Below are 576,716 nucleotides of genomic sequence, written 5' to 3' on the forward strand. Positions count from 1 at the left end.
TCGAGCCTCCTCCCATCTTTCCTCATCTAAACCTATCAGCATAACTCTCTATTCCCTTCTCCCTCACATGCTTGCCTAGCCTTCCTTTAAATGCATCCACGCTATCCGCTTCAACCACTCCCTGTGGTAGTCAGTTCCACATTCTCACCACTCTTTGGGTAAGGAGTTTTCTTCTGAATTCCCTGTTGGATTTCTTGGTGATTATCTTTTATTGATGGCCTCTAGTTATCTTCTTCCCTGTTCTGAGAAGGAGACTCTTCTAATATCTTGCTCAAACCCCGACACAGGATAAAAGAGAAAACTGGTCATTCGATAGGTGACTCATTTCTCAGGATATTGTATATGCTGACTATGGGTGTACTGTATGTGTAGTCACTGTGAGATTGTATAAGATGGAGACTTGTTTACCTGATGTACCATCAATAAGGTTCACAACGTGCACATACATGCTGGCACCACAAGAGGGTGCAACTTGTGGAGACCAGGGGTTTCCAGCCCGACTGGCAGGGCCCTGTATAAAAGGCTGCACACCATGCTTGCATAGCACTCTGGAGTTTGGAATAAAGGAACAAGGTCACTACAGTTTGAGTACAACACATTGCCTCATGGAGTCATTCATAAGTACATTATAGACATAACAACTGGCGATGAGAATAAGGACTTCCACGCGATCATGGCTACCTTTGGCACACTAAAAGACTTTGCAGAGGGTGATGATTGGGATGCCTTCACTGAAAGGCTCGAGCAATATGTTGTGTATCTGTAAAGCATGCACTCCCATGTTCCGCCACCAGGGAGCGCATCCCCTGAAGTCCCAAGGGATCCCAGCATCCCTTGGGAGCACTGTATATAAGCTGGCCCCCAAGGCCTGTTCCTCACTATGGAGTGTCTTATTAAAGACTGAGGTTACTGTTACTTTAACCTCCCTGTGGGCAGTCTCATCTGTGTTAGGAACACAATAACTGCCGACGAGTATACGAATCCAACGCAAAGATGCAGCAAACTGTGGGCATCTTGGAGAAGTTCTCGGAGGGTGTGGACTGGGAAGCCTATGTCGAACGGCTAGACCAGTACTTTGTAGCCAATGAGCTGGATGGAGAAGGAAGCGCTGCAAAAAGGAGAGTGGTCCTTCTCACAGTCTGCGGGGCACCGACCTACAGCCTCATGAAGAATCTTCTGGATCCAGTGAAACCCACAGATAAGTCGTATGAGGAGCTGTGTACACTGGTACGGGAGCACCTTAACCCAAGGGAGAGCGTGCTGATGGCGAGGTATCAGTTCTACATGTGTCAGCAATTTGAAGGTCAGGAAGTGGCGAGCTACGTCGCCGAGCTAAGGCGACTTTCAGGACAATGTGAGTTTGATAGCGACCTGGAGCAAATGTTCAGAGACTTTTTTGTACTGGGCATTGGCCACGAGACCATCCGACGAAAACTTTTGACTGCAGAGACACCGACACTCAGTAAGGCCTTTGCGATAGCACATGCGTTTATGTCCACCAGTGATAACACAAAACAAATCTCTCAGCACATAATTGCTAGCAATGTTCATAAATTAACTGGAACTATGTTTGCGAGCAGAAATGTACAGGGCAGAAACCACGAGTCTGTGACTGCCAGCAGGCCTCAGGGGACCCAGATGACTCAGAGTCCCCAACAAAGGATGAATGCAAGGTAATTCACACCTTGTTGGCGTTGTGGAGGCTTCCATTCAGCCTATTCATGCCGCTTCAAAGGTTATGTTTGCAAGAGCTGTGGAACAATGGGGCACCTCCAACGAGCTTGCAGACGAGCTGCAAGCTCTGCAAAACCTGTTAACCACCACGTGGCAGAGGAAGATCGGTTCATGGTGGATCAAAGCAATTTCGAGCCTCAGAGAGAAGAGGCAGATGCTGAAGTACACGGGGTGCACACATTTTTGACGAAATGTCCTATAATGCTAAATGTAAAATTGAATGGCTTACCCGTAGCCATGGAACTGGACACTGGCGCGAGCCAATCCATCATGAGTAAAAAGATCTTTGAGAGACTGTGGTGCAACATGACACTCAGACCAGCCCTAAGTCCCATCCACACGAAACTGAGAATGTACACCAAAGAGCTTATCACTGTCCTGGGCAGCGCCATGGTCAAGGTCACCTACGAGGGCACGGTGCTTGAACTGCCACCCTGAATTGTCCCGGGCGATGGCCCCACACTGCTTGGAAGGAGCTGGCCGGGCAAAATCCGCTGGAACTGGGATGACATCCGAGCGCTATCACATGTCGATGAGGCCTCAGGTACCCAGGTTTTGAACAAATTTCCTTCTCTTTTTGAACCAGGCATTGGAAATTTTTCCGGGGCGAAGGTGCGGATCCACTTAGTCCCAGAGGCACGACCCATTCACCACAAGACGCGAGCGCTACCTCACATGATGAGGGAGAGAGTGGAAATCGAGCTGGACAGGCTGTAACACGAGGGCATCATCTCTCCAGTGGAATTCAGCGAGTGGGCCAGCCCGATTGTTCAAATACTCAAAAGTGATGGCACGGTCAGGATTTGAGGCGATTATAAAGTAACTATTTATCGTTTCTCGCTACAGGACCAATACCCGCTACCTAAGGCAGATGACCTATTTGCGATGCTGGCAGGAGGCAAGACGTTCACCAAGCTCAACCTGACTTCGGCCTACATGACGCAAGAGCTGGAGGAGTCTTCGAAGGGCCTCACCTGCATCAACACGCACAAGGGACTGTTCATCTACAACAGATGCCCATTTGGAATTCACTCGGCTGCAGCGATCTTCAAGAGAAACATGGAGAGCCTACTCAAGTCGATACCATGCACGGTGATTTTTCAGGACGACATTATTAGTCACAGGTCGGGATACCGTCGAGCACCTACAAAACCTGGAGGAGGTCCTCCAGCGACTGGATCACGTAGAGCTGCGGCTGAAGAGGTCAAAAATACGTCTTCATGGCAACAGAAGTGGAGTTTTTGGGGAGAACCATCGCGGCGGATGGCATTCGGCCCACAGACGCCAAGACAGAGGCTATCAGGAACGCGCCCATGCCACAGAACGTCTCGGAGCTGCGGTCGTTCCTGGGATTCCGCAACTATTTTGGTAACTTCCTACCGGAGTTAAGCACCCTCTTAGAGCCCCTACATGTGTTATTGCGTAAAGGTGAGAACTGGGGATGGGGAAAAAACCAAGTAATTACTTTTGAGAAAGCCAGAAATATTTTATGCTCCAACAAGCTGCTTGTATTTTATAACCCGTGTAAAAGACTTGTGCTAGCATGTGATGCATCGTAGTACGGAGTCGGGTGTGTATTACAACAAGGTAACGTTGCGGGGAAGTTGCAATCTGTCGCCTATGCCTCCAGGAGCTTGTCTAAGGCCGAGAGGGCTTACAGCATGATCGAGAAAGAGGCATTAGCGTGTGTGTTCGGGCTAAAGAAAATGCATCAGTACCTGTTTGGCCTCAAATTTGAGCTGGAAACCAATCACAAGCCCCTCATATCCCTGTTCGCTGAAAACAAGGGGATACATACTAATGCCTCAGTCCGCATACAAAGGTGGGCACTCGCGCTATCAACGTATAACTATACCATCCGCCACAGGCCAGGCACCGAGAACTGTGCGGATGCTCTCAGTCGGCTACCATTGCTCACCACGTGGGTGGAAATGGCACAGCCTGCAAACCTGTTGATGGTGGCGCAGCCCGCAGACTTGTTGATGGTCATGGAAGCATTTGAAAATGATAAATCACCTGTCACGGCCCGCCAGATTAGGATTTGGACCAGCCAAGATCCTCTGCTGTCCCTAGTAAAAAACTGTGTACTGCATGGGAGCTGGGCCAGCATCCCCATTGAAATGCAAGAGCTAATCAATCCGTTCCAGTGGCGAAAGGACGAGTTGTCCATTAAGGCAGGTGCCTGTTGTGGGGTAACTGCGTAGTGCTACCCAAAAAGGCCAGGGAGACGTTCATCTCGGATTTCCACAGCACACACCCTGGTATAGTAATGATGAAAGCGATAGCCAGATCCCACGTGTGGTGGCCCAGTATCGACTCTGACTTAAGAGTTCTGTGTACGGCAATGCCACGTGTGTGCTCAGTTGAGCAACGCGCCCAGAGAGGCAACACTAAGTTTGTGGTCCTGGCCCTCCAGACCATGGTTGAGGATCCATGTCGACGATGCGGGCCCGTTTCTCGGTAAAATGTTCCTGGTGGTGGTGGATGCTTTTTCAAAATTGATTGAATGTGAAATAATGTTGGGAGCACCGCCACCGCCACCATTGAAAGCCTGAGGGCCATGTTTGCCACCCACGGCCTGCCTGACATACTGGTCAGTGACAACGGGCCATGTTTCACCAGTGCTGGATTTAAAGAATTCATGACGCGCATTGGGATCAAACATGTCACCTCGTCCCATTTAAACCAGCCTCCAATGGGCAGGCAGAGTGGGCAGTACAAACCATCAAACAGAGCCTTAAACGAGTCACAGAAGGCTCACCCCAAACCCGCCTATCCTGAGTACTGCTCAGCTCCCGCACGAGACCCCACTCGCTCACAGGGTTGCCCCCGGCTGATCTACTCATGAAAAGGACACTTAGAACCAGACTCTCACTGGTTGACCCCAACCTGCATGATCAGGTAGAGAGCAGCAGCAGCAACAATGATGGTCACGCTACTGTGTCATGGGAAATTGATCTGAATGACCCTGTGTATGTGCTGAACTATGGACATGGTCCCAAGTGGATCGCGGGCATGGTGATAGCTAAAGAAGGGAATAGGGTGTTTTTAGTCAAACTAGACAATGGACAAATTTGCAGAAAGCACCTGGACCAAACGAGGCTGCGGTTCACAGACTGTCCTGAACAACCCACAGCAGACACCACCTTTTTCGAGCCCACAACACACACCCAAAGGATCAATGACACCACCCCGGACCAGGAAATCGAATCCATCACGTCCAACAGCCCAGCAAGGCCAGGCTCACCCAGCAGCCCTGCAGGGCCAACAACACGTCAGCCCAGCGAGGGCACAGCCAATACACCAGAACAGAAATTTGTACTGAGGCGGTCTATTGTGTTCCTAACACAGATTAGGCTGCACACAGGGAGGTTAAAGTAACAGTGACCTCAGTCTTTAATAAGACATTCCAGAGCGAGGAACAGGCCTTTGGGGCCGGCTTATATGCACTGCTCCCAAGGGATGCTGGGATCCCTTGGGACTTCAGGGGATGAGCTCCCTGGTGGCAGAACATGGGAGTGCATGCTTTACAGATAGACAACACGGTCCACCAGGGAAAGAAAGGCTCCCGACCGCCTCATCTTGTAAGTATTTTTCACTTTGACTTTGGGGGGGTGTGATGTTGTGTATCTATAAACCATGTACTCCCATGTTCCGCCACCAGGGAGTGCATCCCCTGAAGTCCCAAGTGATCCCAGCATCCCTTGGGAGCACTGTATATAAGCCGGCCCCTAAGGCCTGTTCCTCACTCTTGTGTGTCTTAATAAAGACTGAGGTCACTGTTACTTTAACCTCCCTGTGTGCAGTCTCATCTGTGTTAGGAACACAATACAATATTTTATGGCAAACGACCTGGCAGGGGAAACCGACACATTGGCGGAGAAGTGCAAGGCTATACTGCTGACCAGTTGTGGGTCCGAGGTCTACCGCCTCATCAGCGACTTGCTGACACCCACGAAGGCCAAGGATAAGACCTACGATGAGCTGACTGAACTAATTCGCGACCAACTTAAACCAAAGGAGAGCATCCTCACGGCCAGGCACAGATTCTATATGCAATGCCAGGAGATTGCAAAATATGCTGCCGACCTCAGGAGACTTGCGGCACCGTGTGATATTGGCACACACCTCAACGAATCATTGTGACACATCTTCATTATAGGAATTGGCTATGAGGGCCTCCTTCACAAGCTACTATCTGCCGACTCCACAGTCAACCTGCAGAAAGCCATCAGCATCAGTCAGGCATTCATGACCTCGACCTGCAGTACCAAGCAAATTATTCAGCCTGTGGACTCAAACCTGGCAAGTACTCTACACAGAATGGTGCCTTTCACAGGCAAGATTGTAGAACGTGGCTCTGCCCAGGGCAGAGAGTACAGAGCTCAGGGTTCCAGAACTCAGAGTCCATCAAGGGGTTCTAATCGAGTAGCACCATGCTGGCGTTGAGGAGGAAGCTATAGGGCTCACCAGTGTTGGTTTACGGAGTATGTATACAAAGCCTGTAACATGAAGGGCTACCTCCAGCGCATGTGAAAAGAAACACGACTCACCATCTAGCAAAGGAGTCAGCAGATGACTTTGAATCCAGCGGGGAGCATGATGATTTTTTGCCAGAGAGGCAGCTCAGCCCCAAGAAGAAGTGTATGAAGTGTATACCTGCACCACCGATGGTCTTCCAGTGAAGATGGAAGTCGAGATAAACAGCGTTCCAGTCTTCATGGAAGTGGACATGGGAGCGTGCCAGTTAATGATTTGGATGAAGGAATTGAGTGTAATATCTCCAAGTTTGCAGATGTCACTAAACTGGGTGGCGGTGTGAGCTGTGAGGAGGATGCTAAGAGGCTGCAGGGTGATTTGGACAGGTTAGGTGAGTGGGCAAATGCATGGCAGATGCAGTATAATGTGGATAAATGTGAGGTTATCCACGTTGGTGGCAAAAACACGAAGGCAGAATATTATCTGAATGGTGGCAGATTAGGAAAAGGGAGGTGCAAAGAGACCTGGGTGTCATGGTTCATCAGTCATTGAAAGTTGGCATGCAGGTACAGCAGGCGGTGAGAAAGGCAAATGGTATGTTGGCCTTCATAGCTAGGGGATTTGAGTATAGGAGCAGGGAGGTCTAACTGCAATTGTACAGGGCCTCACCTGGAATACTGTGCCCAGTTTTGGTCTCCTAATCTGAGGAAGGACGTTCTTGCTATTGAGGGAGTGCAGCGAAGGTTCAGGGATGGGATGGCTGGACTGACATATGAGGAGAGACTGGATCAACTGGGCCTTTATACACTGGAGTTCAGAAGGATGAGAGGGGATCTCATAGAAACGTATAAGATTCTGATGGGACGGGAAGAATGTTCCCGATTTTGGGGAAGTCCAGAACCAGGGGACACAGTCTTAGGATAAGGGTTAGGCCATTTAGGACTGAGATGAGGAGAAACTTCTTCACTCAGAGAGTTGTTAACCTGTGGAATTCCCTGCCGCAGAGAGTTGTTGATGCTAGTTCATTGGATATATTCAAGAGGGAGTTAGATATGGCCCTCACGGCTAAAGGGATCAAGGGGTATGGAGAGAAAGCGGGAAAGGGGTACTGAGGTGAATGATCAGCCATGATCATATTGAATGGTGGTGCAGGCTCGAAGAGCCGAATGGCCTACTCCTGCGCCTATTTTCTATGTTTCTATGTTTCTATGAGCCAGGATGCTTTCGAGAGGCTGTGGAACGAAAAACGACCCGAGCTGGTTCCAGTACAGGAAAATTTGCGCACCTACACCAAGGAGACGATCCCAGTCATTGGTAGTGCGGATGTAAGTGTAATCAAAATGGCGTGGTGCATAAGTTACCTCTGTGGATTGTTGCAGGTGATGGTCCAATGCTACTCGGAAGAAGGTGGATGGGGAAGATCCAGTGGAAATGGGAAGACCTCTTCACTCCAGCAATCGATGTCCCCTGTGCTCAGAGGCAGAGCAAAACCTCAACTTAACTTGGGCCAGGCACCAGAGAACAGATCAGCGCAGCACCTTAGGCACAGACTGCCCATCACGACTGCATGGTAATGATCCAACTTGAACGATCTAAAAAATACCTTCCCGGCCCCAGTGGCAGGACTCCTGGGGAGGAAGATCAAAATCACAGGTACCCTTCCAGCATTTGTGGCAGAATCGCGGGAGAGAAGAATCAAGGCAGTTGACCTCAAGGACCGAGGCAAGGTGGCGCTCCTGTTGAGGCGAGGAGCAGCGCAGCTGAAAAGAAAGATGGCCATGGCAACATCGCGAGGTGCAACGCTGAGGAACCAACACGTGGGGTCCAACAAAGGATCTGATTGGGGTAAAGCCAGCAGGGTTCTGTTAAAGGAAACCTGCAACCAACTGAACTTAAAGAGACATTGTATGCATGGCAATCAATGTAACGAACCAATTAAGATTGTGAACAGAATGTTGTGCATGATGTCGGCACTGTAAAGAACAGAATGTTGTTGCGAGATGTCGGTACCAGTCCTAATACAAAGAACCAAATGTTGTTGCGAGATGTCGGGAATAGAGTGTCCCCTAGAGCAGCAAGCAAGCGAATTCGGGAGGGTAAAGGCGTGGAGCCTGATACCCTACCCCAGGTCTATCCCACGCTGCAGGCACCCGATGGCACCTGGAAATGAAAACGGCACCAATACGCACAGTCAGCCGCCATTGTCCACCACCTGGGTGGAGACGGTACAGCCCCCAGACCCAGTCGCTACCTCGGCCATGTCCGGGAGCGAAAGGTCAAAACCAACGAGTTCCCCAAACGGGACCTGGAACAGCCAGGTTCCCAACACCGTGAGAGCGCAGGCAGAAGATTCTGCAGCCCTCAAAGGAGGACAGGGAGGCCACACACATCTGTGGCTCTGTCCACCACTGGGCAACGGCAAAGGCCCTGAGTCCTGGCTCAGTGAGTGAACCAAGCCCACCCCGCTAGCAGGGGCGCAGCGCTGCCATCAGACGACTAGGACCCAGTCCGGTTGCTCTGGAACTAGCTTCCTCAGTACTGACCATGACTAAAGCATGAATGCAATCTACCCAATCCTGGCGCACGACCGTAAAACATAACAAATTTAAGTCACGGAACCTAGATGCCACGATACAAACTGAAAATTTTTTTTTTTCTTCTTTTCTTTGTACTTGCACGGTGTCTGGTCCTGTATGTTAATGTAATGGGCCAGCTGCATGATCTCGCTGTGGGGCCAGGCGGGGGGGGGGGGGGGGGGGAAATGGATGTATGTAGCCATGGACACACACATGGATCATACCCAGAACCCACTGGAGCCTACACCGCATCATCGAACCATCCAATCTGATAACCACTACCCAACGTTGTGGCAAAAGGACTTGGGGGTTAACAAGGAGAGGGCCAGGCCAAAGCACAGCCAAGGTGCAAGGGCTATTGGCGCTTAATTCTGGGGAGAGCTAAGCCAGAGCACATATTCCATAGGTAATTGGCACAAAGGACTTGGGGGAGAGTGATGTTGTATATGCTGACTATGGATGTACTCTATGTGTAGTCACTGTGAGATTGTATAAGATGGAGACTTGTTTACTTGATGTACCATCAATAAGGTTCACACCGTGTACATACATGCTGGCACCACTAGAGGGTGCAACTGTTGGGGACTGGGGGTTTCCTGCCCTGGTGGCAGGGCCTTGTATAAAAGGCTGCATACCATGCTTACACAGCACTCTGGAGTTTGGAATAAAGGACCAAGGTCACTACAGTTTGAGTACAACACATTGCCTCGTGGAGTCATTCATAAGTACATTATAGACATAACAATTCCCTTCTCCCTCATATGCTTGTCTAGCCTCCCTTTAAATGCATTTATACTATCCGCTTCAACCATTCCCTGTGATAGTGAGTTCCACATTCTCACCACTCTTTGGGTAAAGAGTTTTCTTCTGAATTCCCTGTTGGATTTCTTGGTGACTATCTTATATTGATGACCTCTAGTTATGCTCTTCTCTGTTGTGAGAAGGAGGCTCTTCTAACATCTTGCTCACACCCCTACACAGGATACAAGAGAAAACTGGTCACTCGATAGGTGACTCATTTCTCACCTCTAGCCTCCAATCTCCCTGTCACAGCCTTCTCTCTGCCACTCTATCAATATTACTGTGGTCAGTGCTCTTCTGATATTTTCCTCTCTTGTTCCTTCTAAGCTATTCTACGTACTTCTTTCCTCCCTGCTTCCTGGCTTGTTGAAATTGAGTCTCATCCACAGGATGATGCCAGGGAGGTGAAACTTATGGTTCTGAGGAGAGTCTTGAGATTTAAAATAATAAATAGGGCGAATAAGAAAACAATTTCTTTTGTTGGAGAATCATTGCTGTGGGAGCATCAATTTAAAATTGTTGCTGGGACTGAGGAGAAAGGTGCAGTTCAACCTTCCTATTGGAAGACATTTCTTTACACAGAGTTAGAGCAGGGAATAGTTGAGACAGAATATTGCATCTATCAAGGGGAAATTGGATGAATATTTGAAGTAGAGAAAGATATAGGACCATTGGGAGGGCATGGGGAGTGCAATCAGTTTTGGATTGTGCCAGCAAAGATCTGGCACAGACCTGATGGGCCAAATAGCCATATTGTATGCTGTAAACTTCTCAGGTTCTCTTATTCTAACTCATTCTTTGCCAGGACCCCAGAACTGTGAAACACGTATCTTCCATTTGCTGTTCGTACAATTTACAGACTTTTAAAATTGAAGCTTGGCATCACCAAATTCTTACTTCCTGATTTGCCTTGTCTCTCCTACACTTTTTAACTTTGGTGATGTTCTGCACTATGGGACTTGTCCTTTTAATTAGTTTCTTAATAAAAATGCCCTCTGATGTATTTTATTCTTAAGATTTGTTGAGGGTGTTCGCTGCTGTTTGAGAGTGAACTTATGAGTCTCATTCACACTCTGTAAAGCATGAGAATATATGGAATGAGAAACGGCCATTCAGTCCATCATACCCAATCCTTCCTTCCGTAGGCTGTGTATAATCTACTCTATCATGGACTCTACTCGAATTTAACCTCTGTGGGGAAAGTTTTGCAAAATTTCTCCCTGTCTCTCAAAGGTAATCAAGCAAAACTCCAGAGTATCTGTGCAATTCTCCATCTCTAGCAACTGCGAGGCGTTAAAGGAGTATTTCTTTTGTGAAGGTTGAAAGACTGCACTCTCAGATATCAGAAAACTCATTAAAGGTTATAAAATATTTACAAATTAATACTTAAAAAAGGGGAATCTTTTACCTTCCTTATTTCAGTGTTTAAAACATTATCCTGCCTGTCACCATTCTAAAAATAGATCAGTCATAAACTTGAGACAGTGTATGAGTTACTAAGCAACAGTGACCAATGATATAAGTATTCATGCTGCATATTTCTTCTTTGACGTTGTCACTCCAAAACATGTCTCAGTGATTTCAGACCTTCTGATATCAGTGAATCGATACGTTAGTTTGTCAGGTGTGACTGAAGGATAAGAAAGCTGTGCACTGTGTCCAAGATTAAGAGCAACAGTCGCGGCCCTGAGCATGTGAAGTAGGTATTATCCGTGTAAGAAGATGAACAGGGAAGCTGGCGTCTAGTTGTATAAATGTGGACCAAGCAGCCCTTTATTTACAATTGTTATCTACTTCAGGATAGTCCTTCTCAATCTGGTTTCAGTGGCAAAATGTGGTCACTAAATTTGATTAAAAAAGCAAGATTAATGATTTGCTAATTTTGTCCATGTAAGGCATGTAGTAGACTTTGTAACCTGTTTTGCAAGATAGTTAAAGGGGCCTGCAATGCTCTGCTAACACTTGCCTTATAGCTCTCATGAGCTACTTATGTTGGAAACATTTTATGTATTGTTAAATCATAGCAAAGTTGCAGTTTTCATAAAGCTGTTTCTCTCCTTCAGAGAACAGGAGTTGAAGCTAAAACTTTGCACTGGTATTACTTTGCTGTAAAGGTGGTCATATTTTTTGCAGTGGAGACTAATTTCAAGAGTGCACGGTTTCTGTAGTGATGTTCCTGGCCTTTGGTCTTTGCTCTTGAATTCCAGTCAACCACAGACCAGAACCAGAGGATGAACAGTGAATACTGAAATCAAGCATTTCTAAAATTGACCACTACATTGAAAGCCTGAAATCTTCCTCAGAGATGGTGCTGGAAAAAATTATTTCAGGGGCAGAGTGGGTAAGAATTTTGTTTTATTCATTCTCGGGATCTGGGCGTTGCTGGTAAGGCCGGCATTTAATTGCCTAATTGCCCTTGAGAAGGTGGTGGTGAGCCGCCTTCTTGAACTGTTGCAGTCCATGTAGTGAAGGTACTCCCACAGTGCGGTTAGGTAAGGAGTTCCAGGATTTTGACCCAGTGATAATGAAAGAATGGTGATATATTTCCAAATCAAGATGCTGTGTGTCTTGGAGGAAATGATGGTGTTCCCATGCACCTGCTGCCCTGGTGCATCTAGGTGGTGGAGCTTGCAGGTTTGGGATGTGAGGTCACCAACAATTATTATTCTCCAGTGTTGGTGTTATTCAAAGTGCAAAGTTCATTCTCTTGGGTTAACTCCTGCAAAGTAGTTGGAACAGACTCAAATCATTTTGGGGCAGGGAGTGAATCAGAGTCTGGGCAAATGACAAGGAAATAATAGAGAAGAGAAATTGAGTCTGAGTGAGACTGAATAAGGAGACGGGAAACCAGAGAGAGAGCGATAGGAAAGAGAGGTGAGAATAGGAGAAAGGGACTGAAAGACTGAGAGGCAGGGAAATGGAAGGGCGAGTACAGGAATAAGGGTGAGTGACACACCTATTGGAAAGAACGTGAAGGTGAGAAAAATCCAGTGACTTAAAGTAATATGAGTGAGCTCTCGTTAAACAACCCTGTGAAACGTTTTCTTTTTGCTGTGGGAAACATTTTAAAACAACCAATAAAAGGAAGGAAAGTCGGAGTCTTTGCATTGCTTGCCCAGGGCCAGTGATTCGTGTGGGTCGGAATAAATTACCAGGGGAATGGATGCTAGAGACAGCAGCTGACTCCCAACACTGAGCGGCTGCAGCAGGCAGGGAGTGGGGCGAAGGGCAGCGAGCGAGGCGGCGCACTGGCAGCACAGGGCATCCACTGCCCTTCAGTCACACGGTGAGAGTAAGTGAGCTCGGCGGTACCCTTCGCTTCATTATTCTGTCACCTCTCTGTCCCTGTCTCTCACTCTTCGAAGGGCAGGGCCGCGTGCCACGAGCCTGAATTCCCCACTCTTTGCGCAATTGTATTCGCCTGTCTTTTACCAAACCTGGAGACACTCTGTTATCCACCGAACACTCATTTCTACGAGTATTAAAAAAAAGGCTTCCTGAGGAACAGCTTTTAAAGCTATCCTCAAGGTACAGGAGTGCAGATTTTTTTAATGTGTTGACTAACACGTGTAAAGCACAGTTAATTCTACTGCAATTCCTGAATTCCAATTTTTCAGGTAAGTACGAGAAAGTCACCGTTCGTGTAACTATCACCTTCCGCTGTCAAACGTGAATCTGAGCAGCTTTAGGTTATTTTACGTAGAAGAAAAACGAGAGGACGCTACCTTGTGATATGCTTTGATCCACAGTGATCCACAGAGGAAATTAGATGCTGCCCCATGACTGACAACTAGTGCAGCTACTAATCGGAGTTATTATCTCATGATTCCATTTCTTAGCACTAAATTCTCTTTGTTGTTATATTTCAATTTATTGGACACTTCTATTTTTTTTAAACACACAAAAAAATCCGGGGGGGCGGATTTTGCGAGTTGTGATGATCTGGAATGCATTGCCTGAAAAATTGGTGGAAGCAAATTCAATAGTAACGTTCAAATGGGAATTGGATAAATATTTGAAAAGGAGAAATGTACAGGGCTGTGGGCAAAGAGCTGAGGCAGTGGGACAAATTGAACAGCTCTTTGGAAGAACCGACACAGGCACGATGGGCCGAATAGCCTGCTTTTGTGTTGTATGCTATTCTATGAAATTGTCAGGAGTAAACTGTAATCCGATTAAGGGATTGGGATAATGTCATAAAATACAGAATTTGAATTATGTATTATCAGCAGAACCCCTTAAACCCAGACCAGATCCGAAATACAAGATTTAGAGGATAATGATTTTTGTTCATATTTATGGCAAACAAAGCTGATGGTCTGTTTAATTCACTGGGGGTCTTTACACAAGTAGTGCCACACGATGAAGCACCTTTCGGGAATAGTTGTCGATCTCAAAGGATGGAGGGGGGTGGGTATACAATTTCCACTGTGCACTGCCATTAGTGAATTGGTTCACTTTAAACTCCCGTTGCTGCTCTTTTAATCCCATTGTTCATCTGATTATGTTAATTGCATTAATATCTGTTTAAAAATTGAGCAGACAAGAATATAATGCAAAGAATGGATAGAAAATATTGTATTTCTAAATGAATTAATTCAAGCATTATACAAAATTTATTATCAGTGATTGTTATTTCAACTGGTATATCTCCAGGTTTATAACAAGGAATACATGTTGGATAGTTAGAATCTAACAGCTGAGAAGGTGGCCATCCAATTCTTGGATAGATTTATCCAATAATGAGACCCAACTAAATAATGTACAAGTGATGAAGTTCTGTATATAGATAAAATATCATAGCCAGCAGAGTAAACAGCAACACAAGCAAGAGAGAGCCAATAACTTGTTAGGGACGAGGCCATCCAGGAGTGGCCAAGCTCAGTTTCATGAGCCTTTGTTGTATACTTTCAGTGGGAAAGAAAACTAAATGTTTGAGTTCCGTTGCCTTATGGCAGGTTTACTGACTTGTAGTAAAGGATGGTTTGTGTTTGTGAAAATGATTTGAATTGAGTGCCATTGTAACATTTGAGTGGCAGTGACATTGGGTTTTATTTCACTCTATGCTGTAGGCAGTGGTCATCAAAAGGTAAAAAATATTTACCTTTAATACAATATTTTGATGTTCAAAATCATGATCCCTAATACCATTCCCTTCCATTTTAGTTCAGATTTTTAGTGCTCCAACCAAATTCAATGGGAATAAAACAAATATTTAAATGATTAGTGATACAGTGCCTGACCTGTAATAAGTGAGCTTTTAAATAAACCATTGATTTCAGTATTTTTTTTAAAGGTGATTACTTTTTCTTGAATCTTTTTCCCCTTGTAGGTGTCCCCGTTCAATACAGCGTACCCTGGCTGAGGGCACAATCAGAGAGGACCTACTTCTGAGTCACTGCCAGTTTTGTCCTGAAAGTGGCCACCAAGAGGTGTATGAGAGCAACTCAGGTGGGCTTGTCCTAGATTTTCTCTGCCTCCCCGTGCGGATATAGCATAGATTGGGAACTTGTCCCGCCGCTCCGTGCCATAGCAACAAATAATTGCCTTTTTTTTGTTTTTTAAAAGCAAAAGCATGTTTCCTTAGTCATCATGACGGCACAGTGCATTGCGATCCCATGCGCTGCGTGGACTGGTAGGATGTGACTTTGCGCCTATGGTTTATTGTGTAGTTTGTTTTCATATAACAGTGGTCCTTTTGTGAGAAATTGCCAAGCAGAAGTCAGGTGCTTTCCCACAAGAAGGAAAACAAAATCAGGATTAGCAGAAACAAAGTAATATTATAGGGAAAAATGGGATTTTAGTCTTTACTATTTTCATGCCAAGCATGCAGTTCTGACAGTTATCCACATTGCACAGACAGGAGTCCATGCATCTCTTTGTACCCTACGTGAATTCTGCCATTGGTAGGATTCTCTATTGCTTCAGTCATCCTTGAAATTGGAGCATCAATAACCAGTGTTAATCTTTTGCACCTCTTAGCCCTCTTAACAGAGTGCCATTAGCAGAGGTCTGGGAATAAGTGCAAGGCCTTTCCTCTTGATTAAAGAAGCTGTACAATGTGGAGAGATTTTAGGGGGAAAATAAATCAAAAATAACTTGCATGTTAAAGTAAATAATGAACAGGAAGTATTCATTGCAATCAAACTGTTTTGCTTTTGCATCATAAATCTAATTTGCAAAACAAACTGAGAAAAAAAATTGTTATCATTAAATCATTGTAGCATCCAACTCATCCAAACCTCTGCTGCCCGTGTCCTAACTCACACCCATCACCCCTGAGCCCGATGACCTACATTGGCTCCCGGTCCAGCAATGTGTGAATTAAAAATTCTCAGCCTTGTTTTCAAATCCCTATATGGCCTCGCCCTCCGATCTCTGTAACCACCTCCAGCTCTACAACCTTGTGAGAACTCTGCGTTGCTCTAATTCTGGCCTCTTGTACATCCTCTGATTTCCTTCACCCCCCAACATTGACAGCCGTGCCTTCAGCTGTCTAGGCCCAATACTATGGAATTCCCTCCCTAAATCTCTCTGCCTCTTTCTCCTCCTTTAAAACACTTCTTAAAACCTACCTCTTTGACCAAGCTGTCCTAATATCTCTTTATGTGGCTCGGTATCAAATCTTGTCTAATTATGCTCCTGTGAAGTGCGTTGGGACCTTTTTAAACGTTAAAAGAGCTGTATAAATGCAAGTTGTTGTTACTGTTGTTCATTTTACAGACTTTTCCTCAATTACTACAAAAAAGTAATTGTAGCAATAATTATATGGCTACAGAATTATGTAACCATAAAATTCCCCAGAACAATTAATGCTACAAACTGGAATGTATCTGTCAGACATTGAGGATACCTAGTCTGAATCTGTGTGGTTGGCAATATTGGCCCTGAAATTCCGATATCCCGGGTCCGCACGGAGTTTCTATAGCCCCGGGAAGGGATTGGAAAAGCCAGGTTTCAGTGCGCAATGCACATGCACTGAAAAACGGCTTTTCCGATCTGTCAAGTTTCTGGCTTGACAGATCTCGTGCATATCGGGAGCGAGGACACTTGCAGGGCAAGATTTCTGATATTTTCGAATATCTTGCCCTGCAAATGTCCTTTAAAATCTTGCACCTGAAAAAGCAGGCATATAGCCTACTTTTACAGGCACAAGTGTTTAAAAATACACAGAAACATTTAAAAATGAAGTTATAAAAACACATTTTATTTTTAAAAACCCTCCCCACTACGGTAAGTTTATTCTAAGGCTTAATTAAAAACATTTTTTTTAAAAGTCGGTAAAATATTTTTTTTATAAGAACTTTAATTTAAATGAATGTTAAATATGTAGTTTATTTTCTATTTTTTATTGTGTTTTGGGTGTTCTCATTCATTGTAATAGGAGTTCCGGACTTATGGAACTCCTATTACTATGAATGAGAAAATATAATAACCTGATTGGTCGCTGTCTCCAGCTCTTGGCCTGCGCACGTCCCCACGTGCAGGCACTGCGATGCGCAGTCATGAGAAGTCTCAGGCTCGGAAGTTCGAACGGGCGCAGTAGCATCTTTTTTCCCTATTTCACTCATTTGCCCATGGGAAGACCTCAATCAGAATTTCAGACCCATAATGTCTCATGGTCATTGATTGCTGATAGTAAGTTAAATCAATAAATGAAAATATTTTCAAAATAATTTCAAACAGCTTAACTAGTTAGAAATTGACCCTTGTAAGTTATTCCATGGCAATAGCTCTGTAATAACATTGTGCTTAATGGTATCTTTAACTGAGAAAACAAGGAAGCCATGTTTTTTAGAGCAGAAGTTCAGACGTACTATGGAGGAGCGTTAAAGAGACAGGTATCCATCTTTGGAATCATTATGAATTGATCAAACCTCAAAGCCTGCAGCTATAGGCAAAGGTGTGGTAAAGCAGTTCAGTGAAGTGCAGTACACTGCTAAAAGTAAGATTGCATTTGAGCATGAGGCTTGCAAAGGCTGTGGAGATGGACTTCACCATCTGAGACCCTTCATTCCTGTGAAGGAGATAGCGTTGGAACTTGGAACTTACTTCCATGGAGCATTAATTGAAAGGAGATGCAGATTATGAGATAGATGGTGGCGATTCCAGTAAGTGATTTTTATTTTTTGTTTGTGAGATCTGAGGTCATCAACGTGAGGCTCGTTAGATTTGTGGAATGGAGTTCTCTGCTTCCCTGAAACACATTCACATCAGTCCCAGGTTAGTTACGGTACAGTTAGATGCAGAATAAAGATCATGTGATCTGCCCAGCAATGAGCCTCAGTTCTGGTAGGGAACACTCTGCTCTACTGGTGTAAATTCTTTTTCAATTCCCACACCAATCATTCTCTGCCTTCTCTGCATAAGATGCCGTTTTAATGTCAATTAATGCTGAATTTCGGACTGCTGTGGGCCCACAGGTAATTGGACTGAGAACGTTCCAATTATTTTTATTTAGAACGCTTACAGCCAGCAAATATAGAAAATTCCATTTCATCAGTCTGAGTTATATTTGAACACAGATTGATGAGGTAAAAATGGCAGTATCTAACTTACTGCATTAGCCAGCTCCCCCTGGTAAGTTATTTCCAACCACAAAGTCACGTTTCATTCACTGTTTAGGATGTCAACCATATGTAATTTATTTATACTGATATATAACATTAGTCAATCTCCTGTGGCGTTGCCCATCGGAAATAAGTGTAAACTTCAGGTGAAGCAGGGGATAATTGGGCCATTGAACAGATGCAATTCAATCTCTATTTTATAGTTATACATCCTGTCCTTATTTTTGATTATAATATTTAAATTTTATATTATTATGTATAGTTAAACAGCAAAACTTACAGAAATTTGTGAAGCAGAGAAGTAGAGTTGACTTTGAACATATGAATATTTCTGTAGTATAGGTTGAGGAGCTGAAAGGTGGAAAACCAAGCTGCTACCGTGCTGCCACTAGTGTAAGGTGTAATAAAAGTGCAATAATTTTACATAGACAGTTAACATTATAGGCCAAAAATCACGGTCTCTACGGGCACGTACGATGTGCGCACACGCCCGTAGAGGCTCCGCAACTGCCGGTTCTCTGCGCGTGATGCGCTTGCACCGGAATCCAACACTTGCGAACTGTCAAAAAATTTCTTTTGACAGTTCCAACACATCTCTGGGAGAAGTGCCTTTGTGGGTGGAGATTTGGGCTATTTGCCCAACTCCTGCCCAGCGAATGTATTATGTCTGTAATATACTTATGAATAACTCCACGAGGCAATGTGTTGTACTCAAACTGTAGTGACCTTGGTCCTTTATTCCAAACTCCAGAGTGAGGCAGCTGCATGGTAGCTCCCTTTTTATACAGCCCCTGCCACCAGGACAGGAAACCCTGGTTTCCACCAGTTGCACCCTCTAGTGGTGCCAGCATGTATGTACACAGTGTAAACCTTATTGATAGTACATCAAGTAAACAAGTCTCCATCTTATGCAACTATACAGTGACTACACAGAGAGTATATCTATAGTCTGCATATATAACAGAATGTTCTTCAAACTCTTATACTGGTAAAAGCAAGCCTTACACCTGCTTTTACCAGGCATAAGAGTTTCAATAGATAGAAAAATAAATGTTATTACTTATATTTATATTAAAAACCCTGTTTATGAAGATAAGTTTATTTTTAACACTATTAAACCATTTTTTTAATTTCAAAAAACTAAATTTTTCTCAAACATTTAATTTAATGTAATTTCTATTAATTTAAAAAAAGTGCATTTTTTTAAATTTATGTTTGTGTTTTATTTAATTTTAGGGGTATTCTCATTGATAGTAATGGGAGCTCGGAGCTCGCATTACTATGAATGGGAATACTACATTGTGATTGGTGGTCCAGACTCACGTGATCCCACAATACGCATACGTTCCTGGAATACGTGGGCCCCTATGCTGGACTGCGCAGCTAGGCCTCGGAGCACAAGTATATGTTCCTCCGGGACCACCAGATATTTTTGTTAAAACTTTTTTGGTCGGAGGCATCCACCTGCAGGAAGCCTTCGAGTGCAATTTTTGGCCTTATAAATGCAGACATTGACACAGGAAGTCCTCACTGACATACATTACCTTATAGATGGATGTCAGTAATGTATTATATACAAGGTCTAATTTTACAAAATTGCACTCCCAGCCAGGACTCTCACCCATTGGGATGACAATTTTAAAATTCCCCCAATAGCAACAGCCGAATTTTGCAGTAAAAATTAGGGCAAGACTATCAGCGCTCACCATTACTAAACAGTAAATCAGACAGCAACTTCCAGCTGCAGCGTGTGGGCAGTTAAACACGGAAATCAGAAAGTTGCTGAGGTTTTAATTATTATTAGAGATTTAAAAAAATTGAAATATTAAAAATAAATATTTTAGTTTACTTTTCCTTTGTCTCTATTATCTATCTATCTCTCTCTCTCTCTTAATCCCATCTTTCTGTCCCTCTCTTTATTTCACTTTCTGTACATGATTTGGCTTTGAATTCATTATTCTAACCTACACTTCCTGGTTCAGACTCTGCTGCCTTGATCTTAATGAGGAGGCGAGGGAGGGAGTGGGGGGGAGGGGTGTGTGTGGGGGATGGGCAGTTTTGTGGCCAGGAAACCAGGAAGAACGGATTTCCCTCAGGTCCTACCGAATTTAATGTCCGGACCTGATTACCATTTTTTGGAATCTGTTTCCTGGCCACAGCCAGCCAGATTGAGGGGCCATTGATGGGGTGGGGGCGGAGAGTTCGGAGAGGAGGGAAGAAGATCATGGAAGGGGTCGGAGAGGAGGGTAGGGAAGAAGATCGTTGGGAGGGCGGGGGGGGGGTTTGGAGAGGTCGGGGGACGAGGGGTGAAGGTCACGGGAAGGGTCGGATAGGTCAGGGGAGGAGGGATGAAGATTGCAGGTGGCTGCTGAGATTTGGGTGGAGGGGAGAAGATCGCAGGGGGGCCATGGAGGACATTAGGAGGGCATCGGATCGCGGGGGTGTGTTGGGGTTCAATTGATGTGGAGGTTGATATGTTTGCTTGCATGAGGGGGGCGTACCCCTGCTACTTCTGGTCCACAATCAGTGCTGGAAAAGCGCTTGCCTGTTCTATGCAGCAGTCCCCCCCCTCCTCCCTTTAGCTGTCGGGTTTCCTGAGGCCCAGCTGGAAGAGAGAAAAAATCTGAGGCACACAGCCTCATTAAAATATTTAAATGAGCGACCCACCTCCTGGGAGAGGGCTGGTTGCCTGTCCCCGTCCCATCTCAAGAAGTTGGCAGGTTGTGTTTGGATTTTTTAGCTTCCCACCAAGACCCACCAGTTTTGGGGGTTAACTTTCCCACCTGCGCATCTCAGTAAGGATTTTCCAATCTGATTGGTTAAGGAGACACACCATTGCTTGCCCTGTGCACCCAGCACCCAGGTCCCAGATCCCCTGTAGAGGGCACCACGACATTTTGGCTCTCTAATAACTGCAAGCTCCAATGCAGAAGCCCATAGAAAGTCTCTAGCCAAGTGTAAGTGTAATGAACGGCTAGCGCTGTTTGTTCACCGTTGACCGCAAAATCCAGTCTTTTTTAAATCTTTATTTCATAGTTTATTTGCAAGTAGATATAATTTAACTCAGCAGTCCTATTATTAAAAACTACCCTTCAGATGATCTTGAGTCTAGAGTCAGAAATTTAGAAATGGCATATTCATATATCTATAGAGATGATTCATTCATAACCCAAACCATGGCTGAATTCTCAGGAGCCGGTGCTATTGCCTTGTCTAATTTGATGAAGACAAAGTAGAAGAAATGGAAGAAGTTTCGGGATGGATACACTGACACTGTAGAATGCCTTCCAATAGACAAGGGGCGTAATATAGTGGGCAGCAGAGAAAGCCAGGAGAATAGCACCTCAGTATAATTAGGGGGATAGATACTGTCCTCTGCAGCGGAGAGCACGAGTCCTGAAGCCTGTGTTGCCTGCCCGGTGCCAGGGTTAAGGACATGTTCTCTGGGCTGGAGAGGAACTTGGACTGGGAGGGGGAAGATCCAGTTGTTGTGATCCACGTGGATACTAACAACATAGTTAGGACAAAGAAAAAGGTTCTGCTGAGGAAGCATGAGCAACTAAGGACTAAATTAAAAAGCAGAATCACAAATGTAATAATCTCTGGATTACTACCTGAGCCATGAGCAAATTGGCATAGGGCAAATAAGATCAGAGAGATTAATGTGTGGCGCAAAGATTGGTGTGGGAGAAATGGGTTTCGATTCATGGGGCACTGGCACCAGTACTGGGGAAAGAGGGAGCTGCTCCATTGTGATGGGCTTCACTTGAACCATGTGTCCTGGTGAATCGAATAACTAGGGCTGTAGATAGGACTTTAAACTAAATAGTGGGGGATAGGGTTCAGGTGAGGGAAAATTTAAAAAGTCAAAGAGAAAGGAGAAAGCAATAGTGCAGGGTAGCAATAGAGGTAATGATAACCAGAGTGTGACAGGAAGGGACAGAGCGTATAAAGATAAGAATGCACCAGTAAGTAGAGTCAGAGTAGGGAAAAATGGAAAAAGACAAAACTAAAAATTCTTTATCTGAATGCACACAACATTCGTAACAAGATCGATGAGTTGATGGCACAAATAGAAATAAATGGGTATGATCTGATAGCCATTACAGAGACGAGGTTGCAAGGTGACCAAGGCTGGGGACTGAATATTCAGGGGTATTTGACATTTTGGAAGGATAGGCAGAAAGGAAAAGGAGGTGGGCTAGCACTGTTAATAAAGGATGAGATCAGTGCAGTAGTGAGAAATTATATTGGCTGAGAAGATCAAGATGTAGACTCAGATTGGGTTGAGATAAGAAATAATAAGGGAAAGAAGTCACTGGTGGGAGTAGTCTCTAGGTCCCCTAATAGTAGCTACATTGTAGGACAGAGTATAAATCAAGAAATAATAGAGGCTTGTAAGAAAGGTACGGCAATAATCATGGGCGATTTTAATCTTCATATGGATTGGACAAATCAAATTGGCAAAGGTAGCCTTGAGGAGGAGTTCATAGAGTGTATTCGAGATGGTTTCTTAAAACAATACTTTGTGCAACCAACCAGGGAGTAGGCTATTTTAGATTAAGGAAGTTAAGGATGGTATATAATTGAAAACAAAGGCATACAATGTTGCGAAGAATAGTGATAGGCCAGAGAATTGGGAAATTTTTAGAAACCGGCAAAGGACAACTAAAAAAATAATAGATAGAAGATAGATTGAGAGTAAACTAGCAAGAAATATAAAAACAGATAGTAAGAGCTTCTACAGGTATATAAAAAGGAAGAGAATGGTGAAAGTAAACGTTGGTCCCTTCGCGGATGAGACTGGGGAATTAATAATGAGAAAAAGGGAAATGGCAAATATTTTGTATCAGTCTTCACAATGGAAGACACTAAAAGCATCCCAATAATAATAGATAATCAAGGGGCTATAGGGAAGGAGGAACTTAAAACAATCACTATCACTAGGGAAAAAGTACTAGGCAAACTAGTGGGATTAAAGGTGGACAAGCTCCCTGGACCTGATGGCATGCATCCTCGGGCCTTAAAAGAAGTGGCTGCAGACTTTGGTTGTAATCTGCCAAAATTCCCTGGATTCTGGAGAGGTCCCAGCTGATTGGAAAACCGCAAATGTAATGCTCCTATTCAAGAAAGGAGGGAGACAGAAAGCAGGAAACTACAGACCAAGTCTAACATCTGTAATTAGGAAAATGCTGGAGTCCTTTATTGGGGAAGTAATAGCAGGATATTTTGAAAATCACAATACAATCAAGCAGAGTCAGCATAGTTTTATGAAAGAGAAATCATGTTTGACAAAGTTGCTAGAATTCTTTGAGGATGTAATGAGCAGGGTGGATAAAGGGGAACCAGTAGATGTAGTGTATTTGAATTTCCAGAAGGCATTTGATAAGGTGCCACATAAAAGGTTACTGCATAAGATAAGAAGGTCATGGGGTTGGTGGTAATATATTAGTATGGATAGAGGATTGGTTAACTAACAATCCTCAATGGGTCATTTTCAGGTTGGCAAACTAACTGGTGGAGTGCCACAGGGATTAGTGCTGGGGCCTCAAGTATTTACAATCTGTATTAATGACTTGGATGAAGAGACTGATTGTAATGTAACCACATTTTCTGATGATACAAAGATAGGTGCGAAAGCAAGTTGTGAAGAAGACACAAAGAATCTGCAAAGGGCTATGGATAGATTAAGTGAGTAGGCAAAAATTTGGAAGATGGAATATAATGCGGGAAAATGTGAGGTTATCCATTTTGGTAGGAAGAATAAAAAAGCAAATTATTATTTAAATGGAGAGAGACGACAAAATGTTGCAGTACAGGGGGATCTGGGGGTTCTTGTACATAAAACACAAAGTCAGTATGCAGGTACAGTAAGTAATTAGGAAGACAAATGGAATGTTGGTCTTTATTGCAAGGGGGATGGAGTATAAAAGCAGGGAAGTCCTGCTACAACTGTACAGGGTATTAGAGAGGCCACATCTGGAGTACTGCGTACAGTTTTGGTTTCCTTATTTAAAGAGCGATATACTTGCATTGGAGGCAGTTCAGAGAAGGTTCACGAGGTTAATTCCTGAGATGAAGGGGTTGTCTTATGAAGAAAGGTCGAGCAGGTTGGACCTATACTCATTGGAGTTTAGAAGAATGAGAGGTGAATTTATTGAAACATATACGATTCTGAAGGGGCTGGACAGGGTAGATGGAGAGAGGATGTTTCCTCTCGTTTGGGAATCTAGAACTAGGGGGCATAGTTTCAGAATAAGGGGTCACCCATTTAAAACGGAGATGAGGAGGAATTTCTTCTCTCAGAAGGTTGTGAATCTTTGAAATTCTCTACCCCAGAGAGCTGTGGAGGCTGGGTCATTGAATATATTTAAGGTAGCGATAGACAGATTTTTGAATGATAAGGAAGTCAAGGGTTACGGAGAGCGGGCAGGAAAGTGGAGCTGAGGCCAAGATCAGATCAGCCATGATCTTATTGAATGGCGGAGCAGGCTCAAGGGGCCAAATGGCCTTCTCGGCTTCTAGTTCTTATGTTCTAATGTTCCACGATCATCCACAAGGTCACCTCATAAAAGAAAGAGGTCATGCACCTGGAAAATATGACTGGCCACTTCTGCTAGGGGGTTGGGACAGAAATTGCTTTCCATCACTACATAGGGACGTCACATCCTTACATTACAAATTGGCTGAGAATAGTTATCTCAGTGGGTGGACAGTCTTATCAAACTGCTGAATACATTTGTCCACCACCAGTCACTCTCCAACATGCAGCCCAGGCATGTTGTCAGTCAAAACTCCTTAGGATCCTTGGATGCCCAGCTTAGCAAGTTACAAATACATTGCAATATGTTTAAAGGTGATATCAGCTTGTGATTTTCAAATTTATGGCGTCATCTGCACCCTTTAGTGTGTTCCATCCTTGTAGTGCCTGTGTGTTCTTGATATGTTGCAGCCTTGTAACATGCTCCTAAATATATATTATCCTATAATGTTAATTAACAATGATATTGTGCCAACAGCTCATATTTCAGTTTGTGCTTTTGGAGCAAAGGGGTTCTTTGTTCATATACACTGGAGCTTCAGCTGATGATTATTTTATGTTGTAGCCTGATGATCAACTGATTTCACACCTGAAAAGGAAACCTTATATAGGTCTCATTACACCATCTATTTATAAAGAAATATGTGGTTTTAAACATCTCCATCACTCCAGTCTCAACTTCTGCAATTCTGCTGACCTTTCTAGCTCCATTCCCGTATAAAGTCCAATTCTCCCAAAGCTCTGCTGTTTGCACCTTATTCCATCCAAAGCCCAGCTGACCTTATACATCTATCCTCGCTGAACTCCATTTGCACCCCGCTCTCCAACCTCTTGTTTATAAATCCCCCCATGACATTGCCTTACTTTACCTACATAACCACCTCCAGCCCTATGTGCCAGTGTGTGCCCGCTACTCTTTTGACTCTGATCTCCTGTGCATCCCCTCCCCACCCAACCCCACCATCAGTGGCAGAGCCTTTAGACCATGCCCCACAAGGTCATGCTGCCTCTCTCCCAACCTGCAGAGGTCTCCTCAAAATTAACCTCTACGACTATGCCCTCAGTCACTTCCTTGGGATGTCTTGCAGTGTTCACTATGTTAAAGACACTATATAAATACAAGTTGTTGTAATGTGATAGCTGTAATGCACAGTGTGCAAACAACTGACTGAAATATGTGGTGTATGTGGAAATTGTGTTTATTAGCATTTCTGAAAGGTGGTTTTACTTGCTCATTATTGCTTTTTACGTGTAATGCTACACTAACCATTCAAATGCATTAGTTTGAACTGATATCTGATGTACAAACATTAACCTGATCTAATGTGGCCTGGAACTTTTTCTTAATCTAAGGTGTTTTGTTTTGCTTTATTTCAAGGTTACAAATTTTCCTCCCAAGTCAGAAAAGTTAATTTTTTGCTTCAGTAACTGCTGCCTTCAGTTGCCGTAGTGAGGTCTAAACTGAGGTAGCAGACAAACAAGCTGACGGGCTCCGTGTTTCACACAATTTGACTGTGGGACCTTATGGAGAAGACAAAATCTTGATGGTCCACGCTAAGCTCAGTGACTGTGAATGAAAGTGACTGCAGACATTTCTAGCATCATTATTATGATTGTTATTATTATTAAAGGCCATGGCCACAGCATCAAGAGGAGTTCCCCCGCAGCCACCGGCAGCTAAGAGTGTGATAGTTTACCGAAATGGGGATCCGTTCTTCACTGGCAGAAGGTTTCTCATCAACAAACAAGTCTCCACCTTTGACACTTTCCTTAACCAGGTCACCAAGGGCATTAACGCACCCTTTGGGGCAGTCAGGAACATCTACACCCCGAAGGAGGGACACAGAATCTTTGATCTGGATGATCTGGAGAACGGAGCCAGCTATGTAGCGGCAGGAGTGGAGAAGTTTAAAACCCTGGAGTGAGTATTACATTATAACATTGGTACCCTTGTGGTGTAGCAAGATATGTAGCAGTGCCAAGCTTAGTTGGTTTAATATAAGCTTGATGGTCCTAATTCTATCAGTGTGTTTGATAAACTGATCATCGGCAAGCATATTGAGCAGTTTCTGTCCATTTTTTAAAACCTATTTCTAGAACTTTTTGATGCATTAATAGATTATTTGCAAATGTACTGACATTTCTGTAAACTACCTGTTAGGTAATATGATCAGTTCATTGAGAGAGAACCAAAGTGCACTTGATTAAGAACTTATTACTAAGTTCATAAACAAATATATTGACAAATTCTGTTGATTAATAAGGCGATAGCAATTTGTTAATCGCAAAAATCACTACATTTACAATTTAAATGGTAACAACCAATACATTTACCCCTACATTACCAGGATTATAGAGACAGCACAAACCACCACTACATAGACAGCATCGTAAGCCTCAATTATAACCCTGCCTGCCCAGTGGGAATGGCGTGTGTGGCAGATTAAAATGGTTGGGTGCTACCCGTTGCGTTCCTGACACGTTTACGCCCACAGACATTTTATCGTCACTGATTCAGGTTGCGGAGTAAGGTGCTGCCATCAATATTTAAATATCGGGATCCAATAGTGTGTTCCGGACCCCGACGTGATTTTAACTCCTAATTGTGGCTGCGACCTCCAGTGCTGGAGCTGCCGGTGAAACATCCAGCGGCAGTGGAACTGGTCAGAGCATGAACAGCGCACACTCTAACCAGTTCCAATCTAAAATAGCAACAGGGGCCCTAGGACCCTGATTCGCATATGAAAAGGAGCCTACTATCTGAAACAGGCAGGCTCAGCGGCCCCTTTCAAAATGGCACCAGCTGCATCGATGGCCTTAATAGGCATTTAGGCTACCAAATGCCACTTTGAGTCTGTTACTGCCCCATTAATGTCAAGCAAGTTAAAATCACTTTGATGCGTTTTTATGGTACATTTTTGGTTTTAAATTCGATTTGCCAATCGTCTCCACTAGTTGATATGTGTAATGACAGACTGGCGCTTTTGGCAAGTTGCGAGCAACATTTTAAGAACTTAAGAACATAAGAAAAAGGAGCAGTAGCAGGCCTTATGGTCCCTTGAGCCTGCTCCACCATTCAATAAGATCATGGCTGAACGTCTGTGTCAACTCCACTTTCCCGCCCTAGCTGTTGAAACAACACTGATTTTATTGGAACTTAAACTGCAAATATCTCCCCTTCCCAATAATGTAAATTCAGTGTTTTATGATGAGAACTTGAATTATGAAACCATTTTCCCTAAAACTTCAGGAAAGAGACAGAAAAAGGATTTCTGCCCTTTTATGGTATCAGTACCTTTCCTTTCATTCCAATTACCCCACAAATAAAAATACTTTCGAAGTATTTAACATATTTACAGCCCCAAGTAAGTTTGTAAAACCATAATTATGACACAGAAGTGTTTGCAACTGATTGAGTGGACAGAGTTGTATTTTCTAAGTTCAATCATCATCATCATAGTTGTTGAGGGAAGGGGTGGGTGGGACAAGTTTGCCGCACGCTCTTTCCGCTGCCTGCGCTTGATTTCTGCATGCTCTCGGCGATGAGACTCGAGGTGCTCAGCACCCTCCTGGATGCACTTCCTCCACTTAGGGCGGTCTTTGGCCAGGGACTCCCAGGTGTCAGTGGGGATGTTGCGCTTTATCAGGGAGGCTTTGAGGGTGTCCTTGTAACATTTCCTCTGCCCACCTTTGGCTCGTTTGCCGTGAAGGAGTTCTGAGTAGAGCGCCTGCTTTGGGAGTCTACTTACTTACAACAGAAATGTCTGTGGAAAATCACTTATGCTCACTCTCCTGACCTTGTATATTCAAATACACATTATGGGGTAGAATTTCCAATGTGGACGCAATTGGCAATCTGGGTGCAAATTGGGCTCAAAATTGCGCTAGTTTTCTGAATTTAATTTTCTGTTCAAGTTTTTGCTCAAACTCATTTGCATATCCCAGAACGTAAAATCTTTCATGAACCAGCACAATCGGGCAGCGTTTTGAACATAAAGTTTTTAAAATTTGTTTTTGCTTTAAAACGTATTCCTTGATATATTTAAGAGTGGTAACCTGGTACAGTTTTATTAATACAGCCAAAAAGGGGTTTATCACAACAAATAAGCCTTTTTAATCAGTTTCTAGTCCTCCACCAATGAGTAACATGATTTTAAATAAGTGAAAATAACTTAAAAAAAATTATACAGAACCATTTACTGGTTTCATAGGTGCACAGTAATCTGCTTTTTAGTAAATTAAATCTTTTTTTAATATTTAAAAGCTTTTAAAAGGTATTATTACTGCCCTTGCGTCTAATAAAGGATGCGTTTATTTATACTAACTGAATTGCAGCTGTTTCTCTGATTGGCTCTCCAATATAACTTGACCTATTGCTGATTGGTCCCCTTGGAGGATAAGCCAGACCCTGAAGTTTCTTTGGAATGTGTAAATGGAACCAGCCAGCCCAACTTTGCATGTTGTAACATGCTCCATTTGGACTTCAGAAGTCAGAAAGGACACATCCCTTCCCCAGTCGAAGTCCCTCCTTAAGAACCGAAGAAATAGGAGGAGGAGTAGACCATTTGGCCCCTCGAGCCTGCTCCGCCATTTAATAAGATCATGGCTGATCTGATCATGGACTCAGCTCCACTTCCCCGCCCACTCCCCATGACCCTTTACTCCCTTATCGCTCAAAAATCTGTCTATCTCTGCCTTAAATATATTCAATGACCCAATCTCCACAGCTCTCTGGGGCAGAGAATTCCGTAGATTTACAACCCTCTGAGAAGAAATTCCTCCTCATCTCAGTTTTAAATGGGCGGCCCCTTATTCTGAGACCATGTCCCCTCGTTTTATTTTCCCCTATGAGTGGAAACATCCTCTCTGCATCCACCTTGTTGAACCCCCTCATCATCTTATAAATTTCAATAAGATCACCTCTCATTCTTCTGAACTCCAATGTGTATAGGCCCAACCGACTCAACCTTTCCTCATAAGTCAACCCGCTAATCTCCAGAATCAACTTAGTGAACCTTCTCTGAACAGCCTCCAGTGCAAGTATATCCTTCCTTAAATACGGAGACCAAACTGTACGCAGTACTCCAGGTGTGGCCTCACCAATACCCTATACAGTTGTAGCAGGATTTCTCTGCTTTTATACTCCATTCCCCTTGCAATAAAGGCCAACATTGCATTTGCCTTCCTGATTACTTGCTGTACCTGCATTCTATCTCTTTGTGTTTCATGTGTCCCTCTATACTACAACACTTTGCAGTTTTTCTCCACTTAAATTATATTTTGCTTTTCCATTATTTCTGCCAAAGTGGATTACTTTACATTTACCCCAGCACAAGTGCATCCGTCCCCCAGCCAAAGTCCCTTACCCCAGTGCAAGTGCACATGATCTTACCGCCCCCCCCCCCCCCCCCAAACTCCACACCATAGATCAGGCATTGTGTGCGGATTGTTGACAGGTTTATTGGGCATGAAGTGTATAGTGACAGTGTTGTGACTTCTGGATTTCATCCACTCCAATGATGTCCCTGACGTACCGAGCTTTCCGAGAATTCGGGAGTGGGTGTAAAGGGGATTGGAAGAACGTGATCTGTCTTCCCTGAGTTCCCTCTCTTTTCCCCCTGCTCCCCCCAATAACCAGTCTCTCTCCCCCGCCACCCCCCGCCCCGCCCGCCCAACAATCAGGCTCTCTCCCAACAACCAGGTTCTCTCTTCCCCCCCCCCACCCAACCCCCCGCCCCAACTACCAGGCTCTCTCTCCACCCTCAACAACCTGGCTCTTTCTTCCTTCTGCCCCCCACCCCACCCCAACCTCCAACAAACAGGCTCACTCTCCTCCTCCCCAACAACCACGCTCTCTATTCCTTCAGCTCCCAACAACCAGCTCTCTCTTCACCGCCCCCCCCGCAACAACCAGGCTTGCTCTCCACCCCCCCATCTCCCACAAACAGGCTCTCTCTCCCCCTTCCCCCAACATCCAGGCTTGCTTTCTCACACTGCCCCCTGCTAAAAGCAGGTTCTCTTCCCCCCCCCCACCCCCAACAACCAGGCTCTCTGTCTCCCCCCTGCAACAACCAGGCTCTATATTACCGCTGCCCCCCCCCACCCCCACCGCCAATAACTAGGCTCGCTCTCTCAACTCTCCCCTAACAACTAGGCTCTCTCTCCCTCCCCCCCCAACAACCAGGCTCCTTCCCCCTCAACAATCAGGCTTCCCCCCCCCCCAACATCCAGTTCCCTCTCTCTTCCTCCCCCCCCTGCCCCCCAACACCCAGGCTCCCTCCCCCCCCCCAACAACCAGGCTCTCTCTCTTTCTCCCCCCCCCAACAACCAGTTCCCCCTCTCTCCCCCCCCAACAACCTGTTCCCCTCTCACCCCCCAACAACCAGTTCCCCCCCTCTCTCCTCCCCAACAACCAGGCTCTGCCCCCCCCCCCCAACAACCATTCCCCCTCTCTCCTCCCACCCCCTCAACAACCAGGCTCCCTCCCCCGCTCAACAACCAGATTCTCATCCCCCCCCCCCACCAACTAGGCTCTCTTTCACCCCACCCCCATCAACACGGCTCTCTCCCTCCCGCACCACTACCCCCTCGCCCTCCACAAACCTGACCCTCTCTCTACCCCTCCCCAATCCAGGCTCTCCCTGCCCCCCACCAAACTAGGCTCTCTTACTCTCCCCCGGTTGTTCGCCGGCTCTCTCTCCCTGCCGCTCTCCCGCCAGCTCTGGGCTCAGGGCTCATCGACTTGCAGCTCAGTCAGAAACGTGGCCAATTGCAGGGCCCCACATCCGGTTCCACTTCCGGGTGGGGGGCAGAAGGTCAAGAAAATCGTTATTACAAATAGTCACATCGTCTAAAAAATAGCTTAATTCTTACAGCCTCCTCAAAGGCCTGCAAATGGGTGCAATTATTTGCAATTCCCAATGGGGATTAGTTTGATCTGGGGGCGTGGCCAGCATTGTGGGCGTGGCCAGCTTCTAGTGCGATGTTTTTTAAACCAGCGCAAAAGATCACGGAAGCTCGATTTGCGCTGAACGTAATTTGTGCTTGGAATTCCTCAATCTTTTCCGCTGATTTTGGGCAAATTGCACTGAAAATACCAGAGCAATCTAACGGAAGCTGTACCCCTATATCTTATTGGATCAGGTAAATTACATTCTACTATACTACTGAAATATTGCTTTGTTCCACCAACTTTAAAACAAATAAATTCATAACTCTATTATATCAACACAATTCTTATTAAGGTCGGACCCCTGCCAAATAAACAACCTATTTCTCTTTGCACAGAAAAGGAATTGTTATGTTGATCTTCTGCTTGAAGTATGATGAATCAGGGTTTCGGGAAGGAGGTTTAAGGGAAATGTTTTTGTTTTATTTATTCGTGTACAGGATTTGGGCATCACTGGCAAGGCCAGCATTTATTGCCTAACCCTAATTACCCTTGAGAACCGCTGCAGTCTGTGTGGTGAAGGTACTCCCACAGTGCTGATTCTTTCACAGCGGTTTGTTACAACTGAGTGACTTACTCGGCCATTTCAGAGGGCAGTAAGAGTCAATCACATTGTTGTGGGTCTGGAGTCACATATAGGCCAGACCGGGTAAGGATGGCAGATTTCCTTCCCTAAAGGACAGCTTGGGTTTTTACAACAATCATGGTCGCCATCACTGACACTAGCTTTTTAATTCCAGATTAAACTCAAATTAAATTTGTCAGCTGTCGTAGTGGGATTTTGAACTCACATCTCCAGATTATTACCCTAGGTCTTTGGATTACTAGTCCAGTAACATAACTGCCATGCTATCTTGTTCTGTTTGTCAAAAACGAATCTATTGGTGTGCTTGTATTGGATAGAATTCTTTGGTAATGCATTGTCAAGTTTGTCTGGTTATGTGAATGTAACGAGCATGATAAAAAGGGACAGAAATGGAAGTAATTGGGAAAATGAAATAATTAAAGAGGAAATTAATGCAATAGTAAGGAGGGACATTAGCCTGGATGGTGTGGAATCTGTATGGGTGGAGCTGCGGAATACCAAAGGGCAGAAAATGCCAGTGGGAGTTGTGTACAGACCACCAAACAGTAGTAGTAAGGTTGGGGACAGCAGCAATCAAGAAATTAGGGATGCATGCAATAAAGGACAGCAGTTATCATGGGCGACTTTAATCTACATATAGATTGGGCTAACCAAACTGGTAGCAATACGGTGGAGGAGGATTTCCTGGAGTGTATTAGGGATGGTTTTCTAGACCAATATGTCGAGGAACCAACTAGAGAGCTGGCCATCCTAGACTGGATGATGTGTAATGAGAAAGGACAAATTAGCAATCTTGTTGTGCGAGGCCCCTTGGGGAAGAGTGACCATAACATGGTAGAATTCTTTATTAAGGTGGAGAGTGACACAGTTAATTCAGAGACTAGGGTCCTGAACTTAAGGAAAGGTAACTTCGATGGTATGAGATGTGAATTGGTTAGAATAGACTGGCGAATGATACTTAAAGTGCTGACGGTGGATAGGCAATGTCAGACATTTATAGATCACATGGATGAACTTCAACAATTGTACATCCCTGTCTGGAGTAAAAATAAAACTGGGAAGGTGGCTCAACCATGGCTAACAAGGGAAATTAAAAATAGTGTTAAATCCAAGGAAGAGGCATATAAATTGGCCAGAAAAAGCAGCAAACCTGAGGACTGGAAGAAATTTAGGATTCAGCAGAGGAGGACAAAGGGTTTAATTAGGAGGGGGAAATTAGAGTATGAGAGGAAGCTTGCCGGGAACATAAAAACTGACTGCAAAAGCTTCGATAGATATGTGAAGAGAAAAAGATTAGTGAAGACAAACGTAGATCCCTTGCGGTCAGAGTCAAATGATTTTATAGTGGGGAACAAAGAAATGGCAGATCAGTTGAATAAGGACTTTGATTCTGTCTTCACGAAGGAAGACACAAATAACCTTCTGGAAATACTAGGGGACTGAGGGTCGAATGAGAAGGAGGAACTGAAGGAAATCCTTATTAGGCAGGAAATTGTGTTAGGGAAATTGATGGGATTGAAGGCAGATAAATCCCTGGGGCCTGATAGTCTGCATCCCAGAGTACTTAAGGAAGTGGCCCTAGAAATAGTGGATGCATTGGTGATCATTTTCCAACAGTCTATCGACTCTGGATCAGTTCCTATGGACTGGAGGGTAGCTAATGTAACACCACTTTTGAAAAAGGGAAGGTGAGAGAAAACGGGTAATTATAGACAGGTTAGCCTGACATCAGTGGTGGGGAAAATGTTGGAATCAATTATTAAAAATGAAATAGCAGCACATTTGGAAAGCAGTGACAGGATCAGACCAAGTCAGCATGGATTTATGAAAGGGAAATCATGCTTGACAAATCTTCTGGAATTTTTTGAGGATGTAACTAGCAGAGTGGACAAGGGAGAACCAGTGGATGTGGTGTATTTGGACTTTCAAAAGGCTTTTGACAAGGTCCCACACAAGAGATTGGTGTGCATAATTAAAGCACATGATATTGGGGGTAATTTACTGACGTGGATAGAGAACTGGTTGGCAGACAGGAAGCAGCGAGTCGAGTTAAACGGGTCCTTTTCAGAATGGCAGGCAGTGACTAGTAGGGTGCCGCAGGGCTCAGTGCTGGGACCCCAGCTCTTTACAATATACATTAATGATTTAGATGAAGGAATTGAATGTAATATCTCCAAGTTTGCAGATGACACTAAGCTGGATGGCGGTGTGAACTGTGAGGAGGACGCTTAGAGGTTGCAGGGTGACTTGGACAGGTTAGGTGAGTGGGCAAATGCATGGCAGATGCAGTATAATGTGGATAAATGTGAGGTTATCCACTTTGGGGGCAAAAACACGAAGGCAGATTATTATCTGAATGGCGGCAGATTAGGAAAAGGGAAGGTGCAACGAGACCTGGGTGTCATTGTACATCAGTCATTGAAAGTTGGCATGGAGGTACAGCAGGCGGTGAAGAAGGGAAATGGTATGTTGGCCTTCATAGCTAGTTGATTTGAGTATAAGAGCAGGGAGGTCTTACTGCAGTTGTACAGGGCCTTGGTGAGGCCTCACCTGGAATATTGTGTTCAGTTTTGATCTCCTAATCTGAGGAAGGATGTTCTTGCTATTGAGGGAGTGCAGCGAAGGTTCACCAGACTGATTCCCGGGATGGCAGGACTGACATATGAGGAGAGACTGGATCGACTGGGCCTGTATTCACTGGAGTTTAGAAGGATGAGAGGGGATCTCAAAGAAACATATAAAATTCTGATGGGACTGGACAGATTAGATGCAGGAAGAATGTTCCCGATGTTGGTGAAGTCCAGATTCAGGAGACACAGTCTAAGGATAAGGGGTAAGCCATTTAGGACTGAGATGACGAGAAACTTCTTCACTCAGAGTTGTTAACCTGTGGAATTCCCCACCGCTGAGAGTTGTTGATGCTAGTTCATTGGATATATTCAAGAGGGAATTAGATATGGTCCTTACGGCTAAAGGGATCAAGGGGTATGGAGAGAAAGCGGGAAAGGGGTACTGAGGTGAATGATCAGCCATGATCTTATTGAATGGTGGTGCAGGCTCGAAGGGCCGAATGGCCTACTCCTGCACCTATTTTCTATGTTTCTATGATTCTATGTTATCATTTACATGTTTAGGGGTAGAAATGTTAGAAGCAAAAATCACCAGCAAATAGTATTGAAAGGATAAAGATCTTTTCCACAATAATGCTGAAAAATAAGCAATGCATGCAAAATACCTTCAGTACTGCTGTTGGTTTAAAACTTGATTTAATCTGCCATGCTGTTTTATCTTATAAAATGTCATTTATTTTTCCTCAGTTATTTGCAGATTACAACAAAGAAACCACAAAAAAAGATAAATGAAATGGTGAGTTTCTGCACATGTGGGGTTTATTGGTTATAGCTTCTTCTACTTTGGTTGTTATTATTTACTATCTTCTAATCCTGTAGTTGCAAGCCTTCTATTAACAATGTGCCACCTTGGCACTAGCGCACGGGCAAAGACATTTAGTGTTGATGCAAAATGACTCTTAACTTCACATTGATGAAAACTACATAGTGTAGCCTGGGTGTGAACTCATTGAATCAGATTAATACTGGTAGTGTGTGAGGACACCACCAGTAGTCAGAATCACACTGCTTCAACTTGACACTCACTGCGATAGAACCACAACTGATTTAAAGGGGTGGATTTGCATCTTTACTGCCTGGCGGCAAAGCATTGCCTGGATAGCACGCGTAGATGAAGAACGGGCAGGAAGGAATGCATGCCGATAGCAGCGCCCACCTGGTTTTTCTTCCATTAAAAATGAAAATCTACCCCAAACATGGCTTGGAAACTTCATTTTTAATCCTTTGTCTATGAGCTGTATAGTTGATTGTCCTGCGGGCCATTTTCTAATGTTAAAATCAATAAAAGAAAGACTTGCATTTATACAGTGTCTTTCACATCCTCAGGGCATCGCAAAATGCTTTGTATCCAATGAATAACTTTTTTGAAATGTAGTCACTGTTGTAACATAGGAAACGCAGCAGCCAATTTGCGCATAGCAAGGTCCCACATCAGCAATGCGATAATGGCCAGATAATCGGTTTTAGTGACATTGGTTTGAGGGATAAATATCGTTCAGGACATTGGGGAGAACTTCCTGCTCTTCTTCGAATTAGTGTCATGGGATCTTTTACATCCACCTAAGAGGCCAGTTGGGGCCTTGGTTTAATGCCTTATCTGACCATTCAAGCAAACATAGCTGACGCTCATTTCGATGTTGGCGACTAGAGTTCTGAAAATGTATGTTACTCTCTCCCCACCCGGTTGTTCCTAAGAGTTTGGCCCCCATCTTCTCTCCCTTATATCCAAGGGGCACAGACATGAATGTATATGGTATACAACTGTTTTTGCCATTTATCGCCAGATCTGGCTGGACCACATCAAGCACTATCGAGCCTTGCTCTCCTCTGCCAAACTGCTTATTATTCTAGCATCATCCTGGAATGCAAAGTAAACCCCTGGTTTCTTTTCTCCTTTACCAACCATCTCCTTATGCCCCTCTCCCTCGTCACTCTACCCTCACTTCCAACAACAACTTGCGTGAGGAGCTCATGGATTTCTTTGTTGCTATGATTGAGACCATCCATTCAACTGCTTATGACGCATCCCCCTTTCTGCTTATCCACTGGGCCAAAATTTCCCCGAGGTTTTTCCCTGCCCTACCCCTAAAACCCACGTCTTTCTCTAGTTTCTCTTCTATCTCCTCTCATGCCCTCTCTGATCTCATCTTGTCCATGAGATCCACCTCCTGCACTCTCGAATTTATTCCCACTAAACTGCTGATGAGCAAACTTCGCTTACTGGCCCCCATGCTGGCTGATGTTGTAAATGGTTTCATCTTCTCGGGTACTTTCCCCTCTTACTTTCAAAATTGCCGACATCATCCTCTCTTCAAAAGATCCACCCTCAACCTTCTACCCTTTCCAACTAATGTCTCACCTCCAATCTCCTTTTCCTCACATAGAAACATACAAACATAGAAAATAGGTGCAGGAGTAGGCCATTCGGCCCTTCGAGCCTGCACCACCATTCGATAAGATCATGGCTGATCATTCCCTCAGTACCCCTTTCCTGCTTTCTCTCCATACCCCTTGATGCCTTCAGCCGTAAGGGCCATATCTAACTCCCTCTTGAATATATCCAATGATCTGGCACCAACAACTCTCTGCGGCAGGGAATTCCACAGGTTAACAACTCTCTGAGTGAAGAAGTTTCTCCTCATCTCAATCCTAACTGGTCTACCCCTTATTCTAAGACTATGTCCCCTGGTTCTGGACTTCCCCAAATCTTGTATGTTTCTATGAGATTCCCTCTCATCCTTCTAAACTACAATGTATAAAGGCCCAGTTGATCCAGTCTTTCCTCATATGTCAGTCCGGCCATCCCGGGAATCAGTCTGGTGAACCTTCGCTGCACTCCCTCAATAGCAAGAACATCCTTCCTCAGATTAGGAGACCAAAATTGAACACAATATTCCAGGTGAGGCCTCACCAAGGCTCTGCACAACTGCAGTAAGACCTCCTTGCTCCTATACTGAAATCCACTAGCTATGAAGGCCAATATACCATTTGCCGCCTTTACCACCTGCTGCACCTGTATGCCAACTTTCAATGACTGATGAACCATGACACCCAGGTCATGTTGCACCTCCCCTTTTCCTAATCTGCCACCATTTAGATAATATTTTGTTTTCGCGTTTTTGCCCCCAAAGTGGATAACCTCACAATTATCCACATTTTATTGCATCTGCCATGCATTTGCCCACTCACCTAACCTGTCCAAGTCACCCTGCAGCCTCTTAGTGTCTCCCTCACAGCTCACACCGCCACCTAGTTTAATGTCATCTGCAAACTTGGAGATATTACACTCAATTCCTTCATCCAAATCATTGATGTATATTGTAAAGAGCTGGGCTCCCAGCACTGAGCCCTGCGGCACTCCACTAGTCACTGCCTGCCATTCAGAAAAGGACCCGTTTATCCCGACTCTCTGCTTCCTGTCTGCCAACCAGTTCTCTATCCACATCAGTATATTACCCCCAATACCATGTGCTTTGATTTTGCACACCAATCTCTTGTGTGGGACCTTGTCAAAAGCCTTTTGAAATTCCAAATGCAGCACATCCACTGGTTCTCCCTTGTCCACTCTACTAGTTACATCCTCAAAAAATTCCAGAAGATTTGTCAAGCATGATTCCCTTTCATAAATCCATGCTGACTTGGACCGATCCTGTCACTGCTTTCCAAATGCTATTTCATCCTTAATAATTGATTCCAACATTTTCCCTACCACTGTTATTAGGCTAACCGGTCTATAATTATGAGCTTTCTCTCTCCCTCCCTTTTTAGCTACCCTCCAGTCCATAGGAACTGATCCCGAGTCGATAGACTGTTGGAAAATGATCACCAATGCAGCCACTATTTCTAGGGCTACTTCCTTAAGTACTCTGGGATGCAGACTATCAGGCCCCGGGATTTATCGGCCTTCAATCCCATCAATTTCCCTAACACAATTTCCCGCCTAATAAGGATATCATTCAGTTCCTCCTTCTCACTAGACCCTCGGTCCCCGAGTACTTTCGGAAGGTTATTTGTGTCTTCCTTTGTGAAGACAGAACCAAAGTATTTGTTCAATTGGTCTGCCATTTCTTTGTTCCCCATTATAAATTCACCTGAATCTGACTGCAAGGGACCTACGTTTGTCTTCACTAATCTTTTTCTCTTCACATATCTATAGAAGTTTTTGCAATCAGTTTTTATGTTCCCGGCAAGCTTCTTCTCGTACTCCATTTTCCCCCTCTTAATTAAACCCTTTGTCCTCCTCTGCTGAATTCTAAATTTCTCCCAGTCCTCAGGTTTGCTGCTTTTTCTGGCCAATTTATATGCCTCTTCCTTGGATTTAACACTATCCTTAATTTCCCTTGTTCGCCACGTTTTATTTTTACTCCAGACAGGGATGTACAATTGTTGAAGTTCATCCATGTGATCTTTAAATGTTTGTCATTGCCGATCCACCGTCAACCCTTTAAGTATCATTTGCCGGTCTATTCTAGCCAATTCACGCCTCAAACCATCGACGTTACCTTTCCTTAAGTTCAGGACCCTAGTTTCTGAATTAACTGTGTCACTCTCCATTCTCATAAAGAATTCTTCCATGTTATGGTCACTCTTCCCCAAGGGGTCTCGCACAACAAGATTGCTAATTAGTCCTTTCTCATTACACATCACCCAGTTTAGGATGGCCAGCTCCCTGGTTCCTCGACATATTGGTCGAGAAAACCATCCCTAATACACTCCAGGAAATCCTCCTCCACCGCATTGCTATCAGTTTGGTTAGCCCACTCAATATGTAGATTAAAGTCACCCATGGTAACTGCTGTACCTTTATTGCATGCATCCCTTATTTCTTGTTTGATGCTGTCCCCAACATTACTACTATGTTTGGTGGTCTGTACACAACTCCCACTGGCGTTTTCTACCTTTTGGTATTCTGCAGCTCCACCCATACCAATTCCACATCATCCACGCTAATGTCCTTTCTTACTATTGCATTAATTTCCTCTTTAACCAACAATGCCACCCCGCCTCCTTTTCCTTTCTGTCTGTCCTTCCTAAATGTTGACTACATCTGGATGTTGAATTCCCAGCCTTGGCTATCCTGGAGCCATGTCTCCGTGATGCCAATTACATCATAACCGTTAACTGCTTTCTACAGTTAATTCATCCACCTTATTCTGAATACTCCTCACCTTGAGGCACAGAGCCTTCAGGCTTGTCTTTCCAACACACTTTGTCCCTTTAGAATTTTGCTTTTATGTGGCCCTTTTTGCTTTTTGCCTTAGGTTTCTCTGCCCTCCACTTCTACTTTTCTTCTTTCTGTCTTTTGCTTCTGTCCCCATTCTACTTCTCTCTGTCTCCCTGCATAGGTTCCCACCCCACCTGCCGTATTAGTTTAACTCCTCCTCAACAGCACTAGCAAACACTACCCCTAGGACATTGGTTCCGGTCTTGCCCAGGTGCAGACCGTCCGGTTTGTACTGGTCCCACCTCCCCCAGAACCGGTTCCAATGTCCCAGGAATTTGAATCCCTCCCTGCTGCACCCCTCCTCAAGCCACGTATTCATCTGAGCTATCCTGCGATTCCTACTGTGACTAACACGTGGCACTGGTAGCAATCCTGAGATTACTACTTTTGAGGTCCTACTTTTTAATTTAGCTCCTAGCTCCCTAAATTTGTTTTATAGGACCTCATCCCTTTTTTTCCTTTATCGTTGGTACCTATATGCACCACGACAACTGGCTATTCACCCTCCCTTTTCAGAATGCCCTGCACCCGCTCTGAGAAATCCTTGACCCTTGCACTAGGGAGCCTACATACTATCCTGGAGTCTCGGTTGCGGCCGCAGAAACGTCTTATCTATTCCCCTTACAATTGAATCCCTTATCACTATAGCTCTCCCACTCTTTTTCCTGGCCTCCTGCGCAGCAGAGGCACCCACAGTGCCATGAACTTGGCTGCTGCTGCCCTCCCCTGGTGCATCATCCCCCTCAACAGTACCCAAAGCAGTGTATCTGTTTTGCAGGGGAATGACCGCAGGGGACCCCTGCACTACCTTCCTTCCACTGCTCTTCTTGTTGGTCATCCATTCCCTGTCTGCTTGAGTAACCTTTTCCTGCGGAAAGACCAACTCACTAACCATGCTATTCACGTCATTCTCAGGAGTTCCCCAAGGCTTTATCCTTGGCCCCATCCTCTTTCTCATCTACATGTTGTCCCTCACCAAAGTCCTCACCACTGATTCCCACCCCTCTCCGCCAGTATTAGGCTGAACCCAACTATTCACAATCGTGTCCATGTTTTTCGCAACTTCATGTTTGAACCTCTACAATCGGTTTTCTGCTCCTGTAACAGTACTGAACTGCTGTTCATATATGTGGAATCTGATGCCATGTCTTTGGATGATATCACTGAGGGACAACATGTAGATGAGAAAGAGGATGGGGCCAAGGATAAAGCTTTGGGAACTCCTGATGAAATGGTGTGGGGGGTGGGGAGAGAAGCCGTTGCAGGAAAATCTCTTACAACAATTGAACAAGTAAGAGTGGAACCAAGAGAGAGCAGGTCCCACTCAGCTTGTCAATGGAAGAGAGACTTTGGAGGAGGATGGTTCTCCTCAGAGTCACGATTTACATCCTCTGTGACTGTCACCATGTTGCACTATCACTCCTCATCCTTCTCAACCTCACTGCAGCCTTTGACACAGTCAACAGCACCATCCTCCTCCAAAGTCTCTCTTCTATTGACAAGCTGAGTGGGACCTGCTCTCTCTTGGTTCTACTCTTACTTGCTCAATTGTTGAAAGAGATTTTCCTGCAATGGTTTCTCTCTCCAACCCCCACACCATTTCATCAGGAGTTCCCCAAGGCTTTATCCTTGGCCCCATCCTCTTTCCTCATCTACATGTTGTCCCTCAGTGATATCATCCAAAGACATGGCATCAGATTCCACATATATGCTGCCGACACCCTCTTCAACCTCTCTCGACCCCTCCACTGACTTTGTGTTGTCAGACTGCTACTATTCCAACATTCAATCCTGGATGAATTGCAATTTCCTCCAATTGAACATCGGGAAGGCTGAAGCCATTGGGGTAGAACTTACCTAAGCCTCATTTACATCTTCAGGCCCTCACCACTAATTCCCACCCCTCTCTGCCAGTCTTAGGCTGAACCCAACTATTCACAATCGTGACCATGAGCTGAGCTTCCTACATGATATTCTGTCCATCACCAAAACCACCTACTTCTACCTCTGTACCTTTGCCCACCTCCACCTCTGCCTCAGTCCATTTGCTGCTGAAGCCCTCAGCCATACTTTTCTAACCACCAGACCTGACTATTCCAATGTTCTCCTGGCCAGCCTCCCATCCTCCATGAACTTGAGCTCATTCAAAACTCTGCTGCCTGTATCCTAACTCGCACCAAGTCCTGCTTATCCATCGTCCCTATGCTTGCTGACCTACATTGGCTCCCGGCCCATCCAACATCTCAAAATTAGAATTCTCATGCTCATATTCAATTCTCTTCATAGAAACATAGAAACATAGAAAATAGGTGCAGGAGTAGGCCATTCGGCCCTCCAAGCCTGCACCGCCATTCAATGAGTTCATGGCTGAACATGCAACTTCAGTACCCCATTCCTGCTTTCTCGCCATACCCCTTGATCCCCCTAATAGTAAGGACTACATCTAACTCCTTTTTGAATATATTTAGTGAATTGGCCTCAACAACTTTCTGTGGTAGAGAATTCCACAGGTTCACCACTCTCTGGGTGAAGAAGTTTCTCCTCATCTCGGTCCTAAATGGCTTACCCCTTATCCTTAGACTGTGACCCCTGGTTCTGGACTTCCCCAACATTGGGAACATTCTTCCTGCATCTAACCTGTTTAAACCCATCAGAATTTTAAACGTTTCTATGAGATCCCCTCTCATTCTTCTGAACTTCAGTGAATACAAGCCCAGTTGATCCGGTCTTTCTTGATAGGTCAGTCCTGCCATCCCGGGAATCAGTCTGGTGAACCTTCGCTGCACTCCCTCAATAGCAAGAATGTCCTTCCTCAAGTTAGGAGACCAAAACTGAACACAATACTCCAGGTGTGGCCTCACCAAGGCCCTGTACAACTGTAGTAACACCTCCCTCCCCCTCTACTCAAATCCCCTCGCTATGAAGGCCAACATGCCATTTGCCTTCTTAACCGCCTGCTGTACCTGCATGCCAACCTTCAATGACTGATGTACCATGACACCCAGGTCTCGTTGCACCTCCCCTTTTCCTAATCTGTCACCATTCAGATAATAGTCTCTCTCTCTGTTTTTACCACCAAAGTGGATAACCTCACATTTATCCACATTATACTTCATCTGCCATGCTTTTGCCCACTCACCTAACCTATCCAAGTAACTCTGCAGCCTCATAGCATCCTCCTCGCAGCTCACACTGCCACCCAACTTAGTGTCATCCGCAAATTTGGAGATACTACATTTAATCCCCTCATCTAAATCATTTAATGTAAAATGTAAACAGCTGGGGCCCCAGCACAGAACCATTCGGTACCCCACTAGTCACTGCCTGCCATTCTGAAAAGTACCCATTTACTCCTACTCATTGCTTCCTGTCTGACAACCAGTTCTCAATCCACGTCAGCACACTACCCCCAATCCCATGTGCTTTAACTTTGCACATTAATCTCTTGTGTGGGACCTTGTCGAAAGCCTTCTGAAAGTCCAAATACACCACATCAACTGTTTCTCCCTTGCCCACTCTACTGGAAACATCCTCAAAAAATTCCAGAAGATTTGTCAAGCATGAATTCCCTTTCACAAATCCATGCTGACTAGGACCTATCATGTCACCTCTTTCCAAATGCGCTGCTATGATATCCTTAATAATTGATTCCATCATTTTACCCACTACCGATGTCAGGCTGACCGGTCTATAATTCCCTGTTTTCTCTCTCTCTCCTTTTTTAAAAAGTGGGGTTACATTGGCTACCCTCCACTCCATAGGAACTGATCCAGAGTCTATGGAATGTTGGAAAATGACTGTCAATGCATCCGCTATTTCCAAGGCCACCTCCTTAAGTACTCTGGGATGCAGTCCATCATGCCCTGGGGATTTATCGGCCTTCAATCCCATCAATTTCCTCAACACAATTTCCCGACTAATAAAGATTTCCCTCAGTTCCTCCTTCTTACTAGGCCCTCTGGCCCCTTTTATATCCGGAAGGTTGTTTGTATCCTCCTTAGTGAATACCGAACCAAAGTACTTGTTCAATTGGTCTGCCATTTCTTTGTTCCCCGTTATGACTTCCCCTGATTCTGACTGCAGGGGACCTATGTTTGTCTTTACTAACCTTTTTCTCTTTACATATCTATAGAAGCTTTTGCAGTCCATCTTAATGTTCCCTGCAAGCTTCCTCTCATACTCTATTTTCCCTGCCCTAATCAAACCCCTTGTCCTCCTCTGCTGATTTCTAAGTTTCTCCAAGTCCCCGGGTTCGCTACTATTTCTGGCCAATTTGTATGCCACTTCCTTGGCTTTAATACTATCCCTGTTTTCCCTTGATAGCCACGGTTGAGCCATCTTCCCTTTTTTATTTTTATGCCAGACAGTGATGTACAATTGTTGTAGTTCATCCATGCGGTCTCTAAATGTCTGCCATTGCCCATCCACTGTCTACCCCTTAAGTATCATTCGCCAATCTATCCTAGCCAATTCACGCCTCATACCTTCAAAGTTACCCTTCTTTAAGTTCTGGACCATGGTCTCTGAATTAACTGTTTCATTCTCCATCCTAATGTAGAATTCCACCATATTATGGTCACTCTTCCCCAAGGGGCCTTGCACAACGAGATTGCTAATTAATCCTCTCTCATTACACAACATCCAGTCTAAGATGGCCTCCCCCCTAGTTGGTTTCTCGACATATTGGTCTAGAGAACCATCCCTTATGCACTCCAGGAAATCCTCCACCGTATTGCTTCCAGTTTGGTTAGCCCAATCTATATGCATATTAAAGTCACCCATGATAACTGCTGCACCTTTATTGCATTCACCCCTAATTTCCTGTTTGATGCCTCCCCAACATCACTACTACTGTTTGGTGGTCTGTACACAACCTCCACCAACATTTTTTGCCCTTTGGTGTTCTGCAGCTCTACCCATATAGATTTCACATCATTCAAGCTAATGTCCTTCCTAACTATTGCATTAATCTCCTCTTTAACCAGCAATGCTACCCCACCTCCTTTTCCTTTTATTCTATCCTTCCTGAATAGCCTCGCTCCTCCCTATCTCTGTAACCTCCAGCTCTATAATCCTCCGAAAACATTGCATTCCTCCAACTCTAGTCTCTTACACACTCCCTTCGCCCCACCATTGGCTGCGGTGCCTTCAGCTGCCGAGGCCCTAAGCTTTCGAATTCCCTCCCTAAACCTCTCTGCCTCTTTACCTCTCTCACCTCCTTTACACTTACCTCTTTCACCAAGCATTTAATTATACCTCCTAATAAGGCCTTCATTGGCTCAGTGTTAAAGGTTTGTATGATTACACTTCTGTGAAGTACCTTGGGCCGTTTTCCTACATTAAAAGTGCTAAATAAATGCAAGTTGTTGTTGTGTAAGTCGACCATATAATTTAGGTTTGCAAGCTCTATGTGGCTCCAAACAGGTAATGAATAATCTGAAACTGGTACTTGCAGTAGAACAAACACCATTCATAAACAAGGCAAGTGATTTGTTGTGATTAGCAATTTGTTATTGCTCAGATATGCTCAAAAACTTGCGTTTTCTCTGCCGTCAGCCCTTTTATGTAAAATTGTTGGCCTTCAGCAGCAAATCGTATAATAAGCAGCAAAAGTGGAAAGCATCAGAATCATAGAATGATACAGCACAAAAGAAGTCCATTCGGCCCATTGTACCTGTGCTGGCTCTTTGAAAGAGCTATCCCATTAGACCCACTCCCCAGTTTTTTCCTCATAGCCCTGTAATTTTTTCTTTCAAGTGTATATTCAATTCCCTTTTGAAAGTTATTATTGAATCTGTTTCCGTCACCCTTTCAAGCAGTGCATTTCAGATCATAACAACTCGCTGCGTTAACAAAATTCTCCTCATCTCCCCTTGGTTCTTTTGCCAATTACCTTAACTCTGTGTCCTCTGGTTACTGACCCTCCTGCCAGTGGAAACAGCTTCTCCTTATTTACTCTATCAAAACTCGTCATAACAGCTCCATCAAATCTCCCCTTAACCCTGGGAGCTTCATGCCATACCAAATCATTTGCCCTACCAATAAACCACCAGAACATGGGGAAGGTCTGCAGCTTCACAGTTCCTGAGTGTGCTAAACTCTACCAGTATAGGTGTGATTCCCACCTAGTGACTTTCTGATCTTGACTATTTGTCATTAGTGGGTGCTGAGCAATGATCCCTTTAAGGTGTGCGGCTGCACGCTCTGGAACTCCCGCGCAGCCATCTCACCAGCTTTTAAATGGGAAAAAGCGTGCATGCACGATATCTTGAATGGGCCGCACAACCTCTTAAAGGATCCGTGCACCCCTCAAAAAATTAAAGGTAACATTGATTATTAGCTCTTGTCCCAAAGGAAAATCAGTTGCCAAGTCGTGTTAGAAGGGGTTTGGGAGCAGATTACCTAACCACTTTTTTTTGGCTGGAGAATGATATATTACTTGAGGGAGATATTTTAATAAGAAACTGGAGAAAACTAAAGAAAAAGCAATACATTACAGCTGGAGTAGAAAGCATTGTTGCTGGGGCAGATAAGACTTCCAGAAAGCCCAGGAGAAAGTCAATTTGAGGCACATAGATGTTATCACAATAATGTGTCAGTAACTAATAATGAGCTAGTTAAACAGAATGCAATGGAAGTTTTATTTTAGGACAAATTTGTGGTGTTTGCCAATGCTAGAGGCTGTGTGAAGTAAACAGAACGTGAAAATGTGAAACAAAGTATCAAAGTGCCCTTGATCCTATTGACCCCTTTGGCAGTGTGCCACCCTGCCGGGGCTTTGGGAAACTGGTGCTCAAGCAAGAGAGATGGGATCCTGAAATTCATTGGGGGCTCTACCCGCCTCCCACTATAATTTTGGTGGGAGATGGATGCAGATCCCAGGCAAATAGCTTAAATTTCCATTTTTCCCAGCATTTTGCTGGGAGTGCCACCTCCCCGAGTTACAGTGGGAGGCTAGGACAACCCCACCTGTTGGAATTTCAGGGCCATAACAACATCAGTTCGAGGAGCAAGCGTAGGCCATTCAGTCCCTCAAACCAGCTCCGCCATTCAATAAGATCATGGCTGATCTTTTACCTCAACCCAACTTTCCTGCTCTATTCCCATATCCTTTGATTTCCTTAATATTGGGAGCCCCGGTGTCTTACTTGCCAGTCGCGCTAAACATTTTTGGTTAAGGCGGTTTTGGCTTCACATTGCTGAAAACGGTATGGCATAGTTGGATGTGAGCGCATTTTCACTGCCCCTTGACTCCGATCTCCAACAATCTCCTTTTTTTTTTTAACTGCACTCATGTGCTTCTAGTCCCTGTCCAAAGAAGTGCTTTGTTTCCATATCTCTGAACCCCGTTCTGGGGACCAACAAAAGGTTAAATCCTCGGTGCTGTTAAAAGTGTAGCGGTCAGCCCAGTTACATTACCACGCGCAGTCGATAGTGGGATTATTGTTCACTTGCCACCAGTGGCAGACTGACAATATACAAAAGGCTTTTTATAATGTCTGTAAAGACTTGGAGGTCAGGATGTTGACCCAATATATATACTTGCAATGCATGGTTACTCTGCACCATGCCTGTGTAAATCAGTCAGTGTGTTTTAGTTTCCTTTTGAAAGTGTTTTTTTGTGTTCTGACCATATCCATTTATAGTCTACAATTGCACTGTCTAGAGCTGGATTAGTGTTTAGGTTCAGTTTCCATCACTGTTTCAAGGCTTAGATTATTATTCACTTTGAGGCAAGCCTTCAGCACAGAGAGGTGAATTGTGCTTAACAACCCAATTATCTTGATAAAATGTGCTGAGTAACAGGACTCAAAAGTCATTATATTATCTCCACAAACTGGGAAGAAAAAAATCTAACAATAAATTCAAATACTTCAACCTCACATGGTTTGTGTTACCGTTCTTGGTGAGTGAATTCATTTAATTTAATTCATTCTGTCTCAGATTGTTACATGTTATCTTTTACTTTAATCTTTTGCTGCAAATGGAAACATTAATAATTGATTCTGCTCCACTGCTATCTCATTTAATCACTTTCATACCTAAAAGTTACCATGTATTGATCGCGGTGTAATCATTAGCTGGCACTGGCCAGAGAATAACAGGCACAATTATTCAGGACTTTCAGTGGCTAGTTTTAAAAGTGGTAGCTCATCGCTGTAAAAGCTGCTTCTCCTCATGTTTATTTTGAATAGTTATTTTAATAAGGTACTTCATCTGTGCTTTGATATCAGTGACCATTCACTGACAGTTTAATTACATTGTGAATCTAGTTCAGTGTCATGATAGAAACCCTATACATGACATTAGCACCTGGCTCCAGGGAGAGAGTTCCAGAATTGGGGCCAGTATGGCTGAAGCTATTATTAAAGGTGAAGCAGAGAGAGGGAAGAATGTAAAGGAAACCAGAATAAGTAGAGCAGAGGTGACACATTGGCGAATAGGGAGGGGCCCCTCCCACGGAGGGGTTTTGTAAATTAGGACATGGATTTAAAATTCAGTGCATTGGGCACTGGGGAACCAGTGGAGATTGAGAAGGGCAAAGGTGACAAGTGAAGTGGGACTTAGTGTGGGACAGGATGTGGGGAGCTTGTGTGGGATGAAACTTGTGAGGCTGCTGAGGGTAGTATTGGAGAAGTTGGGTCTGGAGATGATGAAGGCATGGATGAACATTTCAGTGGTGGTGGTGGTGGTACAGTTATGCTCTACTCCAGTCTCCTCCCACCTTTCCCAATCGAGCTCTATCAGCATTGTATTTCCATCTCCCTCATATGCTTATCTAGCCTTCTCTTAAATGTGCATATACTATTTGCTTCCTGTGGTAGCAATTTCCACATTCTCACCACTTTCTGGGTGAAGAAGTTTCTTCTGAATTCTCTATTTGATTTCTTAGTGACCATCTTATATTGATGGCCTCTAGTTTTACTCTTCCCCACAAGTGGAAACACTCTCTCTGTATCTACTCTATCAAAACCTTTCATAATTTTAAAGACCTCTATTAGGTAACCCCTCAGCCTTCATTTTTCAAGAGAAAAGAGACCCAGCCTGTTCATCCTTTCCTGATAGATATACCCTCACATTTATGCACTTGTAATTCTTCTCTGCACCCTCTCCAGTGCCTCTATATCCTTTTTATAATATGGCAACCAGAATAATCCCAGCAGAACATGTTTTCCAATTAGAATATTGTTAATATATCTTCTTATGGACGATTTGGAAGATTTTTTTGTGGTTCTGCATGTTCAATTTAAACTCAGCAGTAGAATAAGCTGGAAAGCTAAAGTTTCTTCATAGCTCATGTTACAGGCCACTACAGAATCAAAGGGGTAAAAATTGGCTATGGCCTGTTTTCAAGCTCATATCCAGCGATGCGCCTTCAGTGTGCTCCCAAACCCTTTGGGTGGACTGTTGGCACCTGCTGCACCTCTACAGGCAGCACGCCCATTTTAAATAGAATAATGTCGGGTCACTTGCCTCACTGGCAGTGGCCCTAAGGTAAGCGGCAATGGGAGAGGGGCCGATCACGAGTACTGTGGAGTCAGGGGAGCACTCCTATTCCTCCTGGTTACACAGCAATATATATTTTTAAAGGTTTCATAAAACAAATTACCTGGCAGTCGTTAAAATCCGGTTTCTGCAAGGGGACATAAAACAGCCCTTTGGCCCCTCATTTACTTATAAGTGGCCAAATGCTTGTTTTAGGCATCCGCCAGGAATGACTGACAAATGGCCTGACCCAATATCCGGTCTGACATCTTTCTGGCGTCTTGCAGCGCAGGATGTCCGACCCTATATTGGCCCTCATTATGCCGGTTTTACAACAACAACAGGTATTTATATAACACCTGAAACATAGAAACATAGAAAATAGGTGCAGGAGTAGGCCATTTGGCCCTTCGAGCCTGCACCACCATTCAATAAGATCATGGCTGATCATTCCCTCAGTACACCTTTCCTGCTTTCTCTCCATACCCCTTGATCCCCTTAGCCATAAGGGCCATATCTAACTCCCTCTTGAATCTATCCAATGAACTGGCATCAACAACTCTCTGCGGCAGGGAATTCCACAGGTTAACAACTCCCTGAGTGAAGAAATTTCTCCTCATCTCAGTCCTAAATGGCCTACCCCTTATCCTAAGACAGTGTCCCTGGTTCTGGACTTCCCCAACATTGGGAACATTCTACCCGCATCTAACTTATCCCGTCCCATCAGAATCTTGTATGTTTCTATGAGATCCCCTCTCATCCTTCTAAACTCCAGTGTATAAAGGCCCAGTTAATCCAGTCTCTCCTCATATGTCAGTCCGGCCATCTCGGGAATCAGTCTGGTGAACCTTCGCTGCACTCCCTCAATAGCAAGAACGTCCTTCCTCAGATTAGGAGATCAAAGCTTAACACAATATTCCAGGTGAGGCCTCACCAAGGCCCTGTACAACTGCAGTAAGACCTCCCTGCTCCTATACTCAAATCCCCTAGCTATGAAGGCCAACATGCCATTTGCCTTCTTCACTGCCCTCTGTATGCCAACTTTCAATGACTGATGAACCATGACACCCAGGTCTCGTTGCACCTCCCCTTTTCCTAATCTGCTGCCATTCAGATAATATTCTGTCTTTGTGTTTTTGCCCCCAAAATGGATAACCTCACATTTATCCACATTATACTGCATCTGCCATGCATTTGCCCACTCACCTAACCTGTCTAAGTTGCCCTGCAGCCTCTTAGCATCCCCCTCACAGCTCACACTGCCACCCAGTTTAGTGTCATCTGCAAACTTGGAGATATTACACTCAATTCCTTCACCTAAATCATTGATGTATGTTGTAAAGAGCTGGAGTCCCAGCACTGAGCCCTGCGGCACTCCACTAGTCACTGCCTGTCATTCTGAAAAGGACCCATTTATTCCGACTCTCTGCTTCCTGTCTGCCAATCAGTTCTCTATTCACATCAGTATATTACCCCCAATACGATGTGCTTTGATTTTGCACACCAATCTCTTGTGTGGGACCTTGTCAAAAGCTTTTTGAAAGTCCAAATACACCACATCCACTGGTTCTCCCTTGTCCACTCTACTAGTTACATCCTCAAAAAATTCCAGATTTGTCAAGCATGATTTCCCCTTCATAAATCCATGCTGACTTGGACCGATCCTGTCACTGCTTTCCAAATGCGTTGCTATTTCTTCCTTAATAATTGATTCCAACATTTTCCAAAATGTCCCAAGGCATTTCACAGGAGTACGATGAGACAAACAATTTGATACTGAGCCACATAAGGAGAAATTAGGGCAGGTGACCAAATGCTTGGTCAAATAGCTAGGTTTTAAGGAGCGTCCTGAAGGTGGAAAAAGAGGTAGAGAGATAGAGAGGCGGAGAGGTTTAGGCATGGAATTCCAGAGCTTAGGGCTTAGGCAACAGAACGCACGGCCACCAATGGTTGAGCGATTATAATCAGGGATGCTCAAGAGGACAGAATTAGAGGAGCGCAGATATCTCGAGGGGTTGTGGGGCTGGAGGAAATTACAGAGATAGGGAGGGGCGCGATCATGGAGGGATTTGAAAACAAGGATGAGAATTTTGAAATCGTGGCTTTGCTTAACCGGGAGCCATTGTAGGTCAGCGAGCATGATGGGTGAGTGGGACTTGGTGTGAGTTAGGACACGGGCAGCCAAATTTTGGATCACCTCCAGTTTAGATAGAGTAGAATGTGGGAGGCCAGCCAGGAGAACATAAGTCGAGAGGTAACAAAGGAGGGCTTCACCAGCGAATGATCTGAGGCAAGGGCGGAGACAGGCGAGGTGGAAATAGAGTCTTAGTTAAGCTGCGGATATGTGGTCGAAAGTTCATTTCAGGGTCAAATATGACACTAAGTTTGCCAACAGTCTGGTTCAGCCTCAGACAGAAGTTGGGGCGAAGGGTGGAATCAGTTTCTAGGGAACGGAATTGGTGGCAGGGACTGAAAACCATGACTTTGGCCTTCCCAGTATTCAATTGGAGAAAATTTCTACTCATCCAGAACTGGATGTTGGACAAGCAGTCTGCCAACTTAGAGACCGTGGAGGGGTCAAGAGAAGTGGTAGTGAGGTAGAGCTGGGTATCATCAGCATACATGTGGAAACTGACACTGTATTTTCAGATGTTGTCGCCAAGGGGCAACATGTAGATGGGAAATAGGAGGGGGCCAAGGATAGATCCTTGGGGGACACCAGAGGTCACGATGCGGGGGTGGGAAGAGAAGCCGTTGCAGATGATTCTCTGGCTACGAATAGATAGATAAGAATGGAACCAGGCGAGTGCAGTCCCACCCAGCTGGACGATGGTGGAGAGGCGTTGGAGAAGGATAGAGTGGTCAACCATGTCAAAGGCTGCAGACAGTTCAAGAAGGGTACCCGTAAAATTGGTGCAACAAATCTAATTTCTACTCCAAAGTGTTTCTCAGTTCTACCTGGAATGGATGCATGATTGCTGTAGAAGTAGAAGAAAGGTTACAGAATGATTCATGTTCTTCTGCAATGGAAATTGACTGCAGGGTACCCAATCCTATCCTAGCTTGATCCCTGGGATAGGAAGGTTGTCCTATGAGGAGAGATTGAGTAGAATGGGCCTGATACTTTCTGGAGTTTAGAAGAATGAGAAGTGTCATGTATTTAACTGTCATTGTAACCCATGTATAAACTGACTAGTTGTACACTGTGAGAACATTGACCACTAGGTGGTGAACTTGTGGGAGACACTCCTAACCTGGTCTTTCAGGTATAAAAGGGGAAGCTCCACCCACCTTCATCACTTCAGTGCTGGAATAAAAGTTGCTGGTCACAGAGTGACCTTCTCTCAAGCATGGGCCTCGTGTGCATTTGTACTGTATAGTAAGGACATATCATTGGCGACGAGAAACTGGGATTTAAACCACGTGAGCATGGCCACTAGCAGCACAGACGAAAGGTACTGTGTTGGTGATGATTGGGATGACTTTATTGAGAGATGACAGCAAAGCTTTGTCACTAAGGAATGGCTGGGACAGGATTCGGCCGACAAACGCAGGGCTCATCTCCTGATGGTTTGTGGGTGAAGGACCTTCTAGTGCCAGAGAAGCCGGCGGACAAGACTTTTGAAGAGCTCAGTAAGTTGATCGGGGAACACTTTAAACCGGCGAGCAGCATGCACATGGCGAGACACCGGTTTTATACGCATCGGCGGCGAGAAGGGCAAAACGTTCCAGACTTCGTGGCAGACCTCCGGCGACTGGCGAACCTATGTAAGTTCCCAGATGCATGCAGAGCGGAGATGCTGCGAGACCTTTTTATTGAGGGCATCGGGCACCCTGGGGTTTTCAGGAAACTGATTGAGACCAAAGACTTGACCCTGGAAACAGCGGCTTTAATGGCCCAGACATTTATCTCAGGGGAGGAAGAGACCAGAATGATGTTTGACAAAAATCTTGGTTTAAATGCAGCAAATGGACAGGGAGTCAACATTGTTAACGCAGCACACACTTCCCCAGTCAGACAGTGGCAATCGGACATGCCCGAGCATGTAGTCGAATCCAAAGGGGGAATTCAACGGAGACAATGGCTAGCTGAACGGCGATTCACGCCATCGCAAGGGACAATGCGGCCAGTAATGGGGCCATCAACACCTGTTAATGGTGTGCTTACAAACAGTTACAGAGACAGTCAGAGACGATCGACTGGTAATGGGCCTTTTGTTTCCAACAGCGGCTCATGTTGGAGGTGTGGAGGCAAACACACAGCCAGGGCTTGCAGGTATCAGCAATACACCTGCAGAAATTGCAATGTCAGCGGTCACTTGGCACGTATGTGCAGGGAGCCTGCAGTCAGGTTGATGTACGAGGAGGACGGGGACGATGTAAGCCCTACGGGGCCAAATGGACACTGGGGGAAATTGCTGGAAGCTGAAGTTCAGCGAGTTCATGTGGAGCACATATACAGTTCATACACCAGGACGCCACCGATAATGATGAAAGTGCTCCTCAATGGCATCCCAGTATCAATGGAGCTAGACACAGGGGCCAGCCAGTCCCTGATGAGTATCAAACAGTTCGACAAGTTGTGGGCGTCCAAGGCCAGGAGGACAAAATTATTGCCGATTGACGCACAGCTACGGACATATACAAAGGAGATAATTCCGGTGCTAGGCAGCGCCACGTTAGTCATGACCCACAAAGATTCGGAGAACAGGTTGCCACTCTGGATTGTTCTGAGGGATGGTCCCGCACTACTGGGGAGGAATTGGCTGGCTGTCATGAACTGGAAATGTGGCGATGTCAATGCAATTTCTTCTGTGGGGCGAATATCATGCTCACAGGTCCTGGACAAATTTAACTCACTATTTCAGCCCGGCATTGGCACTTTCATGGGGACCAAGGTAGTGATTCACAGAAACCCGGATGCCAGGCCAGTACACCACAAGGCCAGAGCGGTGCCGTATGTGATGCGGGAAAAGATAGAAGGCGAATTGGACCGCCTGCTGAGGGAGGGCATCATCTCGCCAGTCGAATTCAGTGATTGGGCGAGCCCGATCGTGCCGGTGCTCAAGGCGGATGGGTCGGTCAGGATATGTGGTGATTACAAGGCCACCATCAATCGGGTGTCACTCCAAGACCAGTACCCGCTACCGAGAGCGGAGGACCTCTTCGCGACGCTATCCGGTGGCAAACTTTTTTCATAATTGGAGCTAACCTCAGCTTACATGATGCAGGAGCTGGCGAGTGAGTCGAAGAAGCTGACCGCCATCATGACACACAAGGGGTTGTTTGAGTACAACAGATATCTGTTTGGGATTCGCTCGGCCGCCGCGAACTTTCAATGCAATATGGAAAGCCTCCTCAAGTCGATTCCAGACAGTGGTTTTTCAAGACGACATCCTCATCACGGGTTGTGATATTGAAGAACTCCTCTGTAACCTGGAGGAGGTGCTACGCAGACTGGACCGGGTAGGTCTGCGACTGAAAAAGGCGAAGTGCATCTTCCTAGCTCCAAAGGTAGAATTCCTGGGGATGAGGGTAGCAGCAGACGGGATCAGACCTACTGCGTCCAACACAGGAACGATCCAGAGAGCACCCAGACCCTGTAACACGACGGAGCTGCGTTCGTTCCTCGGGCTCCTGAACTATTTTGGTAACTTTCTTCCCAAATTGAGCACGCTGTTAGAGCCGCTACACATGCTCCTACGCAAAGGTCGTGAATGGGTCTGGGGGGACAGCCAGGAAAGGGTTTTTGATAGAGCACGAAATTTGTTATGCTCCAACAATCTGTTAACGCTATATGACCCATGTAAGAAACTTGTTTTAACGTGCAACGCGTCGTCCTATGGTGTCGGGTGTGTGTTGCAGCATGTTAATGCCCAGGGTCAGTTACAGCCGGTAGCTTATGCCTTCAGAAGTCTGTCCCAGGCAGAAAGGGGCTACGGGATGGTAGAAAAGGAAGCGCTTGCGTGTGTATATGCTGTAAAAAAAAATGCACCAGTACCTATTCGGCAGGAAATTTGAGCTGGAGACAGATCACAAACCCCTAACGTCCCTTTTGGCCGACAACAAGGCTATAAATGCAAATGCATCGGCCCGCATACAGAGATAATCACTCACGTTAGCCACCTATGACTATACAATTCGGCACAGACCGGGCACTGAAGAGTGCGCTGATGCACTCAGCAGGCTCCCACTAGCCACCCCCGAGGGGGCAACCGAGCTTACTGCTGAGATGGTCATGGCTGTGAAGCGAAAGTGAAGGCTCACCCATGACAGCCCGTCAGATCAAAGTCTGGACAAATAGAGACCCGCTACTGTCTTTAGTCAAGAAATCTATCCTTAATGGGTCTGGGCAGCCACATATGGGGCATACCCTGAGGAATTCAAACCATTTCACAGGCTCAAGAATGAAGTCTCGATTCAGGCCGATTGCCTGCTATGGGGAAACCGAGTAGTCATGCCCCAGATGGGCAGAGAGATGTTTGTCAGAGAACTCTACAATGAGCACCCGGGCATTGTCATGATGAAGGCAATTACCAGGTCACACGTTTGGTGGCCAGGGATAGATGCAGACCTGGAACTTTGTGTTCGCAGGTGCAATACGTGCGCCCAGTTGGGCAATGCACCCAGGGAAGCCCCCCATAGCCCTGTTCCTGGCCTGCCAAACCATGGTCACGCATCCATGTGGACTACGCAGGTCCTTTCATGGGAAAATTTTTTTTGGTTGTTGTAGACGCCTACTCCAAATGGATCAAGTGTGACACTCTCAATTCAAGCACATCCTCTGCCACGGTAGAAAGTCTACGGGCAATGTTCGCTGCCCATGGTCTACCTGACATCTTGGTCAGTGACAATGGCCTGTGCTTTACAAGCATTGTATTCCAGGACTTCATGGCAGGAAATGGTATCAACCATGTCAGAACGGCACCGTTCAAGCTGGCCTCAAATGGCCAGGCGGAACGAGCAGTGCAGATAATCAAACAGGGGATGCTCAGAATCCAAGGGGGTTCCCTACAAAGCCGCTTATCACGCCTCCTGTTGGCCAATAGATCCCGACCACACTCGCTCACAGGGGTCCCACCCGCAGATCTGCTAATGAAAAGAACGCTCAAAACCAGGTTATCCCTTATACACCCCACCATGAAAGAAATTGTTGAGAGCAGGCTCCGGTCACAATGTGACTACCATGACGGGAATGCGAGGGCGCGATGTATTGATGTCAATGACCCTATCTTTGTTCTCAACTACGCTGCAGGGCCTAAATGGCTTGCAGGCACTGTGATTGCCAAAGAGGGGTATAGGATTCTGGTAGTTCAACTTACCAGTGGACAAATCTGCCGCAAACACGTGGATCAAACAAAAAGGAGGTTCGGCAACCCCATAGAAGAAGCAGAGGAAGAACACAATGTAGAGTTCACTCCACCACAGGTGGCCGAACACCAGAACCAAGTGGAGAAGAGCCCAGTCACTGTGGGCAGTACGGACAGGTCTGAGGCACTGCAAACAGTAGACACTCAGGCCAGCGCCCAACAACCGGAGCCCCAACTCAGGCACTCTACAAGAGAGTGTAAACCACCAGAGAGATTTAACCTGTGATCCCAATAAGACTTTGGTGGGGGAGGTGATGTCATGTATTTAACTGTCATTGTATAAACTGACTAGTTGTACACTGAGAACATTAACCACTAGGTGGTGAACTTGTGGGAGACACTTCTAACCTGGTCTTTCAGGTATAAAAGAGGAAGCTCCACCCACCTTCATCATTTCAGTGCTGGAATAAAAGTTGCTGGTCACAGCGTGACCTTCTCTCAAGCATGGGCCTCGTGTGCATTTGTACTGTATAGTAAGGACATATCAAGAGGTGATTGCATTGAAACATATAAGATACTGAGAGGGATTGACAGGGTAGATGCTGAGAGGTTGTTTCCCCTGGCTGGAGTACCTAGAACTAGTGGCATAGTCTCAGGATAAGGGGTTGGCTATTTAAGACAGAGATGAGGAGGAATTTCTTCATTCAGAGGGTTGTGAATCTTTGGAATTTTCTACCCAAAAGGGCTGTGGATGCTGAATCATTGAGTATATTCAAGGCTGAGATAGATAGCCTTTTTGGACTCTAGGGGAATCAAGGGATATGGGGATCAGGCGGGAATGTGGAGTTGAGGTCGAAGATCAGCCATGATCTTATTGAATGGTGGAGCAGGCTTGAAGGACCATTTTGCCTACTAATTCTTACTTTTTTACGTTCTTATGTTCTTATGTACTCTGTCCATGATCAGCAATTGTGAAGGCAGGTGGCTCCTGGAGATGCTAGTCCTGCTCTTGTGTTCCACAAAACATTTTTTGTGTGGTTTACCCCTGTCACAGGAGATATTTCATGAAAATCCTATTATAGAGTGGCTGAACTACACTCCATAATTTTAGTATAGAATAAATTTGGTGATGCTTCTCTAGCTAGACACATCCAGGTAGGTAGTGTAATACTGTATGTAGTAGGGCTATTGTGTAACAGTTGTAGCTGATGTGATTCACCAGAAGCCAATGGAAATCATGATGTCCTAATGTCATTTAATATACTTACAGATCTGAGTCTCATTTCTCTTCTCCTCAGACAGCTAGAAATGTGCTGACAAATAGAATAAGCCTGTGTGCCTCAGTGAAAATGGCTACACACACAAGGTGTTCCAATTTGCTGTAAAATTCAGTGCCCTACAAGGCACTTGTTGGCAATGCATTGCAAAATATAATGCAATACGTATATGCCTGGATAATAGCTTCAGGAACGATGTCCTGGATGGTATGACTGAGGTGACATTGCTTAATATGCCTTACTTCCATTCCTCTTTCCCTTACGTATAACAGTAATATGAGCTTGTTGTTGTATATCAGTTTAGATGAATGCTATTCCCCTTTAGAAAATACATAGCAAAACTTTATCATTACTTAAAGTTGTTGGAGGTATTAGTTTTGCTACATTAGCTGTTGAACAACCCCAGCTAATAATTCACATGCCAGTAAGTTCACTGTTTAAAGTTGGTGGGTTGAGTTCTTATTATTATCCAATTCACCATCTTTCAGAAGGCTTGTGCACATTTTGCAAACTCTAGGAATTAATTAGATCCACTGTACGAAAGGAATAATGAACAATGCAGTGAATGAACAATCATTCCAGGACTATCCAGAATATACTGAGAACGACTCAAGATGGTGAAGCCTCTATTGCAGTGGAATATTTTCTTTTTGGGAAAAGTCATAGGAGAACTTGTCCAACCAGTTTGAATTGGAGCGCTAATGAACTCAGTACATGACACATGTCTTGTTTAATATTTTAGATGGCACTATTAATTTTGGCAGTTTCTGCCCATGCACCAAAATGTTGATGAGATATAGAGCTACTTTCCTGGACCAAAACATTTCTTTCTGTATTTGTGAAACTTCATCTAGTAGCAAATTAAGCTCTGCTGCTATAAAACATGCTATCCCTTTCCTGGCATACTCCAGACGTTATTACAAGTCAAATCAACCATATATTTATTTGCTAAAGTAAAGCAATTGTAAAAAGAAGTTTTCTTGAATGGTCAGATAAGACGCTAAACCGAGGCCCCGTCTGCCCTCTCGGGTGAATGTAAAAGATCCCATGACACTATTTTGAAGAGCAGGGGAGTTCTCCTGAGTGCCCTGGACAACAGTTATCCTTCAACCAAGATCACTAAAACAGATTATCTGGTCATTATCTCATTACTGTTTGTGAGAGCTTGCTGTACATAAATTGGCTGCTGCATTTCCCACATTACAACAGTGACTACACTTCAAAAGTACTTCATTGGCTTGAAAGCATTTTGGAACATCCTAAGATTGTGAATGGCACTATATAAATGCAAGTGCTTTATTTTCTTTCTTTAACCAGTACAACTTACTTTAACAGTTACACAAACCATCTTTCTTTTTAGGACATGTGGTATGCTGCTGAGTGAATTAATTAATCTTTTGTTGAATCGTCAAAGAGGATGTCAGACAACAAGATCATAAAATAACATTTCTTTATTAATACATTTATGATAAGTTGATTGACATCATCTTAATACTAACACATGCAAGGTAATTAAGCAGATATAATTAATTGACATAATAGGTAACCCTATGGTGTGGGTTTGCTGTTGTTCCTTAGCACTAGGAAACTCTTTCCACATTCAATACAATATATAGTTTATCTCCATTTCTTAGTTGTTGCTGACAGATCTAGTGAGACCAAGAAACATAGAAACTATGGGCCCAAGTTTCCACATGATTCGCGCCTGATTTTTAGGAGCAACTGGTGGAGAACGGACTATTTTAGAAATCGCAATTCTGCACATTTTTTTTTCTGCAGTTCTAGTCAGGTAGAACAGTTCTAGTTTAGAACAGAATTTTTTCTTCAAAAGGGGGCGTGTCCGGCCACTGACGCCTGATTTGAAAGTTTCCACAGTGAAAATGTACTCCAAACTAAAGTAGAATGGAGCCAGTGAAGATTTTTGTAGAACTGAAAAAACCTGTTCTACACATTAAAAAATCAGGCGCAGGTTACAAATTAGGCGTCCAGAACGAGGTGGGGGGAAGGGAACTCATTAAATTCGACAATAAATCCTTATTTATACTTCTACAAATATTATACAAATAAATCCAACCTGAATAAACATTTATGAGCCAAGAAAAGATTAAATAAACCATCTTCCTACCTGTGTGAAAGTGCTTCAGCCAGGGAGAATTCTGCAGCCGTTCGTGCCGCTGGGCGGGAGGGGGAGAGAGAGAGAGAGAGAGGGGGGGGGAGGGAGGGAGAGAGAGGGGGGGAGGGAGAGAGAGAGAGAGAGGGAGAGAGGGAGGGAGAGAGAGAGAGAGAGAGGGAGAGAGGGGGGGAGAGAGAGGGGGAGGGAGGGAGAGAGAGGGGGAGGGAGGGAGGGAGAGAGAAGGGGGAGGGAGGGAGGGAGAGAGAGGGGGAGGGAGGGAGAGAGGGGGTGAGGAGGGAGAGGGGGGGAGGGGGGAGAGGGGGAGAGAGGGGGGAGGGAGAGAGAGGGGAAGGGAGGGAGGGAGGAGGTGGGGGGGAAGAGAGAGGGGGGGAGAGAGAGGGGGGCGTCGGGTCGGGGAACAGGAGCGCGGGTCGGCGGGTCGGGTCAGTTGGGGGGGGGAGGAGCGGGTGTCGGGTCTTGGGTCGGGGCGGGGCGGAGCGGGGAGGGGGGGAGCGGGTGTCGGGTCGGGGGAGCGGGTCTCGGGTCGGGGCGGGGGGGAGCGGGTGTCGGGTCGGAGCGGGGGGAGCGGGTGTAGGGTCTCGGGTCGGGTCGGGGGGTGGGGGGAGGTCTCAGGTCTCAGGTCGGGTCGGGGCGGGGGGGGGGAGCGGGTGTCGGGTCGGGGCGGGGGGGGGGAGCGGGTCTCGGGTCTCGGGTCGGGGCGGGGGGCGGGGAGGGAGCGGGTCTCGAGTCGGGGCGGGGGGGTGAGCGGGTGTCGGGTCGGGTCTGGTCGGCGGAGGGGGGGGGGAAAGCGAGTGTCGGGTCTCGTCGGGCGGGGAGCAGGAGCTGGCCGTGGGAGGGCCCTCATTCACGCAGCCCCAGTGAGGCCATTCAGCCAGGGCTAGGGGCTGCGTGCTTCGGGCCCCTCCCACACAGTTCGGCGCCTGGAGCTACTGCACTTGCGTGCCGACTGTAGCGCGCATGTGCAGAGGTCCCGGCACTGTTTTCAGCGCCGGGACCTGGCTCCGCCCCCCCACAGCTCGTGCTGGCTGCGCCGAGGGCCAGAGGACCTGTAAGTAGGTGGAGAATACCGAGGATTTTTTTAGGCGCCGTTTTAGGCGTGAAAAACGGGCGCCCAGCTCGGAGGGGCGCCCGTTTTTTTTCTTGTGGAAACTTGGGCCCATAGACATAGAAAATAGGTGCAGGAGTAGGCCTTTCGGCCCCTCGAGCTTGCACCGCCATTCAATGAGTTCATGGCTGAACATGCAATTTCAGTACCCCATTCCTGCTTTCTCGCCATACCCCTTGATCCCACGAGTAGTAAAGACTACATCTAACTCCTTTTTGAATATATTTAATGAATTGGCCTCAACAACTTTCTGTGGTAAAGAATTCCACAGGTTCACCACTCTCTGGGTGAAGAAGTTTCTCCTCATCTCGAGTTACATCCCATTTTGGTTAACGGTTTTGGAAAGTGCGAATTGCAGTTCAGATATGGAAAATAGGTCAGTCTCAGTCTAAGAGCCTTTTTGCTAGGAATGTAGTCAGTTTCAATCAGTTAGGCATACATTTATTGTAAGCTGAAAGACTTATCTCGGCCACTTGTTCGGCTCCTGCCCTCAAAGGCTCCAGTTCCTGTCAGATTGTTCTGGAATCTCCTACGCAGCTTTGTACCAAAAATGAAACCCATAGGAACTGATTCCAAACCTTATACTAGGCTGTTAGCATTCTGCCTGGTGAATAAACTCTTATAAATGGCATGATATTTTCCAACCTTGATTTTGTATCAAGCAAGCAATCATAATACTTATTAAGCAGACCACAAGAAAAACTTAACTGACTGCCACTTCCAATAGAATTAGTTTTGGGGCAAGCATGCATCCAGATGACAGATACCATACTAAGATGACTTTCTGTTTATATGCTGTTAATGTTGAAATAGCTGAGCTAATTGTAAGCCCAGCAAGAATATTTAGTTAATTTGTCTCTCCTACATTAGTGTTAACACCTTCCTGTGATAGCCTATTTGCCACTTCTGGAGCTTATTTTATTATGGCGAGCAGCCTGTGACTTGGATGTGTCAGCTATGGCTCAGTGGGTAGCACTCTTGCCTCTGAGTCAGAAGGTTGTGGGTTCAAGTCCCACTCCAGGGACTTGAGCACAATAAAATCTAGGCTGACACTCCAGCGCTGAGGTAGTGCTGCACTGCCGGGGGTGCCAGCTTTTGGATGAAATGTTAAACCGAGGCCCCGTCTGCTCTCTCAAAGATCCCATGGCACTATTTCGAAGAAGAGCAGGGGAGTTATCCCCATGTCCTGGCCAATATTTATCCCTCAATCAACATAATAAAAAAACAGATTATCTGGTCATTATCACATTGCTGTTTCTGGGAGCTTGTCGGGCGCAAATTGGCTGTCATGTTGCCTACATTACAACAGCGACTACACGTCAAAAGTACTTCATTGGCTGTAAAGCGCTTTGAGAAGTCCGGTGGTTGTGAAAGGCGCTATATAAATGCAAGTCTTCCTTTCTTGTACCCCAGACTTGTTGAAGATGCATCTGCTGCATCAATGTCACGTCTCACGTGTTTGCATGACTCTCTATTTGTGTGTTTTGTTTTATGTTGCTGAAGCAAATTCTACAATACCTCTAGTCAAATCTCTGACTGTTCATTTTTAAATCATTAAGGGGACAAACCTATCAGATTTCAAATTGGACCTAATTTGAAGGTTATATTTGGATGGTATCAATGTTCAAAATACTGCTCTCGTGCCTTGGCAGTAAAATCTTCTGATTTAATATCAAAAAACAGTAGTGAGATAAAATGGTCCATATCAAAGTTCTCTGCATTAATGCTTGGGTGGCAAATTAATTTATCTCCAGAATGATTCTTTAATGCCTGCACGTCGGGACATCAGCTGCCTTTGTTTTGCTACTGCTGGCTTTGACATGAGCATTGTATCACGAGATAAGAGGATTTTTTTTGAACAAGACCAAAGGTTTACTGGATATCGTGTAGTCTTTTTGTGTGACAGGGAGAGAGTTTTGGGATGAAAGTGAATACATTCTCTTTTACTGGGACCAATTTATAATATTCTTGTATCTGCAGTGCTTTGGGGGGCACTTGGAATAAATTTGAAAGAAATCAAATCAACTGCTAGAGCTTTACACCAGTGAACATATTAATACTGTTTGCTCGAGTTGGACACTATAAAGCTCATTAACATTCTGTTTTGTTTTTCAGATTCGACCAGTTGTTCACAGCCGAATTATTGTTTCTGCACGTTGGAGAAAGTACAACTATGAACCATGTACTATCAAGTCAGTATACTTTTTGGGGGGAATATTTACCCTTTTGTATACAAAGTCAAGGGTTCTTGGTGAGGCACTGGTAATTTAAGTATAGGTAGGTTTTCTCGCAGATTGCAGGATCGATTAACATCATCATCATCATAGGCAGTCCCTCGAAATGAGGATGACTTGCTTCCACGCCAATAAAGGATGAGTTCTGTAAAGTCCTGACCCTGCAGACTTACACGAGGCACATGCTGAAGTCAAGGTCACTCTGGACCTGCACCTTTATTTTACAGCTCTTGATTGCGACACTTGCCTGAGACCTTCCTTTATATACCTGTGTGGAACAGGTATGCAGTGTCTCCTGCAAGTGCACCCCTGGTGGTAAAGTATGCTTGTGGTTACAGGTCATATCTAATTACAGTCATGTATAGCATGGTAAGATACAGTTATATACAGTAATGTGAGATACATGACATCACCCTCCCCCAAGGTTTATTGTCTTTATAGATTCAGTCTCTCAGGTGGTCTACGCTCTCACGTGGAGCATCTTAGTTGTGGTTCAGTTGTTTGCCTTGGTGCCTGTTTTTCTTTCGGTGTGATTGCTGGTATCTCTCCTGGGCTGGCTGTTTCGTTCAGTATGATTGCTGGTATCTCGCCTGGGCTGTCTGTTGAGACTGCCCTTTCCTCAGGTTGTTCCCTCTGTCTGTCCACCAGGTGTGGTGAGTTCCACATTGTAGTCTGCCTCTGGTTCTGCAGTGTTGTTGGTGAATCTACTTTTTACTTGGTCTACATGCCTCCGGCAGGTTTGGCCATTGTCCATTTGTACAACCAGTAGCCTGTTTCCCTCTTTGTCTGTTACTGTCCCTGCAAGCCATTTGGGACCCCTGCCATAGTTTAGCACAAACACTTTGTCCCCTATCTCATTCTACCTCCCCCTCGAATTTCAGTCATGGTACTCAGTTAGCTTCCGGCGCTTTGCCTCAACAATTTCATGCATGTCTGGGAGGATTAATGAGAGCTTAGTCTTTAAGGTCTGTTTCATCAATAGTTGCACGGAGGGATCCCCAGTCAACGAATGCGGATGAGATCTGTATGCCAGCAGCAGTCGCGACAGGCAGCTCTGTAGTGTGGGACCTTGGATTTTTAGCATGTCTTGTTTAACGATTTGCACTGCTCGCTCCGCCTGTCCATTGGAGGCTGGCTTGAACGGTGCCTTCTTAACATGATTTATGCCGTGGTCAACTATAAAATCTTGAAATTCTGTGCTGGTGAAGCACGGACCATTATCACTGACCAATATGTCAGGAATTCCGTGCGTTGCAAACATGGTTCTATGGCTTTCCACAGTGGTGGAGGTGGTGCTCGAGTTTAAAATGGTGCACACGATTCACTTTGAAAATGCATCGACGACGACGAGGAACATTTTGCCCATGAATGGGTCTGCATAGTCTACATGCACCCACGACCACAGTTTGGTGGGCCAGGGCCAGGGGCTTAGGGGGGCCTCCCTGGGGACATTACTGAGTTGGGCACAAATGGTGCACCGCCGGACGCAGAGCTCCAAGTCCGCATCAATGCCAGGCCACCAGACGTGGGATCTGGTTATGGCCTTCATAAGGACAATCCCCGGGTGCTCGCGGTGGAGCTCCCGGACAAACGCCTCTCTGCCTCGCAAGGGCATAACTACTCGGTTGCCCCACATCAGGCAGTCTGCCTGTAGTGATAGTTCATGCATGCGCCTATGGAAAGGTTTGATCTCCTCGGGGCAGGCATCACGAGCCTCTGCCCAGTCACCAGTTAAAACACATCTTTTGACTAAGGATAACGTGGGGTCGCTGGTTGTCCAGGCTCTGATTTGGCAAGCCGTCATGGGCGAACCTGTGGATTCAAAGGCATTGATTGCCATGACCATCTCACAGTCCTGTTCGTCGGACCCTTCCGTGGTCGCCAGGGGTAGCCTGCTAAGTGCGTCGGCACAGTTGTCTGTGCCTGGTCTGTGCCTTATTGTGTAGTCGGAAGATGCCAGCATGAGTGCCCACCGTTGAATTCGCGCTGAGGCGTTGGCGTTGATTGCCTTGCACTTGGATAGTAGGGACGTGAGGGATTTATGGTCGGTTTCTAATGCGAACTTGGCCCCGAAAAGGTATTGGTGCATCTTTTTGACACCGTACACGCACGCGAGCGCCTCCTTCTCAACCATACCGTACCCGCGCTCTGTCCGCGAAAGTGACCTGGAGGCATAAGCAATGGGTTGTAATTTACCCGCATCATTGACATGCTGAAAACGCACCCGACCCCGTACGCTGACGCATCACATGGAAGAACTTGCTTTTTACCTGGGTCAGAAAAGGCTAAAACACTGTTGGAACATAGAAGGTTGCGTGTCTTATTGAAGGCGCGTTCTTGTGTGTCCCCCCAAAACCAATTGCACCCCTTTCTGAGTAGCACGTGGAGAGGCTTCAGTAGCGTGCTAAAGTTCTGCATAAAGTTCCCAAAGTAATTGAGTAGCTCGAGAAAGGCGCACAGTTCCGAGACATTCCAGGGCCTGGGTGCCAAACGAATTGCTTTGGTTTTGGATTCTGTTGGGCCGATTCCATCAGTAGCAATCCTTCTGCCCAAAAATTCAACCTTGGGCACGAGAAACAGATACTTGGATTTCTTAACTCTTAGGCCGACCCGATCAAATCGTCTTAGTACTTCCTCCAAATTGCGGATATGGGAGTCAGTGTCCCTGCCCGTGATGAGTATGTCATCTTGAAACACAACCGTCCCCAGGATGGACTTGAGCAGACTCTCCATGTTGCGCTGGAATATAGCAGCTGCCGACTTGATGCCGAATGGGCATCGATTGTACATAAAAAGGCCTCGATGTGTGTTGATGGTGGTGAGTAGCTTAGACTTTGGTCAGTTCTTGCGACATATATGCAGATGTGAGATCTAGTTTTGAGAAAAGTTTTCCTGCAGCCAATGTGGCAAATAGGTCCTCTGCTCTGGGCAGAGGGTATTAGTTCTGTAGGGAGACTCTGTTTATGGTAGACGTGTAATCCCCACAGATTCGTACGGATCCATCAGGCTTCATGATGGGGATGATGGGACTTGCCCAGTCGCTAAATTCCACGGGTGAGAAGCCGGTCTAGTTCGTGTTCAATCTTTTCCCTCATCACATAAGGCACAGCTCTAGCCTTGTGATGGACCGGTCTGGCATTCTGTGTGATGTAGATTTTAACTTTAGCCCCTTTGAAGGTGCTCACACTTGGCTGAAAGAGATGTTCAAAACGGCTTAGAACTGTTGAGCAGGAGGTCCGTTCCTCTGACGACATGGCATGAACATCATCCCATTTCCAATTTAGTTTTGCCAGCCAGCTTCTCCCCAACAGTGCTGGGAGATCTCCGGGGACAATCCACAGGGGAAGTCGGTTCACCGTCCCTTTGTGTGTGACTGAGAGCATGGTGCTGCCAAGGACTGGGATGATTTCTTTGGTATAGGTCCTTAGTTTGGTGTCGATCCTTGTGAGTTTTGGTCTGTTGCTTTTGTGCGGCCATAGGTGTTCAAATTGTTGGACGCTCATGAGAGATTGACTAGCTCCTGTGTCCAGTTCCATGTTGACGGGTATCCCATTGAGTTGGACTCTCATCATTATTGGAGGCGTCTTGTTGTAAGAACAGTCAACATTGATCGTGTTGACCCGCTCTACCTCGGTGTCCTGGGCACTGTCCCCACCGTCTTCTCGTCCGCTTTCCGACCCTTCCGATTCGTATACCAGCCGAGCTGCTGTTTTTCTGCACATGCGAGCTGGATGTCCTGTATAGTTTCAGTTTCTGCAAACAGCATGCTGAAATCGACACCCCCTTGTTGAGTACCTTCCCCCACATCTCCAGCACAGACCGCTTCCATTGTTTCCGAAGGATGAGCTGCATCTGGCTGATCTCTCTTGAGCTTCTCTCAGTTTGTAGTTGATTGTTCGCATTGTGGGTTGATGAGGTGTGAACGGCCGTTCATGTGGCCCTTGATGGCTTCTGGCACCACTGCCTGCTGTTGAAGGCCTGCTCTCCTGCCTTTGTCTGTGTGTGGGGGTAGCGGCTTGTTTCACGCTGTGAACCCCTTGTTCCGATGTTTCGTTAGTTGTCGTACCCGCAGTATAGATCAACCTCGTTTCTTCTTCTCCTGCCAAGAATGTCTGTGCAACCAGTGCTGCTGCCTCTAGGGTCAAGTTCTTGGTCTCTATAAGCTTTTGGAATATGCCTACATGGCCTATTCCTTCAATAAAAAAGTCTCTCAGTACTTCTCTCCTTAGTTCATCAGAGAACTCACATAAACTAGCCAGCCTCCGAAGTTCCGCCACAAAGTCGGGTATGCTCTGGCCCACACAGCGTCTGTAGTTGTAGAACCTGAGTCTGGCCATGTGTAGGCTGCTCGCTGGCTTCAGGTGGTATCTCACCAGTGTGCTCAACTCCTCCACCGACTTGCTTGCTGGTTTCTCGGGTGCCAGCAGGTCCTCATTAAGGCGTATGTTTTCGAGCCACAGCTGGTCAAGAGATGGGCTCTTCTCTTGTCTGTCTTATTGTCTCCCAACCAGTCTTTGGTACAAAGCTTTGCTGGAGCCTTTCTATAAAGTCCTCCCAATTGTCTCCAGCATTGTATTTCTCATCTGAGCCGTTGGTAGCCATTCTGTGGATTCTGTGATCCCGTAACACGTCGCCACTGTAAAGTCCTGACCCTGCAGTACAGACTTACACAAGGCACATGCTGAAGTCAATCACTCTGGATCTGCACCTTTATTTCACAGCTTTTGAGTGCCACACTTGCCTGAGACCTGCCTTTATATACCTGTGTGGAACAGGTATGCAGTGTCTCCTGCAAGTGCACTCCTGGTGGTAAAGTATGCTTGTGGTTACAGGTCATATCTAGTTACAGTCATGTATAGCCTGGTAAGATACAGTTATATACAGTAGTGTGAGATACATAACAAGTTCACAGGTGTTTCAATGAAGGACCTAATATTCCAGGCCCTGAACTACATAGTGTAGGGTGGAAGATGCCTGTGTGTGGATTTTTTTAACGTGTGTTGACCATTGCACACCAGCCACCACACGGGCTTGACAGAGCTAGGTCTTGGTCCAGTGGCAAGGATTAACCAGGACAACTGGAGACCTGCTCTGCTGCACGGACCTAGTGCGCACACATATCGCAGTGTGGGCTGGCCCGTGCTGCCCCATGGGACCTCGCCTCTTCTGGGCTCTGAACTCGCGCCTCTTCTGAACCCCGATCATGTCCCTCTATAATCTCTCGCCACTCCTTTGGCCCGACCTCGCCGCTCCTGCTGTACCTGCCCACGCTCCAATCACCGACCTGGAGCTTGATGATGTCCCTCTTCGCTGCCATCGCCCTCCTGTACCAGCTCGCACTGTATCTTGCAGTGGCATGCCTCCAAGCTGCTCCAAGGCTGCTCGCCGCTCCTTTTATGGCCCCGACCTGCTGCTGATCATCTCTCGCCCTTTGATCGAAAGGAGAGATGACAGACGTGGTGTGTGGCATCTTAGACCTAGACACTATTGTCAATACTCAGCGGTTTGAATTCATAAATATTTTAATGGTGCAACATCAAAGAAAAACGGCAGCAGTGTTTTACTGAAATAAGTGATTTCGTGTTTATGAAGCCACTTAATGGATCCAATTTATTTTAATACGTGTTCTGCCTGCAATTTCCATTGTTTTGCTTGACTGATTTAAAAAATATATAGATGGATATATTCCTCCTTGGTGTAAACCAAATTAATTATGAAATCTATTTCATCATAGATATGTTAGACATTAATTGTTATAGTTTATGATTAAATCTCCAGTGCCCTGTGAATTTTATAATGCACAAGACACCCCGGGCCAGAAATTCCGTAGCGTCCCATTTGGGGCGATAAATTTTGAAATCTCAGTAAAGTAGTGCCGGGCGAAAATGATTTACCGCTCCCAGGAAATTCAGCTTTAGTGCTCCAAGAGGGAAGTGAAGCACGAAATCAAGCACTAACCACTTCTCTTAGGGCGCTAAAGTGCGAGAGCAGGGCAGTAGTGGCAGAGCGTTGAACAGCATGGACTGTAATGATACCGGCATCAGAGGCTGCTTCCCTCGCTTAAAGGGAAGGGCCAATGATGGTGCACAACCTACTTCTCGTCAGTTCTCTGCTGCAAAGCGACTTGCGCGACTGCCATTACAGCCTCAAATATTCTCACAAAGTGGAGGGCTTGGACATCTCGCAGCAGTGAAGCAATAAAGATTTTCAGCAGGCAACAGACTGTTGCAAAGAATAAAGTTTGGCCTACCTGAAAACCACTGCCTTTAATTAACGCTCCCAAGCATCCAGCCGAGGTGACAACGCCTCCTCTTCTTGCCATTGTTGACGTCTGTCGATACAGCAGGGGGCAGTAAAGGGGCGCTGCATACTTTATGACGTCACGATCTGCGAGGCGCTAGAGGCCGAGGCGGTAAATGTTAGCGCCAATCCGGTACTGAAGTTCGTGGATGTCACTGAATTCGCCGTACCCGGTCGCTAACCCCTTAGTGCCCCATTACCGCCCCCCCAGCGCTAACGGGAAGCACAAAGCAGTAGCATTTCTCCCCCACCATATCTTATGGTACTACAGTCTAGAGTCAGTACAAAAGTCTGTGAATGCAGATTAACTTCATTTATAAATGTATGCAGTATTCACAAAAACATCAGGCAGTGGGGGTGTAAAATGGGTGATATCAGATCAGTTGGGCAACTAATATTTGCACCACACAAGTGCCAGGCAATGACTGTCTCCAACAAGAGAGAGTCTAACCACCGTCCCTTGACATTCAACGGCATTACCATCATCGAATACCCCACCATCAACATCCTGGAGGGTCACCATTGACCAGAAACTGAACTGGACCAGCCACATAAATACTGTAGCAACAAGAGCGGGTCAGAGGCTGGGTATTCTGTGGCAAGTGTCTCACCTCCTTACTCCCCAAAGCCTTTCCACCATCTACAAGGCACAAGTCAGGAGTGTGATGAAATATTCTCCACTTGCCTGGATGAGTGCAGCACCAACAACACTTAAGAAGCTTGACACCATCCAGGACAAAGCAGCCCGCTTGATTAGCATGCCATCCACCACCTTAAACATTCACTCCCTCCATCACCGACGTACCATGGCAGCAGTGTACCATCTACAAGATGCACTGCTGCAACTCGCCAAGGCTTCTTCGACAGCACCTCCCAAAACCATGAACTCTTCCATCTAGAAGAACAAGGGCAGCAGACGCATGGGAACACCATCACCTGCAAGTTCCCCTCCAAGTCACGCACCATCCTGACTTGGAAATATATTGCCGTTCCTTCATTGTCGCTGGGTCAAAATCCTGGAACTCCCTCCCTAACAGCACTGTGGGAGTACCTTCACCACACGGACTGCAGCAGTTCAAGAAGATAGCCCACCACCACCTTCTCAAGGGAAAATAGGGATAGGCAATAAATACTGGCCTTGCAAGCAACGCCCACATCCGATGAATGAATAAAAAATTACATGTCTCTTGATTTTCCAAATTAGAACCAGGAGAGATGTATAACGGTCGGCTGATTCAATATCAGTCATTTTACACTATCGCCCACAGACAAAATTACCTCCACTGTGTGCAGATGCACAGAACATTTTTTTACTCAATTGAAAAGTGGACAGAACATATGGGGGCCGAAATTGCCTCTTCCTTTAAGGCCTGATACCACCAGAAAATGGCGACCATGCTGCAGAGTGCAATGGTGGCCGGCTTTTCGTGTAATGGCCACCATTATCAAAATTCCGCTCCTGTTTTATCCCGGTGGTGACCTGATTCCCCCCATACTGTTCCACTGCTGCCGATCCGTGTTAAGTGTGTCATCACAATGCGCACCGCTGATCTACCCCACCGACGGCGAAATTCTGCCATGAAAATCTTCCTCCCGCCCGGCGGTGACAAAACCCGTTTTTTCCCGGTGGTCCAGTGAGGCTGAGGCCTTCTGCAATGGCGGTGCGGCTTCCCTTAAAGGGGAGGATGCACTGTTTCTGCCACTATCTTTTTTTTTGTCGCCCGACTGCCATGTCAGCCTGACAATTATGCCCCCGGGTTTGGCCGGGCCGCCAAGAAGCAGCCTGGCGCCCCCTCTTGGCCGAGGGGGGGGAGGGGAGAGGAGGCGCCCGTTCTTTCCCGCAGGGGGGGGGAGGAGGCGCCCGTTCTTTCCCGCAGAGGGGGGGGGGGGAGGCGCCCCTTCTTTCCCGCGGGGGGGGGGAGGCGCCCGTTCTGCCCGCGGGGGGGGGGGGAGGGGAGAGGAGGCGCCCGTTCTTTCCCGCAGGGGGGGGGGAGGAGGTGCCCGTTCTTTCCCGCAGGGGGGGGGGAGGAGGCGCCCGTTCTGCCCGCGGGGGGGGGGGGGAGGGGAGAGGAGGCGCCCGTTCTGCCCGCGGGGGGGGGGGGAGGCGCCCGTTCTGCCCGCGGGGGGGGGGAGGCGCCCGTTCTGCCCGCGGGGGGGGGGAGGGGAGAGGAGGCGCCCGTTCTGCCCGCGGGGGGGGGGAGGCGCCCGTTCTTTCCCGCGGGGGGGGAGGCGCCCGTTCTGCCCGCGGGGGGGGGGGAGGGGAGAGGAGGCGCCCGTTCTGCCCGCGGGGGGGGGGGAGGCGCCCGTTCTGCCCGCGGGGGGGGGGAGGGGAGAGGAGGCGCCCGTTCTGCCCGCGGGGGGGGGGGAGGCGCCCGTTCTGCCCGCGGGGGGGGGGAGGGGAGAGGAGGCGCCCGTTCTGCCCGCGGGGGGGGGGGAGGCGCCCGTTCTGCCCGCGGGGGGGGGGAGGGGAGAGGAGGCGCCCGTTCTGCCCGCGGGGGGGGGGGAGGCGCCCGTTCTGCCCGCGGGGGGGGGGAGGGGAGAGGAGGCGCCCGTTCTGCCCGCGGGGGGGGGGAGGCGCCCGTTCTTTCCCGCGGGGGGGGGAGGCGCCCGTTCTGCCCGCGGGGGGGGGGGAGGGGAGAGGAGGCGCCCGTTCTGCCCGCGGGGGGGGGGAGGCGCCCGTTCTTTCCCGCGGGGGGGGGAGGCGCCCGTTCTGCCCGCGGGGGGGGGGGGAGGGGAGAGGAGGCGCCCGTTCTGCCCGCGGGGGGGGGGGGAGGGGAGAGGAGGAGCCCGTTCTTCCCGCAGGGGGGTAGGAGGCGCCCATTCTTCCCGCGGGGGGGTTAGGAGGCACCCATTCTTCACGCAGGGGGAGGTAGGAAGCGCCCGGTCTTCCCGCGGGGGGGTGGGGGGAAGGAGACAGTGAGAAGGCTGCAAGTGCTGATGTGCTGATGGCAATGTGCTTTTATTAAAAAAAAATTCAAAAATTAAACAGCTACAAAGAACTACAAAAATGGCCGAGTGCCAATGTTTTTTTCACACTGAGCATGCGCGAACGCTCCAACGCGCACGCGCAGTGTTGCCGGCAGGAAAAAAACTAATTTAAATAGTACCCGCCCCCTCCCACTTACAAAATCGGCGCAAGTGTAGACTCCGCCCCCCTGGGCGCCGCGCCAAACAGACAAGGAGCTGCAGGGCGCTCCAGAATCGCGATTTTTTTTTTAGGCGCCGTTTTAGGCGCGAAAAACGGGCGCCCAGCTCGGAGGGGCGCCCGCTTTTTATCGTGTGGAAACTTGGGCCCCATATATCTGTCTTTTTGCTGAAGTCTTCAGTTTGTTAAGCCACACTTTCGTGATCTCTTGCCAATTATTGCTGCAGCACCTCAGAAAACTGAGCTGTGGCTATAGTGCTGCTCGAATTAGATAAGGGGGAGAAAATCTTCAAGCAGTGTGCTCACTGCTGTCAATACCTAAGGACCCATATTTACAGACCATGCTACTTCAACCTGGGGCATGTCAGAGGAAACCTGTCTTCATCACCTCCAGTCCACTACGGAGGCAGTGGCCGAGTAATACCATCTGCTGTGCGTTTATTAATCAAGGATTCGGACAGCTCTTCCCATAGGTCACCAATGCTGGGTTTTGCTTGTTACTGCCTTGCTAAGGTCATTAGTGGAGGATAATTGAAAAGCAAATAAGTGGAGCTGAGTCCACGGCCAGATCAGCCATGATCTTATTGAATGGCGGAGCAGGCTCGAGGGGCTAGATGGCCGACTCCTGTTCCTAATTCTTATGTTCTTATGTTCTTATTTACCGCAGGTATGATCTATGATTAACACTCATGCCACCCGATGGCACCGTACTATCCTACAACACATTCCACAGTAATAGCACCCCAACCTAAGCTTCTATGCAACAGGATCCTTGCAGACCACCCAGGATACATCTGCCAGATAAGGCATGTTGCCGTCATATCTGGATAAAGTAAGTGATTGACACCATGTTTGCCAGGGGAAATACCTTTGTCACTTTCCCAATGGAAAGGAGGCAATGGGAGAGGGGACATAACCATTTACCCCCTGGCAGGCTTTGCAAGAATCCAGGGCATTATTAGATGGAACTGGTGGCCGCCAGAGCTCCACATGCCAACTCAAATGCAGATACTAACAGGAAGATGTACCACTCTATAAATGAACAGGTTGTTTCAGATGATGGAAATCTCACCCTGCACCTTTATGCCTGATATATGGGGAGCAATCATGGTGCTTTTATTCTGCAGAAGTTTATGGTGCTTGCATTATCTGATGGTCACGAGAGAATAAATGGATCAGTATTCAACGGCCCCGACTACCCTTCGAAGCCAATTAGGACCCCTCCACACAGCAGAAAGTACGCATACAATGTGACCTATGTGACCAGCCAAATCACTGTCAAACCCACTACAGGGACGCTGAAGCAATCATTCAATTGTTTGGACTGCTCCAATGGGGTGCTGCTCTTCGGTCCAGTCAAAGTCACCTTCTGCTGCATACGGCATAATTTTCCAATCCAACGAGGAGTGAACACGCAGCAGGATGAGGAAAGAATTCCATTGGACTGCAGGTCCACAGAAAGAGGATGAGGAAGAGGACAATAACATGGAGCGAGATGATGTGAATGCGAAAATATTGGTACAAAATTGTATAATTTAGAACTACTTTCAGTAATGGACACATTCTGCCAATGACTCACTAACAGACTGCTCATCCATATTTTGTACACCTTTCAGGATTCCCCTGCTTCCAGAATAGAGCATTAGTGAAAGGTTAGGAATAAGGCTTGTTTTTGCTTGTTATGGCCTTGCTAAAGTGGAGGATAATTGAGAAGTAAGCATTTTGCTGTAGGTTAGATCTATAGTTAGTGAGTTTAACATTCATACCACCATACAGCACAGTACAATCACACCACCCTATGGCCCAATACTATCATATCAGGGGTATGGTGGGGTAAGTGGCCTGGACTAATAATCCAGAGAATGTGAGGTCAACTCCCAGCATAGCAGCTTGAGAATTTGGATTCTCAAAGCTGTCAGATTGTTGCAAAATCTCAACTGGTTTACTTATGACCTTCAGGGAAGGAAACCTGCCCTCCTTACCCTAGTCTGGGGTGTATCAACATGATTGACTCTTTATTGTGCTCTGAGGTGGCCTAGCAAATCACTCAGTTGTATCAAGTCGCAACAATGCAGCGATTCAAGAAGAGAACCTTAGTGGCAGCTAGGGTTGGCCAATAAATACCGGCATTGCCAGGGATGCTCATATCCTATAAATTAATTTAAAAAAATACAATGCACAGTTCTATCATATAACCTATGGCATAGTACAATCACACAACCCCATGGCGTAGTACTATCATACTATCCCATGGCATACTACTATCATATCCCCCTAAGGCACGGTACTATACAACAATTACCACTGTACTATCATACAAACTATGGCATAGCACTATTATATCACCTCATGGTACAGTGCCCACATATCATCCCATGGTACAGTGCTCACATATCATCCCATGTTACAGTGCTCACATATCACCCCATGGTACAATGCTCACATATCACCCCATGTTACAATGCTCACATATCATCCCATGATACAGTGCTCACATATCATCCCATGGTACAGTGCTGACATATCACCCCATGGTACAGTGCTCACATATCACTCCATGTTACAATGCTCACATATCATCCCATGGTACAGTGCTCACATATCACCCCATAGTACAGTGCTCACATATCACCCTATGCTACAGTGCTCACATATCATCTCATGGTACAGTGCTCACATATCACCCATGGAATCATGCTCACATATCACCCCATGGTACAGTGCTCACATATCATTCCATGGTACAGTGCTCACATATCACCCCTCGATACAGTGCTCATATATCAGCCCATGGAACAGTGCTCACATATCATCCCATGGTACAGTGCTCACATATCACCTCATGGTACAGTGCTCACATATCATCCCATGGTACAGTGCTCACATATCACCCCATGGTACAGTGCTCACATATCACTCCATGTTACAATGCTCACATATCATCCCATAGTACAGTGCTCACATATACTCCCATGGTACAGTGCTCACATATTATCCCATGGTATAGTGCTCACATATCACCCCATGGAATAGTGCTCACATATCACCCCATGGAATAGTGCTCACATATACTCCCATGGTACAGTGCTCACATATCATCCCATGGTACAGTGCTCACATATACTCCCATGGTACAGTGCTCACATATCATCCCATGGTACAGTGCTCACATATCACCCCATAGTACAGTGCTCACATATCACCCTATGGTACAGTGCTCACATATCATCTCATGGTACAGTGCTCACATATCACCCCATGGAATAGTGCTCACATATCACTTCATGTTACAATGCTCACATATCATCCCATGGTACAGTGCTCACATATACTCCCATGGTACAGTGCTCACATATCATCCCATGGTACAGTGCTCACATATCACCCCATAGTACAGTGCTCACATATCACCCTATGGTACAGTGCTCACATATCATTTCATGGTACAGTGCTCACATATCACCCCATGGTACAGTGCTCACATATACTCCCATGGTACAGTGCTCACATATTACCCCATGGTACAGTGCTCACATATCACCCCATGGAATAGTGCTCACATATACTCCCATGGTACAGTGCTCACATATACTTCCATGGTACAGTGCTCACATATACTTCCATGGTACAGTGCTCACATATCATCCCATGGTACAGTGCTCACATATACTCCCATGGTACAGTGCTCACATATCACCCCATGGTACAGTGCTCACATATACTCCCATGGTACAGTGCTCACATATCATCCCATGGTACAGTGCTCACATATCATCCCATGGTACAGTGCTCACATATACTCCCATGGTACAGTGCTCACATATTACCCCATGGTACAGTGCTCACATATCACCCCATGGAATAGTGCTCACATATACTCCCATGGTACAGTGCTCACATATACTTCCATGGTACAGTGCTCACATATACTTCCATGGTACAGTGCTCACATATCATCCCATGGTACAGTGCTCACATATACTCCCATGGTACAGTGCTCACATATCACCCCATGGTACAGTGCTCACATATCACCCCATGGAATAGTGCTCACATATCACTCCATGTTACAATGCTCACATATCATCCCATGGTACAGTGCTCACATATACTCCCATGGTACAGTGCTCACATATCATCCCATGGTACAGTGCTCACATATACTCCCATGGTACAGTGCTCACATATCATCCCATGGTACAGTGCTCACATATCACCCCATAGTACAGTGCTCACATATCACCCTATGGTACAGTGCTCACATATCATCTCATGGTACAGTGCTCACATATCACCCTATGGTACAGTGCTCACATATAACCTCATGGTACAGTGCTCACATATCACCTCATGGTACAGTGCTCACATATCATCCAATGGTACAGTGCTCACATATCATCCCATGGTATAGTGCTCACATATCACCCCATGGTACAGTGCTCACATATCACCCCATGGTACAGTGCTCACATATCACCCATGGAATAGTGCTCACATATCACCCATGGTACAGTGCTCACATATCACCCCTCGATACAGTGCTCATATATTAGCCCATGGAACAGTGCTCACATATCATCCCATGGTACAGTGCTCACATATCATCCCATGGTACAGTGCTCACATATCACCTCATGGTACAGTGCTCACATATCATCCCATGGTACAGTGCTCACATATCACCCCATGGTACAGTGCTCACATATCACTCCATGTTACAATGCTCACATATCATCCCATAGTACAGTGCTCACATATCACCCCATGGTACAGTGCTCACATATTACCCCATGGTACAGTGCTCACATATCACCCCATGGAATAGTGCTCATATATCACTCCATGTTACAATGCTCACATATCATCCCATGGTATAGTGCTCACATATCACCCCATGGTACAGTGCTCACATATCACCCCATAGTACAGTGCTCACATATCACCCCATGGTACAGTGCTCACATATCACGCCATGGTACAGTGCTCACATATCATCCCATGGTACAGTGCTCACATATCGCCTCATGGTACAGTGCTCACATATCACCTCATGGTACAGTGCTCACATATCATCCCATGGTACAGTGCTCACATATCATCCCATGGTACAGTGCTCACATATCGCCTCATGGTACAGTGCTCACATATCGCCTCATGGTATAATGCTCACATATCATCCCATGGTACAGTGCTCACATATCACCTCATGGTATCGTGCTCACATATCACCCCATGGTACTGTACTGTCAAATAACCCATCATCACCCTAGCCTTTATCAACACTGATATCATTAAGAAATGTGGCAGATTTTATTACTTTGTTGTACGAAATTGAAGGACTAAATGTTCTCATTTCTTAAATGTGTTTTATAGGTTTTAAGTCATTGAATTGCGATAGCAATGTCATCACAGCTATCAAATGGACCAGAGTGAAAAGTTATTACTGATTGTTGCTAAAGAAATTAGTCTTGTTGATTGTGTGTCAGATAGAATTAGATATAAATTATGTCCGACAATATTCTGTTTGTTCAAATAGTGATAGGCTTTGGTTAAAGGGAGAGTGTCGTAATTGAGCAAGGATTTAACTCTTTGAGGGTTAAGGGATTTATTTACTTGTAATTTTTCTCCCCTTCACTGAATCCCACTGGAATACAATGCCATAAAGCAATCTTTTTCTGTTTAAACTTAGATGGTGAATGTTGGCAATCTATTTTAACTGTGAATGGAATGCAATACAACGTAGCCTGAGCATGTCCTCACCTGATATCCACTTTTCCACCAGGGATTATTGGTTAATGATCAAGAGTGGCAATCTGGCCGATTTCCCCCCTCTCTACCCAGTGGTACTGAGGCCAACTGTTATACCTCTATTGCTGTCTTGGTTGAGATCAGCTAATTCGCACTTCTTTGATCTGTGTGGCTAGTGTGCGTGCATAATTCGGCCAGGCAGAGTCAGCATGGATTTATGCATGTGGTGCATTTGGACTTCTGGAAGGCATTTGACAAGGTGCCACATAAAAGGTTACTGCACAAGATAAACGTTCATGGGGTTGGGGGTAATATATTAGCATGGATAGAGGATTGGCTAACTAACAGAAAACAGAGAGTCAGGATAAATGGTTCATTCTCGGGTTGGCAATCAGTAAGTAGTGGGGTACCGCAGGGATCAGTGCTGGGACCTCAACTATTTACAATCTTATATTAACGACTTGGAAGAAAGGACTGAGTGTAATGTAGCCAAATTTGCTGACGATACAAAGATGGGAGGAAAAGCAATGTGTGAGGAGGACACAAAAAATCTTCAAAAGGACATAGACAGGCTGAGTGAGTGGGCAAAAATTTGGCAGATGGAGTATAATGTTGGAAAGTGTGAGGTCATGCACTTTGGCATAAAAAAATCAAAAAACAAGTTATTATTTAAATGGAGAAAAATTGCAAAGTGTCGCAGTACAGCGGGACCTGGGGGTACTTGTGCATGAAACACAAAAGGTTAGTATGCAGGTACAGCAAGTGATCAGGAAGGTCAATGGAATTTTGGGCTTTATTGCAAAGGGGATGGAGTATAAAAGCAGGGAAGTCTTGCTACAGTTATACAGGGTATTGGTGAGGCCACACCTGGAATACTGCGTACAGTTTTGGTTTCCATATTTACGAAAGGATATACTTGCTTTCGAGGCAGTTCAGAGAAGGTTCACTCGGTTGATTTTGGAGATGAGGGGGTTGACTTATGAGGAAAGGTTGAGTGGGTTGGGCCTCTACTCATTCGAATTCAGAAGAATGAGAGGTGATCTTATCGAAATGTATAAGATTATGAGTGGACTTGACAAGGTGGAGGCAGAGAGGATGTTTCCACTGATAGGGGAGACTAGAACTAGGATACGTAATCTTAGAATAAGGGGCCGCCCATTTAACACTGAGATGAGGAAGAATTTCTTCTCTCAGAGGGTTGTAAATCTGTGGAATTCGCTGCCTCAGAGAGCTGTGGAAGCCGGGACATTAAATAAATTTAAGACAGAAATAAACAGTTTCTTAACCGATAAGGGAATAAGGGGTTATGGGAAGCGGGCAAGGAAGTAGACTTGAGTCCATGATCAGATCAGCCATGATCGTATTAAATGGGGGAGCAGGCTCGAGGGCCGTATGGCCTAATCCTACTCCTATTTCTTATGTTCTTATGTTTACCCACTGAGCCATTTTAAGTATTTGAGAACATCTTTATAAAATAATTGTAATCATGTGTGAGATATTAAAAAAAACATGCAATGATAGTAACAACATTTCTGTCTGTACTTATAAGCTGATTTTAAAAAAAATCAAATCTTGTGGTTTTTTTGGGGAAAATCACATAAGTAAGATCAGAGTTTTCAAAGGTTTTATGGTGAATCTTGTTTGGCAAAACAAATCCACTAGGTGGCGCCAGTGATCTGCTTATTGTGAGGTTTAAAATGAAGCTCAGGAGCATAACCTGAACGAAGATGTATTGCAATGCCCTCTCGCCCAGCCAATGCTATCTGAAACACAGGAACGGCCTGTACAGTGTATTGGAGTCCTGGGCATACAATGGCACCAAATTGGTTTCCGCGGATGAGCCGTTGAATCCAGCTCCCATCTACCTGTTCTGCCGGTTCAGGTGGACATTAATACTGTTCTAATTACCATGTGTGTGAAGAATTTCCACCTCATTCTTTTAGTGATAAGCCTGAACCACTGGAAACAATCTTTCACTTTCCCTCTCTAAATCTTAATGTTGAAAACCCACATTCGATTCCCCACTAACTTGCTCCATTCCAGTGAAGGAAGTCCCATATTTTTTCTAAAATCTCACATCCCCTGTAACATTCTGCATCCTTTCCATCACTCCAGTATTCTTGTTATAATGCACACAATACTCCTGCTGTGTCCCAACTAATGACTTGCCTGAATTCAACATCGTAACCTTGCTTTTATATCCCATGCGTCAAATCCGGAATCCTGACTGCAAGACACTCCTTCAAAGGATACTTACATGGCAGTAGACATTGCGTCATGTTGTGCTTGAGTGCATACCTGTGTGAGAGGGAATGTGTATGAGTACTTGGAGAAAGAATAACAGGAAAGGGGTTGTACTCGTCCTGAGCCTGAGGGAGGGCTTCACTTTAACCCTGCCCCCACTTTCTGTGGCCTATCCCTGTGATTTGGAGAGTTCCCTCTTCAAAGGCCTGAAATAGCCTTCCTTCATTTGAGGTTTCTTCGTTTTATGTGCCACCTTGTCCTGCAAGCAGAAAAGTAGTGTTGAGGTATTGGAAATTTCAAGAGCATATACAATGAGACCCAAGTGCCCATCCTGCATCCCAGTGTATGTGTGAATAGATGAATCTGCATCATGCACCTAGGTTTTGTTTTGAAGAATGCTTTCTGGACCTACTTTTAAAGATGCAAGTGTGACAATAGTTCTAATTTGAAGTTGCATCAAGAAAGTGTACCCTGTTGGGCATGGGCTTTGAAGAGCTGTAAGACTGTCAGAATGCTGTACATATGGTTGCAGTTAAGGGGGTGCAGATTGTGAGGAAACACTTTGTATCATGCATACTTTGCCTATCTACTTGGTATAAGAAAATTGTGGATAGCCTTACCCTGGCATATTTTCTCAGATGAACTTCCATCTGATGCCCACTCAGCTTCTCTGGCTGTTGGACACAAGTTATGCCACCGTCTGCACTCCCCTCCCACACTGTTTTGCACTGCTGTCTTTTGTGGATGATATCCCGGAGTTCCATATTTCCTATCAACACTTCCTGAAGCTACACAGTTGCATCTGTAAAATGTGTGGTTCTTGGCTGCCGCTGCTTCATTGTTTAACGATATTTCCAAGCTCCGGTGAATTTTTGCGTGTTACAAATAAACCTGCCCCTTTAATAGAAAGAAAGACTTGCATTTATGTCACACCCTTCACGATATTCCAAAGTGCTTTACAGCCAATGAAATACTTTCGAAGTGTAGACACTGTTGAAATGTTGGAAATGTGGCAATCAATTACGTACAGCAAGCTCCCACAAACAGCAATATGATAATGACAAGATCATCTGTTTTTTTGTTATGTTGATTGAAGGATAAATATTGGCCAGGACACAGGGGATAGCTCCCCTGTTCTTCTTTGAAATAGTGCCATTGCATCTTTTATGTTCACCTGAGAGCAGACGGGGCCTCGGTTTAACATCTCATCCGAAAGACAGCACCTCTGACGGTGCAGCACTCCCTCAGTACTGCACTTGAGGGTCAGCCTAGATTTTTGTACCCAAGTCTCTGGAGTGGGACTTGAACTCACAACCTTCTGACTCAGAGGCGAGTGTGCTACACGTTGAGTCACAGCTGACACTAACGCTGGTTGCAGGCCCTTTAAGTGGTGCAGCAGCACCAGAAACTCTGCTTCTCCCCAGTCAGCTCAGAACATGCACATGTAAAGGTTATTGTCAGTTTAAAAAAAATGGCAGCAATGGAATGGTTAACCTATTGAGACTTAAGTGAAATTTCGAAATGTTGATAATCCAACTGCTGTATCAGTACAGACTAGGAAAAATAAGCCTCCCAGTAACAAAGCACTACATTGATATAGCCCTGAATTACACCACCAGATGTCACTGTAGATTCTGGAATATAATGTAAGAATGATAACCCAAATTGTAACTTGATTTTAAGATGTTAGCACACATAATGCTTTTACTTGTGGTATTAAAGTACCTCACATGAATAAATGCTACATGAAAGCTCAGTTTTGTTCAGTTACGAGGCAACAACTTATCTTCAAGAGGAGCTGGTCTTGTAGCAAAACTCAATCCTGATGGAGTCTAATAAACAAAGTCAGTAAGAGGCTAGGTGTCTGGTTCCACGATACAGCTGCTTCCATTAATGAGTTCCTTCATCACAGTGCAATCCTCAGACCGGCTGTGGGTGCACATTTTAATGAGTATTTTATGAAGTGTCCTTGTGGATCAGACTGTGTAAAATTAATTAGGATGTGTGAGTAAACAAAGTGGGGAAATAAGCCAATCAGACCCTATTGAAACATTCCCAAGACAAAGAACTGGAGGTTCAGTTTGGACACAGCTCCACCAATTGGGCTTCAGGATCAGATAGAGGATAGTGCACAGAGTGAGCGGGATTAACGCCAACTCAGGAGCACTGAAGGGTCACCCTGCTTGCTGCTGGATGCTCAGAAAAGGCAGACTGCTGTGTTCCACATGATCGGCAGTGTAAAGGCCATGAATTCTAGGGATTACAGGAGTGGAAAAGGCTTCTTCCGAGATTCAGGCCGTGATTTGGGCTGCACTGCTGAAATTGGCAGAAGAGCCGCAGCAGCTGTTTGCATCTGCCAGAGTATTTGGAGGTAATTGGAAACTCAGTGCATCCTGGATGCTATTGAAAGATGTCAATGAAAATTGACTGTTGACAAGGTATTGCAGATTGCATTGACAGTACTCTCGCAACAGTAGTTTTCTCCTTTAAGGGGGAAGTGACTTTCTGAAGAACTGTTTGCCAAACTATTTTTTCTGTGTTTGTCAAGTGCTGGAATAGTGCCTACAGAACAACAATCACTGCACTTCAAAGTAATTAATTGGATGTGAAGCCCTTGGAACAGTTTCTGTGAGACATGATAAAATGCGATATAAATTCACGTCTTTCTTTCTTCGAAACACGCTGAAGTAAGTCACATGTGATATAGTTGTAAACAAAACAATTTGTAGCAGTTCAGCTGCTTTACCTCCCAGACCATAAAGAGGAGTGTGTCTCAAACTTTTCTTTCTTTTTTGGGGCAGAAGTCAGGTGTCCATGGAGCCTCAGGACTGGAAACTTGGATGTGAAACTGGGAACAATCCCACCTTGAGTGTAACTGGGTGATAGCGAGGCAGCAGCCCACCATACATCCCTCCTGATTGTTATTCCCATTGCCATTGATCTATCCCCTTGAAAGCTGATGCATGTCCTGTATCTATCTTTTATTTCTTTGATTTCTCTCATTATGCCTCCTTTTGTCTCCTGCTAATATCACTGCAGTTGAATCATCTGTGCCACCCAAGCACTTCATGTGTCATTCTATTTCTTTTCCTCTGTATTTTTTTTCTTTTTCCCTTCTCCCTTTCCCTTGTTTTGTTCACCTAGAACATCTCCTGGTCCTGAGGAAGGGTCTTAAGGCCTTAAATGTTGACCAACTCCTCTTTTTCCACAGATGCTGCCTGACTATTTGCCTGTCCTTCTGATATTCTCCTGACTTGTAATGAGTTTTTTTTGGTTGTAAGATTTGCTTTTAGAGAAAAATAGGGGAAAATAATTTTATGAACTAACAAAAGTTTACATCTATTTCTAACCATCAGCATCTTTACCAATGGAGACCTGCTGATTCCCCCTGTGAGATTACTTCTACCAAAATATACTGTCCAAGACTGGAATCGTGTCCTTGCCTTGATAACAGAGAAAGTCCACTTACGCACTGGAGCTGTTCAGAGGTAGACTTTTATTCTCATTACTCAGTCAAGCTATGACAATGTGACATACCACTTGTGTTTCTGATATCGCTGGAGTTGTGTGTCATTGTTGGAGTTTCTTAAAAAGTATCAATGGATAAGAAATACAGATGTAATTGGCATGTCATCTCACACAGTTCATGAGCTATGCAGTGTCATTCGGGAATAAGGAGTGTGAAATTGCGTACCGCCGCAGTTGCGGGGGTGGGGGCGGTAACAGCTGCGAGGCAGGACTTCCCGCGCTCTACTTTCTCTCGGAGGCGGGACCGAGACGCTAACCACCGTGAATGTTCTAGCACTATAACGAGAGGAGGGTAGCGCTGGCGGGAACACAGAGCCCTCCCCTTCTTTTAAAGGGGAGGTCACACTGCGGACTCTGCATTAGGGAGAACAGGCCACCACTAGACTACTGGGGAGTGGGGTGCCCTGGCAGCAGCCTAGCACAGAAATGGAGTGCCAGGCTGCAACATCGTGGCACAGACCCCGAGATATGACGTTGAGAAGGCCATTAAAAAAAAAATTCAGTGCCACACCTCCCCTTTAATTTTCGCTCTGTAAGCGACCTAAAGCCGATACACGCCCCGCGAAGCTGTCGCAGGCATCACCCGCAGCAGCCTCATGGGGCACGACTGAATCAGTGGCACAGCAGCCCGAGCCGCAACTGGCAGGAGTGGGGCACTACTGGTTAGTGCCGCCATTAAACTCGCGTGGAATTTCGCGGGAGTCGGTAGTGGTGTCACGCCTGGACGAAAAACCATTTGCGCCCCGGGCGCTAATGACCTGAATGTTTTCCCCGTGGTCTCTCCCATCAAAGTAATGAACATAGTGTGAGGAAAATAGTATGGTTTATGTTGGCTAAAACCAGAAGGATTAGTTGTTGTCCAAAATTATTTCATTATTTTCAATTGAACTAAACATAGGAATAAATTTCTTATGAAGGCTAAAACCAAAATTAGACATGAATAGGATAAAGAGATTACTGTTAACGTTAATATTATTTGTCGGACTGGGATTAGACTGGCAATCTGCAATTTTCAGGTCAGATGGAAATTGAAACGGGCGAATAAAATCATTTAACCCTCGGTATATTATGTCTTAACCTTATGAGTTGTTTGAGAAGTGAAACAGTTATGATATTTTTTGAAGCATTAATTTCAGAGAGAACAAACCTAAACCGGAATACAGCCCCCTCCACTTCTAATGTCCATGTTTAAAACAGGGCAGTTGCTTCTATCGGCCAAAAATGATAACCATTCCCCATTTGCATTAATGTTAATTTTTCAACATTGCAACTTAAGTGCTTTGTTTATTTTGGGCAGAAACAGCTGTTTGTATAATTACATAAAGGTATATAGTAACTTACTATATATTGTAAATAGTATAAGAACATAAGAACATAAGAAATAAGAGCAGGAGTAGACCATACGGCCCCTCAAGCCTGCTCTGCCATTTAATACAATTATGACTGATCTGATCACAGACTCAGGTCCACTTCCCTGCCTGCTCTTCATAACCCCTTAATCCCTTATCGATTAAGAAACTGTCTATCTCTGTCTTAAATTTATTTAATGTCCCAGCTTCCACAGCTCTCTGAGGCAGCAAATTCCACAGATTTACAACACTCTGAGAGAAGAAATTCCTCCTCATCTCAGTTTTAAATAGGTGACCCCTTATTCTAAGATTATGCCCCCTAGTTCTAGTCTCTCCATCAGTGGAAATATCCTCTCTGCATCTACCTTGTCAAGCCCACTCATAATCTTACACGTTTCGATAAGATCACTTCTCATTCTTCTGAATTCCAATGAGTAGAGGCCCACCTACTCAACCTTTCCTCAGAAGTCAACCCAATCATCTCCGGGATCAACCTAGTGAATCTTCTCTGAACTGCCTCCACAGCAAGTATATCCTTTCGTAAATATGGAAACCAAAACTGTGCGCAGTATTCCAGGTGTGGCCTCATCAATACCCTGTGTAACTGTAGCAAGACTTCCCTGCTTTTATACTGCATCCCCTTTGCAATAAAGACCAAGATTCCATTAGCCTTCCTGATCACTTGCTGTACCTGCATACTAACCTTTTGTGTTTCATGCACAAGTACCCCCAGGTCCTGCTGTATTGCAGTACTTTGCAATTTTTCTCCATTAAAATAATAACTTGCTCTTTGATTTTTTTTCTGCCTGTGCATCTCCTCTCACTTTCCAACATTGTACTCCATCTGCCAAATTTTTGCCCACTCACATAGCCTGTCTATGTCCTTTTGCAAATTTTTTGTGTCCTCCTCACACACTGCTTTTCCTCCCATCTTTGTATCATCAGCAAACTCGATCCTTTCTTCCAATTCGTTAATATAGATTGTAAATAGTTGGTGTCCCAGCACCAATCCCTGTGGCACCCCACTAGTTACTGATTGCCAACCCGAGAATGAACCATTTATACCGACTTTCTGTTTTCTGTTAGTTAGCCAATCCTCTATCCATGCTAATATATTACCCCCAAACCTGTGAACTTTTATCTTGTGCAGTAACCTTTTATGTGGCACCTTGTCAAATGTCTTCTGGAAGTCCAAATACACCACATCCACTGGTTCCCCTTTATCTACCCTATCCATTACATCCTCAAAGAATTCCAGCAAATTTGTCAAACATGACTTCCCTTTCATAAATCCATGCTGACTCTGCCTGACCGAATTATGCTTTTCCGAATGTCCTGCTACTGCTTCTTTAATAATGAATTCCAACATTTTCCCAACCACAGATGTTAGGCTAACTTGTCTATAGTTTCCTGCTTTTTGTCTGCCTCCTTTTTTAAATAGGGACGTTACATTTGCAGTTTTCCAATCTGCTGGGACCCCCCCAGAATCCAGGGAATTTTGGTAAATTACAACCAATGCATCCACTACCCCTGCCGCTACTTCTCTTAAGACCCCAGGATACAAGCCATCAGGTCCAGGAGATTTATCCGTCTTTAGTCCCATTATCTTACTGAGTACCACCTCCTTCGTGATTGTGATTGTGTTAAGTTCCTCCCCCCCCCCCGCCCCCCCCCATAGCCCCTTGACTATCCACTGTTGGAATATTGTTTGTGTCCTCTACCGTAAAGACTGATATAAAATATTTGTTCAGAGTTTCTGCCATCTCCATGTTCCCCATTACTAATTCCCCGGTCTTATCCTCTAAGGAGCCAACTTTTACTTTAGCCACTCTTTTCCTTTTTATATTCCTATAGAAACTCTTGCTATCTGTTTTTATATTTTGTGCTAATTTACTTTCATAGGACTCAATTTTCCCCAGTGCTTGCACCATTTTTTTTGGAGCATGCTACTTTTTCTGGCCTTACTTAAAAATCTCCAGTTTCCCCAATCAATTTGCACCAGCGTAACTCAGTTAGTTATGTTTTTTTTAGGTAAGTTTTTTTTCCTCAAAATGGGACATAACCTATGCCAATTCTGGCCATTTAGGGAACTTTGGCCAGCTGATAGTTACTCCATTTCTACTTAGGCCAGCGTATGTGGCCTCTCGAGAAAACCCTTGCGGAGAGTTAAAGAAATCGGCGCAGGTAAATAAATCGGAGGCCAGGAGGCTTTAGTGTAGTAAAACTGTAGCCCCAAGCTGCATTTTAAGATCCAATAGATTGTCTAGAAACTTAGAAAACTTTGCATGGAATATTTTTAAGGCTGTAACAAAGCAGACAGATTGTCTGTGCTTTCCTAACATGAAAAAGCATCGTCTAGGGAGTAGAGTTCTGTGCATGTGTCCACGGGTGGTCTGCTAAAGCCGTATTGCACCCCACACACTGATTTGAAGCCAAGGACTGCCATGTAACTGAGGGAATTGACTTCATGGAGTTACTGAGTTCTGTGAAGCAGCCAAAGTAACATCAGGAGAAATTAATCCAGGTACTTCAGCAAATTTGACATTTAAGTTGAGTGTGTTAAAGGGCAATGTTTTCTTGTATATTGTCTTCCCAGGCATTTTTAAAAAGCTCATTGCTTTGCGGACAAACTATCTCCTCCAGCTGCCAGGGGGATCAGTGAGTCATCAATGAGATCAGCAGCACTTCCTGGTTTAATTTGTAATTTTATTAAAATTGCCGCATTAAAACGGCCATGGCATATTGTGGACAAATCGTGTGGGCATGAATATTCTGCTATAAATGGTGGGGACTGTACCTCTGATTGACCTGCTGAACCGTACCAGCACTTGCTGCTTTTATTTCCAGCATTCAGATTTATTTCCTTTTAGACAGTTAATATAGTCTTCCACCTATGAGTGTGAATACCATTGAAGGTTGTTAATTGGAATGCCATATTGGAAATTAAATTGTCTCTTTTATCACATTGTTCCCATTAAGTAAAATTCTTTCTCTTGAGCTAAATACACTGCAATTAGGAGGCTGAGAAAATCCCCTTGTCTCTTTGCCAGCACAATCTCATTAACTATCTGACAATCCATTTTGGCAGACTATAAAAGTTAGAAGGCAAAATGCTCATTTAAATGGAGGTTTGCTGACCTCCATTGAAATCTGTTACAAAATCAAACTGCTCGTTTACTCATTAACTACCAATATTTATTTTAGGATTGTCCTAATTTTCACATCCAATTTTACCGCTCTGATATCCTGATTTCTCTCAGTTCACAAAAGCCATAGACTTTTAGAGCACAGAATGGGGCCTTTCGGCCTATCATGTCTGTGCCACCTCTGTGAAAGGGCCCTCCAATTAGTCTCATTACCTTGCCCTTTCCCCATAGCTTTTAAATGTTTTATTTTTTAAAAAAAGAACAAATGAGTAAAATTGTGGGAGTAATTGAGTCTCCAGTCTCTGATGGTGCTTCTAAATGAATGGAGCTTCACTCTAGTGATCTATGGCATTGTTAGTATGTGACCGCATGCCTTGTAATTCAGGGGCAGCCATCCGTTGTCCGCTAAGTATTCAACACCCGTCACCTAACAATTACATGCATGCAATCTGCAATATCCTCACGTAAAATGTAAGCAGACAATCTTGGAGCAATACAACATGTTATTCATTATCTGAAGAGAAAGACAGGTTTGAATTTCAGAGGGATTCTTCAGCAGAACTGATTCTTCAAAACGAGGCTCTTTTCAGATACCGATCAAAACAAAGAGGGATTGGGAAAACAACAGTTGGCGGTCAAGAATACAGAAATCTTAATTAACAATTTAAGCTATTCCTTCATTGCAGCACAGAGTTATATTGTCAATGCCGCCTTCAAGATGAGACATTGAACAGGATGGAAGAATTATTTGAGGGAACAAGAGAAGTTATCAAGCTCAACTGGTCCGATACTTTACCATAGATCACTGCCTTCTCCCCTTACCCCTCAATAACTTCTATTTCCAGAAACACATCTAGCAGTGACCTGCAGTGTTTTTGTGGAGCCAAGAGGAGCATCCCTGTTCATCCTGGCCCCACAAAAATAAAACTTGGGAAAAGTATTAGGCCAGCATCAGGTCACATGGGCGGACTGTGCATGGTATGTGGTGCGCGCTCCATCCATGTGTCTCTTAAAATTTTAATCAGGGTCCAAATTACATCATGGGATCCCGATTTGCATAAGAAAGAGGCCTACCACCTGAAACAGGTATGTGCTCTGGTCGCCCATGAGATGGCCCCTTTAAAAATGGCGGAAGCCAGATTGTTGGTAAATCTACCAATCACAACTGGGGCCTCAACCGCCTCATTAACACCAATTTTGGTTAGTTAAAAGCAGCTCCCACAGTTCAGTAATTTTTTTTGTGAAGCTACTTAAAATTTTGGAGAACCTTCACTGGCTGTCAGAGTAAGGTGCTACACTGTCAGAGTAAGGTGCTACACTATTAGGAACTGAAGCAGGAATGCATCTGTCAAATTTCAGGATCTTTTGTCCATTTTTCTACTGAAAGCATTTGGAAACAGTGTTGCTTTTAATGTTGTATTTTAAAAAGATAGTGTATTACTACAAGTAACAAAAAGGAGTCTATGATGGTGTTTAAGTTGCTAATGAACTAGCCTAGGTTTCCTTATAGACCATCAATAGTAAATAATAGCAATTTGGTTAAAAGTCGGAAATAAAGAATGCTGGCTGCCTGTAGCTGAGGCAGAAAGGCATCAGAAGAGGCAGGCTCAAAAAGGCAGAATGCGGGGGAGTTTACAGAAAGAAAGAAAGACTTGCATTTATATAGCGCCTTTCATGACCACCGGCGTCTCAAAGCGCTTTACAGACAATGAAGTACTTTTGGAGTGTAGTCAATGTAATGTGGGAAATGCGACAGCCAATTTGTGCACAGCAAGGCCCCACATACAGCAATGTAATGATGACCAGATAATCTGTTTTTGTTATGTTGATTAACATATGAACCTAAGAAATAGGAACAGGTGTAGGCCGTACGGCCCCTTGAGCCTGCTCCGCCATTTGATATGATCATGGACTCAGGTTCACTTCCCCGCTCACTCCCCATAACCCCTTATTCCCTTATCGGTTAAGAAACTGTCTATCTCTGTCTTAAATCCACTCAATGTCCCAGCTTCCACAGCTCTCTGAGGCAGCAAATTCCACAGATTTACAATCCTCTGAGAGAAGAAATTCTTCCTCATCTCAGTGTTAAATGGGCGGCCCCTTATTCTAATATTATTCTCCCTAGTTCTAGTCTCTCCTATCAGTGGAAACATCCTCTCTGCATCCATCTTGTCAAGCCCGCTCATAATCTTATGCATTTTGATACGATCACCTCTCATTTTTCTGAATTCCAATGAGTAGAGACCCAACCTACTCAACTTTTCCTCATAAGTCAACCCCCTTATCCCCAGAATCAACCTAGTGAACCTTCACTGAACTGCCTCCAAAGCAAGTACATCCTTTCTTAAATATGGAAACCAAAACTGTGCGCAGTATTCCAGGTGTGGCTTCACCAATACCCTGTATAACTGTAGCAAGACTTCCCTGCTTTTATACTCCATCCCCTTTGCAATAAAGGCCAGGATTCCATTGGCCTTCCTGATCACTTGCTGTACCTGCATACTAACCTTTTGTGTTTCATGCACAAGCACCCCCAGGTCCTGCTGTACTGCAGCACTTTGCAATTATTCTCCATTTAAGTAATAACTTACTCTTTGATTTTTTTTCTGCCAAAGTGCATGACCTCACACTTTCCAACATTATACTCCACCTGCCAAATTTTTACCCACTCACTTAGCCTGTCAATGTCCTTTTGCAGATTTTTTGTGTCCTCCTCACACATTGCTTTTCCTCCCGTCTTTGTATCATCAGCAAATTTGGCTACAATACACTCGGTCCCTTCTTCCAAGTCATTAATATAGATTGTAAATAGTTGGGGTCCCAGCACTGATCCCTGCGGCACCCCACTAGTTACTGATTGCCAACCCGAGAATGAACCATTTATCCTGATTCTCTGTTTTCTGTTAGTTAGCCAATCTTCTATTCATGCTAATATATTACCTCCAGCCCCGTGAACTTTTATCTTGTGCAGTGACCTTTTATGTGGCACCTTGTCAAATGCCTTCTAGAAGTCCAAATACACCACATCTACTGATTCCCCTTTTTCCACCCTGTTCGTTACATCCTCAAAGAATTCCAGCAAATTTGTCAAACATGACTTCCCCTTCATAAATCCATGCTGACTCTGCCTGACTGAATTATGTTTTTCCAAATGTCCCGCTACTGCTTTTTTAATAATAGACTCCAACATTTTCCCAACCACAGATGTTGGGCTAACTGGTTTCCTGCTTTTTGTCTGCCTCCTTTTTTAAATAGGTACATTACATTTGCGGTTTGCCAATCTGCTGGGACTTCCCCAGAATCCAGGGAATGTTGGTAAATTACAACCAATGCATCCACTATCCCTGCCGTTACTTCTCTTAAGACCCTAGGATGCAAGCCATCAGGTCCAGCGGATTTATCCGCCTTTGTCCCATTATCTTACTGAGTACCATCTCCTTCGTGATTGTGATTGTGTTAAGTTTCTCACCCCTCTTGAGCCTCTTGACTATCCACTGTTGGGATTTGGTTTTGTTTTTTTTTAAACGGAGAACTCCGTGATACAGTTGCACAGCACCTCGTGTCAACTGGACTCTGCTGAGGACTTCCGTTCCAGTGAATGTAGCAGAAACCTGTCTGCAAACTTTGCTGACAGTGGGATTGGTTTCCTCTACCGTAAAGACTGATACAAAATATTTGTTCAGGAATAACTATTGGACAGGACAAGTAAATGACCTATTGACACAGTTGACCGCTGTTGTTGTTTGGCGAACCAACTTCTACCTTGCAGAGGCTAATCACCAACTCTCTGACACCTCCTCTTAGCACCCCCGGACCATGACCCCCCCCCTAGCGAACATCAAGCCATCATTTCCAAGACTGTCACTGACCCCATCTCCTCTGGAGATCTTCCCTCCACAGCCACCAACCTCATAGTTCCCCAACCCCGCACAGCCCCCTTCTACCTCCTTCCCAAGGTCCACAAACAGGACTGCCCTAGTAGACCCATTGTTTCAGCCTGTTCTTGCCCCACAGAACTGATTTCTTCCTATCTTGACTCTACGTTTTCTCGCCTTGTCCAGTCTCTTCCTACCTACATCTGTGACTCTTCCGATGCCCTCCACCACTTTAACAGTTTCCAGTTTCCTGGCCTCAACCATCTCCTTTTCACTATGGATGTCCAATACCTCTACCCCTCCATCCCCCACCAGAATGGCCTGAAGGCGCTCCGCTTCTTCCTTGAACAGAAGCCCAACTAAGCCCCATCCACCACCAACCTCCTCCACCTGGCTGCACTTGTTCTCACATTGAACAACAACTCCTTTAACTCCACTCACTTCCTCCAAATTAAAGGTGTTCCTATGGGAACCCGTATGGGTTCTAGCTATGCCTGCCTTTTTGTGGGAGACATGAAACATTCTCGGGTCCCCTCCCTCATCTCTTTTTCCGGTACATTGGTGCTGTTTCCTGCTCTCACCCTGAATTAGAAAATTTCTTTCACTTTGCATCCAATTTCCACCCTTCCCTCACCTTCACATGGTCCACCTTCAACTCTTCCCTTCCCTGCCTCCATTTCTGGGGATAGTGGATTGACTAACATTCACTATAAGCCGGCAGCAACCCGGGCGACACTTCCTCCCACCCTGCATCCTGTAAGGACTCCATTCCATTCTCCCAGCTTCTCCATCTCTGTCGTAACTGTTCTGACGACACCACCTTCCACAGTAGTGCCTCTGATATGTCTTCCTTTTTCCTCAACCGAGAATTCCCCTCAACCGTGGTGAACTTGGTCCTCGACCGTGTCCATTCTATTTCCCGCACTTCTGCTCTCACCCCTTTCCCTCCCTCCCAGAACCACGACAGGGTTCCCCTTGTCCTCACCCCTACCACCCCACCAGCCTCCACGTTCAACGGATCATCCTCCGCCATTTCCACCGCATTCAGCGTGATCCCACCACCAATCACACCTTCCCCTTCACTTCCCTCGCAGCATTCCGCAGGGACCACTCCCTCCGCATTCCCTCCGCATTCCCTCCGCACTCCCGCCACACGCCCTCCGCACTCCCTCCGCACTCCCTCCGCACTCCCTCCACACTCCCTCCGCAATCACCCCCAGCACCCCCTCACAGTCCCACAGCATCTCCCCATGCAAGCGCAGGAGATGCAACACTTCCCTTTTACCTCCTCTCTTCACACTGTCCAGGGCCCCAAACACTCCTTCCAGATGAAACAGCAATTTACATTGTACTTTCAATTTAGTATCTACTTCTTCTTAGGCAGTCCCCCGGAGTCGAGGATGACTTGCTTCCACACTAAAATGAATTCTATGGCGACCGATGAGACCAATGCGGGACCTATTGTCTCTGTCACATGTGGGGCAGACAGTGGTTGGAGGGATGGGTGAATGGGATGCTTGGGTTGAAATTTGCTCCTTCCGCTTTTTGTGCTTGGTTTCCGCATGTCCCCGGTGAAGAGACTCGAAGTGTTTGGTGCCTTCTCGGATGCTCCTCCTCCACTTTGAGCGGTGTTGGGCCAGGGATTCCCAAGAGTTGGTGGGGATGTAGCATTTTTTCAAGGAGGCTTTGAGGGTGTCCTTGAAGCGTTTTCTCTGCCCTCCTGGGACTTGCTTGCGTGACATAGCTCGGAATAGAGTGCTTGTTTCGGGAGTCTAGCATTGGGCATGCGGATAATGTGGCCCGCCCATTGGAGCTGGTCGAGCGTGGTCAATGCCTCGATGCCTGAGAGTGAACGCTGACGTTGGCGCGCCCATTCTGCCAATTAATTTGCAGGATTTTGCGGAGGCGGCGTTGGTGGTACTTCTCCAGTGCTTTGAGGTGCCTACTCCATGTCTCTGAAGCATATAGGAGGGCGAGTATCGCTACTGCTCAGTAGACCATGAGCTTGGTGTCAGGTTTGAGATCCTGGTCTTCGAACATTCTTTTCCTCAGATGGCCAAAGGCTGCACTGGCGCTGTTGGACTTTGTCATCGATGTCTGCCCTTGCCCCCGAGGTATGGGAAATGTTCCACATTGTCCAAGGTCTAATTGTGGATCTTGTTCATCGGGGAGCAGTACTGTGTGGTGGGGGCTGGTTGGTAGAGAACCTTTGTCTTACTGATGTTTAATGTGAGGCCCAGACTCTCGTATGCTTCAGTGAAGGTGTCAATGATGGTTTGGAGTTCAGACTCTGAGTGTGCACAAACACAAGCAATTCAATGACAGAGGTTGGAGCAACCTTGGATCTGGACTGGAGGCGTCGGTGGTTGAACATTTTCCCACTTGTCCTGTAGATTAACTCCACTCCAGCGGGGAGCTTGTTACGGGTGAGGAAGATTGAGAAGAGTGTTGGTGCAATGACACAGTCTTGCTTGACCTCAGTCTGCACTTGTATTGGGTCTGTGGTGAATCCATTTTTAAGAATCACGGCTTGCATGAAGCAGGTGGAGGATGGTGACCAATTTTTGAGGACAGCCGAATTTGAGAAGGGCATTCCATAATCCCTCGCGTTTGACAGAGTCGAAGGCCTTTGTGAAATCGAAGAAAGCCTTGTATAGAGGTTGATGCTGCTCCCTACATTTTGGATTTGTCACACGGTGAAGACCATGACCTTAGTGGGCGGAATCCACACTGCGACTCTGGGAGGAGCACTTCAGCCACTGGGAGAAGACGATTGAGGACGATTCTTGCGATGATTTTCTCTGTGGCAGACAGCAGGGAAACTCCTCTGTAATTACCGCAATCGGACTTGTCACCTTTCTTGAAGATGGCCATGATTATGGCATCTCTGAGATCCCCTGGCATACTCTCCTCCTTCCAGATAAGACAGATGAGCTCATGGATTCGCGCCCAGAGTACTTCTCCACCATGCTTCAGTACGTCGGCGGGGATTCCATCTGCTCTTGAGGCCTTATTGTTTTTCAATTGTTGGATGGCCTTTTCAACCTTATGCCGGGCTGGGATTATGCCGAGGTGGTGACGGGTAGCATGGTGTGGGATGGCGTCAAGGACATATAAAGACAGGGTCTTGGCTGAGAAGATCCTCAAAATGCTCCTTCCAGCGGGCACTGACGGTCTCTCTGTCCTTGCCGAGCACCTCTCCGTTCTTGGTTCTCAGTGGTACAGGACCTTGAGTGCTTGGGCCGTAGGTTTGTTGACTGCGCTCCGAAATCCACGCACATCGTGATTGTCGGCTAGATGCTGGATCTCCTGCGCTTTTTCCACCCACCATTTGTTCTTTAGGTCTCGAGATTTTCATTGGACCTCAGCCTTCAGTTGTCTGTAGGCCTGTAGTCTCCTCTACATTGGGGAGACCAAACGCTGATTGGGTGACCGCTTTGCAGAGCACCTTCGTTCAGTCCGTAAGCGTGACCCCGAGCTTCTGGTCGCCTGTCACTTTAATTCTCCGCTCCACTCCCACTCTGCTCTCTCTCTCCTCGGTCTCCTACACTGTTCCAATAGCTCGACACAAACTCGAGGAACAGCAGCTCATCTTTCATTTAGGCACTTTACAGCCTTCTGGACTCAACATGGAGTTCAACAATTTCAGACCATAACCTCTGCCCATATTTTCTTTTCCTTTCCTCCCTTCTTTTTTACAAATCCCCCTTTTTTTTCTCTCTTCCACAGCAGCTGATGTTCATTCCGCCATTCACACCCCATATAGACTCATTTTTTGTTTCCTAACTTGTGCCATTGCCATCTCATTTTTGCCCATCATCCCTTTTGCCTCTTAAATCACTCCTGTCACATACCTTCCCTTTTGTTCTTTCCTCCCCTCTCCCGTTCAGTGCCCCTGCACTTCCTTAAAAATCTGTTATACCTCAAACTTTTCCACTTCTGACGAGGGGTCACAGACCCAAAACATTAACTCTGTTTCTCTCGACAGATGCTGCCTGACCTGCTGAGATTTCCAGCTTTTTCTGTTTTTATTAACTATCCTATTGAAGTCGGATCGCATGATTGTTACGTAATTACATAAAGATATATTTTACTGGTTCAATCTGATCATAGTTGTAACACTGTACATTTATCTCACTGTGGAATGAAACAGCTTAGATAGTGGGGTGCTGCAAGGATCAATGTTTGAGCCCCAGCTATTCACAATCTATATCAATGATTTGGATGAGGGGACCAAATGTAATATATCCAAGTTTGCTGATGATACAAAGCTAGGTGGGAATGTAAGTTGTGAGGAGGATGGAAAGAGGCTTTAAGGGGATATAGACAGGCTAAGTGAATGGGAAAGAACATGGCAAATGGAATATAATGTGGAGAAATGTGAAGTTATCACTTTGGGACCTGGGTGTCCTTGTACACGAATCACTGAACGTTAACATGCAGGTCCAGCAAGCAATTAAGAAAGCAAATGGTTTGTTGGTCTTTATTAGAAGAGGATTTGAGTATAAGAGTAACGACATCTTATAGCAATTATATAGGACCCTGGTGAGACCGCACCTGATATGTTGAGTACAGTTTGGTCTCCTTACCTAAGGAAGGATATACTTGCAATAGAGGGAGTGCAACGAAGGTTCACCAGACTGATTCCTGGGATGGGGGGATTGTCTTATGAGGAGAGATTGAGTAGACTAGGCCTATATTATCTCGAGTTTAGAAGAACGAGAGGTGATACAGGGCTTGACAGGGTAATTGCAGGGAGGATGCTTCCTCTGGCTGGGGAGTCTAGAACCGGAGGTCACAGTCTCAGAAAAAAGGGTCGGCCATTTAGGACTGAGATGAGGAGAAACTTCTTCTCAGAGTGTGGTGAATCTTTGGAATTCTCTACCCCAGAGGGCAGTAGAGGCTCAGTCTTTGAGTATGTTCAAGACGAAGAATGCTAGATTTTTGAATATTAAGGGGATCAAGGGATATGGGGACAGTGCAGGAAAATGGTGTTTGAGGTCGAAGATGAGCCGTGATCTCATTGAATGGCGTAGTAGGCTCGAGGGGCCGAATGGCCTTCTCCTGCTCCTAATTCCTATGTTATGTTAACACTTCGAGCAAGGCTGGCCTCACTTGGTGTTAACTTGGTCTGGGTTCAATGGGATTGACAAAATAAATAAGTGAAAAATATGGACATCTGGTTATTTCACGGGGTTAGGCTTGTTACACCCGTGACCCACTATTGTACTTGTCTATATATGGGGAAGTGTGAGCCAATCTCATAAAAGGAAGATGCTCAGACCGCTTATGGGAGCAACCAACAGCATCGAAAATATCTACAGCAGACCCAAATTTTTAACGGTGTCCATTTTTGGAAATGTCTCAATATTGGCATTTAATTAATATGAGCAGACTTCTGATTGCATTCCTCACTTGACTGACTTACCCAATTAGTATCTTTTACCTTTTTAAAAAAAGTCTGAGTTCCGAGCTTACAACCAGGAAGTTTGATACATAATAACATTAGAATTAGGAGCAGGAATAGGCCACATGGAACCTTGAGCCTGCTCCGCCATGAGATCATGGCTGACCATAAACCTCAACTCCACTTTCCCACCCGATCTCCATGTTCCTTGATTCTCCAAGAGTCCAAAAATCTATCTATATCAGCCTTGAATATACTCAGAGACTCAGCATCCACAGCCCTCTGGGACAGGGAATTCCAAAGATTTACAATCCTCTGAGTGAAGAAATTCCGCCTCACCTTAGTCTTAAATGGCCGCCCCCTTATCCTGAGACTATGGGGGAGAAATTGTGCAGTGTTACTTTCGGGCCGATAACTTTTGCGGCAGCGGAAAAGTATCACCAGGCGCTACACGATGGACTCCGACGCGAACTTCCGGTTCAGCACTCCACGACGGAAGTGGAGCACTAAATCAAGTGCTACCACTTCCCTTGGAGCGCTAAAGCCGGCAAGAGGAGCGCTAGTGGTGCAGTGCTGCCCAATGTCGAGGGCAGCGCTGCTGGGAATGGAGGCTCCTTCCTTCCCTTAAAAGGAAGGGCCAACGCTGCAGGAAAGACGATCCCTCATCACTGACGACAACTGCGATCTGCAATGATCAGCCCCAAGCACTCTCGCACAGTGCAGGGCTGATTGATTGTGGCTGGAGAAAACGCTGAAAAATTGAAGTAACGGATTCAGAAACATAAAAAATTAATGCATCCCTTTTAAATGGCGCCCCCCAGGTGCCCGGTCTCCCTAATGATGCCTCCTGCAGCTGTCCGTGTTGTCGCCCGGCGACACGACAGGGGGCGGAACTGATGTTCGGGTCCGGTGCGCCATCAGAGCGATGCGCAGCACGATGGCGTCGCAATCTCCTGGCGCAGGAGATCGTGGCGCTAGGGGGTACCGCCGCTGCAAAGCTCTAAGGGAATTTTGCGGGCATCGGTACTCTCGCCACGCCTGGTCACAAAGCTGGTAGCGCCCCGTTATTGGCCCCCGGAGCGTTAACGAAAGGCGCAAAGGAGGGCAATTTCTAGGCCTATGCCCCCTCGTTCTAGACTCTCCAGCCAGGGAAAACAACTTCTCAGCATCTACCCTGTCAATTCACCTCAGAATCATATATGTTTCAAAGAAATCACCTCTCATTGGGCCCAAGGTTCCCCAGGAGTTGCTCCATTTTTTTTGGAGCAACTAGATTTTTTTGGAATATCTTAAAAATCGCAATTTTGCCATTTCATTTGCTCCAATGTAAGTGAGTTAGTTAGGTTTTCTTTTAGTTTAGCTTTTTTTTCAAAAGGAGGCTTTACTAGCCACTTATGCCTATTTTGGCCATTTAAGTAAGTTTAGACAGCTAAAAGTTACTCCAAACTAACTTAGGCCAGCGAATTTGGCCACTTGTGTCCGCACAGAAAAACCTTGTGCTGAGTTAAAAATCAGCGCAGATAGCCAGAGATTGCGGGGGAGCAAGGGAAGTGAGAGGACCTTGCAAAGCACTAAACACCTTCACAACAACATTAAAGAAGCATAAGTACTTTTAAAGCACCAAGCACTAAACAAAGCACAAAAATAAGCATTCAATAACAAATACAAAATACAAGGAAGCTGAGAGGACCTGCACCTAGCACCAAGACTTACAAAGCACTAAACAACTAGATTAAAAATGGATTGGTAAACTAGCAAATACTTTATAGCAAGTCCTGTAAATAAGAGTTTTCCGAAGGACATTTTGATGAGCAGGGTTATTCTATCCACTGAAGCACAGTGAGTTTTATTTCCTTGCAGAATGTTTTTATATGGTATTCTTGTACCAACAAAGGCACCTTTATCAAAAGGTTACAAAAATGTTTTGTATGACATTTAAACTATTTATTTTTTTAGAATTTTATACTCTAAATCTCTGTGTTTGTTGTTTGTCTTGTTTGGTCTTTAGTTCCAGTCTGACAGACTATGTTGTTGGATTTTGCTTACACTATCTCTCCCAAGATCTAATAATAAAGCTTTGTTTTTTTTAAATATTTGCTGTATATGAACGGTTGCAGCTTCTGGTTTGTAATGTTAAAAAAAATTTTCATGGGGAGGGGAATTTAATTTATCCAGAGCAATGTAACTTTTCTTCTTAAATGTGAAGCCGTTGAGATAGATTTACATATTTATGATCTAGATTAGTTTTATTCCAATTCCATTTTTAACTCATCAATTATCTGAAAATAATATAACCCAACATTATGACTTGCTTGATTTTGGGGTTTTATTTTGGATTGACCATTTATGTTAGACAAAATTATGCACATTCAAGTACTAAGTACCCTAGCAACTGTTCCAGAGGATTTCTGCCAGCATGCTGATAAAGCACCTTAATGGCCCAACCCTCAAGCACTTTGCAATATGTCAACATAATTTCAATTTTACTTACAAATACAGATATTCCGGTAGCTAGTCTGGCCGCCGATGAGGGAGCCCATTCGGCCAGGGCTAGGGACGGCGTGCTTCGGGCCCTCCCACACAGCCTGCAGAGCACACGCAGAGATTGTGGGGGCGAGGAGCTACTGCACATGCGCACACACTCTAGCGTCCATGTGCAGAGGTCCTAGCACTGTATTCAGCGCCGGGACCTGGCTCCCCCACTGCTTCTGCTGCGCCACGCCAAGGCCTGCTACGTTCAAGGAGCGGGGAGAGTCCCTAGGTAAGTTTTCGGCGCCGTTTTTAATGTAGAAAGTCGGCGCACCTCACGGAGGTGTGCCGTTTTAACCGAGTGGGGGGCAAACTTGGGCCCCTTTGTTCTAAACCCCAGAGAGTATAGGCCCTATCTACTCAATATCTCCTTGAAGGACAACTCTCTCATCCCAGGAATCAATAAAATCATAGAATGGTTACATAACGGAAGATTGCCATTCAGCCCGTCGAGCCTGTGCTGACTCTCAGCTAGTCCCACTCCCCTGCTCTTTCTCCATAGCCCTGCAATTCTTTTTCCTTCAGATACTTATCCAACTCCCTTTTGAAAGATAAGATTGAGTCTGTCTCTACCACCCTTTCAGGCACGGCATTCCAGACCCCAACCACTCGCTGCATAAAAAAGTTTTTTCTTGCTTCACCTTTGTTTCTTCTTCCAATCATCTTAAATCTGTGTCCTATCAACCAAGCCTGAGGAGGGAAATATTATTCCCGAGATTTCACGCACAAAAAAGATAGCTCTGTGAATAAGTTTATTGATTTTTGTTGTGAATTATTTAACTTTTTATGTGTTTATTATGTTAAAATTTTACTTTTAACATTATATCCTCAGGCTACTGAGAAACCACGAAAGCGCTTTAAAACAATATTTTGAACAATTTTACTGGTTGATATTCTTCTGCTCACTAGTCATTTATTGATAGCTTTTCACTGCTGGCTTTCTTGCTTGTTGTAATTGGTGCTGACTGGTGGTTCATTGCCCCATAGCAATATTAGAGGCATCTGATTGTTTTAGTAAATAAATAGTTGGCATGGTTTGTGCATTTTTGTGACTATTATACTTGAGGCAATCAGGATTTCAAGTGTGATACTTTTGAAGTTTCCTATTTCTTATGCTAGATTTTTAATGATGGAGGTTTTTTCAAAACTTTACAATCTTAATAAGTCGAAGGGGGAAATTCAAACTAGCCTTGTGACAACCCAGTAAAATATTTTTACAACTGTACACACAGAAGCTGCAGAGATTAAAGGACTGTCTAATAATAAAGTCTACAGTCTCCACATCCATGATAAATTATTCAAATATCGGAAATTGAGAAACAGCCTAAATGAATCACGTACATTGAACTTTCATATTGTGATGTTACACTCTATGGGGTGCAATTTTCCCCAGTGATCTGAAGCGTTTTTTTTTGGCCTAAATTAAAATATCCAAATTTCCTCAAAGATTGTGCGCCAGCGTAACTCAGTTAGTTATGATTTTTTTAGGTACGTTGTTTTTTGCATCATTGGGGGCGTAACCTGATTTCTGAGCAAGTTATTCACATTCATGCAAGTTTGGCCAACTTCCATTTTTCCGAAGACAGTGTATGTGACCACTCTCAAAAAACCTTCTGGGCACTTAAGAAAAAGCAGTGCACATTAAAAAATCGGCGCAGAAAGACGCCATTATTTTTAGGCAAAGTTTTGGAGGGAGTCAAGAACACATTAAATATGCATCATGAAGCTTTATTTTTTCAAACTTAAAACACAGAAAATGGAAGTTTAATGCAATTCTTTAATTTTGGATTTTTTTTCAAAGTGCCACGCCACCACTGAACATCTTCAAACTGGGCTCGCGAGTTGGAGCGTCGGCCGGCAGAATCAGTCCCTCGCCCGGACATTGGCTTGGGGCTCGGCTTCAAAAGAAGCCCGGTGGGTCGTGGGGGATGGGGGCGGTGTGGAAGCCGAACTGAAGGGATGAGAACCGTTACACTATGCAGCGGCATCAAAAGAAGCCCGGGTGGGCGGGGGTGGGGGTGTTTGCCGAGCCCATGTGTCTGGGCGAGGAAGTGATTCTGCCAGCCGACCATTGAGCCCGGTGAGGAGACGTTCAGTTGTGGTGGGGTGGTACTTTGAAAAAAATCTAAAACTAAAGAATTGCATTAGACTTTGTTACCCCAAATGTCCTCATTTGAATGCCTAGCTTCCCATTCTAAGCAAGCCTATTGTGCACACACAGTCCTGTGTGTGGTCCATACTAGGGCGTCAACCTTGGGGAGAGAGAGAACAAAGAAGCTTGTCCTGCTGTTTTGAGCTTCTTGCAAATTAATCATGGGGGCCAATACTGACAATGCTATACCTTGTGCAAGCCTTCTGCATGATGATGCTGCAGAGGAGATGATTGATTCGACATCATTGCATGAGGAACCTCAGAGCACATAGGATGATGGGCAGGAGGCCTTACCCACGTCAGGTATATTGAGACAGGCATTCATACCTGCATCTGAGTGATGTAGACTGTGTGAGAAGGCTGCGTTTCCGCAAAGAAGTTGTAACTGAGATCTGTGAGTTAGTAAATACAGACCTGCAACCTAGTAGCATCAGGAGGACTGCTTTGTCAGTTGGAGTGAAGGTTACAGCTGCACTTTCATTCTATGCATCTGGATCATTCCAGGCCACAACTGGGGATGTGTGCACCATTTCTCAACATGCAACACATATCTGCATTTGGCAGGTGACTGCTGCACTATATGTCCAGAGGAATGACTACATAAAGTTCTCCATGACCACCCAGGCAATGCGTGAAAGGGCTGTGGGCTTCTCCAGGATTGCTGGCTTCCCAAAGGTACAGGGCTGCATTGATTGTACCCACATCGCCTTGCGAGCACCTTTGGAGGATTCTGAGATGTGCAGGAACAGAAAAGGCTTCCACTCCATTAATGTGCAGCTCGTGTGTGACAACATGCTTTGCATCATGTGAGGTAATGCGAAATACCCTGGGAGCATCCATGATGTGTTCATCCTACAAGAGAGCGCTATATCTGCCATGTTTCAGCAGCAGCCAAAAGGGCAGAGCTGGCTGCGGGGAGACAAAGGGTACAGCCTTGCTACCTGACTCATGATGCCCCTATGTGCAACCCGGATGGAAGCTGATCGGGAATACATGTTGTACATTGCGACGTGCAGCATAATAGAGTGGACCATTTGCATCTTGAAACAGTGTTTCCGTTGCCTGGACCGTTCCAGAAGCTATTTGCAATACTCCCCTGAGATTTACAGTTTACTGTTGTGTGCTCCATGCTGCACAACTTAGCCATCATGAGGCAGCAGCAGCTGGTAGTAGAAGACCCACCTGAGGTGAGAGTGGCTGATGATGAGGAGGATGATGCAGATGATGAGGAGGAGGAGGACGAGGAAGACATGCAACTACCTGAACCCGGAGCACGACGGCGGAGGAGGGCGGGCCATCGTGTCCCTTTAACAATTGCTTGAGCCTTGCGCCAGCAGCTCATCCATGAATGCTTTGCTGCCTGAAGGCTCAGCGGCAACTATTCCACATGGACCAGTTCCATAATGTGTTGTGTTAATGGAAAAAATAATGAAAATGAGTCAGTTATAATTTAAATATATTTTATTAAAAAGTTTAACAACACTTGTTTGTACTTAACTTAACTTTAATAAAAATATTCTTGTATCAAACTTTAAAGTTTTCAGTTAAGATCGCTTACAAACTTTAAGATCACTTAAAAACTTTAAGATCACATTACAAACTTTTAAACTTGTAAATTTACATAACTTACAAAAAACTTTTAATTTGAGAACAGTTATAACAATAATAATAACAACAACAACAGCAGCAAAGAAAGGCTGCACCCATCTCTCCTCCACCTTATTCTAAGACCGCCGCCGCACTTGTTCTTGGTGACTCCACTACCCCTGCCCGCAGACGGTGGCGCAGTGTTTCTCGAGCTGGTACAAGCTTATTCTTTCAAACACCTCGGATAATGTGCACATCTTAATGGGGGGGTGGCAGGCGGTAATGTGGAAGGCCCGGCTTGGGCCTCTTCAGAGGCTGGTCTGAGGATTGGAGTTGGAGTGGAAGTTGATTCTGTCAATGGCCGCGGGGTCTGGGCGTGTTCCCTTATTGCAGCAGCTAACTCCGACAGTCTCTCCCTCATGTGCCCTGACAGTATGTCGACTACCTGCAACATTCCATCCCTCATGTTCACCAACAGCGCATCAGCTACCTGCGACATTCCCTCCCTCATGTGCACTGACATTGTATCAGCTACCTGCGACATTCCCTCCCTCATGTTCCCAGACAGTGTTCCCATTTCTCATGAAAGTATTGTTACTTCTCTCGACAGTCCCGATACCTCATCACCCACCCAACTGATGGTGTCCAGGAGTGATCGTGTAAGGTCAATACTCTCTGCACTCATTTCCATCATCTGAACCACATCTGTTAGATCCTGCACCTCAGGAGAGCGCTGTCTAGCTCTCCTTCCCCTCCTCACCCTGGGTGTGGCTCGCTGCATCCCACTGGGACCCGCAGCCTCGGACGGTTGGGTCGTGGGTGTGTTTCGCTGCACCCGACTGGAATCCCTAACCTCGGACTGTGAGAAACCACGGAATGTCCTATCAACACTCGTACCACTCAGGAAAAGGCCTGGCATCTCAATGGGCGGCACTTGCACCTCCTCTAGAGTGAGTACAACAGTGGGAGCTTCATCCATCCCCTCCCCTTCCCCTTCACCCCCATGCTCTTGGTCTGCAAGGTGGAATTGGAAGATGTTCTCTTCAGGCTCGTCCCCGTCTGAATCATCTTCTACATCGGCTTCAGCCTCGTCTGGGTTGGCCTCAATTTCTGCAAAATATAACAGAACAGACAAATGGTTAACAGCAGAGGAGGGGGCAGGGTGGGTGGCATGAGTAGGCACACACAGCACAGGCAGCAGGCTGATTTGAAGGAACATAATGAATGACATTGCATCAACCGAAACGTAGCTGACAGAGACATCCCCATGAACTGAAACATGGTTAGCCTGCGCAGTACTTAACATTTAGCAAAGCCAGACTGTGGAATTTGCAGGACGTACCCTCTCCCTCGAGTGTGGGCCCAGCTTGTGCAGTGGTGGTTGCTTTTCTCCAGGCAGGACCCATCAAAGCAGCGACCCTCTCTTCCAAGGGTGTCAGTGGATGCATATTTGCTGGGCCTCCTCCTGTTCGAGTTCTTTCCCTTTTGTTGTGTGCCATCTTCCTCTGCAAAGATGAAAATGTAACTTTTTAGAGAGGGTGTCTTTCTGCTGGGTGGGCCACATACAGATGGTCACATTTACAATTGCAATTCTATTGAATAAATGAAAATATTACTTACACTAACTACTTGACCAAGGGCCTGCCACTTCTTTTTGCACTGGCCTCCAGACCATGGGGGTGGTCACCACTGCGCAGTAATCTTCTGCAAGTTGGTTCCAGCGTTTCTTCATTTCTTTTGGTGAAGCTTTATGTGACCTCTGCTGGTGTCCAGCTCATGCCATCTGGCCTCAATTACAGTAACTAGTGTCTCCACTTCCTCTTGTGAGAAATTCTTGGTCCTTGAACCACCTTGCATTTTTTATTGCAGTTCTGATTTTTTCCAATGAGAATTAAAGTTCTCACACACTCTTTAAAAATGGCCAAATGCAGACCGGGAGCTGTACTGGGCATGCGCGCCCATAGCAATCACGTCAAGCATGCGCAGAAGGGGGGACATCGTTTTTTTGGCGCAGGCAATAGGCTCCATTCCCTGAAGCTAAAGGACAGGCTGTGCAGTGCCAAATTCAAAAAATAGAACGGGGAAACTTGCTAGTTATTTTTTGGGAGTAGTCAGGGCCAAAAAAAAGGGCACAAATTTGGCAATACACCAAAAAAAGCATTGGGGAAAATTGAGCCCTATAGCTGTACAATAAAAATGTCCCCATAGTGTTTGGGGTTGAAATCATGTTTTGTGATACAAACAACCAATATGTTAATCTGTTTATGTGAAATGTATCTGTGCACTATTTAACGAGGCATCAACCCTTTAAAAAGAAGTTAAAGCTTTCATGAAAAAAGCATATAAATGAATTTTGTATCAATATGTTAATGTGTTTACTATTACTGTTACACAGCATTAATTGAATTCTTAATTTATCAAGGCATAATAAATATTTGGTTGATTTATGATCTAAAATGCACTCTACATGGGCACATGTTCGCTTCCTGAATGAATACTTCCCAAACACAAAGGAGAAGAAATTGTGTTTTCTGATGGTGAATAATGTTTTTTTTTAATGCTAGATTGGCGAACACAGTAACATGCTAGAGATATTTATTTCTGAGTAAACTGTTACAGTTTACAAGCGCCTTCCCTTCTAAATGATGGAATGGTTTACTGATGCAGACTGTGTTTCCTGTGCCTATGTGTTGTGAGATAGAATAGAAAAATGCTGGAAATACTCAGCAGGTCAGGCAGCATCTGTGGAGAGAGGAATATGTTGCTCTCTCCATAGATGTTGCCTGGTCCACTGCAAGTGTTTCCAGCAATGTTCTGTTTCTATTTCAGATTTCCAGCATCTGCAGTTTTGTTGCTTTTGTTTCTGTGTGTTGTGAGGTCTTTTAATTAAACTGTGACACGTGAAGTAATGAGCATGTGATTTTTAATGATGCAAAGAGAAGAATGTCATACTCCCTGTGCAGCGCCATGCTTGTCTGCTCTGAATTCCCTGCTATTTGGAAGAGGCAGCCACTCTGCTTTCTGGTGAATTGGAATTAGCACAATGTATTAGCTTGGATGAATAACCTTACAATCCAGCAGCAGAGGAGGGATTGAAGTAAGGCCTAATATCAAGAGACTTTCCATGATGGGGCAATACCTGCTAAGATATTTGCTAATGATCTTATTTGATTGGGAAATCATTTTAATGTTTCGGTGTACCATATATCATGAAGTTTGGCAGTAAAATGTCAGCTAGCTCCCAGAGGCGTGAGCCTGACAAATTCTTTGAGAGCTTTGCCCCTTTTGGGATGTCCCGTTAGTTTTTGCAGCACATAATACAGGGACGAGAAATACACAGCAGGTTAATTAGCACCTGAAACAGCAAAGTAAGTTACTATTTTGGCTGTAACCCTTCATCATAAACTGCTAAAGGAGTCTGCTGATGGGCCCCATCTGATATATTAACCTGTCTGTTTCTTTTTCAGATGCTTAGAACCTGCTGTGCATTTTTTCTTTGGCATTTTCTAGTATTTATTTCAATTTCTAATGAACCTGGTTTTATTTTACCTCATTGCACTACAACAGCCCAAGTACATTTCACATGGGGCCACTACAACCCGTCAGCATCTCTGAAGATAGAAAGTAAAAATGGAGGCTGTGATTAGTTTTACAGGAAATGGAAGTACCACCATGATACAGCAGGAGGTGCTGTTCCAAAACTGGTATTAAGATGCATTGTTGGATCAATGGGGCCAAAATCCCTGTGCAGTACACGTAGGGAATGCACAATTTCAGGCGCAAAGGAGAGGAAATAGGAACGGAGACCCATGACACTGTGTCTTCACCTCCTTTATGTTGTCCGTGGATTGCCAGGGTTTGTCTTGAGGGGAATGGAAAATCAGATGCGCTCTGCCTGAATGGTGTTCAGGCGCAGAAGGGGTAACAGGAAAATCGGTCACAAGATAGCATCTATTCTACGTTAAGTCTGACTTGAGAGTACTTGATCTTGAGAGTAGGCTTGGAATTTATGCAGGGGCGCTCTGGCGGAACCCTGAAAAAATGGCATAAACAGCTAACGAAGTAACAGCGGGCGATTGGGAGGATCGTGGAAATTCTCTGACAAAATATATTTTTTTGATTCTCCATCTCCTCGACTTAACCCCTTTTTCGATGTACAAAATCACCCAAAAAGAAACTTTAAAAATTTGGTCAAAATAAAGATAGTAAGGCTCTCCTTTTTTTGCATATTTACAGACTCTGCACGCTAGATGGGAGGCCCTTGCTGGGTGCAGCTGAATTAGAAAACAACCAGTATTATGTGGCTGTGGGATCAGAGAAATTCAAGAAGCTGCCCTATTATCAAGTCCTGTCAAAGAAAATTACAGTTCGAGAGACTCAAGGGTAAGTTCTAAACATTGCACCGTTAGTTCTGTGATGTCTGAGGATATAAGTGTGAGTTTAAAATTTTGTTAAGTCAGTAGAGTATTATTAAATGCATAAATTATATTGTGTAATGTGAAATTGAGTGCTGCTCATAGGTTGAGTATAAGGAGCTTTAAGATTCCTCAGGAGTTCAGATATTGGTCTTTAATATTTATAAAGTAAATGCCAGATCTTCAAGATCAAAACTGTTGACTGGAACTGCTGAGCATGCTCTGAAAATAATATTTTATCATTTATTTTTTGCCACAGGCAATACAACAAAACCTCAGTGTGATGAAATAGTGATCTCATTGCAGCCACAGTATGTTGCACTGCAATCCTCTGGTGTAAAGAAAACAACAAGATTTGTATAATATAGGGGGTATTAACAGTATGGGGCTATTTTACACTTGCTTCGCCTGGTGTTAATGAGACATTAATTACTTCAAAATGGGGCTGGTAGCCATACCACCCATTAACCCTGACAATGTGGCCATTTTGAAAGGTGTCTGCTGCCGGGAGTCCAAAGTGTCTGCCTGTTTCAGGCAGTAGCACCTGTTACTATGTAAATCAGGCACCCATGATGTAAGTAGGACCCGGAATGCCATTTTAGGTTGGAACTTGTCAGAGCCTGCGCTCTGTAGTCTCTGATCTATGGAGCCGAAGAGGCCCAGCAAAGTTAAGCTTGGAACTTATTTTTGTGGAGCCAGGAAGAGCAGAAATGATCCTCCGAGCCACGCAAAACTAATTTACACTGTTGTGGCCCTGGAGACCCCACCCTCCCTCCCACCCCGCACTCTGTGATCGCGACCTCCGGCGGCTGGGACAGTTTGATATTGGTAGGCCTCGATCCGGTGAGTTGCTTTAAGGAGCCCATTTGTTGCCCGCAGCTCGCTCATGTAAATGAGGTCGGGGCGTCAGTGCTTTGAGGCTGGTCAGTCGCCTAAAGGTTAAAATCTACCCTGTCAATTGCAGCAGATTCAAGCTGCATTTACTTTGCCTGAGGTAGATTGTCCAGCTTTCCCCATGGACGTTAACATGCTCTTGTCTTATCTCAGCAAAAAAAAACATCAGGAAATGCTCAACTTCAAACTTTGCTGCGATTAGGAAGTGCAGGTGTCACTTTAAGAAGCTATAACAGCACGTTTCTGCTCCAGCCCAGGAAATCCTGACCTCTGCACTAGCGGAGCCTGACTTAAATCGAACTGGGAGCACAGGAGCTGCGTTTAAATGAGGGGACAGTGGTAAACCTGGGAGCTCCTTCTGTTTTACAGCAGTCCAAGACTTACCAGGCAAAAATGCACCGGTTTTGCAGTACACCAGGAGCAGAATTTCAGCCCCCTTTAGTTCCTTCAGCCAGGTGACAGGGTGAGTGCAGAAGGAGCAGGAAATGGGGATGGTGGAAAGATGTAGGATGGGATCCCTTAGTCTGGGAACAGGTATCTGCAGACGGCATTAGGAGAAGAGACATGGATACGCATTGGGTGGGCCTGAGCACTTAGATTGAGAACTTGGTGCTGGTTGAATCCCAGTCAGTTCCATTCTACTGAACTGGAATCAGTTCCTTGTGGATCAGTATTGAAATGTTATTACATTGGCGACAAACACTGCCGGCCATTCATACTGTAGACCACCTGTGGGCCGAATTCAAAGGTGGGCGAGATAGTTGGCATCCCATTATCTACATTGAATAAAAAGCCTGAAGTGCCATTATATCCGTATGTAAACAAGTAGACTGAATAGACTTTAAACAGTGTCACGTGAATAGTTGCGCTGGGTGACCTCTTCACAATACTCCAGCCCCGAGTGAGGCTACATTATTGATGTGAATTTTCTCCTTTAATATTAACATGGGGGAGTAGGTTGGTGTGCAACTCTCCATTAATGCTGTTCTAGGATCAGTGACAAACATTCTCACAAAAAGTCCTGGGGTGACTTTCCCTCTGGTTTTCCATCAGCACCTCCTCATACGATGGCAAGGATTGAGTACCCAGAAGAAGAGTTAGAGCGGGGTCGCGGAGAGAAACAGTTTCAGATTGCGTATTACCATGCATCATGCCTTGTAGGTTTCTATGTTATTTTCTCAACGAGACACAAATGCCTCCCTTGCAAAGATGATATTACTGTTAACTTTATAGGCTTTGTGTCATTTGATCTCCTGCCACTTTTGAAATTATTCCATCTCTCAACCTCGGGCTTGTTTAATCTAATATCTCTCTCTAAGGAAAGGAAAAACTGACATTACCCATTCCTTTCAATATCACAGTTCTATTTCCTGACTGTCATGAAGTGACATCAGGGCCTGCTATGGTGGACATGTGGTCTGGATGCCTCATTCTGATGGCTGAAGGTAAAAGAAGATGATGTCTCATACTGTGCGAGAAATAAATTAGACTGAACATGATGATCTGTCTGTCTGTCTGTCTAATCAAGTTTAAATTCTGCCAATCTACCACTGGTCTCCTGCCATGCGTTTGGTGTAAGCCTGGCGGAAATCCCAGAGAAACAGTGGTGTTATGTATGCAAACCTCACCAATGTGCAAAACTTGCCATTAGGGGGCATACCTATGGGAGACCTAAGGATCACCTGTGCAGGTATAAAAGGCAATCCACCATGCTGCTTCCTTACTTTGGAGTTACATTAAATAGACCAAGGTCACAATGGTTTGAGCTTACAACACAGTCTTGTAGAGTTATTCTGAACATATTAATTGGCGACGAGTTACAGATCACGAACTTTCACGCGGTAATGGCTGCCATTGGTATTCTTGAGAGATTTGTTGAGGGTGATTGGGAAGCCTTTGTTGAGCATCTTGACCAGTACTTCGTGGCCAACGAGCTGGACACGGCTGAGACGGAGGTCAAGTGCAGGGCGATTCTCGTCACCGTATGTGGGTCTTCGATATATGGCCTTGTCAAAAATCTGCTGGCACCAGTCAAACCAATAGACAAGACTTACACAGAGCTGTGCATGCTGGTTTGGGAACACCTCAAGCCGAAGGAGAGAATCCTGATGGCCAGGTATCGCTTTTACACGCGCCATCGCTCTGAGGGCCAGAACTAGATGAGCTTTGTTGCCGGCCTAAGACGCCATGTGGGACAGTACGAATTTGCTGAACCTTTGGGGGAAATGTTGCGGGACTTTTTCATGCTTGGAATCGGCCACGAGATCATTCTTCGCAAACTGCTGCAATCACTAGATCTGAGCAAGGCCATCATGCTAACCCAGGCTTTCATATCCATGAGCGACAATATGAAACAGATATCTTCACAGCATCGAAGCTCACCAGCAAGTATTGTGCATAAAATAATGCCTTCAGCAGGCAGAACTGTACATGGCAAGGCCTACACAACTGCAGAGGCCAGGCCTCGGGTGACTCAGAGGCCGCTATGGGGTGTGAATGCATATCGATTAATACCATGTTGATGCTGCGGGGGCAGTCATAGAGCCCAGCAATGTCGATTCAAGTACTATGTGTGCAATGGCTGTGGAACAATGAAGCATCTCCAGCGAATGTGTAAATGACCTCTGACTCACTACGTGGTAGAGTCAGCAGAGGACGACCGATCCAGCGCGGATCAGGAGAGCAGGAGAGGCAACTCAACCTGAGGATGAAGAGGAAGTGTATGTGGTATACACCTTCACCACCAAAAGCCCTCCGATAATGTTAAAAGCTAAACTTAATGGCATTCCAGTCTCCATGGAATTGGACATGGGGGCGAGTCAATCAGTCATGAGCCAGAAGCCTTTTGAGAAACTGTGGGGAAACAAGGCACAGAGGCCAAAACTGAGCCCGATTCACACAACGCTGTGCACTTACACCAAAGAACTCATTCCTGTTATCGGCACTGCGGCAGTGAAAATATCGTACGATGGAATGGTGCATGATTTATCACTATGGATTGTACCAGGCGATGGCCCAATGCTGTTCGGCAGAAGCTGATTAGGAAAGATCCGATGGAACTGGGACGATATCAAAGCACTGTCTTTGGTGGATGACACCTCGTGCGCCCAGGTGCTAAAAAATTTGCGCCGTTATTTTAGCCAGGCATCGGCAACTTCACAGGCGCAAAGGTGCAGATTCATCTTGTTCTTGGGGCATGGCCCGTTCATTACAAGGCCCAAGCAGTCCCATATATGATGCAAGAGAAAGTCGAGATCGAGCTGGACAGACTTCAACGAGAGGGGATCATATCGCCAGTTGAGTTCAACGAGTGGGCCAGTCCAATTGTGCTGGTGTTGAAGAGCGACGGGACAGTCAGAATCTGCAGGGACTACAAGGCAACGATCAACTGAGTCTCGTTACAGGACCAGTACCCAGTACCTAAAGTGGAGGACCTATTCGCAACGCTAGCAGGGGGAAAGTCGTTCACAAAGCTAGACCTAACCTCTGCTTACATTACACAGGAGCTGGCTAAACCATCAAAGAAGTTGACGTGCATCAACATGCATAAAGGACTGTTCATATACCACAGATGCCCCTTTGGGATTCGCTCAGCTGTGGCCAACTTCCAGAGGAACATGGGGAGTCTGCTGAAATAGGTTCCATGCACCGTGGTGTTCCAAGACGAGATCTTGATCACTGGTCGCAACACCACCGAACACTTGCCAACCTGGAAGAGGTTCTAAAGCGACTGGACAGAGTGGGACTCAGGCTGAAACGCTCCAAGTGTGTTTTCCTGGCGCCAGAGGTCGAATTTCTGGGGAGAAGGATTGCGGCAGACGGCATCAGACCCACGGACTCCAAGACAGAGGCCATCAAGAATGCACCCAGAACACAGAATTTGACAGAGCTGCGTTCGTTCCTATTACTCCTCAACTATTTTGGTAACTTTCTACCGGGGTTGAACACTTTGCTGGAACCCTTGCATTTATTGCTACACAAGGGTGACGACTGGGCTTGGGGTAAATCCCAAGAGACAGCCTTTAATAAGGCCAGAAACCTGCTATGCTCTAACAAGTTACTTGTGTTGTATGACCCATACAAACGTTTAGTACTAGCTTGTGATGCGTCATTGTACGGGGTCGGTTATGTGTTACAGCAAGCAAATGTGTCAGGCAAACTGCAACCGGTTGCATATGCCTCCAGAAGTTTATCCAAGGCTGAAAGAGCCTACAGTATGGTTGGAAAAGAAGCGTTAGCATGTGTATACGGGGTTAAGAAAATGCACCAATACCTATTCGATCTCCAGTTCGAGCTCGAAACCGACCACAAACAGCTTACTTCACTGCTCTCAGAAAGCAAAGGTATTAATACCAATGCTTCATTCCACATCCAAAGATGGGCACTAACATTGTCTGCATATGGCTATGTAATCTGCCACAGACCAGGCACTGAGAACTGCGCTGACACCCTCAGTCGGCTTCCATTGCCCACCACCGGGGTGGAAATGGCGCAACCCGCAGACTTGCTTCTAGTAATGGATGCTTCTGAGAGTGAGGGGTCACCCATCACAGCTCGCCAGATCAGGACTAGCCAAGACCCTGTGCTATCACTAGTAAAAAGCTGCATCCTTATGGGTACTGGTCGGCGGTTCCCGGGGAAATGCAAGATGAAATTAAGCCGTTCCACCGACGTAAGGATGAATTGTCTATCCAATTGGATTGTCTCCGATGGGGGAATCGAGTGGTTTTGCCAAAAAAAAGGGAGGGAAACATTTATACGCGACCTACACATACCCACCCAGGCATAGTCACGATGAAGGCTATCGCCAGGTCGCACGTTTGGTGGCCCGGCATTGACTCAGAATTGGAGCCATGCGTACACCAATGTAACACTTGCTCACAGTTGAACAATGCACTCAGGGAGGCCCCACTGAGCCTGTGGTTATGGCCCTCCAAACCGTGGTCCAGGGTCCACGTAGATTTCGCTGGCCCTTTTCTAGGAAAGATGTTTCTAGTATCAGTGGGCGCTTACTCTAAATGGATTGAATGTATAATAATGTCATCATGTACGTCCGCTGCCACCATTGAAAGCCTCAGGGCCGTGTTCGCCACCCTTGGTTTGCCCGTCGTCCTTATTACTGACAATGGACTCTGTTTCACCAGCTCGGAATTCAATGAGTTTATGACCCACAATGGCATTAAGCATGTCAGGTCTGCCCCATTTAAGCCCATGTCCAATGGTCAAGTGGAACGGGCAGTCCAAACCATCAAGCAGAGCTTGAAATGCATAACGGACGGCTCTTTGCAGATCCGGTTATCTTGGGTCCTGCTCAGCTACCGGACATGACCCCACTCGCTCACCGGGGCTCCCCCTGCAGAATTGTTAATGAAGAGAGCACTCAAAACCAGGCTCTCCTTAGTCCACCCGGATCTCAATGATCATGTAGAAACCCGGCGGCACCGGCATAACGTGTACCACGATCGCGCGGCTGTATCGCATGACATTGTGGTTAATGATCCTGTGTTCTCAATTATGGTTATGGTCCCAAATGGATTGCTGGCACTGTTTTAGTCAAGGAGGGGAATAGAGTGTTGTTAAATTGTTGAATGGGCAAACGTGCAGAAAGCACTTGAATCAGACCAAACTGCGATTCATGCACAACCAAGAACAGTTTGAAGAAGACTTTACCATCTATGATCCGCCAACACACGCCCAACCAGCAATCGACTTCGATGTCAACTATGAGGATGAACCCACCATGCCCGACAGTCGGATCAGACCAACTCACCAATGCCAGGACTTCATCTCAGGCATTCGACCTGGGAACGCAGAGTACCAGATCGCCTCAACTTGTACATAAGACCTTGGAGGAGAGTGATGTTATGTATGCAAACCTCACCAATGTGTAAGACTTGCCACTAGGGGGCACACCTGTGGGAGACCTAAGGGTCACCTGTGCACCCCGGGCAAGCAGGTATAAAAGGCAATCCACCATGCTGCTTCCTCTTTGGAGTTACATTAAAGAGACCAAGGTCACAATAGTTTGAGCTTACAACGCAGTCTCGTGGAGTTATTCGGAACATAATACAGTGTAAATGGCTGCAAATGACCACTTATTCTGTTTCTCTGGGGTTTCTGCTGTCTCTTGCCAAAGTTGCAGCAGGAGACTGGTGATAATCTTGGGCCGTTTCTAGGATGGTAAGTCTCGTATACATTTCATAGTTACATAAAATCTACAGCACAGAAACAGGCCATTCATCCCAACTGGTCTATGCCAGCATTTATGCTCCACATCAGCCTCTTCCCACGTCTCTTCATCAAACCCTCTCAGCATATCCTTCTATTCCTTTCTCCCTGATGCACTTATTTAGCTTTCCCTTAAATGTATCTATGCTAATTGCCTCAATTACTCTTTGTGGTAGCAAGTTCCACATTCTTACCACTCTTAGGGAATTCAGAAGAAATTTCTTTACCCAATCACATTTCTTCATAATACTTGAAGTGACACACTCAAATTTCTGTGTCACACTTCAAAAAAAGTACAAGAAATGTAGGCAGTCAATAGACAAAGGAGCCAGAATATCTGTAACTTTGAAATGATTTTACAAATCATGTTTTAATAAAAGCAAGTCTCAAGAGCAATTAAACTCTGACTTCAGTCAGTGTTTACTTAGTAACAGTTAGACTTTATGGCCTTAAGGGGAATAGATAGGCGTTTCTGTGGCCGCAACCGAGACTCCAGGATGGTATGTTGCCTCCCTGGTGCAAGGATCAAGGATGTCTTGGAGTGGGTGCAGGACATTCTGAAAAGGGAGGGAGAACAGCCAGTTGTCATGGTGCACATTGGTACCAATGACAAAGGTAAAAAAAGGGATGAGGTCCAACGAGATGAATTTAAGGAGCTAGGAACTAAATTAAAAAGTAGGACCTCAAAAGTAGTAATCTCGGGATTGCTACCAGTGCCACGTGCTACTCAGAGTAGGAATCGCAGGATATCTCAGATGAATACGTGGCTTGAGCAGTGGTGCAGCAGGGAGGGATTCAAATTCCTGGGGCATTGGAACCGGTTCTGGGGGAGGTGGGACCAGTACCAACCGGATGGTCTGCACCTGGGCAGGACTGGAACCAATGTCCTAGGGGGAGTGTTTGCTAGTGCTGTTGGGGAGCAGTTAAACTAATATGGCAAGGGGATGGGAACCAATGCAGGGAGACAGAGAGAAACAAAATGGAGACAGAAGCAAAAGACAGAAAGGAGATGAGTAAAAGTGGAGGGCAGAGAAACCCAAGGCAAAAAACAAAAAGGGCCACTGTACAGCAAAATTCTAAAGGGTCAAAGTGTAATAAAAAGGCAAGCCTGAAAGCTCGGTGCCTCAATGCGAGGAGTATTCGGAACCCAGGAGAGGGCTCTGAGCTAGTTAGAGTGGGTGAGAGCTCAGATGAACAGGACCCCAAGAAAGAATGCAAAAGGCAGGAGGCAACAGAGCAGAGTAGCACTGGGGTAAGTGTAAACCACAAGGTGATAGGAAGGGACAATATGTATGAATATAAAGGGGCTGCAGGAGGGGTCAAAACTAAAAATCATGGTTTAAAAACTAGTATTAAAACACTCTACTTAAATGCACGCAGCATTCGAAATAAAGTAAATGAGTTGACGGCACAAATCATTACAAATGGGTATGATTTGGTGGCCATTACAGAAACGTGGTTGCAGGGTGGCCAAGACTGGGAATTAAACATACAGGGGTATCTGACAATTCGGAAGGAAAGACAAGAAGGAAAAGGAGGTGGGGTAGCTCTGTTAATAAAGGATGATATCAGGGCAGTTGTGAGAGATCATATTGGCTCTGATGAGCAAAATGTTGAATCATTGTGGGTGGAGATTAGAGATAGTAAGGGGAAAAAGTCACTGGTGGGCGTAGTTAATAGGCCCTCAAATAATAACTTCACAGTGGTACGGACAATAATCAAGGGAATAATAGAGACATGTGAAAAAGGAATGGCAGTAATCATGGGGGATTTTAACCTACATATCGATTGGTCAAATCAAATCGCACGGGGTAGCCTGGAGGAGGAATTCATAGAATGCATATGGGATTGTTTCTCAGAACAGTATGTTACAGAACCTACAAGGGAGCAAGCTATCTTAGATCTGGTCCTGTGTAATGAGACAGGAATAATAAACGATCTCCTAGTAAAAGATCTTCTCGGAATGAGTGATCACAGTATGGTTGAATTTGTAATACAGATTGAGGGTGAGGAAGTTGTGTCTGAAACGAGCGTACTATGCTTAAACAAAGGGGACTACAGTGGGATGAGGGCAGAGTTAGCTAAAGTAGACTGGGAACACAGACTAAACGGTGGCACAATTGAGGAATGGTGGAGGACTTTTAAGGAGCTCTTTCATAGTGCTCAACAAAAATATATTCCAGTGAAAAAGAAGGGCGGGAAGAGAAGGGATACCAGCCGTGGATAACCAAGGAAATAAAGGAGAGTATCAAATTAAAAACCAATGCATATAAGGTGGCCAAGGTTAGTGGGAAACTAGAAGGTTAGGAAAATTTTAAACGACAGCAAAGAATGACTAAGAAAGCAATAAAGAAAGGAAAGATAGATTACGAAAGTAAACTTGCGCAAAACATAAAAACAGATGGTAAAAGCTTTTACCGATATATAAAACGGAAAAGAGTGACTAAAGTAAATGTTGGTCCCTTAGAAGATGAGAAGGGGGATTTAATAATGGGAAATGTGGAAATGGCTGAGACCTTAAACAATTATTTTGCTTCGGTCTTCACAGTGGAAGACACAAAAACCATGCCAAAAATTGCTGGTCACGGGAATGTGGGAAGGGAGGACCTTGAGACAATCACTATCACTAGGGAGGTAGTGCTGGACAGGCTAATGGGACTCAAGGTAGACAAGTCCCCTGGTCCTAATGAAATGCATGCCAGGGTATTAAAAGAGATGGCGGAAGTTATAGCAGATGCATTCGTTATAATCTACTAAAATTCTCTGGACTCTGGGGAGGTACCAGCGAATTGGAAAGCAGCTAATGTGACGCCTCTGTTTAAAAAAGGGGGCAGTCAAAAGGCAGGTAACTATAGGCCGGTTAGTTTAACATCTGTAGTGGAAAAAATGCTTGAAGCTATCATTAAGGAAGAAATAGCGGAACATCTAGATAGGAATAGTGCAATCAAGCAGCCGCAACATGGATTCATGAAGGGGAAATCATGTTTAACTAATTTACTGGAATTCTTTGAGGATATAATGAGCATGGTGGATAGAGCTGTACTGATGGATGTGGTGTATTTAGATTTTCAAAAGGCATTCGATAAGGTGCCACAAAAAAGGTTACTGCAGAAGATAAAGGTACGTGGAGTCAGAGGAAATGTATTAGCATGGATCGAGAATTGGCTGGCTAACAGAAAGCAGAAAGTTGGGATAAATGGGTCCTTTTCGGGTTGGAAATCGGTGGTTAGTGGTGTGCCACAGGGATCGGTGCTGGGACCACAACTGTTTACAATATACATCGATGACCTGGAAGAGGGGACAGAGTGCAGTGTAACAAAATTTGCAGATGACACAAAGATTAGTGGGAAAGCGGGTTGTGTAGAGGACACAGAGAGGCTGCAAAGAGATTTAGATAGGTTAAGCGAATGGGCTAAGGTTTGGCAGATGGAATACAATGTCGGAAAATGTGAGGTCATCCAGCTTGGGAAAAAAAACAGTAAAAGGGAATATTATTTGAATGGGGAGAAATTACAACATGCGGCGGTGCAGAGGGACCTGGGGGTCCTTGTGCATGAAACTCTTTTAGAGTCTTCCTTGTGCATGAATCCCCAAAAAGTTAGTTTGCAGGTGCAGCAGGTAATCAGGAAGGTGAATGGAATGTTTGCCTTCATTGCGAGAGGGATAGAGTACAAAAGCAGGGAGGTCCTGCTGCAACTGTACAGGGTATTGGTGAGGCCACACCTGGAGTACTGCATGCAATTTTGGTCACCTTACTTAAGGAAGGATATACTAGCCTTGGAGGGGGTACAGAGACGATTCACTAGGCTGATTCCGGAGATGAGGGGGTTACCTTATGATGATAGATTGAGTAGACTGGATCTTTACTCGTTGGAGTTCAGAAGGATGAGGGGTGATCTTATAGAAACATTTAAAATAATGAAAGGGATAGACAAGATAGAGGCAGAGAGGTTGTTTCCGCTGGTCGGGGAGACTAGAACTAGGGGGCACAGCCTCAAAATATGGGGGAGCCAAATTAAAACCGAGTTGAGAAGGAATTTCTTCTCCCAGAGGGTTGTGAATCTGTGGAATTCTCTGCCCAAGGAAGCAGTTAAGGCTAGCTCATTGAATGTATTCAAATCACAGATCGATAGATTTTTAACCAATAAGGGAATTAAGCGTTATGGGGAGCGGGCGGGTCAGTGGAGCTGAGTCCACGGCCAGATCAGCCATGATTTTTTTGAATGGCGGAGCATGCTCGAGGGGTCAGATGGCCTACTCCTGTTCCTAATTCTTATGTTTTTATATTCTTATATTAAAGGGACACAGCTTCACCTGAGCAGCAGAATTATGCATTCTGCAGTATGTAGTGTAAAATGGATCTGTAAAACAATGTGTTATCTGATTTACTAGGGGATTATCCACTTTGGGGGCAAAAACATGAAGGCAGAATATTATCTGAATGGTGGCAGATTAGGAAAAGGTGAGGTGCAACGAGACTTGGGTGTCATGGTTCATCAGTCATTGAAAGTTGGCATGCAGGTACAGCAGGCGGTAAAGAAGACAAATGGTATGTTGGCCTTCATAGCTAGGGGATTTGGGTATAGCAGCAGGAAGGTCTTACTGCAGTTGTACAGGGCCTTGGTGAGACCTCACGTGGAATATTGTGTTCAGTTTTGGTCTCCTAATCTGAGGAAGGACGTTCTTGCTATTGAGGGAGTGCAGCGAAGGTTCACCAGACTGATTCCTGGGCATGGCTGGACTGACATATGAGGAGAGACTGGATCGATTGGGCCTTTATACACTGGATTTTAGAAGGATGAGAGGGGATCTCATAGAAACGTAAAAGATTCTGACGGGACTGGACTGGATGCGGGAAGAATATTCCCGATGTTGGGGAAGTCCAGAACCAGGGGACACAGTCTTAGGATAAGGGATAGCCCATTTAGGACTGAGATGAGGAGAAACTTCTTCACTCAGAGAGTTGTTCACCTGTGGAATTCCCTGACGCAGAGAGTTGTTGATGCCAGTTCATTGGATATATTGAAGAGGGAGTTCGATATGGTCCTTACAGCTGAAGGGATCAAGGGGTATGGAGAGAAAGCAGGAAAGGGGTACTGAGGGAATGATCAGCCATGATCTTATGGAATGGTGGTGCAGGCTCGAAGGGCCAAATGGCCTACTCCTGCACCTATTTTCTATGTTTCTATGTTTCTATGAAAGAACGTTGGTGTTATTTACAAGGCTGACACACTGCTGGGTGTGTAGGTCATACATCAATGGTGGGCATCACCTTGGTGACAGTTAAAGTTTAAGTTGATTGAAGTTAAGTGTCATTATACCCTTTGATGTTAAAGAATCACCAGCGTGTAATGGTGCAGTTATCTGAGCCAATGTGCTGCAAGGTTTTGTTAAATAAAAAACATTTAAACCGAACATTAGCCTAAAATCATCAGTATTTCTGTACAAAGCGACCCTTTCCCCCCGCGTCCCCGTTCCCCCCCCCACCCCGCTTCTCCTCCCCACCTCCACCCCTTCCCCTTCCCCTCCTGGCCGAGGAGGTCCTCAGGCGATGCTTCATTGGGTGCTGGTGGGGGGGAGCGGTGCGGGGGGGTGAGGGTGTTGGCCGAAGCGCTGCTTGGATGGATACGGGAAAGGACGGTCCCGAGGTGGGAGCGTGCTCCGAGCCATAAGCAAGATGTTGCTGCTGGCTCTCATGTATAGTTGGCAATGGGGATGCATCACCTTGGGGTGCAGTGCGGTGCTCCGGGACCACTGGGAGCCCTCTGCCACCAGTGTTCCTGGCTACCAGCTCCAGGGCCTCCTCCATCCCTTCCATGTTATATCTTATTTGTTGGACAAAAACCCTGTGCCAACTTTATTCTTGGTGCTTAGTAGGCTTTTTGCTGCTGGTGAATCTCCTTCGTGCCTCCCACAACAGCCAGACAGGCACACACCACAGCCACACACGCTTTCAGTGCCTTGAGCTCCCTCTCTCTCTGTCTCCTGTTCTGCACATGTCATGGTGACCCTTGACTTCCAGAATTGTGGGAATGGAGCGTTGCCTTGCCGTTGCTAAGGACGGCCACACTTTACAGCAGAAGGTCAGAAAAATTTAACACTACCGCCCATTTGATATTGCTCGCGGTAACGCCCATTTTTAAAAATGTAAACTAGGTGTTTTCAGAATGGGTGAGAAGCCCGCGATCTGAGAACCCTTTTTTAACCCCCACGCCAGAAATAACGCACATTTTTGGGCGCGAAGCTCAAAAATGGAAGTTGTAGTCCTATATTTGTTCCCTTCTCACTCCCTCCCAAATAGGTATGCAGACAATCACACAAACATCATACATAATATCTCATAATTCGAGCTCTGTTAAAAGGTGCATCTTGGAGTCAGCATTCAAATATCTTTATATATTAACTTTGGCATGCAGCTACGAGTTTCATTGAAAACCTTCATGTAAATCTCGTTGTAGGGAAACCCCATTATAGTACTTCCTAATTAGATGAGTAGGTGGCGCTGTGATAGGAATTTTCAATGTCAAAGCATATCACACATTCCTTGTCACAGATGTGTCCAACCTGATGTTCCACATAGCAGCTGCTATTTGTAAAGATATATATGTAGGATTGCCAACTCTAGTTGGATTTAGTCCAGGAGGTTTCATCACATGACCTCTTTCCTCAATTGCCCTGCCCAGTCATACAACCATTTTTGCTCCATCTTCAGTATTTATATTTATTATATATTATATACTCTGCTGCCCATATCTTAACTCACTCTAAATCTCGTTCACCTATTGCTGCTGTGCTTGCTGATCTTCACTGGCTCCTGGTCCGACAATGTCTCAATTTTAAAATCTCATCCTTGTTTAGAAACCCCTCCATAGCCTTGTGCCTCTCTTTCTCTGTAATCTCCTCCAGCCCTACAAGCCTCTGAGATTTCTGTGCTCTTTTGGCCTCTTGCGCATCCCCGGTTTTATCGCTCCACCATTGGTGGCCATACTTTCAGCTGTCTGGGCCCGAAGCTCTGGAATTCCCTCCCCAAGCCTCTTCACCTCACTACCTCCCTCTTTTTTAAGATGCTCCGTAAAACATACCTCTTTGATCAAGCTTTTGGTCATCTGTCCTGATATCTCCTTCTGTGGCTCGATGTCAAAAATGTTTTTTTTTTAATTGATATCGCTCCTGTGAAGCGCCTTAAGACATTTTACTATGTTAAATGTGCTGTATAACTCTAAGTCGTTGTTGTATCACAAATAAATGAAACGTGTTTAGAGAAAATGAAATGTTTGCAGTTGCTGGGAGGATACCATTGTGTTTTTGGCACCATGATGTTTTCTTATGGCTGCTTCCATACTCCCCCTTCAATTGCACGGAATAAGGAACACGTTGAATCCTTTCAATTTGTGTGGTTTCAGTACTTGCGTGTAAAGTTTTGGATTATCTTCATTCCTGTGTTTATTTGTAGAAATGTAAAATCTAAAAAAAATAGTTATTTGCCGATGCAAACTTATTGCAAAGAAGCATTTTTCTTATTTTTGTCCTGCTTTTCTTGGCCTATTTGTCAACTGAGTCATGCTTGGATTATGGAGGTGAGCTGGGCAGGCTGGGTGAATGAAGGGTTCATTTTAGCACTGAACGATGTTTGCAGGCTGTGGTGCAATCCTGCTTTGCCTATAGACTACATTTGCTCTTGACTCTGTGTACAATGCCATGAGAGATCGACTAGGTTTCAAAGAAAAAAGAAAAATGTCTACAAATGCTGGCAAACGGAAACAAAACCAGAAAATGCAGAAAACACGGCGGGTCAGTCAGCTTATGTGGTCAATGTTTCAGGTCAATCCCTTCTTCAGAACAAGTTGGGCCCTTCTTCAAATAGTTGTTCTTTTCTGTCATTGTAGGTTTGGAACCAGAGCCTGCACAGGATAAGATGTTAGCTCACAACACCTTACATATTAACATTTCCAGGCACTGCACAGCTACATACACAGCAGAGGATACAGTTATTGAGGTTGAAGAGGTAGCAACGGATGAGTGACAGTCCATTGAGAAGGATGAGGAAGTTGTGGTGGCAGATATACTGGTGCCGGGATGGCCACATAGCAGCTATCAATAATCCCTTTACTTTGGGAAATACAGCAGTGCAATGATAGTCGGCAGCTGTGTCACGCTTCTGTTGCTATTCAGTGGGAAGAGAGATGAAAGTGTTAGCCATGCTGACCAATGCATCAGTCACCCGTTCCTTACATGTGCAACCAACACCTTGGTCAATACTTCGGATGATCCATATCCTAGCCTGTAAGTGACTGAGGCAGAAATGTTGAAGACAGTGGTTAACCTTCTTGTCGTGGCAATCCCATTCCCATGCTGGTTGGCTATTAGATGTCCTTGCAGCTGCTGGTACAATGCTGCCACTTGCTTAGTCCTGACCCAGTGCCTATGGAACGAGTTGTCCTTTGCCATTACCAGGGGTGTCAGGGCCTACAGATATGATTGGTGTTGCTGGTGCTTGCTGATCTCCCTGGCATGCTTTCTTTCTGCAACTGGGTGCTTTCAAAGCATCTCCCTTCATTATTTTGAAATTGTCCTGCCAACCAGCATGGGACTCAGTAGTACGTATTAGATAGTTGTCACACCCTAAGCGTAATGTGCATTTGTATTCTTATGAAGCATTTTCATGCTTGCTCTCCAACCAGTTTCCTGTTCTGCTGAACTCTCGTCAGTTCTTCAATCACAGTGGGTTTCCGAAGGATTTGCCTCCTGAATATGCCTCCTGAATTAGAAATATTCCAATGCTAAAAAATGAGCACAAATCAGACGAGTTAAAAAAACAAACAAGAAAAAATAAAATAAAAGTTTAAAAAAAAACCCCACTATGATCATAGAACAAACTATTTGCATCTTGAAACAGTGCTTCAGACGTCTGGGCAGATGATGCATGTCTTACACTGCAGGCCCTACCAGGGTTTCCAAGATCATCATGGTCTACGTTATACGCCGCTGTTTTGCTTACAAACAGGGCAAAGAAGATCCATCTGCAATCAACACCAAATTGGCAGCTCTCTCAGAGGTGCGCCATTCTAATCCTCAACTGAAACTTGGGCCCAATATCTCCTTCTGCTGGGTCATGAAATGGTTTTCCAAAGTCTGCTGCTCCAGAAGTTGGTTAATCCTGAATGTTTTCTGGCACAGCTAGTGTAATTTGTGATAAAAGGACTAGACAACCTGAATGTGGCATTTGCCTGAGAGATAGCAGTCTCCTCCACAGTTATTGACATACCTTTCAGGGTGCTTTGATAGCCTTAAGATTATCGTGCTCTGATAGCAACCATCTTTTATTTGAATGCCCCATAAAGCCTGAATCCCTTGGCTTTGAAGCTGAGGAAAGAGTCTAGCTGGACATTTGTCAGCAGGTTTTTGCTTCTTCACTGCTACCTTTACTTGCTGTTCTTCACCTTGTTTTGGTTTGCTTCCTGAGGCCTCAACATTTCTCAATTTGGTGTCAGCACCTATGGATGCTGAAGACTGCTCTTACACATTGTGTCGCCTCCTGCCAGACATTGTGGACTGTTGTGGGGAGGGTTCCTTTGCGTGCCAAACAGGGTCAACTTGCATTCTCCTGCTTCTTACCTGAACCGCTACATCTCCAAACATGGGGGTCCTTCCTTGGCACCATTGCGTAATAGCAGTATCAAAGTAGGACAACTTTTCTAATTGTTTTGGCTTCCAGAAAAAGCCCCTTCATTTAAAAATCTGCTGTAGCCCTTTGATTGCCTGTGTCAGAGTTGGATATCCCACCCTGAACCTGCAAGCGCCCAGCAATGTGCAAGCACCCAGTAAATACATGAGGCAGCCAATGCCAGCACACTATAAGCTTGCGCTGATTATCTAATTGGGAACGGACTTTGGAACATTGCTCAGTTTTGACCCTGGCTAGGTCAGGTAGGTGCAAAGCCTAACCCCGATGTTCCAGCTGCATTCATAGATATCATGGAACATCTTTCTCCAGTTATATTTTTTACTTTTTTGGTTCCTCTAAACCTTTTCTCAAGATATATTTTGTTTAGGCAAAGGGATATTCTCCACTAAAATAAAAAAGGAACGTCCATTTATATAGTGCTTTATCACATGTTCCAGGAGGTTCATTCAATGAATCATTTTGAAGTACAGTCATTGTTGCTATGTAGGTGAACATGGCAGCCATTTTGTGCACAGCAAGATGCCACAAGCAGAATTACGATAACTAACCAGTTAATTTATTCTTTCATAGTATTGTTTGAGGGCAGAAGGAGCAGGACACTGAAAGAATTATCTGCTCATCTTGGAATAGAATCTTTATTAATCACCTTACAAGTAACCACAACCTTGATTTAACATCTGATCCACAGGACTGACCTCCAACAGTGCAGCACTCCCTCAGTACTGCCCCTCCGACAGTGCAGCACTCCCTCAGTACTGCTGCTCCGATTGTGCAGCGCTCCCTCAGTACTGCCCCTCTGACAGTGCAGTGCTCCCTCAGCACTGCCCCTTCAACAGTGCAGCGCTCCCTCAGCACTGCCCCTCCGACAGTGCAATGCTACCTCAGTACTGACCCTCTGACTCTGCAGCACTCCCTCAATACTGTCCCTCTGACAGTGCAGCACTTCCTCAGTACTGCCCCTCCAACAGTGCAGCACTCCCTCAGTACTGCCCCTCCAACAATGCAGCTCTCCCTCAGTACTGCCCCTCCGACAGTGCAGCACTCCCTCAGTACTGCCCCAACGACAGTGCAGCGCTCCCTCAGCATTGCTGCTCCGACAGTGTAGCGCTTCCTCAGTACTGCCCCTCTGACAATGCAACGCTCCCTCAGTACTGCCCCTCTGACAGTGCAGCACTCCCTCAATACTGTCCCTCCGACAGCGCAGCGCTCCCTCAGTACTGCCCCTCCGACAGTGCTGCATTCCCTCAGTACTGCCCCTCCGACAGTGCAGCTCTCCCTTAGTACTGCCCCTCCGACAGTGCAGCGCTCCCTTAGTACTGCACTGAAGTGTCAGCCTACATTATGTGCTACAAATAAGGCTTGAACTTACAACCACCTGACTCAGAAATTAAAGTGCCACCAATTGAACCAAGCTGACGAACAGCACCTAAATGGATCACTGATACAGCCCTGTGGTATCCATCGTGAATGTGTAAAAGATGTTTAACTCTATTTGAAAGACTTTGTTGTTGAAGGGCATGTAACACTTGTGACTTGAGGCACCCAATGTCAGCATCAATCCAGGTCAAGTGTATAGTTAAAATCAAACTAAAGTTCCCTTTACTCTGCACCAATAATGTTCCTCAGTCCAACCTCAGAAAAGTTCCACCAACGTCACTCCACCAATGTGAGGTGGATATCGCGATCAGTAACTCGTAGACAGCGAATGATCCAGATGACTTATAGGAAGGCTGAATTAAGTTTTGGTAGCTTGCTCATTTTTATTGCTAAGTTATATTTCTAGCTATTAAATGATCATGTAATTTAAATCAATAAAACATTTGCAAGCAATTGTGTGATAATGTGATCATCCATTACGATGGGAAAATTCTCAAACTTGTATTACATTGCATTATTGACTGCACTGTCATGGATTATAAAGATACTTGGAGGTGAATTGCAATTATGAAAGAACCGGTAATTAATGATATAATTAATTCAACATTAACAGACATTCCTAAATAGAAACATAGAAACATAGAAAATAGGTGCAGGAGTAGGCCATTCAGCCCTTCGAGCCTGCACCACCATTCAATATGATCATGGCTGATCATGCAACTTCAGTACCCCATTCCTGTTTTCTCTCCATACTCCTTGATCCCTTTAGCCGTAAGGGCCACATCTAACTCCATTTTGAATATATCTAATCAACTGGCCTCAACAACTTTCTGTGGTAGAGAATTCCACAGGTTCACAATTCTCTGAGTGAAGAAGTTTCTCCTCATCTCGGTTCTAAATGGCTTACCCCTTATCCTTAGACTGTGACCCCTGGTTCTGGATTTCCCTAACATCGGGAACATTCTTCCTGCATCTAACCTGTCCAATCTCATCAGAATTTTATATGTTTCTATGAGATCCCCTCTCATTCTTCTAAATTCCAGTGAATATAAGCCTAGTCGATCCAGTTTTTCTTCATATGTCAGTTCTGCCATCCCGGGAATCAATCTGGTGAACCTTTGCTGCACTCCCTCAATAGCAAGAATGTCCTTCCTCAGATTATGAGAACAAAACTGCGCACAATATTAAAGGTGTGGCCTCACCAAGGCCCTGTACAACTGCAGTAAGACCTCCCTGCTCCTATACTCAAATCCCCTCGCTATGAAGGCCAAATTGCCATTTGCCTTCTTCACCGCCTGCTGTACCTGCATGCCAACTTTCAATGACTGATGTACCATGACACCCAGGTCTCGTTGCACCTCCCCTTTTCCTAATCTGTCACCATTCAGATAACATTCTGCCTTCCAGTTTTTGCCATCAAAGTGGATAACCTCACATTTATCTACATTATACTGCATCTGCCATGCATTTGCCCACTCACCTAACCTGTCCAGTCACCCTGCAGCCTCTTAGCATCCTCCTCACAGCTCACACCGCCACCCAGCTTAGTGTCATCTGCAAACTTGGAGATATTACATTCAATTCCTTCGTCTAAATCATTAATGTATATTGCAAATAGCTGGGGTCCCAGCACTGAACCTTGTGGTATCCCACTAGTCACTGCCTGCCATTCTGAAAAGGACCTGTTTATTCCTACTCTTTGCATCCTGTCTGCCAACCAGTTCTCGATCCATGTCAATACATTACCCCTAATACCATGTGCTTTAATTTTACACACCAATCTCTTGTGTGGGACCTTGTCAAAAGCCTTTTGAAAGTCTAAATACACTACATCCACTGGTTCTCCCTTGGCTATTCTACTAGTTACATCCTCTAGAAGATTTGTCAAGCAGGATTTCCCTTTCATAAATCCATGCTGACTTGGACTGATCCTGTCACTGCTTTCCAAATGCGCTGCTATTACATCTTTAAGAATTGATTCCAACATTTTTCCCCTCTACCGATGTCAGACTAACCGGTCTATAATTCCCTGTTTTCTCTCTTCCACCTTTTTTAAAAAGTGGGGTTACATTAGCTACCCTCCAATCCATAGAAACTGATCCAGAGTCTGTAGAATTTTGGAAAATGACCACTAATGCATCCACTATTTCTAGGGCCACTTCCTTACGTACTCTGGGATGCAGACTATCAGGCCTAGGGGATTTATCAGCCTTCAATCCCATCAATTTCCCTAACACAATTTCCTGACTAATAAGGATTTCTTTCAGTTCCTCCTTCTCGCTAGACCCTCAGTCCCGTAGTATGTCTAGAAAGTTATTTGTGTCTTCCTTAGTGAAGACAGAACCAAAGTATTTGTTTAATTGGTCTGCATTTCTTTGTTCCCCATTATAAATTCACCTGATTCTGACTGTAAGGGACCTACATTTGTCTTCACTAATCTTTTTCTCTTCACATATCTATAGAAGCTTTTGCAGTCAGTTTTTATGTTCCCGGCAAGCTTACTCTCATACTCTATTTTCCCCTCCTAATTAAACTCTTTGTCCTCCTCTGCTGAATTCTAAATTTCTCCCAATCCTCAGGTTTGCTGCTTTTTCTGGCCAATTTTTATGCCTCTTCCTTGGATTTAACATTATCCCTAATTTCCCTTGTTAGCCATGGTTGAACCCCCTTCCCCATTTTTTTTTAATGCCAGACAGGGATGTACAATTGTTGAAGTTCATCCATATGATCTTTAAATGTCTTCCATTGCCTATCCACCGTCAACCCTTTAAGTATCATTCGCCAGTCTATCCTAGCCAATTCATGTTTCATACATCGAAGTTACCTTTCTTTAAGTTCAGGACCCTAGTCTCTGAATTAACTGTGTCACTCTCCATCTTAATTAAGAATTCTACCATATTATGGTCACTCTTCCCCAAGGGGCCTCGCACAACAAGATTGTTAATTAATCCTCTCTCATTACACAATACCCAGTCTAGGATGGCCAGCTCTCTAGTTGGTTCCTCGACATATTGGTCTCGAAAACCACCCTTTATATACTCCAGGAAATCCTCCTCCACCGTATTGCTACCAGAAGCATTTATTTTGTTCCTTATCAAAATATGTGGGCGTGTTTATATATTCCAGATAAATGTGAACTCACGAGGCTACATTATGTTTGTTCTGTTGGAAGTGGCTTTTATTAAATTGAAACAGAAAAGAACAATCCTACAGTTGTGCTCCTCTACTTTGATTGTTGATAATCCATCTGATGCAATGCCCAGTGCAAATTTATTAGAAACAAGATTTTCACAAATGCTTTGCTTGCAATATCATCTGTCGTATCTTCGGTGAGAGAGCTGAGGAAACCCCCAATATTATATCCAACTCTACCAACAGTAACAATGGTACAATTTACTCGTTGAAAGCAGTTTTCTCTCAAAAATCTGGTCAACATCACCTTTTGTCAGCAGCTAATCATTTCTTTGTGCTTCACCTTTCTGACCCACCAGTTGATGGACTCCTTGAGCTAGAAATTTGTTACAGCCAAGGAATGGCCGGTGTCAGTCGAAAAGATGGAGAGTTAGCGACAGGGGCTAAATTTGTGATCACTGCTGAAAAAAAGGATTGGAGCCTGAATTCAAGTTTTAAAACCCAAGCTCAAAGGGTGAACCAATATCAGATGCAGTCTAATCGCAACACAGGCTTATTTCAGTACTTAAGGGGAAGGTTTATTGATGCTGCAGAACCTCATTCTCAGCATTGCTGGCTGTGTAGGAGCAGGGGCGGGGGCGGGAGCGGGAGCAGGTTTGAAGCAGCTGTACTCATGGCAGCTCCACACCCCAGGTAGAGTGATCGCAGAATCTGCAGGCTGTCATTGGAGCATTGGTTTTGCAGTAGAGAGACGGAGGGCGGTGCTCTACCCGACAAGTGTCGGGGGCCCTCGCCGCAAGTCTTCCACACTATGTTGAGGGAGATAGTGCAGCATGTCTCTGGCAGTGCTGTGGTCCCCAGGGTCCGCACACAGTGCAGGAAGAAATGTAACGACCTGACTCGGGTGGTCAGGGTGAGACAGTGCTTCAACAAATGCTACAGAGCACCATCTGAACCACAGACTTCACACACTGCCCAAAGCATCACACCTCCAGCACTCACCCACCAACAATCCCTACCTACCAACACTCACACCCACATCTCACACCTTGCACACAATGACAGCTATTCAACTATGGGAGGCACATCACCCAAACACTTTGCTACACACTCACTCACACACTTTCCTTTCTCTTTCAGGTCAAGGTGGCTCACAACAGGAGGGAGCAGGAGCGTGCAGGTGAGGGACAAGCCGACACCCAACCACTGTCTGTGCTGGAGAATCGAGTGCTGCAGATTATTGGGCACCAGGTGGTGGGTGCCATGGCCACCGGTGACATTGACCTCCTTGGGGACAACAATGGTATGTTCATCCCTACTCCTTCTCACATCCCACTTCCCCCTCACCCCACAAGCGTTTCACACGTTCCAGCTAATCAAGCTGCATTTCTCCCTTCCTGCCCCCCTCCCCTCATCTTAGCATGAATCTTGTACCTTTATGCTTTCAGATAATGAGTAAGCACCTGAGCAGTCTGTCCCTGAGGACAGCATAGTAGCGAAGGGAGAGAGGAGGAGGAGGAAGAACACACGGCGTCACTGCATCTCTCACCCGCAGACACCAGCTCAGATACTGGTATGATGTAATTGGGATTACGGAGACATGGCTCCAGGGTGACCAAGGCTGGGAACTCAACATACAGGGGTATTCAATATTCAGGAAGGATAGACAGAAAGGAAAAGGAGGTGGGGTAGCGTTACTGGTTAAGGAGGAGATTAATGCAATTGTAAGGAGGGACATTAGCGTGGATGATGTGGAATCTATATGGGTAGAGCTGCGAAACAATAGAGGGCAGAAAGCGTTAGTAGGATTTGTGTACAGACCACCAAACAGTGGTAGTGAGGTTGGGGATGGCATCAAACAGGAAATTAGGGATGCTTGCAATAAAGGTACCGCAGTTATCATGGGTGACATTAATCTACATATAGATTGGGCTAACCAAATTGGTAGCAATATTGTGGAGGAGGATTTCCTGGAGTGTACAAGGGATGGTTTTCTAGACAATATGTCGAGGAACCAACTAGAGAGCAGGCCATCCGAGACTGAGTCTTATGTAATGAGAGAAGATTAATTAGCAATCTTGTCGTGCGAGGCCCCTTGGGGAAGAGTGACCATAATACGGTAGAATTCTTCATTAAGCTGGAGAGTGACACAGTTAATTCAGAGACTAGGGTCCTGAAATTAAAGAAAGGTAACTTCGATGATATGAGATGTGAATTGGCTAGGATAGACTGGCGAGTGATACTTAAAGGGTTGACGGTAGACAATGGCAAACATTTAAAGATCACATGGATGAATTTCAACAATTGTACACCCCTGTCTGGCATAAAAATAAAATGGGGAAGGTGGCTCAACCATGGCTAACAAGGGAAATTAGGGATAGTGTTAAAGCCAAGGAAGAGGCATATAAATTGGCCAGAAAAAGCAGCAAACCTGAGGACTGGGAGAAATTTAGAATTCAGCAGAGGAGGACAAAGGGTTTAATTAAGAGGGGGAAAATAGAGTACAAGAGGAAGCTTGCGGGGAACATAAAAACTGACTGCAAAAGCGTCTATAGATATGTGAAGAGAAAAAGATTAGTGAAGACTAATGTAGGTCCCTTGCAGTCAGAATCAGGTGAATTTATAATGGGGAACAAAGAAATGGCAGACCAATTGAACATAGAAACATAGAAACATAGAAAATAGGTGCAGGAGTAGGCCATTCGGCCCTTCTAGCCTGCACCGCCATTCAATGAGTTCATGGCTGAACATGCACTTCAGTACTTTGGTTCTGTCTTCACTAAGGAAGACACGAATAACCTCCCGAAAATGCTAGGGGATCAAGGATCTAGTGAGAAGAAGGAACTGAAGGAAATCCTTATTAGTCAGGAAATTGTGTTAGGGAAATTGATGGGATTGAAGGCTGACAAATCCACAGGGTCTGATAGTCTGCATCCCAGAGTACTTAAGAAAGTGGCCCTAGAAATAGTAGATGCATTGCTGGTCATTTTCCAACATTCCATGGACTCTGCATCAGTTCCTATGGATTGGAGGGTAGCTAATGTAACCCCACTTTTTAAAAAAGGAGGGAGAGAGAAAACAGGGAATTATAGACCGGTTAGCCTGACATCGGTCGTGTGGAAAATGTTGGAATCAATTATTAAAGATAAAATAGCAGCGCATTTGGAAAGCACTGACAGGATCAGTCCAAGTCTGCATGGATTAATGAAAGCGAAATCATGCTTGACAAATCTTCTCGAATTTTTTGAGGATGTAACTAGTAGAGTTACAATGGATGTGATGTATTTGGACTTTCAAAAGACTTTTGACAAGGTCCCACACAAGGGAATAGTGTGCAAAATTAAGGCACATGGGATTGGGGATAATATATTGACCTGAATAGAGAACTGGTTGGCAGACAGGAAGCAAAGAGTGGGAATAAACAAGTCATTTTCAGAATGGTAGGCAGTGACTAGTGGGGTACCGCAAGGTTCAGTGCTGGGATCCCAGCTATTTACAATATATATTATTGATTTAAATGAAGTAATTGAATATAATATCTCCAAGTTTGCAGATGACAGTAAGCTGGGTGGCAGTGTGAGCTGTGAGGAGGATGCTAAGAGGCTGCAGGGTAACTTGAACAGGTTAGGTGAATTGGCAAATGCATGGCAGATGCAGTATAATGTGGATAAGTGTGAGGTTTTCCACTTTGGTGGCAAAAACAGGAAGGCAGATTATTATTTGAATGGTGACAGATTAGTAAAAGGGGAGATGCAATGAGACCTGGGTGTCATAATACATCAGTCATTGAAAGTAGGCATGCAGGTACAGCAGGCGGTAAAGAAAGCAAATGGTATGTTGGCCTTCATAGCAAGAGGATTTGAGTATTGGAGCAGGGAGGTCGTGCTGCAGTTGTACAGGGCTTTGGTGGGGCCACACCTTGAGTATTGTGTGAAATTTTGGTCTCCTAATCTGAGGAAGGACATTCTTCCTATTGAAGGAGTGCAGCGAAGGTTCACCAGGGATGGCAGGACTGACATATGAAGAAAGACTTGGATTGACTAGGCTTATATTCACTGGAATTTAGAAGAATGAGAGGGGATCTCACAGAAGCATATAAAATTCTGACGGGATTGGACAGGTTAGATGCAAGAAGAATGTTCCCGATGTTGGGGAAGTCCATAACCAGGGGTCACAGTCTAAGGATAAGGGGTAAGCGATATAGGACCTAGAGGAGGCGGGAGTCCGGGGCAGCGTCCGAGGCCTATAAAAAGGCCCAGCGTTCGTTGAGGAAGCAGTCGAGGAGGCCCAGCCGGTGCAGCTGCAGCAGGGTGAGAAGGCAAAAAAGAAGCAGAAAGAAATCGAAAGGTGACTTCACAGCCAAGGGGGTAAGTGATTGGCTGGTAATTGGTAAGTAGTTTTTCTTTTTCTTTTATATCAGTAAGTAACCTTTTAGCCTTGTTGTTGCCAAATTAAGTTTATCTAGGGGTTAAGTCATGGCAGGACAGCTCAGACACGTGTTATGCTCCTCCTGTACGACGTGGGAATTCAGGGACACTTCCGGTGTCCCTGACGACCATGTGTGCAGGAAGTGTATCCGGCTGCAGCTCCTGACGGACTGCATTGCGGCACTGGAGCTGCGGGTGGATTCACTCTGGAGCATGCACGATGCTGAGAATGACGTGAATAGCACGTTTAGTGAGTTGGTCTTACCGCAGGAAAAGGTTACTCAGGCAGATAGGGAATGGATGACCAACAGGAAGAGCAGTGGAAGGAAGGTAGTGCAGGGGTCCCCTGCGGCCATCTCCCTGCAAAACAGATACACCGCTTTGGGTCCTGTTGAGGGAGATGACTTACCGGGGAGGGCAGCAGCAGCCAAGTTCATGGCACTGTGGGTGGCTCTGCTGCACAGGAGGGCAGGAAAAAGAGTGGGAGAGCTATACTGGTAGGGGATTCAATTGTAAGGGGAATAGATAAGACGTTTCTGCGGCCGCAACCGAGATTCCAGGATGGTATGTTTCCTCCCTGGTGCAAGCGTCAAGGATGTCTCGGAGCGGGTGCAGGACATTCTGAAAAGTGAGGGTGAACAGTCAGTTGTCGTGGTGCATTTAGGTACCAACGATAAAGGAAAAAAAGGGATGAGGTCCTACAAGACGAATATAGGGAGCTAGGAGCTAAATTAAAAAGTAGGACCTCAAAAGTAGTAATCTCAGGATTGCTACCAGTGCCATGTGCTAGTCAGAGTAGGAATCGCAGGATAACTCAGATGAATACCTGGCTTGAGGAGTGGTGCAGAAGGGAGGGATTCAAATTCCTGGGACATTGGAACCGGTTCTGGGGGAGGTGGGACGAGTACAAACCGGACGGTCTGCACCTGGGCAGGACTGGAACCAATGTCCTAGGGGGAGTGTTTGCTAGTGCTGTTGGGGAGGAGTTAAACTAATATGGCAGGGGGATGGGAACCTATGCAGGGAGACAGAGGGAAGTAGAATGGGGGCAGAAGCAAAAGATAGAAAGAAGAAAAGTAAAAGTGGAGGGCAGAGAAACCTAAGGCAAAAAGCAAAAAGGGCCACACTACGCCAAAATTCTAAAGGGGCAAAATGTGTTAGAAAGACAAGCCTGATGGCTCTGTGCCTCAATGCGAGGAGTATTCAGAATAAGGTGGACGACTTAATTGCGCAGATAGCAGTTAACGGGTATGATGTAATTGGTATCACGGAGACATGGCTCCAGGGTGACCAAGGCTGGGAACTCAACATCCAGGGGTAGTCAACATTTAGGAAGGATAGACAGAAAGGAACAGGAGGCGGGGTGTCATTGCTGCTGAAAGAGGAAATTAATGCAATAGTAAGAAAGGACATTAGCTTGGATGATGTGGAAAAGGTATGGGTGGAGCTGCGGAATACCAAGGGGTAGAAAACGCTAGTGGGAGTTGTGTACAGACTACCAAACAGTGGTAGTAAGGTTGGGGACAGCATCAAACAAGAAATAAGGGATACATGCAATAAAGGTACAGCAGTTATCATGGGTGACTTTAATCTACATTTTGATTGAGCTAACCAAACTGCTAGCAATGCGGTGGAGGAGGATTTCCTGGAGTGTATTAGGGATGGTTTTCTAAACCAATATGTCGAGGAACCAACCAGGGAACTGGCCATCCTAGACTGGGTGATGTGTAATGAGAAAGGACTAATTAGCAATCTTGTTGTGCGAGACCCCTTGGGGAAGAGTGACCATAACATGGTAGACTTTATTAGGATGGAGAGTGACACAGTTAATTCAGAAACTAGGGTCCTGAACTTAAGGAAAGGTAACTTTGATGGTTTGAAGCGTGAATTGGCTAGAGTAGACTGGCAAATGATACTTAAAGGGTTGATGGTGGATAGGCAATGGCAAACATTTAAAGATCACATGGATGAACTTCAGCAATTATACATCCCTGTCTGGAGTAAAAATAAAATGGGGAAGGTGGCTCAACTGTGGCTAACAAGGGAACTTAAGGATAGTGTGAAATCCAAGGAAGAGCCATATAAATTGGCCAGAAAAAGCACCAAACCTGAGAACTGGGAGAAATTTAGAATTCAGCAGAGGAGGACAAAGGGTTTAATTAAGAGGGGGAAAATAGAGTACAAGAGGAAGCTTGCAGGGAACATAAAAACTGACTGCAAAAGCTTCTATGGATATATGAAGAGAAAAAGATTAGTGAAGACAAACGCAGTTGGATTCAGGTGAATTTATAATGGGGAACAAAGAAATGGCAGACCAATTGAACAAATACTTTGGTTCTGTCTTCACGAAGGAAGACACAAATAACCTTCCAAAAGTACGAGGGGACCGAGGGTCTAGTGAGAACGAGGAACTGAAGGATATTCTTATTCGGCGGGTAATTGTGTTAGGGAAATTGATGGGATTGAAGGCCGATAAATCCCCGGGGCCTAATAGTCTGCATCTCAGAGTACTTAAGGAAATGGCCCTAGAAATAGTGGATGCATTGGTCTAATGTAACACCACCTTTTAAAAAGGGAGGGATAGAGAAAGCGGATAATTATAGACCGGTTAGCCTGACATTAGTGGTGGGGAAAATGTTGGGATCAATTATTAAGGATGAAATAGCAGTGCATTTGGAAAGCTGTGATAGGATCGGTCCAAGTCAGCATAGATTTATGAAAGGGAAATCATGCTTGACGAATATTCTGGTATTTTCTGAGGCTGTAACTAGTAGAGTGGACAAGGGAGAACCAGTAGATGTGGTGTATTTGGACTTTCAAAAGGCTTTTGACAAGGTCCTACTCAAGAGATTGGTGTGCAAAATCAAAGTATATGATATTGGGGGTAATATACTGACGTGGATAGAGAACTGGTTGGCAGACAGGAAGCAGAGAGTTGGGATAAACGGGTACTTTTCAGAATGGCAGGCAGTGATGAGTGGAGTGCCGCAGGGCTCAGTGCTGGGACCCCAGCTCTTTATAATATACATCAATGATTTGGATGAAGGAATTGAGTGTAATATCTCCATGTTTGCAGATGACACTAAACTGGGTGGCGGTGTGAGCTGTGAGGGGGACGCTAAGAGGCTACAGCATGAATTAGACAGGTTAGGTGAGTGGGCAAATGCATGGCAGATGCAGTATAATGTGGATAAATGTGAGATTATCCACTTTGGGGGCAAAAACGCAAAGACAGAATATTATCTGAATGGTGGCAGATTAGGAAAAGGGGAGGTGCAACGAGACCTGAGTGTCATGGTTCATCAGTCATTGAAAGTTTACATACAGATGCAGCAGGTGGTAAAAAAGGCAAATGGTTTGATGGCCTTCATAGCTAGAGGTTTTGAGTATAGAAGCAGGGAGGTCTTACTGCAGTTGTACAGGGCCTTGGTGAAGCCTCACCTGGAATATTGTGTTCAATTTTTGTCTCCTAATCTGAGGAAGGATGTTCTTGCTATTGAGGGAGTGCAGCGAAGGTTCACCAGACTGATTCCCGGATGGCAGGACTGACATATGAGGAGAGACTGGATTAACTGGGCCTTTATACATTGGAATTTAGAAGGATGAGAGAGGATCTCATAAAAACATGCAAGATTCTGACGGGACGGGACAGGTTAGATGCGGGAAGAATGTTCCCGATGTTGAGGAAGTCCAGAACCAAGGATTTAGGACTGAGATGAGGAGAAACTTCTTCACTCAGAGAGTTGTTAACCTGTGGAATTCCCTGCCGCAGAGAGTTGTTGATGCCAGTTCATTGGATATATTCAAGAGGGAATTAGATATGGCCCTTACAGCTAAAGGGATCAAAGGTATGGAGAGAAAGCAGGAAAGGGGTACTGAGGGAATGATCCGCTATGATCTTATTGAATGGTGGTGCAGGCTCGAAGAGCCGAATGGCCTACTCCTGCACCTATTTTCTATGTTTCTATGTTTCTAGCTGAGGAGGAACTTTTTCACCCTGAGAATTGTGAACCTATGGAATTCTCTACCACAGAAAGTTGTTGAGTTCAGTTCGTTGGATATATTCAAAAGGGAGTTAGATGTGGCCCTTACGGCTCAAGGGATAAGGGGGTATGGAGAGAAGGCAGGTGTGGGGTACTGAAGTTGCATGATCAGCCATGATCATATTGAATGGTGGTGCAGGCACGAAGGGCCGAATGGCCTTATTCTGCACCTATTTTCTGTGTTTATATGTTTCTGTGTTTCTAGAGGCTAATATAGTAGTGGGATCTGCACAGGGTGAGGCACTGGAGACGTGTGGGCAACAAGGCCAGGGGGAAAGGGTAGCTCAGGGGCAAGCTCCCCAGATGGTGAGTTCGCACGCATGTTCTGCTGCACAGGACTCAGAAGAGGACCTCGATGGGGAAGCATTTAGATGAAGGGTGATGAGTATGCACAACGAGATGATAGGTGCAATCGCAAAGGTGCCCCAGAGCCTCTCGGCAATGGTAAAGAGCATGGAGGAGTCTGCCTCCAACATTGCACAAGGCACTGCGCACACCATGGAGCTCATCATTTCCAGTCTGCAAAGGATGGTGGACTCCCAGAGAGACCGTGGCGACCCAGACTTGATGCCGCATGTGATGGGCGATCTGGCAGCTTCCATTGCAGCACAGGCGGACGCAAAGCAACATCTTAGTGCTGTAATGCAGTCTCAGCTTGGTGGCATCCAATCTCAGAACGCTCTCATGCAGTCTCAGCTTGATGCCACACAAGCTTTGACTGCTGCCATCGTGGCTGGGTCTACCACACTTGATCGGGGCTTTCATGGTGTCACAGCGGGCCAGCAATCTGTGCTCCAACAGATTGCTAGGGATGCTGAGGTGCTGCCCTGGGGGAGTGGCATTGGGTCAGTAGAGCAGGAACCCGCTGTCCTCTCTCAGGATGACAGCATTTCTGCTTCCACCATGGCCATTCTGCCATTGCCCTTGTCGCTGCCTGTCATCCAGCCAGCCCAAACTGCTGCCTCCCCCCATGCTGACGTGATGCAGTTTACAGCCAGGCCTTACAGGCCCAGAGCTGGTTGAGGGCATCCTGCAAGTCCATCTGAAGTCTCCCACACCGACACTCAGCAGCCTTCCACCAGCCCTGCTGCAACCACTGGGCCAACACTTCGTAGAGTAGGCAAAGGCACAAGTAACAAGAGGCACTAAGGGATTGCACAAGGGTGAATGGTTAATATTTTTGGGATAAATATGTGTTCACTGATTTTTGATAAATTTATTAATTCACTTATCATTCTTTTGTGGTGACTATCATTTCAGCTTTGCGGTCTGATATGGGCTGCGAGAGGGGTGGACTGATGGGAATGTAGTGATCAAAGGGGACCTGGGCTTTAAGTCGTTCTGGCGTGAGACTGGAGGTCTGTTTGGAGGAGGTTGCAGAGTTCTGTGACCATTTCCTTGGTAAGGCGGAGCTGTCTAATTCACTGCTCCTCGCTTAATTGAAGGTAGGAGAGGTGCTCTCGGAATACCTTTAGAGGGTAAGGCCTCCTGGTGTGAGTCCTGATGTTCCTCCTCATCTCTCTGCACATGTTCTCGTCTTTCTCGCTGCCTGAGCTCCCTCCGCTGTACAGCCTCGAGGTGCCATGCCAGTGCAGCTCCCATTAATGTTACCAAGTGTAGCAGTTTGATTCTTTGAAGAATAAATGTAGCTACTTTTTAGTTGCCATAACATTCCTGATACAAAAGAACCTTGAAATTATGAATGAAACTGTCGCAGTGGGTGAAACTGACAAGAAAGCACTGAATGCATAACCTGACAGTTGCAGGTCCTTTAAATAACGTCCCTGGAGCCGGTTTTCTGGTGCTTCACGCCAGCTCTCCTTGTCGGTGTTTACTCCAGGCACTAAGTTAAGTGGTGAGAATCAATTTAGCATTGCACAATCACTGATGTCACAATCCACCTAGCATTGGCGTTGCTGGCAATACCACTTACCGGTGGCACGATGGTGGAGCGGGATTTGGCGTGTGGCACGGGACTTGCCTCACCCCAGCAATACTGCTCTAGTGCCCCATTAGCGCTCTCTGCTGGCACTAATGGGCAACACTAAGGGGACACATTTTCCCCCTTGTTCCTTAGTCAGAATGTTGAGGTTTTTGTTGTGTATCTGTAAAGCATGCACTTCCATGTTCCGCCACCAGGGATCTCATCCCCTGAAGTCCCAAGGGCTCCCAGCATCCCTTGGGAGCACTGTACATAAGCCGGCCCCTAAGACCTGTTCCTCACTCTGGAGTGTCTTATTAAAGACTGAGGTCACTGTTACTTTAACCTCCCTGTGTGCAGCCTCATCTGTGTTAGGAACACAATAACTGGCAACGAGAATACGAATCCAACACAAAGATGCTGCAAACTGTGGGCATCCTGGAGTTCTCGGAGGGTGAGGACTGGGAAGCCTATGTCGAACGGCTAGACCAGTACTTTGTAGCCAACAAGCTGGACGGAGAAGGAAGTGCTGCAAAAAGGAGAGCGGTCCTCCTCACAGTCTGCGGGGCACCATGAAGAATCTTCTGGCTCCAGTGAAACCCACAGATAAGTCGTAAGAGGAGCTGTGTACACTGGTTCGGGAGCATCTTAACCCGAGCGAGAGCGTGCTGATGGTGAAGTATCGGTTCTACACGTGCCAGCGATCTGAAGGTCAGGAAGTGGCGAGCTACGTCGCCGAGCTAAGGCGACTTGCAGGAGAATGTGAGTTTGATGGCTACCTGGAGCAAATGCTCAGAGACTTTTTTGTACTGGGCATTGGCCACGAGACCATCCTACGAAAACCTTTGACTGTAGAGACACCGACCCTCAGTAAGGCCATTGCGAAAGCACAGGCGTTTATGTCCATCAGTGATAACACCAAACAAATCTCTCAGCACACAAGTGCTAGCAATGTTCACAAATTAACTGGAACTGTGTTTGCGAGCAGAAATGTACAGGGCAGAACCCACGAGTCTGTGACTGCCAGCAGGCCTCAGGTGACCCAGATGATTCAGAGTCCCCAACAAAGGATGAATGCAAGGCAATTCACACCTTGTTGGCGTTGTGGAGGCTTCCATTCAGCCTATTCATGACGCTTCAAAGGGTATGTTTGCAAGAGCTGTGGAACAATGGGGCACCTCCAACGAGCTTGCAAACGAGCTGCAAGCTCTGCAAAACCTGCTAACCACCACTTGGCAGAGGAAGATCGGTCAATGGTGGATCAAAGCAATTTTGAGCCTCAGAGAGAGGAGGCAGATGCTGAAGTACATGGGGTGCACACATTTTCGATGAAATGTCCACCTATAATGCTAAATGTAAAATTGAATGACTTATCTGTAGATGTTTTAGAGACTGGTGCAACAAGGCATTCAGACCAGCCCTGAGCCCCATTCACACGAAACTGAGAATGTACACCAAAGAGCTTATCACTGTCCTGGGCAGCACCATGGTCAAGGTCACCTACGAGGGCATAGTGCATGAACTGTCACTCTGGATTGTCCCGGGCGATAGCCCCACACTGCTTGGAAAGAGCTGGCTGGGCAAAATCCGCTGGAACTGGGATGACATCCGAGCACTATCACATGTCGATGAGGCCTCATGTACCCAGGTTCTTTATAAATTTCCTTCCCTTTTTGAGCCAGGAATTGGAAACTTTTCCGGGGCGAAGGTGCGGATCCACTTGGTCCCAGAGGCATGACCCATTCACCACAAGGCGCGAGCGGTACCTCACATGATGAGGGAGAGAGTGGAAATCGAGCTGGACAGGTTGCAACGCGAGGGCATCATCTCCCCAGTGGAATTCAACAAATGGGCCAGCCCGATTGTTCCAGTACTCAAAAGTGATGGCACGGTCAGGATTTGCGGCGATTATAAAGTAACTATTAATTGTTTCTCGCTACAGGACCAATACCCGCTACCTAAGGCAGACGACCTAATTGCGACGCTGGCAGGAGGCAAGATGTTCACCAAGCTCGACTTGACTTCGGCCTACGTGATGCAGGAGCTGGAGGAGTCTTTGAAGGGCCTCACCTGCATCAACACGCACAAGGGACTGTTCATCTACAACAGATGCCCGTTTTGAATTCGGTCGGCTGCAGCGATCTTCCAGAGAAGCATGGAGAGCCTACTCAAGTCGGTACCACACATGGTGGTTTTTCAGGACGACATATTAGTCACGGGTCGGGACACCGTTGAGCATCTACAAAACCTGGAGGAGGTCCTCCAGCGACTGGATCGCGTAGGGCTGTGGCTGAAGAGGTCGAAATGCATCTTCATGGCAACAGAAGTGGAGTTTTTGAGGCGAAACATCGTGGCGGATGGCATTCGGCCCACAGACGCCAAGGCAGAGGCTATCAGGAACGCGCCCAGGCCACAAAACGTCACGGTGCTGCGGTCGTTCCTGGGACTCCTCAACTATTTTGGTAACTTCCTACCGGGGTGAAGCACCCTTTTAGAGCCCCTACATGTGTTATTGCGCAAAGGTGAGAACTGGGTATGGGGAAAAAAAACAAGTAATTGCTTTTGAGAAAGCCAGAAACATTTTCTGCTCCAGCAAGCTGCTTGTATTGCATAACCAGTGTAAAAGACTTGTGTGAGCATGTGACGTGTCATCGTACGGAGTCGGGTGTGTATTGCAACAAGCTAACGTTGCGGTGAAGTTGCAACCTGTCGCCTATGCTTCCAGGAGCTTGTCTAAGGCTGAGAGGACCTACAGCATGATTGCGAAAGAGGCATTAGCGTGTGTGTTCGGGGTAAAGAAAATGCATCAGTACCTGTTTGACCTCAAATTTGAGCTGGAAACCGATCACAAGCCCCTCACATCCCTGTTCGTTGAAAACAAGGGGATAAATACGAATGCCTCAGCCCGCATACAAAGGTGGGCACTCGCGCTAGCAGCCTATAACTATACCATCTGCCGCAGGCCAGGCACTGAGAACTGTGCCAGATGGCTACCATTGCCCACCACGGGGGTGGAAATGGCGCAGCCTGCAAACTTGTTGATGGTGGCGCAACCCGCAGACTTGTTGATGGTCATGGAAGCGTTTGAAAATGATAAATCACCTGTCACGGCCCACCAGATTAGGACTTGGACCAGCCAAGATCTTCTGCTATCCCTAGTAAAAAACTGTGTACTGCATGAGAGCTGGGCCAGCATCCCCGTTGAAATGCAAGCGCCAGTCAAGCCGTTCCAGCGGCGAAAGGACGAGCTGTGCATTCAGGCAGACTGCCTGTTGTGGGGTAACCGCGTAGTGCTACCAGAAAAAGGCAGGGAGACGTTCATCTCGGATCTCCACAGCACATGCCCGGGTATAGTAATGATGAAAGCGATAGCCAGATCCCACGTGTGGTGGCCCGGTATCGACTCTGACTAAGAGTCCAGTGTACGGAAATGCAGCGTCTGTGCTCAGTTGAGCAACATGCCCAGAGAGGCACCACTAAGTTTGTGGTCCTGGCTCTCCAGACCGTGGTCGAGGATCCATGTCGATTATGCCGGCCCATTTCTCGGTAAAATGTTCCCAGTGGTGGTGGATGCTTTTTCAAAATGGATTGAATGTGAAATAATGTCGGGAAGCACCGCCACCGCCACCATTGAAAGCCTGAGGGCCATGTTTGCCACCCATGGCCTGCCTGACATACTGGTCAGTGACAATGGGCCATGTTTCACCAGTGCCGAATTTAAAGAATTCATGACCCGCAATGGGATCAAACATGTCACCTCGGCCCCGTTTAAACCAGCCTCCAATGGGCAGGCAGAGCGGGCAGTACAAACCATCAAACAGAGCCTTAAACGAGTCACAGAAGGCTCACTCCAAACCCGCCTGTCCCGAGTACTGCTCAGCTACCGCACGAGACCTCACTTGCTCACAGGGTTGCCGCCCGCTGAGCTACTATTGAAAAGGACACTTAAAACCAGACTCTCGCTGGTTCACCCTATTGTGTTCCAATCACAGATGAGGCTGCACACAGGGAGGTTAAAATAACAATGATCTCAGTCTTTAATAAGACACTCCAGAGTGAGGAACAAGCCTTCGGGGCCGGCTTATATACAGTGCTCCCAAGGGATGCTGGGAGCCCTTGGGATTTCAGGGGATGAGATCCCTGGTGGCAGAACATGGGAGTGCATGCTTTACAGATACACCACATCAGTCCCCGCCCAAAGACAAAGTGAAAACTATTTACAAGGTGAGGCCGTCGGGAGCCTTTCTTTCCATGGTGGACCGCCTCGGTACAAATGTCTGTTCTGGTGTGTTGGCTGTGTCCTCGGTGGGCTGGCATGTTGTTGGTCCTGCAGGGCTGCAAGGTGAGCCTGGCCTTGTTGGGCTGTTGGGCGTGATGGGTCGATTTCCTGGTCCGGCGTGGTGTCGTTGATCCTTTGGATGTGTGTTGTGGGCTCGAAAAAGGTGGTGTCTGCTGTGGGTTGTTCAGGGTAGTCTGACCGCAGCCTCGTTTGGTCCAGGTGCTTTCTGCAAATTTGTCCATTGTCTAGTTTGACTACAAACACCCTATTCCTTTCTTTAGCTATCACCGTGCCAACGATCCACTTGGGACCATGTCCATAGTTTAGCACATACACAGGGTCATTCAGATCAATTTCCCATGACGCAGTGGCGCGACCATCATTTACATTTTGTTGCTGCCGCCTGCTCTCTACCAGCGAGAGTCTGGTTTTAAGTGTCCTTTTCATGAGTAGCTCAGCCGGGGGCACCCCTGTGAGCGAGTGGGGTCTCGTGCGGTAGCTGAGCAGTACTCAGGACAGGCGGCTTTGGAGTGACTCATTTAATGTTCTGTTTGATGGTTTGTACTGCCCACTCTGCCTGCCGATTGGAGGTTGGTTTAAACGGGGCCGAGGTGACATGTTTGATCCCATTGCGGGTCATGAATTCTTTAAATTCGGCACTGGTGAAACATAACCCGTTGTCACTGACCAGTATGTCAGGCAGGCCATGGGTGGCAAACATGGCCCTCAGGCTTTCAATGGTGGCGGTGGCAGTCCTTCCCATTTTGAAAAAGCATCCACCACCACCAGGAACATTTTACCGAGAAACGGGCCCGCATAGTCGACATGGATCCTCGACCACGGTCTGGAGGGCCAGGACCACAAACTTAGTGGTGCCTCTCTGGGCGCGTTGCTCAACTGAGCACATACACTGCATTGCCGTACACAGGAGTCTAAGTCAGAATCGATACCGGGCCACCACACGTGGGATCTAGCTATCGCTTTCATCATACTATACTTGGGTGTGTGCTGTGGAGATCCGAGGTGAACGTCTCCCTGCCCTTTTTGGGTAGCACTACGCGGTTACCCCATAACAGGCAGTCTGCCTGAATGGACAGCTTGTCTTTTCGCTGGTGGAATGGCTTGATTGGCTCTTGCATTTCAATGGGGATGCTGGCCCAGCTCCCATGCAGTACACAGTTTTTTACTAGGGACAGCAGAGGATCTTGGCTGGTCCAAGTCCTAATCTGGCGGGCCGTGACAGGTGATTTATCATTCTCAAACGCTTCCATGACCATCAACAAGTCTGTGGGTTGCGCCACCATCAACAAGTTTGCAGGCTGCGCCATTTCCATCCCCGTGGTGGGCAATGGTAGCCGACTGAGAGCATCCGCATAGTTCTCGGTGCCTGGCCTGTGGCGGATGGTATAGTTATATGCTGATAGCGCGAGTGCCCACCTTTGTATGCGGGCTGAGGCATTCGTATTTATCCCCTTGTTTTCAACGAACAGGGATGTGAGGGGCTTGTGATCGGTTTCCAGCTCAAATTTGAGGCCAAACAGGTACTGATGCATAAAACGTTTCTGGCTTTCTCAAAAGCAATTTCTTGGTTTTTTTCCCCATACCCAGTTCTTACCTTTGCACAATAACACATGTAGGGGCTCTAAGAGGGTGCTTAACCCCGGTAAGAAGTTACGAAAATAGTTGAGGAGTCCCAGGAACGACCGTAGCTCCATGACGTTTTGTGGCCTGGGTGCGTTCCTGATAGCCTCTGTCTTGGCGTCTGTGGGCCCAGTGCCATCCGCCGCGATGTTTCTCCCCAAAAACTCCACTTCTGTTGCCATGAAGATGTATTTCGACCTCTTCATCCACAGCCCTACGCGATCCAGTCGCTGGAGAACCTCGTCCATATTTTGTTGGTGCTCGACGGTGTCCCGATCCGTGACCAATATGTCGTCCTGAAAAACCACCATGTGTGGTACCGACTTGAGTAGGCTCTCCATGTTTCTCTGGAAGATCGCTGCAGCCAACCGAATTCCAAACGGGCATCTGTTATAGATGAACAGTCCCTTGTGCGTGTTGATGCAGGTAAGGCTCTTCAAAGACTCCTCCAGCTCCTACATCATGTAGGCCGAAGTCAGGTCGAGCTTGGTGAACATCTTGCCTCCTGCCAGCGTCGCAAATAGGTCATCTGCCTTAGGTAGCGGGTATTGGTCCTGTAGCGAGAAATGATTAATAGTTACTTTATAATCGCCGCATATCCTGACCGTGCCATCACTTTTGAGTGCTGGCCCACTCGCTAAATTCCACTAGGGAGATGATGCCCTCGTGTTGCAGCCTGTCCAGCTCAATTTCCACTCTCTCCCTCATCATGTGAGGTACAGCTCGCGCCTTGTGGTGAATGGGTCGTGCCTCTGGGACCAAGTGGATCCACACCTTCGCCCCGGAAAAATTTCCAATGCCTGGCTCAAAAAGGGAAGGAAATTTGTTCAGAACCTGGGTACATGAGGCCTCATTGACATGTGATAGCGGTCGGATGTCATCCCAGTTCCAGCGGATTTTGCCCAGCCAAGCAGTGTGGGGCCATCACCTGGGACAATCCAGAGTGGCCCTCTTAGGTGACCTTGACCATGGCGCTTCCCAGGACAGTGATGAGCTCGTTGGTGTGCATTCTCAGTTTCGTGTGAATGGGGCTCAGGGCTGGTCTGAATGCCTTGTTGCACCACAGACTCTGAAACATATTTTTAGTCATGCTGGATTGGCTAGCGCCAGTGTCCAGTTCCATGGCTACAGGTAAGCCATTCAATTTTACGTTTTGCATTATAGGTGGACATTTCATCGAAAATGTGTGCACCCCGTGTACTTCAGCATCTGCCTCCTCTCTCTGAGGCTCAAAATTGCTTTGATCCACCATAGACCAATCTTCCTCTGCCACATGGTGGTTAGCAGGTTTTGCAGAGCTTGCAGCTCGTTTTCAAGCTCGTAAGAGGTGCCCCATTGTTTCACAGCTCTTGCAAACATACCCTTTGAAGTGGTATGAATAGGCTGAATGGAAGCCTCCACAACGCCAACAAGATGTGAATTGCCTTGCATTCATCCTTTGTTGGGGATTCTGAGTCATCTGGGTCACCTGAGGCCTGCTGGCAGTTGCAGACTTGTGGGTACTGCCCTGTACATTTCTGCTCACAAAGACAGTACCAGTTAATTATGAACACTGCTGGCACTTGTGTGCTGAGAGATTTGTTTGGTGTTATCATTGGTGGACATAAACGCCTGTGCTATTGCAGTGGCCTTACTGAGGGTCGGTGTCTCTACAGTCAGAAGTTTTTGTAAGATGGTCTCGTGGCCAATGCCCAGTACAAAAAAGTCTCTGAGCATTTGCTCCAGGTCGCTATCAAACTCACATTGTCCTGCAAGTCGCCTTAGCTCGGCGACGTAGCTCGCCACTTCCTGACCTTCAGCTCGCTGGCATGTGTAGAACCGATACCTCGCCATCAGCACGCTCTCCCTCGGGTTAAGGTGCTCCCGTACCAGTGTACAGAGCTCCTCATACGACTTATCTGTGGGTTTCATTGGAGCCAGAAAATTCTTGAGGCTGTAGGTCGGTGCCCTGCAGACCATGAGGAGGACCGCTCTCCTTTTTGCAGCGCTTCCTTCTCCGTCCAGCTCGTTGGCTACAAAGTACTGGTCTAGCCGTTCGACATAGGCTTCCCAGTCCTCACCCTCCGAGAACTTCTCCAGGATGCCCACGGTTTGCTGCATCTTTGCGTTGGATTCATATTCTCGTCGCTAGTTATTGTGTTCCAAACACATATGAGGCTGCACACAGGGAGGTTAAAGTAACAGTGACCTCAGTCTTTAATAAGACACTCCAGAGTGAGGAACAGGCTTTAGGGGCTGGCTTATATACAGTGCTCCCAAGGGATGCTGGGATCCCTTGGGACGTCAGGGGATGAGCTCCCTGGTGGCGGAACATGGGAGTGCATGCTTTACAGGTACACAACACACCCCAACCTGCATGATCAGGTAGAGAACAGGTGGCAGCAACAAAATTAAACGATGGTCGCGCCACTGTGTCACGGGAAATTGATCTGAATGATCCTGTGTATGTGCTAAACTATGGATATGGTCCCAAGTGGATCGCGGGCACGGTGATATCTAAAGAAGGGAATAGGGTGTTTGTAGCCAATCCAGACAATGGAGAAATTTGCAGAAAGCACCTGGACCAAACGAGGCTGTGGTTCACAGACTGCCCTGAACAACCCACAGCAGACACCACCTTTCTCGAGCCCACAACACACACCCAAAGGATCAACGACACCACGCCGGACCAGGAAATCGAACCCATCACGCCCAACAGCGCTGCAAGGCCAGGCTCACCCAGCAGCCCTGCAGGGCCAACAACACGCCAGCCCAGCAAGGGCACAGCCAATACACCAGAACAGACATTTGTACCGAGGCAGTCCACCAGGGAAAGAAAGGCTCCCGACCGTCTCACCTTGTAAATAGTTTACACTTTGACTTTGGGGGCGGAGTGATGTTGTGTATTTGTAAAGCATGCACTCCCATGTTCCGCCACCAGGAAGCTCATCCCCTGAAGTCCCAAGTCTCCCAGCATCCCTTGGGAGCACTGTATATAAGCCGGCCCCTAAGGCCTGTTCCTCACTCTGGAGTGTCTTATTAAAGACTGAGGTCACTGTTACTTTAACTTCCCTGTGTGCAGTCTCATCTGTGTTAGGAACACAATAGTTTCAAGCTCCACCCAAGGATTTGGGCACATTATCTAGTCCGCTGCCCCAGTGCAGTACTGAGGTGAGCTGCATTGCCAGACATGTCATCCCTTTGTATGAGACATTAAATTGATGCAGCCCCTGCCTGTTCCTTTAGTTCCTGTGGATGTTTACGATCCTATCCTACTATTCACAGAAATGGAGAGACTCCTGCTGATATCCTGGAAACATTCCTCCCTCAATCAACACCACCAAGAAAATCATTACTATTTAATTATCTCATTGCTATTTGTGGAATCTTGCTGTGTGCAAAATGCATAACAGTCAGTCCATTTCAAAGTAATTTACAGACACATAGGAATTTAGAGCACAAGAAAAGACCTTCTGGCCTGTCGCAGGCACTTAAAATCATGGCTGTTCCAGCAGACCATTGTCATAACTTTGGCGGGAGTAAGTCGGAAGCTAAGCTGGGTCTCGGATTGGCCAAGTTCTCGCCTTGGGCCCTGATTTCCAAGACGGCCTTGTGTGGGAGGAGCATCTACCCGCCTCTTACAAGGCCATCGGCGTAAAGTGGGCAGGGATTCTGAGCATGGAGTTCTTGGGCCCTGGGCCTTCGTAGGGAATCAGTATATGGTTGGTGGAGGTATGCTTGGTCAGGGCAGGAATATCGGCTGACATATCGACAGTTGTGGGGCCCAACTGGGCATGGACTCCTGAATATCTGGCAACATTTTAAAACTTTAAAAAAAAGTGTCCTATTGCTAAGGAAGCTGTGGAAGTTTCTGTGGGTCAACATTCTTCTTGGCCTAAGCAGCTATGCTGGGTTCTTTCTAGCTTCTTTCATATGCCTCAGTTGTGTCCCTAGTAGAATGGGCCTCTGCCATTTGCAGGCTAATTAGGGAACCTTCTGGGATGGAAGTACCTGGGGGTGCGATCATGGTGTAAGTGCTGGAATGGCTGACCCGTAGACTTTTGAAACCCCGATGACAAATAATTCATTCCTTTTGCAACATTTTGGAATCTTTCCAAGAGATTTATTTTTCGTTCCTCAACTTGAGTGAGGTTGGCACATTCTCCTGCCAAGTGAGTTTTGCTGAACACACAGATATGTAAAACAAACTATTTAGATTGCTCTTCAATAATCCAGCAATCTTTGTGACAAATGCTATCGTGCTACAGAGGGGTGACCGTGGCCTCTTAGACTTTTCAATGCTCAACTGAAAGCCCTGAGTTATTCTCTAGCATTAACACTTTCACCTTCCTTTGGGAGAGGTTATCAACTCCAGCTCATTGAGGATAGTAGGGAAATACAGCTGAAATTAGATTGTTTCTGCTAAGCAAACCTCCTAGCTATGGATAGAGACAATGACTGACAGCATTTTTTTTTAAAAGTGTTCTTGTTACAGGATGTGGGCGTTGCTGGTATGGCTGACATTTATTGGTCATCCCTAATTGCCCTTGAGAAAGTGGTGGTGATCCGCCCTTCTTGAACTGCAGCAGCCTGTGTGGTGAAGTTACTCCCACAGTGCTGACTTTGTCGCAACGGTTTTTGTTACAACTGAGTGGCTTGCTGGGCCCTTTCAGAGGGCAGTTAAGAGTCAACCACATTGCCGTGGGTCTGGAGTCACATATAGGCCAGACTAGGTAAGGACGGCAGATTTCCTTCCCTAAAGGACTTTAGTAAGCCAGATTCGTTTTTACGACAATCCGGTGGTTTCATGACTGATACTAGCTTTATAATTAACTGAATTTAAATCTGCTGGTTGGATTACCCTGTACTACTGATGGTATGATCAGGAGGGGGGATCAATGAAAAAAAAGCAGAAGAGTCCAAGCAGTTTAATAAACGGTTCCAATATAGCGATTAGGATTTCAAGGGCCAGAGTTTGTGTTACTCTAATGCATCTATCTCAGTTAGGTGAGGCAAGGGCCTATACACATTGGCGTTTAGAAGGATGAGAAGTGATCTTGTTGAAATGTATAAGATTCTGAGGGGGCTCAACCAATGCAGAGAGGATGTTTCCCCTCATGGGGGAATCTAGAACTAGGGGGTATAGTTTCAGAATAAGGCGTCGCCCATTTAAAATGGAAATGAGGAGGAATTTCTTCTCTGATGGTCGTGAATCCTTGGAATTCTCTACCCCAGAGAGCAATGGAGGCTGGGTCATTGAATATATTTAAGGTGAAGATAGACAGATTTTTGAATGATAAAGAAGTCGAGGGTTATGTGGAATTGAGGCCAAGATCAAATTAACTATGATCTTATTGAATGGCGGAGCCGGCCTCCATAAGCCAAATGGACTACTCCTGCTCCTATTTCTTATGTTTTTTGTTCAATCTCACAAGTTACTATCATTGATGCTCAAAGAACTGCGTTATTCTCCAGTATTAACATTCGCAGCTTCCTTTGGGAGAGTTTACCAGCTTCAGATGATTGAGGATGCTCAGTAATTGTGGTTCGGATTGAATTGTTTCTACAAAGCAAACCTCCTAGCTGGTGGACCCAAGACAATCACCGACAGCATTTGTGGCCTGACTGAGACAAGTAAAAATCACAGCTGGCACATCAGGCTCATGCTTGTATTCATCAGGTTGGGAGAAGATCGCTGAGAAGATTTCCTGACAGGAGTGCAGTCAGGGCTACTGATATATGATCGGATCTCTTGACGCAGTTGAAGCTGGGGTCATTCATACAACAAACATTCCTGCCAGAAGCAGATCCAGGAGCTTTAATACATTACTGCTGCTCACTAGAAGAACTGAGGCGCAACAAGGCTTTTTTATTCAGAGCAGTGATACAAGGACTCTCGACAGGACTGCAGCCAAAGCATGATCCATGACTAGCTCGTGTGCCAGGACCACCAATATAATGACCTGGCCTCTTAGAAGGAGTGCAGCCAAGAGCACAGGTTCTTTGTAAGGTCTGTTGCCAGGACTGGAGTCAGCCAGTGTCACGAATACCTGATGAGTTCCTGTCAGAAGTGATGCCAAGAGTACTGATACATGACGAGGCCTCCTGTTCGGACAAGAACCAGGAGCACTGATGCACGATTAGGCCTCTTGCCAGGAGTAGATTTGGAAACACTGACACATGACAAGGTCTTTTGCTATAAATGGATTGAGCCAGAGCATTGATACATGACAAGGCCTCCTTGCCAGGAATAGATTGAGTCAAGAGCACTGATGTATAATTAGGCCTCCTGTCAAGATTGGAGCCAGGAGTGCACGCGTGTGACAGTTTTGTCAGAAACAGATTGAATCTTATGCACTTGTACGTGATGATGCCTTTTGCTAGGACGTGATTGTGCCAGAGGGACTGATACATGATGATCCCAACAGATGTACAGCAAGGACCACTGATGCAGGAAGGCCAGGAAACTGATAAGTGAAAAGGCCTCCGAACAAACACATTATCAGGAGCACTGATACACAAATTTAAGAGGGAGATTAGAAAAAGTGTCTGTACACAGCAAGTGATTAGAATGTGGAATTCTCTGCCGCAAATCATTATTGAAGTACAACTCATAAGTACTTTAATAAGGACAAAAGTAAAATACTGCGGATGCTGGAAAACTGAAATAAAAATAGAAAATGCTGGAAATGCTCAGCAGGTCAGGCAGCATCCATGGAGAGAGAAATAAAGTTAACGTTTCAGGTTGGTGACCTTTCATCAGAACTGGAAAAGATTAGAGATGTAACAGGTTTTAAGCAAGTACGGAGGCAGGAAAGGGGTGGGGGGAGGGGAGTAAAGAACAAAAGGGAAAGTCTGTGAAAGGGTAGAAGGCAGGAGAGATTAAATGACAAAAGGGATGATGACGCAAGGCAAAAGTGGATGGTAATGGGGCAAGTAAAGTAACAAAAGATGGGTTTAGAGGAGGTGTAAATAGGAACAGCAGAATCATTACCAACAGCTGTTGTCCAAAAAAATGGGAGCAGTGATTATGATTTAGGAATATAAGAACATAAAAACATAAGAAATAGGAACAGGAGTAGGCCATACAACCTCTTGAACCTGCTCCACGATTCAATAAGATCATGGCTGATCTGATCATGGACTCAGCTCCACTTCCCTGCCCGCTCCCCATAACCCCTTAACTCCTTATCATTTAAGAAACTGTCTATTTCTGCCTTAAATTTATTCAATGTCCCAGCTTCCACAGCTCTCTGAGGCAGCAAATTCCACAGATTTACAACCCTCTGAGAGAAGAAATTTCTCCTCATCTCTGTTTTAAATTATTCTAAGATCGTGCCCTCTAGTTCAAGTCTCCCCATCAGTGGAAACATCCTGTGCATCCACCTTGTCAAGCCCCCTCATAATCTTATACGTTTCGATAAGATCACCTCTCATTCTTCTGAATTCCAATAAGTAGAGGCCCAACCTACTCAACTTTTTCTCATACGTCAAGCCCCTCATCCCCGAAATCAACCTAGTGAACCTTCTCTGAACTGCCTCCAAAGCAAGTTTATCCTTTTGTAAATATAGAAACCAAAACTGCACGCAGTATTCCAGGTGTGGCCTCACCAATACCTTCTATAGCTGTCGCAAGATTTCCCTGCTTTTATACTCCATCCCCTTTGCAATAAAGGCCAAGTTACCATTGGCCTTCCTGATCACTTGCTGTACCTGCATACCATCCTTTTGTGTTTCATGCACAAGTACCCCCAGGTCCCGCTGTACTGCGGTACTTTGCAATCTTTCTCCATTTAAATAATAACTTGCTCTTTGATTCTTTCTGCCAAAGTGCATGACCTCACACTTTCCAACATTAGACTCCATCTGCCAAATTTTTGCCTACTCACTTAGCCTGTCTATGCTTTTGCAGATTTTTTGTGTCCTCCTCACACATTGCTTTTCCTCCCATCTTTTTATCGTCAGCAAACTTGGCTATGTTACACTCAGTCTCTTCTTCCGTCATTAATATAGATTGTAAATAGTTGGGGTCCCAGCACTGATCCCTGTGGCACCCCACTAGTTACTGGTTGCCAACCAGAGAATGAACCATTTATCCCAACTCTCTGTTCTCTGGTAGTTAGCCAATCCTCTATCCATGCTGATATATTACCCCCAACCCCGTGAACTTTTATCTTGTGCTGTAACCTTTTATGTGGCACCTTGTCAAATGCCTTCTGAACTATTTGAAATATTTGAAGTCAATGTTCAGTTTTTCGAATCTCACCTCTTGTTAAGTTTTCACTATTGCCTCTGATCTTCCTCTCTCTGGCAACTGAAGTCCTCAGCAAAAGCTTCAGCTTCATTCTCTTATTCCCCCACCTCGATGAGTTTCAAGCTCGGCACGATGCTGAGCTCTTCTCCAGTCACCCTCACCTCCGGGCCCACTTTTTTTGCCAGGAATCTTTCCCCTGCACAGTATCACCCTATCTCCAGTCTCCTTGTTCCACCTGGACTCCACCCACTGGCTCTTACTCTTTCTAAATCTTTTAATTGGGAACTGCCGACATGACATCGGCCATCTCAATTTCTCTGCTCCCCTCACCCACTCTAACCTACCTCCCTCTGAACTTGCAGCACTCTGTTCTCTCCGGTTCAACTCTCACATTGTCATCAAACCTGCTGACAAGGCAGTGCTGCTGTTGTTTGGCAAACCAAACTCTATCTTGCTGAGGCTGAACGCCAACTCTCTGAGACCTCCTTCTAACTTCCCTGCACCATCACCCCACTACTGAACTTCAGGCCGTCATTTCCCAGACTGTCACTGACTTTATCTCCTCTGGAGTTCTTCCCTCTTTGACCTCCAACCTCATAGACCGCAACCCCGCTCAGCCGCTTCTACCTCCTTCCCAAGATCCTCAAACAGGATTGCCCTGGTAGACCCATCATTTCAGCCTGTTCTTGCCCCACGGAACTGATTTCTTCCCATCGCAATTCTTTTTGCTCTCTTTGTCCAGTCTCTTCCCACCTACATTTATGACTCTTCTGACGCCCTCTGCAACTTTAACAGTTTCCAATTTCCTGGCCCTAAATGTCTCCGTTTCACCATGGACATCCAATCCCTCTGCACCTCCATCCCCCACCAGGGTGGCCTGAGGGTGCCCCTCTTCTTCATTGAACGGATGCCCAACCAGTCCCCATCCACCTCTGCCCTTGTCCACCTGGCTGACCTTGTTCTTACATTGAACAACTTCTCCTTTGACTCTACTCAGTTCCTCCAAATAAAAGGTGTTACTATGGGAACCCATATGAATCCTAACTATGCCTGCCTTTTCGTGGGATATGTGCAACGTTCTTTGTTACAGTCCAACATTACAGACGGCTCAAGGCTCAGGTCCAACAAAAAACCCGGGACCTAATGAACAGGTGGTGGATGGAGAAAACACAGGAGATACAACAACTGGCCGTCAGCCACGATATGCAAGGATTCTTCAGTCAAGGCCACCTACGGTCCAAACTCCCAAGGCCCTACCCCACTCCTGGCCAAGAACGGGAAAACACTCATCAAGGACACCGAGGCTGTCAGAGCCCAATGGAAGGAGCACTCTGAAGATCTCCTCAATCGTGACTCTGCCTTTGACTCGAGTGTTCTCGACTCCATCCCGCAGCATGCGACCGCCACCAACTCAGTGAAACTCCAACGTTGCACGAGGTAGGCAAAGCCATAAAACAACTGAAGAATAACAAGGCTATGGGTGCGGATGGAATCCCTGCTGAAGCGCTAAAGTATGGCAGAGAGGCAATGTTGGTGCGGATACATGACCTCATCTCTCTCATCTGGAGGGAGGAGAGCATGCCGGGAGATCTCAGAGATGCAGTGATTGTGACCATTTTTTAAAAAGGGGAATCTCCCTGCTATCAGCCACTGGGAAAGTTGTCGCTAGAGTTCTCCTCAATCGACTTCTCCCCGTGGCCGAGAAGCTCCTCCCGGAATCACAATGCGGATTTCGTCCCCTACGGGGCACAACAGACATGATCTTTGCAGCATGACAGCTGCAGGAAAAATCCAGGGAGCAGCACCAGCCCTTATACATGGCCTTTTTCGATCTTACAAAAGTCTTTGACACTGTCAACCATGAGGATCTATGGAGCGTCCTCCTCCGTTTCGGATGCCCCCAAAAGTTTGTCAACATCCCTCGCCTGCTTCACGATGACATGCAGGCCATGATCCTTACCAACGGATACATTACAGACCCAATCCATGTCCAGACCGGGGTCAAACAGGGCTGTGACATCACTCCCAACCCTCTTCTCAATCTTCCTCGCCGCCATGCTCCACCTCACAATCAACAAGCTCCCCGCTGGAGTGGAACTAAACTACAGAACCAGTGGGAAGCTGTTTAACTTATGACGCCTCCAGCCCAGGTCCAAGATCACCCCAACCTCTGTCGTTGAGCTGCAGTATGTGGACGACGCCTGCGTCTGTACACATTCAGAGGTTGAACTCCAGGATATAGTCAATGTATTCACTGAGGCATATGAAAGCATAGGCCTTATGCTTAACATCCGTAAGGCAAAGGTCCTCCACCAGCCTGTCACCGCCGCACAGCACTGCCCTCCAATCATCAAGATCCACGGCGCAGCCCTCGACAACGTGGACCATTTCCCATATTTCGGGAGCCTCTTATCAACAAAGGCAGACATTGATGCAGAGATTCAACATCGCCTCCAGTGTGCCAGTGCAGCCTTTGGCCATCTGAGGAAAATAGTGTTTGAAGACCAGGCCCTCAAATCCACCACCAAGCTCATGGTCTGCAGGGCTGTAGTAATACCTGCCCACCTGTATGGATCTGAGGCATGGACGATGTATAGAAGGCACCTCAAGTCACTGGAGAGATATCACCAATGATGTCTCCGCAAGATCCTGCAAATCCCCTGGGAGGACAGGCGAACCAACATCAGTGTCCTCGACCAGGCTAACATCCCCAATATTGAAGCACTGACCACACTCGATCAGCTCCGCTGGGCAGGCCACATAGTTCGCATGCCAGATACGAGACTCCCTTAGCAAATGCTTTATGCGGAGCTCCTTCATGGTAAACGAGCCAAAGGAGGACAGCGGAAACATTATAAGGACACCCTCCAAGCCTCCCTGGTAAAGTGCGACATCACCACTGACACCTGGGAGACCCTGGCTGAAGGCTGCCCGAGGTGGAGAAAGTGCATCCGGGAGGGCGTTGAGCTCTTCGAGTCTCAACACAAAGAGCGTGAAGAGGTCAAGCGTAGGCAGCGGAAGGAGCACGTGGCAAACCAGCCCCACTGATCCCTTCCCTCGGCGAATGTCTGTCCCACCTGTAACAGGGTCTGTGGCTCTCATATCGGACTGTTCAGCCATCAAAGAACTCACTTTGGGAGTGGAAGCAAGTCTTCCTCGATTCCAAAGGACTGCCTATGATGATGACTCGGGTACCCTTCCGCACCTCTTTTCTGGTATATTGATGACTGTATCGGTGCCATTTCCTGCTCTCGTCCTGAACTCTCAAATGTCATCAACATTACTTCCAATTTCCACTCTTCCCTTGTCATCACGTGGTCCATCTCCGACTCTTCCCTTCCTTTCCTCGACTTCTTTATCCCAATTTCTGGGAATAGGTAGTCAACCAATATCTATTATAAGCATTTTCTGTTTTTATTTCTATTATAAGCCCACTGACTCCCACAGCTATCTTGACTACATTTCCTGTAAGGACTCTATTCCTTTCTCCCAGGTTCTCCGATCTGCTATTCTAATTTACGCCTCCTCTAGACCCTTCTTTTGTTTCTTTACTTGTTCCATTACCATTTCCTTTTGTCTTGCAACATCATCCCTTTTGTCATTCAATCTCTCCTGCCTACCATCCTATCAGACTTTCCCTTTTGTTCATTCCTCCCCTCCCCCTTTCCCTGCCTCTATACTTGTTTAAAACCTGCCTACACACTCCCTGGAGCTGTCGGTGGCATCGCCCAGTGCAGCTCCCGAATTTTCGCTCTGGGGTGACTCGCTGCGCACGCTACCGGTTACCGCCACTGCTAAACTCCCGCGGAATTTAGCGAGAGTCGTTAGCGGCGCCACGCCCAGGCGAAAAGTCATTTGCACTGAATGGGAGGCGCAAATGACCCGAATTTCTTCCCCTTAGATAGTTGGTTGAAAAAGAAGAATATTAAAGGGGATTGTGAGTGAGGAGGAGCATAGGATTAGGCTAGATGTCTCATGGTGAAAAACACCAGTGCAGACTTGATGGGTAAAATGGCCTGTTCTGTGCTGTAATGTTCTAAGATTTCATGTCAAGATTTTATGACAGGAATACTAATACCTGATAAGGCAAGGCTAGACAAACCGAGCCAGCTCCAGCAATGGGAGCAGAGCAAGAAGCACTAATGTATGACAGGATTCACTTCTAAAGAATCAGATTATGTATGTTTTGATTAGAGAGTCTTTGAATGAATGTAAAATGGAGAAAGTTCAGCTGACAGTTTCCTGACTGTAACCGGCAGTTAGTACCTGTAATATTGAATCAGTTGGTCCCTGATGTAGGAAAACCCCTCATAAATAAAATGCGGGAAACAATATGTAAGAGGTTTAGCAGTGTTGCTAAAAGTTCAAGACAGAAAACTGAAGCTGTGAAATTATCAAATTTTGACAAAATATTTATGTTCTTATTAATAAATTGATCAAAAGTGTCATTGAACCTAGAACCTTACAGATCAGTATGGTTCAGGACCATAGCACTTGGTGCATTTGCTCAGGAAGAACTGGGATTTGCAATCTTATTAATACATACCGCTCAATTTTAGCTGATCAATCTTGATTGGTGAATGTATTATGATTAGCAGTAAATCACACAGCTCAGAAAGGTCCCAAGTTTGATCCCTGATCTGTACTTAGTTAGGTGATTTTAGCCAGGACAGCAATGGAGGTGCTAGCATTTGTTTCATTTCCCCTGTGCCTTCTCCAGTTTGGAGGATGATAACTAATGTACTTCACACTTTTTGGTCTGTTCAGCAGCTGATTCTTTCTCTGCTTCGGCAATCTACCCAAGTAAACACTTTTGTCCATTTGCTGTGTTTCCATGTTGTTCATTCTAAGGTCAATTTTTAGGATGACCTCTTTGTTTGTGATTACTGCTGATTTGGCTTCTTAGTATTTATTTTCAATTCATCTGCTAGGATCCAGCCTTGTCCCAACACCCCTTGTGCGAACACATTCCATAAACAGACTACTTTCCTCACAATCCGATCCTTACTTCTTTTATTCTCTATTGCACAGCATTACCATACCCTGGATCTACCAATTAACGTTGATCCCCACATGTTGTTTGCTGGGTTTCTCACAGAATGCCCAATACGATTTCTGTGAATCCGAAAGATGGAAAATAACAAATGTTAGACTAATTCCACACAGCCTAAAATGAGGTATCAAATTTATTTGCAATCAGATAATTTAGAGAAACAATGGCCCGATATCGGCTGGGGCGGGTTACATAAGCGAGGGGTGGAGGAGGTTTGGTAGGGAAACATGAAAGTTCAAGATTTCCCGCAGGCTGTGGAGGTTTTTACTCCACAGGGTGCGTCTTTTTTTCCCAACAGGTTCCCTGCCCAGAAGCCACCCTGACTGACAGGCTTGGCTCCATGGTGGGTGGGAAACGCTTTGGAGGAGGCTGCAGGAGCAGGAACAGGTAAGGAACCTGCTGCTACATCAGTGGGAGCGCGTGGGTGGGGATGGTGGTTCGATCCTGGGGGGGGGGGGGTTGGATTTCAAGTGTTGGATTTCAGGGGGGGCCCAGACTGATCCCCGATCACGGGATTGTCTTTGGATGGAGGGCGGGGGGAAGGTTCTGTGGCAGGGGGACAGGGGGAAGCACCTCCTGGCCCACAAGCAGAGCTGTGAGGGCACTTACCTTTTCCGCAATGCTGGCCTCGCCTTCCATGAGCTGCCAGGTTTCCCAAGGCCAGGGCAACCTGCAAAGTGGGTTAAATTATAAAATTATAATATTTAAATGGACAACCCACCTCCTGGGAGCAGGTTCGCTGTCCACCCCCTGTTCCACCTCCGTTAAACCCAGAAGTTGGCGGATTGGAGGTGGGTTAGGGTCTGGTTTGAGAATTTTTACATTTCATCAGGCACCAACCCACCCTTTTTTGGGAGTTAAAATTGCCCCCATGACATAGACAGAGCACAGAACATATACACTACATAGAACTGTTTAAAAGACTCTGTTATTTCCCAGGTCCTTCCGACAAACTCTTGAAGCGACCGCCTTTTATTGTAATGCTTACAAATTTCTGTACCCCCCCAAACATATATCAGTCAAATTCCAAAACTGCCAACTGAAGGATTCTTCAGGATACTTTCCTTTAGAAATGAAAAGCAGTTTAAAAAAAAAACTGTCTTTAGCAGCAAACGTACGTAGTAATGAACTGAACTTCACCTAAATGACAATGTGGTTGATGTGTTAACATGTAGCCGCAACACTCCCAGGAAAATCAAACATGCAGCTATGTTTTTTGGGAGCTCAGATACAACAGATACCAGATACAACAGTTGTAAACAATAATATTTTCAAATCTTAACAAGTTTCCTTCAATAAGCTGCTGGCTGTGACAGGATGCAGAGTTCCACACTACTGAGTATAATTTGTTAACTTTCAAAGAGAAAGGATTGCTAATAATTAGAATGTATAGGCTTGTTTGAGGTATGAGAAGCCTGTATGCCTAATGCTGCTGGAGTATTAAAATCAACCACGACAGATCTCCCAACTGGTAACACGATGGAGCTGATAACGCGATGCGTGCCACCTGTAGTGCTGCTGTTCCTCGGGTGCAGGCAATCTGTCTCATCAGGTATTGAAGCCTGGTGTGTGCCAACTATGCCTAGTGTGGTGTGATGCAGTAGGGACACACCTATGCTGCTGAGTGCCTGTGGACAGGTGTGCATTAGGTTCATTAAGGCCGTAAAAACACGCCAATGACGTCCTGATTCTATAATCCAGTTTCAATACCTCTTGATACTCAGCGGCAATATAAAAGGGGCTCTGGATGTTTGGCCCCTTCATCCATGTTGGTACCTGTTCCTTAAAGAGGAGACTGCTTGAGAGTTGTGCTAAGTTAACGCAGGTGAGTGCAACAATTTCATTATTTAATTCACAGTGTCCTTGGGTTTTACGACTACAGCTGATCACAACCTCTTAAAATCCCACATCATTTGCCATCTGTGACTGTTTGCCAAGGGAACTGCAACTGAGCTTTACCTGATCCATAGGTCCAAATATTCTGAGCTTTCCCCACCCATTTGTGGTTCATTTCTAAGTGCGGGAAATATAGCGATGAGTCACATTGCCGGATTCCTGGCCTCCGCGGCCACTTCCAGGATTTCCCCTTCGAAGGGACGGCAAGTGCATTCAAATTAAATATTAATGTTAGATTGACGCCTTAGGATGGTGAGTAACTGGTTGGGCCATTTAAATGGGAAAAAAAAATTCTCCCTTAAGCCAAGATTGCTAGTACCGCAGTAATTTCCCTCCCCCATAACTCCCAAAGCACAGCAAGCAGCTGCACATGTGCCCAATACCCTTGATAAATAAAACATTGCTTCAATTCGTTCCAGCTGTACATCAAAACCCATGGATACAACTGAATTGCTTTCCAACAACAATAAACTACCTCATACAAAAAGAACTGTCAGGGCAGATTACAGTTATTTTGACTTTTATAACTCTTAGTGTTTCTTTCTCCTTAGTGAGAGTGTCTGGTGTGAGTCTTCTTTCTCATTGCATGCTCTATCTGACTGTTTCCTCAGCTGGAGGTAAAAGAGTCTGCTGGATATCACCGTCTTTCTCTATGGGTGGAGGTGGTCCACTGCCTCCTTGTGCTGGGTATTGATGTGGTGGCTGCATGGACACGTGTGTTGTAAACCACATCTGTAGTCACTTGAAAAGGGCGACTGGATGAAGCGAATGTGGCTTTGCTTGCAGAGGCAACAGTTTGACCCATGCAAGATCTTGCCATTCCGTGCTGCTGGGCATGACCAGAGATCTGCAGGAGTGTAGACCTCTGAACAGCTATGAGGATGCATTATTGGGACCCCTAACATAATGACTGCAGAGACGACAGACTGTTGTAGATTGGAACCCCAGGTCTCTGGTGCCTCAGTCATAGCATTTGTTAAGGAAGCTATAGCTGAGTTTAGGACCTCAACCAAGAAGGGGCGGGGGTTCGTTGTGCTTCAGATAACACATTCTCCATAGTGGTCTGTAGCTTGGACACACTCCCTCATGACTGCACAAACTGATGCTACTGAGCTGTGAGCAGGTCCTGTGAGTTCTGAAGCCCTGGTTTCAGCAGCTGCTGGAGCCCTTCCACTTGCATTTGCTCTGCCTCCCTTGTGCTTTATGCTTCACCAAGTTCTCCCTCCCACTACTCTCTAAATGACCCTTCCCTTGGATGGTGCTTGCCACTGTCAGAGTTGGTGATGCCTGGTTCTGTGAAATGTGTGGTTCAGGCTCTATATTGGACTCTGTCATCTCCACTGCTTGGGAGCCTGAAGGTGCAGAAGAGGAACAGAGTTTATAATGTTGGGAGTAAGACATCTCTTGAAGCAGTGCTTGTATAACAAAATATTCCAGTGTGGCAAACTGCAGTTCTGTAGTGTATGTCTAGTGTATGAGGGAATAAATGAATGATTGAGTAAAGATCACAAAGAATGAAAAACAAAAGATGATACGGACCATGGACTTGGTGAAGGCCTCTGATCTTGCCTTCCCACTCTTGCTACTGCCTCCATGTCCAGACTCTCCAAGGTGGGGTGGGAGGGGCCCAGTTTCAAGTTAAGAGTGTCAAAAGAAAAATAACCAAATTTGGTAACTTCTTTTGAGCACGAAGGAGCTAGAATTATGGTGCAGATTTCCAGCAAGGGTGTTGGAACAGAACGCTACGCCATGTTATAAAACAGGTCTTAGATTCCTTTTTGGAAAGCTGCCTAGTTAAGAAACAGAAGGGAAGTTTGGATTGGAGGTGAAATAGACTGATACACTTCTCCTGCCCAACAGATTAACATGTTACTATGAACAATTTGCCAGAGTGCTGTACATATATCCCTTCTGTGCTGCTGCTTCTGGTTTAAACTGAAATGCTTCTCAGGTGCTTTGACAGACAACATTATCAAATTAAGCAGATTATGAGCAGGACTTACCTTGGAAATCTTTGCAGTCATTACTGTGTCATTGGGTACCTTAGGTTGGTTATCAATTTCCATTCACATTGATCCCAAGTTCTAGGTCATCCAGATTGTCTCTAAAAGTGAATTCAGAATATATGTTTAAAAGATTGGTTGGGTTAGGAAGGGGAAAAATTGGCCCTAGTGCCTTACGATCCCTGCTGAAATGTCTGAAGACAGCATCAAGCTTTGCCCCTTAACAGTTGAATAACCTCCCAACGTTCAATACCTAAGGTCACATGGGAACAACAGTTTCTTGGGAAAGGTGTGATGCTGATACAAGTGAGAGCATAGACAAGCATGTGTGGCCACAGACTTGAGCACGATATCTAGGCTGATACTCTAATGCAGAGTTGAGAGAGTGCTGCAGTGTCGGAGGTGCCGTCTTTTGGATGAGACATTAAACCGAGGCCCTGTCTGACCCCTCAGGTGGATGTAAAAGATTCCATGGCACAATTTTGAAAAAGAGCAGGGAGTTCTCTCCCATGTTCTGGCCAATATTTATTCCTCAACCAACATCACTAAAAGAGATTGGTTGGGAAATTCGATAAGGCCCGAAAACGGATGCGGGATCGCGAGGCGAGATTTGCTTGCGCCCATTTAGAAAGAGCAGGCAGGACATCAGTTTGATGCAGCCTGCTAATTTAGTGAATTTAGCGCACAGCCTAGTGACTGTCGCACAGCTGACAGGCTGTGTGCTCAGCAGGAGGCCCAAGGTTGCATCACTGGAGCGACACTGCATTTCCTTAAAGCAAGGCTGCTAGTTTTCAAGGCAGTCTCTAGCCCTAAAAGCTGAACTGCCATCTACAAAAAAAAAATTCATTCCAAAATAGGCAGTCTGCAGCTCTTAAAGCTGAATTGCCTTCTGCAGATTAAAAAAATGGTAAAAGTGCTTCAGCACTAACACAAATGGCTCAATAGGTTTGGGGAAGGGGCACCCAGTGTCTCGGACGCAGCACTCGAGCTTTGTGCAGGGGGTCAACACTGGAAGAGAGGTCCTCTACCCACAGGGGACCAGGAGGCCCTCCAGAACTGAGGATCTAGGACCTCAGTGTCAGCCCCAGGACCTGGTTCCAATGCCCAAAGAAGTTTCATGACCTCAGATGTGCAGTTAAGGTCAGTGAATACATCTTCAAAAGCTGTCTTCCACTAACTGCACCACTAGCCTCACATGCTGCTCAATGCACAACTTTTCCTCCATCACTCACCTATCAAAAATCTACACCAAACACGAGGCACACCTTACAATCCTTGCTTCACCTCACCCCCTTGGCACAGGCATGGCTGAGCCCTTGGTCAGCAGCAGGGCTGAAAGAATACAAGATGCCGGTATCCTCATATGTTATCCTCCTTCTCACATCCCACTTCCCCCTCATTCCATAATCTCTTCTGATGTACATGGTGGCATGCACCTCTTGCTTTGCCCCCTCCCATCACCACAACCCTCCACTTGTGCCTTCCTCATTTCAGACACCCAGGAAATGCAGCCTGCCCAGCCAAGAAGAGGGAGAGGAGAGTGAAGAAGAAACACCGTCACTCGATTTCACCCCCCCAGCCACCAGTTCCTCGAGGTCATCCTGCAAGGCCATCTGCAGTGTCCCCCACTGAAAGTCAGCAGCTTTCCACCAGCCATGCTGCAGCCACTGGGGTAGCACTGTGTGATATCAGTAGGATAGGCAAAGGCAGATGCAAGAGACTCACTAAGGGAATGCACGAGGGTGATTAATTGATTTTTTGATGTAATATTGGATGCATATATGGATAAAGTTGGATTGGAAAGTTTGCTTTGTGGTAACTTTTATTTCAGCATTGTGGCCAAGAAGACGCTGTGATGGTCAGTAACAGAGGGAAGGTAAGGTGTGGGACTAATGTTGAAAGGGGAATTGGGGTTGTGTTCACTGGTACTGCAGGCGGATGATTCAATCCCGGATATCCCGGCTAGAAAGGGCTGTCTGAGTTGCCTCCTTCCTTCCGCTTCCTCCTCTTTTCTTTTTCCTCTTCTGTTTCCTCTTCCCTCTGCGAGCAGCTTGACCCTTTGCTTCATCTCCATGTGATGTTGCAGCCCAATGGGAGTGTTCTCAGAGACCTTCCTTTAACATCCAAAGCCTTGCAAGCATCCAGTAGAATGTCCTGCACGCTTTAAGAACATTTTAAATGTATTGCACCAAGGCACTACTAAAATAAAATGTGAAAAAAAAGTGCAAAAGCTAAAATCGAATCTTAGTTGAAGATATACATGTCCCTTTAAGAAGCACTGGCAGCGTCTCTGTAGTACTGCTGCATGCATGTTCTTCCATGCGGGTTTTGGAGAGGGTGGTATGCTGAGCGGCCATGTCCAAAATCGCAGTTGTGCATTAATCCAGGTATTGCATGCCGATTGTTGTCACGATCTGCATATTTTCATGTAAGAGGCAACACAGGTAATGGCGGCGCTAATGACCTCTCCAAAATGGCAGCTGTTGTTCTGCACGCTGGAAGCAAGGCGGCTGCCATTTTTTCAGCAAAACCGGCATTAACAGTCGGCACTACTCCCCCGAATTTTACAACCATTATCTAGTCATTATTACATTGCTGTGTGTGAACCCTTGCTGTGTGCAAATTGTTGCGTTTCCAGCATTATAACAGTGACTACACTTCAAAAGTACATCATTGGCTCTAACGTGCTTTGAGACGTCCTGAGGTCATAAAAGGCACTATATAAATCTAAGTCTTTGTTTGGGTGAGATGACGTAAAGGGAGCGCATTAAGAAATGTAGCTTTCATTCCGTATTATTTTGAGAACCAAAATAAATGAAACTCTGATATCTTGGCCAATTTTCTGTTTAAAAAAAAATTGATTATCACAAGAATTCAATTCCACTATGTATCTGTATAATTTGATATATATGCACATTTATATATAGTTTAGGTTAATTTTATATGCTATATATAAAATATGTACTTGAATACATTTCTGTCCTATCAATTGGCTCGCTTCAAAGTTATGGTTAGTGCTGGTAAGTAGAGAGTGAAAATCAGAGATGTGTAAAATTTTTATAGAAAGTCATAATCAATTGTAACCACAGTTAGATTCAGTTTAGTGCATTTCATGAAGTGTGTTTGATAGAAATTATTAACATTAAAATGAATAACAAACTGTCTTTAAGCTATATTATCTTTCATCTTTAATGTAGGAAAACTTGTTCATGTCGGGAAGAAAAATCAATTCACCCTTTCTCCAAAATTAACTATTGATTTTGTCCTCTGAGTGTGAATGACAATTTCACTGCCCAGTGATATGACAATTTAACGATGTTAATTATCATTTAAGAGTCCAATTACACTGTGCAGTTAAAATATAAAAGTGAATCATCATCATCTTAGGCAGTCCCTTGGAATCGAGGAAGACTTGCTTCCACTCTTAGCATGAGTTCTCAGGTGGCTGTACAGTCCAATACAAGAACCATAGTCACTGTTACAGGTGGGACAGACAGTGGTTGGAGAAAAGGGTGGGCGGGAAGTCTGGTTTGCTGCACGCTCCTTCTGCTGCCTGCGCTTGATTTCTGCATGCTCTCGGCGATGAGACTCGAGGTGCTCAGCGCTCTCTCGGATGCACTTTCTCCACTTAGGGCGGTCTTTGGCCAGGGACTCCCAGGTGTCAGTGGGGATGTCGCACTTTATCAAGGAGGCTTTGAGGGTGTCCTTGTAATGTTTCCTCTGCCCACCTTTGGCTCGTTTGCCGTGGACGAGTTCTGAGTAGAGCGCTTGCTTTGGGAGTCTCATGTCTGGCATGCGAACTATGTGGCCTGCCCAGCGGAGCTGATCAATCACCTGTGAAATAAATACACGACTAAAAGGCATAGTCTATAGGCTCCCTAACAGTAGTTACACTGTTGGACAGTGTATAAATCAAGAAATAATGGAGGCTTTTAAAAAAGAAACGGCAATAATCATGGGCAATTTTAACCTTCATATTGATTGGACAAAGCAAATTGGCCAGGTAGCCTTGAGGAAGAGTTCATAGAGTGTATCCGGGATAGTTTCCTTGAATAGTACAATGTGGAACCAACCAGGGAGCAGGCTATCTTAGATCTGGTACTGTGTAATGAGACAGGATTAATAAGCAATCTCCTAGTAAAGGATCCTCCAGGAATGAGTGAGCATAACATGGTTGAATTTCAACCACGAAGGGTGAAGAAAAGAGGGTGAGAAAGTTGGATCTCTAACCAGTGTCCTAAGCTTAAATAAAGAAGACTACAGAGGTATGAAGGCAGAGTTGGCTAAAGTGGACTGGGAAAATAGATTAAAGAGTGGGACGGTTGATGAGCAGTGGCAGACATTTAAGGAGATATTTCATAACTTTCAACAAACATATATCCCAATGAGAAGGAAATACTGTAAGAGAAGGGATAACCATCTGCGGCTAACTAAGGAAATAATGGACGATATCAAATTGAAAACAATGTGGTCAAGACTAGTGGTCAAGACAGAGGATTGGGAAACTTTTAAAAGCCAACAAAGAAAGAGTAAAAAAATAATAAAGAGAGGGAAGATAGATGTATGAAAGTAAACTAGCATGAAATATAAAAACAGTTAGTAAGAGTTTCTACAGGTACATAAAAAAGAAGAGTGGCTAAAGTAAATGTTGATCCCCTAGAGGATGAGACTGGGGAATTAATAATGGGGAACATGGAAATGGCAGAGACTTTGAACAAATATTTTGTATCGGTCTTCACAGTAGAAGACACTAAAACCATCCCAGTAGGGGATAATCAAGGGACTATAGGGAGGAAGGAACTTAATACAATCACTATCACTAATGAAGTAGTACTCCGTAAAATAATGGGACTAAAGGTGGACAAGTCCCCCGACCTGATGGCTTGCATCCTCGGGTCCTAAAAGAAGTGGCTGCAGAGATAGTTGGTTGTAATCTACCAAAATTCCCAGGATTCTGGGGCGGTCCCAGCAGATTGGAAAACCGCAAATGTAATGCCCCTATTTAAAAAAGGAGGCAGACAGAAAGTAGGAAACTATAGACTAGTTAGCCTACCATCTATCATTGGGAAAATGCTATTAAGGAAGCAGTAGCAGGCCATTTGGAAAAGCAACATTCAGTCAAGCAGAGTCAGCATGGTTTTGTGAAAGGGAAATCATGTTAGCTAAATTTGCTGGAGTTCTTTGAGGATGTAATAGGCAGGGTGGATAAGGGGGAACCAGTGGATGTGGTCTATTTGGATTTCCAGAAGGCATTCGATAAGGTGCCACATAAAAGGTTACTGCACAAAATACATGTTCACGGGATTGGGTGTAATATATTAGCATGGATTGAGGATTGGCTAACTAACAGAAAACAGAGTCGGGATAAATGGGTCATTTTACGGTTGGCAAACAGTAACTGGTGGGGTGCCACAGGGATCGATGCTGGGACCTCAATTTTTACCATCTATATTAATGACTTGGATGAAGGGACCGAGTGTAGTGTAACTAAGTTTCCTGATAATACCAAGATGGGTGGGAAAGCAAATTGTGAGGAGGACACAAAAGATCTGCAAAGGGATATAGACAGGCTAAGTGAATAGGCAAAAATTTGGCAGTTGAAATATAATGTAGGAAAATGTGAGGTTATCCACTTTAGCTGAAAAAATAAAAAAGCAGATTAAAATGTAAATGGAGAAAAATTGCAAACTACTTCAGTACAGAGGGACCTGGGGGTCCTTGTGCATGAAACACAAAAAGTTAGTATGTAGGTGCAGCAAGTAATCAGGAAGGCAAATGGAATGTTGGCCTTTATTGCAAGGGGGATGGAGTATAAAAGCAGAGAAGTCCTGCTACAACTGTACAGGGTATTGGTGAGGCCACAACTGGAGAACTGCATGCAGTTTTGGTCTCCGTATTTAAGGAAGGATATACTTGCATTGGCGGCTGTTCAGAGAAGGCTCACTAGGTTGATTCCGGAGATGAGGGGGTTGATTTATGAAGACAGGTTGAGTAGGTTGGGCCTATACTCATTGAGTTCAGAAGAATGAGGGTTGATCTTATCGAAATATATGAGATAATAGGACTGGACGAGATGAATGCAGAGAGGATATTTCCACTCATAGGGGAAACTAAAACTAAGGGGCATAGACTCAGAATAAGGGGCCACCCATTTAAAACAGAAATGAGGAATTTCTTCTCTCAGAGGGGTGTAAATCTGTGGAATACTCTGTCCCAGCGAGCTGTGGAGGCTGGGTCATTGAATATATTTAAGGCGGAGATAGACCGACTTTTGAGCGATAAGGGAATAAAGAGTTATGGGGAGCGGGCAGGGAAGTGGAACTGAGTCCATGATCAGATCAGCCATGATCTTATTAAATGGCGGAGCAGGCTCGAGGGGTCAAATGGCCTACTCCTGCTCCTATTTCTTGTGTTCTTGTGTTCTTGTAAAAGATATGAAAGCATCATTGCTGGTACATTACTTTATATGACTGTCGCCTACAGTACAGCGCTTTGTAATGTAGCAAAAATAACTGATCTCAAACTCAATTTGAGTTAACAGTATCCCGAGTGGGGAAGGATTAAGAGTTTTTCTCTGGTGGCTGCATATTAGTGACATTATCAGCGTGGATTTGTGTATCGACCTGGTAACAGCTGTGAAGCCGGACTTCCTGCGCCAGGCGCAGAATTCCCGCCCCATGAGCTAAATTGGGCTCACCGCTCCTATTCCTTTCGGGTATGGGACCGGGGCGCTAACCACACAAATGTTCCAGCACTATGCGGAGAAGTGCATACCGCTGGTGGGAAGACAGGGCCCTCCCCTTCCATTAAAGGGGAGAGCCAAGCTGCCAACTCTGCAGGAGGGTAAACGGGCCACCACTAGAGCACCAGGGAGTGGGGTGCCATGGCAGCAGCCTGGCACACAAGCGGAGTGCCAGCCTGCAACATTGCCGTAACTGTGAAGTCGGCCATTTAAAAAATTTGCAGCGCTGTACCTCCCCTTTAATTATGGCACCACGAGCAGTCTACAGTCTGGTACACACCCTGCGAAGCCTCATGGGGTGCTACCGACTTTTCGCTCTGGGGTGAAAACGGGTCGCTGTGCATGGTGATGACGGCATTGTTGGTGCAGTGGTCCAGGGCTGTACTGGTAGGAGCAGGGCGCTACCGGTTAGTGCCGCTGCTGAACTCCTGCAGAATTTCACGGGACTTGGTAGCGTCGTGCGCCAGGCAAAAAGTCGTTTACGCCCCATTACGCGTCCTCTAACGGGAGGTGCAAACTGTTGTGTAAGGAGAAAGAGTCATACTGAACACTGTGAGCTCAAAGTAAAGTGTGACCTTAGTCTTTTATTGCAGGTCTCCAGAGTGCCTCTCCAACCTGTGAAGCCTCCTTAAATACCTGTGCTCCCAAGGGGTTATGGGATCCCTTGGGACTCCAGGGGAAGAGCACTCTGGTGGCTGTATAGAGTGAATACAAGTATACATATATAACAACACTCCCCCCCCCCCAAAGTCAATAGTGTAACTATTTACAATGTGAGTCGATCTGGGGCCCTTCTTGCCCTGGTTGATCGTCTCTATATGAAAGCTGGTGTTGTTGAATCATTTGTTGGGCCCTCGCTGGGCTGCTGTGCAGCTGGCCTTGCTGGTCTACCTAGTGTGTTCAGCCCTGCTGGGCTGCTGTGGATGATGGGTTCTGCTTTGTGGTCAACCGTGGTGCCGGTTGCCACTGGTGTGTATGTTGGGGGATCAAAAAAGGTAGGGTCCAAGGTGGTTGCTCAGGATAGTCCGTGAATCTGAGTTTGATTTGGTCCAAGTGTTTCCAGTGAATGAGTCCATTTGAAAGTTTGACCCGAAACACCCTGCTCCCCTCTTTCGCAATGACAGTGCTGGGAAGCCACTTGGGACCTTGTCCATAATTTAATACAAATACAGGATCATTGATTTCAATCTTGCGTGGCACATTTGCGCTATCATGGTATGCACTTAGTTGAAGCCGCCTGCTCTCTACCTGTTCATGTAGATCAGGGTGAACTAACGAGAGCCTTGTGTTAAGTGCTCTTTTCATGAGCAGTTCAGCAGGCGGGATCCCAGTGAGTGAGTGTGGTCTCGTGCGGTAGCTAAGCAGGACTCGGGATAGGCGAGTCTGCAGTGAGCCTTCAATTACCCTCTTCAAGCCTTGCTTGATGGTTTGCACTGCTCTCTCTGCCTGACCATTGGACATTGGTTTAAACGGGGCAGATGTGACATGTTTGATCTTGTTACGGGTCATGAATTCTTTGAACTCAGCACTGGTAAAACATGGCCCATTGTCGCTCACCAGGACATCAGGTAAGCCGTGTGTGGCAAACATGGCCCGTAGGCTTTCAGTAGTGGCAGCGGACGTGCTAGCCGACATTATCTCACATTCAATCCACTTGGAGTACGTGTCTACAACCACAAGGAACATTTTACCCAAGAACGGGCCTGCATAGTCAACGTGTACCCTAGACCACGGTTTGGAGGGCCTAGACCATAAACTTAGCGGCGCCTCCTTGGGTACTTTGCTTAACTGCGAGCATGTTTACATCTGTGAATGCAGGACTCTAAGTCCACATCGATACCGGGCCACCACTCGTGGGATCTGGCTATCACTTTCATCATTACGATGCCTGGGTGGGTACTGTGGAGGTCATTGATGAAGGTATCTCTGGCCGCCTTGGGGACCACTACTCGATTGCCCCACAGAAGGCAGTCTGCCTGTATAGACATTTCACCTTTGCGCCGCTGGAACGGCTTTATCTCTTCCTGCATTTCCACTGGGACACTGGACCAGCTCCCATGAAGCACACAGCTTTTGACTAGAGATAATAAGGGGTCCTGGCTTGTCCAGGTTTTGATCTGCCGGGCAGTGACAAGTGATTGCTCACTCTCAAATGCTTTCATAACCATGGCTAGATCTGCGGGCTGCGCCATTTCCACCCCCGTGGTGGGCAATGGCAGCCTGCTGAGAGCATCGGCGCAGTTTTCTGTGCCTGGCCTGTGGCGGATGTCGTAGTTGTATGCGGACAACGTGAGCGCCCATCTCTGGATGCGGGCCGATGTGTTGGTATTTATCCCTTTACTCTCGGAGAAAAGGGACATAAGTGGCTTATGGTCAGTTTCCAATTCGAATTTTAGCCCAAACAGGTATTGATGCATTTTCTTTACCCCATAGACACATGCTAACGCTCCTTTCTCAATGATGTAGGCTCTCTCAACCTTAGACAGACTCCTGGATGCATAAGCAACCGGTTGCAGTTTCCCGAAATCATTAGCTTGTTGCAATACACACTCGACGCCATATGATGACGCATTACATGTTAGTACCAAACGCTTACATGGATCATACAACACAAGCAATTTGTTTGAGCATAACAATTTTCTCGCTTTTAGAAAGGCATTTTCTTGGCTTTTGCCCCAAACCCATTCATCCCCTTTTCGTAGTAAGACATGCAGTGGTTCTAACAGTGTGCTGAGACCCGGTAAGAAGTTACCAAAATAGTTCAGGAGTCCCAGAAACGAACGCAGCTCCATCACGTTCTGTGGCCTCGGTGTGTTCTCGATTGCCTCCGTCTTCGCGCTGGTGGACCTGATGCCGTCCACTGCAATCCTCCTTCCCAGGAACTCGACTTCAGGCACCAGGAAAACGCACTTCGCGCATTTTAATCAGAGCCCCATGCGGTTGAGTCGAGTAAGAACCTCCTCCAGGTACTGCAGATGCTTGACTGTGTTCCGATCTTTGACCAAGATGTCGTCCTGGAAGACCACGGTGTGCGGGACTGACTTCATTAAGCTTTCCATGTTTCTCTGGAATATCGCCACCGCCGATTGGATTCAAACGGGCATCTGTTATAAACAAAAAAACCTTTGTGCGTGTTGATGCAGGCGAGGCCCTTCGATGAATCCTCCAGTTCCTGCGTCATGTAGGCTGAAGTTAGTTTCAGCTTTGTGAACGTCTTTCCTCCCGCTTTAAAAAAATGGTTATTCTCAGTGTATGGCTATCACCGGCAAGGCCAGAATTTATTGCCCAGCCCTAGTTGCCCGAAAAAAGTGGTGACGGGCATCCTTGTTAAACGGCCACAGTCCCTTTGGTGAGGTGTTCCCACCATGATGTCAGGTCAGGGGTTGTAGGATTTTGAGCCAGCGCGATGAAGGAATGGTAACATATGTCCAAGTCAGAACCGAGTGTGACTTGGAGGGGAACTTGGAGGTGATGGTGGCTCCGTGCACCTGCTGTTCTTTTCCTTCGAGGTGGTGGGGGTCCTGGTTCTGGGAGGGGTTACGCTGAAGATGCTGTGGTGAGTTGTTGTAGTGCAACCTGTAGATAATACACACTATAGCCATGGTACACTGGTGGTGGAGGAAGTGAATGTTTAAGCTTGTGGATGGGCTGCTGATCAAGCAGACTGTTTGTCCTGGAGGGTGTGGAGTTTCTTGAGTGTTGTTGGAGTTGCACTCATCCAGGCAAGTGGTGAGTAATCCATCACACTCCTGACTTGTGCCTTGTAGGTGATAGAGAGACTTTAGTGAGTCAGGAGGTAAGACACTCACTGCAGAATACCCAACCTCTGACCTGCTCCAGTAGCCACATCATTTATGTGGCTGCTCCAGGTGAACTTCTTGTCAATGATGACCCCCAGGATGTTGATGGTGGAGCATTCGATGATGGTAATGCCATTGAATGTCAAGGGGAGGTGGAATGTTTTTGTGGAGATAATCATTTCCGATGACTTGTGCAGCTCAAATGTTACTCGCTACTTATCATCCCAAGCCTGGATATTGTCCAGGTCTTGTTGCATGTGGGCATGGGCCACTTTATTGTCTGAGGAACTTAACATTGTGCAATCTCCAGGAACGTCCCCACTTTTGAGCTTATGATGGAAGGAAGGCAGTTGATGAAGCAACTGAAGATGGTTGGGCCTAGGACACTACCCTGAGGAACTCCTGCAGCGATGTGCTCGGGATGAGATGATTGGCCTCCAACAACCTTGGAGATGGCTGATGGTCACCATTGCATATATTGTTTTGTCTACTACCATGGAAAGCAAGGGCGAAATTGGGTCTCGTCACACCCATTGTTTGGCAAAAAATTTCCTTGGGGGCTGGCTAGGGGTGGCGGGGGTCGGGGGGGGCTAGTGGCGGGGGGGGGGGGTGAACCAATTTCAGGTGGCAATCCAATAAAAAAGAAGAGAGCTATAAAACGGGCTGCCGATTTGCTATCATCCGTTTTACACTGTCGCAAAAAGTCAAAATCCACCCCAGTGTGTTATGTACAGGAAAATTGACACCATGTGTTCAAGATGCTAATATATATGGTGAGCAGAATAATTCTTCCTCAAGGTAGACAAGTCCCCTGGTCCTGATGAAATGCATCCCAGGGTATTAAAAGAGATGGTGGAAGTTATAGCAGATGCATTCGTTATAATCTATCAAAATTCTCTGGACTCTGGGGAGGTGCCATCAGATTGGAAAGCAGCTAATGTAACACCTCTGTTTAAAAAAAGGGGCAGACAAAAGGCAGGTAACTATAAGCTGGTTAGTTTAACATCTGTAAAATGCTTGAAGCTATCATTCAGGAAGAAATAGCGGGACATCTAGATAGGAATAGTGCAATCAAGCAGACGCAACATGGATTCATAAAGGGGAAATCATGTGTAACTAATTTACTGAAATTCTTTGAGGATATAACGAGCATGGTGGATAGAGGTGTACTGATGGATTTCCAAAAGGCATTCGATAAGGTGCCATACAAAAGGTTACTGCAGAAGATAAAGGTACGCGGAGTCAGAGGAAATGTATTAGCATGGATCGAGAATTGGCTGGCTAACAGAAAGCAGAGAGTCGGGATAAATGGGTCCTTTTCGGGTTGGAAATCGGTGGTTAGTGGTGTGCCACAGGGATCGGTGCTGGGACCACAACTGTTTACAATATACATAGATGACCTGGAAGAGGGGACAGAGTGCAGTGTAACAAAATTTGCAGATGACACAAAGATTAGTGGGAAAGCGGGTTGTGTAGAGGACACCGAGAGGCTGCAAAGAGATTTAGATAGGTTAAGCGAATGGGCTAAGGTTTGGCAGATGGAATACAATGTCGGAAAGTGTGAGGTCATCCACCTTAGGAAAAAAAACAGTAAAAGGGAATATTATTTGAATGGGGAGAAATTACAACATGCTGCGGTGCAGAGGGACCTGGGGGTCCTTGTGCATGAATCCCAAAAAGTTAGTTTGCAGGTGCAGCAGGTAATCAGGAAGGCGAATGGAATGTTGGCCTTCATTGCGAGAGGGATGGAGTACAAAAGCAGGGAGGTCCTGCTGCAACTATACAGGGTATTGGTGAGGTCGCACCTGGAGTACTGCATGCAGATTTGGTCGCCTTACTTAAGGAAGGATATACTGGCTTTGGAGGGGGCGCAGAGACGATTCACTAGGCTGATTCCGAAGATGAGGGGGTTGCCTTATGATGATTGAGTAGACTGGGTCTTTACTCGTTGGAGTTCAGAAGGATGAGGGGTGATCTTATAGAAACATTTAAAATAATGAAGGGGATAGACAGGATAGAGGCAGAAAGGTGGGGCACAGCCTCAAAATACGGGGGAGTCAATTTAAAACCGAGTTGAGAAGGAATTTCTTCTCCAAGAGGGTTGTGAATCTGTGGAATTCTCTGCCCAAGGAAGCACTTGAGGCTAGCTCATTAAATATTTTACAAATCACAGATAGATAGATTTTTAACCAATAAGGGAATTAAGGGTTATGGGGAGCGGGCGGGTAAGTGGAGCTGAGTCCACGGCCAGATCAGCCATGATTTTGTTGAATGGCGGAGCAGGCTCGAAGGGCTAGATGGTCTACTCCTGTTCCTAATTCTTATGTTCTTATGTTCTTATTATATCACTGTGCTAGCGTCCTTAAAAGTAAGTCTGCATTGGAATGTGTAACTATTTCAGATCCTGCTCCTCCAACTACACGGCCTCTAAATTTGCAGGATCAATATAAATTACTGTAACATTTTCCCCGTGCATGGACAGAGTCCACCATACAGAAATTCTCGGACCTCATGGCAGGTGCACAACATAACAACTTTCTTTTTAAAGCACCTTTAGCGTCGAGAAATGTGCCAACGTGGGTCACAGAGGAAAAAGGGACAGAAGCTGAGCGTTTGTGGGAGAGTTAGGAGAGGTGATTGAGAGCTTGGTTGGCTACAAAGTGAATGAGAGAAAACTTTGATCCAAGCCACAGTGATTCCTCTTCACTTCATGTAAATGGTTAAAGCTACTTGTAAATTTATTCATTGCTTGCTTTTGGTTACACACAGTTATCACTTGATTACCCTCCTAGGAAATCCGTGTTAATTTATTTGATATTTTTACATGCGGATAAGGGACCTTATTGTTCTTGTAAAGCATTTATAATGTTAGTTACACAAAGCTGCCATTTTGTTAGTTCTCTTCAATTTATTTTGACCAGTATGGCATTTATATGTTGCCTGTTGATATTTATCAAATTTAATGACTTTCGAAATGTTATAGAGCAGAGGGGAAGAACTTGAAATGGTTCCCAGATTAATAAATGAGCTGGCTACTGAACATGGGAATAAAATAAGTGGCAAGACAATGGATGCCGACCTCGGGTTTATTGTGGTGGTTATAGATACGTGTGCATTTTGTTACAGATTTCACTCCGATCTGCTTCCACCAATCAGAAGAGGTCGAAAGGTCAGGGAAAAGGTATGGTTTTACTTTTTTTCCCCCTGTTCTATTATGATTGAATTCATTATACACTTAGGCTGGAGCCTGCTGCAATAACTCAATCACATAAATCTATCATCTCTACGGCATTTTAAAGTGAGATAGGTCAGAAGAGTTAACATAGTCATACATCCTTCAAATATTTCACAATTGATGAATAACAGATTCTCTACTGATTTTTTAAACTCTCTTAGACATTCGCAAGTTGTTGATGATGTTTAAAATGTAAAACTAGTGAGTTTTGAAATGTAGTAAAATTTGAAATGTGGAAAGGTCAAGTAGTATGCTTCTTTTAAGGTATAACTGACTAACTCTTTACTGCTTGAGTAATGAATTTGGGTTGGACGCTGTTTATTTAAAACGATCTAACTGAGAGCTGCGAAAGTAAAACAAATTAAGTGCACTCCAGATTGAACTTTCCTCAAATTATGTATTCTGAAAGTACAATGAGGTCTAGCTGAGAAGTGTGAAAGAAAATAAATAAAGTATGTTCTAAATTGAGTATTCACTAAACTATTATGAAAATATGGTAAGATGTTAATCAGTCTGACCGAGAAGTATGAAAAGAGTGCATTTCTGACTGCCTTTATTTTGCAGTTCCTTTAAATCATGGATTTTGCATGGCCCCCTGACAGGCATGAATTGAATAGAGTATATTGTATATCCAGAGCACGCTCTCAAAAATGATAACCTAAAATACAGCAACACTTTAATCATACAGTTAATTGCAAGTTTTATGCAGTGTACATGTATGCATTCTTAATATACCTTCAGATCTATCCTTAGGATTTCTGGGAGCCACAGCTAGTCATGGCAGGACCTTGCCTAGCTTGTTCCCTTCAGGAGTCTCCCACTGTACCACTCAGGTCCTTGATGGCACCGTATACAGGATCAAAGCTGATTTATGTATCAAAACTATGTACGTCGTGGTTGAGAACACATTGGAGGCAATTTTGACTTTGGCCGATAGCATAAACCGGGCAATAATGAATCAGTCGCCTGTTGTACATCTTTCACAATTTTTATTTCTGTTGGCTTCTATAGAAATGAAAATCAGGACAGATGTCTAATGGGTGGCTGATCCGCTATCATCCATTTTACACTATTGCACAAAGTCAAAGTAAACCCAGTGTGTTAAATACAAATACTTAATTATATAGAATTACATCGAACAGCGCAGAAACAGGCCATTTGGCCCGACAGTTCTATGCCGTTGTTTGTGCTCCACACGAGCCTACTCCCACCTTACTTCATCTCATCCTATCAGCATATTCTTCTATTCTTTTCTCCTTCATACTTATTTATCTTTCCCTTAAATGCATCTATACTATTCACCTCAACCACTCCATGCAGTGTGCCACATTCTCACCACTCTCTGAGCAAAGAAATTTCTCCTGAATTGTTATTGGATTTATGAGTGACTATCTTATATTTATCCCCCTAGTTTTGGACTCCGCATAAGTGGAAACATCTTCTCTATGTCTACCCTTTCGAATACCTTCATAATTATAAAGACCTCTATCAGGTCACCTCTCAGTCTTCTCTTTTCTGGAGAAAAATGTTCCAGCTGTTCAGTCTCTCCTGATAGTTGTACCCTCTTAGTTCTGGTATCAACCTTATAAATCTTTTTTGCATTTTCTCCAGTGCTTCTATATCCTTTTTGTAATATGGAGATTAAAAAAACCTACATGTTAACAGGGTCAATACAAAATATTCTTGCCACTTGCTAACACCATATACATGAATTTAATGAAGGATTAGAAAACTGCTTATTATATATATATATATATGGAAGTTTGTTCTGCAATAACAGAAAAATAAAACACTCCCTCCTAAATGTGCAGATCACCCACAGTTCACACATTAAATACAATAATTGAATAGTTGAAGGAATACGGAAGCATTGCCAAACAATGAACCTCAGCAAATTAGCTGGCACATTAGCAGGCTATCATATCTTTAATATGTAGAGAAAATGAGGGGGAATATCCGCCGGGGTTCTTCTGCTGTCATTTAAGAGGAAGAGCTGCGGAAATTGCGGAAAAATGGTGTTCTGCCAAAGTGGAGGCAGACGAGCTGGCAATTCAATGTCAATGCGACACAAAGTAGCCATTTTATTCCATTATACTAATTAACTCTCTTTATTAAATGCAGGTCTGAATTCTTTATTTAAATCAGCAGCTCCCCTACGTACAACACAGCAGCATTAAGTGCCTTCCAGATCAACAGTTATAATGACGGCTGCGAGGTGAGGGGGCCCTGTTGGGGCTTTGGGTTCCAGCACCAACACTGATACCCCTCTAGCCATGGCCTAGCTCCACAGGGGGTGGTGCTTTTGAAAGCCATCAAACCGCCCACATCTGAATGCAGTTTTACTTTTTTCACAAAGGCCCGACTGCATTAAGGCTGCTTTCGTGTACAACATTTGCCATTAGGGTGCCTGAAGCTGACTGGGCATGACTAGGATCACAGGATCTATTCTCACAGTATCCTGGGGATGTAGTTGCACCTGAGTTAGTAACTGGCAGTAACACAGATAAACAAGCACAATAATGCAATCAACTATTTTGCTATGAGTAAAGCTAGGGAAATGTTAAGTATGGTATGTGTTAAGATTAGGCAGGCATATATGAACTACAAACATAGAAACATAGAAACATAGAAAATAGATGCAGGAGTAGGCCATTCGGCCGTTCGAGCCTGCACCGCCATTCAACAAGATCATGGCACCTCCCCCTCCCACGCCCCCTCTACATCCCCCCGACCCCCCCCCAGCCGCAAGGACCACATCCAACTCCCTCCCGAACACGTCCAATGAAGTGGCATCAACAACTCTCCGCGGCAGGGAACCCCACAGGCCAACAACTCCCCGAGTGAAGAAGTCTCTCCCCATCCCAGCCCCAAACAGCCCACCCCCCATCCCAAGAGCTCACCCCTCCACCCCGGCTCCGGACCCACCCAACACCGGGAACACCGCCCCCCCCCCCCCCCCCCGCCGCACCCAACTCGCCCCGTCCCGTCAGAATCCTTCCCAAATGCCGAACACCCCCGGATATCGAGCCCCCAGCCCCAGCCACCCCGGAGCCACGCCCCCGCGACGCCAACCACACCACATCCACCAACCGCCATCTGCGCAGTCAACCCATCCACCCCACTCTGAACACTCCCCGCACCGAGGCACAGAGCCCCCAGGCCCGCCCCTCCAACACACTTCGCCCCCCCCAGACCTCCGCTGCAATGTGGCCCCTCCTGTCCCCCGCCCTGGGTTTCTCCGCCTCCCACCTCCACCACTCTCCCCTCCATCCCCCGCCCCCGTCTCCCCTCATCTTCCCTCTGCCTCCCCGCACAAGTTCCCATCTTGGGGGCGGTAACCTTCTGGGGCCGGGAATTTTAGCCCCCAGCGTGGAAGTCCTGCTCCCGCCGCAGAATTGGCCTTACCGCCCCTCAATGGAAGCGGAGTGCAATTTCCCACACTCCACTTCCTTTGGGGGCAGTTACCGGGGCACGACTGGATGCTCCTATAAGAACATAAGAATTAGGAACATGAGTAGGCCATCTAGCTCCTCAAGCCTGCTCCGCCATTCAATAAGATCATGGCTGATCTGGCCGTGGACTCAGCTCCACTTACCCGCCCTCTCCCCTTAACCCTTAATTCCCTTATTGGTTAAAAATCTATCTATCTGTGACTTGAACACATTCAATGAGCTAGCCTCAACTGCTTCCTTGGGCAGAGAATTCCACAGATTCATCTTTTCCTCCTTAGGACGACAAATTAACTGTCGAAGTGCACCAGCTGATTGCTTGCCTCCTAGCTGGGCTTTAACCTTTTGCATCATCATGATATGCGGGAATTCTTGGTTTTGCCATAGTTTTTGCCAGATCAGGAATTCCTGCCTGCATAATAGGCAGTTCCTTCCCCGAGTTGGAGCTGGAGATCTGACTGGCAGTTAGATGTGTTTGAGAGAGTGGAGAGTAGATTTGTGAAAGGGGGGGAGAGTGAGTCAATGAAGGGAAGAGGGTGATTTTGTGAAGGAGGGAGCAGAGTGCACTGTGACAGGAGGCAAAGTGCTTCTGAAAGGTGGGAGAGTCACTGAATATCTTTTGTCATTTATTTTTTCTAAGGGAGCATTTTAATCCCATACGCCTGGCAGGAGCAATGTGGGGGGTTATGAAGGTGGGGGGAGGTTACGCCATGTTCCCATGGCCCCCATACCACCACCATTTTGAATATCCTGAAATCAGGCACGACAAGGCCGCCCGCCACAGAAAAGTGGGGGCCTAATTTACATGGCCAAGCCGCGTCCCAATGATGTAATTGGAAGGAGCTCAGTATTTTAACCGTGGGCTGGACTATTGGCTGCATGGCTTTAAGCCTGCAGGTACCATCCAGGCCAAATGCTTTTAAAAAACTTTTTAAAGTGCTCTGTCTGACACAACAAGGATACCTGTGACCTCCCCTCACCCTCTGACCAGGGACTTTCCCAATTCTGTAACTTTAGTTGGCAAATATGCTATTTCAATGAGATTGAAAGATGGTCATTTTTACTTTTAGTGTCCTGTCAGGCTGGTCCAATGGTAAGACTCTTGCCTTTGAGTCAGAAGGTTGTGGGATCAAGTTCCACTGCAGGAACTTGAGTACTTGAGGTCATGCTGCTTTGTCGGAGACGCTGTCTTTTGGAACAGATGTTAAACTGAGGGCCCATCTAGGTGGGTGTAAAAGATTCATGGCACGATTTAAAGAAGAGCAGGGGAATTCTTCTGGTATCCTGGCTAACAGTTATTCCTCAATTGGCACTTCCACAAACCAGTTAAATTGGCCATTTCCTTCACTACTGTTTGCAGTATTTTGCTGTGCACAGATTGGCTGCCGCATTTGCCTACAAAATAACAGTTACCACAGTTCAAAAGTAACTTATTCAAAAGCTCTGGGACATCCTGAGGACGTAAAAGGTGCTATATGAATGCAGGTCCTTTGTTTCTACACCCAGTGCAGTGTGGAATGTTTTTACTCACTGGCAAGGATGGACTAGATATTGGAAAATTGGAAAGTTCCAAATGGGGATGGGTAATTGGAAGGAGACGAGGTAGGGGAGTTATGCTGTTTGTGTGCCAAAAGTATGGGGGAATTTGCATATTATGCCGCATACATGCCGCTATTGCGCTAAATATAAATTTCCTTGATCTTTTTAATTGTGCGAATCTTCTGCCTGTCAAAACCCCTCAGGCTCTCATTTGCATTGCTGCACTGTTCAAGTACATGGAAGTTTCCTTGGTTTACGCCACTCTTGCAAATGGTGTGACTTTACGCCCCTCTCCTGCAAAAAAACAATGGTCTAATAGCTCCCTTTATGTGTAAATGAGGAGTTGGTGACGTGAAGAGGGGTCCAATTTCACTTACTAATTACAGGCTTCTGATTAAATGTTTTTAACCCCTTCCTTTACATTTTTAAATCACTGGCACCTGCACTTCATTTCAAAGCAGTGCTTTCCTTTCTCCTAGGAATACATTTTGGAACTACTGACTTTCCCCACCCCCCAAACCCACAATCAGACCGAATCATCATGGGTGTACCACTCTATGCCATGATAATGTAGGAAGGATTTCATCAGTAGCATGTTGAGCTCAGAAGAAACCTTCTGAGATGCTTCTGCAAAGGAGAGATAACAGTCACACCTACTAATTGTTACACATCCTGCGAGATTATTCTGATGTTCCTCAACATTCTTCTTTCTGTCGTCATTGGTAGCTTTCTTCTCCACCTTCACGAGGAAGATGGCACGTTCTCACCCACCTCCCACTCCTCTAGATCACCCATGCTCAGTAGCTCACTTGGTGCCAATTCCCCATTCATTATCTAAATCCCCTTAGGTGAAAGTCCCTGAGCTGGTGTCTGTGAGAACAGAAGCCAATGTCAATGTCATCTGTGGGAATGCTTTGGGCCAGAGGCAGATGGGCTGAAATGGCTTGGCTCTTCTTGTTGCCAGGATTTCTTGTCCTCCTTCCTGCGGCCCCCGTGACTGTGGTGGATGTGCAGGAAAAAATGGCCGATTTTGAGAAGGAATGAGCTTGAGCCCCTCGGGATGAAGTAGACACAGGGATGGATGATTGTATGTGCGTGTGTGCAGCTAGAGCTGGTCGGATGACATTAGAGGTGCTGAGTTACTCACCTGGACCTGGTGCGATGACCCTGACTGCCAGCCCTTGCGCAGTTGTGATGGAGTGTATCCTCATGAGGCCCATGGCCTTTTTCTCATGGGGAGTGGGGTGGGGGCGGTGAGTGGGTGCAGTGTTGGGATGTTGGCCATCTCCCTCCTGTGGCCTGCCTCTGCCTCGAGTTGTGCACCAGTTTCTCCTGCAAAAACATAAGTAAATGAGGGGAGGGCTGGCAGCGGAGGAGTATGCGGTGAATGTAATGGGAGAGGTGAAATGAAAGATGTGGGGTGGGGGTGCGGGGGGTGTGAAGATGTTAGAGTGTTTGTGTGGTGTGGAGGTGTGTAGTATAGAGCAGGCTAGGGAGTTAGACTGTTGGTACTGTTACTGTTTAAGAGGGCGAAGAGTGTGATAGTGCCCAGATTGGCACTGTGAGTGCCTTACCTTCCCAGACCTGGTGATTTTTTACCTGCACTGCTCTATACTGTCCTGGAAATAAGGGAGTTATCACTTCTCCCCAAGCTTGATGTACTCGGGGACCGAGGGTCTAGTGAGAAGGAGGAACTGAAGGATATCCTTATTAGTCGGGAAATTGTGTTGGGGAAATTGACGGGATTGAAGGCCGATAAATCCCCAGGGCCTGATTGTCTGCATCCCAGAGTACTTAAGGAGGTGGCCCTAGAAATAGTGAATGCATTGGTAATCATTTTCCAACAGTCTTATCGACTCTGGATCAGTTCCTATGGACTGGAGGGTAGCTAATGTAACACCACTTTTTTAAAAAGGAGGGAGAGAGAAAACGGATAATTATAGACCGGTTAGCCTGAAGTCAGTAGTGGGGAAAATGTTGGAATCTATTATTAAGGATGAAATAGCAGCGCATTTGGAAAGCGGTGACAGGATCAGTCCAAGTCAGCATGGATTTATGAAAGGGAAATCATGCTTGACCAATCTTCTGGAATTTTTTGAGGATGTAACTAGTAGAGTGGACAAGGGAGAACCAGTGAATGTGGTGTATTTGGACTTTCAAAAGGCCTTTGACAAGGTACCTACATAAGAGATTGGTGTACAAGATCAAGGCACATGGTATTGGGGGTAATGTACTGGCGTGGATAGAGAATTGGTTGGCAGGCAGGAAACAGAGAATCGGGATAAACGGGTCCCTTTCGGAATGGGAGGCAGTAACTAGTGGAGTACCGCATGGCTCAGTGCTGGGACCCCTGCTCTTCACAATATACATTAATGATTTGGATGAAGGAACTGAGGGTAATATCTCCAAGTTTGCAGATGACACTAAACTGGGTGGCAGTGTGAGCTGTGAGGAGGATGCTAAGAGGCTGCAGGGTGATTTAGACAGGTTAGGAGAGTGGACAAATGCATGGCAGGTGCAGTATAATGTGGATAAATGTGAGGTTATCCACTTTGGTAGCAAAAACACGAAGGCAGAATATTATCTGAATGGCAGCAGATTAGGAAAAGGGGAGGTGCAATGAGACCTGGGTGTCATGGTTCATCAGTCATTGAAAGTTGCCATGCAGGTACAGCAGGTGGTGAAGAAGGCAAATGGCATGTTGGCCTTCATAGCTAGGGGATTTGAGTATAGCAACAGGGAGATCTTACTGCAATTGTACAGGGCCTTGGTGAGGCCTCACCTGGAATATTGTGTTCAGTTTTGGTCTCCTATTCTGAGGAAGGACGTTCTTGCTATTGAGGGAGTGCAGCGCAGGTTCACCTGACTGATTCCAGGGATGGCTGGACTGACATATGAGGAGAGTCTGGATCAACTGGGCCTTTATTCACTGGAGTTTAGAAGGATGAGAGGGGATCTCATAGAAATGTATAAGTTTCTGACAGGACGGGACAGATTAGATGCGGGAAGAATGTTCCCAATGTTGGGGAAGTCCAGAACCAGGGGACACAGTTTTAGGATAAGGGGTAGGCCATTTAGGACTGAGATGAGGAGAAACTTCTTCACTCAGAGAGTTGTTAAGCTGTGGAATTCCCTGCCGCAGAGAGTCGTTGATGCCAGTTCATTGGATATATTCAAGATATTTTAGATGTGGCCCTTACGGCTAAAGGGATCAAGGGGTATGGAGAGAAAGCGGGAAGGGGGTACTGAGGTAAATGATCAGCCATGATCATGTTGAATGGTGGTGCAGGCTCGAAGGGCCGAATGGCCTACTCCTGCACCTATTTTCTATGTTTCTATGTTACACGAGCGTAATGCCAGCAGTCTGTGTCTCTTCTTCACCTCTTGCAAGAGGACAACAAGGTTCTCCTTAGAAAGGTTCACAATTCTCCTCCTATCTCTTTGGCATTGTTACCCACTGAGCATGATGATGCTGATAGTTGCCAGCTGCAATGCCCCACTGGTGTGAACATAGAATAAAGATACAGCTCATAGAGATGCCGTGGAGAGATTTGAGCCGCACTGAGAGAGAACACACTTGCTTTAAGTATACCTGTCAGTCTCCCAGGGTTGTGCTGAAGACCGAAGTCTGTAGAGTGCTGTTAAACAGTTACACTGTCATTACACTCGAGTTTCCTGCGAGTTCAGCTGTTGCATTTATTTTATGAGTGTATTGGGGTTATTCCCTGTGTGCCCATATTTGGGCACGCTCAAATTTCTAGGCCACGGTGTCAACTTCCACATGTACATTAACAATATCCAGCTTTATATTTTCATCACCTCTCTTGACCCCTCTGCCACTTCTGTTTTGTCAGACTGCTTGTATGACATTCAATTTTGCATGCGGTGCAATTTCTTCCAGTTAAACTTTGGGAAGATCGAAGTCATCGTTTTTGGTTTCTGCTAGAAACTCCGTATTCTTGCTGCTGATTCAGAGACCAAAACTGTGCACAATACTCCAGGTGTGATCTCACCAAGGTCCTGTACAATTGTAGCAAGACTTCGTTACTCTTATACTCCAACCCCTTGTAATAAAGGGCAACATGCCATTTGCCTTCTTTATTGCTTGCTGTACAAGTTGAATGTCCCTTATCCAGAACTCCCTTATCCGGAACCACCCCTCATCCAGAACCATTCCCGGCCACCGAGTGATTGCATGCGCAGAACTCCGACGTTAACAAATTGAACAAATTGAAGTCCTACCTCGCTGCCGATGCTCGCAGTCGCTGGCCTGACCCCGCAATCCACTGCCCTCCGAAACCGCCCCCCCCCCCCCCCCCCCAACACCGTGATCGCTCTGCCACATTCCCAGCTCCAAGCCAGTCAACCCTGATATCCCTTGCTCAGTACCTGTACCATCCAATTTAACGCGACGACCCCTCATCCAGAAAAATCCCTTATCCAGAACAGGCCAGGTCCCGAGGGTTCCGGATAAGGGAGGTTCAACCTGTACCTGCATGCTAGCTTTCCATGTTACATGCACAAGAACAGCCAAATCTCTCTGTACACCAACATTTAAAAGTTTCTCACCATTTAAAAAATATTTTGTTTTTCTATTCTTCCTTCCTACCAAAGTCAATAACCTCACATTTCCTTACATTATACTTGATCTGCCACCTTATTGCCCACTCACTTAGTCTATCTATATCCCTTTGAAGACACTTTGTATTCTCCTCGCGGCTTACTGTCCTACCTAGCTTTGTATCATCAGCAAACTTGGAAACATTACACTCGGTCCCTTCATGTAGGTCATTACTATAGATTGTAAATGGCTGAGGTCCCAGCACTGTTCCTTGCTACACCCCACTAGTTACAGCCTGCCAACCTGAAAAAGACCCATTTATCCCTACTCTTTGTTTTCTGTCCGTTAAGCAATCCTCTATCCATGCTAATACATTACCTTTAATCCCATGATCCTTTATCTTGTGTAATAACTTTATATAAGGCACCTTATCAAACGCCTTTTGGAAATCCAAATATACTTCATCCATTGGTTCCTCTTTATCTACCCTGCTAGTTACATCCTCAAAAAATTCTAATAAATTTATCAAACACAATTTTCCTTTCAGAAAACCATGTTGATTCTGCTTAATCATGTTTGATTTTCTAAGTGCCTGATACCACTTCCTTAACAATGGATTCCAGCATTTTCTCGAAGACTGATATTAGGCAAACTGGCCTATAGTTCCCTGTTTTCTCTCTCCCTCCTTTCTTGAATAGTGGTGTTACATTTGCTACCTTCCAATCTGCTGAGACTGTTCTAGAATCTAGGAAATTTTGAAAGATGAAAATCAATGCATCCATTATCTCTGTAGCCACCTCTTTTAGAACTCTAGGGTGTAGGCCGTCAGGTCGAGTGGATTTGTTGGCTCCAGTTTCTCTAGTACTTTTTCTCTACTTATATTAATTACATTGGCCCAGAAATTCCTCTGAGGGTCTTCCCACAGGCAATTGCCTCCTTGCTGGATATTTTTTACGAATTTACCTGGTGGTATAGGAGGCGCCCCGATTTCCAATGGGGAGGCCTTCTCCTCCCGCGCTGTGAAGCGTGCTCCCGTGCAGAAGATGCAGTCATGTATGACTGCTCAGCCAATCAGGTAAGTATTTCATAGGTTCCCATTAATAGCACTGAGACTCGCATATCTACGAGTTCTCAGTACTAGTAATGGGAACAAAAGCAATCACACAAAATAATAAAAAATAAAAAACAGACCACACATATTTAAAATTAATTGACATTAAAGTTATTATGTCTTATAAAAATAAAATATTTTCCCGATTTTTAAAATATTTTTTTAAATTATGGTTAAAAATAAACTTACCATGGTAGGGAGGGTTTTTAAGAATAAAATGTGTTTTTCTAACTTTATTTTATAATGGTTTTGTGAATTTTTAAACACTTGAGCCTGTAAAAGTAGGCTATATGCCTGCTTTTTCAGGCGCAAGATTTTTGAGGACATTTGCTGGGCAAGATATCCGTAAATATCGGAAATCTTGCCCTGCAAGTGTCCTCGCTCCCGATCTGCGGATGATCTGTCAAGCTAGAAATTTGACAGATCGGAAAAGCCGGTTTTCAGCGCATGCACATTGCGTGCCGAAAACCGGCTTTTCCAATGCCTTCCCGGGTCCGTAGAAATTTCGTACGGACCCGGGACATCGGAATCCCAGCACCATTAAGTTTCTCACCCTCATTAGACCCTTGGTTCCCCACCATCTTATGTATGCTTTTTGCATCTTCTACTGTGAAGACAGATACAAAATATTTATTTAATGTTTCTGCCATTTCCTTATTCCTCATAATAATTTCTTTTTTATCAGCCTCTAAGGGACCAATGTTTACTTTTGCTACTCTCTTCCTTTTTACATATTTGTAGAAGCTCATACAATCTATTTTTATATTTCTTGCTAGTTTTCTCTTGTAGTCTATTTTTCCCTTTTGATCAATTTTGTGGTCATCCTTTTCTGGTTTCTGAAACTCTCCCAATCCTCAGGCTTACTATTATTCTTTGCAACATTATATGCTTCTTCTTTCTAGCTAATGCTATCGTTAACTTCTTTAGCCATGGATAGATCACTTTTCCTGTGTAGTTTTATTTCTCAATGGAATGTATTTTTATTGAGAATTTTGAAATATTTATTTAATTGCTAGCCACTGCTTATCAACTGCCATACATTGTAAACTCTTTTTCCAATCTACCTGAGCCAACTTGCCCCTCATACCTATGTTAATGGCTTGATTTAAAGTTAAGACTGTAGTTTCAGATTTAGGCAAATCACTCTCAAACATAATGTGAAATGCTATCGTACTGTGCCCCAGAGGATCCTTTACTATAAGATTGCTAATTAACCCTGTCTCATTACACAATACAAGATCTAAAATAGCTTGTTCCCTGGTTGGTTTCATGACATATTGTTCTAGGAAACAGTCCCGAATGCATTCCATGAAATCGTTCTCCAGACTACCTTTGGCAATTTGATGTCCAGCATATATGAAGATTAAAGTCCCCCATGATTATTGCATTACCTTTGTTACAAGCTCGTACTACTTCTTGATTAATATTCTGTCCAATGGCATAGCTGCTGTTAGGGGCCTGTATACTACTCCCACCAGTGGTTTCTGCCCCTTGTTATTCCTTATCTCCACCCATACTGATTCTACTTCCTGATCTTCTGAGCCAAGATCCTTTCTCACTACTGTCCTTATGTCACCCTTTGTTATCAGGGCTACCACCCCTTCCTTTACCATTCAGCCTGTCTTTTCGAAATGTCAAGTACCCTGGAACATTTAGTTCCCAACCTTGGTCACCTTGTAACCACGTCTCTATAATGGCTACTAGATCAAACCCATTTATCTTGATTTGTGCCACTAGTTCATCTATCTTGTTACAAATGCTTCATGCATTCGATAAAGAGCCTTTGATTTAATTTGTTTTACCATTATTCCCTGCTTTGATCTTATTCTCTGCTGCACTGCTACCATTAAACTCTCTGTCCCTTCCTGTCATACTCTGCTTGTTCTTACTCATATCACTACACTTGTCTATTTCATTGATCTAAATTTCCCCTCACCTGACCCTTCTTTGAAGAGGTAACAGAGAGAGGAGACAAGGGTAATACAGTAGATGTAATCTATCTAGATTTAGAAAAGACCTTTGATAAGGTACCACATAAAAAACTAATGAAAAAATCAGATCATGTGGAGTCAGGGGACAAGTAGCAGAATGGATAGTAAGCAAGATAGAAAGCATAGAGATGGGATAAGGAGTACGTATTTAGAGTGGCAGAAGGTGGGGAGGAGACCCCACAAGGATCAGTCCTGGGACCACTGTTGTTCACAATTTATATTACTGATTTAGACTGTGGAATCAAAGACACAATTTCTAAATTTGCAGGCGATACCAAATTTTGGTGGGTAGCCAATATGGAGAAGGACTGAAACAAATTACAAAACATTAATAAACTTGCAGAATGGGCATATAATGGCACATGAAGTTCAGTATAGATAAGTGTGAGGTATTGCATTTTGGTAGGAAGAATAGGGAGGTCACATATTACTTGGAAAATAAGAATGTAACTGGGGTGAAAGAGCAAAGTGATCTTGAATTAAAAATACACAAATTACTAAAAGTAGCAATGCAGGTTAATAAGATGATTAAAAAAAGCAAACCAAGCACTCAGGTTTAGTTCTAGAAGGTTAGAATTGAAAAATAGAGAAGCTATGCTAAACTTGTATTCAGCCTTGGTTGGACCACGCTTGAAGAACTGTGTACAGTTCTGGTCGCCATATTATAAAAAGGATATAGAGGCACTGGAGAGGGTGCAAAAAAGATTTACAAGAATTATACCAGAACTGCGAGGTTATACCTATCAGGAAAGGATGAACAGGCTGGGTCTCTTTTCTCGTGAAAAGAGAAGGCTGAGGGGTGATCTAATAGAGGTTTTTATGATTATGAAAAGTTTCGACAGAGTAGATATAGAGAGAGTGTTTCCACTTGTGGGGAAGAACAAAATTAGAGGCCGCCAATATAAGATAGTCACCAAGAAATCAAATAGGGAATTCAGAAGAAACTTCTTTACCCAGAGAGTGGTGAGAATTGGTACTTACTACCACAGGGAGTAATTGAGGCAAATAGTATAGATGCATTTAAGGGGAAGCTAGATAAGCATATGAGGGAGAAGGGAATAGAGGGTTATGCTGATAGAGTCTGATGAGGAAGGATGGGAGGAGGCTCAAATGGAGCATAAATGTCGGCATGGACGAGTTTGGCCGAATGGCCTGTTTCGGTGCTGTATATTTATGTAATTCCATGTGATCACATCCATATTAAGTAAGCACATGGCAAAGATGGTGGAAAAGTTCATATTAGAATGGATATTCTCAAAAAGCTTGGGTTTTATCTGTCACTATCAGCAGCTTTAGTTTTCTATGGAGCCTTCACTTTCTCAGTGACTTTGTATCATTCACCTGTTTGGCAAACTACGATTCTTGTTCCTGGACTTGGGGGAGGTAACTGCAGGCATAGTCAGAAGTTAAGTTTTCAGGAAGCTTTGAAATGGTGAGAAGTAGCGAAGCAGAGAGAGAGAGTTCTAGAAATGTGGGACCAAGGTGGCTGAAGAGTTTTGGATAAATTGGAGTTTATGCAGCATGGAACTCGGAAAGCTGGTGAGAAGAGCATTGAAGAAGTCGACCCTGGAGGTGATGAAGGAGTGGATCTGGATTTCAGCAGGGATAGGGGTGAGGGAAGTGCAGAGATGGGTGACATTGGGAAGTTGGAAATACATAGTCTTCGTGGTGGATTGGACATGTGGCTTGAAGTTCAGCTCAGGATCACGTAGGACATTGAGATTGTGCACTATCAAAAAGTTGGCATTAATACTAACTGAGATTCATTCACTTTTTCTCATGTCTCTGCCAGACTTTGGCTGGGTGGAACTTCAAGTAGAGTAAGTCATCAGTTGCTGCTCCAGGGTTGTTGGTGCATGCATGAGGTTATGAGAAATCTCTTAATTATCAGCACTATTCCTTTACTTTTGCTGTGCTCCCAGGTTCAGCTGGTTTAAATTTGTAGAACACCACTTACACAGGAGTTACTCAGGGAATTATGTTTGGTCCTACACGATTTCTTGTTTTCATCAGAGTTAGTTGATATCACCAAAGTGATAGCCTCATGACAGTTGCCTCCAGCTGGTCACTGCTGTTAATCCACCCTTACTATAACAATAACTTATTACTTGGATTCAAACAAGAAATAGGTCAAATAAAATTTTTTAATTTTCTGTTGACATTTGACGAATTGCACTTTGATAAATATGGCGATATAACAGATATTAGAAAAGCGCATGTTCAGTAATAATACAAACACATTTTATTGTAAGGTTCTTAACTTTTAGTAAGTTATGATATTTCTTTTACTGGGAATCTATCCAGTTACTTCAATTTTACTAAGTTATTCTGCAAGCAGAAAGAAAATCAAAGCCAGAAACTACCAAATGATGGATATGCCATGGCATTTCATAATTGCCATTGTTTCCCACTAAACTTAATTGATGTTGCAGATAGCCAATATTTCACAATCGATGCTAAAAAGTCATATCATCAATCAACAACAGCAAGGAAATATGTCACACTTTAAACATTATACCTTTCTTTCCACCTTAATAAATGATTAGATCAGACTTGTGTAGAATAATCAAGTATGTAGAGTCTCTTCGGAGAGAATATGGTAGCGGTCATTTTTTTTTTACAAGGAGATGAATTGACTTTGGACTAAACTTCAACAGTGTATAATTCAATAACTGTGTATAGATTGGCCACACACTTTGTGGAATCACGTACAATGATATTAACTCTCTGCCACAATGCAATTTCACACATGGCCTAATCCCTGCTTCGCACTAACTATACAAATGTAACAGGATTCTAGAGACAAGTTGATACAATTCATTGGTTCACTTTCACTTCTGAGATTTGGGTTTAACTTCAGCCCAGAATAAAAATCTCATGGAGCTATTGGCTGTAAAGATACTGACCTGAATTACTTTGGTGGGTGGGGGCTCGGAAGCGGTCGGGAAACTCGGGAGAATGGGTTTCCCACAGGCCCTGCCGAATTTAATGGCAGGGCCTGATTTACATTGGAACCCTCTGATTCCCACCCGCAGGGGTGGGAAGGAACAGGGGGAGCGCCGGGAGCTCATCAGGATCATCATCAGAGGAGGAGGAGTGGGGGTGGTGGGGGCGGAGGAGCATTGGTGGTCTCCGATCACAGAGATGGGTTAGGCAGGGATGCTGGGTCCAGGAAGTAAGTGTAAAGACACTCACCTCCTGGATCCAGAAGTCTTTGCCTTGCATTAGCTGGCAGTTTTCACGAGGCCTTCAAAACCTAACCAACCACTGTTAAATTTAAAATGGTAGTTAAATTTGATGCATGCCTGCCTCATTATAATATTTAAATGGATAGTACACCTCCTGGGATGGGTTGGCTGCCTGCCATCATCTTGCCAATGATAAAACCGGAGGTAGGCGGGTTCTGGTCGAGATTCAGATTTTTAACACTTCAACTTTCCACACGCCTCCCCCCCCAACCCGCCTGTTTTTTGGGGTTAAAATCCCCCCCCCCCCAACTATGTGAAATAGTTTTTAGAGTAGTTTCAACCCAGTTCACAACATAAAAACTGCATTTAATGTGACACTGATTGATACCAAATAGCCATGAATAGCTGGTGTGGGAAATGCCACACTGGTTCAGCAGTGAGTGTTCTTCGCGAGTCAGTTGTAAAGCGTATTGTCAGGTCAGATTAACGAGAGCTTTCTTCTGCAACTGCTGCCCTATACCTGATGCCGACAGTAGATGCCCGAAATGGAAAAGTTCTCCATTCCCTCACGTTAATATCCCTCACCTTAATGTGCAAACCATTTAACATTACAATTAAAATAAGTTTCAACATTTTAAATCTGAACAAGTAATAATTAAACCAAAGCCTCTCTATTGATAAGGGTGGGCATTAATGCTTTCACGGCACTATTTGAAGAAGAGCAGGAGTTCCTCGCAGTGTCCTGGCGAACATTCTTCCCTCAACCCAACCACAAAAAATGATTGGTTGGTCATTCATTTTGTGGGATCTTGAAGTATGCAAAATAGCTGCTGTACATGCTTACATAACAGTGACTGCATGCCAAAGTAATTAATTGTATGTGGCGATTTTTGGGATGTCTTGAAGATATGATAAAGTGCTATATAAATACCAGTGTTTTCTTTCTTCTTTCTTAACAATGTTTCCATATCAGGGTAACATTTTGCCTAGATATGTTCTTCATGCGTTTTCTCCAGGAATTTTGACAGCTATTTTCAAATAGTTCCTTCTAAACAAGGTACTTTGCAGGCAATGTCGACTATAGCAAGCCTTGGTCTTTTTGACTATTCGCTGAAGCACCAAAGAAAGGAAAGCTGAATAAAAGCACACAAAAGAGAGCTAGCCAAAATGAAAGATAAACTTTTGAGAGAGAAAGACTAGACAGACAGAAGTAGACAACAGGAAGAAAAGAAAGGCTTGCATTTATATAGCGGCTTTCACAACCACCGGACGTCTCAAAGCGCTTTACAGCCAATTAAGTATTTTTAGAGTGTAGTCACTGTTGTAATGTAGGAAACACAGCAACCAATTAACACCTAGCAAGCTCCCACAAACAATGATGTGATAATAACCAGTTAATCTGTTTTAGTGATGTTGATTGAGGGATAAATATTGGCCAGGACACCGGGGTTAGCTCCCCTCTCTTCAAAATATTTTCATGGGATCTTTTAAGTCCACCTGAGAGCACTCGGTTTAATGTCTCATCCAAAAGACAGTACTTCTAACAATGCAACACTCCCTCAGCACTGCACTGGAGTGTCAGCCTATCTTTTTGTGCTCAATTCCAAGGAGTGGGACTTGAACCCACAACCTTCTGACTCTGAGGCAAGAGTACTACCCACTGAGCCACGGTTGATGAGCAAGAGAGTGGCTGATTGGATTCAAGGCAGCATTTATAAAAAGCAGGGCAATATCTAGCCCAGACAGCACCAGCTAGAAGAGGTGTGAAAGTTGGAGGCAGGAGGAGGAAATAATAAAGGAACTGTGTTTTATGTTATCCTCAGGGATAAAGATATGTTAATATTTTCATTATTGCCATGATACTTTAACTGATTTCAGTATGTATTTGTGTGTATATGGAAACAAATGACAAAACAGGAAGAATGTGGAAAAAAAACAGTAATACACAGCATGCAGAAAACATCTGCTCATGATCTAGGAGAACTGGCAGTAACCGTGCAGTCCTATACTATCATACCTGGTTATAAAAACAAAAAATAACATTTACACAGGTTCAAAAGTACAGCCAAAGATCCCAAATCTGAAACAATAATTGAGTTCTCAGGCTCTATTGCAATCTCAATATTATCCATTTTGAAAAAAGGAAGACGTCCTTCCTATCTGACTCATCCTTTATTTCTCCTTATGATCCGTTATAACTCCTAATGCATTTCCACTTTAAACAATTGCAATCAGATGTTTTCTTATTCAATATATATTTGTTTGTTCCGTTGTTCTGCTTTTCAAAAATTATCATAAGGAAATGAGGTAATAATAACATAAAATCATGCATCCACATAATAGCATCATTGTTAATGAGGGTGAGCTGGCCTTACCAGCTCAAGTGGAAGCAATCAGTGCGGAGAAGCAGTGTGAGCATTTACCACAGAGATGCTTCAAGAGATCCAAACAAACTACATGAGAGATCTCTGGGCAGCTTGAGAATAATATCTGACAGCAAAGTATTTTTTTAAACTATAGTTGCTAATTATGCAAAGGTTTGCCATGCTTAAATAGTCCATAACAAAAGCTGTCACTTGCTGCCACTTTGTGGAATTGTACCAACAGATCATTATTTGCTATTGTTTAATAGCATGAAGACAAAGACAAAGATGAAACAGATTTCACAACACTAATTTTTTGTAGATCAATTAAAGGACCTGGGTGACCTGTTCTTAAAGTTGAGTTAAATTTTACTTGGATTAAAAGTGAAACCTGGATGGGTGTTACAATGGTGAAGTACAAGCTGCCCAGTAAACTGCTGTACAACGAAATGAGAAAAGAATTATTGGCTTTTTACTGTTTGAATTTTTATAGATGAGATGGTCCAAATCTTGGAAGATCTTAAATTAAACATCAACAACTTGTATTTGTATAGCACCTTTAACATAGTAAGACATCCCAAGATGCTTATATCTTTTGGAGGGGAGGGGGGAAACAATGGGATTTTAAAAAAGCTTTGGGACTGGATTTTCGGCTTTTGTGATCGCGGGGCGGTAATGGCGATGGGGCGGTCCTGATACTGCCTGGAATAGGTTTGCGCCCTCGTCTGCAAATTTCTCCAAAAAATGAGGTTCCATGATCGGGGGCAAAAAATCAGGCATTACACAAGAAAGTTTTTGTGTGCCAGTCGAAAATCACGGAGTTATAAAAGTTTGATATTTCATGTATGGGCAGGCGGGTTTCAGTTTTCCCAGGCGCAGTCCGTATTTTAGGGCGCGGCAGTTTCCTTCGCGCATGCGCAGATGACCTGGCGCACTTCTGAGACTTTGGGAGAGATGGCGCAGCAAGAGGGCAGGAAGCATGCTAGGCAATTCTCTACAGCGGCTGCTGAGGCCTTAATGCAGGTCATTGAGAGGAAATGGCCTGCACTCCATCTGGTTGGAGGAAAGAGGCCGGTGCCCAGCATATTTAAAAGAATCTGGAGGGAGATTGCACAGGAGGTATCAGCGGCAGACACGGTGGACAGAACTGGCATCCAATGCCACAAGAAGTTCAACGACCTCACGAGGGTCGTCAGGGTGAGTACCCTTCACATTTATGTAGGCCTGCCATGCTTGAAGATCAATATCTCACAGAATGTTAAGTCTTTGATGGAGCTGCCCCTTCTCTATGTGTTACAGGCCATGATGTGGGTTGTTGAATCCAGCAGAAAGCTGGAGGCTCACTTCTCCAGCCATTCAAGATGACCCACCCTCTTGTACCCTAATCATTGTCAAGCCTCCCCATACTCCCCTCCCACTGTTGGTGTGCATTTTCCAAACATCACCCTGAGTCGCTATCCTACCTGGCTCTCACCTCCTCCCACTCTTGGAAAAACCTCAGTCACCAGCCACACAGATTGAACTGAAGGCATTTGCACATCCACACAGTGGCAGCTATAGAACTATGGAAGATACATGTGGCACAACAGGAGATGGACCCTTCTTCTTGCTCTTATTGCAGGCCAAGCTCTCCCACAACAGACGGGAGCAACGATGTACAGGCGGGGGACAGTCGGAGCTCACTGATGTGGAACAGCGAGTCTCGGCCCTTATGGGCACCACAGTGGCCGGGGGCGATGCTGAGCCCCCTTCGGGTAGTGAGGGTATGTGAATGGAACTTGCGACTGATGTGACTTCCTTGACCCCTAATATGAAGTGGCCTAGCCCCTTTACATATACATGTCCAATGCCTCCTTCCTGCTATCACCATGCCCCCTCTCCTGCTGCTAACCACATGTCTGTTGTTTTCTGCTTACAGATGACCAGCCAGAAGTGCGCCGACCTTCCCGTGAGCCATCTACATTTGGCCACGGGGGAGATGATGAGGGAGGGTTTGAGAGTCTGCTGCCTGAACGTCACAGCCCACCAGTCGAACTGTGTGGGGACACAATATCTGGGGACGAAGGCGATTTCCTGGGTTTGAGGACTCTGAGGATCCTGGCCCCAGTGGCCTACAGCAATGCCCAGTGGGAGAGGAAGCTTGGAGGCCAGTTACCCGGAGGGTGAGTCGGCACAGTGGTCCCGCTCAAGAACAGGCAGATGTGGACCTGGAATTGGTGGCAACGTTCAGGGAGAACACAGAGATGCACCGCCAGCTCATGGATGCATTGGGTAGGATCCCCCAGAGCATGGACAAACTTGCTGTGAGTTTTGCGGAGGCCGCCTCACACATTGTCCATGCATCTGAGGACTCTAATGAGCCTATCCTTGCCCGCTCACAGAAGCAGGTGGCCTCCAGCAGCGACAGTGGCATTCCAGAGTGTGTGGCGTGTGCCATGGGTGACATTGCAGAAGCGATCGCGTCGCAGGCACAAGCTATACTACAGCTTGGTGATGTCAGCGGTGGCTGACTGGTGCCATCCTCTCTGTGTTCCTCACTGTCCACTGGGGAAGTGACGGTGCCGAAGCAGGCCAGCAAGTTGTGGTGACACACCATGCTCCAGGTGCTGAGGCCCAGCCCCGTGCGAGTGTTATTGGTTCCCATGAAATGGATCACAGCATTCCGGCTCCCACCATTGGAATGCTTCTACCACTGACACTCCCACCATGCACCTTACGCAGTCCACACCCTAGCCATCAGAGACTGCTTCCACCGATGCTGAGGTGCGGCAGTCCATGGCTGGGCCTTCCAGGCCCAGAGCTGGTTCAGGGTGACCTCCTAGGCCGAGTGCACTGACTGGTCCACCAACACAAGCAGTCCTCAAGCAGCCTTACTGTAGGCACTAAGACCTCATTAAGAAAGAGCAGCAGGCATGGGAGGGGGATGCAGGGAAGGGGGAGAGGTGGGGGGAAGCTCAGGGCAAGTCCCATTAAGGGGTGGAAGAAAATTGTGTAGATGCCCTGATGTTTTGTGAGGACGCATGTCAATAGTTGATTTTCATTAATCCAATTCATTGTTGTTGAGCTATTTGCAGTAGAACGCTATTCATTGTTTGGTTTTGTTTTGGGTGGGGCATTGATTGTCTGTTACTTTGTTGAATAAGAATTTCACTTTGACCCTTTGCGATTGGTGTTGTGTATGTCATTCGGAAGTTCACAGGAGATGTGCCTTTATGGTGGCACATGGTGTGGCCAGTATTAGCTGCATCCCTCCATTCAAGCAAATCGGTCCATTATGAGGTGGCGACATGCAGTTCTTGGTCCAGCAGCATCTCCACGCGGCATTCCCCGCGAATGGGGTGGCTGTCCAATCGGTGCCTTGCCAGGCTCCTCGTCGTCATCCTCCCCCTCCTGAGGTGGCCCTGCAATCCCCATTGACAATGCCTGGCCCCTCATGATGGCCAAGTTGTGGAGCATGCGGCACACCATAATGAATTCGGAGACCGGTTGCGGGGTGTATTGAAGGCTGCCTCCAGAGCGGTCCAGACATCAGGAGCGCTGCTTGAGCACCACAATTGTCTGTTCGATGATGTTGCAGGTGGCTGCATGGCTCTCATTGTAGCACTGTTCGACTTCTGTGGTGGGGTTGTGGAGGAGGGTCATGAGCCAGGTCCCTGACCAGCCAGCCCTGCCCTTATCTTCATCGCTGAAACATTCGTGAGACACTGCTCTCAAGCAAGAGGAAAGCATCATGTGCGCTCCCTGGATAGGGGGCATTCACTGCGAGGATGCGCTGCGTGTGGTCGCACACCAGCTGGATGTTTAGGGAGTGGTATCCCTTTTGGTTTCTGAATACCTCTGCGTTGTGTTATGGTGCTCGCAAGGCCACGTGTGTACAGTCAATGGCTCCTTGAACCCTCGGGAAGCCCGCAATCCTGCCAAACCCAATGCCCTCTCATTCTGGCTCTCCCTGCTCATTGGGAACTTTATAAAGTCCATTCTACAGATGTACAGAGCCTTTGTGACATGGTGAATGCCCCCTGCTGTTGCCTGGAAGGAGCCGGAGGCATAGAGGCCAGATGGCCAGCGCTGCCGTATTGATGCTTTAAGACTATATGCATATCTCTGTCAGCACTTCCTTTCGGATGCGCAGCCTTCTCACACACTGCTCCTCAGAGAGCTGGAGGTATGAGTGTTGGTGTCTGTAAACCTGTGGGAGGTAAGCCCTCCTCCCCAGACATCTTCGACCTCTTCTCATAGAATCATAGAAATTTACAGCACAGAAGAAGGCCATTTCGGCCCATCATATCCGCGCCGGCCGACCAAGAGCTATCCAGTCTAATCCCACTTTCCAGCTCTTGGTCCGTAGCCCTGTAGGTCACGGCGCTTTAAGTGCACATCCAAGTATCTTTTAAATGTGGTGAGGGTTTCTGCCTCTATCACCCTTTCAGGCAGTGAGTTCCAGACCCCCACTACCCTCTGGGTGAAGACATTTCCCCTCATAGCTCCTCTGAACCTCGCCCCAATTACTTTAAATCTATGTCCCCTGGTTGTTGACCACTTTGCCAATGGAAACAGGTCCTTCCTATCCACTCTTGCCAGGCCCCTCATAATTTTGTGCACCTCAATCAGATCTCCCCCCAGCCTCCTCTGTTCCAAAGAAAACAGACCTAGCATCTCTAATCTTTCCTAATAGCCAAAATTCTCCAGTCCAGGCAACATTCTTGTAAATCTTGTAAATCTTGTAAGGGGTAGGCCATTTAGGACTGAGATGAGGAGAAACTTCTTCACTCAGAGAGTTGTTAACCTATGGAATTCCCTGCCGCAGAGAGTTGTTGATGCCAGTTCATTGGATATATTCAAGAGGGAGTTAGATATGGCCCTTACGGCTAAAGGGATCAAGGGGTATGGAGAGAAAGCAGGAAAGGGGTACTGAGGGAATGATCAGCCATGATCTTATTGAATGGCGGTGTAGGCTCGAAGGGCTGAATGGCCTACTCCTGCACCTATGTTCTATGTTTCTATGTTTCTAAACCTCCTCTGCACCTTTTCCAGTGCAGTCACATCTTTCCAGCAAAGTGGTGACCAGAACTGCACATAGTATTCCAGCTGTGGCCGAACCAGTGTTTTATACAGTTCAAGCATAAACTCCTTTCTCTTGTATTCCATGCTTCGACTAATAAAGGCAAGTATTCCATATGCCTTCTCAGCCATCTTATCTACTTAGCCTGCTACCTTCAGGGATCTGTGGACCTGCACTCCAAAGTCCCTTTGTTCCTTTACACTTTTCAGTGTCATACCATTTAATATGTACTCCCTTGCCTTGTTAAACCTCCCCAAATGCATTACCTCACACTTATCCGGATTAAATTCCATTTGCCACTGTTCTGCCCACCTGACCAGTACATTGATATTTTCCTGCAGTCCGCAGCTTTCTTCCTCATTATCAACCACACAGCCTATTTGAGTGTCATCTGCAAACTTCTTAATCATACCCCCAACATTTAAGTCCAAGTCATTGATATATACCACAAAAAGCAAGGGACCCAGCATTGAGCCCTGCGGAACCCCACAGGATACAGCCTTCCAGTCACAAAAACATCCATCAACCATTACCCTTTGCTTCCTGCCTCCAAGCCAAGTTTGGAACCAAGTTGCCACTTCGCCCTGGTTCCCATGGGCTTTTACTTTCTTGACCAGTCTGCTATGTGGGATCTTATCAAAAGCTTTGCTAAAATCCATATACACTACATTATGCGCAATGCCCTCATCGACTCTCCTGGTTACCTCCTCAAAAAATTCAATCAAGTTAGTCAGACACAAGCTTCCCTTAACAAATCCATGCTGATTGTCCTTGATTAATCCATATCTTTCCAAATTAAGATTTATCCTGCTCTTCAAGATTTTTTAAAATAATTTCCCACCACCGAGTTAGGCTGACTGGCCTGTAATTATTCGGTCTATCTCTTTCTCTCTTTTAAAACAAAGGTACAACATTATCAGTCCTCCAGTCCTCTGGCAGCACACCTATAGCCTGTAGCCAGAAAGGATTGGAAAATGATGGTCAGAGCCTCTGCTATTTCCTCTTTTGCTTCTCTTAACAGCCTGAGATACATTTCATCCGAGCCTTCCTAGTAAGGCAGACTTGTCTCCTTTCAGTATTATTAGAGGCAAGTCCTGAAATTGAGCTGTATATTTCACCGGTACGGTGATACGACCTGCCACAGGAATTTTCTCTCCCGAGTAGCCTCGCAGCTCTATCTTGGATTTCTCCAGTTGGAAATCACGCAATCACGAGGTACAGCAACTCCAGTACTACACTCACGGATGCACCCGTGCCAATTTCCATTGGTATCTTGAATCCCGCAACATCGATGTGGATTTTGATGCTTTCCGAATCGCTGTCCGTTAACCTCGTGCTCCTGATGACGTGTAACTCTAACATTTCCTCGTCCTGTTGTTCTTCTTCTTTTCTATGTAGTCTCTTGGGATTTCTACTCATGGATTTGAATGCTGGCCTCATAGCTTTAAAAACTGGTTTACCCTTCAGTCGGCATGCCTTCGCGAGATGCCCAGTCTTTCTGCAGAAGAAACACTCTGCCTTCATGTATGGACAACTTTGAGCAATGTGTTGTCCCAGGAACCTATAGAATGACTTCGACGCTCTGTTGGAATTTCCAGTTTCTGAGACTTTGGGCCCCCACCGTCTTTTACCTTGAACCTGCAGGCGATTTACCTCGGTTGACTGACGACCGTAATTATTATTTAATTCTTGGGAATATTGTTTGGCCATGCCCATCGACCTCGCTGTCTGACAAGCAATCTCAAAAGTCAAGTCATCCATTGTCAATAACTTCCTTCTGATCGCATCATTGTTCACCCCACAAACAAAACGATCCTGTAATGCGCGATTTTGAAAGTTTCCAAAATTACAGTGCATCCATAGCTTTTTAATGCTACGATGTAATCACTGATACATTAATCAGCCTTTTGATTCTGAATCCCGAAACGATAGCTTTCAGCAATTTCTAACGGTCTGGGGTTATAGTGCTGCTCCAGCTTCATTAAAATCTCTTTAAGCGTTGTGTCCTTTGGCTCGTCAGGCACAAGCAGATTTACAAGAGTATCATATAATGCCGGACCTGTCTCCGATTAGAAGATCGCTCTCTTACGTTCCAACACAGCCCGGTTCTGGACTGCATTGTCTGGAACTTCGATTATGTTACTTGCAGTGAAATACATTTCTAGCCGATCCACATACGCTTTAAAAAGTTCCCAGTCGTGTCTATATTCCCCCAAATGTTCGATTACACCTGCCATTTTAATCTCTAGCTGTTCACCCAGTGTGTTGTATTTTACCTTGGATTTTGTAGCTTTTTTTCCAAAGACAGAAACTTCCAAAGTCTCTCAGTCGGCTGGCTGAATCCTTCACCAACAAAATTTAAGCTTTAAATCATCCTAAAAATCCCATCTCAATCGCCAAATGTGATATATTCACAGAGCACAGCACACACAGCTCCTAACATGGCAGGCAGCTCTGTCAGAAGCCTCCGGAAATCTGCCTGGTTCTGTTTAATTATTAACTGTGCAATTGCAGTACACAATACGTCCACATCCATAGTGTGGAGCTACAAACATTACAAGCTTACAGACATTACAGGTAGAAGGTAAACAAAGAAGCAAAAAGAAATCGAAGTGTGATGTCACAGCCAAGAGGGTAAGTGATTGGCTGGTGGATTGGTGAGTATTTAATCTTTTTCTTTTTCTTTTCTGATCAGTAAGAAACCTTTGGTGTTGTTATCAATTAGGTTAATTTAAGGGTTAAGCCTTGGCAGGAGAGCCCAGACCCATGTCATGCTCCTCCTGTGCTATGTGGGAAGTCAGGGATGCTTCCAATGTCCCTGACTAATATGTGTGCGGGAAGTGTATCCAGCTGCAGCTCCTGACAGACCACATTGTGGCATTGGAGCTACACATGGATTCACTCTGGAGCATCCGTGATGCTGAGGATGTCGTAAATAGCACATTTAGTGAGTTGGTCACACCGCAGGTAAAGGTTACACAGCCACCTAAGGAATGGGTGACCATCAAGCAGAGCAGTGGAAGGAAGGTAGTGCATGGGTCCCCTGCAGTAATCTCCCTCCAAAACAGATACACCACCTTGGGTACTGTTGGGGGAGATGGCTCATCAGGGGAAGGCAGCAGCAGCTAAGTCCATGACACCAGGGGTGGCTCTGCTGCACAGGAGGGCAGATAAAAGTGTGTGAGAGCTATAGTAATAGGAGATTCTATTGTAACGTGAATAGATAGGCGTTTCTGCGGCTGCAAACGAGACTCCAGGATGGTATGTTGCCTCCCTGGTGCAAGGGTCAAGGATGTCTTGGAGCGGCTGCAGTGCATTCTGGAGGGGGAGGGTGAACCAACGATATAGGTAAAAAATGGGATGAGGTCCTAAAAGCTGAATTTAGGGAGCTAGGAGTTAAATTAAAAAGTAGGACTTCAAAGTTAGTAATCTCAGGATTGCTACCAGTGCCACGTGCTAGTCAGAGTAGGAATTGCAGGATAGCTCAGATGAATACGTGGCTTGAGGAATGGAGCAAGGGGGAAGGATTCAAATTCCTGGGACATTGGAACTGGTTCTGGAGGAGGTGGGACCAGTACAAACCGGATGGTCTGCATCTGGGCAGGACTGGAACCGATGTCATAGGTGGAGTGTTTGCTAGTGCTGTTGGGAAGGGTTTAAACTAAAAAGGCAGGGGGATGGAAATCTATGCAGGGAGACAGAGGGAAGTAAAAAGGGGACAGAAGCAAAAGGTAGGAAGCAGAAAAGCAAGAGTGGAGGGCTGAGAAATCAAAGGCAAAAATCAAAAAGGGTCACATTACCACATAATTCTAAAAGGACAAAGTGTTAAAAAAACAAGCCTGAAGGCTCTGAGTCTCATAGCGAGGAGCATTCATAATAAGGTGGATGAATTAACTGTGCAGATAGCTGTTAACGGATATGATGTAATTGGGATTACGGAGACATGGCTCCAAGGTAACCAAGGCTGGGAATTCAATAGCCAGGGGTATTCAATATTCAGGAAGGAAAGAAGGAAAAAGAGGTGGGGTAGCGTTACTGGTTAAAGAGGAGATTAACACAATAGTAAGGAAGGACATTAGCGTGGGTGATGTAGAATCTATGGGCCCAAGTTTTGGGCCGTGCCTAAAACGGCACAGCCCGAACCTGGACACCCGTTTTTCGCTCCTCAAAGTGCGCCTAAAAAAAACTCACCTATTCTCCGGCTCCCTGCAGGCCCTCTGGAGCTGGGCGTGGCGCAGCACAAACTGGGGGGGGGCGGAGCCAGGTCCCTGCGCGCATGTGCAGTAGCTCCAGGCACCCAAAACTGTGGGAGGGGCCCGAAGCACGCACCCGAGCCCTGGCCGAATGGCCTCACTGGGGCGGCGTGGATAAGGCTCATCTCCCACCCGACCGAACCTGACCCGACTTGACTCCCGCTCCCCCCCGCCCTGGCGACCCGACTTCCGCTCCCCCCCCGACCTCCGCGACTCACCCCCACCCCAACCTCCGTGACTCTCCCTGCCCGACCTCCGCGACTCTCCCCCCCCGACCTCTGCGACTCTCCCCCCCCACGTCCGCAACTCTCCCCCCTCCCCCAAACTCCGCGACTCTCTCCCCTCCCCCAACCTCCGCGACTCACCCCCCCGACCTCCACGACTCTTCCCCCCCCCAACACCCGCGACTCACCCCCCCGACCTCCACGACCACCCCTACCTCCGCGACTCTCCCCCTCCCCCAACCTCCGCGACTCACCCCCCCGACCTCCGCGACTCTCCCCTCCCAACCTCCGCGACTCTCCCCTCCCAACCTCCGCGACTCTCCCCCGCAACCTCCGTCACTCTTCCCCCCCCTTCCAACCTCCGCGACTCATCCCCCCGACCTCCGCGACCCCCCCGACCTTCGTGACTCTCCCCCCTCCCCCAACCTCCACGACTCACCCATCCCCGACATCCGCGACTCTCCCCCCCACCTCCAACCTCCACGACTCACCCCCCGACCTCCGCGACCCCCCCCGAACTCCGCGACTCTCCCCCCAACCTCTGCGACTCTCCCCCACCCACGACCTCCGCGACCCCCCGACCTCTGCGACTCTCCCCCCCTCCCCCCGACCTCCGCGACTCTCCCCTCACCCCCCCCAACCCGACCTCCGCGACCCCCCCCCACCCCCCCGGACCCGGGACCCGAGACCCGACGCAACCTACCTGTAAATCCAGCCCGAAGTCTTGAGCCCGGCCGTTCAGCCTCCTTCTCTCCCTCCCCTCCCTCCCCTCTCCTTCCTCCCTCCCCTCTCCTTCCTCCCTCCCTCCCCTCCCCTCCCCTCTCCTTCCCACCCTCCTCTCTCCTTCCCTCTCTCCCTCCCTCCCTTCTCTCTCCTTCCCTCCCTCCCTCCCTCCTTTCTCCTACCCTCCCTCCCTCCCTCCTCTCTCCTTCCCTCCTCTCTACCACCTTCCTCTCTCATTCCCTCCCTCCCTCTCTCTCCTTCCCTCCCTCCCTCCTCCTCCCCTCCCCCCCTTCTCCTCCCCCCCTTCTCCTCCTCCTCCCCCCTCCCCCTCCCCTCTCCCCCTCCTCCCACCCTCCACCCCCCTCTACCTCCCTCCTCCTTCCTCCCCCTCACCCCCCACCCCCCCTTCTCCCCCTCCCCCACCCCCTCCCCTCGTTGTCAGAAACACACACACAGACGGACAGAGAGATAGAGACACTGACAGAGACACACGGGGGGGGGCATCCCAGCATGCTGTTGGAGGACTCCCAGTGCTGCAGTCAGTAAGTAGAAAATGTTTTATTTATTGATTTTTTAATTTTTTTTATTTTTTATTAATTTTTTTTGATTGATTTATTGGTTGATTTATTGATGTATTTATCATTTATTATTGATGATGGCTCTTTATTTGTAAAACTGAAGTGTTTAATGTTTGTAAACTTCCCTTTAAACCCCCCCTCCCCATTCCCTACGCCTGATTTGTAACCTACGCCTGATTTTCTAAGTGTAGACAGGGTTTTTCTGAGTGTACAAAAATCTACACTTACTCCATTCTAAGTTAGTTTGGAGTAAGTTTTCACTGCCTAAACTTTCAAAACGGGCCTAAGTGGCCGGACACGCCCCCTTTTGAAAAAAAAAATCTGTTCCAAACTGAAACTGTTCTAACTGACTAGAACTGGAGCAAACTAAATGCCGAGAATTGCAATTTCTAAGATACTCCATTCTAAACCAGTTGCTCCAAAAAAACAGGAGCAACTCAGGCCGAAACTTGGCCCCTATATGGGTAGAGCTGCGGAACACCAAAGGGCAGAAAACATTAGTGGGAGTTGTGTACAGACCACCAAACAGTAGTAGGGAGGTTGGGGATGGCATCAAACAGGAAATTAGGACACGTGCAATAAGGGTACAGCAGTTATCATGGGTGACTTTAATCTACATATTGATTGGGCTAAACAAATTGGTAGCAATACGTGGAGGAGGATTTCTTGGAGTTTATAAGGGATGGTTTTCTAGACCAATATGTCGAGGAACCAACTCGAGAGCAGGCCATCCTAAACTGGGTCTTGTGTAACGAGAGAGGATTAATTAGCAATCTGGTCGTGCCTTGGGGAAGAATGCCCATAACATGGTAGAATTCTTCATTAAAGTGGAGAGTGACGCAGTTAATTCAGAGACTAGGGTCCTGAACTTAAAGAAAGGAAACTTCAACGGTATGAGAGGTGAATTGGCTAGGATAGACTGGAGAATTATATTTCAAGGGTTGACGCTGGATAGGAAATGGCAGACATTTTAAATATCACATGGATGAACTACAACAATTGTGCATCCCTGTGTGGCGTAAGAATAATAAAGGGATGGTGGCTCAACCGTGGCTAACAAGGGAAATTAGGGAAAGTGTTAAATCCAAGGAAGAGGCATACAAATTGGCCAGAAAAAGCAGCAAACCTGAGGACTGGGAGAAATTTAGAATTCAGCAGAGGAGGACTAAGGATTTAATTAGGAGGGGGAAAATAGAGTATGAGAGTAAGCTTGCAGGGAACATAACAACTGAGTGCAAAAGCTTCTATAGATATGTGAAGAGAAAAAGACTAGTGAAGACTAATGTAGGTAATATAGTCAGAATCAGGGGAATTCATAATGGGGAACAAGGAACAAGGAAATGGCAGACCAATTGAACAAATACTTTGGTTCTGCCTTCACTAAGGAAGACACGAATAACCTCCCAAAAATACTAGGGAACCGAGGGTCTAGTGAGAATTGGGAACTGAGGGAAATCCTTATTAGTCAGGAAATTGTGTTAGGGAAATTGAAGGGACTGAAGGCCGATAAATCCCCAGGGCCTGATAGTCTGCGTCCCAGAGTACGTAAGGAAGTGGCCCTAGAAATAATAGATGCGTTGGTGATCATTTTCCAACATTCTATGGTCTCTGTTTCAGTTCCTATGGATTGGAGGGTATTTAATGTAACCCCACTTTTTAAAAAAGGAGGGAGAGAGAAAAAGGGCAATTATAGACCGGTTAGCCTGACATCGGTGGTGGGGAAAATGCTGGAATCAATTATTAAACATGTAATAGCAGCGCATTTGGAAAGCAGTGACAGGATTGGTCCAAGTCAGCATGGATTTTTGAAAGGGAAATCATGCTTGACAAATCTTCTGGAGTTTTTTGAGGATGTGACTAGTAGAGTGGACAAGGGAGAACCGGTGGATGTGGTATATTTGGACTTTCAAAAGCAATTGACAAGGTCCCACACAAGAGATTGGTGTGCAAAATTAAGGCACATGGTATTGAAGTGGATAGAGAACTGGTTGGCAGACAGTAAGCAAAGAGTGGGAATAAACGGGTCCTTTTCAGAATGGCAGGCAGTGACTAGTAGGGTGCCGCAGGGTTCAGTGCTGGGACCCCAGCTATTTACAATATACATTAATGATTTAGATGAAGGAATTGAATGTAATGTCTCCAAGTTTGCAGATGACACTGAGCTGGGTGTCAGTGTGAACTGTGAGGAAGATGCTAAGAGGCTCCATGGGGACTTGGACAGGTTAGGTGAGTGGGCAAATGCATGGCAGATGCAGTATAATGTGAATAAGTGTGACGTTATCCACTTTGGTGGCAAAAACAGGAAGGCAGATTATTATCTGAATGGTGACAGATTAGTAAAAGGGGAGGTGCAATGAGACCTGGGTGTCATGGTACATCAGTCATTGAAGGTAGGCATGCAGGTACAGCAGGCAGTAAAAAAAAGCAAATGGCATGCTTGCCTTCATAGCGAGGGGATTTGAGTATAGGAGCAGGGAGGTCTTACTGCAGTTGTACAGGGCCTTGGTGAGACCACACCTTGAGTAGCGTGTGCAGTTTTGGTCTCCTAATCTGAGGAAGGACATTCTTCCTATTGAGAGAGTGCAGCGAAGGTTCACCAGACTGATTCCCGGGATGGCAGGACTGACACATGAAGAAAGTATGGATTGACTAGGTTTATATTCACTGGAATTTAGAAGAATGAGAGGGGATCTCATAGAAACATATAAAATTCTGACAGGATTGGACAGGTTAGATGCAGGAAGAATGTTCCCGATGTTGGGGAAGTCCAGAACCAGGGGTCACAGTCTAAGGATAAGGGGTAAACCATTTAGGACCAAGATGAGGAGAAACTTCTCCACTTAGAGAATTGTGAACCTGTGGAATTCTCTACCACAGAGAGTTGTTGAGGCCAGTTCGTTAGATATATTCAAAAGGGAGTTACGGCTAAAGGGATCAAGGGGAATCGAGAAAAAGCAGAAATTGGGTATTGAAGTTGCATGATCAGCCATGGTGGTGCAGGCTCGAAGGGCCGAATGGCCTGCTCCTGCACCCACTTTCTATGTTTCTATGTTTCAGGCATTTCCTGGGGCGGGCATATAATGAGGTATTTGGGCCTAGTTTTGCACCCGAGCGCTAGCGCAGCGTTGCACGATGATCTCAGTGAAACTAGAAGGGCGGGGGGCGGGGGGGGGGGCGGTAAGTTTTTGCACCGCCGCAAACCATGAGCCAAGTTTGCCGACCGGGCGATGAAAGCTGGACACCAGCTGTAATGCCTAGAAACACCCTTTACCGCCCTTCCGGCACGCCAACAGTGGCATAAAAGAGCGGAAAATCTAGTCCAAGGATTTTGAATGGTCCTTTGGAAGCTCCATACTCTAAAAGCATAAGCAATGAAACAAACATTCAAACAGTAGGATAACACCCAGCAAAAGAGATTTGGGAACCAGCTGGTGAATCAAGAGCCTTCTTCAGATTGATTCCTTTTGCTGCAGTCACACAATTTTAGGGATGAAGGGAAATTGGATGGTTTTGCCATGGTGAAGATGAAAAGAAGGCACAAAAAGTGAAAGTTTCTGTGTAACATGCCCGGTGCATGACATTGACTTGATTAATATAAACAGGAGCTGCTAACAGACCATCCTCAACATTAAAAAATTCTCTTTTCTCCCCTCATCTTCAAAAGATATATGGTGGTATATAGTCCGAGGAGAGTAGAAACCATTCATCGTCAAACTGTTTTGTCACAACTATACGAGAACAGATCAGGTTTCCAATGATTATATTATATAAAAAATATGTATTAATATTGGAATATACAGGACCTGCAGAGCCCATTATGATTCATCTGTTGATTCTAAAGTGCGATAGTGCGTACACTACTGTATATCTCCGACCCCCAATCTCCCCTCATGAAATTTTGGACACTTTCTGCCTCCAAAGTCTTTCTGGATGGTTGATTCCACATATTCACTACCCTCTGTGCAAAGTAGTTGAATCTAAACTATCTGTTTACCTTCCCTTTTCTGCTCTTGAGTTTGTGTCCCCTTGTAGAATTTGTAATTATGTCAAATATCTTATTTGGGTTCACTTTATCTGTACCCCTTGGAATTTTGAATTGCTCAATAAGATTTCCCTTCAGCCGTCTTTTTTCCAGTGTAAACATTCTGGCCGGAATTTTCCTTTCCTCAGCGGGTCCAGTGTGGCCGGTGTCCATTGTGGGCCCCGACCCCGCTGCTGGCGCTCTGCCGCTGTACAAAATGAACTTACCTTCATGGGGCCTATTAAGCCTGCCCAGCGAGTTACCCGGTCAAATTAGATGGAGTGGGTGTGGTGATGTCATTCACAAAGCGTTTTAAACTGGGATCCTTAAAGGGACCCGAGCACATTAAATTTTAAGTTTAATCTAACATAGTTGAATCTTTGCTGTACAATAATATAATAAAAGTTACACATGAGTGACAAAGAAATATTTAAATAAAATTATCATTGATTAATATGACTCCATCTACAAATACAATCAAGAACATAATTTAAAAAGTACATTAATTGTGAAGTTCTTGGTGCTTTAGTCACAAATCTATAGACTGTTGTATCAGTAACTGCTACAAATAAAAGATGTATATTTTTAGGTAATACATAAAATTAAGCAGATTTTAAATGTAATTGTAAAGGGGTGGATTTACAATCTTATGCAAGTTCAAATTCCGCTGCGGAATCCCTGACAAACAATGTCAGTGTTGCTTACAATGTGTTTCTGGAATTTCTGCATATCTTCCATTGAAGTTAATAATGGACAAGTGAGAGAATCTCTGCAGAAATTCACCCTAAAGTCTCAGACTGAAAAATTAAATTAGTCATATTCAGGGGCTGAAAGCAAATTGAACCAGTGAAGTGAGTGAATCGCATGAATCCCGTGATGAGAATGAAATTGTTGCGGTTAATGACTTGACTTAATGTGTAACTGAACAATCACAGTATACTGTGAGACAAACCTGACCAGAAACAACACAAAAATGTATTTAAATGGTATGTATAATTGTTTATAGTGCAGATCAATTCACTGCAATTACTGTTCAGTTGGAAGGCAACAGCCGAGAATGTCCAGTGAAAAATTAACATTTACCTGTAGCTTTTCAAGTAGAACAGAATCACCATCAATCTGTTAGCTGATGTAATCAATTTGTTTTTATTTTGGTTTGTTTTCCATCATGTCAAGGAATCAGCTGGAGCAATGGCCATGGAACTCACGCCTCAGGCTGACAAACGTGCTTCCCGAGCTGCGTGAATCCTGTGGCCATGCAGGGAAATTTAAAAAGAAGGTGGAAAAAGGCTCTTGAGTGCCTGTAATGTACCTCATATTGATTTCAGTTGGGTTCCCTGCCACTGCCGGTTGGGTTGGCTCCACACTGATAGATTTTTTTCCCGACCCGTTGCCAGAAAAAACAACTTTACCACCCTACCCGCCACTGATTGCACCCGCTAGCACCATGGAAAATTCAGCACTCAATTCCAGTAGCGTCGCCTCATGTGATGGAAATAGAATAAGGAACTAGGGAAGGGAGTTCCTGTTGGGAGATTAACAGAATGGCTTCATTCCTGTGAATGTTAAGATGGAGAAAATTCTGCCTCATCCACAACTTGATATAAGCCTTTAGTTTTGCTCTTCTCCATTAAAAGCCCTCTCTGGCCGCGATCTCGCCAACCATGGTGAGACTAGGGCGGCTGTGGTGGGTGGTGAAGCCGCCCCTGGTTCCAGCCTGCACTGTGTGAAGAATCTTCCATTGGTGGGGCTTGTTAAATGCGCCCTGCGAGGTTCCTGGCCAATTGAAGGATGCAGGTCTGATGACGTTATTTGATGATGCGTCATCAGCTGGTTTCCTTCCAGGGACCTTGGCCACATTGATTTTGACAGTTATGCTGTCAGTGTTCTGCAACATTGACAAGCCCTGCATAAAGGTGCACGACTGCACGCAGGCTCTCCCATGACTCCTTCCAGATGCTTATGGAGGGAGACACAGCACGCATGGAGATCCTCTTCCCTTCCAATGGGTGGAAGAGACCTCCCCAGCACACCAACACAGCCTGGTTGCACATTGCACAGAAGGGCACAAGCAGGGATGTTGTCAGGAGGAGCTGGATGCAGTGGTGCAAACATTTCAGTGATCTCAGTAGATCACGAAACATTTACTGCAAAGTCACACTCAACTTCATCCTGCTGTGCCACTCATCACATCCCCATCACTCTTCCCTACCCTACTCTTGCACATCCTTACTCACACCAACTTATCTTGCACCTCCATCCATCCCTCTCTATCTACATTATCACATCCCCATCACACTAGCCACATCACACATTCACCATCCTTATCCAATCATACCAACTAACAACACACAAGGGTAGGCATTTGGGTCTTTTATCCAGTGTTCATGTAGAGTTTCTGCTAATGTGTTGTCAAACATTAAGATCTTTATTTTGAACATTGCGTTCTTGGACAGATTTGTGTGAACCTTTGGAAGTGGCTTAATGAGTTGTAATGAATGGTGAGACATAATGGTACCCCCCGCAATGGCGATGAATGTGAAAGGAATGGCTTGGTCATTGCAGGAATCATAGAATCATGGAAGATTACAGCACGGAAGGAGACCATTTCAGCCCATCGTGTCCGCACCAGCAAGCAAGAGGCTATCCAGCCTAATCCCACTTTCCAGCTCTAGGTCCGTAACCCTGCAGGTCACGGCACTTCAAGTGCACATCCAAGTACTTTTTAAATGTAGTGACGGTTTCTGCCTCTACCACCCGTTCAGGCAGTGAGTTCCAGAGCCCCACAATCCTCTGCGCAAAGAAATTTCCCTTCAAATCCCCTCTAAACCTTCTACCAATCACTTAAATTTATGCCCCCTGGTTGCTGACCCTTCTGCTAAGGAAAATAGACCCTTACTATCCACTATATATCTAGGCCCCTCATAATTTTATACACCTCAATGAAGTCTCCCCTCAGCCTCCTCTGTTCCAATCTGTCCTCGTAGCTAGGCTTCACCACTCCTGGCAACATCCTCGTAAATCTCCTCTGTACCCTCTCCAGTGCAATCACATCCTTCCTGTAATGTGGTGACCAGAACTGCACGCAGTCCTCTAACTGTGGCCTAACCAGTGTTTTATACAGTTCAAGCATAACCTACCTGCTCTTATATTCTATGTCTCGGCTAATAAAGGCTAGCATTCTGTATGCCTTCTTAACCACCTTATCCACCTGGCCTGCTACATTCAGGGAGCTGTGGACATGCACTCCCAGGTCCCTTTGTTCCTCTACACTTTTCAATGTCCGACCATTTAATGGGCTAGAACCTCCACTTCTGTGCTTATCGCCCAGAAATGGGGATTATTTCTGGCGTGGGTGTTAAAAAAGGGTTTTCTGATCGCCGGCTTCTCACCCATTCTCAAAAAACCTAGTTTCCATTTTTGAAAATGGGTGTTACCGTGAGCGGTATCAAATAGGCGGTAGCATAAAATGTTTTTGACCTTCTGCCGTAAAGTGTGGCCGTGCTCGACAAAGCTCGATTCCCGCGAGTCAGGAGGTCAAGGGTCATCATGACATGCACAGAAGAGGAGACAAAGAGAGAGGGAGCTCAGAGGAATTGAAAGCGTGTGTGGCTGTGGTGTGTGCTTGTCTGGCTGTTGTGGGAGGCACGAGGGAGATCCACCAGTAGCAAAAAGCCTACTAAGCACCAAGAACATAGTTGGCACCGAGTTTTTGTCCAACAAATAAGATATAACATGGAAGGGATGGAGGAGGCCCTGGAGCTAGTAGCTAGGAACACTGGTTGGCAGAGGGCTGCCAGTGGTCCCGAAACGTGGCACTGCACCCCAAGGTGCCGCACCCCCATTGCCAACCACACGAGAGCCAGCAGCAACATCTTGCTTCTGGCTCAGAGCACGTTCCCACCTTGGGACTGTCCTCTCCCGTATCCATCCAAGCAGCGCTTTGGCTGTCAACCCCCCCCCCCCCCACAATGAAGCATCGCCTGAGGACCTCCTCGGCCAACCAGCTTAGAATCAGGAGGGGAAGAGGAAGGGATAGAGGTGGGGAGGAGAAGCGGGAGGATGGGAGGGGTGGGGGGAAAGGGTTGGTTTATATAGAAATACTGATGATTTCAGACTAATGTTTGGCTTAAATGTTTTTTATTTAACAAAAACTTGTAGCACATTGGCTCAGTTGGCTGCACCTTTACACGCTGGTGAATCCTTAACATCAAAGGGTATAATCACAATTAATCAACTTAAACTTTAACTGTCACCAAGGTGATGCCCACCTTTGATGTATGATCTGCACACCCAGCAGTGTGTCAGCCTTGTAAATAACACCAACGTTTTTTCAGGCAAAGTGATCATTGATGAGCTCCTGACGTAAGGCTCTTGCAGCTATCATGGCACCATGGGCCCTTTCATGCGGTCTACAGGGGGGCAGCGGCATGGCTTCAGCATCAGCCTGATTGTCTGGGCCGAAGTCAGCATCCACCTCCTCGTCCTCCTCTTCCTCTGGTGAGGTGGACTGTCAGACTCATCAGGCAATTCTTGTACCCTCCTAATAGCCAAGTTGTGTAGCATGGAGCAGACCACCACGAATTGAGCTATCTGCTCAGGGTGGTATTGGAGCTCGCCTCCTGAGTGGTCCAGCATCTGAAGCGCTGCTTCAGCACTCCAATGGTTTTCTCCACAATATTCGAGTTGCTCTATGGCTCTCATTGTATCGCCTCTTGGCCTCGGTGTGGGTGTCACGCAGGGAGGTCATCAGCCAGGTGGCGAGGCCATATCCTTTGTCACCAAGCATCCAGCATTGACCTTGTGGCTCATTGTTAAACAAATCAGATGCAGTGCTCTCACGCAGGATGTGAGCATCATGGATGCGGCCCGGAAATTGAGCATTCACTGCCAGTATAATTTGCTGGTGGTCGACAACCAGTTGGACATTCAGGGAGTGGAATCCCTTACGGTTCCTGAAAACCTCAGCGCCCTGAAAAGGTGCCCGCATCGCGATGTGCGTACAGTCTATTACTCCCTGCACTTTGGAGAAGTTTGCAATTCTGGAGAATCCTAGAGCCCTCTCACTCTGAGCCTCCCTCGTTATAGGGAAGCTGACCAAGTCCCTCCTGCATGCGTACAGGGCTTCAGTGACATGTCTAATGCAGCGATGTGTGGCATGCTGAGAAAGTCTGCAAATGTTGCCAGCTGTGGTCTGAAAAGAACCCGATGCATAGAACGACAGTGCCGTGGTGACTGTGACCTCGATGGACAGTGCAGTACTGATGGTGCTGGCAGGTTCAGATCTGCCCTTATCAGCTGACATACCTCAGTGATAACCTCTTTGTGGAAGTGCAGTCTCCGAAGACAGGTGGTGTCGGGCAAGTCGAGGTAAGAATGCTTCTCCCTGTACTTGCGTGGGGTGTAACGTTTGGGTCTCCTCATCTGTCTGTCACTTCTTCCATTGGGCTCATAATGCAGTGGAGCGTTCCTTCGGCGATGTCGAGTCTGCTGCATGTATTTGGTCACCAAGAGATGGTGAGAAAGGACAGGCCCCATTGCAGTAGCTCTCTGTTTTCCACTGATTGCTCACAAACAAGGAATGTCCCGACAACACACCTCTTTAATTCCAGTCGGTCACAGTTTGGTTCAAGATGTTTTTACAGATGTTCACATCAACTCCAACGACCTGCAGAGTACATCCAAACTCCGCCGAGGTTGAAGCACAGCAGCCTTTTAAAGGATGCAACATGGGATTGATAACATGGCGTCCATAACGCTGTGATTCATTCCGGTCAGTTCCATTTTTTGTGGGCGTTATTTTGGGCAAGCGATATTATGGGCGATATGTGTGCGAGGTGGTGAAATTGACGATGGGCGATCTCCATAGCCGCTAGTTTGGGTAAATATGCTCTTTACGACAAAGAACAGTGGGCGGGCGTTAATATTGAATCTCGGCGTTAATTCCGTGCAGAAAGTAACGCTGGCCGATATTATGGGCGTTGAATTCGCCCATTCTGCTGATTCCGTCCAAAAAAAGTGGGCGGGCAGTAATATTTTTTCTCGCCATTAAGCACATGGGGAAAGTAAAGCTCGGCGATAAGTTTCTGAAAAATGCCCGTCAGTTTTCATTTTGTGCCAAAATGGGTGATATATGGGCGTTATACGTCACTTCAGCAGTAAAATGGGCGTTAAGTGGGTGTTAAACATGCAAAAAATGTGGAGGTTCTAGCCCAATGTGTATTCCCTTTCCTTGTTAGCCCTCCCCAAATGCATTACCTCACACTTGTCTGGATTAAATTCAATTTGGCACTGTTCTGCCCACCTGACCAGTTGATTGATATCTTCCTGCAGTCCGCAGCTTTCTTCTTCATTATCAACCACACAGCCGATTTTTGTATCATTTGCAAACTTCTTAATCATACCCGCTATATTCAAGTCTAGATCATTAATGTACAGCATAAAAAGCAAGGGACCTAGTACTGAGCCCTGCGGAACCCCACTGGAAACATCCTCCCAGTCACAAAAACAACCGTCAACCATTACCTTTATGGTGCCTTATGGTGCTGGTGTGGGGTTGTACCAACCTGGTGCATCATGTGGCAGCCAGGGTGTACAGCATCAAGTGAAGTAAATTTGGCCATAGTGAGGCCATCCCTGGCATTCCGGGCAGCAATGTGGTTGGGTGCAGATGCCCTGTGTACTGTGCAGCATCAGGTGATTGTGAAGAAGGTTGGTGTTGTTGTTGGTGATGCTGGTGTGTTTCGTGATGTTGGTGCTGGGGCTGATCGTGTTAGGATTCTGAGGACCAAGGTGAGATTTTTCCTGGGCTGCTGGAATAGATGGCAGCTGAAGTTGAGATGATAGAAGTGATCTGTGAATGGTGAGAGTGGTTGCTCCAAGGAGGTGACACTGGATAGGGAGTTCACTGCAGACATTTCCAAACTGCATACAGCTCAAAAGTGTTTTACAGATCCTGAAGCCTTTAGCCTCTGAGATTGGAAAGTGAACAGCTGTGAAATGGTATATTTTATACCACTTCTGCAGCTGTCAACTAGTCAAAGCAAAGGAGAGTCACTGAGAACCCAACACACTTATCTGACGTGACGCGCATGCGAAGGGAAGCTGCTGAAAAAGTTGGCAAAATTACCTGGTGAAATTATTTTTAAATACCTCCACATTACCTCTTAATGATGTTAATTGGCTGGCCCGTCGCTTGGTGTCAGGTCTGTGAACAGCAGCCAGACCCGGCACTTTGGAAACTAACAAGGAGACGAGTTCAGAGTGGGATCCCAGCCCTGCTGTCAATCTCTGCCATTTTGACAGTGGGCAGGTCTCCAAACCCGCAGTCGCAGGGCTGGTAAGATTCCAGCCTTTGTGTCTACTCTATCAAAACTGTCATGATTTTAAAGACCTCTATTAGGTCACCCCTCAGCCTTCTCTTTTCAAGAGAAAAGAGACTCAGCCTATTCATCCTTTCCTGATAGATTCACCCTTGCATTTATGTTATAACATGGACTTAATGCACATTAAAGCTCTTGCTATTCTGCATCAACTTTGTGTCACAACCCTGACCCTCAGAAGAGAACCAGGATGATATTTCCATTTCCCCTAATCCTCATGGCTTCTCTGAGCAAAACTAATATTTAATTCGAATTAATGTTGAGGTTTGGTTAGCTTTGTGTTGTGAACTTGCACCTACTTGCTCATTTAGCAATCTTACTGCTAACAGGCAATGGAGATTTTCATCCAATTTAGAACTGGAGATTCCAAACTCAGTGGTCATTTTTGCTCTGACAACTTAAAAAGCATGATTCCTTCAAGGGATGTGTATGTCTATAGAATTTTCTACAATAAAGGAAACCTTTGAATGGTTAGCTTATTAATAAGCAGTGGCGTTACTTAAGATTTTAATATTTGGCTATCACTAGATGTGTTAAACATTTCCTTTTTTTTGGGACAACTATTAACATTTACTGTTGTGTGCTAAGGGAAGATCTTCCTCAAAAGGAGAAAGGTGATTGAGGAGTTTTTTCTCTTAATTGTCTGGAAAGGTTTACCTTGAATTTGGTTAATTTATTCTGAGAAAGGAGCACTGAGCAATTTGTCTGACTACAGGTGAAGTCTGCTATGTTGTATCGGAGGCTGAACCTACTATAAATAACTTTATTTAGTAACACTGGCAGTCGGTTTGTAAGCAGCAGTACTAAGCATGTGAAGTACAATATGATGGTAAATAGCTGTAGACAGATACTGGAACAAAAGACAGATGTGCAAGATTCTCCTCTTTGGGGTGGGGTAACGGCAGAGTGTGATTTACGCCCACCTCTCTGACTATGCCCAAATCCTGTCCCCTTTCCCTGGGTCGGGGGGGGGTGAAGGTCACTGGATATGTACAGTGGGCTCCTGGCAGAATTCCCACTGCCAAGATGGAGCCTGTCTGTGCCTGGCCACACATTCCCCAGTGGTGCTGCAGTGGGCTCACAAGTGTGGCACCAGAAAAGGCGTCTGGGCATTTAAAGGGTCTGATGGTCCCCCAATTACACGCTTCGTGTAGCCTTCCCAGGGCCATCCCAGGAAACAACAGTTACTGGAGCAGGTGGGAGAGAAATGGACTGGGGATCTGGGCCCGCCGGCATTTACATGTCATGTGTGTGGAATGGAGGGGGTGGTATTCCCTTTGGGGCTGGGGGGAAGGAGGGAGGTTGAGATTGGGGCAGTGAGGTGGTGAGGTGTTGGTATACCTCACTGCCTGATTTTGCCTCATTCGCTGCCACTATCCTGCCCCATTTCAGCTGGGAATGCAGAGTGGAATCTAACTTAATGTGTACATGCATTTTTTTTGCCTGTAAGACCTTTTATAAAAATCAAGAAACCCGCAATATGTACTGACAGCTTAAGCTGAATAACATAAATAAAGCTCCTGTTTGAGCACCAGAGGCTCTGGAGAGACTTGCCTCTTGTTACGCGTGGTATCTTCTAGCGTAGACATTATTTGTTCTGCGAGGTATCTTCTAGCGTAGACATTATTTGTGGATTGCGTGCATTTTGTTCGAAAAGGTATCGTAACACATCCACTTTAAGCACGCCAGAATATTCAGTTTCTGGATCTTTTCATACTGGATAGCATTTTAAGAAAAAACAGCTGGGTTCTTGATTCTTAATTGAAAGCAGTCCATATTGATGTATGGATGAGAAATGTCACTTGACTATGCTTTAACAATAACAGCAAACATGTTTAATTTGACTGGGTGATTTAGCTATTGGCTACCTTGACAATGCAACTCTAATAGCTGATGTAAAGAAGCCTCATGGCTTTGCAGGTCCCTTAAAGATTTCCTGTTCCTGTGTTAACAGTGTCTGCAACCCCTCCTTGTGACCTGTACACTTTGGGATTATTTCACCAGTTGTGCAAGGGATAGTTTAAGTTAAGTCTCTGTTTCATATTTTGTCACTGTTTTGGGGTATAAGTTAATCTAGAAAACCACATGTAATGACACTACATTAAATTTTGAAGATGCAAATAACTTTACTGCATTATATGTTCAACAGAGGAAGAGAACATTGCTAATGATTTTAAAGGGATAATATTGGGCCTTTAGTCCTTGCTTCTGAATAGAAACAAAGTATATCTATGAGATTCTGTAGCCTATGGAAATCAGCGATGTCCCTTTTAGTTTTGGAATAATGCAATAATTTTAATTTTCTGCTTTGTCCTTTAGGACTTGCATGTTCCCTGTCCCAAAGTTTAGGCCTGTAACGCCGCTAGATTGCCATTAATTTGAATTTTTGTTTTCTCAGTTTGAGCTACATCACATATCCCATGGAGGATCAAGTGATTCTGGATTGTTGTCCTCTCCCCAACAGGTAAACTGGTTGTTGCCCACCAGTGGATTCGTTTGGAAAACTACAGTCCCACTTTTAGCCCTCATTATATAAGTACTGTACGAACATTGTACATTTATGGGATAGAAGGTGCTGTGTGCTAGAAGTCTGGGATTGAAACATTTGCCAGTAGCGTAAAATGAGTCGCCAAACCCTTTTACACCCCATCCAATTTTATTTTTCATTAAAGTCAATGATGTAGACCAATTTCACTACCTTAATGTATTCGCTACATTAATGACTCTTTCTAATCTGACACACTTTCATTTTGATTATTGATTATTGTTTGGCATTGACTCATTGACATTATCTTCATGGACAAGCTTGAGATGATGAAAATGTTGGCAATTCCTTAAAAAAAATGTTTTCTTTCTACAATTCCTTTCAAATACCTCTTAATTTTTCTGCTAACATGTGGAGCCTTACAGGGTGAAATTCGACAAATGCTGAATGTGTTTGTATAAAATTTCTTCCTCTGCTACTTTACTGGAGTCATGAATGGGTCAGACAACAGAATGTCACACAAAATGTTAAGCATTTGCACGCTAATGCCACACAGCATGATTTTGTTCACTTTGATGCAGAACCAACAGTCCAGAATAAGTTGGGTAAAGATTCAAATTTGTGCGGGGGGGTGGGGGGTGGGGGGGAAATTGGTCTGCGGCAGTAGTGTGAAATGGGCTCACAACGAGCCAGCAGCCCATTTTAAACAGTGCCAGATTTTATTTTCTATTGACTTCAATGGAAGTGTGTATGGAAGAATTTAAAACAGGCTCCAATCCACCCGGAGCCAGATTCGTGCTACTGATGCCAACCAACTTCACTCCGAAAGAGACACAGGCAGGAATCTTATAATTCCCTTCATGTAAAATGTTGTTTTCCTTTAGTCAGTGACAGATCAAGTTGGTTCGACTTTGAAGAAGCATTAATTAAACCAATTGTTGTTCATGGTAAATTTGTTTAGGGACTGTGATATCTTCTGTACGACCTCACAAACACACAGGCTTTAAGATGGCTGATAACTTCAGGAACCTGTCAGGTGACCTGTTCCCTCTTTATTGTTGTAAACAGCAATGGCTGCATTACCACAGTTGTCCACTGGATGGCGGTATATATATTACACTTCTCCTTCCTTAATGAAGAAGTAATTATTACAAACAACCATCATACATAACTTGCATGGTTATACATAACAAAGGATATGGACTTATTTTGCCATATTTACAAATCAAATGTAACCACTTATTTTCTGTTTTAAAGAGAATACCTTCACTCTCAAACAGAACTTCCCAAACATGGTGTCGAACTTAGACTCATGCTAGGGGGGTCCTGAGGAAAGTTTTCCTCCAAGGGATGATGCCCTTGATTTACATTTGAACTCTCTACAACTTCAGACTGTTTGTCTGCCTGACTCGGACTCCGACTTAAATTCTGACTTTCTCTTGGACTTGTTTCTAGTACATTTGATGTAGATATGCTACTGGTACTCTACTTGTAATAAGTCAGAAATAATCAAATCATTCCAACTTTCAACTCCTTCCACATCTGTAGGTAAAATATGATCAATGTGAACAAATCTAACCGTTCCATGATCAAACATATTGACCAAATATGTGCGAGGACCACATATCTTCACCACACTTCCTGTAACCACTTTAACCATTTATGGTGAAGGTTCTTCACTCTCACCTTCTGATTTAATTTCACACTTCTCTCTTTTACTCTACCTCTATCGATTCTCTTTCGGTCTTAATTGTTTCTTTTCTACTGACTGCCAAGTTTGGATTTAACGACGAGGATCTGGTTCATGGCTGTCGTTTGAGAAACAACTCTGCTGGTGTTCAACCAATAGTTGTATGAGGAGTATTACAATACATAATTAGAAAATTAGCCAATTTGTGGTCCAATGACAACTGTCGTTTCTTTGGATTTAGATCCAACATCTGTTTGATGAGGACTTGTTTTACAATTTGTATTGTGTGCTCTGCTGAACCATTTGAAGCAGGGTGTTACAGTGGAATCTTGGTATGTTTCACACCATTTTTGCTTGTAAACTGTGCAAATTAATCTGAACAAAATTGTGGTCCATTATCAGACACAATTTCTTCTGGGAGGCCATATGAAGAAATAATCTTTGCAAAATATCTATTGTTTTACTTATTATTTTCCGCATTGGAAACACCTCTACCCACTTCGAATGGCTATCAATCACAATGAACAATTGCTGTCCTTCGAGCTCAACAAAATCGATATGTAACCTTTGCCACACCCTGGGCGGCCATTTCCATGGCTGTAATGGTAGCTGATGGTGGCTTCTTGCTTACCGATTGACATGTTGTACACTGACTGACAAGGCTGACAAGGTACTATATATCTTTATCTAGACCTGGCCACCATAAGTAACTGCGTGAAAAACTCTTGGTCAAGTATATTCCCAGGTGTTGGTCATGAAGATCTCCTAATAATTTGGACCTGATTTTATTTGGTATAAACACTCTGCACCCCACATGATACAATCTCTATCAACTGATAATTCATTCGTAAGAATGAAGAATGGACAAATATCTTTCTCTGTTACCTGGTTTGGCCATTTGTGATGTAATCATACACCTTTGACATAACTGGGTCATGTTTGGTTGCTCTACCAATCTCTTCAGCTATGACTGGCAGTTCATCAATGTATAAAAAATAGAACACTTTTTCACTATTGGGTGTAACTTGTGATGGGAAGGCAATCTAGACATAGCATCAGCATTACTGTGATCAGCTGATTGTCTGTATTTAATATTATATGTATATGTTGATAAAATCAAAGCCCATCTCTGCATTCAGGCAGCAGCTAATGTTGGAACTGGGGACTTTGGATGGAGGATTGCTGTCAGGGGCTTATGGTCTGTAACAATGGTAAATTTATGACCATACAAGTATTTGTGGAACTTCTTGACCCCAAAAATTAATGCCAAAGCTTCCCTTTCAATTTGCGCATAATTACTCTCACTGGCACTGTGAGTGCGTGAAGCAAAAACAATTGGTCTCTCCTCCCCACTATGTAGTACATGAGAGATCACTGCCCCAACTCCATAAGGAGAGGTGTTAAATGCTAGCTTGACCTCCTTCGATACGCCATAATGAACTAACATGCTGCTCTCTACCAATTGGCTTTTACACTCCTTGAATGCTGCGTCACATTCTTCTAACCACTTCCAATGGACCTGTTTTTTCAACAGTTCATACTGCAGCCAAATTTGGTAGGATCTTCCCATAATAGTTCAAAAGACCCCAAAATGATCTAAGTTCAATGATGTTCTTGGGAGTGGGTGCATTTCTAACTGCATCCAGCTTTCGCTTGGTTGGATTTAAACCATCTTTGTCTACTCTGCCCCAAGAACTCCACTGAGTTTTGAAATAGCTCACACTTGCGAGCAGACACTCGTACTCTGTGCTTCAATAGACATTTGAGGAATTCATTCAATATGTTATGGATTTGCCTATTTGTTGTTGAAATTAGTATGTCATCAAATAACACACTACCCCTTCAATGCCTTGCAAAATCTGGTTCATCATCCCTTGAAATATGACAGGGTACGGAAGACACTCCAAATGGTAGCCTATTGATTTAGGCCAAGATGAGTATTTATAGTTCAGCATGACTTGGACTCCTCATCTAGTTCAAGTTGTAAGTAGGCATTTGTAAGATCCAACTTTGGGAAGATCTGACCACCTTTCAGTGTTGTGAACAAATCTTCTACATTTGGCAATTGGGGAGATTACCCTGTAGAGCCTGGTTTATGGTTACTTTATAATCTCCACACAACCTTACCTTACCTTACCATCGGACTTATGGGTGTCGCCCAATTACATCGATCTATCTTCGAGATAATGTTCTCAGTCTCTAGTCCTTTGAATTCTTGCTCAACTTTCACCTTGAGTGCATATGGTACGTGATGTGGCTTGCAGTAAACTGGTCGAGCATCCTGCTGTACTCTGACACTCACCTTGAAGCCTTGGATCGGACTGCCTGTTTGGCAGAACACCTTTGGATACTTCTTGATGACATCATCCTTCAGTGCAAATCTTGTTTCAACATGAAAAATCTCACTCCAATTCAGCTTCAGTAATCCCAACCAATTATTCCTAGTAAGGCAGGCTTGTCTCCTGCCACTACTAAGAGAGGCAAGCTCTGAAATTGATCCTTGTATTTCACCGGTGTGGTGATACGACCTACCACAGGAATGTTCTCTCCTGAATAGCCTCGCAGCTCTACCTTGGATTTCTCCAATGGGAAATCATGCAATTTGTCGAGATATAGTGATTCCAGTACTACGCTCCGAATGCAGCGCATTTGGAAAGAGGTGACATGATAGGTCCAAGTCAGCATGGATTTGTGAAAGGGAAATTATGCTTGACAAATCTTCTGGAATTTTTTGAGGATGTTTCCAGTAGAGTGGACAAGGGAGAACCAGTTGATGTGGTGTATTTGGACTTTCAGAAGGCTTTCGACAAGGTCCCACACAAGAGATTAATGTGCAAAGTTAAAGCACATGGGATTGGGGGTAGTGTGCTGACGTGGATTGAGAACTGGTTGTCAGACAAGAAGCAAAGAGTAGGAGTAAATGGGTACTTTTCAGAATGGCAGGCAGTGACTAGTGGGGTACCGCAAGGTTCTGTGCTGGGGCCCAGCTGTTTACATTGTACATTAATGATTTAGACGAGGGGATTAAATGTAGTATTTCCAAATTTGCAGATGACACTAAGTTGGGTGGCAGTGTGAGCTGCGAGGAGGATGCTATGAGGCTGCAGAGTGACTTGGATAGGTTAGGTGAGTGGGCAAATGCATGGCAGATGAAGTATAATGTGGATAAATGTGAGGTTATCCACTTTGGTGGTAAAAACAGAGAGACAGACTATTATCTGAATGGTGACAGATTAGGAAAAGGGGAGGTGCAACGAGACCTGGGTGTCATGGTACATCAGTCATTGAAGGTTGGCATGCAGGTTACAGCAGGCGGTTAAGAAAGCAAATGGCATGTTGGTCTTCATAGTGAGGGGATTTGAGTACAGGGGCAGGGAGGTGTTACTACAGTTGTACAGGGCCTTGGTGAGGCCACACCTGGAGTATTGTGTACAGTTTTGGTCTCCTAACTTGAGGAAGGACATTCTTGCTATTGAGGGGGTGCAGCGAAGGTTCACCAGACTGATTCCTGGGATGGCGGGACTGACATATCAAGAAAGACTGGATCAACTGGGCTTGTATTCACTGGAGTTCAGAAGAATGAGAGGCGATCTCATTGAAATGTTTAAAATTCTGACGGGTTTAGACAGGTTAGATGCAGGAAGAATGTTCTCAATGTTGGGGAAGTCCAGAACCAGGGGTCACAGTCTAAGGATAAGGGGTAAGCCATTTAGGACTGAGATGAGGAGAAACTTCTTCACCCAGAGAGTGGTGAACCTGTGGAATTTTCTACCACAGAAAGTTGTTGAGGCTAATTCACTAAATATATTCAAAAAGGAATTAGATGAAGTCCTTACTACTAGGGGGATCAAGGTGTATGGCGAGAAAGCAGGAATGAGGTACTGAAGTTGCATGTTCAGCCATGAACTCATTGAATGGCGGTGCAGGCTCGAAGGGCCGAATAGCCTACTCCTGCACCTATTTTCTATGTTTCTATGTTTCTATGCACGTGTCGATTTCCATGGGCACCTTGGTTCTTGCAACATCTACTTGGATGATAATAACTTTTCGAATAACTGTTAGATACCCTCGTACTCTTGATGATGTGTATCTCTTCATCCTGTTGCGTTTCTTCCATGCTATGCAGTCTCTGGGGATTTCTACTTATAGCCTTGATTTATTCTTCAGTCAGTGTGCCTTCACAAGCTGCCCAGTTTTCACACAGAGGAAATACTCTGCCTTCACAAATGGACAACTTTGAGCAATGTGTTGTCCCAGGCACTTATAGCATGACGTCAATGCTCTGTTACCATTGCCAGTTTCTAAGGCCTTGGGGCCCAACTGCCTTTTACTTTTAACCTATAGGCGATTCACCTCGGTTGTCTGACGACTCGAAATGGTATGAAATTCTCAGGAATATTGGTCGACCACATCCATCGACATAGCTGTCTGACAAGCTAAAATAAGAGTCAAGTTAGGAGTTGTCAACAACTTTCTTCTAATCGTTTCATTTTCCATCCCACAAACAAAGCGGTCACGCAATGCTCGGTCCTGAAAGTTTCCGAAATGACAGTGAATAGATAGCTTTTGTAATGCTGCAATGTACTCACTGATACTTTCGTCGGTTAACTGATCTCATATTCCAAATCAATAATTTACAGGGGACAACTGTAGTCCTGTTCTAACTTAGTTAGAATCTGGTTAAGTGATGTGTCCTTTGGCTTGATAGGCACAAGCAAAATTTTCAAGGTTTCGTACACACCAGGGCCTGCTTCAGTTAAGAACATAGCCCGTTTTCTTTCCAACACCACCCGGTTACAGTTTTCATCATCGGAGACTTCAATGATACTATTCGCAGTGAAAAACATTTCTAGCTGCTCCACATACACTCTGAAAGTTTCATGGTGACATTGAAACTCATCCAAGCACCCTATTATTCCCATAGGCGCAGCCATCTGCACTCTTCAGCTTGTAATTTTAACTTGGATTTTTAACTGTTAATCAAAACAAAGAAGCCCTCAAAGTCTCTCTGTCAGTTGGCTGAATCATCCACCAACTATAAGTTTGGCTAGGTTATCCAGAAATCCTATCCTTCATCGCCAAATGTTATTTCTTCTGTACGACCTCACAATACACAGGCTTTAAGGTGGCTGATAACTTCAGAAACCTGCCAGGTGACCTGTTCCCTCTTTATTGTTGTAAACAGCAATGGCTGCATTACCACAGTAGCCCACTGGGTGGAGCTATATATATATATATATATTACAGAAACTAACAGCTAGATTGACTTAGGTTATCACACTGTTCTTTCTCTTTGGGATCAGAGTTTGAATCCAGCTCAGACTGATGGAACAAATGTTTCCCCTCTGGTAGCTGTAAGGTGAATTGCGACATTCTCATCCCAGTTTCTCATTGGTGAGTTCACATCCCAAAATAGGCATAATTTATTAATTTCATTCAGCGAAGCCATACAGTGGCTTGTGTGGGACATGGAAAAATTTGCATTAGTGCAGGAGGGAGTACTGATTTGATATTGGTGTTTTGATACATTTTGAGGCTGTATGGAGACAGTTTTACTGTGCATCTGATCCATATATCAAAGCTAAAATGTTTCGAGCTGACACTGAGTACTGTTTCACTCTACGATACTGACATCTATCGTTGCCTTTTTTTAATTGCTGGAGTCTTACTTTTAATTCAGTCAAGGCAGATGAGCTGAAAGTGCCCTCTTTGTTAGATGTAAGGGAACTGAGCTCAGGAGATCTCATCCCTGTTCCTAAGGATCATGAGGATGGCTTGTGTGGACGATACAAAACTCACACTGATATGGTTCAAGTGCACTTTGGAGATGGGTGTAAGACTTGTTGGGGCTGAAAGATGCAACTTTTTCACTTCTCTGATTACACCTCTGTGAAGCACCTTGGGCATTTTTCTAATTTAAAGGTGCTATATAAATGCAAATTCTTGTTCTTGTTTACTCTACACTTGACTGATATCACAGATTTGGCTACTAATGATGCCTAAAATGGAAAAGCATTCCATTTCACAGTGCTGACAGACCCTCATGTTGCTGAGCACAAAAAAGGGCTGAAAGTAGCAATATTTTCTCGGTGAATTGATGAGAGGAATTTATATTTTGAGAAGAGGTATGTAATCTTTGTGAACCCTTTGACATCCAGAGAAACAACTTTTTAAAAAGTCATAGGAGGGTAACTATTCCCAGGCAACATAGAACACAACTCAAGCAATGTTATTGTTCTGAACTGGACTGTACTCGAAGTCTGTACCCCAGTCCCTCTTCCCATCTCAGAATCAGTCATTGGGATTATTTTGTATAAATGGGGGAATGAAGAAATTAAAGTGATAATTTTTTGCTAAGATTACTTTACAGCTTTGGTACTGTGGCACAAGAGTCCCGTGTGCTCCCACATGTAGTGAAGAGTTTTTGCAAATGCTACACTGCCATGATCAGTCAGTAAATCATGAGGTTGTCCAGCTCTATGATTGATAGACTGTTCGGTGAGACAGTACAGAAATTAAGGGAAAATCGATGACCAACTGTTCCCGTGAGCCCTATGTGCCATTAAAAAAGGATTAATGAAAAGTGAATACGCAGTGCATACTAATTATGCAAGCTATTTTATCTGTTTTATGTACAGAAATAAAAACAATTTTAAGAACATGGAAAATGTTTCTCTCCCTCATTCCTAGTCTGAAGGTGATAGCTCCCACTCTACAACAGATGGACAAGTGCTTGTGGGACCTCCGGAAACCGTCCAAGGGCAATCAAAAGATCTGGAAGCAAAGCCATCCAGGGAGAAAAACTCTATTTTCCGTGCAAAGCCCATGAAGGTCAAACACCACAAACATTCAACTAGTCCTTTGGCAGAATATGGTAAGTTGCGGCAAGTCACTTGAAAACAAAATTAAGCACATTAAAGTGTTTTGTTTTCCTATAACATTATTTCAGAAACACCGTTCCCTCACTGCTCCGTGGCTGAATATAAAAGGAAAAAAACACACACAATTTGTCTTGGCTTGCCCTTTGCAGTAATTTCATATGGTGCTCTAAGTAATCTTGCCAAGGCTGCAATTTTATACCATTTTTAATGATACTAAGCCCAGAAATTCTGATACTAATTTTATGCTTGTGCCAGCAGTGGGGAGGACTGGCCACATCAAAAATTAAAAGGTTTTTCTCTTCCCATTAATTGTAAAATGGACACTGGCAGTTAAGCACAACAATCCATTATACTGTGGGAAAGACTGATGAAGGAATTAAGGAAGCATGCAAAAATGGCAAACTGCACATGAAAATAACCTAAAGCAGGCAGCAATATGCAACAAAATCCCTATGCATCCCCCAAGACAAACATAACCTTTTAATGTACTTTCAGAACAGAAAGGCAGCTGTAGGAATCAAATGGCAGCAGGACAGGCTACTGATTTACTATTTTGCCCATTTTCTATGGGGGCAGGAACTTGTCCAACCAGTGTGGGACCTCATTAATGTAAATCCTTCTCTGCAAGAAGGCTGATGCTGATTGGCAGGGCAGTTCTCTATGTTCCTGTTTGTACTGCACTCTAACTCTTTTTGGAGTTCACCTGCAAAACATAAAACATTAAACTGTGCCACCCGACCTGGGTGACACTCCAGACATTTACAAGGCCCTTTTTTGTACTGCACTCTAATCAGGGGAAGCAAAGGTCCATGTACGTGCCTTAATTGCACCGATAGAGCCTGCTCGTCGGCCTATAACAGCTGGTAACTTTTTTAAGTTAGAGAAGAATTGTCTGCCATTTTCAAACTTTCAACTTTAAGTTGAAGGCAGTTTAGAAGATAGCCTGAATTCTTTAGAGGTTTTAGCCATGACTTTAACACCCGGGCAGGAAGGTGTCAAAGTGAGCAGTGTGCCCGTCTGGGAGCACCAGCAGGCAGGCTTGGCTGATTTTAATGGCTGGGCCTCATTAGCATGCCACTTGTCGACTTACTAAGCATAATGACTGGGAATTTGACCAGGATGAAGCTACACAGTTGTTAAAATCATAGCCCGGGGAGGGGGGGAATGGAAACCTGGGGCAGGGGAGGCCCAGAGCTTCCTTATAGATATCGAAGGAGCACTCCTATACTTCCTGGCCCACAAGGAACCAAATAAAATTTTAATATTTTAAATTGAAAAAGACAACCACTGCTGGACAATGACTATTGAAGAGGGGTTGGGGGTGGGGGCAGTCAAGTAACCAGCCAACAGTTATTGTCAAGTTTTACACTTGAATAATGGCCAGTTGAACACTGTACCCATTGATCCATACACCAGCCAGGAGTCAACATTGTCAGAAGAGGAGGGGAAGGTGGAAGTATAGACAAAAAAGTAGACATGCTTTTGACAGCAGCCTTCTCCATGACCACTGTCAATGCCATATTCATTACAGGTTATCAGGTGTGGCTCAAACAAAGTGAGACAACAAATGGTAATTAGTCATATGCTCCAGAGGTGAAATGCCACAGTGGCTCTTTAACTCAAAGCCTCAGATAAATTTGATCAGACTCGGCCATTTGAGACTAGGAAGTGATCAGAAATCATTGGGTTCCTATCATTACTTGGTTGAAATCAAATGTTCAATGACATTGGTCTGAAGTTCTTGAATCTTTTTCTGCAAAAAAGTACTCACCCAAATTATGCTGGGGTGAAGCAAGGTGAGGAAATGCAGGGACAACATTTTTTGTATCTTTGTGGTGTCTTGATTATAATTACATCAGCATCAAAAATATCTATAACCCCATGAATTCAAAGAACAAAGGGGAAGAATTTCCCATTCCTGCAGCTGGGAATATTGATCACTTAGGCACAGTGAATACAGGAAAATCAAGTTGAGAGGAGCGCAAACCCTTAATGGACAGAAGCTGTGGCAGTCTCCTCTCGGAACATGGGATCCTCCCTGCCTGATTTTCCTGTATGAGGTGATCTAGGAGCTCCAGGTACAGCAACTGTAAATTCAGCCCCAGAGTCTGAGTTTAAACAAATATTTGTTCCTGAGATATGCGTCGCTGGCAAGGCCAGCACTTATTGCCCAAGGTACTCACTGAAGCAAACTGTGAACTTTCTGGAAATAACTGATGCCCTGTAAATCAAACTCTTAGTCTAACACATTGTGTAAATTTTGGAGCATGGAATGCAAGCCTACATTGCTCACAGTTAAGCTACAACATACTTAATGACGATTTACCAGCATAGTAATCTAATCGATCATTTAAATTTCCATTATGATATAGAGGATGATGCTTTCTTCAGTAGAATTTATCCCATAATTGTGGAATCTGATCTTGTTGGAACATTTTACCAAGGAATTCAAGCCAAGAACTATGGGGATGAGATTCATATTGTTGATGATACAGGAAGAGTTGGTGCGAGTACAGAAACTGTGACCATTTTTTTGTAAAATTACTTACAGAACGTGTTTCACTTTCATGGTCTACATTTCAAGGGACAGTGATTTTCCAGGCTTATTTGACATTCACATAGTAAATGGTATACTTTCACTGACAGCATGATTACTACATGTAAAGGTGGCATGCTTACATCTGTGTATGTGTAACAAGATGAATATTATGTCTATTTGGTTTAGAAGGCAATGGTGTGTTTAAAGCTCAAGACACTCGGAAAGAAACCCAAGGTGCTGCTGAGGTGAGAGAAGATGCAGATATGAGAGTGGATCTACCTATTGATCAGGTTAGAATGTGTGAAATACTGTAATTTTTGTCAATCTTTGACATGCACAGAGGTCTTTTTTCTAGTCTGTCCATTTTGTAGATGCATAATATGATTTTGCAAAATGCATAAAAAGCATACATAATTCCATATGTTTCACCAGATGGTGCTGGTAACTATCAACAAGCTATTTCTAAGCATTTTAATGAATTTTAAAAATCTGCTTTCTCTAAAGTCTTTGCATACATTTATTTGACTGTCCATTTAACTAAATTACTTTTTCAAGTTAGACTGTTTGGAATCTACATCCTCGTTCCCTGGTGATTTATTGATTATTCCTTCTGAGATGCCAGACAATCCAATGTATTAGAATAGCCTAATGTTCTAATAGGGTCAGAGCATGTGTTCCTAGTGTTCTAAGAAGGCTCACTCATTTACCTCTGCTCTGACTAGTCCTTAAAGCTGATCATATTGGGCTAAAAATGCAGGTGTGCCCCGTTTGAGGGCGGTAACACTTGCTGGAGTGTATTTGCTTCAGGGTTCGTTGGCTAAGAATTCACAGCTACACACTTGCTGTAAAGAACTAATTGGTTTATTAGCAAAGGTTAAACAATCAAACTGAACACTACCACTCTTTTGGAGTAAAACATAATTAACATTAAATCAAGTGCCCTCTAATCTGGCGGACACTCCAGCCACTTTTCAACTGCCCTTTTTTTGGGGGGGGGTTTTTGTGATTTTTTTGGGGGCATTAAAATCATAAATTTTACAAGTGCCCCCTATAAAAGGGGAGGGGACTGAACACTACCAGTTCATCCATCAGGTTCACAACTGCACACCTCATTGTGAAAAACCTGAACTCAATTAACTGGGGATTTATTGAATCTTGTGACCATCATGTGATTGGCTAAGCCACTCACAGTGCAATCGCTTCACAAGTCTGTGAGCATGCTCATAGGTGCATACATTACACTTGTGAGGCATGAGACTTTGCGTCAGGCGCAGAAGTCTCACCTCTCGCAAGAAATTGGGGTTACCGCCCCAGAAAGGAAGTGGAGAGCTAAGTCAAGCGCTCCACTTCCTTTCTGGGGCGGTAGTGGGGCGGACACCTCTGGAGCAGGGCACACGGCTCAGCAGTGCTACGCGCCGGGCTGCGTAGGAGGGGCTCTTCCCTGAATTAAAGGGAAGGGCCCAAGCTGCATATTCTGCATTAATGAAAGGGTCCTACCTGGCCACGATCAGCTCGGCACTCAAGCAGAGTGCCGGGCTGACTAATCGCGGCACGGACCCTGCATCCAAAGCGGTAACGGGACGCACAAGAAAAGCGGGCATATTTTTTAAGAACAGCCGATCACCTCCCCTTTAACTTGCGCCTTACTCACGGTTGGCTGCCCAGCATGCGCCCCTTGAAGCTGTCGCTGTCATTGCCCAGCGCAGCTTCACAGGGCAATACTTAATTTAGGGTCCGTGGTGCTAACGGGGTGCTGCGCACGATGCTGACATCAGCATCGCCATGGACCATCACCTCCCCTTGACATTCAATAGCATTATCATCGCCTAATCCCCCACCATTAACATCCTGGGTGGGGGGGGTGGTAACCATTAACAAGAAACTTAACTGGACCAGCCACATAAATATTGTGGCTACTAGAGCAGGTCAGAGGCTGGGTATCATACAGCGAGTGTCATCATATCTGGGTCAGAATTATGGCACTCTCTACCTAACAGTGTGGTGGGAGTACCTTCACCACACAGACTGTAGCGGTTCAAGAAAGACCACCATCATCTTCTCAAGGACAACAAGGGATGGCCAGTAAATGCCGGCCTTGCCAGTAATGCCCACATTGCAAGAATTAATCGTTAAAAATAAAGTCCTGATTATGAAGGGATTCACTGAATTGAAAATGCAATTTTAGTGCCTGGTTTATATTCATGCCTCTCTGTAACTTTGAACATAGTGAAATAAATTGCATAAATCTGACATTTCTCCAGAGTTCACACATTACCAGCTGCCCATTAGCCAACTCTCCTCTTAAATTTTCAGTTAATTTATGTTGTGTGAATGTGTGAGCTTTGCTTTTCCCCAAAATTCACATGTATGTAGCCCACAGTTGGGCTGATTACATAGAGAATATGTTACAGAGGCAGTAAATAATGATTTTACTTCCGCAAATAAGTTATGATCTGTGTCTTTAATGTGGATTAAAATTCATATTTTATTGCATTTCACAGCACATGCTGATGATAACACTTTTGTGTTTGTTTGTAGTTGACTCATTTTAGTATAATATTTTATTGACTATTACAACAGCAGATGATCTGTTATGACATGTGAGCTGTCTCTCACTTTTCTCTCGAGGTGTGATTGAGCAATCATCTCAAATTTCCTCTTATAACTAGTACTAATTCAAGGTGCTAACTTGGCTCCAACTTCATTAATGAGGTTTGAACTTAATGTAAATTTAGGATTTAATATACAGTAACATGTATATTTCCCAACTTATCAACCAATGTACAGCAAGACAGAAACTCTTACCACTTCAGTTATATACATAAGTCAGATCCTACTGCCATAAAAGATCTCAAGTGGATAGAATAATGTTCAAGCAAACCTTCAGTTCCTGAACCAGCATCTGACGAGAAAATATTGTTGATGTATTGGCTCTTGCATGAAATGTGGAAATACAACTTCTATTTCCATAGTATCCAGGCAGTAGAAGTGTCTGAAATACATCGGAAAAGATTTGCAAGCCCTCCTTTTTTCCATTTGATCCATGTATTTTACTGGAAAATATTTATTTATTTTAGACCAGGACAAAATGCCCTTCAGTTTGCTGCACAGGCAAAATAATTTATCTGTCCTGTTCCTTTGATGAAGTAGTCTGGGATAACCGTGATTGTAAATGGCTTTCTGCACTCTATCATCTAACTTGGCATTGACTGTGATGGATGTGAAACATATACCATGGTCTAATAATGAATTCACATTGAAGTCATGTGCAAATTTAATTGAATTTTTATGTGCATCAAATTGATAGGGTAGCTATTAGAAGTTATGTGTCTCTCAAGAGTTACACGGAACCTTATGAAGCAATTTTTAAATTGTAAGCACAGCACTAATTTTCTTAAGAAGCACCATGTGAAAATACATTTTTTAACATTGTTATTTTGTAATGTCATATTTTGTTGATATAAAAGATTATTATGTAATGTATGATTTCACAAACAAGATAGTGCAAACAATAAATTGCCTAACAAATCTGAAAGTACTATAGGTATAAAGAAAATACACATTGGGTGGCATTGACTAAAGAGATTTTTTTCCCCTATTGCTTACAAATAGTGAACTGACTTTCTGGCTGAATGAATATCAAATCAATCCACAAGAAAAGGCCTCTGGTAGTTATTAAAGACATTTAGTTGGACAGCCTAGGCCCATAGTTCTGGACATTAGAAATAGGAGCAGGAGTAGGCCATTTGGCACCTCGAGCCTGCTCCGCCATTCAATAAGATCATGGCTGATCTGATCTTGGCTTCAACTTGACTTCCCTACCCGCTCCCCATAATGCTTAACTCCCTTATCACTCAGAAATCTGTCTATTTCCACCTTAAAGATATTCAATGACCAACCTCCACAGCTCTCTGGGGTAGAGAATTCCAAAGATTCACGACCCTCTGAGAGACAAAATTCCTCATCATTTCCATTTTAAATGGGCGACCCCTTATTTTGAAACTATGCCCCCTAGTTCTAGATTCGCCCACGAGGGGAAACATCCTCTCTGCATCTACCCTGTTGAGCCCCTTCAGAATCTTATATATTTCAATAAAATCCCCTCTCATTCTTCTAAACGCCAATGAGTTTAGACCCAACCTGCTCAACCTTTCTTCATAAGACAACCCCATCATCTCAGGAATCAACCTCATAAACCTTTTCTGAACTAGACACTCATGTGTCTAGTCCCAGGTGCACTTGGATTTCCCCTACTGGGTCATTTCAGCCTCAGTGCAGGCCTGCCCTCTGGCAGGGGTTCGAGCTGGCAGGAATGTCAGGAACAGCTGTAATCCTCTCAGGCACACTGCTGTCTCTCAGACCTCGAAGATTGGGACCAATGGAAGTTCGCAGCCACGAGGTCCCAGCTGTCCATAAAAATTCTTGGGAGAGGAGTTAAGAAAAATATAATGCAGCGCTCACCAGCAGACCTTCAGCCTGCTCCTGGCAGTCCTGAGGAGGTCAGGGGAAAACTAGAGTGTCAGCTCTTTCTGGGCGCTCCTGTGTTCGGGCAATGCCCAGCAAGCGGCACATCCAGCAATAGAGTTGGAAGGCTGGGAGCACACCTCTTTGCTTCATCAGTTTTGCTCTGTCTGAACTGTGCCTCCTACAGGTGCAGGCCAGGTTCTGTTCCCATAGAAAAGCCCTGACAATAGATTTGAGGTCCTGGTTAATGAATGAGTTTGAGTACGAGACAGTGCGAAATGCTTTGACTTCAACACGATAGGGGTAATTCCTCAATCCTGCGCTCTCAGCAAATATTCTGCTCACCTGGGTCATAGAATCGGGGTTCTAAAGCTGTAGCCCCAACTCCGATAGGTGCTTTCTGTGAGCACAGTTCCACTCTGTTAGCGTGGGATCGTGATATTACCCCCAGTAAGAATGCAGGAGGGAGGAAGGGCTTAGAAGGAACAAGAGAGAAAAGTTTAGAGGAGCAGTGACCATAGTACCATTGATCTAATCGTGAAAAGAAGAAAGATTGTAATGGAGAGTAAGGCTGCAGAATAGAAGTGAGAGAGAGAAATTGCCTATTGTATTCTAAACTTTCTTTTGTTTCCTGCTCAGTTGCAACCCAGTAGGTACATTGATGGAGCACTTGGTGCCCAACACTTACTCAATTAGAAAACTGTAAAGCTCTCCATTTGGAGATTATGACAATAGAAATGCAATTTCTAGCCTAGCAAACACAAATGTATTTTATTTTACAGGTCCCTGCTGAAATAGTTTATGAGGAAGACATACCACCTTATGACAATGTTACAGCTGCAACTAACCATAAAGAAGATGTGCATCATGGAGTGGACGATTACGAGAATGGAAGAGAGCAGTGGAATGATCCAAATGGGTGGACAGGAGATGAGGATGGACTAGTTGAAAATGTACAAGAATACAGTAAAACTAAAGAGGATATCCTGTTCAATAATGTTGATCGTGATACTAGAATACTAGGAAATTCAGATGCACTACCTTCAGCAACAGATGGACCTTATAGTGAACAGGAGGATCCAAGGAAAGAAGGCTCTAGCTCAGCCCATGATGATTACATTGCAGGTGTGGCTTCAGAACAAAAGAGCTTACAATCTGCTCAGAAAAATCCAGTGTCACATGAATCTGAAACATGGCACGAGCCAACAGAGAAACAAGAGCACGTTGATGAAGTCTCAGAGTTGGAAAAGGTTAGCAATGAAAAGTCATTTAATGAGCTGCAATTGTTGTGGGGAGCCTGCATTAAGAATGTACGGTTGGTGCTTTTTTTTATTGTTCATACAGTTGAGTCAAACAAATTGTGCTAAGCCTCAAAACGCAAAACCCAAGTAATGCAGCAATATTGTGTAACCCATCATAACTTTATGAGAATTAAAGAATACAATTTGGCAGGTTTGTTACTTATTAGTCGCTTCATCTTGGGTGTAGACTGAGAGAGGAATAGTTTAGTAATGCAAAATTGAAGATGAAACAGGTTGTGGCACAACAAAGAGGGGCTCAAACCTTGAATGGGACCAGGAATTGGAATGTTGAAAGGGACAGGTTTTATTCTGTTGTTCCTAAGTTATGGGATGCAGTAAGAAAATAATAACCCTAAGCATTATAAACAGTACAGGACCAAGTATTACCACTACAAGTGGGACTTTATTTATTCTGTACATATCAAACTGACTGACTCATTTTACAATTCGTGACTCCTAATGTTACATTATAGCTTTAGATTTAAACATTCTTTTACATTTTTATGTCACTTTTGACCTTCTTGCAATATACTCTGTGAATATGCCACGTATACAGTACGAATCACGGTTTGGATTAGTAAAAGGCTGTTGATTGGGAATCTATTGATTTTAGTTATCAAGGAAAGCTAAATCTTTGTGGGGGGGTGGGGGGATTTTAAGTCTACTCGCCTGGCAGTAACAGGGCAGGCCAAAAATTAAACTGCCTGCCCCGCTCATCGCTGACAAATTTCTCTTGCTCCTCTCAGCTCCGCAGTCAGGCAAGTATTTTTACATTTATCTTTTCTTTAAAACGAACCTTTTTTATAGTGACCTCCAGTGGCCCCTTTATGGACCATTGGTCGGGCCAAACATATACTTGGTTATTCTGAACGTAGCTGTCCCGGACTGTCAGGCTGTTTCAGGCACAGGGCCTGGATGCCTCTACTTCAGCCTTTACCAATATGGATACTTGGGCGTCAGGTGTGGCACCAATCAATTTCTAGGGCCAAGTGTTTGGGAAAGAAGCTGAAACCTAAGAGAAGAATATAGGGCTGGATTTTCCTCTGGCGTGGTCTAACCACTGGAACTGGGTCAGGGCGGGACTTCTGCCTACTGCCCTGACCTATTTTACCGGTTTGCGTCTTATTAAATAGGGTGTGCTCCTGGCAGTATCTCTGCTCTATGGAAGGAGCCGCCAATGTTAGCTGGGGAAATGTCGTGGTGCTGCAGTGGGGAATGTGCTGCAGCTCCCCAATGTTGGAAGAGAAGAATTACAGGGGACCAAAGCCCCTGAAGACTGTACTGAAATTTTGTGAAATGGTTTTTAGGAGCCCACATCAAGGATCCTGCCATGAGGGAGGCAGACTAGTGAGCAATGTGGGCATAATCTACTCTTTTTCCTTGATGCTGTCAGGGATTTTCCCATAACTGCTCCAGCAAGTACCACTACTTTTCTTCTGGTCTCACTTGGGGTTAGTGGCACAGTGGGAGGGAAATTGGGGAAGCTGGGGAAATACCCTAGCTCCTACCATGAATTAAATGTGACAGAGCAGTCAAGTTTTGAGTGGCTAAGATCCCTTTTGCAGGAAAGGGGGAAGAAAAAATGGAATTGTCATATTCAGGGGTGGGAATCCAGTGTAGGCCTCCCTGATCCATTTTCTCCACTCCATCAATTCTATAGCATCAGAGTGTAGCAGGGGAAAATCTAGCCCTTCATATCTGGCATATACAGATGGTCTCTTGCCTTGTTAAAGCATTCGAGTGATTGTGCCTGCATTGAGCTGTCTGGAAGAGCGCTACTCTACAGCAACTGGTGGACACGTTTTAACGAAGGGCCCACAGAATAAAATTCTGCAGAATTCTCAACGAGCCCTGGCTTTTCCTAGTCTGAAGATTTTTTTATTGCCAGCTGGATTTCAATGGCTCACCTTGGGGAGTGAGGCTACTGAATCTTTTCCTGGGAGAATTCAGTTGAAGACAGGGATGGAGAGGTGGTCGGTGGGGGAGGTGGGAGGGAGTTGGTGGTGATGTGGTGTGGAAGGGTGAGGGAGGAAAAGTTTGAAAAAGTATTGTGTAGGTTCTTGACCTATATTTTGTTTTCAAATTTAAAAAAATCTGGCTTAACTTCTATTATTGGTTTTTGCAAACTTCTTTGCTAGATGCAGATTGTACTTCCAGCCCATCGAATATCTAGTGTATTTTCAGCTTGTTCTTTGCATATTCTATTCGATAATATTTAACATTGTTGTCTGTCATGTTAACAGTCATAAAAATTATTAGAATTAAAAACATGTTTGCAGATGACACAAAACTTGCAAATGTAGTAAACAGTGAAGAGGATAGTAACAGACTTCAGGAGGACATAGACAGACTGGTGATATGGGCAGACACATGGCAGATGAAATTTAATGCAGAGAAGTGTGAAGTGATACATTTTGGAACGATGAATGAGGAAAGGCAATATAAACAAAATGGTACAATTTTAACGGGGGTACAGGAACAAAGAGATGTGGGGGTATACATACTCAATTCTTTGAAGGTAGCAAGACAAGTTGAGATGATAGAGTACAAATGCAGAAAAATTATGATTAACCTTTATAAAACACTAGTTAGGCCTCAGCTAGAGTATTGTGTCCACCACAATTCAGGAAGGATGTCAAAACCTTGGAGAGGGCACAGAGGAGATTTACCAGAATGGTTCCAGGGTTGAGGGACTTCCGTTATATGGGGCCCAAGTTTCCGCCCCCTGTAAAAACAGCTCACCTCCATGAGGTGCGCCGACTTTCTAGAATAAAAAGGGCGGCGAAAAGCTACCTTCTAATTCTCCCTGCTCCTCAGGGCGTCTTTGGCCTCGGCACAGCACAGCACAAAGGGTGGGGGGCGGAGCAAGATTCCAGCACTGAAAACAATGCCGGGACCTCTGCACATAGTGCACATGTGCAGTAGCTTCTCGCAGCCCGAATCTCTGCGACGCTCTGCAGGCTGCGTGGGAGGGACCCGAGCATGCCGCCCCTAGCCCTAGCCGAATGGGCTCCCCGGACATTGAAGATGTGCTTAAATAGTTATCGGGACTTGGGCCCACACCAATTATCGCTGGGATGATCCGATTAACTGGGAGCCCAGAAAACAACGTCTGCCTGAGATGTCTGGGAGGGAAATCGCTGGTTTCATTCACAGACCGACGTGACAAATCACCTGATGCGAAGTAAGTTGGAGGGAGAGCCCACTCACTTGCTGTGGTCGGGAGTTACATAAGCCCGTGTTCGGAGTCAGTGTGTGCTCTGTTCAGAAGATGTATGCTCCGGCCACGGATGCTTTAACAGTGACCAAAGATCAATAACAGGGCAGAAAACCCGCACACAACTCCTGTTGACAGACACAGCTTGCCCCATTTAACAAGACTATGTTCTAGCTGTGAGAAAACACTCCAGGTAAGTGGCTGATATGGACTCGTGACTGAAAAGCTCAGATGTGGGACCTGCCCGATATTGACGACTCTGAGCTGGACTCGGGATCCACATCTTTGAACATTATCTGACAACCACAGATTTCAGCAAAGTAAGGAGATGACACTTCAAGACCAACCTGTGCATCCGCGGGGAGCGTGCCTAGACTTGAGGAGAAACGCCGAGCTTTTATTCTGGATTGGTTGGAATTCTAAAAGTGGAATCTTGCAATCTGGAAGCACCAAATTAATAAACACCTAAATTAATAAGCATCTAGGTACAAAATATGCCAATTCTGGTGCGTGCTCCAGTCGGCAAGGTAGGACTTCTAATTTTTATTACTTGATGTTCATTTATTGTTATTTAAAAATTATGATGGTTTCTATGCATCTTTATGGTTAAAAGTGAAGTGTTTAATGCTTTGTAAAATCCCGTAACTTCCCTCTAACCTCCCTTCCCCCCCATCTCTCGCTGCCTGCGCCTAATTTATAAAGTGTAGGCAAGGTTTTTCTGAGCGTACAAAAGTCGACACTTACTCCATTCTAAGTTAATTTGGAGTAAGTTTTCGCTGCCTAAACTTGCAAAGCAGGCGTAAGTGGCTGGTAATGCCCCCTTTTGAAAGAAAAACTGTACTAAAACGAAACTATTCTAACCAACTAGAACTAAAGCAAAACTAAATGCCGAGAATTGCGATTTCTAAGATACTCCATACTAAACCAGTTGCTCCAAAAAATTAGGAGCAACTCGAGCCAAAACTTGGGCCCATGGAGAGGCTACAGAAGCGGGGCTTGTTCTACTTAGAGCAGAGAAGGTTAAGGGGAGTTTTGATAAGGTGTTCAAAATCATGAAGGGTTTTGATGAAGTAGATGGGGAGAAACTGTTTCCACTGGCAGGAGGGTTGGTATCCAAAGGACACAGATTTAAGAAAATTGGCAAAATTTCAAGGGGGAAATTAGGAGATTTTTTTTACACTGCTTGAAAAGGTGGCGGAACAAGCTTCAATAGTAACTTTCAAAAGAAAATTGGATATATACTTGAAAAGGAAACATTTGTAGGGTTATGGAGAAATAGCGTGGGAGTGGGACTTTAAAAAAATATTCGTTCCGGGATGTGGGCGTCGCTGGCAAGGCCAGCATTTATTGCCCATCCCTGATTGCCCTTGAGAAGGTGCTGGTGAGCCGCCTTCTTGAGTCGCTGCAGTCCTTGTGGTGAAGAAACTGTCACAATGCTGATAGGGAGGGAGTTTCAGGATTTTGACCCAGCGACAATGAAGGAACAGTAATATACTTCAAAGTCAGGATGGTATGTAACTTGGAGGGGTACTTACAGGTGGTAGTATTCCCATGTGCCTGCTGTTCTTGTCCTTCTAGGTGGTAGAGGTGCTAATTGGATAGCATGTTCAAAGAGCAGGCACAGACATGATGAGCTGAATGGCCTCCTTCTAGGGCTGTATGATTCTACAATTCTTTTTAATAATAGGCAGGCCACCCTGATAAACTGATGGAAAAGAAACTATTACAGATTGTTCTAATTAGGTATTTGCACCCTGCCATCACTTCAAATTCACTTTGATTGTACTTTGTATTGGATACCTCTAATTACTTCCAATAATTCAGTCTTTGTGATAAACGTTAAAATCTAACTTAACTGGAGCAAGGTTGGCTACAGATAATAACTATGAGTTTTTGTACTGTACTAAAGCCCTGCAGCAGCTTCTAGCTAGAAGGGACGGTTTTGGATTTCGTTTTGGGAAATGAAGCTGGGCAGGTTGAAGGGGTATTAGTGGGAGAGCACTTGGGAGCCAGTGACCATAATTCAGTCAGATTCAAGTTGGTTATGGATAAGGACAAGGATAGGCCTGGAATAAAAGTCCCGAATTCGGGAAAAGCTAATTTTGCTAAGTTAAAGAGTGATTTGGCCATAGTGGACTGGGTAAATCAACGTCGGAACAGTGGGAGGCATTCAAGGAAGAGATCTGGAAGGCTCAGACCAAACATGTGCCCTTAAAGAAAAAGGGTGCGAATAATAATTCTAGAGCCCCCTGGATTTCTAGGTACTTACAGGGGAGGATAAAGAAAAAAAGGGACGCTTATGTTATATACCAATGGCTAAATACTATAAAATCTTTAGAGGAATATAAAAAGTTAAGAGGCAAAATTAAAAAGGATATTAGAAATGCTAAGAGAGAGCACAAAAGATTCTTGGCTAGTAAAATTAAGGAAAACCCTAAGATGTTCAACAAATACATTAAGAGTAAGAGGGTAACTAAAGAAAAGTTAGGGCCTATTAGAAATCATGAGGTTAATCTTTGTGTGGGGGTGGAAGATGTTGGGAAGGTTCTTAACCAATACTTTGCATCTGTTTTCACAAAGGAAAGGGGTAATGCAGATACTGCTATCGAGGAGGAGTGTGATATCTGGATGAAATAAATATAGTGAGAGAGGAAGTACTAAGGGGTTTAGCAGCTTTGAAAGTAGATAAGTCCCCAGGCCCGGATGAAATGCATCCCAGGCTGTTGTGCGAAGTAAAAGAGGAAATAGCAGAGGCCTTGACCATCATTATCCAGTCCTCTTTGAATTTGGGCATGGTGCCGGAGGATTGGAGGACTACTAATGTAATACCCTTGTTTAAGAAGGGGAAAAGGGAGAGGCTGAGTAATTACAGGCCTGTCAGCCTAACCTCAGTGGTAGGAAAATTATTGGAAAAAACCCTGAAAGACAGGATAAATCTACATTTGGAAAGGGAAGGATTAATTAGGAACAGTCAGCATGGATTTAAGGGAAGATCGCGATTGACTAACCTGATTGAATTTTTTGAGGGGGTAACCAAGAGGGTCGGTGAGGGTAGAGCTAACGATGTAGTGTATAGGGACTTTAGAAAGTTTTTGATAAGGTCCCTCATGGTAGACTGGTCACGAAGGTTAAAGCCCATGGGATCCAGGGCGAAGTGGCAAGTTGGATCCAAAATTGGCTTGGAGGTAGGAAACTAAGGGTAATGGTTGATGGATGTTTTTGTGACTGGAAGGATGTTTCCAGTGGAGTTGCGCAGGGCTCAGTACTGGGTCCCTTACTTTTTGTGGTATATATCAATGATTTAGATTTGAATATCGGGAGTATGATTAAGAAGTTTGCAGACGACACTAAAATTGCTGTGTGGTTGATAATGAAGAGGAAAGTCATGGGCTGCAGGAGAATATCAATCTATTGGTCAGGTGGGCAGAGCAGTGGCAAATGGAATTTAATTCAGAGAGGTGTGAGGTAATGCAATTTGGGAGGGCTAATAAGGAAAGGGTATATACATTAAGCGGTAGACCACTTAATAGTGCAGATGAACAAAAGGATCTGAAAGTTGCAGGCCAGGTGGGTAAGGTGGTTAAGAAGACATACGGAATGCTTGCCTTTATTGGCTGAGGCATAGAATATAAGAGCAGGGAGGTTATGCTTAAATTGTATAATACTTTGATTAGGCCACAGCTGGAGTACTGCGTGCAGTTCTGGTCGCCTTATTATAGGAAGGACGTGATTGCACTAGAGAGGGTGCAGAGGAGATTTACTAGGACGCTGTCTGGAATGGAGAATCTTAGTTATGAGAACATAGAAACATAGAAAATAGGTGCAGGAGTAGGCCATTCGGCCCTTCGAGCCTGCACCACCATTCAATGAGTTCATGGCTGAACATGCAACTTCAGTACCCCATTCCTGCTTTCTCACCATACCCCTTGATCCCCCTAGTAGTAAGGACTACACCTAACTCCTTTTTGAATATGTTTAGTGAATTGGCCTCAACAACTTCCTGTGGTAGAGAATTGCACAGGTTCACCACTCTCTGGGTGAAGAAGTTTCTCCTCATCTCGGTCCTAAATGGCTTACCCCTTATCCTTAGACTGTGACCCCTGGTTCTGGACTTCCCCAACATTGGGAACATTCTTCCTGCACCTAACCTGTCTAAACCCGTCAGAATTTTAAACATTTCTATGAGATCTCCTCTCATTCTTCTGAACTCCAGTGAATACAAGCCCAGTTGATCCAGTCTTTCTTGATATGTCAGTCCTGCCATCCTGGGAATCAGTCTGATGAACCTTTGCTGCACTCCCTCAATAGCAAGAATGTCCTTCCTCAAGTTAGGAGACCAAAACTGTTTACAATACTCCAGGTGTGGCCTCACTAAGGCCCTGTACAACTGTAGCAACACCTCCCTGCCCCTGTACTCAAATCCCTTCGCTATGAAGGCCAACATTCCATTTGCTTTCTTAACCGCCTGCTGTACCTGCATGCCAACCTTCAATGACTGATGTACCATGACACCCAGGTCTCGTTGCACCTCCCCTTTTCCTAATCTGTCACCATTCAGATAATAGTCTGTCTCTCTGTTTTTACAACCAAAGTGGATAACCTCACATTTATCCACATTATACTTCATCTGCCATGCATTTGCTCACTCACCTAACCTATCCAAGTCACTCTGCAGCCTCATAGCATCCTCCTCGCAGCTCACACTGCCACCCAACTTAGTGTCGTCTGCAAATTTGAAGATACTACATTTAATCCCCTCGTCTAAATCATTAATGATGATTACAATGTAAACAGCTGGGGCCCCAGCACAGAACCTTGCAGTACCCCACTAGTCACTGCCTGCCATTCTGAAAAGTACCCATTTACTCCTACTCTTTGCTTCCTGTCTGCCAACCAGTTCTCAATCCACGTCAGCACACTACCCCCAATCCCATGTGCTTTAACTTTGCACATTAATCTCTTATGTGGGACCTTGTCAAAAGCCTTCTGAAAGTCCAAATACACTACATCAACTGGTTCTCCCTTGTCCCCTCTACTGGAAACATCCTCAAAAAATTCCAGAAGATTTGTCAAGCATGACTTCCCTTTCACAAATCCATGCTGACTTGGACCTATCATGTCACCTCTTTCCAAATGCACTGCTATGACATCCTTAATAATTGATTCCATCATTTTACCCACTACCGATGTCAGGCTGACATCCTGTTTTCTCTCTCCCTCCTTTTTTAAAAAGTGAGGTTACATTGGCTACCCTCCACTCCATAGGAACTGATCTAGAGTCTATGGAATGTTGGAAAATGCTGTCAAGGCATCCGCTATTTCCAAGGCCACCTCCTTAAGTACTCTGGGATGCAGATCATCAGGCCCTGGGGATTTATCGGCCTTCAATCCCATCAATTTCCCCAACACAATTTCCTGACTAACAAGGATTTCCCTCAGTTCCTCCTTTTTAATAGACCCTCTGATCCCTTTTATATCCGGAAGGTTGTTTGTGTCCTCCTTAGTGAATACCGAACCAAAGTACTTGTTCAATTGGTCTGCCATTTCTTTGTTCCCAGTTATGACTTCCCCTGATTCTGACTGCAGAGGACCTACGTTTGTCTTCGCTAACCTTTTTCTCTTTACATATCTGTAGAAGCTTTTGCAGTCCATTTTAATGTTCCCTGCAAGCTTCCTCTCGTACTCTATTTTCCCTGCCCTAATCAAACCCTTTGTCCTCCTCTGCTGACTTCTAAATTTCTCCCAGTCCCCGGTTTCGCTGCTATTTCTGGCCAATTTGTATGCCACTTCCTTGGCTTTAATACTATCCCTGATTTCCCTTGATAACCACGATTGAGCCACCTTCCCTTTTTTATTTTTACAGATTGGATAGGCTGGGTTTGTTCTCATTGGAACAGAGGAGGCCTCATTGAGATGTACAAAATATTGAGGTGCCTGAACATAGTGGATAGTAAGGGTCTATTTCCATTGGTGAAGGGGTCTAATATGAGGGGGCATAGTTTTAAGGAGGTTGGTGGAAAGTTTAGAGGGGATTTGAGGGGGGCTTCTTTATGCAGAGGGTTGTGGGGATATAGAACTCACTGCTTAGAAGAGTTGTGGTTGCAGAAACCCTCACCACTTTTAAGAGATGGTTGGATGGGCACTGAAAGTGCCGTAACCTGCAGAGTTACGGACCTAGAGCTGGTAATTGCGATTAGACTGGATAACCTTTTGTTGGCCTGCGCAGATATAATGGTAAGTACTGCAGGGAATTGAATACAGCCAGGGTGATCTCAAGGACTAGATTCGATCGCCTGGATGGGTCGGAGAGGAATTTTCCCAGATTTATTTCTCCCTAAATTGGCCTGGGATTTTATCTGGTTTTTGCCTCTCCCAGGAGATCACATGGCTCTGTTGGGGTGGAGTGTAAAAGGTTTCAGTATAAGAGGTGTCGCAGTTGTGTGAGGCGGATTGGTTGGGCTGGGTGCTCTTTGCCTTTCTCCCATTGTTCATTGTTCGTCGGTTAATATGTAACTTTCAGCGCTGCTGACCGAGGGTCACGATGGACCGAAATGGCCTCCTTCTGCGCCGTAAATTTCTATGCTTGTATGTTTCTAATATTTTGGTGGTTAGCAACATTTTGCTTTTTGTTCGTCATTGTAACCTTATTTACTATTTGATCAGTTAAAGAGACAAGAAATCCTTTCTTTAATAGAGTTTGCATAAACTGATCATGTATTTTATTTTTTGCTTTGCTTAATATGCCTTAATATCCTGGAGATTGTAAACTTGTGTCATAATTATTAAGCAACCCTTTTTGTCACTCTTAGGTTCTGGTTGCATTCTTCCATATTCACCTCCCCTCTCACTGCCACACCATTCTTTCTGAGTTATGGGGGACTATAATTGATTGAATTTTGAGAAGCTTGAAGCTCTTAAAAAAAATTATCAACTGTGGAGCTCCATAATCGTAGACCTATAGCGTAACTAAAGCTTAATTGAGACTAAGATTTGCAATTGGAAAAAGACACCAGGCAGACATTAATGCCCAAGCAGGAGAAAAGAAGGTAAATGGATGGGATTAGCCATTGTAGGACGCCTCATATTTCTTTCTGTAAAATGTAGTTTTACTTTGAACAAGCAGTACCCTCCCTAGATTTACCTTCCCCTTCAATTTTAATTTCTATAAATTTAAATTAAGTAATTAAAGAACAGTATTGCCTTCTTCCCCCATATATTTGACCATGATTCAGAATGAATAATATCTATAGGAGTTTATGTTAGAATAGCAGTCCTTGCTTTCATAAGAACATAAAAACATAAGAAATAGGAGCTGGAGTAGGCTATACGGCCCCTTGAGCCTGCTTTGCCATTTAATACGATCATGGCTGATCCGATCATGGACTCAGGTCCACTTCCCTGCCTGTTTCCCATAATCCCTTATTCTCTTACCAGCACATATAGTGCGAGTAGCTTTCCTGGTCAGATTTTCCAAATTAGGCCTTGGCCCTTTATTAGAATGGGATTTACGTGTGTAAAAAACATACACAGCGAGTGTTGGTTGTCTGCCAATGGGATAATTGGGTGAATCAGCAGCTCTTAAAGGGCTGCAGCTAGCCAGTAAAGAGGAGACACTTTGGTTAAGTGCAGCACACTATTTGGAATTGAAGAGAAGATAACCATGGGGAAGATGTCAGCATTCAGCACTAAAGCTTTGGAGATGCTGATGCAGGAGATGTGACAACGGAGGGTTTCAATCTTCAGGGCAGGAGGCCCCACAGAAAAGCAAAGCTTGACGTTGGGAAGAAGTTATGTCTCAGGTCAAGCAGATCTACACACAACTGCAGAAGACAGTGGCGTCAGAAGAAGTGCTAAGGTACGTGTATTCATTGAAGTGTAAATGCATACTCATGCATCATGCAAGATGTAGTCAAAAAGCAACGATGTGGGGTTGTAGCTGTAAGGGTTCCACATTGTATTGTGCCCTTGGCACTACATACTTTCATTCTATAGAAGCTGCCACCACCAAAAGAAAACTGGCTGGAAAGGCAGCCTTCAGGTTGCTGGGAGATGTTTGGGAGGGGAGGTAAGTGCTTAAGACACAAGGGTCCCGCTTCCATTGATCATGCACAAACTAACGTGCTCATCAATATGCTCTGTTTCCAGGTCTCGGCTACCCACAACCTTACAGAGTGAATGAGAACAGATGGGCCAGTCTGACTAAAACAGCTGACAACTTTGGAGTCGATGTGGCACCACTCAGCAAGTATCCGCCATTTGTTATGATCCTTTATTTTGTCTCTGCCTTACGCAGTCCTCACAGCAGGGCCAGAACGTGCTACTCAGTTGCATGAAGCACTCAATGTTCATCGCCTTACCTGTCTTGGAAGCCATTGTCTGGGGGATGCATTGAACACTATATTGGCGTTTTTCCTGTGGCTTCTTCCATGATGAGGAAGGAGTGGTGTCACCAGCACAAGAATGTTGCGACAAGCATTCCACCTGCCCCTAGCACCAACACAGATACTAGAAGCCTGGAAACTATAGTTAATGAGTTGGATGAAGGGGCACGTGGTGAAGTACAATGTACAGATAAGGAGGAGCATGTGACGGTGGCAGGAAAGGAAGATGAACCAGTTGGCCAGTCTATCAGCCTATACTATCTGCCAGCAACATGGGCAAGGGATTGAAATGCAACAGGTCCTGCTTTCAGAAGCTAATGCAGCAGCAGAAGGCTTTCAGAACATCCTTTGAGCATATTATCAGCAGCCTGCAGCTGTCAAAGAATGTACAAGATTGTACCTCTGACATTGTTAGTTTTATAGAAGGGGTTTATTGAAATGCAGAGTACTATGGAGTAAGCGGCATCTTCATGGCCATCTGTAAGGGAACCTCAAAACAGTGAGGGACCATGCATGGCACAGACTTCTCTCAATGCTGTGGCTGAGATCTTAGGCACCCAGTCACAGGAGTGTGGCATTGCTGAATTTGTCGGATTACATCATTGTGCAGAATGAACGCTGTTAGGCCTTCAACCGCATTGGAGACTGCTCTCTTGCAAATACTGGAGCATCCAGCTCGGTGGCTCTGTCCCAAATGCATAGCAAGGAGAGGGCCCCATGTAGTGGTCTCCTCTTAAGTAGACCACGGAAGATCCCTCTCCAGCCAGGCTTCTCAGTAGCTGTCAGGAGGCAAGCAGGTTCTTGAAGCCTCAGCATGAGTGCATGTAGCTGAAGCTGTTGTGGGGACATTGCATCACCCTTCACCCAGAGGATCCAGGCCAAGGGTGCAGGTCCCCACACCAATCTACCACCACATTTGCTCCTCCCACTTGGGAGTACTTCATCACAATCTAAGGTCAAGGAATAGGATAACCATATTGTATGATAAAATCAAGGGGAAACATGGGTGTTGAGATTAGAGAACACAGGAGTATGTGGAGAGACAAAAATAAATGCATATAATACTGTGGCAACAACAGAGGCTGGGTATTTATAGTGAGTGTCTCACCTCCTGACTCCCCAACATCTTTCCACCAAGGCATGATGTATATAGGCAGTGTTCTTTTTGGGGTGTGGAATTGAAAAGTTCTTACTGATAATATGGTATAGAACCAGGGAAGATCAATTTGAGTGCTTGGAAGGTGTATAATTTCATTGTCGATCCACAGCTGCACAGTACCAAGCACTGTCCTTCACTGACAGCAGTTGGCAATCAGTGGACATACTTTTGACTTTGGGCGATAATGTAAAACTGATGATGTCAGATCAACTGCCCGGGGAGAGACGTATAACCTGTGACTGATCCGATATCCCCCATTTTATACTATCGCCCAAAGTCAGAATTACCTCCAGTGAGTCTCGGTCTACTTGTTTCCTCGAAATAGGCAACCTCCTCCTCCTCCTCTTTGTCCCAGAGAGGGTGAAATCGGGTCTCTGGTCAGCCTCTGCTACCTGTATCCCGACACCTCTTTAGATTGCACAATTGTGAAGCACACAGCAGATGATGCTGACCTTGCTCACATTGGCTGGACTGTACAGCAGCATCCCAAATGGTAGAACTGTTGTTTCAGCATGCTGACGGTATGCTCTACACGAACTGGTGGTGGTATGAGCCTCATTGTATTACCGTTTTGTTGCTCTGTGTGTGTGTTGGAGGTGGGGGTGTGGGTGGAGTTCCAGATTAGTATTATTGGTTAAAACTGTAAAGGGTAGCACTGGTTTCAAAAAAAAGGCAACTAGTCATTCAGTGGAGCCCCTTAAAATGTTTCAGCCTGGTGGACTGACGTGGAGTGAATGAGTCAGCGCTGCTGCCTGGGAACTGGGCATTTTTATGCAAGGTTATATTTCTGTGGTCACAAATCACTTTAGATGGCACTTACGAAGTGAAAGATCTTCCTGTTCATGAAAACCTTGGGGTTCTCATGTGGACGCCTGATGGCCACATGGGTTCCATCAATAACACATGAGGAAACTCTGCCGGTTTGAAGAAGTTCTGAGCCCTTTTGAAGTGTTGGGTTCTTTTCCCTTGTAAAATGATACAGGTATTACTCCTGGCACACATGATATCTGCCACTGATGCATCTGTGTGCAGCTAATCCGTCTGATTTGGCTGCAATTCCTTTGCGTGACCTGGAAGGATCCCATAGTATAAAAAGGAATCTATCACCTTCACGGCTCTGCATGTACTATTGCATTCTTGGGGATCGTTGGCATATCAGTCTGCAGTTGGTGGCATAAGTCAGTCACTGCCTCTGTGTCGAAGAGGAGATGATAAAGGCAGGTCTCCTCACACATCCCCAGGTTAAACTACTTGTGCCAGAAAATGAAGCAGTCCATGTCCGAATGCAGCAAGACCTGGACGACATTAAGGTTTAGGCTGATAAGTGGCAATGTTACATTAGCGCCACATAAGTGGCATGCAATGACTATCTCCAACAAGTGAGAGTCTAACCACATCCCCTTGATGTTCAACAGCATTACCATCGCCGAATCCCCCACCATCAACATTCTGGGGGTCACCATTGACGAGAAACTTAACCGGACCAGCCACATAATTACTGTGGCAACAAGAGCAGGTCAGAGGCTGGGTATTCTGTGGCTTACCTCCTGACTTCCCAAGCCTTTTCACCATCTACAAAGCACAAGTCAGGAGTGTGATGGAATACTCTCCACTTGCCTGGATGAGTACAGCTCCAACAACACTCAAGAAGCTTGACACCATCCAGGACAAAGCAGTTCGCTTGTTTGGCACCCCATCCACCACCTTCAACATTCACTCCCTCCACCACCGGCGCACCGTGGCTGCAGTGTGTACCATCTATAAGATGCACTGCAGCAACTCCCCAAGGCTTCTTCGGCAGCACCTCCCAAACCCGCGACTTGTACCACCTCGAAGGACAAGGGCAGCAGGCGCATGGGAGCACCATCACCTGCAAGTTTCCTTCCAAGTCACACACCATCCTGACTTGAAAATATATCATTGTCACTGGGTCAAAATCCTGGAACTTCCTGCTTATCAGCACTGTGGGAGTACCTTCACCACAAGAACTGTAGCGGTTCAAGAAGGCGGCTCACCACCACCTTAAGGGCAGTAAATGCCGGCCTTGCCAACAACGCCCACATCCCAGAACGAATAAGAAAAAAAGTTCTTGGGGTACCAGTGAGAGTGAATGCAGTCTCTGAGGCGCCTTTCCCCTTGAGGATGGTGGGCACTCATCAATTACTCTTCATCCAGGTCATGGAGTGCAACTGAAATCCCCAAAGTGATCCCTGTACCCCTACCTTGCTTGGCCGCACTTGAGACAGCAGCAGTAACAAGCAGGATTGCAGATTTGTCTCTCTTGCTAAAATGAACAAAAATGGAGCCTTCGCGAATGTGCAAGATGTCAGTGCAGTTAGGCTAAAAGGATCAGCTAGATATATCGGTACAATTTAAACTGCAGCAAGCTGGCATTAAGACAAAGCAGGCCAAGACATTTTCAAAGTGATGTGACCAACTTATATGGGCGAGCATCTCATTGCGGGTGGAGCTCATCTATAGTCAAAAATCTAGTGTGGAACTAGACTTATATTATTTTACTATATAAGTGATGGTTTGACACATGTTCCGAAAGGCAGTTTTTACGTTGAAAAGGGGCATTCGAAAATTGGATGTGGGATGAATGCTGCATGCAACATGAAAGACCTGATTTTTCAACCCATGCAGATGGCCACCACCCTGTGTGGAGCCTTGGGAATTTACCTCAATACATTTAGTTGGTGGGAAGGACATTTGGGGAGAAATTGGACCCCAAAGACTGAGGGCAAGAAGCACTAAAAGGCAAGTATTTTCTGTCAAAATTACCGTCATATGGAACTAGCGAGAGTTGGAGCGCTCCTCCAGTTCTACAGCACAACTGTGGGTTGCTCTGGCCTGCGCTACACCCCCTTCCATTCTCCACCGCCCCCCCCCACCCCAGGACTTACTTGAAGGTTACTATCGGCGAGGCAGCTGGCTCAAATTGGTCCACTTCAAACCGGCGAGCTCCCTCTGGATGCCCAATTGGCAATTGCAGCTCACTGAAAATATGCTATCGAGCCTTCTGGTTACTGGCTCGTGTTTTCAGCGTGCACACGATATGCAAAATGTATTAAAATTATATATTTATCTTCTCCAATATGATCTCTTTCATATTTATAATATTAGCATGGAAATTGTGTGATATTGTATGAATGCTTCACGCTCTTGTCAAATTCCTCTGTCTTCTATTTTAATAGAACCATTGATCTATTAAAAATAAAATATTAGTGCCTCAGTTAAAGTAACATGGAGGGGTGTTTGATACAAGTGCTTTAAGGGTTTGTACAATAATATTGCACAACATAATTTCCAGGTTATTATATTCTCAATTGATACATGTGGTTAAGTTCAAAACTACCTGAACAGGAATGCAAACCTTCAACATTTTTTTTTTGTATAACGTTAGGACAGAAAGTTGGTCAGCTCATATTTATATGAATGGAATACTGTTTCCCATTAAAAACATTGTTATCCTTTTTCTTCCAACAGTTGTATGATTTCAAAATCTGTGCTCTGGACTTACTGCTCAATGAACAACAGTTAGCAGTATCCAATTATTATGAAAACATTTAGCTCCTATCACACTTCAGACTTTACCTCAAGCATGTGAATAATAACAACAATATCAATGTGCACTTATGTAGTGCCTTTGATGTAATGAATTGTTACAAAGTGCTTTACAAAGAGGAGCCGGACACTGAGTAGGAGTTTGCGAGGGGATTAGGGGAGGTGACTGATGGTTCAGTTGAGGAAGTCGCCTTTGAGGAGGCTTATAAAAGTGGGGAGAGATGTGGTAATGTGGTGGGCTTTGGGAAGGGAGGTTACGATTGTTTGGGTATGATGACTGAGGCACTGCTACCCATGGTGAAGCGGAGGGAGGAATGTGCACACAATAAGCTAGAATCAGAAGAGTGCAAGGTACGAACTTGGACATGGACTGGAGAAGTAGGGTGGCAATAGGATATTGCAGGGATTTATAGATCAGGATGAGAATTTTGAAATCAATTCACTGGAGGCTGGGGAACTAGTTGAGGGCTGTGAGGATAGGAACGATAAGTGAGCATGACTCAATAGGAAAAAGGCTGTAGATGGTAGAGTTCAGTTGGGCTTTGTGTGGGGGAATTTATGAGGACAATTATTAAACAATCAGAAAAGGCAATCCTGGAGTCAACACAATTGTGGATGAGGATTTCAGCAGAAGGTCAAGTGACCAATGCTGCAAAGGTGATAGTAAGTGTTCTTGGCGATAGACCAGATCTGAGGTTTGAAGCTCATACCAGAGTCAAACAGGAATGAAAGTTATCCACAATTGGGTTCAGTCTGAGTGTGCATTTTGGAAGGAGGAAGGAACTGAGCACTAAGGTGTAAAATATATGGTAAGAATCAAAAGATGCTGTGTTGGAGCAAGCTCTGGTTCATCCACAACATGATGTCCAACAGCCAGTCAGACAGTACAGCAAAAATTGTGGAGTCAAGCGTTGTGGCAGAGAGGCAAAGCTCGGCATTTTTAGTGTACATCTGGAAGCTGAAACCATCCTTGTCGTTGATATTGCCAAGAGTAGGCACGCATATGATGAAGAAGATGAGGCCAAGCCTGAACAATGTTGGGCCACATTGTACAGGCTTTGGAGAAGAAGTCCATTGCAAGAGATGTGCTGAATAAGCTAGGCTAAGAATCAGTATCATAGAGGAGAAGATAGAGTGGTTGATGGTGTTGAAAGCTGCTGAGGGCCCCATGATAACATTGGTATCTTGATCAAGGTGCTGTGGCCTAGGTAGGAATCAGTATGGTGAATCTTCGCTGCACTCCCTCAATAGCAAGAACGTCCTTCCTCAGATTAGGAGACCAAAACTGAACACAATATTCCGGGTGAGGCCTCACCAAGGCCCTGTACAACTGCAGTAAGAACTCCCTGCTCCTATACTCAAAACCTCTAGCTATGAAGGCCAACATACCATTTGCCTTCTTCACCGCCTGCTGTACCTGCATGCCAACTTTCAATGACTGATGTACCATGACACCCAGGTCTCATTGCACCTCCCCTTTTCCTAATCTGCCGCCATTCAGATAATATTCTGCCTTCGTGTTTTTGCCCCAATTTATCCACATTATACTGCATCTGCCATGCATTTGCCCATTCACTTAACCTGTCCAAGTCACCCTGCAGCCTCTTAGTATCCTCCTCACAGCTCATACCGCTACCCAGTTTAGTGTCATCTGCTAACTTGAAGATAATACACTCAATTTCTTCATCTAAATCATTGATGTATATTGTACAGTCCCAGCACTGAGCCCTGCGGCACTCCGCTAGTCACTGCCTGCTATTCTGAAAAGGACCTGTTTATCCCGACTCTCTGCTTCCTGTCTGCCAACCAGTTCTCTATCCACGTCAATACATTACCCCCAATACCATGTGCTTTAATTTTGCACACTAATCTCTTGTATGGGATCTTGTCAAAAGCCTTTTGAAAGTCCAAATACACTACATCCACTGGTTCTCCCTTGTCCACTCTACGAGTTACATCCTCAAAAAATTCCAGAAGATTTGTCAAGCATGATTTCCCTTTCATAATCCACGTTGACTTGGACCGATCCTGCCACTGCTTTCCAAATGCACTGTTATTTTATCTTTAATAATTGATTCCAACATTTTCCCCATTACTGATGTCAGGCTAACCAGTCTATAATTACCTGTTTTCTCTCCCTCTTTTAAAAAGTGGTGTTACATTAGCTACCCTCCCGTCCATAGGAAATGATCCAGAGTCGATAGACTGTTGGAAAATGATCACCAATGCATCCACTATTTCTAGGGCCACTTGTTTAAGTACTCTGGGATGCAGACTATCAGGCCCTGGCGATTTATCGGCCTCCAATCCCATCAATTTCCCTAACACAATTTCTCGCCTAGTAAGGATATCCTTCAGTTTCTCCTTCTCTCTAGACCCTCGGTCCCCGAGTACTTCCGGAAGTTTATTTGTGTCTTCCTTCGTGAAGACAGAACCAAAGTATTTGTTCAACTGGTCTACCATTTCTTTGTTCCCCATTATAAATTCACCTGAGTCTGTCTGCAAGGGACCTACGTTTGTCTTCACTAATCTTTTTCTCTTCACATATCTATAGAAGCTTTTGCAGTCAGTTTTTATGTTCCAAGCAAGCTTCCTCTTGTACTCTATTTCCCCTTTCTTAATTAAACCCTTTGTCCTCCTCTGCTGAATTCTAAATTTCTCCCAGGTTTGCTGCTTTTGCTGGCCAATTTATAAGCCTCTTCCATGGATTTAACATATCCTTAATTTCCCTTGTTAGCCACGGTTGAGCCACCTTCTCCATTTTATTTTTACTCCAGACAGGGATGTACAATTGTTGAAGTTCATCCATGTGATCTTTAAATGTTTGCCATTGCCTATCCACCGTCAACCCTCTAAGTATCATTTGCCAGTCTATTCTCGCCAATTCACGTCTCATACCATCGAAGTTACCTTTCCTTAAGTTCAGGACCCCAGTCTCTGAATTAACTGTGTCACTCTCCATCTTAATAAGGAATTCTACCATATTATGGTCACTCTTCCCCAAGAGGCCTCGCACAACAAGATTGCTAATTAGTCCTTTCTTATTGCACATCACCCAGTCTAGGATGGCCAGCCCTCGAGTTGGTTCCTCGACATGTTGGTCCAGAAAACCATCCCTAATACACTCCAGGAAATCCTCCTCCATCGTATTGCTACCAGTTTGGTTAGCCCAATCTATATGTAGATTAAAGTCGCCCATGATAACTGCTGTACCTTTATTGCACACATCCCTAATTTCTTGTTTGATGCTGTCCCCAACCTCACTACTACTGTTTGGTGGTCTGTACACAACTCCCACTAGCGTTTTCTGCCCTTTGGTATTCTGCAGCTCCACCCATACAAATTCCATGCCATCCAAACTAATGTCCTTCCTTACTATTGTGTTAATTTCCTCTTTAACCAGCAATGCTACCTCACCTTCTTTTCCTTTCTGTCTATCCTTCCTGAATGTTGAATACCCTGGACGTTGAGTTCCCAGCCTTGTTAACCCTGGAGCCATGACTCCGTGATGCCAATTATATCATATTCATTAATTGCTGCTTGTGCAGTTAATTTGTCCACCTTATTACAAATACTCCTTGCATTGAGGCACAGAGTTTTCAGGCTTGTCTTTTTAATGCACTTTGCCCTTTTAGAATTTTGCTGCAATGTGGCCCTTTTTGATTTTTGCCTTGGGCGAGAGCGGCAAGGGAGATGAGGGAAAAGCTACAAAGTATTGTGGGGCTGGGGTGTAGGGCTGAAGCAGGGAGGTACAGGGTATGTTTAGGAGGAAGCAGTGGAGCAAGCAAAGGCTGAAACAGTTGAGCAGATAGTCTTAATTTTGGGAATAAGGAAATCCATGAACTCGTCACGCTTGGCATCAGAGGTAAGGATGGAGCATGCTTCGATGGGAAGTTGAAAGAGGTCACTGTTTATTTATACAGGATTTTCAAAGTAAATTTTGGCCACCCACGGCCATTTATGAGTAGCATGGTTGTTGCAATTCGGTTCTGAGTCAACTTTTCCTTACTATGCATATTTCCATATTTTACAAAATTCATTACAGAATTTTGTTATGAGGCAAGGAATAGTGAATTCCTTTAATTCCGAGCACTTTTAAGCCTGTGGGATTAATCCCTTAGAAAGTCAATGTTATTTGCGTGAGAACGATTTTCAAAAAGAATACCCGTGACCAAACTAAAAGTGCTTGGTGGCTTTCTGCAACAAATTCCCATCACTAGTTCCAATTGGACAAATTTTACTCAGGCCTGTCTATGTAATATTAATGTAGTTCTTGGTTGGGCTTCAAGATAGAGATCTTGGTGATAGTGGAGTACCCCATCTTTAGGGTGTGGGGAAGCAAGAGAAATTGTCAGTGGTCCAATCCTGTACTGTTAAATCTGGCCTTACCTATCTCACCTTCACCTTCATGTCTAAAGGAGAATGTGAGGAATCTGCAGTTGGGATGTAAGAGCACAGAACTGACATAATTTTCAGTTGATATTCATAACAATAGCTAACGTAACATGCTAATGATCTCCTTTCTTTCAGTGTGTTATTTAATCAAACAATCATATTTTGCTCTTACGGAGAAGATAATCATATGACTAAGCAATGTGAATGTAAAGTATGTATCCCTATATGTGACCACATAATACCTTTCCCGACTTAGAAATGTCTTTGTTGAAATGATCACAATTTGAAGGTTCCACCATGGAGTCGTCCATTTGTTGAATCAAACAATCTCCTTTTTCCTCTGCTCGCCTGAAAATGCTGAATTGTGTTTGGCTGCAGGTCCAATATCATGACCCAAGTGGCCAATGTACATGCGTGATTCCTTACATTGAGAGCTGGTAAACAATTCAACCACAGGGGAAATGCGAGCCAAGCCCGATTCTGCTCCCATCTGATCTCCACACAAGTGTACTTTCCAGATGGAAAATGATCAAGAGCAGGAGCCTTGGCTGATTTTTTTTCTCCACTCTAGGCCGGAGCACATTTCTCCACCGTGATCCCATTTCTATCCCAGCTGAGTACAGCACACCCCAGAGACTGAACCTGAGATGCATCTGCTTCTGTTTGTTGGTATCTTTTTTGTTATTCACTCTCGGGATGTGAAAGCCAGCATTTATTGCCCATCCCTAATTGCTCTTGAGAAGGTGGTGGTGAGCCGTCTTCTTGACAACTGACTGGCTTCAGAGGGCAGTTAACAGTCAACTATATTGCTGAGGGTCTGGAGTCACATATAGGCCAGACTGGGTAAGGATGGGAGAAAGAAAAGTAATTAATTACCCATATTAGTTCTGTGATATGTCCCCCCTTTTTCTTGAAGCCAAAAACTACATCTTAGTTGCTGTCCTACATATCAGATACAAAATTTGCCAAAGAAAAAAATCTTCTGAAGGTTATTTTCTCCCAGCTTTTTTCTCCGAAAAGCTTTGCAAGCAGAAAACTGAAAAACAATGTTGCTGGAGCTGGCTGCTAATTGCCTGGGTTCAGAATGCTCCAGAGGTGACCCTTTGAAGAGGGATAATGCCTGTGTTTAGTTTTGGTTGGCAGAACATTCATGTTGAGTGGTTGGGCCAGTTAATAGTAGCTGTAGTTGTGCTATAGGTTAAGGAAATTAGAAGAACTGGCTGAAAGAACGCGGTTTACATTCCAGGCACCAAGGGGACAGGAGAAATTCAGAAAACTGTTTGGATTTCATTTCAGGAGGTCAGCAAAGTCCAAGGGTAGGTCTTTCAGGTGCACAGACTTGGTAAGATTTAGTCATTTCTAAAAACAAGGTGGCAGTTTATTTAGATTTCAGTAGAGATTCAGCAAATAAAATACAGACATACAAAAATAATCCCTTATTCTGTAAAACATGCTATTGATTTGAATTAGTTTATAGACCTCAATGATGCATATTAATCTGCTTAAAATGTACTCTCAATAACCCATGAAATTAGTTCTAAATGAAAAAATTGTACTTGAGTATTCATACACAAAGTCTAATTCAGCACACGGACTGGATTAACAAGCTTGAAATTAAACAATATAATTCACTTTAGGCAAGTGCGTCAGTTATTTAGTGCTGCATTTCTGCTGTGCTTTATTCTTCCTTAGATTTTATATGGCAATAAATGAACAAATAACACAAAGCTTACACAGATAAGTTATCCAGATCGATTAAAATGATTCTTCTTCTATTTTATAAACATCTCGCCACCACTGCTTCTTTGGTAACAGCATCAGATTTTGGTCCACCATTAATCACATTAGTAGAAATTAGCGTTCGTTTGTTTATGCTGAATTAAGAATTTCATTGCATTAGGCTCTCACTAGAAAAAGATGAATTCACTAATTGCAAAATACATGTATTAATCCACGTCATGTTTTTTCAAGCATGTTTATTAAAATGACTCTGTTCTCTTATGTCATTTCCAGATGGTTATAAAGATAACAAATGAGGACAGTGTCCCCTGTTCCAGACCCTAGATGAAGCATGTGGTGAGTTTGGATGATCTTCCATAACTTTAAATTAAAAATTCAGAAGTAACATAGGGTGCTTTAATTATTTAAGTTTAGGATGCAGCAGCTGAGCCACTTTCAGCTCTCCAGGTTTGAAGCAGAGGTGCTGATCACTGGCAGGAACGAAGCCAGCATCTGTGGAGGTAAAGGGGAAATGAACTGCTGCTTTGATGGCACGGATCATTTTGTGTGTGATGTATAAGCCAAAATGATGAGCCTAACAACCTATATATTCCCCAGCAGCACGCAGGCAGTAGACCAAACACATTGAGGATCCGTTATCTCATGAGCAAATGTAATTGAATAATATACAAAAGAGTTTGTTACATGCTCACTGTCAGGTGCACCTGTTAGATAAATAGCACAACTAATGGGACAATCCCACTTTTTCTAAATCCAGGAAACTTAGCTGCAGGTTGGCAAAGCTCAGGCTTAAAGGCTCCCAAGTGTTGCTGGGGTGCTACTGGAGTTTAATTAGCTAAAATTATGAAGCGTACCATTAAACACTTGTCTAGCTAGGCCCAGTCTACCCATTGAGGCTGGGGTGTTAAACCCAATTTACATGGTATGTTTCCACTGATAGGGGAGACTAGAACTAGAGGGCATAATCTTAGAATAAGGGGCTGCCCATTTAGAACTGAGATGAGGAGAAATTTCTTCTCTCAGAGGGTTGTGAATCTGTGGAATTTGCTGCCTCAGAGAGCTGTGGAAGCTGGGTCATTAAATAAATTTGACAGAAATAGACAGTTTCTTAAATGATAAGGGGTTATGGGGAGCGGGCAGGGAAGTGGAGCTGAATCCATGATGAGATCAGCCATGATCTTATTGAATGGTGGAGCAGGCTCGAGGGGCCGTATGGTCTACTCCTGCTCCTATTTCTTATGTTCTTATGTTTTTATGTTCTCTCTCGACACCACTTCCACGCACTATATTGCTGCTGTGGTTGCTGCTCCCAGCTCTGCAGGAAAGGCTGAACCCTTTGCCAACACTACACCATTCCCCAGCCTCCCACTCTCCCCCTGCCTGAGCCCAATCTCCTGACCCCAGTCACAGTCTCCCACTCTCCCCCTGCCCGAGCCCCAATCTCCTGACCCCCCAGTTACAGTCTCCCACTCTCCCCCTGCCCGAGCCCCAATCTCCCGACCCCCCAGTCACAGTCTCCCACTCTCCCCCTGCCCGAGCCCCAATCTCCCGACCCCCCAGTCACAGTCTCCCACTCTCCCCCTGCTCGAGCCCCAATCTCCCGACCCCCCAGTCACAGTCTCACACTCTCCCCCTGCCCGAGCCCCAATCTTTCGATCCCCAGTCACAGTCTCCCAGTCTCCCACTCTCCCTCTGCCCGAGTCCAATCTCCGAATCTCCTAATCCCTTGTTTCTAGTCTCCCTCTCACCCTTGAGTCCCCAATCTCACAACTCCCAGTCCCAGTCTCCTACTCTTCCCCCGCCCACGCCCCAATCTCCCAATCCCCATTTTCTAATCTCTCATTCTCTGCCCCCCCTCCCTCTCGCCTGAGCCCCAATTTCCCTACACCTCAGTCCCAATTTCCCGACATCCCTGACCCGAATCTCTCGACACCCCAGTCCCAATCTCCCCATTCCCCGCTTCCAATCTCCCGAACCCCCATTGGCAATCTCCCGACCTCCCTAATCCCCAATCTCCCGACCCCCCCAGTCCCCAATCTCCAGATGCCCCCCAGTCCCCAATCTCCTGATCCCCCCCAATCCCCAATCTCCTGACCCCCGGAGTCCCCAATCTCCCGACGCCTCCAGTCCCCAATCTCCCAATCCCCCCCCCCCCCAGTCCCCAATCTCCCAACCCTCCCCCCCAGTCCCCAATCTCCCAACCACCCCCCCCAGTCCCCAATCTCCCAACCCCCCCCCAGTCCCCAATCTCCCAACTACCCCCCCCCCCCAGTCCACAATCTCTCGACCCTCCAGCCCCCAATCTCCCAAAACCCCCAGTCATAATCTCCCGACCCTCTTATCTGGAGTCACAGTCTCCTGGCCCCTCGTCTCTGGTCACCCCCTTCCAGCTCACTCATGCTCCTCTTCCTGTTCCGTCTCTGCCACTCACCTCCACCAGCCAGTTCCATTTCTGATCAATCCTAATCAAGTGTTGGGGAGGAGGGCGGGTGGGGGGGTGGTGCGGGTGCAGAGGGATACTGTTGTGCTAATTTTAAAAGATGCAGCTAAGTGGCTTTCTGCCTTTTGCCAGGCATTCAGTTGAGGCATGCCATGAATACATAATGACTCCCGACCCAGTAACCTGGGTCTGGGACTTAGTGGGGGTGGAATGTTGGCAGAACTGTCACACTGATCTTGTAGAAGTGGCTTAATGAAAGTCCTTAATAATAAGTCAATGGGGTAGAAAGTTCTTTTAGCATGTACTTGTGTTCAGAACAGGCCCCACTGTTGGAGTGTACCCAATCACGTGGCTGCAAAGAAAGCCCCAAACTCGCTCCCCTCATCATTTAAATACAATAGGAGGTCTGCCTATTTACTACTTGTGCTGTTCATTGGCAGCTCACCTTATCGGGAGCATCAATTTCACGCGTTGTTGATGTCCTTTAAAGACAGCCTGCACCTCTTTAATGGGAGGTGCACTTTGGCTGCAGGCAACTGTCCATAAGATTAAGGACAATGGCAGCCATAGTGAAAGCTGCAAGGTGACCTCGGCTTTCTGATGCTGCTTTGGGGGTTTTGGTGGAGGAGATCGGCAGGAGGTGGGATATATTCTAACCACCAGGCATCAGAAAGATTTCCAGGCATACTGCTCTGAGTGGGCAGAGGTGGCAGAACCCATCAGTGGCAGAAGTGTCACCCCAGGACATGGCTGTAATGCAAGAAGTTTAGTGACCTGAAGAAGATGGCTTAGGGAAGCCTCCTATCGTAGATCTCTCTGCGTAACCTTGCACTACCTGTTACCCCAGCATTCACTACCCTTCCCGATTACCAACATTCTCCTCCAATCACTGCAGCACACTTCACTGCTCCTATTGCTGCACTCTACTTCCCTCACCTCCTCACACCACTGCCATCTTTCACACACTATTCTACCCTGACATGCACATTCTCAGAACTTATTTCTGTTCTAACACTGATGCAATTTATTCTTTCTTGCAGGGCAAGCCAACACGTAATAATGGGGAACAGGCAGCCACAGGAGGAGGGCCATGCTTCATCCATGTGCTGTCCCCACTTGGAGAACGGGTGATTAACATCATGGCCTATAGCGTGGTGTCTGGCGAGGCTGGAGGACAAATCCTGCAGGGTTTTAAATCATCTTCCCCTTCTTCCCTTCTCACATAAATCCTACCCATACACGTGACATGATAAAATTGCTGCTGCTTTCAGAAGCCACTCATCTGTCCCTGCTTACCCATGTCACCAAAGGCTAACTCTTGTCCCTTTAATTTCAGATCTATGAAGTTACACTCAGTCCCCAGGGAACAGAAGAAGAAGAGGGCAGCACTGTCAGAGGAGCTGTCACTTCACCTTACAATTGCAGACACCAACTCAGAGACCGATACCGAGCTTTGTACCGAGAGCAGGCTTGAGGGGTCTGCACATAGCAATGCACTGAGCAGGAGTGCACAGGAGTAAGGGGATAACATGACCCAGGAAGCAGCTCCCCTGAGGGAGAGCTTACACCCTTGTCCTGCTGCACAAGGCACAGATGAAGACATTGAGGCCCCACCATACATAAGAAATATGAATGCAATCCACATAGACCTTCTAACCGCACTGAGCTGCCTGCTTACATGCAATATCAGAGCATGGAGGAATCCAGCTTCAACTTGTGTGGTATCTTTGCGCATGGCATGGAGACCATGCAGTCAACCATGGGGTGAATTGTCAGCTCTATGAGCACTGCAGGTGATTCACAGTGATGGAGCCTTTGGTGACAGCTCAGACAGCTTCGATAGGTGCTCACATTGCTGCCATCTTGGCTCTGGGGCCCAGCATCTCCTCTGGCTTTCAGAGCCTGAAGGAAAGCTTGAATCATGGCTTTGAGAGCCTCCCAGCATCGCTGAATTCTATTCTAGCACAGAGCATTGTGTGTACTGAGGCCCTCTGAGACCTGCATTGGTTCCATGGTAGAGGCTCATGTTGTCCTTTCTCAGGATGACAACACGCCTGCCCCCTGCCAGCCGCTCAAACCAGTGCCCTATAGACAGCCAGCTGGGCCAGACTGCACCATCTGAAGCTGAATCCTATTAGTCTGCAGCCAGATCCTCAACGGCCAGAGATCCTCGAGGCTGTCCACTACGGTCATCTCAAGTACCCTCAGCAGAAGTTCACCAGCCTTTAACCTCCCAAGCTGTAGCCACTGGGGAATTAACTTGTAGCTTCGACATGGCAAGTGTGCCCCAGGTGGGCAGAGGAAATGCTTCAAGGACACCCTCAAAGTCTTCTTGATAAAAGTGCAACATCCCCACTGACACCTGGGAATCCCTGGCCCACGACCGCCAAAGTGGAGGAAGAGCATCCGGGAGGGTGCTGAGCACCTCGAGTCCCAACGGCGAGAACAAGCAGAAACCAAGTGTAGACTGCAGAAGGAGTGTGCGTCAACCCAAGCTCCCCACCCACCCTTCATCCACTGTCTGCCCCACCTGTGACAGAGACTGTAGGTCCCGCATTGGAATCTTCAGTCACCTGAGAACTCACTTTTAGAGTGGAAGCAAGTCTTCCTCGACTCCGAGAGACTGCCTATGATGATGATGATGATGACCTGGTAGGAACATGGAAATAGGTAAACGATCGCACAAGACAAGCACTAATATGTGAAACTTAGTCTGTGTGCCTTTTCGGGCCAAGACTTGGTGCTGTGGAGGCAGTGCCTGAAGTAAAGGGCTCGAGGATCGAAAGAAATTGGTCGTCGGTCCACAGCTCATTAATTGGGGCAATCTGCCTATACTGGTCGGGCCTCCACAGGCAGCTTGCCCGAAGGAAGACTTCGATTTCGGTCTGCACCCCCCAGGTAAGTCCCGGGAGATGTGTATTCTATTATGTTCTGCACCCCAACACCACCTGCTCATCTGCTACTTTATGAAGTGTTATATGAGTTAGGTTAGGAAGCTCCTCCTACCTCCCCTGAAACTTCATCAAGCAGATAATCACCAAATAATCTGTTATTCTCTGGATGAATGCTGGCTAGGACACAGCATTTTCCTGCTTACATTTTGCTAGTTTTAGGGCTTCGGTGTTTGGATTCTGTAGTGAGGAATTTCTTGATTGGAAAACAGAAATTGTTTTTGGTAATTAGTGTGCATGGAGAGAGAAAAGCAATTAATAATGCTGGAGATAGTGATCGATACACTGAGTCCATCATAAATTCAGTCTGAACAGAGGGAACTTCAGATAAGTGTATTAATGAAGAATCCATGTTAGTGGAAATCCAGAAGAACATTTAGGTGATAGGTGGCTGGTGAGATACAATCATAAATACTCAGTAACCTTAAAACAAAAATTATTTGTCACATTGGTGTGGGCAATATTACAGTGATACATGTTGCACCTCCAGATTTTCAGATTCTGAAAACCTGTCCAAACGTATAACTGGAAAACTGGAATTCATAGAAGCACTGGTTTGATTTTTTAAAAATATGTTCATAGGCATGGAAATCATGGCCTCCTAAGTTTCCAATATGACAGGCAGGAACTGCACTCTCAGTACTAGCTGGAAGTGTGCTGCCCGCCATATTGGTAAAGGGCAAAAATTCGTGGTGCAGTGCCACACCTTAAGCATCCATTAGGTCCTGTGCATATGTAAATACTTGTTCTAACACCTGCTTGAGGCCCCCACTACAAGGTTGGTTTGCCCTGAGTCAGCCGGTGCCACCCAACATCCAAAAAATGCGAGCCGCTCTGTGTCCCACTAGGGTTGCCAACTCTGGTTGGGGGCATTCCTGGAGGTTTGATCAGATGACATTCTGACCAGATGGCATTTGACCATGTAATGCTTGATCACGTGAAATTTGCTGATGTTATTGCATTTATCTTATAAAGGTAGGCTCCCCTATAGTTGAGTATTTTTTTTTCCGCAGTTTCGCACCAGCAGCTGTTGGGCGACAAGTTCCAAGAACCAGGCGACTGCCTGTGAGCAGGGGACGAGGGGAAACGGAGGGCGGGGAAGAGGGGAAACTGAGGGCGGGGAAGGGGGAAAATGGAGGGTGGGGAAGGGGGGAAACCGTGGGTGGGAAAAGGGGGAAACTGTGGGCAGGAAAGGGTGGTAATTGAGGGCGGGGAAACGTAGGGCGGGGAAGAGGGGAACCGGAGGAACCTCCCCATTCCAGAAATGTGCCCCGCCCCCATTTCAGAGCCCAGAGTGACATCAAGGGCATATCAGAATATTGCAGGGAGAACCACCAGGATGATACATCAAGATTTGACCTTGTTGGTGACTGATTTACATTTTAGACAGTTCCAGGCAGTGCTTGAATGTCCGGTCCAAAAACTGACAGTTGCCAACCTGAGCCGATAGGAGAGCCTGATGTCCAAATCTCAGTGATTTAATCTACACATGGCAGCCTGCTTGTGCTCTTTCCTCTAATCACAGATCTATAATAATAACATTGCTTGGCTCAGTTGGTAGCACTCTCACCTCTGAGTCAGGAGGTTGTGGGTTCATAGTCCCACTCCAGAGACTTGAGCACAGAAATCTAGGCTGACACTCCAGTGCATTGCTGAGGGAGTGCTGCACTGTCGGAGGTGCTGTCTTTCTGATGAGATGTTAAATCGAGGTCCCGTCTGCTCTCTCGGGTGGATATAAATGATCCCATGGCACTATTTAGAAGATGAACAGGGGACATATCACTGGTGTCCTGCCAATATTTATCCCTCAACCAACATCACGAAAACCGACTATCTGGTCATTAACATCTTACTATTGGTGGGAGCCTGCTAAGATCAAACTGGCTGCTGCGTTTCCTACATTACAACAGTAACAACACGTCACAAATACTTCATTGGCTGTAAAGTGCTTTAGGAAGTGCTGAGGTTGTGAAAGACACTATATAAATTCAAGTTTTTCTTTTTTTCTTTTACAAGTTCTATACACACAAGTGAGTTCACAATGTGAGTCACACTGGGACTCCCTGATTGCTGAGACGAGATTGTTGACACCCACAATTCCCAAGCCCTCCCAATTCCTGATTTCCAATTCTGCGCACTCCTCTTGACTGCTATCCGCTCCCTTTGGGTGACATCACAGAGCAGAATAAGTGCACTGCAGCAGGAAATTCAAATCTCTGGTCTCTCGGGCTGTTGGAGGAAGCCCCAATTTTGGCAAACTCCTTGTCATTCCGGAAGAGGTGGGAAACCCTGCCCCTCGCCCAATGTCAGCATAACTTTCCCATCCATCACCGAGCGCCGCTGTTCGGCACAAACTCCTGAACTGATCACTCCCCTCTTTATGGTCCCCCTCATTTCCTTGCTAACCCGAGGGTGTCTAGAGGCCTGATCATCAATCGCGCTTTACCCCCGAGCTACCCGATGTAAATGAGACCCAAGTCCCAATATAGGGTCACCTCATGCTTCAACTTTCAGGCACAGGGACCGATTCCTGAGCCCCGCCCACCCTTCTCCTTCAACCCCGTGCCCCCATAAACTGCATGCCGAATTTCTAGATCTTAGTTACAAGCCTTAGGCCGAGAAATTCCATTGCGTCCCGTTTGGGGGCGGTAACATCAGAGAGGAGGGACTTTTTGTGCCAGGCGCGGAAGTCTCGCCCGCTCTCGATATTGGGGTTACAAAAACTTGCTCCACTTCCTCTCTGGCGCACTAATGGGGTGGGCGGGTCGCGAGTGGGGTGAAACACTATGCACTGGGCTGCATAACCTGCTGCGTAGGAGGAGCTCTCCCCTTCATTAAAGGGGAGGGCCCATGCTGCCAACTCTGCAGGGCTTTACCTGGACCACCGGGGAACGGGGTGCTGTGCCACCAGCCTGGCACTCAAGCGAAGAGCCGGGCTGACAGATTGCGGCACGGACCTCGCATTCAAAACGCCAACAGGCCGTGACAAGTATGTCGGCACATTTTTATTGACCCGCCCCCCCACCTCCCCTTTAACTTGTGCCCCGCGAGCCTCCTGCCGCCCCGTTCACGTCCCCTGAAGCTGTCGCTGTCATTGTCCAGCGCAACTTCAGGGGGCGCGGGCCATTATTTGTTCCGCGGTGCAAACGACTCCAATTTCTCCTCCTTGGTTTCTTACTAAAGCATCATGGTAAATTTAAACATTTGTTTAAAAGACATCCTCCATTTCAAAAAAATGGGAGAGTGCGGGGGTAACTTTGACTTTGATGGTACAAAACGGGTGCTATCAGATCAACCGCCCGTTTCTATCTTGCCCGATTGAAGTCAATGGAAACGATAATCGGACCTGCAGTATATTGGGCGGCTAATTCAATATCGCCCATTTTACACCACCGTCCAAAGTTTAAATGACACCCAGAATTTGAACTGGAAACGGAGAAATGAGTTGTGATCCCTGTAGATGGGTGATTCGCCTTTTAGCTTTTAAACTGAGTAGATGTAAGTTTCAGTGTATTAATTTTACTACATTGGCAAGGCAGGAAATATTACACTGCTACAATGATGTGATCACTGAAATGTCATCTACCATATATCCAGATTGTCTGGTGGAAATCTATATGGTACCAGGAATGTACACCATTACTGGAGCAGTCCAGGATATCAAGGATCTAATTACTTTCACTGGCACAAGTTATCCAGCAACAAACTTGCAGTGTTACATGGATTAAGAACATAAGAAACATAAGAACATAAGAAATAGGAGCAGGAGTAGGCCATTTGGCCCCTCGAGCCTGCTCCACCATTTAATAAGATCAAGGCTGATCTGATGATGGGCTCAGCTCCACTTCCCTTTATTCCTTTATCGCTCAAAAATTTGTCTATCTCTGCTTTATATATTTTCAATGACCCAGCCTCCACAGCTCTCTTGCGCAGAGAATGCCACAGATTTACAACCCTCTGAAAGAAGAACTTCCATCTCATCTCAATTTTAAATGGGTGACCCCTTATTCTGAAACTATGCCCCCTAGTTGAAGTTTCCCCTATGAGTGGAAATATCCTCTCTGCATCTACCTTGTCGAGCCCCCTCATTATCTTATATGTTTCAATAAGATCGCCTCTCATTCTTCTGAACTCCAATGAGGACAGATCCAACCTGCTCAACCTTTCTTCATAAGTCAACCCCTTCATCTCAGGAATCAACCAAGTGAACCTTCTCTGAACTGCCTCCAATGCAAGTATATACCTCCTTAAATAAGGAGACCAAAACTGTAAGCAGTACTCTAGGTGTGGCCTCACCAATACCCTGTACAGTTGTAGCAGGATTTCTCTGATTTTATACTCCACCCCCCTTGCAATAAAGGCCGACATTCCATTTACCTTCCTGATTACTTGCTGTATCTGCATACTCACTTTTTGTGTTTCATGCATAAGAACCCCCAGATCCCTCTGTACTGTAGCATTTTGTAATTTTTCTCCATTTAAATAATAATTTACTTTTTTATTTTTTCTGACAAAGTGGATAACCTCACACTTTCTCACATTATACTCCATCTGCCAAATTTTTGACCAATCACTTAGTCTGTCTATATCCTTTTGTAGATTTTTTTGTGTCCTCCTCACAACTTGCTTTCCCCCACCCATCTTTGTATCATCAGCAAACTTGACTACATTACACTCGGTCCCTTCATCCAAATCATTAATATAGATTGTAAATTGTTGAGGTTCCATCACCGATCCCTGTGGCTCCCCAGTAATTACCGCTTGCCAACCGGAAAATGACCGATTTATCCCGACTCTCTGTTTTCTGTTAGTTAGCCAATCCTCTGTCCATGTTAACATATTACCCCCAATCCCATGAACTTTTATCTTGTGCAGTAACCTTTTATGTGGCACCTTATCGAATGCCTTCTGGAAATCCAAATACATTACATCCACTGGTTCTCCCTTGTCTACCCTGCTCGTTATATCCCCAAAGTACTCAAGCAAATTTGTCAAACATGATTTCCCTTTCACAAAACCATGCTGACTCTGCTTGACTGAATTTTGCTTTTCCAAATGTCCTGCTACTGCTTCCTTAATAATGGACTCTAGCATTTTCCCAATGACAGATGGCAGGCTAACTAGTCTAGAGTTTCCTACTTTCTGTCTGTCTCCATTTTTAAATAGGGGCGTTACATTTGTGGTTTTTCAATCTGCTGGGACCTTCCCAGAATCCTGGAAATATTGGTAGATTACAACCAATGCATCCACTATCTCTGCAGCCACTTCTTTTAAGACCCTAGGATGCAAGCCATCGGGCCCAGGGGACTTGTCCACCTTTAAGTCCCATTATTTTGCCGAGTACTACTTCTTTAGTGACAATGATTGTTTTAAGTTCCTCCCTCCCTATAGCCCCTTGATTATCCATTATTGGGATGTTTTTAGTGTCTTCTACCGTGAAGACCGATACAAATTATTTGTTCAAAGTCTCTGCTATTTCTCTATTGCCCATTATTAATTCCCCAGTCTCATCCTCTAAGGGACCAACATTTACTTTAGGCTCCCTTCCTTTTTATATACCTGTAAAAACTCTTACTTTCTGTTTTATATTTCTTTGCTAGTTGACTTTCATAATCTATCTTCCCTCTCTTTATCGGTTTTTTAGTTCTTTGCTGGCTTTTAAAAGTTTTTAAATGATTTCCCACTAATCTTGGCTACTTTGTCTGCCATTGTTTTCAATTTGATACCATCCTTTATTTCTTTAGTTAGGCACAGATGGTTATCCCTTCTCTTAAAGTCTTTCCTTCTCATTGGATTATATTTTGTTGAGAGTCATGAAATATCTCCTTAAATGTCCGCCACTGCTCATCAACCATCCCATACTTTAATCTATTTTCCCAGTCCATTTTAACCAGCTCTGCCTTCATATCTTTGTAGTCTCCTTCATTTAAGCTTAGGACACTGGTTTGAGATCCAACTTTCACACCCTCCAACTGAATTTGAAATTCAACCATGCTATGATCACTCTTTCCTAGATGATTCTTTACTAGAAGATCCTTTATTAATCCTGTCTCATTACACTGTCCTAGATCTAAGATAACCTGCTCCCTGTTTGGTTCCGCAACATATGCTTCAAGGAAACTATCCCAGACACACTCTATGGACTCCTCCTCAAGGCTACCCTGGCCAATTTGATTTGTCCAATCAATATGACGATTAAAATCGGCCATGATTATTGTTGTTCCTTTATTACAAGCCGACATTATTTCTTGATTTATACTCTGTCCAACAGTGTAGCTACTGTCAGGGGGCCTATAGACTATGGTCACCAGCGACTTTTTCCCCTTATTATTCCTAATCTCTCCCCAAACTGATTCTACATCTTGATCTTCTGAGCCAATATCATTTCCCACTACTGCACTGATCTCAAATTATTATTAACATAGTTACCCCACCTCCTTTTCCTTTCTGTCTATCTTTCCGAATTGTCAAATAACCCTGAATATTTAATTCCCAGCCTCGGTCACCTTGCAACCACGTTTCTGTAATAGCTATCAGATCAAATCCATTTATATCTATTTGTGCCGTCAACTCATCTATTTTGTTCGATTCGCCAAGACACTAGTCCCAGCATAGTTCAAGTGAAGCCCGTCCCATCGGAACAGCTCCCTCTTACCGCAGTACTGGTGCCAGTGCCCCATAGACCAAAACCTATTTCTCCCATACCAATCTTTGAACCACGTGTTGAAGTCTCTGATCTTATTTACCCTGTGCAAATTTGCTTGTGGTTCCGGTAGTAATCCAGAGATTATTACCTTTGCAGTTCTGCTTTTTAATTTGGCCCCTAGCTGCTCACATTCCCTCAGCAGAACCTCTTTCTTTGTCCTACCTATGTCATTGGTATGCACGTGGACCATGACAACTGGATCTTCCCCCTTCCAGTTCAAGTTCCTCTCCAACCCTGAGGAGCTGTCCTTAATCACGCACCAGGCAGGCAACACAGCTTTCGGGACTCACGCTTTCGGCTGCAGAGAACCGTATCTATCCCCCTAATGATTGTATGTATGTAAGCAGGTGCAATAGTGGGTTCTAATGGTCCATGACTAGTTTCCCATAATGGTCTTTGCTTTGTTTACTTGTAGGGTTTGACATTCTACAAAGAAGTCTTTGAATGAAAAACAAAACAACATCTTGAAGGGAAATCTTCAGCACTGGTGGGCAATCATCCTGTAAATCCATCAATATTCTTTTAGATGAAACTGCAGCTTTCAGACGCTTATTAAAATGATTATTTTAAATGTATTAATTTTCTTAAAATCAAACGTAGTTTGTGCACCCCCAATGCTTCTTGACTAATATATTTGTTAGTAACATTCCATTATTGTATAACAGATGAGGATATAATTTTTACTCTTTATGTTGGTGATTAGTTCTTTTTTGTAATTTTCAGATTAATTATTTCTGTTTTTGCCTAATCAGCAGGCTAACTGTAAAATATAATTGCATTTGCAAGAAAATTACAGTCTCAGGCGATGAATTAAATTGATAATTACATTGAAAAAAATAAAGTAATAACTTTCAAATATCTAATTCTTCTTTGTCACAGTTTAATGAACTTTATAAATAATGAGAAGGCTTTTGTTATATACTCCAGTGTCTTCGGGGTTACAAAGGTGCAGACAAAACAAAGCATCTTAGTTAGCACTGAACACTTTTTTGCCAAGCAATGTTTATGTCAGGAGTGATCTGAATTATACAGCCTTTAGATATGTTTAATTTATGAATAGCGTTATGTTAGTAATAATTCACATGAATTTACAGATCAATTAAGCCTCTCAGATCCTTCTGTGTTGGATTCTCTGTTAGATTAAATATGCAAACATTGTGTCCTTCACAACAACGCAATAAATTAGGTTTGGAAACTATTGTTTGAGAATTCTTGATACATTTGCATGACAGTTGTTATTCCTGGTCAACTGGTGTAGCTTTCAGTTATCCATTCTTCCTGTAGGAAAACCAAAAATCTGCCGAGACTGAGGCATGACGATGTTGGTTTATTTCATTTATTACATAAGAACATAAACATAACATTTAGGAGCAGGAGTAGGCCATACATTGGACACGATGGGCGGAAATGGCCTCCTTCCGTGTTATAAATTTCTATGATTCTACACGACCTCTCGAATCTGCTCCGCCATTCAATAAGGTCATGGCTGATCCACGACCTCAGCTCCACTTTCCTGTCCTATTCCCATATAACTTGATTCCCCTGGAGTCCAACAATCTATCTCAACCTTGAATATACTCAACAACTCAGCATCCACAGCCCTTTGGGGCAGAGAATTCCAAAGATTCACAACCCTCTGAGTGAAGAAGTTCCTTCTCGTCTCAGTCTTATAAGGCTGGCCCCTTATCCTGAGACAATACCCCCTAGTTTTAGACTCTCCAGCCAGGGGAAAGAACCTCTTTGCATCTACGCTGTCAACCCCTTTCAGAATCTTATATGTTTCAATGAGCTCTCTTCTCATTCTTCTAAATTCCAAAGAGTATAGGTCTAATCTACTCAATCTCTCCTCACATCCCAGGGATTAGTCTAGTGAACCTTTGTTGAACTGCCTCTAAGGCAAGTATATCCTTCCTTAGATAAGGGGACCAAAACTGTGCACAGTGCTCCAGCTGTGGTCTCACCAAAGCCATGTACAATTGTAGTAGGACTTACTTACTCTTAGGGGTCAAAATTGCACTCAGTGAGAAATTGGGGAGGGCACTTTGAATTAGCTGGAAATTTAGCGGCCGGCGGGAGTCGGAGGGATGAGCCGGAAAATTCTGCTCTTTAACTCTGACACCGCCTCTCAGTCCTGTTGGAGGTGGTATCGGCGGGAATGGGTCGGGAGCAGGGCGGTGTCCATCACCGCCGGGCTGACCATGTCGTGTGGATGTGCCCCATCGTGCTGACGTGTCGCAACATCCCTCCTCTTCAATTAAAGGGGAGGGACGCTGTGAGGCCCATTGAGGCCTCCATGGAGCATGCTGGGCCACCAGAGAGGCGTTCAGCCGAACCAGCGTCCGCCATTGTCGAGCTGACTCAGGAGTCGGCCAACAATTAAAATAAAATGGCAGCCGCGGCAGTGTGCCCTGCCCTTTGTTAATTCTTATCTCCACCCATACTGATTCTACTTCCTGATCATCTGAGTCAAGATCCTTTCTCGCTCCTGTCCTTAAGTCATCCTTGATTATCAGGGCTACCAACCCCCCCTTTTGTTCTAGCCTGCCTGTCTTTTTGAAACATCGAGTACCCTGGAATATTTAATTCCTAACCTTGGTTACCCTGCAACCATGTCTCTGCGGCTATTATTTCAAAGCCATTTATTTCAATTTGTGCCACCAATTCGTCTATATTGTTATGGATGCTTCATGCATTCAGGTAAAGGGCCTTTCATTTTAACTTTTTACCAGTATTCCCTGCTTTGACCTTATTCGCTGATGCACTATTACCTTTACACTGTCGGGGACCGAAATTGCCCACCACTGGAAACGGGGCGCACGCACCTCGTTTCTAGTGTTTTGACCACCACGGTGATTAAGCTGGCCGCTTGAGCAAAATTCCGCTCTTTGGCTTTTCTGGTGGACTGGTGTAATGGGGTTGGATATGCGGTGCTGAGTACACTAGAGGGGCGCAAGTTGCGAGGGGGAATGGTGTCGTGTCCACCATTGTCAGTCATCAGCGTAGTGCTGATGATGACATCACGGTGCCGTGTCACCATGGCTCTCCCCTTCACTTAAAGGGGAGAGCCTGCGCGATTCGAAACGTTCAGTCTACTAGGCCACTAGGGAGGGTTTCCGCCACCCAAGAGTGGATGCCAACCCGGGGGCATAATTGTCAGCCCGACATGGCAGTCGGCCATCAAAAAAAATCATGGCTGCAGCGGCAGTGCATCCTTCCCTTTAATGGGACCTGCACCGCCATTTCAAAAGGCCGCAGCCTCACTGCACTGTCTCAAAAAAGTAGGTTTTGGCACTGCCTGGCGGGAGGAAGCTTTCCTCGGCAGAATTTTGCCGGCGGGGTTGCGGGGGGATCATTGGTGGTGCGCGCTGTGATGACACACTTAGGATGGATTGGCTGCAGCGGAGTGGTATGGGGGGGGAGTGGGTCACCACCGGGATACCGCAGGAGCGGAATTTTGATAATGCCGGCCATTACATGAAAGTTGGCAGCCATTGCACTCCGCAATGTCGCCGCTGATTTCCGGTGTTAACAGGATTTAAGGAAAGGGCCAATTTCGGCCTCTCTCTGTTCCATAGAAACATAGAAACATAGAAACATAGAAAATAGGTGCAGGAGTAGGCCATTCGGCCCTTCTAGCCTGCACCGCCATTCAATGAGTTCATGGCTGAACATTCAACTTCAGTACCCCATTCCTGCTTTCTCGCCATACCCCTTGATCCCCCTAGTAGTAAGGACCTCATCTAACTCCTTTTTGAATATATTTAGTGAATTGGCCTCAACAACTTTCTGTGGTAGAGAATTCCACAGGTTCACCACTCTCTGGGTGAAGAAGTTCCTCCGCATCTCGGTCCTAAATGGCTTACCCCTTATCCTTAGACTGTGACCTCTGGTTCTGGACTTCCCCAACATTGGGAACATTCTTCCTGCATCTAACCTGTCTAACCCCGTCAGAATTTTAAATGTTTCTATGAGGTCCCCTCTCATTCTTCTGAACTCCAGTGAATACAAGCCCAGTTGATCCAGTCTTTCTTGATAGGTCAGTCCCGCCATCCCGGGAATCAGTCTGGTGAACCTTCGCTGCACTCCCTCAATAGCAAGAATGTCCTTCCTCAGGTTAGGAGACCAAAACTGTACACAATACTCCAGGTGTGGCCTCACCAATGCCCTGTACAACTGTAGCAACACCTCCCTGCCCCTGTACTCAAATCCCCTTGCTATGAAGGCCAACATGCCATTTGCTTTCTTAACCGCCTGCTGCACCTGCATGCCAACCTTCAATGACTGATGTACCATGACACCCAGGTCTCTTTGCACCTCCCCTTTTCCTAATCTGTCACCATTCAGATAATAGTCTGTCTCTCTGTTTTTACCACCAAAGTGGATAACCTCACATTTATCCACATTATACTTCATCTGCCATGCGTTTGCCCACTCACCTAACCTATCCAAGTCACTCTGCAGCCTCACAGCATCCTCCTCGCAGCTCACACTGCCACCCAACTTAGTGTCATCCGCAAATTTGGAGATACTACATTTAATCCCCTCATCTAAATCATTAATGTACAGTGTAAACAGCTGGGGCCCCAGCACAGAACCTTGCGGTACCCCACTAGTCACTGCCTGCCATTCTGAAAAGTACCCATTTACTCCTACTCTTTGCTTCCTGTCTGACAACCAGTTCTCAATCCATGTCAGTACACTACCCCCAATCCCATGTGCTTTAACTTTGCACATCAATCTCTTGTGTGGGACCTTGTCGAACGCCTTCTGAAAGTCCAAATATACCACATCAACTGGTTCTGCCTTGTCCACTTTACTGGAAACATCCTCAAAAAATTCCAGAAGATTTGTCAAGCATGATTTCCCTTTCACAAATCCATGCTGACTTGGACCTATCATGTCACCTCTTTCCAAATGCACTGCTATGACATCCTTAATAATTGATTCCATCATTTTACCCACTACCGATGTCAGGCTGACCGGTCTATAATTCCCTGTTTTCTCTCTCCCTCCTTTTTTAAAAAGTGGTGTTACATTGGCTACCCTCCACTCTATAGGAACTGATCCAGAGTCAATGGAATGTTGGAAAATGACTGTCAACGCATCCACTATTTCCAAGGCCACCTCCTTAAGTACTCTGGGATGCAGTCCATCAGGCCCTGGGGATTTATCGGCCTTCAATCCCATCAATTTCCCCAACACAATTTCCCGGCTAATAAGGATTTCCCTCAGTTCCTCCTCCTTACTAGACCCCCCGACCCCTTTTATAACCGGAAGGTTGTTCGTGTCCTCCTTCGTGAATACCGAACCAAAGTACTTGTTCAATTGGTCTGCCATTTCTTTGTTCCCCGTTATGACTTCCCCTGATTCTGACTGCAGGGGACCTACGTTTGTCTTTACTAACCTTTTTCTCTTTACATATCTATAGAAACTTTTGCAATCCGTCTTAATGTTCCCTGCAAGCTTCTTCTCATACTCCATTTTCCCTGCTCTAATCAAACCCTTTGTCCTCCTCTGCTGAGTTCTAAATTTCTCCCAGTCCCCAGGTTCGCTGCTATTTCTGGCCAATTTGTATGCCACTTCCTTGGCTTTAATACTATCCCTGATTTCCCTTGATAGCCACGGTTGAGCCACCTTCCCTTTTTTATTTCTATGCCAGACAGGAATGTACAATTGTTGTAGTTCATCCATGCGGTCTCTAAATGTCTGCCATTGCCCATCCACAGTCAACCCCTTAAGTATCATTCACCAATCCATCCCAGCCAATTCACGCCTCATACCTTCAAAGTTAGCCTTCTTTAAGTTCTGGACCATGGTCTCTGAATTAACTGTTTCATTCTCCATCCCAATGCAGAATTCCACCATATTATGGTCACTCTTCCCCAAGGGGCCTCGCACAATGAGATTGCTAATTAATCCTCTCTCATTACATAATACCCAGTCTAAGATGGCCTCCCCCCTAGTTGGTTCCTCGACATATTGGTCTAAAAAACCATCCCTTATGCACTCCAGAAAATCCTCCTCCACCGTATTGCTTCCAGTTTGGTTAGCCCAATCTATGTGCATATTAAAGTCACCCATTATAACTGCTGCACCTTTATTGCACGCACCCCTAATTTCCTGTTTGATGCCCTCCCCAACATCACTACTACTGTTTGGAGGTCTGTACACAACTCCCACTAACGTTTTTTGCCCTTTGGTGTTCTGCAGCTCTACCCATATAGATTCCACATCATCCAAGCTAATGTCCTTCCTAACTATTGCCTTAATCTCCTCCTTAACCAGCAATGCTACCCCACCTCCTTTTCCTTTTATTCTATCCTTCCTGAATGTTGAATACCCCTGGATGTTGAGTTCCCAGCCCTGCTCATCCTGGAGCCACGTCTCCGTAATCCCAATCACATCATATTTGTTAACATCTATTTGCACAGTTAATTCATCCACCTTATTGCGGATACTCCTTGCATTAAGACACAAAGCCTTTAGGCTTGTTTTTTTAACACCCTCTGTCCTTTTAGAATTTTGCTGTACAATGGCCCTTTTTGTTCTTTGCCTTGGGTTTCTCTGCCCTCCACTTTTCCTCATCTCCTTTCTGTCTTTTGTTTTTGCCTCCTTTTTGTTTCCCTCTATCTCCCTGCATTGGTTCCCATCCCCCTGCCATATTAGTTTAACTCCTCCCCAACAGCACTAGCAAACACTCCCCCGAGGACATTGGTTCCGATTCTGCCCAGATGCAGACCGTCCGGATTGTACTGGTCCCACCTCCCCCAGAACCGGTTCCAATGCCCCAGGAATTTGAATCCCTCCCTGCTGCACCATTGCTCAAGCCACGTATTCATCTGAGCTATCCTGCGATTCCTACTCTGACTAGCACGTGGCACTGGTAGCAATCCCGAGATTACTACTTTTGAGGTCCTACTTTTTAATTTAGCTCCTAGCTCCTTAAATTCATTTCATAGGAACTCATCCCTTTTTTTTACCTATGTCATTGGTACCAACGTGCACCACGACAACTGGCTGTTCTCCCTCCCTTTTTAGAATGTCCTGCACCCGATCCGAGACATCCTTGACCCTTGCACCAGGGAGGCAACATACCATCCTGGAGTCTCGGTTGCGGCCGCAGAAACGCCTATCTATTCCCCTTACAATTGAATCCCCTATCACTATCGCTCGCCCACTCTTTTCCCTGTCCTCCTGTGCAACAGAGCCAGCCACGGTGCCATGAACTTGGCTGCTGCTGCCCACTCCTGATGAGTCATCCCCCTCAACAGCACTCAAAGCAGTGTATCTGTTTTGCAGGGGGATGACCACAGGGGACCCCTGCACTACCTTCCTTGCACTACTCTTCCTGCTGGTCTTCCATGCCCTCACTGGCTGTGGACCCTTCTCCTGTGGTAAGACCAACTCGCTACATGTGATACTCACGTCATTCTCAGCATCGTGGATGCTCCAGAGTGAATCCACCTTCAGCTCCAACTCCGCAACGCTTATTTTTACCCAATTCACTGCATTGTTCTATTTCCTTGACTTTTCCTCTTTAGATTACTAAATTTCCCCTCACCTGCTCCCCCCCCTCCCCCCACCTTATTTTGGTTTAAAGCCCTATCTACAGCCCTAGTTATTCGATTCGCCAGGACACTGGTCCCAGCCCAGTTTAGGTGGAGCCCGTCCCAATGGAACAGCTCCCTCTTCCCCCAGTACTGGCGTCAGATGTCCATGATTTGAAACCCCTTCCTCCCATGTCACTCTCTATGCCATGTAGTTAAACCTCTAATTTGTTTGTCCTGGTGCCAATTTGCATGTGGCTCCGGTAACAATCCAGAAATGATTACCTTTGAGGTTCTGCTTATTAATTTAGACCCTAGCTCCTCAAATTCCCTCAGCAGAAGTCCTACCTATGTCGTTGGTTCCTACATGGACCGCGACAACTGGATCCTTCCCCCTCCCACTAAAAGTTCTTCTCCAGCTGCGAGGAGATATCCTTAACCCTGGTACCAGGCAGGCAATACATCCATCATAACGCCCTGTCGTGACTGCAGAGAGCTGTATCAATCCCCCTGACTATACTGTCTCCTATCACTACCACATTCCTTTTCACTCCCCCACTTGGATGGCCCCCTGTACCAGGGTGCCGTGGTCAGTTTGCCCATCCTCCCTGCTATCCTTGTTCTCATCCATACAGGAAGTAAGTAGCTCATACCTGTTGGACAAGGTCAAGGGCTGAGGCTCCTCCATCACTAAATCCTGGGTCCCGATACCTTCCTGACTTGAAGTCACACCTTCCTGTCCCTGACCACTGAAGAACTCTAAAGTACTATTTAACCTAAGGATTGTGACTGCTGGAATAAAATGTCCAGGTAACTATCCCCCTCCCTGATGTATCGCAGCGTCTGCAGCTCGGACTCCAGCTCAACAACTCTGAGCCGAAGTTCCTCGAGCTGCAGACGCTTACTGCAGATGTGCTTGCTCTGGATCTCGTCCGACTTCACAAACTCCCACATGCTGCAGTTACGACACACCACCTGCACTGCCATCTCTATCTAGCCTTATTTTATTTATATAATTAGTTACTGTTTTTATTCAAATGATTATTTTTAGTTTTAATTAGTTTATTTATTTAAGTTATTAATACAATAAAGTTATAGCAGTTAATACTCTCCTAGTTCTGAATTTAATCCACTTAGCGAGCAAAAGAGCTGTAATACTCACCAGCCAATCACCTACCTGCTGTCCTGTGATTTTACTTCTTGTTTTTCTGTTTTTAAATCGCTGCTCAGCTTCCCTTATGCCGCTGGGCCTTCACTGGTGCTCTCTTTATGGTGCCGCTCAGGTCTATGCCGTGTTCTGGGCCTTCACTGGTGCTCCCTTTATGCCACCATCTTGGCAGCTGCCGCTCCCGCTCAGCTCTGTGCTTAATGCATATGGTGACCTGAGCTCTGACCGAACTTCTTCCATGTAACGTTTCCCTCTTCATCCGAAAGTAATTAGAAGAAGATAGCTCATTTCCATTTTTGGGATGGAACAAGGTATTACAGTTCAGTCTTTCTCCCAACATTTTTAATTTGTGCAAACAATGATAGAGAAGCAGGCCAAATATCTATGTTGGCTGCATCGCAAGTGTTGGGGCGTACCCACCCGGGACCCATAGGGCTTCATGGAAAATTCACGGCAAAATTCACGGAATCAGGGGGCGATCTCTTCATTTCCAATGCCTTGGTGTGTACCTGAGTCACGAGGGCAGTGTCAAATGTGCTTGTCCAGCAGGCGGAGAATCCTGGCAGAAGTCAGCATTGCTTTTGGTAAAGGGGTAGGGGCAGCAACCATTTTGTCCCCATGAAAAAATGCTTTTACCTGCCCATCTTAATAAAAAGCTAAAATAATTATAATTTTTTTAAAAAGTTTTTTCAGAATCCAAGCCATGTTCCAGAACCACCAATTGGATAGCTGGAGGCCTGGTTTGACCATTGATTTTGCATTCAGCAGATCTCAGCCCTGAGAATCCCTGTCCCACTTCTTCGAGTGTTGAGCAGCCAGAAGCTCTACCCTTCACAAGGCAATCACTCAGCATATCATTATCCTGAGCCAAGGGGTGTGAATTCTCAGCCCTAGGTTTCCATTAGCATATCTAGCTCCCCATAAACTGAAACCCGTACACTGGACTAAATTCTCTAAATATATAATTATGATACATAACCATGTGGGTGGCCCACTACATTCTTGTGTATACTCCAAAAGGTGGTAAATACCACAATGTCAGCTAAAGTCGCCATGCCGGCTCCTTTATAATTAAGCCTAAGGCCCAAAATCTGGGGATCTCGGGCTTCACCATTCAGGTTCAGGGAAAGTTCCCTGCATCCCTCCCTCCCCCACCCCCGCGCCCCACATACGCCCAAAATTGGGCGTACCTGAATTTCTGGGCCCCCCTCTCAAGCACATCTCCTGATGGATCAGCCATTAGGGATAATCCACCCAATATTTACAGGGAGGCGGGTGTGGCCGAAAATGGATGACGAGCCTGGCGAGCCGGGGAGGCAGAGATCCTGCTGATCCTAACGGAAGACCGCATTAACATCTTGTAGCTCTGTTTCCTGGCCAGCAGCTGGTCTATTGGCGGATGGGAAGGAGCACCAGTAGCAGGAGGCTGCAGCCTGGGCTCCTTGGGGATGGTCCCTGGCAATTGCAGGGGTGGGAGGGGTGGACGTCGGTATTCGGGGCTGGCAGGGGGCAGGTCTGCTATTGGGAGGGTTGAGGCAAGGCTGGATATCCGGGCTGGGTGGGGGTGAGAGGCTGGTGATCAGAGCTGGGGGAGAGGCCTGCTATCGGGAGGGCTGGGGGAGGCCAAAGTCTTCCTTGAGGGGCCTGGGGGGAGAACTCTCTCCTCCTGGCCCACAAGGAATGCCGAAACAGCTACTTACCTTGTGGCGTCGGCAGCCCCCATCTCCCTTTCACTGCCGAGTTTTTCGAGCCCTGAGAAATCCATGCAGCAATAGTAAATTTCAAATCAGGCTCCCAACTACACTGTGGCAGCCCAATTTGAACATGATAATGAAGCATCCCACCTCTCCATCTTGGACTCTTGGACGCCCTGATATCTGCCGTCATAAAAATGACGGCGCGTGAATATGCAGCGTGTTGGGGTTGCATTCTGCACATTTCATATTTTTACCTGAGTACTGACTCCCACCCATTGTGGGGTTGTTAATATTGAGGCCAATTAATCTCATCAATTTCTACAAGTCTGTACATATTAGCTTTCGAATGACGATTCCCCCGCTACGAACAAACTTTGACATTATCAGTTTCTGCATACAGGCAGTGGGATAGAAACAAATGCTAGTTGCCTCTGATAGAAACATAGAAACATAGAAAATAGGTGCAGGAGTAGGCCATTCAGCCCTTCTAGCCTGCACCGCCATTCAATGAGTTCATGGCTGAACATGCGCTTCAGTACCCCCTTCCTGCTTTCTCGCCATACCCCTTGATCCCCCGAGTAGTAAGGACTTCATCTAACTCCCTTTTGAATATATTTAGTGAATTGGCCTCAACTACTTTCTGTGGTAGAGAATTCCATAGGTTCACCACTCTCTGGGTGAAGAAGTTTCTCCTCATCTCGGTCCTAAATGGCTTACCCCTTATCCTTAGACTGTGACCCCTGGTTCTGGACTTCCCCAACATTGGGAACATTCTTCCTACATCTAACCTGTCGAAATCCGTCAGAATTTTAAGCGTTTCTATGAGGTCCCCTCTCATTCTTCTGAACTCCAGTGAATACAAGCCCAGTTGATCCAGTCTTTCTTGATAGGTCAGTCCCACCATCCCGGGAATCAGTCTGGTGAATCTTCGCTGCACTCTCTCAATAACAAGAATGTCTTTCCTCAAGTTAGGAGACCAAAACTGTACACAATACTCCAGGTGTGGCCTCACCAAGGCCCTGTACAACTGTAGCAACACCTCCCTGCCCCTGTACTCAAATCCCCTCGCTATGAAGGCCAACATGCCATTTGCTTTCTTAACCGCCTGCTGTACCTGCATGCCAACCTTCAATGACTGATGTACCATGACTCCCAGGTCTCGTTGCACCTCCCCTTTTCCTAATCTGTCACAGTTCAGATAATAGTCTGTCTCTCTGTTTTTACCACCAAAGTGGATAACCTCACATTTATCCACATTATACTTCATCTGCCATACATTTGCCCACTCACCTAACCTATCCAAGTCACTCTGCAGCTTCATAACATCCTCCTCGCAGCTCGCAGCTCACGCTGCCACCCAACTTAGTGTCATCCGCAAATTTGGAGATACTACATTTAATCCCCTCGTCTAAATCATTAATGTACAATGTAAACAGCTGGGGCCCCAGCACAGAACCTTGCGGTACCCCACTCGTCACTGCCTGCCATTCTGAAAAGTACCCATTTACTCCTACTCTTTGCTTCCTGTCTGACAACCAGTTCTCAATCCACGTCAGCACACTATCCCCAATCCCATGTGCTTTTTAGGCAGGGAGGTGTTGCTACAGTTGTACAGGGCCTTGGTGAGGCCACACCTGGAGTATTGTGTACAGTTTTGGTCTCCTAACTTGAGGAAGGACATTCTTGCTATTGAGGGAGTGCAGCGAAGATTCACCAGACTGATTCCCGGGATGGTGGGACTGACATATCAAGAAAGACTGGATCAACTGGGCTTGTATTCACTGGAGTTCAGAAGAATGAGAGGGGACCTCATAGAAACGTTTAAAATTCTCATTGAAACTGTGGCTGTACCTAAACAGTTTTATGTTCAGTCCCAAGGCACTCTAGTTAAATTGTTTTAACTAGTTTGACCAACCAGAAACATCCTATAAGTTACATAAGACAATGCTGGTTGTCTAGTTACTAGTACAGTAAATGACACCTTTACCAAAGAGAGTCAGGAGCAGGAAGTGGGATTGACTGTAGATGAGGTTTCTGAGGGGAAAGAGCACCATGATCTTTCCTACCAACCATCAGTCTTGTTGTTGAAGTATTTGAAGGTGATTTCTCACAAAAAGAGGCTGATAGGACAGCGAGAAAATGATGTCAAGAAAATGGGAAAGGGGAATGAATGCAATTGGCCTTTGGGCTTTTGAAGTACAAGAGGAGAGGCTCAGACTCTTACGGGGCAATTTTAACTGAACCCACTTGTCGGGAAACTGACAGGACTGATGCACTGCTGGTTTTACACCCTACCTCATCTTAGTCTGCATTGTCCCCTCCTGATAGCCAAGTTGTGCAGCATGCAGCACACCACCACGAATTGAGCTACCTGCTCAGGGTGGTATTGGAGCTCGCTTCCTAAGTGGTCCAGGCATCTAAAGCACTGCTTAAGCACTCCAATGTTTTTCTCCACGATATTGCGAGTGGCTCTGTGGCTCTCGTTGTATCGCTTCTCGGCTTCGGTGTGGGTTTCACACAGAGGGGTCATCACCCAAGTGATGAGGCCATATCCTTTGTCAACAAGCATCCAGCATTGACTTTGTGGCTAATTGATAAATAAGTCAGATACAATGCTCTCGCGCAGGCTGTGAGCGTCATGGATGCAATCCGGAAATTTAGCATTCACTGCCATTATAATCACTGCCATGAGAATGATCAGGAGATTCAAGAACTAATAGACTGCAAGCGCAGGGCATTTCTGAGCCTTAAACAGCAACCCAACTCGGGAGCAGCAAAGCAGCATTACAGACGGCTAAAGGCTAAAGTCCAACAAAAAACCCGGGACCTAAAGAACAGGTGGTGGATGGAGAAAGCACAGGAGACACAGCAGCTGGCCGACAGCCATGTTGTGCGAGGTTTCTTCACCGCAGTCAAGGCCACATGCGGACCAAACTCTCAAAGCCCCACCCCACTCCTGGCCAAGAACAGGGAAACACTCATCAAGGACACCGAGGCAGTCAGGGCCCGCTGGAAGGAGCACTTCGAAGATCTCCTCAACCGAGACTCTGCCTTTGACTCGAGTGTTCTCCACTCCATTCCGCAGCATGCGACCCGCCACCATCTCAGTGAGACCCCAACACTGCATGAGGTAGAAAAGGCCGTAAGACAGCTTAAAAACAACAAGGCTACGGGAGTGGATGGAATCCCTGCTAAGGCACTGAAGTATGGCGTAGAGGCACTACTGGCGTGAATACATGACCTCATCTCTCTCATCTGGAGGGAGGAGAGCATGTCTGGTGATCTTAGAGATGCAGTGATCATGACCATCTTTAAAAAAGGAGACAAGTCCGACTGCGGCAACTACAGAGGAATCTCCCTGCTATCAGCCACTGGGAAAGTCGTCGCTAGAGTCCTCCTCAATCGTCTTCTCCCCGTGGCTGAGGAGCTCCTCCCGGAGTCACAGTGCGGATTTCGTCCCCTACGGGGCACATGTTTTTTGCAGTGTGACAGCTGCAGGAAAAATGCAGGGAACAGCACCAGCCCTTATACATGGCCTTCTTCGACCTTACAAAGGCCTTTGACACTGTCAACCGCGAGGGTCTATGGAGCATCCTCCTCTGTTTCGGATGCCCCCAAAAGTACGTCACCATCCTCCACCTACTCCACGAAGACATGCAAGCCGTGATTCTTATCAACGGATGCATCACAGACCCAATTCATGTCTGGACCGGGGTCAAGTAGGGCTGCGTCATCGCCCCAACCCTCTTCTCAATCTTCCTCGCTGCCATGCTCCACCTCACAGTTGATAAACTCCCTGCTGGAGTGGAGCTAAGCTACAGAACCAGTGGGAAGCTGTTCAACCTTTGCCATCTCCAGGCCAGGTCTAAGACCACTCCAACCTCTGTCGTCGAGCTACAGTACGTGGACGAAGCCTGCATCTGTGCACACACAGAGGCTGAACTCCAGGACATAGTCGACGTATTTACCGAGGTGTATGAAAGCATGGGCCTTATGCTAAACATCCGCCACCAGCCTGTCCTCGCCGTATAGCACTGCCCCCCAAACATCAAGATCCACGGCGTGGCCCTGGACAACGTGGACCACTTCCCCTATCTCAGGAGCCTCCTATCAACAAGAGCAGGCATTGACGACGAGATCCAACACCGCCTCCAGTGTGCCAGTGCAACCTTCGGCCGCCTGAGGAAAAGAGTGTTTGAAGACCAGGCCCTCAAAACTGTCACCAAGCTCATGGTCTACAGGGCTGTAGTAATACCCGCCCTCCTGTATGGCTCAGAGACGTGGACCATGTACATTAGACACCTCAAGTCACTGGAGAAATACCACCAGCGATGTCTCCGCAAGATCCTGCAAGTCCCCTGGGAGGACAGACGCACAAACATTAGCGTCCTCGTCCAGGCCAACATCCCCAGCATTGAAGTACTGAAGACACTTGATCAGCTCCACTGGGCAGGCCACATAGTTCGCATGTCAGACACGAGACTCCCAAAGCAAGCGCTCTACTTGTAACTCGTCCACGGCAAACGAGCCAAAGGCGGGCAGAGGCAACGTTACAAGGACACCCTCAAAGCCTCCCTGATAAAGTGCGACATCCCCACTGACACCTGGGAGCGCTTGACCATAGACTGCCCTAAGTGGAGGAAATGCATTCGGGAGGGCGCTGAGCTCCTCGAGTATCGTCGCCAAGAGCATGCAGAAATCAAGCGCAGACAGCGGAAGGAGCGCGCGGCAAACCAGGCTCCCTGCCAACCCTTTCCATCAATGACTATTTGTCCCACCTGTGACAGAAACTGTGGTTCTCGTATTGGACTGTACAGCCACCTAAGAACTCATGCTAAGAGTGGAAGCAAGTCTTGCTCGATCCCAAGGGACTGCCTATGATGATGATGATGAATTTGCTGGTGGTCGACAACGAGTTGCACATTCAGGAAGTGGAATCCCTTGCGGTTCCTGAAAACCTCTGGATCCTGAAAAGGTGCCCGCATCATGATCTGCGTATAGTCTATTGCTCCCTGCATCTTGGGGAAATTAGCACTTCAGTAGAATCCTAGAGCCCTCTCAGTCTGAGCCTCCCTGGTCATAGGGAAGCTGATAAAGTCCATCCTGCGTGAGTACAGGGCTTCAGTGACCTGTCTAATGCAGCAATATGTGGCATGCTGAGACATATCGCAAATGTCGCCAGCTGAGGCCTGAAAGGAACCTGACGCATAGAACGACAGTGCCGCGTTGACCTTGACTTCAACGGATTGTGCGGTCCTGATGGTGCTGGCAGGCTGCAGATCTCCCCTTATGAGCTGGCATATCTCACTGATGACTTCTTTCTGGAAGCGCTGTCATGTATGTAACCTCTATGTAACACCACTGCAATACTGTATATACTTAAGCAATGCACACCTTGACCACAGGGGGTGAACTTGTGGGAGACACTCTTTACCTGGTCATCCAGGTATATAAAGGGAGGTCCCATGCAGGGTCATCACTCCTTGTTCCTGTGACTAAAGGTTCAGGTCATAGAGTGACCTTGCCCATAGAATGTGCCTCATGTGGGTTTTGTGCCATTGAGTAAGGACATTACATTGACGACGAGAAACGGGAATCAACGACCTACGAGAATGGCCACCGGTAGCACAGAGGAACGGTACTGTGTTGGCGAGGACTGGGACGATTTCATTGAGAGGCTCCAGCAAAGCTTTGTCATGAAAGAATGGCTGGGAGATGCAGTGGCCGACAAGTGAAGGGCCCATCCGCTGACCAGCTGCGGATCGAAGACTTATGCGCTCATGAAGGACCTACTAGCACCCGAAAAGCCGGCAGACAAAACCTTTGAAGCGCTCAGCAAACTAATTGGTGAGTACCTCAAACCAGCGAGCAGCATACACATGGCCCGACACAGATTCTATACCCACCGACGTTGTGAAGGACAGAGCATACCGGACTTCGTTGCAGACCTCCGGCGTTTGGCCAGCCTCTGTAAGTTCACAGATGCCTGCAGGGGGGAAATGTTAAGGGACTTCTTTATTGAGGGCATCGGTCATGCGGGGATTTTCCAAAAGTTAATTGAGACCAAGGACTTGACCTTGGAAGCGGCGGTGTTGATGGCTCAGACTTTCATGGCGGGGGAGGAGGAAACCAAATTAATATACGCGCGCAATTCTGCGTCCAACGCGGCGGGGAATCAGGGAGTCAATATATAAATGCGACTCAGAGCCCCGCAGGCAGGCAAGGGCAGTTCGACACACTTCAGGCAGCAATAGACCCCAGAGTAGGTTTTCAACAGAGACAATGGCAGGCTGAATGGACATTTACGCCATCACAGTGGACAATGCAGTCTGGGATGGGACCATTGACACCCACTAACAGGGTACTTAAGGGCAGTCAAAGGGACAATCAGCGAGGAATGCCGGGTCATAGCTCCTTTGTTCACAACAATGGGAATCTCAGCTCATGCTGGAGGTGTGGGGGCAAACACTTTGCCAGGACTTGCAGGTTTCAACAATTTGTCTGCAGAAATTGCAACCTCAGTGGCCATTTAGCTTGAATGTGCAGGAAGCCTGTAACCAGGCTAGTTTACGAGGCAGATGGACCAGAAGAGGGGTCTGTGAGGCAGGGTGACTCTTGGGGCAAATCAATGGACGCTGAAGTTCAGCGGGTTCATGTGGCAAACATTCACAGCTCATATACCAAAACACCACCAATGATGATGAAGGTTTTATTAAACGGTATCCCTGTACACGTGGAGCTGGACACGGGGGCCAGCCAGTCACTCATGAGCGTTCAACATTTCGAAAAGCTATGGCCACTCAAAGCCAGTAGACCCAAACTAGAACGCATTGAGACACAACTATGGACATATACCAAAGAAATTATTCCAGTACTAGGCAGTGCAATGTTGCCGGTCACACACAATGGATCAGTGAACCGGCTGCCGCTCTGGATTGTCCCGGGCAATGGTCCCGTACTGTTGGGGAGGAGCTGGTTAGCTGAGATGAACTGGAAATGGGGGTTGTGCACGCAATGTCATCTGTGGAGCGAAGTTCGTGCTCACAAGTCCTACAACAATTTGAGTCACTATTCCAACCTGGCGTCGGGACGTTCAAAGTAGTGATGCGCATCACCCCGGATGCCAGACCAGTGCACCACAAAGCCAGAGCGGTGCCGTATGTGATGCAGGAGAAAATTGAGAGCGAATTGGACCGTTTGCTGAGAGAGGGCATCATCTCGCCCGTTTGAATTCAGCGATTGGGCGAGCCCCATCGTTCCCGTCCTAAAAGTTCTGTCAGGATCTGTGGCGACTACAAGGTGTCCCGACAAGACCAATACCCACTCCCGAGAGCGGAGGATCTTTTCGCCACGCTGGCAGGCGGCAAGCTGTTTACCAAGTTGGATCTCACTTTAGCCTACATAACCCAAGAACTGGCCGATGAATCAAAACTACTGACCACCATCACTACGCACAAGGGACTGTTCGTTTACAACAGGTACCCGTTTGGCATTCGATCAGTGGCCGCAATTTTTCAAAGAAACATGAAAAGCCTGATTAAATCCATTCCTGGAACAATCGTATTTCAGGTCAACATCCTCATTACGGGTCGTGACACCGAGGAACACCTCCACAACCTGGAGGAGGTGCTACGCTGACTGGACCACGTAGGCCTGCGACTCAAGAAGTCTAAATGTGTGATTTTAGCTCCTGAGGTTGAGTTCCTGGACATGAGGGTTGCTGCAGATAGGATTTGGCCCACTGAATTCAAAACAGAAGCGATTCGGCGAACGCCCAGGCCCGGCAACACATCGGAGTTGCGTTCATTTCTGGGACTCTTGAACTATTTCGGGAACTTTCTGCCGAACTCGAGCACGTTGTTGGAGCCGCTTCACGTACTCCTGCGTAAGGGTTGAGATTGGTTTTGGAGGGACTGTCAAGAATGGGCTTTCAATCGGGCGTGGAACATACTTTGTTCAAATAAGTTATTGACCCTGTACAACCCCTGCAAGAAATTGGTTCTGACATGTGATGCATCGTCCTATGGGGTTGGGTGCGTGTTGCAGCAGAGTAATGCTGAGGGCCAACTACAACCTGTGGCTTATGCTTCCAGGTCGCTCTCTCAAGCATATGGGATGGTTGAGAAGGAGGCACTTGCATGTATCTATGGTGTAAAAAAAAATGCATCAGTACCTTTTTAGCAGGAGGTTCGAATTAGAAACAGACCACAAGCCATTAACATCCTTGTTATCAGACAGCAAGGCTGTCGATGCCAACGCGTCAGCCTGCATACAGCGATGGGCTCTCATGCTGGCTGCTTATGACTACTCCATCCGGCACCAGCCTGGCACCGAAAATTGCGCTCAGCAGGCTTCCACTGGCCACCACCGAGGGTGCAGCGGAACAAAGCGCTGAGATGGTCATGGCCGTTGATGCCTTTGACAGCGCAGGCTCCCCCATCACAGCCCGCCAGATCAAAATCTGGACCAACAGAGATCCCCTCCTGTCTCTGATTAAGAAATGTGTCCTGACTGGGGATTGGCGCCTGCACACAGAGCATGCCCTGAGGAGGTCAGACCGTTTCACAGGCGGATGGATAAGCTCTCCATCCAAGCTGACTGCCTACTATGGGGCAGCCGGGTAGTCATGCCCCAGAGGGGCAGGGAAGAATTCATCAGGGAATTCCACAGCGAGCATCCAGGCATTGTTCTGATGAAGGCCATTGCCCGGTCACATGTTTGGTGGCCGGGAATTAATTCAGACCTGGAACACTGTGTTTGCAGGTACACGACGTGTGCCCAGCTGGGTAATGCCCCCAGGGAGGCCCCGCTCAGCCCGTGGCCCTGGCCCACCAGGCCATGGTCACGTATTCATGTAGACTACGTGGGCCCGTTCATGGAAAAAATGTTTCTCATTGTGGTAGATGCGTACTCGAAATGGATCGAGTGCTTCATTTTGAATTCGTGCACGACATCCACCACTGTGGAGAGTCTACGTGCGGTCTTTGCAACCCACGGTTTGCCGGACATCCTTGTTAGCGATAATGGCCCACGTTTCACGAGCTACGAATTCCGGGAGTTCATGTCGGGCAATGGCATCCACCATGTCAGGACAGCACCATTCAAGCCGGCCTCCAATGGCCAGGCGGAATGTGCGGTCCAAATCATTAAACAAGGCATGCTCAGGATTCAAGGACCCTCCCTTCAATGCCGCCTATCGCGCTTCCTGCTGGCCTATAGGTCCCGACCGCACTCGCTCACTGGGGTCCCGCCCGCTGAGCTACTTATGAAACGAACACTCAAAACTCGGTTGGTCCTCATTCACCCAGTCCTGACCGACATAGTTGAGGGCAAGCGCCAGTCCCAAAACGAGTACCATGACCGAAATTCAAGGGGGAGATGTATAGAAATAAATGATCCCGTGTTTGTCCTCAATCATGCCGTGGGGCCCAAATGGCTTGAGGGTACTGTAATAGACAAAGAGGGGAACAGGGTCATCGTAATTAAACTTAACAATGGGAAGATATGCCGTAAGCATCTGGACCATGTTAAAAAAAGGTTCAGCATAGACACTGAGGAACCCGAGGAAGATCATGAGATGGTATTCACACCACCGCCAGTGAACGAGCAACAAGAGCAATCAGCAGCGTGCACAGTCCCAGCGGTCAGCCCGGACAGGCCGGAATCACCACAGGTGACAGGCACTCACACCAAGGCTCAACCCAATTGCGGCGCTCCACGAGGGAGCGTAGACCACCTGAAAGACTTAACCTATGATCCCAAATAAGACTTTGGGGGGGAGGTGATGTCATGTATGTAACCTCTATGTAACACCACTGCAATACTGTATAATACTGTTAAGCAATGCACACCTTGACCACAGGGGGTGAACTTGTGGGAGACACTCCTTACCTGGTCATCCAGGTATATAAAGGGAGGTCCCACGCAGGGTAATCACTCCTTGGTCCTGTGAATAAAGGTTCAGGTCATAGAGTGACTTCGTCCGTAGAATGTGCCTCGTGTGGGTTTTGTGCCATTGGGTAAGGATATTACAAGCAGTGTCCAAAGGCAAGCGGTGTCGCACAAGTTGAGGTAAGACTGCTTCTCCCTGTACTTGCGGAGATGTAATGTCTGCTCCTCCTCATCAGTCTATCACATCTTACATTGGGTACATGATGCTGTCGAGTGTACCTTCTGCCATCTCGAGTCTGCAGCATGTGAGTGGTCATCAAAAGAGGGTGACTAATGACAGACCCCATTCCAACAGCTATCTGTTTTCCACCGATTGTTCACAAAGAATGAATGTCCCCACTGAGACACCTAGTAACTTCCAATTGTCCACAGTATGAAAAGATGTTTGTTCAGATGTTCACATCACCTCCAAGCACCTCCAGAGTACATCTGAACTCACCCGAGATTGAAGCGACCTACGATTTAGAACATGGTGTCCATACCGCTGTGAGTAGTTCCGGTTAATTCAACTTTTTCCCAGCGTTTTTTTCGGCGAGCGAAATTGTCGTCAAGATGTGTGCAAGGTGCCGAAAGTAAGGATGAGTGATATACTGGGCGTTAGTTTTGGCAAATGTGATCTTTATGACAAAAAACAGTGGGCGGTCGATATTATTAAATCTTGGTGTTAATTACCTGCCGAAAGTAACGCTGGGCGATATTATGAGCATTGGTATCGCCCATTCTGATGATTCCGCCCAAAAAAAGTGGGCAGGCAGTATTATTTTTTCCCAGCATTACATACATGGTGAAAGTAAAGCTCAGCGATAAGTGTCCGAAAAATGGGCATCAGTTTCCATTTTGTGGCTAAATGGGCGATATCTGGGCGCGACATCACATTTCAGCGTTAAAATGGACGTTAAGTGGGCATTATGTATGGCAAAATAATGGAAAATCTAACCCATAGTCCCTTAGTTTTAGTTTCCCCTATGAGTGGAAATATCCTCTCTGCATCCACTTTGTCTAGCCCTCTCATTATCTTATAAGTTTCAATAAGATCACCTCTCATTCTTCTGAACTCCAATGTGTATAGGTCCAACCTACTCAACCTATCCTCATAAATCAACCCCCTAATCTCCGGAATCAACCTAATGAACCTTCTCTGAACAGCCTCCAATGCAAGTATATCCTTTTTTAAAATATGGAGACCAAAACTGTACACAGTACTCCAGGTGTGGCCTCACCAATGCCCTGTACAGTTGTAGCAGGACTTCCCTGCTTTTATACTCTATCCCCCTTGCAATAAAGGCCAACATTCCATGTGCCTTGCTGATTACTTGCTGTACCTGCATACTCACTTTTTGTGTTTCATGCGCAAGGATCCCCAGGTCTCTCTGAACTGCAGCACCCTGCAACTTCTCTCCATTTAAATCATAATTTGCTTTTCTATTATTTCTGCCAAAGTGGATAATCTCACATTTTCCCACATTATACTCCATCTGTGGAGTCTTTAGAGAGACCTTGTGGCTGTGAAATTGGTGATGTTAGCACCAATCCTATTATTTTTAAATGTATGTACAAACAAATAACATAAGTACAATCTCAAGCTAGCATACAAAATACAATGTTCACATCAAGGTGACATGAGAACCTGTCACAGACCTGACAAATTTGCACTGGTTGGCTGTTGCCGAGAGTTAAGTTTCTTTATTAAGCAATAATTCATTGTTACATTCAAGAAAAATTTAGTTTTATGAATTCATCAATTCATAGCAAGCCCATTATTATTGTGAATTCTTGTTTTCAATGTCATAAATCTTTCTCTATAATACTTGTCACTTGCCTCTTCTGACACCATATGAATAGTATTACAATAGTATTACAGCTTTTGCAGGCATAGCAGATTACAATGCTTGGCATTAAATGCAATTATTGAATATAGGACACTTTTTAATATTAAATTAAAATGTCCAAAAATACATGTTTTATCTGGAAGGTCATATGACAAATACCTTTAAAATCAGTGGTTCATTATTAAAAGTAATATGTTTTTGATGGATTTCAGTGGAGAGCCTGCTGCTTTTCCTCTGTGAGCCTCTCAGAAGATTGCAGGCTCCAGCTTAATTTTGTCAATGAACACTGAGAAAACCAATCAGAGTTACTGGACCAACCAGTTAAAAAAAGAAACCGCCCATGACCTCTCTCTTCCAATGATTTCCACCATTCTTACCCGTGATCTTCCGCTCTTGTCCACTGGCCTGGTAATGAATCTGAATCTGCATGGGTTCAAGTGGGACACCAATGACATTTATGAGGCCCTGCTATCAAGATTGGCCAGACCTCCACATCCCCCGATTCCCCAGATTTGCCACCTGCTTTGGGGCTCGCGCGCACTGCACCCATCCCCCCCATTAGAATCAAGAATTTATTTTCAATCTTGGGGTCTTCCTTCCTACTTCAGACTTTTAGTACTCTATCTTTTGCTGGCCTGCAGTTTTCATCTAACCTCCTGACTTTGAACTGCTGGGAAAATGAGTGACTATTTTCCTGGGTGTAAAGTCTTGTCCCCTCAGTACAGATTCACACGAGGCATGTAGTGAAGTCAAGGTCACTCTGGACCTGCACCTTTATTTCACAGCTCTGGAATGCTGCACTTGCCTGAGATCTGTCCTTATATACCTGTCTCTTGCAAGTGCACCCCCGATGGTAAGGTATGTTGGTGGTTACAGGTCATATCTTATTACAGTCATGTATAGCATGTTAGGATACAGTTATATATAATAATGTAAGATACATGACACTGGTCTCTTGTGCAGCTACCCTAGTAGCTTTTTAAATTCAAATCGCGTTGCTTATTTGTGAGTGGTGTATGCTGATTTGTTTGTGTGGTTGAGACTGTTTCCAATATGTTCCAGACCTAACATGTGGCTAAAGAGCTGGTGTGGGAAAGAGTGGCTCCTTTTCATGTGACACTGACACCAGTTCTGGAACAGGAAGGAGCTGTACTGATGGGACGGGCTCCTCCTGAACCGGGATAAGACCCGTGTCCTAGCGGAAAGGGTAAATAGGGAGGTGGCAAAGGCTTTAAACTAGTTAGATGGGGGCGGGGAGGGATCTACAAGATATGTAACCAGCCTACATATAAAACAAACAGGAACAGAGAACATAGGAAAGAATAATGTGAGGAAGGACATTGATGGCAAGGGAATAAATAGTTATAGAACAGGAGTCTAAAAAGATGGTTAAACATGAAGTGAGAGGAAATCCTATTAAATTGTCTGCACCTCAATGCACATAGTGTCCCTCATAAAACAGGGGAGCCAGAGCCAATCATACGTTGCGAGGAACCAGACACAGTAGGAATTACTGAGACATGGCTACAGAAAAATCAGGACTGGGAATTGCAAGGTATAACATATTTAGAAAAGGCAGAGGGGGAAAGGGGGAGATGGAGTAGCTGTACTTATAGGGATAACATAATGGCAGCAGAAAAAGTGATGCAACTATCAGCAAGAAAAAATAGAATCCATATGGATAGAGATAAAAGATAATAAAGGATCAATCACACGAATAAATGTAGTCTGCAGACCACCTAATAGTGGAAGGGAGGTGCAGGAAGAAATATGCAGATAAATTAGGAAAATGAGTAATAAACATAGAAAAATAATAATGGGGTATTTCAACTACCTTGATATTAATTGACAGAAGAGGTAGGTAAAGGGCAAAGGCAATTGAGTTTATACAATGTGTACAGGACTCCTTTCTATCTCAATATGTGAAAAACCCAACAAGGGAGGATTCGCTATTGGATCTAGTAATGGGGAATGAACCGGAGCAGATAAGAGAAGTAGGGGAATGTCTAGGCAATAGTGACCATAATATAACATGCTTTAAGATGATAATTGAGAAGGACATAAGTATGACAAAAACCAGGGTAATAGATTGGAGAAAAGCTGATTTTGAGGGGTTGAGAATAGAACTTGGGAAAATAAGATGGGTAACAATATTGGCAAACAATGATGAAACACAGCAATGGGAAACATTTAAAATAGTGTCCAACAGAGTGCAGGAACAATATATTCCGCTAAAAGAAAAGAACATACTAAACACTAATGAGACTCCATGGATGAATAAAACCAAAAGGGAACAATTGAGGGTAAGGAAAGAGGCATACATTAATTGAAAGGCCGCATTAGAGGGAGCAGCATGCGGCGGCCCGGCCCAGAAATCGGTGCGATCCCAGTCTGCAAGACCATCAGCAGGCCGGGGCCATCAGAGGGAGCAGAGTGGCAGCATACCACTGTAGGAGGGCGATGGCTGCGAAGTCAGATCGCTAATTGCAGTGCGAGCTGCCACAGCAGGAGGGACGAAGGAGCGGCAAGAGTTTGTAGAAGGAAGTGACCGGGGCCCAAGAGAGACATGAGTCTGGGGCCCAGAAGAGGCGAGGGCCCAGGGGCAGCACAGGCCAGTCCACACTGCTATATGTGTGCGCTCGGTCCGTGCAGCAGAGCTGGTTTCCAGTCATCTTGGGTAATCCTTGCCACTGGACCAAGACCTAGCTCTGTCAAACCCGTGTGGTGGCTGGTGTGCAACGGACACCACATGTTATAAAAAAATCCAAGCACAGGCATCTTCCACCCTCCAAGATGTAGTTCAGGATCTGGAATATTAGGTCCTTCATTGAAACACTTGTGAACTCATTCCTTTTTGGCGTGGAAGCAAGTCATCCTCATTTCGAGGGACTGCCTATGATGACATAAAATATAGAGACAGCAGGAGAGTGCATGATAAGGGAGAATATGAACAGATTAGGAGAGATGTCAAAAAAGCAATTAGGAAGGCAAAGAGGAACTGTGAAATTAAATTATCATGGAACATAAAACAAAATAGTAAAATATTTTACAGGCATATCAATAAAAAAGGAAGTTTGGGATGGGAATAGGGCCATTAAGGGATAGACAGGATAATACCACAGGTAATGATAGAGAGGTGACAGAAATATTAAATAATTATTTTGCTTCAGTATTTAACCAGGGAGATAGAACAGGTGGCCATGACATTGGATGATGAGATTAGTAATGTGATAAGTACATTTAAAATAAAAAGACAGGATATATTAAATAAACTAAGCAAACTCAATGAAGATAAAACCCCTGGACCGAATGAGTTATATTCATGCATTTTAAAAGAATCTAGGGAAGAGATAGCAGAGGCATTACAACACATATTTAATAATTCGTTATAAAAAGGTGTAGTACCAGGGGACTGGCGGATAGCTAACATAATACTTATATTTAAGAAGGGGGATAGAACATGTCCAGGGAATTACAGACCAGTCAGCTTAACATCAGTGGTAAGAAAAGTAATAGGATCCCTATTAAAGGAGAAAATAGAAGCACATCTAGAAACCAAAAATATAATAATGAGTAGTCAGCATAGATTTCAAAAGGAAAGGCTTGCCTGACCAACCTCAATTTTTTGAAGAGGTGACAGAGAGAGTAGGCAGTAGATGTAATTTATCTAGATTTTAAAAAGGCCATCGATAAGGTACCCCATAAAGGTACCCCATAATAGGCTGATGAACAAAGTCAGGGAACACAAAAACAAAATACTGCGGATGCTGGAAATATGAAATAAAAACAGAAAATGCTGGAAATCTCAGCGGGTCAGGCAGCATCTGTGGAGAGAAACAGAGTTAATGTTTCAGGTCAATGGCCCTTCATACAGGAGGGTTTACGTTTGTCTCTTTCACCTTGTTCATCTTCATTGCTTTCTGTTTCCCGTCTCATGTTTGATCAAGTATCTGCTAAAAGTCAGAGAATGCGGAGTCAGGGGACAAGTAGCAGAATGGATAGCTAGCTGGCTTCAAGACCGAAAGCAGAGAGTAGGGGTAATAGGTAGCTATTCACAATGGCAGAAGGTGGGTAGTGGTGTTCCACAAGGATCAGTGCTGGGACCACTGTTGTTCACAATTTATATTAACGATTTAGACTTTGGAATCAAAAACACAATTTCTAAATTTGTGGATGGCACCAAATTGAGTGGGGGGTCGGGCGGGGATAGTCAATAGTGAGGACTGCAACAAATTAATAACCTTGCAGAATGGGCATATAATTGACAAATTAAGTTCAACACAAATAAATGTAAGGGATTACATTTTGGTAGAAAGAATAGAGAGGTCACTTATTACTTGGAGGGTGTGAGTCTAGTCGGGGTAGGGGAACAAAGGAATCCCAGAGTACAAATACACAAATCACAAAAAATTGTCAGGTTAGCAAGGCCGTAAAAAAAGCAAACCAAGCACTAGGGTTTATTCGAGAGGTATAGAATTGAAAAGTAGGGAAGTTATGCTAAACCTGTATCGAACCTTGGTTAGACCACACTTAAAGTACTACGTACAGTTCTGGTCACCATATTACAAAACGATCTAGAGGTATTGGAGAGGGTGCAGAGAAGATTTACAAGGATGATACCAGAAATGTGAGGCTATACCTATCAGGAAAGGATGAACACGCTGGGTTTCTTTTCTCTTGAAAAAAGAAGGCTGAGGGATGACCTAATAGAGGACTTAAATTATGAAAGGTGTTGATAGAGTGGATACAGAGAAAATGTTTCCACTTGTGGAGAAGAGCATAACTAGAGGCCATCAATATAAGATAGTCACCAAGAAATCTAATAGGAAATTCAGAAGAAGCTTCTTTACCCAAAGAGTGGTGAGAATGTGGAATTTTCTACCACAGGGAGTGCTTGAAGCAAATAGTATAGATCCATTTCATCATCATAGGCAGTCCCTCAAGATCGAGGAAGACTTGCTTCCACTCTAAAAGTGAGTTCTTAGGTGACTGAGCAGTCCAATACGGAAATTACAGTCTCTGTCACTGGTGGGGCTGACAGTCGTTGAAGGAAAGGGTGGGGAGTCTGGTTTGCCTCATGCTCCTACCACTGCCCGCGCTTGCTTTCTGCATGCTCTTGGCGTCGAGACTCAAGGTGCTCAGCGCCCTCCCGGATGTTCTTCCTGCACTTATATCTATAGTAACGACTTGGAGGAAGGGACTGAGTGTAACATAACCAAGTTTGCCAATGATACAAAGATGGGAGGAAAAGCAATGTGTGAGGAGAACACAAAAAATCTGCAAAAGGACATAGACAGGCTAAGTGAGTGGGCAAAAATTTGGCAGATGGAGTATAATGTTGGAAAGTGTGAGGTCATGCACTTTGGCATGAAAAATCAAAGAGCAAGTTATTATTTAAATGGAGAAAGATTGCAAAGTGCTGCAGTACAGCGGTACCTAGGGGTACTTGTGCATGAAACACAAAAGATTTGTATGCAGGTCCAGCAAGTGATCAGGAAGGCCAATGGAATCTTGGCCTTTATTGCAAAGGGGATAGAGTATAAAAGCAGGGAAGCCTTGCTACAGTTTTACAAGGTATTGGTGAGGCCACACCTGGAATATTGCGTGCAGTTTTGGTTTCCATATTTACAAAAGGATATACTTGCTTTGGAGGCAGTTCTGAGAAGGTTCACAAGGTTGATTCCAGAGATGAGGGGGTTGACTTATGAGGAAAGGTTGAATAGATTGGGCCTCCACTCATTGGAGTTCAAAAGAATGAGAGGTGATCTTATCGAAAGGGTATAAGATTATGAGGGGGCTTGACAAGGTGGATGCAGAGAGGATGTTTCCACTGATAGGGGAGACTAGAACTAGAGGGCATAATCTTAGAATAAGGGGCCGCCCATTTAAAACTGAGATGAGGAGTAATTTCTTCTCTCAGAGGGTTGTGGATCTGTGGAGCTGTGGGAGCTGGGACATTGAATAAATTGAAGACAGAAATAGACAGTTTCTTAAACGATAAGGGAATAAGGAATTATAGAGAGCAGGCAGGAAAGTGGACCTGAGTACATGATCGGATCAGACATGATCGTACTAAATGGCGGAGCAGGCTCGAGGGGCCATATGGCCTACTCCTGGTCCTAATTCTTATCTTCTTATGTTCTTATGTTCTTAGGGCGGTCTCTGGCCAGAGACTCCCAGGTGTCAGTGGAGATGTTGCATTTTATCAAGGAGGCTTTGAGGGTGTCCTTGAAACGTTTCCTCTGCTCACCTGGGGCTCACTTGCCGTGTAGGATTTCCTAGTAGAGCGCTTGCTTTGGGAGTCTTGTGTCAGGCATGCGAACAATGTGGCCCGCCCAACGGATCTGGTCGAGTGTGGTCAGTGCTTCGATGCTGGGCGATCCATTTAAGGGGAAGTTAGACAAGCATATGAGGAAAATGGGAATAGAGGGTTATGCTGATAGATTTAGATGAGGAAAGACAGAAGGAGGCTTGAGTGGAACATAAATGCCGGCATGAACTGGTTGGGCCGAATGACCTGTTTCTATGTCGTATATCCTATGTTCTATTGGAATTATCTACTGTAGCAATAAGGGGTTGAAAGTGTTATTTTGTTGTGGATAAACTCAATTAACACTTCATTTTGACAGCAGATTCTAAATACATTTACACATAGTTATGTTTCATGGATTGATATTGACTGGGGGACAGGTCATATTGGTAAGATTAGTATTGTTTGTCCTTTATGTTTAGATTTCTGTTAAATCACGAATTACAGCAGATTAGAGGTGTGGACCTCAGTCAAATGCTTCTTATTCATCCCTTATTGATCCATGTTAATCTTTGTAAGATGGAAACAGTATTTGAAAACACAACGTATCGTCTAATAAGCCTATGTTGATATTGGCTAAAAGATCATTAACAGCATTCAACACATAAATTACACATGCCCTGATGTTTCCTTCTGTGTGTTACATAAGAAATAGGAGCAGGAGTATGACATTTGACCACTCGAGCCGCTCTATCTTAGCAAATCTATAAGTACATTCTCTGTAAATGGTTGTATGGATTCGGAATAAAATATTGGACACAGTATTTTAGGGTTATTGCATAGGATTAACCACTAAAATGTTAACTGAAGAAAATACAGAATTTTATTAATTGGGAACATACTGATTTAAGTCTTAACAGGGTGTTGGAGAAAAAAGTACTGAAGATGTTTAAAACGCTGACCACTCCTTAAGGCAGTGGTTCTCAATTGTTTGGTTGAAGGGCATATTTTTAAATCGATTAGTAATCACGGACACTTCCCATCTAAATTGTAATACTATATAATACTCATAAAATGAAAGTGCTGCATGTAAAGAGTCTGTTAATAATGCTTTTAAGAAAATAAGTATTTGCTTATAGATATCAGTGAGATGGCCGGGCCTGCTACTTGTTGAATAGTCTGTCTATCCTTGGTGAGATGTTTGACAATTTATTTCAAGGCCGAGATCGATAGATTTTTGGTCTTTAGGGGAATCAAGTGATATGCGGATCGGGCGGGAAAGTGGAGTTGAGGTAGAAGATCAGTCATGATCTTACTGAATGGCGGAACAGGCCAACTCCTGCTCCTAATTCTTATGTTCTTATGTAACGCTGCATTTTCTGTTCACTTTCCCACTTGTGAGATTAATACGTGCATGCTGTAGTGGAATCGAAATAGGGAACTGAAAACACACGGGGACAAATCTAAATCTAAATCAATTTATCGTTAAATGAAGTCAAAATCTCTCTAACTCCCTCCAGGCAGTAATGAGTTCTTTCACACATACTGTAGGTGACTTTGAAAAGAGCCTTTGGGTTATTAGATTAATTCTTGGACGATCTTGGTGCTGCCAGCACAGGTTTTTTTCGGCAGGAGGTCGGCCTGGATATTAGGCAGCACCCCACCCTGAGGGATGGTTACCCGTCCCAGCAGCTTGTTGAGCTCCTCGTCGATGCGGATGGCCAGCTGCAGGTGTCTTGGGATGAGGCGATTCTTCTTGGTGTCACAGACCCCTGGAACGTCCCTGAGGTTTCGCGGATCCCAGTTTGAGAACCGCTGCCTTAAGGATTGTACATAGTTGCTCACTAAACTTACTCTGTGAGTACATTTAGTTGTAATTCACTTAATATTAAGTAATGTAAAAGACTTTTGTGTACTTGAGGATCATTTCTTCCCCCATCCCGTCATTTCTGTTCATTGGGATTATATAGGCATCCATCATCAAGCCAAGGAAAAGTGACACCAGGCACAAGCCCTCATAGTTATAAAACATCCAGAATTTATAATGTTACACCTCCATAGACAAATACTCCAAGACGTAGGAGCTTTTGAAGATTGCTATCACTGAGCTAACAGATGAATAACGGGCAAATTACATTACAGATGTATCCCAATGGTCCAGGAAGAAAGAGCTCAGATCGCAACAGTGTGCCATTTTAATTGATTTTTTTTGTTCTCTGCTGATCCGTCTTTGCACATCAGGTTACTAACTTTGTGGCATATTTTCCAGCTGTCAACTCAAGGCATGAATTAAGTGTGAAATTCTGCAAACACAGATAACAGATCACTGGGAAGGAAACAGTTTGCTGCTGGTCCTCTCTGCCAGCACCTCCAGAGCAATTTCTTTAGAAAAGACTGGGTATAGAACCTACCGAGGTTGGAATGCTTGAGATAGCAAGTCCGGCGGTCCAATCTGAATCATTCTATCTCCATATAACAATTACTTGTTGCTCCGGAGAGTCAGAATGAAACATTTAGCTCTAATAAGAATGGACCGTGTCTATTGGAACAGTTCAATATGCCTTTCAGATGGAACTTTGAATTATGGCAAGCTACTATTTCCTGAATTATTGATCTCAGGGTTGAAGAAAACTTTAGTGTTTATTGAACAGAAAGGAACCTCAAAAAAACATCACAACAAAAGTAGACCGATGTGACTTGTTCCTACAGTAATACCAATCCCAATCAGTCACAATTATGCTCATCACTTTCTAGGCAATATCATGGGGCTCAATTTTCCCCAGTGATTTGCGCCGTTTTTTTGGAGCAGGCTGTTTTTTTGGCCTAAGTTTAAAAAAAACACAGTTTCCCCAATCAATTTGCACCAGCGTAACTCAGTTACAATTTTTTTAGCTATTTTTTTTCAAGGGGAGCGGACCAGCATCGGGAGGAGGGGGCGGGGAACTTTAATAATGTAACCTGCCACCCATGCCAACTCTGGCCATTTAGGTAAGTTTGGCCAGCTGAGAATTACTCCAGTTCTTCATAGGCCAGCGTCTGTAGAAAAATCTTCTGGAGAGTTAAGGAAATCGGCGCAGGTAAGTGCAGCAGATTCCCGGACAGCAGCAGCAGGAAAGGTAAGAGAGAGGGGGAGAGAGCAGGGGCAGTGGGGGAAGCCTTTCGGGTATAGTTAGGTGCGGGGACCGGGAGGGAGGAGATCATTCGGCCTGGGATAGGTGCGGGGACTGGGACCAGGAGGATGTTCAGCCTGGGATATGGACGGTGGAGTGGACCGGGAGGCCACTCGCCCTGGGATAGGGGAGGAGGAGTAGATCGGGAGGCCACTCGGCCTGGGATAGGGGAGGAGGAGCAGATCGGGAGGCCACTCGGCCTGGGATGGGGTGGGATAGCGGACCGGGAGGCCAGTCGGCCAGGACTAGGTGCGGGGGAGCAGACCGGAAGGCCACTTGGCCAGGGCTAGGGGCGGGCGAGCGGACCGACAAGCCACTTGGCCTGAGATGGGGCAGGAGAGCGGACCTGGAGACCACTCGGCCTGGGATAGGAGCAGGGGAGCGGACCAGAATCGGGAGGAGGGGGCGGGGAACTTTAATAATTTAATGGAGGTAAGTTGCTGCAATGTATTTTAATGTGTTTGTGAAATTGCTGCAGTATATTTTAATGTGTTTGTGAAGTTGCTGCAATGTATTTTAATGTGTTTGTGCAGGTTGCAAGCTGACTGTATGTTTCACTTTCCAGCCTCAGCCTGCATTGTGTCCGTGGTTACCATGGTAACCCGATCTTTTTGGCAAAGATCAAGGCTCCACTCCCAAAACTAACGGACAGGTTAAGTTGTGCCAAAATGAAGAAATCAAACGGAGAAACTTAGCACATTTTTTTTTGGCATACTTGGGCCCCAAAATAACGGGCGTAACTCTTCAAGTACGCCAAAAAAAAGCTTTGGGGAAAATTGAGCCCCATATTTTGTGACAAGCACATTCTAAGTAACATGTCCAGCAGTATCATTTTTGCAAGAAAAAGTTTACCGTATCTAGTTTTACACGGTAATAGTTTATTCTCCAGGTGTATGATTGCTGCATTTATTATTTTTCTTAATAAAGATTCAGAGAAATTTTGTATTGTTGATACATTTCTTTACAATATAAAAAACATGCATTTGGATAACTATCATTAAGGAGACCCTTTAAATTATGAAAAAAATGTGATGAACTGACTGGATGTAGGATCCTGGGAATAGAACTGCATTTTTGTAGGGATATCATCAGACTCTTGTCATAAGCCTGTAGGTGTCGTGTGCAGTCATGCTAGAACTAACTGATATTGAGCTGTTTGAGTTCTGAGTCTTCTATTTAGTGTACAGTGCCAAAGTGATATAGTAGATGTTATTTTATATATATATGGACATTAAGTGTATTTACTGAGATAGCTGACAAGAGTCCTCATCCTGGCACATTGTGTCATACCTCCAGTGAAGGGCAGATGTGAGGAGATATGGCTGTTAATATTCATGACAGCTGCAGGATACTGTAATGGGCAGATGTGATCATTTTACAGCAATACAATGTACTTTGGATGTTACTACAGCACAGGGAGTGCTGGACCCCAATCAAATAAAGGTTGCCTCAGAACTTGTTATATATGCAATATTCATTTTCAATTATGGGTTTCACTTTAACTGCAAAATTATAACCAATGTCTTGGGACAACTGATGACTTAAAAAAAAAATGTTAAGTCAGTGAATGGCTTTTTCAGTGAAACTATTATCATAATTTGGGAATGTGGAGATGTTCTAAAAGTGCCCGAGGAACACAGACCAGCAAACTCCTCACCAGTAGAGATGAGAAGATACTTCTCCACTGTGGTGAGACCATATCAAGCCCACCACAAATGGCATTTATACAATGTCTTTAACATAGACAAAAGTACCCAGCTGCTTCACAGAAACATAAGGACATATGGATACTAAAACATAGAAGCATGGATTAGGAGGAGCAACAAGGGTCTTAAAGGAAGAGAGGGAGATGGTAAAGTGAAGGCATTTAGGGAGACAATTCTAGAGCATGGGATCTAGGTGGCTGATGGCCAGCAATGGAGGGGTGACAAATGTACAAGAAGCTGGAGCCAGAGGATTGGAGAGTTCTGGGAGGTGGTTATAGATCTGGAGGAGATTACAAAGATAGGGAGGGATGAGGCCATGGAAGGATTTAAACATGAGAATGAGAATTTGGGGGACTGGGAGCCAATGTAAGTTAGGGAGGATGGGCAGAGATGGGAAAGCTGGACAGAAGTATGTGGGTTAAGCACATATGCCCCTTCCTGGAGGCCCAAACAAGTCTCGTCAGCTCTGCATATAAGAACATAAGAAATAGGAGCAGGAGTAGGCCATATGACCCCTCGAGCTTGCTCCACCATTTAATAAGATCATGGCTGACCTGATCATGGACTCTGCTCCACTTCCCTGCCCACTCCCCATAACCCTTTATTCCCTTATGGCTCAAAAATCTGTCGATCTCCGCCTTAAATATATTCAATGACCCAGCCTCCACAGCTCTATGGAGCAGAAAATTCCACAGATTTACAACCCTCTGAGAGAAGAAATTCCTCCTCATCTCAGTTTTAAATGGGTGGCCCCTTATTCTGAGACTATGTCCCCTAGTTTTAGTTTCTCCTATGAGTGGAAATATCCTCTCTGCATCCACCTTGTCGAGCCCCCTCATTAGCTTACATGTTTCGATAAGATCACCTCTCATTCTTCTAAATTCCAATGAGTATAGGCCCAACCTACTCAACCTATCTTCATAAATCAACCCCCTCATCTCTGGAATCAACCAAGTGAACCTTTTCTGAACAGCCTCCAATGCAAGTATATCTTTCCTTAAATACAGAGGCCAAAACTGTATGCAATACTCCAGGTGTGGCCTCACCAATACCCTGTACAGTTGTAGCAGGACTTCTCAGAGAGGGACAGACTGATGCAGACACAAAATGGAAGAACACACCACCCTCTCCCAGATCCACAAGAACAGTTAAACAACACATTACTTCCCTCAGGAAAAGCAGGATAACTCTTATTCACCCATGTCTGACTATACACTACACTGCTGTGGCTGCACTGCCTCTGAAGCATGTATAAATATGCATAACTACAACAACAACTTTTATTTATATAGCACCTTTAACGTAGTAAAATGTCTCGAGGCACTTCACAGGAGTATTATAAGACAAAAAAATTGATACCGAACCACATAAGGAGAAATTAGGGCAGGTGACCGAAAGCTTGGTCAAAGAGGTAAGTTTTAAGGAGCATCTTAGAGGAGGAAAGAGAGGTAGAGAGGCAGAGAGGTTTAGGAAGAGAATTCCAGAGCTTAGGGCCTAGGCAACAGAAGGCACAGCCACCAACGGTTGAGTGATTATAATCAGAAATACTCAAGAGGGCAGAATTAGAGGAGTGCAGATATCTCTGGGGGTTGTGGGGCTGAAGGAGATTACAGAGATAGGGAGAGGCGAGGCCATGGAGGGATTTGAAAACAAGGATGAAAATTATATTGTAACTGTTGTGTACAGAATATGTACTACAACTGCATCAACATGCAAGCATGCGTATGATCTTTCTTTAAAAAATTACCAGAAAAAACATGCTTAACTATTGAGTATTCATTATTAAATGTTTGACTATTTTATTGTTTGGATGTGTAAATATTCTCTTCATGAAATAAAGTTTTAAACTAAAAGAAAAGTGGAGATTGCCAATAAATTATATTACTCCATGCTCAAGGAGAAACATCTCTGGGGGCAAATAGACTTTTTCATGTTCTGTAGATTTTTCAAAGTGCAAAATACATATGGGCTAGAAATTACTGTTGTGATTATAGCAGACAATATTTTAGTGGAGGTATTAACCCATTAACATCTCTGTTAAAATAGCAGAGAGAGGACTATCATGAGAATATGTTAAATCTTTGCTTGCTATTATCACCAACTGTAATTTTTGCCCTATATTGCTGAAAAGTACCAAATAAAAACATCGGGTTCAATTTTCCCCAATTATCTGCACCGTTTTTTTGGTGTATGCTGTTTTTTTTTGAGTATATAAAAATCTCCAAGTTTCCCCAAAGTTTCTGCACCAGCATAATTCACTAAGATACGATTTTTTTAGGTTAGGATTTTTTTGCGTCATAGGGGGCGGCAATTTTTCAGATTTAAGCAAGTTTGGACAACTTACATTTTTCCTAGGATGACGTATGTGACCACTCCCAAAAAACATTCTTGGCAATTAAGAAAAACCAGCACACTTTAAAAAATCGGCGCAGAAAGACGCCATTGTTTTTAGGCGAAGTTTTGGAGGCAGTCAAGAATGCAAAGAATATGCATCATGAAGCTTAATTGTTTCAAACTCAAAAGGGAAAAAATGGAAGTCTAATGCAATTCTTTAAATTTTTGATTTTTTCAAAGTACCACGCCACCACCAAACATCTCGTCACCGGGCTCGAGGGTAGGAGCATCGGCCGGCAGAATCGCTCCCTCGCCGGGACACAGTGGCTCTGGGCTTGGCTTCAAAAGAGGCCCGGAGGGGAGGGGGTGAACTGCCAGCCACTTATATAAAGGATGAGAACCCTTAGGCTATACAGCAGCTCCAAAAGAAGCCCGGGGGTTGGGGGAGGGGGTGGTGGAAACTGAGCCCCTGTGTCCGGGTGATGGAGCGATTCTGCTGGCCGACGCTCCAACCCTCGAGCCCGGTGAGGAGACGTTCGGTGGTGGGGTAGTACTTTGAAAAACATCAAAAATTAAACAATTGCAATCGACTTCATTTCTTCATTGAATGCCAAGCTTTCTGTTCTAAGCAAGCCTATGGCGTATGTGCAGACCAGGGAGTGGTCCATACTAGGGTGTGCACCTTGGGGAGAGAGAGAGGGGAAAGAAGGTGTGAGTGCTTGGTCCTGCTGTTTAGAGCTTTTTGCAAAGCTACAATTAAATTATGGGGGCAATATTGTCAATGCCATACCTTGTGCAAGCCTTCTGCATGATGGTGCTGCGGAGGAGAAGATTGATTAGGCTCATCATCTGAGGAACCTCAGAGCACCTAGGATGATGGGCAGGAGGCCTTATCCACATCGAGTATATCGAGACAGGCATTCATACCTGCACCTGAGTGATGCAGACTATGTGAGAAGGCTGCGTTTCTGCAAAGAAGTTGTAACCGAGATCTGTGAGTTAGTAATAGTAGACCTGCAACCTAGAAGCATCAGGAGGACTGCTTTGTCAGTTGAAGTGGAGGTTACAGCTGCACTTTCATTCTATGCATCTGGATCATTCCAGGCCACAACTGGGCATGTGTGTGCCATTTTCAGCATGCATCACATATCTGCATTCGGCAGGTGAGTGCTGCACTATATGCCCGGAGGAATGACTACATAAAGTTCCCCATGACCGCCCAGGTAATGCGTGACAGGGCTGTGGGCTCTTCCAGGATTGCTGGCTTCCCAAAGATACAGGGCTGCATTGATTGTACCCACATCATCTTGCGAGCACCTTTGGAGGATTCAGAGATGTACAGGAACAGAAAAGGCTTCCACTCCGTGAATGTGCAGCTCGTCTGTGACGACATGAATCGCATCATATCAGTTGATGCGAGATACCCTGGGAGCACCCATGATGCGTTCATCCGACTTGTAGGGGGATAGTGGAAAGGCTTCTCTTTCCACGAGCGAACCCCCATATATAAAGGGTCGCAACCCGTGTAGCAACCCTTGAAGTTAGTAGATGGAGACGGAAGGCAAGGTTCAACAATCTTTAATCACGAACGGTCTGGGAGCAATTTCTCAACACAGCCGCCTGTGAGTGGAAATGTTCTCCGAACAGCAAAATCATACATCTTTCATACAATATTCAAAGACCCTTTTTCTTCCCCAATACAACCTCCCGCGACTCCTGATTGGGTCATCTTATCAGTAATATCTTGGATTGACAGACCAGTGTCTTAAGGCAGTTTCATGCCTTATCTAGGGTGACTTCATATTGTTAAAATGTGCTGACCATGGCACCTATGTGTCTATGTGTAGTTCTTCAATGTGTATCTAAAGTCTCCTTCACAATGTCTTATCTTGTATTCCTTTCCCCCCGCCAGAATGTACCCCTGGCGGCCTTCAGTTCAGGCTGGTTATGCATCAATGTTATCAGGTCTGCCTTGAGTTTAATTGAGTCAAATGTTTATCATACATGCCTTTTCTCTTTGTCCTCACAGACTGTCCTTTGTCCTCTGCTCTGGAATGTGTGCGGTCAGCTATACACTTTTCTGGCTAACTAACCGGGTCGGTTTAGGAGTCTGCACTTAAAACATTTGTTTCGTATATACCCCTAATGCCAGATCTATTTTTTCTCTTACAATTCCCCCATTTGGCCCTTGGCTATACGCCAAGTAGGCCATATTCCCCGAAAGCTACTTCCCTGTGGGTGAGTCCCAGGTATGTCCGTCCATCTGGGTGGCCATTTCCCAAACTTCAGGATTTCCTGTGACTTTCCTCCCAGGGCTATATAAGGTAAGTCCTTTCTGCTGGACTGTTCGAAGTTCTGTCCTTCATTGCATTAATCACGGTGGGTGCCATAGCATGTCGCCTGCCCCGATTGATTCGTGCATAGGTTAACCCCACCAATATTATCAGTACCAGATCCTGTATTACAACAAGTACATATGATATAATCCTTATCCATGGGTGGATCTGAATATTAAGTCCAATGTCGCACAGTTTTAAGTACCAAGGCTGGTTGGCCAGCATCGCATTAGTGTCTCTTTGTAGGTTGTCTATTTCTTCCATTAGCCGGATGTACTATCATCTTTGGTTTTGGATTCCTTGCACCAGTTACAATTGTTCCTTATTTAATTCAGGTATTTGCCGTCCTTGCGGTTCCCATACCGCCTTCTCGTATCCTTCTTGGATGGTGTCCATGACCATCCCGTGGACAATTTCCGTTGTTTCGGAGTGTATGCGGTATCCATTTATGTCTATCTCCCCTATGGGGCTGAAACAAAAGTTAGGTCTGACGGTGGCACAGGGGGTAACTCCTCCCTTGGTCTTAATCGTCAGATTGGTTAATCCTGTGCTCACGTACCAGTCTCCATTCTTTTGTGGAGCGGCGATTGTTTTGGAATTGCGGGGTACTGCTCAATGTGCATCCATTAGTTTGGTGGAATCCGCAATCATTCTCCGTCATTCTTGGTGTACATCGACACAAAATCACTTGGTTATTTTTATAACAGTCGGTTATGTCAATGCCTTTGGTACTATTGTTATTTTTAATCACATGTCTGGAGGGTTCATGGTAACGCAGTCGGGTTCAGTTTCTTACTTCTCCGATACTGTCGGTTTGTTACATCATACTGTGATATTGATAACACGTATCCAATCATATTCACATGTCCAGTAATACATCTAAATTTGGCACCCATGCGCAACTATTTTTCCGTACCTCGCACGTGTTATTCATGTTTTTGTCTAGAGTCCAATTTATTAAATATGTCGTTCGGGATCCAATCTGGTATGTACCTATTTTGGAGCTGCTCCAGGTTATGTTGTACCTCACTAAGTATTCAAGCCCCATACCCGAAGCAAACTATTTTGGCTTGCAATCAGTTACTTAGGTCGTTTCCTATTGAGTGGATCAAATTTATGGTCTTGGCATGTTCCTGTAATGTATGGGCCACTTGTAACAATTCCCCTTCCGCGCCATCTCCCAACCACGCATGTAGGGCTTGGCTATCTATTTCCCTTCCCAATAAACCCCTTAAGATTTGCGTTAAAGTGTTAGCTCGGTCATCTATTGCATACAGGTCTGTAATATTTACCATTGCAACCCCCGTCGCATAACCTGTGCCGAGAGTTTCCAATATTCCCCTTTTCGTTCAACCTCGTTCCATTCCCTTTCTGATATTAAATCTCATGGTAGTGGATCCTGGGCCTTCGAGGACTCATTGGGTCAGGTTCTGGTATAGGCTTATGGTTTTATTCCCACAAAAGCTAGGAAGGGTGATATCTGTTAGATTTAAGACTATTGTAAGTATTCGCTGACGTACCCCAAAATATATCTTTTCCTTAGTTTCCTTTATTACTAGCCCCCCTTTGGCTCCAGCTCTCATGATTGGACATGTCGGAGGGGCTTGCGTGGTTGTACTGGGGAGAGTGGCTGTCACTAGAGTGGTTGTTGGGGCAGTGGTGGGGGTTCTGTCTTGGATAAGGATGTCCCAACACCACTGCTCGGTACCCACGCGCGGGGAGGCCTGACATATCTTCAACCTGGTATCCCCTTGTCGTGGTTTTCCAGAAAATTGAGTGAAGACGGGCGTGCACTTTATCTGTACCCGCTCCCTGTGGGTGCAACTTCCTCGTTCTTCCTCTAATACGAAGCACACCGTGGTCTCGTTTACAGCTAGTGTTATGCCCACATTAGTGGTCCACCCCCACTGTCGGTTAGATTCTCTGTTAAGTTATTTTATGCCCATTAGTCCAATGCTGCAATTTAAATCTACCGTTGTGCTGACTATCAGCATTAGGGTTCCTGAATCCAGATCACAACTAATGTTTTTCAAATCCCTGTAATAAAGGCCTTGAGGTCTGTTACTTCTTCTGTCAGTGGGTGTTCCTGCTCCAAGGAGGGATAAAATCCTGTAAAACATAACATTTCCCGGTGGCCACCGGTTGGTTAGGATCCATATCTTTTCAACTGAGTCCAGTGTTTCCATTTGCCGATACCTCCCATGTCTATGCAGGCGCATGTATCGCTAACCATGATCACATGGTGGGGTCTGGTCCACTTTGGTGAGAACCTGGGTCTTTCGGGATTTATCTTTACCATAATCCGGCTCCCTATTTGTGTAAGTAAAAGAGTTGATGGCACAAATCATTGTAAATGGGTATGATTTGGTGGCCATTACAGAAACGTGGTTGCAGGGGGGCCAAGACTGGGAATTAAACATACAGGGGTATCTGACAATTCGGAAAGATCGACAAGAAGGGAAAGGAGGTGGGGTAGCTCTGTTAATAAAGGATGATATCAGGGCAGTTGTGAGCGACGATATTGGCTCTAATGAACAAAATGTTGAATCATTGTGGGTGGAGATTAGAGATAGTAAGGGAAAAAAGTCACTGGTGGGCGTAGTTTATAGGCCCCCAAATAATAACTTCACGGTGGGGCGGGCAATAATCAAGGGAATAATGGAGGCATGTGAAAAAGGAATGGCAGTAATCATGGGGGATTTTAACCTACATATCGATTGGTCAAATCAAATCGCACGGGGTAGCCTTGAGGAGAAATTCATAGAATGCATACGGGGTTGTTTCTTAGAACAGTATGTGACAGAACGTACAAGGGAGCAAGCTATCTTAGATCTGGTCCTGTGTAATGAGACAGGAATAATAAACGATCTCCTAATAAAAGATCCTCTCGGAATGAGTGATCACAGTATGGTTGAATTTGTAATACAGATTGAGGGTGAGGAAGCAGTGTCTCAAACGAGCGTGCTATGCTTAAACAAAGGGGACTACAGTGGGATGAGGGCAGAGTTGGCTAAAGTAGACTGGAAACACAGACTAAACGGTGGCACAATTGAGGAACAGTGGAGGACTTTTAAGGAGCTCTTTCATAGTGCTCAACAAAAATATATTCCAGTGAAAAAGAAGGGCAGTAAGAGAAGGGATAACCAGCCGTGGATAACCAAGGAAATAAAGGAGAGTATCAAATTAAAAACCAATGCCTATAAGGTGGCCAAGGTTAGTGGAAAACTAGAAGATTGGGAAAATTTTAAACGACAGCAAAGAATGACTAAGAAAGCAATAAAGAAAGGAAAGATAGATTACGGAAGTAAACTTGCGCAAAACATTAAAACAGATAGTAAAAGCTTTTACCTATATATAAAACGGAAAAGAGTGACTAAAATAAATGTTGGTCCCTGAGAAGATGAGAAGGGGGATTTAATAATGGGAAATGTGGAAATGGCTGAGACCTTAAACAATTATTTTCTTTCGGTCTTCACAGTGGAAGACACAAAAACCATGCCAAACATTACTGGTCACGGGAATGTGGGAAGGGAGGACCTTGAGACAATCACTATCACTCGGGAGGTAGTGCTGGACAGGCTAATGGGACTCAAGGTAGACAAGTCTCCTGGTCCTGATGAAATGCATCCCAGGGTATTAAAAGAGATGGCGGAAGTTATAGCAGATGCATTCGTTATAATCTTCCAAAATTCTCTGGACTCTGGGGAGGTACCAGCGGATTGGAAAGCAGCTAATGTAATGCCTCTGTTTAAAAAAGGGGGCAGACAAAAGGCAGGTAACTATAGGCCGGTTAGTTTCACATCTGTAGTGGGGAAAATGCTTGAAGCTATCATTAAGGAAGAAATAGCGGGACATCTAGATAGGAATAGTGCAATCAAGCAGACGCAACATGGATTCATGAAGGGGAAATCATGTTTAACTAATTTACTGGAATTCTTTGAGGATATATCGAGCATGGTGGATAGAGGTGTACCGATGGATGTGGTGTATTTAGATTTCCAAAAGGCATTCGATAAGGTGCCACACAAAAGATTACTGCAGAAGATAAAGGTACGCGGAGTTAGAGGAAATGTATTAGCATGGATCGAGAATTGGCTGGCTAACAGAAAGCAGAGAGTCGGGATAAATGGGTCCTTTTCGGGTTGGAAATCGGTGGTTAGTGATGTGCCACAGGGATCGGTGCTGGGTCCACAACTTTTAACAATATACATAGATGACCTGGAAGAGGGGACAGAGTGTAGTGTAACAAAATTTGCAGGTGACACAAAGATTAGTGGGAAAGCGGGTTGTGTCGAGGACACAGAGAGGCTGTAAAGAGATTTAGATAGGTTAAGCGAATGGGCTAAGGTTTGGCAGATGGAATACAATGTCGGAAAGTGTGAGGTCATCCACCTTGGAAAAAAAACAGTAAAAGGGAATATTATTTGAATGGGGAGAAATTACAACATTTGAGGTGCAGAGGGACCTGGGGGTCCTTGTGCATGAATCCCAAAAAGTTAGTTTGCAGGTGCAGCAGGTAATCAGGAAGGCGAATGCAACGTTGGCCTTCATTGCGAGAGGGATGGAGTACAAAAGCAGGGAGGTCCTGCTGCAACTGTACAGGGTATTGGTGAGGCCTCACCTGGAGTACTGCGTGCAGTTTTGGTCACCTTACTTAAGGAAGGATATACTAGCTTTGGAGGGGGTACAGAGACAATTCACTAGGCTGATTCTGGAGATGAGAGGGTTACCTTATGATGATAGATTGAGTAGACTGGGTCTTTACTCGTTGGAGTTCAGAAGGATGAGGGGTGATCTTATCGAAACATTTAAAATAATGAAAGGGATAGACAAGATAGAGGCAGAGAGGTTGTTTCCACTGGTCGGGGAGACTAGAACTAGGGGACACAGCCTCAAAATACAGGGGAGCCAATTTAAAACCGAGTTGAGAAGGAATTTCTTCTCCCAGAGGGTTGTGAATCTGTGGAATTCTCTGCCCAAGGAAGCAGTTGAGGCTAGCTCATTGAATGTATTCAAATCACAGATAGATAGATTTTTAACCAATAAGGGAATTAAGGGTTACGGGGAGCGGGCGTATAAGTGGAGCTGACTCCATGGCCAGATCAGCCATGAACTTGTTGAATGGCGGAGCAGGCTCGAGGGGCTAGATGGCCTACTCCTGTTCCTAATTCTTATGTTCTTATGTTCGTATGTACCTGAGCCTTTTGTTCCTTCGTGTCCCTTTCTAAATCCCTAATAGTTTGTTGGTCTCTGGCTTGGGTTAGTAACTCATAGAAACATAGAATAATAGAAACAAAGAAATTAGTTGCAGGAGCAGGCCATTCGGCCCTTCGAGCCTGCACCACCATTCAATATGATCATGGCTGATCATGCAACTTCAGTATCCCTTTCCTGCTTTCTCTCCATACCCCTTGATCCCTTTTGCCGGAAGGGCCATATCTAACTCCCTCTTGAATATATCCAACGAACTGACATCAACAACGCTCTGCGGTAGGGAATTCCACAGGTTAACCACTCTCTGAGTGAAGATGTTTCTCCTCATCTCGGTCCTAAATGGCTTACCCCTTATTCTTAGACTGTGACCTCTGGTTCTGGACTTCCCCAACATCGGGAACATTCTTCCTGCATCTAACCTGTCCAGTCCCGTCAGAATTTTATATGTTTCTTTGAGATCCCCTCTCATTCTTCTAAACTCCAGTGGATACAAGCCCAGTTGTTCCAGTCTCTCCTCATATGTCAGTCCTGCCATCCCGGGAATCAATCTGGTGAACCTTCGCTGTACTCCCTCAATAGCAAGAACGTACTTCCTCAGATTAGGAGACCAAAACTGAACACAATATTCCAGGTGTGGCCTCACCAAGGCTCTGTACAACTGCAGTAAGACCTCCCTGCTCCTATACTCAAATCCTCTGGCTATGAAGGCCAACATGCCATTTGCCTTCTTCACCGCCTGCTGTACCTGCATGCCAAACTTCAAAATCTGATGTATCATGACACCCAGGTCTCGTTGCACCTCCCCTTTTCCTAATCTGTCACCATTCAGATAATATTCTGTCTTCCTGTTTTTGCCACCAAAGTGGATAAAATCACAATTGTCCACATTATACTGCATCTGCCATGCATTTGCCCACTCACCTAACCTGTCCAAGTCACCCTGCAGCCTCTTAGCATCCTCCTCACAGCTCACACCACCACCCAGCTTAGTGTCATCTGCAAACTTGGAGATATTACATTCAATTCCTTCATCTAAATAATTGATGTAAATTGTAAATAGCTGGGGTCCCAGCACTGAACCCTGCGGCACCCCACTGGCCTGCCATTCTGAAAAGGAACTGTTTATTCCAACTCTCTGCTTCCTGTCTGCCAACCAGTTCTCTATCCACGTCAATACATTACCCCCAATACCATGTGCTTTAATTTTGCACACTAATCTCTTGTGTGGGACCTTGTCAAAAGCATTTTGAAAGTCCAAATACACCACATCCCTTGTCCACTCTACTAGTTACATCCTCAAAAAATTCTAGAAGATTTGTCAAGCATGATTTTTCTTTCATAAACCCATGCTGACTTGGACCGATCCTGTCACTGCTTTCCAAATGCGCTGCTATTTCATCTTTAATAATTAATTCCAACATTTTCCCCACTACTGATGTCAGGCTAACCGGTGTATAATTCCTTGTTTTCTCTCTCCCTCCTTTTTTAAAAAGTGGTGTTACATTAGCTACCCTGCAGTCCATATAAACTGATCCAGAGTCAATAGAATGTTGGAAAATGATGACCAATGCATCCATTATTTCTCGGGCCACTTCCTTAAGTACTCTGGAATGCAGCCTATCAGGCCCTGGGGATTTATCGGCCTTTAATCCCATCAATTTCCCTAACACAATTTCCTGACTAATAAGGATTTCCTTCAGTTCCTCCTTCTCACTAGACCCTCGAATCCCTAGTATTTCCGGAAGGTTATTTGTGTCTTCCTTCGTGAAGACAGATCCAAAGTATTTGTTCAATTGGTCTGCCATTTCTTTGTTTCCCATTATAAATTGTTTACAGAGTTCCATCACGAACCTCCGTATCTTATCCTTGGAGGGTCCTACGTCTTCACTCCCTGTAAATAACACTTCTGGCAGCCTCATGGCTCTTCCTGTCATTAGTTCAAAGGGGGTCAGTCCGGCAGTTCGGTTAGGGGTTGCTCTTAATTTCATTAGGATTCGTGGAAGCAATTCAACCCACCCTTGTCCGGTCTCCTCGATTGCCTTAGCCAGTACTGCTTTTAATGTCCTATTCATTCGCTCTACCAATCCGGAGGACTCCGGGTGGTATGGGATGTGAAATTTTTGTTTAATCTCTAACAGGGCGCAAGCCTGCTTCATGATTTTTTCCGTAAAATGTGTACCCTAATCTGAGTCCAACTGTAGTGGCATTCCCCACCTAGGTATTATTTCCCCAGCCAGGATTTTAGCTACTGTATCGGTGGTGCAGTTCCTAGTGGCGAAAGCTTCCACCCATTTTGTGAACTGGTCTATTATTACCAGACAGTACGTTTTTCCCCTTTGGCTGGGCAGTGGCCCAGTAAAATCTGTTTGGAAGGCTTCCCAGGGCCCTTTTGGGCGCGTTTGGTGTCCCATCCGGACTTTTATCTTCTTCCCTGGGTTGTGTTTTGCGCATGTTATACATCCCCTCCAATGGTTTTCTATATCTCTACTCATTCCCTTCCACCACCAACATTGTGACATGGAGCTCGTCATGCCGGTCCTACCGGTATGGGTATATCCGTGATAGAGACTCAATAGGTTCTGTTGGATACACTCCGGGGCCACTACACTGTTATCGTTCCTCCAAATTCCATCCGCCCCTTTTTGAGCTCCGTTCTGTTCCCATTCCTCCGTTTCTTGCGGGGTGGATTCTCCCTGTACCTTGAGTATGTTTATCTTCTCCATTTGGGTAGTACATGAGCCAATCAGTCCAGTTGCCTGTTAGGAGGCTTCGTCTGCCTAGGCCTTTCCCTGCTGGTGGTCAGTGATTTTCAGATGCGCTTTAATTTTTATTACTGCACATTCCTGAGGTGGGAGGGATGCTCCTACCAGTTCCTTAACTATCTCTTCGTGCCTGATGGGTCCCCCTCCCGATGTCACGTAGCCACGCCTCCTCCAAGCAATCATGTAATCGTGTACCACCCCGAACGCATAGCGGCTATCAGTGTATATGTTGACCCTCTTTCCTGCTGCTAATTTTAGCATCTTGATGAGGACTACCAATTCCACTACCTGAGCCGATAGGTTTCCCTCTAAGTGTCCCCTTTTCCTGACTCGTCCATTGTTGTCCATTACTGCCCACCCTGTCCATGGTGTTCCGTCTACATATCGACGGGATCCATCCACATAGAGGTCAATATCTGCTTCTTCAAGCGGGGTTTCGCTAATCTGACTACCTTCCCCCTCATTTCCAGTGAGGCTACACTGGTGTTCTTTACCTTCGGTGACTATCCACCCTGCGGGGTTATTCCCGTTGTCCTTTATTATAGTTACCGCGCCATTCGGGGGAAGGAGCATCGCTTCCCAAGTGGCACACCGTGCACTGGATACGGTTCTCAACCTCCCCGTGTTAAGTAATTCCACGAGGGTATGCGGCATGTGTAAGATGACTTGTCCAGTCATCACTATGGGCTCGCTGGCTCTCACGGCCCACGCCACACAATCAAGAGCTGCGACACATCGGGACATCCGGCGGCCACCGGTACTTGTTTCGTGGAGTAATATGTCACTGGCCTCTGTCTATCCCCTTGTTCCTGGGTTACCACCGCATTGTAATGATTCTCATTATGGTACATATACAGGTGGAAGGGTCTATTCTGATCCAGCAGTCCCAGAGCGGGTGCACTCATAAGGGCTTGCTTCAGTTGTATGAACGCCGCCTCCTGGGGCCTACCCCAGTCTACGGGCTCCTGGGATGGTCTCCCTCTTTTTACCAGATCCTGTATGGGTTGGGCCATTTCCGTGCATCCCGGAATAAAGTTCCGGCAATAGTTAAATAGTCCTAATAACTGTTGGACCCTGGTCTGGGCATTGTTCTAATAACCTCCTTCCGATCTTCGGGCATCTGTCTTTTCCTTGGGTTATTATGTATCTCAGATACGTAACCTCCTCCTTCCCCACCTGGGATTTCCAAGATTTGCCTTAAACCCAGAGTCCAGTAAGGCTCCCAGTACTGTCGTCAGGGCTATCACGTGCTGTTGCTCAGTACTAGAAGCGATAAGGATACCGTCCACATACTGTAGTATAGTGCTTTCTTCTCCTACGTTCAGGGGGTCCAGGATTCCTGACAATGCCTGATGGAATATGCCCGGGCTATTGTGAAGCCTTTTGTGGCACCTGATATGTCCTTACTATACAGTATAAATGCACACGAGGCCCATGCTTGAGAGATGGTCAGTCTGTGATCTGTCCTTTATTCCTGAGCACTCAAGTGCAGGAAGTGGGTGGAGCTTCCCCTTTTATATCTGAAGGTCCAGGTTAGGAGTGTCGCCCACAAGTTCACCACCTAGTGGTCATTGTTCTCACAGTGTATAACTTAGGTCAGATTATACATGGCTTACATTGCTGGTTGAATACATGACATCACCTCCCCCCCCCCCCCCCAAAAGTCTTATTAGGATCACAGGTTGAGTCTCTCTGGTAGTTTACACTCTCTTGTAGAGCGCCTGAGTTGGGGCTCCGGTTGTTGGGTGCTGGCCTGAGTGCCTGCTGTTTCCGGTGCCTCAGGCCTATCCGGACTGCCCACAGTGACTGGGCTCTCCTCCCTTTGGTCCCTGTGTTCGGTCACCTGTGGAGGAGTGAACTCTATATTGTGTTCTTCCTCTGCTTCTTCTATGGGGTTGCTGAACCTCCTTTTTGTTTGATCCACATGTTTGCGGCAGATTTGTCCATTGGTAAGTTTAACTACCAGAATCCTATTTCCCTCTTTGGCAATCACAGTGCCTGCGAGCCATTTGGGCCCTGCAGCGTGGTTGAGGACAAAAACAGGGTAATTTACATTAATACATCTTGCCCTCGCATTCCTGTCATGGTAGTCATATTGTGACTGGCGCCTCTCTCGACAATTTCTTTCATGGTATAAGGGATAACCGGGTTTTGAGCGTCCTTTGCATTAGCAGCTCTGCGGGTCGAACCCCTGTGAGCAATTGTGGTCGGGATCTGTAGGCCAACAGGAAGCGTGATAAGCGACTTTGTAGGGAATCCCCTTGAATTCTGAGCATCCCCTGTTTGATTATCTGCACTGCTTGTTCTGCCTGGCCGTTTGAGGCCGGCTTGAACGGTGCCGTTCTGACATGGTTAATTCCATTGCTTGCCATGAAGTCCTGGAATTCAGTGCTTGTGAAGCACGGACCATTGTCACTGACCAAAATGTCCAGTAGACCGTGGGCGGCGAACATTGCCCGTAGACTTTCTACCAGGGCAGAGGATGTGCTTGAATTTAAAATGTCACACTAGATCCATTTGGAGTAGGCATCTACTACAACCAAAAACATTTTTCCCATGAAAGGACCTACGTAGTCCACATGGACGCAGTAGGGCTGATCCCGTCTGCTGCTACCCTCATCGCCAGGAATTCTACCTCTGGAGCTAGGAAGACGCACTTCGCCTTTTTCAGTCGCAGCCCTACCCAGTCCAGTCTGTGTAGCACCTCCTCCAGGTTGTGGAGATATTCTTCAGTATCGAAACCCGTGATGAGGATGTCGTCCTGAAAAACCACCATCCCTGGAATCGACTTGAGGAGGCTTTCCATATTTCGTTGGAAGATCGCGGTGGCCGAGCGAATCCTGAACGGACATCTGTTGTACTCAAACAACCCCTTGTGTGTCGTGATGGTGGTCTGCTTCTTCGACTCACTCGCCAGCTCCTGGGTCATGTAAGCTGAGGTCAGGTCCAATTTTGAAAAAAGTTTGCCACCGGATAGTGTCGCAAAGAAGGCCTCCGATCTCGGTAGCGGGTACTGGTCTTGGAGTGACACCCGATTGATGGTGGCCTTGTAATCACCACATATCCTGACCGACCCATCCGCCTTGAGCACCGGCACATTCAGGCTCGCCCAGTCACTGAATTTGACTGGCGAGATGATGCCTTCCCTCAGCAGGCGGTCCAATTCGCCTTCTATCTTTTCCTGCATCACATACGGCAGCGCCCTGGCCTTATGGTGTACTGGCCTGGCGTCCGAGTTTATGTGAATCACTACCTTGGCCCCCATGAAAGTGCCAATGCCGGGTTGAAATAATGAGTCAAATTTGTCCAGGATCTGTTCGCTTGATACTCGCTCCACAGAGGAAATTGCATTGACATCGGCCCATTTCCAGTTCATGACAGCAAGCCACTCCTCCCCAATAGTGCGGGACCGTCCCCTGGGACAACCCAGAGTGGCAACCTGTTCTCCGAATCTTTGTGGGTGCCGACTACCGTGGCGCTGCCTAGCACCGGAATGATCTCCTTTGTGTATGTCCGTCGCGATGCGTCAATCGGCGATAATTTTGGCCTCCTGGCCTTGGACGCCCACAACTTTTCGAACTGTTTGATACCCACCAGGGACTGGCTGGCCCCCGTGTATAGCTCCATTGATACTGGGATGCCATTGAGGAGCACTTTCATCATTATCTATGGCGTCCTGGTGTATGAACTATATACGTGCTCCACATGAACTCGCTGAACTTCAGCTTCCAGCGATTTCCCCCAGCGTTCATTTCTGCAATTTCTGCTGCTATTTTGCTCATCTCTGCAAACTCCGGCTGAGTGTGTGCCTCCATGCCTCCAACATGAGCTGCTGTTGGAAACAAAAGGTCCCTTGCCAGTCGATCGTCCCTGACTGCCCCTGTTCTTGTCCTTGAGTGCGCCATTAACAGGTGTTGATTACTGGCCACATTGTCCCTTGCAATGGCGTGAATCACCGTTCACTTGCCATTGTCTCCTTCAAACTCCCCCTCCGGGTTCGACTACATGTTGGGGCATGCCCGATTGCCCTTGTCTGCCTGGAAAATGTGTGCTGCTTTAACAATGTTGAATCTCTGTCCCAACCATTCCTTAACACAGTACCTCTCGTCTGTTCTGCTCGTGGCTATGCTCGCGTGGTTTAAATCCCAGTTTCTCGTCGTCATTGATACGTCCTTATTATACAGTATAAATGCACACGAGGTCCATGCTTGAGAGAAGGTCAGTCTGTGACCTGTCCTTTATTCCTTAGCACTCAAGTGCAGGAAGTGGGTGGAGCTTCCCCTTTTATCTCTGAATGTCCAGGTTAGGAGTGTCTCCCACAAGTTCACCACCTAGTGGTCATTGTTCTCACAGTGTACAACTTAGGTCAGATTTTACATGGGTTACATTGCTGGTTGAATACATGACAGCACCCTGGTCCATGTATACTGTCTTTCCTTTACTGTGAAAGAAAACTTCCTTTGTGACTCCTCAAAGGTATAGCCCAGAACCCGTTTGCTATGTCGAGTACAGTAAAGATTTTATGCTCTGGGTTCAGGCCATTAAAAATAGTGGATGGGCTCGCCACAATCGGATGTTCCCTTGGGGTAACCTTATTCAGAGCTGTATAGTCGACAGTGAACCTGTCGGTCCCATCGCGTTTCTTTAGCGGCCATGCTGGTGAATTAGTGGTGGCTATTACTAGCTTTATCACTCCTTGTGCTTCCAATTCCTGCACTATTTGGTGGATGGCTACTTTAGCTTCGGGTTTTAAAGGAACATCCACCATAATCACACCTACATAGCAATCGGAGGCGGACTTGAGAACACCAAGTATGTGCTACCATTTGCTTTTATCTTGTGCTGAAACCCATCGAGGGCCTTTGAATCCTGAGTGTTCTGGCCTGGGAATTTTGGCCGGGTCCACTCGGGCCAGCCCGCAATCTTGTTTGTACTGTGCCCATAGAGCCAAGTATCGTCAGCATACGCTGCCCCACACGCCCTTTGTTTCCCACTCGGGCTGTATTGGGACAATCCTTGCTACTCGCTGCTGCTGGTGTCCCGGGCAATTGACCTTTTGTTGGGTCTGATGTTTCTCTCCCCATATTATTCGATTACGCAGGGGGTCTATAAGTGTCCCTACTTCCCGCAGGGTGTCTATCCCTAGTATGTACCTTCCGGATTGGGACAGCACCAAAATTGGTTAGGTATCATTATTCCCTGTATTTCTAATAGTATTACTTCACTTAACGTTGCTTTCTTGGATCCTCCCCCTACCCCTTGATATTAAGTGGTCCTTGTAAGAGGTAGGTCTAAATTGGTTACTGACGCTCCCGTGTGTGCTAGCATGTTGCACTGCCGGCCCCCGAAAACACTGCACTAATAAACGTGCGGGGATCTAATGCCGGCTGTTCCAACCTTCCCTCGGGGGCCAGTAATTCCTAATGGGAACTGGCCAATTTAAGTAGGTTGATGAGATCCTCATTAGAGGGTGCTTCTGGAGGGGGTGGGGCTGGTAAGGTTGTTTGTCAGAGGATTTCCATCAGTTCCTCACGCCTGATGGGCATCCCTGTCTTTTTACAGGCTTGCTGGGGGCCCTTTCCTACCACTCCACCTCCCGCTGCCCAGCACCTTTTTGCTACATGTCCTGGTTTGTCACAATTATGGCACCTGGGTTTGCCCACTCCTTTTTTGGACTCTTTTCGCGGGCACTCCCTGCTAAAGTGACCGTCCTGGTGACATGTGTAACACTCAAGGGGGCTGCGCGGAGGTTCCCCCTCTCTTCCCTTTCTTCCGTCATTAAAGCTACCGCCGCCATTTTAGCTACCTTTTCCTTTTGTTCGGCCTTTAATTCCTCCACGTTTTGTGCCCGTTCTAAGATTTCGTCATAATCATCTCCTATCTTGAATCCTAGCTTAATTATTTTGTGAAGCGCATCCCCCAGTCCACCCTTAAACATTTCTAAAAATGCTGCATTGTCTTTATCGGGGTTGTTAACACCGGAGTGGCCCTTATACACGAGCCATTTCCGCTCCCCATACTGCCCGACATTTTCGCTTGTTTTTTTGGGCTACTTTTAATATTCTGCTCCAATTGGTTCTTATTGGTCCCCAACACTCATCCATCCCGTGCTTGAGGTCCTGTATCCGCCGTGTCTTAGTTCGGAACGGGTTCCCTACCATCATCCAGTCGCCGCTCTGCACGGTTCAGGTAGCCTTTTGTCAGTTTATGTTACCGGTTTTGGCCTTTACCAGACCATGTATGTCTCCTAAGGTAAATTGTACGCATTGAACATTTCAGCAGAATTGCCAGAAGTCTGTATTCCTGCTATTTGGTTTGGGGGTGGGTAAATCTTTTAGCAGTGTCTGTCTCTCCTGCAGGGTGAGGGGAACTTCTTGTACGGTGACGTGAGCAGGTTGCTGCCCGTGTGCAGGGACGGTGTTAATGTGAATGGGAGCTGCCCGTATGTGCCCGTCGTATGCCGGGGGCCCTTCCTTGGTCTCGTTATTATATTGAGGCTCTCCCACCTGCACTTCTTCCAGGGAGGGGTATACTGGGGGTACTGGGGGGGTTATTATTAGTCCGCGGATGCGCATTGTAGGATTCGTCCATTCTCCTTTGCTGCCTCTTCTAACTTTGTTATTTTAGTTTTTACTTCCTGGATCAATTTAGTGTGGGTGTCTATTTCTTTTACTTGTTCCCAATAGCAGGTGAGGATAATTCCTTGGGCTATTTCAATCTTGTGTTTGGTCTGACTATTCCACCATTTGTTCTGTCTATCGGGGACATCCTCGGGCTGCCACCCTTTCTTTTTCATTGTCTCTATTAGTTTTGCGTATTTTTTGCCTAGCAAATTTATTGGAGACCCTTCTGGTCCTCAGCTACATTCTTCCTCCTGTTCTTGGCTGGGCTAGGGTTCTGTTTCCTCATCTGTTTCTGGGTCAATATGTCTCGTCCCTATGAGGACGTCATCTATATAGTCTTCTCTTTGTGTTGTACCCTCGCATTGCCACGCCTCCTACGCGCGCGCATCTCAGAGTATACCCTCAACCCCCTCTCACCCCCTGATCATCCTTATCCTCTGCCTCCATCCCTCTGGGGCTTGCAACAGTTGATTCTTTTGTACAGGTGTTCTTCCCTCCTGGTCTACCATGTCACAGCTCTAACTTGAAGGTGGTAAATTCTAACATACTCACCCCAATAGCTGGATCATTGTTCCGTTTGGGAAGTCTGTACCCTGCTCGCAGCGCCAATTGTAGGGGGAGAGCGGAAAGGCTTCTTTTTCCACGAGCGGACCCCCTGATAAAAAGGGTTGACACTCATCCCAACCCGTGTAGCAACCCTCGAAGTTAGTAGACGGAGACGGAAGGCAAGGTTCAACGATCTTTAATCACGAACGGTCCTGGAACAATTTCTCAACACAGCCACCTGTGAGTGGAAATGCTCTCCAAACAGCAAAATCATACATCTTTTATGCAATATCAAAGACCCCTTTGCTTCCCCAATACAACCCCTGATTGGGTTACCTTATCAGTAATACCTTGGATTGACAGACCAGTGTCTTAAGGCAGTTTCAGACCTTATCTAGGGTGACGATGATGATTATGATCCGTGAACGCTTTCCTGCCTGAAGGCTCAGAGGCAACCATTTCTACTAGTCCTACAGTTACACCTGCTAATTCTGCCACATCATCAAATTGTGTTTCTGCCTTCCTAATCTAAAACGTGTTTAACTCTTTAATTGCCACTTCAATCCCCAGTTTGGTCACATGGTTATTCTATTAACCCACCATGACCAATTCTTTTACCTTACTAGACTCATGTGTCTCCACCCCAATTTCGTTGATCAGGCGATAGGATTGGGACACTCATGACTCATATCAGGTATTCATGTTGGTTTGGTTCATTTCCGCTGTTACCTATCTTCAGCAAAGACTTCCTTTTGTATTTCTGAGAAGTTTTTACCAGCGCTTTCATCCTTCTCCTCCTACATCTAAAGCACCATTCAAACAGTAACATAAGTATAACCAACATCTGCACTATCACTAATACATGTGACATAATTCTTATCCAAGGGTGTACATGAACATTAAGTCCAAAATCCCATAGTCGTATATACCAGGGTTGATTGGTCAGCACTTTCTTTGTGTCCTTTTGCAGCTCAACAATCTCTTTCTCAGGATGATGTATTTTTGTCGTTGCTCACGGACGCTCTTCTCCAATGCTGTCTGTTCCTCACCTAGTTTGGTAATAGGTTTTCCCTGAGGCTCTTCAAAGCCCTCGTACCCCACCTTTATAGTGCCTACCATCATTCCACTGATAGTTTCTTCTTTTAATTCTGGTATATAATATGTCCCTGAATATTAACCTCTTCTCCGGCCGTGAAGCAAAAGCCGGTGGTAGTGATGGGGCAGTGCGTTACTCCTCCCACAGTCATGTTAGTGGCTGTGGTGCTGACACACCATTGCCCGTTACTTCGTGGTGCTGCTGTTGTCTCGAAATCCAGCATCAGTGGGGTTATGCTCAGGACGCATCCTTCTGTGCGGCCATATCCACAGTCATCTTGATCAAATTTGGGATGTTCTCGGCACAAAACAACCTGGTTATTCTTATAACAATCTTTAATGCACACACCCTTAGTATCATTTACCTTCTTTATAACATATTGGTGCAGTTTGTGGTATCTGACCTGTGTTTGGTTTCTTATTCTCCTATATTATCAACTTTATACAGGAGGTTTCCCTCGTTCACTTCATATTGGAGTATTGATAGTACAAATCTGATTATAGTCTGATGACCAGTTACACATTTAGTTTTAGGAACCCATGCATGGCTGTTTCGCCTGATTTCACAGGTGTCTGTTTCCCTTTTTCTCAAGGTCCATTTCCTGAAAACATCATCGGTTATCTAATCTTGGACCTCCCCATTTTGTAGCTGTTCTAAGTTATGTTCTACTCTACTTCTCATCCATGCTCCATACCCGGCGCATACCGCGACGTTTCATTCACTTTCGCTATTGTACTTTTGGTTTGTGTTTATTAAGTTAATTGTCCTGGCATGACCCCTTAGTGTGTGGGCCACTTGTAACAATTCTCATTCGGCCTCATCTCACAATTGGGCCTGCATTTTCTCATTATCATTTCCCCTTTCCAGCAACCCTCTTCGGGTTTGGGTGAGTGTGTCAACCTGCTCTTCTACCATCTGGAGATCTATAGCGTTTATTGTGGCTACGCCCGCCGCATATCCCGCGCCTATCATTTGTAATATCCCCCTTTTTTGTCTAACCTTCCCTTTTAATATGATAAACCTCAGGGTCTTAGACTCGGGTCCATCTAAGGCCCGCAGTGTCAGATTTTAATACATGCTTATTGTTTTTGACCCGCAGGAACTGGGTATTGTTAGATTGTTCAGATTTAGAAATATCGTGATTATCTTCTGGCGTATTCCAAAGTGTATTTTTTTCCTTTGTGTTTTTCATTACTAACGCCCCTTTGGCCCCCTTTGTTATATGAGGGCACCTTGGAGTTCTCCTCATACACAGGAACATCGTTCCCCCTCCTGTATGATTGTCACAACTTGTACTTCCCTCTGGGGTGAGTGATGGGTTACTAGTTTCTTCCTTGTCCTTATTGAATTATGAGGGCGGTGGTGATCACTTTTATATGCATTCTGTTGATAAAACACATCCTGGATATTCCAGTCTTTTAGTTAGATTCTTACCATTTCTACTTCTACTGGATTGTTTGCACCATTTATCTGAGCATGTGACCTTTCCCAGGTCCCCTAATATTGCAAATATTAATCCTAGTCCCCTGAAAAGTCCATCTGTCAATGTATCCCTCCACTCCTTATATGCTTTCAGCTTGGATCAATGTTTTCATCGGCCCCCACCTTTCATATTTACACATGCACACATGTCTCCACTAATCAGTACCTCATAGAGTCCGCTCTGTCGAGGGGTGAATCCAGATTTTTCTCGTAATATCCTAACCATTACCCTTGCTCCCACCTCGGGTACTACCGCCGGGATTTTTGTTCCTTTATCCTCGTCTTCCTCTTCCTGCTTATCTCGCACTTCCTATTGCATATCTTTCAACTGCCTACTCAGTTCCATCATATACTTCCTAATTCTATCGCGTAAAAGTCCTAACTCTGCTCCTCCTGTAACTATTCCCTCAGGGAGTTTCATTGCTCATCCTGTCATTAGTTCATAAGGGGTGAGTCCTGTTGTGTGGTTCGGTGTAGCATGCAGTCTCATCAATATGGTGGGCAGGAGTTCCGGCCAGGCCTGTCCAGTTCCCTGGATTGCTTTACTCAGGGACGTTTTGAGGGTTCTATTCATTCTTTCTACCATTCGTGAACTCTGGGGATGATAGAGCATGTGGAATTTCTGCTTAATGTTCAGTATTTTACCTTTCCTGTGAAATTAGTCCCTTGGTCCGAATCTATCTGAATGGGAATCCCCCATCGAGGAATGACCTCTTCCGCTAATATACGGGCTACCATGGTTGCGGTGCAATTGCGGGTGGCAAATGCTTCCACCCACCTTGTAAACTGGTCAATAATCACCAAGCAGTACTTCCTGCCCCTGGAGTTTAATAGGGGCCCCGTAAAATCAATCTATATTTTTTCCCATGGTCCCTGTGGGCGGGGTTGGGGCGCCATCCTTATTTTTGTCGCTTTTCCCGGATTATGTTGGGCGCACGTAACACAGTGCTGACAATGTTTAGCAACGTCGCGCCCAATTCCTGGCCACCAGCAATCCCGTGAGATATTAGATATCATGGCGTTACGCTCGGCATGGTTAATGCCGTGGTGTAACTCCATGATCCTTTCTCCACACGGAGTCTATATCAGGTGATCCTCCCTTCCTCTCCCATCCTGCTCTTTCTTCCTCGTTTGTATCTGCGTGCAGTTTAACTATGTTATGTCCTCCTCTGTGGTAATGCTACAGACTGACTCTATCTTTATGTCTGCGGATGTGGCCGCTTTTCGGGCGGCATTGTCCGCAGCCTCATTTCCACGCTGTATTTCGTCCACTACTCGTTGATGTTTCCCTTTATCACTGCTGCTTTAGGTGGTTTGCTGGCTGCTTCTAATAGCAATTTTATACGTTCATCGTATTTGATGGCCTCGCCGCCAGAGGTAACAAACCCTCTCCTTCCCCACGCTACCATATAGTCATGTACTACCCCAAAGGCATACCTGCTATCTGTAGATAAATTCACTGTCTTTCCCTCTGCCAGTAATAAGGCTTCCTTCAGTGCGGTTAATTCTGCTACTTGGGCCGAAAGGCCTCCGGCCAGCGCTCCCTGCATCACTACCTCAAGATGCTGGTTTAAGACCGCCCATCTCGTACGTGGATGGCCGTCGACGTCCTGTCGGGATCCGCCCACATACAATGTGAGGTCTGGGTTTTCGAGAGCTACCTCGCTTACATTCCCTGGGGAATCTTCCCATTCTAATGCGTTACACTCGTGGGGCTCCCCCCCTAGTGAGAATTCCTACTGCCGGGTTTTCCCCGGTATCTCTGACTATCTTTACTGATTCATCGTGGGGCAGTAAAATGGCTTCCACTTCGCTCAGCGGACATTGGAGATAGCCCGGAGCTTTCCAGTATTCAACATTTCTACCAGAGTGTGTTTGGTGTGTAGGACAATTTCACCTGTCATCACGACAGTTTCACTGACCTTGACTGCCCATGTGGCGCAGTCTAGTGCAGCCACGCACCTGGACAAGCCCGTGGCTACTGGTGATTGTTGGGTTGAATAGTAAGCTATGGGTCTCATTCTGTCCCCATGCATTTCTGTCTCTCATCAGAGAAAATGGCATTTTTAGATTGTTTTCAAACTTTTAGTATTTTTTTTAAACTGTTTAATATTATTTCTTTTACAAAAGTCTCCAAACCCAAGATTTTCCAATACAATCAAAATGTTTATTAAGAAGAATATCTCAAAATCCCAAATCAAATACTGCACTGCAAATCTTTTTATTTAAATCTCTTTTACTAAACTAGAAGCTTTTATGTCATTTAAAATAAGATCCTACACAAAGGAAACGAGGGTGGAGCTTCCCCAGCCTGTAGCCTCAAGAAATCCACGCAGGCTTTTTTTAAAAAGACATCACACTCTCCCTTCTCCTTTCTTTATCTCACTCATAGATTACATTTATTATCTTTCAACCCAATGTAGTCAATGATTACGTTTTTTTTTTACACAAGTAATTGGATGTCTCAGCCTGCAATAATCAAATTGAAAAGACAACACTTTGTTTACGATTCTAATTGATTTAAAATGAGCTACACATTTTTAATTGAAGTTTTATCTTTTGTTAAAGAAATGCATCCTTTGTGCATTTCCTAGCTACATAACTTATCATCAAAATAAATCCACATCTGTGTTTCTAACTTAAAATGTCATTCAATTCTAGGTACACAATTCAACTTCTTCACATTTTTTTAAACTTCCCACATCTAGGACAACACTGCAAAGGTTAAAAACTTTCAGCTCACTGCCTGGAAAAATGGGTGGAGCTAAAACAAAGATACTATTTCTCTTTTAAAAGACCCGTTTTCAGACAACTAGAAAATTCATTAACTCCCACCTCAAATATTCTACAGTCAAGAAAACATCCATGCAACCACTTTCATTCAACAAAGCTTATCTTTCTCTTCTTCGGTACAAAAGCTGAAGCTTTTGTGTCAGTGTTATATTCTTCTTAGATCTACCCACTCTATCTTCTACTCTTAATTTGCGCAATTCCTTTAATTGAGACCTGGCCATGGCCTTATATTGCAAACATTGACTGACCACCATCAAACCTGCTTTGGCCGTCTGTTTATTTGCCTTTCTCCCACCATAATTTTCGTTTTGCGGGGTCTTCTTTGGGATCCCATCCGTAACTTAACATAGTAACTATCAATTTTTTATGGTTATCGACAAAATACTTACTCAGCCTCCCGGCCTCCAATCTAGCATATCTTTGCACGCCATCTATTTTTGGTACGTCTACCCCTCTATCGGCTCGTTGTCCCCTTTAATTTGGTTTCCTCGAACCTAGGGTCTGCAATTACAAACCTACGAAGCCAATTCTACTTTGATTATTACTATTGTGACCTCTTAACTATCCTCAAGTCTTTTACACCTTTCTCACAAGTTCAGACACCCCAGGCGACCGACACGTTTCGCGGCAGATTACTTTGGATTTATGAATGGTATTTAAAATATACTCACTCTTGATGGTCTGCAAACATCCGTCTGTCTTTCACCCCCTGCCAGACTATGCCATTTGATGTGGAGTATGACAAAGGCACTCAACACAGACCTGTTGTGGAGAAAAGAATTGTTTAATTGCTTGATCAAGGGAGACACGGTCTACACTAGTTCCTTAACTGGATGCCTTCCCAACCGTTCTCGTCGAACGCTTTAGGTGCTGCTTCTTTTCTACAGAATTCTTTACAAAGTCATCATTTACATTATCATTGGTCAGTCTTTCTACTGTGTGACAATTTTTTTTGCTTTGTTACAAATTGTTTAATTTTAACTATGTTAATTATTTCACATCCTCCTTGGATATGAACATCCTGCCTCCTGCCACTAACAGGAATTTATTTCTAAGTTCTGAATACAACAGGAAGCCACTTCCTCGGCCTATGACCTTAGCTCTGAATAACAGGAATGGTACCATTGTCCTACAGTTGCACCTGCTAATTCTGCCACATCAGCAAATTGTGTTTTTGCCTTCCTAATCTAAAACATGTTTAACTCTTTAATCCCCACTTCACTTACAAACTTTAAGATGACTTACAAACTTTTAAACTTGTAAATTTGCATCACTTACAAAAAACTTTTAATTTGAGAACAGTTACAAGAATAACAACAACAACAACAACAACAAGAGCAGTGGCAAAGAAAAGCTGCACCCATCTCTCCTCCACCTTATTCTAAGACCGTCCGCTGCGTTTGATCTTGGTAACTCGACCCCTGCCCACAAGCGGTGGCGCAGCATTTCTTGGGTTTGTACCAAGCTTATTCTTTCGAGCATCTCGGGTAATGCGCACTGATGGTGTCCAGGAGTGATCACGTAAGGTCAATGCTCTCCCCACTCATTGCCATCATCTGAAACACATTTGTTACATCCTGCACCTCAGGAGAGCGCTATCGAGCTCTCCTTCCCCTCCTCATCCTGGGTGTGCCTCGCTGCACCCCACTGGAACCCGCAACCTTGGATGGTGGGGCCCTGGGTGTGCCTCGGTACACCCCACTGCTACCCGCAGCCTCAGACCGTGTGAAACCATGAAATGTCCCAACACTTGTACCACTCAGGAAAGGGGCTGGCAACTCAATGGGTGGCACTTGCACCTCAATGGGTGGCACCAGCACCTCCTCCAGAGTGAGTACACCCTTCCTCTCCCCCTCACCCCCATGGAGGGTGAGGAAGAGGTCCGGCATCTTGGCACCCTGCCCCTCCCCCTCACCCCCATGCTCTTGGTTTGGAAGGTAGGATTGGAAGATGTTCTCCTCTTCAGGCTTGTCCGCGTCTGAATCTTCTTCTGCATCAGCTTCAGCCTCATCAGCGTTGGCCTCAAGTTCTGCAAAATATAACAGAACAGAAAAATGGTTAGCAGCAGAGGCGGGGACAGGGAGGCAAGGTGCCAGGTCTCCTCCTGTTTGAGTTCTTTCCCTTTTGTTGTGTGTCACCTTCCTCTGTAAAGATGAAAATATAACTTTTTAGAGAGGGTATCTTTCTGCTGGGTGGGACATATACAGATGGTCATATTTACAATTGCAATTCCATTGAACCAATGAAAATATTACTTACACTAGCTACTTGACCAAGGTCCTGCCACTCCTTTTTGCATTGACCTCTGGACCTCGGGGTGGTCACCATTGCACAGTAATCTTCTGCAAGTTGGTTCCAGCGTTTCTTCATTTCTTTTGGTGAAACTTTTATGTGACCTCTGCTGGTGTCCAGCTCATGTCATCTGGCCTCAATTACAGTAACTAGTGCCTCCACTTCCTCGTGAGAAATTCTTGGTCCTTGAGCTGCATTGCATTTTGTATTGCAGCTCTGATTTTTTTCCACTGAGAATTAAAGTTCTCACACACAACTGGTTGTTTAAAAATGGCCGAATGCAGACCGGGAGGTATACTGGGCAGTCTTGTAAAAAACGTCATTTTTTTTTTTGCTCTTGTGCAGAAGGGGTGGGGGGGGGCCATCCTTTTTTCGGCACAGGCATTAGACTCCACCCCCCGAAGCTAAAGGACAAGCTGCACGGCACCAATTTCAAAAATTAGAAGGGGAACATTTCAAGTTTTTTTTTGGATTAGTCAGGGCCAAAATAAACAGACGCAACTCTTGAAATACACCAAAAAATGGCATTGGGGAAAATTGAGCCCATCAAAAGTAAGAAAGAAATTGAACACATTTTGGTGAATGCATATTATAAATAACATTTTCTACTTGAAAGTTTTGGGAGTATACTACAAAATGTAACTGCACAAATTAAAAAAAGATGAATTATTATAGCAGGAAGGATTTCTATACCCCTCAAATTGTAACACTCTGAATCTGGCTCGTCAATAGTGCAATTTGTAAAATAAGCAGAGAGTCAGTGCATTTGATTCATGACACTCCCAATTTTCCAGCTATTGATTTTAATCCCGAAGTCAATTATGGTAAAATGATTCCAATTGATAGGTGCTTTTTTCAGATCATATACAAGACCTGTTCCTCAAGAGAGAAATGTCAGTAATCTTAATTGTGGCAATAGTTAGATTTGTTGTTCTGTGTTTTTAGAGTGGTCTGGAGCGATGGAACAAGCAGTCAGTGTTACAATTATCTTTCCATTGGTTCGTGGGCTGCTTTGACCCCGAGAGATCCATTGAATGTACTTGTAGGAATATTCTCAGAAGAGACAGTATAAGCAGATTCAAGAAATGTGCAGAAGGTTCAGTAAAGGGTGCATGATTAACCTCCACAGAGGCAACAGGTATCATAATCTAATAGTTACAGTATTGGACTAGCAGCTCAGAGATTGCGGGGAAAGAATGGGAGAGAACCTTGTTTAGGCCTGCTTTTGGGCATGAAATGGTTGGCACATTCAGAGTACATGCCAGAAGTCAGGGGTCCGAGGCTCATCTGAAATTGGGCCTCAGGCATCATCAACATAGTTCTGGGGAGCTGAGCACACCCATCGAGCTTTCCGATGTAGCTCACCTGTTTTGGGGACATCAATTTGGGCTGGCTGTGATGCCGAAAGCTGGGAGAGAGTTGGAGGAGCATGGGAGGGATGCAAGAATGGATTGGCAGCAATCTACTGCTTCCACCTTAAGTCAATTAAAATTCAAAAAGGTACCTTTTTGTTGGCAACCTCCAGCGCTCCCTTTAAGAACCAGGGTGCAGAAGAATATGACACATGCTATGCTCAGTCTTGACGAATTTCGGATCAAGATCCATAATAATTCAAAAGACCCAAAAATGGGAGTGGGTGCATTTCCGATTGCATCCAGCTTTCCCTTGGTTGGATGTAAACCATCTTTGTCGACTCTGTGCCCTAAGTACACCACTGAGTTTTGAAATAACTCACACTTGTGGGCACTCACTCATACTCTGTGCTTCTCAAGCCGTTTGAACACTTCATTCAACACCTTATCATGGATTTGCCTGTTTGGTGCTGAAATAAGTATGTCATCTAAATAGCACACTTCCCCTTCAATTCATTGCAAAATTTGGTTCATCACCCGCTGGAATATGTCGGGGGCGGAAGACAGTCCATGTGGTAACCTATTGAACTGATATAAGCCGAGGTGAACATTTATAGTCAAACAGGACTCTTCATCTAACTCAAGGTGTTTGTTAGATCTAACTTTGAAAAGATCTGGCCACCTGTCAGCATTGTGAACAAATCTTCCACATTTGTCAACGTATTGGGTAGATTATCATCTAGAACGGAGGTGGGCAATTATTTGGGCTGGAGGGCCACTTAACAGGTTTTGGTGGGGGCCACACACCAATGTTCCACCAATCGTGTGGTCCCGCGCAGGGAGCTCCCCAGCTCCTGCCGCTGGAAGAGATACTGCGCATGCGCGAGCGCATGGTGGCCGGTCGCGCAGAAAATTTAAAGGGTCTGCGCGTGAAGAAAAAAGAGGGAACATGCGCATAAACACAAACATTGCATAAACATAAATTCAGACAGTAGTCCGATGCTATGTTACATACACAACATGTATTCGATACTGCTTAGAAATTAATCAAAGAAAAAAATAAAAACAGTTGTGGTATCTTCTGGTCTCTGTAAATCAGTGCTGTGAAATAGAACTGCGCCCTCTTCAGAGCCTGTGTCAGCATCAATTTCCTACCTCAGTCATCCTTATGCCCCTCTGCAAAGAATACAAATGCCGGCCCAATTGGTGCCAGATGAGCGCTCCCCTATCATCATCTGTGGTTGGGAAAATGTTGGAGTCTATTATTAAAGAAGCAGTAGCAGGAAATTTGGAAAAGCAAAATTTGGTCAGGCAGAGTCAGCATGGATTTATGAAGGGGAAGTCATGTTTGACAAATTTGATGGAATTCTTTGAGGATGTAATGAACAGGGCGGATAAAGTGGAACCAGTGGATGTGGTGTATTTGGACTTCGACGGCATTTGACAAGGTGCCACATAAAAGGTTACTGCACAAGATAAAAGTTCACGGGGTTGGGGGTAATATATTAGCATGGATAGAGGATTGGCTAACTAACAGAAAACAGAGAGTCAGGATAAATGATTCATTCTCTGGTTGGCAACCAGTAACTTGTGAGGTGCCACAGGGATCAGTCCTGGGACCCCAACTATTTACAATCTATATTAACAACTTGGAAGAAGGGACTGAGTGTAACATAGCCAAGTTTGCTGATGATACAAAGATGGGAGGAAAAGCAATATGTGAGGAGGACACAAAAAATCTGAAAAGGACATAGACAGGCTAAGTGAGTGGGCAAAAATTTGGCAGATGGAGTATAATGTTGGAAAGTCTGAGGTCATGCACTTTGGCAGAAAAAAAATCAAAGCGCAAGTTATTATTTAAATGGAGAAAGATTGCAAAGTGCTGCAGTACAATGGGACCTGGGAGTACTTGTGCAGGTGCAGCAAGTGATCAGGAAGGCCAATGGAATCTTGGCCTTTATTTCAAAGGGGATGGAATATAAAAGCAGAGAAGTCTTGCTACAGCTATACAAGGTATTGGTGAGGCCACACCGGGAATACTGCGTGCAGTTTTGGTTTCCATATTAACGAAAGGATATACTTGCTTTGGAGGCAGTTCAGAGAAGGTTCACTAGGTTGATTCCGGAGGTGGGAGGTTGACTTATGAGGAAAGATTGAGTAGGTTGGGCCTCTACTCATTGGAATTCAGAAGAATGAGAGGTGATCTTATCGAAACGTTTAAGATTATGAGGGGGCTTGACAAGGTGGATGCAGAGAGGATGTTTCCACTGATGGGGAGACTAGAACTAGAGGGCATGATGTTAGAATAAGGGGCCGCCCATTTAAAACTGAGATGAGGAGAAATTTCTTCTCTCAGAAGGTTGTAAATCTGTGGAATTCGCTGCCTCAGAGAGCTGAGGAAGCCGGGACATTGAATAAATTTAAGACAGAAATAGACAGTTTCTTAAACGATAAGGGGATAAGCGGTAATGGGTAGCGGGCAGGGAGGTGGAGCTGAGTCCATGATCAGATCAGCTATGATCTTATTAAATGGTGGAGCAGGTTCGAGGGGCCGTATGGCCTACTCCTGTTCCTATTTCTTATGCTCTTATGTTCTTATACTCTGGATAATGGGAGAGGAACGATGAAGCACCAATCACTTTCTTTGGTAAAAGTTTTGTGGAGATGAGCTCGGGGCCGAAATTGCCCCTTTGCTTAAGGCCTGTTACCACCACAAATCGGCGGAGTGGAGTGGCAGCCAACTTTTGGTAGAATGGTTGCTGGTAGCCCAATTGCCCCCCCTGAGTTTTCCCGGTGGTGCCCCGATTCCCCCCGCCACCGCTCCTCTGCTGCCGATCGGTATTAAGCGCGTCGTTACCACGCGCACCGCCGATCCAGCCCTCTGATGGCAACATTCCCCTCGGAAAATCTTCGACCCCGGTGCCAAAACAATCTTTTCCCCAGTGGTCCAGTGAGGCTGAGTCCTTTTGCAGTGGCCGTGCGGCTTCCTTTTTAGGGGGAGGGCTCACTGCCGCCGCCGCCATGTTTTATTTTGCCGGCCGACTGCCAGGTCAGTCCGACAATCTTGACCCCCGGATTTGGCTGTGCCGCCAACAGGCAGCTAAGCACCCCCTCTTGGGTGGTCAAGCGGAAACCCTCCCGGGTGGCCCAGTGGACCAAAGTTTAAAGAGTGAGGAGGTTCTCCCCTTTAAGTGAAGGGGAGAGCCACGGTGCCACCGCGCCACGATGACATCATCGTGGCAGTGAATACGCACCGGCCCCAACTTCCGCCCCTCAGTTGCGTTTTTGCCCCTCAGGTGTTGTCAATTAAGACCATTAAGACCAACTTCCGGATGAAAATTAAAAAAAAAACAAAGAGCGCAATATCCCGAAAGAGTCGACCTGAACCGCAGCTGCGGTAAAAAACATCAAAACTGGGTGGGAGAGACCCGTTTCAGGTGGGGGGCAATTTTTACCCCGAGCAGCCATGACTCCACTCTAAAATGGATATTCGAGTACACAGTGCATTCTTGGTACGGACGTCTGCCATTGGAGCCCAGATTCACGGAACGGATCCTTTCAAAATCGGGCCAGGGAGAATCGCTTTTGCGAATTATTAATTTGAATGAAGTATTACTATATTTTTTCCTTGGTTGCGATTCAGGCCTGTCTCTGCCCCATGAGAAGTGACAGTGGATAGATGAATGTGCAGCTTGAGCTCCGGCTTGTGTTCTATTTCTGTCTCATCCAGCAGGCCGGATGGAATGATTTGGCGGGCTGGATATGGCCCACGGGCCGTATTTAGCCCACCTCTGCTCTTGAACCCGGTTTACGGTTACTTTATAATTACCACACAACTTTACCTTACCATCTGACTTAGGTACAACAACAATAGGTGCATCCCAATTACTCAGAACTAACTTAGAGATAATGGGGATGAAATTACCCCTTTTTAAAGCCCTGTTAGCACCTTCGTGTATTTCCAGAACCTCCTCATCCTGCTTCCTCTCTCCAATGGTATGTAGTGTCTGGCAATTACTACTTCTAACATTGTCACTCGGTTTACTCTTCAGTCTGCATACCTTTGCAAGATGCCCAGTTTTCTTGCAGTAGAAACACTCTGCCTTCACGTATGGATAGCTTTGATCAAGCTGTTGTCCCAGGCACTGATAGCACGACTTCAATGCATGTTACCGTAGCCAGTTGTTGAGACCTTGGGGCCCACTGCCTTTTTTTTTAGCCTGCAGCCGATACACCTCGGATGTCTGACGACTGGAAATGGGGCAAAATTCTCGCGAGTATTGGTCGACCATATCCATCGACATCGCTGTCTGACAAGCTAAATCAAAAGTCAAGTTCGCGCATTTCAATAATATACTTCTGATTCGTTCATTTTTTAACCCACAAACAAAATGATCGGGTAAAGCTTGTTCCTGAAAGTTTCCAAAATGACAATTGGTGCCAGATGAGTGTTACCTTACCATCGTACTCTGGATACCGGGAGAGGAAAGAACTTCTAACAGTTCGTCTGTCAGAATTGTGGCTCATTCAAGTGGATTGGGAATGAAAAAAAGATTAAGTTGGAAATAGATGATGTGTTTGACACAGGATTTTGAGCTCAGTGTTAAGCTGGATGTGTGTGCTTTGGGCCTAACCTCCTCCAATCCTCAGCCAAAATTCAATGTCCAGCAGCAATGTTTTATCCTCCTAACAAAAGTTTCAGTTAGCAAATCCAATATCCCATCTTAATCGCCAATTCTGTGATATCTTGAGGCTCAGCAAACACACACAACTGCACAACATGGCTCGCAGGTAGAACTGTGAGGAGCACATGGCTTTATTGTTATTACATCAGTAGTCCACTAGGTGGCTTTATAACAGTCCTGACTCTGGATTTATAATGCCAATTTTAGTGTTGATTCAAAGCTGATATCGCTACATACCAGCAGAAGTGGAATTGTGGCTCATTCAAATGGATGAGAATGAAAATATGATTAAGAAAATTGGAAATAGATGATGTGTTTGACACAGAATTTTGAGCTCAGTGTTAAGCTGGATGTATGTGCTATGGGCCTAACTTCCTCCAATCATTAGCCAAAATTCAATGTCCAGCAGCAATGTTTTATTTAATATTGTAGATGCGTACATCTCAATTTTATAATACGACAATGGTTCCTTTTGTTCGACTGATGTACCATGCTCGGGAAATCTGACAATTCCCTAACAATTAAGGAATTGAGATAGCATTCGACTCAACGTAGTACGACAATTCAGTTCTCGAGGTCTCACCAATTGTTGAAAAGATTTCTGGTATTTATTAACTGTTTAAGCTCCCATCTTAAAACCAGAGCCTAGCAAGGAGATTGTAAAACTCAAATAGTGATAGAGAAGTCGCAAAATAACAATATACATTTCAAAGTGCAGTAATTGCGAATATCTGCCCAGTGGTGTGAAGATAATCAGGCATTGAGGTGATCATCAATAAGGCAATTTGTGAGAAGTAGGAAATGGCAAGCGATCCTCGGCTTCTTGGTCATAATCATCCTTGTGGAATTTGTAGACAGCCTGTACAGGAAAAGAATGGTTGTTACTGGACCAATATAATGCAAGCTGCAGCTACTTGGTTAGTTTACTCTATTGTTCCTAATTTGCTAGATCTTTGGGGTGAATTTTAACATGGTGGAGTGTGTAGGTTTGGGTGTAAGTAGGGGCTCAAAACTGGGGAAATTGACAGCGGGTTGGGAAGCCGGCTCCAACTCGTCAACTTCCGGGTTTCACTCCACGTTAGGCTGCGTTCGGGCAAACCCCTCGGGAGAAGCGTTTTGTCAGTTAACATATATTAATTGTAGAATTAGAGTGATATTTACACAGACTTTTGAATTGAACCTCGGGTCCACAGGTTTCCTGGGCTTCCTGAAACTCGCCAGTGAAATCAAGGCGAGTGCACAGTGGCAATTGAGGGGGGTGAAACAATCTCAGTGAAACATGGCAATAAATACTCAGTACTCACAGCTGCTTTGATACCTGCTGTGGAAAGGGTTTGTTTATAGTACATTTTCTGAGAGCTGACTGTCTACACTATGGAGGTTTGATCTACAATTTGGAGCTTTGTTCTATCAGATCAAGATTGAGGCCTGCTTATGCTGCCTTAGATTGGACCTCAGATGAGGAGCAACATGACCAGCAGCAGTAACAGCACCAGCACCTTGCTGGTCACAGGCCTGTAGCTGCATGCCGCAGAGGGGAGCAGCACCGAGGGGACCAGCAGGAGGAACAAGGCGAAGAGCTCAGATGTTTCTTGGACGATTTGGAGGGGAAGGAGGAAGAAGAGGAGGAGGAGAGTGGTGAAGGCAATGCACCTCCAGGTGTTAACATTGCTGCCCGGGTTGCCAGGGATGCCTTTATTAATGCAAGGTTCATTAAGGTTTAAGCAATGGACCCATGTCAGAAGGAAATGCAATGGCCTCTCTTCCTGCCACCGCAACCCCGCCCCCCACCCCCATCCCAATTACACTGGCACAAAGCAGTCCTGCAAACAACCAACCACCCTTTGAACATCCCCCCATTAATCCCATCAATTCATGAATTCCAATTTAGCATCAAATAATTTAAAAGGATACTTACTACCCAGCACACAAGAATGGACAAATGGGAAAGTGGTGAAATAGAAGAACATTTACGTGGGCTAAATAAACAACAGAAACTTAGCAAAGCTTTTATTTAATTGTGTCACCAGGTATCTGTGAGCTTCCCCTCTCCTCATCTCCGACGGCCAGGGATGCCGAAACTCCACTGATTTCCAGTGCTTTCTCCTCTCCAGTTGTCTATTGGGAAATCTGTGGAGGGCCACCTGCAGTTTTCTCCCTCTTCCTGGTGTTCTGAGCTCTCTTCTCCTGCAAGGGGGGAAAAAAAAACAGACCTGATAGTGACTATAATGGCATGTGTTCACCCAATGGATGCTGTGCATTTGGTCAGGGTGACTATGAGGGAGAGGCATGACATTGCACAAGGATGAGGGTGAGTGGCAGTGGTGGATAGATAGATGGGGATGTGAGGAAGTGCATAGAAAGAAAAGGATGGGTGCACCTGTAAGGTAAATGGGTGTGAGGAGTGATGTGATGCAGTAGGCTTGAGAAGGCAGTTGAGTTGGTGGGGTGATAGGCACAGCAGGATGTAGGTGAACATGCCATTGTACTCACCTTTCCTGACCTGCTTAGATCATTAAACTGCTTCCTACACTGAATGCAGGAGCATGGCACTATGCTCCTGCTGCTGACCTACTCTGCCACCTCCAAACATGCCTTCTTGGTTTCAGCGGCATTGCTAGGGAAGAATATCTCTTTCCGATTCCTCACAGCCCCCAGCAGCACACCAAGGGATGCGCCAGTAAAGCGGGGCACAGCCTTGGAGCATCTGAACTCCATTGCGACGCCTCCTCTTCTCTCCCTGCCAACTCCAACTCCTCCAGCTTGCATCTTTGGATTGTCCCTTTAAATACTGGAGTTGAGATGGCATCATGCAGGTCCACATTATGCTCGCTGCTGCTGATTGGACGGGAAACCCAGAAGTAAAATGATAATAAAGTGGCTGCATTAAAAGGCCACCGACAGACGTGTTGAACATTTTTCGAGGTTTCCTGCATGATATTGGACTTCCTTCCCTCCGACTCCATCATGTCTCCCAATTAGTATTGGGGTAATTATTAGACAGACTGACTGAATCAGTACCCAGTACATCGTATTTTGATAATATTGTTGGAAATAAAAATGTCAATCGGCCTCAAGTGCTAACCAAGTAAGCTGGTTACATCACAAAAGTTTTCTTCAATTTCTCCATCCTGAAAGACAGGTCAATCAAAAATCATTATAAACCTATTTTCCATGTAACGCACTTCTGGAGTGTTTTGCAGCGAATACTCATGGAGGTTGAAATAAAAACCTTTTTATTTGCATTTGTGAAATTAAAAAAATGTATATTAATGGATCGCAATCAACGATCCTTTACATATCATTTCATTACGAGTTACTGCATTACATCAGAGGGATCATCTCTTACGCTCCAACAGGCATGGTTGGTATTTTGTTGCAAAGCAGATGAACATCTCCTTGTCCCAAGGTGAGTATCAGTTTGAGTTTGTCTCCTGTCCCATTCTGTGTGTAATGATCTCTAGCAGGCAATATTAATAACAGAACTAGAAGCTGTGTTTGGACTTAGATGTTTTGACAAGTAGAAGAATAAATGCAAAAGATCACAATTGAATTTCATGATGTATGCTGGAGCTATTAAGATTATGAGCCAACAAACAACTTTTGTAAGGTGAATTGTCTTAAATCATAGAATAGAATCATAGGATGATACAGCAGAGAAGGAGGCCATTTGGCCAATCCTGCCTGTCTGGCTCTTTGAAAGAACTATCCAATTAGTCCCACTGCCCTGCTCTTTCCTTATAGTCCCGCAAATTTTCCCCCTTCATTTATCCAATTTCTCTTTGAAGTTGCTATTGCATCTGCTTGCACCACCCTTTCAGGCAAGGCATTGCAGATCATAATAACTTGCTGCGTAATTTTCTTTCCTCATGTCGCCCCTGGTTCTTTTGGCAATTACCTTAAATCTTTGTCCTTTACTTACCGACCCTTCTACCACAGGAAGTAGTTTCTCCTCATTTATGCGAACAAAACACTTCATACTTTTGAACACCTCTATCAAAGTTCCTCTTAACCTACTCTGCTCTAAGGCAAACAATGTATTTGCATTAGATCAAACTTTTCTTAGAATATAATAAGATAAGATCATAAGAAATAGAAGCAGGAGTAGGCCACCTGGCCCCTCGAGCCTGCTCCGCCATTTAATAAGATCATGGATGATTTGATCATGGACTCAGCTCCACTTCCCTGCCTGCTCCCTATAACCCTTTATTTCCTTATGGCTCAAAAATCTGTTGCTCTCCGCCTTAAATATATTCAATGACCCAGCCTCCACAGCTCTCTGGGGCAGAGAATTCCATAGATTTACAACCATCTGAGAGAAGAAATTCCTCCTTATCTCAGTTTTAACTGGGCGGCCCCTTATTCTGAGACTATGTCCCCTAGTTTTAGTCTGCCCTATGAGTGGAAATATCCTCTCTGCATCCACCTTGTCGAGCCCCTTTTTCAATAAGATCACCTCTCATTCTTCTGAACTCCAATGAGTATAGGCCCAACCCATTCAACCTATCTTCATAAGTCAACCCCCTCATCTCTGGAATCAACTTGGTGAACCTTCTCTGAATAGCTTCCAATGCAAGTATATCCTTCCTTAAATACGGAGACCAAAACTGTACTAAGTACTCCAGGTGTGGCCTCACCAGTACCTTGTTCAATTGTAGCAGGAATTCTCTGCTTTTATACTCCATCCCCCTTGCAATAAAGGCCAACATTCCAATTGCCTCCCTAATTACTTGCTGTACCGACATGCTAACTTTTTATGATTCATGCACAAGGACCCCCAGGTCCCTCTGTACTGCAGCATTTTGCAATTTTTCTCCATTTAAATTATAATTTGCTTTTCTATTTTTTTCTGCAAAAGTGGATAACTTCACATTTTCTCACATTATACTCCATCTGCCAACTGTTTTCCCACTCAGTTAGCCTGTCTATATCCCTTTACAGATTGTTTGTGTCCTCCTCACAATTTGCTCTCCCACTCATCTTTGTATCATCAGCAAACTTGGCTACATTACACTTGATCCCTTAATCCATGTCATTAATATAGATTGTAAATAGTTGAGGCCCCAGCACAGATCCCTGTGGCACCCCACTAATTACCGTTTGCCAACCGGAAAATGACCCATTTCTCCCGACTCTCTGTTTTCTGTTAGTTAGCCAATCCTCTATCCATGCTAATATATTACCCCCAACTCCATGAACTTTTATCTTGTGTAGTAACCTTTTATGTGGCGCCCTATCGAATGCCTTCTGGAAATCCAAATACACCACATCCAGTGGTTCCCCTTTATCCACTCTGTTTGTTGCATCTTCAAAGAACTCCAGCAAATTTGTCAAACATGATTTCCCTTTCATAAAACCATGTTGACTGCTTGATTAAATCATGCTTTTCCAAATGTCCTGCTACTGCTTCCTTAATAATGGACACCAACATTTTCCCAACAACAGATGTTAGGCTAACTGGTCTATAGTTTTCCGCTTTCTGTCTGCCTCCTTTTTTAAATAGGGGTGTTATATTTGCAGTTTTCCAATCCACTGGGATCTCCCCAGAATCCAGGGAATTTTGGTAGTTACAACCAATGCATCCACTATCTCTGCAGCCACTTCTTTTAAGATCCTAGGATGCAAGCCATCAGATCCAGGGGGGGGCTTGTCCGCCTTCAATCCCATTTTACCGAGTACTACTTCTTTAGTGATAGTGATTGTATTAAGTTCCTCCCTTCCTATAGCCCCTTGATTATCCACAATTAGGATGTTTTTCAGTGTCCTCTACCATGAAGTCCAATATAAGACATTTGTTCAAAGTCTCTGCCATTTCCCTGTTCCCCATTATTATTTACTGAGTCTCATCCTCTAAGGGACCAACATTTACTTTAGCGACTCTTTTCCTTTTTATGTACCTGTAGAAACTCTTACTATCTGTTTTTATATTTAGTGCTAGTTTGCTTTCATAATCTATCTTCCTGCTCTTTATCATTTTTTTAGTCATTCTTTGCTGGCTTTTAAATGTTTTCTAATCCTATGGCTTCCCTCTGGACTTGGCCACTTTGTATGCCTTTGTTTTCAATTTGATACCATCCCTTATTTCCTTAGTTAGCTACGAATGGTTATCCCTTCTCTTACAGTCTTTCCTGCTTGAGAGTTATGAAATATCTCCTTAAATGTCTTCCACTGCTCATCAACCATCCCACACTTTAATCTATTTCCCCAGTCCATTTTAGCCAACTTTGCCTTCATACCTTTGTGGTCTCCTTTGTTTAAGCTTAGGACACTGATCTCAGATCCAACTTTCTCACTCTCCCACTGAATTTGAAATTTGCTATGGTCACTCATTCATAGAGGGTCCTTTACTAGGCGATTGTTTATTAATCCTGTCTCATTACACAGTACCAGATCTAAGCTAGCCTGCGCCTTGGTTGGTTCCGCAATGTACTGTTCAAGGAAACTATCCCGGATACATTCTAGGATCTCTTCCTCAAGGCTACTCTGGCTAATTTGCTTTCTCCAACAACATGAATGTTAAAATCACCCATGATTATTGCTGTTCCTTTTTTATAAGCCTCCATTATTTCTTGATTTATACTCCATCCAACAGTGTAGCTATTGTTAGGAGGCCTATAGACTATGCCCACCAATGACTTTTTACCTTATTTTTCCTTATCTCCACCCAAACTGATTCAACATCTTGATCTTCTCATTAATGCACTGATCTCATCCTTTATTAACAAAGCTACCCCAACTCATTTTCCTTTCTGTCTGTCATTCTGAATTGTCAAATACCCCTGAATATTTAGTTCCCAGCTGATTCTTGGGTGGGGGCTGGACAAGTCTTGCTGATGATGGCTCCATAGATGATAATGGCCCTTTGGTATCTCATTCAAACAGCTATTCATCAAGTGTAAATCTGTCCATCATTCTTTGGAAGCTATTTGTGGGATCATCTCAGCTGAGCTGGAACCTTTCTTCACCGAGCATGTGCATACTTTCAGGAAGGGTTGGTATATAGTAAACAAGTGCAGTACCTCTGCCTGATTTCAATCTTCTCCAGCCTGATAATGCTGTAGATAATTGTAATGCTCCACTGGCACTCATTTTGAGATAGGCTAATTTACACTGAGAGAATTGGCTAATTTAGCACTGACAGGATTGGCTATTCAGCACTGAAAGGATTAGCTAATTTAGCACTGACAGGATTGGCTGATTTAGAACTGACAGGATTAGCTAATTTAGCACTGACAGGATTGGCTAGTTTAGCAGTGAAAGAATTGGCTAATTTAACACAGACAGGATTGGCTAATTTAGCACCGACAGGATTGGTTAAGCTGCATTGACAGAGGTCAACCTTGCCTCAGTGGTATCACTGTCACCTCTGAATCAGAAGATCATGGTTTACAAAACCCATTCCAGAGTCTTGAACACATAAGCTAGATTGACATTTCAGTGCAGTACTGAGGGAGTGCTGCACTGTTGGAGGTGCCATCTTTCTGAAAATACTTCTAAGGTATTTGTTTTACTCTCTTAACACTTTAGGGTAATCAGAGGTAAAAAAACCCCCCAAGGTTTATTACTTTTCTAACTATTAGTTTTTATTAACATTAAAATACAAGAAGTATTACAGTTAGAGATTCATAAGAACATAAGAAATAGGAACAGGAGTAGGCCATAAGGCCCCTCGAGCCTGCTCCATCATTCAATAAGATCATGGCTGATCTGATCATGGACTCAGCTCCACTTCCCTGCCCGTTCCCCATAACCCCTTATCGTTCAAGAAACTATCTATTTCTGTCTTAAAATTATTCAATGGCCCAGCTTCCACAGCTCTCTGAGGCAGCAAATTCCACAGATTTACAACCCTCAGGGAAGAAATTCCTCCTCAACTCTGTTTTAAATGGGCGCCCCTTATTCTAAGATCATGCCCTCTAGTTCTACTCTTCCCCCATCAGTGGAAACATCCTCTCTGCATCCACCTTGTCAAGCCCCCTCATAATCTTATACGTTTTGATAAGATCACCTCTCATTCTTCTGAATTCCAATGAGTAGAGGCCCAACCTACTCAACCTTTCCTCATAAGTCAACCCCCTCATCCCCGGAATCAACCTAGTGAACCTTCTCTGAACTGCCTCCAAAGCAAGTATATCCTTTCGTAAATATGGCAATCAAAATAGTATTCCAGGTATGGCCTCACCAATACCTTATATAGCTGCAGCAAGACTTCTCTGCTTTTATACTCCATCCCCTTTGCAATAAAGGCCAAGATTCCATTGACCTTCCTGATCACTTGCTGTACCTGCATACTATCCTTTTGTGTTTCATGCACAAGTACCCCCACGTCCTGCTGTACTGCAGCACTTTGTAATCTTTCTGCATTTAAATAATAACTTGCTCTCTGATTTTTTTTTCTGCCAAAGTGCATGACCTCACATATTTCAACATTATACTCCATCCGCCAAATTTTTGCCCACACACCTGGCCTGTCTATGCCCTTTTGCAGATTTTTTTGTGTCCTCCTCACACATTGCTTTTCCTCCCATCTTTGTATCATCAGCAAACTTGGCTACGTTACACTCAGTCCCTTCTTCCAAGTCGTTAATATAAATTGTAAATAGTTGGGGTCCCAGCACTGATCTCTGTGGCACTCCACTAGTTACTCGTTGCCAACCAGAGAATGAACCATTTATCCCTACTCACAGTTTTCTGTTTGTTAGCCAATCCTCTATCCATGCTCATATTACCCCCAACCCCATGAACTTTTATCTTGTACAGTAACCTTTTATGTGGCACCTTGTCAAATGCCTTTTGGAAGTCCAAATACACCACATCCACTGGTTCCCCTTTATCCACCCTGTTTGTTAAATCCTCCAGCGAATTTGTCAAACATGACTTCCCCTTCATAAATCCATGCTGACTCTGCCTGACCGAATTTTGCTTTTCCAAATGTCCTGCTACTGCTTCTTTAATAATGGACTCCAACATTTTCCCAACCACAGATGTTAGGCTAACTGGTCTATAGTTTCCTGCTTTTTGTCTGCCTCCTTTTTTTAAATAGGGACGTTATATTTGCAGTTTTCCAAACTGTTGGGACATCCCCAGAATCCAGGGAATTTTGGTAAATTACAATTAATGCATCCGCTATCCCTGCCGCTAATTCTCTTAAGATCCTAGGATGCAAGCCATCAGGTCCAGGGAATTTATCTGTCTTTAGTCCCATTATCTTACTGAGTACCACCTCCTTAGTGATTGTGATTGTGTTAAGTTCCTCTCCCCTATAGCCCCTTGACTGTCCACTGTTGGAGTATTGTTAGTGTGCTCTACCGTAAAGACTGATACAAAATATTTGCTCAGAGTTTCTGTCATTTCCATGTTCCGCATTACTAATTCCCTGGTCTCGTCCTCTAAGGGACCAACATTTACTTTAGCCACTCTTTTGCTTTTTATATACCTATAGAAATTCTTGCTATCTGTTTTTATATTTTGTGTTAGTTTACTTTCATAATCTATCTTCCCTTTCTTAATCATTTTTTTAGTCATTCTTTGCTGGCTTTTAAAAGCTTCCCAGTCTTCTGTCCTCCCACTAGTTTTGGCCACTTTGTATGCCCTTGTTTTTAATTGGATACCGTCCTTTATTTCTTTCGTTAGCCACGGATAGCTATCTTTTCTCTTACACCCTTTTCTCCTCACTGGAATATATTTTTCTTGAGAGTTGTGAAATATCTCCTTAAATGTACACCACTGTTCATCAACCGTCCTACACTTTAATCTACTTTTCCAGTCCACTTTACCCAACTCTGCCCTCATACCTTCATAGTCTCCTTTATTTAAGCTTAGTACGCTGGTTAGAGATCCAACTTTCTCACCCTCCATCTGAATTTGAAATCCAATCATACTATGATCACACATTCCGAGGGGATCTTTTACTAGGAGATTGTTTATTCATCCAGTCTCATTACACAGGACCAGATCTAAGATAACCTGCCCCCTGGTTGGTTCCATTACATATACTGCTCAAGAAACCCGTCCCTTATGCACTCGATGAACTCCTCCTCAAGGCTACCCTAACCAATTTGATTTGTCCAATAAATATGGAGGTTAAAATCACCCATGATTATTGCTGTTCCCTTTTCACGAGCCCCCACTATTTCCTGGTTTATACTCCGACCAACAGAGTTGCTACTGTTAGGGGGCCTATAGACTACGCTCACCAGTGACTTTTTCCCCTTATTGTTCCTTATCTCCACCCAAACTGTTTCAACACCCTTATCGTTTGAGCCAACATCGTTTCTTACTATTGCAGTGATTCCATCCTTTATCAATAAAGCTACCCCACCTCCTTTTCCTTTCTGTCTGTCCTTCCGGATTGTCAAGTACCCCTGAATATTTAACTCCCAGTCCTGGTCACCTTGCAACCATGTCTCTGTAATGGCTATCAGATCATACCCATTCGTCTCAATTTGGGCCGTCAACTCATCCATTTTGTTACAAATGCTACATGCATTTAGACAAAGTGCCTTTAAGTTTGTATTTTTTACCCTTTTTTCCTGCTTGTTTCCTCTCTTCTTCAAACTCACTTTCTTTATTTTTGCTTTCTAATTCCAACTTTACTATCCTCTCTACTGAATCAATTTTCAGGTTCCCATCCCCCTGCCAAGCTAGTTTAAACCTTCTCCAACAGCACTAGCAAACCCTCTCGCGAGCATATTGGTCCCGGTTCTGTTGAGGTGCAACCCGTCCGGCTTGTACAGGTCCCACCTCCCCCAGAAGCTGTCCCAGTGCCTCAGGAAACTAAAGATCTCCCACCTGCACCATCTCTCCAGCCACATATTCATCTGCTCTATCCTCCTATTTCTGTACTCACTAGCTCGTGGCATTGGGAGTAATCCAGAGATTACTACCTTTTGAGATCCTGCTTTTTAATCTCTCTCCTAGCTTCCTAAACTCTGCCTGCACCCCTCTTCCTACCTATGTCATTGGTACATCCTTTAAGTCAGTAGTACATCTCGAAATTCAGAATGGCCTGTTCTTCTGCTTTGGGAGACTAAGGTGAATAATGCATCAAAATACTGCGCGATGTTCTTTAAGACTGTCTCCGGACTGTCTCTAGTCAGCCTTCTGACTTTCTCTTCTTTCACTTTAGAATGGTTACTCTTATACCGTTCTTGCTGACAAAACAACCTATTTCAGTAACTCTTCACTTTCCCTGCCTCTCTCGTGGTTACACAGTCTGCTGCTACCAAACAGCATCTGATGTTTAAGATGATTTCCCAAAGTCTCTCAAGGCCTCGTTATCTGTAGCCTTCCAGAAAGTTCGAATCACACATTTTGAAATGTGGTCAGCCTTCTGAGAATGCCTCTTGAACAGCCAGTTTAACAGTTCTTTTATCCAAACTCCACTCCTTTAGCAGGTAATTAATCTAGGGTTCTTGTGAATCAATCAGTTTCCTTAAAATTTGTATTTAAAGTCCAAAAATCCTTGACTGGCACTATTCAAAGAAGAGCAGTCTTTGTGTCCTGGTCAATAATTATCCCTCAACTTGCATCACTCTGATCATTTGTTTTAGCAAAGGAAAAGGCAAACTCTGATACTTCATTTTCCTGCATATGTTACATTCTGGAAATTTGACATTCTCAGAAATGTAACTTTTTGTGATAAACAGGAATTCAAACAAAATGTGTATGGACATTCTCAGATGAAGGCTGTAATGGTTTGGGTGACTTTTGTTTTTTTATATATCAATACAAATGTAAAGAGTAAATGATGTAGAAATTCGTCTCGGCCCACGAGCAGCTCGTGTCCTACCAGAGATGCTCGAGGCTTTCCTGAAATTTGACCTTGCGCCTCATCTTCAAGTGCCAGGGTGCCAGTGGCCCACTCCATGAGAAAAATCAATTCCTGGCCGCATTTATTTTTTTTTTAATTCGTAGCCAATCGTTCCAATTCTTTGTCAAATCACAAACGGCAGAGGTCACCTTGCACACGCCAAGGATCACTCTGCGCCAATGCTCTTAGCCAAAAGGCCTAGAGCCACTGCACCGTTCCTGGAAGTACTGCAATACCAGGTTCGTGCCATGGAGGTGGATGGGTCAAGCCACCCCACCCACCTCCTATTTCCAAAAAAGCAAGCATATACCTTCCTGATCCAGGGAGAACCACCTTGGGGTTATGGTGGTTACTCCCCTGTCAGGTCAGTTACGCATGATCTTAGCCAAAAGGCCGAGAAGCGATTCTTGGCCGCATGGTAAGTTTCAGCAAGGGGGTCAGATCTGACAACAGAACAAGGGAGGGAACTTTTGGCAGGACTGTGAAGCTGGAAGGACCACTTCTGCTCCTCCTGGCTGCACAACATTTAAAAAAAAAACTAACCATTATTTGGCGGATATGGAGGCTGTTGAAGAATCATGAACAGGGCAGACCCGTGCCTGCCCGATCATTGGGAACAAATTTTGTAGAGGGGTCCTTCAACAGGCGTTAGGCTCCTCATTAACATATTTAGGAGAATAATGCCTCTTTTAAGTGTCCACCCAGCGCACCTAAAAAGGTCCCCAGGAGTTTAGCAGTGGGACCAAGAGCTGCACAGATTGGACACAGGCCGTCCCAATGCTAAATTGGTGTGCTTTGCACTCGTGTTACACCCAAAAAAAGGGTGCAACACATACTGATTTTTTTTTTTTAACCTCATTGTTCTTTTAGAAATGGCTGGAATTAAGATGGAAGTCTGTTTCTCACCTAACTTCAGAAATGTAGATTGGAGCCCAACTTTATTTTCATAGTACAAGCAGTTTCTTTGATTTGTGCATTGGCTAGAATGCAGCAGCTTTGTTCCAGCCGCTAATCAAATTCTTGGTCCTTTGTTGGGAAATGGGCACTTTATTTGTCGCTCCGACTCATGTCAATGAGTCAGGGTAATAATTTTTATTACTGGCTAATGTACAGGTGTGTGAGATTATGGTCAGAGGCATTATGGGACAAGTTCAAAGTATATATCTTGTTCAAATTTGGGCTGGATTTTCGATTCTGCTCATTTCGGGACGGTAATGGCAGCAGGGCGGTAAAGTTTGCGCCCGGGAACAGTTTGCACCTCAGTCAGCAAAATTCATCAGCTGGGCCCTGAGTGTGGGGCGGAGCACTAAGGGAGGCGTTGCACACCTCTCTTAGGGCGCTAGGCCGGCTGAGCAAGCGAAAATCCCGTGCTAAACAGCCGGCCTTGGAGCAAAAAGAAAAACCTGAAAAAAAAACACCAAAAACATTCCCAATAAATACCTCATGCCAGCACAACATAAATCACACAAAAAATAAAATAAAAAACAATCACACTTACCTGAGGTCAACATTACTGCCCTGACTGCAGCCGCTACAGCTCAGACCGCCAGCTTTCACAGGTATTCCCAGCAGGGTGCTCTACGGAGTGCTATAGATCGGGCAGCAGCCAAAAATCGAGCCGGTGTCGCAACCAGGGGAGTTGCACACTGACTCGCCTCTTCCGAACGGTAATGATCTGTGCCCCGCTGAAACCGGCACCGAATGTCCCGGCGGGGCACTGGAAGCTGGGCAACCACCCAGAAGTGCTTACCGCCGCCATTGCCACCCCTCCAGGGCACTAACAGGGGCAGCAGAAGACCAAAAATCCAGCCCTTTAAACTATCTCTAAGTCCTGGCTAAAAGCCTTGCGAACACTTGCGTAATTGCACGGAGTGCAAAAGTCACCAAACCATTGTATCTTTGCCAGCTGTTTATTCAAAAGCATTTTGATTTGGATGTAAAGGGAATTATTTTCTGAGTGTGAGACGCCCCACCACTAGCCATTTTCATAAAATTATCCTTGTACTGCTGACAGCTCAGTTCAGTTTCTAGATTTGACAGTTGGAATATGCTCTGGGACTGAAAGTTTTTCTCCTCCGCAATCCATGATTCAGTCGATATTCGGGACTTGGAAGGTTTTATTGCTCTGGGTGGAAGTTGTGGCGGAAGTGCCCTTGCAGCGGATCTGCTGCCCCGACCAGTCCATCAGAGCCGTGCCGATGATGCCAGCATGTCGCTGATGACGTCATTGCAATGCGGACAAGCCGCGTTGTGCTGATGCGTCACAACACCTCTCCCCTTCAGTTAAATGGGGAAAGCCATTACGAGCTCTGCATACTTTTAAGTTAGGTCCACTGGGCCACCAGGGAGGGTTTCGGCCGGACTAGCGGCTTGGCACCCAAGAGGGGGTCCCTGGCTGCCTGTTGTTGGCCCGGCCAAACCCAGGGGCATAATTGTTGGGCCGACCTGGCAATTGGCCGACAAAAAAAAATAATATGGCCGAGCCGCCATGCTACAGAGAGTGCACTGACACAAAAAGCTGTTGGGGCAATGCCGGGAAAGGGGCCATTTCCCGAGGGGCAATTTCGTGAGGGAATCCCCGCCGATTGGTAAGGGGCCAGCGCATGCACACTGCAGCGGGAAAACAGGTGGTCCCGGGCACCGCTCCTAAACTGATGAAGGGCAATTTACAAAATGGCGGCCCCTCCATGGAGAGTTGGCGGCCATTCCGCGCCGCCCTGTGGCCGCCACTTTCAGGTAGCCAGAGGCCTTATCGGGAAGGGCAGTTTTGGCCCCTCTGTGTATGACACTCTGAATATCCAGCAGAAAATGGGGAAAAATTCATTGGATGTGGTGCTCTTTAAGATATTTCTGAATGAGGTGACGCCTTTTTCTAACAACCCATAAGGATTACATTGGGTTGTTTCAGTGTCATCGGCAGAAGACCAATTTTAAATGTGCTTCCCTCTTTTTCTAAGGGGCACAACTAATAAAATAAATTAAATTTAAAATAAACTTTCAACAAAACCAAAAGAAACTTGGAAAACTAAATTATAATATAATTTCTGGTGTCTACAAGGCGCTCCAGTCCTTGGGGTGCCCATCGGTAGCAGAAGGCTTCATATGTACCGGGACCACCGCATGCTCCCTCTCCAATGCCACCTGGGTGTGCAGCCAGAGTGCCCCTCCTCCCATCCTCCAACCACCCCCCCCCAGCACACTCCCATCCCCCACCTACCCCCATGGGCCACACTGACAGAGGTGATGAGGCATGATAAAAGGTGGCCCTTTCTCTAATGTATGTGAGACCCAAAAAGCATTTATAAAACACGATCACAACTTTGACTCCCCTTAGAGTCCAAGAAAGAAAAATACCAGAAGAAGACAGTAATGTAAAACTAGTGATTAATAGTAATAGTTATATTATTTTATTCATTATTGGCCCTCAGGTGTTCATTACCAATCCTCATGTAATTAGTATCTCACAAACAGTAATATTATTGTACCCATGCAAACATATTGTTGCTATTCCTGTAATGTTCTTTTTTCTTCTAACTAATAAGGAGGTGAAATTGTGTTAGGCCCCATGTGGGGGCAGTAACTGATGGGAGACACGACTTCCTGCAACCAGCACCGAAGTCCCGCCCTGGCCGTGAAATTGCGGTTACTGCCCCTCACAGGAAGTGGAACATAATGTTGCATGCTCCACTTCCCTTTGGGGTGAGTTCAGGCAATGCTATGCGGCTTCTCCGCGTAGTGCTGATGCGTTTTCAGCCTTTAACGGAAGGGGAGGGACACTGCGAACTCTGCACGGCCATTTCAAGGCCTCCACTGGGCAACCAGGGTAGCGTGGTGCCGTGGCCACAGCCTGGCACTGAGACAGAGTGCTGGGCTGCACAATGGTGGCCCTGACCACACGACAGCAAAGCAGAACGGGAAATCTAGTGAGTCGGCTGAAGAAAAAAAATGGAGGCGCGCGGCGCAGTGCTCCTCCCCTTTAACTTCCGCCCCGGGAGCGGATGCCGGTCATGTTCACGACCCATGAGGCTGGTGCAGGCATTGCCCGTGGCAGTCTCGTGGGGCACTGCCCAATTTCCGCCACGGGGTGGAAAGGGGTCGCTGCGGGGCACAAAGGGGTCGGCGTGCATGGCAATGATGTCATTGCCAGAGGCGCTGCAGCACAGGGCATGGTGCCACTGTGTTCGCGGCTCCGCTAACTCCTGCACAATTTTGTGGGAAATTGTAGCGCCCCCTCCAGGGCGAAAACAGCTTTACGCCCTGTTAGTGCACCCTGGAGCCGCTAATGGGAAAATAGGGACATTTTAAGCCATAAGCATATTTTAGGACAGTAGGAACAGCAGTATGGCTGATCTGTACCTCAACTCCATTTACCTGCTTTTTAATTATATCCCTTGACTTGCCCAATAAAAATCTCTTGATCTGTGTCTTGAAAATGTAACTTGACAGGCTATGGGGGAAGAGAGTGCCAGGTTTCTACTACCCTTTGTGCGAAAGGTAATAGAAATTTGGGCTTCCACATGCTAGTTCCTATGCTGCTTCATTGAATAAACCATCACAATTTTGGCTTTAATTTTCAGTGGTTAAGGTGGCGATTAGCAAATGAATCCACATTTCAATGTTAACTATCTAGTTTAGACTAGAATGATATAAGACTAATTAGACTTGGGTGTACAGAGCACAATTTCAAAATTTGCAGTAACACAAAACTTGGAAGTCTAGTGAACAATTAGCAGGATAGTGATAAACTTCAGGAAGACATAAACAGGCTGGTGAAATGGGTGGACAGGTGGCAGATGAAATTTAATGCAGAAAAATGCAAAGTGATAAATTTTGGTAGGAAGAATGAGGAGAGGCAATATAAACTAAAGGGTACAATCCTAAAAAGGGTGCATGAATAGAGCGACCTTGGGGTATATGTGCACAAATCGTTGAAGGTGGCAGGACAGGTTGAGAAAACAGTTAAAAAAGCATAGAGCATCCTGGGCTTCATAAATAAAGGCATAGAGTACAAGAGCAAGGAAGTTATGATGAACCTTTATAAAACATTGGTTCGGCCTCAACTGGAGTATTGCGTCCAATTCTGAGCACCACAATTTAGGAAGGATGTGAAAGCCTTAGAGAGGGTGCAGAAAAAATTTACGAGGATGGTTCCAGGGATGACTGGAGAAGCTGTGGTTGTTCTCCTAAGAGCAGATTTGATTGAGGTGTTCAAAATCATGAGGGGTTTGGACAGGGTAGATGGAGAGGCGTGAATTGGCAAGGATAGATTGTTAAATGATACTTAAGGGGTTGACTGTGGATGGGCAATGGCAGACATTTAGAGACCGCATCGATGAACTACAACAATTGTACATCCCTTTCTGGCGTAAAAATAAAAAAGGGAAGGTGGCTCAACCGTGGCTATCAAGGGAAATCAGGGATAGTATTAAAGCCAAGGAAGTGGCATACAAATTGGCCAGAAATAGCAGTGAACCCAGGAACTGGAAGACATTTAGATCTCAGCAGAGGAGGACAAAGGGTTTGATTAGGGCAGGGAAAATAGAATACGAGAGGAAGCTTGCAGGGAACATTAAGACGGACTGCAAAATCTTCTATAGATATGTAAAGAGAAAAAGGTTAGTAAAGACAAATGTAGGTCCTCTGCAGTTAGAATCAGGGGAAGTCATAACGGGGAACAAAGAAATGGCAGACCAATTGAACAAGTACTTTGGTTCAGTATTCACTAAGGAGGACACAAACAATCTTCCGGATATAAAAGGGGTCAGAGGGTCTAGTAAGGAGGAGGAACTGAGGAAAACTTTATTAGTCGGGAAATTGTGTTGGGGAAATTGATGGGATTGAAGGCCGATAAATCCCCAGGGCATGATGGACTGAATCTCAGAGTACTTAAGGAGGTGGCCTTGGAAATAGCAGATGCATTGACAGTCATTTTCCAACATTCCATAGACTCTGGATTAGTTCCTATGGAGTGGAGGGTAGCCAATGTAACCCCACTTTTTAAAAAAGGAGGGAGAGAGAAAACAGGGAATTATAGGCCGGTCAGCCTGACATTGGTAGTGAGTAAAATGATGGAATCAATTATTAAGGATGTCATAGCAGCGCATTTGGAAAGAGGTGACATGATAAGTCCAAGTCAGCATGGATTTGTGAAAGGGAAATCATGCTTGACAAATCTTCTGGAATTTTTTGAGGATGTTTCCAGGAGAGTGGACAAGGGAGAACCAGTTGATGTGGTGTATTTGGACTTTCAGAAGGCTTTCGACTAGGTCCCACACAAGAGATTAGCGTGCAAAGTTGAAGCACATGGGATTGGGGGTAGTGTGCTGACATGGATTGAGAACTGGTTGTCAGACAGGAAGCAAAGAGTAGGAGTAAATGGGTACTTTTCAGAATGGCAGGCAGTGACTAGTGGGGTACTGCAAGGTTCTGTGCTGGGGCCCCAGCTGTTTACATTGTACATTAATGATTTAGACGAGGGGATTAAATGTAGTATCTCCAAATTTGCGGATGACACTAAGTTGGGTGGCAGTGTGAGCTTCGAGGAGGATGCTATGAGGCTGCAGAGTGACTTGGATAGGTTAGGTGAGTGGGCAAATGCATGGCAGATGAAGTATAATGTGGATAAATGTGAGGTTATCCACTTTGGTGGTAAAAACAGAGAGACAGACTATTATCTGAATGGTGACAGATTAGGAAAAGGGGAGGTGCAACGAGACCTGGGTGTCATGGTACATCAGTCATTGAAGGTTGGCATGCAGGTACAGCAGGCGGTTAAGAAAGCAAATGGCATGTTGGCCTTCATAGCGAGGGGATTTGAATACAGGGGCAGGGAGGTGTTACTACAGTTGTACAGGGCCTTGGTGATTCCACACCTGGAGTATTGTGTACAATTTTGGTCTCCTAACTTGAGGAAGGACATTCTTGCTATTGAGGGAGTGCAGCGAAGGTTCACCAGACTGATTCCCGGGATGGCGTGACTGACATATCAAGAAAGACTGGATCAACTGGGCTTGTATTCACTGGCGATCAGAAGAATGACAGGGGATGTCATAGAAACGTTTAAAATTCTGACGGGTTTAGACAGGTTAGATGCAGGAAGAATGTTCCCAATGTTGGGGAAGTCCAGAACCAGGGGTCACAGTCTAAGGATAAGGGGTAAGCCATTTAGGACCGAGATGAGGAGAAACTTCTTCACCAGAGAGTGGTGAACCTGTGGAATTCTCTACCACAGAAAGTTGTTGAGGCCAATTCATTAAATATATTCAAAAAGGAGTTAGATGTAGTCCTTACTACTAGGGGGATCAAGGGATATGGCGAGAAAGCAGGAATGGGGTACTGCAGTTGCATGTTCAGCCATGAACTCATTGAATGGCGGTGCAGACTCGAAGGGCCGAATGGCCTACTCCTGCACCTATTTTCTATGTTTCTATGTCTATGAAACTGTTCCCACTGGCGGAAGGGTCGCGGACCAGAGGACACAGATTTAAAGTGATTCGCAGAAGGCGACATGAGGAAAAACCTTTTCTACACAGTGAGTAGTTAGGATCTGGATTGCAGTGTCTGAAAGGGTGGCGGAGACAGATTTAATTGTGGATTTCAAAAGGGAGTTGGATAAGCACCTGAAGGAATAAAAAATGCAGGGCTATTTGGAAAGGGCGGGGGAGTGGGACTAGCTGAAGTGCTCTCGGAGAGAGCTGGCACAGGCTCGACAGACCGAAGGGCATTCTTCCGTGCTGTGATTGTATAATTATAATTATATACAGATGTTTATGTTTAACAATATATAAATAATTTTTTCTCATTTATTTTGAACTGTAAATACAGTATCTACAGTTGTTTTTTGGGGAATGAATATTCCATAGTAATCTAGTATAAGACAAAACTGTCCTGCTACAAATCCTCTATTAAACATTTAAATTCAGCATGATTCCAAGGAAAATTAGCACTGTGAGATTCATGTAAAGGTTATTCACAAACCACCTCCCAACACAAAAAAAGTTACAATTTGTCTATGATTCTTTTAAAATCTTACAGAAACCTTTGAAATCCTCAAAGATTTATGTAGCGATTTATCAGAAACACTTCAAGGCTCCTAAGGGGTTTGCATGATGTTCATACAAAATAATATGAACATTTTTTGTCCTCCCATATCGGGGAGCACTGTTTTCATGCTGCCTTACTTTAACAAAGCAAAATGTAAACAAACTTACACCAGTCACATCATTAACTAGCCACTACCTTTTTAATTACTGAATTGGCTTCGAGTGAAAAACTCTGATGTTTGAACCTTTCACTGGTTGTTTTATTACTTTGAGAGAGTCCTGTCAGCCTGATGGATTTAAGTTTCAGCATGAGGTCACCAGTAAAGGTCACCACAGCTATAAAACATAGTCACATGATTGAGCAGTGTCCCATTTGTGAACATTCAGTCACATCCCATTTATAACGAAGCTAGATTGCTCTCAGATGTTACATTATTGTCATTATTTCACTAGTCTTGCAGTGCTGTAAATCATATCACCAACATAAAATAAAACTGCCCTTAACAGGAGAGGCTTTCCATTACAGGCACCCCTGGGGCAGAACGGTTTATAGTGGGGCGTCTGCCTGGTGGATTGTTCACGGCCGTTTCTATTCTTCCGATTAACTCCTTATTGCGAATCCCCAGCACACCAGGCTGCCTCTGTACAAGTCACATGCACTGTTCCAGCATTTTGAACCATGCTGCAGCAATTTAACAAGAAGCACGGGAACGTAAACCCACTACGGCAGCCAGGATCCAGGAAAGTTGTGGAGTGCTTCAGCACACAAGACCTCAAACGCACAGATCCAGCGATAGACCTGCTGCTGCATGAGGTGAACGCAAGGAAGGATACTAGATTTGCCTCTCCAAGCCACACTCCCCAGCGGGGAACTATGAATGTACCTGGGAGGAGGTTGCAATCAGAGTTAGTGCTCCGTCCAATATCTGCAGAGCTGGAAGCAAATGCATAAGAAGTTGGCAGAGCTGAAGAATATTGTCAGAGTGAGGCTGTCCATCAGTACCACATACCTGGTAGGTGGCCCAAGAATATATGCTACAAAGTGATCTGTTACATATTTACAGCTTCCCCAAGCAAAGCACTCAGATAACTCAACGCAAGTTCGAGGAACAGCACCTCATCTTTCGATCGGGCACTTTACAGCCTTCCAGTTTCAACATTAAGTTCAACAATTTCAGATTATAACCTCTGCCCCCATTTTTTCGGATGGCAGCTGTTGCTGATGATTCTGCTATTCCCATTTACACCTCCTCTAGACCCAACTTTTGTTTCTTTATTTGTCCCAATACCATCTCCTTTCACCTTGCACGGTCATCCCTTTTGTCATTTAATCTCTCCTACCTACCATCTTATCACAGACCTTCCCTTTTGTTCTTTTCTCCCCTTTCCCCACCCCTACACTTGTTTAAAAACATGCTAGATCTCCTTTTTCCAGTTCTGATCAAAGTTCATCAACCTGAAACGTTAACTCTGTTTCTCTCTCCAGAGATGCTGCCTGACCTGCTGAGTATTTCCAGCATTTTCTGTTTTTATTACAATTTTTAGATGGCTTGCTACGCATGTCCACGGTGCAACATGCACACATTTGAAGCTACAACTTACAATGGGATTTCTCGTCACATTTACACCAAAAATGATTCCAAAACAACCTAGCTGCATTATGTATGTTCATTTTTCTCATATGCAGGCTGAGATGCACTTTGGGCAGTCAGTATGGGGATAATTTTAACTCCCCAAAATCAGTGGGTTTGGGTCGGGTGGGAAGTAAAAATGTTAAAAATTTAAAACAGGAACTTAACCCACATCGATCCCGCCCAATTCTGGTTTTAACGGAGACGGGACAAGGGGCGGGTAACCAATCTGCTCTCAGGAGGCTGGTCAGGTGCTAAAACCTTTTTAAGGAGGCTGCATGCCTTCATTTTAACCAGGTTTGTCATTTTTTTCTGCTGTCCTCCAGGTTCCCAGGCTTTGAGAAACCTGGCAGGTAGAGTACCATGAGGTAAGTGACATTACAGCACTGTTTATGGGCCAGGAGGAGCAAAGGAGCAAATGTATTTCCTTCAGACCCAACAAGAAAATCCTGTTAAACCACCACCCCCATCTCCATGATCTCCCCTCCCCGATCCCCCTCACAATCTCCCCCGTGATCTGTCAGCTTCCACGACCCCCCCCCCCCGCATCACTCCCACCCCCCCGCCCGCATCACTCCCACCCCCCCGCATCACTCCCACCCCCCCCGCATCACTCCCAACCCCCCCGCATCACTCCCAACCCCCCCCCCGCATCACTCCCAACCCCCCCCCCCGCATAACTCCCAACCCTCCCCCCGCATCACTCCCAACCCTCCCCCCGCATCACTCCCAACCCCCCCCCCGCATCACTCCCAACCCCCCCCCGCATAACTCCCAACCCCCCCCCGCATCACTCCCACCCCCCCCGCATCACTCCCACCCCCCCCGCATCACTCCCAACCCCCCCCCGCATCACTCCCAACCCCCCCCCGCATCACTCCCAACCCCCCCCCGCATCACTCCCAACCCCCCCCGCATCACTCCCAACCCCCCCCCCGCATCACTCCCAACCCTCCCCCTGCATCACTCATCACTCCCAACCCTCCCCCTGCATCACTCATCACTCCCAACCCCCCCCGTATCACTCCCAACCCCCCCCCCCCGCATCACTCCCAACCCCCCCCCGCATCACTCCCAACCCCCCCCCCGCATCACTCCCAACCCCCCCCGCATCACTCCCAACCCCCCCCCGCATCACTCCCAACCCCCCTCCCACCACCCCCCCGCATCACTCTCAACCCCCCCCACCCCCCCGCATCACTCCCAACCCTCCCCCCCGCCCCGCATCACTCCCAACCCCCCGCCCCCCCGCATCACTCCCAACCCCCCCCCGCATCACTCCCAACCCCCCCCCCGCATCACTCCCAACCCCCCCCCATCACTCCCAACCCCCCCCCCATCACTCCCAACCCCCCCCATCACTCCCAACCCCTCCATGATCACTCCAGCAACCTTGCCCGTGATCTCTCAGCTTCCATGAACCCCACCACGATCAACCCCGCCCCCACAATTAACCCCACGATTCCCCCCCCCATGATCTCTCAGCTTCCATGATCCCGCCGCCATCATTCTCGTGCCCCGGCGATCACCCCAGGAATCCCTCCCTGTGCTTCTACGACTCCCCTGAAATCACTCCTGACTCCCTCATGAGTTGGCAGCTTTCACGACTCCCCCCACAATCTGCCTCCCCCGTGACCTTTCAGCTTCCGTGACTCCTCCCCGCGATCACCTCCAATCAGCGTTCCCGCTAATATGTGCATGTGGCCGTGCTGTAATCTGAAAGGTCCCGCACAGGCCGCTCACTGGCTTTTACATTGTATATAACGTGCATGCGCAGAAATTTAAAGGGACCACGCATTAAATGAAACAGGCTGCGCAGGACAAATCGTAACTCACAGGGAACATTGCCTCCAGCCAGCCCCCATCCCCCAACCATGCTCTACCCCACCACCCCCACCCCATGGCAGGGTCAGTGCTGGGAGTCACAGGTAGGTGTATCTTGTTGTTTACACTGGAATGCCCGGATTTCATGGATTTCCGGCCCAACAGTGTGAAAGTAATGCTCTCCACGGTCTGGAGAAGCATAGTCAGATGCAGAGTAAGGCTTTCTCCATGGTGCCAAATAATGTGCCTTATCTCAAAGCTCAGGAAAGTACCTCTGGTGCAACAATTTCTAATTCCCCCACCAGCCCTCCTTCTGGCCTCTGAGTGATGCCAATGTAGTGTATACCCAGGGGGAGTTTTTTTTGTATTGCAGGCTTCTGGCACTATTAACTGCCCAAAACTCATTTTGCATTGGACCCTTACAGCCAGCAGATAGCACAAACCTTCATCCCAACAGTCTGGACTCAGTCAAACCCAGATCTCAGAGAGGAAGCTTTCTGATTGTTGGGGCTTGTGTATAACCATCTTAGGATGCAGCTTTCTGATGCAAGGCAACAGCCATCCACTGTGAGGATCCACTAGAGAATGTATTTCTACTCAAAGAATTTACTGGGGCATTTTAAAAATACAATAGCAAAAGTTGTGGCAGTTTAGGTTTAATTACGCACATTTCTAAAAGAGAATAACTTTTTAAAAAAACATTGCAGCATGGCAGCCCGAGACAGTTCTGATACCAGTACATCGGACCTTTTAACCAGGTTGGCAAACTTAAATCAGTTTATCTTAAGCAAACTACACCTTTGTGTGGTAATATTGTAGACCAAGGAATGTCATAAAAATGTGTTGAGTATTCATTCATTATTCTCAACAACAGTAATTTATAGTCAGTTTAACTCATATTTAAAACTATTGGTCCATTGCAGAATCAGTTATGAAAGCTATTCTGGAACCGTCATTACAGTTGACTTAGGGGAAGATAACTTTTGATGGTGTAATGTGCTCTGCGTAATTGGTTACAAAAAGTTCTTCTCATGAATGCATGATGATACTGTATATCAAGTTTTAATCATAGTCTAAGAGGGTTATTTGTCATGTGAAATGACAGTATTTGGATGATGTTAAAGCAAAATCTCCACATCATCGAACAAACCCTTTAATATGTTCCACTTTACTAGTTTCATCATAGTTGAGTTTCATAATTGCTTGGTTAGCATTTACACCAGAGAATGATCCATCTACCAACTTCCTCATGGCTCTACGGTGTGGCTAGTTCAAAATCTTCGAAACTAGTGACTGTCCCCAAGCTCTGCCTCAATGTGTTAATTAACAAAATGAGAATTTCCAAATGGATGTGAGGAATTTTTAAAGTTATTATGGGGAATTCTGGAGGTCTGCGTGCTGGAAAGAGTTGTTCAATGTCCAATTTTCCATTGCTAATGTTCAGAGCTGCTGTAGCATGTCACATGATCCTAGGGACCTATGTTCCTCCTACATGTGTAGGCTGCTGACTTTTCCATCTATGGGATGACATAGGGGATGGTCCTTCTGTTAGTGAGATATCTCATTTTCTAGACTGCCTAACAAACAAAGGTCTAGAAATGTCTTATTCGAGCACTGGTCGTTAACGTTGTTTCTCTGGAAAAAAATGCCGGCTGACTCGCTTCCGGCGGCCACTATTTTGGTAAGTGCCATAGCACTGCCGTGATCGTGCTGGCCCTTGAAATATAAATTAGCAGCTTGTGATCTTAATCGGTGTGTAAAGCCTGACTTCACTCCAAAACTGCCAACTTGGATGTTTTCACATGCTGTAACGCCAGGTCCTTAGCAGGCACAGAAAAGCATGCGTGATATTTTATTAAAGTAGTAGCTTGGTGCAATAGATGTTAAGAGTGTTTTTAGTGTGCAGGGAGTGCTGCTGGATGCTTGCAAGGCTTCGATGGTAACGGAAGGCCTTTGAGAATTCAGAAAATCCTGGAAATACTCAGCAGGTCCAGCAGCATCCGTGGAGAGAGAAAAAGATTTAACGGGCTAGAAATTGCTTCTCTTAGTTTCACTCCATAGCGCCATTAGATGCCGGCTGTCAATCTTTTGCCAACTGCTGGTAGGTCCCGCGATGGCTGCCCTTCTTGTACTTACCTTTGCACTGCCAGTAACTGGCAGCATCAGGCTGGAAGAAATGGCAGCGTGATGACGTCAATCTGCGTGTAATACCAACTTATCATCTTCAACGCGAACTTCGACCCTAGCACTGAATTCAGCTGGGTCCTAAGCACACAAGTTTAACCTGGCATGCAAGCAGGCTCACAGTGGCGATGACAAGACCTCTTAAATGGGTACACACATCTTTCAGGTAAGTTTGTATTTAAGCTTTTGCAGGGTTTTTTGATTTTTATTAAAGTAGTGACTTGCTGAAAGAAACATTTTTTAAGTGTGTAGGGAGTGCTGCAGGATATTTGCAAGGGCTCAGATGGTAAATGAAGAGCTTTGAGAAGACACAAAATGCTTCAAATACTCAGCAAGTGAGGCAACATCCGTTGGAGAGAAAAACAGGGTTCATGCCTCAGGTCGAGATGCTGCCTGACCAATTTAGTGTTTCCAGCATTTTATGCTGTCATCTCAGATCGACAGCATCCGCTTGCAGAGGGAAGGGGAAAACACAGAAGAGGAGGAAGCAGATAGAAGGATGCATCCCAGACAGCCCCCTTGTTGTCGGGATATCCAGTATTGAATTATCCGCCTGCGGTCTCAGTGACCACAATCCCAATTCCTTTTTCAACATTTGTTCCACACAAAACAAACTTTCCAATCCACTTATATATGTCTATCCATCCAATATTACATCAATATATCAACTCATCACCTGTATGCATACTCTTAGTGACTGTGTTGTGTGTGCCTTTGCCTATCCCACTGATGACAAGCAGTACTACCCCAGTGGCTGCAGCATGGCTGGTGGAAGGCTGCTGACTTTCAGTAGGGAACACTGCAAATGGCCTTGTTGTTTGACCTTGAGGAGCTGGTGGCTGGGATTGTCCAATCAATCTTTTTCTTCTTCACCCTCCTCTTTCTCTTCTTGGTCTTCCACTGCTTGTGCAGGCTGCATTTCTTGGGTGTGTGACATGAGGAAGGCACAAGGATGGAGTTGAATTGACAGGAGGGTGGGAAAGCAAGAGGTACATGCCAGAAGGAGGATAACGTATGAAGATACCAACATCTTTTATCCTTTCAGCCCTGCCGTTGGCTAAAGGCTGAGCCATGTCGCTGCCAAGAATGGCCTGCACTTTCTCCTCCAAAGGGGTGAGGTGAGGCTAGGAATGGGAGGTGTGCCTCGTGATTGGTACAAATTGTTGGAAGGTGAGTGATTGGGGGAGTGGTAGTCCTGCAATGAGTGTGTGAGGCTAGTGATGCAGTTGGTAGATGAACGCTTTTGAAGACTCATTCACTAACCTTGACCACTGGTCTGAGGACATGAAGCTTCTTTGGGCACTGGAACCACATCATGGGGTTGACACTGCTGGTAATGACCACCTCAGCGATCTGGTCCCACATTCTTCATTCTGGAGAGACCCTCCTGGCCCCCTGTTGGTCGAGGACCTCTTGCCGTGTTGACCCCCTGCACAAAGCTGTAATGCTGCGTGAGAGACCCAGCTTGCTGAGCTATTTGTGTTAGTGCTGAAGCACCTTTACCATTTTTTTTACGTGCAGAAGGCAGTTCAGCTTTAAGAGCTGATGCCTGCTATCTCGGAATTATTTTTGAAGATTTTTTTCAGAAGGCAGTTGAGCTCTAAGGGCTACAGGCTGCCAATTTTTACATTATTTTTATTTTTCCTTTAAGGGATCAGCACTGCTTTCTAAAATGACAAGCTAGCTGCTTTGCTCCAGGGACGCTACAGTCACACTACAATGGGCCACCTGCTGAGACTACCGACAGAAAAAGAATATTGCACTTCAGGTTCGGCACTAATGTTAATCAGCAGCAGCACCAAAATACCGATGCTGCCTTTGTTTTATTGCGGGCGGTCGCTAACTTCAGCCCACGGTGGCACCAGCAGGTTTCCGTCCTACTCGAATTTCTAGGCCAAATATTGCATGCAATAAAGTAGCACAATACAACAGTAGTGACCCATTCTGCTCAGTTCCAATCTGAAGAGGGTTGAGCACCAAAGCATTAAGCGGCGAGTGTGGGGGTTGGGGGGCAGGAGGAATTGGATCCTCTGGGACAGGACATAAGAACATAAGAAATCAGAACAGAAGTAAGCCATATGGCCCCTCAAGCCAGCTCTGCTTCAATAAGATCATAGCTGATCTGATCGTGAACTCAGCTCCACCTCCCTGCCCGCTCCCCATAACCCCTTATCCCCTTCTCGTTTAAGAAACTGTCTATTTCTGTCTTAAATTTATTCAATGTCCCAGCTTCCACAGCTCTCTGAGGCAGCGAATTTCACAGATTTACAACCCTCTGTGAGAAGAAATTTCTCCTCATCTCAGTTTTAAATGGGCAGCCCCTTATTCTAAGATTATACCCTCGAGCTCTAGTCTCCCCCATCAGTGGAAACATCCTCTCTGCATCCATCTTGTCAAGCCCCCTCATAATTTTATAATTTTTGCTAAGATCACCTTATCCAATGAGTAGAGGCCCAACCTACTCAACCTTTCCTCATAAGTCATCTCTGGAATCAGCCTAGTGAACCTTCTCTGAACTGCCTCCAAAGCAAGTATATCTTTTCGTAAATATGGAAACCAAAACTGCACACAGTATTCCAGGTGTGGCCTCACCAATACCATGTATAGCTGTAGCAAGACTTCCCTGCTTTAATACTCCATCCCCTTTGCAATAAAGGCAAAGATTCCATTAGCCTTCCTGATCACTTGCTGTACCTGCATACTATCCTTTTGTGCTTCATGCACAAGTACCTCCCCAGGTCCTGCCCTACTGCAGCACTTTGCAATCTTTCTCCATTTAAATAATAACTTGCTCTTTGATTTTTTCTGCCTAAGTGCATGACCTCACATTTTCCAACATTATATTCCCATCTGCCAAATTTTTGTCCACTCACTTAGCCTGTCGATGTCCTTTTGCAGATTTTTTTGTGTCCTCACACATTGCTTTTCCTCCCATCTTTGTATCGTCGGCAAACTTGGCTACATTACACTCGGTCCCTTCCTCCAAGTCGTTAATATAGATTGTAAATAGTTGGGGTCCCAGCACTGATACTTGCGGCACTCCACTGGTTCCTGATTTCCAACCAGAGAATGAACCATTTATCCCGACTCTCTGCTTTCTGATCGTTAGCCAATCCTCTATCCATGCTAATATATTATCCCCAACCCCGTGAACTTTTATCTTGTGCAGTAACCTTTTACGTGACACCTTGTCAAATGCCTTTTAATCTAGTACTATCCTTAACTTCTTTACTTAGCCACCGATGGATCATTTTTCCCGTGGAATTTTTATTTCTCAATGGAATGTATATTCGTTGAGAATTTTTAAATATTTCTTTGAATGTTTGCCACTGCTTATCTACTGTTATACCTTTTAATCTAATTTCAAAATCTACCTTTGCTGGGATTCCCGTAGACTGGAGGGTCTGTGGGAATCCCTGGAGAAGCTGAAGGTGATAAAAGAGCCAGCAGGAGTACCTTCACCCACCCAGGATGATCTTTGTGCATCAGGGTGCGCTGACAACTGCTCACTAACAGTAGGATCTGATCCTGGCTTCTAGGAGTGTAAAAGAGGCCAGGAGGAACACGGAGTTATCAGAGGTCTGTAGGACTAGACGAGATTACAGAGATAAAGCAGGGGGAAGGCCATGGAAACATTTAAAGATGAAGATGAGAATTTTAAATTGGAGGCAGTGGGGGACATCGAGCACAAGGGTGATGGATGAGTGGGACTTAGTGCGAGCTAGGATACGGGCAGCAGAATTTTGGATGAGTTGAAGTTTACAGAGGGTGGATGATGGGAGCCTGGCACAATCAGCATTGGAATAGTTGAGTCTAGTGTTGACAAAGGAATAGGTGAAGGTTTCAGCAGCCAATGGGCTGAGGCAGGGCAGAAACGGGCAAAATTATGAAAGGAGGCGGTCTTTGTGATGGAGCGGATATGGAGTCACCTCCTTAGCTAGGGGTCAAAAAGTACACTGGGGTTGTGAGCATTCTGGTGAAATCTGAGACTGTAGCCAGGAAGGATGATCAAATTGATGGCAAGGGTTCAGAGTTTGTGATGGTTGAAGGCTTGTGGGAGAAGAAAAATCATCTGTAACTTGTCTGAAGGGAATTCCTCGAGGGATGGACATTCCTACTACAAGCTACAAGCAGTTTGCATTCAAACAGGAAGAAGCATCAAACAGGAAGAGGCATGTTGAAGGACATTCGAAATGGTCAAATTATCTCTGGCCAAACACGACTGGACATCTGGCTATTACCTGGGATCAGTTTGTTTGAGGTACTATAAAACACAAGAGACAAAGGAAAATCTTTCTCTTGAGCCAGGACGTCGACGGGAGTGTGGTCCAGCCAGACACACTGAGGTTTTTTTTTGTTCTTAATCCATACTTCTTAATTAGCCATAGAATAACTAAACAGTTGGGATATATGCATTGCCAGAGGCATTGTGCATAACCAATTAATGTAGGAGCATATACATTGCGAAGTTTACAATTGTTCTTAATTGTAACTGGGGAAATTGGGGCATAGATGTTGCGAAGTTTGAATTTAAAATTGGTAAGCTAGTGAACTTGTAGTTTGGTTTGATTTTAAATCTGTAAGCGATAGTGTTGAATTTATAGACATTTTAATTTTTTTAATAAAGTTCATTGTATTGTAAAGTCTCAATGTTCTTATAAGTCTTGATGTTCGAAACCTGCAGGAAAAAGTCCTACACGGTGCCAGAAGACAATGGCTTCATTCTTCATTCTGATGAAAGGTCATCATCCTGAAACGTTAACTTGTTTCTCTCTCCGTGGATGTTGTATGACCTGATGACTATTATTTCCAGCATTTTCTGTTTTAATTTCTGATTTCCAGCATCTGCAGTACTTTGCATTTGTTTTGGCTTCAATAGTTCACTGGAGGAAATTGCGGCTCATCTAGGACTAGATGTCAGACAAGCAGTCTGACAATACAATGGCAGTGGAGGGGTTGAGAGAGGTGGTGGAAGGGGGTATTGTCAATGTACATGTGAAACCTGATGCCATGTCTTCAGGCAAAGTCTCCAAGGGATAGCATTTTGATAAGGATTAGGTGTGTACCAATGAAAGATCCTTTGGGGACTTCAGAGGTAATGCTGTTGGATTGGGGTGAGAAAGCTATTACTGGAGAAGCCTCAGTTTTGATTGTATAGGTAAGTGAGGGCACTCACTAAGCTGGACAATGAAGGCTGGATGCAATTTTACTGACAGATTGTCCCATGTCACACTTGCCTATGCAGTACAAGGTTTGCTTCCAATCTAAGAGATAGAGCAGGGAGGGTGGAGGGTCCAGCTTTAGCAGTCTTAAGACTGTAGTTGGAGGAGTTTTTTCCTTTAACACTGCAAAAAACATGTACAATAATCCTCCAACTTGATTGGCTGATCACTCTATCTACTTTTATTGTGTAGTAAACTGTTATTTCAGTAGGACTATAAACTTGTTGTTTTACTGTGGAGATTCTACACTGCAATAGCAATGTGTTGTGTAGTTTTATTGTTCAGTAATTCAATAATACAGCGGTAGTATTTTATGCGCATAGCACACCACAACCCATCCTCATTAAAATGCTCCTCATTACACCACAATTTCCATACTACTGCATTTGTCGTATAATTTGTGATTTTGCCTCTCTTCAATTGTGCGAACACTCTTTCAAATGATCTGACTGGCCTACTGATGACCAGATGTCTTTATCAGCACCTCTGAAAACGTTGCACCTAATTCAAGGCAAACCCTTTACTCTGCTCTCAATCTTACAGCAATGAACATAAGAACATAAGAATTAGGAACAGGAGTAGGCCATCTAGCCTCTCGAGCCTGCTCCGCCATTCAACAAGATCATGGCTGATCTGGCCGTGGACTCAGCTCCACTTACCCGCCCGCTCCCCATAACCCTTAATTCCCTTATTGGTTAAAAATCTATTTATCTGTGATTTGAATACATTCAATGAGCTAGCCTCAACTGCTTCCTTGGGCAGAGAATTCCACAGATTCACAACCTTCTGGGAGAAGAAATTCCTTCTCAACTTGGTTTTAAATTGTCTCCCCCGTATTTTGAGGCTGTGCCCCCTAGTTCTAGTCTCCCCGACCAGTGGAAACAACCTCTCTGCCTCTATCTTGTTTATCCCTTTCATTATTTTAAATGTTTCGATAAGATCACCCCTCATCTTTCTGAACTCCAATGAGTAAAGACGCAGTCTACTCAATCTATCATCATAAGGTAACCCCCTCATCTCCGGAATCAGCCTAGTGAATTGGCTCTGTACCCCCTCCAAAGCTAGTATATCTTCCTTAAGTAAGGTGACCAAAACTGTACGCAGTACTCCAGGTGCAGCCTCACCAATACCCTATACAGTTGCAGCAGGACCTCCCTGCTTTTGTACTCCATCCCTCTTGCAATGAAGGCCAACATTCCATTCGCCTTCCTGATTACCTGCTGCACCTGCAAACTAACTTTTTGGGATTCATGCACAAGGACCCCCAGGTCCCTCTGCACCTCACATGTTGTAATTTCTCCCCATTCAAATAATATTCCATTTTACTGTTTTTTTTCTCCCAAGGTGGATGACCTCACATTTTCCGACATTGTATTCCATCTGCCAAAACTTAGCCCATTCGCTTAACCTATCTAAATCTCTTTGCAGCCTCTCTGTGTCCTCTACACAACCCGCTTTCCCACTAATCTTTGTGTCATCTGCAAATTTTGTTACACTACACTCTGTCCCCTCTTCCAGGTCATCTATGTATATTGTAAACAGTTGTGGTCCCAGCACCGATCCCTGTGGCACACCACTAACCATCGATTTCCAACCTGAAAAGGACCCATTTCTCCCGACTCTCTGCTTTCTGTTCGCCAGCCAATTCTCTATCCATGCTAATACTATTCACTCTAAGTGACGAGTCCACTTCTCAGCTGGCAGTCAAAAATGGAGAAGACCAGAAAGTGTTGCAAAGAACTACATTTACATGTGTCATAAATATAACTGAAACTTACCACTATCATTTTGTCATACACCCATGTGCATCTTTTCCGCGTGCTTCTACGAGGTGCAACCCCTGTGGCTTCACCAGGGGTAGAGACAGGCTGCTCACTTCACTGCTGCGACTGCTTTGACACTTTTGGCACATGTCCGCTGGGTTTTGGCATCTGTGAGAGCCCCAATAAGACTGCTCCTCCTGCAACAGTGCAGGGGCAGACTCAGCCATTGGGATCAAAGGCAACATGTGGGGGGCTCTGACTGAGGGGGAGGCAATGGGGGAGAAGTGGAAGTGCTTTGAGAAGAGCTCCCACTTCCATGTACCCTCTCAACATCATCCCTCTCAAGGGCTACCTGCATTTCCCTGCTGGCAAGGAGCTGAAGAGCACCTTGCTGCACATCAGTCTATATTTATATCCCTCCTCGAGATGAGGTCCATGACCATCTGCCATTTGTTTTCCACAGCAAGTCATGTATGTAACCTTCATGTTACTATAACCTTTATAACAACACTGCATACTGTATACATCTAAGAAATGCACATCTTGACCAAAGGGGGTGAACTTGTGGGAGACACTCCTCACCTGGTCATCCAGGCATATAAAGGGAGGTCCAACGCAGGGTCATCACTTCTTGGTCCTGTGAATAAAGGTTCAGGTCACAGAGTGACCTTGTCTGCAGAATGTGCCTTGTGTGAATTTACTGTAGTGTGTAAGGACACTACATTTGGCGACGAGAAACGGGAATCAACGACTCACGAGAATGGCCACCGGTAGCACAGAGGAACGGTGAGATCTGGGACGATTTCTTTGAGAGGCTCCAGAAGAGCTTTGTCACGAAGGACTGGCTGGGAGATGCAGTGGCTGACAAGCGAAGGGCGCATCTACTCACCAGCTGTGGACCTAAGACGTACGCGCTGATGAAAGACCTGCTCGCATCCGAGAAGGAAACCAAGATAATATATGCGCGCAACTCTGCTTCCAACGTGGCGATGGATCAGGGAGTTAACATTGTAAACGCGACTTAGAACCCCACAGGCAGGCAAGGGCAATTCGACACCACCCAGGCAGCAACAGACTCTAGAGTGGGTCCTCAACAGAGACAATGGCAGGTTGAACGGACATGTACGCCATCATGGTGGACAATGCGTCCCGGGATGGGGCCATTGACACCCATTAACAGAGTGCTCAAGAGTAATCAAAGAGACAATCAGAGAGGAATGCCTGGTAACAGCCCTTTTGTTCACAACGATCTCAGCTCATGCTGGAGGTGCGGGGGCAGACATGCTGCAAAAACCTGTAGGTTTCAACAATTTATCTGTAGAAATTGTAACTTCAGTGGACATTTAGCCAGAATGTGCAGGAAGCCCGCAGCGAGGCTAATTTATGAGGCAGATGAACCACAAGAGGGGTCTGCAAGGCAGGTTGATGCTTGGGACAAAGCAATGGACGCGGAAGTTCAGCGGGTTCATGTGGCAAACATCCACAGCTCATATACAAAAATGCCACCTATGATGATGAAAGTCCTATTAAACGGCATCCCGGTACGCATGGAGCTGGACACAGGGGCCAGCCAGTCACTTATGAGTGTCCAACAATTCGAGAAACTATGGCCACTCAGAGCTAGCAGACCCAAATTAGAACACATTGCCACGTGAGACATTAGTTAATCTCAAGTATCTGAAGCACATCTTCAGCTTGCCTATTGCTTGCTCTATGACACATCTGGTGGACATGTGGCTCTCATAACACACTTCGGCCACCTCAAGGGTGTCATCAGCCACGTCCTCAGTGGATAGCCCTTGTCTCCAAGCAGCCAGCTGGAAAGTCTGTTTCGAGGTGCGAAGAGCTGAGGGAGGGTGGATTGGTGCAGCACGAAAGAGTGATGATAGCTGCCAGAAAATCTGGCGCAAACATGCATGATGACCTTTTTGTTATGTTGCCTCCCTAGTGCAAGGGTCAAGGATGTCTCGGAGCGGGTGCAGGACATTCTGAAAAGGGAGGGTGAACAGCCAGTTGTCATTGTGTACATAGGTACCAACGATATAGGTAAAACACGGGATGAGGTCCTACGAGACGAATTTAGGGAGCTAGGAGCTAAATTAAAAAGTAGGACCTCAAAAGTAGTAATCTCGAGATTGCTACCAGTGCCACGTGCTAGTCAGAGTAGGAATCGCAGGATAGCCCAGATGAATACGTAGCTTGAGGAGTGGCGCAAAAGGGAGGGATTCAAATTCCTGGGACATTGGAACCGGTTCTGGGGGAGGTGGGACCAGTACAAACCGGGCGGTCTGCACTTGGGCAGGACCGGAACCAATGTCCTCAGGGGAGTGTTTGCTAGTGCTGTTGGGCAGGAGTTAAACTAACATGGCAGGGGGATGGGAACCTATGCAGGGAGACAGAGAGAAATAAAATGGAGGCAGAAGCAAAATATAGAAAGGAGAAAAGTGGAGGGCAGAGAAACCCAAGGCAAAAAACAAAAAGGGCCACATTACAGCAAAATTCTAAAGGGGCAAAGTGTGATAAAAAGACAAGCCTGAAGGCTCTGTGCCTCAGTGCGAGGAGTATTCGTAATAAGGTGGACGAATTAACTGCGCAGACAGCAGTTAACGGATATGATGTAATTGGCATCATGGAGACATGGCTCCAGGGTGACCAAGGCTGGGAACTCAACATCCAGGGGTATTCAACATTTAGGAAGGACAAGCAGAGAGAAAAAGGAGGCGGGGTGGCATTGCTGGTTAAGGAGGAAATTAATGCAGTAGTAAGGAGGGACATTAACCTGGATGATGTGGAATCGGTATGGGTGGAGCTGCGGAATGCAAAGGACAGAAAACGCTAGTGGGAGTTGTGTACAGTCCAAACAGTAGTAGTGAGGTTGGGGACAGCATCAAACAAGAAACGAGGGATGTGTGCAATAAAGGTACAGCAGTTATCATGGGTGACTTTAATCTACATATTGATTGGGCTAACCAAACTGGTAGCCATGCGGTGGAGGAGGATTTCCTGGAGTGTATTAGGGATGGTTTTCTTGACCAATATGTCGAGGAACCAACTAGAGAGCTGGCCATCCTAGACTGGGTGATGTGTAATGAGAAGAGACTAATTAGCAATCTTGTTGTGTGAGGCCCCTTGGGGAAGAGTGACCATAATATGGTAGAATTGTTTATTAAGATGGAGAGTGACACAGTTAATTCGGAAACTAGGGTCCTGAACTTAAGGAAAGGTAACTTCGACGGTATGAGGCGTGAATTGGCTAGAATGGACTGGCAAAGGATACTTAAAGGGTTGACGGTGGATAAGCAATGGCAAACATTTAAAGATCACATGAATGAACTTCAGCAATTGTACATCCCTGTTTGGAGTAAAAATAAAACGGGGAAGGTGGCTCAACCGTGGCTAACAAGGGAAATTAAGGATAGTGTTAAAACCAAGGAAGAAGCATATAAATTGGCGAGAAAAAGTAACAAACCTGAGGACTGGGAGAAATTTAGAATTCAACAGAGGAGCACTAAGGGTTTAATTAAGAGGGGGAAAATAGAGTACGAGAGGAAGCTTGCAGTGAACCTAAAAACTGATTGCAAAAGCTTCTACAGATATGTGAAGAGAAAAAGATTAGTGAAGACAAATGTAGGTCCCTTGCAGTCGGATTCAGGTGAATTTATAATGGAGAACAAACAAATGGCAGACCAGTTGAACAAATACTTCGGTTCTGTCTTCATGAAGGAAGACACAAATAACCTTCCGAATGTACTAGGGGACAGTGGGTCTAATGAGAAGGAGGAACTGAAATATATCCTTATTAGGCAGGAAATTGTGTTCGGGAAATTGATGGGATTGAAGGCCGATAAATCCGTGGGGCCTAATAGTCTGCATCCTAGATTACTTAAGGAAGTGGCCCTCGAAATAGTGGATGCATTCGTAATCATTTTCCAACAATCTTATTGACTCTGGATCAGTTCCTATGAACTGGAGGGTAGCTAATGTAACACCACTTTTTAAAAAAGAAGGGGGAGAGAAAACAGGTAATTATAGGCCGGTTAGCCTGACATCAGTAGTGGGGAAAATGTTGGACTCAATCATTAAGGATGAAATAGCAGCGCATTTGGAAAGCAGTGACAGGATCAGTCCAAGTCAGCATGGATTTATGAAAGGGAAATCATGTTTGACGAATCTTCTGGAATTTTTTGAGGATGTAACTAGCAGAGTGGACAAGGGAGAACCAGTGGATGTGGTGTATTTGGACTTTCAAAAGGCTTTTGACAAGGTCCCACACAAGAGATTGGTGTTGCAAAATCAAAGCGCATGGTATTGGGGGTAATGTACTGACGTGGATAGAGAACTGGTTGGCAGACAGGAAGCAGAGAGTTGGGATAAACGGGTCCTTTCAGAATGTCACGTAGTGACTAGTGGAGTGCCGCTTGGCTCAGTGCTGGGACCCCAGCTCTTTACAATATACATTAACGATTTAGATGAAGGAATTGACTGTAATATCTCCAAGTTTGCAGATGACACTAAATTGGGTGGCGATGTGAGCTGTGAGGGGGACGCTAAAAGGTTGCAGGGTGACTTGGACAGGTTAGGTGAGTGGGAAAATGCATGGCAGATGCAGTATAATGTGGATAAATGTGAGGTTATCCATTTTGGGGGCAAAAACACGAAGGCAGAATATTATCTGAATGGTGGCAGATTAGGAAAAGGGGAGGTGCAATGAGGCCTGGGTGTCATGGTTCATCAGTCATTGAAGGTTGGCATGCAGGTACAGCAGGCGGTGAAGAAGGCAAATGGTATGTTGGCCTTCATAGCTAAGGAATTTGAGTATAGGAGCAGGGAGGTCTTACTGCAGTTGTACAGAGTCTTAGTGAGGCCTCACCTGGAATATTGTGTTCAGTTTTGGTCTCCTAATCTGAGGAAGGACGTTCTTGCTATTGAGGGAGTGCAGCGAAGGTTCACCAGACTGATTCCAGGGATGGCTGGACTGACATATGAGGAGAGACTGGATCAACTGGGCCTTTATTCACTGGAGTTTAGAAGGATGAGAGGGGTTCTCATAGAAACGTATAAGATTTTGACGGAACTGGACAGGTTAGATGCAGGAAGAATGTTCCCGATGTTGGGGAAGTCCAGATCCGGGGACATAGTCTTAGGATAAGGGGTAGGCCCTTTAGGACTGAGATAAGGAGAAACTTCTTCACTCAGAGTTGTTAACCTGTGAAATTCCCTGCCACAGAGAGTTGTTGATGCCAGTTCATTGAATATATTCAAGAGGGAGTTAGATGTAGTCCTTACGGCTAAGGGGATCAAGGGGTATGGAGAGAAAGCAGGAAAGGCGTACTGAGGGAATGATCAGCCATGATCTTATTGAATGACGGTGCAGGCTCGATGGGCCGAATGGCCTACTCCTGCACCTATTTTCTATTTTTATGTTTCTAATACATTTCCTCTGACTCCGCATACCTCTATCTTCTGCAGTAACCTTTTGTGTGGCACCTTATCGAATGCCTTTTGGAAATCTAAATACACCACATCCATCGGTACACCTCTATCCACCATGCTCGTGATATCCTCAAAGAATTCCAGTAAATTAGTTAAACATAATTTCCCCTTCATGAATCCATGCTGTGTCTGCTTGATTGCACTATTCCTATCTAGATGTCCAGCTATTTCTTCCTTAATGATAGTTTCAAGCATTTTCCCCACTACAGATGTTAAACTAACCGGCCTATAGTTACCTGCCTTTTGTCTGCCCCCTTTTTTAAACAGAGGCGTTACATTAGCTGCTTTCCAATCCGCTGGTACCTCCACAGAGACCAGAGAATTTTGGTAGATTATAACGAATGTATCTGCTATAACTTCCGCCATCTCTTTTAATGGGATGCATTTCATCAGGACCAGGGGACTTGTCTACCTTGAGTCCCATTAGCCTGTCCAGCACTACCCCCCGAGTGATAGTGATTGTCTCAAGGTCCTCCCTTCCCACATTCCCGTGACCAGCAATATTTGGCATGGCTTTTGTGTCTTCCACTGTGAAGACCGAAGGAAAACAATTGTTTAAGGTCTCAGCCATTTCCACATTTCCCATTATTAAATCCCCCTTTTCATCTTCTAAGGGACCAACATTTACTTTAGTCACACTTTTCCGTTTTATATATCTGTAAAAGCTTTTATTATCTGTTTTTATGTTTTGCGCAAGTTTACCTTCGTAATCTATCTTTCCTTTCTTTATTGCTTTCTTAGTCATTCTTTGCTGTTGTTTAAAATGTTCCCAATCTTCTAGTTTCCCACTAACCTTGGCCACCTTATACTCATTGGTCTTTAATTTGATACTCTCCTTTATTTCCTTGGTTATCCACGGCTGGTTATCCCTTCCCTTATCGCCCTTTTTCACTGGAATATATTTTTGTTGAGCACTATGAACGAGCTCCTTAAAAGTCCTCCACTGTTCCTCAATTGTGCCACCGTTTAGTCTGTGTTTCCAGTCTACTTTAGCCAACTCTGCCCTCATCCCACTGTAGTCCCCTTTGTTTAAGCATAGTACGCTCGTTTGAGACACTACTTCCTCACCCTCAATCTGTATTACAAATTCAACCATACTGTGATCACTCATTCCGAGAGGATCTTTTACTAGGAGATCGTTTATTTTTCCTGTCTCATTACACAGGACCAGATCTAAGATAGCTTGCTCCCTTGTAGGTTCTGTAACATACTGTTCTAAGAAACAATCCTGTATGCATTCTATGAATTCCTCCTCCAGGCTACCCCGTGCGATTTGATTTGACCAATCGATATGTAGGTTAAAATCCCCCATGATTACTGCCGTTCCTTTTTCACATGCCTCCATTATTCCCTTGATTATTGCCCGCCCCACCATGAAGTTATTATTTGGGGGCCTATAAACTACACCCACCAGTGACTTTTTCCCCTTACAATCTCCACCCACAATGATTCAACATTTTGTTCATTAGAGCCAATATCATCTCTCACAACTGCCCAGATATCATCCTTTATTAACAGAGCTACCCCACCTCCTTTCCCTTCTTGTCTACCTTTCCGAATCGTCAGATATCCCTGTATGTTTAATTCCCAGTTTTGGACTAAGAGGTAGGTTTTAAGGAGCATCTTGAAGGAGGAAAGAGAGGTAGAGAGGCGGAGAGGTTTCGGCAGGGAGTTCCAGAGCTTAGGGCTTAGGCAACAGAAGGCACAATCCATCAATGGTTGAGCGAGTATAATCAGGGATGCTCAAGAGGGCAGAATTAGAGGTGCGCAGACATCTCGGCGGGGGGGTTGTGGGACTGGAGGCGATTACGGAGGTAGGGAGGCCTCCGGACAGCCATGTAATTTCCTGGGAGAGGCAAAAAAGCAGTCAGCACTCTCATCGGAAGAATAACCATGTGGGTGAGGTATCAGGCAGCTGCCAATGGTTGTGAAACTGGACTCCACAATGGCTCAGTGGCTTTGGTAGAGGAAGTCGAAATTAACAATGTCTTCATTAATTTAAGATACATTGGCCAGCCCAGTTTTTCCTCCTTGGTGCCCAGGTCAAAGAGTCCTGCCTGCTAGGAGCGCCATTCACAGATTTGAGCACAAGGTGCCCAGAATTTTTCAATACACCAATTGAAATGAATGTAAAATCGTGGCTGGCATGTGCTGAAACTTGCGATGGCGTTTCTGGTGAGTGAAGCCCTTACGCCCAGGTGCAGAGAAATTGTAGCGGGCAGATATAGCGCTTGGGCGGGTGACCAGCGGAGCAGGCCAGCCAGCTGCCCATTCCAGGGGTGAAGATTCCTGCTACAGCTCTGCAGCTCAGGCCTCATTTGAACCTGGTCGCGAGCTGCGGAATTCCCTCGGTAGCTTTTGTTTTTGACATTCCAGTTTTGAGCCGCAGGAATGTCAGCCAGCTGGGACAGGGGCGATAGGTCTCATGGGGGGACGAGTAGAGGGGATGGCAAGACCTGGCTGGCAGTACTTTCGTCGTCCAGAATTGAATGCAGCACTCCAGGTGTAGTTTAACCAGAACTTTATACAGCTGTACCATGACTTCCATCCCTTTGCATTCTCGCCCTCTTGAGATTAAAGCCAACATTCCATTAGCCCTTTTAACTATTTATTGTACTTGACTGTTAGCTTTCAGTGATTTCTGTATTTGGACCCCTAAATCTCACTGCTCCTTCATAGTTCCTAGCTTCTCGCCATTAAGAAAATATTCTGATCTATCTTTCTTGGGTCCAATGTGGATGACCGCACACTTTAGTACATTGAACTGCATCTGCCACAGTTTTGCCCACTCATTTAATGTATCAATGTCCTGTTGCAACTTTCTGCTCTCATCAACACTATTTCTGCGCCACCTAAATTAGTGCCGTCAGCAAACTTGGATATCGGACTCTCTATTCCTTCATCTAAGTCATTAATCAATATAGTGAAAAGCTGTGATCCCAGTACAGATCCGTGGGGAGCATCAATTGGAATACATTCCCATTATCCCAACTATTATCTCCTACTTCATAACCAATTCCATACCCATATCAATACGTTGCCTCAAATTCCATGTGCTTCCATTTGCTAAGGGCTGCTGCTTAGGCCGTTCAATGCCAGTTAAAATTTAAATCGGAATCTTAACTACATCATTAGGATTCCAATTTGCATGTCCCAGAGGCCTACCGTCTATTTCAGGCGGGTGCTGTGGCAGGCCAGGGATAGGCCCCTTTCAAAGTGGTGATGGCCTGAGTGTTGGCACTAACTTAAGTTCAGTGTCCCCATTTTGAGACCCTTACCACCCTGTTAATGCCAGTTTTGGTGAGTTAAAACTGACCCCTAGAACCCCTGAACCCATTACAATTTAACCATAATTCATGATATTTTGAATGAATGTAATGAAAGAAATATGGAACCCAACACTTGTATACTGTATAATGTTCATGTGAAACACAAATTAATATTTCAACATTAGCTGCAGGGAACATTAATTTTATTTGTCTTTACAAACAAGGACTAGAATATATTTAAATAATATATTCAAATACAATTTGAAATGCTGCTACATTTGAAATGGAGCCCAGGCAAGCTGGCAAAATAGAATAAATACCTTTTGTTTAAGAATCAAGTTGCATGGTTGAAATTTATTTTAGTCATGTGACTGTTTTGTTGCTTGAGAAAACGCTTATACTACATTATTTTCTAGATGTTGTCACCATTTGATGGAATAGATTGCATAAAATCTCCATTTCAATGTGTCAAGGTACAACCTCAGTCATCAATAAAGCGCACGTCATTGCAAGGCAGGAATCAATGGTTGATTATTACTAATATGAGCAGTCAAACAATATTTATCATACAATCAAATCTTAAAAACTGACAGCTCCAAAATCTCAGTTTGTCACCTCTGTTAGAAATTCTGTCAGGTTTAACTATTGGATTCTTAAATGCTTTATGTTTTTTTTTTAGAAAACCATCAGGGAGGAGTTTGGTCAATTATTAATTGACCCATATGTGCAGGAGTGACAACATACATACAGATATAGAGTAAAGACATTTTAGCTTGCCAAATTAACTTCCACCCAATTATAAATCCTCAAGTGACTTGCTTTGTTCAAAATCATACAATTTGTAACAGGACAATGCACCATTAATTGGAGGTGCAATATATGTTAGCACTTCCACTGAGCTCACAACTGTGACATATTGGGGTTAAATTTCCAGCCTCGCTGGGTCCATACGAAGTGCGCACGGAACCGGCGAGGCCTTGCAAAAACAGGTTTTTGGGGCGCGATGCACATGCACCGAAAACCGGCTTTTCTGATCTGTCAAGATTTCTCTTGACAGATCCTCCGCATCCCCGGGAGAGGGACATTTGCGCAGCAGGGATTGGGCTATTTGCATATATCTTGCCCAGCGAATGTCCTTCAAACATTTATGCCTGGTAAAAGCAGGCGCATAGCTTACTTTTACCAGCGTTAGAGTTTTAAAACATATAAAAATTTAATTTAAATACACATTTTTAGAGTAAAAACCCTGTCCGTTAAGGTATGATTATTTTTAACACTATTTAAACACATTAAAAAAAATTCCAAAAATATATATTTTTTCTAAAAAAATGTAATTACATTTAATTTCAATTAATTTTAAATATGTGAGGTGTTTTATTTATTTATTATGTTGTATTTGGGTGTTTTAGGGGGTTTTCCTCATTGATAGTAATGGGGATTCGGACAAACGGAGTTCCTATTATTATCAATGAGAATACAGCACCGTGATTGATGGTCCAGGCCCATGTGACTCCAGCTTCTCCGTACGTACTTCGAAGACAGGTCCCCATGCGCTGCGCAGTGAAACTAGGCCTCCGACCGGAATCCCACGTTTCTCCAAGACCGACAGGTAAACTTGTAGCGTTTTTTCGGGTCGGAGGCGTTCGTAAGAAGGAAGCCTCTGACCTCAATTTTAGGCCCATTAACTCTTTAAGGACCCCAGCAATTCAGCATCCTGTTCAAACAGGATATTGAAGGGAGACTTTTTCATTTTCTTCAGCATATTCTATCCATGTATTTCTGACACTATCAGGGACAACCTCCACATGGATGGTGATGTCGCCCAACTGTACCTCTTTGCATCCGCCATCAAAATCGAGGCTATATTTTCTGATGGCCTGTCTGACATCAAGTTGACATTTCCTCCAGCTCAACGCAAGCAAACAAAGGCCATCCATTTCGGTTGCCATCAGCATCTATGCTGATGGATGGAGTGCAGCATTAACGGAGTGGCCACTGACCGTGGCGCCTCTGATTTCTCCTCAGACTAAATCTGAAGATATAACACTTTTGCACCCTGTTTATTATGTTATGTTGTGTTTGGGTATTTTAGGGGTTTTTCCTCATTGATAGTAATGGGGACTCAGACAAACCCAAGTTTGATCCCAAGTTGTGTTTCCTATCTTATATCCAGCTTGTTGCCTGATGACTACATGTGTGGGAAGTGCATCTGCCTGCAGCTCCTGCCGGACCGCAGTGCAGCACTGCAGCTTTGGGTGGACCAACTCTGGAGCATCCACAATGCTGAGAATGACGTGAATAGCACGTTTAGTGAGTTGGTCTTACCGCAGGTAAAGGGTACACAGCCAGATAGGGAATGGATGACCAACAGGAAGAGCAGTGCAAGGAAGGTAGTGCAGGGGTCCCCTGCGGTCATCTCCCTGCAAAACAGATACACCGCTTTGGGTACTGTTGAAGGGGATGACTCATCAGGGGAGGGCAGCTGCAGCCAAGTTCATGGCACCATGGGTGGCTCTGCTGCACAGGAGGGCAGGAAAAAGAGTAGGAGAGCTACAGTGATAGGGGATTCAATTGTAAGGGGAATAGATAGATGTTTCTGTGGCCGCAACCGAGACTCCAGGATGGTATGTTGCCTCCCTGGTGCAAGGGTCAAGGATGTCTCGGAGCGGGTGCAGGGCATTCTGAAAAGGGAGGGTGAACAGCCAGTTGTCGTGGTGCATATAGGTACTAATGATATAGGTAAAAAATGGGATGAGGTCCTCCAAGATGAATTTAGGGAGCTAGGAGCTAAATTTAAAAAGTAGGACCTCAAAATTAGTAATCTCAGGATTGCTACCAGTGCCACATGCTATTCAGAGTAGGAATTGCAGGATAGCTCAGATGAATACGTGGCTTGAGGAGTGGTGCAGAAGGGAGGGATTCAAATTCCTGGGACATTGGAACCGGTTCTGGGGAAGGTGGGACGAGTACAAACCGGACGGTCTGCACCTGGGCAGGACTGGAACCAATGTCCTAGGGGGAGTGTTTGCTAGTGCTGTTGGGGAGGAGTTAAACTAATATGGCAGGGGGATGGGAACCAATGCAGGGAGACACAGGCAAGTAGAATGGGGTTAGAAGCAAAAGATAGAAAGAAGAAAAGTAAAAGTGGAGGGCAGAGAAACCTAAAGCAAAAAGGGCCACATTACAGCAAAATTCTAAAGGGGCAAAATGTGTTAGAAAGACAAGCCTGAAGGCTCTGTGCCTCAATGTGAGGAGTATTTGGAATAAGGTGGACAAATTAACTGTGCAGATAGCAATTAACGGGTATGATGTAATTGGCATCACGGAGACATGGCTCCAGGGTGACCAAGGCTGGGAACTCAACATCCAGGGGTACACAACATTTAGGAAGGATAGACATAAAGGAAGAGGAGGCGGGGTGGCATAGCTGGTTAAAGAGGAAATTAATGCAATAGTAAGAAAGGACATCAGCTTCGATGATGTGGAATCGGTATGGGTGGAGCTATGGAATACCAAGGGTCAGAAAATGCTAGTGGGAGTTGTGTACAGACCACCAAACAGTAGTAGTAAGGTTGGGGACAGCATCAAACAAGAAATTAGGGATGCATGCAATAAAGGTACAGCAGTTATCATGGGTGACTTTAATCTACATATAGATTGGGCGAACCAAACTGGTAGCCATGCGGTGGAGGAGGATTTCCTGGTGTGTATTAGAGATGGTTTTCTGGACCAATATGTCGAGGAACCAACTAGGGAGCTGGCCATCCTAGATTGGGTGATGTGTAATGAGAAAAGACTAATTTGAAATCTTGTTGTGCGAGGCCCCTTGGGGAAGAGTGACCATAACATGGTAGAATTCTTTATTAAGATGGAGAGTGACACAGTTAATTCAGAAACTAGGATCCTGAACTAAAGGAAAGGTAACTTCGATGGTTTGAGACGTGAATTGGCTAGAATAGAAATGATACTTAAAGGGTTGATGGTGGATTGGCAATGGCAAACATTTAAAGATCACATGGATGAACTTCAGCAATTGTACATCCCTGTCTGGAGTAAAAATAAAACTGGGAAGGTGACTCAACTGTGGCTAACAAGGGAAATTAAGAATATGTTAAATCCAAGGTAGTGGTATATAAATTGGCCAGAAAAAGCAACAAACCTGAGGACTGGAAGAAATTTAGAAATCAGCAGAGGAGGACAAAGGGTTTAATTAAGAGGGGGAAAATAGAGTACGAGAAGAAGCTTGCCAGGAACATAAAAAATGACTGCAAAAGCTTCTATAAATATGTGAAGAGAAAAAGATTAGTGAAGACAAACATAGGTCCTTTGCAGTCAAATTCAGGTGAATTTATAATGGGGAACAAAGAAATGGCAAACCAATTGAACAAATACTTTGGTTCTGTCTTCACGCAGGAAGACACATAACCTTCTGGAAGTACTATGTGACCGAGGGTCTAGTGAGAAGGAGGAACTGAAGGATATCCTTATTGGGCGAGAAATTGTGTTAGGGAAATTGATGGGATTGGAGGCCGATAAATCGCCAGAGCTTGATAGTCTGCATCCCAGAGTACTTAAACAAGTGGCCCTAGAAATAGTGGATGCATTGGTGATCATTTTCCAACAGTCTATCGACTCTGGATCATTTCCTATGGACGGGAAGGTAGCTAATGTAACACCACTTTTTAAAAAAGGAGGGAGAGAAAACAGGTAATTATAGACTGGTTAGCCTGACATCAGTAGTGGGGAAAATGTTGGAATCAATTACTAAGGATGAAATAGCAGCACATTTGGCAAGCAGTGACAGGATCAGTCCAAGTCAGTGTGGATTTATGAAAGGGAAATCATGCTTGACAAATCTTCTGGAATTTTTTGAGGATGTAACTAGTAGAGTGGACAAGGGAGAACCAGTGGATGTGGTGTATTTGGACTTTCAAAAGGCTTTTGACAAGGTCCCACTCAAGAGATTGGTGTGCAAAATCAAAGCACATGGTATTGGGGGTAATATACAGACGTGGATGGAGATCTGGTTGGCAGACAAGAAGCAGAGGGTCGGGATAAACGGGTCCTTTTCAGAATGACAGGCAATGACTAGTGGAGTGCCGCAGGGCTCAGTGCTGGGACCCCATCTCTTTACAATATACATCCAAGATTTGAATGAAGGAATTGAGTGTAATATCTTCAAGTTTGCAGATGACACTAAACTGGGTGGCGGTGTGAGCTATGAGGGAGACGCTAAGAGGCTGCAGGTTGACTTGGACAAGTTAGGTGAGTTGGCAAATGCATGGCAGATGCAGTAAAATGTGGATAAATGCATAGTTATCCACTTTGGGGACAAAATCGCAAAGACAGAATATTATCTGAATGGCGGCGGATTAGGAAAAGGGAAGGTGCAACGAGACTTGGGTGTCATGGTTCATCAGTCATTGAAAGTTAGCATACAGGTACAGCAGGCGGTGAAGAAGGCAAATGGTATGTTGGCCTTCATAGCCAGGGGATTTGAGTATAGAAGCAGGGAGGTCTTACTGCAATTGTGCAGGGCCTTGGTAAGGCCTCGCCTGGAATATTGTGTTCAGTTTTGGTCTCCTAATCTGAGGAAGTACGTTCTTGCTATTGAGGGAGTGCAGCGAAGGTTCACCAGACTGATTCCCGGGATGGCAGGACTGACATATGAGGAGAGACTGGATCAACTGGGCCTTTATACCTTGGAGTTTAGGAGGATGAGAGGGGATCTCATTGAAATATATAAGATTCTGACGGGACGGGACAGGTTAGATGCGGGTAGAATGTTCCCGATGTTGGGGAAGTCCGGAACCAGGGGACATAGTCTTAGGGTAAGGAGTAGGCCATTTAGGACTGAGATGAGGAGAAACTTCTTCACTCAGAGAGTTGTTAACCTGTGGAATTCCCTGCCGCAGAGAGTTGTTGATGCCAGTTCATTGGATATATTCAAGAGGGAGTTAGATATTGCCCTTACAGCTAAGGGGATCAAGGAATATGGAGAGAAAGCAGCAAAGGGGTACTGAGGGAATGATCAGCCATGATCTTATTGAATGGTGGTGCAGGCTTGAAGGGCCGAATGGCCTACTCCTGCACCTATTTTCTATGTTTCTATGTTTCCATGTTTGCTAAGACCATTTCCTCACCTCTGGGACAATGCATGTAAATTTCACTGCCTCTTATTCATTATTGTCAAAACCCTAATCTAGGATATTAAATGTTGAGACAAAAACAGAACATATCACATATTAGACTTGGTAGCAAAATTGAAACCAATGGGATATAAGGGGATTGGAGTTCGGTGGATAGACTAGAGAAGCTTGGGTCGTTCTCCTTGGAGCAGAGAAAGCAAAGAGGAGATTTGATACAGGTGTTTAAAATCATGAACAGTTTAGATAGAGTAAATAAAGATAAATTGTTTCCAATGGCTGAAGTGTCAATAATGAGAGGGCACAGATTTAAAGTGTTTGGTAAAAGAACCAGAGGGACACGAGGAAAAACTTTATACTCAATGAGTGGTTAGGATTTGGAATGATAGGATGGTGGATACAGATTCAATAGTGGCCTTCAAAAGGGAATTGCATAAATATTTGAAGGAGAAAAAAATTGCAGTGGTATGGGGAAAAACAGAGAGTGGGACTGATCAAAAGAGCCGGTGCAGACCAACGTTCCCTTAAGCTGCGCAGTCACACAGCTCTCTGCCAGTCCCATGCAGTCTAGGGCCGGCTTTCTCGATGTTAAAGTTCGGGTATGCGCGAAGCTACCAATGGGCCGCACAGTCCCCTAAAGGGGCCACACACTCAAAATAAATTGCGAGGCACATTGGTGCAGACTCAATAGGTCAAATGGCCTTCTTCTATGCTGTACTATTCTATTTTGCCACCAAGTTCATGGTCTACAGGGCTGTAGTAATACCCGCCCTCCTGTATGGTTCAAATACATGGACCATGTACAGTAGACACCTACAAATCCCCTGGGAAGACAGACGCACTAACATCAGCGTCCTCGTCCAGGCCAACATCCCCAGCATTGAAGCACTGACCACACTCGATCAGCTCCGCTGGGCAGGCCACATAGTTTGCATGCCAGAGACGAGGCTCCCAAAGCAAGTACTCCACTTGGAGCTCCTTCACAGCATATGAGCCAAAGGTGGGTAGCGTAAACGTTACAAAGACACCCTCAAAGCCTCCCTGATAGTGCGACATCCCCACTGTCACCTGAGAGTCCCTGGCCAAAGACCGCCCTAAGTGGAGGAAGTGCATCCGGGAGGGCGCTGAGCACCTCGAGTTTCATCGCCGAGAGCATGCAGAAATCAAGCGCAGGCAGCGGAAAGAGCGTGCAGCAAACCAGTCCCACCCTCCCTTCCCACCTGTGATAGAGTCTGTGGTTCTCGTATTGGACTGTACAGCCACTGAAGGAATCACTTTTAGAGTGGAAACAAGTCTTCCTCGATTCCGAGGGACTGCCTATGATGATGATGATGACTATTCTATGATTTTGTGATTCTATGAAGATGCTGGAAGTGCACACCCAGTCAGGAAGCATCTGTGGAAAGAACAGATAGGTCAACATTTCAGATGTGGACCCTTTGTGTCATGTATCTTACATTATTATATATAACTGTATCCTAACATGCTATACATGATTGTAATAAGATATGACCTGTAACCACCAGCATACCTTACCACCAGGGGTGCACTTGCAAGAGACAGGTATATAAGGACAGATCTCAAGCAAGTGCAGCATTCCAGAGCTGTGAAATAAAGGTGCAAGTCCAGAGTGACCTTGACTTCACTACATGCCTCGTGTGAATCTGTACTGAGGGAACAGGACTTTACAGTGGCGACGAGTTACGGGATTACAGAATCCACAGAATGGCGAACAACGGATCAGATGAAAAGTACAATGCGGGAGACAATTGGGAGGACTTTATAGAAAGGCTCCAGCAAAGCTTTGTAACCAAAGACTGATTAGGCGATGGTAAGGCAGACAAGAGATGAGCCCATCTCTTCACCAGCTGTGGTTCGAAAACATATGCTTTAATGAAGGATCTGTTGGCACCTGAGAAACCAGCAAGCCAAGTCGTTTGAAGAATTGAGCACACTGGTAAGAGACCACCTGAAGCCAGCGAGCAGCCTACACATGGCCAGACACAGGTTCTACAACTACAGACGCTGTGTGGGCCAGAGCATACTCGACTTCGTGGCGGAACTTCGGAGGTTGGCTAGTTTATGTGAGTTCTCCGATGAACTGAGGAGAGAAATGCTGAGAGACATTTCATTGAAGGAATAGGCCACGCAGGCATATTCCGAAAGCTCATAGAGACCAAGAACCTGACCTTAGAGGCAGCAGCACTGGTTGCACAGACATTCTTGGTAGGGGAAGAAGAAGCGAGGTTGATTTACAATGCAGGTACGACAACTAACGAAATATCGGAACAAGAAGTTCACAGCATTAAACAAGCTGCTACCCCCACACACAGACAAAACCGGGAGAACAGGCTCTCGACAGCAGGCAGAAGCCATCAAGGGCCACAGGAACGGCCGTTCACACATCATCAACCCACAATGCGAGCAATCAACTACAAACTGAGAAGCTCAAGAGAGATCAGCCAGACGCAGCTCATTCTTTGGGAACACTTTGAACAATGGAACAGGTCTGTGCTGGAGGTGTGGGGGTGGGTACTCGTTAAGGGGATGTCGATTTCAGCAGGCTGTTTGCAGAAATTATGAATATACAGGGTATTTGGCCCGCATGTGCAAAAAAACGGCAGCTCGGCTGGTATATGAATCGGATGGGTCGGAAAGCGGACCAGAAGATGGTGGGGACAGTACCCGGGACACTGATATACAGCGGGTCAACATGATCAATGGCCGCTGCTCCTACAACAGGATGCCTCCTATAATGATGAGAGTCCTAGTCAACATGGAGCTGGATATGGGAGCGAGCCAATCTCTCATGGGCGCTCAACAATTTGAACAACTGTGGCCGCATCAAAGAGACAGACCAAATCTCACAAGGGTCGACACCAAACTAAGGACCTATTAGCAAAGAAATCGTACCAGTCCTCGGCAGCGCCATGCTCTCTGTCACACACAAAGGGACAGTGAACTGACTTCCCCTGTGGATTGTCCCCGGAGACCCCCTAGTACTGCTGGGGAGAAGCTGGCTGGCAAAACTAAACTGGAAATGGGATGATGTCCATGCCATGTCATTAGAGGAACGGACCTCCTGCTCAACAGTTATAAAGCGATTTGAACATCTCTTTCAGCCAGATGTGGGCACTTTCAAAGGGGCCAAAGTCAAAATCTACATCACACAGGATGCTAGACTGGTCCATCACAAGGCCAGAGCTGTACCCTATGTGATGAGGGAAAAGATTGAACACGAATGAGACAGGCTTCTGCGGGAAGGCATTATATCACCTGTGGAATTTAGCGACTGGGCAAGTCCCATCGTCCCTGTCATGAAATCTGATGGATCCGGACAAATCTTTGGGGACTACAAATCTACCATAAACAGAGTCTCCCTACAGGATCAGTACCCGCTGCCCAGAGCGGAGGACTTATTTGCCACACTGGCTGGTGGTAAACTTTTCTCAAAATTAGACCTCACATCTGTGTACATGATGCAAGAATTGACCGAGGAATCCAAGCTACTCACCACCATCAACACACATCGAGGCCTTTTCATGTACAATCGATGCCCATTCGGCATCAGGTCGGCAGCTGCCATATTCCAGTGCAATATGGAGAGTCTGCTCAAGTCCATCCCGGGGACGGTTGTATTTCAAGACGACATACTTATCACAGGCAGGACTCCCATCTCCGTAACTTGGAGGAAGTACTAAAGCGGTTGGATCGGGTAGGCCTACGAGTCAAGAAATCCAAGTGCCTGTTTCTTGCACCCGAGGTTGAATTTTTGGGCAGAAGGATTGCTGCTGATGGAATCCGCCCAACAGAGTCCAAAACAGAAGCAATTCGCCTGGCACCTAGGACCCGGAATGTCTCAGAACTGCGCGCCTTTCTCGGGCTACTCAATTACTTTGGGAACTTTATGCAGAATTTAAGCACGCTGCTGGAGCCTCTCCATGTGCTACTCAGGAAGGGGTGCGAATGGTTTTGGGGGGACGCCCAGGAACGCGCCTTCAATAAGACACGCAACCTTCTGTGTTCCAACAGTGTTTTGACTTTCTTTGACCCAGGTAAAAAGCTAGTTCTCACATGCGATGCGTCAGCGTATGGGGTCGGGTGCGTTTTGCAACATGTCAATAGTGCGGGCGAATTACAACCCATAGCTTATGCCTCCAGGTCACTTTCGCGGGCGGAGCGCGGGTACGGAATGGTAGAGAAGGAGGCGCTCGCGTGCGTGTATGGTGTCAAAAAGATGCACCAATACCTTTTCGGGGCCAAGTTCGCGTTAGAAACCAACCACAAGCCCCTCACGTCCCTCCTATCAGAGAGCAAGGCAATAAACGCCAACGCCTCAGCGCAAATTCAATGGTGGGCACTCATGCTGGCGTCCTACAACTATACCATAAGGCACAGACCAGGCACAGACAACTGTGCCGACGTGCTCAGCAGGCTACCCCTGGTGACCACGGAAGGGTCTGATGAACAGGACTGTGAGATAGTCATGGCAATCAATGCCTTTGAGTCCACAGGATCGCCCATGACGGCTCGCCAAATCAAAGCCTGGATGGCCAGCGACCCCACGTTATCCTTAGAAATAGATGTGTCCTAACCGGTGACTGGGCAGAGGCTCGCGATGCCTGCCCCGAGGAATTAAAACCCTTTCACAGGCGCATGCATGAGCTATCACTACAAGCAGACTGCCTGATGTGGGGCAGCCAAGTAGTCATGCCTCTGCGAGGCAGAGAGGCATTTGTCCGGGAGCTCCACCTTGAGCATCCGGGGAACGTTCTCATGAAGGCCATGGCCAGATCCCACGTCTGGTGGCCTGGTATTGACGCGGACTTGGAGCTCTGCGTCCGAAGGTGCACCATTTGTGCCCAACTCAGCAATGCCCCCAGGAAGGCTCCACTGAGCCCCTGGCCCTGGCCTACCAAACCGTGGTCGCGGGTGCACGTAGACTATGTGGGCCCATTCATGGACAAAATGTTCCTCGTAGTTGTCGATGCATTTTCAAAGTGGATCGAATGCACCATTTTAAACTTGAGCACAACCTCCACCATTGTGGAGAGCCTCGCAACCATGTTGGCAACACACAGAATCCCTGACATATTGGTCAGTGACAATGGTCCGTGCTTCACCAGTGCAGAATTCCAAGACTTTATAATTGACCACGGCATAAATCATGTCAAGACGGCACCGTTCAAGCCGACCTCCAATGACCAGGCAGAGAGAGCAGCGCAAATCATTAAACAAGGTATACTTAAAATCCAAGATCCCACGCTGCAGGGTCGCCTGTCGCGACTGCTGCTGGCATACAGATCTCGTCCGCACTCACTGACTAGGATCCCCCCGCGCAACTGTTGATGAAAAGGACTTTAAAAACAAGGCTCTCATTAATCCTCCCAGACATGCACGAAATCGTTGCGGCAAAGCGCCGTATGCTGACTGAGTACCATGACAGAAATTCGAGGGGAAGATGGAATGAGATAGGGGACAAAGTGTTTGTGCTAAACTATGGCAGGTGTCCCAAAGGGCTTGCAGGGACAGTAACGGGCAAGGAAGGAAATAGGCTACTGGTAGTACAACTGGACAATGGCAAAACCTGCCGGAGGCATGCAGACCAAGTCAAAAGCAGATTTACCAACAACACTGCGGAACTACAATGTGGAACTCGCACCACACATGGTGGACAGACAGAGGGAACAACCTGAGGAAAGGGCAATCCCAACAGACAGCCCAGGCGAGTCAACAACAATCACACCAATCGAAACAGACAGCCCAGGTGAAATACCAGCAACCACACCCAAAGAAAAACAGACACCAAGGCAAACAACTGAACCACAACTCAGACGCTCCACGCGAGAGCGTAGACCACCTGAGAGACTGAATCTATAAAGACAATAAGACCTTTGGGGAGGGTGATGTCATGTATCTTACATTATTATATATAACTGTAACCTAACATGCTGTACATGACTGTAATAAGATATGACCTGTAACCACCAGCATAACTTACCACCAGGGGTGCACTTGCAAGAGACAGGTATATCAGGACAGGTCTCAGGCAAGTGCAGCATTCCAGAGCTGTGAAATAAAGGTGCAGGTCCAGAGTGACCTTGACTTCACTACATGCCTCGTGTGAATCTGTACTGAGGGGACAGGACTTTACACTTTGTCCAAAATGTTGAGTGATTTTTCTCTCCACGGATACTGCCTGACCTACTGAGGGTTTTCAGAATGTTTGTTTTTTGTATCAGACTTCCAGCAGTTGCAGGAGTTTGTTTTTTTGTTGACCTGAAGACTCTTTTTGCCAGCTTCACAGCTCCATCCTTCATTACTTAACCGCCACACAAAGTCTCACACCTGCTCATCCCCATCCTTCATCAGCTCTACTGAATTCCTGTACCCAAGCAAAGTGGTTTCCAGATCCCCAATCTTGATTTAAAAACCCTAAATTACCTCAAATCACTCTCTGCGAACGGCGTTCTCCAAATGAGGATCCCTGCACACACCGTCATCTCCTTTGACACCGATTACGACTGATTCCTTTTCTCTCCGCTGTGCCAGCAGAGGCCACTCTTCAATGTACCAGCAGGTAACCCTATCTTCTGGAAGTCTCTCACAAACTTACTTTGCCTTGCCAGTTACTTCATTGCCATCAAAAGTCTTTTTAAAACCAAGATAGAGAAATTCACTATCGCCCCGTTTGGTGCGCTAACATTTAAAAGTTTTAAACGTTAGCGCCAGGTGTTAACGATTGCAACATTTTTTTTAAATCGCCGATTGTACTCCAAGCAGGAAGCGGAGTGCCAAATCTTCTTAGAGCATAATCGGCAGCAGGTAGGGCGGTGAGTTTAGCAGCACTGCACACTGGGCTGTGCAGCACTGCCGTGTTGTAAAGCTCTTTCCCTCCCTTAAAGGGAAGGGCCATCGCTGCAGGTTCTGCAAAATAAGAACAACTTACCCGGACCATGACGGCAGCCATGATCCCGCGCGATCAGCCCAGCACTCAAGCAGATCACGGGCGGGAACCTATGGGAAAAAGCTGGAAGAGAAAAGGTAAGTTTTTTTTTTTAACTTACCTCGGTCACCTCGCCTTTAAGCATCGTCCCCGAAGCGCTGGCTACCTGATGCATGCCTCTTGCAGCTGTTGGTGTTTTCACCCGGCGCTGCTGCAGGGGGCGGAAGGCAATTTCGGGTCCAGGCCCTACCGGGGTAATGTGCATGGCGGTGATGTCACGATCTCCGGGTGAAGGAGATTGGGGCGCAACGCCATAGCGCTGCCGCAAAACTCCCGCCGAATATGGCGGAAGTCGATGTCATCCAGTCGCAAAGGCACCCTGTTTCGCCCCCCCACTTTGATTCCACTTTCAGCCACTCCTCTCCAATTATGATCTTCCTTGTCTCACTGGATATCCTCTTTCTCTACTTTGTAAAACATACCGACGGGTTTTCTTTATGTGAGGACTATGTTAGATGTATTATAGCATCCTATAGAATTTGGCTCCTTTGAGTGATTTAGGGGCCGATGATGTAGTCTCAGTGCTGTGCTGGTGGGAGCAATGCTCTTTGGGTGTCAACTGCACATGTAGTTGATCTCACACTACAACATAGGTAAAAATCTTCTGTAGCCTTCCCGCTGCACAGCGCATGAAGTAAAGAAGTGCTTTTATCTTGCAGCAGCAGCTCTTAAAGGATTGCTGGTCACCTTAACACTGCATTGCTACCGTGAGGTAAAAATGGCCACAACAAGACCAGGGCTGCTCGAGGATGTTGTTTTGGAGGCCCATTTACATGAAGACAATAGCGGTGTCGTCTTTTTTTGGAATAGGTGAGCGGTCCCTCTGAAAAGGAGCAAGAAAGCAACCTGGAAGGAGGCAACCGAAAGAATATACACTGTTTCAACTCTGATAAGATTCTGGGAGCAGATGAGGAAGAACTCTGCTGCTCTCTGAAAGGTTGCCACTGCTTACGTTTTACCGAATTTTACAATGCTGCCTTACAATGTGCTTCATTGTAAGCTTGTTGGAGCCTCACAGAGAAAGAATGCACAGTACTGTACTTTCCCAAAGGCACACGTTGCATATTGCTGTCATATCAATGCGTCTGCCCTGTGGTCCATGAAATGTGGCAAGAAACAAATATCAAGCATACAGCCTGTGTGTTGCATGTTCATAGGTTTACATAAGGTGGTTGATGGTTAGAGTCCTCTACTACCACTGGTTGAGACAGATTCTCTTCTCCAACCTATCCCATGGCAATAGCCCTAAGCAGGACTAAGTTATGGCAAGCAATTACATTGGAGACTTAGGTTGACCTGAGCTGCATGCTTCCTCTGATCGTTCTTTTCCTTCTCCAGCGTCTGCAAATAAAGAAGAATGGCCAACATCCTATTTTGGGAGATGTCAAATGCAGTTCCCTCAGCTATCACACAACAGATGGCTAATTGGGGTTCAGCTTTAAAGAACGTTTTGACTAGCTGCACAGCTGAAACCCAAGATTACCATGATTGGTATTACCATTGATGGGTCAATATGCAGTTACTTGAGATGCTCGGTTACTCAACCAGGAAACAACAGGACTGATTTGATGAGAATGATCAGGAGATCCAAGAGCTAATAGTTCGCAAGCGCAGTGCATTTCTGAGTCTTAAACAACAATCCAACACGGGAGCAGCAAAGCAGCATTACAGACGGCTCAAAGCTGAGGTCCAACAAAAAAACCCGGGACCTAAAGAACAGGTGGTGGATGGAGAAAGCACAGGAGATACAGCAGCTGGCCGACAACCAAGCGAGGATTCTTCATTGCAGTCAAGGCCACCTACGGGCCAAACACCCAAGGCCCCACCACACTGCTGGCTAAGAACCGGGAAACACTCATCAAGGACACCGAGACAGTAAGGCCCGCTGGAAGGCGCCTCAAAGATCTCCTCAATCGAGACTCTGCCTTTGACTCAAATGTTCTCGACTCTTTCCCGCAGCATGCTACCCGCCACCATCTCAGTGAGACCCCAACACTGCACGAGATAGAAAAAGCCATAAGACAGCTTAAGAACAACAAGGCTATGGGTGCGGACAGAATCCCTGCTGAGGCATTGAGGTATAGCGGCGAGGCACTGCTGGCGTGAATATACGACTTCAGCTCTCTCATCTGGAGGGAGGAGAGCATGCCGGGGGGGATCTCAGAGATGCAGTAATCATAACCATCTTTAAAAAAGGGGACAAGTCCGACTGAGGCAACTACAGAGGAATCTCCCTGTTATCAGCCACTGGGAAAGTCGTCGCTAGAGTCCTCCTCAACTGTCTTCTTCCCGTGGCCGAGAAACTCCTCCCGGAGTCACAGTGTGGATTTCGTCCCCTACGGGACACAACAGACATGATTTTTGCAGCGTGACAGCTACAGGAAAAATGCAGGGAACAGCACCAGTCCTTATACATGGCCGCCTTCGACCTTACAAAGGCCTTTGACACTGTCAACCGTGAGGGTCTGTGGAGCATCCTCCTCTGTTTCGGATGCCCCCAAACGTTCGTCACCATCCTCCGCCTGCTCCACGATGACATGCAAGCCGTGATCCTAACCAACGGATGCATTACAGACCCAATCAAAGTCCAGACCGGGGTCAAACAAGGCTGTGTCATCGCCCCAACCCTCTTCTCAATCTTTCTCGCAGCCATGCTCCACCTCACAGTCAACAAGCTCCCCGCTGGAGTGGAACTAAACTACAGAACCAGTGGGAAGCTTTTCAATCTGCGCTGTCTCCAGGCCAGATCCAAGACTACCCCAACCTCTGTCGTCGAGCTACAGTACACTGATGATGCCTGCGTCTGTGCACATACAGAGGCTGTACTCCAGGACATAGGCGATTTACTGAGGCATATGAAAGCATGGGCCTTATACTAAACATTAGTAAGACAAAGGTCCTCCACCGCACAGCACTGCCCCACAGTCATCAAGATCCACGGCATGACTGTGGACCACTTCCCATATCTCGGGAGCCTCCTATCAACAAGAGCAGGCATCGACGACGAGATCCAACACCGCCTCCAGTGTGCTATTGCAGTCTTCGGCTGCCTGAGGAAAAGAGTGTTTGAAGACCAGGCCCTCAAAACTGCCACTAAACTCATGGTCTGTAGTCCATACAGGAGGGCTGTAGTAATACCTGCCCTCCTGTATGGCTCAGAGACATGGACTGTTATGTATGTAAACCTGTAATTATGTTTAATCACCAGAGGGCTTATCCCCTGGAGTCCCAAGGGATCCCACAATTCCTTGGGAGCACTTGTATATAAGGAGGCCTCACAGGCTGGAGAGGGACTCTGAGATCTGTAATAAATGACAACGGTGACACTTACTATGAGCTTGCAGTATCTAGTCTGACTGTTTATCCAAGACATAACAACTGGCGATGAGATACAGATAACTAACCCCAACGCAACAATGCAGAGAACTGTGGGCAGCCTGGTGAAATTTTTGGAGGAAAATGATTGGGAAACCTTTGTGGAGCGACTTGACCAATACTTTGTGGCCAACGAGCTTGAAGGAGAAGCGAACGCTGCCAAACGAAGGGCGATCCTCCTCACCATTTGCGAGGCATCAACATATGGCGTCATGAAAAACCTGTTTGCTCCAGCAAAACCCACAGACAAGTCATATGATGAGTTGTGCACATTGGTCCGGGAGCAGCTAAACCCGAAGGAAAGCGTTCTGATGGCGAGATATCGGTTCTACACGTACAAGAGGTCTGAAGGCCAGGAAGTGGCGAGCTATGTCGCCGAGCTAAGGTGCCTTGCAGGACATTGCAAATTTGAAGGACACTTGGAGCACATGCTCAGGGACTTCTTTGTACTTGGCATTGGTCATGAAGTAATACTTCACAAACCTTTGACTGTAGAGACCCGAACCTTGAGTAAAACCATAGCGATAGCCCAGGTGTTTATCTCCACCAGTGACAATACCAAACAAATTTCCCAGCACACTAGTGTTGCTGCAAGTACTGTGAACAAAGTAACATTGTTTTCGAATCGAAATGTACATAGCAGGACTTATACGCATGGAGCTGCACGTCCGCAGATGACCCAAAGTCCGCCATCAAGGGTGGTGAATACAAGGCACATTGTTAGAACCCCTGCATTCTTTACTGCGTAAGGGAAATGAATGGATACGGGGTAAAAGCCAAGAAAATGCCTTTGAGAAAGCTAGGAAGCTATTATGTTCAAACAAATTGCTTGTGTTGTACGATCCATGTAAACGTTTGGTACTAGCATGTGATGCATCGTCGTACGGAGTCGGGTGTGTATTGCAACAAGCTAATGAATTTGGGAAATTGCAACCGGTTGCTTATGCATCCAGAAGTCTGTCTAAGGCCGAGATGGCCTACAGTATGATTGAAAAAGAAGCGTTAGTGTGTGTTTACGGGGTAAAGAAAATGCATCAATATCTGTTCGGGCTCAAATTTGAATTGGAAATCGACCATAAGTTGCTTATATCCCTCTTTTCTAAAAATAAGGGGATAAATACGAATGCACGGCCCGCATTCAGAGATGGGTGCTCACGTTGTCCGCATATAACTACGCCATCCGCCACAGGCCAAGCACAGAAAACTGTGCCGATGCTCTCAGTAGACTACCATTGCCCACCGCTGGGGTGGAGATGGCATAGCCTGCAGATTTCGTTATGGTAATGGAAGCATTCAAGAGTGAGGAATCACCTGTTATCGCCCGAGAGATTAGAACCTGGACGAGCCAGGACCCCTTACTGTCCTTAGTAAAAAACTGTTTGCTCCACGGAAGTTGGTCTAGTGTCCTGTTAGAGATGCAGGAAGAAATAATGCCGTACCAGCGGTGCAAAGATGAAATGTCTATACAGGCAGACTGCCTCCTATGGGGTAATCGGATAGTTATGTCAAGAAAGGGCAGGGACACTTTCATTAGTGATCTCCACAGTACCCACCTGTAGTGTCTGTCAGCTTGTAATGTTTGTAGCTCCACACTGTGGATGTGGATGTATTAAGTACTGCAACTGCAGAGTTAATAATAAATAGAACCAGGCAGATTCAGGAGGTTTCCGAGAGAGCTGCTGCCAAGTAGGAAGCTATGTGTGCTTGTGCTCTGTGAATATATCACATTTGGCGATAAAATGGGATTTAAAGCTTAAATTTTGTTGGGGAAGGATTCAATCAGCTAACAGAGACTTTGGAAGTTTCTGTCTTTGGAACAAAGCTACAAAATCCGAGGTAAAATACAGCACACGGAGTGAACAGCTAGAGATTAAAATGGCACGTGTAATCAGACATTTGGGGGAATATAGACACGACCGGGAACTTTTTAAAGTGTATGTGTATCGGCTAGAAATATATTTCACTGCAAATAACATAATCGAAGTTCCAGGCAATGCAGTCCAGAACCGGGCTGTGTTGGAACGTAAGAAAGCGATCTTCTTATCGGAGACGGGTCCGGCATTATACGAAACCCTTGTAAATCTGCTTGTGCCTGACGAGCCAAAGGACACAACACTTAAAGAGATTTTAACAACGCTGGAGCAGCACTATAACCCCAAACCATTAGAAATTGCTGAAAGCTATATTTTTGGGATTCGGAATCAAAAGTTTGATGAAAGTATCAGTGATTACATCGTATCATTAAAAAAGCACAATAATTTTGGAAACTTTCAAAACCAAGCATTACAGGATTGTTTTGTTTGTGGGGTGAAAAATGATGCAATCAGAAGGAAGTTATTGACGACGGATGACTTGACTTTTGAGATTGCTTGTCAGACAGTGAGGTCGATGGGCATGGCCAAACAATATTCCCAAGAATTAAATAATAATTACGGTCGTCAGTCAACCAGGTTAGTCACCTGCAGGTTCAAAGTAAAAGACAGTGGGGGCCCAAAGTCTCAGAAACTGGAAATTCTAACAGAGCATCGAAGTCGTGATATAGGTGCCTGGGACAACACATTGCTCAAAGTTGTCCATACGTGAAGGTAGTGTGTTTCTTCTGCAGAAAGACTGGGCATCTTGCGAAGGCATGCTGACTGAAGGGTAAACCAGCTTCCAAAGCTATGAGGCCAGCGTTCAAAGCTATGAGTAGAAATCCCAAGAGATTGCACAGCATCGAAGAACAACAGGATGAGGAAATATCAGAGTTACACGTCATCAGGACCATGAGGTTAACGGACAGCGATTCGGAAAGCATCAAAATCCACATAGATGTTGCAGGATTCAAGATACCAATGGAAATTGACACGGGTGCATCCGTGAGTGTAATACCAGAGTCGCTGTACCTCGACAAATTGCGTGATTTCCAACTGGAGAAATCCAAGGTAGAACTGCAAGGCTACTCGTGAGAGAAAATTCCTGTGGTAGGTCGTATCACCGTACCGGCGAAATATAAAGATCAATTTCAGAACTTGCCTCAACTAGTAGTGAAAGGAGACAAGTCTGTCTTACTAGGAAGAAATTGGTTGAGCTCACTGAAGCTGGATTGGAGTGAGATTTTCTGTATGGAAGCGAGATTTTCATCAACGGATGAGGTTATCAAGAAGTATCTGAACATAAGAACATAAGAATTAGGAACAGGAGTAGGCCATCTAGCCCCTCGAGCCTGCTCCGCCATTCAACAAGATCATGGCTGATCTGGCCATGGACTCAGCTCCACTTACCCGCCCTCTCCCCGTAACTCTTAATTCCCTTACTGGTTAAAAATCTATCTATCTGTATCTTGAATACATTCAATGAGCTAGCCTCAACTGCTTCCTTGGGCAGAGAATTCCATAGATTCACAACCCTCTGGGAGAAGAAATTCCTTCTCAACTCAGTTTTAAATGGGCTCCCCCGTATTTTGAGGCTGTGCCCCCTAGTTCGAGTCTCCCTGACCAGTGGAAACAACCTCTCTGCCTCTATCTTGTCTATCCCTTTCATTATTTTAAATGTTTCTATAAGATCACCCCTCATCCTTCTGAACTCCAACGAGTAAAGACCCAGTCTACTCAATCTATCATCATAAGGTAACCCCCTCATCTCCAGAATCAGCCGAGTGTATCGTCTCTGTACCCCCTCCAAAGCTAGTATATCCTTCCTTAAGTAAGGTGACCAAAACTGCATGCAGTACTCCAGGTGTGGCCTCACCAATACCCTATACAGTTGCAGCAGGACCTCCCTGCTTTTGAACTCCATCCCTCTTGCAATGAAGGCCAACATTCCATTCGCCTTCCTGATTACCTGCTGCACCTGCAAACTAACTTTTTGGGATTCATGCACAAGGACCCCCAGGTCCCTCTACACCGCAGCATATTGTAATTTCTCCCCATTCAAATAATATTCCCTTTTACTGTTTTATTTTCCAAGGTGGATGACCTCACATTTTCCGACATTGTATTCCATCTGCCAAACCTTAGCCCATTCTCTTAGCCTATCTAAATCACTTTGCAGCCTCTCTGTGTCCTCTACACAACCCGCTTTCCCACTAATCTTTGTGTCATCTGCAAATTTTGTTACACTACACTCTGTCCCCTCTTCCAGGTCATCTATGTATATTGTAAACAGTTGTGGTCCCAGCACCGATCCCTGTGGCACACCACTAACCACCGATTTCCAACCCGAAAAGGATCCATTTATCCCGACTCTCTGCTTTCTGTTCGCCAGCCAATTCTCTATCCATGCTAATACATTTCCTCTGACTTTGCGTACCTTTATCTTCTGCAGTAACCTTTTGTATGGCACCTTATCGAATGTCTTTTGGAAATCTAAATACACCACATCCATCGGTACACCTCTATCCACCATGCTCGTGATATCCTCAAAGAATTCCAGTAAATTAGCTAAACATGATTTCCCCTTCATGAATCCATGTTGCGTCTGCTTGATTGCACTATTCCTATCTAGATGTCCCGCTATTTCTTCCGCAATAATAGCTACAAACATTTTCCCCACTACAGATGTTAAACTAACCGGTCTATAGTTACGTGCCTTTTGTCTGCCCCCTTTTTTAAACAGAGGCGTTACATTAGCTGCTTTCCAATCCGTTGGTACCTCCCCAGAGTCCAGAGAATTTTGGTAGATTATAACAAATGCATCTGCTATAACTTCCACCATCTCTTTTAATACCCTGGGATGCATTTCATCAGGACCAGGGGATTTGTCTACCTTGAGTCCCATTAGCCTGTCCAGCACTACCCCCCTAGTGATAGTGATTATCTCAAGGTCCTCCCTTCCCACATTCCCGTGACCAGCAATTTTTGGCATGGTTTTTGTGTCTTCCACTGTGAAGACCGAAGCAAAATAATTGTTTAAGGCCTCAGCCATTTCCACATTTCCCATTATTAAATCCCCCTTCTCATCTTCTAAGGGACCAACATTTACTTTAGTCACTCTTTTCCGTTTTATATATCTGTTAAATCTTTTACTATCTGTTTTTTTTGTTTTGCGCAAGTTTACTTTCGTAATCTATCTTTCCTTTCTTTTACTGCTTTCTTAGTCATTCTTTGCTGTTGTTTAAAATGTTCCCAATCTTCTAGTTTCCCACTAACCTTGGCCACCTTATACGCATTGGTTTTTAATTTGATACTCTCTTTATTTCCTTGGTTATCCACGGCTAGTTATCCTTTCTCTTACCGCCCTTCTTTTTCACTGGAATATATTTTTGTTGAGCACTATGAAAGAGCTCCTTAAAAGTCCTCCATTGTTGCTCAATTGTGCCACTGTTTAGTCTGTGCTTCCAGTCTACTTTAGCCAATTCTGCCCTCATCCCACTGTAGTCCCCTTTGTTTAAGCATAGTACGTTCGTTTGAGACACTACTTTCTCACCCTCAATCTGTATTACAAATTCAACCATACTGTGATCACTCATTCCGAGAGGATCTTTTACTAGGAGATCGTTTATTATTCCTGTCTCATTACACAGGACCAGATCTAAGATAGCTTGCTCCCTTGTACGTTCTGTCACATACTGTTCTAAGAAACAACCCCGTATGCATTCTATGAATTTCTCCTCAAGGCTACCCTGTGCGATTTGATTTGACCAATCGATATGTAGGTTAAAATCCCCCATGATTACTGCCGTTCCTTTTTCACATGCCTCCATTATTCCCTTGATTATTGCCCGCTCCACCGTGAAGTTATTATTTGGGGGCCTATAAACTACGCCCACCAGTGACATTTCCCCTTACTATCTCTAATCTCCACCCACAATGATTCAACATTTTGTTCATTAGAGCCAATATCATCTCTCACAACTGCCTGATATCATCCTTTATTAACAGAGCTACCCCACCTCCTTTCACTTCTTGTCTATCTTTCCAAATTGTCAGATACCCCTGTATGTTTAATTCCCAGTCTTGGCCCCCCTGCAACCACATTTCTGTAATGGCCACCAAATCATACTCATTTTTAATGATTTGTGCCGTCAACTCATTTACTTTATTTCGAATGCTGCGTGCGTTTAGGTAGAGTGTTTTAATACTAGTTTTTAAACCATGATTTTTAGTTTTAACCCCTGCTGCAGCCCCTTTATATTCATACATATTGTCACTTCCTATCACCTTGTGGTTGACACTTACCCCAGTGCTACTCTGCTCTGTTGCCTCCTGCCTTTTGCATTCTTTCTTGGGGTCCTGTTCATCTGCACTCTCCCTCACTCTAACTAGCTCAGAGCCCTCTCCTGGGTTCCGAATACTCCTTGCATTTAGGCACCGAGCTTTCATGCTTGCCTTTTTATTACACTTTGACCCTTTAGAATTTTGCTGTACAGTGGCCCTTTTTGTTTTTTGCCTTGGGTTTCTCTGCCCTCCACTTTTACTCATCTCCTTTCTGTCTTTTGCTTTTGTCTCCATTTTGTTTTCCTCTGTCTCCCTGCATTGGTTCCCATCCCTCTGCCATATTAGTTTAACTCCTCCCCAACAGCATTAGCAAACATTCCCCCTAGGACATTGGTTCCGGTCCTGCCCAGGTGCAGATCGTCCGGTTTGTACTGGTCCCACCTCCCCCAGAACTGGTTGCAATGCCCCAGGAATTTGAATCCCTCCCTGCTGCACCACTGCTCAAGCCACGTATTCATCTGCGCTATCCTGCGATTCCTACTCTGACTAGCTCGTGGCACTGGTAGCAATCCCGAGATTACTATTTTTGAGGTCCTACGTTTTAATTTAGCTCCTAGCTCCTTAAATTCGTCTCGTAGGACCTCATCCCTTTTTTTACCTATATCGTTGGTACCAATGTGCACCACGACAACTGGCTGTTCACCCTCCCTTTTCAGAATGTCCTGCACCCACTCCAAGACATCTTGACCCTTGCACCAGGGAGGCAACATACCATCCTGGAGTCTCGGTTGCGGCCGCAGAAACGCCTATCTATTCCCCTTACAATTGAATCCCCTGTCACTATTGCTCTCCCACTCTTTTTCCTGCCCTCCTGTGCAGCAGAGCCAGCCACAGTGCCATGAACTTGGCTGCTGCTGCCCTCCCCTGATGAGTCATCCCCCTCAACAGTACTCAAAGCGGTGTATCTGTTTTGCAGGGGGATCACCGCAGGGGACCCCTGCACTACCTTCCTTCTGCTGCTCTTCCTGCTGGTCTTCCATTCCCTATCTGGCTGTGGACCCTTCACCTGCGGTAAGACCAACTCGCTGCACGTGCTACTCACGTAATTCTCAGCATCGTGGATGCTCCAGAGTAAATCCACCCTCAGCTCCAATTCCGCAACGCCGGAGGCGTCCCTGATTTCCTACATAGTACAGGAGGAGCATATCATGTGACCGAGCTCTCCTGCCATGACTTAACCCTTAGATATACTTAAATTGGCAACAACGGTGCTAAAGGTGTTCTGCTAAAGGTGTTCTGCGAAACGGGCACTCTGATCCAAGGCTTCAAGGCGAGTGTCAGGGTACAGAAGGACGCTAGATCGGTTTACTACAAGCCACGTTCCATACCATGTGCACTCAAGGAGAAAGTTGAGCAAGAACTCTAAAGACTAGAGACTGAGAACATTGTTTGTAAGATAGATTGATGTCATTGGGCTACACCCATTGTTGTTGTACCTAAATCTGATGTTAAGCTAAGATTGTGTGGTGATTATAAAGTAACCGTAAACCAGGTTCTAAAGGGTAATGTCCCCAATACATTGCCGAATATAGAAGGTTTGTTCACAACACTGTCAGTGGTCAGATCTTCTCAAAACTGGATCTTACGGATGCTACTTACAGCTTGAACTAGATGAGGAGTCAAAGTCATGTTTGATTTTAAATACTCATCTAGGCCTATATCAATTTAATAGGCTACCGTTTGGAGTGTCTTCCGCCCCTGCCATATTCCAAGGGGTGATGAACCAGATTTTGCAAGGTATTGAAGGGGTAGTATGTTATTTGGATGACATACTAATTTCAGCACCAAATAGGCAAATTCAGAATAACATATTGAATGAAGTCCTCAAATGGCTAGAGAAGCACAGAGTACGAGTGTCTACTTGTAAGTGTGAGTTATTGAAAAACTCAGTGGAGTACTTAGGGTACAGAGTAGACAAAGATGGTTTACTTCTAACCATGGAAAAATTGGATGCAATTAGAAATGCACCCACTCCCAGGAATGTCACTGAATTGTGTTCATTCTTGGGTCTTTTGAACTATTATGGGAAGTTCGTACCAAATTTGGCGACAGTATTACATCCACTGAATGAACTTTTGAAAAAACAGGTCCATTGGAAGTGGTCAAAAGAATGCGATACAGCATTCAAGGAGTGTAAAAGCAAATTGGTAGAGAGCACCATGTTAGTTCACTATGACCTATCTAAAGAGATTAAGCTAGCATGTGATGCCTCTCTGTATGGAGTTGGGGCAGTAATCTCTCATGTATTAAGTAGTGGGGAGGAGAGACCAATTGCTTTTGCTTCATGCACTCTCAGTGCCAGTGAGAGTAATTATGCGCAAATTTTTGGGGTCAAGAAGTTTCACAAATACTTGTATGGTCGTAAGTTTACCATCGTTCTGGACCATAAGCCCCTAACAGCAATCCTCCATCCAAAGTCCCCAGTTCCAACATTAGCTGCAGCCCGAATGCAGAGATGGGCTTTGATTTTGTCAGCATATACATATGATATTGAATACAGATGATCAGCTGATCACTGTAATGCTGATGCAATGTCTAGATTGCCTTCCCCATGACAAGTTACACCCGATAGGGAAGAAGTGTTTTATTTTTCATACATTGATGAACTGCGATCACAGCTGAAGAGATTGGTAGAGCAACCAAACGTGACCCAGTGATGTCAAAGGTGTATGATTATATTGCAAATGGATGGCCAAACTGGGTAACAGACAAAGATACACATCCATTCTTCATTCGCAGGAATGAATTAGCAGTCGATAAAGATTGTATCATGTGGGGTGCAAGAGTGGTTATAACAAATAAATTCAGGTCCAAATTATTGAGACCTCCATGACCAGCACCTGGGAATGTGCTTGATCAAGACTTTTGCATGCAGTTATTTATGGTGGCCAGGTCTTGATAAAGATATAGAGTACATTGTGAGTCTGTATACAACATGTCAATCGGTAAGCAAGCAACCACCACCAGTACCATTACAGCCATGGAAATGGCCTCCCAGGGTGTGGCAAAGGCTACATATTGATTTTGCTGAGTTAGAAGGACAACAATTGTTCATTGTGATTGATAGCCATTTGAAGTCGGTAGAGGTGTTTCCAATGTGGAAAATAACAACAAGTAAAACATTGGACATTTTTACAAAAATTATTTTCTTCATTTGGCCTCCCTGAAGAAATTGTTTCGGATAATGGACCACAATTTCGTTCAGAAGAATTTGCACAATTCATGAGCAAAAATGGTGTGAAACATACCAAGGTTCCACAATACCATCCTGCTTCGAATGGTGCAGCAGAGCGTACTGTACAAATTGTAAAATGTGCCCTCATAAAACAAATGTTAGATCCAAATCCAAGGAAATGACAGTTGTCATTGGATCACAAATTGGCTAATATTTTGATTACATATCGAAATACTCCTCATACAATTACTGGTAGAACACCAGCAGAGTTGCTTCTCAAACGACAGCCATGAACCAGATTCTAAAGCCAAATTTGGCACAGTCTGTAGAAGAGACACAATTAAGACAGAAAGAGAATCATGATAGAGGTAGAGTAAAAGAGAGAAGTGTGAAATTAAACCAGAAGGTGAGAGTGAAGAACCATCATCATAAATGGTTAAAGTGGTTACCAGGAAGAGTGGTCCTTGCACATATTTGGTGAAGATGTTTGATAATGGACAGGTTAGGTTTGTTCATATTGATCATATTTTACCAACAGACATGGAAGGAGTTGAAGATGGGAATGATTCAATTATTTCTGACTCACAGATAGTTTTGATACACCAGTAGCAAATCCTAAATCCAATGTACTGGAAACAAATCCAGGAGAGAATCAGAATGAAAGTCTGAGTCCAAGTCAGGAAAACAAAAAGCCTGAAGTTAGAGTGAGTTCAAATGAAAATGAAGGAAATTCCGTGGAGGAAAACGTTCCTCAGGATGAGCCTCGAATGAATTTAGATTCGAGACCATGTTTGGAAGGTTCTGTTCGAGAGCGAAGGTATCCTCTTCGAAACAGAAAACAAGTGGTAAAGTTAAATTTGTAAATATGGAAAAAAAATAAGTCTATATCCTGTGTTATGTATAAAAATAAAAGTTATGTATGATGTTTATTATAATAACTTCTTCATTCAGGAGGGAGAAGTGTAATGTCTGTAAGCTTGTAATGTTTGTAGCTCCACACTGTGGATGTGGACGTATTGTGTACTGCAACTGCAGAGTTAACAATAAGCAGAACCAGGCAGATTCCGGAGGCTTCCGAGAGAGCTGCCTGCCATGTAGGAAGCTGTGTGTGCTGTGCTCTGTGAATATATCACTCTACCCTGGCATTGTAATGATGAAAGCGATAGCCAGATCCCACGTGTGGTGGCTCGGTAGCGATGCATACTTAGAGTCCTGTGTGCACAAATGTAATACATGTTCACAGTTAAGCAATGCACCCAGGGAGGCGCCACTAAATCTCAATTCAAACTCTCATGCCTAGTGCCAACCCTATGATATTTCTACTCGGGTTTCCTTTCACTTCCAAGGACAGTGTCTCCAGAATTTGTTTTATATTGCTATGGTGGGAAACACTGTTCAGAATGACTTACCTAACATGCATTGGCTTTTCTTCAGTTGGTTTATTCTACTGATTATGAGGCAAGTATGGGGAAGAAATTCGACTTGTGCCAAAAATAGGCACAAAACCAGTGGAATAGCTGTTTCATGCGACAGGCTGTATCTGCCTGAGGCCCGAGACAAAATTTGCCTTTGTGCCTGAATTAAATGCTGCCTGCGAGCTGCGAGTGTCAAATATTCGCCCTAAAGCAGCTCGCCAGTCTGAAAGGGAGAAGGCGATTCCGCAGGGTCTGGGGGTGGGGGCGCATCGAACACACCGGCAGTGGACCAGAGGCTTTTTGTGGGCAACAGGAGGAGCAACCCTGCTTGTCCTGGGCCCACAAAAAAATCTCAACTGCATATTTCTTAGGCTTTCTTTTGAGTAGCCACCGCTTTAAGGACGACTGGTTAGGCAGGTCAAGACCTGGTACTACTGGGCAGAGCCAAAATGTGCAGCGCAAGCTCTGCCCATTTGTACCTGAATTTTGCATTCAGGGTCCTACAACCCGTATATGACACCATTTTGCAAATTTAAGGAGCTTAATGCCTACTTCAGGGCGCCCTGAACAAGTAAAAGTCATCCGAGCCAACATGGCGTCCAGCGCATTCTCGTCTACATTGGACATGACACAAATTCAGAGACCCAACACTTATTTTAGGGGTGCTAAATTTGTGCCTCTATAACTCCACTCTAGTGTGAAGTTGGCCAATGGATTTCCTGGACCGTTTCTAGACTTCGCACTGAGTCTTTTAGATGTCATAAGAAGATTGTTGTTCCTGTGCTCTCCGAATGTTAAAAATACCTGCCAAATATTGGGGATCTGCGCACGTGTGTAAACAAATACAAGCAGAGCTCTCTCCTGGCGAGTGGAGTACAAATTGCAACTGGCAGTATAACTTCAGTCTTGCTGATTGCAATTTACAGCTATTAGTCTCAGGCAGGTAATGCATTGTAATTACAGCTTGAACTGCAAAAAGAGAAAGAAATAATAGGCAGGTTTGATCCCGAGATGTGGACAATAATGTTTGCAAGCACAAAAGCATTATTGTACATCCTTTTTATATTCTAATCATTCTGATGTTTTTCATTGACATCTGCCTTGAACATCAATAATGAATGCTAGGCCAGCACTTTAAGTGTTAATGTGTAAGGTTACTATGGAAGATAAATACAGCTAAAAAATCTAATAATATAATTTAATTGTGTAAATACTGGGTCAGATTTAGTTATGCTTTACGGAATCTTGACTACTTGCATTTGACAAGGTGCCACATAAAAAAGGTTACTGTACAAGATAAAAGTTCATGGAATTGGAGGTAATATATTAGCATGTATAGAGGATTGGCTAACGAATAGAAAACAGAGAGTCAGGATAAATGGTTCATTCTCGGGTTGGCAATCAGTAACTAGTGGGGTGCCGCAGGAATCAGTGCTGGGACCCCAACTATTCACAATCTATATTAACGACTTGGAGGAAGGGATCGAGTGTAATGTAACCAAGTTTGCCAATGATACAAAGATGGGAGGAAAAGCAATGTGTGAGGAGGACACAAAAAATTTGCAAAAGGACATAGACAGGCTAAGTGAGTGGGCAAAAATTTGGCAGATGAAGTATAATGTTGGAAAGTGTGAGGGCATGCACTTTGGCAGAAAAAGTTGAAGAGCAACTTATTATTTAAATGGAGAAAATTTGGAAAGTGCTGCAGCACAGCGGGACCTGGGGGTACTTGTGCATGATACACAAAAGGTTAGTATGCAGGTACAGCAAGTGATCAGGAAGGCCAACGGAATCTTGGCCTTTATTGAAAAGGAGATGGAGTATAAAAGCAGGGAAGTCTTGCTACAGTTGTACAAGGTATTGGTGAGGCCACACCTGGAATATTGCGTGCAGTTTTGTTTTCCATATTTACAAAAGGATATACTTGCTTTGGAGACATTTTAGAGAAGGTTCAAAGGGTTGATTCCGGAGATGAGGGGGTTGACTTATGAGGAAAGGTTGGGCCTCTACTCATTGGAATTCAGAAGAATGAGAGATGATCTTATCGAAACGTATAAGATTATGAGGGAGCTTGACAAGGTGGATGCAGAGAGGATGTTTCCACTGATAGGGGAGACCAGAACTAGAGGGCATAATCTTAGAATAAGGGGCCACCCATTTAAAACTGAGATGAGGAGAAATTTCTTCTCTGAGAGTTGTGAATCTGTGGAATTTGCTGCCTCAGAGACCTGTGGAAGTTGGGACATTGAATAAATTTAAGACAGAAATAGACAGTTTCTTAAACGATAAGGGAATAAGGGGTTATGGAGAGTGGGCAGGGAAGTGGACCTGAATCCATGATCGGATTAGCCATAATCGTATCAAATGGCGGAGCAGGCTCGAGGGGCCGTATGGCCTACTCCTGCTCCCATTTCATATGTTCTTATGTTATGTAGGGAATACCATGTGTCCCCACCTTTGGTCCATTGTCAGATAAGACATAGCATCTACTCTTGCTCTAGGTGGGTCTTACCACCTACTCTTGGCCTCACTCCAGCAAGGACATAACACTAAGGTGCAAAAAAGATTTATTAGAATGACACCAGAACTGAGAGGTTACACCTATCAGGAAAGGTTGAGCAGGCTGGGGCTCTTTTCTCTAGAACAGAGAAGACTGAGGGGTGGCCTGATAGAGGTCTTCCAGATTATGAAAGGATTTGATAGGTTAGACGTAGAGAAGATGTTTCCACTTAAGGTCGAGACCAGAACTAGAGGTCACATGTATAAGATAGTCACTAATTATTCGAATAAGGAATTCAGGAAAAATGTCTTTACCTAGAGAGTAGTTAGTATGTGGAAGTCGCTATCACAGGGAATGATTGAGGCAAATAGCGTGGATAAATTTAAGGGGAAGATAGATAAGCAAATGAGGGAGGAAGAAATAGAAGGATATATTTATGACCTTGGATGAAGAGGGGTGGGAGGAGACTCGTATGGAGTGTAAACACCGGCATGAACCTGTTGGGCCAAATGGCCTGTTTCTGTGCTGTAAATTTTGTAATATTTTATAATACTAATACTGAGATATTCCAGACAGCTCTTTCCAGAGGCAGAGAGAGATGGACAAAGATTGTCCTCACACTTCACCTTCAACTCTGTGTGACAATGATTAGTCCACCGAGATACCAATCAAAGCTGTCACCTTAAATGAAAACCTGCTCCCTTAGTGTGGAATCTCATGAAAGAAAAAGAATGACTTATATAGCGCCTTTCACGACCACCGGACGTCACAAATCGCTTTACAGCCACTGTTGCAATGTGGGAAATGCGGCAGCCAACTTGCGCACAGCAAACTCCCACAAACAGCAATGTGGCAACGACCAGATAATCTGTTTTTTTGTTATGTTGATTGAGGGATAAATATTGACCAGGACACCGGGGATAACTCCCCTGCTCTTTTTCGAAATAGTGCCATGGGATCTTTTACATCCACCTGAGAAGGCAGACGACGCCTTGGTTTAACATCTCATCCGAAAGATGGCACCTCCGACAATGCAGTGCTCCCTTAGCACTGCACTAGAGTGTCATCCTTGATTTATGTGCTCAAATTTTTGGAGAGTGAGTTGAACCCACAACCTTCTGACTCAGAGGCGTGTCCTATCCACTGAGCCACAGCTGACACTATTGCCTGGGCATTTAAGCCCTCCACCCCCACTGGGCACATTGAATGAAAACCCATTTTAGCATCAGGGTACGAATTGTCCTCGGATATGCTCAATGACTTCCCACTGTCCTAACGCTGAGGGAATATGCAAAAGTAAACAATTACACTTTGGGATAGCTCATTAACATTCTCAACCACCCACTGCCCAGTGACTAAAGGCTTTTTGATGATAAGTCAAAAAAGAATGCTGCAAATTTTGGAATGAACCTTTAATAAAGTGAACCTGACCTTATGTCAATAACAATATAAAATGGAATCAAAATCCCTTCCAGGCCAAATAGGTAAAAGTCCCTAAATACTGCAGCTGCTTATAACCTAACACTGCGAATTAGAATTTATTTTCACCCATTTTCTTTTCTGGTTATTTTCTGAAGTTCAATGAGGAACTAGAATCAAGAATATATGATTAAAGCAGATATTCTTATTGAAGATTTCCTTTTTGCTTAATACATTGTAGTAATTATAGACTCAAATATTCTCAAGTGACAATAATTTTATTCCAGCAAAACTGGAACATATATAACTAGTACTGAGGGTATGTACATTTTGTAAGTATTATTCTGTCAGTGTCATCCTCATTCTAATTGATAATCAAGGCTCTTTTGGCATTCTAAGTTTCAGTAATATTGTTCCAGTATCTTTATATTTTTATATTCAATAATAATTTGTCTCATGTGTGTTGCATTGTCATTTTTCCTAGATAACCAGAGGGAAAGATAGATGAGAGTATTTTAATCTCAATAAAACACATTCGCATCAACCATCGGATTCCCTTCCTATGGATGTGATCGTTTATCTTCTATTTTTTAATAAAAAGTGGGGTACTCATTTTTCAATATCAGTTTAAAAAAAACAAGTGCTCCTGAGCCTTTCCTTATGATAGAAAAGGCAATTTTTCATCTCTAGGAAGATGCTCTTTCTTTTTCTTTTTACTGTGGACAACAGAAGCTGATAATAAATTGTCAGCTCACAGATCCTGACTAGGAACCGCTGATCATGGAAGAAGTCATGGTAAGTTGACTGAGTACTATTCACTTTTTCCATGGCTGTGGTGATTTAAGTTTCTTATTAAGGATTGCTAAAGCCTTGTTAACATCTAGTCTGCAGAGAATATATCAGAATTGCTCAGGTCTGTGTACTCCCATTCAGACCTCTGTGAAAGAAAGGCAAGATGTCAAAGGTTCTCCACAGGACTTATCCAAGTGAAATAGTACACCAGAGCTTTCATCACAGCTGCATGGGATCAGCAGTAGATGAACTATGGAGCAGGATATATAACGTATGTTGCTTTCAGTATGCCATATAAATAAGTGGCATAAAAGTCTATTTGACTGTAGGTACAGTTATGGAATTGTTAGTTGCTTTTTATTGTGCCCAACAACTCCTAAGCCTTGGCTCAGTGTTAGTACTGTTAGCAGTGTTAGTACTAAAAAATGTATTGCGAAGATATCTTCATTGCTTTCCTCCCTCAGCCTCTGCACTGAGCGACTTCTCATCCTCGGTGATTTCAACCTTCATCTCAATTCATTATGCTCGCTCTCCTTTGAGTTCACTGCCATCCTATCTTCCCTTAATTTCTCCAACTCCCCAACCCATATTTAAAGCCACCCCTTCAACCTTGCCATCTCTCGTGGCCTTGCTACTCCCATCGTGTCAATCGCAGATAAGGCCATCCCTGACCATTTACATAAGAACATAAGAATTAGGAACAGGAGTAGGCCTCGAGCCTGCTCCGCCATTCAACAAGGTCATGGCTGATCTGGCCATAGACTCAGCTCCACTTACCCGCCCGCTCCCCGTAACCCTTAATTCCCTTATTGGTTAAAAATCTATCTATCTATGACTTGAATACATTCAATGAGCTAGCCTCAACTGCTTCCTTGGGCAGAGAATTCCACAGATTCACAACCCTCTGGGAGAAGAAATTCCTTCTCAACTCGGTTTTAAATTGGCTCCCCCGTATTTTGAGGCTGTGCCCCCTAGTTCTAGTCTCCCTGACCAGTGGATACAACCTCTCTGCCTCTATCTTGTTTATCCCTTTCATTATTTTAAATGTTTCTATAAGATCACCCCTCATCCTTCTGAACTCCAACAAGTAAAGACCCAGTCTACTCAATCTATCATCATAAGGTAACCCCCTCATCTCCGGAATCAGCCTAGTGTATCGTCTCTGTACCCCCTCCAAAGCTAGTATATCCTTCCTTAAGTAAGGTGAACAAAACTGCACGCAGTACTCCAGGTGTGGCCTCACCAATACCTTATACAGTTGCAGCAGGACCTCCCTGCTTTTGTACTCCATCCCTCTTGCAATGAAGGCCAACATTCCATTCGCCTTCCTGATTACCTGCTGCACCTGCAAACTAACTTTTTGGGATTCATGCACAAGGAGCTGGCGCCTCACAACTTGAGCCGCCTCGGGGAAATCCCCTCCGTGCCTTTCAGTTCCGCGCGGAGGGGTTTCCTGTACGGGCTGCTCCTGCACACTCTCAACTTTGCCATCCTCGCCTGCCGTCCGGACACGCCATGGCGTACCATCCTGCCGTCCGGAGGAGGCGGGGGTCCCCGATGGAGGGCACTCTACGCAGGGGTCCTCCCACTATTTGTCGGGGACTTGGCCTGGAGGGTGGTGCACGGAGCAGTGCCGTGCAATAAATTTTTAAGCCGGTTCACGGACTCCCAGGCCGCCTGCAATTTCTGCGGTCTGGAGGAGTCCGTGTTCCATGTTTTTATTGAATGCACGAGGTTGCAGCCCCTGTTCCATTATATGAAGGGGCTGCTCCTGAAATTCTGGCTGCACTTCAGTCCCACTCTCCTGATCTTTGGGCACCCTGTGCGGAGGGGAGCGGGTAGGTCTGAAGGCCTCCTCGTAGGACTGCTCCTGGGCACGGCCAAGGGTGCCATCAGCTGGTCCAGGCAGCGGGCGGTCGAGGGGGTCGTTCAACCTGACTGCCTGCCTCTCTTCCGCTCTTACATCCGGTCCAGGGTGTCCTTGGAGATGGAGCACGCGGTGTCCACCGGTACGCTCGCGGCCTTCCGCGAGAGGTGGGCACCGGAGGGACTGGAGTGCATCAACACGCCCGGCAACCAAATTTTAATTTGATTTTACGTTTTAAAGTTTAATTTGTTTTAATTGCCGGTGCTTTTAGTGTCCCCTCCCCTTTTATAGGGGGCACTGGAAAAAGGAAAATTTGATTTTAGTGCCCCAAAAAAAAAAACCAAAAAAAGGGAAAAAAAGAGGGCCTTGTAAATGTCTGGTGTGTCATCCAGGGCGGGTGGCACCGATTAATGTTTTTGTTTTGCAGGTAAACTCCAAAAAGAGTTTCATGCACAAGGACCGCCAGGTCCCTCTGCACTGCAGCATGTTGTAATTTCTCCCCATTCAAATAATATTCCCTTTTACTGTTTTTTTTCCCAAGGTGGATGACCTCACATTTTCCGACATTGTATTCCATCTGCCAAACCTTAGCCCATTCTCTTAGCCTATCTAAATCTCTTTGCAGCCTCTCTGTGTCCTCTACACAACCCACTTTCCCACTAATCTTTGTGTCATCTGCAAATTTTGTTACACTACACTCTGTCCCCTCTTCCAGGTCATCTATGTATATTGTAAACAGTTGTGGTCCCAGCACCGATCCCTGTGGCACACCACTAACCACAGATTTCCAACCCGAAAAGGATCCATTTATCCCAACTCTCTGCTTTCTGTTAGCTAGCCAATTCTCTATCCATGCTAATACATTTCCTCTGACTTTGCGTACCTTTATCTTCTGCAGTAACCTTTTGTGTGGCACCTTATCGAATGCCTTTTGGAAATCTAAATACACCACATCCATCGGTACACCTCTATCCACCATGCTCGTTATACCCTCAAAGACTTCCAGTAAATTAGTTAAACATGATTTCCCCTTCATGAATCCATGTTGCGTCTGCTTGATTGCACTATTCCTATCTAAATGTCCCGCTATTTTTTCCTTAATGATGGTTTCAAGCATTTTCCCCACTACAGATGTTAAATTAACCGGCCTATAGTTACCTGTCTTTTGTCTGCCCCCTTTTTTAAACAGAGGCGTTACATTAGCTGCTTTCCAATCCGCTGGTACCTCCCCAGAGTCCAGAGAATTTTGGTAGATTATAACGAATGCATCTGCTATAACTTCCGCCTTCTCTTTTAATACCCTGGGATGCATTTCATCAGGACCAGGAGACTTGTCTACCTTGAGTCCCATTAGCCTGTCCAGCACTACCTCCCGAGTGATAGTGATTGTCTCAAGGTCCTCCCTTCCCACATTCCCGTGACCAGCAATTTTTGGCATGGTTTTTGTGTCATCCACTGTGAAGACCGAAAGAAAATAATTGTTTAAGGTCTCAGCCAATTCCACATTTCCCATTATTAAATCCCCCTTCTCATCTTCTAAGGGACCAACATTTACTTTAGTCACTCTTTTCCGTTTTATATATCTGTAAAAGCTTTTACTATCTGTTTTTATGTTTTGCGCAAGTTTACCTTCGTAATCTATCTTTCCTTTCTTTATTGCTTTCTTAGCCATTCTTTGCTGTTGTTTAAAATTTTCCCAATCTTCTAGTTTTCCACTAACCTTGGCCACTTTATACGCATTGGTTTTTAATTTTATGCTCTCCTTTATTTCCTTGGTTATCCACGGCTGGTTATCCCTCTTACTGCCCTTCTTTTTCACTGGAATATATTTTTGTTGAGCACTATGAAAGAGCTCCTTAAAAGTCCTCCACTGTTCCTCAATTGTGCCACCGTTTAGTCTGTGTTTCCAGTCTACTTTAGCCAACTCTGCCCTCATCCCACTGTAGTCCCCTTTGTTTAAGCATAGTACGCTCGTTTGAGACACTACTTCCTCACCCTCAATCTGTATTACAAATTCAACCGTACTGTGATCACTCATTCCGAGAGGATCTTTTACTAGGAGATCGTTTATTATTCTTGTCTCATTACACAGGACCAGGTCTAAGATAGCTTGCTCCCTTGTAGGTTCTGTAACATACTGTTCTGAAAAACAATCCCGTATGCATTCTATGAATTCCTCCTCCAGGCTACCCCGTGCGATTTGATTTGACCAATCGATATGTAGGTTAAAATCCCCCATGATTACTGCCGTTCCTTTTTCACATGCCTCCATTATTCCCTTGATTATTGCCCGCCCCACCGTGAATTTATTATTTGGGGGCCTCTAAACTACGCCCACCAGTGACTTTTTCCTCATGTCTCTCTCCGGTTCGGCTGCCTGTGTCTTAACTCACATCAAGTCCCATTCACCTACATTGGTTCCCGGTTAAGCAGCGCCTCAATTTCAAAATTCTCATCCTTGTTTTCAAATCCCTCCATTTCTTCACCCCTCCCTATATTTGTAATCTCTTCCAGCCCCACAACCCGCCCCCCCCCCCCCCCCCCACCGAGATATCTGTGCTCTTCTAATTCTGCCCTCTTGAGCATCCCTGAATATAATCACTCAATTGGTGGCTGTGCCTTTAGCTGCCTAGGCCCTAAGTTCTGGAATTCTTTCCCTATACCTCCACCTCTCTCCCTCTCTTTCGTCCTTTAAGATGGTTCTTAAAACCTACCTCTTTGACTAAGCTTTTGGTCATCTGCCCTAATTTCTCCTTATGTGGCTCGATGGCAATTTCTTTATCTTATAACACTGCTGTGAAGCACCTTGGGATGTTTTACTCCATTAAAGATGCTATATTAATACAAGTTGTTGTTGTTATAAATGCAATTTCTTTATTTTTCTTTCTTTCCTCTTCAACACATGACAGACTCCAAGATATATTTCAAGTGATGTAATTTTATGCAGTGAACAAGTAGTTGTGACATTTGACTGCATGTGCTGTTCTTGTGCATGTGGTGTCAGTGTTGTGATTTCTGAAATGCTATGTACTGCTTCCTCATGTACCCTCGGCAGAAATACTTGTTTAGCTGAGGGGGTAGCAGTGGGAGTTGAACTAACTGGTGAACTAACAGGTATTGAGATGACTCATTGGGAGTTGCCCAAATCGCCACATGGATGCAATTAATCACAGCCTGAACTGGGGGAAACCCTGGTACTGCAGAAAATCTTACAGTACTTTCCCATTAGCTGTTATCATCCATTGTTGGGCCCTGGCAAAGAGGGTGTCAGTGACCTGTGCGATATATGGACTGCAGATTAATATGCATGCATGGCCCATGGCAGCCTTCCTGGAGAAGCGCTCCTCACAAAACTAGAGCTAGGGAACTCTGGACAGGGTAAGGACATCAGCGAGAAGCCCTCCTCATTTGTGGTCTCCTCCCAGCATCTCCCTGAGGTTCCATAACCTGCAGTTGCTGTTCTTCTTGCCACTTTCCCCCAACCAGAATAGAGAGGCGAAGATGACTTCCATCTTAAGCACTGTGCAGTCCCACCCAGGGCTTCTTGAAGGTTCTGAAGGAGAAGAAATCAGAAAATCAGCAATTTCAAACACAAAAACAGCTGAAGAAATTGACCCAGTTGAACAGATTCCAGTGATTGATGTAGTTGCAGGTGAGTGTCCCTTTAAATAGTGCTTCAAATGCCGGGTGGGTCCAGCACTGCAAGCTATTTCTGCTTTGTCCATTGAAAATGGCATTAGGGTCTTACTAACACCATGGGATCTCCATTTAAATACTTTAATAAGGCTTCAGGTGGGCATCTAGGCCCCGAGCAAAATGATGGTGGGAACAAGGGTATAGGCTCAGCACTGTGATTTTTGGGCCAGTACTATGGCCCCATTCAAACCCAGGCAGAACAACTTCAAATTGGCCCTTTTGTGTTGGGAGAAGCTGTCTTCATACTGCAATTCATATTCACCTCTTGAGGAACAATTATTGACACAACACAGAATTCAACATCAAACACAAGTCATCTGTGCTCTTGGACTGTGACACTGGGAAACAGATTCTTGAGAGGTTTGTGCAGCTTTAAAGTAATACATCTCCTGGGACATATGAATGATATGCTAAGGTACTTAGAGAGACAAGAGAAGAATGAAGATCTGACCGTTGTTTTGAGCGAATCAATGCACAATGTGAAGGCCCATAAACAGGCAAATGTATTTTTTTGGATTCAAGAAGGATGACAGAATTATGGGCCCAAGTTTCGGGCCGCGTCTAGAACGGCGCAGCCCCGACCTGGATACCCGTTTTTCGCGCCACAAAGTGCGCCTAAAAAAAAACTTACAGATTCTCCGGCTCCCTGCTGGTCCTCTGGAGCCGGGCGCGGCGCAGTACGAGCTGTGGGGGGGCGGAGCCAGGTCCCTGCGCTGAAAACAGTGCCGGGACCTCTGCACATGTGCGCTACAGTGCAGTAGCTCCAGGCGCCCAAAACTGTGTGGGAGGGGCCTGAAGCACACAGCCCCTAGCCCTGGCCGAATGAGCTCACTGGGGCTGCGTGAATAAGGCTGCCTCCCACGCCCAGCTCCTGCTTCCTCCCGACTCGACTCGACTCCCGCTTCCCCCCACCCCCTCGCCCCCGGACCAGACCGGACCCGATCCCCCGGACTGGACACGACCCGTGCTCCCCCCCACCCCCCCACCTGACCTGACCGCCCTCTCCCTTCCTCCCTCCCCCCCCACAACCTGAACCGAACCGACCTCCCTCCCACCACCCCCCCGACCCGACCCGCGCTCCTGACCCTGGACCCCGGACCCCGGACCCGACCCGACCCAACGCCACCTACCTTAAATCTGGTGCTGGGGACGGGCCCTGCCCGAAGTCTTGGGCCGAGCCGGGACCAGGCCGTTCAGCCTCCCTCCCCCTTCTCCTTCCCCCCCTTCTCCTTCTCCTTTCCCCCCCTTCTCCTTCCCCCCCTTCTCCTTTCCCCCCCTTCTCCCCCTTCCCTCCTCCTTCTCCCCCATCCCTCCCCCTTCTCCCCCATCCCTCCCCCTTCCCTCCCTCCCCCTCTGCCTCCCTCCCCCTGCCCCCCCCCGTCTCCCTCTAAACCCCTCCTCCCCCTTCCCTCGCTGTCAGAAACACAGACACTGACAGGCAGAGAATGAGAGACAGTGACAGAGACACACTGGGGGGGCATCCCAGCACACTGTTGGAGGGCTTCCCGGTGCTGCAGTCGGTAAGTAGAAAATGTTTTATTTATTGATTTTTTTTGATTGATTTATTGGTTGATTTATTGATGTTTTTAATCATTTATTATTGATGATGGCTTTTTATTTGTAAAACTGAAGTGTTTAATGTTTGTAAACTTCCTCCCCCCCCCCCCATTCCCTACGCCTGATTTGTAACCTACGCCTGATTTTCTAAAGTGTAGGCAAGGTTTTTTCGAGCGTACAAAAATCTTCACTTACTCCATTCTAAGTTAGTTAAGTGAAACTGTTCTAACTGACTAGAACTGGAGCAAACTAAATGCCGAGAATTTGAATTTCTAAGATATTCCGTTCTAAACCAGTTGCTCCAAAAAATCAGGAGCAACTGAGACCGAAACTTAGGCCCTATATCTGGCAGTTACAGGCTTCCATAATCGGAAAACAATTGAATAATTAAGAAAGAAAGAATTTGCATTTATGTAGCGATGTTCATGAGCTTAGGACATCTCAAAATGCTTCACCAGCCACTGAAATACTTTTGACATGTGGTGGCCGGATTTTCGAGAGCTTTGCGACTGGGTTTTCGTCGCGATTTGACCCTCCGTGGCGAAAACCCGGTCGCAAAGCCCAGGCTGGATCCTCGGGTACCTATTTGCGGCGGCGCTTTCAAGTACCGCTGGGGAGAGGTGTGCCGACGTGCAATGACTTCGACTGCGTTCACAACTGAGTTTCGGCACTCTCCCGACCCGTACGCCGCGCCCAGAATAGTGACAGGTCAAACCTATCGGTGCAGCTCTGCCAGCAGCGGTAAATATGAAAACCTGCAAAAAAGGTAAGTTAAAGTTTTGAATTTCTAAATTTTTGTTGCAGCAATTCGATAGTTAAGGGTCTTGTAAATATTTTTGGAATGTTTTTTTGAATTTCCCCCTTCCCCGCCCCCCCCCCCCCCCCCACCCCACCAAGGCCTCTCTCGCAGCACTCCTGGCCCCGGGCTAAAGTTGCCGAAACTCGCGTTTTGCGCCGTGAATGCTTGTGCAACTCCTCCCTTACCAGATGTAAAGGCCTAAAGATGGTAGAGCAGCAAAAACGGTAAGTTTCACGTATTGCTACCGTTTTCGCCGAAAAACCCCGAAAGCAGAAAATCCGGCCCCCAAGGTCTCTGTTGTAATGTAGGAAATGTGGCAGCCAATTTGCGCACAGCACAGCCCCACAAACTGCAATGAAATAAGTCCCCGGATTGCCTGGCCCCCGATATTAACGAGGAAGCGGGAAAGCTGCGTGGAGCATGGTAAAAAACCCAGCAAGGCCAGGAATCCTAATGGCAGAGCCTCATTTAAAGAATCTGCTGCAGACTCCCGCCCAACAGCCGGCCAGATTGAAAGCCTGGCCGGCGGGTGTGAGCAGGATCCTGCGGTAGGGGGCCGTAGGTGGGGTCCCGTAGAATGGTCTTCGGCAGTTAGTGGATGGTCTGGCCACTCAGGTCTCGCCTTGAAACTGCAGATTGGATCCTGATGATATTATCCGACCTGATCTGCATATTTAAAGTAGGACCTTGCTTCCTTCCTGCAAGTGTCCTGCTCGCCGACTCAAAAGACTAGGTTAGTATCAGGGGACCCGGAGGGAATGAAGTGGAATCGGAGGGGGTAAATGACTCGTGTTATTTTAACTGCTCCCCTGCCCAGTTTCCGCCAAGTGGGTCCAGTTAAAATCAGGTTCACTGTTTTTGTTGAGGGATAAATATTGGCCAGGATAACTTCGCTGCTCTTCTTCAAATAATGCCATGGGTATCTTTTACATCCACCTAAGAGAGCAGATTGGGCCTTATTGTAACACCTCAAATGAAGGAGGGCATCTCCAACAGTGCTGCAGGCTCCTTCAGCACTGCAATGAGATGTCAGGTGGATTAGGTGCCCAAGCCCCTAGAATGGGACTTGAGCCCACAACTTTCTGAGTTGCAGGTGAGAGTTCTGCCACTGAGCCACGGCTGATACCTTAGAAACAAAATGCATGAAATATTTTGTATGAAAATAAATTAATAAATGGCTTTTGAAGGTGTAGATCTTATGAGCTACCCTGATAGACTTTTGATTAAGTTATAATCCAAATTGACGGGAGGTGGGGGGAAGGCACATGAAATAATTTACCTTTTAAAATTAAGTCTGGTGAGTGTCAAGAATAACACAAGGTGATGAATCAGTAGCTGGCTGAAGGGAAAGAACTTAAGAATATAAAATTAGGAGCAGAAGTAGGTCATACAGCCCCCGTGCCTGCTCCACCATTCAATAAGATCATGGCTGAACTTCTACCTCAACTCCAGTTTCCCGCCCTGTCCCCATATCCCTTGATTCCCTTCGTGCCCAAAAATCTACCGATTTCAGTCTTGAATATACTCATCAACTGAGCATCCGCAGCTCTCTGGGGTAGTGATTCCAAACATTCTCAACCCTCTGAGTGAAGAAATTTCTCCAAATCTCACTCCTAAATGGCCGACCCCTTATCTTGAGACTATGACCCCTAGTTCTCAATCTCCAGCCAGGGGAAACAACCTCTCAGCATCTACCCTTGAAGAATTTTATACATTTCAATTATATCTACTCTTCTTTTAACTCCAGAGAATGTAGGCCCAATCTGCTCAATCTCTCCTCATAGGAGTCCTTTCATCCCAGGAATCAGTCTAATGAAGTTTTGTGCACTGCCTCTAAGGCAAGTATGTTCTTCCTTAGGTAAGGAGACCAAAACTGTGCACAATACTTCAGGTGTAGTTTCACCAAAGCTCTATATAGTTGCAGCAACACTTACTTACTCTTTTGGGCTGAAATTGCCCATCACCAGAAACGAGATGCACCTGCCGTTTTCGATATGTTCTGGCCGCCCCAACAGCCGAAATTTACAACTTTGTGGATTTTTTTCGAATGGGACGGAAGCATCATTATGATGGGGGCGGAAGTGGATCGGGGCAATGTAGCCGAGGCTGTCAGTCATCAGTGCCGCACCCCATCACAACGTCTCCCCTTCAATTAAAGGGGAAAGCCACTACGAACTCTGTAGCCACTTTAGTTTCAAACACTGGGCCACCAAGGAGGGTTTCGGTTGGGCCAGTGACCTGGCACCCAAGAGGGGGTGCCAGGCTGCCTGCCTGCTGGTGGGCCGGGCCAAACCCACGATCATAATTATCAGACCAACCTGGCAGTCGGCTGACAAAAAATAATAACATGGCGGCCGCAGTGGTGTGCCTTCCCCTTTAGGGGCAGCTGGGCTGCAATGCCACAGAGTGCACCAACAGCAAAAGCAATTAGTTATAGCAAGACTTTCCGACTTTTATACTCTATCCCCCTTGCAATAAAGGCCAACGTTCCATTTACCTTCCTAATTACTTGCTGTACCTGCATGCTAACTTTTTGTGTCTCATGTACAAGGACCCCAGGTCTCTCTGTACCACAGCATTTTGCAGTGTCTCACCATTTAAATAATAATTTGCTTTTTTATTCTTCCTACCAAAGTGGATAACCTCACATTTTCCCACATTATATTCCATCTGCCAAATCTTTGCCCACTCGCTTAGCCTGTCTATATCCCTTTGCAGATTCTTTTGGCTGGATTTTCTGGTCCTTTGTGCTCCGGGTTTCGCCCCGGAGCGGCGTGAAATGCGGCAGTGTGGTCTCCTGCGTCCTGTCGCGATCCTCGGGTCGGGTTTTGCGACGGCGCTGAGCAGCACTGCCGGGAAGAGCTGCACCGGGTGTGAATGCCTCTCGTTGCGACACCGTCTGAGTTTTGACTCGACCCGACCCGTCCGCCTGGAATCGCGCCTCGCAATGACTGCCTGGGAAATCAGAGCGGTCCAGCCATGTCAGCAGCGGTGAGGAAGGTAACGTGCTGTAAAGGTAAGTGCGAGGGTTTGTTCTTTTAGTGATTTGTGTTGTGGTGGCGTGGGCAATATTTTGGGAATGTTTTTGTGTTTTTTTTTATGGTTCGCCGCACCCCCCTCCCCACCACCTCCCTCCCCGCCACCTCCCTCCCCGCCACCCCCCTCCCCGCCACCTCCCTCCCCACCACCTCCCTCCCCACCACCCCCCTCCCCACCAACCCCCTCCCCACCACCTCCCTCCCCACCACCCCCCTCCCCACCACCTCCCTCCCCGCCAGGCCTCTCTCGGAGTGCTCATGGCCCGACTTGTTAGTTCGCGAATTTCCCATTTTTATGCCTCGAAAAATGTAAAACGCCTCCCTTTGTGCTGCGCCCCCTGCTAACCTTGCAAACCACCACGTGGCAGAGGAAGATCGGTCCATGGTGGGTCAAAGCAATTTCGAGCCTCAGAGAGAGGAGGCAAATGCTGAAGTACATGGGGTGCACACATTTTCGACGAAATGTCCACGTATAATGCTAAATGTAAAAATGAATGGCTTACCCATAGCCATGGAACTGGACGCTGGCGCTAGCCAATCCATCATGAGTAAAAAGCTGTTTGAGAGACTGTGGTGCAACAAGGCACTCAGACCAGCCCTGAGCCCCATCCACACGAAACTGAGAACGTACACCAAAGAGCTTATCACTGTCCTGGGCAGCGCCATGGTCAAGGTCACCTACAAGGGCACGGTGCACGAACTGCCATTCTGGATTGTCCTGGGCGATGGCCCCACACTGCTTGGAAGGAGCTGGCTGGGCAAAATCCGCTGGAACAGGGATGACATCCGAGCACTATCACATGTCAATGAGGCCTCATGTAGCCAGGTTCTTAACAAATTTCCTTCCTTTTTTGAGCCATTGGAAACTTTTCCAGGGTGAAGGTGCGGATCCACTTGGTCCCAGAGGCATGACCCAACCACCACAAGGCGCGAGCTGTACCTCACATGATGAGGGAGAGAGTGGAAATCGAGCTGGACAGGCTGCAATGCAAGGGCATCATCTCCCCAGTGGAATTCAGTGAGTGGGCCGGCCCGATTGTTCCAGTATTCAAAAGTGATGGCACGGTCAAGATTTGCGGCGATTATAAAATAACTATTAATCGTTTCTCGCTACAGGACCAATACCCGCTACCTAAGGCAGGCAACCTATTTGCGACGTTGGCAGGAGGCAAGACATTCACCAAGCTCGACCTGACTTCGGCCTACATGATGCAGGAGCTAGAGGAATCTTCAAAGGGCCTCACCTGCATCAACATGCACAAGGGACTGTTCATCTACAACAGATGCCCATTTGTAATTCTGTCGGCTGCAGCGATCTTCCAGAGGAACATGGGAGTACATTCTTTACAGATACACAACATCAAAGTTGTTGTGTTCCTAACACAGATGAGACTGCACACAGAGAGGTTAAATTAAGTGACCTAAGTCTTTATTAAGACACTCCAGAGTGAGGAACAGGCCTTCGGGGCCGGCTTATATACAGTGCTCCCAAGGGATGCACTCCCTGGTGGCGGAACATGGGAGTGCATGCTTTACAGATACACAACAGATACAGACTAGGCAAAGTACTAGGTAAACTAAAGGAACTAAAGGTGGACAAGTCTCCTAGACTAGACAGCCTGCATCCTAGGATCTTAAAAGAGGTGGCTACAGAGATAGTGGATGCATTGGTTGTAATCTACCAAAATTCCCTGGATTCTGGGGAGGTCCCAGCAGATTGGAAAACCTCAAATGTAACGCCCCTATTCAAGAAAGGAGAGGGACATAAAGCAGGAAACTATAGACCAGTTAACCTAACATCTATCATTGGGAAAATGCTGGAGCCAATTATTAAGCAAGTATTAGTAGGACAATCAGGCAGAGTCAGCATGGTTTTATGAAAGGGATTTCATGTTTGAAAAATTTGCTAGAATTCTTTGAGGATGTAACGAGCAGTATAGATGAAGGGGAATCAGTAGTTGTAGTGTATTTGGACTTCCAGAAGGCATTCGATAAGGTGCCACATAAAAGGTAACTGCACAAGATAAGAGCTCAGGGATAATATATTCACATGGATAGAGGATTGGCTAACTAACAGAAAACAGAGAGTTGGGATAAATGGGTCATTTTCAGGTACAAGAACATAAGAACATAAGAATTAGAAACAAGAGTAGGCCATCTAGCCCCTCGAGCCAGCTCCGCCATTCAACAAGATCATGGCTGATCTGGCCGTGGACTCAGCTCCATTTACCCGCCCGCTCCCCATAAAAGGAGGAAAACTGGAACTAGTGGGGTGCCACAGGGATCAGTGCTGAGACTTCAATTATTTACAATCCATATTAATGACTTGGATGAGGGGACCGAGTGTAATGTAGTCAAGTTTGCTGATGAAACAAAGATGGGTGGGAAACTGATGCCCGTTTGGAATTCGGTCAGCTGCAGCAATCTTCCAGAGAAACATGGAGAGCCTACTCAAGTCGGCACCACACACGGTGGTCTTTCAGGATGACATATTGGTCACAGGTCGGGACACCGGGAGGTCCTCCAGCGACTGGATCGTGTAGGGCTGCGGCTGAAGAGATCGAAATGCATCTTCATGGCAACAGAAGTGCAGTTTTTGGGGCGAAACATCGTGGCGGATGGCATTCGGCCCACAGACACCAAGACAGAGGCTATCAGGAACGCGTCCAGGCCACAGAACGTCACGGAGCTGCGGTCGTTCCTGGGACTCCTCAACTATTTTGGTGACTTCCTACTGGGGTTAAGCACCCTTTTAGAGCCCCTACATGTGTTATTGTACAAAGGTTGAGAACTGGATATGGGGAAAAAAACAAGTAATTGCTTTTGAGAAAGCCAGAAACATTTTATGCTCTGACAAGCTGCTTGTATTGTATAACCCGTGTAAAAGACTTGTGCTAGCATGTGACGCATCGTCGTACGGCGTCGGGTGTGTATTATAACAAGCTAACGTTGCGGGGAAGTTGCAACCTGTCGCTTATGCTTCCAGGAGCTTATCTAAGGCCGAGAGGGCCTACAGCATGATTGAGAAAAAGGCATTAGCATGTGTGTTCGGGGTAAAGAAAATGCATCAGTACCTGTTTGGCCTCAAATTTGAGCTGGAAACCGATCACAAGCCCCTCACATCCCTGTTCGCTGAAAACAAGGGGATAAATACTAATGCCTCAGCCTGCATACAAAGGTGAGCACTCGCGCTATCAGCGTAGAACTATACCATCCGCCACAGGTCAGGCACCGAGAACTATGCGGATGCTCTCATTCGGCTACCATTGCCCACCACTGGGGTGGAATTGGCGCAGCCTGCAAACTTGTTGATGGTGGCGCAGCATTTGGAAATGATAAATCACCTGTCACTGCCCACCAGATTAGGACTTGGACCAGACAAGATCCTCTGCTGCCCCTAGTAAAAAACTGTGTACTGCATGGGAGCTGGGCCAGCATCCCCATTGAAATGCAAGAGCTAATCAAGCCGTTCCAGTGGTGAAAGGATGAGCTGTCCTTTCAGGCAGACTGCCTGTTGTGGGGTAACCGCGCAGTGCTACCCAAAAAGGGCAGGGAGACGTTCATCTCGGATCTCCACAGCACACACCCGGGTATAGTAATGATGAAAGCGATAGCCAGATCCCATGTGTGGCGGCCCGGTATCGACTCTGACTTAGAGTCCTGTGTACGGCAATGCAACGTATGTGTTCAGTTGAGAACGCGCCCAGAGTGGCACCACTAAGTTTGTGGTCCTAGCCCTCCAGACCATGGTTGAGGATCCATGTTGACTGCATGGGCCCGTTTCTCAATAAAATGTTCCTGGATACTTTTTCAAAATGAATTGAATGTGAAATAATGTCGGGAAGCACTGCCACTGCCACCATTGAAAGCCTGAGGGCCATGCTTGCCACCCATGGCTTGCCTGACATACTGGTCAGTGACAACGGGCCATGTTTCACCACTGCCGAATTTAAATAATTCATGACCCGCAATGGGATCAAACATGTCACCTCGGCCCCGTTTAAACCAGCCTCCAATGGGCAGGCAGAGCGGGCAGTACAAACCATCAAACAGAGCCTTAAACGAGTCACAGAAGGTTCACTCCAAACCCGCTTGTCCCGAGTACTGCTCAGCTACTGCACGCGACCCCACTCGCTCACATGGATGCCCCCGGCTGAGCTACTCATGAAAAGGACATTTAAAACCAGACTCTCGCTGGTTCACCCCAACCTGCATGATCAGGTCGAGAGCAGGTGGCAGCAACAAAATGTAAACGATGGTCGCGCTACTGTGTCACGGGAAATTGATCTGAATGATCCTGTGTATGTGCTAAACTATCGACATGGTCCCAAGTGGTTCGTGGGCATGGTGATAGCTAAAGAGGGGAATAGGGTGTTTTTAGTCAAACTAGATAATGGACAAATTTGCAGAAAGCACCTGGACCAAATGAAGCTGCGGTTCACAGACTGCCCTGAACAACCCACAGCAGACACCACCTTTTTCGAGCCCACAACACACACCCAAAGGATCAACGACTCCACGCAGGACCAGGAAATTGAACCCATCACGCCCAACAGCCGAGCAAAGCCAGGCTCACCCAGCAGCCCTGCAGGGTCAACAACACGCCAGCCCAGTGAGGGCACAGCCAACGCACCAGAACAGACATTTGTACCGAGGCGGTCTACCAGGGAAAGAAAGGCTCCCGACCTTCTCACCTTGTAAATAGTTTTCACTTTGACTTTGGTGGGGGAGTGATGTTGTGTATCTGTAAAGCATGCACTCCCATGTTCCGCCACCAGGGAGCTCATCCCCTGAAGTCCCAAGGGTTCCCAGAATCCCTTAGGAGCACTGTATATAAGCCAGTCCCTCAGGCCTGTTCCTCACTCTGGAGTGTCTTATTAAAGACTGAGGTCACTGTTACTTTAACCTCTCTGTGTGCAGCCTCATCTGTGTTAGGAACACAATAATTAATACCTACCATCTGTGTACAAACATGTAACCAGTTCTTTATGCAACCCAAAATCAGTGCACTAATTCCACAGGTCTCCATCAAATTTAGTAGCCTTTTGTGCATCATCATCATAGGCAGTCCCTCAAAATGAGGAAGACTTGCTTCCACGCCATGCATCACTATGTCAAAAGGCTTTTTGAAAATCAAAATGTAGAATGTCGACTGCGCTTCTGACATCCACCAACTTTGAACTTTCATGGAAAATTCAAATGAGGTTGATGAGACAGGACTTTATTTTCCAGAGGCCATGTTGAAATTCCCTAACTCCTTCACTATCAGGGTGGTTGTACTGTGCTGTTTTAATGATCTCTTCTCACAACCTCCCTATGACTAAAGTCACACTAATGTCCAGTTCTGAATTAATGCTCTTTTTAAACATAAGCACCACATGGATGCAGGAAAGCATAATGTGTTGATCACTCTTCATTATTTCATAAAGACTGATTGTATTGATTGCATTTAATCGGCTTCGATCATAATTGTTGCTCTGTATGTTTACTGGTGATGCAATAAAGTAGTTTAATGATTTGTACCTGGCCTCATCTTACCAGCTGGTTTCTCAGTCCACCTTTGACGAGTTTGGAAAGACATGTGGAGATGTGCAGAAGACATATCCTGGTTCAGATCACAAGAGGGTATTATTGTTACACCTAAGATAGTGTGAATCAACGCTGGCATATAGAGGCATGGGATCACTTATGGGAGTGACTGATGCCTCTAAATCGAAGGAAGTATCTTGGGCAGACTCAAATTTGTAACATACAGGTTACAAATTGTGATGGGAAAGCTGAGAAAGTATTTCTTATGCAGAAATTGGCCAACGGCTGGAACTGATTGCTGAAAAGGGTGGTTAAGGGCAGCTCATTTAATGAACTGCTAAATGCTGTAATTGAAAGATGGCAGGATTGGTATTCTGGGAGAATGAACTAAATGGAGTGAAGTGTACCCTTCATCCAAAGCAATCTGTGATCTCGGAGGCATTGTTCATGTATCATGTTCTATATCTACAACTACAACAGATTGTATTAAAATGGCATGAAACATTTAATAAAACCCTTGACTGGACAGAGCAGAGGTTCAAGGCAGTGAATCTGCTGTGTGCTGAAAGAGCTTTACAGTTTTCAAAGAATCTTTGGAAAGCAAATGGTTGTTGGGTTTAATGACCTATTTCTGTTCCTACAAAGAAATGATTGCCAGGAATTTCCTGATCCGCACCACCATAGTAAACTATGATGAATCATCGTCATAGGCGGTCCCTTGAATGAGGATGACTTGCTTCCACATGAGTTCACAGATGCTTCAATGAAGGACCCAGTCCTGAACTCCAATTGAAGGGATAGAAGATGCCTGTGCGTAGATTTTTTTAACGTGTGGTGGCCGTTGCACAGCAATGGCTTGACAGAGCTCGGCTTTTATCCAGTGGCAAGAGTTAACCAGGACAATTGGAGACCTGCTCTGCTGCACGGACCTAGTGCGCACACATATTGCAGTGTGGGCAGGCCCGTGCTACCCCTGGGAGCTCGGCTCTTCTGGGCCCCGTACCCTCATTCGGCGCACCTCCGCCACGATCCCTCACCGCTCCTCCGCCACAAAAACACTCGCTGCACCTCGGCCACAATCTCCTGCTGCACCTCTGCACTAAACATTTGCAGAACCTCCACCACGATCACCCAACAAATCTCAGCCACGATCCCTCATTACTCCTCCGTCCCAATCACTTATCTCAAGTCCGCCATGACCTTCCCACTCCTTTGCTGTACCAGGGCCCAACCGATGTTCCTGCCCATGCTCCAAATGGCGACCTGGATCCTGATGACGTCACACAGTCGCCCACCTCGAAGCCGTTGCACATTTGTATCAGCTCGCGCTGGAAGCAGCAGTGGCATGATTCAGCTCTTTTTGAAGTCCTGACCTGCGGAGATGTTCTCACACAGGCCAGGGTGGCCCATGAATAACAGTATTACAGCCGCAAAAGTGTCAGGAAATAATGGCAAAACTCTGAAAAGTTGAATATGCAAGCTCTGCACCCCCATTCGAAACAGTGGCAATCATGAATCATTTGGATTTGCACTAGATTTTTTTGCTGCTTGCAGGAACACAGTTAAATTAAGCTGCTGGTAGCTCAAATGATTGCAAAGATTAGTTCTGGGCACAGGAGAGAGCATTGACCCTTTTGTTCCGCTTCACACAACTGTTGTTAATGGGTAAAAAGGACCCAGAAATTACTTGTGGGCTTTTTTTAACGTGATGTGGACTGACAATGCACAACTTGCTACAAATAAGAGCATAAGAACATAAGAAATAGGAGCAGGAGTAGGCCATTTGGCCGCACGAGCCTGTTCCGCCATTCAATAAGGTCATGGCTGATCTGATCATGGACTCAGCTCCATTTCCCTGCCCGCTCCCCATAACCCTTTATTCCCTTATTGCTCAAAATTCTGTCGATCTCCACCTTAAATATATTCAATGACCCAGCCTCCACAGTTCTCTGGGGCAGAGAATTCCACAGATCCCTGTGGCACCCCACTAGTTACTGTTTGCCAACTGGAAAATGCCCCATTTATCCCGACTCTGTTTTCTGTTAGTTGGCCAATCCTCTACCCATGCTAATATGTTACCCCCAACCCCGTGAACTTTTATCTTGTGCAGTAGCTGTTTACGTGGCACCTTATCGAATGCCTTCTGGAAATTCAAATCTGTAAGATAATCACGAAGCACTTTAATATTTTTTGAATACTCATTTAAAACAGGTCATCACAGTTTATATGGGGAGATTGAAATTGAGTAACTTTTTAAAGCAGCCATTAAATTGTCATTGAGTAGAAGAACACTCTGGAGCGGTGGTGGCGTGTCTAAGCTCCTTGATTTGCCACCATCGTTGCTGTGGCGCATTCGTATCCGTTTCCCAGTAAATTTAGGGTAATGTCAGCACTGGAGGATAGGAGAATGCATCGGTTTAACTTATGGTGTTCGTCACCAACATTGCTGTGACAGGAAATTCCGAGCTTAAGCTTTTAACTGTTACTCTGTCAGGACAGCAGTCAGGTTATCTGCTGTGCATTTCTGTGGTAACCTTTTCACTATTCAGTAGCTTTGAAATGAATTAAAACATTTTGTTACCTTTTTAAAAAAAATGCCACTGCTTTACTACAAGGGCTCATCTGAGTTTGTAACTTATCTACATTGTTAATTACTTCCAAAATATTGAAAACGTCCGCTGTTATTTGTTGTCTTGAAAATTGCTCAGATTCAATATATGTTTCTTTAATGCAAAGAAATTTCTAGAATAATAATTCAAATTTCATAACAAAACTGAACATGCTGTGGAAAAAACAGCAAGTCCATTAGTATCTATAAAAGGAAAAAGATTGGTTAATATTTTATCTGGGCGTCTTTCATCAGAACTGCTGTAGACTGACCAAAGTAAAGAGGGGTGGGAACAATAAATGTTGCAGGGTAAATGTCCTAATTACCAGCTGAAAGAAATAATGGCTTTAGTAACTCGTTAGCAAGTTTTTAAAAATTGGAAAGGGGTTAAAAAAAAGTGATGGATAATTTGCAAATGTCACCCTCAGTCAGATTGTGAAAAGGCATTAGAAATTCAGATTTGATTTTTGTCTTCATGCTGTTTTGATCGCGAAAGCAAGGGCACTTGCTTCTTTAAAACCCCATTTACAGTAAAGCTGCAACTTAAGACTTGTTTCAAATGATAGCCTTCCTGACCTAAACTCTACATGGTGCAGATTAATCAGACTTGCTCCAGCTCAAGTTTAAAAAGCTACTGCCTCAGCTCTAATTAAGCTTTGTTCTAATGGGGCTGCATTCTGAGCAAACTTTCCTTCTGTACATCAGCGCTTTTTGAAATTTGTCTCAGTGGCAGACCCCTTGCAACTACCGACACAATCCCAGAGACCCTGGGAGCATAATTGGGCTCTGTAGCACCCGTTCTTTGGGCACCAAGAATCCTGTTAAACTATGAACGTGACGTCTGCAACGCGCGCGCACACTTCTGACGGGAAGTGCGGCGGACGCCATATTTGTAAAGGAGTTATTGCGCACGCACCTAACGACTGCCGGCAGTATACAGAGCAGGCAGATCATGGTGTCAGCCAGCATCTAACACTGATTTGACACCAGTGCTGCAATTTTGGAGATCCATGCTCCAGTCTACGCTTTCGCTTTTCCTCACAAAGCTGATATTGACATTAAATGACATGAAGGATCCCCACCAGCACTATTTATAGGGATTATGAACTTCTTACATGTTAGCTGCTGGATTATTTCCTCTGCTGCTGCTGCAATTCTACGAATTTTGGGTGCTTTTCCATACTTATCTAAAGTTTCAGTGGTCTATAGGGAGAGCTCTGGCTGGTGCTGAAGTACTTTTTTGGTGACTTAAAGACTTGTGCACAAACCAGTTGTTTCCAGACATGGGTAGCGCTGTAGGGCTTCCTCTTGTCATTTAGCATGACTGCGAGAATGAGCAGAGGCCAAGCAGAATAGGACAAGTTGTGAGGAGGAAGAGGAGCTGGAGGTGGAAGAGGAAGGGAGACTGCAAGCTAGACTGCTCCTTTCCGTCCACACTCTTCGTGACTCATCTCTGTCACTGCCCAACATAACGTCCTCTTCCCCACAATGCCAAAAATAACAGTGATTATTTGCATTAGTTTTTTGAGCGTTCTTCTGTGCCTGTGCGCCCTGGACTCCACCCCCGGCGCCTACGCATGTGCAAACTCCTTGAACCCAACACCGGAAGTGGGGCCTATATTGTGGGGAGCTGTGCCGCGTGTGTCTAGCTTTTGGATTTTGCCAAGATTTTGCCGAGGATATCACCGTGATTATCTACACGATCATTTTCACGGCCTTCTGTGGGAGAGAAAACATCGGAGGTGGGAGAGAGAGAGGCTAGGGGGTGAGAGAGAGACTGGGGGGAGAGAGGGAGGCTAGAGGGGGAGAGGGAGGCTAGAGGGGGAGAGAGAGACTGGGGGGAGAGAGGGAGGCTGGAGGGGGAGAGAGAGAGACTGGGGGGAGAGAGAGAGACTGGAAGGAGAGAGAGAGAGGTCAGGAACTTGAGCTGGGGGTGTCAGAAACTTATGCTGGGATGGGGCAGGAACTTGGGCTGGGATGAGGTAGGAACTTTGGTTGGGGGGACGTGAACTTGAGCTGGTGGGGGGCATGAACTTGGGCTTGGGGGGGTCGGCCAGGAACTTGGGTTGGGTGGGGCAGGAACTTGCCTGGGATGGGTTAGCTCTAGCCCGTCTGGAGTCGGCAGTCAGAATGGCTCAAATTACACTTTGCAAAATCACTCAGAACTTGGACTGGGCGGTTCTAATTACATAGTCCAGAGAAACTGCTGGGTGTGTCTTATCCTGCAAGGGGACCAATCAGCAATCAGGTCATGTGATCACAGAGAGCCAATCAGAGCATTTTGCTGGTACAAATAAGCATGTCCAAAAAATAAAAGCCAATACAAAATTCATATTCCAATCCAAATTTCTAGATTAAATCATGCCATAATGCATACCTTGTGCATTCCCTTATAGCCTTTTCCATGAACCTTTGCCTGTCCTAGAGCTCCTACAATTTGCTTCCCAGTGGCTACAGCATGGCTGGTGGAAGGCTTCTGACTTTCAATGAAGAAGAGTGCAGATGGCTTTGGAGGGCGACCTCGAACAACTCTTGGACTAGAAGGCCCAGCTGCAGATTGCCCCATCTCAGTCTGGGCTGCAGCAGTCTGGACTGGCTGGTTGACAGGCAACTGATGGAGTGGCAGGGGTAGGAGCACAAATGCTGTCACCCTGAGAGAGGTCAGCAGGTTCGTACTCCATGGACCCACTGCCACTTCCCAGAGCAGCACTTCAGCAATCCGAGTCATCTGTTGGAGAACAAATTACTGCAGCGCTGTGACCTCCTAGAAGCCCCTTTACGCACTTGTATCCAGAGCCAGGACGGCAGCAGTCTGAGCTTCCATGGCAGCACGCAGATGCTGGGTAGATGCTGCTTGTGCTGCAATGGAAGCTGAGACATCAGCCATCAGATGCTGCATCATGTCTGCTTCCACATGTGTGCTGATGGAGGTGGCCACCTGTTCCATGTTGGAAAGGATGGGCTCCAAACTCTGCGCAAAGCCCTATGCCAAGTTGGTGCTGGACTTCTCTATGCTCCTTGACATTGAGCGCAGGCTTTCCGGCCAGACTCCCAGTGCACCAAGCAGTTGGGTGATGATGATGATGGTCTATATCCATCAGTCTTTTTCTGTACCCTGGCCCATCAAAGTCCTCATCTGAGTCCTCCGCAGCAGAACTAGTGTGCAACTTCGCACTCCGGTAAGCTGGCACCTACGCTATTCTTTCCCCCAGCCCTGGCTCCAGCGCACTTGTGCCTGGTGTCTCAACAGGGGCATATGCCGCCTCTATGCTATCCTGAAAGCTATGTGCAGTGTCAGTATCTGAGCTGGTGGCTGCGACTGTGAAATCGAGTGATGGTGTCCCTTCATCTTCACTTTCTTCCTGCTCCTCCTCCACTGCCACGGCAGGTTACAGTTCTTGCATATCTGAAATGTTGTGGTGAGGGGAGGGGAGAGGAGAAAGGATGAAGTGCACGATTGCACTATCTGCAGCTTGTAAGTCAGAAGAGATTGAGGGAAGAGGGAGAAGTGGGAAGAGAGAAGTAGGATTAGGTATGCGGTTACCTTCATCTTCAATGGCTTCAGCCCTGCTGATGGCCTCGGCCTCAGCAGTGGCCCTTCCCATAAGGGCCAGCATTATCTCCTCCATGGGGGTTAAAACATCCAACCGAGCATCTCCCCCTCCCGTTAATTCCTGCTGCTTCCTGCTGTGCGTCACCTTCTTTTGTAAGAAAATGGTAAATGTGTCAGTGAGTGTCGTGCAATATGTTTGGGTGAGGTTGCTGTCACGGTTGAATAGCTGGAACTGTGATAAAGCTTTGAGATGTTGGTGCAATGCTTTCAATAGTGCTAAGCGTGTGAGGGTGAGGTAAAGTATATGAATATTAGGTATGAATTCTGATTGATGGAGATTGCTGGTAGGTGAATGATGGGATATGGTAAATTGAACAGCGGATGAGTCTATTGGTGCAGTTGGTAGGATATGGCATTTGAAGATGCATTCACTGACCTTGACAACTCGTGTGAGATCATTAAACTTCTTCCTGCACTTCATCCAGGTCCTTGGGCTACTTCTGATTAGGCAGAATCCTACTAATCGTGGACATGGAGGTTAAGATTGACTGTATGGGACTGACCTATCAAGAAAGACTGGATCGACTGGGCTTGTATTCACTGGAGTTCAGAAGAGTGAGAGGGGACCTCATAGAAACGTTTAAAATTCTGACGGGTTTGGACAGGTTGGATGCAGGAAGAATGTTCCCAATGTTGGGGAAGTCCAGAATCAGGGGTCACAGTCTAAGGATAAGGGGTAAGCCATTTAGGACCGAGATGAGGAGAAACTTCTTCACCCAGAGAGTGGTGAACCTGTGGAATTCTCTACCACAGAAAGTAGTTGAGGCCAATTCACTAAATATATTCAAAAGGGAGTTAGATGAAGTCCTTACTACTCGGGGCATCAAGGGTTATGGCGAGAAAGCAGGAAGGGGGTACTGAAGTTTCATGTTCAGCCATGAACTCATTGAATGGCGGTGCAGGCTAGAAGGGCTGAATGGCCTGCTCCTGCACCTATTTTCTATGTTTCTATGTTTTCTATCCACACACCGCGCACGCATTCCACCAACTGAACGGGAGGGGCAGCACTGGCAGCACAGGATGCAGACAATGGGGTGTGAGAGGCTACAACAATGAACTGGAGTCTAAGTGAGTGTGGGAAGACAGCGGCCGGCCTGTGCGGCAGGCCACTCGGCCCGGGATAGGGGCGGCAAACATCGGGTCATCCCTTCAACCAGGGATAGGGGCGGCGAGCATCGGGACGCTCTGGGATGGTGAGGAGCTACTACGCATGCGCACAGACTCCACTGCGCATGAGCACAGTTGACGGCACTGTTTTCGGCGTAGCTCCACCCCGACTGTGATTGCCACGCTGCGCCAGAACCTAGGACGGTCCATGGATGGGGAGAATCAGTCGCTATATTTTCAGCGCCGTTTTTGGAGTAGAAAGTCGCCGCACCACGGGGAAGTGAGCTGGAAAAAGGGGTTGGGGAAACTTGGGGCCAGTATCATTAATTTGCAATGCCTAGAAATGCTTTAATGGAATTGATATGATTGATTAATTTATTTGCTCATGTCATGATTAGGACTACCCACAAATTAATACACACATTACCGAGCCCCATCAGATAATACTGAGAAACATTTTTATATTTGTTTTTCAGCAATGAATGACAACTAAATAATACCATCTGTTTTTGTTTGATGCAGATTTCTGCAAATCCTTTTCATTGAGCAGACTCCAACACCCCAAGCAGTAGAGTTAAAGAAGGCCAATAAATTTTTTTTTTAACTTGAACTCACTCACACTGCCGAAGATAATAATGCTGTAAGTGCTGGTGCCTCTTGTATCCAGTGTTACTATGATGGTATTGTAAAATGGAAAACATCCACAGACTGTCTGAAAAAGCTGGTATCTAAATAGTCATGAGCCATGGAGTATAATCAAGAAATTTGAAATGTTTTTGTACCTGTATGTGTTTTCACTATTTTTATAAGCCTGGATTTTAGCCCAGCTTGTCCGGTGCATTTGCACTGGGCAGGTTCCATAGAATTATGTAGAATTACATAGAATGTACAAACAGGCCATTTGAACCAACTGCTCCATGGCAGTGATTATACTACACATGAGCCTCCTCCCACCCCTCTTCATCTAACCCTGTCAGCATATCCTTCTATTTTCTCCCTCATGTGTTTATCCAGCTTCCCCTTAAATGCTATATTATTCGCCTCAATTATTCCTTGTGGTTCACATGCTAATGGTTGGCATCGCCATGTGAACCACAAGGAATAATTGAGGTGAAGAACATAGCATTTAAGGGGAAGCCAACCATTGCCATTTTTTCTCACCTGAAAACAGGCAGGGCGCAGCCGCCCACCCAAGGAAGGCAGGGGCCTGCTTTACATTCAAGTGTCATAGCCTAATGAGCTCATGGTGTCATGACACAATTTGAACTCAGAAATTCAGGAGGCCCACACCTGACCAATCCCAGCAGCCAGTCCCAGCAGAAGTCAGCAGAGTGGCCAGAAGAAAAGACAAATATTTTCCATTAACTTTTGTAAGGATTTGCTGTGGGTCAGAAGGAATAGTAATGCTCGGCTGGACCCCTCAAGCAGTTATTGAGCTTCCCCAGCCTTGCCTCTTCCACCCTGCTCCAGCATCTCCTTTCAAACCCTCCCCACCTCCCCCAGCACCAAATTTGTGCCGGAGACCTTCTGCTTGTGTCCCTGTCAGTAGCATCAGACTTCTGCCCGAATTTCCGCTCTCACTTGCTGGTCCTGATATTAAGCCCGCCGGTTTTGGGTGGGAGAGAGCTCTGCCAAATGCTAATGAGGCACTGGAGTTAAAATGGCCCAGGCCTCATGTTGAACTCACCTTCTTAGTCTTCCAGCAGGCCACCAGTCCTAAATACGTGTAAAAAGCAGGGCGCATGTGTCTGTGTCACACACAATAATATACAGATTCTGAAGTAATGCACATGTGTGTATTCAGTTCATGTCAAATGTGCTTTGTATATATATTTCCCAGTTCATATCTCAAACTGAGGCTACTGGTCTGTACATTATTATGTTGTTAAATATATTTCTTATATAAGAATGAGGATCTCAAATAGAGTAGATTATCTTCCTTCCTTATGACAGAAAGCATAATTCTTTTAAGGAATCATCATACTCCTGACTGTTAATTGCAGAAGTAATTTCTGAAATTCACACCTTCTGCTTCATTTACAAGGCAAAGACCACTGGTAACTGAAACTGGGCAATGTCCCCAAGATTGGCTAAATGAGGACAACAGCAAGATAATAATGATCACGCAAAAACAAATAAAACCGTAAACGAAGGCCAAGCATAATTCCTATTCGAAGATATCCCAGAGTGGAAAAGGCATAAATCCCCTTAGTCATCCTTAGTGCAACGAGGGATGGAAATGGGATGAGTTAAAAAGGGGGGAAATAATACTGAACGTAAGAATCAGGATTTAAAAAAATATGTTATCTCAGTGTTCCTCCTCTGCATCGACCTAGGCAGTGAGTGTCCGCAGGTTATTTGGATGTGATCGTCATCATAGTCAAGCCTGTTCCTGTCCTCATCCAACATGCACACTTCCAGATAGCACAAATGATCAGCAATACTGTCTGACTGTCCAGCTGCCTATCCCGGAACACTGAGGCCAATTGCAATCCCCTTACTCGCTACAGACTGGGGACCAAATCTGAAACCCTCCTGATCTGAAAAGCTCCGTTTCACATTGGCAGTGCATTTATCATCTAAGTCATTAGAGGAGCTCAGGCTTCGGGTTTTATAAGAGAACCAGCTCAAACAGATTAACAGCATGGAATCAACCAGGGCTAATAAGGTTAAATTGTGAGGACAGGTTGCATAGACTGGGCTTTTATTCCTTTGAGTATAGAGGATTAAGGGGTGATCTAATTGAGGTGTTTAGGATGAATAAATGATTTGATAGGGTAGATAGAGAGAATCTATTTCCTCTGGTGGGGGATTCCAGAACAAGGCGTATAACCATAAAATTCGAGCTAGGCCGTTTGAGGTTGATGTCAGGAAGCACTTCTCCACACAAAGGATAGTGGAAATCGGGAACTCTCTCCCCCCAAAAGCTGGTGAGGCTAGGTCAACTGAAAATTTCAGAACTGCGGTTGGTAGATATTTTTGTCAGGTAAGGTTTATGGAACCAAGGTAAATAAATGGAGTTAGGAATCAGATCAGCTATGATTTAATTGAAAGGCAGACAGGCTTGCGGGACTGAATGGCCTACTCCTGTTCCTCTATTCCTATATTCTTGTGTTCCTCACCAATTAAAAAACTTGACAACCGAGGTTAGTTTTGGGAACATATAAGGAGTCATTTAATGAGTTTGCAATCCTGGAATGGAGCACCCCCCATTGGGGGCACATATTTAGATGCATGCTCCCAATGATTTTCCGTTCACCGTTGAGATGAATTCTCCAACTACTCTCGATGGGTAAAACTCTGCGCCAGCAGCTTGAACTCATAAAGTTACCCCCATACTTCTGCTCCTTTATGCTGTTGATGTCATTGATGAGATCAATCATGCATTAGAGACAGTTCTTGCTTGTGCACATTCAGAACCTTTCTGTTCAATTACAAACATTTTATTTGACATGGCGCTGTGACCTGATATAATCCGCATAAGTTTATGGTTGATATTTTGCACATCAATTTGTTTAATTTTGGGATCTGATTCAATCAGGCAATACAAAGTTGTCATTTAAAATTCCAAAATCATGTCATTTTCCCACAGGAAACAACACCACTTCCATGTTGTCTCGAATAAACATTCAGTGTGTGAGCAGTGATCAAGAATAGGAAGATGATGTCATCTCCAATGAACTAACCTCAACTTTGAAGGAAAAAAGAAAACTCTTCTCAGAATATTTTGAGTTATTTAAAATGTATTCCTCCTCAAGAGCAATTGGGATCTATGAAGTAACTAGTAAATCGGGAAAAAATGCAAACATCACACAAATATTTATATCATGTTATCTTGTTCAATGACTGACGCTGATATAGTCAGAGTTGATACCTCAGCCAAAGAAGGGGGAATTAGCTCATTTATTTTGCGGATGTTAAATTTAGTTTATTTTCCCTACTTCCCTTGATGGGGCCAGTTAGTTCATTTTTTCAAATCTATGACCTCGATAAGGCAATCGGTTCTTAAAAGCTGACAAAATCTAAAATTTCAAACAAGAGTAAGGTCATTCATTGTTATGACCAACATTGTTATTTCTGTCTGACTGAGTATGTATTGCTGTCATGGGAAACGGCACATAGTCCCAATGGACCCAAGTTTCGGGCTGCGCCTAGAACAGCGCAGCCCCGACCTGGATGCCCGTTTTTCGCACTCGAAAGTGCGCCTAAAAAATACTTACAGATTCTCCGGCTCCCTGCAGGTCCTCTGGAGCTGGGCACGGCGCAGCACGAGCTGTGTCGGCCGGAGCCAGGTCCCTGCGCTGAAAACAGTGCCGGGACCTCTGCACATGCGCGCTACAGTGGGCGCGCATGTGCAGTAGCTCCAGGCGCCCAAAACTGTGTGGGAGAGGCCCGAAGCATGCAGCCCCTAGCCCTGGCTGAATGGCCTCACTGGGGCGGTGTGGATCAGGCTGCACCTCGCACGCCCAGCTCCTGCTTCCTCCCTTCAGCTGCCTCAAACCCCCCCAACCTCCCCCAGCTCCCGACCCGACTCCCCCCACCCCCCCCCCCGGACCCGACTCCCGCTACCCTCCTGGACCCGACCCCCGACCAGACCCCCCCCGCCAGACCCGCCCCCTGCTCCCCACCCTCCCCGACCCACGGACCTGACCCCCGCTCAGCCGACCCGACCCGACCCGACTCGACTCCCGCTCCCCTGCCCTCGGACTCGACCCGACTCCCACACCGCTCCCGGACCCGACTCCCCCCGCTCTGGACCCGACTCGACTCCCCCCCGACCCAAACCCCGCTCCCCGCACTCCCCCCCCACCCCCTCGCCCCACGCGGTCCCGACCCGACCCGACCCGACCCGACGCCCGCTTTTCCCCCCCCGGACCTGACCCGTGCTCCCACCCCCCGGACCCGACCCGCTCTTCCCCCCCGGACTCAACCCGACTCCCGATCCGGACTCGACCCGACCCACGCCCCCCGCCCGGACCCGACCCCCGCTTCCCACCCCGGACCTGACCTGCGCTCCCCCGCCCCCGGACTCGACCAGACCCGCCCTGACCCCCGGCAACCTACCTTTAACTCTGGTGCTGGGGGCGGGCCCCGCCCGAAGTCTGGGCTCGGCCGGGCTGGGCCTGTTCAGCCTCCCTCTCCTCTCCTCTCCTCTCCTCTCCCCCTCCCTTCTCCCCCTCCCTCCCTTCTCTCCCTCCCTCCATTCCTCCCTTCCCCTCCCTCCATCCCTCTTTCCTCCCCCCTCCTTCCCTCTTTCCTCCCCCCTCCCTCCCTCTTTCCTCCCTCTCTCTTTCCTCCCTCCCCCTGCCCCTCTCCCTCCCCCTCACTCCCTCTCCCTCTCCCGCCTCCCCCCCTCCCCTCGCTGTCAGAAACACAGACACTGACAGACAGAGAGTGAGAGAGACACACAGACAGACAGAGAGATAGAGACACTGACAGAGACACACTGCGGGGGGGGGGGTCCTGTCCCAGCACGCTGTTAGAGGGCTCCCGGTGCTGCAGTCGGTAAGTAGAAAATGTTTTATTTATTGATTTTTAAATTTTTTATTACATTTTTTGATTGATTTATTGATTGATTTATTGATGTATTTATCATTTATTATTGATGATGGTTCTTTATTTGTAAAACTGAAGTGTTTAATGTTTGTAAACTTCCCTTTAAACCCCACCCATTCCCTACACCTGATTTGTAACCTACGCCTGATATTAAAGTGTAGGCAAGGTTTTTCTGAGCGTAAAAAATCTACACTTACTCCATTCTAAGTTAGTTTGGAGTAAGTTTTCACTGCCTAAACTTTCAAAACGGGTGTAAGTGGCCGGACCCCGCACCCTTTTGAAAAAAAAAATCTGTTCCAAACTGAAACTGTTCTAGCTGACTAGAACTGGAGCAAACCAAATGCCGAGAATTGCAATTTCTAAGATACTCCATTCTAAACCAGTTGCTCCAAAAAAACAGGAGCATCTCAGGCCGAAACTTGGCCCCTATGAGCTGTTCAGGGCAGGTCCAGGATCATATTAGCTTTTTTATGTAAGCAAGGCTGCAGTTACATTTGCATAGATGCTCCTTGTCTGCTCAGAAATAATGGATTTGTAGAACACTTCAAATTATATTTCACGTGTGAAAATTATAAAAGAGGAAAAATCCCACAAGAATTAGTTGGAATACAGACTTCCTGGCCTCACCCTCATCAACACCCCTCATTAATATTGTTCACTGGCAGTGGCCTAACCTTTTAAAATTTGGAACTCATTCCTCAGATGGGCAATACCAAATACAGGTACAACGTCTCAAATCTGGCAACCTTAGGACCGAGACCATGCCGGTTTTTGGATTTTTCCAGATTTCGGACAAGAAAATCTATGGGCCGAAAATTTTGTGAAGTGCACACGGACCTAGCGAGACCTTGCAAAAGCCGGATTTTGGGGTGCAATGCGCATGCGACGAAAACCGGCTTTTCCAATCTGTCAAGATTTTTCCGAAGAGGATCCTTCGCATCCCCGAAGCCGATAACTAGTCCGGCCTGCCTGTTTTTGGACAATGATTCCGGATTCCAGACTATTGAATATCAAATGGGATTTTCTCAAAAATATCCAGTTTTTGGAGAATTCCGATTTTCGGACAGCCGGATCTGAGACGTTGTACCTGTACTGAGCATTTAGTGAATAACCTTTCAACTCTTGCTCTTTTCCCCTCGATAGTCACTCCCAAGCTTACAGAGTAACTATTACAAAATGTTGCATTGTGTTTGATTAATTTATTTGGTGTGCCTATAGTTATTTGATGATCTAATTGGTCAAACCAGGAACTTGCATTTATTGTGTGGCTCAATTTGGATTGAAATTCTTTTGCTTTTGTGGTAACCATTACGATAGATTTTCTGATAGATTCTTCAAATTATGCAGGGTTCCATGGTTAGATGTAGATAGACATATTTCTGAAAATTACCTGTTTATGGGCCCAAGTTTCGGGCCACGCCTAAAACGGCACAGCCCGGACCTGGATGCCTGTTTTTCGCACACGAAAGTGCGGCTAAAAAATACTTACCTATTCTCTGGCTCCCTGCAGGTCCTCTGGAGCTGGGCGTGGCGCAGCACGAGCTGTGGGGGGCGGAGTCAGGTCCCTGCGCTGAAAACAGTGCCGGGACCTCTGCACAGGCGCGCTACAGTGGGCGCGCATGTGCAGTAGCTCCAGGTGCCCAAAACTGTGTGGGAGGGGCCCGATGCATGCAGCCCCTAGCCCTGGCCGAATGGGCTCACTGGGGCTGCGTGGATAAGGCTCACCTCCCACGCCCAGCTCCTGCTTCCTCCCTTAAGCTGGCTCTCTCAAAATCCCTCCGACCTCCCCCAGCTCCCGACCCGACATCCCCCCCGGACCTGACTCCCGCTTCCCCCCGGACCCGACCCCCAACCCGACCCCCGCTCCCCGACCCCCGCTCACCCGACCCGACCCGACTCGACTCCCGATACACCGCCCCGGACTCGACCCGACTCCTGCTCCACTCCCGGACCCGACTCCCCCCCACCGAACCCGACTCGACTCCCCCCCGACCCGACCCCCGCTCCCCGCCCGCCCCCCCCCCCCACGTGGACCCGACCCGACCTCCAATCTCCCCCCGACCCTCGCCCTCCCGGACTCGACCCGACTCCCGCTCCGGACTCGACCCGAACCACCGCCCCCAGGACCCGACCCGTGCTCCTCCCCGGACCAGACCCCCGCTCCCCCCCCCGGACCCGGACCCGACCTCCGCTCCCCCCCCCCCCCCGGACCTGACCCGCACCCCCGGACTCGACCCGACTCCCGCCCCGGACTCGACCCGACCCACCCCCCCCCCCCAGAACCCAACCTGTGCTCCCTCCCCGGACCAGACCCCCGCTCCCCCCCCCGGACCTGACCTCCGCTCCCCCCCCCCCCCCCGGACCCGGACTCGACCCAACTCCCGCTCTGGACTCGACCCAACCCACCCACTCCAGGACCCGACCCGTGCTCTTCCCCTCACCCCACCCCCCCCGGACCCGACCTGCGCTCCCCCCCCGGACTCGACCCGACCCACGCCCCCCAGGACCCTACCCACCCCGCCCCCCAGGACACCACCCGACCCCCGGCAACCTACCTTTAACTCTGGTGCTGTGGGCGGGTCCCGCCCGAAGCCTTGGCCCGGCCGGGCCGGGCCTATTCAGCCTCCCTCTCCTCTCCTCTCCTCTCCTCTACCCCTCCCTTCTTCCCCTCCCTTCTCCCCCTCCCTCCCTTCTCTCCCTCCCTCCCTTCTCTCCCTCCCCCTCCCTATATCCCTCTTTCTTACCCCCTCCCTCCCTCTTTTCTCCCCCACCCTCCCTCTCCCTCCCCCTCCCCTCGCTGTCAGAAACACACACACAGACAGACGGAGAGATAGAAACACTGACAGAGACACACTGGGGGGTGGCTGTCCCAGCACGCTGTTGGAGGGCTCCCGGTGCTGCAGTCGGTAAGTAGAAAATGCTTTATTTATTGATTTTTTAATTTTTTAAATTTTTTATTAATTTTTTTTGATTGATTTATTGGTTGATTTATTGATGTATTTATCATTTATTATTGATGATGGCTCTTTATTTGTAAAACTGAAGTGTTTAATGTTTGTAAACTTCCCTTTAAACCCCCCCCCCCATTCCCTACGCCTGATTTGTAACCTACGCCTGATTTTCTAAGTGTAGACAAGGTTTTTCTGAGCGTACAAAAATCTTCACTTACTCTATTCTAAGTTAGTTTGGAGTATGTTTTCACTACCTATACTTTCAAAATGGGCGTAAGTGGCCGGACACGCCCCCTTTTGAAAGAAAAAATCTGTTCCAAACTGAAACTGTTCTAACTGCCTAGAACTGGAGCAAACTAAATGCCGAGAATTGCAATTTCTAAGATACTCCATTCTAAACCAGTTGCTCCAAAAAAACAGGAGCAACTCAGGCCGAAACTTGGCCCCTATGTGTTGTATAAGACTATTCTCCATATTACACTGCATTTTTGAATCCTATACAGTCTATTTATTTTAGTAATGGCACTAAATCCTTTTTGCGGCAAGGCAAGCAATGCAAAATTAGCTCAATACTGTGAAATACAAAACGTCTATTTGGTTTTTGCTTCACAATATTTCTGGAGTTTAATGTTGAGCCAGTGAAAAAGGGGACAGAGAGAATAAATTGAATGAATTCAACACCATGTAATTCATAACTTGGTGTTGCGCGGGCTTTGGCACGCAGCCACATATAACAGCACTTTGCTAGTGGCATCGCAAAACCAATCATTTATCAGGTTTTTTATTTTAATTAAGAAAAAAATCAAAAATACTGGAGGGGTCAGTGAGAGAGGAAAAAGGCCTAAATGTTTAAGCTTTGGGCTATCCCTCCCAAAGTACTTGGCAGTAATAGAATGTGATTGGGTTGTAAGTCCAGGCAAAATATTAATTACATACTCAGAATGTGACTTATGTAACAAATCATCAAATAAAATAAACCTTTGTCCTGGAGGAACAATGACTTGGGCTCAGTGGGGATGCTGTGCCTGACGTACGATGTTTGGTTCGCGATAACAGGGAGGGACAGTCAACTATCTGCACTGCAATGGTCGTCACTGCCCTCATTTTTTATGTCACAGGTACCCACAGGGGAGCGAGCTCACAAAAGGTAGCCAATGATGCTACAACTGTAATTGTGCTTCTTTCACACTTTTGATTTGGCTAACTTTCCATGTGATCGGGATAATTCAGTGATGTAATGCAAAATCAAAAAGAAAGTGCCAATTTGCTCACAAGTTTTAGTCTTTGTGAAAAGGAAGACACAAGTGTAAAGGAGATTGCATCCATCCAGTTTAGAGAAATGTATGAGTGGTAATGTTGTGCTATGCTACGTTGCAGCAAGAATGTGGAGAAGTTTGGATTCATTTTTGACACAACTGGTTTCTTCAGCTTCAATGCATTCTTTATTTTTAATGGTGGAAACAGTTAGCGCTTGATGGGCTGGATTTTTGGCTTTTGAGATTTCGGGGTGGTAATGGTGGCGCGGCGGTCCTGATACCGCCTGGGAAAACGTTTGCGCCTCGTCTGCAAAATTCGGCAAAAAATGAGGTTCCATGATCGGGGGCGCAAAATCAGGCGTCACAAAAGGAAGTTTTTGCGCCGTAGTCGAAAATCATGGCGTTAAAAAAGTTTATTTGATTTAAGAAACTTCATTGTTGCTCAGTGCTCTGGAACATAACGTTGTATAATGTATGATTTTATTTTGGTGGGGGGTGTTTTTGTTACTTTGTTGCAGTAAAATTTATGATTCATCCTTTGTCATTGGTGTCTTGTGTATCATTGCAACGTTCACCGGAAATGTGCCTTTATCGGGGCACATAGCGTGTCCAGTATTAGCTCCATCCCTCAGTTTCCTCCATTTAGGAGAACTGGTCCATTGTGAGCTGGCGATGTGCAACTCTTGGTCTGGCAGCATCTCCACGCTGCCTCCCTGTGGAGGGTGTGGCTATCCAATAGGGGCCTCACCAGGTTCCTCTTCATCGACCTCCTCCTCCTGAGGTGGGCCTGCAATCCCCACTGCCAATGCCTGGCCTCTCATGATGGCCAAGTTGTGCAATATGCAGCACACCACAATGAATTCAGATACCTGTTGAGGGGAGTATTGAAGGCTGCCTCCGGAGTGGTCCAGGCATTGGTCTGCCTACAGGAGATGGCATATCTCTGTCAGCACTTCCTTTCGGAAGTGCAGCCTTCTCACACGCTGCTCCTCAGAGAGCTGGAGGTATTAGCGTTGGTGCTTGGTGTATTCAACATTTAGGAAGGATAGACAGAATGGAAAAGGAGGTGAGGTGGCGTTGCTGGTTAAAGAGGAAATTAATGCAATAGTAAGGAAGGAAATTAGCTTGGATGATGTGGAATCAGTATGGGTGGAGCTACGGAATACCAAAGGGCAGGAAACGCTAGTGGGGGTTGTGTACAGACCACCAAACAGTAGTTGTGAGGTTGGGGACAGCATCAAACAAGAAATTAGGGATGCGTGCTGTTGTATATCTGTAAAGCACGCACTCCCATGTTCCGCCACCAGGGAGCGCATCCCCTGAAGTCCCAAGGGATCCCAGCATCCCTTGGGAGCATGGTATATAAGCCGGCCCCTAAGGCCTGTTCCTCACTCTGGAGTGTCTTAATAAAGACTGAGGTCACTGTTACTTTAACCTCCCTGTGAGCAGTCTCATCTGTGTTAGGAACACAATAACTGGCGACGACTATATGAATCCAATGCAAAGATGCAGCAAACTGTGGGCATCCTGGAGAAGTTCTCAGAGGATGAAGACTGGGAAGCCAATGTCAAACAGCTAGACCAGTACTTTGTAGCCAACGAGCTGGACGGAGAAGGAAGCGCTGCAAAAAGGAGAGCGGTCCGCCTCACGGTCTGCGGAGCACCGACCTACAGCCTCATGAAGAATCTTCTGTCTCCGGTGAAACCCACAGATAAGTCGTATGAGGAGCTGTGTACACTGGTTCGGGAGCATCTTAACCCGAGGGAGAGCGTGCTGATGGTGAGGTATCTGTTTTACACGTGCCACCGATCTGAAGGTCAGGAAGTGGCGAGCTACGTTACCGAGCTAAGGGGACTTGCAGGACAATGTGAGTTTGATGGCTACCGGGAGCAAATACTCAGAGACTTTTTTGTACTGGGCATTGGCCACAAGACCATCCTACGAAAACTTTTGACTGCAGTGACACCAAACCTCAGCAAGGCCATTGCAACAGCACAGGTGTTTATGTCCACCAGTGATAACACCAAACAAATCTCTCAGCACACTAGGGCTAGCAATGTTCATAAATTAACTGGAACTGTGTTTGCGAGCAGAAATATACAGGGCAGAAACCACGAGTCTGCAACTGTCAGCAGGCCTCAGGTGACCCAGATGACTCAGAGTCCCCAACAAAGGATGAATGCACGGCAATTCACAGCTTGTTGGCGTTGTGGAGGCTTCCATTCAGCCTATTCATACCGCTTCAAAGGGTATGTTTGCAAGAGCTGTGGAACAATGGGGGACCTCCAATGAGCTTGCAGAGGAGCTGCAAGCTCTGCAAAACCTGCTAACCACCACATGGCAGAGGAAGATCGGTCAATGGTGGATCAAAGCAATTTTGAGCCGCAAGAGAGAGGAGGCAGATGCTGAAGTACACGGGGTGCACATATTTTCGATGAAGTGTCCACCTATAATGCTAAATGTAAAATTGAATGGCTTACTTGTAGCCATGGAACTGGATACTGGTGCTAGCCAATCCATCATGAGTAAAAAGATGTTTGAGAGACAGTGGTGCAACAAGGCACTCAGACCAGTCCTGAGCCCCATCCACACGAAACTGAGAATGTACACCAAAGAGCTTATCACTGTCCTGGGCAGCGCCATTGTGAAGGTCACCTACGAGGGCATGGTGCACGAACTGCCACTCTGGATTGTCCCAGGCGATGGCCCCACACTGATTGCAAGGAGCTGGCTGGGCAAAATCCGCGGGAACTGGGATGACATCCGAGCGCTATCACATGTCGTTGAGGCCTCATGTACCCAGGTTCTTAACAAATTTCCTTCCCTTTTTGAGCCAGGGATTGGAAACTTTTCCAGGGTGAAGGAGCGGATCCACTTAGTCTCAGAGGCACGACCCATCCACAAGGCGCGAGCAGTACCTCACATGATGAGGGTTGAGAGTGGAAATCGAGCTGGACAGGCTGAAATGCGAGGGCATCATCTCCCCAGTGGAATTCAGCGAGTGTGCCAGCCTGATTGTTCCAGGACTCAAAAGTGATGGCACGGTCAGGATTTGCGGCAATTATAAAGTAACTATTAATTGTTTCTCGCTACAGGACCAATACCCACTACCTAAGGCAGACGACCTATTTGCGACGCTGGCAGGAGGCAAGACATTCGCCAAGCTCGACCTGACTTCGGCCTACATGACGAAGGAGCTAGAGGAGTCTTCGAAGGGCCTCACCTGCATCAACACGCACAAGGGACTGTTCATCTACAACAGATACCCATTTGGAATTCGGTCGGCTGCAGTGATCTTCCAGAGAAACATGGAGAGCCTACTCAAGTCGGTACCACACTCGGTGGTTTTTCAGGACGACATATTGGTCACGGGTTGGGACACCGTCGAGCACCTACAAAACCTGGAGGAGGTCCTCCAGCGACTGCGTGTAGGACTGCGGCTGAAGAGGTCAAAATGCGTCTTCATGGCAGCAGAAGTGGAGTTTTTGGGGAGAAAGATCGCGGTGGATGGCATTCGGCCCACAGGCGCCAAGACAGAGGCTATCAGGAACACGTCCAGGCCACAGAACGTCACGGGAGCTGCGGTCGTTCCTGGGACTCCTCAACTATTTTGGTAACTTCCTACCGGGGTTAAGCACCCTTTTAGAGCCCCTACATGTGTTATTGCGTAAGGTGAGAACTCGGTATGGGGAAAAAAAACAAGTAATTGCTTTTGAGAAAGCCAGAAACATTTTATGCTCCAACAAGTTGCTTGTATTGTATAACCTGTGTAAAAGACTTGTGCTAGCATATGATGCGTCGTTCTACAGAGTCAGGTGTGTATTACAACAAGCTAACGTTGCGGGGAAGTTGCAACCTGTCGCCTCTACCTCCAGGAGCTTGTCTAAGGCCGAGAGGACCTACAGCATGATTGAGAAAGAGGCATTAACGTGTGTGTTCGGGGTAAAGAAAATGCATCAATACCTGTTTGGCCTCAAATTTTCGCTGGAAATCGATCACAAGCCCCTCATATCCCTGTTTGCTGAAAACAAGGGGATAATTACTAATGCCTCAGCCTGCATACAAAGGTGGGCACTCACGCTATCAGCGTATAACTATACCATCCGCCACAGGTCAGGCACTGAAAACTGTGCGGATGCTCTCAGTCGGCTACCATTGCCCACCACGGGGGTGGAAATGGCGCAGCCTGCAAACTTGTTGATGGTGGTGCAGCCCACAGACTTGTTGATGGTCATGGAAGCGTTTGAAAATGATAAATCACCTGTCACGGCCCGCCAGATTAGGACTTGGACCAGCCAAGATCTTCTGCTGTCCCTAGTAAAAAAACTGTGTACTGCATGGGAGCTAGGCCATCATCACTGTTGAAATGCAAGAGCTAATCAAGTCGTTCCAGCGGCGAAAGGACGAGCTGTCCATTCAGGCAGACTGCCTGTTGTGGGGTAACCGCGTAGTGCTACCAAAAAAGGGCAGGGAGACGTTCACCTCGGATCTCCACAGCACACACCCGGTTATAGTAATGATGAAAGCGATAGCCAGATCCCATGTGTGGTGACCCGGTATCGACTCTGACTTAGAGTCCTGTGTACGGCAATGCAGCGTGTGTGCTCAGTTGAGCAATGCGCCCAGAGAGGCACCACTAAGTTTGTGGTCCTGGCCTCCAGACCATGGTCGAGGATCCATGTCGACTATGCGGGCCCGTTTCTCGGTAAAATGTTTCTGGTGGTGGTGGATGCTTTTTCAAAATGGATTGAATGTGAAATAATGTCGGGAAGAACCACACCGCCACCATTGAAAGCCTGAGGGCCATGTTTGCCACCCACGGTCTGCCTGACATACTGGTCAGTGATAACGGGCCATTTTTCACCAATGCCGAATTTAAATAATTCATGACCCGCAATGGGATCAAACATGTCACCTCGGCCCCGTTTAAACCAGCCTCCAATGGGCAAGCAGAGCGGGCAGTACAAACAATCAAACAGAGCTTCAAACGAGTCACAGAAGGCTCACTCCAAACTCGCCTGTCCCAAGTACTGCTCAGCTACCGCACGAGACCTCACTCACTCACAGAGGTGCCCCCAGCTGAACTATTCATGAAAAGACTCTTGCTGGTTCACCCCAACCTGCACGATCAGGTAGAGAGCAGGCGGTAGCAACAAAATGTAAACGACGATCGCGCCACTGTGTCACGGGAAATTGATCTGAATGACCCTGTGTATGTGCTAAACTATGGGCATGGTCTCAAGTGGATCGTGGGCACGGTGATAGCTAAAGAAGGGAGTAGGGTGTTTGTAGTCAAACTAGACAATGGACAAATTTGCAGAAAGCACCTGGACCAAACGAGGCTGCGGTTCACAGACTGCCCTGAACAACCCACAGCAGACACCACCTTTTTCAAGCCCACAACACACACCCAAGGGATCAATGACAGCACCATGGACCAGGAAATCGAACCCATCACGCCCAACAACCCAGCAAGGCCAGGCTCACTCAGCAGCCCTGCAGGGCCGACAACACGCCAGCCCAGCGAAGGCACAGCCAACACACCAGAACAGACATTTCTACCGAGGCGGTTCACCAGTGAAAGAAAGGCTCCCGACTGCCTCACCTTGTAAATAGTTTTCACTTTGACCTTGTGGGGGTAGTGATGTTGTGTATCTGTAAAGCATACACTCCCATATTCCATCACCAGGGAGCACATCCTCTGAAGTCCCAAGGGATCCCAGCATCCCTTGGGAGCATGGTCTATAAGCCTGTTCCTCACTCTGGAGTGTCTTATTAAAGACTGAGGTCATTGTTACTTTAATCTCCCTGTGTGCAGTCTCATGTGTGTTAGGAACACAATACGGGCAATAAAGGTACTGCTGTTACCATGGGCGACTTTAATCTACATATTGATTGGGCTAACCAAACTGGTAGCAATGCGGTGGAGGAGGATTTACTGGACTGTATTAGGGATGGTTTTCTGGACCTATATGTCGAGGAACCAACTCGAGGGCTGGCCTTCCTAGACTGGGTGATGTGTAATGAGAAAGGACTAATTAGCAACCTTGTTGTGCGAGGCCTCTTGGGGAAGAGTGACCATAATACGGTAGAATTCTTTATTAAGATGGAGAGTGACACGGTTATTTCAGAGACTAGGGTCCTGAACTTAAGGAAAGGTAACTTCGATGACATGTGTCGTGAATTGGCTAGAGTAGACTGGCGAGTGATATTTAAAGGGTTGACGTCAGATAGGCAATGGCAAACATTTAAAGATCACATGGATGAACTTCAACAATTGTACATCCCTGTCTGGAGTAAAAATAAAACGGGGAAGGTGGCTCAACCGTGGCTAACAAGGGAAATTAAGGATAGTGTTAAATCCAAGGAAGAGGCATATAAATTGGCCAGAAAAAGCAGCAAACCTGAGGACTAGGAAAATTTTGTAATACAGCAGAGGAGGACAAAGGGTTTAATTAGGAGGGGGGAAATAGAGTATGAGAGGAAGCTTGCTGGGAACATAAAAACTGACTGCAAAAGCTTCTATAGATATGTGAAGAGAAAAAGATTAGTGAAAACAAATGTAGGTCCCTTGCAGTCAGATTCAGGTGAATTTATAATGGGGAACAAAGAAATGGCGGACCAGTTCAACAAATACTTTAGTCTGTCTTCACGAAGGAAGACACAAATAACCTTCCATAAATACTAGGGGACCGAGGGGCTAGTGAGAAGGAGGAACTGAAGGAAATCCTTATTAGACGGGAAATTGTGTTTGCGAAATTGATGGGATTGAAGGCCGATAAATCTCCGGGCCTGATAGTCTGCATCCCAGAGTACTTAAGGAAGTAGCCCTTGAAATAGTGGATGCATTGGTGATCATTTTCCAACAGTCTATCGACTCTGGATTGGTTCCTATGGACTGGAGGGTAGCTAATGTAACATCACTTTTTAAGAAAGGAGGGAGCGAGAAAACGGGTAAGTATAGACTGGTTAGCCTGACATCAGTAGTTGGGGAAATGTTGGAATCAATTATTAAAGATGAAATAGCAGCATATTTGGAAAGCAGTGACGGGATCAGTCCAAGTCAGCATGGATTTATGAAAGAGAAATCCTGCTTGACAAATCTTCTAGAATTTTTTTTCGGATGTAACTGGTAGAGTGGACAAGGGAGAACCAGTGGATGTGGTGTATTTGGACTTTCAAAAGGCTTTTGACAAGGTCCCACACAAGAGATTGATGTGCAAAATTAAAGCACATGGTATTGGGCGTAATGTACTGACGTGAATAGAGAACTGGTTGGCAGACAGGAAGCAGAGAGTCGGGATAAACGGGTCCTTTTCAGAATGGCAGGCAGTGACTAGTGGAGTGCTGCAGGGCTCAGTGCTGGGACCCCAGCTATTTACAATATACATTAATTATTTGGGCCAGGGAATTGAGTGTAATAACTCCAAGTTTGCAGATGACACTAAGCTGGGTGGCGGTGTGAGCTGTGAGGAAGATGCTAAGAGGCTGCAGGGTGACTTGGACAGGTTAGGTGAGTGGGCAAACGCGTGGCAGATGCAGTATAATGTGGATAAATGTGAGGTTATCCACTTTGGTGGCAAAAACACGAAGGCAGAATATTATCTGAATTTCAGCAAATTAGGAAAAGGAGAGGTGCAGCGAGATCTGGGTGTCATGGTACATCAGTCATTGAAAGTTGGCATGCAGCTTCAGCAGGCGGTAAAGAAGGCAGATGGTATGTTGGCCTTCATAGCTAGGGGATATGAGTGTAGGAGCAGGGAGCCTTGGTGAGGCCTCACTTGGAATATTGTGTTCAGTTTTGGTCTCCTAATCTGAGGAAGGACATTCTTGTTATTGAGGAAGTGTAGCGAAGGTTCACCAGACTGATTCCCGGGATGGCAGGACTGACACATGAGGAGAGACTGGATCGACTGGGCCTGTATTCACTGGAGTTTAGAAGGATAAGAGGGGATCTCACAGAAACATATAAAATTCTGATGGGACTAGACAGGTTAGATGCGGGAAGAATGTTCTCGATGTTGGGGAAGTCCAGAACCAGGGGACATAGTCTAAGGATAAGGGTTAAGACATTTAGCACTGAGATGAGGAGAAACTTCTTCACACAGAGAGTTGTTAACCTGTGGAATTCCCTACCGCGGAGAGTTGTTGATGCCAGATCATTGGATATATTCAAGAGGGAGTTAGATATGGCCCTTATGGCTAAAGGGATCAAGAGTTATGGAGAGAAAGCAAGAAAGGGGTACTGAGGTGAATGATCAGCCATGATCTTACTGAATGGTGGTGCAGGCTCGAAGGGCCAAATTGCCTACTCCTGCACCTATTTTCTATGTTTCTATTTTCTATGTTTAAACTGGTGCCCTCCTCCCCAGACGTCTTCGGCTTCTCCTCATCCTCGAGCCGACAAGGCTAACGTCCCTTCTTCTAGCGACACCACCTGGCAATAGCATGCAGCATGATATGCTGGCGAACTAGTAATGCCCCCATTAAATTCTCTCACTGACACTGTAAGGAAACTGTAATGGTAGATAAAACTGCCGCTTTCAAGTCAGAGCTTCACGCAGTGTGCTGTGCGCAACCGTTGCATTCAATGTTACCTGCGATGTCTGATCCTCCTCTCTCCATTTAAATGTTTCCTGGGGCGGGCGTATAATGAGGCATTCGGGACGAATTTTTCATCTGGGGCACAAGCGGAGCATTGCACGACAGTTCACGCCATGATTTCAGTGGAAATTACCGGCTTTTGCGCCACCACAATTTGCTGGCCAGGTGGCAAAAGCTGTACGCCCATTGTAACACCTAGAACCACCCTTTACCGCCCCTCCGGGGCGCTAATTAAGGCACAAGCGAGCCGAAAATCCAGCCCAAAAAATATAAAATAACCACTATATTGGCGGGAAAATTGCAGTCGGAGGCTTCTTTCGTACGAACGCATCCGACCTAAAAAAACATCTACGAAACTACGTGTTGGTCCTGGTGAAATGTAGGATTCCGGTCTGAGGCCTTCATTCGCTGCACTGCGTATGGGGATCTCTCTTCCACACACGGATGTCTATGTTGCGTGGACCACCAATCACTGTGCAGTATTCTCATTGACAATAATGGGAACTCCGTTTGTACGAGTTCCCATACTATCAATGAGAATAACCCCTAAAACATGAAACACAGCACAATAAATTAAAAAGAACACCTCACATATTTGAAATTAATTGAAATTACATGTAATTAAATATTTTAGAAGAAAAAAATATTTGGGGGTTAAAAATAAACTTACCTTAATGGGCAGGGATTTTAACATAACAATGAATGATTAAATGTAATTTTTCTATGTTTTAAAAGTGTTACGCTGGTAAAAGTAAGCAAAAGTAAGCCTGCTTTTACCAGGCGTAAACGTTTGTAGAACAGTCACTGGGTATGAGTTGGGCAAATAGCCCAATCTCTGCTGCGTGGATGTCCTTCCTGCGGGGATGCGTAGGATTTGTCTGAAGAAATTTTGACAGATTAGAAAAGCAGGTTTTTGGTGCAAGTGCATCGCGCCCCGAGAACTGGCTTTTGCGAGGCTTCGCTGGGTCTGTGCGCACTTCGTACGCACCCAGCGAGGCCACATTTTTCGTCCCATTGTGCAATTTTCATTGCTGTATCCTGCCAAATTAGTAAATCTAGCTGAAAGCCATTCTTCTGGCCCCTGCTACCACTTCCAGAAATCTTCTGGAAGTGATGATGAACATATTCAAATTAAATGTTAATAATGGAAAAAAACCATCTGACATATTTTTACCCATTCATCATCATCATAAGCAGTCCCTCAACATCAAGGAAGACTTGCTTCCACTCTAAAAGTGAGTTCTCAGGTGACTGTACAGTCCAATACAGGAATTACAGTCTCTGTCACAGGTGGAGCAGACAGTGGTTGAAGGAAAGGGTGGGTGGGGAGTCTGGTTTACCGCACGCTCATTCCACACTCTGTGCTTGTTTTCTGCATGCTCTTGGCGACGAGACTCGAGGTGCTCAGCGCCCTCCCGGATGCTCTTCCTCCACTTAGGGCAGTCTTTGGCCAGGGACTCCCAGGTGTCGGTGGGGGTGTTGCACTTTATCAAGACCACAGACCCAATCCACGTTTTCTTATTAATACTGTAGTGATGCTCGGCATCAGGAGGATCATTGAGTTCCTGCCATTCAGCATTGCTAAGTTGCTGAATGGGGGTTAAAAGTTAAAGGGCTAGATTGCCTCTTACAATCAAAGAGCGATCAATCGTACTTGGCAAAATGGGGAAATTTTGAAAAAAATTCAGTTTGATTTCTTTAACTGGCGCCTTTAACTGACTCAACACATCTTTTACTGTGGTAATCTGTGGCAAATGCTGCTGCACGCCAATCGAGATGGGCAACCCAGCAGGAACAGACATGCTGCTGGGAGCCCACCACAGAAATTACAATGAGCCTGACAACAAAAACAACTTACAGCACCTTTATAGTAGTAAAACGTCCCAAGACGCTTCACAAGAGTGTTATTGAACAAAATTTGACACTGAGCCACACAAGGAAATATTAGGATAGGTGACCAAAAGCTTGGTCAAAGAGGTAGGTTTAAAAAGGTATCTTAAAGGAGGGGAAAGAGATGAAGAGGTTGATAGGTTTAGTGAGGGAATTTTAGAGCTGGGGCCTAGACAACTGAAGGCACGGCCTCCAATGGTGCAACGATGGATATGGGGGATGTGCAAAAGGCCAGAATTGGAGGAGCGCAGAGATCTCGGACGGTTGTAGGGCTGGAGGAGATTACAGAGATAGGGAGGGATGAGGCCATGGAAGGATTTGAAAACAAGGATGAGAATTTTAAAATTGAGCAGCTGCCGAACCAGGAGCCAATGAAAGTTAGCAAGCACAGGGCTGAAGGGTGAACGGGACTTGGTGCGAGTTAGGATACGGGCAGCAGACTTTTGGATGAGCTCAAGTTTACAGAGGGTGCAAGGTGGGCGGCCAGGCAGCAGGGCACTGGACTAGTCGAGTCACGTGGTAACAAAGGCATGGATGAGGGTTTTCGCAGCAGATAGGCTGAGGCAGGAGTGGAGATGCAGGGCGATGTTACACAGGTGGAAGTAGGCAGTCATGATGATGGAGAGGATATTGGGTCATAAGCTCAGCTCAAGGTCAAATAGGACACCCTGTTTGCGAACAATCTGGTTGAACCTCAGATAGTGGACAGGAAGAGTATTGATGTCTGTGGCTAGGAAACGGAGTTTGTGGTGGGGACCAAAGACAATGGGGGTAAATTTAACCCCCAAGGCGGGCAGAGGGAGGTAGGTGGGGGCAGGGGATAACAATTTTAAAATTAGCAACCTGACCCCAACTACGTTCACTTCCAGTTTACTGGAGGCAGGTTGTGGGGGGGGGGGGGGGCAGACAACCAATCCACTCTTTGGTGGCGGGGCAGTCACTCATAATTTAAGGAGGCTGTGTGCCCCCAATTTAACTTAACTTTCAGTTTCAACGCACGCAGGCTGGGCTTCCTGGGCCTCAGGAAACTCGGCAGCTGAAGGGAGGAGCGAAGGGCTGGATCCATCAGGTAAGTTCCTTTACAGCACTGCCTGTGGGCCAGGAGGAACAGGAGAGCCTGCCCCCAATCCACCAAGCCTAGCTCCTTGCGATCGGACCCCCACAATTGGCCAACTCTGTGAGCGGTTGTGCCCCCGTTCAGTCATTTGATTCCACCCCACAATGTTCGACTCCCACACAGCCCCACCCTCACGATGTCCGACTCCCCTCCCCCCACGATGTCCGACTCCCCCTGCGATGTCCAACTTCCCCCCATGATATCTGACTCCCCTGCATGTCAGACGTAGCCCTGCTCTGGCTGCTTTCCCGCCCGACTGCCAGACGGACTCCCAATCTGGCTCGCTGCGGCTGGAAAACTTGTTGAAAGAATTGAAAATATGTCCTGCTGTTGCCAGAACCTGTGGGAAACCCGTGCTTCCTGGTTTTCTGGCTGCAAAGTATCCCCTTCCCCACTCCCTTCCCACCTTGCAGTTATTATCGGGGCCAATGGTTTCGGTCTTCCCAATATTTAACCCTTTTCTTCTTTGCACTGCACCCAGATGATGCCTCACAAGAAAATAAACCTATACAGCCATAAACCTATTCAACCATAGCAATACATTTACAAGATTGGTTTTCATACAAAGCATCAAAAGGGCTCAATATACCTGATCAGATAATATTCTATTGGATAGAAAATAACAGACACTGAGTTCCAGGATTATAAATAACTGTGCTTGCCATCATCATCATCACAACAGTACTGTGTACATACCTGACAGACTCTGGAGCCCCAATTTTAATCTCCTGCATCTGACAAGAATGGGGCAGATTGCAGTTGGGGTCTGCCACCAGTTTGGGAAATGTCAGAAGCGCTTGCCGCAGGCAGACCACAGCCTCATTAACATGTAAAAGTCAGCGTCCCATGGTGCAATTAGGACCCTGATGCGATTTTAACGACGGATCGCGCCAGTGACTCTGAATACCGGAGGCTGATGATAAACAAGAGCAGGGCCAGTGTAGAGCAGGAGTAAGAATGTAATACAAGTCTATGTTTTTTCTTCAAATAATCATCTGTCTGAAACAACTTTGCTGTTTCTTCTGCTCTTTCCACAGTACAGAGTGCCTGCAACCACTTAAACTCAGCATGGCAGCAATATTTTTTATCTGAGTAAAGGAAATGTGATGTCTGGACAAGTACAGTCCATCAGAAATGGGTCTTATTTCACTTCAGTTATATTTTTACAACATGTTTAATACAATGTTGTGGAGTGTGTTAAAGGGGCCGGGAATTCAGGTTGCAAAGTCATGGGTTTGGATGTTACCACAATAAGAAAAACAGCATGAAGGCCATGAAATACATGCTGATTAGCATTAAGCAACTGTGTGTACTGTCACATTGCCTTAAACTTAAAAGGGTTTGTTTTGACAGCTTCACAGTGATACACATGCAGAGAGAAATTCTGTTGCTGTCTAAGGGATATATTAACATTTCATAGGAAGAGAGAAATGTGTAAAGTGAGCTAACAACATGCTCTCTGCCATATAACTTTTTAAAGCTGCTGAGCATACATTCTGTAGGACACCAGTTCGCTGACTTATTGGATTCTGTAAACTATTATACATTACATTCAGGTCTTTAGAGGGCATTCATCCTGCAATACTCTACTGTCTCCCTAATAATCAACCCTCCCGGGAACATGGCACGATGGCTGCTGGGCGTCAAGGGATTCTCCCCACATATGTGGCTCATGAAGCCCCTCTGAAACCCCACCACACCTGAACAACACAGGTATAATCATAGTCAGGAGGCCATTGGGATCATTATTGAGCACACCATTGGGGGGATGGTGAACCTTCAGGTGTGTTGACAGGTTTTGGGGCTCTTTTCAATATGCCCCATCAAGTCTTTCCCACATCATTGTAGTATTCTGCATACTGCACACGCTCGCCACACAGAAAGGCTTGCATTTGGAAGGGGCACAGCAGCAGCAATCATCCTCATCAGATGAGTAAGACCAAGCAGAAGGCGAGGAAGCAGTTCTTGGTGGAGAGCCACCTCAACAACTTGCAGCAAGGGATGTGAGGGATCAGCTAATTGCTCAACGATTACGGTAACTTACTCATTCCTTTGCCTTTACAAATGTCTGCATTAACAGTCCTTGTTACAGCCTTCACCACTTCTTTCATGCTGCATTAACGAGCAATCAACCATTCAAACAACAAATATATCAATGACGTTCTGACAATGCAGACTCAGAAGCTGCTATTAAACCATAGTGCAGACCACAAGTGCCAAATATGATAAAGTGATTAATTTAATGGCAAACATAATAATTGCTTTTCACTTATTTCACACCCAAGTGATCAACCCATATTGGTTTTCTTACTCTGGAATCCTCATTCTCGAGTCCCACCTCGAATTTCTCACCAAGGTATCCTCACTCCTTTCTTCTCTCGGCATCTGCACTGAACGACTCCTCATCCTCAGTGATTTCAACCTGCATCTCAATTCACCAGGCCCTCTCTCCTCTGAGTTCACTGCCCTGCAGTCCTCCCTTAAAACTCTCTCTCCTTATAAACTCTCCTACCCATATTCACATCCACCCCCTCGATCTTGCCATCTCATGTGGTCTATCTATTTTAGTTAGCAGTTTAGTGGGAATATGGACAGAGAGCAAGAGGTGGGTCTCGTGGACTGCATGAGCTCAGAGAGGGCATGAGGGGATAGGAGAGAAACCAGAGAAAGGTGTGGGTTCAGGGCGAGGGCAGGGGAGAATCTTTGGGCAAAGCTTGGCTCAGTGGTCAAGGGGAAGGAAAGGTTGCAACAGAGACAGCTGAATGGATGGTCGTAATCTTAGTGACAAAGAAGACCATGAGCTCCTCGCACTTGTTGTTTAAGGCGAGGGTGAAGGGGACCTGGGAGAGGGGTTTAAGGGTCTCTGCAAAGCTGGTGGAAAGCTACTGTTTCTCATGTTGGGACCCCTGAGATGCTCATGACTGGTGACTTCTGGATGCTCCATCTTGTTTCTGACTGCTGCTACAGGGACAGTTTTGTCCAGCTCACTAGTTGGCACCATGGCGGGTATTGGTTGAGTGGTTGGCAAGGGAGCAGATGCACTGACATCCTGTGAAATGACAACACATACCAATCCCATAGCACCAGTGTCACTCCCGTGGGCCTGGGATCATGATTTTCACTGATCTGCATGAGAGCAAACTGTGGATGATGTGTGACTCCTTCAAAGCCTCCATCTATTTGCTCCACCAATCTCTCCAAGATGGAGCCCTGAGTCTTTAGGGCAGCCATTTGAGCTTCCACTGAAGCTGCAAATGCTGGTGCCATTGATTCCTGTTTGAGGGCTCAGCTGTAGCGTCCCTGGAGGTGACCACACCTTCCAGTGTAGAATGCATAGTGCTGATGCCATGCGTGATGACATGATACAGGTTGGAAACTGTAATATATGTGGGTAGAAAAATGAAGGACAGAGACAGAATGAGTTGCTATTAAATGTGCTTGCTTTATTAGGCCAGAGCGAACTGAGAATGCTCATACTAAACTACGTGATATTACCTTACAGAAATGGATGGACTACAACAATTGTACATCCCTGTCTGGTGTAAAAATAAAAAAGGGAAGGTGGCTCAACTGTGGCTATCAAGGGAAGTCAGGGATAGTATTAAAGCAAAGGAAGTGACATACAAATTGGCCAGAAATAGCAGCGAACCCAGGGACTGGGAGAAATTTAGAACTCAGCAGAGGAGGACAAAGGGTTCGATTAGGGCAGGGAAAATAGAGTACGAGAGAAAGCTTGCAGGGAACATTAAGACGGACTGCAAAAGCTTCTATAGATATGTAAAGAGAAAAAGGTTAGTAAAGACAAACGTAGGGCCCCTGCAGTCAGAATCAGGGGAAGTCATAACGGGGAACAAAGAAATGGCAGACCAATTGAACAAGCACTTTGGTTCGGTATTCACTGAGAAGGACACAAACAATCTTCCGGATATAAAAGGGGTCAGAGGGTCTAGTAAGGAGGAGGAACTGAGGGAAATCCTTATTAGTCGGGAAATTGTGTTGGGGAAATTGATGGGATTGAAGGCCGATAAATCCCCAGGGCCTGATGGACTGCATCCCAGAGTACTTAAGGAGGTGGCCTTGGAAATAGCGGATGCATTGACAGTCATTTTTCAACATTCCATAGACTCTGGATCAGTTCCTATGGAGTGGAGGGTAGCCAATGTAACCCCAATTTTTAAAAAAGGAGGGAGAGAGAAAACGGAATTATAGACCTGTCAGCCTGACATCAGTAGTGGATAAAATGATGGAATCAATTATTAAGGATGTCATAGCAGCGCATTTGGAAAGAGGTGACATGATAGGTCCAAGTCAGCATGGATTTGTGAAAGGGAAATCATGCTTGACAAATCTTCTGGAATTTTTTGAGGATGTTTCCAGTAGAGTGGACAAGGGAGAACCAGTTGATATGGTGTATTTGGACTTTCAGAAGAGTTTCGACAAGGTCCCACACAAGAGATTAATGTGCAAAGTTGAAGCACATGGGATTGGGGGTAGTGTGTTGACGTGGATTGAGAACTGGTTGTCAGACAGGAAGCAAAGAGTAGGAGTAAATGGGTACTTTTCAGAATGGCAGGCAGTGACTAGTGGGGTACCGCAAGGTTCTGCGCTGGGGCCCCAGCTGTTTACATTGTACATTAATGATTTAGATGAGGGGATTAAATGTAGTATCTCCAAATTTGCGGATGACACTAAGTTGGGTGGCAGTGTGAGCTGTGAGGTGGATGCTATGAGGCTGCAGAGTGACTTGGATAGGTTGGGTGAGTGGGCAAATGCATGGCAGATGAAGTATAATGTGGATAAATGTGAGATTATCCACTTTGGTGGTAAAAACAGAGAGACAGACTATTATCTGAATGGTGACAGATTAGGAAAAGGGGAGGTGCAACGAGACCTGGGTGTCATTGTACATCAGTCATTAAAGATTGGCATGCAGATACAGCAGGCGGTTAAGAAAGCAAATGGAATGTTGGCCTTCATAGCGAGGGGATTTGAGTACAGGGGCAGGGAGGTGTTACTACAGTTGTACAGGGCCTTGGTGAGGCCACACCTGGAGTATTGTGTACAGTTTTGGTCTCCTAACTTGAGGAAGGACATTCTTGCTATTGAGGGAGTGCAGCGAAGGTTCACCAGACTGATTCCCGGGATGACGGGACTGACATATCAAGAAAGACTGGATCAACTGGGCTTGTATTCACTGAAGTTCAGAAGAATGAGAGGGGATCTTATAGAAACGTTTAAAATTCTGACGGGTTTGGAGAGGTTAGATGCAGAAAGAACGTTCCCAATGTTGGGGAAGTCCAGAACCAGGGGTCACAGCCTAAGGATAAGGGGTAAGCCATTTAGGACCGAGATGATGAGAAACTTCTTCACCCAGAGAGTGGTGAACCTGTGGAATTCTCTACCACAGAAAGTTGTTAAGGCCAATTCACTAAATATATTCAAAAAGGAGTTAGATGTTGTCCTTACTACTAGGGGATCATGGGTATGGCGAGAAAGCAGGAATGGGGTACTGAAGTTGCATGTTCAGCCATGAACTCATTGAATGGTGGTGCAGGCTCGAAGGGCCGAATGGCCTACTCCTGCACCTATTTTCTATGTTTCTATGCCTCCTCTAGACTTCATCCATAGTGTGGAAACTCCTTGACAGGCCTTTTAATACCTGATACAACTGCTTCTGTGAGGCCAGCAATCTTCTTTTAATGGCAGTTTCCCTGAAATCCTTTACACTGTCTTCCTCAGCAGGGCTGGGAGAGGACCTTGCCATCTGCTGAGCGCTCTTCCGGGTTGTCCCTGCCGCCAGCACCTGCTGCTCGGGTTCAATGATTCACCAAGTGTAGATCCCTCGATCTTACTCTCCAACCCAACCGAGGTGTCAGTCTCTGTGCTGGTGCTTGAGATGAATGAAGCATGTGCTGTTGCACCCTGAGGAAGACTGTCATTTTCCAAAGTGTCTTCTTCCAGAGCTTTCTTCTGCTGAGAAGGACCCAGCAGAAAGTGAAAAGGGACAAGAGTTAGGACGGCACAGAGAAGCTGGACATGAGGAGTTAGCAGTCTTGAAAATGTAACTTGAAGCCGTAAAGCTTGCTGCATATTTGCTGAGGTGAATGAAGGGTTACAAGTAAAAAGCAGACGCCCTGCTCAGATACGACGCTCGTCTCGCCTTCTCTGATACTCATGGGTCAGCCTGGCCTAGCAATCCCAAAGGCTTCCTGCTCTGCCTGGATGTGGGTGATGAAGCTGCTCCTCTACCCATCTTGATCCCTTCCCTCATAATATGCGCTGTCTTGTTCTGCAGAAAGAGAAGGTGAGAGTTGGTGAGTGGCTGTTAAAAATTAAGTGGAAATGTGTGGGGCTTGGGCATATTGTGCATGTGTTGAGAGGTGGAGAAGAAGCAAGATAGAATGAGGGTGGGAAGGGGAAGAATGTAAAGCCGAGGGCGGGGAATGTGAATTGAGGAAAAAGTGCTAGGAGGTGTCGGTGGTTATGTGACTGATAATATTGGAGAAGAGAATGGTGTTAGTGTGCGATGTGAAGAGAGGAAAGGCGAGTGTGTTTAGAATGAGAAAGAGGCGTTGCAGTGCACCTTTGTGGTTGTATGTTGAAACCTGTAATGGAGAGGAGAGAATTGTTGAGAGTGGTGGGGCAGGGGGTGACAGGAGTAACTGGAGTGTTATCAGGTGTTGTCGAGACAGCTGGAGAGATAAAGAGCAATACTCACCTTTGCTACTCGTGCAAGGTCATTGGACCTTCTTTTATATTGAAGCTATGTCCTGGGGGTGATGTAGGCGCCTGTCAACCACCTCTGCCTAGGCCTGCACAACTGTGGTCCTAGGGATGCTCCCATGGCTATTGGAGAACGTTACCTCCCTTCTTGCCCTGAACTTTTCCATCAGGACCTCCAGTGAGACTTCAGAAAAGCCGGGAGAAGTCCTTCTACTCATTTCAGTAGTCAAGCTATCTTGCATGAAGTGGGAGCAACCATTTTAAATATTCCTCGGGAGTTGTGCCTGAAATTGTGTGCAGTAGGTAGGCAGGCAGCCCAATTCCTGACATGGTCATCATATGGCAGTCTATTACCCAAATTGAGTTTAGGTTCAAGAGGTAAAATGGCCAGGCCTCTCGTTGGTGTGGATATGCCAGTTTGCTCCTCACCCCACCCACTGCATGTCGCACTTGCGTCCCCTGTTAAAATCACTAGTTAAAAGCCAAAGGATATCTCTCTGTCACATCCTTTGGCTAAATTAACTCAATTTAACCATACTTGAAAAATATTCATGATTTCCTGTGCAGGGATTCAATGTGTATTCCAAGCCATTGGCCTCCAGGCAGTCTGGTGCTCCTGTATTATTTTCACTAGATGGCAGCATAGGTGAAGATACATTTTATTAAAGACACCAAGGCAGAGGGCTATGAGACTTTGAGGTGGATCTTGACTTTGTGCGATAGTGTTACGTGGATAACAACAAGTCAGCAGCCTGTTTTACATCTCTCCTGATTTTTATTTCCATTGAAGTCAAGGTTTTGCAGCTGTGGCTCAGTGGGTAGCACCCTCACCTCTGAATCAGAAGGTTGTGGGTTCAAGTCCCACTCCAGGAACTTGAGCACATTAAAAAATCTCGGTTGACACTCCCTGCGGTGCTGAGGGAGTGCTGCAATGTCGGAGTTTCTGTCTTTCAGATGAGACATTAAACTGAGGCCCTGACTGCTCTCCCAGATCAACAAAAACGATCCCAGGCACTATTTTGAAGAAGAGCAGGGGAGTTATCCCCAGTGTCCTGACCAATATTTATCCCTCAACCAACATAATAAAAACAGATTATCTGGTCATTATCACATTGCTGTTTACGTGACCTTGCTGTGTGCAAATTGGTTGCCGCGTTTCCCACATTACAACAGTGACTACAGTCCAAAAGTACTTCATTGGCTGTAAAGCGCTTTAAGACGCCTGGTGGTCGTGAAAGGCGCTATTTAAATGCAAGTCTTTCTTTCTTTCTTCTTGCTTTTGCATTTGCTGGTTTTGTTCAGTACTCTTATCACTTTTGCATTTTTCTTGCCAGTGCTTTCCTTCCTTTTCTTGGTTCTTGCTGCCATTTAAATTTCTACATTCAATCTGGTGAGGATGGTCATTTCATTGCAGGTTCCCTCAGCACTGCATGATTTCGATGAGGAAGAGAAATTCATGAGGGGCCAACAAAAGCAGGTGTAATGACACCTGAGGCATTTTGTCCACAACCATCCCTACCAAAAGACTGGTGCTTATAGGCAGGTCATCGTGTACACGACATACTAATGTTAACCTGTCTCCATTTTACAAGAAAGGCTGTCATAGTGTTGCATTATCTATTGCATGATGACAATATTGAGAACAGAATTGGCTCTTCCTGTAGAAGTGAGGGTTTACTGCAGTGTTCCAAATTTCAGATCAGCCTTAGATGTTTTCTTGGGTTCAATGGCTCTGTTCACTCCTGTACGTGGTCCATTTGCCTTACACATTCAGGAGTGCATCTATTCTGGCCAATATCTAATCATACGATTATGTAACAATAGTTACCCCTTGTGAAGTGAACTGGATATTGTGTCTTTCACATGTGCTCTCACGTACGCTTCTCCGATCTTTCAATATGTGGAGCGAAAACACAATGGGCTAGAAATTTGGCAGGTTTGCGGCCGTTTTTACGCCATAGCGAAGCGGAAAAAGTAATTTTTCTGGCGCTAAATGAGTCGCACAAAATTTAGCACCTGGACAGAAAATTTGGCAGCGGTTTTGTGACGGCGCTAAAAATTATCGACCACCCTTTTTTTTTAGCCGTTTTCATGACATCAATTGGCGTGTAGCGTGCGCTATCGCCGTGGGCGGAAAATTCGTTGATATCGTCATTTTTACCACCCGCCCAAAAACACGATCGAAAAAATCAAGTCTAGGACCCAGGGGGCAGGCGGCACTAACAACACCATCTTGAAAAACAGAGCAGAAGTTCATTGCATAAAAGGATTTGGAGGAAGACTGCGTTTTACACAGTGAGTTTATGTGAGTTTATAGTTCCTTTTAAGGTTATTTAAGGGCATTTAAAAGAATGGGGGCTATACTATCTCTACCATTAGCCCTGACTACTTTTTCAATGCAGCATCGAGCTAGAAGAAAGCTTATTCAAGAACATTTTGAGCTTAATCGAAAAGCCCTCAGACGTATGGGGAGGAGGCCTTACCCCCCACGAGTTTACAGGGAACAGTGTTCATACCTGCGCCTGTCTGAGGCACAGTACGTTTGAAGGCTGCGCTTCTGAAAAGGGGTGGTCACAGAGATATGCCAGCTCATAAAGGCAGACCTACAACCTACCAGCAGCATCAGGACTGCACTGCCCATCAAGGTGAGGGTGACTGCGGCACTTGCCTTCTATGCCTCTGGCTCCTTTCAGGCATCAGCGGGGGACATATGCTCCATCTCGTAGTACGCTACACATCGCTGCATTCGCCAGGTGACTACTGCACTGTATGCACGCAGGATGGATTTTATAAAGTTCCCAATGACCAAGGAGGCACTGAATGAGAGGGCTGTAGGTTTTGGACGAATTGCTGGCTTCCCCAAGATTCAGGGTGTCATTGACACAGGACGCACATCGCCCTGTGAGCACCTTTAGAGGATCCAGAGGTTTACTGAAACCGAAAGGGATTCCAGTCCATGAACATACAGATCGTCTGCGACCATATTCAGTGCATCATGGCAATAAATGCCTAATTTCCAGGAAGTATCCGTGAAGCTTTCATCTTGTGCGAGAGCAGTGACTCATACCTGTTCAAGCGTCAGCCACAAGGCCAGAGCTGGATGCTAGGGGACAAAGGTTACGGCCTCGCCACCTGGCTCATGACCCCCCTCCGGAACCTCCAGACAGTAGCCGAACATCGCTACAGTGACAGCCATATAGCTACATGCAACATTGTCAAAAAGGCAATTGGAGTGCTCAAGCAGCGCTTCTGATGCCTGGACCACTCTGGAGGCTTCCTGCAAGACTCCCCTCAGCAGGCCTCTGAGTTCATTGTGGTGCATGCTACGCAACTTAGCCATCATGAGGGGACAGGAATTGGCAATGGGGACTGCAGGACCACCTCAGGAGAGAGGGGAGGAGACGATGAGGAGGCTAAGGAGGAGGACGAGGAGCCTGGTGAGGGACCCATACCACCACCACCACCACCACAGGGGAGGCCTCATGGAGTTTTCGCCTTACATCAGCAGCTCATAATTCAACGCTTTACTTGAACAGTGAAAGGTACATTTCACCATTGCCTGCCCACTCTATCCCACCATGTTGACTGTTCTCCCTCTTATTCTGCAAATCAGACACGACCGAGGAATGGTTAAGGTGAAAAAAAATAATTTATTAAACATACATTTTGAATAAGATTTATTAAACATTTGAAAACTGGAATAAAATTTATTAAACATTATTGTTAATTGTGAAATGTTTAAATCTTTAATAAAGTAACATCACAGAACAGTAACAACAACAACAAAAGAATGAAACAACCCAAGCCCTGCACCAAACGTCTTTTACCTGCAGCCCCTCCTCCCCCTGCCCCGCCCTTCACGTCATGACCGTACCCAAGGTGGTACCAAGATGTTGTGCAGCAACGCGGCCAGAGTCCTGCTGTAAAAGGGGGATAGAGAATGGAGACGCCATGTGTGGATCCCCTGGAGAAGCTCGGGGTAGGGAAGGCCCGGCTTCTGGGTTTCAAGGCTCTTGCTCGGCTTCACCACTCACAGGTGGTGTCAGTCTGGGTGTGACACTGGGGACTGCAGTGCCAAAGGTGGAGACCATCAATTGCGCGAAGGCATTGACAGCCTTGGTGTGCTCGCGGGTCGCAGCGACAATCTGCGATATGCCCTCCCTCATGTCTGCAGATAGTGCTGCAATGCTTGCGGGAGAAATCACCCAAGACCTCCAGGAGCTGTCGGCTGAGCTGGATGCTCTCCCTGGACAATCCCACCATGTCCAGGTGTGTGTCTGCCTGTTTGTCAGCAGACCGGCTTTGCCAACTCACCCTCCGGAGAGATGGCATATGGGATTCAACCCCGGGAGTGCGTTACTGCACGCCACTTGTACCGGAGCCTCGGATGGGCGAAAGCCCGAGAATCTTTCTTCCTCAGAAGAACTAGTGGTTGCAGCAGAGGAGGGGACTCAGATCCATGAGGAAGGACACATAGCACAGGCTCATTTGAAGGACTGGCACTACTCCATTATATGTAGCCCACAGACACCGCATCACTTTGCCTCAACCCTAATCCACGGACTGCATCACGTTGCCCCAACCCTAATCCACAGACTGTATCACATTGCTCCAAACCTCGTCCATAGACACTACATGACATTGCCCCAACCCTAATCCACAGACTGCATCACGTTGCCCCAACCCTAATCCACAGACTGTATCACATTGCTCCAAACCTAGTCCATAGACACTACATGACATTGCCCCACCCCTAATCCACAGACTGCATTACATTGCCCCAACCCTAGTCCATGGACACTACATGACATTGCCCCAACCCAGCCTGGGGATTTTGCAGGACTTACCCTCACTTTCAAACAGGGCTCAGCACCCCTACAAGTAGTTGACCTCTCTGAGGCACCGATCAGAGCTGCCACTCTTTCCTCGATGTCCGTTAATGGCCGTGTCCGGGACGGACTGCCACCTGTGCAGTGCTGCTCTTGGCGGTTGTGTAAAGATGACAATTGGAATGGTTACCAGAGGGCCCTTCTGCTCTTGTGGCACATAGATAGCCATCAAAGCACTTATACCATACTGTGTGCACTTAATACAGTCCTCTGTTTATCTCTCATAGGCAGTCCCTCGAAACAAGGATGACTTGCTTCCACGCCAAAAAAAGATGAGTTCACAGGTGTTTCTATGAAGGACCTGAACTACATACTGAAGGGTGGAAGATGCCTATGCGTGGCTTTTTTTAACGTGTGGTGGCCATTGCACACACGGGCTTGACAGAGCTAGGTTTTGGCCCAGTGGCAAGGATTACCCAAGACGACTGGAGACCAGCTCTGCTGCACGGACCTAGTGCGCACACATATCACAGTGTGGGCTGGCCCGTGCTCCCCTGGCCCCGAACTCACGCCTCCCCTGGGCTCCGATCACGTCCCTCTACAGTCTCTGGCTGCTCTTGCTTTATCTGCCCACACTCCAATCACCGACCTGGACCTTGATGACGTCATTTAATACTGCCGTTGCCCTCCTGCACCAGCATGTGCTGCTCCTCTGTTTAATGGTCTTAGTAGTTGCACGAAGACATCGAAGTGCAGAAACATCTTTTAAGATGTCAAAAAGCAGTCTTAATAATGTGTAACGATCATTCATGGCAAATAAGGTGCAACACTAAGCCTACCTATATCAACATGTGTCAGATTTACAATTTAAGTAATGAAGGAGTGCATCAATAAAAATATGACTTACTCTGACGACTCTGCAATGGACATTGAACCTTTTGCGACATTGCTTGTGATCCCTCCTGATGCCATCCACTGCGGAAACCCCCTCGGACATGCTGGTCCATAGATGCCTTAGAACACCTGGAAGGGGTTTCCTGGCACCCCTCCTATTAGAATCCTCCATCTACTCTGCACAACTGCGACGAGGGCCTCGTTCGCCTCATAATTACATTTCTTGGCTCTCTGCCTGCTGAATTCTCCTTGCATCGTGGCTGCTGTGTGAAAAATAGATGATTCAGCCCTGGATGTACTGCGCATGTGTGGGCGCACCCTGACAGTTGACCAGAATCGTGGGAAGAAGATAAAAATGGGGGAAAAAAAATCAAAAAATAAAATTTGCACATGCGCAAAAGCTCCGTTTTGTTTTTAACATCGCTAATTTCGGCTCCAGCGCACAAATGCTGCTGTGCAATGCCGGATTTAACGCTATCGCTGGTCACCGTTTGGTGGATTTTGCGAGGTCCAGCGATAGCGTTAAATAAAATATTCTTGGTAGTCTGTCGTATCCAACAAAGACGTTGATGGCATGTGTCTTCAAGTGGCTGTATAGGCCAATTCTGGATGCACATAGTCTCTTGCACGTCGGACAAGGGAAGTTCGATGTGCCTGATGCTGACAGTACTGCCACCTGATGTCGTCTATCTCTAGTGTCCTACAGGCGTTGACATTGGCTTTCTTCGAAGGTCTGGCAGGCAGTTCTCGTAAGGGTTCGTCACTGGATTTTATTAGCTGCTGTATTCTCGAGGTCCTTTGGTCGGATGCCACAGTACTGGAGGTTAGCCTTGATGCAATCTTTGTAGCGCTTGCGGGGGTGCCCCTGGTGTCTTTGACCTTCACAGAGCTCGCCGTGAAGAAGCTGATGAGGGATCCTTGACTCATCCATGCGGATGACATGTCCAGCCCACCGGAACTGGGCTCGCATGATCATCACCTCGATGCTAGTTGATTGTGCTCTCTCCAGAACCTCAAAGTTTGACACCTGGTCTTGCCAGCGTATGTGGAGTATAGATCTAAGACTGCGCATATGGAAAGCTTCCAACTTTTTGATGTGATGCCTGTAGGGTGTCCAGGTCTCACATCTATCAAGGAGAGATGAAAGAATGACTGCTCTATACACCAACAGTTTAGTTGACAGTCGGATGTGGTGGTGACTCAACACCTTAGTGCGCAAGCGACCAAGTGCCTGGCTGGCTTTACAGATCCTTGCATCAATCTCCTTGTCCAAGGACCCATCACTTGATATGGTGCTGCCAAGGTACTTGAAGCTGTCCACTGGCTTTAGTTGCATACTGCCGATGAAGTCTGTGGGAGCAGGTGCTGTGGTGCCAGGGGCAGGCTCATAGAGAACCTCAGTTTTACTAAGGCTGATGGTTAGGCCAAACAATTCTGTTGCCTCAGCAAATTTGCTAAGTATGAATTGTAGGTCACTCTCCTTGTGTGCCATAAGGGCGCAGTCATCAGCAAAGAGTGCCTCTAGAATGAGTCGTTTCCGTACGTTGGTCTTTGCAGCAAGGCGGCAGAGGTCGAATAGTGAACCATCTAATTGATATTTCAGGTACATCCCAAACTCCAAGTCTTTTATGGCATAGTTCAAGACACAGCGATAGCGTTAAATAAGTATTACGCTGCGATTATCGCCCCAAAACGGGCAAAATCGCTAAAACCCGAATTTCTAGCCCTTTGAGCCCAGATATGAACTATTAGACTGCTTTATTTTATAGCCAGCTTGTGAAAGTACAGAGTAACATTTAGAATCAAATCTCACCTTCAGTTTCTACCTTCAGTACCCTTCTCATGACAGAAAAGTTAAAAAATACACCACATTTTCCCTTTTAGCAGACTAAATATATTCATATTTCCTGAAAGTCTTTGTCTCTGGAATCTGGCCAGTTGTCTAAGCCAAAGGCCCTCTTTTCTCTGAAAATTGACCTACCTGGACGTTATTACATACTCTCTCAGCAGAAAATCAATTCATAACATGTGAGTCATTATTCTCTTGTTTTCTGTCTCCCAGGAAGTTGGGGTTTGTTTCCTGATATCTCCCCTTGGTAAGAAGTGTTGCCAATCAAGCCAGCTAGTGAGCTCCTCCGCCCCACTCTTCCACTCAATCAATATTCAGATGGCATTTGTCCACAGAAACATCAATATGTATGTTGACAGCCATTAGCCAAGATGCATTTGTTATGCTCATGTTGCCTTCATTTTTGAAAGGAGGAGAGACATTGGGTTGATGACTCTTAGGAGACCAGGGTTAATCACAGCTTCCATGGTTGCTGACCCCAGTGAGAAACCCCTTCTCAGCTGACATCTTCACCTTCAAGAAAAATCCTCCATGTATCTTAAGTGTCTACAAAAGGGCTATATTTGTGCACAACTTAGGTTTGTGCTATGCTGGATGGGCATCAAATGTGTGTAAAAGTAGGCAGCTCGCTTATTTTTACCTTCCTCCTTTGGACATTTTACTATTTTAAAGGCGCTACATAAATGCAAGCTGTTCTTGTTGTAGGAAATATCTTGACATGCACACAGGTATGAGGAATATGCTTGATTGGCTGAAGACAGTCAGAAACTGTGCAATTGGAACTGGTGCTTTTACTGAAGGCGGCATTCAGCCCCAAGTAGGGTTATTTTCCTTTGGTGCACCTTCTAGAGAATGGTCTCCAACTGTTCAGCATCAACGTTTTTCCTACCTGCCTCCACTTTGACATTGTGAACAATTGGTCCACTTTTCTGCTGCCTCTTTATTGGTGAGCTGCAGCCCTTTAAGATCCTCTGCTTTGCCTGATTTTACACTCTGCAGCCAGGCTCTCTGGGAATGTCTTTTACAAAGCGAATACAAACACCACTGTGTCAGAGAATGACTTGGAGGTGGGGCGGGACTTGTGATTTTAATTTATAGCGTCTCCGAAGTCATGATCAAAACTACAGCAAACAGTGTCTCTCAAGTACAGCAGGATTATTTTTCCAGGAAAATGCAGTGAGTGGAAGATAGTTACATTATACAAATGAAGTGTGTAATATCAATCCCAATTCCTTACAGTGCTTCAGGTGTGATTATCCAATCATTTCCATTCTGACCGGGACTTGTGGCGTCACTATATGCAGCCAGTTTTAAATGTACCAATAGCCTATTACAATTTGGAGGAGGTAGGGAACTCATATTGCAAATTTGGATGCTTCCTGAGATGCCAGTACCGTGCAGCCTATTCCAAAGGCCCAGCTGAACACCATTTTTGCCATCCTCACAAAATTGGAGGTACAGTGGATGAAAACATCTCAAAGATTCATTGAATTACTGGGATAATGCTGATCATTCAGTCAGAATCTTACCTGTGATTGCTCGCTAGTTCCTTGGTAGAGTTTAAATGGTGCTGGGAATAATCACCAATCTGTCTCTTTTTGCATGTTGTGCCTTGGCAGGCCTTTTGAGTCCCACTACTCTGTGCATGCATTGCTCAGTTTGTGGTCTATATTGTTTTCTCTGCTGTTATCCATAAACTATTTTATTTCCGTCTTGGCTAGGTGGGTTGTACAAACCAACTTCAACAATGAAGTTTTTAATCATCCTGCTTGTAACTTGCTGATGCTGGCAGGCCGAGCAGATCGCTGTGCAGTCTATCCTTGGTAAACTTAATTCATCAATCTTCTGCTCCTGCTGCAGCCCAATCTGGTGCAATTAATGATATTGTTTTAACCTCAAAATTCAACTAACGTTACAGAAAAATATAATCTGTCATATCTGTGTTCAATCATTTCCATTAAACTTTACAGCTTGACTCTCTTCCTGAACCATCCATTCTCTACTTCTCAGTCTATTTTTACAAGCCTTTTTCACAGCCGGCCGCTTGACCAAGCTTGACTGCACCGTTTGCAGGTTTGGGCCTCCTCAGCATCACTTGGATGAGCTGCCGTGTGCTCAATGAGTGCTGGCGAGCAGCTTGCTACGTCAATGGTGCGGGGCGGGTGGCGGGGGGTGGGGGTGGTGTGGAGCGGGGGGAGGGGGATCTGGTGGATCCATGGAGGAGCCAAGCTAGATATCAGTAGTAACAGGAAGGAAGAAAGTGCACTGGTGCTCCTACTGATCACACAAAATTCCTCCCCCTACTAAGAAATTGCAGGCCGTTTCTGGAATGACCGCCTCTTGCAGCAACTTCTCTGTGGAGCTGAGCCAGCAGGGAAATTTTCAGGTGAAGCAGGCAATAGTGGGTGGGCAACCATGGGGAGACCAGCAGCCGGCAGCCTGATCTGTGTGGGATCAGGAGGAGGCGTAATCATGCACTACCTGACCCCGCAAAAGTCATTTCAAAAGCTTTCCATGAATGTTTTCTGAAAGGCCTCAAGTGGTTCCTTTAAGGACTGCTGTTTTGGGTGCTCTATGTTCAGGTCCACTGGGGAGAGCGAGCGCTGCACATGCCACACCTCGTGGAAGATGAAAATTGCATTGGGGTTCTAAATACATTATAGGGCCATAATTTAAATATATTAATAAGACAGGAGCTCGGTCCGTTTAAATCGAAGCCTACTTAGAAAATCACCTCAGGCAAGCCTTGGGAGGAAAGTCAGTGGCAAGTTTTAAAAAAAACATTTGTCTCACTACTATCCTGTTCACGCTTAAAAATTGGGTGGTAGTTGATACGTCCTTACTATACAGTATAATTGATACATCCTTACTATACAGCACACGAGGCCCATGCTTGAGAGAAGATCAGTCTGTGACCTGTCCTTTATTTCATAGCACTCAAGTGCAGGAAGTGGGTGGAGCTTCCCCTTTTATATCTGAAGGTCTAGGTTAGGAGTGTCTCCCACAAGTTCACCACCTAGTGGTCAGTGTTCTCACAGTGTACAACTTAGGTCAGATTATACATGGGTTACAATGCTGGTTGAATACATGATAGTAGTGAGATGAAAAGCACCCTCTAGTTTTTACAAGTTGCAATCGTTATAATTTACCTCAATTATGTGCGTATAAGGATACAGCATAAGATGAGTACCCAACTAACATTAGAGTTAAACTAACAAAGTTTAGCCAGTTTGATTAGATTAGGTTCTTTGAAAGATGGCAGAATTATCTGCTTAATATGAATGTCAAGCTCAGAATGATAAAACAACTGAGACATGAGACAAGTTTCCACTTGCAGTGTTGGCATGGAGCACCATTTCTGCTTCAAGTCCAGATTTAATTTTAAAGGAAAATACTGCGGATGCTGCAGATTTAATTTTGATGGACTGGGTCATTTTAGCTCAAACTGATCCAAAATTTCAAGTCCATATTTACTAATTCTGTTTGATATCGTATCAATCTGACTGAAAAATGAGGCTCCATTTCTGATGGGGCAAAACAACCTTAAATATAATCAAAGCAGATGCTGGAATCTGAAATAAAAACTCAAAATGCTGGGAATACTCACCAGGTCAGGCAGCATCTGTGGAGAGAGAAACAGAGCTAACGTTTCAGGTCGATGACCTTTTGTCAGAACTGGAAAAAGTTAGAGATAAGTTTTAGGCAAGTGCAGAGGCAGGGAAAGGGGGGAGGGGGAGAAAGAACTAAAGGGAAGGTCTGTGATAGGGTGGAAGGCAGAAGAGATTAAATGATAAAATGGATGACCGTGCAAGACAAAAGAAGATGGTAATGGGACAAGTAAAGAAATAAAAGATGGGTCTAGAGGAGGTGTAAATGGGAATAGCAGAATCATCAGCAACAGCTGCTGTCTGAAAAAATGGGGGCAGAGGTTATAATCTGAAATTGTTGAACTCGATGTTGAGTCCAGAAGGCTGTAAAGTGCCTAATCGAAATATGAGGTGTTGTTCCTCAAGCTTATGTTGAGCTTCATTGGAACAGTGTAGGAGGCCGAGGACAGAGAGGTCAGAGTGGGAATGGGGCGGAGAATTAAAGTGACAGGTGATCAGAAGCTCAGGGTCATCCATCTGCGTTTGTTCTCCCCAATGTAGAGGAAATCGCATCATGAGCAGTGAATACAGTACAGTAAATTGCAAGAAGTACAAGTAATTCACTGTTTCACCTGAAAGGTGTGTTTGGGCCATGGACGGTGAGAAGGGAGGAGGTAAAAGGGCAGGTATTACATCTGCTGCACTTGCACGAGAATGCACGTGGGAAGGGGCGAGGGTGTTGGGGGTGATACCAGGTTGTAGTGGAGGGAACGGTCCCCTTATGAATATAACCAGGGGTCACATACTTTAATGGGTCTTGCACTATTAGGGATAGTTTTTGTTTACTTCTGATTGTAAAAAATTAAAGATAGAAATTACAAAGCAAACCACCTGCTGGCATTTCAGTACAGAACTGAAAGGTTAAACCATTTACCATCTTGGGTGCATAAAAAAGGTCATTGGCACTACTCGAAGAAAAGCAGTGGCATTCTCCCAGGTGTCCTGGCCAATATTTATCCCTCAACCAACATCACTAAAATAGATTATCTGGTCATTTATTTCATTGCTTTCTATGATCCTTTGCTGTGTGCAGTTTTGGCTACTGCATTTTCTATATTACAACAGTGACTACACTTTAAAAGTACTTCATTGGCTATAAAGCACTTTGGGATATCCTGCGTTCATGAAAGGTGCTATATAAATGCAAGTTCTTTCTTTAAATCTTCATCTTTAGTGCTTCCGGCACAGAGCTTTATGCACTAGGCGTGCATATCAGGAATTCAGGCAGCAAGGTCAATGAGTTGTTCAGGGTATTTCTATCCATTAGATGGAAAGATTCCATGCAGGGTGTGCGAATTTGTAAAATTCAGACTATAGAGTTAAAGCACCTATAGAGTTAACATAACCTGTTTGTCCTATAATCATATACTTGATTAACCTTAACAGCTTTACATTCACTAGAAGTATTCACTGAATGATCAATAATTACAACCCAAACCCATTCCCTTTTCTACCTCAGTTAGTGATCACCTTCTCATTTTATGCCCATTGACAAGGTGTTATGTTCCATTGTGAATTGCCTCAAATATATTCACAGCTAAACCATCTGCCATTCTTTAAACCATCGGACTGATTTGCTCATATATCTTTGCAGACATGGCATAATGAGGATATGTTATAATATTGCTTGTAACATCCTCCCCTGTATTATTTATACATGTATAAATATTAGGATCAAAAAGCAGAGTCCTATCAAACCCTCCTAGTCATCACCATCGTCATCATCATCATCATAGGCAGTCCCTCGAATCGAGGATGACTTGCTTCCACGTCAAGAAGTTCACAGGTGTTTCAATGAGGAAGCTAAAATTCCAGGTCCCGAACTACATCCTGAAGGGTGGAAGATGCCTATACGTGGATTTTTTAACGTGTGGTGGCCATTGCACACCAGCCACCACATGGGTTTGACAGAGCTAGGTCTTGGTCCAGTTGCAAGGATTAACCAAGACGACTGAAGACCAGCTCTGCTGCACAGACCTAGTGCGCACACATATCGCAGTGTGGGCTGGCCCGTGCTGCCCCTGAGCCCTCGCCTCTTCTGGGCCCTGAACACATGCCTCTCCTGGGCCCCGATCACATCCCTCTACAATCTCTCACCGCTCCTTCACCCCGATCTTGTCACTCCTTCGCCCCGACCTCGCCGGGGACACAGGAACAGGAGTAGGTCATTCAGCCCCTCGAGCCTGTTCCGCACAGTATCACCCAATCAGTCTGTACCTGGAACTGACAACCTCTGCAAATCTCAATAACCTCGAGGGAATGTTAGGCTAACAGACACACAGCACTAAGTTCGAATTTCAAAGTTTCCATTTCACAAATTGCCAACATTAAAAGTTCTCCTAGTCACTGCCCCCATGAAGAATTTTTTCCATTGGTCATCATCATCTGGTTTCTATTCCAAATTAACGTTCAATCCATTAGTTCATTGAACCTTAATTATCTTGAAAAGCTTTGCATTCCGAACTTTGATAATTGCCTTCTGAAATTGCAAATAAAGTATATCCACTGTTTGTTTAACCCCTTAAATAATTTCAGTATGCTCAAGGACGTAACAGAAAAACATCTAGAAACTAAAAATATAATAGAGTGGTCAGCACAGATTTCAAAAGGGAATGTCATGCTTGACCAACCTTATTGAATTCTTCAAAGAAGTAACAGAAAGAGTAGACAAGGGCAATTTCAGATGCTGTAATATATTTGGATTTTTGATAAGGTACCACATAGTAGACTCATTGGACAGGTAGCAGAATGGATAACAAGCTGGCTACACAACAGAACACAGAGAGTAGGGGTTAAGGGTGGCTACTCAGACTGGCAAAAGGTGGAAAGTGGTGTCACACAGGGATCGGTGCTGGGACCATTGTTGTTCACAATTTACATAAATGTTTTGGACTCTGAAATCAGAAGTACAATTTCAAAATTTGCGTACGACGCCAAATTGGGAGGTGTAGTTAATATAAAGGAAGAGTGCAACAAAATATAAAAAGACATAAATAAACTTGCAGAATGGGCATGTAATTCGCAAATTAATTTCAATATAGATGTGCGAGTTGGCGGATTTTGGTAGGAAGAATAAGGAGGTCACATACTGCTTGGATAATAAGAGTTTAAATGGGATAGAGGAGCAAAGGAATCTAAGGGTACAAATACATTCATCAGTAAAAGTAGCAACATAGGTTAATAAGACCATAAAAAGCAAACAAAGCACTGGGGTTCATTTCTAGAGGGATAGAATTGAAACATAGAAAATAGAAACATAAAAAATAGGTGCAGGAGTAGGCCATTCAGCACTTCGAGCCTGCACCACCATTCATAGAAACATAGAAACATAGAAAAATAGAAAATAGGTGCAGGAGTAGGCCATTCGGCCCTTCGAGCCTGCACCGCCATTCAATGAGTTCATGGCTGAACATGCAACTTCAGTACCCCATTCCTGCTTTCTCGCCATACCCCTTGATCCCCCTAGTAGTAAGGACTTCATCTAACTCCTTTTTGAATATATTTAGTGAATTGACCTCAACAACTTTCTGTGGTAGATAATTCCACAGGTTCACCACTCTCTGGGTGAAGAGGTTTCTCCTCATCTCGGTCCTAAATGGCTTACCCCTTATCCTTAGACTGTGACCCCTGGTTCTGGACTTCCCCAACAATGGGAACATTCTTCCTGCATCTAACCTGTCTAAACCCGTCAGAATTTTAAATGTTTCTATGAGGTCCCCTTTCATTCTTCTGAACTCCAGTGAATACAAGCCCAGTTGATCCAGTCCAGTCTTTCTTGATAGGTCAGTCCCGCCATCCTGGGAATCAGTCTGGTGAACCTTCGCTGCACTCCTTCAATAGCAATAATGTCCTTCCTCAAGTTAGGAGACCAAAACTGTACACAATACTCCAGGTATGGCCTCACCAAGGCACTGTACAACTGTAGCAACACCTCTCAAATCCCCTCGCTATGAAGGCCAACATGCCATTTGCTTTCTTAACTGCCTGCTGTACCTGCATGCCAACCTTCAATGACTGATGTACCATGACACCCAGGTCTCGTTGCACCTCCCCTTTTCCTAATCTGTCACCATTCAGATAATAGTCTGTCTCTCTGTTTCTACCACCAAAGTGGATAACCTCACATTTACCCACATTATACTTCATCTGCCATGCATTTGCCCATCACCTAGCCTATCCAAGTCACTCTGCAGCCTCATAGCATCCTCCTCGCAGCTCACACTGCCACCCAACTTAGTGTCATCCGCAAATTTGGAGATACTACATTTAATCCCCTCGTCTAAATCATTAATGTACAATGTAAACAGCTGGGGCCCCAGCGCAGAACCTTGCGGTACCCCACTAGTCACTGCCTGCCATTCTGAAAAGTACCCATTTACTCCTACTCTTTGCTTCCTGTCTGACAACCAGTTCTCAATCCACGTCAGCACACTACCCCCAATCCCATGTGCTTCAACTTTGCACATTAATCTCTTGTGTGGGACCTTGTCGAAAGTCTTCTGAAAGTCCAAATACACCACATCAACTGGTTCTCCCTTGTCCACTCTACTGGAAACATCCTCAAAAAATTCCAGAAGATTTGTCAAGCATGATTTCCCTTTCAAAAATCCATGCTGACTTGGACCTATCATGTCACCTCTTTCCAAATGCGCTGCTATGACATCCTTAATAATTGATTCCATCATTTTACCCACTACTGAGGTGAGGCTGACCGGTCTATAATTCCCTGTTTTCTCTCTCCCTCCTTTTTTAAAAAGTGGGGTTACATTGGCTACCCTCCACTCGATAGGAACTGATCCAGAGTCAATAGAATGTTGGAAAATGACTGTCAATGCATCCGCTATTTCCAAGGCCACCTCCTTAAGTACTCTGGGATGCAGTCCATCAGGCCCTGGGGATTTATCGGCCTTCAATCCCATCAATTTCCCCAACACAATTTCCCGACTAATAAGGATTTCCCTCAGTTTCTCCTCCTTACTAGACCCTATGACCCCTTTTATATCCGGAAGATTGTTTGTGTCCTCCTTAGTGAATACCGAACCAAAGTACTTGTTCAATTGGTCTGCCATTTCTTTGTTCCCCGTTATGACTTCCCCTGATTCTGACTGCAAGGAACCTACATTTGTCTTTACTAACCTTTTTCTCTTTACATATCTATAGAAGCTTTTGCAATCCGTCTTAATGTTCCCTGCAAGCTTCTTCTCGTACTCCATTTTCCCTGCCCTAATCAAACCCTTTGTCCTCCTCTGCTGTGTTCTAAATTCCTCCCAGTCCCCGGGTTCGCTGCTATTTCTGGCCAATTTGTATGCCACTTCCTTGGCTTTAATACTATCCCTGATTTCCCTTGATAGCCACGGTTGAGCCACCTTCCCTTTTTTATTTTTACGCCAGACAGGAATGTACAATTGTTGTAGTTCATCCATGCAGTCTCTAAATGTCTGCCATTGCCCATCCACAGTCAGCCCTTTAAGTATCATTTGCTAATCTATCCTAGCCAATTCACGCCTCATATCTTCAAAGTTACCCTTCTTTAAGTTCTGGACCATGGTCTCTGAATTAACTGTTTCATTCTCCATCCTAATGCAGAATTCCACCATATTATGGTCACTCTTCCCCAAGGGGTCTCACACAATGAGATTGCTAATTAATCCTCTCTCATTACACAACACCCAGTCTAAGATGGCCTCTCCCCTAGTTGGTTCCTCGACATATTGGTCTAGAAAACCATCAATAAGATCATGGCTGATCATTCACCTCAGTACCACTTTCCTGCTTTCTCTCCACACCTCTTGATCCCTTTAGCCGTAAGGGCCATAGCTAACTCCCTCTTGAATATATCTAATGAACTGGGATCAACAACTCTCTGCGGTAGGGAATTCCACAGGTTAACAACTCTCTGAGTGAAGCAGTTTCTCCTCATCTAAGTCCTAAATGGCTTACCCCTTATCCTTAGACTGTGCCCCCTGGTTCTGGACTTCCCCAACATCGGGAAAATTCTTCCAGCATCTAACCTGTCCAGTCCCGTCAGAATTTTATATGTTTTTATGAGATCCCCTCTCATCCTTCTAAACGCCAGTGAATACAGGCCCGGTCGATCCAATCTCTCCTCATATGTCAGTCCTGCCATCCCGAGAATCAGTCTGGTAAACTTCGCTACACTCCCACAATAGCAAGAACATCCTTTCTCAGGTTAGGAAAGCAAAACTAAACTCAATACTCCAGGTGAGGCCTCACCAAGGCCCTGTACAACTGCAGGAAGACCTCCCTGCTCCTATACTCAAATCCCCTAGCTATGAAGGCCAACATACCATTTGCCTTCTTCACTGCCTGCTGTACCTGCATGCCAACTTTCAATGACTGATGTACCATGACACCCAGGTCTCGTTGCACCTCCTCTTTTCCTAATCTGCAGCCATTCAGATAATATTCTGTCTTCGTGTTTTTGCCACCAAAGTGGATAACCTCACATTTATCCACATTATACTGCATCTGCCATGCATTTGCCCACTCAGCTAACCTGTCCAAGTCACCCTGCAACCTCTTCGCATCCTCCTCACAGCTCACACTGCCACCCAGCTTAGTGTCATCTGCAAACTTGGAGATATTACACTCAATTCCTTCATCTAAATCATTAATGTATATTGTAAATAGCTGGGGTCCCAGCATTGAGCCCTGTGGCACCTCACTAGTCACTGCCTGCCATTCTGAAAAGGACCCGTATATCCCTACTCTCTGCTTCCTGTCTGTCAGTTCTCTAACCACGTCAGTACATTACCCCCAATGCCATGTGCTTTAATTTTGCACACCAATCTCTTGTGTGGGACCTTGTCAATTTCCAGAAATAGTGCGACACAGGTTGGTTTCAGGCAAGAAAGCAGCTCTTTAATTGAATGCTTTGAAATTACTGTGGGCTGCATGAGTGCTCCTTCAGGCCGCCTACTGTGCCAGCAAGAACTTTCTCTGATTACTTAATTAATGCAAATGCTGAACAACAATGTGAGAAAATCAATGGGATCTCCTGCATCAAGCCTTTCCCACCGAAAACACAGCCCAATAACAACTTCAGATATTCTCCTTTTTTGGATTGCGGAGAAATAGAAAAAAAAAGTATTATTAGACATTACATTGACATTCGGAATGAATTTTTTATGCTTGGTGTGTAATTTAGCTCTATCTCTAAAAACATGTGTGATTTACATCAATTATATCAGTTACTTGATTATTTAACTCTTTTCACCACCTAGTTCTGGTAATACACATTTTGTCAGAAAATTGATTTATTGTGGCTGGCAGCATCCTAGCCACAGGAGGCCCAGGCAAGTGCTTTTAAAAAAATCTTTAAAAATGTTCTTTGTGGGCCAGGAGCAGCAGGAGCTTTACTGACCCTCACCACTTATCTTGCTGGAGACCATTTCCCTAGGGGCAGGTTGCCCCATCTCCTGGGAGTTGCCACTCACCACAAGCCATCCTCCCCTTCGGCTTTGGGTGGGAGTCTGTATCGGGGCATTCAAATAACATCTGGCGTTAATGGCCCAGATTTTCCTGTGAAGATAACAGTGAGGCTAATGGCGACATTTATGTGTAAATGGTACAGCAACTTCAGGCGAGGGGCAGATGCACAGCTAATCTCAAATATCCAAAATTTGCTGCACAAGTCGTGCTGCTCTCTCGTTAGCTTCGCGAAAACGGCATCTCACTGTCTGCCTCACCGTAGAAATGCATTGAATGGTGTGAAGTTGCCGTATTTCTGCGGTAGATATGAACTAACCTCATCACAGAAGGTTAAGTTATGTCCAGTCCATTCGAGATACCCTTTTAATGATGTGATAAGTGTTCATTACTGCCAGTCAACCTCTCAGGCACTGAAAATTAACTGTTACAAGTTTGGAGTCTCATTCCTTCAGGTATTAATTGTGGTTGGAGTTTTTTTAAATCAAACATTTAATTTAAAAAAAATTCCTTTCTGTCTCATTTTTCTCTCTTTCTTAATCCAATTTTTCTTTCCCTCTCTTTATTTCTCTTTCTGTGCCTGATTTGATGTTGAATTCACCCTCCCTAATTCACCCTCCTTAGTCTTTGTGCTGTTTATTTCACAACCCTTCAAGCTGATTGGTTATGCTGTTGCTCAGTTCACTCAGGTCCCAGACGCCCGTTTTCCCTCGCTGCGACGTTATCAGCTCGGACTTTCAGCAACTTACCACGCAAAAAAATTCAAAAACCTAAACATGCAAGGGCAAGTCTCATTAAAGGCATATGCCATTAGATTCACTCCTGCAGCAATATTTGTGCTAATATCTCCCTGGTCCTGTGCTCTGGGTGACTGAACAGGTCGCTGCACCCCCAGTTCTCATCTAGAGTTAAAACTGCAGCTCATAATTCTGAAAATAAGATCGGCAGCTTTTTCCACATCATGTGACCCAAAGCCATATAAGAGTCTCCAGATCAATGACCTTCAAGTGATACACATCATGAGAATACTTTTATAAGAGCATAGAGGCAAACTCACTGAGGCTAGTGTTCTTTCCTAAGTATGAAATCATAGGCAGTCCCTCGATGTCGAGGATGACTTGCTTCCACTCTAAAAGTGAGTTCTTAGGTGACTGAGGAGTCCAATGCGGGACCGACAGTCTCTGAGACAGGTGGGGCAGGCAGTGGTTGAAGGAAAAGGTGGTCGAGGAGCCTGGATTGATGCACGCTCCTTCCGCTATCTATGCTTGTTTTCTGCTTGTTCTCGACGATGGGACTCGAGATGCTCAGCACCCTCCCGGATGCTTTTCCTCCACTTTGGGCGGTCGTGGGCTAGCGATTCCCAGGAGTCGGTGGGGATGTTGCACTTTATCAAGGAGGCTTTGAGGGTGCCCTTGAAGTGTTTCCTCTGCCCACCTGGGGCTCGCTTGCCGTGTCGAAGCTCTGTGTCGAGCGCTTGCTTTGGGAGTCTCGTGTTGGGCATGCGGATGATGTGGCCCACCCAATGGAGCTGATCGAGCGTGGTCAATGCTTCGGTGCTGGAGATGTTGGCCTGAGTGAGAACACTGATGTTGGTGCGTCTGTCCTACCAATGGATTTGAAGGATCTTGCAGAGGCAGCGCTGGTGGTACTTCTTCCAGCGATTTGAGGTGTCTGCTGTATATCGTCCACATCTCTGAGCCATATAGGAGGCAGGGTATTACTACTGCTCTGTAGACCATGAGCTTGGTGCTGGTTTTGAGGTCCTGATCTTCAAACACTCTCTTCCTCAGGCAATCGAAGGCTGTGCTGGTGCACTGAAGGCGATGTTGGACCTCGTTGTCAATATCTGCTCTTGCTGATCGTAGGTTGCCGAGGTATGGAAAATGGCCCACGTTGTCCAAGGCCTTGTCGTGGATTTTGATCATTGCGGGGCAGTGATGTGTGGCGGGATCAGGTTGGTAGAGGACCTTCTCTTACGGATGTTTAGCATACGCCTTGGTGAAGGTGTTGATGCTGGCTTGGAGTTTGGCCTCCGAGTGTGCGCAGATGCAAACGTCATCTGCGTACTGTAGTTCAATGACAGAGGATGGGACAACCTTGGATCTGGCCTGGAGGTGGCAGAGGTTGAACAGATTCCCATCTGTTCAATAGAAACATAGAAACATAGAAAATATGTGTAGGAGTAGGCCATTCGGTCCTTCGAGCCTGCATCACCATTCAATGAGATCATGGCTGATCATTCACGTCAGTACCCCTTTCCTGCTTTCTCTCCATATCCCTTGATCCCTTTAACTCCAGTCCAGCAGGGAGCTTGCTAAGGGTGAGATGTAACATTGCAGCAAGGAAGATCGAGAAGAAGGTTGGGGCGATGATGCAGCCCTGCTTGACCCCAGTCCAGATGTGGATTGAGTCTGTGGTGGATCCATTGTTCAGGATCACAGCTTGCATTGTCATCATGGAGCAGATGTTGGATGGTGACAAACTTTTGAGGGCAGCCGAAATGGAGGGGGACGCTCTATAACCCTCATTGTTGACAGTGTCAAAGGCCTTTGTGAGGTCAAAGAAGGTCATGTACAAGGGTTAGTGCTGTTCCTTGCATTTCTCTTGTAGTTGTCGCGCAATGAAGATCATGTCCGTTGTACCTCTTAGTGGACGGAATCCATATTGTGACTCTGGGAGGAGCTCTTCAGCCACAGGGAGAAGACGGTTGAGGAGGATTCTTGCAATGATTTTACCAGTGGCCGACAGCAGGGAGATTCCTCTGTAGTTGCCGTAGTCGGACATGTCCCCTTTTTTGAAGATGGTCACGATTACGGTGTCCCTGAGATCTCCTGACAAGCTTTCCTACTTCCAGATAAGAGAAATGAGGTCATGTATTCATGCCAAAAATGCTTCTCCGCTATGCTTTAGTGCTTCGGCGGGAATTCCATCTGCTCCTGTTGCTTTATTATTCTTCAGCTGATGGGTGACATTTTCTTCCTCATGCCATGCTGGGGTTGTGCTGAGATGGTGGCGGGTAGTATGCTGCGGGATGGAGTCGAGGACACTCAACACATGTATGAAAGACCTATAGTTCTCCACGGTGACAGGGTAAATGCTCTTTTGCATAAATGGAGGGATCTAGTACCACTGTTGAGATATAAGGTTGATAAAGACACTGTGAGCTATGAGCACACCTGCTAGTAATTTCAGTGGAAGTGCAAATTGGATCATTTCTATCTTCTTCTTCGGCAGTCCCTCGGAGCCGAGGATGACTTGTTTTTACACTAATACGAGTTCTCAGGTGACTGATGAGTCCAATGCAGGACCTACAGTCTCTGTCACAGGTAGGGCAGGTGGTGGTTGAAGGGACGGGTGGATGGGGTGCTTGGGTTGCCGCTCGCTCCTTCCACTGTTTGCACTTGGTTTGCGCTTGTTCCCGGCGAGGAGACTCGAGGTGTTCGGCGCCTACCCGGATGCTTCTCCTCCACGTTGAGCGGTCTTGGGCCAGGGATTCTCAGGTGTCAGTGGGGATGTTTCACTTTTTCAAGGAGGCTTTGAGTTTGTCCTTGAAGTGTTTCCTCTGCCCACCTGAGGCTCACTTGCCATGTCGGAGCTCCGAGTAGAGCGCTTGTTTTTAAAGTCTGGTATCGGGCATGCGGACGATGTGGCCTGTCCATCGGAGCTGATCAAGCATGGTCAATACTTCGATGCTGGGGATGTTGGCCTGAGTGAGAACACTGATGTTGGTGTGCCTATCTTGCCAATAGATTTGCAGGTCTTGTGGAAGCAGCATTGGCGGTACTTCTCTAGTGCTTTGAGGTGCCTGCTGCACAGAGTCCATGTCTCTGAAGCATATAGAAGGGCGGGTATCACTACTGCTCTGTAGACCATGAGCTTGGTGCTGGGTTTGAGGTCCTGGTCTTCACACACTCTCTTTCTCAGGCGACTGAAGGCCGCACTGGCACATTGAAGGCGGTTTTGGACTTTGTCCTTGTTGGCAGTAGGCTCCCGAGGTATGGAAAATGGTCCATGTTGTCCAAGGCAACGTCATGGATCTTGATAATTAGGGAGCAGTACTGTGTGGTGGGACAGGTTGGCAGAGAACCTCTGTCATACAGATGTTTAGTGTAAGGCCCATACTCTTGTACGCTTTGGTGAAGGTGTTGACGATGGTTCAGAGTTCGACCTCCGAGTGTGAGCAAACGCATGCGTCGTCTGCATACTGTACTTCAATGACAGACGATGGGACAATCTTGGATCTGGACTGGAGGCGACGGAGGTTGAACAATTTCTCGTTTGTTCTGTAGATTAGCTCTACTCCTACAGGGAGCTTATTGAGGGTGAGATGGAACATTGCAGCAAGGAAGATCGAGAAGAGCGTTGGTGTGATGACACAGCCTTGCTTGACCCTGGTCCGCACGTGTATTGGATCTGTGGTGGATCCGTTGGTCAGGATCACGGTTTGCATGTCATTGTGAAGCAGGCAGAGGAGAGTGACAAACTTTTGCTGGCAGCCAAACTTGAGGAGGACACTCCATAATCACTCACAGTTGTCTGTGTCAAAGGCCTTTGTGAGGTCGAAGAAGAGCAACCTCTCTATAGTGGGTAGCCGATCCATAATGCCAGTTTTATGCCTGGGCAGCGTGTTGAAAATCTATCCCATTGTGCTTGTTTGGTACTTATAGAATCATAGAATCTCACAGCACAGCAGGAGGCCATTCGGTCCATCGTCCCTGTGTCGGCTCTTTGAAAGAGCTATCCAATTTTTCCCACTCCCCTGATCTTTCCCCATAGCTTTGCACATTTTTTCTTTTCAAGTATATATCCAATTCTCTTTTGAAAGCTACTATTGAATCTTTCAGTCAGTGCATTTCAGATCAAAACAACTCGCTGCATAAAAAAATGTCTCCACATGTCCCTCTGGTTCTTTTGTCAATTATTTTAAATCTGTGTCCTTTGGTTACCGACCCACCAGCCAGTGGAAACAGGTTATCCTTATTTACTCCATCAAAACCCCTTATAATTTTGAACCTATATTAAATCTCCCTATAACCTCCTCTGCTCTAAGGAGAACTATCTCAGCTTCTCTAGTCTATCCACATAACTGAAGTCCTTCATGTCTGGTATCATTCTAAACCCTCCCTAATGACTTGATATTTATATTAATTATACTTTGCAGAATTATTTCTTCATCCAATTACAATATTATTCAGTTCACAATATTAATCTGAGATATAATTGTAAACTAACTTGCTATGTTTTCAGCTGAATATTAGTCTAAATTAAACGGACTTACTGCATGTCATGTGTGCTTTTTTAGAATGATAATCCTGCTTTATACATGTGAAATAATAAGAAAGGTGAGCAATTGCAAGTCGCATGGTTTTATGGGTTGTTGTCTTGTCCAAGGTCCAGGATGCAATTAGTGGTATTCACGTTGCATTGAAGACACCCATAGAACACCCACTAACGACCTCAACTGTTCCTCAATGTCCCTCAGTGTGTGACAACAATCAGAGGATCCACTGTGTCAATGCTCGATACTCAGGGAAGTTACCATTAAAGCTTCATCTTTCGTCACTCATTCCTCCCTGACTTCTTCAGGGAAGTGAATCAGATCCGCAGATGCCTTCTGGGCAACAAAGCATTTGCCCTGCTCCCATGTCTAATTTGAGAGCCTCAAAGAGTTGCAGAGGAGTACTACAATGAGAAAACATCTCCCATCTCAGACCTCTTTTCACTAATGGAAACAAATTTCATTCTGTTCACCTGCCTTCGTCACTCAGAGTTCTGAGTCATGAATTATCTTTGTTGCTCTTCTTTGAACTCACTCGCAAAACATCAATGTCCTGTTGATGGTGTGGCTCCCAGAATTGCAGACAATAATCAAAACACAGCCTGAAGAATCCCAGATGGGGACCAATTACTGCATGGTAATTTTTTTGTTTGTCTTGAAGTCGGGTATTTGCTATTTTACTTTTCCACTCGCTTTTCCAGACCTCTGCTGATGATTGCCCTGAGCCAACCATTAGCAGACCTGCAAGAACGGCTAGGTGATGACTCCTCCCTTCATGCAGAGAGGAAGCTGGCCTATGCCCGATACCTGTACATTAATGAGGCCCACATTTGGGAACATAGCAGAGGAGTAGTGCATTGAATTTACATTCCCGACGCTCTCGGACTGTACTGATGGTGAATTTAAAAAAATGAATCAGCAATAAGTTTTAATTTTAATGAAACATATTAGGTCGTGCTTTGAATAAATATTCAGGGATTGTAGGGCTTTATTCGGGATTATTCTGTTATCTCATACAGTATTGACAGAAAAATATTAGATGGCACTTTTTTATATTCTTGTCTATCTGTCTTCTTTTTTATTGATTCTTCAAAAAAATTTTACCAAATTGAGATTTGTTATTACATTACCAAGCATGAGTAGGTTAACAAAGAAACAGAATTAATATTGTTTTGGGGTTTTGAGTGCATTTATTATTAACCTGAGTACTTGCTGTTACAGGTCATAAAACATCTGGTTACCTGCCCAAATTGAAAAGCAGGAGATTTTTGTAAACTGTGGTAGGGGTATGCAGGTGATGACAGTGCTTTGCTGGCATACAACTCATGAGACATTCAGCCAGCAAGCAGTTTTTTTCACTGCAAATTCCAGTGTCAGATTCATTTAGGGTTCACAGCTGAAAATGCAGCTTTATCTTCATCATAGCAGTTCACAACAGGATTTACCAACTATTAAAATGCTTCAAGCTAACACTTTTTTGTTTTTATGCTACACATTATCCTGGTCGTGTCTACTATCTGATGATGGAGCTCTTTTTAATATTCTGTCATGCACACTGACATCCCCTAGCTGAAGTTTTAAGTCTGTTGTACTCTTGTATCCCTGCAATACTCCCTGAAAATACTTACATTTGAATAATCTATAGTGGGAGCTGGACATAAGAATGGGGCCCATTTTCTTGAGCTTTGCCCCTTCCCCTCAGGAATGTCCATTTTTCAGGACGCAAAGACCAGGAAAAAGAGGCAGAGACACATTTTGCTAGGTCTCTGTCTCCTTTATGTTGCCCTGGGATTGCCTCAACGGGAGTGGGACTGAAGTCTACAGTAGGCATGCAAAATGAAGTGGATGGATGCGTTCCCGGTCTTCCGCATCACCAGCTGCTGGGCTCCAGCTGCTGGGCTCCTTAGCGAAACCTGCCATGATGGTTTGCCCATGGACCCCCCATTGATAAGCAGGCAAGTTGTGCTTTAATTCCCCATCCATCCACCTTCTTGCTCACTACACCACTGTGTAGTGGGTGGGTTATACCTCTGGGCGATACCATGTCAAAGTTTACCAAAATAATATCGGGGTCCTAACTACGTGATAAGACCTTGCTTTGCATAGTTTAATGAGGCTCCTGGCTGTTGAGCTCTGGCCGCCTAAATTGGAATCTGCTTGGAAATTGGAGCAGGTGGGCCTCAGATGGGAAGTCGGAGGTAAGTAACATTTTTGCAAATTTAATCTTGCCACTGATCTGTTCACATTGAAAAACAGGGTGGCAGAGAGATGAAACACAGGGGCCCATGTATCTATTGATCAATCCAAGTTACTCAGGGGTTCCCTGCACCTATACCTTCTGTTTCCCACTGATGCCCTTGCAAATGATCACCTGCTTCTCTCCTTCTACACTATCCTTGCACCTTCAACTGTCTGCTACTGCCTCTTGGGTGACCACATTTTGGAGAATACAATCAAATATGAATATACTTCAGTGTAGTACACTGAAGATAGGCATTTGTAAAATAAAATCTAACACTGGTTGTGTGATTCAGTCGCCCTGCTGATGCAAACTGTGTACGCTGTCTAGTCCTTTGGTGATCCCTATAATGGGGAAAGTCAGCAATCTTTTTGCTTGTTGATGGGACATTTTCTCAGCTCCCCAAAGCATCGACCTGACAATCAGAAGATTGTGTCAGGGAATTGAAACCTTCCAAAGACTGTATGAGGCAAAAGAAAAATAGTTGGAAAAATGAATGTGGAGCCAGGAAAATAAATCTGTGGATGAGATTTGCCCAACAACCAAACTCTCTGTTTGGTGGTAGGTTGCTGCATGAGATGAGTATGCAGAGGGTTGTCCTATTTGTCATTCAAGGGCACCCTCTTCAGAGGATGGCCATGCACTGTGGCCGGCTGGTGTTGGTGTGTACACTACCCTCTGGACATGTGAAAGGGAAGTGGAGCTGAGTCCATGATCGGATCAGCCATGATCTTATTGAATGGCGGAGCAGGCTCGAGGGGCCGTATGGCCTACTCCTGTGCCTATTTCTTATTTTCTTATGTCAATGAATATGGCACAACTCAAGAAGTCTGCCAAGGCAGTTATGTAAAACAGTGACATTGTAGACCGTATTCAGCCACTGTTATTCTTGTGTAAACAATGGATACTGTTCTGATACAAAAATTATCAATGTAAATTAAAAATAAAACAGTTTTCAGAAAAATCAAAATAAATAAATAAAACCAAGCACTACAAAGGTACTGGACAACTGAAACTTAGAACGAGGGATGGAATACAAAGGGATGGAAGTTATATTGCAGCTATACGGAGCTCTGGCAAGACACCATCTGGAGTACTGCTTCAGTTCTGGGCATCACTCAGGAAGGAGATATTGGCCTTGGAGGGGGTGCATCACAGATTCACCTGAATGATACCAGAGCTAAAAGGCTTAAATTATGAGGACAGGTTACATAGACTGGACTTGTATTCCCTTGAATATAGAAGATTAAGGAACAATCTAATCGAGGTGTTTACGATGATCAAAGGAGTTGATAAGGTAGATAGCGAGAAACTATTTCCTCTGGTGGGGGAGTCCAGAACAAAGGGGGCAGAACCTTAACATTCTCGGCCATTCAGGGGTGATTCAGAAAGCACTTCCCTAAAAAAAGGGTAGTGGAACTCCCCCCAAAAGCTGTTGAGGATAGGTCAATTGAAAATGTCAAAACTGAGATTGATAGACAAGGGTATTAAGGGTTATGGAACCAAATCGGGTAGATGGAGTTAAGGAACGGATTAGCCATGATCTAACTGAATGGCAGAACAGGATTGCGGGGCTGAATGGTGGACTCCTGTTCCTATGTTCCTGTGATTCAAAAAAGATATCAAGCCCTTTAAGAGCCCATCGTGCATGGAGTTTCTCTTTTCATTGACTCTCAGATGGATATGTAGAGCCCATATTGATACATCCTTACTACACAGTATAAATGCACACGAGGCCCATGCTTGAGAGAAGGTCAGTCTGTGACCTGTCCTTTATTCCTTAGCACTCAAGTGATGAAGGTGGGTGGAGCTTCCCCTTTTATACCTGAAGGTCGAGGTTAGGAGTGTCTCCCACCTAGTGGTCAGTGTTTTCACGGTGTACAACTTAGGGCAGTTTATACATGGGTTACAATGCTGGTTGAATACATGACATCACCTCCCCCCCCCCAAAGTCTTATTGGGATCACAGGTTGAGTCTCTCTGGTGGTTTATGGTCGCTTGTAGAACGCCTGAGTTGGGGCTCCGGTTGTTGGGCGCTGGCCTGAGTGTCTGCTGTTTGCAGTGCCTCAGGCCTGTCCGGTCTGCCCACAGTGACTGGGCTCTCCTCCCTTTGGTTCCGGTGTTCGGTCACCTGTGGTGGAGTGAACTCTATATAGTGTTCTTCCTCTGCTTCTTCTATGGGGTTGCTGAACCTCCTTTTTGTTTGATCCACATGTTTGTGGCAGATTTGTCCATTGGTAAGTTTAACTACCAGAATCCTATTTCCCTCTTTGGCAACCACAGTGCCTGCGAGCCATTTGGGCCCTGCAGCATAGTTGAGGACAAAAACAGGATCATTTACACTAATACATCGCGCCCTCGCATTCCTGTCATGATAGTGATATTGTGACTGGCGCCTGCTCTCGACAATTTCTTTCATGGTGGGGTGTATAAGGGATAATCGAGTTTTGAGCATCCTTTTCATTAGCAGCTCTGCGGGTGGAACCCCTGTGAGCGAGTGTGGTCGGGATCTATAGGCCAACAGGAGGCTTGATAAGCGGGTTTGTAGGGAACCCCCTTGGAATCTGAGCATCCCCTGTTTGATTATCTGCACTGCTCGTTCTGCCTGGCCGTTTGAGGCCGGATTGAACGGTGCCGTTCTAACATGGTTAATTCCATTGCCTGCCATGAAGTCCTGGAATTCAGTGCTTGTGAAGCACGGATCATTGTCGCTGACCAAGATGTCCAGTAGACCGTGGGCGGCGAACACTGCCCGTAGACTTTCTACCATGGCAGAGGATGTGCTTGAATTTAAAATGTCACACTCGATCCATTTGGAGTAGGCGTCTACTACAACCAAAAACATTTTCCCCATGAAAGGACCTGCGTAGTCCACATGGATGCGTGACCAAGGCTTGGCGGGCCATGGCCAGGGGCTAAGGAGGGCTTCGCTGGGCGCATGGCCCAGCTGGGCACACGTGTTTCACCTGCGAACACAAAGTTCCAGATCTGCGTCTATCCCTGGCCACCAAACGTGTGACCTGGCAATTGCCTTCATCGTGACAATGTCCGGGTGCCCATTGTGGAGTTCTCTGATGAACACCTCTCTGCCCATCTGGGGCATGACTACGCGGTTTCTCCACAGTAGGCAATCGGCCTGAATCGAGAGTTCATCCTTGCGCCTGTGAAATGGTTTAAATTTCTCAGGGCATGCCCTGTACGTGGCTGCCCAGTCCCCATTCAGGACACATTTCTTGACGAGAGACAAAAGCGGGTCTCTATTTGTCCAGACTTTAATCTGACGGGCTGTCACGGGTGAGCCTTCGCTTCCGAAAGCTTCAACAGCCATGACCATTTCAGCAGCATGCTCGGTAGTCCCCTCAATGGTGGCTAGTGGGAGCCTGCTGAGTGCATCGGCGCAGTTTTCGGTGCCCGGTCTGTGCCGAATTGTGTAGTCATAGGCAGCTAACGTGAGTGCCCACCTCTGTATGCGGGCCGATGCGTTTGCATTTATGGCCTTGTTGTCAGCCAAAAGGGACGTTAGGGGTTTGTGATCTGTCTCCAGCTCAAATTTCTTGCCAAACAGGTACTGGTGCATTTTCTTTACCGCATATACACATGCGAGCGCCTCCTTTTCTACCATCCCGTAGCCCCTTTCTGCCTGGGACAGACTCCTGGAGGCATAAGCTACCAGCTGTAACTGACCCTTGGCATTGACATGCTGCAACACACACCCGACACCATAGGACGACGCAGCATCGCACATTAACACAAGTTTCTTACATGGGTCATATAGCGTTAACAGATTGTTGGAACATAACAAATTGCGTGCTCTATTAAAAGCCCTTTCCTGGCTGTCCCCCCAGACCCATTCGCGACCTTTGCGTAGGAGCACGTGTAGCGGCTCTAGCAGCGTGCTCAATTTGGGAAGGAAGTTACCAAAATAGTTCAGGAGCCCCAGGAACGAACGCAGCTCCGTCGTGTTACGAGGTCTGGGTGCTCTCTGGATCGCTTCCGTCTTGGATGCAGTAGGGCTGATCCCGTCTGCTGCTACCCTCATCCCCAGTAATTCTACCTCTGGAGCTAGGAAGACGCACTTCGCCTTTTTCAGTTGCAGACCTACCCGGTCCAGTCTGTGTAGCACCTCCTCCAGGTTGTGGAGGTGTTCTTCAGTATCGTAACCCGTAATGAGGATGTCGTCCTGAAAAACCACCGTCCCTGGAATCGACTTGAGGAGGCTTTCCATATTTCGTTGGAAGATCGCGGCGGTCGAGCGAATCCCGAACGGACATCTGTTGTACTCAAACAACCCCTTGTGCGTCGTGATGGTGGTCAGCTTCTTCGACTCACTCGGCAGCTCCTGGGTCAGGTAAGCTGAGGTCAGGTCCAATTTTGAAAAAAGTTTGCCACCGGATAGCGTCGCAAAGAGGTCCTCCGCTCTTGGTAGCGGGTACTGGTCTTGGAGTGACACCCGATTGATGGTGGCCTTGTAATCGCCACATATCCTGACTGACCCATCCGCCTTGAGCACCGGCACAATCGGGCTCGCCCAGTCACTGAATTTGACTGGCTAGATGATGCCTTCCCTCAACAGGCGGTCCAATTCGCCTTCTATCTTTTCCCGCATCACGTACGGCACCGCTCTGGCCTTGTGGTGTACTGATCTGGCGTCCGGGTTTATGTGAATCACTACCTTGGCCCCCATGAAAGTGCCAATGCCGGGTTGACATAATGAGTCAAATTTGTCCAGGACCTGTGAGCATGATACTTGCTCCACAGAGGAAATTGCATTGACATCGCCCCATTTCCAGTTCATGACAGCAAGCCAACTCCTCCCCAGTAGTGCGGGACCGTCCCCTGGGACAATCCAGAGTGGCAACCTGTTCTCCAAATCTTTGTGGGTCACGACTACCGTGGCGTTGCCTATCACCAGAATGATCTGCTTTGTGTAAGTCCGTAGCTGTGCGTCAATCGGCAATACTTCTGGCCTCCTGGCCTTGGATGCCCACAACTTTTCGAACTGTTTGATACCCATCAGGGACTGGCTGGCACCCGTGTCTAACTCCATTGATACTGGGATGCCATTTAGGAGCACTTTCATCATTATCGGTGGCGTCCTGGTGTATGAACTGTATACGTGCTCCACATGAACTCGCTGAACTTTAGCTTCCAGTGATTTCCCCCAGTGTCCATTTCTGCAATTTCTGCAGGTATTTTGCTCATCTCTGCAAACTCCAGCTGAATGTATGCCTCCACGCCTCCAGCATGAGTTGCGGTTTGAAACAAAAGGTCCCTTGCCAGTCGATCGTCCCTGACTGCCCCTGTTATTGTCCTTGAGTGCACCATTAACAGGTGTTGATGGCCCCATTGTCCCTTGCAATGGCGTGAATCGCTGTTCAGCTTGCCATTGTCTCTGTCGAACTCCCCCTCTGGATTCGACTACATGTTGGGGCATGCCTGACTGCCCTTGTCTGCCTGGAGAACTGTGTGCTGCTTTAACAATGTTGAATCTCTGTCCCAACCATTCCTTAAAACAGTACCTCTCGTCTGTTCTGCTAGTGGCCATGCTCGCTTGGTTTAAATCCCAGTTTCTTGTCGCCATTGATACGTCCTTACTACACAGTATAAATGCACACGAGGCCCATGCTTGAGAGAAGGTCAGTCTGTGACCTGTCCTTTATTCCTTAGCACTCAAGTGATGAAGGTGGGTGGAGCTTCCCCTTTTATACCTGAAGGTCCAGGTTAGGAGTGTCTCCCACCTAGTGGTCAGTGTAGGTCAGTTTATACAAGGGTTACAATGCTGGTTGAATACATGACACATATGTTAGCTGTGGCTCAGTGGGTAGCACACTCACCTCTGAGTCAGAAGGGGTCAAGTCCCACTCCAGGAACCTGAGCATATAAATCTAGGCTGACACTCCAGGGGAGTGCTGTACTGTCGGAGGTGCTGACTTTCGGATGAGATGTTAAACCAAGGCCTATTTCAAAGAAGAGCAGGGGCATTATCCCCAGCGTCCTGGCCAATATTTATCTCTCAATCAACATTACAAAAACAGATTATCTGGTCATTATCACATTGCTATTTGTGGGAGTTTGCTGTGTGCAAATTGGCTGCCGTGTTTCCCACATTACAACAGTGACTACACTTCAAAAGTACTTCATTGGCTGTAAAGCGCTTTGAGATGTCTGGTGGTCATGAAAGGCACTATATAAATGCAAATCTTTCTTTTTTTCTTTTTTTATCTTAAATGACCAAAAATCATGCTGTGTTTTACTTAAATGCATTTAAACGAGCTTTAATATTTAAATTAAGCTGTTGTAAAACGCCATCTGGAAGATTATGTCCTGTGTGAATGTGATGGGGAAAGGGCTACCATGCTCGATTTCCTGATCCATAAGAACATAAGAAATAGAGCATGGGTAGGCCATTCAGCCCTTCAAGCCTGTTTCGCCATTCAATAAGATCATGGCCAATCTTCTACCTCAACTCCACCTTCCTGCACTATCCCCATATCCCTTGATTTCCTTAATATCCAAAATTCTATAGATTTCTGGCTTGAAAATACTCAACAACTGAGCCTCCACAGCCCTTTGTGGTAGAGAATTATAGAGAGTCACCACCTTCTGAGTCAAGAAATTTCTCCATCTCAGTCCTAAATGGCTGACCCTTTATTCTGAGAATGTGTCCTCTAGTTCTAGACTCCCCAGCCAGGGGAAACATCCTCCCTACATCTACCCTGTCAAGCCCTGTAAGAATTTTATGTTTCAATGAGGTCACCTCTCATTCTTCTAAACTTGAGAGAATATAGGCCTAGTCTCCTCAATCTCTCCTCATAAGACAATCCTCCATCCCAGCTTCAACCTTGCACCTTCTGCAGCAGTAGGATTGAGCATCCTAGCTGAAATATATAACCTATACAGTGTGATACCTGCTACAGGTAAGGACAGCCCTTTGATTATCAGGTTGCCATTGTGAAGTTTACTTTGCTACCTAATTTCCATATACAAGGCATTGTAGAACGTTCAGGCCGGAAATTCCTCCAGGGATCTGCTGGTCTCCCATCATAACTTTGCCAGAAGTCCAGCAGAACTCCTAGTAGAAGAGCGGAGATCCAATTGTGCTAGGATTCTGCCATTTCAAGGGAGTTTCTGACAATGCTTTTCAAAAGGCGGAGCTTCCATCCATCAAGTCAAATAATGCCAGGGGGTGGAACCAGAGGTGGCAGACTCCTTATGCCAGGGTTTTCCGCTTCACTGACAGAGAGTTGATGTGTACCAACCTCCTGATGTGTGAAAGTGGGCCCCACTGGTGGAGCCCAGGCCAGGGAGTGGTTTGCGCCCCTGAGAAAAATGGCACAATCGGGTTTTTACTACTAGATTGCTCGCTTACACAGACAGCTGGGAAGGACATGGCTAGGGATGGTCGGGCTGCTGGCAACCCCACCACAGGAGGCAAGTCCAGAGCTTCCAGCCACAAAGGGCAGGTGGCTTCTGGATATGTGCCTATAGTAGCCATGGTGTACACCTGCCCCATGGAAATTGGGTTCCCTCCCCTGCTACCACAAATACTAGTGCTGGAGGGCACTGGTGGCTGCAGTGCTAATGACATTTGGGGCTTTAATTGTTTGGCAAATATTGATACAATCCTGTGCCTTTGAGAACACTAAATTGCCATTCAAATTAGAGGTCAGTTATACACAACATTCAGTCAGCTGTAGAGTCAGACAGAAGCACCACTCTTGTGAAAAATGTGCCTCCCATTCTCTGTATTTTAATGCCTCAGGAGTCCCAGAGGTCGATGCCCTACATGACTAGGTCAGTAACTGCTTGGGAGTGGACTGGACATGTATCTTCTGTAGATTGATGGGCCATGGGTGTAACAGTCCAACATGTTTTAGTGGGTTATATTTCAGCCTTATGCCATTTGGATAAATAAATTCTGATAAGCTATGCCTTCCCGACCCATTCTTACCTTTCTTCTCGCTCTTCATGCAGCAAATATTGATGAGCAATTCTTATGCCTAATTGTTCAGTAAGATATATTTGTCCTCAATCAATTATCCACATTGGAACAGGACGCTCCTGTGGTGCAATCTGCCAAGTGATTTATATTGGCCTGACTACTGAGAATTATGGCTAGCAGACAGCGAGACTGGAGGCTATCCACATCCTGATATGAATACATTCATGGCTGAATTTTAGCCTTAAATTTTTCATAACATTCTCCCAGTAGATTGTGTGCCTTGTCTTAGGAAGAAGTCAGAGCTAATAACCATAACTATCCCATTCCTGCTATTAAAAACACATTTATTTCAACCAAGCATTGCTGATAATAAAGTTGAATAGATTTAATGGATTATCAATTGTGAAATTATCATTTTTCATGACCAGAACGTTATATTAAATACTTAATTATTCATTGCTAATGCTTGTCGTGGTGAAATATAATTTTCTGTAATTCAGAATACATCAAATGGGGCTTTTCTTCCTTGAGGTTAATGGTCAAGCCCTTAGCACCATTAATGCTTCTAAATATGGCACCTCATATGTCACAATTTCATTTGTGAACTAAAGCAGCACAACCTTTGCAGGCATCTGCAGAGGTCAATGAGGAGTATTGACATTTAACTGGTCTGTAAGACAAGGCTTCCAAAGGTGACATGAAATGTTTTGAACGGAAACGTCAAATAGCACATTCAAATACATGTGTAGTTAGATTGAGACTGAATTTAGGCATTAACAATACTGCTTATATTAACTAAATATGACCATTTATGAATAATAAATGTGCCCAATTTTAATCAAAATACTTAATCTCACTTGCCTGGCAGAACCTGGACGGACAGGCAATTAAAATCAGGGCAGCGACTTACCCTTCACATCCCACTACCTTCCCGCAGGATCGAATTTTAACCTACTGTTTTGTGCAGGCAAGCAGGGCATCTGCCAGAACGCAGAGGAGTCCTGCTTCAAATATGCAAGTCGGGTTGTTATGACGACAAATGGATCCAGTGCCAGGAGAGGACAGGAAAGGCAAGAGTGCTCAATCCATTGACATCGTTGTCAAAGCTGAAAGGAAGAGAGCTAAAAAGTGAAAAGTTGAATTGCAAGGAATCCCAGAGTAGAAGTATGAGTCTGCAACGAAAGACAGAGCAATCTGGGGCCGCAGGGCCACCACTCTGGCACAACACCTGATCCTCTCTTGCTGGTTGTTTAAGCGGAGTTGGCTCCTCGCAAGGTGGTTATGAGAAGGATTGGCCTGTTTGCCATTCCACCTCAACTTCCTCATACGCCAGCATTGCTGCATGCCAGCAAGGAAGTAGAGGTGGGTTTCAGGGTGCGGCTGACTATTTCTGCATATCAGCTGCAGGTGTCCATGCAGCAGATGACAGAGCTCTGCACCTAGTTCTCTTCTGACCTAGAGCCTGTAATGCCAATTCTTCATGATTGTTGCCGGGTAACTGTACTAAAAGCCTCCAAATATATAGTTGGTAGCATCTTGGCGGACGTGATCAATCGGATTATGCTTATTGATGGTCACCATGACATGCTTTCCTTCAGGCAGTACCACTTATAGCATGACTTGCTGTGATTGGACTGCAGAACCACCTAGTATTACAGCCCCCACCGCTTATACTGTTGGTGTCAATGCGATTCGCCTGCTATATGTGGTTGACGGTATAACAAACAAGTGATCATATGAAGTAATGGAGGCATAAAAGAACTCAGGATAATTCTTTTCAGCATATACACAGCGTGCTTTAGAAGCCTGCACTGACAAGCGATGAATCTGTCAACTTTGTTGAGATTAAAGCCCTGCGCCCTCTCATCATAAAATGGAGCCAAGATGTGTCTCCTCAATTCTTTATTATTTTTAAGTGGCATCATGCTTGACTCCAATTTTTTCCATTGAGAAAAAAAATGGTCAATGTAACCTCTTTCCAGAGTTTAAAATGGTGCCGGAATGTGTCCGGATCAGCAAGCTGGCAAGAAGAGCTCCCAGTGGCAGCAGTTCTCGAGACCACAGGTGGGGGAGGGGGGATTAGGACTTTAAATGACAGGCAATTGCCAGGTGTGAGTAGCTGCAAAAACTGTCCGAAATAGTCATCCCACTTAATACGGTTTAAGCGGTAACTGACACCTATGGTAATGGCAAATGGTCAGCGCCCTTTTCCAAATACAGGCAGCAGTCCAAGATAAGTGGTGGGGACTGTACCCTCACATATTGTGTTTGTGTCATTAGGTGTGCTGTCACGGCCTCTCTGAGGAGTTGGAGCCACGGATGTACAAAACCTCTATAAAAGCAAGGTATGTGCGCGCTCCTGTTATGCAGATGCGGGAATGAGAGTAGCAACAGCTGGTCACAAAGTGCCTCAAGCACTGCCTCGTATCCCTCTTCTTCCACTAAAAATCTCCGATATATGGGGACTCCCATCGGGAAACACATTGGTGGCAGAAATGAAACTGCATAAAAAATAGAAGCAGAGCAACTGTCACAAGGCTTATGAAAGCCAAAGTGGTCGCAGAAAAAAAGGCAAAAACAGGAGGAAAATAGTGCAGAAATGGCTAAGAAATTGTTCTCTGAATCGTTTTGCTATCCCATTTAAATGAACATCTGTCGACAGCTGTTCTCTGGATGCCCATTATAAATGGTCATGAATTTCATTCAGTGGGGGTAATTTTGACTTTGGGAGATAGCGCCCTTGCTTTTCTGTGACCCTCTCTCTAAAGCTTGGATGTCTTTTTTCAGGTCATGTTGACACAATGGGGTATATTTAATGAATTGGTGCTTCCACCATGGAGCTTCATGCATCAAAGGAGCATATTGGGAATTTGGGTTCCGATTTCAGATATTTCCAGCATTTACACTTACATAAGAACTTAGAAGTAGGAACAGGAGTAGCCATACGGTCCCTCGAGCCTGCTCTGCCATTCAATAAGATCATGGCTGATCTGATCATGGATTCAGCTCCGCTTCCCTGCCAGATCCCCATAACCCCTTATCCCCTTATCGTTTAAGAAACTGACTATTTCTGTCTTAAATTTATTCAATGTCCCAGCTTCCACAGCTCTATGAGGCAGCAAATTCCACAGATTTACAACCATCTGAGAGAAGAAATTTCTCCTCATCTCAGTTTTAAATGGGTGGCCCCTTAGTCTAAGATCAGGCCCTCGAGTTTTAGTCTCCCCCATCAGTGGAAACATCCTCTCTGCATCCACCTCGTCAAGCCCCCTCATAATCTAATATGTTTCGATAAGATCACCTCTTATTCTTCTGAACTCCAATGAATAGAGGCCCAACTTACTCAACCTTTCCTCATAAGTCAACCCCCTCATCTCCGGAATCAACCTAGTGCACCTTCTCTGAACTGCCTCCAAAGCAAGTGTATCCCTTTGTAAATATGGAAACCAAAACTGCATGCAGTATTCCAGGTATGGCCTCACCAATACCCTGTATAGCTGAAGCAAGACTTCCCTGCTTTTATACTCCATCCCCTTTGCAATAAAGGCCAAGATTCCATTGGCCTTCCTGATCACTTGCTGCACCTGCATACTATCTTTTTGTGTTTCATGCACAAGTACCCCCAGGTCCCGCTATACTGCAGCACTTTGCAATCTTTCTCCATTTAAATAATAACGTGCTCTTTGATTTTTTTCTGCCAAAGTGCATAACCTCACACTTTCCAACATTATACTCCATCTGCCAAATTTTTGCCCACTCACTTAGCCTATCTATGTCCTTTTGCAGATTTTTTGTGTCCTCCTCATACATTGCTTTTCCTCCCATCTTTGTATCGTCAACAAACTTGGCTACGTTACACTCAGTCCCTTCTTCCAAGTCGTCAATACAGATTATAAATAGTTGGGGTCCCAGCACAGATCCCTGCGGCACTCCACTAGTTACTGGTTGCCAACCAGAGAATGAACATTTATCCCGACTCTCTGTTTTCTGTTAGTTAGCCAATCCTCTATCCATGCGAAAATATTACCCCCAATTCCGTGAACTTTTATCTTGTGCAGTAACCTTTTATGTGGCACCTTGTTAAATGCCTTCTGGAAGTCCAAATACACCACATCCACTGGTTCCCCTTTATCCACCCTGTTCGTTACATCCTCAAAAACTCCAGCAAATTTGTCAACCATGACTTCCCCTTCAGAAATCCATGCTGACTCTGCCTGACCGAATTTTGCTTTTCCAAATGTCCTGCTACTGCTTCTTTAATAACGGACTCCAACATCTTGCCAACCACAGATATGAGGCTAACTGGTCTATAGTTTCCTGCTTTTTGTCTTTACCTTATGAATAACATGAGCAGCAGGCCACACAGCGCAGATGCCTGCTTTTCATGCCCACGTCCCCCTACCAGAGATTCTTTTACTGGTGATCAGCATATCCTACTGTCTATTCACAGCTCAGTTTTCAGTCCAGCTAACTCATTTGCCATTGATTCTTGCTCCTTTGAAATCCTCAGATGTGAAAGCTTATCAAATTCTTTAAAAAAATATCCTTGGGAACAAAAGCATAATAAAGTTAGTGGGAACATAAGAATGATGAAGAGAATTAAAGAAATCAATAAAGCAGGTAAGGGAAGTAGGGTCAAATAATTAGCACAGGTTTGGTGAGTGCCCTGGCCTGTGTGGGTGTATCCTGGACGGCTGCTATGGGAGAAGGAAGGGTGCAGGAAAGTTGCTCGAGCAGCTAAAGACATTTTTGAATTTCTACCCATTTGGCCCCCCTTTTATAACAAGGTCAAAACGGAATCTATACGACTCAGGATGCCACCATTCCTATACGGGTCCAGGACTGGACCGAAGGCGGCCCCATTTCCGCTATTTAGCCGGCCCGTATGTCAGCTTCATCCCAATGTCAGGTTGGGGGCACCAGGGAGCCCAGGGCCAAGAAAATTCCTTTGGTGCGACATGCTTCTTCTCGGCCGTGCCCCTTCCACTGTAATGGGCCATTTTTGGGGTAGCTGACCGCGCATTCATGGTGGAAAAGCGCTGTTTCTGGGTTTCGCTTTAATTTGCTCCTCCCCAGACCTCCAGTGCCAGACTTCCCCTGATGATCCACAGTTGGGCCTGAAGATTTTCAACCCCACAATATTTGTGAGTACTTATACATTTGTTCCGCCGTTTCTAAAAAATATGAGGAAAACACTTAATTTTCCTTTCCTTGTAGAGTTGTAGAGTTCTTCAAGGAAATCATGTAATTTTACTGCATAGAAGGAGACCATTTGGCCCATCATGAATTTGCTGGCTTTCTGAAGGAGCTATTCACTGAGTCCCATTCTCCTGCTCTTTCTGTGTACATTTTTTAATTTTTTAATTTTAATTTTTCAAATATTTATCCATGTTCCTTTTAAAAGCTATTATGGAGTCTGCTTCCACCACTTTTTCTCGGCAGTGCATAATAAAACAAATGTTTTTAACTGCTCTCTTTATTCAATTGGTGTTGATCTTAAACTTATGTCCTCCAGTTGCCAACTCACTAACTAAATGAGGAAATAACTTTTCCTTATTTACTTGATCAAAACTCTTCTTAATTTGGAACAACTTTACCAGATCTCCCTATAACCTTCCTTATTCTAATGGAAAGTGACTCGGTTTCTCTAGTCTCTCCTTACAGCTAAAACCTCACATTAAAGGTAGTATTTGTACTGCATAACACACTTTGTTCAAAAAGTAACTGGTATGATTTATTTTAATTTATTTTTCGTAATCACTTTTATAGCCTTAGGATAGTAAATTGCAGAACTCTACGCTTCGTGAAAGAATGCGTGATCTCTCATTCTGCGGTGCGCACTCGAGACAATATCTAATTTACGGGCTGTAGTGAACCTCAACATAATTTAATACTGCAAGAGTAGAAAGGTCATTATCGTTTAGTTTTGCTTTGCATCTGATCATGTGCAACTGGGTTTGAATTTTCACGAAAGTTTCCATTCTAAAGGGCAATTGACCCCAGATTATAACTGCAACAAAAGCTTAAAGATCAGCTACTATTATGGTCAATTTGCATTTGTGTCTGGCTGTGTAAGACTGCTGGGCGCCTACAACTGTGAGCATCTCATGAGGGTTTAGACATTGGCCCCAGCTAAGGGCCCCTTTCCGTTTATGTGGACGTAACGTCCAACAGGAAGTTGCTAATTCGAGCATTTCATGTAAAAGAAAAAAAGAAAGACTTGGATTTATATATCGCTTTTCATGACCACTGGACATCTCAAAGCACTTTACAGCCAATGAAGTTCTTTTGGAGTGTAGTCACTGTTGTAACATGGGAAACGCGGCAGCCAATTTGCGCACAGCAAGCTCCCACTAACAACAATGTGATAATGACCAGATAATCTGTTTTTGTTATCCTGATTGAGGGATAAATATTGGCCAAGACACCGGGGATAACTTACCTGCTCTTCTTCAAAACAGTGCCATGGGATCTTTTACCTGAGAGAGTAGACAGGGCCTTGGTTTAACATCTGATCCAAAAGACGACACCTCTAACAGTGCAGCACTGGAATGTCAGCTGAGATTTATGTGCTCAGGTTCCTGGAGTAGGACTTGAACCCACAACCTACTGACTCTGAGGCAAGGGTTCTAACCACTGAGCCACAGCTGACACCAAATTAGGTTATTAGGTTATCTTTGCAAAGCAGTTCCATTATCTTTGTTATAAATTCTTTTGACTCCATGATGATGTCATCACCGTGCGCAGTGACTCATTTTCGCCCCGGGGCGATGCCAGTGACAGCTTCAGGGGGTGAGTACCGCTGTAGGCTGCTCACAGCACGCTAGTTAAAGGGGAGGTGGCGCTTTAAAAAAAACTTTGACTGACTTACTCCGGTTGTTCTCCTTAGAGCAGAGAAGGTTGAGAGGAGATTTGACAGAGGTGTTCAAAATCATGAGGGGTCTAGACAGAGTAGATAGGGAGAAACTGTTCCCACTGGTGGAAGGATTGAGAACCATAGGGAACAGATTTAAGGTGATTCGCAGAAGAACCAAAGGTGACATGAGAAAAAACGTTTTATCCGCAGTGGTTAGGATCAGGAATTCATTGCCTGAAATGGTGGTGGAGGCAGATTCAATTGTGGCTTTCAAAAGGGAATTGGATAAGTACCTGAGGAAGAAACATTGCAGGGCTATAGGGAAAGGGCGGGGGAGTGGGACGAGCTGAAATGCTATTGCACAGAGCTGGCATGGGCTGGATAGGCCGAAAGGCCTCTTTCTGTGCTGTAACCATTCTATGATTCTATAATATCAGAGAAATCAAGCTGTTAATTAAAATCCAGGAAACAAACTAATTTGATCTTTTAATCAAAGGACACAGTCTGATCTTTTAGTAAATGAAATAAAGAATTCAAATTCATTGGGTAAATGTAGAACATATTATACTAATATTACAAACAGGATAAGAGGGCATCAGGGAGACAGTTTGTATTGCATTTATGGAAACAAACTAATGGTTGTATTAAAAAATTCTCAGGGGAAAATTACCTTCCTTTCTATAAAATAAATGATGCCTCTTGGCATTTAGTAGAAAAGAAGTAGATTCCTCAGCAATGCTGGCAACCTCTTATGTTATTCGATTGTTTTTAAATCAAATCTGACCTCCTTGAACATAAAGAGCTGATTCAGCTCAGCTCACTGCTACATTTTCAGTATCAGAATTGAGACTTTTCATTAAAAATATTCATATCTGTGAATTTCGGAGCCTCTCAAATGAGTTTTGCAAGAAATATGGGTTGCTTGTAGTCAAACAGAGATTGGAAGTTCGACATAACGACATTTTGTAAACTGGTCATTTGCTTGAATCCCTTAGATTTGTCATTTCCTTAACACATCCAAAGATCGGCACCTTGCCAAAGCTGCCTCCTGCCGACTGGTGTCTTTAATTAATAGAGGATCATCTGTGGGGACCCATATTATATAATTTTTCCTTTGATGCATGAACTGACTACATGAGTGCCACAGCTGGGATATACATTTTTAATTTCACAGGGCCATATCAGGGCCATATGAGTGAGTTATGGTCAGTTCGGGAACAGATGGAAAACCCATACAACATAGGCACCCAAAGGTTAATCTAGTTACAACACTGGAGTGGACTTTTAAATATTATTGCTAACATTTTGTTTTAAAAAATAAATTATATTTTAATGAATGCAGAAGGTATTTTAACACCACCCGTAAAAGTGAGCTGCTTCTTCATTCAATTTGATTGGTCATCAATGTGAAAATTCAACCTAACTGGATATTAGCTATTGAGTTCAGAAGTAAGTCATGAAAATAAAATACAGTTTTAACTCCACAGAGCAATATAGATATGAAAAAAAATCCAGGTTGAAATTTATGTTAACCTGCATGAAATTAAAACCTTTGCTTATAAATTCAACTATATAGTAGTATAATTAACAAGATGGTGTTGTAGGGTTGACTGTATACATAAATATTTCCACAACTCACCAGACAATCAGATAGCTGTGATTTACAAAAGCATTTTCACATCACAATGCGGTGGAGTTTTATCGAGGCCCATAATCGACACTAGGTGGTCAGCGCATGCTCAAAGTGAGAGGCGCGAGGCTGGCCTGAGATTGGGCCTCATTAACATATTAACATCATTATCATCATCATTATAGGCAGTCCCTCGAAATCGAGGAAGACTTGCTTTCCTCTAAAAGTGAGTTCTCAGGTGACTGAACAGTCCAATATGGGAATTACAGTCTCTGTCATAGGTGGGACAGACAGTGGTTGGAGGAAAGGGTGGGTGAGACTGGTTTGCCGCACACTCCTTCCGCTGCTTGCGCTTGTTTTCTGCATGGTACTCTGTTGAGACTCATGGTACTCAGCGTCCTCCCGGATGCTCTTCCTCCACTTTGGCCAGGGACTCCCAGGTGTCAGTGGGGATGTTGCACTTTATCAAGGAGGCTTTGAGGGTGTCCTTGAAACATTTCCTCTGACCATCTGTGGCTCGCTTGTCATGTAGGAGTTCCGAGTAGAGCGCTTGCTTTGGGATTCTTGTGTCGGGCATGCAAACAATGTGACCCGCCCAACAGAGCTGGTCGAGTGTGGTCAGTGCTTCGATGCTGGGGATGTTGGCCTGATCGAGAACACTGACATTTGTGCGCTGTTCTCCCAGGGGATTTGCAGGATCTTGCGGAGACATTGTTGGTGGTATTTCTCCAGCTATTTTAGGTGTCTACTGTATATGGTCCATGTCTCTGAGCCATGCAGGAGAGCGGGTATCACTACAGCCCTGTAGACTATAAGCTTGGTGCCAGATTTGCCGGCCTGATCTTCGAACATGCTCTTCCTCAGGCATACATATGGAAAGGAAAAGACAAACTAGTCCATCCACCCTGCAACCCCCTCCCCTCCGCAACCACAAATCTAACATTTCCTGCCTGAGCTGCCAGCACCTGGTGCACCTCCACAGGCTGCCGGCGATAATGGTTGTGAAACCCAGAAAATGTTTTGGTGCGGCAGAATATGTGATTTCAGTAGGTATACCTGATTATCATTTTACTTCCAGGTTTGTGTCTCTAATGCGCAATGGAGAGACTGGGACTTTACAGCTACCTATTGACAGAATTAAATATCCGTGACCTACATATCATACAACACTGAGACGACAGAAGTATAGAATGATACAGCACAGAAGGAGGTGATTTGGCCAATTGCACCTGTGCCGGCTCCTTGAAAGAGCGAACCAATTAATCTCACTACCCGGTTAACTTGATTTCAGCAGCGAGTGAAATGTGATCATCTTCATAATGCTAAGTTACAATATTCTTACCGTGCCAGAACTAATTTATACCTTTTCTCTCCACCAAGGCCTTCACATGAACAGCAGCAGTCGGTGGACCTCACAGACGCCGAATCATCAGTGGAGCTGTTTCCTTCTGAGGGTGCACCATCACAAGACTCATGCTTACCATGCACCAGTGCAGATACTAGCACTTCGTTGGGTACAGACAGATAATTAGTGATACGTCCTTACTATACAGTATAAATGCACACGAGGCCCATGCTTGAGAGAAGGTCAGTCTGTGACCTGTCCTTTATTTCATAGCACTCAAGTGCAGGAAGTGGGTGGAGCTTCCCCTTTTATATCTGAAGGTCCAGGTTAGGAGTGTCTCCCACAAGTTCACCACCTAGTGGTCAGTGTTCTCACAGTGTACAACTTAGGTCAGTTTATGCATGGGTTACAATGCTGGTTGAATACATGACATCACCTCCCCCCCCCCAAAGCCTTATTGGGATCACAGGTTGAGTCTCTCTGGTGGTTTACGCTGCCTTGTAGAGCGCCTGAGTTGGGGCTCCGGTTGTTGGGCGCTGGCCTGAGTGTCTGCTGTTTGCGGTACCTCAGGCCTGTCCGGACTGCCCACAGTGACTGGGTTCTCCTCCCTCTGGTTCCTGTGTTCGGTCACCTGTGGTGGAGTGAATTCTACATCGTGTTCTTCCTCTGCTTCTTCGATGGGGTTGCTGAACCTCCTTTTTGTTTGATCCACATGTTTGCGGCAGATTTGTCCATTGGTAAGTTTAACTACCAGAATCCTATTTCCCTCTTTGGCAACCACAGTGCCTGCGAGCCATTTGGGCCCTGCAGCGTAGTTGAGGACAAAAACAGGGTAATTTACATCAATACATCGCGCCCTCGCATTCCTGTCATGGTAGTCATATTGTGGCTGGCGCCTGCTCTCGACAATTTCTTTCATGGTGGGGTGTATAACGGACAGCCGGGTTTTGAGCGTCCTTTTCATTAGCAGCTCTGCAGGTGGAACCCCTGTGAGCGAGTGTGGTCGGGATCTGTAGGCCAACAGGAGACGTGATAAGCGGCATTGTAGGGAACCCCCTTGGATTCTGAGCATCCCCTGTTTGATTATCTGCACTGCTCGTTCTGCCTGGCCGTTGGAGGTCGGCTTGAACGGTGCCGTTCTAACATGGTTAATTCCATTGCCTGCCATGAAGTCCTGGAATTCAGTGCTTGTGAAACACGGGCCATTGTCGCTGACCAAGATGTCCGGTAGACCGTGGGCGGCGAACACTGCCCGTAGATTTTCTACCGTGGCAGAGGATGTGCTTGAATTTAAAATGTCACACTCGATCCATTTGGAGTAGGCGTCTACTACAACGAAAAACATTTTTCCCATGAAAGGACGTGCATAGTCCACATGAATGCATGACCAAGGCTTGGCGGGCCATGGCCAGGGGCTAAGGGGCGTTTCCCTGGGCGCATTGCCCAGCTGGGCACACTTGTTGCACCTGCGAACACAAAGTTCCAGATCTGCATCTATCCCTGGCCACCAAACGTGTGACCTGGCAATTGCCTTCATTGTGACAATGCCCGGGTGTGCATTGTGGAGTTCTCTGATGAACACCTCTCTGCCCATCTGGGGCATGACTACGCGGTTTCCCCACAGTAGGCAATCGGCCTGAATCGAGAGTTCATCCTTGTGCCTGTGAAATGGTTTAAATTTCTCAGAGCATGCTCTGTACGTGGCTGCCCAGTCCCCATTCAGGACACATTTCTTGACTAGAGACAATAGCGGGTCTCTATTTGTCCAGACTTTAATCTGATGGGCTGTCACGGGTGAGCCTTCGCTTCTGAAAGCTTCAACAGCCATGACCATCTCAGCAGCATGCTCGGTAGCCCCCTCAGTGGTGGCTAGTGGGAGCCTGCTGAGTGCATCGGCGCAGTTTTCAGTGCCCGGTCTGTGCCGAATTGTGTAGTCATAGGCGGCTAACGTGAGTGCCCATCTCTGTATGCGGGCCGATGCGTTTGCATTTATGGCTTCGTTGTCGGCCAAAAGGGATGTTAGGGGTTTGTGATCTGTCTCCAGCTCAAATTTCCTCCCATCAGGTACTGGTGCATTTTCTTTACCGCATATACACATGCGAGTGCCTCCTTTTCTACCATCCCGTAGCCCCTTTCTGCCTGGGACAGACTTCTGGAGGCATAAGCTACCGGCTGTAACTGACCCTTGGCATTGACATGCTGCAACACACACCCGACACCATAGGACGACGCATCGCACGTTAACACAAGTTTCTTACATGGGTCATATAGCGTTAACAGATTGTTGGAACATAACAAATTGCGTGCTCTATTAAAAGCCCTTTCCTGGCTGTCCCCCCAGACTCATTTGCGACCTTTGCGTAGGAGCACGTGTAGCGGCTCTAGCAGCGTGCTCAATTTGGGAAGAAAGTTACCAAAATTGTTCAGGAGCCCCAGGAATGAACGCAGCTCCGTCGTGTTATGGGGTCTGGGTGCTCTCTGGATCGCTTCCATCTTGGACGCAGTAGGGCTGATCCTGTCTGCTACTACCCTCATCCCCAGGAATTCTACCTCTGGAGCTAGGAAGACGCACTTCGCCTTTTTCAGTCGGAGCCCTACCTGGTCCAGTCTGCGTAGTACCTCCTCCAGGTTGTGGAAGTGTTCTTCAGTATCGTAACCCATAATGAGGATGTCGTCCTGAAAAACCACCGTCCCTGGAATCGACTTGAGGAGGCTTTCCATATTTCGTTGGAAGATCGCGGCGGCCGAGCGAATCCCGAACGGACATCTGTTTTACTCAAACAACCCCTTGTGTGTCGTGATGGTGGTCAGCTTCTTTGACTCACTCACCAGCTCCTGGGTCATGTAAGCTGAGGTCAGATCCAATTTTGAAAAAAGTTTGCCACCGGATAGCGTCACAAAGAGGTCCTCCGCTCTCGGTAGCGGATACTGGTCTTGGAGTGACACCCGATTGATGGTGGCCTTATAATCGCCACATATCCTGACCGACCCATCCGCCTTGAGCACCGGCACAATCGGGCTCGCCCAGTCACTGAATTCGACTGGCGAGATGATGCCTTCCCTCAGCAGGTTGTCCAATTCGCCTTCTATCTTTTCCCGCATCACGTACGGCACCGCTCTGGCCTTGTGGTGTACTGGCCTGGTGTCCGGGTTTATGTGAATCACTACCTTGGCCCCCATGAAAGTGCCAATGCCGGGTTGAAATAATGAGTCAGGTTTGTCCAGGATCTGTGAGCATGATACTCGCTCCACAGAGGAAATTGCATTGACATCGCCCCATTTCCAGTTCATGACAGCAAGCCAACTCCTCCCCAGTAGTGCGGGACCGTCCCCTGGGACAATCCAGAGTGGCAGTCTGTTCTCCGAATCCTTGTGGGTCACGACTACCGTGGCGCTGCCTAGCACCGGAATGATCTGCTTTGTGTAAGTCCATAGCTGTGCGTCAATCGGCGATAATTTTGGCCTCCTGGCCTTGAACACCCAAAACTTTTTGAACTGTTTGATACCCATCAGGGACTGGCTGGCACCCGTGTCTAGCTCCATTGATACTGGGATGCCATTGAGGAGCACTTTCATCATTATCGGTGGCGTCCTGGTGTATGAACTGTGTACGTGCTCCACATGAACTCGCTGAACTTCAGCTTCCAGCGATTTCCCCCAGCGTTCATTTCTGCAATTTCTGCAGGTATTTTGCTCATCTCTGCAAACTCCAGCTGAGTGTGTGCCTCCATGCCTCCAGCATGAGCTGCTGTTTGAAACAAAAGGTCCCTTGCCAGTCGATCGTCCCTGACTGCCCCTGTTATTGCCCTTGAGTGCGCCATTAACAGATGTTGATGGCCCCGTTACTGGCCGCATTGTCCCTTGCAATGGCGTGAATCGCTGTTCAGCTTGCCATTGTCTCTGTCGAACTCCCCCTCTGGGTTCGACTACATGTTGGGCCATGCCCGACTGCCCTTGTCTGCCTGGAGAACTGTGTGCTGCTTTAACAATGTTGAATCTCTGTCCCAACCATTCCTTAAAACAGTACCACTCGTCTGTTCTGCTAGTGGCCATGCTCGCGTGGTTTTAATCCCAGTTTCTTGTCGCCATTGATACGTCCTTACTATATAGTATAAATGCACACAAGGCCCATGCTTGAGAAAAGGACAGTCTGTGACGTATCCTTTATTTCATAGCACTCAAGTGCAGGAAGTGGGTGGAGCTTCCCCTTTTATATCTGAAGGTCTAGGTTAGGAGTGTCTCCCACAAGTTCACCACCTAGTGGTCAGTGTTCTCACAGTGTACAACTTAGGTCAGATTATACATGGGTTACAATGCTGGTTGAATACATGACAATTAGATTCACAAGTGAGCAAGAGCAGACAGTGGTGGCTGGGTTATATGACTAGATTGCCATGTGTGTGCAGTCGGTGATGCCCTGCACCTGTGGGAAGCCAGCCAGCGATGCAAACCCAAGCGCCCACTCATTCTGACTATTGTAATCACAGGCAAAGTTCACATAACTGTCGGCCCTGACAAACAATCAATCAGCGATCTGCCTTATGAATTTATGTGCAGCTGACTGGGAGATCCTGCATATTTCTCCAGTATTTCCCTGGAAGGATCCAGAGGCAAAAATGTTGATGGGGTGGTCACTTTCACAGCCACTGATAATGCATGGCCACCAGTCCAGCAGGGAGCAGATCTTCTTCTGGGAGGCTGCAGATTTCTGCAACCACCTGTCATGACAACCTCAGTCTCTGGAAACACTGCTCTTCCATGAGGTCAAGGAAGCTGAGCCTCTGCCTGTACATTGTGTTATGGGGTAGTGCCTCCTGTGAGCTCGACCCCTCTGCTGGAGGTCTCTCCACAGCAGACTGTTGCTGCTGCTGATGGTCATCTTGTTCTTTGTCCGCGGTCCAAACTAAGGGAGCTGTGGCACCAGCAATGCTGATCGTGAGTTCCAATACCTCTAAAGTGCACAAATTAGGCTCTTAACACAAGTACTCTCAACAAACCCTTTCCCCGTAGGAGGGAAGAAAGCAGCTGTGAGCACTGAGTATTTATTGATATCCATATGCCTGACTTTTAATGAAACACATAAATTGCCATTCAGTCTTCTCACCTCCGTTTCAGTGATAAGTTTCGGGAAACCTGTGCATGCATTATAAATTTAAAACCTGGTGAATATCTCTTTGAAATTGCCTCATTTAAATATTATGTAGTAACCCGCCTCTTATGCTCTCACATCAAAACATGCCCAAATTAAAGCCGGCTACCAGATGTGCTGACATTTTCACCACTTTTAATGACCCTCCCGAACCCAAACTCACACAGTCCTAACTGTTAAAACTACCCCAAGTTTCCAATAGAATTATTTGCCTAATCACGAATGTAAAATCTTTCATGAACCAGCGCAATAGAACGTAATTGTTTATATTTTATGTTCCATTAAAAAGTATTCCTTGATATATTTTAAGAGTGGTAACTGTAAAGTCCTTGCTCAACAGCATGAAACCATATGAGGCACATTTTGGGACAAGGTCACTCTGTGACCTCAACTCTTTATTCACAGCACTCCACAAGTGATGACCCTGCATGGAACGTCCCTTTATATACCTGGGAGATCAGGTAAGGAGTGTCTCCCACAAGTTCACCCCTTGTGGTCAAGGTGTGCACCTAGGTTGTGTGTATACAGTAAAACAGTGGTGTTACATTGTGGTTACATACATGACATCACCTTCCACCCCAAAGTCTTGTTAGGATCATAGGTTTAGTCTTTCAGGTGGTCTACGCTCTCTCGTGGAGCGCCGCAGTTGGGGCTCTGGTTGTTGGACACTGACGTGAGTGTCAATCACCTGTGGTGATTCTGGCCTGTCCGGGCTGACCGCAGAGACTGTGCATTCTTCTGATTGCTCTTGTTGCTCGTTCACTGGCGGTAGTGTGAGCTCCATCTCATGGTCTTCTTCAGGTTCCTCAGTGTGGATGCTGAAACTTTTTTTCACTTGGTTCAGATGCTTACGGCATATCTGCCCATTGTTGAGTTTTACCACGAGGATCCTATTCCCCTCTTTGTCAATTACAGTACCCTCGAGCCATTTGGGCCCCATGGCGTGATTGAGGACGAATACAGGATCATTTATTTCTATACATCTCCCCCTCTAATTACGGTCATGGTACTCATTTTGTGACTTGCGCTTGCCCTCAACTATGTTGGTCAGGACTGGGTGGATGAGGGACAACCGAGTTTTGAGTGTCCGTTTCATTAGTAGCTCTGCGGGCGGGACTCCTGTGAGCGAGTGCGGTCGGGATCTATAGATCAGCAGGAGGCACGATAGGCGGCATTGTAGGGAGGGTCCTTGAATCCTGAGCATACCTTGCTTAATGATTTGGACTGCACGTTCCGCCTGGCCATTGGAGGCCAGCTTGAACGGCGCAGTCCTGACGAGGTTGATGCCATTGCCCGACATAAACTCCCGGAATTCGTAGTTTGTGAAGCAGGGGCCATTATCACTAACCAGAATGTCCGGCAAGCCATGGTTTGCAAAGATCGCACGAAGGCTTTCCACAGTGGTGGATGACGTGCATGAATTCAGAATGATGCACTCGATCCATTTTGAGTACGCATCTACCACAATGAGGAACATCTTTCCCATGAACGAGCCCGCGTAGTCAACATGAATGCATGACCATGGCCTGGTGGGTCAGCGCCACGGGCTGAGCGGGGCCTCCCTGGGGGCATTACCCAGCTGGGCACACGTTGAGCACCTGCGAACACAGTGTTCCAGGTCTGAATCAATTCCAGGCCACCAAACATGTGACCGGGCAATGGCCTTCATCAGCACAATGCCTGCGTGCTCGCTGTGGAGTTCCCTGATGAATGCCTCCCTGCCCTTCTGGGGCATTACTACCCGGCTGCCCCATAATAAACAGTCGGCTTGAATGGAGAGCTCATCCATCCATCTGTGGAACGGTCTAACCTCCTCAGGGCATGCTCCGTGTGCGGGCGCCCAATCCCCAGTCAGGACGCATTTCTTAATCAGGGATAGGAGGGGATCTCTGTTTGTCCAGATTTTGATCTGGCGGGCTGTGATGGGGATCCTGCGCTGTCAAAGGCATCGACAGCCATGACCATCTCAGCGCTTTGCTCCACTGCCCCCTCAGTGGTGGCCAGTGGAAGCCTGCTGAGCACGTCAGCGCAATTTTCAGTGCTGGGCTGGTGCCGGATGGAGTAGTCATAAGCAGCCAGCGTGAGAGCCCATCGCTGTATGCGGGCTGATGCATTGGCATTGACAGCATTGCTGACTGACAACAGGGATGTTAATGGCTTATGGTCCGTCTCTAATTCAAACTTCCTACCAAAGAGGTACTGATGCATTTTTTTTACACCATAGACACATGCGAGTGCTTTTTTCTCGACCATCCCATATCCCCGTTCTGCTTGAGAGAGCGACCTAGAGGCATAAGCCACAGGTTGTAGTTGACCCTCAGCATTGCCCTGCTGCAACAAGCACCCAACCCCATAGGACGATGCATCACATGTCAGAACCAATTTTTTACAGGGGTCGTACAGGGTCAACAACTTGTTTGAACACAGTAGGTTTCGCACCCGATCAAAAGCCGGTTCCTGACAGTCCCCCCAAAACTAATCGCAACCCTTATGCAGGAGCACGTGTAGCGGCTCCAACAACGTGCTCAAGTTTGGCAGAAAGTTCCCGAAATAGTTCAACAGTCCCAGAAATGAACGCAACTCTGATGTGTTGCAGGGTCTGGGTGCTCGTCGAATTGCCTCTGTTTTGGATTCGGTGGGCCGAATCCCATCTGCAGCAACCCTCCTGCCCAGAAACTCAACATCAGGAGCTAAGAACACACATTTAGACTTCTGGAGTCGCAGGCCTACCCGTTCCAGTCGGCGTAGCACCACCAGGTTGTGGAGGGTGTTCCTCGGTGTCTTGACCCGTGATGAGGATGTTGTCCTGGAATAAGATCGTTCCAGGGATGGATTTAAGCAGGCTTTCCATGTTTCGTTGAAAAATCGCAGCCGATGATCGAATGCCAAATGGGCACCTGTTATAAGCGAACAGTCCCTTGTGCGTGGTGATGGTGGTCAGTAGTTTAGATTCGTTGGCCAGTTCCTGGTTTATATAGGCTGAGGTGAGGTCCAACTTGGTGAACAGCTTGCCTCATGCCAGTGTGGCGAAAAGGTCCTCCGATCTCGGGAGTGGGTATTGATCTTGTAGGGACACCCGATTGATGGTGGCCTTGTAGTCGCTACAGATCCTGACAGAGCCATCCGCTTTTAGGTCAGGAACGATGGGGCTCGCCCATTCACTGAATTCAACAGGCGAGATGGTGTCCTCTCTCAACAGCCAGTCCAATTCGCTCTCGATCTTTTCCCGCATCACATACGGCACCGCTCTGGCTTTGTGGTGCACTGGCCTGGTGTCCGGGGTGATGAGTATTACTACTTTGGTGCCTTTAAAAGTCCCGACGCCAGGTTGGAATAATGAATCAAATTGTTGTAGAACTTGTGAACACGAACTTCATTCCACAGATGACATTGCGTGAACATCCTCCCATTTCCAGTTCATCTCGGCTAACCAGCTCCTCCCCAACAGTGCGGGACCACTACCCGGGACAATCCAGAGCGGCAGTCGATTCACTAACCCGTTGTGTGTGACAGCCAACATTGCACTGTCTAGCACCGGAATGATTTCTTTAGTATAAGTCCATAATTGTGTCTCAATACGTGCTAATTTGGGTCTACTGGCTTTAAGTGGCCACAGCTTCTCAAATTGCTGAACGCCCATGAGTTACTGGCTGGCCCCCGTGTCCAGTTCCATGCATACAGGGATACCGTTTAATAAAACCCTCATCATCATTGGTGGCGTTTTGGTGTATGAACTGTTCTCCGCATGGACCCGCTGAACCTCGGCGTCCATCGATTTGCCCCAAAAGTTATCCTGCCTCAAAGGACGCTCTTCTGGTCCCTCCGCCTCATATATTAGTCTGGTCACATTCGAGCTAAATGGCCACTGAGATTGCAGTTTCTGCAGACAAACTGTTGAAATCTGCAAGATCTAGCTGAGTGTTTTCCCCCACACCTCCAGCATGAGTTAAAGTTTCCATTGTTGGGGACAAAGGGACTATGGCCAGGCAGTCCGCGCTGACTGTCCCTTTGACTGCTCTTAAGTACCCTATTAGTGGGTGTCAATGGCCCCATCCCGGGCCGTATTTTCCGTTGTGATGGCGTGAATGTCCGTTCAGCCTGCCATTGTCTCTGTTGAAGTCCTACTCTGGGGTGTATTGCTGCCTGGGGAATGTCGGACTGCCCCTGCCAGCCTGCGGGGCTCTGAGTTGCATTGATGATGTTGACTCCCTGACCCATCGCCGCGTTAGAGGCAGAATTGCCCGCATATATTATTTTCGTCTCTTCCTCCCCCGCCACGAAAGTTTGAGCTAACAACGCCGCCGCTTCCAAGGTCAAATCATTGGTCCCAATTAATTTGCGGAAAATCCCCGCATGGCCGATGCCCTCGATAAAGAGTCCCTTAGCATCTTCCCCCTGCAGGCATCTGTGAACTTACAGAGGCTGGCCAAACGCCGGAGGTCCGCTACGAAGTCCGGTATGTTCTGAACTTCACGACGTCGGTGGCTGTAGAATCTGTGTGGGCCATATGTATGCTACTCGCCGGTTTGAGGTGTTCCCTGATCAGTTTGCTAAGTTCTTCAAAGGTTTTGTCCAACGGCTTTTCGGGTGCTAGTAAGTCCTTCATGAGCGCGTAAGTCTTTGGTCCGCAGTTGGTCAAAAGATGAGCCCTTCGCTTGTTGGCTGCTGCATCCCCCAGCCATTCTTTCGTAACGAAGCTTTGCTGCAGCCTCTTGACAAAATCGTCCCAGTCTTCCCCAACACAGTACCATTCCTCTGCACTACCGGTGCCCATTCTCGAGGGTCGTGAATTCCCATTTCTCGTCGCCAATGTAAAGTCCTTACTCAACAGCATGAAAACATTCTGGGGACAAGGTCACTCTGTGACCTTAACTCTTTATTCACAGCACTCCACAAGTGATGACCCTACATGGGACCTCCCTTTATATACCTGGGAGATCAAGTAAGGAGTGTCTCCCACAATTTCCCCCCTTGTGGTCAAGGTGTGCATCTAGGTTGTGTGTGTACAGTAATACAGTGGTGTTACATTGTGGTTACGTACATGACAGTAACCTGGTGCCAATGTTGGAGGTCGGCGACCAGCGGGAGTCCCGGAGGTTGGAGAGCAGCAGGAGGTCTGGTAGTTGGCGAGGCCTGGAGGTCAGAAGCGGTGAGGAACGGAGGTCGAGGCCAGGAGTGGCGCAGCATGGACCAGCAGCGGGGTCGTGATCCAAAAGCGACGCAGAGTAGACAAGCAACGGGGTGGTAGCCTAGGAGCGACGCAACACGGGCCACCAGCGAGTTTATGAGGCCGCCATTGCGTCCTACGAAACTCAGGGAGAGAGGTCCTGCACGAAGGAGAAAGGCGGACAGTAGGAGTATGTGTGTTTGTATGTACTAGGCCCATACAGCGGAGCTTGGTCTCCAGTCATCTTGGACCCCCTTGCCACTGAACCAGGACCTTGCTCTGTCAAGCCCGTGAGGTAGCTGGTGTGCAACGGCCACCCCATGTTAAAAGAATTCACGCACAGGCATCTTTCACCCTTCAAAATGAAGTTCGGGACCTGGAACATCAGGACCCTCATGGACAACTCCAACAGTGACAGACTGGAACAAAGTACTGCCATCGTTGTCTGAGAGCTCAGACGTTTCAACATCAACATCGCCGCCCTTAGCAAGACTCGGCAGGGAAGGGAAGGCAGCTCAAGGAACAAGATGGTGGTTACATCTTCTTCTGGAAAGATAAACCAGAAGAAGATCGCCGCCTCCATGGGGTTGGCTTCAACATAAAAAACGACTAGTGGGTTGTCTCAGAGATTCCCCTTGTAGGATAAACGAACGCCTCATGACCCTTCGGATCACCCTAGCCCGGAACCAGTGCACTATGAACTTCAGCGCACATGCCCCAACACTTGAGGCTACAGATGAGACCGAAGACTCCTACTCCAGCCTCGAACCATGCCAATGCCGAGTACCAACGGACGACAAACTGATCCTCCTGGGTGACTTTAACACCAGAGTTGGAAAGGACACAGATCTCAGGGGAGGTGTGATTGGCAGAGAGGGGATATGGAAAACCAACTCCAACGGTACCCTCCTCCTGACAAAATACTTAGAAAATGGTCTTGTCATAACCAACATCCTGTTCCGTCAGAAAGACAAATATAAGGCTTCATGGCAGCACCCTCGATCCAAGCACTGGCATCTGCTAGACTATGTCATCTTCTGAGGCGAGAGCTGACAACTGCTGGACGGACCACCGCCTAGTCCGTTCTTTCGTCACCATCAACGTAGCCCCAAAACAGCGACACAACAGAAACAATGCCGCAAGCAAATCAACGCTGGAACACTCCACGACCCGGCTAAGAACATAAGAAATAGGAACAGGAGTAGGCCATACGGCCCCTCGAGCCTGCTCCACCATTTAATACGATTATGGCTGATCCAATCATGGACACAGGTCCACTTCCCTACCTGCTCCCCATAACCCCTTAATCCCTTATCGGTTAAGTAACTGTCTATCTCTGTCTTAAATGTATTCATTGTCCCGGCTTCCACAGCTCTCTGAGGCAGCGAATTCCACAGATTTACAATCCTGAGAGAAAAAATTCCTCCTCATCTCAATTTTAAATGGGTGGCCCATTATTCTAAGATTATGCTCTCTAGTTTTAGTCTTCCCTATCAGTGGAAAAATCCTCTCTGCATCCACCTTGTCAAGCCCCCTCATAATCTTATACGTTTCAATAAGATCACCTCTCATTCTTCTGAATTCCAATGACTAAAGGCCCAACCTACTGAATCTTTCCTCATAAGTCAACCCCCTCATCTCCAGAATCAAACTAGTGAACCTTCTCTGAACTGCCTCCAAAGCAAGTATATCCTGTCGTAAATATGAAAACCAAAATTGTACACAATATTCCAGGTGTGGCCTCACCAATAACCTGTACAATGACTATTCAGCCAGCACCTCACTGCCAATCTGGTGACTCCCAGTGACCCAGAAATGTGGAATGTCCACAACACCTGGTCTGCGCTCAAGGCTTCCATAATTAGCACTTGTGAAGAGATGTTCTGTCACTTGACCAGCAAACACCAAGACTGGTTCAACGAGAACGACCAAAAGATCCAGGAGTTAATAAGCCACAAGTGCAAGGCAGTCTTAGACTGGAAACAGTAACACAACTGGAGAGCAAGAAAGCAGTTCTACAGATGTCTGAAAGCCGAGGTCCAACAAAAAACTCGCGACCTAAAGAACAGATGGTGGGTGGAGAAAGCGCAGGAGATCCAGCAATTAGCCAACAACCACGACATACGTGGATTCTTCAGCACAGTCAAGACCACCTATGGCCCAAGCACCCAAGGCCCTACCCCACTGCTGGCCAAGAACAGAAAGGTACTCATCAAGGACAGAAAGACAGCCAGTGCTCACTGGAAGGAGCACTTTAAAGATCTCCACAACCGAGACTCAGTCTTTGATGTGAGTGTCCTTGACTCCATCCCACAGCATGCTACCTGCCACCATCTCAGCACAATCCCAGCCCGGCATGAGGTTCAAAAGGCCATCCGACAACTGGAAAACAACAAGGCCTCAGGAGCAGATGGAATCCCCGCTGAAGCACTAAAACATGGTGGGGAAGCACTTTTGGTGCGAATGCACAATCTAGTTTCTCTCATCTGGAAGGAGGAGAGCATGCCAGAGGATCTCAGAGACACAGTAATCGTGACCATCTTCAAGAAAGGTGATGTCCGATTGCGGTAACTACGGAGGAATTTCCCAGCTCTCCGCCACAGGGAATATCATCGCAAGAATCCTCCTCAATCGCCTCTTCCTCTGGCTGAAGCACTCCTCCCAGAGTCGCAATGTGGATTCCGCCCATTAAGGTGCAAATGGACATGATCTTCACCGCACGACAAATCCAAGAGAAATGCAGGGAACAACACCATACACATGGTCTTCTTTGACCTCGCAAAGGCCTTCGACACTGTCAACCATGAAGGATTATGGAGCATCTTCCTCAAATTCGGCTGCACCCCAAAAGTTAGTGGATAGTAAGGGTCTATTTTTATTGGTGGAGGTGTCTATTATGAGGGGGCATTGTTTTAAGGTGGTTGGTGGAAGGTTTAGAGGGCATTTGAGGCGGGGTGGGGGGGGTGCTTCTTTATGCAGAGGGTTGTGGGGATCTGGAACTCGCTGCCTGGAAGAGTGGTGGATGCAGAAACCCTCACCACTTTTAAGAGATAGTTGGATGGGTATTTGAAGTGCAGTAACCTGCAGGGTTATGGACCTAGAGCTGGTAATTGGGATTAGACCGGATGACCTTTTGTTGGATGGCGCAGATATAATGGTAAGTACTGCAGGGAATAGAATAGTTTCGATCGCCTGGATGGGTCAGAAAGGAATTGTCCCAGATTTTTTCTCCCTAAATTGGCCTGGGCTTTTATCTGGTTTTTGCCTCTCCCAGGAGATCACATGGCTCCGGTTGAGGTGGAGTATAGAATGTTTCAGTGTAAAGAGTGTCACAGTTGTGTGAGGTGGACTGGTTGGGCTGGGTGCTCTTTGCCTTTCAGTCATTGTTCATAGGTTTATCTGTAACCTTTTGGGCTGCTGACCAAGAGCCGTGCGGCTCTTTGTCGGCTGGCACGGACACGATGGGCCGAAATGGCCTCCTTCGGCACTGTAAATTTCTATGTTTCTATGTTTCTATGTTTAGATCAACACAGCCTGACTGCACATTGCACAGGAGGGCACAAGCAGGGATGTGGTCAGGAGGACCTGGGTGCAGTGACGCAAACGTTTCAATGATCTCAGTGATCAGAAAATGTTAGTACAAAGCCACACTGAACCTCATCCTGCTGTGCCACTCATCACATCACCATCACTCTGCCTTCTCTACCCTACTCCTGCACATCCTGACTCACTCCAACTTACCTTGCACCTCCATCCATCCCTCTCTCTCTATCTACATTATCACATCCCCATCTCACTAGCCACCCCTCACACTACCCTCATCCAAGCCACCCTCATCATATTAACTAACAACACACAAGAGTAATTTCTGTTAATATGCTGTCAAACATTGAAATCTTTATTTTCAACACTTTGTGTACTTGGACAAATTTGTGTGCACCTTTGAAAATGGCTTAGTGAGTTGAAGTGAGTGGTGACACATAACGGTATCCCCGTAATGCTGATGAGTGTGAAAAGAATGGCTTGGGCATTGTAGGGATGCTTTACGCTGTTGGTGTGGGATGGTGCCAACCTGGCACATCTTGTGGCAGCCAGTGTGTATAGCATCAAGTGAAGTAAGTATGGCGATGGTGAGGCCATCCCTGGCCTCCCGGACATCAATGTGGTCAGGTGCTGATGGCCTCTGTCCTGTGCAGCATCAGGTGATTGCAGAGAAGGTTGGTGTTGTTGACACTGCTGGTATGTCTGGTGTTGCTAGTGTTGGGGCTGATCGTGGTGGGATTCTTAGGACCGATGTGAGAGAGTTTCAATGGCACTGATGCTGATGGAATAGATGGCAGGTGCAGTAGAGGTGACAGAAGCGATCTGTCATTGGTAGGAAAGGTAATGAGGTCAGATTGGATGGAGACTTGTGTAAAGACTAGTAGCATCCTGAATCCGTAGTGTAAATGCAGTTTGGAGAAGTTTGTAGTTAAGGAAACATATCTCAATCAGCTGGGAGCTTTTTGATGCTGTCAACCTATCAGCTGATTCAATGACAGTGACCTCCTGCCTCAGCTTCACAGACAAGGTCGAGACACAGCGGGAAACAAGTGGGCGACCTGTCAAATCCAAAAAGCTGGGAAAAAAACCATTGATAAATGGCTGTAAACAAGCAACTAATGATTTTAATTGCCTGCTCCACTGCTGCCTGTCAGGTGTGCTCAGCGCTTGCAGTCCAGACATCGGGAAGTCCAGTGTGCGCATTTTGACAGTGGATTCCTGACCTGCTGTCAATCGTTATAAATTTAACAGCTCACCGACCGTCCATCCCATCCGCTGAACGCCAGCAAAATTCTGGCCACAGTCTGGTCTGACACAAACATACTCGAATTCTGGATTGAAATGATTGAACAGATTCCACTAACAACCGGCTTCACTGTCGTGGTAGGGCGCTGCTGTATGCGATTTTTGATCAGACCTTACAATAAGTGATGACCACAGCACCAACACAAGGAACTGGCGTGTATTAGCAATTAAAACTCTTAACAATCAGGAACAGCCACCTTTAGTAGACTCTGTCCGATTGAGAAAGTATCCTGAGCAATCGATACAGGTGTGGTTTGCTACCTTCCTGTTTGAATGGTGAAGATTCCTTTGGCCTGCAGCCATTCGATGGGTGAGCTCCCTTCACTTTACAGCTAATTGTAAACTTCACTGGGTAACATTCAGTGATTGGCAGGTGTTGCTCGGGGGCACATTGAGAAACTTTAGTCATTCGTGCGCAGCTGTGTTTTGGGTATCAGATTCGAGTAAAGCACTCTATTGGAGGGACAGTTGTTCACTTGTCGGGTGAAGAAACAGAAGAAGATGTCACTTTACGTTCACTTAAAGTCACAGAACCACGGATTTTGGCGGGATTATATAACTAGATTGTTTCAATAGGTTATTAACAGGCCAGGCACACACAATGCACTTCAGTTACTGGAAACAGTTTAGGAAGCTGGAGGCCAAATGTTGTCAAGCATTCTGCTGGAACTCCTGCGGGGGTCTGGTGGAACCATTTGGCAAATGGCCACGACATGGATACACCAGGTCCCGACCTGATTTAGGAATTCTTGCTTGGCCCCGACAAGGCCAATGATGCGGAGGGGGTGGGAACTCCCTTGGCTGTAAGTTCTCAGCTCTCAGGACTGTGTGAGAGTTGGCGTCACTCTGGAGGCCAGCATGCCCAGTGAAATGAGGTGTACTGGCTTCCAGAAAGGCACAGACGGGCATCGCCGGAGGGTGGTCAGGCCAGGGAGATAACCTGGACTTCTGAAGGTGGCTAATTTAAAAAAAAATCTTATACCACACCCCTCACACAGAAGATAGAGAAAGGCGTTTCCAGTGGGTGCCCTAGGCACTCCGTCTGTAGTTGGTGGCAGCTGGAGTTTCTGGCGTTGTGGGGCAGCAGGGCACCAAGATACACCTGTGGTGGCATTGGTGCCTACCAGGCCATGTAAATAAGGTGCCCTCCTGCTGACCCTGCATACTCCAGTGGGGTCAGTACTGGGAGACGCCTGCAGGCACAATCCCGGTGCAGCTCCTGGGAGCGCGCCCCGCACATTTTCAGCCCTCCTATTGTATGTAACACTGAATATATCAGAAGCAGCATCTATGTGCACTTCAACCAACTAATAGCTCTTGTAACTTCACATACTCAGTTGTAAATGTTTATTTTTCAAAAGAGAGTTTTCACACTAAGCTCATGACAATAATGATCTGGTAAGGTAGCATAGTGGTTATGCTACTGGACTAGTAATTGCTGGACAGAGGTCTGGACTAATGATCTGGAGATATGAGTTTAAATCCCACCACGGCAGCTGGGGAATTTAAATTCAGTTAATTAAATAAATCTGGAATAAAAATCTAGTATCAGTAATGGTGACAATGGGCCCAAGTTTTCCCCCAGGTGCGCCGACTTTTTAGATCAAAAACCGCGACTAAAAGTTACCATAGTATTCTCCCTGCAGCTGGAATGATGCAGGTCCTTGGCATAGCGCAGCAGATGGAATGGGGGGTGGAGCCAGGTCCCAGCGCTGAAAACAGTGCCGGGACCTTTGCACATGTGCGCTAGAGTGTGCACGCATGTGCAGTAGCTCCTCACCCCTGAATCTCTGCTGACTGTGTGGGAGGGGCCCGAAGCACACCGCCCCTAGCCCTGGCCGAATGAGCTCCCCGCCAGTTGATCAAGACTGCTTTGGCTGTCTGCAAGCATTTGGAGAGGAACAGGGAAGGATAAAGATGCCAAGTTCCGTTTGATTCCTATTGAGAGCAGAATCCACAGGCTGGCTCGTTATTACAAGTCCAAGGGGGTACTTCCACCCAACTGGAAGTATGAATCCTCCACAACTTCCGCACTTGTAGTCGAAGAAGTTTCTTCATTGGTTTATTGGATCTAAAAAAAATAAAATGCTCCCCCTCTCCCCCCTCTCCCCCCTCCTCCCTCTCCCTCCCCCCTTCACCGATGCCGTGTTGAGCCTAGCCTCCTGATGTGCGTCTACCACCCCTAGCCCTGGCTGAATGGGCTCCCTCATCGGCGGCCCACTGACTTCCCTTCACATAAAGGTAGGACTTCTAGGTTTTATTTGTTACTGATTGATTGATTGCTTATTACTTTGGACTTGGTGCATTAGGTGCAGGGTTCCTTCTATTTTTTATTTGTTAATTAATTGCTTATTACTTTTTGTGCTTTGTTTAGTGCTTTGGTAAGTCTTGGTACTAGGTGCAGCTTCTTTGTAATTTTATTTTTTATTGATTGCTTATTTTTGTGCTTTGTTTAATACTTGGTGCTTTAAATGTATTGTTTTGTTGAATGCTTAGTGCTTTAAATGTACTTATGCTTCTTTAATGTTGTTGTGAAGGTGTTTAGTGCTTTGCAAAGCCCTTTAACTTCCCTTCCGCCCCCCCCGCCCCCCACCCCACTTGCCCTGCCCCCGGGCACAAGTTTCCCCAGGAGTTGCTCCTATTTTTTTGGAGCAACTTAAAAATCGCAATTCCCCAAATTTAGTTTGCTCCAGTTTCAGTGAATTAGTTCAGTTTCTTTTTAGGTCGGTTGTTTTTTCAAAAGGGGGCGTTACCAGCACTTATGCCTGTTTTGGCCATTTAAGCAAGTTCAGCCAGCGAAAAGTTACTCCAAACTAACTTAGGCCAGCGTATGTGTCCACTTTTGTACGCTCAGAAAAACCTTGCGGAGACTTAAGAAATCAGCACAGGTAGCCAGAGATGGGGGGGATGGGAAGTGAGAGGATTTTGCAAAGCACTAAACACCTTCACAACAACATTAAAGAGGCATAAGTACATTTAAAGCACTAAGCACTAAACAAAGCACAAAAATAAGCATTCAATATCAAATAAAAAATACAAGGAAGCTGAGAGGACCTGCACCAAGACTTACAAAGCACTAAACAAACCACAAAAAGTATTAAGCAATTCATTAACAAATAAAAAATAGAAGGAACCCTGCACCTAAAGCACCAAGACCAAAGTAATGTAATAAGCAATCAATCAATCAATAACAAATAAAAAATAGAAGTCCTACCTTTATGTGAAGGCAAGGCAGGGGTGGTGGGGGGAGAGGAGGGGTGAGACGGAGATGGGGGGGGGTGGGGGGGGGAGAGGAGGTGGGAGAAGGGTGGTGTAAAGTCCTTACTCTACAGTATGAAACCACACGAGGCATATTCCAGGGACAAGGCCACTCCGTGACCTTAACTCTTTATTACAGCACTCCAGAAGTGATGACCCTGCGTGGGACCTCCCTTTATATACCTGAGTGATCAGGTAAGGAGTGTCTCCCACAAGTTCACCCACTGTGGTCAAGCTGTGCATCTGTGTTGAGTGTATACAGTAATACAGTGGTGTTACATTGTAGGTACAAACATGACATCACCTTCCCCCCTCCCAAAGTCTTATGGGGATCATAGGTTTAGTCTTTCAGGTGGTCTGCGCTCCCTCGTGGAGCTCCACAGTTGGGGCTCTGGTTGTTGGACACTGACGTGAGTGTCTGTCACCTGTGGTGATTCCGGCCTGTCTGGGCTGACCTCAGGGACTGTGCATTCTTCTGATTGCTTTTGTTGCACGTTCGCTGGTAGTAGTGTGAGCTCCATCTCATGGTCTTCTTCAGGTTCCTCCGTGTCATTGCTGAAACTTTTTTTTACTTGGTCCAGATCTCACGGCATATCTGGCCATTGTTGAGTTTTACCACAATGACCCTATTCCCTTCTTTGTCAATTACGGTACCCTCGAGCCATTTGGGCCCAATGGCGTGATTGAGGATGAATGCAGGATCATTTATTTCTATACATCTCCCCCTCTAATTACGGTCATGGTACTCGTTTTGTGCCTTACGTTTGCCCTCAACTATGTCGGTCAGGACTAGGTGGATGAGGGACAACCAAGTTTTGAGTGTCCATTTCATGAGTAGCTCTGCGGGCGGGACACCCGTGAGCGAGTGCAGGCGGGAGCTGTAGTCCAGCAGGAGGCGTGATAGGCGGCATTGTAGGGAGAGTCCTTGAATCCTGAGCATCCCTTGCTTAACGATTTGGACAGCACGTTCCGCCTGGCCTTTGGAAGCTGGCTTGAACGGCGCAGTCCTGACGTGGTTGATGAAATTGCCCGACATAAACTCTCGGAATTCATAGCTCGTGAAACACGGGCCATTATCACTAACCAGGATGTCTAGCAAGCCATGGGTTGCGAAGATCGCACGTAGGCTTTCCATGGTGGTGGATGACGTGCATGAATTCAGGATGATGCACTCGATCCATTTCGAGTACGCATCTACAACGATAAGGAACAATTTCCCCATGAACGGGCCCACTTAGTCAACGTGAATGCGTGACCATGGCTTGGTGGGCCAGGGCTAAGAGCTGAGTGGGGCTCCCTGGTGTTCCACAGTGTTCCAGGTCTGAGTCAATTCCGGGCCACCAAACGTGTGACCGGGCAATGGCCTTCATCATCACAATGCCTGGGTGCTCGCTGTGGAATTTCCTGATGAATGCCTCTCTGCCCTTCTGGGGCATGACTACCTGGCTGCCCCATAGTAGGTAGTCAGCTTGGATGGAGAGCTCATCCATCCGTCTGTGGAATGCTCTGACCTCCTCAGGGCATGCTCCGTGTGTGGGCACCCAATCCCCAGTCAGGACACATTTCTTAATCAGGGATAGGAGGGGATCCCTATTTATCCAGATTTTGATCTGGCAGGCTGTGATAGGGGAGCCTGCACTATCGAAGGCATCGACAGCCATGACCATCTCAGCACTTTGCTCAGCTGCCCCCTCAGTGGTGGCCAGTGGGAGCCTGCTGAGCGCGTCAGCACAATTTTCAGTGCCGGGCTGGTGCTGGATAGAGTAGTCATAGGCCGCTAGCGTGAGAGCCCATCGCTGTATGCGAGCTGATACGTTGGCATTGACAGCCTTGGTGTCCGACAACAGGGATGTGAGTGGCTTATGGTCCGTCTCTAATTTAGACTTCCTACCAAAGGGGTACTGATGCATTTTCTTTATACCATAGACACATGCAGGTGCTTCCTTTTCAACCACCCCATAGCCCCGTTCTGCTTGAGAGAGCGACATGGAGGCATAAACCACAGGTTGTAGCTGACCCTCAGCATTACCCTGCTGCAACACGCACCCAACCTCATAGGTACTAAACTTTTGCAAGGGTCGTACAGAGTCAACAGCTTGTTTGAACACAGTAGGTTTCGCGCCCGATCAAAAGCCCGTTCCTGATAGTCCCCCTCAAACCAATCGCAATCCTTATGCAGGAACATGTGTAGCAGCTCCAACAACGTACTCAAATTCGGCAGAAAGTTCCCAAAATAGTTCAACAGTCCCAGGAAGGAACGCAACTCCGATGTGTTGCAGGGCCTGGGTGCTCGTCGAATCACCTCTGTTTTGGATTCGGTGGGCCGAATCCCATCTGCAGCAACCCTCCTGCCCAGAAACTCAACCTTGGGAGCTAAGAACATGCATTTAGACTTCTTGAGTCGCAGGCCTTCCCGGTCCAGTCGGCGTAACACCTCCTCCAGGTTGTGGAGATGTTCCTCAGTGTCTCTACCCGTGATGTCATCCTGGAATACGATCATTCCTGGAATGGATTTAAGCAGGCTTTCCATGTTGTGTTAAAAGATCACGTCTGATGATCGAATGCCAAATGGACACCTGTTATAAACGAACAGTCCCTTGTGTGTGGTGATGGTGGTCAGCAGTTTAGATTCGTCGGCCAGTTCCTGGGCCATATAGGCTGAAGAGAGGTCCAACTTGGTGAACAGCTTGTCGCCTGCCAGTGTGGCGAAGAGGTCCTCCACTCTTGGGAGCGGGTATTGGTCTTGTAAGGACACCCAATTGATGATGGCCTTGTAGTCGCCACAGATCCTGACAGAGCCATCCGCTTTAAGAACGGGGACGATGGGGCTTGCCCAGTCGCTGAATTCAACAGGCGAGCTGATGCCCTCTTGTAATAGCCGGTCCAATTCGCTCTCGATTTTCTCCCGCATCACATACGGCACCGCTCTGGCTTTGTGGTGCATTGACCTGGCGTCCGGGGTGATGTGTATCACTACTTTAGTGTCTTTGAAGGTCCCGATGCCAGGTTGGAAAAGTGATTTGAATTGTTGCAGGACTTGTGAGCACGAACTTTGCTCCACCGAGGACATTGCGTGAACATCCCCCCATTTCCAGTTCATCTCGGCTAACCAGCTCCTCCCCAACAGTGTGGGACCATTGCCCAGGACAATCCAGAGCAGCAGCCGGTTCACTAACCCATTGTGCGTGACAGCCAACATTGCACTGCCTAGCACCGAAATGATTTCTTTGGTGTAAGTCCTTAATTGTGTCTCGATATGTTCTAATTTGGGTCTACTGGCTTTGAGTGGCCATAGCTTCTCAAATTGTTGAACGCCCATGAGTGACTGGCTGGCCCCTATGTCCAGCTCCATGCGTACTGGGATACGGTTCAATAAAACCCTCATCATCATTGGTGGCGTTTTGGTGTATGAACTGTGAATATTCGCCGCATGGACCCGCTGAACCTCGGCATCCATCGATTTGCCCCAAAGGTCATCCTGCCTCACAGAACCCTCTTCTGGTCCATCTGCCTCATATATCAGTCTAGTTGCAGGCTTCCTGCACATACGAGCTAAATGGGCACTGAGGTTGCATATTTCTGCAGACAAACTGTTGGATTCTGCAAGATCTGGCTGAGTGTTTTCCCCCACACCTCCAGCACGAATTAAAGTTTCCATTGTTGGGGACAAAAGGGCTGTGGCCAGGAATTCTGCACTGACTGTCCCTCTGACTGCTCTTTAGTACCCTATTAGTAGGTGTCAATGGCCCCATCCCGGGCCGCATTGTCCACTGTGATGGCGTGAACGTCTGTTCAGCCTGCCATTGTCTTTGTTGAGGTCGTACTCTGGAGTCTATTACTGCCTGATGAATGTTGGACTGCCCCTGCCTGCCCGCGGGTCTCTGAGTAGCATTGAGGATGTTGACTCCCTGATCCATCACCGCATTGGAGGCAGAATTGCGCGCGTAAATCATTTTCGTCTCTTCCTTCCCGACATGAAAGCCTGAGCCAACAACGCTGCCGCTTCCAAGGTCAAGTCCTTGGTCTCAATTAACTTGTGAAAAATTCCCGCATGACCGATACCCTCGATAAAGAAGTCCCTTAGCATCTCCCCCCTGCAGGCGTCTGTGAACTGACTGAGGCTGGCCAAGCGCCTGAGGTCCGCTACAAAGTCCAGTATGCTCTGTCCTTCACGACGTTGGTGGATGTAGAATCTGTGTCGAGCCATGTGTACGCTGCTCGTCGGCTTGAGGTGCTCCCCAATCAACTTACTAAGCTCTTCAAAGGTTTTGTCCGACGGCTTTTCGGGTGCCAGTAAGTTCTTCATGAGCGCATAAGTCTTTGGCCCGCAGCTGGTCAAAAGATGAGCCCGACGCTCGTCAGTCTTTCATGACAAAGCTCTGCTGAAGCCTCTCAACAAAGTCGTCCCAGTCTTCCCCAACACAGTACCGTTCCTCTGTGCTACCGGTGGCCATTCTCGTGGGTCGTGAATTCACGTTTCTCGTCACCAATGTAAAGTCCTTACTCTACAGCATGAAACCACACGAGGCACATTCCAGGGACAAGGACACTTCGTGACCGTAACTCTTTATTACAGCACTGCAGAAGTGATGACCCTGCATGGGACCTCCCTTTATATACCTGAGTGATCAGGTAAGGAGTGTCTCCCACAAGTTCACCCCCTATGGTCAAGGTGTGCATCTGAGTTGAGTGTATACAGTAATACAGTGGTGTTACATTGTAGTTACAAACATGACAGGTGGGGGGGAGAGGAGGAGTGGGGGAGGTGGAAGTACCCTCTTGATCAAATGGTACAAATCCTCTGGATGGTCTGGAGCCAGCCCCTTGGACTTCAGTATCCTGAGAATCTTGTTCCCAGTAACAAAACACACCTGGGCAACACCATGGTAATCCCTTTTTTTTTGATTCAGTGAGCTTGGATTTTATTGTTTCGAGTCCTTTCAATCCTTTCCGTTTGGAAGGCTGTGCCTATCTTCAGGATTCATCGCCGGGGCACAACGAGAATCTCTTGCACAAGCAAAGCATTCATTTCATGGAGACTGCCCCAATCCTGTCCCCAGCCAGCAGGCAATGTTAAACAGACGAGCCTGCCCAGGTCCCATCCTACTCAAGTCTTGCTCCCAATCTCTTTGCTTTCCTGCTACCCCTGCGCACCCCCCCCACCAAACATCTCTGAGACAGTCCCAAGGAACACTCGATGGCCTCAGTCAGTGAGACCAATCAAGGCTTCGATGACATTTCCCAGATTCTCCCAGAGACCATGCTCTGCTGCACTTCGAGAAATCTCTATCTCGTTCATCATGAGTTCAACATCTTCCTTCTTGATGATCACTTTTGCCAGCTCCTTCTCCCTTTCTTATTTTGCTTTCTGTTCCCGTGATGATGGACATTGCCGTCTCCAGGTCCAAGTTCAGGATCTCCTTCTCCTCTGCATAGTCGGTCACCCACTCCAGGAGCCCATTCGGCCAGGGCTAGGGGCGGCGTGCTTCAGGTCCCTCCCACACAGCCTGCAGAGATTTGGGGGTGAGGAGCTACTGCATATGTGCGCACACTCTAGCGTGCATGTGCAGATGTCCCGGCACTGTTTTCAGTGCTGGGACCTGGCTCCGCCTCCCCACTGGATGTGGTGCTCTGCGTCGAGCCCGAAGATGTCCCGAGGAGTGGGGAGAATTCCTCAGTAAGTTTTAGGCGCACTTTTTGTTCCAGAAAGTCGGCGCACCTCACGGCGGTGCACCATTCCAAGTGTCGCGGCAAACTTGGGCCCCCTATCTCTGGGTACCTGCGCTGATTTCTTAAGTCTTTGCAAGGTTTTTCTGAGTGTACAAAAGTGGTCACATACGCTGGCCTAAGTTAGTTAGGAGTAACTTTTCACTGGCTAAACTTGCTTATGTTACACTCATAATAAATGGGTCAGACTGAGTACTGTGTGTAATGAGCAAGTGTGACCTTAGCTCCTTTATTAAGGTTCCAGAGAGCAGGTACCTCGAGAGAGACCTGCTTATATACTGTGCTCCCAAGGGATGCTGGGATTCCTTGGGACTCCAACAGGTAGGCCCTCTGGTGGTCAGGTGTGATGCAGGTTACAAGGGGTTAAATACATAACAGCGTAAATGGCCAAAACAGGCGTAAGTGGCTGGTAACACCCCCTTTTGAAAAAAAAACGGAACTAACTCACTTAAACTGGAGCAAATTAAATGGGGAGAATTGCAATTTTTAAAATACTCCACAAAAATAGGAGCAACTCCTGGGGAAACTTGAACCCAATTAAATACTGGATTATTGTAAAAAAACAATCTAGTTCACTAATGTCCTTTAGGGAAGGAAATCTGCTGTTCTTACCTGGTCTGGCCTATATGTGACTCCAGAACCACAGCAACGTGGTTGACTCTTAACTGCCCTCTGAAATGGCCCAGCAAGCCACTCCGCTGTATTCAAGAAGGCAACGCCCACGTCCCGTGAATTAATTAAAAAAAATCTGTAACATAAGTAAAAAGAAATATAAAAGAATTCAGAGAAAAAAAATAGTGCAGTTGTGCTAGAAAGCAAAGTTTGTTTTCGGGCATATTTACTATCAGTTTTGCTCAGTTTTGCCTCTAAGCTAAAAGGAATGCATTCAAGCTAACACTCCAGGACATGAGTCTGTAATCAAGGCTGACACTTCAGTGCAGTATGGAGAGGGCACTGCATTGCCACAAATGTTGCCTCTTGGAGGGTGGCAGGACAACTTGAGAAGACATATGGGATCTTTAGCTTTATAGACAGAGGCATAACAGAGTTCAAAAGCAAGGAAATTAGGCTAAACCTTTACAAATCACTGGTTAGGCCCCAGTTGGAATATTGTGTTCAATTCTGGGCATCACACTTTTGGAAGGATATCAAGGCCTAAGAAAGGGTACAGATAAGATTTACTAGAATGGTGCCAGTGATGCGGGACTTCAGTTATATGGAGAGACAAGAGAAACTGGGGTTGTTCTCTTTAGAGCAGAGAAGGATAAGGAAGATTTAACAGAAGTGTTCAAAATCATGAAGGGTTTTGATAGAGTAAATCATGAGAAACTGTGGCCATTGGCAAGAGGGTTGATAACCAGGGCACACAGATTTAAGGCAATTGGCAAAAGAACTAAAGGGGAAATGAGATTTTATTTTTACACAGTGAGTTGTTAAGATCTGGAAGGCACTGCCTGAAATGGTGGAGGAAGCCGGTTCAGTAGTAACTTTCAAAAGGGAATAGGATGTATACTTGAACAGGAAAAAAAGAGCCGATACAGACATGATGGACCGAATGGCTTCCTGTTGTGCTGTATCATTCTATTATTCTATAATGCTATGATGCGGATGGATAAATAAGAATTAACTGCAATCAATTCTTGTCTTTACATTGTACGGTCGTTAATTATCATTTTCCAGAGCTGTGAAATGTTAAACTCCTACCCACGTTTAATAAATATTGGACATTGCATCAGTGTTGGTATATTGTAAAAATAGTTTCATAAAGTGACAAATATCCAAAACACATGAGGGCCATAGAAAAGTTTGAGTTATTATATGCACTCGCACAACTAAAAGAATGTCAATAATTTACCATTCAATGCTCTATTGTCCTATTTTATCCCAGGTTTATTTTTAAACTCTGTTTCTTACTGCATTCTGAAATTGGACTGGTAGAAAAATAAATTGACTTCTTATTAGGCTTGGATAAGATTTTAAGTTTGGTTCTGTTTATTTAAAGGAGGCGATTCATCTGAAGATTCAAGTTTTCAAGTCACTACCTCGTGTGGAGTTTCAGAAGTGCACTCCCCTGTACCATCATTAGATACCACGAGTGCCCTTTGTTGATGTTTGAAGAGCATTTGCAAAAGCTTGCCAGCAGCACTCAGTGAGTCAGTGACATGAGATCTGAAGATTGTCAACTTTCTGATACACATCAAAAAATGATTGCTGATAAGCCTTTTGAACAATGAATTTATTGGGCAATATTAAAGAGTGTGCAGCAGGTTTGCTTTACATTATCATCTTGCCATTTCACGGTTTCCACTGGCAGGAGGGTCAGTAACCAGAGGACATAGATTTAAGATAATTGGCAAAAAAAAACAGAAGGGAGATGAGGAGACATTTATTTTCTCAGTGAGTTGTCATGATCTGGATTGCATTGCCTGAAAGCATGGAAGAAGCAGATTCAATAGTGTCTTTCAAAAGGGAATTGGATATATACTTGAAAAGGAAAAAATATGCAGGGCTATGGGGAACGAGCAGGAGATTGGGACTAATTGGATAACTCTTTCAAACAGCCAGCACAAGCTACATTTCTTGTAAGTGGCTGGAGAACATAGAAACATAGAAAATAGGTGCAGGAGTAGGCCATTCGGCCCTTCGAGCCTGCACCACCATTCAATAAGATCATGGCTGATCATTCCCTCAGTACCACTTTCCTGCTTTCTCTCCATACCCCTTGATCCCTTTAGCCGCAAGGGCCATATCAAACTCCCTCTTGATTATATCCAAAGAACTGGCATCAACAACTCTCTGTGGTAGGGAATTCCACAGGTTAACAACTCTGAGTGAAGAAGTTTCTTCTCATCTCAGTCCTAAATGGCCTACCCCTTATCCTAAGACTGTGTCCCCTGGTTCTGGACTTCCCCATCATCGGGAACATGCTTCCTGCATCTAACCTGTCCAGTCCCGTTAGACTCTTATATGAGATCCCCTCTCATCCTTCGAAACTCCAGTGTATAAAGGCCCAGTTGATCCAGTCTCTACTCATATGTCAGTCCCGCCATCCCGGGAATCAGTCTGGTGAACCTTCGCTGCACTCCCTCAATAGCAAGAACATCCTTCCTCAAATTAGGAGACCCAAAAAATGAACACAATATTCCAGGTGAGGCCTCACCAAGGCCCTGTACAACTGCAGTAAGACTTCCTGCTCTTATACTCAAATCCCCTAGCTATGAAGGCCAACATACCATTTGCCTTCTTCATCACCTGCTGTACCTGTATGCCAACTTTCAGTGACTGGTGAACCATGACACCCAGGTCTCGTTGCACCTACCCCTTTCCTAATTTGCCGCCATTCAGATAATATTCTGCCTTCGTGTTTTTGCCCCAAAGTGGATAACCTCACATTTATCCACATTATACTGCATCTACCATGCATTTGCCCTGTCCAAGTCACCCTGCATTCTTTTAGCGTCCTCCTCACAGCTCATACCGCCACCCAGTTTAGTGTCATCTGCAAACTTGGAGATATTACACTCAATTCCTTCATCCAAATCATTAATGTATATTGTAAAGAGCTGGGATCCCAGCACTGAGCCATGCGGTACTCCACTAGGCACTGCCTGCCATTCTGAAAAGGACCTGTTTATCCCGACTCTCTGCTTCCTGTCTGCCAACCAGTTCTCTATCCACGTCAGTACATTACCCCCAATGCCATGTGCTTTGATTTTGCACACCAATCTCTTGTGTGAGACTTTGTCAAAAACCTTTTGAAAGTCCAAATACACCACATCCACTGGTTCTCCCTTGTCCACTCTACTAGTTACATCCTCAAAAAATTCCAGAAGATTCGTCAAGCATGATTTCCCTTTCATAAATCCATGCTGACTTGGACCAATCCTGTCACTGCTTTCCAAATGCGCTGCTATTTCATCTTTAATAATTGATTCCAACGTTTTCCCCACTACTAATGTCAGGCTAACTACCTGTATAATTACCTGTTTTCTCTCTCCCTCCTTTTTTAAACAGTGGTGTTACATTAGCTACCCTCCAGTCCATAGGAACTGATCCACAGTCGACAGACTATTGGAAAATGATCACCAATGCATCCACTATTTCTATGGCCACTTCCTTAAGTACTCTGGGATGCAGACTATCATGCCCCGGGGATTTATCGGCCTTCAATCCCATCAATTTCCCTAACACAATTTCCCACTTTATAATGATATCCTTCAGTTCCTCCTTCTCACTAGACCCTCGGTCCCCGAGTATTTCCGGAAGGTTATTTGTGTCTTCTTTCGTGAAAACAGAACCAAAGTACTTGTTTAACTGGTCCGCCATTTCTTTGTTCCCCATTATAAATTCACCTGAATCTGTCTGCAAGGGACCTACATTTGTCTTCACTAATCTTTTTCTCTTCACTTATCTATAGAAGCTTTTTCAGTCAGTTTTTATGTTCCCAGCAAGCTTCCTCTCATACTCTATTTCCCCCCTCCTAATTAAACCCTTTGTCCTCCTCTGCTGTATTAAAAAATTCTCCCAGTCCTCAGGTTTGATGATTTTTCTAGCCAATTTATATGCCTCTTCCTTGGATTTAACACTATCCTTAATTTCCCTTGTTAGCCACGGTTGAGCCATCTTCCCCATTTTATTTTTACTCCAGACAGGGATGTACAATTGTTGAAGTTCATCCATGTGATCTTTAAATGTTTGCCATTGCCTATCCACCGCCAGCCCTTTAAGTATCACTCACCAGTCTATTCTAGCCAATTCGCACCTCAAGCCATTGAAGTTACCTTTCCTTAAGTTCAGGACCCTAGTCTCTGAATTAACTGTGTCACTCTTAATAAGGAATTCTACCATATTATGGTCACTCTTCCCCAAGGGGCCTCGCACAACAAGATTGTTAATTAGTCCTTTCTCATTACACATCACCCAGTCTAGGATGGCCAGCTTCCTAGTTGGTTCCTCGACATATTGGTCGAGAAAACCATCCCTAATACACTCCAGGAAATCCTCCTCCACCACATTGCTACCAGTTTGGTTAGCCCAGTCAATATGTAGATTAAAGTCACCCATGATAACTGCTGTACCTTTATTGCATGCATCCCTAATTTCTTGTTTGATGCTGTCCCCATCCTCATTACTACTCTTTGGTGGTCTGTACACAACTCCCACTAGTTTTTTCTGCCCTTTGGTATTCCTTAGCTCCACCCATACAGATTCCACATCATCCAAGCTAATGTCCTTCCTTACTATTGCATTAATTTCCTCTTTAACTAGCAACGCCACCCCACCTCCTTTTCCTTTCTGTCTATCCTTCCTAAATGTTGAATACCCCTGGATGTTGAGTTTCCAGCCTTGGTCACCCTGGAGCCATGTCTCCGTGATGCCAATTACATCATATCTGTTAACTGCCATCTGCGCAGTTAATTCGTCCACCTTATTCCGAATACTCCTCACAATGAGGCACAGAGCCTTCAGGCTTGTCTTTTTAACACCCTTTGCCCCTTTAGGATATTGCTGTAAGGTGGCCCTTTTTGCTTTTTGCCTTGGGTTTCTCTGCCCTCCACTTTTACTTTTCTTCTTTCTATCTTTTGCTTCTACCACCATTCTATTTCCCTCTGTCTCCCTGCATAGGTTCCCATCCCCCTGCCATATTAGTTTAACCCCTCCCCAATAGCACGAGCAAACACTTCCCCGAGGACATTAGTTCCGGTCCTGCCCAGGTGCAGACCGTCCGGTTTGTACTGGTCCCACCTCCTCCAGAACCGGTTCCAATGTCCCAGGAATTTGAATCCCTCCCTTCTGCACCACTCCTCAAGTCACGTATTGATTTGAGCTATCCTGCGATTCCTACTCTGACTAGCATGTGGCACTGGTAGCAATCCTGAGATTACTACTTTTGAGGTCCTACTTTTTAAATTTAGCTCCTTGCTCCCTAAATTCGTCTTATAGGACCTCATCCTGTTTTTTACCTATATCGTTGGTACCTATATGCACCATGACAACTGGCTGTTCACCCTCCCACTTCAAAATGTCCTGCAGCCGCTCCAAGGCATCCTTGACTCTTGCACCAGGGAGGCAACATACCATCCTGGAGTCTCGGTTGCAGCCGCAGAAATGTCTATCTATTCCCCTTACAATAGAATCCCCTGTCACTATAGCTCTCCCACTCTTTTTCCTGCCCTCCTATGCAGCAGAGCCACCCATGGTGCCAGGGACTTAGCTGCTGCTGCCCTCCCCTGATGAGTCAGCCCTCTCAACAGTACCGAAAGCGGTGTATCTGTTTTGCAGGGGGATGACCGCAGGGGACCCCTGCTCTATTCCTTCCAATTCCTGTTAGTCACCCATCCCCTATCTGGCTGTGTATCCTTTACCTGCGGTAAGACCAACTCACTAAACGTGCTATTCACGTCATTCTCAGCATCGTGGATGCCCCAGAGTGAATCCACCCGCAGCTCCAGTGCGGCAATGCGGCCTGTCAGGAGCTGCAGCTGGATACACTTCCCGCATATGTAGTCGTAAGGGACACTGAAAGTGTCCCTGACTTCCCACATAGTACAGGAGGAGCATAACATGTGTCTGAGCTCTCCTGCCATGACTTAACCCCTAGATTAACTTAATTTGGCAACAATAATGCTAAAGATTACTTACTGATAAAGAAAAGAAAAAGAAAAAACTACTTACCAATTACCAGCCAATCACTTACCCCCTTGGCTGTGACATCACCTTTCGATTTCTTTCTACTTTTTTGCCTTCTCTCCCTGCTGCAGCTGCACCAGCTGGCCTTTATAGGCCTCTCCACGCACCTCGAACCTCTTGCTGTGATGTCACACTTTGTTTTCTTTTCCTCCTAGGTCAGGGAGTCAGCACTAGTGGGGAAAACAAGACAAAGCAACACCTCCTACTCCCATTTACCAATACTCTTACCGCTGCACTCCAAGCACGACTGCACCAAGCCCCCTCTTTTTATACTGTTGCTGGCTGACTCACTGGCCTATTTAGGGAACCAGTTTTTACTAGCTGCCCAATTAACTAAGCTAGCTTGCTTGTTTGTCTCTGCTTCAACCTACAAGAATCCTATCTGTTTAATATTGCATGTGAGTGCTCTTTTAATGCTCTGTTGCCAGAACTGTAATTCAACCTAAGCCACCAATAGCAAGTTGTTACAGATCTAAGCAGTGATGCTGCTCACCTTGGCCATTGGTTGTGGCCAATCAACATGGGTTTTGCTATCCCTGTCAAACTATTAATATTGCTGATTGACAATTTATTCTTCCCCACCACAGCCCCAAGTTGAGGCTTTCCAGGGCAGCACATTTTCCCTGTTAACAATAGCTTAAAAAAATAAGATACTTAAGGGGCCTTTATTGTACAGTATTGTTTTTTATTGTTAACATGTGAAGCGCTGTACTTTTTTAAACTGTAGGCATGTCTTCAATTAACTGAGAATAATTAATGTTAATTATTAATTATCTACACAGCAGGCCATATAAGTAGCCATTCTTTGTACAAAAAACATTCATTCATGGATGCAGGTGTCGCTGGCAAGGCCAGCATTTATTGCCCATCTCTAACCTACCTCGCAAAGGTGGTGGTCTTGAATATAACTGAGTGGCCATTTCAGAAGGGAGTTAAGAGTCAACCACGTTGCTGTGAATCTGGAGTCACATATAGGACAGCAGATTTCCTTCCCTAAAGGACATTAATGAACCAAATGGGTTTTTACAACAATCTGATAGTAGTCACCATTACTGATACTAGCTTTTTATTCCAAATTTATTTAATCCACTGAATTTAAATTCCTAGCTGCCGAGGTGGGATTTGAACTCACGTCTCTGGATCATTAGTCCACGCCTCTGGATTACTAGTCCAGTAACATAACCACTTAAATACTGTACCCGATTATAGTATGCCTTGGCTGTTGCTACATTTGTGATCTGACTTTGAAAGGCTTGACCATTGCAATATTTCAGCGAATTCAGATAAGTCACTGCATCCATTGACCATGAGTTAAAAAGCATATGGGGACAATTTTGATTTTAGACGATAGTGTAAAACGGCTGCTATGCAATCAGCTGCTCGTAATATATCTCCCCTGATTATCATTTCTATTGAAGTCAATGAAAATCAGGAGAGATGTATAAGGGGTGCTGATCCGATGTCGCCTGTTTTACACTATCGCTCAATGTCAGAATTACCCTATAGCATTTTAAATTTAATATAGAAGTGCGCTATGAAATATTATGAGAAATGTAGACTGCGAAGCACCCTAACAGATTGCATTGTCAAAAGCAAAGCCAACTTTACAGTCCCCCACAGAACAGATACATTTTAATAATTCATAGTAATTTGACTACATCTAATAAAATGTTATGAAAGTGAGACACAGATCTGTTCATGAAAAGTGTACAATCTTTCAGCACTTCCATAACTCCTAATGATGTGCTTATATAAAATGACCGTGATTTTGTTTAAGATTTTGTTTCACATAAATTAAAAAGTATTTTACATAAAAACAAGATTAAAAAAACAACAAATTGAAGAACATTTAAAGAAAAATGGCGAACGTAAAGTATTATAATGGAATTATCCAAATATTATTGTTTGAACATCAAGGACTGAAAAAAATGGTGACTGTACAGTAAATGCATAATAATTTACAAAGAGTCATTTGCTGAGACGACTGTAGCAATATTCACTGCATTGATATTCTAAACCTACCATTGGGAATAAGAAGATGCTAATACAGCATAAAATAAGCTAATGACAGGACAGGGTCATCAGTGTCTCCTATAATTGGTTGAAAATGAAGCTGAATTGCATTTTAACAATTTTAACAATAATACATAAGAGATTTGAAGAGGAAATGCAGGCTATGAGAATTACAGTTCAGAGAAAGGCCAGTGCTGGAGCTCTAAAAGCCAGCAATGCTCTGGCTTCTCAAAAGAAGCTTTCAATCCCACTAGTATTTAATTTTTGGATAGCTTTTCTGTTTACGAGGTTTTATTTCACTTGGGCCGCTAATTCCTTAATTTTTATCTGACAAACAGTGGATAGGCCTATTTAAATGTGCAAATATGCAGCAATACATCTACCACCACTCTACTGCACTGCAGTATACATTTTTAGTATGATCACCGGGAGGAGTGGTCTGGATACAGCACATTTCCTCTGTCACTTTACATTTCTTTAAAAAAAATAATTGATTAAAAATAACCGTCAGTTGTCTTTTCAGATGCCTAATAGGACAAAAAGGGAAACATGGAAGGAAAAGCACCTTAACTGTACTACCGAACCCTAAATCGAACATCAAACACCATAGAACATGTCATGTAACATGAGACTGCAGACAGTGCTGAACTCTCCAGAAATACGCATTATCCTGGCCTCCCTGTACCCGCGTGCATATGTCTGGTGTTGGCCTAAAATGATTCAGAGAGCAACATGTGCTCAATGCCACAAAAAAATAACGATAATAATATCATTTTGTGAAAGCTAGGTGAGGAGCTAAGGTCCATGATGCAAGGCCACCCGATGGAATTCCCTTGGAGCTGCTCCCACTTCACCACTGTAAATTCACTGGAAGTGTGGTGGAATCCCTGTTTGACTGCAACGGAAATAAAAATTGTGTAAGATGTAAAATGGGCTGCCGACTTGCTATCACCCATTTGACACTATCGCAAGATATACCACTGAAAGAGGAAGAGAAAACTGACAGAAGTAAGGATTTACACAGTTCTGATTCCTGAGAAAGAATGGCCCTGATATTTATGGGGAAGTGGGGAGGTTGTGGGGGAGGCTGGGAGTGGCAAGGCCAGGGACTCGGAGGTCCTGTCGAGCTTAACGGCAGGACCTCATTAGTTCTCTGTTCCGTTTCCCACCTGGCAGTTGGCCAGATGGACAACCTGGCTGTTGGCCGGGAGGAGGCTGGTTGGGGATGGTCCCCAGCAATCTCGAGGGGATAAGGTCGGCCATCGCAGCATGGAGATAGAGGTGCCATTGGGGTTGGGAGATGGGGAATGGGGAGGTCATTGGAGCTGGGGGGAGGGTGACTGAAAAACGTAGCACGGGGTGCGGGAGAGGGAGAGAGGCCGCGATTGGCTGGGGGAGGCAGCAGGCTCCTTGAGGAGCTGGGGGGGGAGTATTCCATCTCCTCCTAGCCCATAGATGTGCTTGAACAGGTACTCATCTTGTGGAGCTGGCAGCTCCCGCCTCACTTTAACTGCTGAGTTTCCCGATCCCTGGGAAACCCATGCAGCAACAGTAAATTCTGACGCACTCGACCCTCTCCTGCCCATCGTGGGAAGGTTAATATCGAGGCCAATGAGTTGGAATAGGCAATGTTGTGATAGGTTTTGATTTTAACATAGTGAGATTGCAGGGAGAAGGAAAAGCTTGTAGGATGGCATGTCAGAATCTAAAGTAAAAAAGTTTAGGGACACCATCTATTAAATTAGAGCATTACATTCAATCCTGACCATCTGCTATTTTGTTTGTAATGTGTAAAAAACTTAGTTTAAAACTATATATAATTACTTTTATGGGTAGGATGGATGTCGAGGTTCATTATTGCAGATAAATCACACCATATGACACACAGAAAGGTTTAATTAAGGAAATAGTTGGCAGATTTGTTGGAAAATTACAGGGTAATTAACAGCCCAACATTTATTTATTTATACAATGAAAAGTTTTGTGTCTGCAAGAATGAACAGTTCCTATTGGCTGATGCGAACCATGCAGTTGTTATGTAATACACTTCGCAGCAGCCGATCAAATTAGAAAACAACAAAAAGGAACCTTACTGCCTGACTAAAGGAGTAAAGATAATGGAGCAATACCCCACAGGCTGTCCATCCCGGTGCACACGCCAGCACCTGGTGTTGCTGGTGCTCTCACCAGTCATACTACAAGCCAAGGACATGCTGGGCCCCTTTGAGGATCGAGATCACAAAACTCCTTCACGTAGGGATTCTCAACACCACTGGTCTTGTATGGAGCAGGTAGAGCCTCTGCCTCCTACAAAGCCTACGGAACCGTCATCGTTAGGCCAGAACTTGGTGTATCTGATTTCCAGCCCTCCTGGCACAAGCCTGCTGGTGTTATAGGAGGAGCCTGAATGGCTGAGGAATGTTTTGCCTCAGCACATTGTGTTCAAACTGCAGGGTCAAAGGTGACTGGCGTAGAAATGCTTCTGGAATGTTTACTCCCACTGAGACAGCCAATAATGCTCTCTATATCCTAAGTGAACAGATAGATAAATTGAATCAAGTAATCTAAGTGGCCCATTGAGCTGCTGTTGCTCTGTGATAAAAGCCCACAGAGCCATAGAGTCAGCTCTATGAGCACTGCAGGGGGACCCACAGTGATGGAGCCTCTGGTGGCAGCACTGAAACTCAATCATCTGCCATCTTGTCTCTGGCATTCAGCATACCCTCAGGGTTACAAAACCTGAACAGAGGTTCCAAGAGCTTCCCGGCATCGCTGTATGCTATTTTTGTGCAGAGCAGCGGGAATGCTGAGGCTCAGCCCCCTGAGACTGGCATTGGTTCCATGGGTGAGACACATGTTGTCCTCGCTCAGGATGATAGTATGCCTGCTCTCCTGCCAGCCTCTCACTCAGGGCCCTTGTTGGTTCCAGACAGCTAGTTGGGCCAGACTGCCCTGGCTGAAGCTAAGGTTCAGCAGTCTGCAGCCTGGCCCTCAACAGCCAGAGCTCCTCGAGGTCGCCCACCACAGCCTTCTCAAGTTCACTCAGTGGAGGTTCAGTAGCCTTTCACCTCCTAAGTGTTGCCACCAGGGAACCGCCTTGTAGGAGCATGGAAATAGGTAGCAAGCGCATGAGGCAGGTGCTAGGGCATTTTTCTTTTTACAAATATCGTGCTCTATTTTCAATATAAGCATTTCCTCAAATGAAAAGTGCTGAAGAATGGTGGAGCAGTAAACTCTTCGTTTGGAATGCTGCTGGTCTTGATATACTTAATGAAGTAGGAGCAACTCTCATGAAGCTGGACCAATTGGGGGCATTCAGATAGTTGATGTATGGAATGGGTGAGATGGAAGGAGGGACTATTGGAGCATTGGATAGGGAATTGGCGGGATTGGTGTATTGAGGGATTGGTGTAATGTTCTCATTCAGATAGCCCAACACCCGACGCAACAGATGAGACCAAAGAGCAATTCTACTCCAGCCTCGAACAACCCTTGTCACAAGTCCCTACAGATGACAAACTTATCCTCCTCGGCGACTTCAACGCCAGAGTCAGTAAAGACACAAGACTTCTGGGGAGGCGTGATCGGCAGAGAGGGGTTAGGGAAAACCAACTCCAGCGGTACCCTGCTCCTGACTAAATGCCTAGAACATGACCTTGTCATCATCAACATCTTGTTCCGTCAGAGGGACAAGTACAAGGCATCATGGCAACACTCTTTCTCCAAGCACTGGCATCTGCTAGACTACGTCACCATCCGAGCGAGGGACCACAAGGACGTGCGCATCACTCGCACCATGACAGGAGCTGATGACTGCTGGATGGACCATTGCCTAAACCGTTCTGTCATCAACATTAATATAGCCCCAAAACAGCGACAGCAACAGAAACATTGCCGCAGAAGAATCAACACTGGGCACTCAAAGACCGAGTTAAGAAAGCCCTATACAGCCAGCAGCTCACTGCCAACCTTGCAACCCTCGATGATCCTGAGACACAGAATGCCCACAGCACCTGGTCTGCCCTCAAAGTCTACATAACCGGCGCCTGTGAAGAGACGCTTGGTCACTCAACCAGGAAACACCAAGGCTGGTTTGATGAGAATGACCAGGAGATCCAGGAGCTAATAAGCCAGAAGCGCAAGGCATTTCTAAACTAAAGCAGCAACCCAATTCTGGAGCAGCAAAGCAGCTCGACAGGCGGCTGAAGGCTGAGGTTCAACAAAAAACCCGCGACCTAAAGAATAGTTGGTGGGTGGAGAAAGCACAGGAGATCCAGCAGTTGGCCGACAACCACGACGTGTGAGGTTTCTTCAGCGCAGTCAAGTCCACCTACGGCCCAAGCACCCAAGGCCCCACCCCACTGCTGGCCAAAAACGGAGAGGCACTCATTAAGAACAGCGAGGCAGTCAGGGCCTGCTGGAAGTAGTTCTTCGAAGATCTCCTTAACCGAGACTCTGCCTTCGACGCGAGTGTCCCCAACTCCACCCAGCAGCATGCTACCCGCCATCATCTCAGCAAAACCCCAGAACATCTGTCATCTCAAGAACAAAAAGGCATCAGGAGCAGATGGAATCCCCACCGAGACATTAAAGTATGGCGGAGAAGCACTATTGGCACAAATGCATGACCTCATCTCTCTTATCTGGAGGGAGGAGAGCATGCCGGGAGATCTCAGAGATGCCGTAATCGTGACCATCTTCAAAAAAGGGGACAAATCCAACTGCGGTAACTAGAGAGGAATCTCCTTTCTGTTGGTCACTGGAAACTTTATCGCAAGAATCTTCCTCAATCGTCTTCTCTCTGTGGCTGAAAAGCTCCTCTCAGAGTCGCAATGCGGATTCCATCCACTAAGGGGTACAACGGACATGATCTTCACGATGCGACAACTACAAGAGAAATGCAGGGAACAGCATCAACCCTTGTACATGGCCTTCTTTGACCTCACAAAGGTCCTTGACACTGTCAACCGCGAGGGACTATGGAGCGTCCTCCTCCGTTTTGGCTGCCCCCCCAAAAGTTTGTCATCATCCTCCACCTGCTCCACAATGACATGAAAGCTGTGATCCTGATTAAAAGGATCCACCACAGACCCAATCCACATCGGGACTAGGATCAAGCAGGGCTGCGCCATCGCACCAACGCTTTTCTCGATCTTCCTTGCTGCACTCTCAACAAGCTCCTCGCTGGAGTGGAACTAAACTATAGAACCAATGGGAACCTGTTCAACCTTCACCACCTCCAGGCTAGATCCAAGGTCATTCCATCCTCTGTCATCACATTAAAGTACGCGGACGACGCTTGCGTCTGCGCACATTCAGAGGCCGAACTCCAAGCCATCGTCAACATCTTCACCAAGGCATACGAAAGCATGGGCCTTACGCTAAACATCTGTAAGCAAAGGTGCTCCACCAACCTGACCCTGCCACACAGCACTGCCCCCGGTCTTCAAAATCCATGGCGCGGCCTTGGACAACGTGGACCACTTTCCATACCTCGGGAGCCTATTATGAACAAGGGCAGACATCGTTGACGAGGTCCAACACTGCCTCCAGAGTGCCAGCGCAGCCTTCGGTCGCCTGAGGAAGAGAGTATTTGAAGACCAGAACCTCAAATCTGGCACCAAGCTAATGGTCGACAGGGCAGTAGTGATACCCACCCTCCTATATGGCTCAGAGATGTGGACCATATACAGCAGACATCTCAAAGCGCTGGAGAAGTACCACCAACACTGCCTCCACAAAATCCTGCAAATCCACTGGGAAGATAGACGCACTAATGTCAGTGTTCTTGCTCAGGTCAATATCGGGCCATCAAAGCACTGACCACGCTCGACCAGCTCCGTTGGGTGGGCCACCTCGTCCGCATGCCCAACACAAGACTCCCAAAGAAAACGCTCTACTCGGGACTCCTACCCGACAAGTGAGCCCCAGGTGGGCAGAGGAAATGTTTCAAGGACACCCTCAAAGCCCCTTTGATAAAGTGCAACATCCCCACTGGCATCTGGGAATGCCTGGCCCAAGATCGCCCAAAATGGAGGAAGAGCATCCGGGAGGGCGCTGAGCACCTCGAGAGTATGCAGAAAACAAGCGCAGACAGTGGAAGGAGTGTGCGGCAAACCAAGCTCCCCACCCACCCTTTCCTTCAACCACTGTCTGTCTCACCTGTTACAGAGACTGTAATTCCTCCATTGGACTGTACAGTCACCTGAGAGCTCACTTTTAGAGTGGAAGCAAGTCTTCTTTGATTACGAGGGACTGCCTATGATGATGATGGTGTAATGGGGGATTGGTTTATTGGGGTATCGAGGGATGGGGGATTGGGGTATTGGGGGTTTGGGGGGATTGGGGTATTTGGGGATTGGGGGAAAAACTGCAGCTCCTCACGAAATCACTCGCTAAAATTAGTGGACAGCCAAAAAAAGCAGCCAAGATAGACAAAATGCCAGCTGGAAAGCACCCCAGAATCCTATGAAGCCTAACTAGCGTCTTAGCTTAATTGAACCGATGATCTCTTTAGATATTGCTGCTGGATTCTCTTTCCATGCCATGTTTTGCTGGGTGGTGGTCGGAACTGACGAATCAGTTGCTCCCTGACACCAATTTCACAAAAGGATCCTGATTTGGCGCTGGACTCTTATTCACCCTGTAATGAGGCCAGCATTTGTTTCAGGCGGCTGCCAGGGCCGCCTAACGAGCCAACATGGTGTTTGCTCTGATCGTTTTGGACTCGAAACCCGAAGTTTGTGTTACATTTATCGTACAGACAATCTGACAATGGCATTGTGCCTTATGGCATATTTATATTGCAGCACTGCTTCAAGCAGTAACTTTGCAATATTGTCGAGAGCTCCCAGCACTACTAAACTGCCTCATTTATTTTGTACCAAAGATGCGTTAGTGCATTTTAAAATTGATATGTAATTTTGCTTTTGATCATCATACCGTTTGTTGGCCTGTATGTGGCTAGAAAAACAGGATGGCCTCTTCCCCTGGTAGCAACATTTAGTTGCAACTGTTGCTAAGGTGATTGCAACATTAATCCAATTAAAACTCACTCAAACAGAACCATTCACTGTGTGTCTCAGTGCCCATTTGCCCCAGCTGATAGCACTCTCGCCCTTGAAGCAGAAGGTTGTGAGTCAAGCACTGCTCCAGTTCTTGAGCAAGTAATCCAGAATGGCATTTCAATGTGGTACTGAGGGAACACTATATCGGTTGAGGTTCTGTCTTTCAAATGAGACATTAAATCAAGGCTCTGTCTGCTCGTTCAAGTTGATGTAAAAGCTCTTTTGGCACTATTCGAAAAAGAGCAAAGATTTGGCCTAGCCAGCATTTGTCCTTCAACCAATACCACTAAAACCAGATTAACTGGCTAGTCAGAATTAAAGTTTCAGGTTTATGTCCAGTTCTGCTGAAACTTGAAACATTGGCCGTGATTTCCCGTTCTTCTGCTTCCCGCGGGCGTTCGACAGAAAATGGTTAAAAAGATCCGCACCTACCTTTTCCTGCTGCGCCCACCAGTGATCCCAGTCCCGAGGCCTCCGTTCCCTGCGCATTGGAGTGCGTGCAGGTCTGGAAGTCGGTATGCTGGAGCTGGAGTCACATGGCACTGGGAAGCCAATCCAGGTAAAGTATTTTCTCATTCATAATAATGGGAACTCCGTAAGTAGGGGTTTTGCATTATTACGATTGAGAAACACCCCCCCACAACACCAAAATACCAATAAAAAAAATAGAAAAAACATCACATATTTAACATTAATTTAAATTAAAGTTAATAAATGTCTTAGAAAAAAAAAAATTCCAATTATTAAAAAAGTTTTTTCATTAGACTTTAAAATAAACTTACCTTAATGGGCAGAGTTTTTAAACACTAAAATGTATTTTTAAAATATTATTATATGTTTTTGTATGTTTTAAAACTCTTACGCTGGTAAAAGTAGCCTATGCGCCTGGGCAAGTGATGAACAAATACCGCAATCTCTGCCGTGGGAATGTTCTGGCTGTGGAGATGGGGAGGTTGACAGATGGGAAAAGCCGGTTTTCAGCGCATGCACATTGTGCGCCGAAAATTGACGTTTGCGATGCCTTCCCGGGTCCGTACACACTCCGTAAAGACCCGGGGAGACCGGGATTTCACTAACTCTGTTTCTCTCTCCACAGATGCGGCCGAACCTGCTGAGTGTTTCCAGCACTGTCTGTTTTTATTTCAGATTTCCAGCCTCCACAGTGGTTTGCTTCTGTTTAACTGGCTATTCATCTCATTTGCCATTTGTGGGACTTGTTTTTGTGTAAACCGGCTGCTACGTTTTCCTATATAACAAACGCAACCAGACTTCATTGGTTCAAAAGTGTTCAGGAGTGTCCTAAGCATGTGAAAGGTACTCCACAAATGCAAGGGTTTTTACTTCCAGTGGGAGTCTACTTTGTACAAATGAGGAATAGGGCACTCACATGAGTTGGTACAGAATCACTCACTGATTCTTCTACTACAAGTGGATACTTGATGCTTCAGAAATGGGACTAAATTAGTATCCCTACCAAATGGAATTGTCTGCATTTCACCTGGAGTTATTTGTACACAGCCATTGCTACCAGGAAGACAATAGCAGAATTAAATAGTGCTTTTGCCAAGCTTTCACTCCTGGTGGGAAATTTTAACTTTGGCCAATGGTGTAAAATGGGCGTATTTAGAATGAACCACCCGATATACAGCACATCTGATTTTGGGCAAGGTGTGTCATGCAGGCTAATTTGATATTGCCGGTTTGACACCATGACCCAAATTTAAAATTCACCCCTACAACCCCAACCGCACCCCCCCCCACTACCCCAACCACACCCCCCCCCCCCCCCACTACCCCCACTGAGATTAGGAGAAATTTATTCACTCCGAGGGTTGTATATCTTGGGAATTCTCTACCCCAGAGGACTGTGGATGCTCAGTCGTCAAGTATATTCAAGACAGAGATCGATAGATTTTTGGATACTGAGAAAATCAAGGGATATGGGGAAAGTGTGGGAAGGTGAAGTTGATGCAGTGGATAACCCATGATTGAATGGCGGAGCAGTCTCGAAAGGCCAAATGGCCTACTCCTGTTCTTATTTCTTACTTTCTTATGTTTTTGTGTTCTTACTCATCGGGCTTTAACCTGCAGGAGTTTCTATGTCAAATTTAAACAAGTCCCTTTCTGTTGACTTTGAAAATGTCAGAAATTCCATAAACTTCTAATTACAGTGAATGTTTTTTTTATAAATAGGATCAGTGAGCAGCACAGGGGATATATCTTGTAACAACTGACAAAGCTGTTTCAAATGCTATTAACTTTAAATGGTTACAGTGCAAATTGTCCACACAGTATGATTGCATGTTAAATGGCTGATGTTGCTGCACTGGGGAATTCTTGAGTAAACCTAGTTTGGGAAAAATTCACCACATGACATACTCGTCAATGACTACATAGGAACAAATTGCTGAATGAAATAAGACCAAGGTCCTTCTATGATCCGGGTAGTTGCATGATACAATGATAATCAAGTTGTTGGCTAATCATAGCAATCGATCTGTATCAATTAGTCTACAACAGACCCAGGAATGACAGGAGGAAAACCCCAGGGGTGGAGAGCTTTGGGAACCAAAGCAAAAAAAATCACATTTTTTCTCCCAAGTATTGCTACACTTACTCTGCATCTCGGAATGCGTTGCTGCATTAAAGGTGCTACATCAATGTAAGTTGTTGTTTTAGAGAAGATGTTACAGTTTCTAATGTTAGTTTTCAGTTAAGCAAAGAATACTAGGAAATGTGATGTTGATTGTTTAAATCATGAAATCTGCAAAGCACAGAACAACAATCATTTAACAAGTGCAATAAAACTCAGTATTTCATGACAGAAAATATAAAGCATCATCTTCCTAACAAAAGGGTTTGGCTAATCTTTCTTTCTCTTGTCAAAGATAAAATATGATGTGGTAATTCACAGTAAATGCATTATTGAATCATTTGCTCATGATAAAATAACTCACAACCCTTCTCCAAATTAAGAAAAAATGCTTTTTTGTGAAGGTTAAATCTTTACATTTGCCAATTAAATTGCTTAACTTTTCCTAATCATTGACGTCATGACATCATCTCAGACAACTCGCTAAAACAGTTGAAATTGTTTCTTTTCTGGGATTGTGTTTAAATCATCCTGCGCTGTGTTCTGATGACAATAAAACAGATATAAATGCTGATATTTTAATGGGTAGCTGAATGATTTCTGAGTAGCGTGCAACAACATGATGCTAAACTTCCACTTTCCACATGTCACAACAAAGAAACTGTTGTTCTTGAGCAAATGCGTTTTCAAGTTGATTCACAAATTTTGTCAATTGCTCGCTAGCCCTTCGCTGGCCTTCATGTGGTCAGAAAACATGGTGGGGTAGATTTAACGGTAGCAGATTGGCTGCCTGTTATACCTGACATCATAAATGGTTCCCTATCCCTCATTACTTCTCTGATTAAAAAAATAATTCTTGACTCTTTTTCCTTGAATGTGTTGTTGCCGACTAGATCCATGCTCAACTCTCCCTCAATTCCCTGGTTGCATTTCTCCAATCAGGTTTCTGCCTCACCCACAACACTGAAATGAGCCTAACCACAGTCACAACATTCTCTGTTACTGTGGTACATTACCTCTCCTCATCTTCCTCAACTTCTCTGCTGCCTTCAACACAGTTGGTCATTCCACCCTCCTGAAATGCCTCTCTCCATTATACAGCACAGTGGCACTGTCTTCCCAAACCTATCTGATTTTAGGCAGAGCATCGCCAGCAATGGCTTCTCAAACTTGCATCATCACCTACAGATGCCCCAAGGATCCATCATCCTCATCCATATCTTCCTCATCTGCATGCTGCCTCTTAACAACATCATCTGCAGACATGCGGTCAGCTTTCACATGTAGCAGCAGGGATTATGGATGTAATGTATGTACATAAGGTCTGCCCACCAACAGGGGTCACTACCATCGGAGGTCCTAGGGTCATCGGTACACTCGTGCTGGGCCCGGTATAACTTCACCTTTGTATCTTCACTTCTGGAAGCTATTAAAGACTGACCAGGTTACACCTAGTCACTGGCTCACAGTACGGAGTTCATTGTATCATTTCATACACCAGAACTGGCGACGAGGCAAATACGAACCCACGCAAAAGTATGGTGAGCACAGCATGATCAAGTACTGTTGGAGTTCTCGAGAGATACAATGAAGGAGACGATTGGGGAGATTTCACAGATCATCTTGACCAGTATTTCATGGCAAATGACCTAGACAAAGACTAGGATGCAGAGAAGCGCAGGGCAGTTCTTCTCACCGTCTGTGGCCCCACAATCTATGTACTCATCAAGAATCTGCTCTCACCCACTCTTCCTACAGAAAAGGATTACAAAGAACTGTATGCTCTAGTTCGGGAACACTTTAAACCCAAGGAAGGAATCCTCATATCCAAATATCGCTTCTATATGCACATTCGTCCAGAAGGCCAGGACGTAGTGGGATTTGTTGCCGACCTGAGACGTCTTGCAGGGCCTTGCAAATTTGGGCCTGCGTTAGAAGACATGCTGCATGACTTTTTCGTGATCGGAGTCAACCACGAGGCGATCTTAAGTAAGCTGCTGGCTGCGGAGATGCCGGACCTCAGCAAGGTCATCACCATCGCCCAGGCTTGCATGCCCACGCAGAAAAGCACGAAGCACATATAGCGACAAAACAGGAACTCCACAGCAAGTAATGTGTACAAAATTGTATCGACGGCCGGCAGAGCTGCACATGGCAGGGCCTACTCAACTGTGTCTGCAAGACCAGGAGCCTCTCAAAGTTCGCCTTCGAGGGCCTACTCGACTGCGTATGCGAGAACGGGAGCCGACCAAAGCCCACCATTGGGCGTAAATCCGAGCTCAATGTGTTGGCGTTGCGGGGGCAATCACCGACCCCATCAGTGGCGCTTCAGGCAGTATGTATGCAGAGGGTGTGCGAAGACGGGGCATCTTCAGCAGACGTGTCCACAGCAGAGCAAGCAAGCTGTGACACACTACTTGGATGATGATCAATTCAGCGTGGATCTGGCGATGTAGCCCGAGGAATTTGAGAGCTCCAAGGAGGAAGTGTATAGCGTACGCGCGTTCCTAACAAAGAGCCAATCGATAATGATGGAGGTAAAATTAAACGGCGTGCCGGTATCCATGGAATTAGACACAGGAGTCAATCGATAATGAGCCAGAAGACTTTCGAAAAGCTGTGGGTGACCAAGGCAGAGAGACCCAAGCTGAGTCCAATAAATGCGAAGTTGCGTACCTACACTAATGAGCTCACACCAGTGATCGGTAGTGCATCAGGAAGAGTGTCGTACGAGGGAGTGGTTCATGATCTACCATTATGGATTATCCCGGGCAACAGGCCTTCGTTATTTGGCAGGAGTTGGCTCGAGAAAATAAAATGGAAATGGTACGATATCAAAGCTTTGTCATCAGCGGATGATGATTTGCGTGCTCAAGTGCTGAGCAAATTTCCCTCACTGTTTGAACTGGGAATTGGCAGCTTCAAGGGATCCAAGGTGCAGATTAATTTAGGCCCAGACGCAAGGCCCATCCATCACAAAGCCAGGGCAGTCCCGCATATGATGAGAGAAAAGGTCGAGCTCGAATTGGACAGGCTACAATGTGAGGGGGTCATCTCACCGGTCGAATTTAATGAATGGGCCAGTCCCATTGTTCCGGTGTTAAAGAACGACGGCACGGTCAGGATTTGTGGAGACTACAGGGTCATGATCAACCGAGTTTCGAAACAAGATCAGTACCTGCTATCGAAAGCTAATGACCTGTTTTCAACGCTAGCCGGGGGAAAATCGTTCACCAAATTGCATCTAACGTCGGCCTACATGACACAGGAACTGGTGGAATCATCAAAGAAACTTACGTGCATCAACATGCACAAAGGACTGTTTATTTACAACAGGTGCCCTTTTGGCATTCATTTGGCGGCAGCCATATTTCAGAGAAACATGGAGAGCTTATTGAAATCCATCCTCAGGACCGTGGTATTCCAAGACGACATCCTAGTCACAGGTTGTGACACCGCCGAGCACCTGCACAAGCTGGAAGAGATTCTGCGTCGTCTGGACAAAGTGAGACTCAGGCTGAAACATTCAAAGTGCGTTTTCATGACACCAGAGATCAAATTCCTTGGACGAAAGATTGCTGCAGATGGAGTCATGCCTACAGACACGAAAACAGAGGCCATCAAAAATGCACCCAGGCCCCAGAATATGACGGAGCTGCATTCATTCCTGGGTCTTCTCAACTACTTCGGTAACTTCTTTCCCAAATTGAGCACAGTATTAGAGCCTTTGCACAAGCTGCTCAGGAAAGGAGACGACTGGGTGTGGGATTAACTTCAAGACAGAGCCTTTGAGAAGGCTAGAACTCTGTTGTGTTCCCACAAGCTACTGGTACTGTATGACCCATGCAAGCGTCTAGTTTTGACCTGTGATGCGTCGTCCTATGGGATCGGCTGTGTACTCCAGCAAGCCAATGTGTCAGGCAAACTACATCCACTTGCACACGCGTCTAGAAGCCTGTCTAAGGCAGAAAGAGCCTATGGCATGGTAGAGAAAGAGGCTTTAGCATGTGTTTATGGGGTAAAAAAAATGCACCAGTACCTGTTTGGGCTTCACTTTGAGCTGGAAACCGGTCACAAGCCGCTTATATCATTGTTTTCGGAACATAAACGTATCAATACCAACGCGTCGTCCCACATCCAGAGGTGGGCGCTGATATTATCTGCCTATGATTATGTCATTCGCCATAGACCAGGCACCGACAACTGCGCTGATGCATTGAGCCGGTTACCGTTGCCCACACCGGAGGTGGAAATGCCAATGCCCGCAGAGCTACTCATGGTCATGGATGCCTTTGAGATTGAAGGGTCGCCTGTCACTGCTCAACAAGTTAAGACCTGGACCAGCCAGGATCCAACCCTATTGGTTGTAAAACGTTCTGTCCTTAACGGGAACTGGTCGCCCATCTACAAGGAAATGGATGATGAAACCAAACCGTGCAGCCATCGCAAAGATGAGCTTTCCATCCAGTCTGACTGTTTATTGAGGAGTAGTCGTGTTGTAATGCCCAAGAAAGGCAGGGCGAGATTTGTACGGGGGTTACATAGTATGCATCCCGATATTGTCATGATGAAGGCCATCGCCAGGTCCCATGTTTGGTGGCCTGGCATTGACTCGGACTTAGAGTCATGTGTGCATCAGTGCAGCACTTGCATGAAGTTAAGCAATGCCCCAAAGGAAGCTCCGCTCAGTCTGTGGTCATGGCCATCCAAACCTTGGTCTAGAATCCACATCGACTGTGCGGGCCCTTTCCTCGGAAATTTTTTTTTTGTGGTGGTGGATGCTTACTCCAAATGGATAGAATGTGTGATCATGTCATCCAGCACTTCCACTGCAACCATTGAGAACCTGAGAGCCATGTTTGCCACACATGGTCTGCCAGACATCGTTGTCAGCAACAACGGATCGTGTTTCACAAGCCTGGAGTTTCAAGAGTTCATGAAACGCAACGGCATAAAACTCGTGAGGTCAGCCCCTGTTCAAACCCGCGGAGCGGGCAGTTCAAACAATCAAGCAGAGCCTGAAACGTGTAACTTGCGGTTCCTTGCAGACACGCCTGTCACGCATACTGCTCAGTTACAGGACAAGGCCACACACACTCACCGGGGTCCCGCCTGCGGAACTATTGATGAAGAGAGGCCTCAAAACTAGGCTCTCTCTAGTCCATCCTGACCTTAACGATCATGTCGAAACCTGACATCAACGGCAGCAGTGGTATCACGACCGTGCTGCAGTGTCACGCAACATATCTGTAAATCACCCAGTGTATGTACTTAGCCATGGTCAAGGGCCCAAGTGGCTCCCGGGCAATGTTACAGATAAGGAGGGTAACCGGGTGTATATGGTTAAGCTCAAGAATGGGCAGATGTGCAGGAAACACATTGATCAAATCAAGCTAAGACGCACTGATGAACCGGAATAGTTGGAAGAAGACACCGCGAGCTTAGACAACCAATCATCAGAAGAACCCACTGTGGTCAATGCCCAGCCCCAAGTCATGAGAGATTCGTAAAGCACTGGGATTGTACTTAGATGGTCAACCAGGGAGCGAAGTGCTCCGGACCGTCTGAACTTGTAATATGGACTTGTGCCAAGAACTGGTGGGGGGGGGGGGGGGGGGGGGGGAATTATGTAATGTATGTACATAAGATCTGCCCACTAACAGGAGGCACTACCATTAGAGGTCCTAGGGTCTTATGTACACTTGTGTTGGGCCCAGTATATAACTTGAACTTCACCTTTGTATCTTCACTTCTGGAAGCCATTAAAGGCTGATCAGGTTACACCTAGTCACTGGCTCACAGTACAGAGTTCATTGTATCATTTCATACATCATAGTGGATGCATTGGTTGTAATTTACCAAAATTCCCTGGATTCTGGGGAGGTCCCAGCAGATTGGAAAACTGCAAATGTAACGCACCTATTTTAAAAAGGAAGCAGACAAAAAGCAGGAAACTATAGACCAGTTAGCCTAACATCTGTGGTTGGGAAAATGTTGGAGCCCATTATTAAAGAAGCAGCAGCAGGACATTTGGATGAACAAAATTCGGTCAGGCAGAGTCAGCATGGATTTATGAAGGGGAAGTCATGTTTGACAAATTTGCTGGAGTTCTTTGAGGATGTAACGAACAGGGTGGATAAAGGGGAACCAGTGGATTTGGTGTATTTGGACTTCCAGAAGGCATTTGACAAGGTGCCACATAAAAGGTTACTGCACAAGATAAAAGTTCACGGGGTTGGAGATAATATATTAGCATGGATAGAGGATTGGCTAACTAACAGAGAACAGAGAGTCGGGATAAATGGTTCATTCTCTGGTTGGCAACCAGTAACTAGTGGGGTGCCGCAAGAATCAGTGCTGGGACCCCAACTATTTACAATCTATATTAACGACTTGGAAGAAGGGACTGAGTGTAACGTAGCCAAGTTTGCTGACGATAAAAGGATCGGAGGAAAAGCAATGTGTGAGGAGGGCACAAAAAATCTGCAAAAGGACATAGACAGGCTAAGTGAGTGGGCAAAAATTTGGCAGATGGAGTATAATGTTGGAAAGTGTGAGGTCATGCACTTTGGCAGAAAAAAAATCAAAGAGCAAGTAATTATTTAAATGGAGAAAGATTGCAAAGTGCCGCAGTACAGTGGGACCTGGGGGTACTTGTGCATGAAAGACAAAAGCAAAGTATGCAGGTACAGCAAATGATCAGGAAGGCCAATGGAATCTTGGCCTTTATTGCAAAGGGGTTGGAGTATAAAAGCAGGGAAGTCTTGCTAAGGCTAAACAAGGTATTGGTGAGGCCACACCTGGAATACTGCGTGCAGTCTTTGGGTTTCCATATTTACAAAAGGATATACTTGCTTTGAAGACAGTTCAGAGAAGGTTGATTCTGGGGATAAGGGGGTTGACTTATGAGGAAAGGTTGAGTAGGTTGGGCCTCTACTCATTGGAATTCAGAAGATTGAGAGGTGATCTTATCGAAACGTATAAGATTATGAGGGGGCTTGACAAGGTGGATGCAGGGAGGATGTTTCCACTGATAAGGGAGACTAAAACTAGAGGGCATAATCTTAGACTAAGGGGCCACCCATTTAAAACTGAGATGAGGAGAAATTTCTTCTCTCAGAGGGTTGTAAATCTGTGGAATTTGCTGACTCAGAGAGCTGTGGAAGCTGGGACATTGAATAAATTTAAGACAGAAATAGACAGTTTCTTAAACGATAAGGGGATAAGGGGTTATGGGAAGCGGGCAGGAAGTGGAGCTGAGTCCATGATCAGATCAGCCATGATCTTATTGAATGACGGAGCAGGCTTGAGGGGCCGTATGGCCTACTCCTGTTCCTATTTCTTATGTTCTTATGTATGCTGATGATGCTCAACTCTACCTCTCCACTACATGATCCCTCTACTGCATCTGTGCTATCAGTCTGCTTGTCTATCTATGGGACAAAATTGCCTTTTATTATAGCTCCGACAGTGCCTCCAAGGGGTGTTAACAAGGCGCAATGGCGTTTTCACCCAGGGTGGAGGGGGGACTAGCGCCTCCGGGAAATTGCCCCGTAGGTTTGGGAGCCGCTGTCTCGGCAGCACCGAGCTCTGTGATTAGCGCCCTGGGCCGACATTTTTATTTGTTGGCTGACTCTTGCGTCGGCCCGACAATGACGGCCCTTGAGTCGACTGTGCTGCCATTATGCGGCCCGGCATTCTGTTTTGGGTGCTGGGGTGCTGGCCCAGTCAATAGCGTCTCTGGTGACCCAGTGGCAGCCACCAAAGGACCTGCAGAGTGCGCAAAGGCCCTCCCCTTTAATTAAAGGGGCGGGACATTGTAGTGTGTCAGCTGGCTTCCTCTGTGAGGTGCTGGACTCAGTGCTCCGCTTCCTTTGAGGGGCGCACGGCCCAATTCCTGGAAGGTTAATGTCCCCAATCAGGGCGAAGGGCAATTTCCAGACCCTAGTCTTGGATGACTCTGCAATTTTGTTCCAGTTAAACATTGGGAAGACAGAAGCCATCATTTTTGCCTCAGTACCCTCTGTACTCTTGCCACCAACTCCTACTCCTCCCTGGCAACTATCTGTTGGGTGAACCAGACTGTTGGCAACCTCAGCAGCCTGACTGATCTTGAGCTATATTTCCAACTCTATATCATATCCATTGGAAACAATGCCTACTTCCACCTCTGTAACATTGACAACTTTTGCCTTTGCCTAAACGCGTCTCTTGCTGAAATCCTCATCTATGCCTTTGTTTCTCCAGACTTGACTATTCTGATGCTCTCTTGGCCAGCCTCCCATCCTTTACACTCTGTAAATTTCAGCTCATTCAAAACTCTGCCCATATCATATCATATTTTGCAGCAAATCCAGCTCATCCATAACCCATTTTCTCACTGACAAACATTAGCTCATGGTCCAGCCACACAGCCAATCTAACATTCTCATCCTGTGTTTAAATCCATTCATGGTCTTGCCCCTTTAACGACCTCCAATACTACAACTCACCCCGGGCCTCTTCATTAATATTACTATGGCTTCTTTTGCATCCCCCGCCCTTTTGTTCACCTCAGATCAGCTCCATTGGGCGGGCCACATTGTCCGCATGCCCAACATGTGACTCCCAAAGCAAGTGCTCTACGCGGAGCTTCGACACAGCAAGCAAGCCCCAAGTGGGTAGAGAAAACACTTCAAGGACACCCTCAAAGCCTCCTTGACAAAGTGCAACATCCCCATCGACTCCTAGGAATCGCTGGCCCAAGTCCACCCAAAGTGGAGGAAGAGCATCCGGGAGGGCACTGAGCACCTTGAGTCCCATTGCCGAGAACAAGCAGAAACCAAGCGTAAACAGCAGAAGGAGCGTGCGTGTAAGGGGTTCTCAGGGAGTGCTGTTGTGCCTTGGGTGTTTCTCTCTGGGCTTCTGCCCTCACAGCTTATGCCTGGCCTGTGAGGTACCCTGAGTGCTGCAAGAGCACCCCTGGAGAGACTGTGTCCACAGCTTATGAAGGGGGTTTTGAGACTCGTGCGTAACCCAGCTTATGCCTAGCCTGTGAGTCACCTGTGAGTGTCAAACACTCCTAACCCCTTCTTCCCTAGCCTGTGACACACAGTTGAGCGTTTTCGAGGCACTCCTAGCTTCCCTTACACTGTTCTGACATAAGACTCACGATCAAGAGATGTAATACAATAGAACTGAGACAAGGTGATTCCAAGAGGAACTTAGGCTTCCAATTTATTTGACAAGGTGTATCTCAACAAACAGCAATACACCAACAAAACAATCCCCCTAAATCCCACTAAACGGACACAAGGAAAATCTTTACACAAGTTTAGCAGTACAATGCCCAACCTCCCACCTTTCCTGGCCTAACTGAGTTGGGAGTTCTGGGGACCAGAGGTTATACTCACTACTGTGCCTTCCGCAGTCTGGTGGTTTGTTTCTTCTATCTTCGGTGTCTTCGGACACTGGTTTTCCTTCAGTGTCGAGAGGCTTGCTGGTTGTTGGATCACGAGAGCAGGGAACCACAACCAGAAACCTCTTTTTATAGCCAGATTATCCAGTCCGCCTCTCGTGCTGAAATCGATCCTTCCCATTGGTGGGCTTTGTGATTTTGAAAAATGCAGCAGTTTTAGATTATTGTGGGTTTTTTCCACTGATGTTAACTTACTCAAGGTTTGAATAGGTGTTGATTGTGTTGGCCTCCTGCAGCCATTGTGTAGGCCCTTGGGTTGTTTTGGGTTCCCTAGTTTTCTGAAGGTCTGCATAATTTCCCTCCATAGTGTAAACATGGGGAAGACAATAGTTCGATAATGGCGATGAGTCAGTCCCATAGTTTTCGAGCAAGTGCTCTCCCATTGGCTTGAAAGCCCCATGCTTCGGGCTGACTCTGTCCCACCATTGGCCCTCCGGTGTCCTCCCCCATCCAATCACTGCTCTGCCAAGGTCAAACCGTCTCGGTTTCAATTCACATTGCAGCACAGACAGATCCCACAGCCCTTTTCCTTCTGGGTAAAATGAGGGGGTTTTCGTCCTCCCCTACATAATCCCCCATCTGACACAGTCAGACACCACTCGAGTGTGTCAAAGTTCAGGGTGGTGAGAAAACCCTAGGTCTCCCAAATTGCCCAACTTTCCCCAGTTTAACTCTAAACTGATCCCGATGTATATCGTAATTCCTTTTAACGCAGTACAAAACACAGAATCCAACAGGTTACAATATATGACCGCAATTTACATATATGTACTTAAGATTACAGCAGTAATTGTACATTGAGTCTCATTTCAGTCTTAACTGTAAAACAAAGAAACCTGCCCTGCAAACTTCCCAGGGGCCATGTATGAAAACGCAGTCATCCCTGAGAATAACAAAACTGCCTAAGTGTCGCGGTCAAGCTTTGTTTACACGCCTTGAGTGTTTAGGAATGGCTCTTCTGTCTGTGTAGTAGCCTGAGGAACTGCTTTCTTTTTCTTTTTCTCCTGAGCTTACAGCTTGTAACTAGCAGATATGCTACAATCAGGAGTTGGCCGATTATTAAGGCATGCGATCCCACCCGGATCCACGCAGGTATGTCTGCCCGTATCCCCAAATCCCACCATGCCGGGGGTTTAATCTGGGCAATCTCCCCTGCTAGAATTTCAGTTTTCTGCTCCATGGTGTAAAAATGTTTTTGAGACAAATCCACTGCCTGGAGGAGGGCTGTAAGTTTCTCAGGCAGTGGGGCAATGCGATAGCCAAAATGGGCGGCATATTGTTGTAGGTGGCTGAGGTTGTTTTCTACCGTGAGGTGAATCGTGGAAGGTTCAGGGATGGGTGTGATTCTGGTGTGTGCCACTTGAACCTCTGCCCTGGGTTTAAAGCAAAAGCTGCTGTACGGTATTGGACACCACCTTCCCGGTCCGTGTTCATACCGTTGGGCACTTGTGGTGACACAATATGTCCCACCGCCTACATATACTACCTGTGGAGACATGTGGTTATGGGCCATTACCTCCATTGTGCAATTGATGGGCTCTGCCCCAGCAGTGCTGAACCCGCATTGTGGCCTTGCAAAAGCATTCAAGTGCTGGGGGCACAGGATTACCTGTGCTCCCCTGCTCTGACAACCCGAGAGGTCTGTACCTGTCACAGTGTGCTCCCACATTGTGACATAAGGTGGGACCTCTTGGAATCGAACAAGATTCCTCCACGAATGACTCCCACATTCTCCACTCGGTACAGGGGTGCTGGTCGTGGGGACGCCCCCATCACTGGTATCCTGACCACCACATCCATGATGGTATGGTTTGACTTTCCACAGTCCACCGGTACAGGGTAGGCTTCCGACGCTACATGAAGTTGGCAAGGACTCAAAACATTATCATAAGGGTGCAGTGCTGCTAAGTGCTGGTTGCTCATCCAGGAGGGGACCTGTCCCTGTCTCAGATCCTGGAGGTTACTCCGTCCCTCTCCCAGCAACCAGGCCCCATAGAGCACGCACACCTCATTTTGGACGGCTTGATCGGAGGCGTTTCTATCCTCCCGAATCAAAGCGTTTACAGCCCTGGCCTGTGTCTCCAATTGAGAGGTAATCTCCTTTAAGTGAACTGTCATTGCCACCTCTTTGTGGAGCGCGGATCCCACTACGGTATTCTCGTCCCCCAGGATTTTGCGCAGCTGATTCTTTAACCCATTTATCTAGAGGGCCAGCTGCATGTTATCCAAACTGTTTATGGCGGACGCCCCGGTGTTAAAACCCCGTGAAAATGTCATTTAAAGTGCCACGCCTCTGCCTGCCCGGTTCGGCCCTATCCAACTGTTTATACAAGTCTGTCACTCTCACTCTGGAAGTGGCCACAGTGATCTCCGGGCAGGGGATGGAGGCCTTTCCGTAGGTATAGTCCTTATGGTTGGAGTACTTGGTGGAGTTCGATCCCAACCACCCAGGCCATCTCTCCTCATGGGAGTAGGTGACCTGGCCATCTGCTGCCGGAGTCCCTTCTCCTGTGGTCACTGTCGGCGCTCTGCCCCCGGAGCATCCGAAAACCAGGGAGTCCTCGGTGTCCCCTCGGTGTCCGGTGCAGATCCTTAGCGATACCAGCATCACTAACGTCCAGTAGGGAGGTGTTGACATCTGAAAGGCAAGAAGAACATGGCCTTGCCTTGCGAGACCTCTCCAGGCTCGGCCCACTTAACATGTTCCGAACATAAAATGCTGTACCCAACCGTCACTGCCTTACCTAAACACATATGCACACAACACAAAGTAACAAAACAGGAAGGGAAACTATATACACCGCCACCCGTCCCCTGGTGGCCAGGCTACATCCTGTCACTGTACAGGCGTCGTCGATCACTCGGCTGACCGTACCCTGGGGACCAGGATGCCCTCCGCTGAGGGGCTCGTATAGTCGCCCTTAATGAGTCTTGTGCTGCCCTCCAAGGCCCTCCCGAGCCCCGGGTAATTGGTGGGAGACCCTTGCTAGCGCAACAGAGTACCCTCCCTATTGTCTTTCAACTTCTCGGTCTGGGGCGGGGAGCTAAGTAAACAGGGGACCACGGCGCCCTGGGCTGTGGCACTCTATCACTCCTCCTTACTGTCGGTGCAGAGTCCCACGTTATGGGCTGCAATGCTATCTCCTCCACCTCTTGGGCTAGCCCCAGCTGATCCACCATAGGAGGTTCAGCTTCCCCTTGGACCTTGCTAATGGTAGAGCCTTTCTCCCTACTTCCGTTAGTGGGCTGGGAACCTCTACCCAGTGGTGGGATAGCCTTACTGGAGCAGTGAACCATCCCCGGCTGTAGAGCTTCAGGGCCCGCTGCCTCCTCCGGAGCCTTCAAATCCACCGGGGCCTGTTCTTCCCCCAGTGCCTGATTCCCTTCCCTTGCTCGTCCCCTCTGTTTTTTTACCTCTTTTGGGGTCAAACAATTTACACTGATTAATGTGATACCACTTCACCCGGCGAGGCAATTGAACCGCATAGACCATAGGGCTAGCCTTGTCGACTATGCTGTATGGTTCCATATACAGTGGTTCAAATACCCCGACCCGGGCGAAGCTTCTCACCATCACCTGGTCGCCCACCTCCCAATCATGGTGACTGCTGTTTACCCATGTTGTTGGCCGCCTGCCAGTGAATCTGTTGAAGCTGTTCAAACAAATTCCTGACGAAGCGGTCCCGGTTCACCTCTCGAAGCTGCCCTTCGGTGAGAACCGATGCCAACACATGCACTGGGGTTCTCATGATCCGGCCCGTCATCAGCTCATGGGGTGAGTACCCTGTGCTCTTTGACTGACTGGCCCGGATTCCCATGAGGACCAACGGTAAGACCTCCACCCACTTGTTCGGTGAGTCTCCGTCTCCTTGCGCAGACTTTCCTTTAGGGTCTGGTTCAGATGTTCTACAGGGCCTGAGGACTGAGGGTTGTAGGCGACATGCCATTTGGCTCTTATCCCCAGCACCTTTAGGGTGGCCTGCATCACCTGGCCGGTGAAGTGGCTTCCCTGGTCGGACTCCACGATTTGAGGTAGATCCCACCGAGAGAACACCTCCCTCACCAGGATTTTTGCGGTCCCCACCGCGGTAGCTGTTCGGCAAGGGAAGGCTTCCACCCACTTGGAAAACACATCCACCAGGACGAGGCAGTATTTATAACCTCCCTGGGTGGCCGGTAGGGGTTCGATGTAGTCGATCTGGATCGACTGCCATGGTCCCTCTACCCACCTGACGTGTTCCATAGACACCTTCCTTTTCTGAGGGTCTGGGTTGTTTGCAGCGCAAACCAGACAGCCCGCACAGAAGTCGCGGACGTCTTCCCGGAGGCCTGGCCACCACCCTGCCTTTTCTACCCGTTGCCAGGTAGATTCCAGCCCGGGGTGTCTCGCACCTGGACCCTCATGGGCCAGCTGAAGTAATTCCCTCCGGTGTTGTGGCGGCACTACCCATTTGTTCCCTTTAAACAACATGCCTTCCCGCACAGCAATATCTGCAGCACTGTATGGGCCCTCCGCCTTTTCCCCCTTTTTTGATAACAGCCAAAGCAGCCTTCAGGACCGGATCCTGCATCTGGACTACTTTAAGGTCCGGGGCCTCAGCCGCCCCTACGCTCCCTTGTGTCCCTGGCATGTTTCTTGCTGCTGCTATCCTGCCTGCCTCGTATGGGTCCCATGGGCGACCTGTGCGAGCACCTTCCCTTGCCAGCAGGTCTGCCTGCTGGTTACCTTCCCCCCGTGGCTCAGTTTTGGAGTGGGCCTTTACCTTATGGATATATACATCCCTGGTTTCTCCCACTGCTGCCACGATCTTTTCTAGCAGGGGTTTGGTCACAAGGGGCTTCCCATCCGCAGAGGTGTACCCCCGGCGTGACCAAATCGGCAGATACTCTGTACACGAATGCAAGTGAACATGCTGTCCGAACAAATCGTGTATGGGGTGGGGAATTCCTCGGGATGTGTGACCACATACATCACCGTCGAGAGTTCCGCCTGCTAGGCGCTCAAGGTGCATGGGGGTTTAAGAGCCAAGGCAATCCCTGCCTTGGGATCCCAAACTCTGCAGCCCGTGAGTCTTGTACCCGTGGACACTGAACTGGAGCCATCAACGTAGATCTCGCGGCCTGTGGGGTGTATCCCTGCCCGAAATCCAAAGTTGATGTCCCATACTCCCTCCACAGAGCATCTATGCAGCTGCCCTGGATAGATTAAATTTGCTGCGAGCCTGGGCTCGCAGAGGCCCTTGATCTTTAAAGTCATTTGGGAGAGGAGGAGGGTCCAGCGAGTGATTCTAGCACTGTTCACTGTCCCGTCCTTAATCCTCCCGTCCAACAGCATCTGCGTCGGGGTATGATGGGTGAGGAATGTAATGGGGGATATTCCGTTAAAGATCTGAGCTCGCTTTACTGCCCAGTGGGTGGCAAGCAAGTGCCTCTCACAATTGGAGTATCCCTTTTCGACCTCCGTGAGGACCCTGGAGGAGTACACCACTGGTCTCAGCTGACCGTTTCGCCCCTGGAGCAACACTGCACTTAAGCTGTCGTCACTGGCTGCCACCTCCAGGAAGAATTCCTCCCCCCCATCAATTGCCCCTAGGGCTGGTGCTACCTGCAGGTCTCTCTTAAGACGGACAAATGCTGCCTCACAGCCCTCGTCCCATTCCCACTCGACCCCCTTATGTAGGAGTCTGAGCAGAGGGGCGGCAGTGGCTGCATAGTCCTCGATGAAGTCCCTACAGTAGCCAGTGATTCCCAGGAAAGACCTTACCCCCAACACATCCCTAGGGACAGGGAGTTCTGCACTGCCTTTCTTCTAGCCTCATCAATGGCCCTTTCTCCTGCCCTTATCGTCAGGCCCAGGAATTTTACTTCTCCTAGACCTATCTGGGCTTTCTTGGGGTTAACTTTAAAACCCCCTTCCTTCAGTAAGACCAGCAGTTCGGCCGCAGTGGACCGTGTTCCTCACTGCTGTCTGTGAACAACAACAGGTCGTCCACATACTGGACCAGCTGGTGTGGTTGGCTGAAGCCTTTTAAGCAGTTCGCCATGCATTGGTGAAAGATGCTGGGACTATTATGAAAGCCCTGTGGGAGGCAGCTCCATGTATACTGCTGTTCCCGGAAGGTGAAGGCAAACTTGTACTGGTCTTCCCTCCGTACAGGGATAGACCAGAACCCATTGGATATGTCCAACACTGTGAATGTGGTTGAGGATGCAGTGATTTCCCCTATCAGATCCGCAACCACCGCTACTGTGGGGGCACAAGCTAGGATGTTTTTATTGAGCATCCTATAATCCACCGTAGCCCTCCAAGAATTGTCCGGTTTCCTAACCGGCCAAAGCGGGGAGTTGACAAGGGTGGCTATGGGTCTCTAAACACCCTGCTCGACAAGCGAGCTTAAAGCTGTCTCCAAGTCTGCTTATGCCTCTCGGGGAAAGCCATACTGCTTTTGCGGGCGGGACATGGGATCCCCATCTATTCTAACCTCCACTCCTGTGACTCTCCCACAATTGTGTTTATGGGTGGCAAATACTGCAAGATTTTCTTGCATATAGGCGCGGTACTCGGCCGGGGTGTTAACGACCAGAACCTCCAGGTCGTAACCCCCTTTTGGCTTCATTGTACACAGAGTCCCTTTTCCCTGTTTCTTATCAATAACCATGACTTCTCCCTCTGCTCCCGTGCCCACTGTGCCCTATAGACAGTGATTCCTCAAGTCTACTAGGATCTGCCGAGCGATGATGAAATCAGCCCCCAAGATCCCTTTTCCCATCTGTTCGCAGTTCATCAGAACGCACTGCCATTGTGTTTGGAGTGCTCCGAAACAAACTGCGAGCGGGACTGAGAAAAACCCAGCCTTCTCATTTCCTGTGAACCCAACTAGTTGATACGGCATCCCGTTTGATAGGGGTGAGGTTGCGGGGTCCTCCGAATGGACTATCGTGCTGGAAGCACCAGTGTCCAAAAGGTAAGTACCCAATACACCCTCAACCTCCATCTTGACCCAGGGTCATCCCCAGGGGTCATATTCTAGTGGGGACAGGTATGCAGGCTGGGTCTGGGCTAGTCACGGCCTCTGTACTGGCAGGGTTGCTGGTGCTTCCCTGCCTGTTGCCGTGGCTACCATCCCAGTCCCCTCGAGCACTGTCCTCACTGCAGCTACTATCTCGTCAAGGGATGGTGAGGAGCTCCCTCCACTTCCCCCACTCTGGGCGGCTCCTGAAGGACTTCTCCCCCCATATCTCTTTACTGGGCTCCTGCAATCCCTTTTAAAATGCCCAGCTTTCCTGCACCCGTAGCACACTCCCTCCTTATCAGACGAGCGGCCACCCTCCTGGTGCCATTCCCTTTTTGGAATCGAGTTGGGTTTTACTTCATTTACCCGACCATTGAAGGTTTTCTCCTCCTCCCCTCCTCCATTCCGTTGGACCAGTGCCAGTTGCCTGACCACTGCTTCCTCGGTGAGGTTGGGCTCCCAGGAATCGAAACACAGTTCTGCCCTGGCCTTGAGCTGGGGCAAGCAGTTTGCCACCAGCATCCTCAGCCAGCATCCAGTCTGTACCGTGGAAAGATTCGCCCGGTCGAGGAGCTCCCCACAGGCTGCATGGTATACCACCCACAGCCTGTCCGCAAATGCCTGCGGGGTTTCCCCTGCAAGCTGCCTTGTCCTTTCGACCCTTTCGAAAGGACTGCCTTCATCGAAGCCCATAGCCTCAAGGACGGCCCTCTGGACCTCAGTAAATGTACGCTGTCCCCTCCGGCATTCTGCCGGTAGGGCCTGGTACAATTTGCTGTCCTGACAGAAGAGCAGCAGCTTGGCTGTCTCTTCCTCGTCGCACCCATTAATTTTCCCTGCCTCCATGAAGTGGATAGACGGGTCCCCGCTGTGAGTGAGTTTGGCCAAATGGGCCACTATGGCCCTGAGTGATTGAACTCCATGGGGAATAATAAAGTCGCTCTCCAGCGCTCCCCGACCTTGGCCACCTCCCTGTGGAGGACCGTACTTGCGCTGCCTGACCAGGCACATCCGCCTTGGTTCAGGATCTTTCTGCGCTGGTCCCTCTACCTCCGGCTGTCCCACCATACCCGGTGCAGCAGACAGTGCCTGGTCGCCTGATCCAGCCTTTAACTGACCCTCGGCGGGAGCCTCACATCCCTGCTGCCGAGTGGGACACATTGGTCCTGCCCCCAGCCCTGGGTATACTATTACCTGCGTGCCCCGCTCCTCCTGGTACCCCACCGGACAAACCACCGGTGCCACAGGAGGTGGTCGGGTGTCTCTTGCCTTTGGATTCTCCTCTACCCCCCAGTACTCTCCTTTGTCCCCTGTGGACCCTGCAGGTCCTATCAGGGCGACCATCCCCTTTGCCTGGGATAGAGCGTGGGTGACAGTTTTAATCCTCTTCTGGCAGGGACCGTGATCTGCAAACTCACTGCTACTGGCCACTTTATAGGCTGCCTGTACGTCTTTTAATTTATTCTCTAGTTCCCAAATTTTCTGGGTGTACCGAGAGTTCTGTTCCCGGAGGGACTCCTCACTACCCTTGGCCTCAGTGACCTGACACTGAAAATAGACCCGGCTATTTCGGAAGGTCTCCTCCAACTGCCTCTTCCCTTGCTGCTCCACAGCTAATTCGGCCAGCAGGTTGTCCCCAACCGCAGCCCGGATAGCAGAGAGCTCCTCTGATTTCTGAAGACTCTGTTCCAAGTCCTTCACCCGCTGGTCGAGCTTTCGGACTTGGCGAGTGAAGCAGATAAGCCAGATGGCCTTTTCTACCTTGCGATTGTGATCCTTCCCTGCTGTCCACTGGGCAGCAGCATCCACTGGGCGCTCTGCCCGTGTGAGGGCTTGCACCCAAGGTTCACCTTGCCAAAAATGTATGAGGAAATTCTCTCCTCCATTTTAGTTTCCTCTCTTATCACCTTGTCATGTATCTTACATTATTATATATAAATGTATCCTAACATGCTATACATGACTGTAATAAGATATGACCTGTAACCACCACCATACCACAAGGGGTGCACTTGCAAGAGACAGGTATATAAGGACAGGTCTCAGGCAAGTGCAGCATTCCAGAGCTGTGAAATAAAAGTGCAGGTCCAGAGTGACCTTGACTTCACTACATGCCTCGTGTGAATCTGTACTGAGGGGACAGGACTTTACAGTGGCGACGAGGATGGGATTACAGAATCCACAGAATGGCGAACAACGGATCAGATGAAAAGTACAATGCTGGAGACAATTGGGAGGACTTTATAGAAAGGCTCCAGCAAAGCTTTGTAACCAAAGACTGGTTAGGAGACGACAAAGCAGACAAGAGAAGAGCCCATCTCTTGACCAGCTGTGACTTGAAAACATACGCTTTAATGAAGGATCTGCATGCACTCGAGAAACTAGCAAGCAAGTTGTTTGAAGAATTGAGCACACTGGTAAGAGACCACCTGAAGCCAGCGAGCAGCCTACACATGGCCAGACACAGGTTCTACAACTACAGACGCTGTGTGGGCCAGAGCATACCTGACTTCGTGGCGGAACTTCGGAGGTTGGCTAGTTTATGTGAGTTCTCCAATGAACTGAGGAGAGAAATGCTCAGAGACTTTTTCATTGAAGGAATAGGCCACACAGGCATATTCCGAAAGCTCATAGAGACCAAGAACCTGACCTTAGAGGCAGCAGCACTGGTTGCACAGACATTCTTGGTAGGGGAAGAAGAAACGAGGTTGATTTACAATGCAGGTAGGACAACGAACAAAATATCGGAACAAGAAGTTCACAGCATTAAACAAGCTGCTACCCCCACACACAGACAAAACCGGCAGAACAGGAGAACAAGCAGCTCATTTTTTGCAAGCAGTCTGTGCTGGAGGTATGGGGGTGGGCACTTGTCAAGGGGATGTCGATTTCAGCAGGCTGTTTGCAGGAACTGCGAATATACAGGGCATTTGGCCTGCATGTGCAAAGAAACGGCAGCTCGGCTGGTATACGAATCGGATGGGTCGGAAAGTGGACCAGAAGACAGTGGGGACAGTACCCAGGACACCGATGTACAGGGGGTCAACACGATCAATAGCCGCTACTCCTACAACAGGACGCCTCCTATAATGATGAGGGTCCTACTCATTGGGATTCCTGTCAACATGGAGCTGGATATGGGAGCGAGTCAGTCTCTCATGGGCGCTCAACAATTTGAACAACTGTGGCCGCATAAAAGAGACAGACCAAAACTCACAAGGGTCGACACCAAACTAAGGACCTATACCAAAGAATTCGCACCAGTCCTCGGCAGCGCCATGCTCTCTGTCACACACAAAGGGACAGTGAACCGACTTCCTCTGTGGATTGTCCCCGGAGAACCCCCAGCACTGCTGGGGAGAAGCTGGCTGGCAAAACTAAACTGGAAATGGGATGATGTCCATGCCATGTCATTAGAGGAACGGACCTCCTGCTCAACAGTTATAAAGCGATTTGAACATCTCTTTCAGCCAGGTGTGGGCACTTTCAAAGGGGCCAAAGTCAAAATCTACATCACACAGGATGCTAGACCGGTCCATCACAAGGCCAGAGCTGTACCCTATGTGATGAGGGAAAAGATTGAACACGAACTAGACAGGCTTCTGCGGGAAGGCATTATATGGTGGGAAAGCGGGTTGTGAAGAGGACACAGAGAGGCTGCAAAGAGATTTAGATAGGTTAAGCGAATGGGCTAATGTTTGGCAGATGGAATACAATGTCGGAAAATGTGAGGTCATCCACCTTGGGAAAAAAAACAGTAAAAGGGAATATTATTTGAATGGGGAGAAATTACAACATGCTGCGATGCAGAGGGACCTGGGGGTCCATGTGCATGAATCCCAAAAAGTTAGTTTGCAGGTGCAGCAAGTAATCAGGAAGGCGAATGGAATGTTGGCCTTCATTGCGAGGCATGGAGTACAAAAGCAGGGAGGTCCTGCTGCAACTGTACAGGGTATTGGTGAGGCCGCACCTGGAGTACTGCGTGCAGTTTTGGTCACCTTACTTAAGGAAGGATATACTAGCCTTGGAGGGGGTACAGAGACGATTCACTAGGCTGATTCCGGAGATGAGGGGGTTACCTTATGATGATAGATTGAGTAGACTGGGTCTTTACTCGTTGGAGTTCAGAAGGATGAGGGGTGATCTTATAGAAACATTTAAAATAATGAAAGGGATAGACAATATAGAGGCAGATAGGTTGTTTCCACTGGTCGGGGAGACTAGAACTAGGGGGCACAGCCTCAAAATACAGGGGAGCCAATTTAAAACTGAGTTGAGAAGGAATTTCTTCTCCCAGAGGTTGTGAATCTGTGGAATTCTCTGCCCAAGGAAGCAGTTGAGGCTTGCTAATTGAATGTATTCAAATCACAGATAGATAGATATTTAACCAATAAGGAAATTAAGGGTTATGGGGAGTGGGCAGGTAAGTGGAGCTGAGTCCACGGCCAGGTCAGCCATGATCTTTTTGAATGGCGGAGCAGGCTCGAGGGGCTAGATGGCCTATTCCTGTTCCTAATTCTTATGTTCTTATGTATGTTCTTATCACCTGTGGAATTTAGCGACTGGGCAAGTCCCATCGTCCCAGTCATGAAGCCTGATGGATCCGTACGAATCTGTGGGGACTACAAATCTACCATAAACAGAGTCTCCCTACAGGACCAGTACCCGCTGCCCAGAGCGGAGGACTTATTTGCCACATTGGCTGGAGGTAAACTTTTCTCAAAACTAGACCTCACATCTGCGTATATGACGCAAGAATTGACCGAGGAATCCAAGCTACTCACCACCATCAACACACATCGAGGCCTTTTCATGTACAATCGATGCCCATTCGGCATCAGGTCGGCAGCTGCCATATTCCAGTGCAACATGGAGAGTCTGCTCAAGTCCATTCCGAGGACGGTTGTATTTCAAGATGACATACTCATCACGGGCAGGGACACTGACTCCAATCTCCGTAATTTGGAGGAAGTACTAAAGCGGTTGGATCTGGTAGGCCTACGAGTCAAGAAATCCAAGTGCCTGTTTCTCGCACCCGAGGTTGAATTTTTGGGCAGAAGGATTGCCGCTGATGGAATCCGCCCAACAGAGTCCAAAACAGAAGCAATTCGCCTGGCACCCAGGCCCTGGAATGTCTCAGAACTGCGCGCCTTTCTCGAGCTACTCAATTACTTTGGGAACTTTATGTAGAACTTAAGCACGCTGCTGGAGCCTCTCCACATGCTAATCAGGAAGGGGTGTGATTGGTTTTGGGGGACGCCCAGGAACGCGCCTTCAATAAGGCATGCAACCTTCTGTGTTCCAACAGTGTTTTGACTTTCTTTGATCCAGGTGAAAAGCTAGTTCTCACATGCGATGCGTCAGCGTATGGGGTCGGGTGCGTTTTGCAACATGTCAATAGTGCGGGCAAATTACAACCCATAGCTTATGCCTCCAGGTCACTTTCGCGGACGGAGCGTGGGTACGGAATGGTAGAGAAGGAGGTGCTCGCGTGCATGTACAGTGTCAAAAAGATGCACCAATACCTGTTCGGGGCCAAGTTCGCGTTAAAAACCGACCACAAGCCCCTCACGTCCCTCCTATCCGAGAGCAAGGCAATAAACGGCAACGCCTCGGCGCTAATTCAACTGTGGGCACTCATGCTGGCGTCCTACGACTATACCATAAGGCACAGACCAGGCACAGACAACTGTGCCGACGCGCTCAGCAGGCTACCCCTGGCGACCACAGAAGGGTCTGACGAACAGGACTGTGAGATAGTCATGGCAATCAATGCCTTTGAGTCCACAGGTTCGCCCATGACGGCTCGCCATCAGAGCCTGGACGGCCAGCGACCCCACGTTATCCTTAGTAAAAAGATGTGTCCTAACCGGTGACTGGGCAGAGGCTCGCGATGCCTGCCCCGAGGAATTAAAACCCTTTCACAGGCGCATGCATGAGCTATCACTACAAGCAGACTGCCTGATGTGGGGCAGCTGAATAGTCATGCCTCTGCGAGGCAGAGAGGCATTTGTCCGGGAGCTCCACCGCGAGCACCCGGGGATCGGGGATTGTTCTCATGAAGGCCGTAGCCTGATCCCACGTCTGGTGGCCTAGTATTGACGCGGACTTGGAGCTCTGCGTCTGAAGGTGCAGCATTTGTGCCCAATTCAGCAATGCCCCCAAGGAGGCTCCCCTGAGCCCCTGGTCCTGGCCTACCAAACCATGGTCGCGGGTGCACATAGACTATGCGGGCCCATTCATGGGCAAAATGTTCCTCATAGTTGTAGATGCATTTTCAAAGTGGATCGAATGCACCATTTTAAACTCGAGCACAACCTCCACCACTGTGGAGAGCCTCGCAACCATCTTTGCAAAGCATGGAATCCCTGACATATTGGTTAGTGACAATGGTCCGTGCTTCACCAGCGCAGAATTCCAAGATTTTATAATTGACCACGGCATAAATCACATCAAGACGGCACCGTTCAAACTGACCTCCAATGGCCAGGTGGAGAGAGCAGTGCAAATCATTAAACAAGGCATGCTTAAAATCCAAGGTCCCACGCTGCAGGGTCGCCTGTTGCGACTGCTGCTGGCATACAGATCTCATCCGCACTCATTGACTGGGACCCCTTCCGCGCAACTGTTGATGAAAAGGACTTTAAAGACAAGGCTCTCAGTAATCCTCCCAGATATGCACGAAATCATTGAGGCAAAGCGCCATAAGCTGACTGAGTACCATGACAGAAATTCGAGGGGGAGATGGAATGAGACAGGGGACAAAGTGTTTGTACTAAACTATGGCAGGGGTCCCAAATGGCTTGCAGGGACAGTAACAGGCAAGGAGGGAAACAGGCTACTGGTAGTACAAATGGACAATGGCAAAACCTGCCGGAGGCATGTAGACCAAGTCAAAAGCAGATTTACCAACAACACTCCGGAACCAGAGGCAGACTACAATGTGGAACTCGCACCACACATGGTGGACAGACAGAGGGAACAACCTGAGGAAAGGGCAATCTCAACAGACAGCCCAGGCAAGTCAACAACAATCACACCAATCGAAACAGATAGCCCAGGCGAGATACCAGCAACCACACCCAAAGAAAAACAAACACCAAGGCAAACAACTGAACCACAACTCAGACGTTCCACACGAGAGCGTAGACCACCTGAGAGACTGAACCTATAAAGACAATAAGACCTTGGGGGAGGGTGATGTCATGTATCTTACATTATTATATATAACTGTATCCTAACATGCTATACATGACTGTAATAAGATATGACCTGTAACCACCAGCATACCTTACCACCAGGGGTGCACTTGCAAGAGACAGGTATATCAGGACAGGTCTCAGGCAAGTGCAGCATTCCAGAGCTGTGAAATAAAGGTGCAGGTCCAGAGTGACCTTGACTTCACTACATGCCTCGTGTGAATCTGTACTGAGGGGACAGGACTTTACACACCTCATCTGTTATATTAACATCTCCTGTTTGCTTATGTCCTGCCACGGTCACCATGTTCTGTCAGGGGTTCTCGGAGAGTGTTGTTGTTCCTTGGGTGTCTCTCTCTGGGCTTCTGCCCTCACAGCTTATGCCTGGCTTGTGAGGTACCCTGAGTGCTGCAAGAGCACCCTTGGAGAGACTGTGTCCACAGCTTATGAAGGGGGTTTTGAGACTCGTGCGTCCCCACAGCTTATACCTAGCCTGTGAGGCACCTGTGAGTGTCAAAAACTCCTAACCCCTTCTTCACTAGCCTGTGATACATAGTTGAGCGTTTTCGATCTCTTTGGGCTTCTGCCCTCACAGCTTATGCCTGGCCTGTGATGTACCCTGAGTGCTGCAAGAGCACCCCTGGAGAGACTGTGTCCACAGCTTATGAAGGGGGTTTTGAGACTCGTGTGTCCCCACAGCTTATACCTAGCCTGTGAGGCACCTGTGAGTGTCAAACACTCCTAACCCCTTCTTCGAGCTGAGCGAGCGACATCTCCCATTGTGACGTCAGAGGCACTGCCACCGGGTCACGTGACTCAGCCGTCCCGCCCCACAGTGCTGCTTCTGCAGGGTATCCGGGACTGAATGTTCCCCAATGGGACACTGCGGAAATGCACAGTCAGACAATTGTGCTCAGTATTCCTGGGGATCTCTCCCAGTGAGGAGTCAGACTCTAAGTTTAGAAGAATGAGAGAGGATCTCATAGAAACAGGTAAAATTCTGATGGGATTGGACAGGTTCGAGGCAGGAAGAATGCTCCCATTGCTGGGGAGTTCCAGAACCAGGGGTCACAGTCTAAGAATAAGTGGTAAGCCACTTAGTACCGAGATGAGGAGAAACTTCTTCACTCAGAGTGGTTAACCTATGGAATTCTCGACCGCAGAAAGTTGTTGAGGCCAGTTCGTTAGATATATTCAAAAGGGAGTTAGATATGGCCCTTACGGCCAAAGGCATTAAGGGGTATGGAGAAAAAGCAGGAAAGGGGTACTGAGGTTGAATGATCAGCCATGATCTTATTGAATGGCGGTGCAGGCTCGAAGGGTTGATTGGCCTGCTCCTGCACCTAATTTCTATGTTTCTATGTTTTTCCCTCGCCTGTGACACACAGTTGAGCATTTTCGAGGCACTCCTAGCTTCCCTTACACTGTTCTGACATAAGACTCACGATCAGGAGATGTAATACAATAGAACTGAGACAAGGTGATTCCAAGAGGAACTTAGGCTTCCAATTTATTTGACAAGGTGTATCTCAACAAACAGCAATACACCAACAAAACAATCCCCCTAAATCCCACTAAACAGACACAAGGAAAATCTTTACACAAGTTTAGCAGTACAATGCCCAACCTCCCACCTTTCCTGGCCTAACTGTGTTGGGAGTTCTGGGGACCAGAGGTTATACTCACTACTGTGCCTTCTGCAGTCTGGTGGTTTGTTTCTTCTATCTTCAGTGTCTTCAGACACTGGTTTTCCTTCAGTGTCGAGAGACTTGCTGGTTGTTGGATCATGAGAGCAGGGAACCACACACACTGCGTCAGAAACCCCTTTTTATAGCCAGATTATCCAGTCCGCCTCTCATGCTGAAATCGATCCTTCCCATTGGTGGGCTTTGTGATTTTGAAAAATGCATCAGTTTTAGATTATTGTGGGTTTTTTCCACTGATGTTAACTTACTCAAGGTTTGAGTAGGTGTTGATTGGGTTGGCCTCCTGTAGCCATTGTGTAGGCCCTTGGTTTGTTTTGGGTTCCCTCGTTTTCTGAAGGTCTGCATAATTTCCCTCCATAGTGTAAACATGGGGAAGACAATAGCCCGATAATGGCGATGAGTCAGTCCCACAGTTTTCGAGCAAGTGCTCTCCCATTGGCTTGAAAGCCCCATGCTTCGGGCTGACTCTGTCCCACCATTGGCCCTCCGGTGTCCTCCCCCGTCCAATCACTGCTCTGCCAAGGTTAAATCGTCTCAGTTTCAATTTACATTGCAGCACAGACAGATCCCACAGCCCTTTTCCTTCTGGGTAAAATGAGGGGATTTTCAGCCTCCCCTACAGTGCGTCAACCCAGGCTCCCCAGCCATCCTTTCTTTCAACCATTGTCTGCCCCACTTGTGACAGAGACTTCGGTCTCGCATTGGACTCCTCAGTCACCTGAGAACTCACTTTTAGAGTGGAAGCAAGTCATCCTCGATTCCAAGGGAATGCCTATGGTGATGATGTCCCACCATTGGCGGCCATGCTTTTAGCCATCTCAGCCCACATCCTGGAATTCCCTCTTTAAATT

The 576,716-nt window shown here is 45.8% G+C and overlaps 1 protein-coding gene and 1 pseudogene across 1 annotated transcript; one reads left to right on the plus strand and one right to left on the minus strand.

Moving 5' to 3' along the window:
* Nucleotides 1-26,335: 26,335 nt before the first annotated feature.
* On the plus strand, nucleotides 26,336-260,210 carry LOC139266767 (doublecortin domain-containing protein 2). The gene is made up of 12 exons (XM_070884359.1): nucleotides 26,336-26,622; nucleotides 35,554-35,602; nucleotides 63,518-63,594; nucleotides 84,430-84,561; nucleotides 108,883-109,029; nucleotides 177,542-177,596; nucleotides 220,494-220,559; nucleotides 228,961-229,144; nucleotides 231,877-231,980; nucleotides 236,937-237,404; nucleotides 259,421-259,490; nucleotides 260,188-260,210. The coding sequence occupies exons 1-12, from the start codon at nucleotides 26,336-26,338 to the stop codon at nucleotides 260,208-260,210; spliced, it is 1,662 nt and encodes a 553-aa protein (XP_070740460.1).
* A 90,648-nt stretch (nucleotides 260,211-350,858) lies between these two features.
* LOC139267523 (U2 spliceosomal RNA) lies at nucleotides 350,859-351,061 on the minus strand (annotated as a pseudogene).
* Between the last annotated feature and the right edge of the window lie 225,655 nt (nucleotides 351,062-576,716).

Source organism: Pristiophorus japonicus, chromosome 7, assembly GCF_044704955.1.
Source record: "Pristiophorus japonicus isolate sPriJap1 chromosome 7, sPriJap1.hap1, whole genome shotgun sequence".
Lineage (NCBI taxonomy): Eukaryota > Metazoa > Chordata > Chondrichthyes > Pristiophoridae > Pristiophorus > Pristiophorus japonicus.

What these genes read in the sequence shown, in the direction of transcription:
- LOC139266767 (XM_070884359.1), top strand. Translation starts at nt 26,336, where the DNA reads ATGGCCACAGCATCAAGAGGAGTTCCCCCGCAGCCACCGGCAGCTAAG. An exon ending in CGCACTGGAGCTGTTCAGAG is followed by an intron (nt 84,562 to 108,882) that starts GTAGACTTTTAT and finishes GCATATTTACAG; the next exon opens with ACTCTGCACGCTAGATGGGA. An exon ending in AAGTCTCAGAGTTGGAAAAG is followed by an intron (nt 237,405 to 259,420) that starts GTTAGCAATGAA and finishes TTTACATTCCAG; the next exon opens with GCACCAAGGGGACAGGAGAA.